The 576,716-nt window shown below is 41.5% G+C and overlaps 2 protein-coding genes across 2 annotated transcripts; one reads left to right on the top strand and one right to left on the bottom strand.

The window, feature by feature from the left end:
• The first annotated feature begins 25,688 nt into the window (after positions 1-25,688).
• On the top strand, positions 25,689-107,533 carry RRAS2 (RAS related 2). The gene is made up of 6 exons (XM_030917919.1): positions 25,689-26,108; positions 90,006-90,093; positions 91,003-91,105; positions 91,285-91,393; positions 103,717-103,835; positions 106,025-107,533. Exons 1-6 carry the CDS (start codon positions 26,001-26,003, stop codon positions 106,110-106,112), a joined length of 615 nt encoding a protein of 204 aa, XP_030773779.1. The 5' UTR covers positions 25,689-26,000; the 3' UTR covers positions 106,113-107,533.
• A 10,763-nt stretch (positions 107,534-118,296) lies between these two features.
• On the bottom strand, positions 118,297-427,872 carry SPON1 (spondin 1). Its single transcript, XM_010388387.2, has 16 exons — positions 427,368-427,872; positions 407,243-407,349; positions 341,981-342,114; positions 307,902-307,975; positions 302,968-303,090; positions 242,653-242,801; positions 142,586-142,650; positions 131,669-131,870; positions 130,595-130,735; positions 129,692-129,767; positions 128,495-128,677; positions 126,943-127,113; positions 126,696-126,863; positions 125,645-125,809; positions 123,410-123,673; positions 118,297-120,845 (listed from the first exon to the last, which is right to left on the bottom strand). Exons 1-16 carry the CDS (start codon positions 427,603-427,605, stop codon positions 120,682-120,684), a joined length of 2,424 nt encoding a protein of 807 aa, XP_010386689.1. The 5' UTR covers positions 427,606-427,872; the 3' UTR covers positions 118,297-120,681.
• Positions 427,873-576,716: the final 148,844 nt, after the last annotated feature.

Genomic DNA, 576,716 nt, shown 5'->3' with positions numbered 1-576,716 from the left:
CCTTCGGAGTACAACCCGCCCCACCAGAAGCTGTGCCTGATAGTAGTTCTGAGCCCTGGAAATTCTACAGCTCTTCTGGCTACTTCTCTTTATCCTGTGCAATTTGTCCAAAGCCTATTCAGGACCTACTTAGGAAGATGAGCTCTGTATAACTCTGTCTGTACACCTACTATCTCACACCAACCTCCTAAATCATGGCTCTTCCCCTCCTGGAGTTCATAATCTAAGGAAAGAGACCAGGAGAGAATCCAAGGTGGTTCTGGGGAACCGCCCAAATTGTATCAACTTATCTTCTCTTAGACTCAGACAGAGGCACATTATTAGGCTCTCATGGGCACAAGCCCTGACTGAAGGGTCAACATGATGGTGAGAGGTAGGGGGAGTGGAGGGACCTAGGGAGAGGTAGTGTGTAAAGGGAGTCAAGGACACAGGACTGGAGGTTAGGAGGCATCAGCCTGTTCCTCCCATGATGGGTGATCCTGGGCAGGTCTGGTCATTTTGCCAGGCCTCTCTCTGCTAGCAGAGTCTGCAAAGGGAATTGGCCCTAGTGATATCTAGGATCTCTGTCAGTGTGGACATGCCATGATGGGCTCTATAAGGGGCTCATCAAACAAGAAGAAGAGAGTTTCCCAAAGTGTGCTATACATAGCCTGCACATATTATGCACTCAGACATCTTACCTGGTGATATGGTTTGGATCTGTGTCCCCACCCAAATCTCATTTAGAATTGTAATCCCCACGTGTTGAGGGAGGGAACTGGTGGGAGGTGATTGGATCATGGGGGTTGTTCCCTCATGCTGTTCTCATAATAGTGAGTTCTCACAAGAGCTGATGGTTTTGAAGTACAGCACTTTCCCTCTGTCTCCTCCTGTCACAATGTGAAGAAGGTCCTTGCTTCCCCTTTGTCTTCTGCCATAATTGTAAGTTTCATGAGGACTCCCCAGCCATTTGGAACTGTGAGTCAATTAAACCTCTTTTCTTTATAACTTACCCAGTCTCCGGTATTCTTTATAACAGTGTGAAAACGGACTAACACATGGCATATAAGATGACATTAGGTGGTTAGAGAATGAACATTTTCTACTTTAATGGTTATGTATTTCTTAATAAAGTAAATTATATCAGGGAAAATATAGAACAAACACTTAAGGGAGTAATATATATTTTTTTAATCAGGAAATATTTTTTGTTAGACTGTTTTAAAGAAAAATATTCAATAACTAAATGTACATGTGGCATATAAATACAGCAAAACACATGAAGATGGTATGTAAATGACTGATACTTGGGGAATGAAGATTTAGAGAATATCCCATTTTTTCCTGAGGGCTTAATCTTCTCCTCTGTACTAATCTTTTCCGATAATGAGTACAACATTATCTGATTGTGGTTCCTTTTACACTTTGACTGACTGCTTTGAAACTCAGAACTCAATTCCAAACCCAATGTCAGAAATGTTATTGATCTTTATTATTATTATTATTGTTATTATTTTGAGATGGAGTCTCGCTCTGTTGCCCAGGCTGGAGTGCAGTGGCACGATCTGGGCTCACTGCAAGTTCTGCTTCCTGGGTTCATGCCATTCTCCTGCCTCAGTCTCCTGAGTAGCTGGAACTACAGGCACCCGCCACCACGCCCGGCTAGTAGAGAGGGGGTTTCACTGTGTTAGCCAGGATGGTCTCGATCTCCTGGCCTCATGATCCGCCCACCTTTGCTTCCCAAAGTGCTGGGATTACAGGCGTGAGCCACTGTTATTTATCTTTATATTGGCAGGTGTGTGCTCTCCTTTGCTTTGGACCTGATTTCCTTCCCAGTTCTAAGCTATCACTGCACTATAGTCTTCCATTTTAAGCTGTGGAAAGTGGAAAGTGATGATACCAATACACACAAATAACATTCAAAATTTAAGAACTATTAAGTCCTAAAATGTATACATCTAGCGAACAGGGACTGGCATCAGCTTATCCGTCATAATTTCCAAAGTAGTTTTCATTACTCTTTCTTATATCATTTGTATCTTCATTAATAAGACTCACGGCTGCCTCTTGGGACAAATAGGATCATTATATCCATGTCACAGATGGGGAAGTGGAGGCATGAATGTGACCTGCTCATGGTCACATGGGTTGACAATCAAATTTAGGTCCTCTGACTCCTGTTTTTATATTTCTTTTGCGTCACCGTAATTTGTGTTTTTGTCTTTTTAGAGTAAGATCCATAGCCCCCCTGGGTGGAAATGGAGGGGAGAGTTGCTGCCCGCTAGGAATGCCAAGGGCTCCTGAGCGCGGAGCACATGATCCCCGCCTGCCCTGGTTCCCCTGGCACTGCTCCCCAGCGGGCGGGCTGCCAGGACCGCCTGGCCAGGGAGCCACTTCATGATGGCTCCGCTGCAGCGGCACGCGGGCTCCAGCGGTCAACGCAGCTCTGGGCAGGCCCCGGTCGGGGCTAGCTGTTGCGGAGCAGCTTCCGCCTGGTTGGCTTGACTTTTCACAGGCTTACAGCTTCCTAGCTCCGCGAGCATAGCCTGCTAGCACCCCTCGTCAGCGGCGCCGGTGGCACCCGGTGCCCGCGCGATGCCCCGGCATGTTCCAGCTCAGTGCCCTTCCAGAGCCACGCATCCAAGCGCGTCGCCCCGGGCCTGCTGGGCAGAGGCTGGGGCGAGCGCTCCGCTATGGAGAGGGCTGTCTGCTGGCGCCCATCCGCACACCAGCCTGCCCGTCCTCGGATCGGTCCAACCCGTTTCTTTCCTCTGCCCTTCTCGCCTGTCACCTGCGCACTTTGCTCTCAGAGCGAAAGTCTTTCACTTAGTTCTGATTTCCCCAAGCACGGGGCTGTGGCAGATGTTGGGAATTCTGGCAATAGTTTCCTAGGCACACAGTGTGATTTTCTTAAAAAAAATAAAATAAAATAAAAGCAGGGGAGGAAATCTCCTCCTCTCCCCACCTCTTTAATTAGGCAAACAAGGTACTCAAGGTAGGAAAACACGAAAAAAGCAGAATAGTATAAAGAAAAAATACAAAAATTTCTTGTAATTATCCCTGCCTCGCAACCCAAGAGCAACTGTTGTTACCATGTTAGTATCTGTCCCTTCAGTATTTTACGCCTATGATAGCATGCTTTATTCTCTGTACAAAAGAAAGGGTGTCACGTTGTAGTTACTATTTTGTAAGTTTTTTTTTTCTTAGCAGTAAATCATGAACATTTTCTGTACCAACCAATATTCTTTTACAATACGATTTTTTGTTTGTTTTGTTTTTTGAGATGGCGTCTTGCTCTGTCGCCCAGGCTGCAGTGCAGTGGCGTGATCTCGGCTCACTGCAACCTCTGCCTCCCAGGTTGAAGCGATTCTCCTGCCTCAGCCTCCTGAGTAGCTGGGATTACAGGTGTGTGCCATGAAGCCCAGCTAATTTTTGTATTTTTAGTAGAGACATGGTTTCACCATGTTGGCCAGGCTGGTCTTGAACTCCTAGCCTCAAGTGATCTGCCCGCCTCAGCCTCTCAAAGGGCTAAGATTACAGGCGTGAGCTACTGTGCCCGGTCTACAGTATGATTTTTTAATGGTTGTACAGCATCCCATTCTATGGATATATCATTGTTTATTTAACCAATATTCTGTTGTTTGACATTTAAGTAGTTTCCATTTTTTTCTACAACAATGCTATAATAAGGATTCAAGAATTTACGTTTTTGTGCCTTATCTCTGATTATATTCTTTTTTTTTTTTTTTTTTTTTTGAGACAGTCTCGCTCTGTCACCCAGGCTGGAGTGCAGTGGCCGGATCTCGGCTCACTGCAAGCTCTGCCTGCCGGGTTCACGCCATTCTCCTGCCTCAGCCTCCCGAGTAGCTGGGACTACAGGCGCCCGCCACCTGGCCGGGCTAGTTTTTTGTATTTTTTAGTAGAGACGGGGTTTCACCATGTTAGCCAGGATGGTCTCGATCTCCTGACCTCGTGATCCGCCCGTCTTGGCCTCCCAAAGTGCTGGGATTACAGGCTTGAGCCACCGCGCCCGGCTATATTCTTAAAATAAATACTTGGAAACCAGTATTGCAGAGTCAGTAATACACACATACTTAACGCTTTATCCCAGGAGTTCCACAGTGGTTTTAAAACAAAATTGTTATTTAATATAAAAACAACATTACAGCAACAATAATGAATTCTTCAAAAGAAATATCCACAAAATCCTTCTCTAACGAATTGATGGTTTTTATTTGTTCATGTTCCTGTCCCTGTCTATAGGCAAAGATAATTTTTACAGTTATGCTAGACTATTATGGTTCCCAGGAATGCATACTCACACTGGCTACAGGGTCTGATTGAAACCATTTAGCCAAAAGAGGCTGGAGTCCAGGGAAGCCTGTAGGACTGGACCTAGAAAGCATTCTGAATCTAAGGCTGCTCTCCAGAATTCTTGATCCTCACTCTAACACTGCTATTTACCTAAGTTAGCAACTCTTTGGGCTTTCCTTTCTTTCTGCGTGTACCTCTGTCTCTCCGTTCACCTGGCTGACTTCTTCACGCTGTACTCTGTATCTTTTCTCAGGCTAATACTTTCTGGTTCCTTATAACACATGAGTTCATAGCCTCTCATGGCCCTTGCTTGATGACATAGTCTACATTTTGTTTTTGTTTTAAGACACAGGGTCTCACTCTGTTGCCCAGGCTGCTGGTGAGCAGTGACATGATTATAGCCAATTTTTATTTTGTTCTATTTTATTTTATTTTTTTGAGATGGAGTCTCACTCTGTCACCCAGGCTGGAGTGCAGTGGTGCGATCTCAGCTCACTGCAACCTCCGCCTCCTGGGTTCAAGTGATTCTCATTCCTCAGCCTCCTGAGTAGCTGGGATTACAGGCGCCCACCACCACTCCTGGGTAATTTTTGTACTTTTAGTTGAGACGGGGTTTCACCATGTTGGCCAGGCTGGTCTCGAACTCCTGACATCAGGTGATTCACCTACTTCGGCCTCCCAGAATGCTGGGATTACAGGTGTGAGCCACTGTGCCCAGCCTAATTTTTATTTTTTATTTTGTAGAGATGGGGTGTCATTATATTGCCCAGGCTGGTCTGGAACTCCTGGCCTCAAGCAATCATCCCATCTCAACCTCCCAAAGTTCTGGGATTAAAGATGTGAGCCACTGTGCCCAGTAGTTCTCTATGTATTTTTTTTTTTTTTTTTTGAGACAAGGTTTTGCTGTCTCCCAAACTGAAGTGCAGTGGCACAATCATGCCACACTGCAGCCTCAAACTTTTGGGCTCAAGCGATCCTCCTGCCTCAACCTTCAGAGTAGCTGGGACTACAGGTGCATGCCACCATGCCCAGCTAATTTATTTATTTATTGTAAAGACGGGGTCTCATTATGTTGTCCAGGCTGGTCTCCAACTCCTGGCCTCAAAAGATCCTCCTGCCACAGCCTCCCAAAGTGCTGGGATTACAGGGATGAGCCACTATGCCTGACCGTTCTGTGTATTCTTTAAACTTCACTTCGTGATGTGATTTGCCTGATTCTTTTGGTATGCTACCAATTCTGATTCCAAAGGATGAGACTCTTACTGGCCCAATTCACCCCTGTTTGAGCAAAGAGTTTTGCAATAAGCATTGCAAAGGATGTTGGGTACTCTGGATCAGATGTGCACCCCTGAGCCAATCAGCTGTGTGGAGTGGAGGTGGTCATTGAGCCAGCCACACAGCACAGAACATGTTTACAGCTGCTCTGCTCATCAGGTGCAGTGGGTGATTCAGTTCCTTTAAAGGTGACAGTGGCCATTGCAGATAGCCTCAAGTGATCCTCCAGCCTCAGCCTCCCAAAATGCTGGGATTACTGGTGTGAGCCACCACACCTGGTCCACTTTACTTTTTTTTTTTTTAGATGGAGTCTCGCTCTGTCGCCCAGGCTGCAGTGCAGTGGCCGGATCTCAGCTCACTGCAAGCTCCGCCTCCCGGGTTTACGCCATTCTCCTGCCTCAGCCTCCCGAGTAGCTGGGACTACAGGCACCCACCACCTCGCCTGGCTAGTTTTTTGTATTTTTTAAGTAGAGATGGGGTTTCACCGTGTTCGCCAGGATGGTCTGGATCTCTTGACCTCGTGATCCGCCCGCCTCGGCCTCCCAAAGTGCTGGGATTACAGGCTTGAGCCACTGCGCCCAGCCGATAGCTGAGTTGGTATGCAGAGTATATAACATAGATACAATTACTCATTCTAGGGTTTTAATTACTATTATGTCATAAACATATAATAGCTTCATAATTATTTCTGTCACTATAGGCATAGTGGCATAGTAGTTCATCTAGTGGATAGACTGTAATTTATTTAAGCAATCTCCTGTACATAGACATTTAGATTTAGTTATTTCTTTAAACCAGTTTGGAAAATTCTGTAATAACTTTCTCTCTCTCTCTCTATATATACATACACATATATATATACACACACACATATATGTGTATATATGTATATATATTTACTTCTAGATTTTTCTCTTAGGGATATATCAATAAATATATCAATAAATAATTATATAAGCTGCAAGGAAAGAAAACTTCTTAAAATTGCTTTTAAAATAAAAGGTTATTTTTCTCATATAACAAGAGATTCAGAGGTGGGTGGATGCTGGCTTTGATTCTCTTAGCCATTTTCTCATGTTTATGTTCTCAAAGTGGCTGCTGAAGTTGCAGTTGTAACATCAGCATTCATGGCAGAAAGAGGTAGAGATAATGCCAGTCAGGTCTACCTTTTTGTTTTTATCATCCCCAAATCACCTCCAGTGGATACAGACTTAATGTCTCATTTGACTAGAATTGTGCTACATGGCCACCTCTACCTGTAAGGGAGACTAGGAAAATAAACATTGTTCCAGTCTCGTCCCTGGAAGGCAGCAAAGGAGAAAACAGTAGGTAAGGTATATTAAGCCAGCCTTCTTGGCGATCCACAAGGGCTTCTTAAATGTGTTGAAGCTGCAGAAACCTTTCAGCAAACAAAATCTTGCTTGGAAGCCTATTTGGAAAAGGTGATGAAAGTAGAGTTGCTCTGGCTGAAGTGGGGGTAGGAAGCTAAGAGCTTTATGTGGTTAGCATCCCTGAATATCACCCAGTAGTTGATAAATATTTCCTGCTTTTCAGCTGTCCAGCATCCATATCATCCTGCAGCTAGTACCCAAGTCTTCTGCTTGAGGGTTCCCCATATGTGTGTAGACTTGAGAGGTAGTTCCCATCACCCATTAGGAAACCAGAGACCCAGAGTCTTCACTCTCATCTCCTGCTTCCTTGAAAAGCCTGAGGCATGTGATTTAGGTTCAGTCAGTCAGACATCCTTTCTTACGAATCACGGGCATATGAAGGTTTGGGGGTGACTGAAGGTCATTTTCCTCCAGCAGCAGTGCCACATGCACCTAACTGTTCTTGCTCTGTGACCTGTAGTGTGGTTCCAGCTGCCTAGCCCTCTGGAATTCTCTTGTTTCCTGCCTATTTTCAGAACCTGGTTTTGTAGCTTCCCATTGATTCTGTGAGTGTCCAAGTTTTCCCTGTGGATTGCCCTTTTGCTTAAGGTAATCAGGGTTAGTTTTTCTTGCTTATAGCCCCAAACCTTGGTTAATGCATATTCCTACTATCAGTTCCACAGACAATTCTGTAGCACTTCTCAGCTTGCCAGAAGCATAGTTTAAAATCTGCTGCCTTAGGATAAATCTCTTGGAATGGAATTAAGGAACAAAGGTACAAATAGTTTAAAGTTTCTTGATAATTATTGCCAAATACTGGTCCAAAAGTGTTGTACAAATTTACCTAACCACAAGCATTGGGTATTATCATTGTTTTACTTTTTGCTAGAATAATGGCAGGGAAAAGGTTCTTATTAATGTTTTAATTGCATATGCCTGAAAATAAGAAGCTAAGCATTTTTCCTTATGTTGACATTTTTCAGCTTATGGAAAACATGTTTACTCAGGCTTTAGTTCTTCTTATTATGATATGAACTTTATACGATATAAATATTTATTCTTTGCTTTACTGCAAACTTTTTATTTTTATCTTGTTACTTTTTTTTGTTCAGAAGCTTCGCTTTTTTTTTTTTTTAGACCAGGTCGGGCATGGTGGCTCACACCTGTAATCCCAGCACTTTGGGAGGCCAAGGTGGGTGGATCACCTAAGGTCTGGAGTTCGAGACTAGCCTGGTCAACATGGTGAAACCCCATCTCTATTAAAAATACAAAAATTAGCCAGGCATGGTGGCAGATGCCTGTAATCCCAGCAACTTGGGAGACTGAGACAGGAGAATCACTTGAACCCAGGAGGTGGAGGTTGCAGTGAGCAGAGACCATGCCACTGCACTCCAGCCTGGGCAACAAAAGCAAAACTCCATCTCAGAAAAAAAAAGAAAAAAGAGAGAGAGAGATGAGGTCTCACTATGTTGCCCAGGCTGGTCTAGAAATTCTAGGCTTAAGCAATCCTCCCACCTCACCACTGCCCCCCACCAACCTCCTGTCCCTGCCACCCAGTAGTTGGGGTTATAAGCATGTACCACTATAATAAAAATCTTTTCCTTCATGATTTCTTCTTTGCTTTAATGCTTTAAAAGTTACCATTCCTTCAAAGATCTGATAAATAGTAAATTCAATTTCCTGCAGTTTTTCTGTGATTTGGCTTTTCTATGTTTAATTCTTTAATATGTCTAAGATATATTTTTGTTTATGGTATAGAGGTATGAATCTAAATTATTACTGGCTTTTAGATTCATATGCTTTTGTGAATACCAAAACACCCAGGCTTATTGGGTGTTTTTGTTTGGCTTTGTTTTGGGTTCTTATAATGCAAAGAAAATTTCCCAGGGAGCCATGCCTTGTTATTCAGAGAAATGTGAGTAAAATGGAAAAAGAAACTTTTAGATAGAAACAAAGACAGAAAGAGAGAACAATTGGAACAGAGACAGAAAAGCTGAGATAGATACTAAAATAGAAACAAAGAGAAGTGAAGGATCAAAGAGCAACAAGCCAAGGGAGGGAGACCAAGATCTAGAGGAGAGGGCTTTGTGTCGAGGCTTGGAACTTGGATTGCTGACCACTGAGGCTGTGGGACTGAGGCTGAGGTGATGTTTAGGGGCAGCAGTGGAGGATCTCTCTTGGCCCCACTGCCCGAATCCAGTTTTAGACTGTCCCTGGATCTGGGGAGGCCCCACATACTATTGGGGGACTGCAGTTTCCCCATTATTCTCCAGCTGGCTCAAGGTCTGGAGGATCTCAAGGCTTGGAGAAAAATATCTTTCCTCTGCCCTGTCCTTAGTCCTCCTTCTTTCCAGTTTGTCTTCAGCCCGCCATTTTAGGAAGGACAAGATCCTTAATACCAGTCATCTGAAAAGGCCACAGGTGGGGCTGTAGAGTCCAACTATCTCAGCCTAGCTCTGAAGCCCCATTCTCCCACCCCACATTACTTCCATCCCAGTCTGTTTCTTGGAGCTTAGCCCCCTAAATCTCTCCCAGTGTTCCAGCCAGCACCCTTTATTCACTGTTACCTGTAGCCATTAGCTGAAGACTTTTGGATTTCATGTATGAAGATGAAAAATCATTTATTGAACACCTACCATAAGTGAGGCACTGGATTAGGTTGTCAATATAATTAACTAGCTTAATTCTCACAATGGCCTTATGAGCTGTTTTCCTTATCAGAGGGGTTAAGTAATTGTGCCCATCTATAAAGGGTAGATCTGGGATTCAAACCTTGGGCCTAATTTCAAATCTTATACCCTGCGTCAGGCTGTGAGGCTTATAAAACATCTCCACTAGAAATTGTCTTCCCCAGAATGCCTTCCTCTTGATCTCTGCCTATCTAGGTGACATATTCCCATCTCTACTGTACAGGGCTATTCTTCTACTTCTGATTGCCTGTGGCTGAGGCTTCATTTGACACGGGGGCCTCATTTATAGCCTGTCTCCTATGCTTACCTAAATATTGTGGTATTTTTGTCTTGTCTCCTCAACTGAGTTATAACCTAGCACTGTGTATTTTACTTCTTTGGACTTCCTGCATTGCCTCGCACTATGCGGCCAACTGTTGGCTCATTCATTCACTCACCAAATATTTTCTGAGAAACCTCTATGTGCCAGGCACTGAGCCAGGGGCTACAAAGGCAAAATAATCTGTACTTTCAAGAACGTTCAGCTTAGTGCACATAGAATGTGTTTACTAGATGTTTGTCAAAAATATTTTCCAAACCAGTTTTGATAGATTCCCCCCCTGTAATATGGCATTGTCATGCTGCAGTCACAGAAAGATGTGGACCCCATGCTCTGGCTCTGGCATGAAAATCTGTACAAAGGGGACAAAGACCAAATGGCTATCCTTCCTGCTTACTAGAGTACTTTCAGGCCTGGACCTTGGGCGATGACCCCTTATTCAATGCTCTTATCACCTCTTACCAAGGTCTGAATCTTTAATAGATAGCACTGAGGGGATGTTGGTACATATCTTGCCTTGGGGTCAGATAGACCTGGAATTCATGTTCTCCTTAAGTGACCTTCAGCCAGTCCCTTCAGCTCTCCAGCCTTAGTCTCCTCACCTATAACATGTACATACTAATCTCATAGCAGGTTCACAGGATAGGTAAGATGTTATTTATAATGAGAGCTTCCAAGTCCCCAATTGTGACTTTGGGCTCTTCAACAACTTACCTGTCTTTTATTCTTTCTAGTTCTCTGATTAATTAACACATTATCTAAACCTTTTAAAGCTCTAGGTGGCTGTTGGTACACATTTGTTGGACATATTGCAATTTGTAGTTTTGTGGTTTATAGTTACATCTAACTTTACACAAATAAATGTTTCTGAAATGACTCAAAATAACTTTCTGAATATAAAATCTTTTTTCCACATTCACTTTTTAAGTTTCAATTAAGTCATTTTTTCTGAATAGGTAATTGACTCACATAGCTCACAATTCAAAAGGCACCAAAGGGTTTATATAAGAAAAGTTTCCCGGCCAGGTGCAGTGGCTCACGCCTGTATTCCCAGCACTTTGGGAGGCAGAGGTGGGTGGATCAGGAGATCGAGACCATCCTGACTAACACGGTGAAACCCCGTCTCTACTAAAAATACAAAAAATTAGCCAGGCATAGTGGCGGGTGCCTGTAGTCCCAGCTACTTGGGAGGCTGAGGCAGGAGAATGGCGTGAACCCAGGAGGCGGAGCTTCCAGTGAGCTGAGATTATGCCACTGCACTCCAGCCTAGGTGACAGAGCAAGACTCCGTCTCAAAAAAAAAAAAAAAGTGTTTCCTAGTTTCTTGTTTATTCTTCCAGAAAGACAATCTGCGATTACAATCAAATACATGTTTGTTTATGCTCCCCCCTTTCCACAAATGGTAGTGTATCACACATGCTGTTTGGTTTCTTGTTTTTTCATTTAAATAAATCTTGAAGATTGTTCCAAGTTAGTAGGCATTTTTTTTTCTGCATAGTATCTCATTGTATCAATGAACTTTGATTTATTTAACCAGTTCCCTATTAATGGGATTTAAATTGTGTCAGTCTCTTGCTATCACAAATAGTGATTCAGTGAATAACCTTATATATGTTATTTTGCACATGTGTGAATATACTTGTTAAAATTGTTACTAGAATTAGATTTCCCAGGTCAAAGGGCATGTGAATTTATAATGCTGCTAGACATTGCCCATTCCCAGGGACTATTTATATCTTGATTGAGGTTCCTCCAGAAAAACATATCTCTGTGACAATGATTCTAGTGCATGTAGTATATTTGGGAGGTGCAGGGAACACCAGAAAACTGAGGGAGAGGGAATGACGCAGGGATGGGAAGGCCTCCATTAAAGGGATGTGTTATTAAGCCAGATACTACAGTGAGTAATTCTGAGAAACGGTGCAAAATACTTACTTCAGGGTTTTCCTAATCAAAGGTGAAGCAGGTGAAACTCCCAGGACTCACAGGATGAAAGCTGCTCTGGGATGTGGAGGTGTGAATTGGGATAATACCCTGGCATGGCCTGCTGGTGGCCAGCATAGACTTCTACAGTTCAGGAAAAAACCCTCAGGTAAACAGAGAAAATTCCATGAGGCACTGGGCCACTGAGGAAAATGAAAGGTCCTAGGATATGGGCTGAGCTCAATCAGCAATAAATGAAAGTGTCTTTCCCCAGACTTTCACTCAATAGTGTTACCAAATATTTCATCTTGCCAATTTTGTAGGGGGAAAATAGTACTTATAAAACAAAAAGTAGTAACTCCAGATAGTTTCAATTTTCATACATTACAATTCACATCAACTTTTAAAATTATTTAAGCCGGGCGCGGTGGCTCACGCCTATAATCCTAGCACTTTGGGAGGCCAAGGTGGGCAGATCACCTGAGGTCAGGAGTTCAAAACCAGCCTAGCCAACATGATGAAACCCCATCTCTACTAAAAATGCAAAAATTAACTGGGCTTCATGGTCATGGCATGCACCTGTAATCCCAGCTACTTGGGAGGCTGAGGCAGGAGAAATGCTTGAACCTGGAAGATAGAGGTTGAGAGCACGCCACTGCACTCCAGCATGGGCAACAAAGTGAGACTCTGTCTCGAAAATAAATAAATAAATAAAATAAACTCATATTTAATACTTTCCTAATAAAGAAGTGTTACATGTTCTAGAAAATCATCATACTCTCATCCCACCCTGTGAGTAGGTGTTATTGTTATTTTCCTTTTAAAAAACTAAAGAGAGGAATGAAACACTAAAGGGGTTTAGTGATCTGCCCCAAACCAGTCAATTTGTCTGTGGTGGGGATGGATTTTCTTACTTTAAAACCCATGCATACTCTGTCTGTTATGCCAAGCTACCCTTTCAAAAAACCTTTCTATTCCAACTGGGATAAAACATAACAGCCACTTAACCTGTTTCTTAATCTATGAAACAAAAGGTAGAGAACCTCTATTGTTAGTGTCTACCAGCATTCGTTTGCCATTTTCTAAAAGCACCTTTATGTATCCCTCACCCATTTTCAATCTGGATAGCTCATGTGGAGTTAACCTCACCTGCATCTCCAGGTACCTCTGGAGTACTTACGGAAACTTCGGACCCAAGCCTGGCTGATGAGAACATCACAACAGTTGTTGGCTCAGGGACATGGGCATTCAGCTCAAATCCGTTCAGTTGGAGCAATGAGAATCAATTCCAGGTCTTATTTTGTTTTTTGAATGGTGTGGAAAAAAATAGGAGAGATAAAATCTCTTTGTTTTCTTCAGAAACTGCTTAGAGAAGTGGTTCTCAAAATATGGCTCTTGGGAATTTGCTAGAAATGAAAATTCTCAGTTGTTACCCAAGTCCTGCTGAATTAGGGACTCCAGGGGTGGGTCCCAGCCATCTGTGCTTTAACAAGGCCTCCAGGTGATTCTGAATCATGCTCTTTGAGAAACACTGTGTTAGGGAAAAGAATGTAAGTGGAGTCATCTTGCCAATACCAGAGGAAACCCCCGCTTATGACTAGAGCCATGCAGAACAGAGCTGAGAGATACAGAGTCCTGAAGATATCATTTGAGTCTCTGAGTCTAGTAGTGCTTGAACTTAAATTGACTGTTACATCATTTAGCTATATGAACCAATAACCTTTTCTTTTTTTAACAGGTTGAGTATCCCTTACCCAAAATGATTGGAACCAGAAGTGTTTCAGATTTCAGATGTTTTCAGTTTCTGGAGTATTTGCATTCTATTTACTGGCTGAGCATCCCTAATTGGAAAATCTGAAATCTGAAATGCTCCAATGAGCATTTCCTTTGAACATCATGTTGGTGTTCAAAAAATTTCAGATTTTGAAGCATTTCAGATTTTGGATTTTCAGATTAGGAATACTCAGCCTGCATTTCAGTTTGAGTTGGCTTTGTCACTGGCAACCAAACAAGATCTGGCTGTCAAGAGCAACACTTATTCTCCTAATGTTTCCAAGTGGAGAGATTTTCTTTGTGCAGCGGTTCTCAAAGTGTGGTCCCTAGATAACTGTCTCATGTGGGAACCTGTTTAAAAACACAGTTTATCAGGCCCTACTGCATACCTACTGAATCAGGGTTCTGGGAGTGGATGCCAGCAATCTGTGGTATAACAAGCTCACCAGGTGACTCTGATGCTTACTAAAATTTGAAGATCACTAGAGCAGAATTCCTGGCCTCTCTTTCTGCCCCTTATTCAGTCTTCTCCCTGAAGAAGATATGAATTATCTAATTAGTAAGTTTGGCAATGGTGAGTTTAATGCCTTCTCTTTTTTCTCTTTGGGAGCCAGCCTCATTAAAGGGGACAGTTATTCTGTTCCTCTATGTGCCACACAGAGGCAGATCCCCATAAGATGAGGCCTGCAGTCTTTCCAGCACTGCCTGTAATTAGGTGGGAAGTTTATTCTGGGAACAGTGTAAGCAAGCCCATTTGACCTCACATCTAAACCATATCTTCCAGTCTAGCTCTTATCAGTCATAAAGCTGACATATTGATCCCCATCTGTTGGTTTTCTGTGCCTTGTTTCTCAGTTGGTTCAGAACTTGAGTGAAAAGAGAGTTGTTATTTAGTGAGCCCCTAGTGCCTGACTAATATAGGCAATCTCTCAGTCCCTTCCCCTTCTAATATTCTAGGATGCCATGTCCCACCCTCTCTCCAGGGATCCTGAATGCTCTGGTGAAGAAAATCTTGTTTGTTCTCACCAGATCACTGATGTTGCATCTGTGGGAGTCAGAAGTATCCCTTGCCCCATGGGCACAGGAGGGAAGATTGCAATCACAAAGCATTTCCTTTCTGTTCTCTCCTGAAACAGTGTAATTCTGTCAGGCAGGAACGGGGCTGCCCCACTGCATTTTAAAAGCTTCCTAAGAGCTGTCTACCTTCTTTAATTATCAGGTTCTGCCAGCCGTCTAACCTAAATCTACATGGCTACTCTTGAAGGTATGCCGATTGTTCTGGAGGTTAGAAATATCTTAGCCTGTGTTTGAGAAAAATAGGACTTCCCTCTTTCCCTTGCCACTATGTTGTTCTTTCCTGAGTTCTTCATGAATCTTTTTTTTTTGAGACCAAGTCTCATTCTGTCGCTCAGGCTGCAATGTAGTGGCACAATCTTGGCTCACTGCAACCTCTGCCTCCTGGGTTCAGGCGATTCTCCTGCCTCAGCCTCTGAAGTAGCTGGGATTATAGATGCCCGCCACCACGCCCAACTAATTGTATTTTTAGTAGAGACGGGGTTTCATTATATTGGCTAAGCTGGTCTCTAACTCCTGACCTCAAGTGATCCACCCGCTTCGGCCTCCCAAATTGCTGGGATTACAGGCATGAGCCACTGTGCCCGGCCCTTCATGAATCTTTAAAAGAGTGATAGTCATGGTCCTGGTAAAAGGTGTGGATTAAAGAAAGACCTGTTTGGAGCTCCAAAAACCAGGCCTGGGTGCTACCGGGAACTTGATTTTCAAAGCTTAGTCCCCTCTGAGCAGTAGGTATGCCTCTCTTTGGAAAGCTGCTGTAGAGAAGAAAGAGAAAAACAGCCATCACAATTCTCCTGAGTGATAGAAGGTTACATAGATTTTTTTTTTTGTATATGAACCCTCATTTTCAGTTTTCCTGGAATAGTTAATTCTTCCTTTCAGATTATTTAACTCCCATACCTTTTTACATAAATAGATCATATGTGTATAATCTGCCTCCCATGTCCATATCATTAACAAATATTCACAAATATAATTTTATATTTTTCTCATTAAAAAGAAATAAAAGGTCAGGCATGGTGGCTCATGACTGTAATCCCAGTACTTTGGGGGGCCAAGGCAGGAAGATCACTTGAGGAGTTTGAGCAGCCCGGGCAACATAGCAAGTCCCTGTCTCTACAAAAAAATTTAAAAATTAGCCAGATAAGGTGTCACATGCCTGTAGTCCCAGCTACTTGGGAGGCTGCGGTGGGAGGATGGCTTAAACCCAGGAGTTCAATGCAGTGAGCCATGATTACACCACTACGCTCCAGCCTGGGCAACAGAGTGAGACTCTGTCAAAAAGAGAAAGAAAGGGGGTGGGCGAAAGAGAGAGAGAGAGAGAGAGAGAAAGAGATGAGATTGCATTTCATTAAAATTAAAAAGATGCACATCCAAGAACATTATCAAGAGAGTAAAAAGACAAGCCATAGGATGGGAGAATATGTTTGCAAATCACATATCTGATAAAGGTTTAATATCTAGAATATATAGATAACTCCTACAACTCAACAACAAAAAGACAAACAATCTGATTAAAAACTAGGCAAAGGACTTGAATAGATATTTTTCCAAAGAAGATATGCAAATGGCAAATAAACTTGTGAAAAGATGTTCAACATCATTAGTCATTAGGGAACTGCGAGTCAAAATTACAGTGTTATATCACTTCACACCTACTAGGACGGCTATAATAAAAAAATGAAAAATAACAAGTGTTGACAAGGATGTGAAGAAATTAAAACCTTCATACATTGCTAGTGGGAATGTAAAATGATGCAGCTGCTGTGGAAAACAGTGTGTCAGTTCCTCAAAAAATTAAACATAGAATTACCATATGATCCAGCAATTCCACGATTAGGCATATACTTGACAACAAGAATTCAAACAGGTACTTGTGTTCATAGCAGCATTTATTCTTAGAGCCAAAAAACAGAAACAACTCAAATGTTCTTCAACAGTTAAATGAATAAATAGTGTCATATCTATACAAAGGAATATTATCCAGCCATAACAAGGAATGAAGTATGAATATGTGCTACAACATGGATAAACTTTTTTTTTTTTTTTTTTTTTTGAGACGGAGTCTTGCTCTCCCACCCAGGTTGGAGTGCAGTGGCTGGATCTCAGCTCACTGCAAGCTCCGCCTCCCGGGTTTATGCCATTCTCCTGCCTCAGCCTCCCGAGTAGCTGGGACTACCGGCGCCCGCCTCATCGCCCGGCTAGTTTTTTGTATTTTTAAGTACAGACAGGGTTTCACCGTATTAGCCAGGATGGTCTCGATCTCCTGACCTCATGATCCGCCTGTCTCGGCCTCCCAAAGTGCTGGGATTACAGGCTTGAGCCACCGCGCCCGGCCCCAACATGGATAAACTTTGAAACATTATGCTAAACAAAATAAACCAGACACCAAAAGACAAATATCGTATGATTCTAGTTATATGTAATGTCTAGAATAGGAAAACTCATAGAGACAGAAAGTAGATTAGAGCTTTCCAGGGGCTGGAGGTAGAAGAGAATGGGGAATTACTTTGAAAAAAGATGCAAAACACAAAAAGTAGAAAATAAAACTCATCTGTGATTTCGCTCTCTAGGATAACTGAGTATCCTGCCAGTCTTCATCTTTTTAAAAAATTTATGCATAGTGACTAAGTAAAAGCTTGGACTTCCTGGGTTCAATATGCACTCTGTCATTTAGTAGCTATAGGACATCTCTGTGCTGCAGCTTTTTTGTATGATACAAATAATAACCGAACCCACTCAGATGGTTGATGGATTAAACTGGATAATATTTTGAATGGTTAGCACAATGCTGGGTTCCTGGTAAGTGCTCAATAAATGACAGTTTATGTATTAATATATATCGGTATCTATCTTTGTAATTGTAATTACACTGGATATACTGTGTTTTTTTGTTTGTTTGTTTTGAGATGGAGTTTCACTCTTGTTGCCCAGGGTGGAGTGCAATGGTGTGACCTCGGCTCACTGCAACCTCCACCCCCTGAGTTCAAGGGATTCTCCTGCCTCAGACTCCCAAGTAGCTGGGATTACAGGCATGTGCCACCACATCCTGCTAATTTTATATTTTTAGTAGAGACAGGGTTTCTCCATGTTGGCCAGGATGGTCTCGAACTCCCGACCTCAGGTGATCTGCTGGTCTCGGCCTCCCAAAGTGCTGGGATTAAAGGTGTGAGCCACCACTCCTGGCCTATACTGGATATACTGTTTTGTATCCTACTGTATTTTCCATTTGGGTGGTTATAACAAAATATCTTATTTCCTTATTTCTTTCTTTTTTTTGAGATGGAGTCTCACTCTATTGCCCAGGCTGGAGTGCAATGGTGCGATCTCAGCTCACTGCATGCAACCTCTGCTTCCCGGGTTCAAGCAATTCTCCTGTCTCAGCCTCCCGAGTAGCTGGGATTACAGGCACCCGCCATCATGCCTGGCTAATTTTTGTATTTTTGTAGAGATGGGGTTTCACCATGTTGGCCAGGCTGGTCTTGAACTCCTGACCTCAGGTGATCTGCCTGCCTCGGCCTCCCAAAGTGCTGGGATTACAGGCATGGGACACCACGCCCGGCCCAAAATATCTTATTTCTAGTAACTGGCCAGTGGATAAAAATATATGTATCTTAGACTGAGTAATAGATAAGCAACATAAATGTATTTCTCACCGTTCTGGAGGCTGGGAAGTCCAGATCAAAATGCTAGCAGGTTTCATGTCTGGTGAGGGCTCTCTGCTTTACAGATGGTGCCTTTTATGGGTCCCTACGTGGTACAAGAGGCAAACAGGCTTCCTGAAGCCTCTTTTATAAGGGCACTGTGATGGTTAATATTGACTGTCAGCTTGATTGGATTGAAGGATACAAAGTATTGATCCTGGGTGTGTCTGTGAGGGTGTTGCCAAAGGAGATTAACATTCTGAGTCAGTGGGCTGGGAAAGGCAGACTCACCCTTAATCTAGATAGGCATAATCAAATCACCTGCCAGTGAGGCTAGCCTATAAGCAGGCAGAAAAATGTGAAAAGAGAGACTGGCCTCGCTTTCCAGCCTACATCTTTCTCCCGTGCTGGATGCTTCCTGCCCTTGAACATCAGACTCCAAGTTCTTCAGTTTTGGAACTCGGACTGGCTCTCCTTGCTCCTCAGCCTGCAGGTGGCCTATTGTGGGACCTTGTGATCGTGTGAGTTAATATTTAATAAACTCTCCTTTATATATATTATATTTCATTAATTCTGTCCCTCTAGAGAAGCCTAAGAGAGGCACTAATCCCATTCATGAGGGCAGAGCCCTGACAACCTCCTAAAGGTCCCACCTTTTAATGTTATTACATTTAGAATTGAGTTTTAACATATGAAGTTTGGTGGGGGGGGATTAGACCATAGCATTTACCCTTCTCATTTTCCTATATAAGTAAAAATTATTTTTAATGGCCACATAGTAGCCATTGCATCATTGATTTAACCAGGTCCCTGTTGTTGAATATTTAGGGATTTTTCAATTTTTCATTATTTAAAAAATGCTATGGTGAGACTGGGTGTGGTGGCTCACAATGTAATCCCAGCAGTTTGGGAGGTCAAGGTGGGTGGATAACCTGAGGTCAGGAGTTTGAGACTAGCCTGGTCAACATGGCGAAACCCTGTCTCTACTAAAAATACAAAAGTTATGTGGGCGTGGTGGGGTGCACCTGTAGTCCCAGCTGTTCTGGAGGCTGAGGCATGAGAATCACTTCAACCAGGGAGGTAGAGGTTGCAGTGAACCAAGATCGTGCCACTGCACTCCAGCCTGGGTGACAGAGTGAGACTCTGTCTGAAAAAAAAAAAAAAAAAAAAAAAAAAAAATGGTGGATACCTTTGTTTGATTCTTTCTGTTAGCCATGCAGAAGAAGAGAGGTATGATTTTTGGCCCTGCTCTGCCTTCTGGGCTCTTGGGTTCCTAAGACAGTGTGCTACATTGAGATGGATCTCAAGGTGGGAAACAGAAATCTGAGTTCCAGTCATGCTTCTGCTCTATTTCCAGGTGATGCTGGGGACTCCTCTTCTTTCTGTGGGCCTTTGTTTCCCCATGTGTAAAAGGAGAGCTTTAGAGGGAATGAACTCAAGATGCCTTTTCTGTTCTAAGGCTCAATGATTCTTAGATCATCCTCTACTAAGCTGTGGATTTCTCCAGCTCCATTATGGCCTTCCTCAGGGCTGTGTGTGTGTGTGCACACGCTTGAGCGTGTGTTTCAATTTCTATTCTTAGCAACGTGATCTTTAAACAAGGAATAGATTTGTGCTTCTGTCTCATCTCAGATGCATGCAGCTCCTGCTGGGCTGTTTCATTCTCTGCCAGCCATTCATTCACATTAAAAGCAATGGCCCATTAAGGAAATAAGTGGATGATGCTCCTTCATCACCCATGATAAGTATTGCAGGCTCTGATCTAGGGGTTTGGCCTTCTTTGGCCACTAGGTCTTGGCTTTATCTGTTGTAGCTACAGATGAGGTCAGGGGAATCTTGATTTCAGCATCTCCCTCTCCACTCTACCCTCAGACCCTGTCTCCGGGATGGGCCAGGGATGCTGTTTGGTCAATATTGGTTTGTAAAGATGATGAGTAACTAACAATCCAGATGAGATGGTCACTGTTTGTCCTGAAATAAAGAGTGGACAGGGATGAGTACCCTCCTCTAAGAGTTCTTGCTGTGGTGGTGTCTCAGAGTCACTTTATTTTTAGACAGAGTTTCGCTCTTGTTGCCCAGGCTGGAGTGCAATGGTGTGATCTCAACTCACTGCAACCTCCACCTCCCGGGTTCAAGCAATTATATTGCCTCAGCCTCCCGAGTAGCTGGGATTACAGGCATGTGCCATCACGTGCAGCTAATTTTGTATTTTTAGTAGAGATGGGGTTTCCCCATGTTGGTCAGGCTGGTCTCGAACTCCCAACCTCAGGTGACCCACCCACCTTGGCCTCCCAAAAAGTGCTGGGATTACAGGCATGAGCCACCATGCCCGGCCTATTTTACTTTATTTTTTGAGACGGAGTCCTGCTCTGTTGCCCAGACTGGAGTGCAGTGGCACGATCTCTGCTCACTGCAACCTCCACCTCCCCGGTTCAAATGATTCTTCTGCCTCAGCCTCCCAAGTAGCTGGGATTATAGGCACACACCACTGTGCCCAGCTAATTTTTTTGTACTTTTAGTAGAATGGGATTTCGCCATGTTGGCCAGGCTGGTCTTGAACTCCTGACTTCAGGTGATCCACCTGCCTCGGCCTCCCAAAGTGCTGGGATTACAGGCATGAGCCACTGCACTCGGCCATCACTTTAGATATTTAATATACAAATTCAGATTCTAAGTCTGCGTCCTCAGAGGTTCTCATTTAGCAGGTCTGGGGAGGAGCCCAGTTTCTTCATTTTAAAAGACACTACAGGCTGCCTTTTATGTTTGAATAGCAAAAATAAATAAATAAATAAAATACACTACAGGGGATTTGGAAGCACAACCTTCGTGGAGAACATTGTCATAGTAGTAGGATTTGCAAGCTCTTAAAGCCCACTAAAGCCAGGCAGGTAACAAATGGGTGGTGTGTGACAGAAGAGTGCTGGCGACTCTGATGAACAGAAGGATCTTAAGTTTTCTAAAACGCAGTCAGTCTTTAGCTTTAGCTAGTTGTTGCCAGATAACGCCAGTCCAGTGTTGCTAGATATTCCACTTAATCTTTCCAAGAAGAGTTAGAAATGCTGATTTATTTGTGACATTCCCTATTTTTAAATATCGGCAACCAATTCAAAATTTAAACAAAAAAATTGAATTGTAGGCCAAAACATATGCGCTGGCTAGATCTGGCTCTGAATCTGCCTGTTGAAATCTCTTGACAACACTTTAGCCAAACAAAAGCTTGATTTAAGTCAAAATGATGCAGTCAACAGCTCTCTTGACTGGCAGCATCACACTGCTTCTGCAATGTGAGGCTCTCTGGGGTTCTGGATAACACCCAGCTTGGCATGGGGCAAAGTGCTCTGAGAGGGGAGTCAGGAGACCTGTTTCCTAATCCCTGCTAACAACTTGCTAGGTGACATTGGGAAAGAAATTCTCTCCCTTGTTACAGGATTGATTTCTATAAAGTAAGGGGGGATGACCTTTATTGTCCTTTCCAAGGTTCTAGATCATTCTTTTTCATGAAAATATATGTACTTATTATCTGTCAGCTACTTGAAAAGGAAACTTTTCAGATTAAGTTGAAAATTCACCTTTAATTGGCTTGAGTAACAACTAGTTCTTCCTCTCCCATATTCTCCTGTGTCTTCAGTGATTTGTGTTTGCATGGAAGTTTCTTTCTGCTGTATGCTTTTGGGGGTATTTTCTAAGGGAAAGAGCTCATATTGGAATAGAAAGTGTGGGTGGGGTTGAGCATATGGACTTCTCATTTGCTGAATACTACGTCTGAATCAAATAAAAAAAAATAAAGGAATAGAGTTAATATGGAGAACATTCTGAAGTATAAAGCCACTTCCTTGAACTTCACTGTTCAAATAAAACCTTGCAATTCATTCTTTTTTCCTTGTAGCTTCACTGAGATATAATACACACACAATAAAATTCATCTATATAAAGCATACAATCCAATGTTTTTAGTATATTTACAGAGTTGTGCAATCAACACCACTATCTAATTTCAAAACATTTTCAACTCCTCAAAAAGAAACCCTATACCTGCTATTGGTTGCTATAGTCCTGGCAACCACAAATCTGCTTTCTGTATCTATAGACTTGCCTATTCTGGACCTTGTATATAAATGGAATTATACAATATGTGGTCTTTTGTGTCTGTCTTCTTTCATTTAGCATAATGTTTTCAAAGTTTATCCATGTTGTAGCATGTATCAGGACTGCATTCCTTTATATTGCCAAATAATATTCCATTGCATGGCTATACAACATTTTTTTGTTTATCCACTCATCATCTGAGGGACAACTGAGATGTTTCCACTTTTTGGCTGTTATATATAACAATGCTATGAACATTCACAAACAAGTTTTCATGTGAATATATGTCTTCATTTCTCTCAGTTATAGATAAATAGGGGTGTAATTGTCAGGTTGTATGGTAACTCTACATTTAATCTTTTGAGGAACTGACACAAAGTATTCCAAAGCAGCGGCATAATTTCACACACCTACCAGCTGTGTATGAGGGCTCCAGTTTCTTTACATCTTTGTCAACACTTACCTGTCTTTTTAATTTTAGTCATCTTCGTGTGTGAAGCAGTATTTCGATGTACTTTTTTTTTTTTTTTTTTTGAGACAGGGTCTCGCTCTGTTGCCTAGGCTGGAGTGCGGTGGCCCCGAGCTCGCCTCACTGAAACCTCCACCTGCCAGGTTCAGCAATCCTCCTGCCTGGGCCTCCCAAAGTGCAGGGAATACAGACATGAGCCGCTACAATTTTGTTTTGCTTATGATTTTGTGGGTCAAGTATTCAAGAAGGGTCGGGAGTGATGGCTCATGCCTGTAATCCCAGTGCTTTTTTTTTTTTTGAGATGGCTCTGTCGCCCAGGCGGGAGAGCAGTGGTGCGATCTCGTGATCTCGCGATCTTGGCTCACTGTAACTTCTGCTTCCTGGGTTCAAGCTATTCTTCCGCCTCAGCATCCAGAGTAGCTGGGACTATAGGCGTGCACCACGCCCAGTTAATTTTTGTAATTTTTTTGTAGAGACGGGTTTTAGCATGTTGGTCAGGCTGGTCTCCAACCCCTGGGCTCAAGCGATCCACCCGCGTCGGCACCTCAAAGTGTTGGGATTACAGGAGTGAGCCACTACAATTTTATTTTGCTCATGATTTTGTGGGTCAAGTATTCAAGAGATGGTTCATGCCTGTAATCCCAGCACTTTTTTTTTTTTTTTTTGAGCCCACATTGTCGCGCAGGCGAGAGTGCAGTGGCGCGAACTTGGCTCACTGCAACTTCCGCGTCCCAGGCTCAAGTGATCCTCCCACCTCAGCCTCTGAAGTGGCTGGGACTACAGGCGCGCGCCACCACGCCTGGCTAATTTTTGTAATATTTTGTAGAGACGGGTTTCGGCATGTTGACCAGGCTGGTCTGGAACTCCTGGGCTCAAGCAAGCGATCTGCCCCCGCTCGGCCTCCCGAAGTGTTGGGATTACAGGCGTGAGCCACTACAATTTTATTTTGCTCAGGATTTTGTGGGTCAAATATTCAAGAAGGGCCGGTAGTGATGGTTCATGCCTGTAATCCCGGCAGTTTTTTTTTTTTTTGAGCTGGCATTGTCGCCCAGGCGTGAGTGCAGTTGTGCGAACTTGGTTCACTGTCACTTCCGCGTCCCAGGCTCAAGTGATCCTCCCACCTCAGCCTCCGGAGTGGTAGAGACTACAAGTGCACGCCACCGCTCTGGACTACCTTTTGTATTTTCAGTAGAGATGCGTTTAGCCATGTTGGCCAGATTGGTCTGGAACTCCTGGGCTCAAGCATCCACCCACCTCGGCCTCCCAAAGTGCTGGGATTACAGGCGTGAGCCATCGCGCTCAGCCATCCCAGCACTTTGGGAGTTCGAGACTAGCCTAGGCAACATAGGGAGACCTCATCTCTTAAAAAAAAAAAAAAAAAAAAAAATTACCTGAGCTTGATGGCATGTTGCTGTAGTCCCAGCTGCTAGGGAGGCTGAAGCGGAAGCATCACTTGAGTCCAGAAGTTGGAGGCTGCAGTGAGCCATGATTGTGCCACTGCACTTCAGCCTGGGTGACAAAGGGATCTTGTCTCTCAAAAAAGAAAAAAATAAAAGATTAAAAAAAAAAAGAATTCAGGACGGGCTGGGCTGGGTGGGTAGTTCTTGCTTGGGGTCTCTCACGCAGTTGCAGTCAGATGCTAACAGGGGATGCCGTCATTGGAAGGCTTGATTAGGCTGAGTGTCCAAGATGTCTCACTTAGATGGCTGGCAGGTGATGCTGGTGATCTGGTGGGAGCTCACTGGGACTTTTTTCTTTTTTTTTTAAATGACATGTTGCTCCTGGCCATCAATGAGACTTCTGATTGGCATGCCTACATGTAGCCTCTTTAGCATGGCAGTCTTATGGTAGTCAAACTTCTTACTTTGTTTCTCCCAGAGTGAGAATACCAAGAGAACAGCTGCATGGCCTCTTCTGATCTAGCCTGGTAAATTAGGCAGCATCACTTCTGCTGCATTCTACTGGTTCCAAATGAGTTACCAAGTCCAAGAACTTGCAGTCATGTTCCAAGATTGCTGTAAATGCTTCCTGTGTACCAGCACTGTTTTATGTGGTCATTTAATTCTTACTAAAAACCCCATGAGGGCGGGTACAGTGACTCACACCTATAATCCCAGCACTTTGGGAGGCCGAGGCGGGAGGCTCGCTTGAGGCCAGGAGTTCAACCCCTCACACTCACACTCCTCATATCCAATTACTGCACATTTGTCACACATAAACATAGCCGCCACGACACTGTACTGACACATACAAAATCTGTCACATTCCGTCTTGCCCATGCAAGCTCAATCACTGTGACTTATTCTCCATGCTCAGCCACTGTCCAATTTTTCATACTGTCACAACCACCAGCCCATCACACACTCAATTACTGTGACACAGCTCTAATCCTCAATCACTGTCACATACTGTTTTTCACACAAATATGGTCACCATCTGCACTCTTAAAGCAGGGTATTTACTCTCCTATAAAATTGAGTTAATATGCCAACAGCTCATTTTTCACACACACTGTCACATATTGTATTTTTCATCCATACAATCCCTGACATACACAATTAGGGTCACACACTGTTACTACCTTCGTCCCACTCCCAACTGACACCTACTCCCACACTCTCACGCACTCGCTCAATGGCTAGGGATTGGATCGGCGTATTCGTGGAGGTCTGAAGCCCGGGTCACCTCCCGAACCTCAGCCCCAAGCGGCGCGGCCCCGCCCCTCCCCGCCCCCTCATGCATATGCAGCACCTCAGCCTGGCAGCCCGGCCCCCAGACGGCCATTTGTGGCGGCGCTGGAGGCTGCGTTCGGCAGGCGCTGCGGAGACGCGTAGAGGAGCGCGCCCCCCGGCCGCTGCCGCCCCTGGCCCGTGCCGTCACCCCGCTTCTCCGCGCCTCGGGCGGTACCAAGCCATCCCCCAGCGCCGCGCTACCGCGCTGACCGGCCCTCCCGACACCTTCCGGTACCCGGGACCCCAGCGCGGCCGCTCGCCCGCAGCCCGCCGGCCGCACACGTCCCCAGCCGGGCCTAGGGCGGGCGGCAGCGGCGGCTCGGCGCGGTCAGGCTGGGCTCTGCGGCGTCCCCATGGCCGCGGCCGGCTGGCGGGACGGCTCCGGCCAGGAGAAGTACCGGCTCGTGGTGGTCGGCGGGGGTGGCGTGGGCAAGTCGGCGCTCACCATCCAGTTCATCCAGGTACCTGGAGCGGGCCTGCCCAGGGCGCCGGGGCGGTGGCGGGCGGGAGCTGGCGCTACCTGTGGCGGGTCGGCCGCCGCGACCTCGCCCCGGAGGCGCCTCGCGGGCCCGGGCCGGGGCAGGGGCCGGGGGCGGGAGGGCGCGGGGCCGACTACGCTCCTGCCCTGCGGCCGCAGCGTCGCGCTCTTGCCTCCTCCCGGGCGCGGCGTCGCGGGAGTAGGGCTTCTCAGGAATGTGGTCGGGAGGGCGGAGCTGGCAGGGTGGGAAGCACCGATCTACCTTATCGCTCTGGCCGAGGCCGGAGACCTCCGGGAGAGGCTGGGCCACCGAGCCGGGCTTCCTGCTCCGAGGGTCCGGGCGTGGGGCTGGAACTGGAGCCCTGCGCGCTGCTTTTCCAGCCGTCTGCGGCCGCGCCTGCACCGTCGGGGCGATCGCAGTGGCAACTTGGCGGCGGCTCCGCGTGGTCTCCGGGCTTCCCAGCGCCGCCTGAGCCGGAGCTACCCGCTTCAAGCACTGTGTATTTCTTTGTGTTGTTATGCTTTTCGTATAAGTACTCTCTTAGGTAATACGTCCGGGTGGGAGTGTGTGATAATGCCCCGGGGAAATGGTGGCTTCGAGGAAGTTAAAAATGTTCTCCGATGGGGTGATACCTTTTCGTAGGAATTCCTGATGCCGCCCTGCTTCTCGCCGTGCCTAGGTGAAGTTTGGGATGGGCCAGGCTAGGATATGACTGAGTCGTGCGTTCTGTTTTCTAACCACCCTCTCCCCCACCCCCAGCCCTCTCTGGTTGCTAGAGGCGGAAAGTCAGGGGTTTGTGGTAAAGAAAAGGGAGGTGGAATTCTTCCTTCTTAGAATTTGCTCTTGGGGAGAGGTTTGAGTAGTCTCTTTTGCGATTTTTAAAACACAAAGCCCCGATGTCTTTCTGCTTTTGTCAACCTAAAAGGTGTGGCATATGCTGGGAGAGAACGAAGGTACCCTGCTATAACAGGTAATAAGGATATTTTTCACAGTATCTAGAGTATGAACGGTGAAATATTTTTTTCTGGTTTCCTTTTCACCCATTTGTCAGATACCTGAATAGCTTATTTCACTTAGTGTTTATAGTGACATTAAAATATTGTACGGTAACAAATGTGATTCTCACCTTTCACATTGAGTAAATGAGCAATAATTGCTGCTATAATATTCCCTGGGATTACTACTGCTAAAACCTTTGTATTCAGGAAGAAAGGATGTTTTATGTAATGAGCATTTACAGTATGCTTATTAGTGGGTTAAAAAAAAATCACTGAGTAAGGGGTGAGATTGGTTTAAGTTTAGCAGGCTACAGATTCAGGGGTGTTGTCAGGTTGCTATTTCCCTAGGGCGCAGAGAGATTGTACGTATCTAATGGCAAAGCAAAGCAATTTATAGCTAACCCTTTCTTTGGGACTAGTCTGATGGCCGGGGGTGGTGTTGGGGGGGTGGGGAGGGTAAGTGGAGGAGAGGTCTAGGAGTGGGAGAATAATCTTGGGTTCCAGTATTAGTAGTGTTACTTAAAAGATTTGAATCACAAATATTTAAGTTTTTTTGAGGAAGGGGCCATCTGAATTATTTGAGCCTATGTTAATTAATTAATGTGTTGGGCCTTTTTGTTTTGGGGAAGTAATGGTATTAAACCATTAAGAAAGCAGTAATTGGACCTGGCGTCGTGGCTCGCTGTAATCCCATCACTTTGGGAGGCAGAGGCGGGCGGATCACGAGGTCAGGAGTTCCAGACCAGTCTGGCCAATATAGTAAAACCCCGTCTCTACCAAAAATACAAAAATTAGCCGGGCATGGTGGCGCGCGCCTGTAATCCAGCTACTTGGGAGACCGAGGCAGTAGAATCCCTTGAACCCAGGAGGCGGAGATTGTAGTGAGCCGAACTCGTGCCTGGGCAACAGAGTGAGACTCTGCCTCAAAAACAAAACAAACAAATTAATTGCTGTTTTCCTAACAATTTATAGAATCATTTGTTGAAGCAATACCTCCACTATGAATAGTATAGTACCTAGATGCTCTAGATGATATTAAAGAAGTAAAGGAAGCAGGTATGTATGAGGAAGACATATGTACATCAAGAGTATGAACTTTGAGTCTTACAGACTTGAGCACGTGTGTCTTTTAAAGCTGTCATTTATCGACTGTGAGAACATGGCCAAAATACTCAGCCTCTCTGAGCCTCAGTTTTCTCACCAGTAAAATGGGTCTGATTACACATTCTTTATAACTTTTAAATTACGACAAAGTTTGTAGCATTGTATCTAGCATGTTGTATGTGCTCAATAATGGTAGGTGTTATCAGTGTTTATGCCTACAGTTCTCTAACATGTTTAAATGCAAAGGGAATTCAGACTCAGAAAAGTCTGGAAAAAATTGATGAAAGCACTATGTAGGCTTGGTGGTGGGGAGAATGGAAATGTTATATGTGGGAGTCATATGCTAGCTTGGAGAGAGGAGGTGGCAAGTGCGGAAGTGGGATTGATAGTTGATTTGGGACCTGTGATCTGGTCTCTGCAAAAAGGAGACTTTTTGGAGAGACAGGAACCCGACCACCTGGATGCAGCCTCAGCTCTACCACTTGCTGCATGTGTAATTTTAGGCAGGTTACCTAACTTCTCTGTACCTTAGTTTTCCCCGTCTGTAAACTGGGGAAATATGGTGGACCACATACAGCCGTGAAATTAAATGAGTTAACATGTCAAGGGCTTAGAACAATGTCTAGTACAATATATAGTAAAGCTGCATACATTGTTATATTAATTTTAGATTATGGAACTAAAGTGATTTTTTTATATTTACACTTAATAGGGTAGCTATTCATTGCCTGACTCCTGGGATGTTAAAATTCATTCCACTATGATTGTTTAGCAGTAGTAACTGGAGGGAGAGAACACAGCAGACTAATCATTTTAATAAGCAGAAGTCAGTTCTCTTGGTAGGAGATTAGAATGGCACAAATTGGTCTTCATTATTTTTTTGAGACTCCTGAAACACCAGACTGTTTTTACAGTTTTCAGTATATATATTTTCTACTATGTAATTTTGAGCAGAAAAAATAATGTAAAATTGGGAACGGAGAATTTAAAAACAATGCCTTTTACCTTAACTTTCTTTGACTTAGATTTAGTTGTTACCTTCTGTTCATATGAAGAGTTGCAAAATTAGGAAACTAAGGAAGTTAAATTGAGATACCTTTTCCTTTTTAAAAATAAATATAACAAATCATAAAGTAGCCATGATAAAACATAAAGTATTATGTTATTGAATGAGTACGTGTGTGTACATGACCTCCTCCTTTCTGTTGCTCATCATTCTTTGAAAAATGTGTGAAGTTCTGTTGGTAGGTAGAACACCTAAATGATGAGTAAACTCTAGGTAGGAAATGACTTCAAGGTGGTACAGAGTGGTTAGGAGAGACCACTGGGTATGTAGGGGCTAGGTCTCTCCACCCAGGTGACTTTGAGTAGTTTCTTAATCGGCCTTTATCTTGACTGAGCTTCTGTTTCTTCATGAAATGTTGGGTTTGGGTGAACAAATTTCTACACCTTTGAAATTCTAGGGTTTTTTTTTTTTTTTCTTGTTTAACTAGCTGTGCCTTTAGTCAAGTTTCTTAGGTTCTCTAAACCTAAGTTTCACCACTTGGGAAGGGAGAATAATATTAAATAATAGTACCCTTAGGTTTTTGGAGTAAATAAAATAATGCAGGTAAATCATCCAGCACAGTGCCATCTACAGAGTAAATAAATAAGAATTGTTGGTTGGGCACAGTGGCTCACGCCTGTGATCCCAGCATTTTGGGAGGCCAAGGTGGGTGGATCAGTTGAGATCAGGAGTTTGAGACCACTCTGGCCAACATGGTGAAACCCCATCTCTACTAAAAATACAAAAATTAGCTGGGTGTGTTGGTGTGCGCTTGTAATCCCAGTTACTTGGGAGGCTGAGTCAAGAGAATCTCTTGAACCTGGGAGGCAGACGCCACTGCACTCCATCTTGGGCAACAGAGCGAGACTGTGTCTCAAAAAAAAAAAAAGAATTGTTACTTGGTTTTATTTGCTGCTGTTAGTTCTGTATCTTGGTGTTCCTGCAAAACAAAATTTGTAATTTATTCATTTTTCTTTGACATATAATCTGGTCTATTACTTTAAGTCTTCACTGCCCTCTCCTTCCTGGCTCAACCTTATACTCCCCTCCTTACTTCTGTGTGGTATTCAGGTGATGAATGTGTGGATTCCATTTTGAGTTGGAGAAATTTCTTTTTGTCAGTTTGGATTTGATTTTAAGAAATAATGAGGTAAGCTTTTAATTTTGGTGTTAGTGCTTTATCTGGTAACTCTGAGACAAGACCATATTTTTTAAAAAATTTATAGGGAGAAGTATCCCAGTTTCTATTTTTTTTTTTAGCATGTTAACTTTTTATTCAACAATTTGCCAAATTTTGAGGGAGGTAGGGGTTAGCTGATTTCTCACATCTTGAATTTCAGTCAGTCCTATGACCTGTTAGTCTGGACCCAGCATTGCTTTTTAAAAGTTTGTCTTTTGCTGAGTGCTTTTTCATTGCTTTTTCCTGGGGCAGAGATCTGAGAAGAGATTTCAGGAGATTTGTGTTAATAGTTTATTGATTTCATGTGAAGGTTGTGAGTTTAAATTCTCAATTTGCTGTTCCATTGCTGCATCTTGAAGATTTTTCCTGCAATTAGAAACTACTTAAACTGTTAACTTTTATCTGTGATTTTGAAACTCTAGACATTTTTAGTGCGTGAACTTTTTTTTTACATTAATGTACAAATAAATTGTTAGCATTGAAAAATAAGACACCTGCCCCCAAAGTGATATCAAATAAGACACCTGCCCCCAAAGTGATATCAAAGGTTTTCTTGTTTGGGAAACAGCTGAAATGGTCCTGCAGGCAATTCCTAGATAAAATTTCTGTACACTCAGGGAAGAACATTTTCTTATAGAGGATGACTGCCTTTGGAGAAGAAGGAAATTTTAACATGCAGTTTCTTAACTTGCATCTTATTCTTAAGTGTTTTGTTTGTTCTCTTTCTCTTTGTGTCTGACTCTGTGTGTGTGTGTTTGCGAGCATGCGTGCCTCTGTTTTGGGATAAGGAAGTTGTAGGAGTTGAGTGGGGACACTTCTTTTTTTGAGACGAAGTTTCACTCTTGTTCAGGCTAGAGTGCAATGGCGTGATCTTTGCTAACTGCAACCTCCACATCCTGGGTTCAAGTGATTCTCCAGCCTCAGCCTCCCAAGTAGCTGGGATTACAGACAGGCATGCACCACCACACTCGGCTAATTTTGTATTTCTAGTAGAGATGGAGTTTCACCATATTGGCCAGGGTGGTCACGAACTCCTGACCTCAGGTGATCCACCTGCCTGGGCCTCCACTGCGCCTGGCCGAGTGGGAGCACTTTTGTTGAGTAGGTCAAGAATACTGCTTTCCCTTGGTAGATGACAGGCTACTGCTCACTGGGATGGGATTTTATTTCATCTGATTGCTGAAATATAGTCTTTCCTAAGCTTTGAATGAAAATAGTCTATTCCATTCAGTTAAGAAAGTAAATTGATAACTTTAAATTGGGGGAGGAGAGTGGGAAGAGACTTTCTTAAAACTCTTAAAAAAAAATATTTTAGCTGGGCACAGTGGCTCACGCCTGTAATCCCAACACTTTGGGAGGCCAAGGCTGGTGGATCATTTGAAGTCAGGAGTTTGAGACCAGCCTGGCCAACATGGTGCAACCCTGTCTCTACTAAAAATACAAAAATTAGCTGGGTCTGGTGGCGGGTGCCTGCAACCCCAGCTACTACTCAGGAGCTGACGCAGGAGAACTGCTTGAACCTGGGAGTTGGAGGGTTGTAGTGGGTGGAGATCATGCCACCGCACTCCAGCCTGGGCAACACAGCAAGACTCCATCTCAAAAAAAGAAAAATATATATATATACACACACACATGCATACATATATTTTAAAGGTTTCTTTTTCAAATTAAACTTGGTCTGATACAATTGAAACATTTTGTGATGCCACTTGAACACCTTTTTTTCTGATTGGGGAAAATGGTCTTTAGGATGTTACTTCCACTGTGCCTTCCTTAATGAAAAGTGATAATGACTAAAGGATTTTCACTCTGCGTGTAGACAGCATGGGGTTAATAGTCATGAATTTTGTTGAAAGGCCTTGATCTTGAATTACTTTGGGCAGAGCTACTGAGCCTGTTTGAGATTGAAACTTACAACTATTATACTTGGTAGGCCTTAGATTTATATCTTTTTGCAAAGAAAAATGTGTTTCAAAGATGCGAAGAAATATAAATTGTCTTAAATTGTACTTGAGAATAATTAGACTGAGCTCCTTGATGTCTTATAAATTATATTTCATTTTTAGTGTTTTATAAAGGCCATGTGATTATTTGTTGCATAGCACTAAACAGCTTTAAATTATAGTTTAATTAAAAATATTATAGTCGCCGGGCGTGGTGGCTCAAGCCTGTAATCCCAGCACTTTGGGAGGCCGAGACGGGCGGATCATGAGGTCAGGAGATCGAGACCATTCTGGCTAACACTGTGAAACCCCGTCTCTGCTAAAAAATACAAAAAACTAGCCGGGCGAGGTGGCGGGCGCCTGTAGTCCCAGCTACTCGGGAGGCTGAGGCAGGAGAATGGCGGGAACCCGGGAGGCGGAGCTTGCAGTAAGCTGAGATCCGGCCACTGCACTCCAGCCCACTGCACTCCAGCCGGGGCGACAGAGCGCGACTCCGTCTCAAAAAAAAAAAAAAAAAAAAAAAAAAGAATTATAGTCAATTTATTGTTGGTATGTACTAACAGTTTAATACTGCCGTCTTTAACTTACTGTCACCTTATACGATGAATTTTTTTTTTTTTCCCTTGGGAGAAAGCTCTTTATCCATGTAAGTAAAATTCAGCAGTAGAAATAAGAATATAAGTGTTAAAAAGACATCTGATGTTGCTTTCTTTTTTGACTTTAACCAGATTTCCCAAATGGCAACATTTTACCATATTGCTTTATTCCCTGCAATATATAGTTTTTAAAAACATTTGAGTGTAAGTTGAAGACATGATGCCACCCTTATCCTTAAATATCTCTTTGCCTGAAAAACCAGGGCATTTGCTTTCTTCTTTTTTTGTTTTGAGACGGAGTCTCACTCTGTCGCCCCGCCTAGGCTGGAGTGCAGTGGTACGATCTTGTCTCATTGCAACCTCCACCTCCTGGGTTCAAGGCATTCTCCTGCCTCAGCCTCCCGAGTAGTTGGGATTACAGGCGCCCGTCACCACGGATATAAATATCCAACCTGGATAATTTTTTTTTTTTTTTTTTTTGAGACGGAGTTTCACTTTTGTTGCCCAGACTGGAGTGCAGTGGTGTGATCTCAGCTCACTGCAGCCTCTACCTCCTGGGTTCAAGTCATTCTCCTGCCTCAGTCTTCTGAGTAGCTGGGATTACAGGTGCCTGCCACCATGCCTGGCTACTAATTTTTGTATTTTTAGTAGAGACGGAGTTTCACCATGTTGGCCAGGCTGTTCTTGAACTCCTGACCTCGTGATCTACCCGCTTGGCCTCCCAAAATGTTAGGATTACAGGTATGAGCCACTGTGCCTGGCTGCATTTGCTTTCATGAATAAAATATACTGACCTAACTCAGAAATTAATCTTGATTTGTTATTATACTATTACCTGATGTGTAGAATTTGTTTGAAATTTGCCAGTTGTCCCAGTTGTGCCCTTTATAGCAAAAGAAAATCTGATTATCCAATTCATTATTTACTTTGGAACAGTTCTTTAGTCTCTGTGTTTTATGACATTGACATTTTTAAAGAGTACAAATTAGTTACTTGTAGAGTTCCCTCAATTTGGGTTTGGCTGATGTTTCTTCGTGATTAGATTCAGGTTATGCATTTTTGGGGGGGCAGAAATAATACAGAAATTATGTGTTATTAGGCGACATAAGATGTATTTATTTGACCACATACATGCCTTTTGACTCAGCAATCCCAAATCTCAGAATTTACCCAGAAGACGCACTTCCCATAGTATGAAAATACACATGTATAAGGTTGCAGCATTTCTTAATTACAAAAATTACAAGCAACCTACATGATAGGAAAATCCAATGGAGCATTATGCACCTGTGAACAAGAGTGGGAAAGGGCATGACTAACTGATGTGGAGTGCTTTCTTGGATGTGTTGTTCAGTTGCTTGGTTTGTCTTGCTTTCGAGCAAGCTTGTCTAACACTCAGGCTGTGAGTGGCATGCGGCCTAGGACAGCTTTGAATGTGGCCCAAGGCAAATTCATAAAGTTTCTTAAAACATTATGAGATTTTTTTTTTCTTTTGCAATTTTTTTAACCTCATCACGTATTGTTAGTTTAGTGTATTTTATGTGTGGCCCAAGACAATTCTTCCAGTGTGGCTCAGGGAAATCAAAAGATTGGACACCCCTGCCTTAAAGGAATACCTGAGGCTGGGTAATTTATAAAGAAAAGAGGTTTTGTTGGCTCAGAGTTTTGCACGCTGTACAAGAAGCACGGTACTAGCATCTGCTTCTGATGAGGGTGTAAGGAATCTTCCATTCATGACAGAAGGGGAAGGGGAGTGGCGTGTGCAGAGATTACATGGTGAGAGAAGCAAGCCAATGGGGAGGCACCAGGCTCTTTTTAACAACCAGCTAGGCCGGGTGCGGTGGCTGAAGCCTGTAATCCCAGCACTTTGGGAGGCCGAGACGGGCGGATCACGAGGTCAGGAGATCGAGACCATCCTGGCTAACACGGTGAAACCCCGTCTCTACTAAAAAATACAAAAAAACTAGCCAGGCGAGGTGGCAGGCGCCTGTAGTCCCAGCTACTCGGGAGGCTGAGGCAGGAGAATGGCATAAACCCGGGAGGCGGAGCTTGCAGTGAGCTGAAATCCGGCCACTGCACTCCAGCCTGGGCGACACAGCAAGACTCCATCTCAAAAAAAAAAAAAAAAAAAAAACCCAGCTGTAGTGGAACATAAGAGCTCACTCACACCCCAATCCCAGGGAAGGCATTAATCTATTCATGAGGGATTCACCCCCCATGACCCAAACACCTCCCATTAAGGCCCACCTCCAACTTTGGGGATCAGTAGTCAATATGAGATTTGGAGGGATCACACAAACCAAACTTATAGAATCAGTGAAAAAAGTAAAGTGCAGAAGTATCTAATACTACCTTTTGTGTAAGAAAGAAGGAGAAATAAGAAAATACGTAGGTATTTGTTCACTGGGGCAAAAACAAAACACAAAGATAAATTGGAGGTTGATAAGATTGATTTCCTAGAGGATGGGTAAAAAGGTATGCAGTGGAAAGGATAGAGGGAATAGGGGCAGGGACCCTTCTGAGGATACTTTTATGACTTTTGGAACTATGTTAATGTTTCACATACTGAGTATATAAGCAACAAACACACCAACCAAATCAAGTGATAAAAAAAAAATACCTTAAGGGAGAGTACAAACAGAAACAAATGAACTGAACTGTATTTCAAATGAGTAACTTAACTACACTGAAGGAGTGAAAAACAACTAATTTAGGTAACTTTTGATCCTAGTATTTGAACTCTGTCCTCAGGATAAAGACAAAAAGATTGAAACAAACATTGAACTCTAGTTAATAGAGTTAACTAGAGTTTTTGGTTTTTGTTGTTGTCATAGAGGCATGGGTTTGCAATTTTGAAGCAATTGTCTATACTATTATAAGCAAATAAGTAAATATATTGTGGAAAATGGGAGCCAGTTTCTCACTGTTGGAGAAGGGAGTTACAAAGGTGAAAAGGATGAAGGTTAAAATGAACTCTGATGTTTGATTGGAATTTAAGATAGTGGCATAAATTCATGGTTTTAGCAGTATGTACATATAGGCCGGGCGCTGCAGTTCACACCTGTAATCCCAGCACTTTGGGACGCTGAGGCGGGTGGATCATGAGGTCAGCAGATCGAGACCATCCTGGCTAACATGGTGAAACCCCGTCTCTACTAAAAAAAAAAAAAAAATAGCTCGGCATTGTGGTGGGCGCCTATAGTCCCAGCTACTTGGGAGGCTGAGGCGGGTGAATGGTATGAACCTGGGAGACAGAGGTTGCAGTGAGCCAAGTCGTGCCACTGCACTCCAGCCTGGGCAACAGAGCAAGACTCCGTCCCCCCCAAAAAAATACAAAAAATAAATACAAAAAATTAGCTGGGCATGGTGGCGTACGCCTATATAGTACCAGCTACTTGGGAGCTAAGGCAAGAGAATGGCGTGAATCTGGGAGGCAGAGCTTGCAGTGAGCTGAGATCGCGCCACTGCACTCCAGCCTGGGCGACAGAGCGAGACTCTGTCTCAAAACCAAAAATCAAAAAAGTATGTAGATATAGAAATATATCTTATTATGGATACACATGCATGCATCTGTACATCTTTTTCCACATCTGTCTGTTAAGATGGCCAGGAAGCAGTGATACCCCTTTAGCAATGAGATCACCTAGCACTAGATCTTGGTTTCTAAATACCATTAATACTGTTCTCTACTGGAAGGAACCTTAGAGAAATGGCGGATTCCAGAATAGGAGAAGAAAAATGCAAAATATGCTTAGAGCATCTTGTAGTCTCATAACATATGGGAGTGCTCAAAAAAGTAAAATGATGGGGATATTTGAAAGAGATACAGGAGCCAGCCTGGCAAAACTCATATTGACTGACTATAGGGCAATTTAATCATTGAAATAAATAAGACAGTACTTGTTTATTATGCATAAATAGAGTAAGGATCTGTGACAAATAAATGATCTAGAAGTCCTTAATGTAGAATTCTGACTAATGAATGAACATAAAGGAAAAGGTGGTTTAGTAAGTTGCCTTTTGGCAATTATAACAATTGATTTAAGTAAGAACCATAAATGGATCTTAAAACTAGTGGGTAAAAATGAATGTTAAAACTAGTATGTGAAAGTTTGAGAGTAGTAGATGTTAACATAGTCTCAAAGTATGTTCTCATAAGTTATTATTAATTTTACAGGGGGAAAATAACAACTTTACAGGGGGAAACCTGCACTAACTTGCCCATGTGATTAAAGTCAACATCTTTGATGTTATTCTAGGTAATAATAATGAGCAGAGTTTGTTTTATACTTTGTTATGCTAATGAGATCTTGTCTTTATAATTAGTTCAGCTAGGCATTTAATGAAATTAAGCCTAAAGGAACCAAGCAGAACATAAAGGGCACCAACTTTTTCTCTGTTTAAAAAATATATCTTCTTAATTTTGTAACCAGATGTCTTGGGAAGGAATAAATTTAGGCCAGTAAGGTTTTGGCCATGGACTCTAATCTTTTTTTTTTTTTTTGAGGCGGAGTCTCGCTCTGTCGCCCGGACTGGAGTGCAGTGGCCAGATCTCAGCTCACTGCAAGCTCCGCCTCCCGGGTTTACGCCATTCTCCTGCCTCAGCCTCCCGAGTAGCTGGGACTACAGGCGCCCGCCACCTCGCCCGGCTAGTTTTTGTATTTTTAGTAGAGACGGGGTTTCACCGTGTTAGCCAGGATGGTCTCGATCTCCTGACCTCGTGATCCTCCCGTCTCGGCCTCCCAAAGTGCTGGGATTACAGGTTTGAGCCACCGCGCCCGGCCTCTTTAAAAAAATTTTAAAGACAAGGTCTTGCTCTGGTGCACAGGTCAGGCTGTAGTGTAGTGGTGTGATCACAGGTCACTGCAGCCTCGGAACTCCTGGGCTGAAATGATCTTCCTACCTCGGCCTGCCAAAGTGCGGGCACTACAGTTGTGAGCCACTGTACCTACGTTTTTGATGTTTTGTAGCGACGAGGTCTCGCTCTGTTGCCCAGGCTGGTCTTGAACTTCTGGCCTCAAGTGATCCTCCTGCCTTGGCCTCCCAAAGCGCTGGGATTATAGGTGTGAGCTATCTGGCTCTGTATAAAATGACTTATATTTTTAAACATACTTAATTAGGGAATCAGAATAATAGTGTTTTATTCCCAGTTACGGAAAATGGGAATTAAGCAGTTTTGTTTACCCTGTTTCTACCCACTCCTTTCGTACATTTTTTGTCCTTATTTACAACAACCAACATTGTGTGAGATTCAGTATTTTTAAAAGATTTAAAAAATCTTACGCATTCTGTTATAGCTATAATTACAATAGTTAATAATACCCATTGGCATTAATCCCTTTGTCATTAAGGGTTATTGCTTTTATTTGCCATTTCTATCATTCTGTCTGGTTTTAGTGTTTACAAACAATCCTCATGAACAGCTAGTTTTACTTAATTGTTTTTAAAATTGTCTTTATTTATTTAGAGACAGGGTCTTGCTCGGTTGTACAAGCTGGAGTCCAGCAGCATGATCATAGCTTACTGCAACCTTGAACTCCTAGGCTTAAGTAACCTTCCTCCTGTCTTAGTGCTCTGAGTAGCTAGGACTGCAGGCGTATGCCACCATGCCCAGCTAACTTTTTTAATTTTTATTTTTTAGAGATGAGGTCTCATTTTGTTGCCCAGGCTAGTCTTAAACTCCTGGCCTCAAGCAGTCCTCCCACCTTGGCCTCCCATAGGGCTGGGATTATAGGCCTGGCCTTTTTATTTTTAAATTGACAGATAAAATTGTATCTATTTATTATGTACAACATGGTATTTTGAAGTATATATACATTGTGGAATGACTAAATATAGCTAACATATGTATTATGTCACATAGTTGTCATTTTTGTGGTGAGAAAACTTAACATCCATTCAGCATTTTTCAAAAGTACAATATATTGTTATTAACTATAGTTACTATGTTGTACAGCTACTTTTTAATTTGAATTGTGATCTAAAGAACATTTCCAAGTACTTTTTACTGAAAACATATCTAAGATTAAATTTATTTTGCATGATAATTGATGATTTGGCTGGGTATAAAATTATTGGGTCCCAACTTTTTTGTGTTAATAACAGTAGAGGTCCTGCTTTATTTGTCATCTTTATCTCTCTGGCCTCAAGTTTCTGTTCTGTAGAAATAACTTCTCTAGGTGTATGCTTGCAGCATTTTCTTATCATTGGAAATGGACACATTTATTAGGATATGACTAGAAGTTTTTCTCTGTCACTAGTATTCCCGGGGAAATGATGAAACACTCAGGTCTGGGAAGACTTTCTTCTCCATTTTTGTATTCATTTTTTTCAATTACCTTCTGAAATACCTATTATTTACGCATTGATTTTCTGTTAACTTCTATAGTACATTGTTTTAAGTTAGCTAATGAAAAGGATAAGATCCTCTCTATTCTGGGAAGATTTATCAAATTTGTCTTCTCCATCCTTGATGAAATTTTCTGGATGTCACACATAATTACTGTCTCCAAAACATATTTAGTGCCCTTGATTTCTCAGTCTGATATTAAACAACGGTAATGTTCTCTTTTCTGAGGGCCACAAAACTGTGGTATTTTTGTAAAGCTTGATACTGTTTAATGAAACAACTTCCAGGGAATTGATTTTTCTTTGTGTGGAAGAATATATTTGTTTTTCTTCTTGTTTATTCAAGAAGAGTTGCTTATAGCTGTTCTTGGTTTAGGAAGTTAAGAGCTGGTCATCTCTCAGAATTGCCTTGGGGTACTGAGATTTCTGCTTTGTTTTGGTGCTGAACAGCAAGTTGACCTTGGGGAGCTTCAATTTCTTGGAGAATATCAGTAGCAGAATTTCAACAAATACGAAATTTTATTAAATCCTCCAAATCTTAATCTCCAAATATGGGCTTTTGACTGAGAGGTATAATTTTGTAGAATTAGAGATGTTTAAAAGGGATAGTTTTCAAGCTTTTACATCCTTCATACCTCAGCTTTCTGCACCGAGACAAGTGGAAGTGTGTGTATTCTTAAAAGAAGGTTTTGGATTAGAAAACGATCCTTTTTTGCTTCTTTTGTTCTTCTGTAGCTCAGACCTTGAACAACAATCTGTGTCTGGTTCACCTTGACGTTATTTTAAACCCTGTAAGCCCTAGACTATAAGTATTTTAGTAGAGGACTTTATATATTTGGTATGTTTTGTCTGAATCTATGTCTCTTAGTTATATTTGTTTGTACATTTTATTCATATTTGCATTTTCAGAATCGCAGACTAGGAATACCTTTGTTACACAGAACTAAGCACATAACAAAATATTTGTTGGTATTTGCTAGTATCAAGTTTTGAGTGGAGGCCAGGTGCGGTGGCTCACACTTGTAATCCCAGCACTTTGGGAGGCTGAGGAGGGCATATCACTTGAGGTCAGGAGTTCCAGACCAGCCTGGCTGACATGGTGAAACCCCATCTCTACTGAAAATACAAAAAAAATTAGCCAGTTGTAGTGGCATGCGCCTATAATCCCAGCTACTTGGGAAGCTAAGGCAGGAGAGTCACTTGAACCCAGGAGCGGAGGTTGCAGTGAGTCGACATCATGCCACTGCACTCCAGTCTGGGCAACAGAGTGGGACTGTCTCAAAAAAAAAAAAAAAAAAAAAAAAGTCTTGAATAGGACACAGGAAATAAATAGTGGAAAAAAGAGGCCTTTGGAAAGATGAATTGTATCTATTATGGTTCCATAGCATCTAGTTACTGAAGAAGAAAAAGAGCTGGCTATTATTTTGGATTTCAGAGATCATATGTGGCATATACACTTTGAATCTTGAGTTTTAGAAGTTGATCCGTAACATTCGGTTTTAGCCAAAATAGTCTTTGGAGAAGATAGTCTTCTCTTAATTTCTCTCTGCCAATTCTGACTTGGGAAGTGTACAACAGTCTGAGAGTAAGGTCTTAAAAGTTGTAACTTTTGTCTTATTTCCTGATGAATTTCTCCTAATGCCTGTTTTTAGTTAATGATGATGTGGTTGACATTTCACTAGTCAAAAGATGTGAGCTGAAAGGAAAGGTAAGCAGGTAGTCAAGTCAAACTGCAAATGAAGATTTGTGATAGATTTAGTGTTTAGGTTTCAGAAATCACGTGGAAAAGATATGTGGCTATTTGTAATTTTGTCCTTTTTGCCTCTAAAATTAAGATGTGTCAACTAAAGGAAATTTGCCCCATGCAAGTAGGCTTGTGTGCAGGTACACAGAGGCATACATTTTACTTAACTTGAGGAAGGAGTGCGTTTAAGGTTAGAGAGAGGTTTGTGGGTTTTTGGAATAAAAAAGTGGAAATGTGAAACAAAAGTTAAGTCTGATAATTTAATGACAAGTTGCAGATGTTTAAATTAATGATTGTAGTAGCTTGAGTACTATATGAATTATTATTTTCAGATAATGGCATGGAATCTCTATGCCAATAAGATGGTTTCAGTTAACTATTTAATAATTTTTAAAAAAAATTATTTTGTTTGAGACAGGGTCTCCCAGGCTAGAGTGCAGTGGCACAATCATGGCTCACTGCAACCTTGACGTCCCTGGCTTAAGCGATTCTCCTATCTCAGCCTCTCGAGTAACTGGGAGTACAGGTGTGTACCACCATGCCAGGCTAATTTTTGTATGGTTTTGTAAGGATGTGGTTTTGCCGTGTTGCCCAGGTTGTTCTCGAACTCCTGGACTGAAGTGATCTGCCCACCTTGGCCTCCCAAAGTGCTGGGATTACAGGGAACTAACTACTTTATTTTTTTTAATGTTATGTTATGTTATGTTATGTTTGAGACAGGGTCTCACTCTGTCACCCAGGCTGGAGTGCAGGGGCACGATCTCGGCTCACTGCTACCTCCGTCTTCGGGTAGAGGCAATCCTCCACCTCAGCCCCGGAAGTAGCTGGGACTACAGGCACGCACCATCATGCCCCACTAATGTTTGTATTTTTTTGGTAGAGACGGTTTTGCCATGCTGCCCAGGCTGTTCTCAAACTCAGGCTGAGCTCAAGCGATCCATCGCTGGCCTGCCTGGGCCTCCCAAAGTGCTGGGATTACAGGAGTGAGCCACTGCGCCTGGCCTACAGGGAACTACCTTAAAATTATCAAGTGACTTAATGTCAAAAATATCTGATAACCACTGCGAAGTGTTTTATGACAAAGCACTTTTATTCATTTGAAATTTAATTGAGAATGGAGTGGGAATGGCGAGGTTGCATATTGGTAATTCGAATTTAAGTTTTGAGTCTTTGGGTTATTTCCTTACTATTATGAAGCCTGAAGCCTGAGAGGTGTGAAAATAGTATGGAAAACTTCTGTTTCACTATTAGTTTGTAATTTTTAGTTTTTAATTTTATATTTAGAGACAGACAATTGTGTTTATTTTGTCTCCTTCCTCAAATCATTGCAAAGTACATATTTAGTGTATATTTCTTTGTAGTGAGAGTTTCAGAAAAGCCATTGGCTGAGCTGATTATCCAATGAAGTTGTCTGACATGAGTTACTTTAGTTTGTGGTTTTAGATGAACAGTACATGGTGCACAGCTGTTGCTCAGCTTTGTTCCAGCTGTCTTACTGGCCTGTCACAAAATACCCCACATTCCTTTTCTTTTAAAAACAGAGCCTCTTGTAATATTCTATACTTTATTACTTAAAATGGATCTAGTAATGACTTTCTTCATTTTTACTCCAATCAATAGCTGTTTACTTAGAGTAATGCCAAGATGAATTATGTGTAATAGATTTCAGCCTTGTCATATTTTTAATTCTTTAAAAATTAAAGTTGCAGTTGTGAAATATGTATATGAGACAAGTTAAGTGATTAACATTGAAAAAGGCACCATACATTAATCATGTCCCCCAAATAAGTAGCTAGTATCTAGATAATGAAGCTAGACATCTTCTGTTATTTATTATTATTTTTTTTTGAGACGGAGTCTCACTCTGTCGCCCAGGCTGGAGTGCAGTGGCCGGATCTCAGCTACACTGCAAGCTCCGCCTCCCGGGTTTACGCCATTCTCCTGCCTCAGCCTCCCAAGTAGCTGGGACTCCAGGCGCCCGTCACCTCGCCCGGCTAGTTTTTTTGTATTTTTTTAGTAGAGACGGGGTCTTGCCATGTTAGCCAGGGTGGTCTCCATCTCCTGACCTCATGATCCACCCGTCTCAGCCTCCCAAAGTGCTGGGATTACAGGCATGAGTCACCGCACCCGGCCCTGTTTTCTTAATATTAACCTTGAGTTTGCATTAATTTCAGTAGAATTATGAAATGAAAAGCTATAATATCGTGTTCTATAGCTTGTATGGAACCTATATTGATGAAATTTGGTTTGTATTTTTGATAAGCTGATTGGTTGGTGGTACTTCATTTTTCTATCCAATGCAGTAACTGAATTATATTACTAAGTGTTTCAAGTTTTGTTTTTTAATTAGGAGCAGGTACCTATGAAAAATATATTGAAGTAATTATGACTAATTATTTCATTTTCTGCCAGTTACAACCCTTTATGATTGGAAGGCAGCACGGCATCATCATGGTCATTATTTCCATTCTATAGATGAGGAAATGCAAGCTTGGGAAGAAGGGATTTGCCCAAGGTCCTGTAGCAAGTAAAAAGCAAAGCTGGGATTTAAGTTGGTTTTGTATTTCTAAATATGATCCTCTTCTTACTACAAGACTGTTAAGGTTAAGTTGGAATAAAAATGCCAACACTTACTAGAGGGGAGCTGAAAAGAATGATAGATACTCTTTCTGAATGAAGTTCTTGGTCATGTGACAATGTTAACAATTTGAATCTGGCAGGAGCAGTGGGGTAGGAGGAGAGGGAAGAATGAGATTTCACCCAAAAGCACACTTGACGGATTTGTATTTCTATTAAAACTGCAAATGATGGGTACTGAGAAAAGCTAGTATGGAGCTGAAGATTTGCAGTGGTGTCCTCTCCAAAACGTAGTTTAGGAATACTGTTATATGATTATTAATGTTGTATAAATGCATGAGAATGATGGATACCAAATTCACGATATTGATTACCTCTTGGTGTTGGGGGAGGAGAGAGGGGAATATTATTGAGGAGGCCTGCAAGAGTCTTCAATCGTGTTACAAATGTTTTGTTTCCTAAGTTGGGAGGTGAGTATGCATATTTATATTTTTTCATAACATTTTCTGAAGTATTTTATAGTTAATTAAAAACAGAGAATGTACTCTGACTTAACTGTGTAGTCAAATGGAAATTTTTAGCTGTTAATTTGGTATTAAAGGTATCATGACTTGTTTGACGAGACAAGTGTGTTCTTCAGGGGTTTTCTTCAGAGTGGGAAACTATTTTTATTTTTATTTTTTTGGTCCTCGTCCTCTCAAACAAATAAAACGAGTACATTCTTATTACAGTAAGAAATTCATATTTGAATTTGTGGATAAAACTTGTATGTGAATGTGTGTGTTATGATTTGCTTTAAAAATTACTATACATGGTTTCTGAAGTTTTCTCCAAAGCACAGTATCTGATTTTGTCTTGGTAGTTACAGGAACTGATGATTAATTTTGCCTTTAGTTTCCTGTATAAATAAATGCCTTTAACTTTTCTCGGCATCAAATTCATAATACTATTTGAAGGTATATATGCCCACATAATGTAGTTTGAGGTAGGTTTAACAATTGAAAGAAAACCTATAGTATCATACTAGACCTGTGCTCTGTGCTGTGCTGTTGACTTTTTTTGCACATGAAATTTATTCCTTTAGAAAATGGATTACTTTTGGACTGAGAAGATTTTCATCAAGAGTTGAATTTTTAGTGTGGATTACTTTTGGACTGAGAAGATTTTCATCAAGAGCTGAATTTTTAGTGGGAGGGATGGGATTATTTATTGAAAAAATGTGCTGCCACTCTTTTGGTGGCCTTGTGTATGACAGGAATCTTATTTTCATCATGGGATTAGAAAAAATGCTATGGTCATTGTTCGTTTTAAAGGCTTCGCCCAATTTGGGTACTTATGCTTTTGAGAGAGGTGGGATGGGAGAGAGAAAAGGAATTCTGTGTTCTTGGAACAAGAATGTGAAAGTATATACATTTGAATGTTGCTAATTTCCTTAAGAAAGGAACTCTTCATCTTTAGATGTATAGATTATAATGTTTAAGAGGAAATGGGTAGGGGTAGGTAAGAGGTGGAAGATTGGAGAAGGTGGAATAAGTGCTCTTGTTCTTGTTTAGAGGTTTGGATTATATTCTTTTTGGGAATTACCTAGGAATTAACTCATGGTGTAAACTGGGGATCCTTTGGTGATTGTGGATAGATTTTTACTGAACTAAGGGTCTGACTCTTGGGGTATTGATTTTTGAGAACTTGAAAAAGCATTTGCTTCTAGCATGTTTTAGTTTTATATGTAATTTTCTTTTGGTGTCTTCTAGCAGAGCTATTCTTCTCATTCCAGTGACAAGTAGAAGCTGTGGTCCATTAAGACTTTTTAATAAATTGGAAATGTTCTTAATGTAGGGATTCTTAAACTTTTTTGTGTAAAGGGCTCTTGGTAGTTTGGTAAAGCCTGTGAGATTCTCAGAATACTTTTTTTTGCCTGGGTGTGGTGGCTCACACCTGTAATTCCAGCACTTTGGGAGGCCGAGGCAGCTGGATCACTTGAGGTCAGAGTTCGAGACCACTCTGGCCTACATGGCAAAACCCCGTTTCTACTAAAAAAAAAAAAGTACAAAAATTAGCTGGGCGTTGTGGGGTGCGCCTGTAATCGCAGCTACTCAGGAGGCTGAGGCAGAAATCACTTGAACCTTGGAGGCGAAGGTTGCAGTGAGCTGAGATCGTGCCACTACACTCCAGCCTGGGCGACAGAGGGACAGACTCCTTTGCCCTGTCGCCCAGGCTGAAGTGTAGTGGCGTGATCTCGGCTCACTGCAGCCTCCCCCACAACCCCCAACTCTGGCTCAAGCAAACCTCCCACCTCAGCCTCCCGAATAGCTGGGACCACTGGCCTGCACTACCACGCCTGGCTATTTTTTTTTTTTTTTGGTGTTTTTAGTAGAGATGGGGTCTCTCCATGTTGCCCAGGCTGGTTTCGAACTCCTGAGCTCAAGCCATCTGCCCACCTCAGCCTCCCAAGGTCGGTGGGATTACAGGCATGAGCCACTGCTCCTAACCAGAATATTATTTTTAAATGTATAAAATAAAATATGTATGATTAAAAGGGAGAACCAATACATTTAAATTCAAATATGAAAATGTTAGAAGCAAAATTCTTTAACTTTTTAAAAAAATTCTTTTTAGGTTTAATAACTTTCTTTTTTAACTTTCTATTTTCTTTCTTTCTAACTTTAGTAGTATAAATGCTATTCTGACTTACCTGCAATGGCTATTACATGAAAATATCTGATATCTGTTGTTGACAGTCAGCAGGTATTGCTAGAGTGCTTTATGGAGGAAGTGCTAAGTTTCAGTTGGAGGTATCAGAAAACAAAATTACAACAAATTTAGTTGAAAGATCTAATTGACTTTTTGATCCTAGAATCTGGCAACATCTCATTTTATAAAATAGAATGACTATTCTGATGAACTGAGCATAGAAGTTCGGCTTTACAGGCAGAAAAGGGCTGAAGAAAGCAAAAACAAAACAAAAAATGGATTGGTCTTTTTATGTTTTATTATCGATTTTTTCTTTTCCTTTTTTTTGGTTAGAGACAGTGTCTCATTGTTTTGCCCAGGCTGGTCTTGAACTACTGGCCTCAAGTGATTTTTCCCAGCTCGGCTTCCCAAAGTACTGGGATTACAGGTGTGAGCCACTGAACTGGGGGCCCACTGATCTTTTTAAAGTTATTTTCCTTGTAAAGGTTAAAGCAGATGGAACTTCCTTATTGTGCCAGCTAAAACTGGCCTGTTTGGGGATTTGGCTGTTACCTCTCATTCTCCTGATTTCTAGAAGGTCAGATAAATGGCTTGGTGGGGTGGAACTTCATTCAGCACGGGTAACTTCATTTTGGTTTGGTGTTGGGCCTAGTACAGAAGCTCAGTCCAAACAGATGGTCTCTCATAAGTTTGGTTTAACAGAGGTTAGTGAAAAACCATTTCCCCATCATGTTTTGAAGTTTTAAATCCCAAGAACCCCTTTCTATTCTGATGGAGAAAAAAAATCAGAATTTGGGATTGAGTCCCAAATTCACTGTTTTGTAGTATCTGTCCTTCTGTAACTCTGAGCTTTAAATCCCCATAACCCCTTTTTAATGTAGTTAAAAAAAAAATTAGGATTTGGAGCCATTTGACTTTGGGATTGAGTCTTATCATTATTACATGTTGTGCATTCCTAATTCAAAAATCTGAAATCCAGAACGCTCCAAAATCTGAAACTTTTTGAGTCATGATATGATGGCACAAGTGGAAAACTTAAAACTTGACCTCAATTTCGCTCTTGACCTTGAAACAAAGTACACAAACTTTGTTTCATGAACAAAATTATTAAAAATATGTATCAAGCTACCTTTTAGATATGTGTAGAAAGTGTATGATGCATAAATAAATCTCATGTTTAGACTTGGGTCCCATCCCCAAGATAACTCATGTATATGCCAAAATCCAAAATAATTTCAGATCTGAAACACTTCTAGTTCCAAGTATTTCAGACAAGGGATACTCAGCCTGTACTTACTAGTATCTGCATCCTTATGCAACTTCGAGCCTTAATTTTCTCATCAATATAATGGGGATGATAATAGTACTTACCTTATAGGATTTTAGCTCTTTTGTGGGTACTCTTAGGTATTACATTATTTATGTATAATTTATTGCAACCTACTGATACTGTCATTTTGCCAGTTTGAGTAAAGTATGGAAACCTTACTTTATGTCCCTTTATTTTCCTATTTATAATATAACTTTTAAATATTATCACTATATACATTTTACAGTATTAACTTTTTTTTTTTTTTAACTGTCAAGCATACTACAGAAAACTCGAGAAGGAAAGCTATGGAGTTTGTCCATGTTTTTGCTAACCATGTTCTTTTTCCCTTTCTGATGTTTCAAGGTTCCTTTTATTGTTTAAGGAACTTTCTTTAGTCATTCTTTTAGGGTGACCCTGCTGGCAATACATTCTCTTTGGTTTTCCTTATCTGAGAATATCTTGATTTCTCCTTCATCCCAGAACAATTTTTTAAAAATTTACTGTACAAAAGATTCTGAGTTAATACAGTAGTACCCCCTTATCTGCAAGGCTATATATTTCAACCCCCCCCCCCCCCAGATGCCTGAAACTGTGGATAGTACTGAACCCTACATATCCTGTTTTTCCAATAAAGAGATAGATACCTGCAATAAAGTTTAATTTATAAATTAGGCACAGTAAGAGATTAGATTATTAATAAAATAGAAAAATTACAACCATATACTACAATAGAAGTTATCTGAACGTGGTCTTTCTCAAAATATCTTTTTGTTCTATATTCTTATTATGATGATGTGAGATAATGCCTACTTGATGAGATGTAGTGAGGTAAATGATGTAGGCATTGTGATGTTGCATTGTTACTATTGACCTTCTGATGTATGGTCAGAATCATCTGCGTTGGATGATCCTGGATCGTTGAGGCATGATGATGTCAATAGTTGAATGTTCAGAGCAAACAGTGTTGATGACTAACGGGTGAGTAGCATATACAGTGTGGATACTCTGGACAAAGGGATGATTCATTGTCCTGGGTGAGATGGTGTGAGATTTCATCAGGCTACTCAGAATGGTACACAATTTAAAATTTTATTTCTGAAATTTTCCATTTAATATTTTTGAACTGTGGTTGACTGTGGGTAACTGAAACCAAGGAAAGTGAAACTGGGGATAAGCAAGGTACTGTAGTTTCCTTTGATCAGCACCTGAAAGATACTGTGCCACTTCTTCTGATCCCCATGGTTTCTGATGAGAAATCTGCTTTTTTTCTCCTGTAGATAAGATGTTTTTCCCAGGCTGCTTTCAATATTTCTTTGTCTTTTGTTTTTAGAAGTTTAATTATGATGTGTCTTGGTGTGGATTTCATTGGGTTTTTCCTCTTTGGAGTTTATTCAGCTTCTTGAATGTGTAGGTTTATGTATTAGCAAATTTGGGAAGTTTTCGGCCATTATTTCATGTACTTTTTCAGCTCTATTCTCTTTGTCTTCTCATTGGGATCCTCTGATAACCTGGAGGTTAGATCTTTTGTAACATTCCCAAAGGCTCTTGAGGCTCTGTTCATTGTTTTCTTTTCTTCAGTGTATTTTCTGTTTTTCAGATTTGGTAGTTTCTACTGTTGTGCATTCTAGTTTGTTGATTCTTCTGTCCCTTGATTTTGCTGTTAAGACCATCCATTGAGCTCTTTATTTTGATTATTGTATTTTTTAGTTTTAAGCTCCCACTTGTTTCTTTATACTTCTGTGTCTTTACTGAGACTTTCATTTCTTTGTCAAGACTTTTTTTTTCCGTTTGTTTCAAGCTGTTGAAACATTTTGATGGAGACTGCCTTAATATGTTTGCCGGATAATTCTCACATCTTTGTTATCTCAATGTTGGTGTCTGTCGATTGTCTTTTTGTCATTTGGTTTGGGATCTTCCTGTTCCTTGGGTTTTTCTTTTGAAATCTGCACATTTTTATATTTTGTTGTGTGGCTCTGTATCTTCTTTAGACTGGGTTAGCTGGCTCTTTTGGATACCACTGTGGCAGGAGAAAGGGAAGTGCTGCTTGTTACTGTGAGGTGGAGGCAGGTGTCTAGATTCGCTACTCAGCTTCCATTAAGTCCAAAGTGTGGGGACACTCCTTGTTACTGCCTGGTGGCGATGGAAGTCCATGGACACTGCTGGGAGATGGAGGTTCATACTGGCCAGTTGGGATGAAAGTCTTAGCTCCCCACTTGGTCTTTTCTGACAGCATTGCAGTGGGGTGTTGGGGTGCCTCGTTACAGCCTTTTGAGTGTGGGTTTCTAGGATCCCCACTTGACCTTCCATGGTGTGGGCAGCGGTTTTTTCTTTGGTGTCTGGTGGGAGTAGAGCAGTTGTCATGTAAAAGTTTTCTGTCTTGCTGGGACATCCTGTTCCTGGTCCTTTAGCTACAGAGAGCTTTCTTTTGTTAGGGCTTTTTTTGTGTGTGTGCCTGTTGGCATTTCCACGTTGCTGGCTTTTTCAACTCCAACTCCAGGATATATGTTGCAAAAAGAAAACCCAGGAAACTCACCACAGTGTTGTTTCTTGGATTCCAAAGCGTTGGTCTATATGTCTTCCCTCCAACTTTCAGAGTCTTATGTTTGTCAAGGATTTTTAGTTTTTAGCAAGAGAAATAGGGAAAAGTATGTCTACTCTATCTTTTCATAAGAAGAATTTATTTTAAGGGCATTTTGGTTTATTAAGTAATGTTGTAATTGATGTTTTCTTCTAAAGTTTTGATTTTGTTGCTATTATTTCTCTGCTAGCAAAAAAATGGATATTTTTATGCCTCATTCAAATTGCAAGTTATTTTGTCATTCAGCTTAATTTATGATGAGTTCAGTTCTGAACGTCTTGAGTTTGAGATGCTTCAGGGGCTGCCATATGAAGGTATATATCCCTTTTTATAATCAGAAGAGAAGTGTAGGTAAGAGATCTAGGTGCAGAGGTAGATTTGGGAATGTAAAGTAAGGATTTTTGAAGCTAGTTGGTGTAGATGAGGATCACCCATGTTAAGGAGGTCTGCCAGCTCAAGGTGGAACTCTGGATGACTGCCATTGAAAGGGAGTCTGGAAGAAGAAAAGGAAAGGAACAAGATGACAACAGAACCCATTGGAGAACTAGAGACACAAATCATGTTAGGTATTACAGAAACCAAGAGAAGACAGATTCAGGAATGGCTTTGAGTGTTCAGCAGAGTCACATGTCTTAGAATGGTAAATAATCTGACGGTGAAAATTTTAAGTTTGACCGGGCGCGGTGACTCACGCCTGTAATCCCAGCACTTTGGGAGGCCCACATGGGCAGATCACGAGGTCAGGAGATCGAGACCATTCTGACTATCATGATGAAACCCTGTGTCTACTACAAATAGAAAAAAAAATTGGCCGGGCATTGTGGCGTGCGCCTGTAGTCCCAGCAACTCGGGAGGCTGAGGCGGGAGAATGGCGTGAACCCGGGAGGCGGAGCTTGCAGTGAGCCGAGATCGCGCCACTGCACTCCAGCCTGGGCGACAGAGCGAGACTCCCTCTCAAAAAAAAAAAAAAAAGAAAAGAAAATTGTAAGTTTGGATTCAGCAATGAACAGTTCACAGAGAGCAGTGTTAGTGCAACGATGGGACTAGAAGCCAGACCACTGGATGGGCAGTCAAGAAAAATGTTGATGGAGGAGAAAGAAGGTGAGAGCAGAGGTTGGGGCTGGAGTGGTGGTAGTGCAGTGGTGCATGTGAGTGTTTTTAGAAAAAGGTGTCTTGTTTATATGCTGAGGAAAAAGCTAGTACAATAGGGAAGATGTTGGAGGAGGGACAGTTGTCGATGGCAAGGACCTTTGAGAAGGTTGGAGGAGATTTGATTTCTAACAAGGATAAAAGATGGGCAGAATAATATACTTTTTTTTTTTTTTTTTACACTTGCTAGAAGGGTGGGAAGGATATTTATATGGCTATGTTTATGGATGCAGGAGAGTTTTTAGAAACAAGGAAGAACTTGATGGGAGTCCCAGCTGGATAATTTTCTTTGATATAGGAGACAGACTAATCTATTGTGTGTGTATGTATGTGTGTATGTATGGATGCTTTTCAAAAAAGTGTTACCCTCCATCAGTAATTGAATAGGTTACATTATGGATATATCAGAATTGTATATATAACTTAATGGATGTGAACAACAACAAGAATTGCATTTTTAAAATAAATTTGCTGATGATACAAATGATTTTTGTATCTTAAAATGACAGCGAGGTGAGCAGTTGAAAAAAGAATAAACACTTCAAATTGTTAGCCCTCACTGAGTAGGAAAAAAACCAGGACAAAGTAAAACAATAAACCATTTTTAAATTATCAAATTGACAAAGATTAATAAAAGACTACCTGTATAGGTAAAGTGATGGGAAATGGACACTCTCATGCCGCTGTTGAGATTGTAAATCGACAAGCTGAATTAAATCTTAAATTTCATAAGTTTTGACTCAGTAGTTATTTTCCAGGTAACTTTTTCTGATGAAGTAATTTGCTATATGTGCAAAGATTTTGACTGTTACTTAATATAAAAAAATTAGAAATCGCCTATGTGGTCAATAATGAAGATGGATTAAATAATAGTCCATGTCATTAAAATTACTTTTAAAAGACTGGTAAGCAGGAAAAGCTCATTAAAAGTAAGGGCAGGGCTGTGTGAGGTGGCTCACGCCTGTAATTCCAGCACTTTGTGGAGGCAGGTGGATTTCTTGAGTCCGGGATTTGAGACCAGCCTGGACAACATGGTGAAAACCCGTCTCTAAAAAATTTAGCCAGGCGTGCTGGCACGTGCCTGTGGTTGCAGCTACTTGGGAAACAGAGGTGAAAGGATCACCTGGGCCCAGGGAAGTCGAGGTTACAGTGAGCTGTGATCGCTGCCACTGCACTCCAGCCTGGGCGACAGAGTGAGACCCTGTCTCCAAAAAAAAAAAAAGAGGGCAGGGTGGGGGTGGGGAAAAGGCTATAAAATGAAATTCACAGTACAGCATAGATTTAATTATATATGCATAGGAAAATAGGACACAAACTAAAAGTGGGCATCCCTGGATGGTGGAATTATGGATGATTTTAATTATTTTTGTTTTTTTCTTTTCTGTGTCTGGGTTTTCTTTATTGAACATGCAATATGTTTTTTAAGGAAAAAGAATTTTTAAAACTTGAGTTTTTAATCTTAAGGGAATATAATTGGTGTAGCTTTCTAGAGTATAGTGTTATGTATCAATAGCCTCGCCTTTTCCTTTGACTTGATAAATACACCTCCAGGGATAAGAACCATAAATATCTATCTACAGTGGTATTTATCATGACGTGACTTATAATAGTGATACACTAGAATTGTGTTACATAGACTAATGGTTAAATATAACTCTTTTTTCTAGTGGACTTAAAGCAGATCAGTGTAGCTTATAAAATTATTTTAGAAATATATCTGATGATGTAAGAAGTTGCTTATACTATGATTTACCTGAAGAAAAAATACTTCTTGTGCTTTTTTTTATCTTTAACAGATAAAACAATGGGAAGAAATAGAAATTGACCCAAATGTTATCTTTTTCTTTATACTTTCATAAAGTTTTTACAATGGTCTAATTATTTTATAATAAAAAAGTTGTAAGTTTACTAATTGATATAAAATGATATTTAAACATTTTTTGGTTTGTAGTGTTATGGTTTCCAGGGAAGTCTGATTCTTATTTTTACTGTTGCATTTTTTTCTTGTATGATTTTTTTCATGTCTTTGCCATTATCCGTTAGCTTACTTGGAAAAGCCTCTGGATGTTTTATATGTACTTCAGTTAGTTTCTCTATTGTGTGGTGAAACACACACAGTAGAGTACAAATCAAGATTTTCTCTGTCAAAGCTTAGAAAAAGATCATTTTTAAAGATATCTGATTTGTAATTCTTTTCTATTTTCAGATTTTCTTATGCATTATATCTTCTTTTATAATGAGTCTCTTTCATGGCTTTCTGTTTTGGTCCAATGATAATGTGTGTGTGATTTTTTTTAATTGGTTGAAAAACTGAGTGAAATATTTGTGAGTCACTAAAAATATAACATTTTAACCTTACGATATGTAAAGATGCAAACAATACAAAGGCTTGTCAATTAAAAAGTAAAAGCTTCCTGTTTACTTCCCATTCTTATTTACATTCTTATCAGTAGTAACCACATATGTTAAAGTGTACCGTTTTTAGTATATTGTCATGTGAATTTTGAAAAATGTACACAGTTGTGTAACCATCATTACAAGCACATATAGGACATTTCTGTCTCTCCAAGAAGGTCCCTTGTCTCCCTTCCTGCTGACTTTTTATTCCCATTGTTCAGTTTTGCCTATTTCTAGACTTTATATAATAGAAATATACAGTATGTACTCTTTTGTGTCTGGGATGTTTTTGCTTGGCATGATTTTGACATTCACCTATGATATTGCTTGTTTCTATAGTTCTTTATTTTATTATTATTACTATTTTTGAGACAAGGTCTCACTCTGTTGCTGAGGCTTGAGTACAGTGTGCCATCATGGCTCACTATAGCCTCAACCTCCCCAGGCTCAAGTGGTCCTTCTGCCTCAGCCTCCCAAGTAGCTGGGACTACAGGCACACGCCACCACGCCTGGCTAGTAGTTTGTTCTTTTTTATTGTTTGGTAGTATTTCATTGTATGATATACCACAGTTTATTTGTCTGCTTATTGATAGAACATTTGGATTGTTTCCAGTGTTCAAGAACTGTAAATAAGGCTGCCCCAGACGTTGATGTACAAATCATTGTTTGGACTTACATTTGCATTTCTTTTGGATAAATACCAAATTGTGATTATTGAGTCGTATGATAAGTGTAACTTTGGGAGACAGGTAGTTTCTTATAAAATGGTTGTACCATTTTACATTCCCAGCAACTGGGTATGGAAATTCCAGTTACTCTGGGTCCTTACCAATACTGGGTATTTTAGCCAATCTAGTGACTGCACTGTGGTTATCTCACTGTGGTTTTAAATAGCTTTTCCTTGATGACTAATGATATTCAGCATCTTTTTATGTGCCTGTTGGCCATTTGTATAACTGCTTTTGTGTCTGTATGTCTTTTGTCTCTTTTAAAAATTAGATTGCTTTGTGTTACTGAGTTGTAAAGTTTCTTAATATATTTGGAACACAAATCCTTTGTCAGCTGTGTATTGCAGATAGTTTCTTCCAGTCCATAGGTTGCCTTTTCATTTGTTCCTTCCCTTTTAATACTTACATCCTCTTTCTGTAGTTTACTTGCCAGAACTTTTTTTTTTTTTTTAAAGAGTTGAGGATCTCCCTATGTTGCCTAGGCTGGACTTGAACTTCTGGGCTCAAGTGATCCTCCTGCCAGTCTCCTGAGTAGCTGGGACTACAGGTGTGCATCACCATGCCCAGGCCAGAACCTTATAACAAAATACTTCAAACAAAATGAACACAGTAGATAACCCTGTTTTGTTAATTTTTTTTTCTACACCATGTACAATGGTTTTAAAATTTTTTGGATAAGTTATATAAGTATCCTATTAGTGTTTTCCTTTGATGTTATTAGCAGTGTAATTTTACCAGATGCTGTTTTGACATCTGTAGAAATGGATCCCTGTTTGTTTTTATTAAGCCATTACTGTGGTATGTTGAATCATTAGAATATATTTGCTTAGTACATTGAGGGATTTTATACACCATCATTTTACCCCAGTTTCTTGTTTATTTTATTAAGTTGTATGGGTGCTGTGTTTCTTGTTTCCAGTTTCTGGGTTCACAGAAGCTTGTGACCAAGAATATATTTGACTTGAAAGATGAATTGAGTAGTATGTTCATCTTCATATTCTCCCAGGGCTTTAAATTTTATGTTCTTTAAAAAACTGGATTTAGGGTCAAGCGCAGTGGCTCATGCCTGTAGTCCCAGCACTTTAGAAGGCTGAGGCAGCAGGATTGCTTGAGCCCAGCAGTTTGAGGCTGCAGTGAACTAAGATCACGCCAATGCACACCACCCTGAGCAACAGAGTGAACTGTCTCTAAAACAAACAAACAAAAAACAAATGAAATTTACTACTGTTATTAACTACAGTTACTCCTATTGTTGATAAACAATTTTGTCTATTTCATCCTGTTGATTCAGTTTTCTGTCTCTTGAAATGTAAGCTTTATGTGTAAATATGTTTTTCTTCTTAAAAATTTGAGGGTGTGAAAACATTGCCCTAATTAAGTTTCTCAATGTATAGCTGTGGTTAAAAGTACCTTATTTTTGTTACAGCCTTTTTCCCTTGAATATTTATATCATCTGAAAATATTTTTTTTAGTGTTAACTACATGTCATCATAATGCCTCTGCTTTTTCAGGGAATCTGAAATGATTAAGACATCCCTCATCAGTGGTACTCATTTAAGTTTCTGAGAATGGTGTTCCCCCAACCCCAAGGAACCAGTTGTTTTTTAATTGAAACAAGGTCTCGCTCTGTCCTCTAGGCTGGAGTACAGTAGCACAATCATGACTCACTGCAGCCTTGACCTCCCAGGCTGAAGTGATCTTCCCACCTCAGCCTCCTGAGTAGCTGGGACTACAGGCGTGTGCCACCATGCCTGGCTAATTTTAAAATTTTTTGTATAGACTGGGCCTCCCAAAGTGCTGGAATTACAAGATGTAAGCCGCTGAGCCTGGCCAGGAAGCAGTTCTTAAATTATCAGGACTACCAATGAATAGATCCTTGTATTTTTCCTTAAATTATTTTGTTCTGTTTTCCTTTGGGTTTGTTTTCTAAAATCTTATAATTCATTGCTGTGTTTTTCCATCTTTTAATGAACACATTCACATTTCACCATGAATACTACATTAGTCATTTGGATATTTGTTAATTATCTTTTTGTTTGTTTCTCTCTTAAGAGATAGGGTCTTACTCTGTGACCCAGGCTGAGGTGCAGTGGCACAATCATAGCTTACTATAGGCTCGAACTCTTGAGCTGAAACAATCCATCTGCTTCAGCCCCTTGAACAGCTAGGACTACAAGCATGTGTCACCATGCCTGGCTAATTTATTTTTATTTTTATTTATAGAGATGAAGTCTCACTATGTTGTTCAGGCTGACCTCAAACTCCTGGGCTCAGGTGACTGTCTCACCTTGGCCTCCTGAAGTGCGGGGATTACAAGCATGAGCCACTGTGCCTGGCCCTGTTTTTAAATTTCCTAATTTAAAATGTGTCCTTTCATCATGTGAATTTTTAGTATATATTTAAAATTTAAGTCTTTGTTGATTTCTGCTTTTTTGTTCTATTGTACTTTTGATATCATGACCAGAAATTTGCAAGTTTTAGACATTAGAAAAGTATGTTTTTGCTATTTACTACAGGAATCAGATCCAGGTGTTGAGGGGGCCTAAAGCTTATATCATTTTGAGGACCCTCTTTAGGAAAGAAAATACAAGATTATGCACAGGTGAATATTTGTTTAGAATAAGAAAAGGTATCTGTGTATGTGAGGGGTCTAAAAGCCTAACTTGATGCATTCTGTGTTCGATCTATCTCTGCTTTAAAATATATAATTTTGGCCGGACGCAGTGGCTCATGCCTGTAGTCTTAGCACTTTGGGAGGCCGAGGCGGGTGGATCACTTGAGGTCAGGAGTTTGAGACCAGCCTGACCGACATGGTGAAAACCCGTCTTTACTAAAAATACAACATTAGCTGGGCATGGTGGCGCATGCCTGTAGTCCCAGCTACTTGGGAGGCTGAGGCAAGAGAATCGCTTGAACCTGGGAGGCGAAGGGAGGTTGCAGTGAGCTGAGATCGCGCCGTTGGACTCCAGCCTGGACAACAAGAGTGAAACTCCGTTTCAAAAAATATATATATATGTATGTGTGTGTGTGTATATGTGTGTGTGTATATGTATATGTGTGTGTATGTATGGGTGTGTATATATGTGTATGTGTGTGCATATATGTATATGTGTATATATGTGTATATGTATGTGTGTATATGTGTATGTATATGTATGTGTGTATGTATATATGTGTGTGTATGTGTGTAGATATGTGTATACATGTATGTGTATATGTGTATACATGTATGCGCGTATGTATATTGTGTGTATGTGTGTAGATATGTGTGTATGTATGTGTAGATATATGTGTATGTGTGTATGTGTGTATATATGTGTATACGTGTATATACATATATATGTGTGTGTGTATATACACATATATATGAAATTTGGTGTGTGTGCTGGGCGCAGTTGCTCACGCCTGTAATCCTAGCACTTTGGGAGGCCGAGGCGGGCAGATCACCTGAGGTCGGGAGTTCGAGACCAGCCTGACCAACATGGAGAAACCCTGTCTACTAAAAATACAAAATTAGCCGGGGATAGTGTCGCATGCCTCTAATCCCAGCTACTCGGGAGGCTGAGACAGGAGAATTGCTTGAACCCAGGAGGCAGAGGTTGTGGTGAGCAGAGGTTGTGCCATTGCACTCCAGCCTGGGCAACAAGAGTGAAATTCCGTCTCAAAAAAAAAATAATTTGCTGTATGTGTATTGCATCTGTATTAATTTTAGTCATTACTTTGTGTCATATATATGTATTTTACTACTTTACATACTATAAATGTTTTCTAGTGTTTCTGAGCTTTTACATTGATTTATACTTTTTTGTTGCCTAAATATTATTTTTACTATTGCCTAATGGCACCTTAAAATTTTACTATAGCTCTTGCCAAATACATTTTACCATTTGATACTGTTTTTACACTTGTCTTCCTGGCTTGACTAAATTTGCTACAATGTGTTTTCTCTCTCTCTTTTTTTTTTTTTTTTTTTGAGATGGAGTTTTGTTCTTCTTGCCCAGGCTGGAGTGCAATGGCACAATCTTGGCTCACTGCAACCTTTGCCTCCTGGATTCAAGTGATTCTCCTGCCTCAGCCTCCTGAGTAGCTGGGATTACAGGCGTGCGCCAGCACGCCTGGCTAATTTTGTATTTTTAGTAGAGACGGGTTTCCCCATGTTGGTCAGGCTGGTCTTGAACTCCCGACCTCAGGTGATCAGCCTGCCTCGGTCTGCCAAAGTGCAAGGATTACAGGCATGAGCCACCATGCCTGGCCATTTTTCTCACTCTTTACTGTTAGCCTTATGTACTTTGTAAGCACTACAGTGGTAGATTTTATTTTTTAAAAATCCTGTTAAGACTTTTTTTTCTCTAATAAAGCCATTTAACTTTGTCACAGCTACATTTGGTCTAAGTTTGGCTTCTTTGTGTTTTTTCCTCCATACTATGTATGACCTGTAACTTGTAAGAGACAACATCCATTTGCATTACCTGCAATATGGAAAGAAGTAAATAAACCCTTTTCATCCTTGAATTTTGTTTCTCTGTTGAGTTGTTACAGATGAGAAGTATATATGAATCTGTGAAAAGCGTTGGAACCTAATTAAATAATGTACCGCATGTTTTTCTTTTTCCCTAAAACATTTAGAGGCTGGCTAAATAGGGGAAAATTTATATTGTTTGGGTTGTGTCAATTTTTATTAAAATCCTGGTAGCAGTCATACAAATAATTTGACTTTCGCATGAAATCAAGTGAAGAGAAAGGAGGGTAGAGAAAGACGCTTAGGCAATGTAAGTTTAATTTACTGGGACAGATTAAAAGGCAATTTTGTGGGTACTGATAAAATGCTTCTGAAGGTAACATCATACTTTACTTTTTTAGTGTTAGTAATGGCAAATTGCATTTGTTCATAAACATTTAGGAAGGTCATGGAATTGTTTTTCTTTCTCTCCATCCTCACTTCCTCCCGGTGTTTAAGTAGTAAGATTTTTCCCCTCCTCTTAACTCTGAAGAAGGCAACTTCCTTTATTTTGCATTTTTGGGTGGTGGTTATAGTACTTGTTTTGAGGTTTGACCATCCTCTCTTCAGCTATTTTTATTTTTACACACCACTTGAAGTGAGTACACTCAGTGGTATTTTAACTGTAATAATCTGTAATGAAATGAAATTCATGCATGCATATTATGTCTTAAAACTCTGTTGTTTTGATTTAATTTTGTTTAATTGGTTTATGCTATGTCTGCTTCATCTCGTTTTTAAACAAGTGACTACTTAGTTTTCCCCAGCAGAACCGAATAGCAAAATCATATTCTTAATAGGATTGAAATGTTTACTTTCTTTTTGATGTTATAAATGATTTAAGATACGAAATAGGAGTTTTAACTGCTTGATTGCTCAGTGCCCTGTCCCCTCCCCCTCCCAAATAGAGGACAACATTTTGCTCTTACTGGAACTCTTAATTTTATCACGTCAGCTGGAATAAAGATATAGAACTTTTACTCCTTAAAATTATTTTACTTATTAAACAAATTTCAGAATTGGTGAAACTTGATGATAATTTTATGTTTGTATATTTACAGTCTTTTCTAAAACTTCATTAGCATTAGAAAGTACATATTCCCTGAAATGTTTTAGTATAACAATTTATGTAGTTGAATTTAATCTGATATGTGTGATAAGTTTTTATTTAAAATAAAATTTAGGTACCATGTAAAATAGTTAACAGTGGCATACTTCCTGGCATAGAAATTCAATATACAAAATGCTAAAAATTACACAATAGCAGCAGCATTTTAAAAGCTATGTAACAGTCTAGTTACTTGTTTTAAGCTGTCACTATTTCCGGTTTTGTGAAAAATAAATATAGCATTAGGTACATGCCCTGAGATTTTCAGATTTGCACATATTCTATGGAAGCCTTCTTTACTATTTTTGGATTCCATGCTATGGGATAATGAGGTCACTTTTCAGCACTATTCAAGAAACGAAAACCAAGTTCTCTCAAAGGGATTCTAGTAGATGTCCATGTTTTGCTGAATGCTTTTCTGTAATATTCTTAAGAGAACATCTCAAATTCAAGGAAGGAGGTGAGAGAAGCATAGTGAGATTCCAGACTTCATCCTCCTTCAAAATGCTATCAGTTGCTGCTCATTCCCCAGCCTCCACTCTGTTCCACAATTGGACAGTATTTTATGTAATACTTAGAATTTTTACAAATCAATGGAAGAAGACACCCCTTTTAGAATAGCAAACAAAAAGACTGTACTTCTACACACTTAAAAAATGTGTTTTAGATGTTTTTACAGTCTTCCATACAAAATTTTAAAGCAAACATTAAATTTTTTTTAAGACAAAGACTTAAATAAATAAATGGAAAAGCATACTATGTTTTTAGATCTGAAGATTCAGATTCTTAACAGTGTCAATTCTAATAGTTAATCTACAAACTTAATGCCATTCTAGAATAAAAATACTAAAAGGGTTAAAAGAAACCCCCACCAGTAAGTTACTCTTGCTGAGGTAAGTGGTAATGCAGGCTCATTTTGTAGTAAGACAAAGTGAATTCAAGTAACTTCTCCAATGTTACAAAGCTAGGAAGCGGTGAAGCAAGACTTCATGTCAGGGTAAGTTTGAGGGCTCAGATATGATGATAGCTAACATGTAGTAAGCATTTATATTATTGTGCATTTCCATTCCAGGTGAGGTACTATATATCTTCTCAATTAGAATACATCTTAATGTAAAACTTGTGAGGCTTCGCTAGGAAGAATCTAGAGATAATACAGACTGTGCTTAGAGATTTATGAACCCTTGATAATCCCTCCCCTCAATCTCGCTTTTTTCCACATGCCTAAACAGTTGTCCCAGCATCATTTATTGAGTAGTGTTCTCTTTCCCCTGTGATCTACTCTTCTATTTATATATCAAATTTCATTCATGTGGATTTGTTTTTAGGCCTTCTGTTTTGTTCCATTAGTCTTTTTTTGCCTATTCTTGTGTCATTTCCATTCTAAATTTCGTAGAGGGTAAGATAAGTTTCCCTGCTGTGTTCATTCAAAAACTCATTCAGCACATATGTTGGAGACAACTGCGATGTGCCAGGAACTTTTTAGGTGCTGGGAAAATGGCATTGAGCAAAACAAAAAAAATTCTCTTGAATGTTACACTTATAAACAATTTCTTGGCTATTTTCTTGCTTATAAATTTTAGGATCAGCTTGTCAAATTCTATGAAAAACCCAGTAACATTAAAACAAATTTAAATTGGGTCAGTTAAAGGAGTACCGATATCTTCACAATTCTATCCGTGAAGAAAATGCTTTTATACTCATATACGTTTTCCTTTTTTTTTTTGGACTTTGTTTAAAGCTTAATTACCTTTTTCCCTAAAGGTCTAGAATATATTTTTACTAGAGTTAGTCCTGTATATCATATAGTTGCTGTTGCTGTTGTAAATGGTGTCTTTTATTAGACTTAAACTTTCTAATAGCTTTATATGGAAGTGGTATTTTTTGTTGTTGTTGTTTATTTTTTGGACAGGTTGAGGGGACTGTGTAGACTTTTATCCAAATACCTTGCTGAATTCTAATTCCAATGATTATTATGTATATCGTTTCCTGTGCAGATAATCATGTAAAATATATTCTTTAAAAATTTGTATACCACTTTCTTTTCTTATTAAATTAACTAGGACCTCCAATGTAATGTTGAATAAATATGGTAATAGTAGACATACATACTTGTTCTTGATTTTAATGAGTTTCACTGTAAAAAGTGTTGTTTGCTATAGGTTTTTTTTTTTTTTAAGACAAATGTGACATTTTCTTATCCTTTTTCCATATCTCATAGTGTTTTTCTTTAGTCTGTTCATATGGTGAATTATATTTGTAATTTTAAAAAAGTCTGTATATTCTATTCCTGGATTCCTGGGATATATTGGTCATAATGTATATTTTTGTTTATATACTGTTGGATTCTGGATTCTGTTAATATTTTGCATATGGACTCTTTTCATGTATGTTTATTAGTGAAATTGGCCTGTACTTTTCATTTTTTAAGAATGTTCTTTTCTGGTTTTGGTATCCAGATTATATTGGCCTCATAAAATGAGTTGGGGGAGTATTTCCTCCTTTTCTATTCTCTGGAAGAATTTGTGTGATACTGGATTTACTTGTTTCCTGAAAGTTTGGTAGACCTTACTTTTACAACTTTTAAACCTAGTTTGTGTGTGTGCCGGTGAGGGGAAGAGGGGGAAGTTTATTTTATTTTTTTCTTCCTTTATTAGTCATAGGGCTGTTCAGGCTTTCTAATTATCTTTTTCTTTTTTTTTTTTTTTTTGAGACAGGGTCTTGCTCTGTCACCCAGGCTGGAGTGCAGTGGTGTGATCTCACTTCACTGCAACATCCACCTCCCAGGCTCAAGCAATCCTCCTATCTTAGCCTTCCAAGTAGTTGAGACTACAGGCTCATGCCACTATGCTTCCTAGTTTTTTTTGTTGTTTTGTTTTGTTTTTGTAGAGATGAGGTCTCACTATGTTGCCCAGGTTGATCTCAAACTCCTGGGCTTAAGTGATCCTCTCATCTCAGCTTCCCAAAGTGCTGGCATTACAGGTGTGAGCCACCACACCTAGCCTTCTAATTATTCTTGAATCAGTTTTGAGTTTGTATTTTTCTAGGCGTATGTCCATTTTGTCTGTGCTTCATATTTATTGCGTAAAGTTGTTCGTAGAATTCTCTTTTAAACGTCTCTAGCTGTAGTTATGTTCACTATAGTCTGTCCTTTAGTTCTCCTTAGCAGTGTTTGAAGAGATATGCTTTTTAGTCCATCTATTGAATTTTTACCATTAGATTATATTTTTTATTTCCATAAGTTCTATGTGTTTTCTCTTAAGATCTTAGTGGTCATTCTTTAACTTTTTATTTTTTAAATTCACATTTGTCTTGATTGGATTGATGGTTATTTTTTATAGCCTCTTGCTCACTTGTTTGTGATTTCATTTATTTTTAACATTTAATCTGGAATCTTGATGGGTATGGCTGATAAAATTTTAACAATGGATATTATGTACTTCCGTAATAAGAAGTTCAAGATAAATTAGATTGTGACTACTTTAACACATAGATACAGATCTGGATTGCTGTTTTCAGCCAATAACATCCGTATTACAAAGGAATTACTTGATGGATGATTAAGATTTTCTTAGGTAAAGAATTTGGAAAAAATGTTATTTGTGGGAAATATGGAAAGAAAGAAACATAAAGGAAGAGAAGTAGAAAATCGTTGCTAGCTATGTCTTCCTAGATGGAATGTGTTTGGATAGCATTTGATGTTTCTTTGTGTGTGTTTTTTTTTTTTTTTTTTTTTGAGACAGAGTCTCCTCACTTTGTCACCCAGGCCTGGAGTGCAGTGGCACGGTCTTGGCTCACTGCAGTCTCAACCTCCTGCACTCAAGTGATCCTACTACTTTAGCCTTCCAAGTAGATGGGACTACAGGTGTGCACCACTATGCTGGGCTCGTTGTTTTTGTATTTTTGGTAGAGATGGGGTTTCACCATGTTGCTCAGGCTGGTCTCAAATTCCTGAGTGCAAGCGACCCACCTGCCTCTGCCTCCCAAAGTGCTAGGATTACAGGTGTGAGCCACCGTGCCCAGCACATTTGATATTTCCTGATAGCAGTTATCACCTATTTGGTTGGGTATATTTGTCTTGAGAGTTAGACTGCGATCTCTTTTGGGGCAAACACTTTCATTGGTGTTGCTTTGTTTTTTATACATTGTCTGGCATAGTAACTGTTAAATAGTATATAGTCAATAGATTTATTATAGCTAGGTAGATAGGGTTATAAAAGTACTAAACAAAGTTCAGTTGTAGTTAATTATAATGAACTAATCACTGTCGTATCATTACAGTACTCGGAATTATACCAGAAGCCACTAATAACTATATCTGGATTAAATATATCTTTTAAATGCGTTGTTGGATTCAAAAGAACCAAACACATTTTCAAATGTTGTCTTCACCTCACTCTACTCAAACAAGGGTGAGCTTAAATGGAAGCGGGGGAGCATTTAGTGATAAAAACACAGGACAGGCAAAATTTCAGAAATGGGTAAGACTTTCAATTAGAGACTGAATTTTCAGCCAGCAACAAGCCAGGAATGGTGGAAAGGGAGCTAAATCTGATACATTTCCTTTATTAAGAAGACTCCATCCAACCTGGCTAAAAGTGGTCAGAGGTAGGCTAAAGTGATCTTAATAGGTAGATAGCTCCCCTACTCTCCCCACTCCCACTTGCTCCTGGATGATCAAACACACAAAAAAAAGACATGGCAAAAATAATAACAAATGTAGTGCCCCCTGCAACCCCTATGCAAAAACTTCAGAAATTTTGACAATTTTTGATCATTCTTTTAAGTGAGCATAAAGAATGAGGGACTTTAGTGCCATCCTTGTAGAGTTCCCTTCCCTGTCCCACCACCATTTCACCAAGGGAAATTTATTGAGAACACCTATGCTGTTGACTAGTCATGTTAGGGGAAGGAGGAATGGTATAGACATAAGATTTTAAAATATTGATGTGCATTTACTTGTTTGCAATCCTTTTTTTTTTTAATTGGAGTCTCAGTCTGTCGCCTAGGCTGGGGTGCAGTGGCCGATCTTGGCTCACTGTCACCTCTGCCTCCACAACCTCTGCCTCCCAAGTTCAAGCGATTCTCCTGCCTCAGCCTCCCAAGTAGCTGGGATTACAGGCGCACACCACCACACCCAGCTAATTGTTGTATTTTTAGTGGAGACCGGGTTTCACCATGTTGGTCAGGCTGGTCTCTAACTCCTGACCTCAGGAGATCTGCCCACCTTGGCCTCCCAAAATAGGTGTGAGCCACTGTGCCCAGCCATTTTCAATTATTTTTTAAATTGTTAAGTTACTATAAAAATTAACATTTTTATAGTTTTCCCACATTTTACTACATACTACTTTATGTGACTTTATGATTGTTAGGTTATTAAAAAATGAATTTTGACTTAAATTCTTTTACATTTTTATTTTTACCAGTCCATCCTATTTAAAATAAATTGACAGTATATTTAATATTTTTCAGAAAAGTTCCTTCCTTGTGCTTTTATTTTAACCAGTTTTAGCTAATGTTTTTGCATAACCTTTTCTAAAAGCAACAAAGAATTGATTAAGGAGAATCTCTGGGCTAATCTGAAGTTTAACTCTGAAGGCTGTGTGAATGAGTTTCTATAGGAAAAACTGTCTACTGCTTTTATTTTGTTTATAGATTGAAATTAGCTAAATGAAAGAATAAGTAAATGAGAGCTGCTTAAGTTAAGACATCCATTAAAATTTTTTGTCTTGATTAATTTCCCGTCTCAGAGTAAATTGATCTGGCTTTTGGTACTGAGCACGTGACTCTAGACAAGCATGCAGTCATTCTAGGTATACTGCTGTTTGAAAAAACAGCTTGAAAAAGATGTTAGAACCTGGGAAAAAAGATCTTGCTCTCTTGTGGTTTCACAGGGTGCCAAAGGTTTAGCTGCTTGTATGTTTCACTCAATTGCTTTCTGTTCAATGAATAAAATCAGCACCATGCATTAGAACTTTGCAGACTCACTGCAAAGGAAATAGCAGGAGGTAAAGTGACCTCAAATGAATGTGGCTTTTTTTGTGGGGTGCAATGGGTGGGCAGTGCTACAACTAAATAAACAAATTGAGTTTTGCAGGAAGAAAACCTTTAACTCATCTTTATACTCTCTCATGGTGACATTTTTCTTCTGCTGTCATTCCCGTTCTTTAAACATTTTTACAATGATTAGTTCATTGTAAACATGTCACATAGCTGCAGTTGAGTTGTTTAGTTGTTTTATAATCGTATATGTTTTTCAAGTCCATCAGTAAACTGGAATTATAATCTTGCTTTTGTTGTTTTGATCACACAACTTTTCTGCTCTCTCAAAAATAAAAGTTACTTGCTTCTCTTCACCAAAAGTCTTTTAGGTAGGTTTATCACCTTTTATCAGTTGAGTGAGTAAGATATTTTGAAAATATTTTACAGGGGAAGTAGGAGAAATTCTCCATCATGTATGGTAAACTTGGAGTTATCTGTACTCTTAGAAGACAGAGGGAACCTGAATAGTTAATATAATTTTTTATTGCAGTACAGGTCTTACATACCTTGGAAAAAGATTCTTTTCCTGCTTGGCATTATTGCCAAATGTCAGGATTGACGGAGGTGTATGGGGAGATGGATTTGAGAAAATCCGGGCATTTTACTCCATGAATCTAGAGAAAGCAGGGGCAATACATTTATTTTTGTTTTCTGAAGGTAGTTCTCATTATAATGATGTAGCTTGGGGCACAGAGTTGAGCCAGACTGCCGGGCATCAGTTTCTGCTCCATGCTTACTAGTCTTGTGACTTTAGGCAAGTTACTTTGGGCAAGTCTTTCCTCATCTGTATGATGGAGACAATAATAAGACCACCTACTTCATGGACTGTGAGGTTTCAGTGAATTAATATGGTAAAGCACTTAGTGCCTGACACATAGTAAACGATAGCTGTATTGTTACCAAGTCAGTAAGTGTGACTCAAAGTATACAGATATGTTTCCTTGAAGGAATTTGAAGTTTAATACTTACTTTTTCTAAAAGTCTGATTTATATTTACTTTTGAATAGTCCAAAGTGGGGACTGAAAGAATGTACAAAATGTCCATGTTTGGGTTATCTTTCCTAAACACTCTGCCTTCCTCAGGAAACATTTCTTCTGTCTCAGCTGTTCCACTGCCCTGCTGAGCTAGAGTGACCACAGCACTGGGAGACACAGGTAGAGCCACACCTGGCTGGGCTCAGGAGCCTTGCTGTGAGAGAAGGGTTTTGCTTTTCTTATCAGGATACTTAATTGAATAGGTGCCATCTCATCCCTGGGCACTCAAGTTTTTTTGTTTGTTTTTGTTTTTCGTTTTTTGAGATAGAGTCTTGCTCTGTCGCCCAGGCTAGAGTGCAGTGGCATGATCTCAGCTCACTGCAACTTCTGTCTCACAGGTTCAAGTGATTCTCCTGCCTCAGCCTCCCAAGTAGCTAGGACTACAGGCATGCGCAACCATGCCCGGCTAATTTTTGTGCTTTTAGTAGGTAGAGACGGGACTTCTCCATGTTGGCCAGGCTGGTCTTGAACCCCTGACTTCAGGTGATCCGCCAGCCTCGGCCTCCCAAAGTGCTGGGATTACAGATGTGAGCCACCACGCCCGGCTGCACTCAAGTATTAAGTAAACATCCATGTAAGATTTATTAGGATAGTTATTCATTTGACAGGTATTTCTCTAGGGTTTACACATAGCAACGCCTTCAGGATTTTATGAAGACAGGGTTTTCTTTTCCTGTATAAAAGACAGCTTTAGTCCTAACAGTGAGGGGAAATATCATGAAAATGATTCCTTTATTCTTCCTGTTCCCTTTGAAAATGACCTGATTCTCTTTTAGAAATATAGTTTATTTTACAGCTGTCCTCTTCATACATTTATTTATTCTTTTAGAGACAGAGTCTCACTCTGTTGCCCAGGCTGGAGGGCAGTGGTGCAATCATAGCTTACCGCAGCCTTGCACTCCTGGGCTCAATCGATCCTCCCACCTTGGCTTCCTGACTTGCCGAGATTACAGGTGTGAGCCACTGTGCTCAGCTCCCCTTTGTACCTTTAGAGTTTGCAATGATTTGTAGGGAAAGATCAAGAGGAAAAACTAGTAAGTTCACTCATCATCTGCTTCTTGTTCATAGAGGCTACATTTCTTAAAATAATTACCTTTGAATTTTGCTTCCCAAATAATTTAGTGAAATGTCAATATGAATTCATCTTGTCTTTTAAGATTTTATTTTATTTTGAGGTGGAGTTTTGCTCTTGTTTCCCAGTCTGGAGTGTGATGGCACAATCTCAGCTCACTACAACCTCTGCCTTCCGGGTTCAAGCAATTCTCCTGCCTCAGCCTCCTGAGTAGCTGAGATTGTGGGCACCTGCCATCACACATGGTTAATTTTTGTATTTTTAGTAGAGACGGGGTTTCACCATGTTGGCCAGGCTGGTCTTGAACTCCTGACCTCAGGTAATCCTCTTACTTCGGCCTCCCAAAGTGCTGGGATTACAGGCGTGAGCCACCACGCCTGGCCTAAGATTTTATTCATAGAGATATTCTGCATCTTTACAGGTCTGTCTTTGCATTTTGCAGATAAGTCTGTTCTTGGTAAGGTGTGTATACATTTTGAATTCTCTTCTTCCGTAACTTGAATGATTGAGAGTCTGTGGAACTCCCCCCAATACCAATTCACATCTATGCCTCCATAGTACCCTTTTCTGAATTTACTCTAGCACTTACCACACAGAAACTATAGTATCTCCTTCATTCTAAGGCACACATTAAAAAATTTCTTATTTTAACACCTCTGTAATTAGGCTCATCTTCTAATTGATGGCATCCTCCCGTCAGCAGAAGTGGTATTTGTTTTCTTGTCTTGCCTCCTACTTGACTATGAGTAGACTCTTTGAAGGCAGGAACTGATAGTCATTTATTTTTGATATTTTCGATGTCTAATTTGCAGTAGAACCCGAAATTTGGTGAATTACAATGTAACAGTTTTCAGGATATCTTAAGAAGTGTTAGTTGAAATGAGAGTTTCATCAGGACACTGTTTTTGGATTGTTTTGAAACAGGGTCTTATTCTGTCACCCAGGCTAAGTGCAGTGGTGTAATCATAGCTCACTGCAGCCTTGACCTCCTGGGCTCGTGCAATCCTCCTGCCTCAACCTCCCAAGTAGCTAGGACTACAGAGGTGTACCACCATGCTTGGCTTTATTTATTTAGTAAGTAGAGACAGGATGTTGCTGTGTTGCCTAGGCCAGTCTTGAACTCCTGGGCTCAAGCAATCTTCCTGCCTTAGCCTCCCCAAGTTCTGGGATTATAGGCATGGATTGCCGTACCAGGCCTCATCAGTATACTTTTGCAGGGGGAGATGTAAAAAATGTAAAAAGGAGGGCTTGGAAAATGCTGATATAAACAGTTAAATGTTATTCCTACTTTTCCCTCCTTTGTATCCCTTCTGTCTCTTTTGGTTGATTCTCTTCGGACTGATGCATACCTCACCAAGAAAGCACTGGTTTTAGCAGATGCGACTGAAGTAAAAAGACTAAGAATTTTATATTTTTATTTATGACAGGCTATTTTTTGGATATTACACTGTGCGATTGTCACTTTCCATTATGTAAATGAGGAAATAGTCAAATGTGTTCAGAGATGTAAAATTTTAGTCCAAGATGGTGGAAGAAGGACCAAACTTCCTGTTATGGGTTTCTGATCTGGGCTTTCTGCTTTAAAAGAATTCTCTTCTGAACTACAGTTTTTTTTTTGTTCTTTTTATTAGTTTAAAATTAATATTTTTTAATAGCTCTGTGGTTTTGAGACTGAATTTTTACATTCTTATCACAGTAAATGTTTGCTTAAAAAGGTGGAGTTGATCTGGTCTCCCTTTATCTTGCCTCTGAGTACCCTAAAATGTGGATTTAATATTAGTGCTAGAAACTGTTTAGTGGGTCTAGTTGTTTTCCTTAATTAAATTTAAGCTTTTACATGTGGGTGATTAGAAAAGTCTTAATCCAGAACTTCACTTGGCATTTTTTAGAAATGACTGCCATATAGTTTTTTTTTAGTAGACTTTAAGAACTTTAGATTTACAGAAAACCTGAGAAGATAGCATAGGAAGTTTCCATATATCTGTCACTCAGTTCCTCTGTTGTTAACATGTATGGTACATTTGTTAGAATTAATGAACCAATGTGGATACATTATTATTAGCTAAAGTCTATACATTATTCAGGTTTCTATAGTTTTCACCTAATGTCCTTTTTCTGATCCAGGATCCCATCAAGATAACACATTACATTTAGTTGTCATGCCTTCTTAGGCTCCTCTTGGCTGACTTTCCTTGTTTTTGATGACTCACCTGTTTTGAAGAGCACTCATTAAGTATTTTGTAGAGTGCCCCTCTATTGGAATGTATCTGGTGTTCTTCTCATGAGGGGTGTAGAATTATGGGTTTTTGGGAGGAAGACCACAGAGGCGAAGTACTGTTTTCGTCACATTATATCAAGAGTACATGCTGTCAGTGTGATTTGTAACTGTTGATGCTGACCCTGATCATCTGGCTGAGGTCATGTTTGTCTGGTTTCTCTCCTATAAAGTTACTCCCTGCCCCAACCCTTTTCCATATTGTATTCTTTGGAAGGAAGTCATTATGTGTAGCCCACACTTAAGGAATGAGGATGCTGTCTAATTGTGAATAAACATTTAAATAGTAGAGGTTTAGTTTAAAAATTTACCTGGAGTTAGTGAGACTTTCACTGTTTATAACAAAAACCCTGGTTATTTAAATGAAATATTAAAACATGTGCTTGCATTCGGCTGGGCGTGGTGGCTCATGCCTGTAATCCCAGCACTTTGGGAGGCTGAGGCGGGCGGATCACTTGAGGCCAAGAGTTTGAGACCAGCCTGGCCAACATGGTGAAACCTGGTCTACTAAAAACATAAAAATTAGCCAGGCATAGTGGCGCATGCCTTTAGTCCCAGCTACTTAGGAGGCTGAGGCAGGAGAATCACTTGAACCTGGAGGTGGAGGTTGCAGTGAGCCGAGATCGCACCACTGCACTCCAGCGTGGGCGACAGAGTGAGACTCCATCTCAAAAGAAACAAAAACTACAAAACATGTGCCTGCATTCAAAGATTTGGTTTGGCAATAATTTTCAAGCTATTTTTCATTCTCAGTATTTCAACATTTGCTATTACATGGCAGCTGTTAGATGTTCCTCTTTATTTTATGGCATCTAATTGATAATCATTTTTTGAAAAAAATGTAATGGAAATGTGGAAGACCATTAGTCAAGAGCTCTTGAATAAAATTTGTTAATATTTTGTTCTGCATCTATTGCTTTTCTGCACTTCTTATTTCTGCATATATTGTTTCTAAAATTGAGGATTTGGTTGATATGTAAATTATGATTAGAGACCAGAACAGTTTAGGACCCAAAATGATCAAGGGAAAGCACCTTGCTGGAAACCCCCATGACAATAAAACTCTCCTTGTAGTTCCCATTTGTACGTTTCAATTATAAGGCTTATGTTAAAATTAGATCAGAATTTCCATCATAGACTCTCAATTTCATAGTTGTGTAAGTGCCATATAAACCTACTTGTAAACAAAGGCATTTAATGATGGACATTATTTGAACAATTTAAGATCAGGTTATTTAGCTCACATGCTAGAAAATACATGTCTAGTTTCACATTTTAAGTTGAGAGATTGTGAAGATGGGCTTTGATTCTAAAGGTGAATTTTATAATTTTTTCTAATTTCCGGATTTTCTACAATGAAGATGTTTTATAACATAATAAATTAAAAATACTTGTTAAGTTCTTTTTTCTTTACTGGTTACTCTTGAGACTTACTACACTATAAACAAATGATTATTTTAGATGTGTATATTAATTTCCTAGGTCTGCTGTAACAAACCACCTCAAACTCAGTGGTGTAAACAAAGGAAATTTATTTTTTCATAGGTCAGAACTCCAAAATCAAGTTGTTGTCGTGCTGGTTGATTCTGGAGTCTGAGGTAGAGTCATTTTCATGCCTCTGTCCTGGCTTCTGGTGCTTATCGGCAGCCCTTTGTGCTCCTTGGCTTGCTTGTGGACGCATCCCTCCAATCTCTGCTTCTGCCTCCATATGTCCTTCCTTTCTAGGTTATTTTCTGTGTTTTGCGTCTCACCCTCCTTTATCTTATAAGGACAACAGTGGTTGGATTTAGGTCCAGGGCCATCTCACCTTAATTATAACTGTAAAGACCCTATTTCCAGAGAAGGTCATATTCATAGGTACCAGGCATTAGGAGTTGGATATATCTTTTTTGGATGCCACCATTCAAGCTGCTACAGTGAGCAAGCCTCTTCCTGCATTTGCAGATAAGCACTATGAAAGTGCTTTTGCTAAATGGAATAATACCTATAGAATCTGACCTATATTATATGCATAAATATGATTCACAGTTTAGTTACATGTTTACTTTCATGTGGTTTACAATTGATGTGGCATTTTTTTTTACTATGAAATTAGGCTGAGCACATATAGACAAGCTATAATTTGTGTCTCTAAATGGTGTGAGCAGGGTCTTAAATTCTGTAAACATGTACTGTTTAGCTCTTGACTTTTTTAACCTACATAATTGGGTATTTTTATGAGTATATATATGGTTCCTTTTGATATGGATCATGTTTGTCTCCACATAAAAGTTTAAAATTATCCCTAGCGATCTAGTCTGATTTAAATTTGTGTTTCTTAAATAAGAAGAGATTTTATAAAAACTGAGAATTGCTGGTAGAATGAGGTTAAGTAATCAAAAATAAGATGGGTCATCCTTGGTATGTATAGACAGCCACCTGCAGAGAAGTGTTGGCCCAGCCTCCAGGCATGTGGTTTGGAGGGAAACTCTGGTTGAGAGCATTTGCTGCTGCTGCTTTCCCATTTTGAGATGAACATGATGAGGAATTTAGTTCTTCATGTTATTAGGAAAGTAAAACTACAGTGATACAGGTGTAAGATTTTTTTTTTTTTTAAATTTTACTGTGCCATAGACCTATATGTCTTCACTAAAGCATAGCTCCACAAGTGTCAGAACTGACTGGGTGCAGTGGCTCACGCCTGTAATCCCAACACTTTAGGAGTCCTAGGTGGTAGGATCGCTTGAGGCCAGGAGTTGGTGACCAGCCTGGGGAACATAGTGAGACCTCATCTCTACAAAAAAAATGAAAAAATTAGCCAGTCGTGGTGGCATGCACCTGTAGTCCCAGGTACTCTGGAGGCTGAGGTGGGAGGAGCACTTGAGCCCAGGAGTTCTAGCCAGCAGTAAGCCATGATCAGGCCACTGCACTCCACCCTGGGCAATAGAGCAAGATTCTGTCTCTAAAAATAACAAAAAACAAAACAAAAAACAAGTACCTGAACTATGCTTGTTTTATTCTTATTCAGAACCATATCCTAGCTTGTAGGTAGTACGTACACAACAAGTATTTGTCAAATGAATAGTATATTATAGATGCTCTTGAAATCTATGTGGCATTTCAAGATGTGTCTTCTTCTTTTCAATGGCTGCTTGCTATTCTGTGATAGATACGCCATAATTCATTTAACTAGTCCTGTGTTCTCCCATTAGGGATATTTAGGCTATTAAGAGTTTTTCAGGCCGGGCACAGTGGCTCACACCTATAATCCCAGCACTTTGGGAGGCTGAGGTGGGCGGATCACTTGAGGTCAGGATTTTGAGACCAGCCTGGCCAACATGATGAAACCCCGTCTCTACTAAAAATACAAAAATTAGTCACGTGTGGTGGCGGGTGCCTGTAATCCCAGCTACTGGGCAGGCTGAAGCAGGAGAATTGCTTGAACCTGGGAGGCAGAGGTTGCAGTGAGCCGGGACTGAGGCACTGCACTCTAGCCTAGGGCAACAGAGCGAGACACTATCTCAAGAAAAAAAAAAGTGTTTCACAGTAACAAAGCTATCATGACATATCTTGTTTGTGTGTGTATGTTTATGTAACTTTGGTAGTTTGCAGTGTTAATTTCCTTCATTAATGGCTATGTTCTTGTGAAACAAGCACATTGAAAAATATATTATTGAAATAATTTTCTGGTATAACTGACCTATATTTTCCTGAATACATTTAAAGTACTTTTATGTTGCCAGGCGCAGTGGCTCGTGCCTGTTATCCCAACACTGGGAGGCCGAGGTGGGTGGATCACCCGAGGTCAGGAGTTCAAGACCAGCCTGGCCAACATGGTGAAACTCTGTCTCTAATGAAAATACAAAAATTAGCTTGGCGTGTTGGCATGTGCCTTTAATTGCAGCTACTCGGGAGGCTGAGGCAGGAAAATTGCTTGAACCCGGGAGGCAGAGGTTGCAGTGAGCCGAGATTACGCCATTGCACTCCAGCCTGGGCAACAGAGCGAGACTCTGTCTCAAAATAAAACAAAATAAAGTACTTTTATTTTTTATTTTATTTTTATTTTTTAGAGGTAGATTCTCACTGTGTTGCCCAAGCTGGAATGCAGTGGTCTGATGCTAGCTCACTGTAACCTGAAACTCCTGGGCTCAAGTGGTCCTCCCACCTCAGCTCCAGAGTAGCTGGGACTATAGGTGTACCCTACCACACCGGGTTAATAATTTTAAGTTAGTTATTTTTTATGGGTCTTGCTATGTTGCCCAGTCTGGTCTCAAACTCCGAGCTTCAAACGATCCTCTCACCTTGACCTCCCAAAGTGTTGGGATTACAGGTATGAGCCACTGCTTCTGGCCTAAAATGCTTTTAAATTTGTTTCTTCTTGAATCAATGAAAATCCTTTGCCACAGAGTTTTCGAAAAAAGTATCAGAAGCAATGTGTATGCACACAATGTTTTGATTTCCTCTGTGGGATGGTTCTTGGCTCATCCCTTTGAAAGGAGGTATCAGAACCCGCCTGTCCATTGCATGCAAGACTGGGAAGGAAAGCAGTAGCCACACGATAGGTTATGATTAGAATGCTGAATAAGAAACAAGGAAGAATTCCTTCCATGCCTAAGAGAGATGCATAACCTTAGGGTGACCATGTCTATTTGCCTAGGAAAGTCCTGGTTTATGCCTGTTGTCCTGATGTAATTATTGTTAGCATCCTCTTTGAGTTCTAGTTTATCAATAACTTATATGGTCACCCTACTTAATCTTTCAGTTCTTTTTTTTTCCTTGTCTGTAGAGAGAGAGAGCAGTGTCTGGTGTATAGTAAATGCCACATAAGTGTTTGCTGTCACTGTTATTATGGTTACTTGACCTATCAGCAACCCTTATCTTTCACTCCTTAAATTATTTTCTTCTCTTGGCCTCCTGGCTACGATTTTCTTTGTTCTCTCCCTACTTTTAGCTGTTCCTTCTCAGTTTCCTTGCCTAGATCTTTCTCATTTTCCTAACCTCCCAACAGTGGAGTACCCCAGGTCCCAGTCCCTTTTGTTTTCTCTGTCTGATTCATCTTGTGACAATACCATCTATCTCCTGACTCCCAAATTTGTCTTCAGCCCCACCTTTCAGTGAATCCCAGACTCATTTCTGTAGTAGGTGTCTAATAAGTGTCTTAACAGAACATGTACAAAACCACTCTGTGTTCTTGCGCCCATTCTCTACCCCACCAGCCTGTTGCAGCCCAATAAATGGTACCACCATTCTTACAGTTAATTAGGCAGAAAAACTTGGCATCATCTTTGAGTCCGTTCTGGCAGACTCTATATCTACATCCAGTTTATCTGCAAATCCTATTGGCCCTCCTTTGGAAGTAAACACGGATCTGACCACTTTACAGTTCTACTCCAGTCACCCCCCTTCAAGCTGCCATTTTCTTTTCATGATTTATTGTAATAGCTTGTTAAGTAGTCTCTTTGATTTCACCCTTGGCCTATAATCCAGTCTTCTGACTGCAGCCAGTATTACTTTTCATATGAAAGTCAGAACATTTTACTTACCTGCCTCAAACCCTCTAGTGGTTTTCATTTCACTTTGAATAAAATCCAAAGTCCTCACTGTGCCCTGCAAGGCTCCGCCTGCCTACCTGTTAATTTTCTGAACTCTTTAACCACTCTGTCTTGTTTGTTGTAGCTACACTGGCTGTCTTGCTGTTTCTCAGATATGTTACAGTACTCTCACCGCACTGCCTTTAATGTTCCCTCTGCCTGGAATGAGCTTCTAGATGACAGCATGACTCACTCCCTCAGTTGATCCAGGATTCCCTTTTCTAGTGTCACATTGTGCATGGAGCCTTCTCTGACTGTCTTATACAGTATCATATCCTCCCCTCCAACTCCTGCTGCTGCCAGCCCCCTTCATTTTCCTTCAGAGTTCGTATCACCTCTGATGTATTATGTTTGCTTATTTGTTGATGGTCAGTACTTCAAGAAATTGCCAGTCCTCTGAGAGCCTGGGATTAGATCCTCAGCTCCTGACACAATGCTTGGCACATTGTAGGTGCTCAGTTAGTATTTGTAGATTAAGTGGTCTGGTGAGTGAACCTAGGGAAGATTCTTGTGGCAGTTTTAGCAGCTTAGTAATAAAACATGGGCTGTGGAAATCACCCCCTTTAATTCTAGTTTTGCTTCTACAGACCATTCTCTGCTCTAGAAGAGGTGAGAAATGAAATCGGGGTTTAGGATATTGGTAGGTAACAAGGGCTGGAAGGGAGAGGAAGTAAAATTGGAAGTAACAGTCCAGACTCTGGGAAGCAAAAGTTGGTTACCTAGCTGTTTATGGTCAGCCTTCCATTTCTAAGTTTGGAAAGGAAAAGAGCCAATTTTTGAATGCCCGTTTTTAGGTAAGCAGTGGTACTGAGTACTTAACAATATCATTTAATCTTTACAATAGCCCTTTCAAGTAAGAATCATTATGTTCATCTTTTAGCTGAGGAAATTGAGACTTAAGAGATTAAATAACCTTCCCAAGATGATACAGCAATTAAGCGGGGTATGTGGGTCTGACTGCCTCCAAAATGCATGCTCTTTACTTCGTAGCACCTGAAGGGGGAGTCTTCAGTAGTTCACATTTCATGTGGAGCTGAAAAGTACAGAAAATGTTCACTCCTTGTAACAAACTTTTGAAAGTAGCTCTCAGCTTTGCAAGTAATTAAATTTGGTGTCAGTGAGAAGTGACTTACTGCAAATCCTACAGCTATAAAGTAGCAGAGGTAGGTCTTCAAGCAAATCTTCCTCATTTAAAATCTGATATTTTTCTGTATTCCACAAATTTAAAACAAGGAAGTCCTGGGTAGCACCTGTAAATTATATTTGGCATATTGTAGGAGCTAAACATGTCATAATAAAATTATATACCTGGAAATAGTCTTAAAGAGGTCATGAAGAGCAAACTCTTCATTTATAGCTGAGAGCCAGGAAAGAGGTTTACTTATCTAGGAGCACTCAGCTAGTTGTTTGTATAGCTGGGACTAGAATCTAGCTTTTATTACTAAAGAGTTTATGTTTAATCTGTCTAGGTCTTTCAAAACTCTTGTGTTGCTTCTTTCATTCACATATTTCAGATTTGAAAGCTACAAGAATTGTTTTTCCTTCCATCCATATCTCCCAGCAGCCCAGTTAAACCCAAAGATAAAGTTCATCAGTTTCTTGTGTATCTTTCCAGAGATATTTTGTGCACATAAAGCAAATACATAAACTGTGGGTATTTAACAACGTATCTTGCAGATTACTGTATATTAATGGATGAAGTCATTCCTTTTTTTAATGGTTATATTTATATTGAATGAACCTTTTATAATTTAACCAGCCATTTGCTGAATAATATTGTCCTTGCTGAAGCACATTGTTTCCAGTCTTTTAAAGACATTTCACTATGAACAAGCTTACACATGTCATTTCTTATATGTGCAGACCTATCGGCAGGATAAATTTCTGGAATTGAAATTGCTGGATCAAAGACGATCTTTGTGTATTTTAAAAAATGACCTACTTATACATTTACTCATAACTTACAAATGGGGTGTTTCCATTTTTAATGAAACGACTTTACTTTTCTATCTGGCAGTAGCAGTTTATAATTTAAAAAAAGAACAAATCACTTATTTTAAGGGGTACCAGGATGTTTTTTTTAAAAAATGTCACAGGCTGTGTGCTATGTTAGTATGGCAGGTTAAAGAAAGTGTAATGGAAGGAGTATTGCATTGGAGTTAGACCTGATTTGAATCCCAGTTCCACTTTGTGACCTTTGGCAGGTTATTTAACTGCTGAGCCTCAATGGTCTCATCTGTAAAATGGTGGGTGCCTGTAATTCCAGCTACTCGGGAGGCTGAGGTAGGAGAATCACTTGAACCAGGGAGACGGAGGTTGCAGTGAGCCGAGATTGCACCACTGCTCTCCAGCCTGGGTGACAAAGTGAGATATTCCGTCTCAAAAACTAGCCTTACCAGTACGGTTGTCTAGAACTATTGTATTTCATCACAGTCCCCCCCATACATTTTAGTATATCTGAAATTGAGATGCCTTATAATCAAAGGCATGTCATGAGTATATTGGTAGCATTTTTTTTCTCTTTCTTTTTCTTTTTGTTTTTTTGGTTGGGGGTAGGGGCAGGGTCTCCTCTGTCACCCAGGCTGGAGTGTAGTGGCATAATCACGACTCACTGCAGCCTTGACTTCCCGAGCTCCTGTGATCTTTCCGGTTCAACTTCCCACATAGCTAGAACCACAGGCCTGTGCCATCATGCCCAGCTAATTTTTGTATTTTTGGTAGAGACTGAGTTTCACCATATTTCCCAGGCTGGTCTTGAACTCCTGACCTCAAGTGATCCACCCACCTTGGTCTTCTAAAGTACTAGGATTATAGGTGTGAACCACTGCGCCCAGCCTTTTTTTTTTTTTTTTTTTTTTTTTTTTAAATCTTGGCACATAAAATAATGATGGTCTTACAATCAGTGGCATCTTAGATTTGATGAAAAAGGGTAAATTCACATACTGGGACAAGTGAACTATGCTAGCGCATGGTATAGGCTGAAGTTCAGTGTGGTAGGAAAAGCTCAGGGTAGGGAGTGGGGTGAATGGGGTGTCAGAAGGATAGTTACAGTGAGGGAAGTTTCGTTCTAGATCAGCAGTCAGCCCAGTAGAACAGTCACCTAGTGGGAGGCTAGTACAACCCATTGATGGCGCAGGAGCAGGTATTACCCAAAATCTTGGGTATGTGGAATTGGAATTGTGGAGAGTTGTTGGTGGGTAATAAGACTTAGCCCCACAGTTGAGATTTAGGAACTATGTACTCATTTATGGCAGGAAGGCTTTATAAGAAGGGGGCTATGAGAGAAAATACTTGCAGATCATCTGGGCACAGTGATGCATGCCTGTAGTCCCAGCTACTCAGGAGGCTGAGATGGCAGGATCCCTTAAGCCTAGGAGTTTGACACCAGCCTGGACAACATAGTGGGATCCCATTTCTATAAATGAAGGAATGAATGAAAACCATTTAAAAATATTTGTAAATCGTATTTCTGATAAGGGATTTATATCCAGAATATATAAACTACTCTTACATTCAATGATAAGATAAAATTTAATAAGGGGCAACGATTTGAGTAGCCATTTCTGCAAAGAAGATATACAAATGGCCAATAAGCACACAAAAAGGTACTGAACATCCCACTAGGGAAATGCACATTAAAACTGCAGTGAGAGACTATTTTACATCCATAGGGTGTCTGTTGTAAAAAAAAGTATTCCTTTTTTTTGGGTGGGGTGGGGGTTGGGGATAGGAGCTCACTCTGTAGCCCAGGTTGGAATGCAGTGGTGTGGTTACTGCTCACTGCAGCCTCTAACACCTGGGCTCAAGTGATCCTCCTACCTCAGACTCTCACATAGCTGGAACTACAGTTATGCTCCACCACATCTGACTAATTTTTAAATATTTCGTAGAGATGGGGATCTCACTGTGTTGCACAGCTGGTCTCGAACTCCTGGGCTCAAGTGATCCTCTCAGCCTTCCAAAGTGTTAGGATTACAGGTGTGAGCCACCACGCATGGTCAAGACTGATGTTTAATAACAGGTCTAGGTGAGGATATTGAAGAATTGGAACCCCCAAACACTGCTAGTGGGAATGTGCCTGTGGATTTTAGTTTGGGAATTCAGGAAATATCTCCTGAGGGTTTTAATTTGGGGACAGTGGGAAGAGACATACAGTGTTTTTGTACTTACAATGTTTTCAGAAGAAGGCTAAACCCAGGGAAGGCTATTTGAGTGGGGAGTTAGGGCAGGCTGAGAAGGCTGGGGTATACAAGTGGTACCCCAAAGACAAACTTTCCCTCTAGATAAGTTTTGTTTAGGCCTGACTCTGTCCTCTGGAAAAGGGAAAGAAATTCTCTTCCCATTTATTCTTAGAAAAAATTACCCTGCTTCAGAGGTTAGAACTTGGGGCTGATACTGGCAGGGCCACATCCAGTAGTAGCTTTTGTGGTTTGGCTTGTGAATATACCTGCAATTTAGGAAGAAACACCAAATAACTTATACACAGACTTTTGTGATAGAACCAGTTTGTAAGCTGATTTTGTATTGTACTTTCTGCTGGCACATACCAGGCCCATTCACTTGCAACTGAATACTGTGTGTGAGGTGATACATATATATTAGCTGAAAATGTATGGAAGACAAATAGAAGGCACATAGTTGCTTTAGGCAGCCTGAGACAATTGGCAACACTGAAGACCTCACTAAATTTTGTTGAAAAGAAACTAAAAGGATTACTGGATTTAGTGTAGCTTTTGTTATTCTGCATTAGAGTTCTGGGGTTTAAATTATAGACATATATAATTGTACATGTTAGATTAAATGAAATACTAATTTCAGTCAAAAAAAAACTGTACTTCAGTGAAGGAATATCAAGCATATTGGAAACATTTGACAAAAAAATAAGGGAGGATGTTGCAGGGAACAAAGGTTCTCTGTGACATGACAGCTGCTGCTAAAAAGTGACATAAGGAGGAGCCCAGCTCTGGCTTACAGCTGCCTGAAGTTGCTGCAGTCTTCTCTAGTGTTACCAGAGGAATTTGCTCTGCTCTTGTTTTAGAAAATAGAGGCTACCAATGGCTAACTAGGTTCTTATTGTGCTTGGGGAAATTAATTCTTCTCTCCCCACTGCAGTCCTCACAATTACTGTGTTTTCCAATAGCTGATACTTTGAGATCTATGTGCAAGTATATTACTTAGCTTCAGGAAAGTTTTAAAAACCTTGAGCATCTAAATCTAGTTTTATATGTCCTGGGACATATAACACAATTTTAACTGGAACTCTAATTCATTTTAGCTTCTGTTGAAACCCAAAAGACAGAATAAAACAGTAGGTGCCAAGTTATCCTCATATTCCAAGAACTTGCATAGTGGGTAGCCTTAAGCTGGTTTTGCACATGTAGCCCATACCTACCTCTAGGGAATAAAAGCGTTGAGATTATTAAGGGTTCTAAGACAATATTTTTGGAAAGAGCTATTAATATCTTGTGTTCAGTGTCCCTTCCTGCTTCCACACATAGTGGAGGAGAGGAGAAAGATGCTTCTCCTTAAGCCCCTTTCATTTAAGCCAAATGATGAGGGAGGCTCTAATGGAGTCATTATGAGAATTTGACATGTATCCCCTGGAGTTTGGGGAATGCAAGGTTTACTATGCAAATCTATGGCTCAGTAGCCCTGAGGCAGCAGAGCACAGAGAAGATTGTATGTTAGCTCGCTGTACTTGGAAAGACATTAGTGTTTCCTTGAGCTGCTGGGTGAAACCAGCTTAAAGCCATCTAGAAAGTGACATTGTGCTTGAAGGTGACGTGAACCAGAAGGGAGGTACCCATGGAAACCCCAGAGATCGAGGGTTGGGGTTGTAAATGGCCAGGTCCCACTTAAGTTCTGGGAATTGAGTATGGAGGGCCCTCATGAAAAAGTTGGTATGCACATCACAGTTAATTGGTGTGGCCTTTTGACACCCCCATAGTTTTTCCCACTCCTTCAGTTCCCACCCTGAAGGAGCCAGAGACGGCCTTGTTGTGGGTAGAAGAGATGCAGAGAGCGGTGAGAGAGAGATGATGACAGGATCCCCCATATCCCGCAGCCCAACTAGACTTCTCAGCTCCATCAAGGAAGGGGAGAAGCTTTAATTTAGATGAGTATTGATTACTGCATTTAAGACAGTTGTTGAAACTGTGGTATTCTTGGGGCTGAAAAATATTTAAACTTTTTTTTTTTTCCCTTTTTGTGGAGATGGGGTCTCTCTATGTCACTGAGGCTGGTCTCAAACTCCTGGGCTCAAGCAGTCCTCCTGCCTGTGCCTCCCAAAGTGCTGGGATTACAGGCATGAACCATTGCGTTTGGCCTTAATATATTTATAGTCAAAGAATGATTTTAAAAAATTATGAGACTTGCCTTAGATTTCACTCAGGAATAAGGAAAAACTTTCCCACAGAAGGGCTTGGAGAGAAAGTCTTATGTTTATACCCTTTGAGTTTAACTCAATGTATCAGTTATTCTTACATTCACTTACACACATACATGAAAAGATAAGCAATTGTAAAAGGAAATTGTAAGTATCAATTATATAGTATACATTGAGCTTGGTTATATGTATTTTCTAAATCACAACTTATTACTAATAAGACAGAAGTTGAGAAAAATCCAAACTCTTGTCACTTTAAGGGTAAGAGAATATTGAGATTATTTTCTGGTTGGAGTGTTGAAGGCATTGCATAGAAAGCAAGATGTGATTTGGGCTTTATTAGCTATAATTTATTAAGGGCATTTGTTGTGCTTTGTACTCCACATAGACATAGAGTATTTTTTAACTTTTCACAACAATCCTGCAAAGTTGGTGTGATTTTCATTTCATAGACAAGGAAACTGAGGTTCAAACAGGTTAAGTGAGCTGCTCTAGTTTCTCACAGCTGGCAAACTGGTAGAACTGTGTCCAGGTCTATTTGACTTACACCTCAGACTCTCTCAATTCTGCTGCCTCCCTAGGCAGCCCCACACACCAGAGATACAGTGGTGGAACTAGGGATAGGATAACTTAGCCAGTGCTTCTGTCCTGGAAGAGGAGAATGGAGGCTACATAGCAGTCACTGGGGACCTGTGGCCCTTAGATCCTGAGGGGCAACTTTGTGAGCTTCCCCTTACCCGCTGGGAGTGGGAGCAGCTCCCCGGGAAGGTTTTCCTTTTCCCTTATAATTTCTTCGCTGCCACATCTGAAGTGGGCATTGGAATATGCCTTCCCTAAACTAGCCGTTCTTGCCCTTTTCTGTTGAGGAAATGGAGTTAGAGATGTGTTAGTCAGTTTACCCAAGGACTCAAACAACTAGCAAGTAGGGATGACTTCTGGATTTGGATTTCAGGCTGTCCGACTCCAGAGCCCTTGTGTTTTCTTCTCATCATGTTGTCACCAGTAAAGATATAAATGCACCTATTAATAGGAAGCAAGTTAATGAAATCTCATGTTTTAGTTTATCATAATTTAAAAAAACATAGTACGTGTTTTATGGATAGAAGTAATAATAGGGAAATGCTGTCTTAAACTGGAGAGGAGCAGAGAATCACAGAATTTTGCCTCTAGAATGTTTCATGACCTGATATCTGTGTGTAGTATGGGGGTAAGGGGTGAGCTGAGCAGGAGCCCAAGAAGGAGAAGAAAAGAAAGTAAATTTGTTAGTCTTTTTTTTTGGGGGGGGGGGTGCGGGGGTGGGGGGCTACATTTACTCCTTTATAGGCCAATAAGGGAATGAGAAATTTGAAATTTTATGCATTTTATTTATTTATTTATTTTTATTTTTGAAACAGAGTCTCGCTCTGTTGCCCAGGCTGGAGTGCAGTGGCGAGATCTTGGCTTACTGCAACCTCTGCCACCCGGGTTCAAGTGATTCTCCTGCCTCAGCCTCCCAAATAGCTGGGACTACAGGTGCCTGCCACCATGCCTGGCTAATTTTTGTATTTTTAGTAGAGATGGGGTTTCACCATGTTGGCCAGGCTGGTCTCGAACTCCTGACCTCAGGTGATCCACCCGCCTCGGCCTCCCAAAATACTGGGATTATAGGCATGAGCCACGGTGCCTGGCCTATGGATATGTCACTTTCAATGGGATCAGTGGAAGCAGGAATGGAAGATGAGTGTGAGTGTGTTTTACTTTCAGAGAGGCGGAGTAGCAACGTGATTTGATGTTTAAGCACTAAGCAGGTCACTTTACTTCTCTGACAAAGTCCCTGCCCTCGTGGAGTTTCTAGTTGGGTTGGGGAAGAAATGGACAATAAAAGTAAAAAATAAAAGATAAAGTAGATAAGATATATGTGGTGTTGAGAGAAAAGGAGGAAGGGAGAAAAGAGGGATGGGGAAAAGAGAGAAAAAAAACCTGGAATATATTCTGAGCAAGAAAAGCTATCAGCTTTCTACATGGATGTAGTCTTGAGTGAGGTGAAAGCTCAGGGTTAAAAAAGATCACTGTCTCTTTCCTTATGTGCTACCACTAGATTTAGAAAAAATTAATTTTAATATGAAATTATCAAATATGTACAAAAGTTCAGAGAACCTACAACCATATACACATTGCCCAGATTCAGTATTTTTCAGGGTTTTCCTACACTTGTTCTGTCTGTTTCGTCTGTTTCTGTCCTCTCTTCTCCTTTTCCCTCCCCCTTTTTATACCCTATGGTTTTAGAGAACTCCTATGACTTGCTTGAGAATGATGCTGTGCTCAGAACTGCCCTGCATTTGTTTACAGCTCCCCAGTGGTACCTTAGATCTAGCCTATCCTTTTTCTATGCAAGGGTGGTAGACTTAACCAGTGTGCTGGATTCACTGAGTTTCCTAGAATTTCCAGTAAATTACCAGTTCCAGTGTGTAGACCAGGCACCACTATGTGGCAGTGTTTGGGAACTACACTTTCACCAATAGCTTGGTGTCAGGAGAAAGTGAGTTGTCACTCCTTACCACTGAATGCTGAAGGGCAGCTCATCCCCTTTCCTCTCCTTCCTTCCTTCTTTTCCTCCTTAATGTAGCTTCTTTGAATGGGGAGATACTGAGTTGGCAGTTCTCCTTAGGAGGCCAGCCCGAGCTTCTGTTACGTAATCTAGTGGCATGTAAGCAGGATTATCCTGCTTATCCCAGCATAATATTATACTTTGGCATTATTAGGGGCTTCTGACAAACTTACCCAGATCAATTTTTTTTGGAGGGGGTGGCGTTGAAACAGGGTCTTGCTTCGTTGCTCAGGCTGGAGTGCAGTGGTGCCGTCATAGCTCACTGCAGCCTCATCTTTCTGGGCGCAAGCAATCCTCCTACCTCAGTCTCCTACCTCAGCCTCCTGAGTAGCTGGGACTATAGGCGCGTGCCACCACACCTGGCTAATTTATTTTTTGTAGAGATGGCGTTCTTGCTATGTTGCCCAGGCTTGCCAGACCAGATTTTATCTCTGTCTGAATGTGATAGCTTCCCTAATCCTAAATGTTTCTCCATATCTCCTGACAACTTTAAAGAAACTGAAGTTCATTTGCCCTTCCATACTACCGGGAAGGCATGCTGCCCTTTGAATGGGGGTATTCCCTGTCTTTTGACTAGGATCCTTCTGCACACATCCTTTCATGTTCATCGGGAAACATGTGCTCTCTCCATCCTCCACCCTTCCTTTCCCCTCATTGTACTCTTGAGCCCTTGGGTCCACCCTCTTTCCCTATCCTTGCCTGAACCTTTACTGTCTAGCTCAGTGCAATACTGTGCTGGTTTTTTTTTTCTTTTTTTTTCTTTTTTTCTTTTTTCTCTTTCTACTACAGAACATCCTTTCTGGGATATAGTTGGTAACTTTTTATAACTTCAGGAGAGAGACTGTTTTCTTTTCTGGCAAATTGCTGAGGCTCTGTGTTTATAAGTGAACGCACACGTAGTTCTGTACATAACTGTAGTATTAACTGCCTAACTTCTCTTGCCTTCTGAATAAGCATGGTATTGGCACTTCGTGCTGTTTCTGTTCTTTGTCTTGGGTATAGATTTAAAATGCCCCGATCCCTCTTGCCCCCAGTAATAGCTCAACTACTGATTGTTGTATAAAAGACACTGGGCTCTGAAGGTAGAGACCTTGTCTTTATGGAGTTCTTAGTAGGTGCTGCATACATGATCACTGAACAAATGAGTGAGTGAAATCAAGAGAGCAAGGACAATTGGCCGAAGGGTTTCAAAGTAGTGGGAAATGGGGCTTTGCATGGTGAACAACACAGATCAAACTGAAGGGCTTTGCGTACTACATCAAGACTGGAGCGCTTTGCATACTGCATAAAGAAACTATGGAATCCTATAAGCAGCAGGAAGCCATTTAATTTACATATTCTCTAGAGGTATTCATATATGTACAAAAAAGTGTACAGATCTTAAATGTACAGCTTGATGGGTTTTTACTTACGTAAATTACCGGTGCAGTTGCTGCTCAAATCCAGAGACTATTTCCAGAACCCCAGCTTTCATCTTGATTCACAGTGTTTGGATATCAAGTCCCAGAGGTCATGTGGTTGGTCTGAAGTGTAACTAGGACTGGAATTATTACAGCTACTCCTGAGCTTAACAAATCTTTATACTTGAGTAAAAAAAACTAATTCACACCGTTTAACTGCATGACAAAAATAAGTTATTATTATGGTTGACATTTATTAATCAGCATGCCTTGGTACTTCATATGCATTATTTCATTCTACCTGCTTCACAGGATTTTGTTTCTGTCTCTGTTTTATAGATGCTAAAGATGAGACATGTAAAGTGATTTGCCTTAGGTCCCACAGCAGAGAGTAGCAGAGTTAGAATTAAACCCAGGACTGTTCATCACTGGGACTGATTACTTATTGGTGATCTGTTGCCTCAAATATCTGGTATCCAAGTTTAACAAAAATGTTGCCTTTTTGGTGGGGGATGATGCTTGTATTTGTTACCTGCACACAGTGAATGCTCTTCTTAGGGATATTCTGACCAGTCTTGTTAGAATTTTGAGAGGGAAAGAGGTTTTTGATTCTATGATAGTCAGTTCCCAGAGTGATGTTTCGTTGGAGGAGGAATCTTCCAATGTGGATGGCTCTATAATTTACATATAGCAAGTAGATGATCGTCTCTGTGGACAAAGTTTGAAGATAGGACACAGCAGAGATTAGATGTGAACCTAAATATCCAAAAATCCCAACAATTAATTTGTCTTAAAAATTAGTGTGAATGGAATAAATGCATGTAGCAGTATGGCAAAATTCTTGTAATACTAAGATTGTGTTTCAAGAGTTAAGACATCCAAAGAAATGTTCATAGCTAGTAGAGGTAAAACAGTTTGTTATACTGGACTTCAAAGTTGTAACAGTCTTTTATACAACAATCAAACCAACAATCTTTTGTACATGCTTATATCTTAATCTCACAATGCCAAGAACTGTCACATTTAAATAATTCTAGTTATTGTGCATGGCTTAGACATTTGTAAAAAATGTATTTAACATTTGTTTATTATATTTTAGGCCAAATTGATAGGGACAGTGCAGCACTTTTAGGCATCAACTGGGAGTAGTCAGTGAAATTCAAGTTTTACAAGATATAAAAGCATGGCATATGGGGAAACATGTTTCAAGAAACGAATCTTAAAAAGTACAGAGCATGCTTTATCCAATTTGCTTGTGAAAGACTGCTGATTCCTATTGTTTAGAATAGTGGGTATAGAGAATATTGTTGCCAGTAAAATTTATTTACTTTTTGAAGTGGCATGGGTGCCAAAAAGTAAGATCATGATTGTTTTGATACCTGCTTATTTATTTATTTTTTTAGGCTAGTTAAGTGAATTGATACTTGTTTATTTTTAAATGGTGATGGAGTAGTGGAGGAGATGGCTTCCTACTAAAAGTTACTGCTGTTGGTAAACATTTCTTTTACAGACTTTGTTCAGTAAAGCATGCATTTAAGTGAAATATCAAAAAAGAAATAGGATTATTGATATTCTGTAATCACAGAATATAGGAATTCTGTGATTAAACATTTTAATTTTAACTTAAAAAAATTTTTAAGAGGGTGTTATTCTGTCTCCCAGGCTAGAGTGTAGTGTGACATGATCATACCTCACTGCAACCTCGAACCCCTAGGCTCAAGCAATTCTTCTGTCTCAGCCTCCAGAGTAACTAGGACTCCAGGTGTACCCCACCACGTCTGGCTAAGTCTTACATTTTTTGTAGAGATGCGGTCTCATCTTGTTGCCCAGGCTAGTCTGGAACTCCTGGGTTTGAGTGATTTTCACAAAGTGTTAGGATTACAGGCATGAGCCACCATGCCTGGCTTTAAAGTTATTCTTAAGACTTAAATAAAATGTGGAAAGTGTCCTTCAAAAAAAATATGTGAAGTCATGGTATCAGGCAGATTAGTATATCTCCTCCCAAAACCAGGGGGTTCTTTTCTCTCCTGTTCTGAGTGCTTATTTCTGAGTAGCTCTCTGGTGTTTGCGTAGGTCACCACATCTGTTGGGTCGCGAGAGCCAGGAACCCTTGCCTGAAGAAGGCTGAACACCCTTGGTGCTAGTTCCTAGCATTAAACTGTCTCCTTCCAAATCATTTCTTCAGATTTTGTAATGAGCCAGTGGGAAAAATGGGCTTTGAGGAAGTTTGTCCAAAGTAGATCATAGGAGATACTCAGAACAAAAGGAGGATAATGTTGGTGTCCTAGTTAGTGCCCTTCTGTAAAAAGAGGGAAATGCACTTTCTCAGATTATTATTGTTTTCTTTTTTAAACCTTTTTCTTTTTTGGAAACAGGGTCTCATCCTGTCACCAAGGCTAGAGTGCAGAGTGGTACGATCATGTCTCACTGTAGCCTTGACCTTCTGGGCTCAGGTGATCCTTTCACCTCAGCCTCCTGAGTAGCTGACTTTCAAAACCCTTTTAAAGAAAACTGATATATAGGCTGAGATTTTTCCCTTCTTACTTGGATACTTTTTGTCCCCCGCCCCCCCCCTTTTTTTTCAATAGTTGGGAGGGTTTGATCAAAGAAGAGAGGAATAGAATGTAAGATTTAAAAAACAAAAAAAGGTGTCACTGAAAGAATAAGTTTGAGGTTCCTATAGATGAAAAAATTTCAAAATGATATTTTCTTGTAGTACAATAAGAGTTGAAAGAGGAATAAGACAAAGTGTGAGAAAAGAAAGGTGTAAGATGAAATGTTCCAGGCTTCTTTGTGTTGTCTCCATTTCTTTCCAGCTACTTGTCTTCTTAGGACTGATGATTATAATCAGGTTGCTAATTCAAATAGGTCTGAATTATAACTTACTGTGTTTTCTAATTTTTCTAGATTTGAGATCTAGATTCTTAACCTTAGTTACAAAAAAAGTTGTAGATCTTTTGCAATCTTGCATATTTCAGATATGAACATTTAGAGATACCTAGTACCTTTTCCTCACGTGAAAGTGCTCATAAGAACATTTGGTGGGAATTTGACATATAGGGTAAACCCTAGTACAGTGAAAATGTTTTGATTAGTTCTGGGTAAGTGGAATTTGTTAAGCAAAGTAACATTGGTAGGCAGGTAATCATAAATTTTATTTTTTATTCTATTTATTTTATTTGTTTTTATTTTTGAGACAGGGTCAGTGTCCTGTCTCCCAGGCTGGAATACAGTGGCACAATCATGGTTCATTGCAGCCCCTACCACCTGGGCTCAAGTGATCCTCCGACATCAGCCTCCCAAGTAGCAGAGAACACAGGGACACACCACATCGGCTAATGTTTTAATTTTTTTTTTTTTTTTAAGAGATAGAGTCTTGCTGTGTTGCCCAGGCTGGTCTCAAACTCCTGGCCTCAAGTGATCCTCCTCCCTCAGCCTCCCAAAGCACTAGATTTACAAGTGTGAGATACCATGCCTGGCCATAAATTTTAAAATAAGGTTTTTTCTTTTCTTGCAGTCCTATTTTGTAACGGATTATGATCCAACCATTGAAGATTCTTATACAAAGCAGTGTGTGATAGATGACAGAGCAGCCCGGCTAGATAGTAAGTAAACTTCCTTTATTTGATAATTTGCATATCATATATTTTAAAAAAGTAAGCTCTGATGTTTTGCTATGTTAAATATATTTGAAATATTAGATGATCTGGAATATTAGCCCATGTCATTTGTAAGTTTTGATTGAAGAGTCCGCAAAATGGGTAATTTAAATATTCTTCAGTAAATGAAAAGTAAAACAATATTTGTACTGATCTTGTTCTAGTGAAACTAGTCTCATTGCAGTTTGTTGAAGTTGATTTTATTGGGGCAACTGGAAAAAACCTGCCAGGTCTCAACTCTTCCTACATTTTGGCAAAGGTTAAAATGGATGAAGTGAATATAGAAAAGGTTTGACATTTGTTACTTAGAATTTATAGCACAGAGGCTTTAACAAATACTGTTTGTGTCTAAACATCCTAACTCTCCACAAGGAAAGCCCTATTCTTCTAATATGTGTGATTCTTTTTATTTGCAGAGATCAAAAATTACATTAGCACCTGCACTAAGTATGGTATTGGGGGATGGTGGTTATAACTCAGATTTCTTTATTGAATTTACAAGTATCTTTTTCAGTTTTTTCCATGGAGGGGATAAAACATTCAAGTGATTTTAGAGGCTACTTGACTCTATCTGATTAAATGTATTTGCCATTTTTAAGCTTCTAGTTAGTATGCTAATATATTCTAACCACAAAGTCAACCAGTACTGATGAAGATAAACTCTGTAACTGTCTGCCATTAGAATATATTTGTCTTTAGTATTAAGAGTAAAGTACTAAGAAAGGAATGCCATTTCTATATTATACCAAGTATGAGGCTCTCTAGAGGACCCACATTAATTGGTCTTGCCCTTGTGGGGAAGCAGTTTATAAAATGAAAGCACAAGTATAATTACGTTTGTTGTTTTTTCTGTAGTTTTGGATACAGCAGGACAAGAAGAGTTTGGAGCCATGAGAGAACAGTATATGAGGACTGGCGAGGGCTTCCTGTTGGTCTTTTCAGTCACAGATAGAGGCAGGTTTGTACCACATTAGAATGTAGATCCACTGTTTTTGTCAAGATCACTAGACTTTATTGAATTTGGACTTTTTGTTTTTATAGAAAAAGGAAAAATAAAGTACTAAAAGGGGCATGAGACTTGCTGAATTCTGATACTTGACCAAATTGATTAATTTGTTTTTTGATTTTTTTTTTAAGTTTTGAAGAAATCTATAAGTTTCAAAGACAAATTCTCAGAGTAAAGGATCGTGATGAGTTCCCAATGATTTTAATTGGTAATAAAGCAGATCTGGATCATCAAAGACAGGTGAGAAGGAATTTCACTGTTGGGAAACCAATTGTTTGTAATCATGTGAGTGAACTGATAGATTTAAGGAAATAATTGAAAGTCTGGTAAAAAAAAAAAAAATACTGTGCTCCACGCCACTTAAGTGTTTATAGCTGAGTCTGGCACACTGTATTTACAGAAGTCACAGTGGGTAAAAAAATAGAAAGGACGTAGATTTGGGGAAATTAAAGTTTCTTATTTTCAAATAGTTTTTCATAAAATTTTGTAAGACTTTATAAGCCTGCAAGTGTTTGAACTAGCTTCATTCACATGTAATAATTTCTTGGATTACATCCAAAACTCTAACTTAGTTGAATAATTTCAAAGTTACCACTAAAGGCCTAAGTTATTCAGTGTTAATACTAAATTAACTTCATGTAGAGAATGGCTTTCATTTACATTACAATATTTGGATTTTTTCAAAGTCACTTTAATGACTGAATTTTCTATTAATTCTTTACATTGGCTAGCTCTAACACTTTGGTAACATTTAATAAAATAATATTTTTAGTATTTAGTTTGCAGGCTAATTTATTCTCACTTGTTTCTTTACCCACTTACTGAAATTTTATTAGTTAAAACAATTTTTTGGTAACATTGTACATTCACCTTTTTTGTGGAGGAGGGGAACAAGGTCAGTTGTATATTAATGCAGGCTGTTCATTTGTATTAGTCCTATTCTCATGCTGCTAAAAGGACATACCCAAGACTGGGTAATTTATAAAGAAAAAGAGGTTTAATGGACTCGCAGTTTCATATCGCTGGGGAGACCTCACAATCATGGCGGAAGGCGAAGGAGGAGCAAAGACGGCAGGCAAGAGAGTGTGTGCAGGGGAACCGCCCTTTTTAAAACCATCAGATCTTGTGAGACTTATTCGCTACCACGAGAACAGGATGGGGGAAACCACCGATGATTCAATTATCTCCACCTGGTCCCTCCCACGACACGTGGGGATTATGGGAACTACAGTTAAAGATGAGATTTGGATGGGGACACAGCCAAACAATATCAATGTTATATATGTGTGTGTGTGTGTGTGTGTATATATATATATATATATATATATATATATATTTAAGGTCTTTCCTCTCTACCCCACATCTGAAATGTATTTTTAAAATTGTTTCTTTTGCTGATATTTAAGTATTTTTGTTTTTATATTATGTTGTGTTTACAGATTCTTAGGATTTTGTTGGAAAAGTGCAAACATCAGGAAAAATTGGTTGATAAACAGCTTTGAGGGCAGCCTTCTATTTTGTAACTGTCTGATTTTAGCTGTGTACATAAAATTTTATTGGCATACCAGATTTCAAACACTGACTTAAGAGAAAATGATATATTATCCTAATGCTAAAATTTGGAAATGTTCACTGATGAAACTTGGTATAGAATAAATTTTCCTGCTAGGTCTTGTGCAAATCTGAGTTATAAGTTAGGGTGAAAACATTTGTTCTTCATTTCAAATCAATATAAACCACTTGAAATAATTAAGAATATGGCATTACTTGCATTATAAACCTAGCATAGACACTTCATCTATTTTTTTTAGATTTAGTTTTTTTTTAGACCATTTCCTTGAGGTTTCTAAACCTGATTATATTTATTGGCGTTGCCCAGTGGACCCTGCCTGTGGCTCTTCTCAGTTCTTTCTAGTACTAGAAACTCTATATGTCATTGCATCTGGGAAATAATGGCAAAGTAGATGTGCATTGAAGGAGTTCTTTTCCCTATCTCTTGCTGACTTCTGCCTCACCCGTATGTGCTTCCTGCCCGAACTATAGAAATAGGATCTTTCTCAAACCTTACTGGTAGCTCCAGTAAAGGGATAGGTAGGAGACCTAGGATAGGTGGAGATCTCCTGTAGGGTAGGCAGCGGCACAATAGGGAGGGGAGGAGGGTATATACCCACTAGAACCCAAAGAAGCTCTGCCATTATCACCTGGGGTCTATATGAGTTATCTTTAAGTTGTCTATATACCAGATTGAGGATCCCTAGCCCCAAAATCTGAAATCTGAAATGCTCCAAAATCTGAAACTTTTTGAGAGCCAACATGATTCCACAAGTGGAAAATTTCACACCTGACCTCATGTGATGTCACAGTCAAAACACAGTCAAAACTTTGTTTCATGCACAGAATTACTTAAAATATTGTATAAAATTACCTTCAGGCTATGTGTATAAAGTATATATGAAAAGTAAATGAATTTTGTGTTTAGACTTGGGTCCCATCCCCAAGAAACATCATTATGTATATGCAAATACTGTATTCTAAAATCAAAATATTCCAAAATCCCAAACACTTCTGGTCCCATGCATTTTAGATAAGGGATATTCAACCTGTATTGGAGATTGCCAGAATGTGGTATGCAATTCCCATCTGTCTGCAGACAGTCAACATATTGTGGCACTGGCTTTGTTTGTATATCATTGGATTATAATTTTTTTCATGGATTTTTTTTTACTTTTTGTAAAAGTAATAGATTCTCAGAGTTAAAAAGTGGGAGAACATACAGGAAATGATTTCCTTATTTCGGTCACCCTAAAGATACGTAGTGTTAGATTTTGGAGTAAGTTATTTTGTATTTTGTATTTATTTTTGCATCTAAACCATATAAATAGACATAAATTATGTATATGCTGAAAAGCTTAGATGTATATATATCCAAGGGAGGAAAGCAAGTGCCTGAAATCCAATTGCTTAGTTTTCTGCTCATTTATATGGTGTCTACTCTCTGAAGGATAGACACAAAGAAAAGTTTTATTCTTCCTTATGCTTTTTTTTCCTTTGCACCTGTACTCAGGCATGTTGACTCCTCTCACTTTAATGTCATGACCACTGATCTTTATGGGCCTTTAGTGCTGACTGGAAATCCTACATTTCCCTAGTCCACTTATTTCCCATTTGTTTGGATAATTTTTACATACTTGCTCATTTTCTTCAACTTGTAACACTTTTTTCTCTTTCCTCACTCTTGGCTGATAATGCGTATGTTTTCCTGTTTCTGTGAGAAATTTGTACATGTCCTTACCTCCATATCTACTAACCTGAGTGCTCAGGTACCCCATCAAGTTCACTTCCCTCCACTTACATGGATAAACTGTTCATCTGTCTATGAACAACTTCTCCACCAGACACTGGATCCTTTTCCTTCTCACCAGCTCATGGACTTTATTTACCCCAGCAGTTGTTCTATTTTAGATGAACATTTCTACATGATCATTCCCATCAGCATACAACATGCTACAATGTCTTTTATCTTTAAAACAAAAAGACTACAGCACAAACTTTTAATCTTACATTCCCCTCTGAGTATGTTTTTTCTGCCCCTCTTTAATAGCAAAACTCCTAAAACTTCAACTTTCTCTACTTTTTCTCCTGCCATTCTTTTTTTTTTTTTTTTTTGAGGCGGAGTCTTGCTCTGTCGCCCGGACTGGAGTGCAGTGGCCAGATCTCAGCTCACTGCAAGCTCCGCCTCCTGGGTTTACGCCATTCTCCTGCCTCAGCCTCCCGAGTAGCTGGGACTACAGGCGCCCACCACCTCGCCCGGCTAGTTTTTGTATTTTTAGTAGAGACGGGGTTTCACCGTGTTAGCCAGGATGGTCTTGATCTCCTGACCTCGTGATCCGCCCGTCTCGGCCTCCCAAAGTGCTGGGATTACAGGCTTGAGCCACCGCGCCCGGCCATTCTCCTGCCATTCTTGATTGTACTGACAAGTGCCACTGTCATTATTACTAATTGGGCAAATGTCAGTGACGTTTGACATCGTTGATCACTTCCTCCTTTTTGAAGCACTTTGCTTAGCTCTGAGATAGTATTTCCTGCTCCTCCAGCCTCCCCAGTGTCCTTTGTTGGTACTACTTTGTCTCCTTGTCTCTCTAAAGTGTCTTGGGCTCTGAATGTGCAAAGACAAACGTGCCTTATCTCCTACCCTTGAGGGGCATGCTATTGAAATTGAGATACTGTAGCATGAAATTGAGATGCTATAGTAAGAGGTTTTTACCTTTTTTTTTTTTTTTCCCTGAAACAGGTCTTGCTCCGTCTCCTAGGCACAATCTCGGCTCACTGCAACCTCCACCTCCCGGGTTCAAGCGATACTCCTGCCTCAGCCTCCTGAGTAGCTGGGCTTACAGGCACGGGCCACCATGCCCGGCTAATTTTTTATATTTTTAGTAGAGATGGGGTTTCACCATGTTGGCCAGGCTGGTCTCAAACTCCTGATCTTGTGATCCTCCGCCTTGGCCTCCCAAAGTGATGGGATTACAGGCGTGAGCCACTGTGCCCGGCCGGTTTTTACCTTTTTAAAGTCTCTTCACAATTAAAGGTGTTGGTCTATGTCTTGACACACTTACATGTTCTACCAAGTCAACTTGGACAGGCCACAGGGACGCTGTAAAAGCTTCTTTCCCCCTGTTCAGAGATGTTTAGTTTTTTGTCATCTCTAGGTTCTTAGTAACCTGTCTGGCTTGCTCTCTGTTGCCGACGCAGCTTGTTTTCTTATACCTTTGTCTTAGACATGACCGTTTGTAGTTTCTTTACCTTCTATCGTATTTTCTTATAGATAATAAATGCCAGTTCTCCTTGTTTTTTGAATTTGTGGGTCAGTACTGGCCATTTCTACCACTGGCTCCTGAGATTCTGAACCCCACCAGGGAGGGGAGATCATCCAGAAGAGGCTTTGCTTGCTTGCTTGTGGCCTCTGTATCTGTGGACTGGGTTGCTTCTTTCATCCTTCTATCCATTCATCCAGTATTTATTGAACACCTTTTCTAGGCAGTGATGATGAAGCAGTAGACAGAATAGTCACTGAGGTTTATGTGAAATAAAAAGGTATCTGTAGAATTTGAATGGTTGTTTAGTGTTAACGGCCATCTGGTCCCTTAAGTTATGCCAGTCATCGGTGAAACCCCGTCTCTACTAAAAAATACCAAAAACTAGCCGGGCGAGGTGGCGGGCGCCTGTAGTCCTAGCTACTCGGGAGGCTGAGGCAGGAGAATGGCATAAACCCGGGAGGCGGAGCTTGCAGTGAGCTGAGATCCGGCCACTGCACTCCAGCCTGGGCAACAGAGCGAGACTCCGTCTCAAAAAAAAAAGATATGCCAGTTATTTTGTTTATTCTGCTAAAGGTGTAGGAAGAAAACATAGGTAAATGATTTGCTTACCTTTGCTGAAATATGAAAGTAGGTAAATATAGCAACATTTGAACCTGAAATTTAATACCACAGTATTTTGGCTTAGACAGTAGAATTTCATGATATATCTGATTTCAAATTCCTTGTCCTCAACTCAACCCTGTCTGGAAATCAACTGTTTTTGCTTTTTTGTCTTTACCATCTTTCTCCTGGCTTACCTTGGTTGTTCCCTCTTTTTCCCCTCCTTTTTAGTTGCTTAATTATTAATCATAACTGTTAATTTGGGAAAATAACTCATTATACTTAAAATAATAGATAGCTAAGTATATCAATCCAGACTCCCATCTGTCAGTACTTTTGACCACACTGTGCCCCCTATAGCCTCCTAGGAAAAAGAACCCCTCCTTCTCAAATAATAGAGGGTCTTAACCACATATGGCCTTATCTGTGCCTTATGTGCATCTAAAAGGGCGAATTTAGATGGTGAATGTAGGTGTAGGTACTATGAGGGCTTCTCGGTTTTGACAGGTCAATTTTGTTCAGGCTTTATTGTTAGCATATAGAACAGAGGTATGCACTAAATAAATATTTGTTGAGTAGATGAATCTGGGTGCCAGTGAGTTAAGACGTGATATTAATATGATGATTCTTTTTACATAATAAATATTTGTGAAAACAAGTTTTGCTTCTGTAAACTTCATTAACTTGACATAACTCTGAGTGCTGCAAATGTAGTTTATTCAGTTTGGAAATATGTAGTACTAGATGAGCTCATACATACTATTGTGAACTGCTGCTGATACTTAATTGTGTTTTTGAACTGAGTCTTACTGGAAGCTACCAAATGTAGTTCTGTGAATTTGTTGCATCAGATTTGCGCTGGTTATTTAAAACAAAACATGTCTGGAAAGTGCTTAAATCTACCAAATCAGAATATCCAGGAGATGAGGCTTAATATTTGGTGTCTTTGTGAAATTATCTGAGTCGAGGAACCTCTAGGAAATACTTACTTGTGTAGCTTTCTTCAGTTTTCTTTTGATTTCTAAATTCCACAGTGCTATGGCTCCTTTTTATCTTTCATTGTTTGCTTTGGTGATGGCAATGCTGTTTCTACTTAGTCAAAAGTCAGTGAGCTCACAAGCATGTGGTTAGAGATTTCTTCACCAGAAATGTATGTATGAATTTGCTGGCTTTGTTTCCTGGAAGACAGTGATGTGAAACCATGCTTTAAAAACAAATAAATGGCTGCGCGTGGTGACACACACCTGTGATTGCAGCACTTTGGAAGGCCACGGCAGGGAGATCCCTTGAGCCCAGAAGTTCAAGACCAGCCTGGGCAACATGGCAGAACCCTGTCTCTACTAAAAATAAAAAAATATTAGGCACGTGCCTGTAGTCCCAACTACTCAAGAGACTGAGGTGGGAAGGTCACATGAGCCTGGGAGGTTGAGGCTTCATTGAGCTGTGACCATGCCATTGCACTCCAACCTGGGTGACAGAGTGAGACCCTGTCTCAAAACAAAACCAAATAAAACAAAAACAAGTGAAGCACATAACCCTAGCAGGGTTGAATTACATTATGCATGATGGGTAGGACAAGGTATCTTTTTGAGCAGAAAAACTAGTGGAAAAATTCTAAGTACATATATTTCCTTCCCCCAATCATATTTACCCCAATAAAGTAAGTAATTTATTGAGATTTCTTTTTCTTTTTGTGTATATATATATTGTTTTAATTTAAGAATGTACCTATTTGATTAGTCGTACACCATTTACTTAACGTGTTTATTTATTTAGCTGCTAAGCACACTTTTAAGCTTTGGATGTACAAAGAGAAGCCTGTCTTAACTTCCTAGCCTCAGAGGACATGATGACGTGGTGAAAGAACAAGAAAACCAAATGAAAAATGTTACTGTGGTGTTGTTAGAGACTTGTCAGTGGTAACCAGAGGGTGTGATGGGAGCTCTGAGAAGGTGCTTCCAAAACCGCACCAACACTTAGGGGGAAGTTTCATTGCTCAGGTCTTGAAAGGTTAGTGAGGAAGAATTTGAGAGTGTAGAGTTGAGAGAGAAGGGATGACATCCCGGGAAGATGGAGCAGAATTTGTGACAGCATAGGGGTATTTTATAGGAAGGAATTTTCCTTGTCAAATTTCCCTAAAATAGAAATTGTCCTGTCTAAAATTGGTGTCTGTGAAGCTTTCTGTGTTTACGCAGCTTCCTTCCTTATTGTTAATTGTTTGGGTAACTTGATCAGTTTATATTTCAAATGCATAGGCCTTGTGGTACATACGTTATTTTGAAGAGAGAGAAGGTAAATTTAAAAGTTAGATAAACTTAAGTATACCAGTGCTATGTAGAACCTACCTGTTATCCTGTTGGAATGCAACAGGGCACAAATTGTTATGAAGTGTTGGATATATGTATATTGGTGTAATAAACTAATGATACTGTATTTAGGCTGCTAAATTTTTGGAATAGAATGTTAAACTGGGAGAACAAACTACCTAAAAAGTTTAGAAGGAACAATACCTTGAGCTCTACAGAGTCAGGAATAATTCATATTCTAACCAGTCAAGGTAGAAAACCTTATATTTCTTGGAGTATTGGATAGTATAACTCAGAAGGGTTTTGTCCCAGTAGTAGGGCAAAATTAGCCAAACTAAATGCCGTTCTGGTACCCTATAACAAAACCTGGAGCATGACCTGAAAGGATAACATGTTTCCAAATACCTGCATCCTGGAAGAAAGCTCAGGAATGTGTTTAGGAATACAAAATATCTCATACCCGGTAGGTAAAATTTCCAACCTTCTACTCAGAAATTCCCAGGCATATAAAGAAGCAAGAAAAATATGACACACAATTAGAAAACATAATAGAAACAGATCCAGAAATGACAATTAGTGGATAGAGACATTAAAACAGTTATTTTGACTTTTTTATAGAATCAAGAAGCTAGAGAAAACATGTTAGAGACATGAAAGATATAAAAAGATCCAAACTAAACTTTCAGAAGTAAAACTATTATGTCTGACATGAAAAATGCACTGGATGGGATTAACAGCAGAAGTAATTGATGAAAATTTCCACATTTGATGAAAAATATAGACACACATCCAGGAAGCTTAGCAAACCTGGAGCACAAGAAATGTGAAGAAAATCATAAGATACATTATAATGAAATTGCTTGAAATCAGTGATAAAGAAAAAAATCTGAAAAATAGCCAGACAGAGGGGGAAAAGAGCACATTACATATGGAAGAACAAATGTAAGGATGGCAGGAGTCAATCATTGTATCTCATTGGAAGCAGTGAAGCCAGAAGATAGTGGTGCAGAATCTTTTAAGTACTGATAGCAAAAACTGTCAACTAGAATTCAATACCCACCAAAAATTTATTTCAGAAATGAAGATGAAATAAAGACTTTTCCCAGACATATAAAAAGCGGGATAATTCATCATCAGCAGACCTGCATTACAAGAAATGTGAAAAGATGTCTTTAGGCAGAAGGGAAATGATACCAAGTGGAAATCTGAATATGAATCTGCAAATGAATACAGAGTACCAGAGATGGTAATTATGTGGATAAATATAAATTACTCTTACCATAACTGAATATTTAAAGCAAAAATAATAAACACATTGTGAGGTAAAAGTTAATGACAAAAAAGAACAGGAGGGAGAAACATTGTTGTTAACTAGTTTGGTTTTTTCTTGAGAGACAAGTTCTCACTGTGTTGCCCAGACTGGTCTTGAACTCTTGAGCTCAAGTGATCCTCTGCCTCAGCCACCCAAGTAGCTGGGACTTTAGGCACACACCACTGCACCTGGCTTTGTTGTAAGGTTCTTAAACCATACTTGAATTGGTATAGGATCATTTGAATTAGACTGTCATGAATTAAAAATGTATACCATAAATTCTAAAACAGCCACTGAAATAACAGTTATATAGTTAATCAACAAAGGAGATGAAATGTAATCATAAAAACAACTGAGCTAATGCAAAAGAAGGTAGAGAAAGACGACAACTAGAGCAAAGAATAGATGATATGGATAGGAAGCTAATAGCAAGATGACGCAATAATATCCATGAGCACATTACATGTAAATTGTGCAAATGTCTCAATTAAAAGGCAGATGTGTTAGATTGAATAAAAAAACAAGATGCTACAGGAAATCTACTTTAAATACGAAGACACAAAGGTTAAAGTAAAAGGATGGAGTAAGATATTTATATAGCTACTTTAGTTATTTTCATGATTGCCTGGCTAGCAATCATGAAGATAATTAAAGTAGCTATATAAATATGAGACAAAGATTTCAGAGCCAAGACTTTACCAGGGATAAAGAAGAGTGTTTTATAATGATAAAGAGATTAATTCATCAAGAGGACATAACAGTCCCAAACATTTGTTATCTAATAGCTTCAATAATCTTGAAGCAAGATGTTGAGAACTACAAGGAGAAATGGACAAATTCACACTTAAAGTCAGAGACTTCACTACCCCTCTCAACTGATAGGAAGGTAGAAAGAAAATCAATAAGGATACAGTTGACTTCAGCAACAATATCAAACAGTATATCCTAATTGACATTAAGTGTACACTTTATCCAGCAACAGTAGAATGCACCTTATTTTGAAATAAGAATGGATCATAAAGCCTCAATAAATTTAAAAGGATTTTAGACAGTATGTATTTCCTGACCACAGTAGAATTAACTTGGAAATTAGTAACAGGTATCTAGGAAATCTCCAAATATTGGGAAATTAACATATTCTAACTAACCCTTGGGTCAAAGAAAAAAATGAAAAGGGAAATTACAGAGTATTATGAACTGAATGAAAATTAGAACACAAAATCAAAATTTGTGGCATGCTACTAAAGAAGTATATATAGAGAAATTTGTAGCACTAAATATTTGTATTAGAACAAAGGTCTGAATGACCTTTAGGCTCTTTCTTAAGAAATTAGAAGAAAGAGAAAATTAAAACCCATAGTAAGGAGAAGGGAAATAATAAGAGAATGAAAACCAATGGAATGGAAAATAGTAAAACCATAAAGGAAAGAAAAATTGGTGGAGCGTGGTGGCTATTCCTGTGATGCCAACTTTGGGAGGCTGAGGCGGGAGGATTGCTTGAGCCCAGAAGAGCAGTTCAAGACCATCCTGGGTAACATAGTGAGACCCCACCTCTACCAAAAAAACAAATAAATAAAAACCCCAAACTGGCTTTTTGGAAGATCAATCAAATTGACAAGATTCTTGCCATAGTGATCAGATAAAAAAGAGAAAAGACACAATATCAGGAATGAGATTAGTATCTTCACTTTAGATCCTTCAGATGTTTGAAAGATAATACTATAAACAACTTTATGCCAATAAATTCAAGTTAAATGAAATGGACATATTACTTGTTCTGAAACAAAGTGTTCCAGAACATTGAAGAGGATAGAAAATTCTTCCCAACTTACGTGAAGCCAGCATAGCACACTCGGAAACCCAAACCAGAGGAAAACGTAAGAAATCCACAGTCCAATCTCTCTCATGAACACAGATATAAAGATTCTTAATAAAAATATTAAATAGAATTTAACAATATATAAAAAGGGCAATATATCACTCAAGGAGAGTTTATTCCTGGAATGGATTGTTGGTCTGATATTTGAAAGTGAGTCAATATAATTCATTATATTAGCAGACTAAAAAGGAGAAATCATATAATCATCTCAGTAGATGGAGGAAAAAACATTTGGCAAATCCACCATCCATTCCTGATGAACACCTTATACAAAGGGAGTAGTGGAGAACTTTGTTAACCTGAGAAAGGACATCTACAAAAAAATTCTATAACTGACAGCATACTTAATGGTGAAAAACTAGCTTTGTTTCTAAGATCCAAAATAGGTCAAGAGTATTCCCTTCACCACTTACGTCATTGTACTGGAGGTTCTAGGTAGTGCACTAATGCTGGAAAAGGAAATAAAAGATACCCACATCAAAAAGCAAGAAATAAAACTGTCTTTATTAGCAAATGACATGGTTATCTAGAAAGGCCTGTGGGATTTACAAAAGAACTCCTAGATAAATGAGTTCGGAATGCTTCCAGAGTATGAGATATACAAAAATTATGATCCTATTTTTGTAGTGTAAAAACTATGCCTCATTGAAAAATGACCAAAAGAACATGGTTCTCTGTGGTTGATAGGTTCCTAAATTTTCTTTGATTTTTTTTCCCCCCAATTTGGCTTTTCTAATTTTTTCATCAAGTGTTTAGTTTTGTGATGATAATAGCAATAAAAGGTACTGTTTTCAGAAATATACTTTTAAGCCCCACTATATAAATGTAAATGTAATAGAATTTAATAATTTTTGGTAATCGTCACTATTCAAATCCTTACATTTAAAACATGTAGGAACTTAAATTCATTTATGTTTTCTTATTCTGACCTGCCATTTTATACATCAATCAGCTAATGCCACCTTTCCTTGATCTCCAAAATTTTAGGCATTGTGAGGGCCTGTGATTGCATTCATAATTCATTTCTCCCCGCGTATTGATGAGTGTCACCTGTGTACCAGGTACTGGGGAATGCAAATGATGAGGAGACCTTATGGCCTCTGAAGCTTACACTTTTCTCCATCCTCACCTCTTGCCATTTTCTCTCTTTGTGTATTGTATTCCAGCTATATGACACTTCTGTTAGTTCTTGGAAAGCCCATTCACTCTCATGCCTCACACATTCAGTTTTCTCTGTCAGGGATACTTCTTCACACCCCCACCCTCCACCCCTCAAATCCATACTCTGTTATCTTCTTGGCTTAAATGTCACTTCCTCAGGGAAACTTTCCCTGATCCCCTGACAGAGTTGTATGCTTTAATAGCACCTTACACTTGCCCTTCCCAGAATGTATTACTGTTGTATTTAATACTTTTTGTGTCATCTCTAGTTGGAAATATTGTTGTAGGCTAGTATTTCCATCACAGGTATGTTCTGCATTGTTCTGCAGAGGTGGGCTTTAGTTTATCTTGAGCTATTAAGTCTGTTGGTTCATCTTGTGATAAAACAACTTGGCCTCTGGCTGAATTCTTAGCACAATCTGTGGCCACGATTAGATGGAGCAAATCCAGTTGTTAATAATGTACCATAAACATAACTGTTGGAATTTCAGGTAACACAGGAAGAAGGACAGCAGTTAGCACGGCAACTTAAGGTCACATACATGGAGGCATCAGCAAAGATTAGGATGAATGTAGATCAAGCTTTCCATGAACTTGTCCGGGTTATCAGGTAAGCAAAACACATTCTAGAAGTGTGTTTTAATTAATTAATATTAAATGTTTTTAGTAAGAAAGGATATTTTATACAGAAGTGATTCTTTTTAGGGATTAATGCGCATGGTGCATTAAAATTTTTAAGTACATATTCTAGTTACTTCTAGAATATAAAATCTAACTTAATTATGAAGTATAAAGTACACATAGGATTTTGAAAAGAATAAATGCTGCTTCCAAAGGGGGTGATAGTGTGAAGATAGTGATGACAGCAGCTAACTTTTGCATGGTAATCTCTGCCAGCTTCTGTGCTAAATGTTTTACATGTATTATTACATGTAATCCTCACCATAGCCCAATAAATTAAACACTGTTTTATCCTCACTTTCAGAGGAGAAAGCAGGAGTACAGAGAAAGAAGTTAAATAGCTTGTTCAAAGTTTAGGTATTAAATGGCAGAACTGGGGCTTTAATTCAAAACTGTGATTCCAGACCGGTGCTCCCAACTCATCCCAGGCTGAGAGTAAGCCAGGTAGTAGAGATTCAGTAATCCTGCAAGGTGTGAAGTATAATGTCCCACACAACAAATAATTTTTCTGTTAGATGCTGTAGGGGGCCCCGTTGGCTTAAAAAGTGTTAACGGGTTCCAAGAAGCTTAAGGTGTTGGGTGAAGTCTGATAGAATTAATAGATATGTTTGTGGGTAAGAAAGATGAAGTTGCTTTAGTGAGTAGGATTTGATTTATTATTTTGGGTCTTGGTACCTGGCCCCTGTTTCATACTCTGCTCTGTAGATCTGGGAATCTCTGCTAGTTAGACAGTTTGATAGGAATGTGAAGTGGGCTGCCCTTTTTTTTTTTTTTTTTTTTTTTTTTTTTTTTTTTTTTTTTTTGAGAGTGAGTTTCTCTCTGTCGCCCCGGCTGGAGTGCAGGGGTATGATCTCAGCTCATTACAACCTCCACTTCCTGGGTTCAAGCAGTTCTCTGCCTCAGCCTCCCGAGTAGCTGGGATTACAGGTGCCTGCCACCACACCCAGCTAATTTTTGTATTTTTGGTAGAGACAGAGTTTCACCATATTGGCCAGGCTGGTCTCGAACTCCTGACCTCGTGTTCCACCCGCCTTGGCCTCCCAAAGTGTTGGGATTACAGCGTGAGCCACCGTGCCTGGGCTTCATATTTATTTTGTATCTAAGGTAAATTGAGACCTGAGCGATGATCTTCTGCTTATTAACTCCTTGCCCAGGCATTACCTTTCTGTGAAGGAAAAAGAAGTGAAGGTTATAGCTTTTTCTTTTTTAGTAGTTTGTTAAAAATCCCAGTCCCATTATTTTTTAATGGGTACAGAGTCTCAGTTTTATAAGATGAAAAAGAGATCTGGTGATGGATGGTGATGATGGTTGCACAGCAACATGCATATACTTAATACCATCAAATTGTATACTTAAAAATGGTTAAGATGGAAAATTTTATGTTATATGTATTTTGCCCCCTTTTCCCATTCCAGTTCCATTTTAGTGTTAAGCAACTGATGGGGCAGTGCCTTCTTAAAATAATTATGACTGCCTTTTTGAAATGTTGTCCTTGGTTTTGGTTCTTAGGCTGTCTCCTTATCCATCGGTAATTCAGGAATGAGGGGGGAAGTAAAGGAGGTTTTTTGTTTGTTTTGTTTTAAATGCCAGGAACTATTAGATATATTTTAACATCACAAGATCTTTAATCCTCACAACAGCTGTGAAATGTAGGTTTCCATTATTCCCCTCTAAAAAACTGAGGCTCAGACTAGGTTAACTAACTTTGTCTAATACTGAATTTAATAAATGGCAGAACACAGATAAGACCTGCATACTTCGTAAGGTTAATTTTATATTGCACTCTAATGATGAATCTTTATTCTTAAGTATACCTTAGAGTCATGGAATTTCAAATTGGGATGGGAACTTAAGAGATTACTGAGTCTGGTATCTCATCTGATTCAGGACTCATCCATTAAAGCAACTTCACAGCTCTGCTTATGCTGGTGTTGACACATTTGTGCCCTTTTTTGGTGGGGGTAGGAAAGAGAGAAATAATATGCTTTGTTCCCTTGTTGAAGTTTAACATGGAAAAGCATATGCCCTTAAAGTGAACTTGTGCAAAAAATAACCTGTGTTTGTAATAGTAGATTACCAAGAAGGCAATTATATTTTAGAATTTTTTTATCTTAACAGGAAATTTCAAGAGCAGGAATGTCCTCCTTCACCAGAACCAACACGCAAAGAAAAAGACAAGAAAGGCTGCCATTGTGTCATTTTCTAGAATCCCTTCAGTTTTAGCTACCAACTGCCAGGAAAAGCCCTCATCTCCTCCTCCTCTCCTCGGTTTACATCTTGTTGGTACCTTTCTAGCCTTAGACAAATGATCACCATGTTAGCCTTAGACCAAGAAGCTGGCTAGTTCTTTCTGTGAAGCTAATACAATGGTCATTTCCAGACAAATTTAAAGGAAACACTAAGGCTGCTTCAAAGATTATCTGATTCCTTTAAAATATATGTCTATAGACACAGACATGCTCTTTTTTTAAGTGCTTACATTTTAATAGAGATGAATCAGTTTTGGAATCTAAGCTGTTTGCCAAGCTGAAGCCACAGGTTGTGAAATTTTTAACTTTTGGAATCATACTGCCTACTGTTACTCTAAATAGAAATATAGGGATTTTTTTTTTAATGTGAATTTTTGCCTATCTTTAAACATTTCATTGTCAGCCTTTATTAATCTTAAATACACTGAATTGAATCTACAAAAGTGAACCATCTCAGACCTTTACTGATACTACAACTTTTGTTTTCTGGTGGCCAAAATACCAAAATGCCTATTGTATTTATGGATTAAAAACTGCTCATAAAAACCTGTGTTATTACTCCTACTCTTGAAGATGATAATATTCTACGTGGTCAGATATTTGGACTCATTCAGGACTTAGACATTTCAGTGTACTTGATTTTTTAATTTAACTCTTTTTCACAGCCATGCTAAGGGTAAAAATGAATAATTTCTGTTTGTCTTCCTTTTCGAGTATTTCTGGATAAGGGATTCAAAAAACTAAAACTGTTTTTGTTTGATGTAATATAAAATATGGAATTGATCTTTCCAGGGTCAGAGATGATTAATGTTTTTGCTATATACTTTTATACATTATTTTCTTATCAAACTAGTTAACAAGTATTTTTATATGTTTGTATGCAGATATGCTTTCGCAGCATACCTTGTGTATATGTAAAGATAAGTATTTAATTCTCACTGTTCACTTTTAACTGACAAAGAAAAACAAGTGGAAACTACAGAAACTGTGGTAGAACTTTTACTTGCTGGTCTGGTCTTGGTTGTACCCATCTTTGGCCAGTCACATATCTACTCAAGAAAACTTCCCAATAGAGTACAACAGGGTGAGACTCTGAAATCACTTTCAATATTCCCTCCTAGATATTGATTGTTATATGAAGTATTAAGTGTAAGCTTTTAATGGATAATTAGTATAACTGTGGATGGCATCTGATTTTGTTTTTAATTCTGTGGATTGTGTTTAAGCAATTCAATAGTATGTTCCTGATTTTGAGATGCTAAGTGGTATTGCACAGTTGTCACTTTATCAAGTGTGTACAACAGTCCCATGAAGTTTATAGAACATACCCTTGTATAGCTTCAGGTGCTAGAATTAAAATTGATCTGTTATCACAAGATGATGCTTGATTACTCATTGTGTTAATTTAGTGGTTTCTTAAGGGAACAAGTGTTAGCGAAACTTACTTTAGTAGCTCTATGCCTTTTCTCCAGTGCCTTAGGGTTTGAATCTAAAAGTCAGCATTGGTCATTCAGCAGGTGGAGTGGATATGAAACATTTGATGTTCTTTGACTTTTTGAATATTTACTTAAGTCCGTGTTTCTTAAACCTTTTCTATGAAGTGTTCCTGATCGAGACACCCAACTGTAGAGGAAGGTGAATACCTACACAGATACCCCTCTGAAGATGAAACTGAAAACAGCTAAAGCCACACACACATTTATTTGAAGACCAGTAAAAATAATATAATTGGCCGGGCATGGTGGCTCACACCTGTAATCCCAGCACTTTGGGTGGCTGAGGCAGGTGGATCACCTGAGTTCAGGAGTTTGAGACCAGCCTGACCAACATGGTGAAATCCCATGTCTACTAAAAATACAAAAAATTAGCCGGGCATGGTGATGGGTGCTTGTAATCCCAGCTACTTGGGAGGCTGAGGCAGGAGAATCGCTTGAATTCAGGAAGCGGAGGTTGCAGTGAGCCGAGATCGTGCCATTGCTCTCCAGCCTGGGTGACAGATTGAGACTCTGTCTCAAAAAAAAAAAAAAAAAAATGTATAATTATACACTGTACTTGATAGTATAATTATGTTGATATGGAATTATCTTCCAGGTCTTCTAGTACAATTACTGCCCAGGAAGATACCATGTTTATCCTGTGGCCTTTGTTACTATAGTACTATCATGTATCCTTGGTAGTACTTTCAGTTGGCAAAGTTTGTTTTAGTTAACTTCAGATAACAAAAGATTGCTTACATAATATCCAGATTTAATGAGAAACCCATCTACTTTCATTATCTCACTTCACCTTTTTTCCTCTTTATGCTTTACTTTGGATTATTGTTATTATTTTTTTGAGACAGAGTCTCGCTCTGTCGCCCAGGCTGTAGTGCAGTGGCATGATCTCGTCACACTGCAGCCTCTGCCTACTGGGTTCAAGCAGTTCTCTGCCTCAGCCTCCTGAGTAGCTGGGACTACAGGCGCCTGCCACCACGCCTGGCTAATTTTTGTATTGTTAGTAGAGATGGGGTTTTACCATCTTGGCCAGGCTGGTCTTGAACTCGTGACCTTGTGATCCACCCACCTTGGCCTCCCAAAGTGCTGAGATTACAGGCGTGAGCCACCATGCCTGGCCAGATTATTTTTGTTACTACATCTTCAAGTCCCATCTCCCTCCCTCCCTCCCTGTCTCTCTCTCCCCCGCCGTCTCTCTCTCCCCCCCCACCTTCCCCTCCTCTTCCCTGCCTTCCTCCTCCCTTCCCCCTCCCTTCCCCCTCCGCCTCCCCCCTCCCCTTCCCCTCCTCTTCCCTTCCTCTTCCCTGCCTTCCCCTCCCCTTCCCCTCCTCTTCCCTGCCTTCCTCCTCCCCCTCCCTCCTCTTCCCTGCCTTCCCCTCCCCCTCTTCCCTGCCTCCCCTCCCCCCTTCCCTGCCTTCCCCCTCCCCCCCCTTCCCTGCCTTCCCCTCCCCCTCCTGCCTTCCCTCCCTCCCTTCTCCCCTTCCCACTCCCTTTCCCCTCCCACTCCTTCCTCACCCCTCTCCTCCCCCCTCTCATCCCCCTGCCCTTCCTCCTTCCCCTGCCTCCCCTCCCCCCTGCTTCCCCTCTCCCCTGCCCTTCCCCTCCTCCCCCTGCCCTTCCCCTCCTCCCCCTGCCCTCCCCTCTCCCTCTGCCCTTCCCCTCCTCCCCCTCCCCTTCCCCTCCTCCTCTCCTCCCCTTCCCCTCCTCCTCTCCCTCCCCTTCCCCTCCTCCTCCCCTCCCCTCCCTCCTCCTCCCCCTCGCTTCCCCTCCTCCAACCTCCCCTTCCCCTCCTCTCCCCCTCCCCTTCCCCTCCTCCTCCCCTCCCCTCTCCTCTCCCTCCCCTTCCCCTCCCCTCCCCCTCCCCCCTCCTCCCCTCCCACTTCCTCCTCCCCCTCCCCTCCTCTCCCCCTCCCCTTCCTACTACCCCTCCCCTTTCCCCTCCTCCTTCCCCCTCCCCTTCCCCTCCCTCCCTGTCCCCTTTCCCTCTTCCCCTTCCCCTCCTCTTCCCCTCTCCCCTCCCCATCCTCTACTTTCCACCTCCCATCCCCCTCCCCCTCCTCTTCCCCTCCTTTAGTAGAGACAAGGTCTTGCTCTGTTGCACAGGTTGGAGTGCAGTGGCGCCATCTTGGCTCACTGCAACCTGCCTCAGGTTCAGAGTCATCCTCCCACTTAAGCCTCTTGAGTAGGTGGGAGTACAGAAGCGCATGCCACCACACTTGGCTACTTTTTGTACTTTGTGTAGAGACGAGGTCTTGCCCTGTTGCCTAAGCTGGTCTCAAACTCCTGGACTCAAGCTGTCTGCCCACCTCAGCCTCCCAAAGGGTTTGGATTATAGGCATGAGGCACTGCACCCAATCCCCATAACCATTTCTTTTGCTGCTGTTTAATCTGCTATGAATCCTATCCAGTGAATTTTCATTTTGAATTTTTGTGGTTTTTTTCCCCCTTGAAAAATTATATTTGAGTCTTTTTTATATATATTCTGCTTCTCTCTCATTGTGTTCATGTATTCCTCTTAACCAGCCCCTCTCAACTGGTTTTGCACAACACTGAGCCCTGAATTAACACACAACAGATACGGCATTAGGGCTCAAGTTGCATCTAGATAATTTGCATTGTACCTTTGCCTCTAGAATGGTACAGCCATGTACCATTCTTGGGAAAATCAAAATAGTCACTCAAATAACTTTCTGTGGGGCTCAGTTCTCTCACAGAACTATGATTGAGAAAGACTGCTTTGAATATTTGAATGTGGTTATAATAGCTGTTTTAATGTCTTTGCTGATTCTATTGCTTGTATAATTTTTGGATTTGTTTCTACTGACTGATTTTTCTGTAGTTACAGGTCGCATTTTTTTGTTTTTTCACATGCCAAGTAAGTTTGGTTGGATGAAGGACATTGTGTATTTTATGTTGTTGGGTGTCTAGATTTTGTTGTTTTCTTTGTCGGGTTTCGTTCTGATAGTTAATTTACTAGCTGCACTTCAGTTTGATCCTTTCAAGACTTCTTTGAAAGCTAATGCAGTCTCAAGTATCCTTTTTCCCAGGCTAGTTTAGCTCCACTACTAAAGTATGGCTCTTTTGGGGTCTCTCTGCTGAATGCCCTGAATTATCACTTTGGCTTGTGGGAACTTGAAGAATTCCCAGCCCCATGTGAGCTCTATGGAACCATTCTATTCACAGCTCCTGGGTCATTCTTTGCCCATCCTCCTGGAGTTTTCATCCTAGACATATGTATCTTGATATTCAGCAAAGACTCATAGACTCTATGCATGTTTTTGGATCTCTTTTTATGTGTAGCTGTCTTCTCACCACAACTTTGTCCTGTGACTTCTAGTTGCTTCAAACTTCCTGTTCTTTAATGTCTCCTTTCAGCACTGAGAAACATTTGTGTCCTACATGGAATCCCCCATCCCCTCTACAGTCTGGAGTGTGCCTCCAGGCAGATGGCCAGTGCAGTGTTGAGGCTTACCTTACCTCTTTCCCTTCCATGAGGATTGTAGTCCTTTGCTGCCTGGTGTACAATGTCTGAAAACAGTTGTTTAATGTCTTCAGTCCAGGTTTTCTTTCTTTTTTTTTTTTTTGAGACAGAGTCTTGCTCTGTTGCCCAGGCTGGAGTGCAGTGTTGCGATCTTGGACTCACTGCAACCTCTGCCTCCTGGGTTCAAGCGATTCTCCTGTCTCAGCCTCCCAAATAGCTGGGAGGCATGCGCCACAACGCTTGGCTAATTTTTGTATTTTTACTAGAGACAGGGAGACAGGGCTTCATCATGTTGGCCACTCTGGTCTTGAACTCCTGACCTCAGGTGATCCGCCCGCCTCGGCCTCCCAAAGTGCTGGGATTACAGGCGTAAACCACCGCACCTGGCTCGGCCAGTTTTTTTTTTTTTTTTTTTTCTGAGACAAAGTCGTGTTCTGTTGCCCAGGCTGGAGTGCAGTGGTGCAATCTTGGCTCACTGCAACCTCTGACTCCCAAGGTCAAGCAATTCTCCTGCCTCAGCCTCCTAAGTAACTGGGATTACAGGCTCGCACCACCATGCCCAGCTAATTTTTGTATTTTTAGTAGAGACGGGTTTCACCATGTCGGCCAGGCTGATTTCAAACTCCTGACCTCGTAATCTGCCTGCCTCAGCCTCCCAAAGTGCTGGGATTACAGGTGTGAGCCACTGTGCCCGGCCTAGTCCAGTTTTTAAATTGTCTAAGATAGGAGGGTAAATCTGGTTCTTGTTACTCCATTGTGATTGGAAGTTGAAGTCTTTCCCATTTGCCTTGTAGCTTTTTAAATCTCTCACTTGAAACTTTTCATACAAAGAGTGGCTAGTCTCATGGAATGAATAGTCCTTGTCTGTGTGGCCATTTTTTCTCTATAATTGGGCGTTGGCAAATTTTTTCATAAAGGGCCGGATTGTAAGTCATCTTGGGCTTTGCAGGCTGTATCTCTGTCCCAACTACTCGAGCCTGCCGTTATAGCACTGAAGCAGCCATAAGCAATGTCTAAACGAATGAATGTGGGTGTGTTCCAATAAAACTTTGTGTACACTGATGTTTGTGTTTCATGTCATTGTCATATGTCATGAAATATGACTCCTTTTGCAATTATGAAAACCATTCTGTACAAAAACAGATGGTGGGATGGATTTGACCGACAGGACATGGTTTGCCAGCCCTGCAAACCATGCACATTTAGCATTTGAGTGATTCTTTAGAATCTCTTAAGTCTCTTTATGTGGAAGTTCTTTCAGACAGCATTTCCTGAATGGATCGTCATGAATTTCTGTTCTAGGTGTTTTCTTCCTTTATTGTTTGTTTAGAGATTTACAGTATCTAGTAACAAGGTTGTATATACTTAAAGTCTAGTTTGCTCCTCTTCTGTTTATCACCACTTGTTTTAATTCATTTTATTTCTTTTCCCGTAGCTGTACGCTATATGTAATGATTCCATTTAACAGGTTAAGTGGGAGCCAAGCAGTGTCTCATGCCTGTAATCCCAGCACTTTGAGACGACAAGACACGTGGATTGCTTGAGACCAAGAGTTCAAGACCAGCCTAGGCAACATAGCCAGATCCTGTCTCTATAAAAAAGTAAAAATAGAAATTAGCTGGGTATGGTGGCATATGCCTGTAGTCTCAGCTACTCTGGGGACTGAGGTGGGAGGAGCATTTTAGCCCAGGAAGTTTGAGGCAGCAGTAGAGCTATGATCCTATGATCAGCCTTATAGTGAGACCCCATCTCTTTATTTATTTATTTATTTATTTATTTATTTATTTATTTATTTTTAGGTGGAGTTTCGCTCTGTTGTCCAGACTAGAGTGGACTGGCACAATCTTGGCTCACTGCAGCCTCCGCCTTCTGGGTTCAAGTGATTCTCCTGCCTCAGACTCGAGTAGCCGGGATTACAGGCATGTGCCACCACAGCTGGCTGATTTTTCTGTTTTTAGGAGAGATGAGGTTTCGCCATGTTGGCCAGGTTGGTCTTGAACTCCTGATCTCAGGTGATCCACCTGCCTCAGGCCTTCCAAAGTGCTGGTGGATCGTGAGATCAAGAGATTGAGACCATCCTGGATAACTGGCAGGTAAATAGATAACTGGCAGGTAAATAGAAGGAGATGATAATCAAATGGTCTTTTTCAAATGCATCACTTAATCACTTAAGGGTATTTAACCAGTGACTGCTTCTAAAATTTCAAAGTGATTTTTAGCAAAAGGTATTTTAATTAAAAATACTTGACTGAGCATATAGTTTTTTTTTCTTTTTTTTTTTTTTTTTTTTTGAGACAGAGTCTTGCTCTGTTGCCCAGGCTGGAGTGCAGTGGCGTGATCTCGGCTCACTGCAAGCTCCGCCTCCGGGTTCACGCCATTCTCCTGCCTCAGCCTCCCGAGTAGCTGGGACTATAGGTGCCCGTCACCACGCCCGGCTAATTTTTTGTATTTTTATAGAGACGGTGTTTCACTGCGTTAGCCAGGATGGTCTCGATCTCCTGACCTTGTGATCCGCCCGCCTCGGCCTCCCAGAGTGCTGGGATTACAGGCGTGAGCCACCGCGCCCGGCCGAGCATATAGTTTTTTTTGTGTGTTTTTTGTTTTGTGCACGGCAGTAATAGGCATTCTGGGGAAATGGATAAATGTGGGGATTTTCCTTTTTTTCAAATTACTCAGAGTCTAGTGCAGGAAGTTTTAGAGTGATACAAACAAATGCTGGGACCCACTTTCAAGGCAGAGTAGGAAAAGCATTCAAAAAGTGTTGTCAAGTCCTGCAGAAGGGATTGTAGCATATATTCCTCCTGGAAATCTGAGGGAACTTCTTAATTAGAATTGGTGTTTAAGCTGGAGCTTGATGGATTGGTAGGATTTGAGATGGAGAGGAGAGAAGAGTGAGAGTGGAAAGATGGAAAAGGCCCAGAGTTGACAGAATGCAGGGTGTATTCTGGACTGGAACGTTGGCCTAAAAAGATTCTACATGCAACGGGAAAAATATATGATAAAGTAGACTGGGATCAGGTTGTAGAGGGCTTTAAATAGGATGACCCTTCTGTATATTATGGGAAACTGCCAAGGATTCTAAACAGGAGGTGCCTGGATCTAATCTAGTGGTAGCATAATGGCAGAGAAGTGCAAATTTGGCGGTCCTTTAGAGGTTGTTGGAATCATGGAATCTGTCCTCTTAGTATTATAAACGCAGTGAGGGCAGAATCGTGTCTGTTGTGTTTATATTGCCTGGCATGTGCTGAAAAGCCATTTGATGAATGGATGATTTCAGAAAGAGACGATGAAAACCTGAACTGCAGTGACATGGGGAGAAGGAGACTGAACACTGGAGGGATATCTCCAAAATACTGTCTGGGTGACCAGGAAGGTGGTGTTGCTATTAATTAAAATAGGAAGTATAGGCAACTCTCTAATGATAGAAACTTATGTGACAGTCCCATACAGGGTTAGTCCAGGAGGCATTTGGGAATGGGGAATGGGAATTGGAGGCCAAAAGAGGAGGCTAGGACTAGGAATCCAGATTTAGAATTTGTCTCTTTTGAGCTTGGTGATTGAGGAGATAAGAATGAGTACTATTCTCCAGGAAGAGTATGTCTGAGAGAGGGTCCAAGGGTAAAACTTTGGGGAAAACAAACATGGGAGGTAGAAGATTAAGAGGCAGCAAAAAGCCAAGAGAAGTAGCCAGAAACTGGAGAGAACCATGAGGCTGTTTTGTGAAGGAAGCCATGGAGGTGGTGGAAAGCATTGAGTGCTGTGCAGAGGATGGGGGAGTGAGAGGCTGCACTGGTCTTGTGCGGGTTGCTGATGATTTCCTTATATTTATTTCAGTCTTCTGGTTGTAGAAACCAGATGACAGTGAGTTGAGGTGTGATTGGAGGCTAAGGATGTGGAGGAAGTTAAGTGTGGGCTATTTTGAGAAATTCTGTGGCAAAAGCAGGGCAAGATGGGGAAGTTATCTTGTTTTATGGGGTAGGGGGTTAGAGGAATAAGAATAAACCACTGCAAGTTACTTAGTCACAGATATGGAGGTATACAGATCTGGAACTAGATATTAACACCTTTAGCGTTTGAGATTTGGAAACCTAGTTCGCAGGTTAGCACATGCCTTTCTGATGGGGGAGAATGGCGCAGTGCAGCTTCTCAAGACTATCTGCATTGTAGGGCCAGGTTAAAAGGTTGTTAGTCTCCAGTGTTGTGGACTGATACTTCGCTAAATGTTGTAAAAAATGAATTATTTGGAAAATATTCATTCTCCTATATATCATGGCAGTGTCAAATTAAAAGCTTCTGAACACTTGCTTTCAGTTTCTTTATCATTTGTGGATGTTATCAGGCTGCAGGTCTTGATTTGGGCAGCACTGGTGTGAGTGGGGAAGGGAGCAGGAGAGTCAAGTGTTTTTCACAGGTGGCTCTTTTGACTTCTTCTGTAGGCTAGTGATTCCAGATTAGGACCACTGAGTAACAGTTGCATTCCAACACTAGAAAAAGAGGGACGATACTTATACCAATTCCAGGTGTTGTGAAGGAGTCAATAGACTTGAATAAGATGTTTTCACCCTTTTCTGCAAATACTTACAAATTATTTGAGGTAAAGAAAAATTGCTTAAACATGCAACTGCTTAAAATATGAGAATTATTACCCATCAGTTATAAAGACTGAGTATTTAGAACAGTATGAGAAAATGTTAATGAATGCTATCTAGTGTTAAGACGTTATGAATATTATGAATGTTAAGTGAAGACAAATTTCATTTTGCTCTGATAACTGTAAAATTATGCATGCATATTTTATTTGTCATGACATTTTCAGTTATAAGTGACAGAAGTGCAACCCAAACCAGCTTCACACAGTGCATGCATTTACTCATTTATGAAGTGAGGGTTGGGTGGAATGCAGTTGGCTTTCAATGAGTCCTACAACAGGATACCATCAAGACCCACGTGTAAGAATTATCTAAATTGTGGAGGTGGAGTAGAGGCGTCTGCTTAGTATGAGAGAGCTTGTGTCGAAGCCTAAGGCCAGAAAAGGTAAAACAACTGGCCCCAACCCTCATAGGTACTCAGGTGCAGCAGTGGTTTGAACCTAGGTCCCCGGTGCTGAACCATGACACAACCTCTGCTCTCCACCCTACAGAGTGTGTGAAGCCTTCTGAACCAACAGGGTTTCTAAAGCAGGATGTCATTATTTAAATTTGACATTTTAGTGTGGATCTTCTGCTTTCAGATTTCAAAGCATGTAAATTGAAGAATTAGCTTCATGCTAATTAGCATTCAGCTGCTATTTATAATTTGTTACTGCATCTCATTTTCAAAAGGGATTTATTTTTATTCTCCCTATGTTGGGCAATATGAAGAACAAAATGAATCATTCTCTTATTAAAACTGATGGCACCACATAACAAAATAGAGGAAATGACTGTGTCTTCCTTGAGTCTATGCTGTAATTAGGGATTAAACATTAATGTTTAGGTTTTTTTTTTTTTTTTTTTTTTTTTTAAACCAACAGAGTCTCTATCATTAGGGAATAAATATTTAGCTCCTTTGTAGCTGAACTTCCAAAGCTGAGCTCTTTTAATGGTCAGATTCCATTATAAACTGATGAGAGACCTTTCTACAGGTCTTTGAGCTTTCTGATTTTTTTTTGAGACAGAGTCTTGCTATGTCATTCAGGCTGGAGTGCAGTGTTATGAACCTGGCCCACAGCAGAATACCTCCTGGGTTCAGGTGATTCACCTCAGCTTCCAGTGTAGCTGGGACAATAGGCACACACCACCACGCCTATTTATTTATTTATTTATATATTTTTGAGACCGGGTCTTGCCCTGTTGCCCAGGCTTGAGTGTGGTGGCGCGACCTCGGCTCACTGCAACCTCCACCTCCCTGGTTCAAGTGACTCACTTGCCACAGCCTCCTGAGTAGCTGGTACTACAGGCACACACCACCATGCTCAGCTAATTTTTGTATTTTTTGTAGAGATGGGGTTTCACCATGTTGGCCAGGCTAGTCTCAAACTCCTGACCTCAGGTGATCTACTGCCTCTGCCTCCCAAAGCCTGCTGGGATTACAGGTGTGAGCCACTGTGCCCAGACAATTTTTGTATTTTTTATATAGACAGGGTTTTGCCAAGTTGCCTTTTATTTAAAAAAATAATTTTTCTTTTATTTAAAAAAATTATTTTTTTGGCTGGGCGCAGTAGCTCAAGGCTGTAATCCCAGCACTTTGGGAGGCCAAGGCAGATGAATCACCTGAGGTCGGGAGTTTGAGACCAGACTGACCAACATTGGAGAAACCCTGTCTCTACTAAAAATACAAAAAATTAGCCAGGCGTGGTGGCACATGCCTTTAGTCCCAGCTACTCAGGAGGCTGAGGCTGGAGAGTTGCTTGAACTGGGGAGGCAGAGGTTGCAGTGAACCGAGATTGCACCATTGTACTCCAGCCTGGGCAACAAGAGCAAAACTCCAGTCTCACAAAAAATATTTATTTTTTAACCGTCGTCTGAAATGTGGGTTAAACAGAAGTCACAGAAATAATTTGAGAGTTTTTGTGTATTGATATTCATCTTAGTCCTTTTAATGTTGCTATAACAGTACCTTAGGCTGGGTAATTTATAAAGAAAAGAGGTTTATTTTATTTAGCTTATGGTCCTTCAGGCTAGGAAGTACAAGAAGCATGTTGCCAGCGTCTCTTCCATTTCTGTTGAGGGCTTTTCATGGTGTGTCATAACATAGCGGGGAAGGTCAATAGGGACATGGATGTGTTTGAAGAGGCAAAACCAAGGGGGTATCCTAGCTTCATAACAACCTACTCCCATGGGAACAAGTCTGTGAAAACTAATTCAGTCTAGAGAGAGCGAGAACGCCTTCACTACAGTGGTACCAAGCCATTCATGAGGGAGATGCCTGCATGACCCAAACCCTTCCCACTAGGCCCACCTCCCAACACAGCCACCTTGGGCATCAAATTTCAAACATGAGTTTTGGTGGGAACAAACTCAAGCCATAGTACATTTTAGCCATGCACTTGACCTAGTTCTGGAGAGCTATAGTCATATGAGAATGTGTAATGTACCCTTACTTCCTGGAGGGAGTACATAGACTTTGAGTATCCCTAAAATATGTTCAATATGCAAAGTTCAAATTAAAAAACAGCATAAATGTTTATTTATTTTTTCAGTTCTGGGTCTACAGAAGCCCAGGTTTAGTCCCATTTGCTACAACAGATTCCCTTCAAATAAAATGCACTGGCAAGGTGACCAGTGAGTGACCCAATGTCTGGTTGGGAAATCTGTCTCTGAACTTCTTGCTGTTGAACCTAAAATGTGGATGTAAATTGGATCACAGCTGGTTTGGCATTGAAAAAAATATATACACAACAATCAATTACAACTTGTTTATATGGCAGTTTTTACTGGGTGTCTAATACTCTCTTTACTATCTCAAGTGGAAGTCCAAACAGATTTCATTTTTGTAGTAAAAAGTCTTTATTTCCAAAATGATTTGTTAGCCAGAAGAACTATAAACCACCTAACAAGACTTTGGTAAGAAAGAGACTTGATGCTTCTTATAAATTCCCCATTGCAAACAAAAAATAACAATGCAACAAGAGTCATGTTACCCATTCTTAGCCATTAACCTGGTTTTAAGTCTCCCAAATCAGGCTTTTACACGTACCCAACTGGGATCAAATAAGAACATGAGACACTGGGTGGCTTGTCCTTGGATTAGGAATCACCATTTTAAGGAACTGTATCATGGGTTGAGAGTTATTTAGATAGCTTAGAGAAACATTGCAAAAGTGGGCACTTCTATATGAGGACTTTTTTCCCCCCAAGTAGAAAATCAAATCTTGTGTTTCGTTTGTGCTTTTTTGGGGCGAAGGCAATTCATTTAAGGATTTAAAACATGTTGGAGACAAGTAGTTCTGAGATGTAATAATGGTCCCTCCAAGAACAAGGGAGCAAAAGCCCTATCTTTTATTGAAAATGGAGGAGGACAATATAAAGAACCTTCTGAACACTTACTTAGCTTAAAGACATGAAAGACGCAGTGAGTTTTTATGGAACAGTCTCTCGTGTTAAAGAACATATGTTGTATTTGGAAATATCCTGATGTGTTTAATACAAATTCTTAGTGTATTCAGAGCATTGTATGTGTCTCACCAATCTCACACATTTGGATTAAGCAATAATGAGGCCTATAAAAGAAATGAAACAATAGTTTTCAACAATAAATGCAGGAGGAAAAACTGCTGATGGATCCAACTGAGAAAATGTCCTTTTACACTATCCCTCGGTGGTCAGTCTCCCTGAATCTGATGTGCTTATAATTGCTGGGAAGGCAGTGTAAACCTGTGGCCATTCCTGTGCATGTCTGGGAGGACCACAGCCCTGGGGTGGAGCACTGAAAGATTTGGCTTTCCACCACAATTGCTTGCTCAGCTTAATCTTATAATATTCCTTTCCCTTAGATTTATTTTCTGTCTTGATAACCTTTTCTCTCTACATACAAAATTTCTGACTAACTTTAAAGTACAGAGAGAGCTTGTATTTTGTATTTTGTTGAAGGAATGCTTTGTGGGGGGCTTTGGGCAGACTTAGCAAAATGTTTGTATAACAAAAATGTTTTCTTGCTAAAAACTGATTTGCAAACTTGAAAGTCTAGATGTGTATAGGAAGATTTTAAAATTCAGACATGGGACTGCTAAAGAGACCAATTTTGCTTCCTTGGTCTTGGTTCCAGTAAGGATTTAGTACCTAAAAGTTCAGAAGGTTGGCTTCCTAGAAGAATTGTGCATACTCCCCCCAAACCCCAAAAGCAAGGGAAAAATACACTCTAAACTTATTATTTATCTTAGGTGTAAAAACTAGTTACCTTACATTTAAATAAAGCAGCCATAATTTTTTTTTTTTTTTGTGGGGGGCATCAGGAGCCAGTATCAGGGGTAAGATAAATGCATTCCGAATTTCTCAGTGGAAGAATAAAAGCCACCCAACATCAGTTCTCCTCCTGAAGTCTACAGGCTCTGTTTTCCCCAGGAACTATTGATGACTGAGGAGACTTGAACAGAGACCTCAAGTTCCACTAAGAAGAGATGGGCAAACAATGGTTTCAGTGAACAGGCCAAAGATGAGAATGAGGGGAATCTGCTCTCTTCATCTGATTGAGAATGTTTCCTACCTGCCGCACCCTGGGACTCAGGCATAGAGTCACTTGCAGACATGGTTGCCTCTCCATGTGGAGGAGGTCAAGGTCTCCGTCCTGCCTGGCCAGGTGGAAGCTCCAGGGGGACATGTTTCAGTTTAGTACAAGGTGGCTGACACTACTCCCGTGCAGGAAGAGGGCTGGCTGGAGGTGAGGGTGCCCCACTCAGCCTGTACCCATCAAGAAGTATTCAGAAAGGGTGTCCCTGGCATCCACAAGACTACTGGGCGAACCACACTGCAAAAATGAAAACTAGTGTACACAATTTAAATTGTCTTAAGCAAATACTCCAGCCATTGGTGATTCTGGAATCTAGAGTGCAGCCCTGGGGAACTCGTACCCTTGCTAACAAGGATGAACGTTGCATGCTCTGATCTCCTTCTTGTCTTTGCAGCTGGTAAACTGGGAGCTTTTGAATCTCTTCTTTACAGTCATGTAACGCTCCTGAATTCCACCTCCACACAGTTTGGTGCATTCTGACCAGGCTGTCCATGGGCGCATCCTACAACCTGAAAGCATGAGAATGCCTTGTTAGGCCTACAGAAACTGGGGACGGAACAGGAATGCTGAACTCTAGTAGAACTGTGAAATGTGGTTGTCTGGTCTCCTCCTCTGTTTAAGTATGTAATGATTTGGTTAGAGTCCTTATTAGGGACAGTTAGGTCATATGTGACTGATTGCAAAAAATGGCCACAAATGCTTCATGAATCTTCTCATCAAAAGGCAGACTCTGTTTCTCCACCTCTTGAATCTGGGCTTGACGACATGATTTGCTACGGCCAATGGGACATGAGCAAAAACAGGCCTAAAAGCTGCTAGGACCCTTCTACCATGTAAGCAAGCCTGGCTAGACCACTGGAGAGACCATGTGCAGACAGGCCTCAGCCATCTCATGAGGCCCCAGATATGCAGGTGAGGCTGGTCTGGCCCATTTGTACTACCAGCTAGTAAAAACCACATGAATGAGTCCAAACTAGACCCAAGAAGAACCATCCAGTGGACCCAGTTCACATCACTGATCCACAGAATCATGCTAAGTGGTTGTTTAAAAAGATTGTTTTGGGGTGACTTATGCAGCAGCCATGCAAGGAACACTAAACTGCTTTCTCTTATGCCTTACTCCCCAAGTACTTGGCTCCCAAATGCTAAGTATAGAGAAGTACAATTTTTGTTCTTCCTACTCAGCATAAACATGCTGCTCTCCAAGAAAACTTCCTTGACCCCCAGAGATTAATTAGATTTTTTGATTACTGCTTCCATAGCACTCTAGATTCCTCTCTTACAGAACCCATCACATTTATGGTTACACATGAGATATTTGCTAACCACACTATAGCTAAGAGTCATGGAGGAATGTATGGTACAACTATGTACCTGGCACATAGTTGACTTTAATGAACGTTTGTTGATTGGCTAACTCCCATGTAGAACAGAAACACTTTGATACGCAAACAGCTCCCTAATCATAAGGATCCCGAACGGTCAAGTAGCTCCTCACACTTTTTCCATTTCTCATCATCCTAGGTGGAGGTGGAACATCTTTAAAAAAAAGAATGGGATTTTAAAAATCAGAAAACTTGATGTACACGTTAACCTTCACTTTTTTACATGGGCATCTTCTTCAGCACTGAAGCCCCTGGTAGGCATTTTCTTTTTCTTTTAAAGTCCTGGAAATCTCTGAAGTTAAGCTGGAGTTTGGGGACGTACAATCTTTTTCTTGGGTTACAAATAAAACCTATCTGGCCTCTGTGTCTGTTTTTGCCACCTCCAGATCACTCAAAACAGGTCTGATACAGTCACCCTTTTGATTAAAACCACCTACAGAGTCAAGTCCCAAATCCTTGGTGGGCCACTGGCCTTTTGTGGTCTGGTCCCCACCTTCCCAACCTGGTTTCCTGCCTGCCTTGTCGTTTGTGCTTCATCTGCATCCCATTTATCACTTGGACCTATCATGGTCTTTGGCATCTCTGTGCCTTTGTAATGACTATTCTTGTGGCCTGGAATGTACTTTTTTTTAAATTTATTTATTTATTTATTTTTTTTTGACACGGGGTTTCACTGTTGTTGCCCAGGCTGGAGTGCAATGGCGTGCTCTTGGCTCACTGCAACCTCTGCCTCCCCGGTTCAAGCGATTCTCCTGCTTCAGCCTCCCAAGCAGCTGGGATTACAGGTGTGTACCACCATGCCCGGCTAATTTTTGTATTTTTAGTAGAGACGGGGTTTCACCATGTTGGCCAGGCTGGTCTCAAACTTCTGACCTCAGGTGATCAGCCCACCTTGGCCTCCCAAAGTGCTGGGATTACAGGCATGAGCCACCGCGTCCAGCCTGGAATGTACTTTCTAAGTGGCAAACTCTTCCAGGTTTTTCAAGACCCACTCTAGTTTTCCCTGCTTTAACATCTCCCTGAACTCCAGTCAATGTAAGATGCTCATTCCCCAGCTCCCTGAGCACTTGGTGCATTGTTCTATTAGTTATTTGGCAGCTTGGATCAATATTATTTAGGGAAATAAAACTCAAGGCTGACATGACACTGCTGCTAAATTTCTGGTTAGCCTTGCAAAGAAAATCAAAGTCTCAGGCCATGGCTGCCTTGTCTGAGCCAAACCCTTAAAATGGAAGATGTGTTCTGGGAGATTCTCAGGAACATTCCCTAAATGGCGAACAAGATTCCTTTGACACATCTGTATCATTTTCCCCCGTTGCAAGGAGTGAATGGGGTTGCTAAGTCATAACTGACTTTGAGCAAAGTTGGACACATTGGTTTTATATGTGTGTAAAAAAGAAGGAACTGTGTAATTCCTAAAGATTCTTTGCTTGAAATTTACTTTTGTCAGGTAATTAGGTTGTCTAAATGTTCTTTGATAAAGGACCCTCCCACCACCAATCTCCTTTATAAATTATGTTTGCTCAATATTTGGGAACAAACTTGGATCTGAAGAATCAAAATGTGGTCTGAAGACTCCAGAAAATGCAGACTCTCCCTGACTCTTTTTAAATAGGCCCAAGACTTAGCCCAGTGCAGAGCCCTGCCTGTCCTGGAGACTAGCCCAGGACCACACTTGGGAGCCATACCTGGGAACTGCTCCCCTTCAGACTCTTCCTTCAGCTGCTCACTCCGCCGGCTCTCTCGGGCCTCCCTCCAGCGTAGCTTCTGGATGGATGGATTTCGAAGGCATTTCCGGATGCGGCACTTTTTTCGCTGCACAGTCTCTGGGCAGGGTGCACCTCCAAACTGAGGCTCCATTTGGATCATCCGGGTTCGAATCACGTGGCCTTTCCCACATGACTTGTTACATTCCGACCACTGGGACCACTCCGTGAGCTCACAGTCAATGGCTGGCAAGACACAGATGGGCATGAGTGTATCACATGTCTGAAACAAGATACGGTCACACACTCCTTTGAACATCTCAACAAGCCTATGAGGAATGCAAAGCAGGTGCTGTCATGCCATTTTACAGAAGAAACTGAAGCTCCAAAGAGGCAGGCTGACTTCATCCAGCCCCTGTGGTTGGTAAGCAGCAGAGGCAGCATTGGTGCCAGGTCATCAACCATTCTGTGCTCCCTCTATGACTCAAGAAGGCTTTGGAGGACTTTCAAGATGTGTTCAGAGCCTCTTGCCCTGCTTTGTGAACTCCTAGAATATTGTTAGATCAGCCTCAAGTACAGAATAGCCTCCTACAGTCCCAGACTCACTGGTGATATTTTTCAGAGCAAGGCCAACAAGCCCCCTGCTGCTCTTTGGAGAGAACAAGTCAACAAGCTAAAGGTGGCTGACCCTTGTGGACCAATACCAGGGACATTTTGGTTCTCACACAGCCTGGCAGCTTTTCATTCCCAACATCATCCTGTGTTCTATCTATGGTGATCTATGCAAAAAACACAGGCGCCAGAAATGGGACATTCAGTAGAGAAGAGGGTCAGGAGCAAGGGGTGCTTCACGGTTTATCACAGTACGAGATCCAGTAAATTCTTATTAAGCCAGCATCTCATAAATGTGAAGGGAAAATAACACATCAGTTTGACTGTCAGGATGTGTCCCAGGGAGGTAAATTATTCCAAGCTCTCTGTTGGCCTTGCAAGTCCAAAGTCAGGGTGGACCTAGATGTCCTCATTTTGTTCAACAGTTTCAGTTCTTTTATCCGCCCTGTGGAAGCTCAGGCAGCTTTCTTATCTGCAAAATGGGGATCATGGTATTTTTCTCATTAGGTTGTAAGGATTAAATGAGATGCTCCCAGCCCTGCAAGTGCTCCATAAATTTTCGTTTTCTTCTCCCTTCCTTCAGTGGACCTTTTGGATATAAAACTTTCAAGTCAGGTACTCTCAGTCAGAAGGCTATGGGGCCCTAACTCTGGTGAGCTGGCCTGAACCATGGGCCAGTCTTAGTTACTGAAAATCCCAGGCTTTCTCTAGTGGACAGTCCAAGTTACCTGTACCTGTGGCTGAGTCTCCTAAAACAGCCCAGGAACTGGAGCGTGGGGTGGGGATTAAGGCCTATTCTTGCCATGTCCAGTGCTCACACTTTGGACCAATTACTTGGTTTCATCCTCAGAGCAACCTAGGAAGTATTTCCTGCTACTTTACAGATGGGGAAACTGAGGAACAGAGGTGCTGAGTCATCGGCTGAAGGTTACTAGCTAGGGGAGGGAGGATGAAGGACTACAAGTGCATGCTGGAGGGGACCAGAGCCACAGCCAGCGTGCCTGCCCTTTCACCACCCAGAAGAGCAGCTCTTGGAAGACCAGCCAAGGAAACTGGCTTGCTTGGCTTGGAGGTTAGTCCCATATAATACAAACAGCTGATCGCAGATATTTTGGAAAACAGGACTGGGAGTGGAGTGGGGTGGGGTGAGCTTTTGAGAACTTGGCTTGTTATCTTGCTGGTTTTCTTACCAGTCTGCAGGAGTCATTGATTTAATGTCCAGCTTCTAGTCATGGGGAAATAAAATGGTCACAGGGAGAAGAAAAGAAAAAGCTTGGAAAATCCATGGGTCACGCAAGCCCATAATTGCTGGGTGAAAGGAGTGAAAGAACTAAGGTTTATTATTGAGCCTTGTGCTGTTTTTCATATGTGTCTCTCATTTACACTTGAACTTTGGGTGTTATATAGACAGTAGTGGGATTCTGACTTTACTAATTAAATTGACTGCAGTGTTTAAGTAACTGCAAACACTGAAAGCCAAACCCCAAACTTCTCCCCAGCAAACCGTTTTATTCTAGGATCTAGCAGTATTAGCACTGACTGGTTCAGGGCTCCCTGGACTCAGGAACATAGAAGTGATAGGCTTTGGGGAGCTCCAGGACTTACGGCATTCAGGAAGCATGCACTTCTCCACCTGCTCCAGATCCTCATTGCAGTCTCCAAGTTCCGCCAGAGACTTGAGCATCCGCTGTCGGGTTCGCATGCCCTTCCCGCAGGTCACGCTGCAGTCACTCCACTCGGACCATGGGGACAGCAAGCATGGGATGGTATCTAGATCAAGAACCGGGTTTGCCACTGAGAACAGGATTCCTTTTGTTTTCTTTGAGCTCCCTGGCCCCACAATGTCCCACACCCAGTCCCCTGCTTTGCCCCCTGGAATAAAGTGGAATTGGCCCATGGGTTCAAATAAGAGTGCATTCTATGGAGCAAGAGGTGGCTCAGCAGCCTACTGCTCTTCTTGTCACTCTCTTTCATCTATCCCCTCCTCCGCCCCGCCCCGGTGGTTATGACATGAGGGTTGCAATATGACTACGTAAGTCCCCACTGGAAATGCCACTGAGGATTTAGTAGGGCCTTCCTAGAGACAGAAACATCCCACACTCACTAAGAATCAGGCACTAAAGAAGAGGCTCAGGGCTGCATTTTTGGACACTGTGGTCCTGAATTCCCTAGAATGTGTATGTACTTGTGTGCCTGTATACATCTGTGTACTGATGTGTGGGTAGGCCCCATATGCATTTGTGCACAGAGTAGGGGAAGCCATGCTTTATGGGATCAACCAAGTCCAATGTACAACAGGAGTGGGCTGGACCTGGGTAGTGTATGTCCCGCCTAAATGTGTTGCCCCTCCTCCACACCACGGCAAGAAAGACACTCCTATAAAACACAGCTGCAGGTGAATTCTATCCAGAGGCCACCAGTTTGCCACCCCAGCATTGCTTAGAATGTCCCCCAATGGAGGTTACTCTCTCTGGGTCTGGTTGATGTCCACACATCTATGGCTCTCATATGGCTCCTAGCAGTGCCCGGCAAGGACCTGTGGGCCAAGCTTTCCTCCTGCTCAGCCTCCGACCTTCATGGTGGTAATAGTGGATGCTATGGCCCTCCACGCCTGTCCCCGGTGGCCTCCTTCAAGCCCACCCCCGCTCCCACTCACGGCACTCGGGCATCATGCACTTCTCTGCCTGGGACGTCTCGGCCTTGCACATGGAGCCATCTGCGGGGCTCATCTTGATCATGCGGTGCCGTTTCTTCATGCCCATGCCGCAGGTGGCGCTGCACTCGTCCCACTCGCCCCACTCGGTCATCAGGCAGCTGCTGGGAGCTGGGGAGGCCGGCAGCATTGGAGTCGCACCTGCTGCCTCCCCGACCTGCTTGCCCGCCCGCCTGGGGCCCCCACTCACAGCACTCCTCGTTGACTGTGCACTTCTCCGTTTCCTCAGTGGGCAGCGTGCACACGGAGCCGTCCTCTGGGAACTGCTTCACGTACCTCTCCCGGGACCTCATGCCCGTCCCGCAGGAGATGCTGCACGGCGACCAGGTGATCCACTCGGACATGGTGCAGGTGGAGCCGTCTGCAACATACCGAGTGCACGCTGCAGCAGTGGCGGGGGCGCCCGCCAGGCCGCGCGGCGGGAACTTCCAGCCAGTGGGAATCAAGAGTTAGGCAGTTGAGGATGTCAGCACGCCTAAGAGGTCTAAATCCTTAAACCGGCAAAATTCTCTAAGAGGAAATGCCTCTTTTCCAGGTGCATGGGACACTCAGAATTACTCCTTATCTCATGAAAATACTTTTGAAAGATGCTTGTATGGAAAGGAGGGTGTTTAAAAAATGTAGACATACATATATCTAAGATAAGATATAATTTGATCCACATATAATTTAAGATAAATCATAATCCATTTGTATGAGGAACAATCCTTCCCTGTGGAGGGGGAGGTTAAGGACCTCAGCTCCTCAGCTTAGACAGCTCCCCAGTCCCAGCCCCAAGAGAGCCTTCAATGTTGACAGGCCAGTCCCAGCTTTCCTCCCGCCTGTTTGTAGGAATGACTTGTCTATGGGAGGGTTTACTCCCCTCCAAAGTGCTTATTGTGGGCAAAATGAGCTAGCAATAAACCATCATGAAAGTGCAGCGCTGGGAGAGGTATTTAAGAGCCTCCCTCTAGGCAGAGCCAAGGAATTAATGACCTGCATGGGATACGCTTGCTTTCTCTATCCTCAGCTTGGAAGTGGTTTTTTTCCCTGCCATACACCAGTCCAGCCTAACCATATCTTCCCATTGCCTTATTGCATCTGTAAGATCAGGGCATGAGTAGCGTAGATCTATCAGGCAGAGAAAGGGGTCATGGCTTGGGAAGCAGATAGCCGACCTTTGCACAGCAATCAGCTTAGTGCAATCTTGCAGCTTGAGCCATCATGATTGCATGATGTTGCAAGATTATACTTAAAGCCTGACCTTTGCACTGTTGCAAATAGACTGAGAGTTTCTGCAATCAGCCCGAACGTCCTGACACAAAGAAGTGAGAGTGCTCTGACTCACGCTGAGGTAGAACACAGATGAGGGGCCGTAAATGACAGAATTAGGGCAATGGATCTAGATTCAATCTGGGCTGATCTGTTAACAGACTCCTTAAGAAGAGATTGGAGTTAAGGCCCAGAAGCAGGCTATGTGTTATCTGTAACTTGTCATAAGATGTATCTATGTTTGTTAGTTCTTCAGTAAAAGAAGGGGGGGTGGTCAGTCAATCTCAAGAATTCCTTTGATGTCATAAGAGAGGTTCTGTGTTCAGAGCCCTCAAGATACTGTTGCAGATAGGAGTCTGCCCAAGGTGGACCCCACTGACATCTACTGTCAGGGTCCTTGTGCCCTCACCAGCGGCACTGTCTGACTGCTGGGCAGACCCTCCCTTCCTGAACTCCTGCAAGCCCCTGGCTGGTCTGGGTTGTCTCCTCACCTTCGTCACTGCAGCCAGGGCCCATGCAGGGCTGGAAGTCCTGGGTGTCGGGGCAGGGGACGCTGAGGTCCAGCTGTGCCTTCAGCATGCGCTGTCGCATCCTCTTGCCTTTGTCGCAGGTGGAGGAGCTGCAGGCGGACCATGGGGACCAGTTGGAGTAGATGCAGGTTTCAGGGGTGTCATCTGGAAAGAGTGTTTGACATGTTTTCCCTGGGAGCCTATGGGAGCTGCCACTGGCCCTCTCCCCATACTGGCTCATCTGGGAACAAGAAAAGCCATGCTGCCAGACTGGCCTTGGTGAGCCTGCGTGCTCCCGGGATGGAAGCAGCCATTCACTTCCCTCTAAAGATGACAGTTTAACATCTTGCTAATAAATATCTAAATGAGCAGAATGATTCTTATTATCCCTTCCTCTCAACACATGAACTTCTTCTCATTTTCAGTCCCTCATCCTGGCATTGTTTCCACACACATGCATGCTCATTGTAGGCAATTTTGAAAAGCTCAAGGCTTGTTTTCATGCCATGGCTTCATCTTCCCAATGATCCCATACACAGTTGTCATGGTAAGAATAAAAGCAGCCGCTATTCATTGAGTACTTATCATGTACCAGCACCATTCTAAGAGCCTTACATGTTTTATCCCATTTAATTCTCACAACTGTATGAAGCAGGTTCTTTTATCATCCCCATTTGACTGTCAAGGAAACTGAGACAGAAAGGTTAGCTTCTTGCCTAAGATCACATGTCTACTGAGAGTCCAAGTTGTCTGGCTCCAGATCCCATGAGAAAACTTGAGCTTGAACCATTACTCTGTGCTCCCTCCTGACTGTAAGATCTGGGCCTTTCTTTGCTTGCTGGGAAAGTGAATGTATCCACACCTGCCTTATAGACTGGCCTGAGAATCGAAGCAGAGAGTAGTCTGAATCCCACGAAGCCCATTCAAACGAGATTTACATGATTGTTTTAAAGGCCTGATGTTGAGTATATATTCTGATGTCATATCTTCACCAATTCCCTTATGCTTTATGCCTAACCTTGGCCTTGTTTTTGATTATTTCTTGAGGAGAAATCCTCAGAGATAGGATTACCAAGTCAAAGCACATGGTTTATGGTTCTTAAAACAGGTTAGCAAATTGCTTTCTCAAAGCGTTGTGCCAATTTATGTTGCCACCTGCAATAAAAGAAAACAACGTACCTTCATCTTTCTCTTCTGGAGCCAGGTCAGCTACAATATCATCGACATTGTCAGGTACAATATTGCATTGTTCCCCCTGCAAAAGGAATTTTACTTGGAGGGCTCACATAGCGAAAGAAGGGAATGTGTAGTGTGAAGATGAAAGAGGACTAAAATCGAATGCCCATTCTGTATACAAATCGTATGCCATGGCAAAGTTCTGGGCCAACATTTACAATCTGCCTGAGAAAGAAATGCCAAGAAAGCAGAAATGGCTAACCAGGGATGATAAATACATAACTTGGGTACCAGCACTCCCCAGTTCCTGGCCCATGGGAGACATTAGTAATCAATTACGGAACTCACAATGAAACCAATTTGCCTGGATCAAATTGTTCATTTGAGCACTGGGCCTCACTGCTGAGTTCATTTTGCTCATTTTCCTTTTTTTTTTTTCTTTTTTTGAGGTGGAGTTTTGCTCTTGTCACCCAGGCTGGAGTGCAATGGCACAATCTCGGCTCACTGTAACCTCCACCTCCAGGGTTCAAGTGATTCTCCTGCCTCAGCCTCCCGAGTAGCTGGAATTACAGGCGCCTGCCACCAGGCCCAGTCAATTTTTGTATTTTTAGTAGAGATGTGGTTTCACCATGTTGGCCAGGCTGGTCTTGAATTCCTGACCTCAGGTGATCTGCCCACCTCGGCCTCCCAAAGGGCTGGGATTACAGGCATGAGCCACTGTGCCTGGCCTGCTTATTTTCATCTTATGAAATAATTTGCGTGTTAGAAACCCGGGGAGGCCCAGGAATTCCATATCCTGAGGTGCTTTCTGCCAGGGACTCCATGATTCTAGAGCAGAAAGGTGTGCAATCTCCCTGGCACTCCTGCCAGGAAGGGTTGATGCCAGAGTGGGCTCTAACCCAGTACCTTCCGTGCGATTCTCTCGATGACAACTCTGGCTACTTGAGTGATAGACCCACCCTCTGGGTCATAGAAAGGACTCTGAGGATGGTCCAGGCTCGTCAGGGGCCGGATTTTCTCCTGGGGAATGGTGGGCTTGTTGGGTGACTGCAAGAAAACATACAGAGGTAGAGAGTAAGAAATAAAATTGGGAAAACCCACAAAAGCCATTTGTTACATGTATCAGTGCAAAGTCCTTAATAGGAATTTGACAAGTTTAACTACTATTTATATTTATGGAATTGTGTTCATGCCATATACTGTGCTGGGAAAATTCTAGAACTGTATTTTAAAATTCTTCCATATACATGGTAGGATTGTGCTCAGATGAAGAAGCCAAGTTTCAGAGAGGCCATCCAAGCTAGGAAATGGCTGAGCCAGGTTGGCCTGAATCCCAAAGTCTTTCTAATGGACCAGGCACTGGAAAACTTTTTCTCTGTAGAGGGTCAGATGCTACATATTTTAGGCTTTGTGAACCATACTGTTTCTGTTGCTAATACTCAACTCAGCCATGGTAGTGGGAAAACAGCCGCAGATAATATGTACTTGGAGGAGTATAGCTGGCTTTGAAACCTTTATTGACAAATCACATGGTAGGGCAGATTTGTCTTCCAAAGCATAGTTTGCAGATGTCTGTTCTTCTAGATTGTTCTCCCATTGGTTTTCTGATGGCTCCAGATTTCAATGCAATTGATCATATCAGAGAAATACGACATTCAGGACAGAATGCAAACTCTTTAGCCCAGCTGTCCAGAAACCTTCGCTCTTGCCATCGTGGTTTTGGAATGCTGTCCCCTGCTCACTTGGGAACTGCTCTTTAGCACTTCCCTCTCCATGCTCTCCTGGCCACTGCACAGACACTGCGCAGAGCCCATATCACACCACATGTGATGATGAGACCATGCCGTCCTCCCCAGCCAGACTGAAAGTTCACCTAGGACAGAGCCTGGGTCAGATCTCCTCTGTGTCCCTCAGGATGGGGCTGGGCAAGGAGAAGGTGCTAGGGAAGTTTGCCACTCACCACTCCAGGCACACACACACCTCATAGGTCACCCCGCTGTCAGTGCCAGCATCCCAGGGAATCAGGTCTTGCACCACCTTCTGGACCCAGCCACATTCCTTGGTGCACAGATCTTCTGCAGATAAGCCTACGTTCCAGTCGGGACTGGGGCCCATCATAGTCAGGAAGGACATTAAATGGCGAGTTCTGTCCACAGAAAATTCAGCTGAAGGTGCTGCTCTCCTGGAAATGAAATACAGAGACCATTATATTAGAGTTCTGGGGGTTGGTCCTCACTCTGAGGGAAATCTGCCTGGATTATGGATGAAGAATGAGAGACCCAGAGAGTATTCAGATTCGTGGTCTCCCACTGAACTCTGCCTTTGGCCACGACGGGTTTATACCCTTCCCTGTCATGAGCCCATCCATTGAAGAAACGTGGAGAGAACCATATACTACCACCCTATCGAGTATTTCTTTTCTTTTCTTTTTTTTCTTTTAGAGACAGAGTCTTGCTCTGTCACCTAGGCTGGAGTGCAGTGGTATGATCATGGCTCACTGCTGCCTCAAACTTCTGGGCTCAAGTGATCCTTGCAATTCAACCTCCCATCAGAGGGGTCATCTCCCCCAACTTCCTGTTTCCGTTGTCCTCAGAAGGCAGGTGCTGTCCAGCTCCAGACTGTACCCATCGGCTCACAGCTGGGGAGCAGGGACCAGCTGTAGAGTCAGAGACCTTTGGACGACACCCCCGGTTGCTGGGAATAACATCCTGAGTCTAAGCTATCGGAGGCTGCTCTTCAACCTCTATCTCTTTGTGTCACTCAGATTCTCAGGAATGGCTGGGACCACGTGAGATACACGGCAGCAACCACTCAGAGTGGCTGGGAAGGAAAGAGTCACATTCACAGGGCACACAGTGGGTGGCAGTCCCATATTATTTCATTTTCCCCTCATGGCAATCCTGTGGGGTTAGAATTATTATCCTGTCTCGTAGAGAGGCCATGAAAGTGAATAAGTGGTTAATGAACTAAGAGACACAACTAAGAGGCAGCTGAGACTTGAAGGCAGCTTGGCCTGACTCTGCACCCCCAGGCTGCTAATCATGGGGAATCCTTGGCCAGATACAAACTGTTCTGTTCAGTCCAGCTGGCAGCTGCTCTGCCTCAGCTGTCTAGAAGTCCTGGTGCCTCTGTTGGGACCAGCTGCTTCTGGCTGCCCTCACCTGGCTCCAGAAAGCAATGACTGCAGACCCGAATGGGGCTGGGGAACTGGGCCCCTTGGGCTCTGGTATCACCTCTTACAGCTGTGTGTCCTTGGGCAGATTACCAAACCTTTCTGTGTCTCAGTGTCCAAATCTTTAAAATGATGATCACATATGTCTACTCCAAAGGGTTCCTGTGAATTTCAAATGAGCTAGGTTGCAGACAGTACTAAGCCCAGTACCTGGCCCTAGAACTCTTATCACCATTAGTGTTATTGAGAGAAGCACCATAGGGTCGTATGGAGATCAGAAAGGGGACAGGTGGGAAGAAAAGACTTCCTGAGTGGACTTTCCATTTTAGCCTGATGCCAGTCTAGGTTCTGGCACAGGAGAGGAGAAGAACCTGGCCTGAGCCCTGGCTTTGGCATCCGTCGACTGACAAGGTCCTCTTGCTGCCTCCCATGCACCCCCTCCCTTATCCCGCCCTACATGCTACCTAAGAAGCTCCCTGGGCCCAGACAGGCAAGCCTAGCTGCAAGTCAGCTGCAGGTTCCACTTGTACTTGCATCTATTGGGCAAGCTCTTCAATGATTGGAAAAGTGTGGTCCTTGGACCAGCAGCATCAGCAACCTCTAGGAACTTGAAAGAAATACAGATTCTTGAGCCCCACCCTAGATTTGCTGAATTAGAGACTTGGGGTAGGACCCAGCAATTTAATAATCCCTTCAGATTTTAATATACCTCAAGCTTGAGAATGCTGGGTCCACTCATCTTTCAAGCCTCAGATCATGTCACCTCTTCGAGCGGCCTTTCTGCCTGCCTTCGGCTGAGGCAATTATACAGCACCAGATTCCTACACTCTGCACAGGTCTTGCCTTCAGCTGAGGCAAGTACATAGCGCTGAATTTCCCACATTCTGTGCAGGTCTCTATAGCCAGACCCCAGGAATGCAATCACTTCCTCACTGTTTCCTCTCCCCAACTTAGACCGGGAGTTCCTTCAAGGAACTCTATGTTTTATAGCTGCACCCTAGGACCTAGGTGTCCAGTGGGCTGACTGAACAAATATGCATATGATGACTTGAGCTCCTCCACTTCCTAGCTTTAGATCTTGGGCAAGTGGCTCACCCTCTTCAAATCTCAATATCTTCATCTAGCAATATATACCTGCAGTGTTGCTGTCAGGATCAAATGAGATGCTTTATTAGGAAGCCTTTATAAACTGCTAAGTATTGCAATGACATCATCAGCTACTTAGGCACAAATCAGGGGGTTTAATTTCCTTTTCCCACGTGTGCATTTTCTGGCATGTAAGTCAGTGATTTTAATAGCTTCTTTACAGACCTGGTTCACACAAGGATTGCAGTCTATGGAGGTGTGGCATTATCTCATCTAGGGACTCACAGGACAGGGTTCTTGTCTGCCTTCTAGTAACTGCTGAGCAGACAGCACTGGCACCTGGGTGCGGCTGCCCTCTAGGGGTGTCCAGCAGTCCCCTGGGAGGCAGGTTTCCTCTTCCATTGTTATAGAGACTGACCGCTCCATCTATTGCCTTCCTGTCTTCCTAAGTATGTGATTTGAGGCCAGATTAATCATTCATATCCTGTATCCCATGGGTGACTCTGTTCACAATGGCAATCTAAGGGGACAAAAGCAGTTCTAATCCAGAGCTGTAGAAACTAAACCAACTGCCACCCTAACATACTGCCCTGAAACCTGCTCAGCCAATGGGTGTAACCATCTGAGACCAAGGCCTTGTGGAAATCATTCTCAGCAAAGGCATTTTGGCCCAATTTGTTGTATCCAAGTCTGTAGCTGAAGCGAGGTACCCTCTAGACCCTGGTAAATGTTTCAAGATGTGGGAAACATGGGGCAGCCAATTCCTGACCGTGAGGTCACATGGCTGATCACACAGTGACAGAGTAAATTTGAATCTATAAGGGCCTGAGAACAATTTTCTAGCATCTTCAGATATGCCCTGCAGCTGGAGAATCCCTCCCTGACCCCGTTTATGTAACCTTCCTGGAGGAGGTATTTCCTGACCTCTCCCCAAATTGCTTAGAACTCCTATTCTACCTCCCCATAGCATGCTGAACTTACTCTTGCTTTGGAATTTCTTGTTAACATCTGCCTTCCCCATCAGGTTCCAAAAGAATGAAAACCATTTCTGTCCTGTTCATAGCTATATCCTAATGTCCGGCTTAGAACTTGGCATGCCATGGATTCTCTTCAAATGTTTGTTGAAGTAAATAAATTAATCTAAGAAACGAACATGGAGCTCTTGTATTTCCTTTGACCTTCAAATTTAATTAAGCATCACTTCAAAGTATTTATTCTAAAATAAACATGAAATGAATAAGAATCTATATGAATTTTCCTTAGAAAATGCTAGATAGGACTGAAGTGCTTTAATTTGTTCAAACTGTCATAAAAATTCATATTTATGCTTTTGTATATGCCATGTCTTCCAGTATATGACATTTTGTTAATTTGGTTTCATCTTCCTATCTGGGACTTAGACTTGTATCCACGTTCTAGCAAAGAGAGTTGATCTAGCTATACCATATCCCAGAGTATATGATAAAGCATGATAGACAAAATAGCATGATATTCAGATAAGATAGAAATATAAATCAGCAACACAGATAGGGGATCCCAGAAACTATATATAAGGACTACACAGAACAGGCTTTTCAAATTAGGGGTAAAGAAAAGATTGTGCAACAAGTGGGGTTGGGCTAAGTTAACTGTAGCAAAAAAAAAAATACTGGATTCACATTTAATATATCACACAAGAAAAAAACAAAAAAAACCAGTCTCAGAGTCAGAGAGAAAATAACCAGATCATAGAAAAAAATAAAGCTTTCAGATCTATTAGAGAAATATTAATTTTTTCAACTTTGAAACAATATAAGCAATAATAAAGGAATTATCTATCAATGAAAAACATCTGTAAAATGAAAACGGCAGTACTGAATTGGAGAGAAAAATGACATGCTGGCAAAAAATGTCTCCACTGAGTGTGACTGACAAAGTGTTAATATCTATACTATGTACAGAGCTAATCCAAATATGTAGAAAAAGATCCCACTAGATAAAGAAAAGTTATGAACAGACAATTCACATTAGATATGAAGACCCAGAGAAATGTTTCCTCTTTCTACATTTGGAGAGGCAGTATGGTGTGGAGGGAAGAACCCAGGGCACTGGGGACAGTCAGAGCTGGATTCGAATCAGCTGTTTATTTCATAGCTACGTGATGGGGGCCTCCACCTCACCTTTCTTTGCAGTTACTACACTGCCAAATGGGAGCGTCATCATCCTACCCCAAGGTTTTATTGTGAGAAAATTGCTTATCATTGTGAGGGACACATAACAGGGCTTGGTAGAGGTTGATTTCCTTCTCATTCAACTTTTCCGAACAAAATGCTCCAAAACACCATAAAAGAAAAGAGGTAAGAAAGGATTTTGAAACTGCTTCCAGAGACTTACAATCCCCTCCTAAATTACAGATCCACACCAGTGAGACTCAGGAGGGTTTCCTAAACCACTCATGCTGTGTTCTGTCTCTCAACCTGTGTTTTCAAAAATCTGAATTTTCAGAGTTGCAAAAACTCAATATGGCCACGAGAGGGCGTCAAAGTCATTCGCTAGGCTGAAGTCCTGCAGGGGTGTGTGTGGAGAAAGGTTTGAGAGAGGTTCCTGTAGCGTTGGAAAACGCTGTGTTTATAACCAGGAGGCATCTAGGACTCCAGGTCCATCTGGACGCTTAGATCTACCACCTGCTCCTCTGTCCAGGCCCATCTTCCTGTAGCACCCCGAGGACATCGATGGACCTGTGCAGGTGTTGCAGGAGGCAGGGAGAGCCCTGACTCTTCCAGCCCTGATTTAAGAGAAAGATGTCTCTGGCCTCCCGGGGAAGGTGGCTTTGGATTTCTGGAGAAGGTGACCATGTCTCTACTCCACCGGCCTCACAAACATGACCTTTGTCTAATCAATGTTAATCTGGCAGAGTGCCTGGAAATAATTTAAGGTGATGACAGTGGTTTGCAGGATTCATTATAAGAAAGGAAATAAAAATTATTTGTAAAAGTTCCAGTGATTCTTAGCATTCAGATGCAGTTGCAGGAACCAGATGATGGACATTCAGAATTGATTTGTAGGAAATCTGGGCATTTGCTACTTAGGCGCCAGAGGAACTAGGGAAGGATGTGGGTTTTGTTCAGAGTTTGCCTTTCCTGTCTCTACCTGCACCCTGGGCTGTCGGAGCCACAGCTTGATTTATTGAGCTAAACAAGTCAGCAGCTAATTTGCTCATTCATGGCAGTCCTTTGAGAAGTGGTCCTGGGGATAAAGATGCAGATCATTGAAAAACAAGTCAGTTTCAACCGGCAGGACCTTGCAAAGTAGGTCACCCTGGCTTTCCACTGGGCGGAGGGAGGCTGGAATCCCATTAACCCCAATCAGGCAGGCTCAGCAAAGAGGGGCAGGGCTGTTTCTGCAAAACAAAACTTGGCTGCATGTAGGCTTCCTAATTTGACTTCCTAATGAGATTTGGAAGAGGAAAGGGGAGACTGGAGTATGGGAAAATCAAAGGAAAATTCCTTTCCCTTAACAAGCTGGTAGCATTGAGTGCAGAGGTTTTAGGTGTTTGGGAAGTCTGAGTGTTTGCCATCAATTAATTTTGTTCCACTGGGGCCTCAGGAAGTCTGAGGGGTAGGTGAAATGTGGGAAGCTGTCCCAAAATATTCATTTCAGTTTTTCAGAAAGTCTCTCCCATCTTAAAAAAGAAAAATAAAATGCTCTTTGGCTCTTTCATCCCCTTGGAGCCAGGTTCTCTTCTTTCATAGCAAACTTCACAGAAGAGCGGTCTGTACTTGCTGACTCCGTAACCTCATGCTCTGTTCACAGTTTACCTGCTCTGGGCTGTTTTTCCCCCTCATCACTCAGCAGAAAGCATTCTCCAAAAGTCACTGATGACCTTCCTGTCGATAAACCCAAAGGGCTTCCTGCAGCCCTGATCTTTCTTGTTTTCTCGGCTGCATTGGGCACAGTCGACCACCTGCCTCAAACACTTTCTTCCCCTGGATTTCTCCATACCAAGCTTCCTTATCGATTTCTTTGCTGCTCCTTTGCAGGCAAGATTCCTCAACATTCAATAGTAGAGATCTTTGGAACTCAGTCCTAAGCCCTTGATTCCTATCCTTATGCCCTTGGCATTGATTGTCTCCCATTTCTTGAGGACTCCCAATTTTAGATCTCAGCGCAGAATTCTTGCCGTGAGTTCCAGAGCTATCTAGGCAACCATATACTTAACACCTCTAATTGGAAATCTTGAATACATCTTAACAACATACATTTAGAACTGATCCCATGATCTTTCTCACCGAACTTCATCTAACGTTTTCAGCCTTATGAGTGGCTTCACCAACTCCTTTGTTATGCCAGCCAGACACATGGGAAACATCTTGACTGCTCTTTGTCCGCCTCCTTATTTCACCTATCGCCACAGCCTGTTGATTTTACCTCCTACGCGTCTCGCGCATCTCTGTACCTCTCTCCTTTTCCGCTACTACCACCATCCTAGTGAAGTCACAGTTAATTCTCTCGGGTTTTCTGTAGTAGCCCCCCTCACTGGGCTCGCCACATCTACCCTTTCACACAGGGGCCAAAGTGTTGCAATTGCTTTTTATTTTTTAGTGCAAATATGATCATGTCATCCTTGTGCTTAAAACCCTTCAATGATTTACCATTATTATTATTTGAGACAGGGTCTCTCGCTCTGCATGGCTCATTGCAGCCTCAACCTCCTCGGCTAAAGTGATCCTCCTGCCTCAGCCTCCCAGGTAGCTGAGACCACAGGCACATGCCACTATGCCTGGCAAAATTTTTAAACTTTTTATAGAGATGGGGGTCTTGCTTTGTTGCCCAGGCTGTTCTCAAACTCCTGGGCTCGAGTTAGCCTCCTGCCTCCACCTCCCAAAGTGTTAAGATTACAGGTGTGAGCCACTGCCCCTGGTCTTACTCATTACTTTTAATGCAAAAATTCAAATGAAAAATTTCAAATGTCACATGGCTTGGCCTCACACCAAACTCATCTTTGATTTCTGGATCTAGTTAGACCAAAGCCTTTTAGTGCCTTAGACATACTCTACTCCCTCCTCATACAGGGCCTTTGCACATGATGGTCTCTCCAGATTTTCTAGAATGTTCTCCCCTTTTCTTCTTTGCTTAGTTAACTCCTACTGCTTCCTTAGATCTTAGCTTCACTGCCTTTTTAGGGGGAAGCTATCTCTAACCCCCAGGCACTGTCATGGCACTTTATGTCTTTCCTTCATAGACGTGTCACATTTATTTGTGTGATCATTTAGTAAATATCTCTTCCCCACTGAATTGTAATCTCCATAAGGAACTGTGCTGTGCTCACCACAGTTGCCCTAAGCACCTTTCACAGGACTTTTTTGGGGGACCCTCCTATCAAGGATGTTTCAATCTTCCTTGATAGGATACAGGGTAAGTGAAAGCCAGATTTTGTTTGTTTTGGGGTAGGTGTGAGACCACGTGGTGTGGTCACATTGTTAATTTCATGCCAATCAGAAGGCTTATTGGCAGGTATCTATGTCTTCATTAATTTAAACATGGGAATATGAATGAATTGTTACTTAATTGGGAGGATCTTGTTCTAGCGAAAAGCACAGGCATTAGAATCAGCCGGGTACTGTCGGCATTCTGTATCCACCCTGGTGTCATATGACCTCTGAGTCTCAGTAGTTTGGTCATTGGTAAAATGGACATTGCAATACCTACCTCATGGTTATTAGGATTAAAAGGGATAATAAATGTCAGTGCCTACTTGGACCCAAGAAGATGCTGAAAGTAAAAGGACTGCTCTCTCTTTCCTCTCTCCCTCCCTTCCTATCTCTTTCCTGAATGTGCTTTGATTTGTAGTTTACATCTTCTAAGCCCAGGCTCCTCAAGAGAAAACTGGTAGAAAGATTCCTTAATGGTGCAAAAATTGGTACCTACAAACTCTCCCTACCCCTACCTTCCTTTGATCCCCTGCCCACTTAGAGGACCAGAAGTGAGGGGTTCTTTACACATAGGTTCTGGGAGCCGAGGAACTGGGAGAATGAAGAGACAGTAGAGTAAGGATATTCAGGGTGACCCGACTGGTAACTGATGTTAATCATGCAAAGGGCATTGAGGGCTTTTGTGAATTCACATCGTTGTTTTTTGGCAGGACATGTATGAGATGGGCACAGGTGCATCTGCCAGGAGAGCGCCTTGGGCAGGCCCTCCCTCGTGTTGCTTCTCTTGGAGGGCAAGGCATTTCCTGGGCTGGGTGGGTTTTTTCCTGCCCTGGTGTGAGCTTCCTTAGGGAGGATCCAGAGCAAGGCTTAGAGCTCACAGCAGGCTAGAAAAGGCCTCCATGCAGCCAGCTGGGCTGCCCTGGGCCAGCTGTCTGAGTGTTGGTCTCTTTTTCCCTCCTCAGGCCTCCACTCAGAGCCTCAGCTCCACCCAAACCTGGGCTAGTCCTGACCAGCGCAAGGAACACCTTTCAGGCACAGCCCCATGTCCCTCCTGCACACAGCAGGAGGGGGTTCTGCCCCTGCTCTGGGGCTCAAGAGCCACTCCTCACCCTAACATTTATCCCCTTGGAGTTTACAAGGCTGCCATGATGACATTATATTTTATATATTCAGATTGTATGGTGCTGCCTGGACTTGTGCAAAGGGAAGACCTGGAGTGGCACAACTTTGTCTGTTGTCTGTCTCCCCTCTGGCTGAGTGTTCCAGAGAGCTAGGACTGCGTGTGTAGGGCTGGCGCACAGTAGGGGATGGGCCATTAGTTTGCCGAATGGTTAAATGAGCAGCTATCAGGTGCCTCGCCATAGTTTCTGTGTTCCCAGCCAGTCAGCTATGAGCACTCCTCCTCCCTCACTCCAGCTGCCCTATCCTGGGGCATCTTCCTTTTGAATGTCCAGCACTTTCCTCCCTTCCTATCCTGTGGATTTCGCCTTTTCTCCCACTGAGCAGTGTCTCACACATTGCTCATGTTGTTGCTGTCTTCAGTATCGGTGTTAATGGATGTAGATTACTCCCTAGAGGGGCTGGCCAAAGCTTCTTCATAAACCATCTTCTTGGGGTCAGTCAGGAGCTTCTTCTGCTCCAGGCCTTGCATCTTTAAAGGATAAGCAGAATCAAGGCTTGTTCAAGGAACTGCCCAGGATTCAGGGTGGCCTGCATGAGGTGCAGTGTGGGGAGGCCAGGAGATGAACCCTGACGTGTGTTTCACCCACCTGTGCACACTAAACTAAGGAGTGTGGACTTGATCTTGACACTAAGCGAGGTCACAGAGGGATGAAGAAGGAGAGGACACAACAGATTTGGATTATTTTTTGTTGTTGTTGAGACAGAGTCTTACTCCCATCACCTAGGCTGGAGTACAGTGGCGCGATCACGCCTCCCTGCTGCTTGACTCCCTGGGTCCAGGTGGTGCTCCTACTTCAGCCTCCTGAGTAGGTGGGACTACAGGCATGCGCCACCACGCCCAGCTAGTTTTTTGTATTTTTAGTAGAAGCAGGGTTTCGCCATGTTACCCAGGCTGGCCGGAGGATTTGGATTTTTTTTTTTTTTTTTTTTTGAGACGGATTCTCACGCTGTCACCAGGCTGGAGTGCAGTGGTGCAATCTCGGCTCACTGCAACCTCCGATTCCCTGGTTCAAGCGACTCTCCTGCCTCAGCCTCCCGAGTAGCTGGGATTACAGACATGCACCACCATGCCCAGCTAATTTTTATATTTTTAGTAGAGACTGGGTTTCACCATGTTGGCCAGGATGGTCTCAATCTACTGACCTCGTGATCCGCCTGCCTTGGCTTCCTAAAATGCTGGGATTACAGCGTGAGCCACTGTGCCTGGCCAAGATTTGAATTCTTAAAAGATCGCTCTAGTAACTGTGGATGAGGAATTGGACTGAGGGAGACTACAGCAAAGCAAAGAGGTGACGTGGTCCAGGTGAGAAAGGGTGATGGCTTGAAGGAAGGGGAGGAGAACAGCCAAGTAAGGACTGATTTGTGAGCTGCTCAGAAGGCAGAATCCACAGGGCTTTGAGACTCACTGTACTTTCAATATTTCTCCACATGGAGAACAGCAGGTTTGTTGAAGGTGATGGGACCCATTTGGGACACGATGAGTTTAAGGTCCAGGTGGATCATTCATGGAGAGGTGTCCAAAAACCTGATGGATACACCACTGTATCTATCTATCCATCCATTCGGCAGGAGGTAGTTTTGGAGACTGTCAGCATACGCCTAGTCACCTGACTCAAGGGCAGATAAAATCTCTATGGGATAGAGGAGACAGAAAAGAAATGGGACTGAGAATGGAACCCAGGGTAAATCTGACTTTCCACACGTCAGACTGGCTAAGCGTGAGTATCATCTGTATGCTCTGAGGGTGAGGGCATGTTCGGTCTGTTGTGGCTGAGAACATTGGTGAACACAGAACAGTTAATCTTCACATCTGAGTTGAGTCCACTGTGGTATCAAGGCCATTGGGGAAAAACAGAGCCTGAGCCTGCATCCTTGAGAAGATAGGGCAGGTGTGATGCTCTGCACCTAGAAACCATCTTGCCTGCTTGTTAATGGAGAAGTACTGCTAACTTTAACAGCATAGCTGGTATGTGGTGGCCACTAGGTAGGTGGCCTTGAGAAGGGGCTAGGATAAGACAGGCCAGGCGAGGGACTTGTGTTACTTACACGTTGAGAGGCTGCCAGGCTGGCCACTGGGCTTTGGCTTTGATGACGGTGAGGACCTCATCACTCTGCAAAAAAGGACCACAAATATTTAGTGAACAGAGCAGGGCTCATGGGAACAATAGGGCTTTGAGCTGGTGACATCGTTCACCCCACTCCCTCACTTGCTGTTGGAACTCTTCCTGCCTGGGTTTAGAGCCACCTTTCTCTGGGATGGGGGAACCCTGGGTCCTCAGTGATACCAGGAGAGGGGACTGAGTGTCTAGGTATGTCCTGGACACTGAAGGGCCACTGAGTCACACCTTTGGTTTCCAGCTCAGCCCATCCCTTCCCCACTAGAGCAGAGATCTGGCCTGGATTCTGCCTTGGTTGGCCAGACTCCCATGTCGTGTCCATTCCAGAGGGCAGAGCCATGCTCTGTGTCCAGACACTGAGTGGGGCCTGCTCCAGGCCAGCTGGGTCAGCAGAAGCTGCAATGTGGCTAACACCTGGCCCCGAGGACTGTCCCCCCAAGGCCTGTCCTGCTGGTGAGACCCATGGCTGGATCAGACTCCCTTGGACGAGGAGGCCAGCACAAAGCTGAGGCCCCACACCCGTGGTGCTCCTCAGGTTCTCTGGCTCTGTTTTGCTTTGGATGATGAATAAAGCACGATAAAGTTATTTTAGGGATAACTGGGGGACTTGAAGTAATTTTTTGAGGAATAATTTGATAATTAACATTTTGAAGGAAAGCACTGAATGGTCATCATAGGGCAAAAATCAGAACTTTGTTGATCTTGCTTAACTTTGAGGTTTGGTTGGGTTTTTATTTTCAATTGCCCACTGCGGGTGAGGGGAGCCATGATCTTTGCAAGGCTGGAGGCCTCCACAGGCCGAAGTTCAGCTTTGGTGGGGAGCTTTCCCCAGAGTAGAGTCAGCTGGCCCTGTATTACCCCTTTCCCTGGCCCGGGCCCAGCAGTGCTCAGACACAATAGTCCATTGTGTGTGGAAAACTCCAGAATGTCACCAGCTGGGGAAGGAAGGGCTTTGTTGCCAACTGAACAGATCCCTGAGTTCCAGGGGAAGACTTGCTTGGCTGGCTCATGGCGACAAGGCTACAGTCCTTAGAGTCGTGCCTGGCAGCAGGTGCCTAGAATATAGTTAGGATGCATTGTGACCTTCTCCCTGGTTGGGTACCTTGCCCAGAAAATCCCACAGCCCCATGGAGACTGGAAGGAAGGAGGACAGTGCTGTCTCTGAGGCTCAGGCCCAGAGGTTATAAAATGCTTTGTGGTCCAGCGCTTCCCATTTACCATGCAGGAAAGGGGCTGTTGGGTGGTGGTGGTGCAGAGGAAGGTGGCTTAGCCAGACCCAGTGTGGTCTGGGCTCCTACAGACAGTTCTGGGTGAGGAGAAGGGCCCACAAAGACAGGCCAGCAGCAGTGAGCCACCCAGGAAGCTTGCAGCCTCCACCTAGGCTCAGGCTCCCTTGGGTGCCCTCTTTGCATCAGATGAAAAAAATCTTCAGATGCACAGACACCCCAACATTCATACATCTGCAGGCAAAGCATTTCCCAAAGGAGCAGTTACATTTCTCATGCAAAATATATTTATTTGTTTACAGTGTATCCCTTCTTCCCTCCTAAGAAATACCTGTTGAATGACCGAGAAGTTGTTTATCCTGAAGTCACATAGAGAACACAACTTATCTATCTCCTGAGTGCCAGCTCTGTGTCTCCCCAGACCTGGTTTTCCTCCAGTCATCTCATATGCCTCATGGCTGAGCCCTTCCTCTGACCTCAGAGTCCTGCTCCTCCTCCAGCAGCCCGGCCTGGGTTGAAGGCACAGCTCAGGCGTGCCTGAGCTGGATGCCGAACACCACCAGCTCCCTTCACCCCCGACATCAGTCAGGCTGAGGCCTCCAGTGTTCACCTCCTTCCACAATCTCCCCTCTGGTCACACCGTCTCCAGTATCTTCTTGCTTCCCCCAGTTCATCCTCCACTTGCTGCAAATCTGACCATATCTGTCTCCTGCCAAAACCCTTCAAAGACTCCTCATAATTTCCATGACAATTTCTTACTGCCTGAGTTTTGCTTACGTGGTCCTCATCATCTAGTTCTGCTCTACTTTTTTTCTTTGATTTTTAATTCCAGAATAATACATACACTGTGGAAAACTTTAGCATCACAGAAACTCACAATGTAAATGTTGAACACAGTCTACTTCAACAGCGACTCTGCCTTCTATCTCCTTCTCCCTTTCCAGAATATTACAGCATGGTGTGTATCTTTCCAAATCTTCTACGATGCACACGTAAGGATGTGTGTGTTTGTGCATGCATTATATTTAGCTTTCCCGCCAAATTTGTGTCATACTGAATATCTTGTTCTGTACCATGACTTTAAAATATTTCCTTAATATCATATCACAGGAAACTCTCCATCAGTACATACTACATACTATATATGCTATGTATCTTATCTCTCTTTTTTGATTTTTAAAGTGTTGGATATCTTCAAATTATGGCAAACCAGGTCAAGACTTATAGAAAGGAAATCCGAGATACTGTCTGATGACAATGCCTTTGCTCTTGAAGAAATATTTCACTAGAAAATAAAATCAATGTGGGTGGAGTGAAGGTGGCTGCCAAGTTAGCTGGCCCTGCAGATTCACCTTGCTTTACAGTTAAATTCTGGTTTACAGGTCCCAGCTAATATAGTGATTTTGCTTTTGTAGTATATAACTGTACACACACACATACATACACACACACACACACACACACACACACATACAATATTGCTTCTTGGCCTTTTGGCCAAGATCAAATGTACAACTCCACAAGTATTGTTTGGACCCTACATTACCATTTATTTATGGTGATGAAACTCCATTTAGATCTATGGAGGCTCCAAGGATGCTGGGTTCCTGTGTGTGGGGCATGACAGCTTCCTGCTGTAAATCTTTTCATCTAGTGGTTACACAACATCTGCATGGTCAACAGCTTATTGTTCTCTTTTTTGGTGATCATTTGAGTTAAATGAAATAGAAAGCAGGAGCATTCTACCACACTTATTTAAAAAGCTACATATTTTTGTTGAAGCAGCAAGTTATTTGGTAGAACTTAACTTCTACAGGATCAGAGAGAATCTTCCTCATTCATGGCCATATCTCCATGCCCACGGCTGCTTAGTAGATTGTTCAAAAAGCAAAGCCACACCATTCTCTTTGATGTATGCAGACAGTTATGTAGCAGGGGATATTCTCTAACTTATTCCACTGGCACCATTAGCACATATTTAGTTGTTTTCATAAATGATGCTGTGATGAAGACTCATGTACATATTTATTTGCTCATACATCCAAGGATTCCTGTGTCATTGAGTCAAAGGAGTGATCAAAACATGAAGCAAATTTAAAATTGTAGTTGGCCCTACCAAATTGCCGTCCAAATGTCTATACTAATTTCTACTCCCAGCAAGGATGTGTATGTGCCCATGTTCTCAATTTAGGGCACACAAGATACTATTCATTTTTTTAACGTTTATGAATCCAGCAGGCAGGAAAGTAGCGTAGTTGAGAAGCATAAACTCTCGAATCATACCTGAGGTCATATGCTGATGGTACCATTTACTAGCTCTGTGTTTTTGTTTTGTTTTTGAGACAGGGTCTCATTTTGTCACCCAGGTTGTAGTGCAGTGGCACGATATCAGCTCACTGCAGGCTCAGCCTCCCGGGCTCAAGCAATCCTCCCACCTCAGCCTCCTGAGTAGCTAGGACTACAGGTGTGCACCATCACCCATGGCTAATTTTTGTATTTTTGTAGAGATGGGGTTTCACCACATTGCCCAGGTTGGTCTTGAACTCCTGAGCTCAAGTGATCTGCCCGCCTCGGCCTCCCAAAGCACTGGGACCACAGGTGTGAGCCACCGTGACCTGCCAAGTTCTGTGTTTTTTGGCAAGTCTCGTGACCTCTCTTAGTTTTCTCATCTGTGAAACAGGGTAAAAAGAGGATCTCCTGCATGTGGTTGTTAGGGGGACTAAATGACAACTCATGTAATGTGCCAGTGAAGTGCCTGGCACATAGCAGGTACTCCATCAATATTACTCATCATTCTGATTCTTACTTACATTCAGGCCAAGTTGGATTCAGAATTGACTTGTGCTGCCTGAGTACAGAGACTGGAGCACACAGTTGCAGGTACAAACCCACAAAGCCTCAGGAGAACTTCCCTCCATTGAAAGCCAAGCTCTGCGTCTCAGGGAGCGTATGATGGAAGGCTTATGTAGCTTGGATGGGGGCACTGGGGCCCTGGGCATTTCATATTCTGAAGAATGAAGGACTTAAATTCAGAGTAAGCAACCCACACTTCAGACTTAAATGAAAAGCTTATTTTAACAAGTCTCTAAGGCACAGACAGGAACTTTCAAGAATCCTTAGAGCCTCTTCTCAGCTCCCAGAGGACCCTTTTCAAACAAAGTGTTTCAGGGCAGCCACAGTTCATGCTTCGTTAGGATGATGCCAATTAAAATAGGAAAAAACCCAAAGATACTACAGGCCACTCATATTCATCTTCCATTTTGCTTTTGTAAGCATACTGTGGGGATATAACAGCTCTACTTGTACCTCACAGTTACTGGTACCAAATGGGAACAGCATATCCCCTAACAGGCCATGGGCTGAGGTCAGGTCTGGAGGGAAGCGGGTTCATGTGGAATGAAAACAGATCTGGAACAGATCTGTTCTGGAGGCAGCAATTACATCGGTACCAGGAGACAAACAGGGTGGTCTGAGCAGAACAGAGAGTAAGGCTGTGAGTCTAGGGTCAGGGCTGGTGTCTGAACCAATCTTACCCCACGCTGGCTCTCCTCTGCACTCCAGAGCCAGCACCCACTGAGGGAGAGCTCCGAGCATCTCAACTGTGCCTATAGCAGAAGGCCAGAGTCTGTCACCTCCCCCTGCTCCTTTCTTCCTAATTTTTTGACTTCGTCTTCCAGTCCCGAACCACAAGCCGTTTCCTCATCCAAAACATTCCTTTGCTCCTGGTAGCACTGAGGCTCAGACCTCAGTATGGCCAATTTCCCTGATGCGCCTACCATCTCTCCTCCTCCTCCCAGGAAGAGACATGGGATGCAATCCATGATCATAGCGGGAAAGGAATAGAAACAGGTGGAAACAGCGACAATAATAAAACAATTTTTTTTTTTTATGTGCTAAGCATCTTGCTAACCTTGCAAATTGCCTAATAGATAGCATCTCATTTAATCCTTACAACACATTTGCAAGGTGGGTATATACTTTTTAATCCTCAGAAACACATTTATTCAGCCAAATTAGTTTCACAGTCAGCCGACTGAGCTAGAGTTTAGACCTCAGTCTGATTCTAGAGGCCACACTCGTTGCCACCGTGAACCCAGGCAGGGGCGGACTGAAAGTACACACTGTGGCCCAGGAGAACCAGGCCCACCCCTCCTCCTTCTGCTGCTCTTAAGGGCATGTCCTAGCCTACTTTCAGTTCTGCATATCACAGCCACACGTGGAAGACTATCAGACTATGTTCACAATGCTGAACCTTAATGCTGTTCTGACAACAAGTCTTGATGAAGCCGGGGAGGCACCCGCTCCTTGGGCTGAAGAAAAACTGTCTGCTACTAAACAGGGGAAAATCCAGTGCCACTAATTGCAAATGCAGTGATACACAGCTGTACACACAGTGTGCATTTCCCCATTCAACAGCCTGTTTCTTACAGAAAGCTTTGGAAATAGCTATCATGCTCTCCACTGCAGGTGAGGAAGCTGAGGCTCAGAGAAGTCAGGTTACTTGCTGACCACACAGGAGCCACGATTCCAACGCAGGTGTATCTGACTCCAAAACTCACATTCTTTCCACTTTCCCTGACTGTCCTTCCTCTCCATCCTTCTCTGCTCCCGCCCCCATGTTGCTCATTTTGCAGCCAGAGCACAGCTGACCCTGGTTGGTGGCTTTCTCCAAGGAGCCCTTGCTTTGAGGTACAGGCTCACTGGGGTTCCCTCTGGGAGAGCGGCATCTGGAACCTTGCATAGGGATCCTGGTGAGCACTATTTGGTCCATTATTCACTTTTTCCCTTTCCCAGTTGCCATGCATAAAAAATATCCATCCTGACAGCTTCTAACTCTGAAGGTAACTTTTTCATGCCTGGGTGAGTGTCCTGGTGATGAGTAGCAGGAAATGAGCCATTTTATGAGGTGATCATGGGGCTGTAAGCATCTTTAAACCCGATTGTGCCCAACAGTCGCCTCCTCTAATTTCTACAGGCTCTGGGCTTCTCAGGTCATAAATAAAACAGCTCATATTTGGTGGCACTTTGTAGTTTGCCCACGGTCTACACTGCTGCCCTCTGAGGAAGGCAGGCAGGTGTCCCCATTTCTCAGGTGAGGCAACTGAGACTCACCTCTCCTCTGACAGCAGACTCACTGCTCCCCTCAAGGCACCAGTGACCTCTCCATGCCAAAGCCAAAGTCAGTGCCCACTCTCGGCTCTCGCGGCCCCTCAGCAGTATTTGACACAGCTAGTCACTCTCTCTGCCTTGAAGAGCTTTCTCCTCGGCTCTGGGACTTGCTGCCTCTGATTTTCTTTCCACTTCATCAGCTGTTCCTTCTCAGTCTCCTTCGCTGACTCCTCTTCACTTTCCTCTAAAGCTTGAAGTGCCCCAGGACTCAAGCCTTTGGTCTTCTTCTCTTCTATCCACACTCCCTTGGTGATTGCATTGAGTCCCCTGCCTTAAAAAGCCAACTGTGTATGTGCTGGTGATTTCTAAGCTGTAATCTTCTACTGCAAACTGGCCTCTGACTCTAGACTTGCATATCGGCCACTCAGCATTTTCATCTGGGTATCTAAGTAGCATCTCAAACTCAACAACATGCCTGAAACCAAACTCCTGATCTTCCCCTCCCTATGCCCAGCCTCCTTCATTCTTCGCATCCCATTGTATGGCAATGCCGTACTTCCATTTCCATCTATCCTGGATGCCTCTTTCTCTCCCACCATGCATCTCATCCATCGGCACACTCTGTCAACTCCACTTCCAAATATCTTCATGATCCAAGCACTTTCCATCTCCTGCCTGCCTCCATCCTGATCCAAGCCACTATCATCACTCAGCTAGATGAGTGCAGTTGCTTCCTAGCAGGTCTCTCTACCTCCCCTCCCTCCCTCTAGACTCTTCTTCATCCAGCAGTCATATCATGCCATTCCTCTGGCCAAAATCCTCCAGCAGCTTTGCATCTCACAGCAGACAGGACCTTGCTCTGGTCCCCTACGCCCTCCATGGTCTACCTGTCCTCCTGAGCGTCATCTCTTACCACTCTTCCTCAACCTGGCTTTCAGCATCCTGGACTTCTTATGTATCTTTAAACATGCCAGACACACTTTGCACTTGCTGTTCCCTGTGCCTGGAATGCTGTTGTCCCAGATACCAGAGCACTCTCTCCTTTGTTTCCTCCAGGTCTTTGCTTAAATGTCAGCTTCTCAGGGAAGCCTTTGATGTCCATGTCAGGTCCCTGTCCCCCTTTTGACTCAGCATCCCTATTCCTTTATCCCAGTATCTTTTCTCCATAACATTTGCCATTGTCCAGTTGACTGTGCATTTTGCTTATTTTTTTTTTTTTTTTTTTGAGGCAGGGTCTTTGTTGCTTAGGCTGGAGTGCAGAGGCATAATCGTGGCTCACTGTAGAATGACCTCCTGGGCTCAAGCCATCCTTCTACCCTCAGCATACCAAATAACTGGGACTACAGGTGCCTGGCACCATGCCCAGTCAGTTTTTAAATTATTTGTAGAGATGGGGTCTTGCTTTGTTGCTCAGGGTGGTCTCAAACTCCTGACCTCAAGCCATCTGCTTGCTTCAGCCTCCCAAAGTGTTGGGATTACAGGTGTGAGCCACTGTGTCCTGCCTTATTTGCTTTTTATTGTCTATCTCCCCCCTGCTAGAATGGAAGCTCCAAGAGGGCGAGGGTGTTTGTCTGTTTTGCTCACTGCTGTACTATCAGTGTTTAGATCTATGCTGGGAACACACTCAGCTAATACTTCTTGGATGAATGAGAGGCTGTGATGAGGAAGAGGCTGGTGTCTTCCGAGCCCCAGTCCGTGAACACTCCCTTGACCTAGGATGGAGCCAGAGTAGTGTGAAGTGACACTCATCGACCGGGATGTTAGCTGGAGGCGCTGGAGGAGCAGTGAGAGCCCCAGCGTAGAGCTATGCCAGCACTGCCAGGTAGAGGAGAGGAAGGGACAGCACACAGGGGCCACTTTGGGAACCGTGGTCAGAGCTCACAGGTTCTGAACCTGGATCAGGTGGGCGGGCTGGCTGGCTGTTCATAAGTGCTCATTCCACGCCCCATCCCCTGGGAAGCAGCTGCCATCACAAGCTGCTGTCTGATCAGCTATTTCAGAGCCAGAGAAAGTATCTGAAGCCCATTAGCAGATCCACTAGAAGATGATGCGTTTGCACAGAAGCATTTCAAATTCAATTTCTTTTTATTCCTTTTCAAACACAGCTTGTAATTCCGATGGGAAAATTGCATAATGTCCATAGATAACAATTTTCCCCTGAGATGGTTTTGTGGAAGCAGCTTGGCATTTCTGAAGCCAGAGAGGAAGGGCCCATCAGAGCTGTTTTGGGCCTGCCCCACTGCCCCTCCGCCCAAGGGCTGCCTCCGGTGGGTGGGAGCTCTGAGGACTCACATCACCCTATTACCTTCTGTGTGCTGGCACTGGCCATCGGCATTTATTTAGCTTGTCCTTTGGTAACTGAAGTACCATCCTGGGTTTAACCTCATTTTCTGCATTTTTATTATGTTCTTTTTAGTGCTCATGCAAGTCTGCTGCTCCCCTGAGTGAAATCAGTGAGCAAAGGAGCAGAAGAGGCTGATGGGGCACGCCTGCCTCCCATCCCACCAGCCCCCAGGACCTGCTCTTTCGTGGCCCACACCTCCATCTTCTACCCGACCTTTAGCAGTCAGAAAAACCTTAGTGCCAAGGCCAGAGCAAAGAAGGGAAAAGGAGGCCACAACAGAAGATATTCAAACATCATGTAGGTGATGCCAAATTCAAACAGGAGAGAACATCAAGCAGGGGCTGTCTGCCTTCAAACAGAAGGGGCTGCCTGGAAGCCCAGCCATGAGCCAGGCCGTATCTGACTGGAGGTGCTTCAACCTGTAAGGATAGTGCCCCTTTCAGCACCCCAACCCTGCCCCATGGGAACACCTCCTGTAGTCTTCAAGAAACAGCATTGGTGGCTGGGTGCTTTGGCTCACACTGTAATCCCAGCACTTTGGGAGGCCAAGGTGGATGGATCACCTGAGGTCAGGAGTTTGAGACCAGCCTGGCCAACATGGTGAAACCCCATCTCTAAAAGTACAAAAATTAGCTGGGCATGGTGGCGGGCACCTGTAATCCCAGCTACTTGGGAAGCTGAGGCAGGAGGATTGCTTGAACTCAGGAGGCAGAGGTTGCAGTGAGCTGAGATGGCGCCATTGCGCTCCAGACTGGGCGACAAGAGCAAAACTCCATCTCGAAAAAAAAGAAAAAGAAACATTATTGGATACTCCTCAACCGTGATTCCCATCCCCACTGCCATCCCAGGCCAGGTCCCGTCCTAGAAGCCAGCATTAGAGCAGGGGCCGCATTGCATCCCTTCTATATCCCCAGCACCAGCCTGGCTTGTGAGAGGTATGCAGGGAATATTTAAGGGATAAATAATGAATGAATTAATTAAACAATTAGTTAATAATAGGCTAGAGGAAGCCTCTGGCCTTGGCTGCCCTCTCAGAGGGTTTAGGGGCTCTTGTTCGGAGTGTGATGGGACTGGGACATGGCTGAGGGGTTTGTGAGCAGAAGAGTGGTATGGCCTGATTCATATTTTTAAAGGATCCCGCTTGCTGCTATGGGAAAGTAACTGGAATGGGGCAAGGTGGGGAGCAGGGACCCCAGGCAGGAGGCCATTGCTGTATCTGGTGACATAGGACCAGGGAAGAGCAATGGAAGGGGTGGCAAGGCATGGGATGCAGACATATTTTACAGGTCGGCTGGGCATTATCTACTGATGGATTGGATGTGAGGTGTAAAACAAAGAGGGATCAAGGATGACTCCAAAAGGAGGTGTCATATAGGAAGCTAGATATATAAGGCTGGATCTCAATGGAGAAGTCCAGGCTAGAGATGTAAACTCCAAGTTATCAGCATAGAGACTGGTAGTTAAAGCCACAGAATAGATTTCCTGGGGAGTGAATGGAGGCAGAGAAGAGGATGGGGGAGAGCCAAGCAGACTAAGGTGCAATGGCCAGAGAGATAGGAGCACATCAAGACCTGCCCAGGGCCTCTTCAGAAACCTCATGCTGCCCCCATTGCTACCTCTGCGGCCCCTGTTTACTGCTGTCCTACTGCCCCCTGCCACGTGCTCACTGCTGCTGCCACTTGCCCTACTGAAAATACAAGGGAAGCAGGTTCAGGAAAGATGGAGGTGAGCTAGCGGAGCCAGCAAGCCCAGACAGAACTTTTTGAGAAGTTTGCTGTGGAACTGAGAAAAATGGCAGTAGCAGGAAGGACATGTGATTATTTTTTAAAAGATGTGTAATATGAGGGCAAGTTTGTATGTCCAAGTGTATAATCCAGTACAGAAGATAAACTCATATTGCAGGAGAGAGGGAGGGTGCAGTTGCAGGAATGGAACCCTAAGGTGAGATCCAGACCTGGGAGGGAGGAGTGGTCTTCCAGCATTGCCAGAGTGGGGAGGGAAGAAGGAGGCAGAGGACAGAGCTGCAGATGCTCCGGTTACTGGTTAACTGCAGGTGCTCTGGTTAGTGGTGACAGGCATGAGCCAGAGAGCATGTGGGTTGGGTTACTGGGGCTGATGGTGAGGACTCATTCATCCAGCAATGATAGATGGAGTCCCTAGTCCATTCCAGGCCTATTCCACCTGCTGGAGAGAGAGGCCTGAACAGAAGACACACCCATCCTTGTCCTCAAGGAGCTTACATTCCGGAGGAGGAGGCAGACATAACAGCTACACGGTGTGTCCAATGATGATTGGCTCTCTGGGGAAAATACAGCCAGGAAGGGTGAGGGTGAGGGCCAGGAGAGGGCGAGAGAGTTATGTTGTAATTTTAAATAGAGTGGTGGAAGAAAGCTTCACCAATAAAGTAACTCAAGTATTTTAAGAAACAGATGCTGATGTACATGAAAGGGCCAGGAAAGAACTCTACCAAAATGAAAATATACCTCACATACTGAAATAAGGTCTTTAGAATTTAAAAACATAACCATGTTTTGGCCACACACACACACACGAGGTCAGGGCAGAGAGAAGCAAAAAGAATGACCCTATAATCCCACCATCCTTACCCGGCAGCTTTCATCAATTGCAATATTCATTTGCTCTGTCATAGTTGACATCATAACTTATGCACAAAACACACACACACACACACACACACACGTATATACTTTTGTATCTTTTTTTTTTTTTTTTACACATTGCTATATAGTCTTTGGATTCACCATTAAATAAAGTTGTGTTACAAATGAAAGTATCTCTAAGATATATCAAATGTTAAAAGGAAACTACAGTACAGTTTACATAGTAATCTATTTGTGTAATCTATTTACTTTTGTGGAGGGGTGGTAAAGATAAAGAAAATTGTGTGGGTATATATTTCTAGTTGCATAAAGTATCTCTTGAAGGATATATAAGAACATTACAAAAATCAGCTGTCTCAGGGGAAGGGAACTAGGTAACCAAGGAGCAAGGAAAAGGCTTATCACTGTGTAACCTTATATATCTTTTGATTTTCAAACCATGTGAATATATTGCCATTAAAGAAATGGAGGCTGGGGCCAGGTAGGGTGGCTCACGCCTGTAATCCCAGCACTTTGGGAGGCCAAGGCAGGTGGATCATGAGGTCAGGAGATCGAGGCCATCCTGGCTACCATGGTAAAACCCTGTCTCTACTAAAAATACAAAAAATTAGCCAGACGTGGTGGCAGGGACCTGTAGCCCCAGCTACTCGGGAGGCTGAGGCAGGAGAATTGCTTGAACCTGGGAGGTGGAGGTTGCAGTGAGCTGAGATCGTGCCACTGCACTCCAGCCTGGGTGACAGAGTGAGACTGTGTCTCGAAAAAAAAAAAAAAAAAAAAAAAAAAAAAAAAAAAGGCAGTTGGGCACAGTGGCTCATGCCTGTAATTCTAGCACTTTGGGAGGCTAAGGCAAGAAGATCGCTTGAGTCCAGGGATTCAAGACCAGCCTGGGCAACAGAGTGAGACTTCGTCTCTACAAATAATAAAAATGAAACATAAAAAATAAATTAGCTGGGTGTGGTGGCACACACCTGTAGTCCCAGCTACTCAGGAGGCTGAGGTGGGAGGATCGCTCGAGCCCAGGAAGTCAAGGCTGCATAGAGCTGTGACTGTGCCACTGCACCCTAGTCTCAAGTATTTTAAGAAACAGATGCTGATGTACATGAAGTCTGGGTGACAGAGTCTGGGTGACAGAGTGAGACCCTGTCTCAACACCATGAAGGAACGAATGAACGAAAGAAAGAAAAAGAAAGAAAGAGAGAGAGAAAGAGAAAGAAAGAGAGAGAAAGAAAGAGAGAAAAGAAGAAAGAAAGAAAAGAGAAAGAGATAGAAAGAGAAAGAAAGAAAGAGAAAAGAATAAAGAAAGAAAGAAAGAAAGAGAGAGAGGAAGAGAGAAAGAAAAATGGAAAGTAAAAAGAAAAGGTCACATCCAAGCCTGTTTCCCAGGGTTTTCTCAGCTGGTTAGTCATGAAGGCTTTTGAGGTGGGCATTGTGTGAGGCTGACGCCACCTGTGGAGGAGAGTAGGGCGGATGTCTAGACCCGATGGGCTTGAAGCCAAGGCAGCGGCTGGGAAGGTGGGCAGAGGGACAGATCGCCATGGCAGGGGTAGAATTCATAAGATAGCTGATGGGTTCTTCACTTGACAATTTTAAAGACTGTTAAACTTTGTTAGGCAAGGAGTATCTTTAAAGTAACAGCAGTTTCAAAAGAAATGAGAATTCATCCAGACACCAAGATCTCCTTCTCCTTCTCTTTCTTTACTTAGAAATGTCTGACCCAGGTGTTATTCTGGCAGCTTAGTTTGCTGGGTCCTTAAATGTAATAACATTTCACTTCATCATCTCCCTTTATCAATTGATTTCCATAAAAAGCTTTCAAATTATTAAGTAATGAAGCTCCAAGTGACCTGAATGGGGGAGAAGTAAGTGTGCCTTAAGGTGCTCAGCACATTAGTATCAAAAAAGGATCCTGGGAATGCTGCTTTCTTAAATGCTGCTATTTAAATGCAAAGTAACAGCTCTCCTAAGCTGTGAAAGCTTAACCCTTTTCATTCTCGAGTACCCCACATATTTGAGGTTTGGGGAGAGACTTGGGAGATGACAGGAGAAATTTTGTGTTGCGGCTGACACTAAAGGGTGTCCATTCTAGGAATTTGAGAACACACACACACAGGCTGTCCTCTCTTCCAGGTTTCCCATGGTAACAGAAGTTTCTCTGACTGTGAAAACCCTCTTTTAGTCATTTTCGTGGCATCATGGAGCAGGAGTTGAAGAGCGGTGTGGTGGAATAGGCAGACCGAGGGTTCAGCTCTTGGCTTGGTCTCTTACATGCTGCGCAAGTTTGGGGAAAGTGCTATCCTCTCTGAGCCTGACTCTTTGTAAAACACATGTTAACGAGCTCCTTTCTGGATCAGACACTGCTGGGCTCTCGGCACAGGGCGGTAGACCAGACTGCCCTTGTGGAGCCTGTTCCCTAGTGGGTTAAACACAATGCATGAAGGTTAAATGAGGTGTCAGTCAGGGCCAGGGGAATAGTAATGAAGGGGGTGCCTCTGATGACTTAGTCATACTGGCAGGCTCTCCACCCCCCTTCTGTCAGTGCAACCTCTCATTACTGCCTGACACACCTTTTGGCCAAATCTCCTACATCACCTGTCATGCCCAGGCACCTCAAGGCTCCTGCTTTTGCACTGGATCCTTCTGTCTGGAATGCTCCTGCCCTTGTCCCCTCAAGCCACTCCTCTTCTGAAAAAGTTTACTGATGACCCGAGACTCTCAGATCCTCTTTGTCCATGATTATTTGTTCACTCATATAAAGGTATCTTCCCCACCAGGTGTCTAGCAAAGTACCCATGTCATAGTATGTGCCTGATCCAATATGTTGAATGAATGTTCAATCAAGTTTTTATTCCCAAATATTACATGTGAATTGTGAGAGGATCTGTCCATCATGATTACTGCCACCCAAAGAAGTATTCGTAAAACTTTGTGATTGTCACACCATGGGGATATCACAGGTATATGCAGCAATTCCCAGCAGAGGTAACTGGGGTGGAAGCTTCCTAACCTTCATCTTTCTTGGAGTAGGTTCTGAAGACTTCTAGGGGCCTGTAAATATGTTGTTACAGTCTTCTTAGTTCTCTGTGGGAATTAAACATTTATATTTATATTTTTGTGAGGATAAAGAAATAGATTGCGCACATATTAAGGATTATCTCAAAGATCTAGTCAAACATCAACAGGTAGTTCAGTGGCTGGGATCCATTTGTTTTCATATCTCACTGTTGCCCTGTACAACTTATTGTGCATTAGTGTGGAAGACAATGCAATGCTCTGTCCAGATCTCTCTTCAGGAGTGAAGGACTTACTTCCTAGCTGCAGGGATGATGGTAAAAGGTGGCTCTTAGCTGTCAGTTCTTTGGCATTGGCTAGATACCACAGCCTAATGTGAGGTCACACTTCCTTCGAGGGTGAACCTCATCCAGTGATCCTCCAGGGACACAAAGGTCAGTACTCTTGTCCCCAAGGCAGGACAACTCTGAAGAGCCACCCTGCCCAGTGAGTTGGTTGGCAGAGGTCTTCGCTGGGCCTGCGACACAGCTCAACTTCTCCCTCTGCACATCCTGCTTCCTTCCCCTCACCCCCACAGCTGTGGTTCCCAAGAACATTCCTTGGTAACTTCCTGCACTCTAATCTTGATGCAGGTCTCCTTCCCAGAGAACCCAGCTGCTGAAGAGAGTAGAATGAAAGGAAGGCAGAGTTAACAAATCAAAGACATTTTGACTAGGTAAAGCCCAAAGGATATGTGTGCTGCTGCCTGAACAATGTGTTGTCAGTGGTTGGAAGAATAGTGAGAGAACTGAGTTAGCCCAAAGGGGCCTGGTGTATGCATACCAAACTTGGAAGGACCCAGGCTACGAAGGTCAGCATTGCATCGAGATTGTGAGCAGTCATTTAATTTCAGCAAAACAGCATCACCCATCACATTAAAGTAATGTTCTTAATTAGCATTTAAAGTGTTTGCAGTTTTATTTGTGTTATTATTAGTATCACTATTTTGTTTTTATAGTGTTATGAGAGCTATAAGCATAAGGAGTTCATATCTGGTTATCTTTGTACATATTTAAATAATATGATTATGAAAATCCTTATATCTCAACCTTGGGCATTTGTGAGCTTGTATTTGCCCTTTAAAAGAGATCTATACATCACTCAGGTTTGGGAATTATTTAATTTTGCAAGAGCATGGTATTAAGAGGCTGGGTTTTGGAGGCTCTGTGGCTTAACTGCGTAACCTTCGGTATGTTACTTAACTCTTTGAGCCTTGATTTTCTCATCAGGAAAATGGGGATAATAATCTACCTTACAGGCCTGTTCCAAGATACAAATGAGCTGTAAAGAAATGTAGAATGCTTTCAAAGCTTCTGACACATATTAAGTGCTCAATACATGGCAGTAGTTAGGAGAGGCTGAACAATAAAGAATGCACCTCTCTGTAAGCCCTTTCTAAGCCTGGCCTGGAAAAAGTCAGTGGCCTGCATCCATCCCTGACAGAGAGTAGGAGGAGGGGTTTTGGGGGAGTTACTTTCAACAGAAAGTCAGAGTTAAATTTGCTTAAAAGGAAGCAAGCAAGCAAGCAAGCAAACAAATAGTAAGGCCTCAAGGCACACAAAAGTGAAAGGTTAAAATAGAAAACTATGAAGAGCTGTGGCCTAAATTTAAGTTCGGGGAATCTTACATTTAGGGACCACTTAATAAATGAAATAAAGCTGGGAGTGGTGGCTTGTGCCTTAAGTCCCTGCTATTTGGGTGGCTGAGTAGATGGATTACTTAAGGCCAGGAGATTGAGATCAGCCTGGGCAACATAGTGAGACTCCATCTCTACAAAAATAACTAAATAAATGAATGAAATGAATATTGCCATGGTAAGCTAAGTAATGGTCCCCCAAAATATCTACATCCTAATCCCTGGATCCTGTGAATGCTTCATTATATGTCCAAAAAGACCTTGCAGATATTGTTAATGATCTTGAGATGGGGAGATTGTCCTAGATTATCAGGGTGGGCCCTAAATATAAGTGTCTTTACCAGAGGGAGGCACAGGGAGATTTGATCAAAGGAGAGGGGAAGGCAATGTGATGATGGAAGCAGAAATTGGAATGATGTGGCCACAAGCCAAGGAAGACTGGCAGCCACTGACTGTGTACTGGAGCCTCCTGAAGGAACCAGCTCTGCTTGTATCTTGACTTCAGCCCTGTAAGACTCACTTTGGACTTCTAACCTCTAGAATTGTAAGAGAACCAATTTATGTTACCCCAAGGCACCAGATTTGTGAGTAATTTATTACAACAGCAACAGGAATGAATATAATTCCTATGGGCCGTACTTGCCTTTTTGATTAGTGAGTCTAATGAAAATAAAATGCAGACAGTCCCTGACTTAAAATAGTTTGACTTAACAATTTTTTGACTTTATGATGATGTGAAAGCTTTATGCAGTCAATAAAAATTGTATGTTGAATTTGGATCTTTTCTGGGGCTAGCAATTTGCCATATGATACTCTTGCGGTGCTGGACAGCAACAGTGAACCACAGCTCCCAGTCAACCACTCAATCACGAGGGTAAACAACCGATACTCTACAGTGTACTGTGTTGCCAGCATTTTCTGGATATTGTGTTTTGTGTTTTCGCATCCCATTATGTTCAAAAAAAATGCCAATTTCCCACTTAGGATATTTTCAGCTTCCAATGGGTTCATTGGGAAGTAACCCCATGGTGGGTAAAGAGGCATCTGTAACTAAAATCTGTCATTAGAAGAGAGCATTTTAAGGGGCATTGCTATTCAAGTCCGAAGAGCTTGATCTGAATCCTGTCTCTCTACTTCCTAGCTGTGTGATCTCAGGCCAGTCAGTAAGCTTCTCTCAGCCTTACCTTCTTCATCTCTAAAATGGACTAAAGTGAACTCAAATACTTAAAGTTGTAAAGATTAAATGTTAGAACACTTTATGAACCACACAACTATGTGCACTATTGTCATTATTAGTATTACAAATTTTTAAAAATCCAAATTGAAGATTGTAACCAAAATTCCACCTTTTAGGAAGATGGCCCGATGATGCATACAACATCTAAGACATTATATAGACAAACATTTGATTTAGGCCCAGCAAGAAAGTGCTTTAGAACATGATGCTGAAAAATCTCAGCCGTTAGACCCCTGTCTGCAGTTCTCTTAAACATCACATACTTAAACCAGAGCTTACTTTTAACTCCTTACTTTTACAACCCTGTAGACATACGGTGATATTATTGTCACTTGGACTTCTCTCTGATAAGATATTTTATTTTCTTTAAAAAGACAGTATCAATAATCCAATCTTCTCTAACTATTGGGCAATTTTCCCACACTTGGGGTTTCCTGAAATATAAATCATGGAAATAATCCATGCTTGAAGCTGTAACAATAAAAATGACTATTATTTTTCAAACTCAAGACATGTCTTCAGTCTATCTTCACTGGCACAGCACAATCTCCAAAGCAAAAGGAAGAAAATAAATAGCTTAGAAGTTTGAAGTTGGATCCTATCAACAACCTCCCCTCCCATTTCTAATTCAATCAAGCGTTTCCTTATTCAGGCAGCAAGGAGAGAGGATGCTGTTTGGATCGAAACTATGTAGTTTTATTCTTTTAAAAAACATTTTTATAATAGATTTTTCCTTATACAAAATATGTTCTTTGTAGAACACTTAGAAAGTAGACATAGGCAAAAGGAATAATATAAAAACAATTCATAATCCCACTACCCACTGATAACCATTGTTACTTTTTACATCATAAGCCAGAAAAAAAGACATGTTGGTGTGCCTGAGTGTGACATTTATGGACTCAACGAAGCAGCTTAATTCTAATGATAATAGCCTGGATTCTATATTCCTCCATGCAGTTGGGCCCTGCTGCGAGTCAGCAGACCTGGATTAGGAAAATTCACATCCATAGCCTGAGAAATCACAAGGAATGGTGTCCTTAGCCACACCCTGGAGAGGCCTCCGTCACTCCATCCCTGCCACGTCTATTGCCTTCACCATGTCTTTACATTAGTGCAAGAGCCTTCAAAATCAGTTCCTGCCTCCCGTTTTACTCCCTGCATCCAGTCCATCAGAGGGAACTTTCTAAAACAGATACTTGATCAGGCTACTCCACTCTTGAAATTCTTCCTTTGGATTTAGGGGTCAAGTCCAATTTTGTTCAGCATGGAGCCCAAGGGCTCACCCTTTGGCCCCGCCTACTTCCGGCCTCATATCTCCCTCAGTCTTTCACCCTTATGTGTATCCTTTATGCCAGTCACCACCATCCTCATCTTCATCCTCATCACCAAACCATCTGGCAAGTACTGGGTCTGGCCTCTATGCTAGATATGAGAGTGCTACATGCATTATCTCATTTGCACACTAACAGTTCTTTAAGGTGGAGTTTCCTGCTGAGGAAACTGTAGCTTAGAGAAGCTAAATTCACTTGCATTCATGTAGCTAATAAGCAAAAGAACCAGCCTCTGAACCCAGGGTCCTCTGATATCAAAGATATTCTACTTGCAGTTTCCTGAACCACACAGCTTTTGTTTTTTTAAGCTTCTTTGCATAAACTACTATCTCCCTTTTAATCCTTTTAACCCTTTCTCACCTAGGTAATGCCTACTTGTCCTTGAGAATAAAGTTCAAGGCTTTCCTGACGGCTTAGTTTAGCGTAGCCACCCTTCCTCTGTGCTTCCAAGGTAACCTATGTTGCACCCTGTCATGGGATCTGCCTCAGGGACTGCAGTTACCCCCTTACATATCATGAATCCGCTTCCTCCACTCTCTGTGCTTCAAGGGGAGGAGCTGTTATTCATCTCCTCTCTATATCCCTCTTCCCCACTGTCTAGTACAGGATTTGGCATGAGGGAGGTATTAAATAAATGTTTGTTTAATAAATGAATGAATCAGCAGCAGCTCCTAGAGCCTTCAAATAGTCTTCAACTGATCAAAATTTGATTTGCTTATAATGTTTCTGACAGAAATGACTCAGAGAAATAAGGAAAATGAAAGCCAGAAAGAATTCTCTGCCAGATCTCTTGCCAGACTGGAGCCAGATAAAAGAGTCCGTCATTAGTAACTAACTGCATGTCCTCAGTGGTGCAGAAGGGACCTGGGCTCCCCAGTGTTTTCTCGTTACATTTAATTCTTGTCACTTGGCTATTCTGTGACCCAGATAAGACCCAGTGGCACGGCACCTAGCTTTGGAAATTATTGAGAGGCAAAGAACAGAAGGTAGAGGGGAGAAAACTATGTCCAGGGTCTCTCATAGATTGAAAGGGAGGGTGGGAGGGTGGGAGGTAGAAGGGTGGAGACAGAATTTGGGGTGGTGAGGGGGTGTGCCCCAGTTTTCACACTCACAAAAGCCTCAGATAAGAGTCTGGCATTTTCTCCAGAGTCACAGAGATACACCAACAGAACCGAATGACTTTCATCTTACAGCTTTCCATATGTCCTGCTACCAATCGACCCCATTTATGGTGAAGTATAAATGAATATTTTTATATTTTGTTGTTAAAGCCTTACCCCAATTTTGCCAATCTTGTAGTAGCACTTTTTCCACTATTTATTTATTTATTTATGAGACACGGTCTTGCTCTGTTGCCCAGGCTGGAGTGCAGTGGCGTGATCTTGGCTCACTGCAACCTCCGCCTTCTGGGTTCAAGAAGTTCTCCTACTTCAGCCTTCCAAGTAGCTGGGATCACAGGTATGTGCCACTACACTGGCTAATTTTTGTAGTTTTAGTAGAGAAGGGGTTTCACCATGTTGGGCAGGCTGGTCTTGAACTCCTAACCTCAAGTGATCCACCCGCCTCAGCCTCCCAAAGTGCTGGGATAATAGGCATGAGCCACCATGCTCAGCCCACTTTTTCCACTTTTTAATATGCCAGACCTTTTTAAAAAATGGAGACAACTTTACTTCTGAGAGGCTCTGGTTGTACTGTAGGATCTGAGAGAGACCCCTCTGTTTGTTTGATCTTTGGGAATCAGTAAGTGGGTGGGTGGGACAGTGAGGTACTAGAGCTGACTTCTGTCTAAGAAGCATTAATTACATGCATCTTTTCCCAACTCTACATTCGGTGGCATCACATTGGTAGCTGGAAACTGGCCCTGGTAGGAGTATTTACACCATGGAAACTGGCAAACATTATAAATCAGGGCTTAATTATTTTTCTTTCTGAGAGCCTGTTGTTAAATGTTTACTAACATGTTACTGGTGGTGAGAAAGGAGAGGGAAACCTTAAGCTGGAAGCTGGAGGTATTTTTCCGACCTAATGATGGTATACGTACAGATGAGGGAGGACTCAGGCCACTCAATTGGTATCAAGATTTGGGAACATCCAGGTTCACGGACAGCGGCTACATGTCAGTGCTCCCCAAACTAGCTGTGCTTCAGAATCAGCTAGAGGCTTTCTTTCTAAGTCTACTCATGTTCAGGTCCCACCTCAGCGCTACTGAACTGGGATCTCTGGGTGGGGCACAGAAATCTATAGTTTTTAATATGTTCTCAAGGTCACTGGTCACTGGAACAGTATATGGAAATCTTTGCCATATGTCTCAAAATATCAAGACAGTTCAAGAAGATGTTAAAGTGCATCCTATGAGGATATGGATTTCCTAATCAGGTCCCCTGTCATGTGATGCCTCTGTCACCTGTCACAACTTGATGAGACCTGCATTATGTCACAACTTGATGAGACCTGGTTAATGGAGGTGGTGGTGCAGGGACAAAACAAGGAAGAGATTATGAAATGTTATAATGGGAAAAAGCATGGTCTGAAAATATTTTTGTACTTATACAAAGCTTTGTCAGAAATACTCTTTGAAATGGGCTTAGGCCATTGTATCAACTGTCATTGAGTTCCCAAATGAGTTCACAGGATGATAAAATATCTCATGGTGCCAATATGACTCCAGTACTCACAGCAGCTGAAAGTGGTCCTAGTCCCAGGAAGAGCTGGTAACTTGGGTTGGATAAGACAGTGATCCCTGGGCCAATATCTTCACTGATGGCTGGGAGTAACCAGAAGGCTGGTAGGTAGCAGAGACCAGGAGGACAGATGCTAGTTAATGGCTGGGCATTAGGAGGCTCACAGGATCAGGGTTCTAATGAGAGGTGAGGAGGTGATGAGAATGAGGTGGAGCCTGATCTTTCCTCTTGCCCTGCATCACGTGGGGTGTGGAAGAACAAATGCCCTTCACTTGCAAGGATGGCGGGAGCAGAGAACAGGTTTTTGATAAGAAGGAGACGGAGGGAGAGCCGGGTGTGGGGCTGAGGATGAAGAAGAGATTTGGAGGACACATTAGGGTCACGTAGACATTTCCTATTACCTAAAAATGTCGGGTGAGTCCACTTAGACTGGAAATCTGACTTTCATCATGGCAGTTGGCTTGATTTATATGACTGTGTATCCCATTCATCACACTGTATTATAATGTTTTAAAAATGTGTTTATGTTCTAAGTCCAAATTCCAGGTGTAGCAGAAATAGCCTAGGCCTTGACTTAAGACAGGCCTAGGTTTGAATTCTGATTCCTTCCCTTTCTAGGCCTTGGACAAGTCATTTTACCTGTCTGAACCTTAGTTTCTTCATGTATAAAATGGGTATAACAACTCTACCTACCTTCTGAATTCTCGAGAAGAATAAAACAGATATTGTCTGAAATCTCCCACTACAATGTCTGAGATATAGCAGGTTCTCAATAAGCCTTGACCCTATCTCCTTGACTAAGTCATCTTCGTCTCTCCACGATCTATCACTGTTCATGGTTTCAGGAGGACGCACAAAATATGTTGGTTGAATAAATGAATGGGTTGAATGAATGAATGGGTAAGTGAATAAATGAATAAATTAATGAGTAGAAATGTTCAGAACGACATGCTGAGGAAACCAAATGCACTCTGTCATGCCTGAAAGGACTTCCCTTGGAATTCTTTGAGGCATTTAGCTCAGGCTGGGTCCTCTGTCCCATTTCAAGGTCAGGGCCATTCCTTTGTCCTGACCCTGGCATAATGACTCATGAAAAGCTTGCTGCTTTGTTTCTATTTTAATCTTTCTGTTCATTTAATGGGCTATATTTTTCCTGGAAACAGTGGTGTGACCATCGCCAAGATAATGGGTAATAATATTAACATTACCACCAGTATGATCCAGATATTATTCAATTAAACTAATAACTCCTAATGCAGAAGAAATTGTTTTTCTCCTAAGAATCCAATTCAGTCATCAGCTCACCCTCATATTTAAATGACAGAAATTACCTTTAAGTCATAGATCTGTAATGTGATGTTAAAATGGATTTCTAATTATATTTTATGATGCTATATTAGAGACGCTTTTAAGGTCAGAGTTTATAGCTTGTAATGTTTTCATTTTCTATTATCAGGCAATATGAATTTCTTTTCAAATATATAATGAACAAAAATTAGAAAAACTGGGAGGAAAAACCACTTCAAAGGATTGCTCAAAACAGCCTAACAATATCACCTTAGTAAGAATTAAAAAAAAAAAGACTGTGATTATCACTCAGCTTTAACACTGGTCTCCTGAAGACAGAGATAGGGAAGAAAAATCACCTTCTCACAGTTGAATTAAAGAGTTTTGTCATCTAGGATGTTGGCTGAACCATGTCCGGAGTATGGTCCTATTATTTCCCAGTCCAGATCTTGAATTTGATGGTATGTGCAGAAGGGTTCAACCAGAGGAACTGGCTCACACCACTCAAACTTTCAAGATGTAGAAGACAAGCCCAACAGTGAGAAACAGGAATGCCAAGTGGACTCTATGTAAACTTATGGGCGGGCGTGGGGCAACATGGCTTCCACATGTAGGATTTTTTTTTTTTTTTTGGCATAAGTTCTTACTTTGTTGCCCAGGCTGGAGTGCAGTGGTACAATCTTGGCTCACAGCAACCTCCACCTCTTAGGCTCAAGCAATCCTCCCACCTCAGCCTCCTGAGTAGCTGGGACTACAGAGGCACACCATCATGCCCAGCTAACATTTGTACTTTTTGTAGAGATGGGGTTTCGCCATGTTGCCCAGGCTGGAGGAAAGTCTTCATGAGAAGCCATAATCTTAACAGAATATTGCCTGGGAAGCGCAGAGTTGAAGCAAAGGTGTTTAGCTGAATAGTTTTTATGGACATCATGAAACTATCTAAGTCAAATGCATTTACCTCCCATTATGGGAACAGACCTGGCTTGCAGATAAACACATCATGTCATCTGGTCATGCTATCTTCTTGGACTGCACAGAAGACCCCAACAAACTCCTGTCTTTCATGCAGACCACTCTCTCCTAGTTAGATCTGTCTTCAACCAGGTTACAATATGACACAAATAGGTGGCAGTTTTATGACAAACATTCAACTTTAGAGGATTCATACTAGTTGTGATTGGAATTTGGCTATCATCCACTTAAAAGCCAGATCTCAGGGTCACTTCTGTATGTGGTTTAACTCATCCCATCTGCATCAATTTTTCCCCTTCAACTCTTAGAGGGTACCTGCTCTCCTCATTATGGGGGACCTCTCACCATCGCCCACTACATACGGTCTACACTTTGATTTAGAGAGAGACTGAAACTGGGATAACTTTTTCCTTATAGTTTGAATTTAATTGTCAAAGTTTTCCAGCAAAGGATGAATTCCCTGCTGCTTTTCAATACAACTGAATGTGATTGCAGCAGGTAGGAATATTGCAATGAGAAGAAATAGGAAGGCTCCATAAATTAATGTGTGAAAGAAGAAATCTATATTCATTCTGGTTCTTCTAAGTGGGTTAGATGAATGGCTCACAGCATAGGTGGCAGTGGGTGGGGGACAAAGTGGTGAGCAGGATGGCTTTCTACACCCACCCAGCATGAAAAGACATGGAAGGCAGGAATAATAAATTCAGAGATAGCCCCAGAGCAGGGCCAAATTCTTCGTCAGTTAAGTCTGTGCTCCATTCCCACCTACCCACTGAGTGCTTTGTTATTTTTCCACAGCCCAGAGCAGAATTCAGTCCTTCACTGTTCAGAATTCATGAAACAGAAAGGTTATTCTATCCAAATTGTCAACAGACAGAGCTAATTTCAACCTCGCCAGCAACTGGGAAAACAAATTATGACAGAGAAAAGAAATGGATATTTGCAGTTTGCTTTTCTAGGCTGTTCCTAATGTGGGTCTGATCTGCCATGAGACTGTCACACAGCTTTCCTTGTGGCACAGAACTGAGCCGATGGATGAAAGAAGACATGGCTCAGGTAACATTTCATGGGTCTCTAGGCAATCACATTGCTTACTTGTCACCACAACCAGAAATATACTGGCTGCTAGGGTATGCCTAACACCTGAATGCCCCAGGAACAAATGCCCCTCTGATTTGGGGCTGACACTTCATTCATTCGCCACTCATTTATTAGGCGTCTATTATGTGTACTGGGTGCTGGGGACACAGAAATCATTAAGATGTTGTTCCTGCCCTCGGGGAGATCATATTTTATCAGGGGGACCAATGGGAACACATAATGACAAGTCAGGGAGATATTGACTCCAGGTGCTGGAGCTGGAGGAGCTATTCCTTCTCTCTGGAGTGGCTGAGTTCTCACCAGGTATTTCATAAACTGCCTGACACAGACAGGATGCAGACCCTCCAGGGGAGGAAGAGAGGACTCGGGAGGGAGAAGGAGGTAAGATATTTGGGTTTTCCAAGTTGCCTATCTCCTTGTAAGGAATGGTCACAGATATGACTAAGGTGGGAAAAATCTGGGGCTGTCATCAAACAAAATAGAAGAGGGCGTATCTGTATTTGTTTTAGCACAAATTATTAGCTGTAGTGTAATATGAATATGATAATCATACATTCCATTTCTTGGACACTCATAACAGTGGTCTGCAAACTTTAGTGTGTATCAGAATCACCAGGAGGGCTTATAAAACAGATGGCTGAGCCCTATCCTCAGAGTTTCTGATTCAGTAGGTCTAGGCTGGGGCCCGATGAAGAATCTGCAGTTCTAACAAGTCCGCAAGGGAGAACCATTGACCTAGACAGTGTCTGCCACATAGTAAGGGTTCAATAAATAGTAGTTACAAATACTATTTGGCCCTGTGCTTGGCACTTTACATAAATTAGCTAACTATCCTTATAATAGCAGTACATTACAGGAACTGTTATTGTGTTTATTTTATACATGAAAAAATGGAGACTCCGAGATCTCAATATTTTGCCCAAGATCACAGAGCTAATAAGTGGCACAAATTATATTTAAACACAAGTCTTTTTGAGTAAAAAAAAAATCCATGTTTTTTCTGACATACTGTGTCTTCAATAAAAAAGTGTTTTTTCTTCCTTTTTAATACAGAAGCTACAAGATTCAACAGTAAATAAGTGAAGTCTACAGTCATAATATCCCTATTCCATTTCAGATATTTCTGCAAATATATTATTAACATTATCCCTCAGAAGGCGTGGAAAGGCCATTTGTTTCTTGAAGATATTTGTAAAAATATATGAGAGAGCAAGGACTGGCTGTGCACTGAGCTCTAGAAGCCTCCTAAGCTAACGGCTATCAATCTTTTTTTTTTTTTATGTAATGGAACACATTTTGTTAAACAAAAGTATACTCAGAACTCCAATATATAAAGCAGACAGGAATAGGGCTACTTTTAGATCTAAGAAACAAATGTTGGTGCTGGCTGAAACAACCGAACTGTGAGCACTTGTAGGCAGAAACAGAGAGCTCTCCCCACGGAAGCATTAGCTGTGATACAAGCAAGACAACCATCTGATCTGCTTTGGAGTGGGATGCAAAAATGGATCACTGAGTTTCTCTGAACCAGGAATAAGGCAGAAGAAAGTCCAGCAAACACCCATGACGCATGCCACCTTCTCCTAGGGAATGGCTTCACCAGTATCCTACTGAGATGGGGTTGTTTGGTTAGATCAGGCTGATGCTGTTGCTATATCTGCCTCACAGTAATGCTTTTAACACTCTAGTTAGGCTGCTTCATATTTATGATTGCTAAACAGTTTAGTCAACTGTTTAGTTCATTCTTTATCAACTAATTCTTTTGTGGTCTTTGTGAAGTTCAGAGTAGATGTTATGGTTTGAAAGTGTTCCCCAAAATTCATGTGTTGGAAACTTAATTTCCAATGCAACCTTGTTGGGAGGTAGGGTCCAATAACAGGTAATTTGGGTTGTGAATGGATTAATTTTGTTATTGTAGGAGTGGGCTAGTTATTTGAAGAGTGCATTGTTGTAAAGTAAGTTCAGCCCCTGGTGCCTCTATGTTTCATGTAATCATGTTTCATGTAATCAATCCATTCTGCCTTCTGCCATGGGATGACCTTCCTCAGATATTGGCACCATGCTCTTAGTATTCCCAGCCTTCAGAACTATGAGGCCAACTGTGGTATTCTGTTATAGCAACAGAAAACAGACTAAGACAATAAGGAACCTCATTAACTATTTCTAAGGTGTACCCTACCAAGTGAACCCAACTGATCATTTCCATTACCATCCAGTGAGAGATTCAAATAGGCAGCTACTCCTCGTGGAGCGAGGCATCTGCACATTATATGCTTCTGTTTGGTGAATAGCCCAATACTTAAATATGTGTTCAGCGCACCCTGTGATTTACCACCCAGCCCCAGATGTGAAAACCCTTTGCATGTACAGGGTTGATTCATAAACCGCCACAGATGCCAACTTCATTGTCTAGAGTTGAATCTCATCCAACACTACCTATTTCTTTTTGGGCTGTGAAGAGAAACCAAGCAATTGTCCCCAATACCCATTTTCCCTATCTTCTATTAGGCAATAACTTACAGACAGGTGTGGCCATGTGACTAATATTTAGCCAATATGATGCAAACAGAAGGGATGTGTATAACTTTTGGATCATCTTTTACAAGGAAGCTATTTGTCCACAATTCTCATTTTCCCTTTCCCACCACTTGAGAAGAAGTAGCAGCCAAAGCATGTTAGATCCAGATATGGGAGCTGTCTGGCTGAAATAGACCACCAGCCTTGTGTTGCTCACCTCTAAACTGTGATGTATAAGGGGAAATATACTTTCATCTTGTTTAAGTCAGCATATTTTTGGTCTCTTTATTACAACAGCTTAACTTATAACCTACATATGACCCAAAGATAACTCAATTCTCGGACACTCCTCCCATTAGGAGGTGGGGGTCTATGTTATCTCCCCTTGAATTTCGGGGGCTTTGCGACTGCTTTGGCCAGTTTTTGGGCCCAGACCTTAAGACACTGGCAGCTTCCACTTTCTGCCTTTCGTAATACTGTCTTTGGGGACCCTGAGCCATCACGTAGAAAGTCTGACTCCCTGAGACCAACATGCCGAAGAGCCATGCAGACACTTCAGTTGCCAGTCACTGCCTTCAAGACACCCCTTGAAGTTTCCAGTGATATGAATAATACCATCACAGACCCTTTACAGTAGCCCATTTGTATTTGAATACCACAAGTAACCTGGCCGACAGCACTCTGAGAAGAAATCACCCAGGTCACCTAAGGAGGCAATGTGTGGAACTACTATGCTAATACTGATCTTGTGACCATAAAGGGAGCCACTGATGACACATTACAAATGGCAGAGTGGGCTGGGTGTGGTGCACACCTGTAGTCCCAGCTACTTGGGAGGCTGAGGTGGGAGGATTGCTTGAGCTCAAGAGTTCTTGGCTGTAGTAAGCTATAATCCTGCCTGTGAATAGCTACTCCAGCCTGAATAACATACTTAGACTCTCATGTCTTAAAAAAAAAACAAAAACAGAAACAAACAAAAAAGGCAGAGTGGACAGATGGAAGTGTCTTAGTCCCTGATGACATGAATGAGCCACTCTACTAACCTTGGAATTACCTATCTCCAAACTTTACGTTTAATGAAATAGTAAAAGTCCACAAAATTTAAAGCACTCTTGGTTAGGCTTTGTGTTACTTATGGCCTCTAAGTATTCTAACAAACACATCCCCTTCATCCTCTCTCACAGGAGGAGTTTGTTACAGAGGCAAGAGGATTTGGCTTGAGACTGTACTCTTACTTCATTAATACATTTGCCAGTCAGAAATGGTACAATGTTCCAATCACTCTGGCTGATTTATCCTGAGGCAGCTCTCTGAGGTTCTCTTGGAATTAATGCACAGCCTCCCGTTTTTCTAGCCTGATGATTGACATAGCAGGTGGAATTCCATGGCACATCGTCTCACTTGCCTTCTCTTTACCTGCTTGGTGTGTGGAAGAGACAGACCAACATGTTCATCAAGGTGGTTAAGAATATCAAATGTATAGTTTCAAGTGTTAGAGAAACCTGGAAATTCACTTCGTCTTTGGAAAGATGCACATACAGGAAGCCTCTGAACCCTATGCTAGTAGGACTGTTCTCCATTCTGGTAATGAGCCAGCTGTGAAGGGAACCACCTATCTATGCAAGGGCATGTTTTTATTTTGAAGTATCATCTTACCTGGGGCCAGGGAGTAGAGGAGAACTTGTATTACCTACACAACTCCTGGGTAGATAACACAGGGAATTCTTCCAATGGCTTCCTCATTCCAAGATTTGGTCTGACTAGGGATGGGGGCCATATGGGTAGAGGACCAGAGCTGAGAGTTCTTCCTCCAGGACAACATGGAGTGAAAGGCTAAAACTTAAAGAAGGGAGCAAAACCAAAAACCATGTAGAAAGGACCAAATTTAAGAAGCTAAGCTTTGGAGGTTAACAAATTGAAGAGGTTCAGAGGCATGTCTGGGAGTAAGCATTTGGATTGGACAAATGCAATGAGGAACAGGAAAGTACCCATAGGTGACCTGGGAACAATATGATTGTGTGCTTGTGTGCACACATGGGTCTGGTGGACTAGCTTAGAATAGGTGCTTGTGTTTGCTGACATCTGGGGCATAATACATAGGTGTATTGGCTGGCTCACCTAAAAATCTAAGGGAACACATCCTTATAAAAAAGCCTACTTACATTTCAAGATGCAACCCAAATGCAACTTGCTCATGAAGTCCTTGCTAATCCATCCCCAGGATATGTACTTCAATACAGTGTGGTTTATGTCCTGACTTTAATATTTATTTATTTCCATTTCCCTTGTATTATAGCTAGTCAATTATTTGGCTATTTCCTCAGCTCAACTGAAAGACTTTTGAGGCTGGAGACTGTTTCCTATTCTTACTCCATAGCATATAGCTTTGTACATAGAAAGTGCTCAATAAATATCGTTTGATTAATTACTATTGTCAACCTTTGACTTGTTTTTCAGTTGACATTTATAAATGGATTAGGAGTGTTTTTAATAGTGCATTTTTCTTTAAATGGCACAATAAACACAAATCCATCACTAAGGAGCCAAACATAAATTTTAAGCAGGAGAGTTAAACATATTTAAGAAAAAAAAAAAGAAAGGGAATGGGAAACAAGAGAAGGATTTGGAAACTGAACATTTCTCTCTGTCTTAGACTAGCTCCAGGCAAATGAAAGCCCTCTGATAAAAACTTCATCAGCCTTTTCTTACACAAAGTGTTTTCTGACCATTTTTTCTACAGTGTCTCTCCTCTTTGGACACAGAGTTTCATTTATTAATCAAACATAATTGGGCTCCATTTCAAAAGGATGAACAAAGCCGATTTTGTTGTCCCATTGAAAAGCTGGGTTCAGTCTGGGTCATGGTGTTTGTCAGCATCTCTGTTTCCAGGCCCTGAAGGCTTGGATGCAGGGGCAGGACAACTGGGGGCCTCGTCAGTTTCGCACTCTCAGAAGCCCTTGAAAGAGTCTCTCCCAAGCTCTGGAGCCTGTGTTTACTGACTATGAATATAAGGACTACACTTCCACATTTTGCTTGGCAAGAAGAGTCTAGATGGTCCCTTGTCAATTCTGTCATTTCTCACAGCATAGACCCATCTTTTGATGATCCACCCACAAATGAAGCTCAGACACTCAATTATCAGAGTTGGTACTCTTTCCTTCAGTGGCTCCCCATTGCTTATATGTTGCTTCTGAAAATACTGAAAAGACTATGAAAAATAGACAACCCATGCAAATATAATTAAAGAACATTGAAAAAGGAGACAAACAGCGTTAGGAAAGAGAACAGTGTAATATCTTCGACTTACTGAGGACAGGCACTGTGCTAAGAACTTCACATACATCATCTGTAATCCTCACAGCAACCCTATACTCTAAGTAATATGACCCCTATTTATAGGGAAATGATGTTAGAAGTCAAGTTACTTGGTTAAAGTCACATCAATCAGTGGTGGAACCTGGATGAGAATTCAGGCCTGACTCCATATACTAAGTAGCAAAAGGAATTAAGCCACTGACATGGAATACTATGTCTAATTACATGCTAACTGACTAAAAACCTGCACAAATGGATGATATTTTGTAATAAACATATATGATTTTAATTCACTCTTATATTTAAAAATGAAGCAATGAGGTAGGAAACCCTATTAAACCAGTAATGGAGGTAGAAATTTTTTAAAAATTCAGAATATTCCCCAAAAGCAAGGCATACAGATCTAACGGATTTCTTCAAGCTCACAAGGAACAGATAATTCCCAAGCTATGTTGACTGCATCAAAGCACAGACAAGGCTGGACTCCATCTAATTATTCTATGTGACAAATTTGATCTTAATGAAGGCTACTCAAGAAATGCAAAAAAAAAGATCAATAAAAAACTAACATTATATTAACATTAGATGACAATTTATTTCAATATATATCAAAAGAAAAATTGATAAAACCTTTACTTGGAGTGATATTATTTACTACCTTAACTTGATAAAGACACCTATTTTAAATAATGAACCATTAATGGATTAAGATTAAAAGCTTTGTTTTCAAAAATTGGCCCTTGAAAATAATATAGCTACTATTGTAACATAATATTGCTTTAGACAAACTGCAAAAGACTTAAAGGACAATAATTACTGGGAAAGAAGAAAATAATATTTACAAAGAATTTGCTGTACAGTTGGAACTAAACCAACCAGTTTAGAAAGAGGACATGTCATTTGGTATTAAGATTCAAAGGTCAGTAGCATTACTATGCCCAATATATTACTATACACCATATTTTCATATATACTACATTACTATATACATTATTATACACAAGCAGTAAATCCTTAGAAAACATACATGTATCATAATATAAGAATATAAGATGCTAATTCTGTGAAGAAAGTCTATGGTAGCTTGATGGAGATAGCACTGAATCTACAAATTACTTTGGGCAGTATGGCCATTTTCACAATATTGATTCTTCCTATCCATGAGCATGGAATATTTTTCCATTTGTTTGTGTCCTCTCATGTCCTTGAGCAGTGGTTTGTGGTCTTCTTGAAGAGGTCCTTCACATCCCTTGTAAGCTGTATTCCTAGGTATTTTATTCTCTTTGTAGTGATTGTGAATAGGAGTTTGCTCATGATTTGGCTCTCTGTTTGTCTATTATTGGTGTATAGGAATGCTTGTGATTTTTGCACACTGATTTTGTATCCTGAGACTTTGCTAAAGTTGTTCATCAGCTTAAGGAGATTTTGGGCTGAGGCGATGGGGTTTTCTAAATACACAATCATGTCATCTGCAAACAGAGACAATGTAACTTCCTCTTTTCCTAACTGAATACCCTTTATTTCTTTCTCTTGCCTGATTGCCCTGGGAAGAACTTCTTTAAATTTCATATGGAACCTAAAAAGAGCCTGGATAGCCAAGACAATCCTAAGGAAAGAGAACAAAGCCGGAGGCATCACACTACCTAACTTCAAACTACATTACAAGGCTACAGTAACCAAAACAGCATGGTACTGGTACCAAAACAGATATATAGGCCAATGAAACAGAACAGCGACCTCAGAAATAATGCCACACATCTACAACCATCTGATCTTTGACAAACCTGACAAAAACAAGCAATGGGGAAAGGATTTCCTATTTAATAAATGGTGCTGGGAAAACTGGCTAGCCATATGCAGAAAACTGAAACTGGGCCCCTTCCTTACACCTTATACAAAAACTAACTCAAGATGGATCAAAGACTCAAACATAAGACCTAAAACCATAAAAACCCTAGAAGAAAACCTAGGCGCCCAGGTGTGGTGGCTCATGCCTGTAACCCCAGCACTTTGGGAGGCCAAGGTGGGCGGATCACGAGGTCAGGAGATTGAGGCCAGCCAGTCAACATAGTGAAACCTCATCTCTACTAAAAATATAAAAATTAACCAGGCATGGTGGCTTGTGCCTGTAGTCCCAGCTACTTGGGAGGCTGAGGCAGGAGAATTGCTTGAACCCAGGTGGTGGAGGTTGCAATGAGCTGAGATTGTGCCACTGCACTTCAGCTTGGGCAACACAGTGAGATTTCATCAAAAACAAACAAACAAACAAAACCAAAAAACAAAAAAAAAAAGGAAAAAGAAAACCTAGGCAATACCATTCAGGACATAGGCATGGGCAAAAACTTCATGACAAAAACACCAAAAGCAATGGCAACAAAAGTCAAAACTGACAAATGAGATCTAATTAAACTAAAGAGCTTCTGCACAGCAAAAGAAACTATCATCAGAGTGAACAGGAAACCTACAGAATGGGAGAAAATTTTTGCAATCTATTTATCTGACAAAGGTCTAATATACAGAATCTACAAGGAACTTAAACAAATTTACAAGAAAAGTACAAACAATCCCATCAAAAACTGGGCAAAGAATATGAACAGACACTTCTCAAAAGAAGACATTTACATGGCCAACAAACATATGAAAAAAAGCTCATCATCGCTGGTCATTAGAGAAATGCAAATCAAAACCACAATGAGAAACCATCTCACGCCAGTTAGAATGGTGATCATTAAAAAGTCAGGAAACGGCCGGGCGCGGTGGCTCAAGCCTGTAATCCCAGCACTTTGGGAGGCCGGGACAGGCGGATCACGAGGTCAGGAGATCGAGACCATCCTGGCTAACACGGTGAAACCCCGTCTCTACTAAAAAAAAAATACAAAAAAAACTAGCCGGGCGACGTGGCGGCGCCTGTAGTCCCAGCTACTCGGGAGGCTGAGACAGGAGAATGGCGTGAACCCGGGAGGCGGAGCTTGCAGTGAGCTGAGATCCGGCCACAGCACTCCAGCCTGGGTGACAGAGCGAGACTCCGTCTCAAAAAAAAAAAAAAAAAAAAAAAGTCAGGAAACAACAGATGCTGGAGAGGATGTAGAGAAATAGGAACGCTTTTACACTGCTGGTAGGAGTATAAATTAGTTCAACCATTGTGGAAGATAGTGTGGCAATTCCTCAAGGATTTAGAACTAGAAATACCATTTGAACCAGCAATCCCATTACTGGGAATATATCCAAAGGATTATAAATCATTCTACTATAAAGACACACGCACACATATGTTTATTGCAGCACTATTTATGATAGCAAAGACTTGGAACCAACCCAAATGCCCATCAATGAAAGACTGGATGAAGAAAATGTAGCACATATACACCATGGAATACTATGCAGCCATAAAAAAGGATGAGTTCTTGTCCTTTGCAGGGACATGAATGAAGCTGGAAACCGTTATTCTCAGCAAACTGCATGTTCTCACTCATAACTGGGAGTTGAACAATTAGAACACATGGACACAGGGAGGGGAGCATCGCACACTGGGGCCTGTCAGGATGTGGGGGGCTAGGGGAGGGATAGCATTAGGAGAAATACCTAATGTAGGTGATGGAATGATGAGTGCAGCAAACCACCATGGCACATGTATACCTATGTAACAAACCTGAACATTCTGCACATGTATCCCAGAGCTTAAAGCATAATAAAAAAATTATTTTTCTTAAAGAAGTCTCCTCTCACTCATATAAGCTTTGGGCCTCAAAAATCTTGCTCCATTCTGTGAGCTGTCAATAACAAAGTTGCATCAGGATATCTCAGGCAATGGTGAACTGTGCAACTATGGGTAACTTCTCCCTTTCTCTCTCTCTCTCCATATGAAAACAACAACAACAACAACAACAACAACAACAACAACAAAAATAAGATGTTTAGAATGTATGCAATTACTTAAGAAGCTGATATATTTTAAATCAGAATTGCCATTTATTTTTATAACTTGACAGAGCAATTTTAACGCTTATGAGGCAAACAAAATGCCAATATAAAATATTTTGAAAAACGAAGACCTCCAATTAGGGAAGACTAGTACTATAGTACTATAAATTCTATACATATTATGAAGCAATAATAATTAAAACAATATAGTACTCACAAAACCAGGCATATAGAACAGTAGAGGAGAGTTAGAAGCACTGAAATAAACCTATTTAAACATGACAATTTGGTTATATGATGAAGTATAATAAACAATGGGCAAAGGAGAAGTTATTTAATATAATGATATGATCAATGTAAAAACCATTTAATAAACATGTGCCAAATATGCTCAGATGAGTTAAAGAATTAAATACATACTTTTAAAATACATAAAGCAATCAAAGGAAAAGAGAATGAAGATTGCATCAGATCTTGGGAGCTATTAGTAACGAACTATGAAGAATAACAATGGAAGGGATCAAAAGATTCATCTAGGTAACATTTAACATATTTTAATCATAAAAATATGAGAAGTGAAAAGAAAAACATATTGAAATATATTTGCATCAAAATAATACAATCAATAACATATAAGGAATGTGTTAAAATGAAGAACAACTTTTTTTTTAACTTTTAAGTTCAGGGGTACATGTGCAGGTATGTTACACAGGCAAACTTGTGTCACTGGTGTTTGTTATACAGATTATTTCATCAACCAGGTATTAAGCCCAGTACTCATTAGTTATTTTTCCTGATACTCTCCCTCCTCCCACCTTTCATCCTCCAATAGGCCCCAGCATGCATTGTTCCCCTCTGTGTGTCCATGTGTTCTCATCATTTAGTTCCCACTTATAAGTGAGAACATGTGGTATTTGGGTTTTCTGTTCTTGTGTTAGTTTACCATAGATAATGGCCTCCAGTTCCATCCATGTCCCTGCAAAGGTCATGATCTCATTCTTCTTTATGGATGCATAGTATTCTATGGTATATATGTACCACATTTTCCTTATCTAGTCTACCACTGATGGGCATTTAGGTTAATTCCACGTCTTTGCTATTGTGAACAGTGCTACAGTGAACATACGTATACATGTGTCTTTATAATAGAATGATTTATATTCTTTTGGGTATATACCCAGTAATGGAATTGCTGGGCCAAATGGCATTTCTGTCTCTAGGTCTTTGAGGAATCGCCGCACTGTCTTCCACAATGGTTGAACTAATTTATACTCCCACCAACAGTGTATAAGTGTCCCACAACTTTGCCAGCATGTGTTACGTTTTGACTTTTTAATAATAGCCATTCTGACTGGTGTGAGATGGTATCTCACTGTGGTTTTGATTTGCATTTCTCTAATGATCAGTGAGGTTGAGCTTTTTTTTCATATGGTTGTTGGTCACATATGTCCTCTTTTGAAGAGTATCTGTTCATGTCCTTTGCCCCCTTTTAAATGAGGTTGTTTGATTTTTTCCTTGTAAATTTAAGTTCCTTATAGATGCTGGATATTAGACCTTTGTTGGATGCATAGTTTGCAAAATTTTTCTTCCTTTCTGTAGGCTGTTTACTGTCTGTTTATCAACAGATAGTTTACTCTCCTGCGCAGAAGTTCTAATTAGAAACCATTTGTCAATTTTTGCTTTTGTTGCAATTGCTTTTGGCTTCTTTGTCATGAAATCTTTGCCCATGCCTATGTCCTAAATGGTATTGCCTAGGTTAGTTTTGGGCTCTACATTTAAATCTTTAATCCATCTTGAGTAAATTTTTGTATGTGGTGTAAGGAAGAGGTCTAGTTTCAATCTTCTGCATATGGCTATCCAGTTATCCCAGCACCAGTTATTGATTAGGGAATACTTTCCCCATTGCTTGTTTTTGTCATTGTTGTTGAAGATCAGATGGTTGTAGGCATGTGGTCTTATTTCTGAATTCTCTATTCTCTTCCATTGGTCTATGTGCCTGTTTTTGTAGCAGTATCATGTTGTTTTGGTTTCTGTAGCCCTGTAGTATAGTTCGAAGTCAGGTAGCATGATGCCTACAGCTTTGCTCTTTTTGCTTAGAATTGCCTTTGCTATTTGGGCTCTTTTTTGGCTTCATACGAATTTTAAAATAGTTTTTCCTAGTTCTGTGAAGAATCTCAATGGTAGTTTAATAGGAATTGCATTGAATCTATAAATTGCTTTGGGCAGTGTGGCTATTTTCACAATAATGACTCTTCCTATCCATGGGCATGGAATGTTTTTCCATTTGTTTGTGTCATCTGTGATTTCTTTGAGTAGTGTTCTGTAGTTATCTTTGTAGAGATTTTTCATCTCCATAGTTAGCTGTATTCCTAGGTAATTTATTTTATTTTTTTGTGGCAATTGTGAATGGAAATATGAAGAACACTTTTATTATTAGAAAAAGTCATATGTATGAAGATTTTCAACACAATATTACTTCTAAGAGCAACAAAATAAAAAATTGATGTAACAATAACAGGAGACCTAAATAAATTAGAGCCAACCAACTTAAAAACTTGTCATTTAAAAAGGTAACCATGGGAGGCCGAGGTGGGCGGATCATGAGGTCAGGAGTTCGAGATCAGCCTGGCCAATATGGTGACACCCCATCTCTACTAAAAATACAAAAATTAGCCAGGCGTGGTAGCATGTACCTGTAGTCCCCACTACTCAGGAGGCTGAGGCAGAAGAATTGCTTGAACCCAGGAGATGGAGGTTGCAGTGAGCTGAGATCGTGCCACTGCACTCCAGCCTGGGTGACAGAGCAAGACTCAGTCTCAAAAAACAAACAAACAAAAATGTAACCATGAAAGGCTGTGTCTCACATCTCACATAATGAAAAAATATTTATGATACAGTGTTAAGTGAAGAAAACAGAATATAAAATTGTATATGCAATACAATTACAAGTATATATAAAAATAGGCATCGTGCTCTGGGCCTGGAAAGAGGTTCATAAAAATGAAAACAGTTTTAGAGGGCTGGGGTTAGGGGTGAGTTTTGAGTTGCAAACTTGAATATCAGGAATCAGGCAGGTGAAGATCTATGGGGAACGTAACAAGTGTTGGGAACTATGGAAACCTGGAGAGTCAGGCTCAGCCATAGCCATTCAAATAAAAAGAAATAAGGACACAAAAGACTTTGATTCTGTAAACCTCTTTGACTGCAAGGGTGTGGGGCCGTGAGCCACTTCCCTTCCGTTTAGACCTCCATGTGGAGGCCTTAGCATTAGAGGTGTCCTAGGAACCTCTGAACTCCATGAACAACAGGAAGTCTCATGAGAATTTTAAGTGAAGAAATGACCCAATCAGATCGGTAGGGTCAAACCATGCCAATTTAAAAGACTGCTATTGTCCATGTGCTTTCAGCATGTGACCGCTACACAACATTTCTTTTAATGTTGTTGCAATCATAAGTTTTATAAAAAAATAAAACTCAGACCTAAACAGAAGTAGTTAGAAGTAGTCATGTTCTTTGTTAACATAGAGCTGCTTGAGTTGCTTATGAGAATGTGGGCCTATTTCTTTGAATTCCTTCTGAATAAAGGGGTTTGGGAAAATGCCAAATTGCTATCTAGTGTGAATTAAATAGCTACACATCCATCCATCAAATATTTGAGTACCCACCACATGCCAGGCCCTAGAGGAAGATGGAGAAGGACAGAATAAGACAGAGACTCTATATTCTATCAGTGTACAGACTGGTCCAAGATTCAGACACATGTAATAATGCAATATGCGCCAACACATGCACAAATGTAGTGGGAATGTGGATAATTGCTGCTAAGGCAGGAATGGGAGTACTCCGAAGGTAAAAATTGAACTGAATCTTAAAACAAGAATACAGATTTACCATGCAGAGGAGAGAGAAGGGAGAACATTCCCGGCAAATGAAATGGAAGGAAACTTTGATATAACGAGAAGGAAGTCACCGGACATGACTGGATTATCTGGGTGTGCTGGGGAACGTCTAAGAGGAAGACAGGATAAAGAACAGGGAGGATCTTATCTGAATTTAATCCTGCAGACCCCTTCTTTTCAAACAAACTTTGTTTTTAAGCCTCAAGACTCTTTGTTGAAAATCTTACTTGGAGCTGGGCATGGTGGCTCACACCTGTAATCCCAGCCCTTAGAGAAGCTGAGGCGGGAGGATAACTTGAGCCCAGGAGTTTGAGACCAGTCTGGGCAACATAGTGAGACCTCATCCCTACAAAAAATTAAAAAATAAAAAATTAGACTACAGCTGATGCATACCTGTGGTCCTAGCTACTTGGGAGGCTGAGGTTGGAGGATCACTTGAACCAGGGAGGTCAAGACTGCAGTTAGCTGTGATCACGCCACTGTACCCAACTTCAGAGACACATAAAAAGACAAAAGAAGAAAATCTTACTTGGAAGCTCAATTTGTAAAACAGAGGAAAGAACTTTTCTGACTGGTGCCAAAGGGATGTGCCCGGGAGCTGTACCTTTCCTCCCTCAGTCCCTGTGGAAGCCTTGACCCGAGCCCATGGAGCAATCTGAAAGCTACAGCTGTAGGTTATAGGGGCCTCCCAAGGATTTTAGACAGCAAATGGTTCAATCAAACTATGCAGAGATTTAGAAGATTGCCATTACACCGAAGATAGGCCCTTGGTAGTAATAGCAAAAATACCCTGGATTTCTGGTTTCATTTCTTTGTACCTGAGTATTATGGATTTTGGACTTCCCTGCTCTCCCTGCTGGAATGATGCTTCCCATGTTTGAACACTGGAGAAGAAAAGATCTCTATGTTAATGTCTCCCCTGATGCCCAAGAACCAACATTAATGTGTCAATTGACATTGCATGCTCAATCCTTTCTTTTAACTCAGTGCTTAAACATCTCCGGGCCGAGGTGGTGTATCCTGTGTGTATTGATTTGGAGACTCTGGGCAAGAAACCTGTACACATCCTCTCCCTCAACCCTCTCTGAGGTGTGAATCTAAATCGTTCAGCCAATGGGCACAACTCAAATTACCTGGGCATGTGCTGGTCAGGAGCACACAGACACTTTGGAGTTTGCACATTTGTTTTCTTTAAAAGCTCAAAGTCTCCATCTGTCACGTCCATTCTGGGTGACTGTGTGTGATTGGGCGTCTGGTACAATGCCTTTTGGAATGGACATCTTGATGTATGATAATCATCTCTTAAGGACATTTATGTTGCACATTTCTCTTTCAGAGGATAAAATACGAAGATGTCTTTCAATAAAGCAGGTGCGCTTCTTCTTGCCAAATCCTGCCCCCGGTATTAAAAGCAGCCCACCTAACGACAAGACCCAGTAAGTGCCAGCAGCCCTGTCTGTATGTGTGGGGTTAATGGAGCCAAAGAAAATAGCTTGCTAGAGAGGTGATTGGTTGATATTAAATGTCAAGATTTCAATGAATTACCCTCAGAGGTTTCATAAAATAGAAACATGGTCTTGCTTCTATTGCTTCTGTGTCAAACAAAACATTTTTGGTCTGCTCCATTGCTTAGAAATGTAACTATTGGCTTTTGATTTTGAAATACATTCCAAGGAGGAATTAGAGGAGGGATCAACCTCCTAAATCAGGACATCTTGCGCCCTGGCAGGGGTGGACGGGAGATTTTCTGGGGCTTGAGGGCTGCCTTTAATTCATTTTCTGAAGTCTGGCATTTATCTTTTTGGCATGGTGAAGGGTAGATTGAGGTTGATTACAGACAGACACTATTAGCATGAACACAGAGGAGATTAACAGCACCATAGTTTCCAGATGAATCTATAAAGAACGGGGCCAGCACCTCTGCTTGACTCTGCCCGGTGTAATTGGTGATGTATAGGAGCCCACAGTGAGATGGCCTTGAAACTAGAATTAAAGAAGTGATTACCCCTCTGAGAGTTGAATGAATAAGATAATCGATGATATTAGCCACCTGCAGAAATCGTGGTAAAAGACAGGATGTTTCCCTAAGGGTTAAGCATGAAGCACCGGGTCTGGCAAGACTGAAAGTGAAAGAAGCTGAATGCTAGTCAGTGAGTCTGGCTCAAAGGGATGAATAGGTTAGCTGAGGGGGAAGGGCTGAACAAACTTGGAAAACAGAGTCCTGGAGACTGACTTTGGTGGAGTCTGACTGAATCTGGGCCAGAGGGTATCGTCCTCTTCCCTTCCCCACTGTCCTGACACATATTCATTGAGCACTACTCCGGATCATGTACTTGTGCTAGGCATAGAGGGGGTGCAATGGACATGATGGGGAGGTCCTTGTGTTCACAGAAGCTGCATACACTAAAAACTCCACCAAGGCACAGGATGGTGATTACTGGAGGATGAGGGAGAGGGCTTCCTGAAGAATAGACATGAGGCAAATAGCATCCTCCATCTCCCTTGACATGTGTACCCAACACAGCAAGGCTTCATGCAGCCTCAGCTACTGTGACTCTTGTTGATGTTAGGTGTCCCTCTGACATACAAGTGAACGTTTCCTCAGTGACTGACACTTGTAAAGGGACGATGTCTTTGACTCATCCTTGGTTCCCACAGTGTTCAATTAGAGTTCTCAATTTAGGATATTAATCCACATTAGAATCTAATCTTGCCAGAAAATCATATTAAAGAGAAATTCATTCCATTTTAAACTATGATATCTTTTCAAACAAGTCAATATAATAAAGAATTTATCCATTTTGTAGGTGAAGGAATAATCTTGCAGTTTAATTATAAGAGAATGAGCTAAACAGATTAGGAAAAAAATGATTTCTCCATCATCTCCTTATCGAAGTTCCCAATTAACTTTTTGTTTCTCCTTTCAAGGACTCCCCCGACCACTTTACAGTCACCTGCTATGAAACCATAGTTTAAGATCAGATGCACTAGATTTTGTCCTTATAATAATCATCGTCATTATACATTAAACACTTATGTGTATATACTCAATTGTATGTATTTTATCATTTAAATTTCAAACTAGACTGAGCGAGGTGGCTCATACCTGTAACATCAACACTTTGGGAGGCTGAGGAGGGAAGATCACTTGAGTCCAGTAGTTTGAGACCAGACTGGGCAACATAGTGAGACTTCTTCAAAAAATAAAACAGCCAGGTGTAGTGGCACAGGCCTGTGGTCTCACCTACTTGGAGGCTGAGGTGGGAGGATTGAGTCCGGGAGGTCAAGGCTGCAGTGAGCTGAGACTGTGCCACTGCACTCCAGCCTGGGTGACAGAGCAAGACTTTGTCTCAAGAAGAAAAAAAAAAAATCAAACTAATGCTATGGAGTTGGTAGTTTTTTGTTTTTTTTTTTTGAGACGGAGTCTCGCTCTGTCACCCAGGCTGGAGTGCAGTGGCACGATCTCGGCTCACTGCAAGCTCTGCCTCCTGGGTTCACGCCATTCTCCTGCCTCAGCCTCCCAAGCAGCTGGGATTACAGGCACCCGCCACCACGTCCAGCTAATTTTTTGTATTTTTAGTAGAGACAGGGTTTCACCGTGTTAGCCAGGATGGTCTCGATCTCCTGACCTCATGATCCGCCCGCCTTGGCCGCCCAAAGTACTGGGATTACAGGCGTGAGCCACCGTGCCTGGCCAGGAGTTGGTATTTTTATTATCCCCATTTTATAGGTATGGAAACTGAGGCTCAGAGAGGTAGGTAACTTGCCAAAGCCATGCAGATACTACGTGGCCAAGAGAGATTCAAATACAAGTCTGTTTCACTTCAAAGCCCAACTTCCAGCCACCATCCTGTAGAGCTACAGAGTTTTTTTTTGAAACTGGGACCACTGCATGTTCCCATAAATCTTTTTTTTTTTTTTTTTTTTTTTTTTTAAGAAGGGTCTTGCTCGGTCACCCAGGCTGGATTGCAGTGGCATGATCTCGGCTCACTGTAACCTCCGCCTCCCGGGTTCAAGCAATTCTTGTGCTTCAGTCTCCCAAGTAGCTGGGATTACAGGCATGCGCCACCATGCCCAGCTAATTTTTTGTATTTTTAGTACAGATGGGGTTTCCCCATGTTGGCCAGGCTGGTCTCAAACTCCTGGCCTCAAGTAATCTGCCCACCTCTGCCTCTCTCCTATGAATCCTTTATGTAACTTTAAGACAAATCCTCAAAAGTGAGAATGAAGAAACCAGTCAAGAGATCTTTTAATAAAGAATTTTAAGATTCATGAAGTCAACAACAAATCTTTATAGAAGTTAATTAAATGGATGTTAAAAATATTGTTTTTTCTATGGCTTTGATGGAAAGAAAATGATCATAGCTCCAAAGTTCCACCTTCTCTTACTTCTTTCCTTCCTCCCACAAATATCAAATGTTAGCAAATTCCTAGGATGCAAAGCACTGTGCAAAGAACTGAGATCTTAACAATTGATAACCCAAAGTTCTTGGTCTCAAGGACCTTATCCCCTAGCACACAAGACAAGCTATAAACTTGAACACTCTATTAATTACAGATAAGCATGAAGCTATAAATGATCTTACAGGGGAGGGACATATAACATAGAGAATAGGGACATAAACGGAGCATGGAAGGCTTCCTGGAGGTGGTGGTTCTTAAGTTGTGTCTCGGAGGGTTAGTAGTTGCTAACTGGGTAGATGAAGGGTGGGGGAAAGTATTCAAGGAAAAGAGAGCAATGTGTAAAAACACATTGGGCATGGTCTCTTGAGGGTACGGTAAGTGGTTTGGAATAGGCTGGTGCACAGGGCACATATGCGTGGGTGGCAGGAAATGAGGTTGCAGATGTGAATAGGCCAGATCAGAAAGAACCTTGTAGGCAAGACCAAGGAACTTGAGCTTCATGCTCTAAGGCAGGGGTTCCCCACTGAGGGCTTGCACCCTCCGGAGTGGTGGGGCGAGATTACAGCTGGCATGCTCAGAACCATGCATGAGTGAATGAACCTCTGAATGCACATACATATGAGCATGCACAGTAGCAGGAGAAAAAGGTGGAGGACCACAGCTGAGAGTAACGGGGAAGCACAGAGGAATTTAAGCAGGAGGGTGCCATTGTCAGCTTTGTGTTTTAAAAGCCCTTTCTAGCTATAGTATGGAACATGGGCTGGGTAGGGCAGGGGGATTGGGAAGAGGTAGGGAGTGAGAATGGGAGACAGGGAGAGAAGTTTAGGAACTAGTGATAGTCAAGGCAAGGGGTGATGAGGCCTGAACCAGGAAAGAGAGGAGTAAGAGGGAGAAATGGATTCAAGAGGTATTTTGGGACTTAGAACTACTATCTCTTGGTGGTCAACTGTTGTGGGGGTGAAGGAAAGGAGTGGTCTGGGTGACTCATGGTGTCTGGATTGAGCACCTAGGTAGATGTTGGTGCTATTATGAAGAGAGTTTTTGTATAAAGCAATGTAACTATGAAGACATTGGAGGAATACAGTTATTCTGCTCCCCTGAAAGGTATATTGAAAGCTAGTGCCTTTACATCTCCTTAAGAAAGTATCTAGGGGACTAAATAGCTTCAGACATATGTGACCTTCAGGTCAAGGCTGTGTACTATTTATTCATTTCTGAATCCCACATGCCCAGCAAACAGGGCTGATATTTAGGTACCTAGTAACTCTGTACCAAAGGGACTCTCTTTTTTTCCCCCAAAGTAGTAGATAGTAGGAAACACTATTACTTATGTCAGTGAAATAGATATAAAGGTAGGAACACAAGTAACTCAAGTCCTGAGACTGATTTTAGCTAGATTTATTTCTGGTTATCTTTTGGAAACCTCATTTATTGCCTTGAGTCAGTTTAAAAAAATGCAAATACAACAGAAGCACCTTTTCTAAGCTTAAGCTTTACAAAGAAGTAAAAAAGCAAATGTAGCAAGTAAATTACTAAGTTCATTTCAAATAACTTTTGTTTATTTGATGTAACTTTACAAAGTTACATCATGTAGACATCATGAAGAAATGTTTTCAAATGGGAGACTCGAGAACCCTCCCTCAGGTAAAAGGAAACCCTTACCCCAAAAGAGGTGCTGAGCCCAGGGCCCACGCCCTGAATGAATGTGATGGTCATGTCCTGAGGCCACAACCAGAAACACCAGCTTGGAAGACACCATCTTTATCAGAGCAGTGTATATGGAGACCTGATCGAATGAGACTTAGACTGAAATTCAACTGACATTCACAGAGCATCTCTTGTGCCAAGTCCCAGTCTATCAACTTCCAAATATATCATCTTTTCAAATTCCATAGCAACAAACCAAGCTGTTAACATTTATTAAGTTTATATGGCCTCAGTATCAAAACAAGAGGCAGTCAGCATCCCAGGTGAGCACCTACCTTTGTTCAAGCTAGAGATTTGAGAGCGGTCATAAGGCAAAGAGGTTCTTACCTTCAGGCACCTGCATTTGGATTTTCCTTCCTTTGGTCTGGCTTAGTGATTTTCAAACTTGAGTGTGTCTAAGAACTACTGACAAGGTCAGACACATAAAACCACACATTCTGTACTTAACAGGCAATTTAAGGGATTTTAAAGACAATTAGGACTATGTGTGATTTTCACATTAGGCACCGATTTGAGAGCCCAACCTCCACTCAAGATGGGATGTCCTGTCATTCTAGTTATTGTTTAGCTGGTGTGGGGAGTTAATTACACAATTACTTAAACTCACTGTATTTTTAAGAAGAATTAGGAGGCTTATGATGCTAAATTGCTAGTAACAATGGACTTTTAAACATAAAAACAAAATTAAATCCAATTAAAAGGAGCAGAGAAATGAACAAAGCCACAGGCAGACTTATTAGGAAGCTGAGGAAACTTCCTTGGTCAGGCCCCTTCCAAGGGTTGTACTTAGCATTTATAATTTTGTGTTTTTGTTTTATTTTTATTATTTATTGACTGATTGATTGAGATGGAAGTCTCACTTTGTTGCCCAGGCTGGAGTGCAGTGGCGTGATCTCACCTCACTGCAACCTCTGCCTCCGGGTTCAAGCGATTCTCCTGCCTCAGCCTCCCAAGTAGCTGGGACTACAGGTGCGTGCCACCATGCTTGGCTAATTTTTTTTTCTGTATTTTTAGTAGAGGCGGGGTTTCACCACATTAGCCAGAATGGTCTCGATCTCCTGACCTCAGGTGATCAGCCCGCCTTGGCCTCTCAAAGTGCTGGGATTACAGGTGAGAACCAGCGCACGTGGCATTTTTTTTTTTTTTAAAGGGGAGCTTTCCTCCTTCCAAAGTGAATAAGTTTCATGGATTCTGGATTTGCCCCTCTGATGCTGCAGTCAGTACTTTTGAGCCTTAAGTTTAGTCCCTTGCTTTTGGGCACTGAGGGCAAAGTGGGGCCCATAACAACTCACTATGTACAGTGAAATGTAAGCGGGGAGATCAGAATCTCTGAAATACCAGAGTGCTAACTGTTGACTGAATTGATAGAGCCTGAACTGACAGCTGGAGAAATTAAGCATCAATATTAGAAAATAATACTAGATTACGGCCTTATTACTTAATATTTAATGTACATACAGTTCGGTATTTCAGTAAATAAGCATTTATCAAGTGCCTACTTTGTGACGAGCCCTGAGCTAGATTCCCAGGAAAATATAAAAGGCTGAAACTCACATTTTATTTCTGAGACAGAGCCTCACTCTGTTACCCAGACTAGAGTGCAGTGGTGCCATCTCCGTTCGCTGCAACCCCAGCCTCCCGGGTTCAAGAGATTCTCCTGCCTCAACCTCCCGAGTAGCTGGGACTAAAGCCATGCACCACCACACCTGGCTAATTTTTGTTAGTAGAGATGGGGTTTCGCCATGTTGGCCAGTCTGGTCTCAAACTCCTGACCTCAAGTGATCCACTCGCCTCGGACTCCCAAAGTGCTGGGATTACAGGCGTGAGCCACCACACTTGGCCTGAAGCTCAGATTTTAAAAATTCTCTATTCAAAAGTTCTGGAAGAGGCAGGTTAGTGTTTACTAAAAAAACAAAAACAAAAACAAACACACACACACACACACACATACACACACACTCCTGAAACAACAGGGAAACACCTAGGGGAAACCCAACACTGATTCTGGGGACAATTTTAGACGTGTTCTACTTCAGTGAAAGTGAGAAAGTGGAAAGACCACTGGTTGGAAATCAAGGAACAAGGATGTTTGATCTGTTTTCCTCCCTCTATTCTGTCCTTCTACAAATGTTTACTGAGCAGATTTTTTTTTTAAATAACAGCTTTACTGGGATATATTTTATATAACATATAATTTACCTCTTTAAAGTGTGTAATTCAATAATTTTTAGTATCATCATAGTGTTGTGTAAACATCACCACAATTGATTTAGAACATTTTCAATGCCCCCACCAAAACACCCATACTCATTAGTTGTCACTCCCCATCTTCCCTCCCATCCATAAGCCTAGGCAACCACTAATCTATTTCCTGTTTCTATAGATTTCCCTATGCCAGACATTTCCATGCACCTGCTCTACATCAGGCCTAAAGCCAGGAGAAGGGAGCTACAGCCACCCCCATCTTCTCTCCCCCTGAGAAGCTCTGGTATTAGAGGACAAATTGCCTATCCTTTGTGGGCTTCTATTTTTTTCTCCTATATATGAAAGGGATGGAATTCAGACTCCCTTCTACTTTAAAGACTCTACTTTAAAATTTAGTCCCAGAGAAAATCATGTGGCAAATGGTGGATAGCTGGGGAGACAGGAACTTTCAAATGCTCTTATTAGAAACAGAGAACCTACAATTTTTCTAGCAGCACATGGTAGTATGTATTAAAAGCCTTAAGAATGTATATACCCTCAGACCCAGAAATTTCACTTTTAGGATTATCCTCAGCTATTCATTAAGGATGGTTGCAAAGTTATATATACATAGCTAATCATGACAATGTTGCTAATATGGAAAACTGTGAAATAAATGTTTGACAATAGAGGCTGTGACTCCTAAATCCACTCCCCACCGACAGAGTTCCAGTTAAGAACCCTGCTTCCAGATTATGCCTTCTAGGGCTGTCCATACTCACATTGGCCTTTCTGCAGCCTCTGCATGCCATGAACTCTGAATTCACTGCCCACTAAAACCTGCAAACTATTTTTATTCCCAATACTGTTACTTGATCTTGTAACTGTGCTGTTGCTTCCAGGCCCAAGTGTAGGACCTGACATTTCACCCTCAAGTATCAAGTATTATGCTCAGGGGCATAATTTGACCTGCACTGTAAGAATTCCATGGTATTGCAGTGTTTCTGATGGTGGCATTATGCTGCATTGTGTTTAACAATTCCAGCTTTTGTCCTTTGATTCCAGGCCTTTTCCAATCATTTTTGTCTTTGCCATTAATATCCCACACCCTTCTTTTACTTTGCCAGAGAGCTGAAAGCCTGATACTTTTATCGTAAGGTATCTTTGAGCTTATTTATGATCAAACAGATATGACTTCATGAAGGGCTTTGTACACCAGATTGATCAGAGGCGGCCATTTTCTGAACTCTGCATGGCATTTAATAGAAGTGTAATTTAGAAGTTGAAAACAAAAGATGCTATTTTTGAGATTTTTAAGAGGGCAGAGTATATACTGTTGAAAAAGGCATTCTTTCTGGATACTTAGTAATTACATGTGGTAAGGGTGCTAAATCAATATTATGTAGAGTAAGCACCATTCTACCCCACTTGCTCACCACTAAAGACATTTCAATATTTCAGTGAGCTCAACCAACAAAGATGATCACGAAAACATTTCACGTAGACCACCCCCTCTAGTATTTTCAAGAATTTACCCATGCTTTCCTTTCCTTGTCATTCATTAAAGATAGAATAAATATTTACTTTAGACTCACCTTTAAATTTAGGATTTCCTCCTACAATAATAAACATATTAATAAAATAAATTTTAAAAATATTTCCTACCCTGGAATAATTGTGCAAGCCAGTGTTTTACTCTAAATAATTTTTAGAAGAATCCCTTTACTTGCAATTTGATAACAACTAATTTATTCTGTAGCTAATTTAATTACTTTGTAATTAGCTTACCACAGTGGGAAAGAAGACAAAATAAATGTCTTTGTGATTGGTCCCTTGTAATGAAATAGATGAGTGAGTAAACACACACTTTTATTGTACCAGCCATGCAGGCAGGCCGTGTGTGTGTGTGTGTGAAGTAGGCCTAGATTCCCATTTCCCACTGTTTCTGAGCATTCTCCCACTTAAGGGTTTGCTGTGGATGTTTCACCACTGAAATTTATCCTTGAGCTTTGAGCTGACCCAGTGGCTGGCATTTGCCATTCAAGTTGGAGTTGCTAATGAAGTTTAGTTTGTATTTGCTGCTTAGGGAGCTGAAGGAAACGGAAGACTGGCAGATTATTCAATTCCATGCCCATAGGTATAGGCTTTGTAAGGACTCAGAGGAAGAGGAATCTAGAGCTCTTGTCAAATACCCTAGAAATTGACTCTCGCACACCAATGAGAAGATTTAATAGGCATATTTTGCCTCACCAGTGAAGGATGAGTGGAAAGACTAAAACTTAGGAAGGGTGAAGTTTTATCCTGAACCAAAAGGGCTAGAACCATTGACCTGTGTTAGGCACAGGATGAGGAGCCTCTGGCAGTCCCAGTGGATCTGAAGGTATTTCTAAAAGGTGTTCCTTGGGCAAACTGCAGCGGCTCAGCTTCACCAGGGGCTCAACAGGGGCTCTTCTGTAAACTGCTGCCTTTCAGAGGCACTTCTGAGAGTATCACAGCCCTTGGTGAGCTCCTCAGGGAAGCAGCATACCCTGAAAGCCATGCGTGGTCACCACTGTCAAAAGGCTCTGTGGGAATCCCCTGTAAGGGCTGTGTGATGGGCCAGGTCTCACAGTGTGGCCCTGTGATGGGCCCTCCTGCATGTCAGAGGAGAGAGTACAGACTCTCTGAGAGTCATGTGCTAGCTGACTGGATTCCCCAGCTAGCACTTCCTCAGGGATTCCAGGCAATACCTGAGATTTGAAGGCAGAGTCTCAGCTCTGCTTGCTTGAGGAAGGCCAGGGAGGGAGAAGGCAGAGCCTCAGAAGGCTGGACACTAAAGGAGACCCTCCTCCCCAAGCATCCCACAAAGTGACATTGAATGTGAGTTCACTTAAAATGTACTTTAAGGTCACATAAAGTGAAACCAATGACCACCCCTACTATCTTTGTGACAAGCAGAGCTCACCATCCTCAAAAACCTTGGAGCAGGATGATATTTATATTACGTGTGCATACTTTTACCACAACTCCGCCTGGGCCTTATACACCTTAACAAGCTGTCAGTGATGAAATTCAGCATGGGGTACCTTTAAGATTTGGGTGGTGTGGCAGTGGGAGTGAGGCTAGGGTCCTCTGTGGAGGCAGAACTGTTCTGATCATCTCCCAGGCCTTCCTTCCAACACTTCCTTGTTCTGATCTTGGAATCTCAGGACCATCCTGCTTTTACCCTGTTTCTCACCACACTTGCTGCTGACACTGCTTTTCCTCCATGCTTGTGGCCTTGGCACCATTGAAATACTTTTCCAGTGCCTGATCTCAACTGTGTCCAATATTTGGCTTAATCATTGATATTTAGGAGCAAATACACCAGAGACTTGCTCTGCTGGTGCACGAGTTTAGACTTTCTTTTTTGTGTTGTAATTTATCCATCTTTTGCATAGGAGCTGCATGCCTTCTACTGTGATTTCTTCAAATGCACACAGCAAGTTGGTGTGAAACACCAGTTTGGATGCCTGCACTCTACTTTGAGAATTCTTCTAGAAATGTCCATTTGAATGCTCTTCATTCACCAGCATCTCTGGTTTGGTTCTTTACCTTGGCTGTACATTTTCATTTTATTCCTCAGTTTGGACTATACTGGACTTGAATTTGATGTTCTCCCCAGGGCACAACTTCCTGTCTCACCTCTTTCCAGACCTTGTGCCCTGTGATGGGGGCGGGGGGTGGGCACCTCACTCCTAAGCCCTGTCTTTGTCCTGGCCTTACCAGGTCTATTTTTTGCCTGATTTCAGTCAGATGTATGTGTGGCTTGGAGGAGGGTGTACCGTGAGGGAGGATGTTTAGACAACAGTCTGACAAACAGCTCACTGTCACCCTTTCTGCTCAAATTCACCTTTCGTGCCCCTGTAAGAGATTGATCCATCTCTATGCACATTGATGGGGCAGCTTCAGAAATCCTTTCTCTTCTACTTCTCTTTCTATATTTAGAGACAGGCAAATATATCTCTACTTTATGTGCAATAAATTCTTTAAAACGTTGAAGCTACGAAGCTACAAATGACTTACATTATTCCTTTATTCAACAAATATGTATGGAGCATCTATTATGTGCAAGGCACTGAGGACATAACATTGAATGAGAGACATGCCCTAGCAGGGTCCTAAGTAGGGGAAGACTTCATTTTCAGTAAGATATATATATATACATATATATATATATGTATATATACATATATATATATCTCCCTAATGATACCTTGTCTTTTAGTCACAGTTTGTTACCAATATTTTTAACATTTCACACATTTTAAAATTTTGTTGTTTTCTTTCAGAATTGAACACATGGTTGACTGCCGTAACCCAATGACTATACAGGGCTAATGTTACTCTGTTTTCAGGATGCCTCATAATTTCCTTTATTTTCTCAAGTATATTATGAGTTTATAAGACCCACGCTTCTGATTACTTTTGTTCTTTTGGTTGACCATTCTTACTACTAAACCGATACAATAAAATCCTCAATTATACAAACATGGCTGTACAAACTTCATGGCTGGCTGGCATTTGGTGTTTGAAAGGCAGTGTAGAGGGATCAATGTTTAATGTATGAAAGTAAAGATTATTTGAAAGTTGAATACATGAAAATACAGGACTGCTCGGATTTTGAACGTCTCTTGTCTGACCATTACAGCTTTCATAATCAGCATAATTTTGGCAGAAAGTAGATTTCCAGCTGTTTCAAGTCACAGATGTATTCTTTTCTGGGCTGTTCTAAAAATACAGACAGGCTGTTTTCTTAACTTCTAAATCAGAATTCTCTTGATGGGTTTTTGCTTTCATTTGGGATCCTTTGTCCCAGGACTGTGCGCAACAGCGAACTGAATGCAAACTTACTCTGGAAGGAATTTTCTAGAGCCAGGAAGTCAGAGTCCGGGCCGTCTCCTCCTTTCGCATGTTGTTTCACAGTGTGTGTGGATCCTGAACGTTCACGAAGAACAAAATGTGCCTGCCTGTTTTAAATGTGTGGGGAAGGAAGAAGGAAACAACTCTACATTTAAGGAGTTCTACTTGAGAGGAGGTGGGACTGGAAGATCTGGAGGAGAGGCAGAAAGCTCAGCACAAGGTCATAAATTACGGGGAGAGTTTAAAATGTGAAGGCATCATCCTTTGTATATAACATAACCTATGAGCGCTTCCTAGGCAGAGACTGATTCTCACTGGTCCAGGTTCCATCACTGCCAGGGCCAGTTGGGGCAGCCATTGGATTCCCTGCCCCAGGTCACCAGAGGCATCAGAGGACTCAGGAGGGGAGGATGAGCAATGTATCTTTTAAATGATGTGGTTTAATAACATTTCACTCTTCTTTTGAGGAACTTCACAAAGTATTCAAGGCTAAAAGACTTGAGGTCTAAGTGTAAATGGGCTTCTAAATAAACTTTAGAACGATGCTCTTTTTATTCTTTATATACCAGGTGATGGGATTGTAAGTGCTTTTTTCTTTTTTGTTTTCAGCGTTATTTAAACAATACTTAAGAAAAGAGGCCAGGCGCAGTGGCTCACACCTGTAATCCCAGCACTTTGGGAGGCCAAAGTGGGTATCACGAGGGCAGACCAGCCTGGCCAAGATGGTGAAACCCCATCTCTACTAAAAATACAAAAACTAGCCGAGCACGGCAGTGGGCACCTGTAATCCTAGCTACTCAGGAGGCTGAGGCAGGAGAATCACTTGAACTCGGGAGGTAGAGGTTGCAGTGAGCCAAGAACGTGCCACTGCACTTTAGCCTGGGTGACAGAGCAAGACTCCATCTCAAAAAACAAAAAAAAAAAAGAAAAAAAAGAAAAGAAAAGAAAAGAAAAGAAGCAAGGAAGGAAGAAGGATAGAAGAAAGGAACTAAAGAAGGAAGGAAGGAAAAAGGGATGGAAGGAAGAAGGAGGAAAGAAGAAGGAAGACAGAAGAAGAGGCAGGATGGATTAGCAGGAGCTACCTCTATAGCACACAGTGTGGAACTCATGGCATGCAGTAGGTGCTGAATAAATATTAATTTGAAATAGTGATTATTGTTCAACCAGTAAAGCAACATTTTAAAAAATGATCAGTTTATTTTCTTTCAAAAAGTGGCCATAACCTGGCAGCCATCATGAAAGGCCTGCTCTGAGGCTCCTGGAGGGAGGGAAGGACCTGCCCCTGTACAGCTTGTTCTCGCTTGGCTGAGGAAGTTCACATAGGGTTTCATCACATGGTGGACCCAGTCTCCCCTGGGTCCAGATGCTGAAGCTGAAAGGAAAAGCCCAATTGTGAAATCGTCCTTAGAGTTGAAAGTGCTGAAACCAAATGCTACCCAGTGCCTGCCAAAGCTAAGAAATTGCACAATGCATGTAATTATACAAACTCAAGAGAAACCAAATGCTCTTCCCAAGGAGTTATCAAAAGAGGAAGCGCCAGCTCACAAAATACAGGTAGCACCACATGACTTTATGTGATTTTTATTTTTATTTTTGATCAGCTAACTGTCTGTGTTTCTAACTTCATGAATGCCAGCTTTGAAATGATGTAGTTTAATAACATTTTAGTCTTCTCTTGAGGGATTCCACAAAGCAGTCATGACTGAAAGACTTGGAGACTAAGTGTAAACAGGCTTCTAAATAAACTTTGACATCAAAGTCCATCTTTTTCCCTCTTCCTTCAGTTTATGTAGATGAACAAATTTTGGACACCTGAGAGAATACTTTCTCTAACTTAGAAGGACACAGCAAATTATGTTGGAGATAATCAGGAAAGAAGTTGGAAGTAGGAAGGTAATAGGGATGTGGGGTGGGGCCAGAGCAAGGAAACCTTGGGAGACAGATAGAGAGCTGTGCCAAAAAACTGCCAGCCTTGGAGAGAACTTCTGTGTCTGCAGGGGAAACAGCTAAGATTTGCTTCCCAGGGGGCATAGGTGGCTGGGTGGGAAGCTTAACGCTGTGCACATGAGCTCTGGCAGTACCCAGATGGCAGAAAAAGAGAATTGCTGGTATATGGGCCACATAGGGAAGCCCTTCAGAGAGTGAGGTTGGACATCAGAGGTGGGAGATGATGAACTGAAGAAAAGAATGATTGATCCTTGATTTGCTTTGCCCATTTTCATACTGTTTTGAGCTGTGTATTTTATACTGATTTAAAGCATGTTTAAAGTATCGGCAGACTCCAGTGGGACTCGGCAATCATTGGCTTCTGGACATTCAGGTTGCTTCCGATTTTTCACTATTGTAGTGATCTGTGCATTGAACCTCTTTGTGCATTCCACTCTTTCTGTATTGAGGACAATTTCCTAACAATAGGTTCTGAGAAGTGGAACAACTGGGTCAAAAGATATGAACATTTTTATGTGTCTTAATACACAGTGGAAAGCATTTGGAAAGCCAAATTTCTTTCTAAAAGGTTGGTTAAACCCAATCACTTCTTTCAAATATGATTTTAAGGGTGATTACTCAGGGCTTTAATGAGATGTTTGGCTAAGAAATGATAGTACAAAAACTGACATTTATTCTGTGCTTATCGTAGCTTTTCTATCTTCTGTTGTATTTAAGCCTCACAACAACCCTGTGTGACAGACATCATTAGCCCTGTTTTACAGATGAGGAGACAGGTTCAGAGAGATTAAGGACTTTCTCAAGGTCACATAGTTAGGTGAGTGGCAGGTCACTACTAGAAAGCAGGTCTGACTTCCATCCCCTAAGCTTGCCTCCACATCTTGCTGCCGTCAAAAGTTTCAAGAATATGAACCAAGGAACAATGAGACACCTGAGATACATCCCAAGTCCCTGAGAGTTATGAAGCTATGAGCTTATTCTTTCCAGATGATACCATTGGTGAGAAAGTTTATTTTCAGAAGAAATACATTTATTTCAGAGTAAAATGAGTCAATTACTTATTATCATATTCTGTCCATTTCTACCACCACTACTGAATTCAGACTCTTATTACCTTAACTTAAACTTAAACCACAAAATAGGGTGCAAATTGTATCTTCCTGCCACCTCTTCATTGTATAGGAGGGAAGAGGCAGGATAGTCCTGGACTGCGTCCAGGATTTATCTTCTGAAAATATGGCATTTGATCATGTTATCCTCATGTTTATAACCATCTTAAAACCTTCACTGGCTTGCAGGATCAATAGAATCAAATGTAAATGTTGGTGTTGAAAGTCTTTTAGGGGCCGGGCGCAGTGACTCATGCCTGTAATCCCAGCACTTTGGGATACTGAGGTGGATGGGTCACCTGAGGTCAGGAGTTTGAGATCAGTATGGCCAACATGCTGAAACCCCATCCCTACTAAAAATACAAAAATTGGCCAGGTGCAGTGGCCTGTAATCCTGGCACTTTGGGAGGCTGAGGAAGGGGGACCACCTGAGTTTGGGAGTTTAAGACCAGCCTGACCAACATGGCAAAACCCCATCTCTACTAAAAATACAAAATTAGCCAGGCATAGTGGCAAATGCCTGTAATCCCAGTTATTCGGGAGGCTGAGGCAGGAGAATCGGTTGAACCCAGAAGGTGGAGGTCGTGGTGAGCTGAGAGTGCGTCACTGGGCAACAAGAGTGAAACTTTGTCTAAAAAAAAAAAAAAAACTAGCTGGGCATGGTGGCACATGCCTGTAACCTCAGCTACTCAGGAGGCTGAGACAGGAGAATCGCTTGAACCTGGGAGGTGGAGTTTGCAGAGTGCCAAGATTGTGCCACTGCACTCCAGCCTGGGCAACAGCTCGAGACTCCATCTCAAAAAAAAAAAAAAAAGAAGAAAAAGAAAGAAAGTCTTTTAGGACCCCAAACTAACTGCTGCACTGAGAATTCCTACCTATGACATGTCCTTGGTACCCAAGGATTTGCAGCAGGATGGCAATATGAGGCAGGGTCTAAGTTCCAAGGGTTGCCTAGAGTAAAATATCCTATCCATGGGTACCAACGATGAAAAAAACTAATATGGTGGGCCAAGGCAATAAGAGGCTGTGTCATCTGCCTAGTGGTGGGAGTTAGACTATGGGGTCAGACAGGTTGGGGTTCAAATCTCACCCTGATATGGTTTGGATATTTGTCCCCTCCAAACCTCATGTTGAAATGTGACCCTAAATGTTAGAGGTGGGTCTAGTAGGAGGTGTTTGGGTCATGTGGGCAGATCCCTCATAAATGGCTTAGTGCCTTCCCTGAGGTAATGAGTGAGTTCTCACCTTATTAGTTCATAGGACAGCTGTTTGTTTATAAGAGCCTGGCATCTCTCTTGCCCCTTCTCTCATCTTGTGACATGCCTGCTCCTTCTTGCCTTCCGCCATAAGTAAAAGCTTCCTGTGACCTCACCAGAAGCCAAGCAGATGCCAGTGCTATGTTTGTACAGCCTGCAGAGCCATGAGCCAAATAAATATCTTTTCTTTATAAATTACTCAGTCTCAGTTATTCCTTTATAGCAATGCAAAGTGGACTAATAATACACATTGCTCACACTTAACATCTCAAGCCTCAGCTTCCTCTCCTGCAAAATGGGGGTAAAAGAAATTCCATTTCACAGGATTACTTTAAGGAGGTAGTAGATTTCAAGATCTCACATGAAGGTCTGGCTGAGTGTTAGCTTTACTTCTATAGGGTTAAGTGGGAATTGAGGAAGAAACCTCTGAGGACAAAAATTAGAATCAAGTTCACAGGGCCCTGCACAAAGATATAAATGGGAAATGTAGTCAAGATTAGGCGTGAAGATGAGCCAGGATGGTAAAGGGTGAGTACAGTATAAGCAGGAGCGAGTGTTGGATAAGTGGGACAGCCAAGATTGGAGAGGCTGGTTGGAGTGGGTGGCACAGGTATGTAGGGCTTGATTAAAGGTACAGAGTCAGAGAAAATACCATTCACAATTTCCCACAACATCAAATGTATCTCCCTGACTCCCAGCTCCCTGAATACTCCAATCCCTAGCAAGTCCACCCAACCATACATAGCTTATCTTCCCTGGAACGTCCTTTCCCTGCCAATCCAAATAGTATCTGGCCCACAAGACCAAAAACAAAATCTCTCTTCTTCTATACAGCCTCTCCTGATCCTCCTTCTTCCCTTCCGCACTGGTTAGAGCTGAGCCCTCCCTTGTTCAAACTCTTCTGGCAATTATTCTTTTCACAATTCACTTGGCAATTAATCACACACTGTCTTGGATGCATTTACTGTTGTTGGCTTGAGCAGATAAAAATATCTTCTATGCCTGTTTAACTTGTCACATGTGTCTGGCTTGCTTTTCTGAAAGAGGAGTCCAAAGACAAGCCAGGAATCACTAATGGGGAAGAACTCCTTCAGAAAGAAATAATAACAATCATCAGGCCTATATGGGTTTCAAATTCATTTTGCATATATTATTTCATTTGATCCTCAGACAACTCAGGGAGATGCATATTGTTATTACCAGGATGTACTCCTCAGCTCAATAGTCTTTACTGACTATGAGATCAAATGCAAAGTTCGGCATTGAAAGGTTGCCCAGTCTTCCTCCCACTTTGTCAGATCAGTTAGACCGACATATTAAATAACCCTTTGCATGTTCTGATCAGTTCTGATATAAGGAAGTGGCCAGTCTGATGAGAAGGGGTGCTGCTCATCTTGGTCCAGAGGTCAATCAGCAGAAACTACAGAACCATCACAGAGAGAGAAGAAGTCTGGAGAAGTCCAAGAAAAATCCATTCAACTGGCCTAGGCCAAGGGCTTTCCTAATGCCCTGTTTTGGAGGGATTGACCGTTAACCCAACTTTACTCTACAGTGATGCCTGTATGCTATTTGGGGTAGCTGTGATTACATTTCATCTGCTTGGTAAACTATATGTAATTCATTTTACCATGTAGACTGAGGTTTAACTAACATTTTCACTGAACCAAACCCCTGGTCTGTTTCCATTGTTTTTTCAGGAAAATGGTTGCAAGATTCTATAGATGAGTTATGACAGAAGTCAGGTCTATATGAGAAAGGCTCTTTAGGAGAAAGGGGTGTGGGGCACAGACATTCAAAGTTGATAGTAAATAGAGGAAAAACAGTTCATGCATAAAAATCTTGGATAGTAAATGATGGGGGATATGCTATGGGCAAACCTTCAAACTAAACTCTGCAGCCAATAGCAATGAACAATAGCTATAATATTTAAGGGAAAATGATTGGCTTTGCTGATGATGAGGGGTCATTACAGGTATACCCTGTGATAAGCAGAACATATAATACTGTTTCCTTGATGGGAATAATTTAGCAAAAGCATGTGCATTACATTCGCACTACTCTTATATCTAAGCAGAAATGCTACATGGCTAAGAGGGTTGCACAAGAGATTTATGTGGCTCTGGAAGGGTTACCTTTCTCACACAGGAGAGCTGGGTATGAATGGAAATGGTGCAGAGTGGACTGATGAAAAGTTTGGGTTCTTCATGGTGTACGCTTCTTCTGACTTTGAGCTCTGGTCTTCCATGGGTTCCATGGAATCTGAGTGCTCAAGGATGAGTGATCTCTCAAAGACAGGGTGACAAGTTTGTAGCTACTTGCTGCACTCACCAGAGCTTGCAAGGATCCCGGAGGCGGGGCAAATAGGCCTATTGTTTTCTTATCTTGCCTGGCTGGCTCTCAGGAATTCCTGGGTGGAGAATAACCTTGAGATGAGGGAAGGGCCAGCAGCCCAGAGCTGGATGTCTAATGTTGAAAGAATCACAGTAGTTATGGTGCTTTTGTGTAATACCCAAATTCCACAAACTTATACGGCAGTTCAGAAAAAGGAGGTCCCTGTCACTGGACGAACTGAAGCAGAGATGGGGTGACTATCTGCTAGGAATGTGATGAAAGGGGCTTCTCACTGAATGGGAAATTGGACTGAATGACCGATATTTGTAGATTTTATATAACAGCCCACAGGCCACTGTGCCTGGCCAATTTTTGTATTTTTAGTAGAGACAGGGTTTCAGCATGTTGACCACACTGGTCTCAAAGCCAAGTAAGAGCCAGGGAAGACAAAGGAATGGGTTGGAACAGTGGTGGTTTGTGCCATGACAGTTTTAATACACTCATACTCACAAGGTGACATTTACCTTCTCTGCCTGGCTGGAGACAGCTCTCACCTTTTCTACCAGACTGGCCTTCTGAGAGGAAGAAACACTCCACTTAGCCTCACTCTTATCCCCTCCGCAACCATCTGATGCTTCGGAGGTAATAGCAATTAATGATGATTGTAACTGTTATGAGTCATTAATCCATCAATTAATAAATTAATCTCTTGCCTCATTCCACAAAGGATCTGGGGCAGGAGTTATTAGTAAGATTTATCATGGTAACCAAGAGAAAATGATGATAGCATTGCAGGGAGCCAAATGGTAATTGCAATCATGATTGTAATAGCTGTAAGTTAGTAGATCGATGCCAACTGCAATGACTATTTGAAGAAAGAATTTATGTTAATAGATCAATGAAAAAGGAGACTTAGAAAAGGGAATCTGTAAGTGAGCAGAGATTACATAGTTGGAACGCTGCCAGGGACTAAGGCTGGTTGAAATGATGATGAAATTATTGTTTGGTCGAATGTTTGAGTTCTGGACCATGGGCTGGATGCTTGACATAATACTGTCCCATTTGATCCATACATCAGCTTGCATGCCCCCTATTTACAGATGGGGAAACTAAGGTGCCTCAAGAGTTGCAAATCCATCAACATATGTATAGCATTTCACTTTCTCCAAAGGCCATTTACGTTTATTACTATATTTGATAAATACAATGTACTGTGAGGGAGTCAATATTATTATCATCCCTATTTTACAGATGGGATCTTGATGATCAGGATGTTAAAGTGACTTTCCAAGTTTCCAAACCAGTAAGCAGAAGAGCTAAGAGAAGGGGAAGACCATATGCTTTAGAGTCACATCTATTTAAATCCCAACTCCATAACCTACCAGCTGTGTGACCTTGGGTACTTTCCTATCCTCTCTGAGTTCAAGTTTCCCCATCTGTAAATGGATATAATGACCCGCAGCTCACAGGGCTGTTGGAGGCATTAAACATCTCACCCAGAACTTGGCAGATGGTAGGTGCCTAATAAATGTTCGCTCACTTCTCCCTCTCTTCCAACTCTAATATGCTGAGACAGAACAAACACTAGCTATGATACTCAGAATAATAGGGGAGAAAACTTACTGGCTCCAAGGAGAACTTAAAAATATTTCAACAATGGTGGCATATTCACCAGATGTTGTGTCTGCTAGCAATACTTATGGTTCAAGTGAGATTTTGTGTAGTAAAGGGTCTATACCTCTAACTGCACAGAAAGTTGTGTTCCATGAACACTGCTAAGCAAAAGAGGGGGAAAAAGAGCTCTTCTTTGGCTTCTTCTGCAAGGAACACTCAGACAATCTAATTAGCATGCCTGGTGTCTCCAAAATTGAATTCAACCTAAGAGTATGCTATTAAAGGCTCCCACATTAGACAGGAAAGTAATTTGAAATGACTGAGCTATCTGCACAAACACCTTAATGTTACTCTAATGGGCCCAGAAAAAGAATGACATCAAATACAGTTAAAAGGAATTTAAGTTTAATTGCTGCCTAATAACATTATTAGTACATTTTCGTAACCATAAAGCCATTTCACAGTCATGGATAAGATTTTGCAATTTGATAAATGATCAAGCATGGTGTGCTACTGCAGGTCTTTATTTATTTTGTTATATTCTTCTCTTGCAGAGACACTAGCTTGGATGGCGACTAATTGCTGGTCTCTCAACACCTGGGCTCATTTGGGGTCACGGCCCTTGCTAAGAGGAGCCAAAGGACACAGTCTCACTGTCCACTTGGCATCTGAAACAACATTCTTCATGGCAGAGGTTGAAGTTCCTTCTATTTTTCAGTGAGCACTGGAGTGTGTTGACCTGACAGGGTCAGTGCTAGTCTATATGATGCCTTTGTGAAAGTTAGAAAAAGGAGCCTTTTATGGACCGTCAAATAAGAAAAAGGCATCCTTTTTAGGCAACAAGCTTTACATGCAGAATGGGGACTCGATTTCAGCTCCCATTTGCCTCTTCAGCTTGGTGCTTTTGTGTAATACCCAAATTCCACAAACTTACATGGCAGTTCAGAAAAAGGAGGTCCCTGTCACTGGAGGAACTGAAGCAGAGATGGGGTGACTATCTGCTAGGAATGTGATGAAAGGGGCTTCTCACTGAATGGGAAATTGGACTGAATGACCGATATTTGTAGATTTTATATAACGGCCCACAGACATAAGTGCTGCTCTTGCACAAAGATGAAGTGGCCAAGGTTAGAATTTAGGCCTCTGATTCTGAAACCCTTGCTCATTTAGCCTTACTGGGATGTCTTCTACAGCGCCCCATGGGATTTTGGCTTACAGGTGTGTTAGCCTCGCTCACACATGCCTATTCAAACGTGATTTTAAAAGATGAGCAGATTTGGAGGTGAATGAATATCAGGAACAATAGTATATGGAAACAAGTAGTCTCAGGGACAGGTATCAATGGATATTTCAGAGAGCTTAAGAGTGTTAGAGACCCCTCTCCATTTGGGAGACATAGGAGAGCAAATGTGAGACTCAAAGCAGAATATAGTGTTTCCAGAACTTTCTGGAGACCCAGAGCAAATTACAAGTCACCAATTTTTTTTATCTGTCATGGTTGCCTCATGGATAGAGCTGTCACATTTCCCAGGTACCCCTTGACAATTCTAATTTTATTCTGTTCAGCATATTCTTGTCCTATTCAAAAGTAAGTAATTTAAAAATGCATATCTAAATTTGATATCATTTAAAACAATCTTTATGAGAGTTATCATTACTAAAAAAACAAAAACAAAACAAAAAAAACCCACAGATGAGGAAAAGAAAAAAATCCATTGTCAGACCAGAAGTATCATTTTAGCAAATACAAAAAGGAGTCAAGAGAGGGGAAGAGAGCTAAAATGTAGTGAACATACTCTGTGCCAACTAGGTCTTGTCATTCTTCTCCCTGTTGAGATTAGAAAACTGAGGCCCAGACCCACTGAACTGGGGTCAGGTGGCTTCTACACAGAAGAGTGAGGCTTTGATCTCTGGTCTGTGTGACCACAATACCCTTGGACCTTTTTCCACTTTACATTTATTCCCAGGAACAATCACTGTTATTCCAAACTTTCTTCATTTTCTCCATCCTGCCAAACCCCTTGAGGCCTTATTCATTGCTAGGCTTTCTACTTAACTTGTCATAAAACTTTTGTAGGGGAGAAAGTCATAGGTGGTTGGCTGGAAAGGTAGTTGTAGAAAATGAATGGACGCTGCCTGCCACTGACTTCCTGCCATCAGCAGTGGAATCTGCACTGTCAGAAAGGGCTCCCAGCTGTTTAATGCTGAGCTCCGAAAAGACTAAACCACTATAGAAGTGGAAATGACATATATTTCATCTCTTTGTAGTGGGAAAGCCATCTGGTGTAGCTTTCCTCCCCATGTGCTAGTGGCCTTTATATTCAATTGTGTAAGGAATCTGGTTGAAAATGTTCTTAGATCTGACTGAAATCAACCTTTGGACAGATACCTTTTTCCTTCTGGAGTTCATGCCTATAGGAGAGGTTCTGACCCCAGTGTCTTCGGGCTGATGGCCACTTGAGGGACAGTGTGGAGCCATGTTTAGTTCTGACAACTAGTTCCTTGTCTAGGGCACACAGCCAGCTGGGGCAGGGGGTGGTGAACAAACTGAGGGGAAGTTTATTTCACCAGGAAAGCTAGGCTCATATCTAAAGAAAGATGTATTCATTCATTCATATATTCAAAACATTTAATTAAGCCCTGCTGTGGACCAGGTGCTGGGGGAGAAAATCAAGAGATCAAAGAAAATGAATATGTGTCCTTTCTGCCTTTGAGGAGGTCACTTAGTAGTGGAGGTGAGAAGGCAAATGTATACAACTTATTTGTTCATCCATCCAATAATGAGCATGAACCATGTGTCAGCTCCTTGACTTAAAGAAGGCATAGTCCTTGTCCTCAGGAACTGCTCAGTCTATTAGGGCAGGCAGATCATAATCACAGTGAAGCATAAGAGATGTCAGGTCAGAGGTAAACACAGGGTGCTACAGAAGTCACAATTGAGGAGCTTCTACGTTAGACTCTCAGGGGGAGACTTCTTAGTGGAGATGATGCTTCAGGATCTGAAGGAGCTAACTGGATGAAAGGAGTAGCGGAATGGGCATTGCAAGTGGAAGGAACTGCAAGGGCAAAGACAAAGAAGGCGTCAAGAAAGGGCATGAAATATCTGTGGAGGAATTTCTAGGAGCCCAGTACTGCCAAAGCAAAGGGTGTGTGTGTTTGTGCAGGAAATAGAGAGGCATGATGAAGATGAAGGTAGAGAGGAAGGGCTAGATTACAAAGAGTTTTTTGTATTACATTGACAAATTTAAGTTTATCTTGGAATCTTTGGGAAACTGTTGAGAGATTTTAAGTAAGGGATGTAGGGTGACTAACTCATCTTGATTTGCCTGGGAATGTCCTGATTTTAAAACTGAAAAGTCCCACATCCTGGGAACCCTTGCTGTCTGGACAAACTGGGATGGTTGGTCACCTATGGTGAGGGATAGGGAGGATCACTGTGCGAGCCTCATGGAAGATGCAATGGAGGGGTCAGATGGGAGGTGTGGGGATCTGCAAAGAGCCTTCCCCATTAATTCGGGTGAGGGATGAAGAAACCATGTGTGAATCAAGGTAGTTAGCAGTGAGGACAAAGAGAAGAGAATGAATCTGAAATAGGAAGTAGAGACAAATACATTTCATCACTTTTTTACTTGGGGAGGGGAAGGAGGAAAGGACAGAGTCTAAATTCCTGTTTTCTGGCTTGCTGATCAATTAGCATCATAAAGGAGATTTTTTAAAAAAGTGCTACTGCTGGAAGTGCAGAAGAGGAAAGTAGACTTAAACCTATCACACCCTTTTATGACCAGGCATCAATCTGGGTGCTTTCTATAAAGTATCTCATTTAATCCACATGATAATAACATAGGAGAATGTTAATTTTCCTTCATTTAGATGAGGAAATTGTGGGTCAGAGAGCCTAAGTAACTTGCCCAAGGTCACACAGCACTGGCAGTCCCAGTCAAATATGTCTCATCTAAGGCCTCTGCTCTTTCAACCCCCACCCTCACTCCACCCCTATCTCAAGGCAGGACAGAGGAAATGGCAATTGAGCTGGCCTTTGCTGGAAGATTTTATCCAAATGGATGGGGGAGAGAAGGGAATACAGCATGTGCCAGCATCCAAGGGCATAAATGAGTATGGAGTGTTCTGGAAAATCCCAAGAATGTCTTTGGCTCTGTCTCCCTGGAATAAATAAATACATACACATGTCAGAGTTAATTATTCTTGACCCTTTTATGCGGAACATCTGCGATGATGGCGAAATGCTGTGTCATATCTTAACCCGCTCGATGGATTTTAATTGCCCAAGTAAGATAAACAAAAATAAACTGAACGATGCTTTCTTCATGGTTTCCAATCTGTGTGCAAATCCCAATGGCTTGCCAATATTTCCCAATACAGACCTGACTGAGTTGTGGTGCAATGAACTGAAAAAAGGAGATCAATGCAAATAGAGACCACCACACCCTGAATTTTGTTTTCCTTTCAGGTATTCTTTTGTTTAAGGACAATGAACTGGTACAAAAGTGCTGCACTCTTATAGATGTAATTAAAATGGAAGTGGTTTCCCTCCTTCTCAGCGATTCATGTCATTGAAATTAATCATTATTGGGCCAGTCTAGCAGGCTGCCACGGTCTCAATAGGAAATGTATCTCAAGGTGTCTGCTGCAGCAGCTGCAATTAAAATCTATTGAGCAATGGGATAAAATGAATCCGACACTTACCACAATAGCAAAGGCACTGTATAAATGAGGGAAGTGTAATTAACAGATAACTTGAAACAGGGCCGGGGGCTTCACATAGATTGACACTTTAGTGCTTTTCACAGGAATCATCTGATGGTGAAAAATTACTTTACCAACTCTAGCCATAATTTATTTAGGCATTTATCATATTTATTACTGACTGCTTGTATATGATGGTTTAGTCTCAGAAATATCTATTCTCATTTCCTTGCAAAGTATGTAACAATTTAGCCAGGAGAATAAAAACAGGCAGGCTGATTTCTTTTGTTTTCTCATCTGGCGAGTGGGGGTAGGGATTGGTTGAAAACTGAGACCAAGTTTGTGTAGGATTCTGTGTTGTTTGTGATTTCTAAACATTCATTTAATTGAAGAATTGTGTGTAGAATACAATAATCTGTGAGAGCAAATGACTCTTTCCCAGTCACTGGAGACCAAAGCATGTGTGTGTGTGTGTGTGTGTGTGTGTGTGTGTGTGTGTGTGTGTGTGTGTGTTTTACAAGTGAGAGAATCAGAGAATCTTGGATTAATATACTTAATGTGACAAGTACTTTGAACAGGAATAAAGAAACAAGTCTTTCAATCTCTGAAATACTTTTGGAATTTGTACCTGTGTCAGGGAAGTCACCTTTGCAAAATCATGACTGAGACAGTGAAACAGATCTAGTTTAACTGACTCCATCTTGCTTCTAACCTCCAAGCTGTCCTTGTTTATTCCTGGGTGTAGGCTGAACTAACTTTGGGAGAAACTTAGTTTATAGTCCATAGTTTGAACAAAGGCAGTTAACAGCCCTTTCCCAAAGCAGACTTCCTTCTTGCCTGGGGACCAGATTGCCTTTGTGGGACTAACATTAGCCACAAGATTAGAAATTATGGTTTAGGAGTCATGCAGCTGGAGGCTACAAGTTTCTGACCCTCCCTAAACTGCTCCTAAGATCAGTGCTTGAGATATTTTGCAGACCCTGCACTTGATGGACCAGCTGGCCCCACCCAGATCAATAAACTGGCTCATTGATCTTGTGGCCCCCACCCAGGAACTGACTCAGCACAAGAAGACAGCTCTGACTCCCTGTGATTTCGTCCCTGACCAATCAGCACTCCTGGCTCACTGGTTTCCCTCTACCCATCAAGTTATCCTTAAAAATCTGGGCTGGGCACAGTGGTTCATGCTGGTAATCACAGCACTTTGGGAGGCTGAGGTGGGCGGATCACAAGGTCAGGAGATCAGGACCATCCTGGCTAACAAGGTGAAACCCGTCTCCACTAAAAATACAAAAAATTAGCTGGGTGTGGTGGCAGGCGCCTGTAGTCCCAGGTACTCGGGAGGCTGAGGCAGGAGAATGGTGTGAACCCAGGAGGCGGAGCTTGCAGTGAGCTGAGATCGCACTACTGTACTCCAGCCTGGGAGACAGAGCGAGACTCTGTCTCAAAACAAACACACAAACAACAACAACAACAACAAAAAACTCTGCTCCCTGAATGCTCAGGGAGACTGATTGAGTAATAATAAAACTCCAGTCTCCTGTGCAGCTGGCTCTGCATGAATTTCTCTTTCTCTGTTGCAATTCCCCTGTCTTGAATAATCGGCTCTGACTAGACAGTGTGCAAGGTGAACCCCTTGGCTGGTTACAAATTTAAGGGCTTGTCTGGGATTGCCCTGGTGGCCACCTGCCTGTGGTTCAGTGGAATCCCCTTTAGGGATGGATCCCAAAGCCAACCCAAGTGGTCGCCTAGTTCTGTTGGCCTGGGGACTGACTCTGGTACTCTCTCTACTGGCGGTGCACTACCCCCAATGTGCATGGATTTAATTGCAATGGAGAAAAAGTCCTGGGGAGATGTCCCTTAACTGTACCCTATCACAGGATATCTGTCTGTAGCTCCATTGAGGGGTGTCTGGATTGGTGAGTATTGCTGCCAAGGCCGCCTTCCTTCTCCCGACTGGTTCTGTAGCCCTATGGTGGGGTGTCTATAGCCCTATGATAGGATGTCTGCAGCCCCACTGTGGGGTGTCTCTTTGTAGCTCCACCATGGGGTACCTGTAGCCTCATTGTGGGGTGTCTGTTTGGCTCCTGGGGGGTCTGGGTTGGTTCTAACTAGTAGAGAGAGTCCTGACTTTGGAGACTTCTCAATCAGGCAGATTTTGAGGAGGTTTCTCAGACGGAGAATAGGAGGATAGTTTGGAAGAAGGGATATTCTTGGAGCTCTTGGTTAGGGATCTGATTGGGAAGGCCTTCTGTCTGTCTTATCTTTGTGTGTGTTTGTATATGTGGAAGGGATCTCAGAGGGGTTGCTGCTGGAAGTCCAGCGGGCCTAACTCAGAGAACCCTTCTTATTCATCTGGTCACATTGGATGAGCCCTAAAGAAGGCTCAATAGGCCTGTCTCGGGATGCCTGTCTGCTCTTTGCCTTTCCCAGAGACCCCAATATGAATTACCCTTCAGAGGTTGTCCGTCCCCTTGTAGAGTAGATCAAAGACAACAGGGACCAATGGGAAAAAGTTTGAGCTTTGCCAGGCTGATAGTGGGTGCTGAACAAGGTGACTAATGTCTGTTTTGTTATGTGTGTTTTGCTGGGATGGAAAATGTTAATTCAGTTTCCCATGCAGCCCGTTGGGCAGCATCTTGCAAATTAAGAATCTTGCCTATGGTTCTGTAAGACAATAAAGGGTAATTTTCTCTTGTAAAGTGGCTTGAATCCCCAGCTATAGCACAAGTGAGCAGGGTCGCCAGAAGCCACTCTGTTCTTCTGGAAACTGCAGAGAAAGGGAACCCAGAAACCTGGTATGCCAGCAAAATGGGTAAGAAATTCTTATCGGCCAAGTTTCTGGTCGCACTCTCTCTCTCTGTTTGGGTAAAACAGTAAACTACTGGTCCCCTCTGTAAGGGTTTGATTAATAGAAAAAAGAATTTGTGAGACTAGTCTTAGGCTGTAGCAAATCTGGTATTCTTTGTACTAAGAATTTGTCTTTCTGTGTTCTGTAATAGAGAGAAGGGTATCACAGGATAGAATGTGGGCTTAGGATCAATATAAGCCTGCTTTTCAAGCCAGCTTGGCAGGCTGGTCAGTTACAAACTTTGCTACCGGTCCCTGAAACCAATACTGTATGAAATTTCTCTGTCTTGTTTTGTGTCCTTAAGAGCTTAACTTAGTGACCATGTGGGAATACTTTCTTTTGGTTTCCACCATCCACAGGATAGGAATTTGGAGGTTCATGTCATAGTTAGTCCTAACAATTTTTCTTGAGCAGTTAAAGCCTTGCAAGCTTGAAACTGGCTTCTCTAGGCTCCTTCTGGGAAAAGCAATAGAAACTGCTCAATGCTGTATACTCAGAAGCTAAGGCTTTATCTTTTGACAACGGTGGCCTGGGTTCAATTGTTGGCTTCTGGAATGATTCCTTTCTGGTTTGTTGTTTGTGTAACTTTTCCATTTATTGAGTTTTTCTCCCCCATAGTTAGCTTCTGATTTCCGCTCTTGAATTTTCCTTTCTCTGAACTACCTTGTGGAGATTCTAACTCCTACAAAAAAAGAAACTGCTCACCATGTCTTTGAAGCACCTGGGAGGTTACCTTTGGTAAAGTTCAGAAGCTAGAAATATTGGCCACTTGGCATGGATAAAGTCAGGTAATAAGAGATTTGAAAGGATTTCTTTTTAAAAGAGCTCTATGATTAAAAGTCAACTTAATTAAAAGTGGATAAACAAGCTACAGATATATTTAAAAGGCCTTTATGTTTTTCTCTTCTTGGAATTTGTTTTTCTGGAAAAAAGGTTTTTTCTTCTCAATTGACTGAATTATTTTTCTCCTTTTTTTTTTTTTCTTGCCACTCTTAATGCACACTTGAGAGACCCTAAGATAACTTCTGGTATCCTGGGACTCATTGGGAAAACAGAGGAGGTGCCACAGGCCCCGTTTTGGGAAAAAAAAACCCTCTGTTTTCCTCATGAAACCCCAGGAATTAAAAGCAGATAAATCCCTCTCAAAACCAAAGGCTCTGTTCTGTTTTGCATTGTGTTATCTGATGGTTTTGAGTTTTGGGGGTATCAAATTACTTCACATTATGATAACTAGGTAGGAAATATACTTTAAGGGATGGCTAATAGTTAGGGAGGGATACTTGACCCTTTGCACACTTGGATCAGAGACGCATGCTCTTGGCCACCTGGAAGATAAGGAAACATCCTCACCCCTAAATGGGAGATGAGACTCCCTCATGAGAGATGGGCTGATTACAAAATGGACGGATTGGCTTTGGGTTGCCTTGCAATGAAATGCTGAAATGCAGGGTAGAAGCATTGCACTGTCTTCTCCCATATTTCCCTCCTTTTGGGGATCCAGGATCCAGTATAAAATGGCACCCTTAATTTTGGGGATCTGTCTTTGCCTTCAGCTGCTTATTTGGTCCTTATTTGGCCCTAGAAATGCATGCTTTCCTGGCCCTGTTCCTCCAAGGGCTCCACCCTGAAGCCACTAATCCAATTAAGAAACTGGCAATTGAAAAATTTTACAAGTGTTGAATCTTCTGTCTGTGTATTATATGTGTTGTATGTTTATCTATAAAAGAGCTCTGATTAATTGGTTTAGAAAAATAGGCGCTTAAATCAAATATTTTGTCAGAAAAATAGAACCTTTAATACCTTTTTGTTCATATGACTTTAGTAATCTTTTGGAAATAAAGACAGTTTTAAGGATTATTGGTAAAACAAAACGTCTTGAAAATGTAGACATTTGGTCTCAATTAAGGTCAGATATCAGATTTGCTAAATGCTTTAAGGTCAAACTGTTTGACTTTTGAAAATTGTTCAATTTACCTACTTTGAAGCATTAGATTATAGATAAGGCCTGGGAATATATGGAGAGCCATGCCTGCTAGCTATGCTAAAAGGAGTAAGAGTTAATACTATAATATGTAGTTGAGACCACTGGAGAAACAGTTTTATATACAAGGTGTATAGGGAATGTGTTTTTGGTAAAAGATTATAAGAAGGCATAGGAATATGGCTTTTGTTAAAGGGAATGTAACTTTGTCTAGTTCAGATGATTTTAAAGATTGTCTTAACCTAAAAGAGTAATGGGACAAAACTGAAGTCTTAAGCAAAGTGAAAAGGGTTTGTAAAGGGTTAATCTTATAAAAAAATTCTGTGGGTATAAACAAGGTGGCTAAGATTTAAGAGAAATTGTTCAGGTTTTTCCCATAGGTTAAAACATTAAAATCATACCGATGTGGGACCAGAATCTGGGCCCATGTGTCCAAGTAACAGGGTTTTCTCAGAAAATTAATCTACTGTTTGATGGAAAGTTGTAAAGGTTCTAAAAAGTTAATGAACATCTTACCTTATGGTCAAACTAATTAAAACCAGATAGAAATATAAAATTTTATTTAAATAACTAGCTTTAACATTAAAGATGCACTAATGCAAACATGAAATTTGGTTTTCTTTTTTGAAGATGATTTTTATGTAATGTTAAAAGATAATGAAAGGGTTTTGTCTTCTCCTTTGGGTAAATGGCAGGGGAAAAACGGGGAGGAGAGAGAAGAGACAAGTTCAGTTGGTCTCATGCTATCTTTATTGGCTAAGTTTCCTATCAGAGAAAAGATTTTTCTTTTAAGATTTTGGAGTTATCATTTTGGCCAAATGAATAACTTACGATACCTGGGATTCTATTTTATGATATCCAGTATTTTAAAACTTTGATATTTGACAGACTTTCCAAAATGAAATTATAAAGTATGTCTCTTTCTAGTCCAATATTTTAGCTGTTAGGTCCTCTGAAGTCCAATAATGACATTTGGCTTATTTGGTACAAAAAATTATACAGGAAGCATCATCAAATACAAAATGGTGTTTGGCTTTCTTTGGTCTATATTGGTGTAAATGTGTTATTGGTATTTTTCCAAAATTATGTAAAACTCCTATAATTCTAATATGATTTAATATATGTTATCAGTATTATAATTATTATGTTAACAGACTGTGTGCCATGGAGGTAACAAATTTCCTTGTCAATTGTGTCTTTAACTGTGGCTGCCCTAAAATATTTTTGTCATCTACAGACATTTGTCTTGTTTTGGTTTTATAATCAGCTATAAAATTTAACAGGTGCTCTTAAATGCAGGATTCTGATGAATAACACTGGAGATTGTGACATTAGAATAGAAGAAAAAGTTTCAAATAGAAGAGTAAATGCTGTTTGGTTTACTTTGGACTGTATTTGCATAAATGTTATTAGTATGTGTTCCAAAACTATGGGAAACTTCTATAATGTTAATATAATTTAGTGTACATTATTAATGGTAAATGTTATATAAAATTGTTGTATGCCACAGAAGTAACCAAAATTCCTAGTCAATGTAGCTTTAATAGTGGCTATAGATTTTTGTCATCCACAGACATTTTGTCTTGGTTTGGTCCTTTTCAAAAGGCAGTTCATAATCAGATATAGGACTCTAAGTGCAGGTCTCAGATAACTTTAAAAATTGCGCCATTGGAGTACATGAAAAAACCAAAGTTCTAGGACTCTTATGGAGAGCTAATGTGTTAAACATTCCTAAACCTTTTGTTTTCAGAGACAAGAGGACTAATTTCTTTAAGCTATTTGCAACTTTCAACAAGTGAGTAAAATAAACTCTTGTGAACAAAATTTGGATCATATTTGTTCTTCTCTACCTGATTTCTCCAGAATTTGGAAACTATTTGTGACTATTCTCAATTTATGGCATTATAGTATAGTTAATTGTTTAAGCACAGTAAGAATCTCTTTTCTTTTGTAACAGGACACAATTGGATAAATTGGTTATTTTACCAAAGCTTGGACTGGAATGGCATGCTTCCTTTAAAGAATCAAAGTTGACTTAGAGATCCAATTAAAGCCCATTGGGGAATCTGGCCTCATACCTTGTCTACACAGAGTCTCTGTACAAGGTTTCTGACCTGTGGAAAGTTAAAGAGTGCCACTTTCTAACAGGCCCAGGAACCCCAGGTTATCTTGGGACCTCAAGAGAAGAGGAATTTGCCCAACTCATAGGTATTTGAGGGTACAAACTCATGCCTGGGCTCACCTTTTAAAAAGTCTTATCTGAGAGTGTTCATGGAGCAGAGTTCTATCAAAGCCAATTAAAAAAGCCTAAGTGAAAAATAATTATTCTTACTGCACTTTTTGCCAATAATCAGGCCAAGTATAGTAAGAGTAAAGTTTATTTTGTAAACAAATCAGTTCTATCATGATTTATTTTTAATAAAAATGGGGACTGGAGAGAGAAAAATTATGCTTCAAAAGAAAAACTATAGTACACTGTTGTTAGCTGTTCTTGAGGTTTTTTCTGCAGTTTAGACTAAATTTTAAATTCTTTGTGGGTTAGATGTCCCCAAACTAATGCTTTGAAATCTTTGCTTTTAAAATTGGGAATTGTACTCCTCATCCTCAGACTCGTTATTTACCTTATAGTAGGCTAGTCACTTAAACACTGTAGTAAAACTATAGATGAGAGTACTAATGTTTTTGCCATGCAAGCCTTGAAAGCCCAGCCAGGCCTGCATGAGTACACTCAGACAGTTGCAAAATGGTTCTATTCTTCTCACCTTGGGGACTACTCCCATTCCCACTATGTCTCCTGTCAGCAAGAAGAAGCCAGAGTGATTGATGGCCTTTTCCCATCCTCATAGCCTACACCTTAAGATCAAGGTGTTATAAAAACCCAAAAGGAGGGATTGAAGTCACCTTTGCAAAAGGTGTCTCATGACTGAGACAGTGAAACAGATCTAACTTAACTGACTCCATCTTGCTTCTAACCTCCAAGCTGTCCTTGTTCATTCCTGGCTGTAGGCTGAACTAACTTTGGGAGAAACTTAGTTTATAGTTTAAAGGAAGAAGGTAACAGCCCTTTCTTAAAGCAGGTCTCCTTCTTGCCTGGGGACCAGATTGCCTTTGTGGGACTAACATTAGCCACAAGATTAGAAATTATGGTTTAGGAGTCATGCAGTTGGAGGCTACAAGTTTCTGACCCTCCCTAAACTGCTCCTAAGATCAGTGCTTGAGATATTTTGCAGACCCTGCACTTGATGGGACCAGCTGGCCCCACCCAGATCAATAAACTGGCTCATTGATCTTGTGGCCCCCACCCAGGAACTGACTCAGCACAAGAAGACAGCTCAGCCTCCCTGTGATTTCATCTCTGACCAATCAGCACTCCTGGCTCACTAGCTTCCCCCCACCCACCAAGTTATCCTTAAAAACTCTGCTCCCTGACTGGTAGGGGAGACAGATTTGAGTGACAATAAAACTCCTATCTCCTGCACGGCCAGCTCTGCATGAATTACTCTTTCTCTATTGCAGTTCCCCTGTCTTGATGAATTGGCTCTCTAGGCAGCGGGCAAGATGAACTCCTTGGGTGGTTACACCAGATAGGATTAGGTTTGACTGCATATAACTGAGAAATCTCAAACATCATAGCTTACAAAAGGTTTATTTTTATCTCATGTAAAAAAGTTTGTAGGTGGACAGTCCAGAGGACAAAGAGCGGCATGCTCCCTCTGGTTAAGTACTCTTTCAGGAAATTGTACACATGATTTTTCTTACACTTTATTGGTCAGAACTTAGTTTCATGGCTATGGCTATCTCAAGAGAAGCTGGGAAATGTATTTTTCTGGGTGGCCATGTATCCAGCTGACAGCTGGCATTCTGATGTTAAAAGGAGTGGGAGTATTGATACTGGGATACATGTTAGATGCACTTGATAGTGGAAACTTAAATTTATCCACGGACTTCCCCTGAGTTTCTGCCATTTCAGCACAGCCAGGAAATCCATCTTGGATATAGGCTATTTGGATAAACGAATTTCTTTTCACCTTTAATGGTTAACAGTGGCTGAAGCTGTGGCTCTTTTGCCTTTTCCACTCAACCTCATTTGTGCCAGGCAAAAATACTTGGTATTTTAACAGTTTTTCCAGAAGTCATGATACTTAGTTCTAAATAGTGACCATCAGGTAATGCCCAGAGGGGTCATTACTGCTGTTGTATATGGGGGCCAGAATTGTATGCTTCCCAGTTTGAAGGGCTTTAGAGCACAAGCCTCCACTATAAACAACGGGACATCTGTGCTAGGAAAAGGAGCCTTTATGGGTGTGGGGGTAACCAGGGCTCTTGCTAAAGGGGGAGAGGGAACTGGAGAGCCTTTCTCTCAGGAATCAATATGGAGGACAGCAGTCCAGGGGAGCATTTGGTTCCCACCACAGCACGGGCATGAAGAATGGTAGCTCAGGAACCAGAATCCAAGAATGTAGTAAGTTTCTGAAGCCTTTGTCATTTTTCTGCATGTGTATTTCTCTCACCCCATATCTCCATAGTGATGACAGTAAAATTCTGAAATCACAAGGGGCTCACACAAATATCGTCAGAGTCAGTGAAAGGGAATGGAGGATGCGTGAACTCAGCCCTTTGACAGGTGAGGGGGGAGAATTTGGGGGGCTAGAAGTAATCACTTCCTGAACGAAGGCAAAGTGGGCTGAGTTTAGGGAGGCTGACTGGAGAAATAAAAGGAGAATGGCAGGGTGGGGAGCTGGCCCCAGCCTGAGAGGTGGGAGTGCACCACCAGTCCCCAGGTTCTATGACAAGGGATGCACTTAGTGTATGGTACACATGTAAGTTGTAGATGCTCACGACCTGGATTTGAATTGTGCACCTATCATTACTTCCTATGAGCCTATGTGCAAGTCATTTCACTCCTCTGAGCCTCCATTTCCTCAAGTATCAAATGTGGATAATAATAGCCCCACTTCATAGGGTTCTGAAGATTCAATGAGATTCATGTAAAGTGTTTAGAAGTCTGGTAGTTGGTAACACACAAAAAGTGTACTGTTATTATTAAACAGGCAATCTGTGATACTTAGATTGGAAGAAGCTATCTCCAGTCATTCTGAAATCATGCCAATGAATGCGAGGATAAGATGAGTGGTGACAAGGAAGGTGACTTCAAAAAGATGTAGATTCAACCCAAGATTAAGCAAAATAACTATATTCAAAATAACTGTATTGCAGAAGCTCTCTTGACTAGCCAACACTTAACCTCCTTGCAGGACCAGCCAGTGCTTGCTATTCCCTCTGTAGTATCATAAATACTGACAGAGCTAGGGTATGCAGATGATTCAGCTGGGTGCCCACTCTCCGCTGTGGCAGCACGCTTCTGCTTCTGCAATAAACTTGCATGTTTATCAAGAGTAAGTTGTGTTTGTTGTCAAGCCTCCTTATACCAGTTATTCTGACATTGTGCTTACATAATTTAGTTAAATCTTTTGAAACTGATGAGATATGAGTGAGAAAAGGAAGTTTTTTTTTTTTTTTTTTTTTTTTTAATGACTGCTGTGAAAGGACTCAACAGAGGCAAGTGGCTGAAAATGATATATAATTAGGTGAGAGCAAGATAACTGTAAAAGACTGGGAAAAGTTGTAAAAATCAGGAGTTCTATACTCAGATGGCTCTGTAAGTGTCTTTAAGTACTAGATTCATTTTCAAGAAGCCTAAACTGGAAATCAGGGATGATAAATTATTGGCATGATTTATATTTCTGATTGAAGGTATACTTATCTGATTTAAGTTAAACTATCTGACATATCCATGTATTAATTTTTATAATTCCCTGCTTTAACACATTCTTCTTTAGGTTATAGTAATCAACTATTGCTCTCATTTGAATTGGAATGGAGGGCATCTACCAAACTAGACCTTCCTATATATACATTGGTTAGTGTTTTCCCTCTCTCTCTATATATATACATGTAATATACATTGCTTAGTGTTCATATATTTTATATTTTTAAGAAAACCTTATTTATTTATTTATTTATTTATTTATTTATTTATTTATTTATTTATTTATTTTCTGAGACAGAGTCTTGCTCTTTTACCTTGGCTGCAGTGCAGTGGCACTATCTCAGCTCACTGCAACCTCCGCCTCCCGGGTTCAAGTTATTCTCATGCCTCAGCCTCCCAAGTAGCTGGGATTACAGGCGCCTGCCACCATGCCCAGCCATTTCTTTTGTGTGTATTTTTAGTAGAGATGGGGTTTTGCCATGTTAGCCAGGCTGGTCTCAAACTCCTGACCTCAAGTGATCTGCCCCACCTTGGCCTCCCAAAATGCTGGGATTACAGGCATGAGCCATGAGCCACCACCTGGTGTGAAAAACCTTCATTATTTTAATATACAGACACTCCCCATCTTATGATGATTCAGCTTATAATTTTTGACTTTATGATGGTATAAAAGCACACATACAACCACTCTATTTTTTACTTTCAATATAATATTAAATAAACTATATGAGATATTCAACAGTTATTTCAAAATAGGCTTTGTGTTTGATAATTTTGCCCAACTGTGGGTTAATGTAAGTGTTCTAGCTGGATGCAGTGGCTCATGCCGGTAATCCTGGCACATTGGGAGGCTGAGGTGGGTGGATCACCCGAGGTCAGGAGTTCGAGACCAGCCTGGACAACATGCGGAAAGCCTGTCTCTACTAAAAATATAAAAGTTAGCTGTGTGTGATGGCGTGCACCTGCAGTCCCAGCAACTGGGGAGGCTGAGGCAAGAGAATCGCTTGAACCTGGGAGGTGGAGTTTGCAGTGGGCCAAGATTGCACCACTACATTCCAGCCTGAGTGACAGAGCAAGACTCCATCTCAATATAAAATGTAAGTGTTCTGAGCACATATATGGTAGGGTAGGCTGAGCTATAATGTTCAGTAGCTTAGGTATATTAAGTGTATTTTTGACTTAATGGTATTTTCAATGTTTTTCAGTTGTAACTGATAAAACATCCTGAGTTTATCAGGATGTAACCTCACTGTAAGTCAAGGAGTATCTATAGTTCTTTTCTTTTTAAAACAAATTTAAAAATTTTTTTGTGGGTATGTAGTAGGTGTATATATTTATGAGGTACATGAGATGATTTGGGACAGGGATGCAATGTTAAATAAGCACATTATGGGGATTGGGGTATCCATTCCCTCAAGCATTTATCCTTTGAGTTACAAACAATCCAATTATACTCTTTAAGTTATTTAAAAATGTACAATTAAGTTATTATTGACTATATTCACCCATTATGCTATCAAATAGGTCTTACTCATTCATTCTCACTATTTTTTTGTACCTGTTAAACATCCCCATCCACACATCCCCACTACCCTTTCCAGTCTCTGAAAGTCGTCCTTCTAATCTCTAAGTCCAGGAGTTCAATTATTTTGATTTTTAGATTTCATAAATAAGTGAGAACATGTGATGTTTGTCTTTCTGTGCCTGACTTATTTCACCTAACGTAATGATCTCCAGTTCCACCTATGTTGTTGCAAATGACTGCATCTCATTCTTCTTATGGCTGAATAGTACTCCAGTGTGTATATATATATACACCATATTTTCTTTATCCATTCATCTGCTGATGGACACTTAGGTTGCTTCCAGTATTGTGAACAGTGCTGCAACACACATGGGAGTGCAGATATCTCTTTGATATACTGATTTCCTTTCTTTTGGATATATACCCAGCAGTGGGATTGGTGGATCATATAGTAGCCATATTTTCAGTTTTTAAAGGAACCTCCAAACTATTCTCCATAGTGCTCGTAGAAATTTACATTCCCACCAACATTGTATGAGGGTTCCCTTTTCTCCACATCCTCACCAGTATTTTTTATTGCCTGATGTTTTGGATATAAGCCATTTTAACTGGGGTGAGATAATAGCTCATTATAGTTTTGATTTGCATTTCTCTGATGATCATGATGTTGAGCACCTTTTCTGTAATTCCTTTCCAAAGGCATCAAAAAAATCTTTAATAATGACTGTTTCATATTTAATGGCTCAAAAAACAGAAAAAAGTGGCATCAGTTCATGACATCTTAGAGGTAAGAATCAATTAGAGTCCTATATTACTATAAAGTAATTAATTATGTTAAATCCATAGAGGTTTTTTTCTTCAGTCTTAAGAGTTGCAAAATTTTACCAAGGTACTCTCATTGAAGGAAGTCACACTTGATGTAATATTATATTTCCCAATACCAATTAAGAATAGAAACAAATAGTAAGAGATGTTACTTAAGAGGAAAGATTTGAACAATTGTAGACAGACATACAGTCCTCCACACCTAGCATATTAGAACTGATACCAGAAAGTGAGATTTGAGACACAAATAAGAATGATGCAAGAGAAAGACTTGCATGCAGGAGAGACAGAACCCAAGTACTTAAAGAAGAGGTACTAGTTTCACCTCCAGCACTGAGGAATAGCTTATATCACACCAACAACCTCCCAAGAACAATTACAAAAAATGAACAAAACAAAACAAAGTAACTTGGTTTAAAGTATTGGAAAGGTCTCAATGCAGCCAGGATTTGAAGGTCAAGATCCTGGAGAGAAGGGAAATGCATGGAGGTGAGTCAGATATTCCAAACTGCTTTTTTCCCTTCAGGTTCTGGCTTTTTCATCAGCCACACAAGGCTAAGAGGCTGAGAAGCTGAGTACAGCTTTCATCAGTCTCACAGGACTGGGGAGAGAAAATGACTTGAGCTAGTATCCTGAAGAGAAAGGGACAGAGAAGTGAGCCTGATGTTTGGCACTGCTGTTTCTTCTGAGGCAGCTGCTAATTTGTAAGAGTCATGGTGAAGGAAGTTTGCAACTCTGTGTAGAATTGGTGGCTAAGAGATTAAACAGAGCTTTTGGCAGCCTCAGATTTGAGGAAGATTAAAATTGGAAACTGGAAACTATAAGGAACCCCTGAAGAGCTACACCCATGGAATAAGAGTGAACCATAAGTAAAAGAGCCCTCACAAAGACTGATTCCAGCTTAAAAACAGCCCAACCCAAGGCCTGATTAAGGTGATCTTCCATACTCTTAACTGCCTGCTAGAAGAAGCAAATCTTTGTGAAGGAAGATAATGTCATCCAGAGCCCCTATAATTTTTCATACATATGTCTAGTATTCAATAGAAAACAATGAGACATACCAGGAAACTGAAACAAGGGAAAAACAAACAATAGAAATAGACCTACAAATGATCTGGATATTATAGTTATCAGACTTGGACTTAAAAACTGCAATTAACATGTTCAAGGAAATAGAAATCTAGATGGAGAATTTTAGCAACAAACTGGAATTTCTAAAAAAAGAATCAAATGAAGATTCTAGAACTAATATTAATAAATATGATAACTAGAATTAAGAACAAGTTTAATAGCATTTCAGACTAGCAGAGGAGAGGATTAGGAAATATCCAAACTAAAGTATGGAGGAAAAATGATAAAGAATATAGAAAAAGCGTAAGAAACATATGGAAAACGATGATAAAGTTGAACATACATATAATTAACATTCTGGAAGGAGAGGAGAAAGAATATTGGGATAGAACCAATGTTTGAAGAAATAAGGGCCAGAATTTTCCAAAACTGACAAAAGATACCAAGACATGGATGCATGAAGTGCTACAAATCTCAAAAACAATAAATATAAATAAAGTCATGCCTACCTATGTAGTAAAACTACTGAAAATCAGAGATAAAGACAAAATCTTCAAAGCAGCTATGGAAAAAGACATGTTACTTTCTAACAAGCAACCACAAGACTGACAAAGGACTTCTCAATAGAAATCATAAAAGCCACAGACAGACAAGTGATGCCTTAAAAATAGTGAATGAAAATAAGTGGCAACTTATTTAAAAATATTCTTCAAAAATAAAGACATTTTCAAATAAACAAAAACTGATAATTCTTTGCCTACAAATTCTCACTAAAAAATGCTGAAGGAGTTTTTCAGGTAGAAGGAAAATCATCCCAGAAGGAAAATGGACATAAAAAAAGTGAAGAACAACAGAAAGAGTAAATATTTGGGTAAAACCAAATGAATTTTGACTGGGCAAAGCAATACTAATAAATGTGTTGTAGGGTTAAAATATATATGAAATTTAATTATTTGGTAACAATAATACTTAAGGTGGTAGTGGGTTGATATAGTTTGGCATTCTGTCCTCAACCAAATCTCATGTTGAATTGTAATTCTCAACGTTGGAGAAGGGATCTGGTCAGAGGTGATCAAATCACGGGGGCAGACTTCCCCTTGCTGTTCTCATAGTAGTGAGTGAGTGCTCAGAGATTTGGTTGTTTAAAAGTGTGTGGCACCTCCCCCCTCTTCCTCTTGCTCCAGCCGTGTAGGACATATCACTTTCCCCTTTGCCTGCCGCCATGATTGTAAATTTCCTGAGGCCTCCCCAGCCATGCTTCCTGTATAGCCTGTGGAACTGTGAGCCAATGAAACCCCTTTTCTTTATAAATCATCCAGTCTCAGGTAGTTCTTTATAGCAATGTGAGAATGGACTTATACAGAAAATTGGTACCTGGAGTGGGGCATGCTACAAAGATACCTGAAAATGTGGAAGTGACTTTGGAACAATTTGGAGGGCTTAGAAGAAGATAGGAAGATGAGGGAAAGTTTGGAACTTTCCAGAGACTTGTCAAATTGTTGTGACCAAAATGCTGAAGTGATATGGACAGTGAAGCCCAGGCTGAGGTCTCAGATGGAGATGAGGAACTTACTGGGAACTGGAGTAAAGGTCACTCTTGCTATACCTTAGCAAAGAGACTGGCACCATTGTGTCCCCGCTCTAGAGATCTGTGGAACTTTGAATTTGAGAGTGATGATTTAGGGTATCTGGTGGAAGAAATTTTTAAGTAGCAAAGCATTCAAGATGTGGCCTTGCTGCTTCTAAAAGCCTACACTAACCTGCATAAACAAAGAAATGACCTGACACTAAAACTTATATTTAAAAGGGAAGCAGAGCATAAAAGTTTGGAAAATTTGCAGCCTGGCCATGTGGTAGAAAAGAAAATCCCATTTTCTGGGGAGGAATTCAAGCCTGCTGCAGAAATTTGCATAAGTAAAGAGAAGCCAAATGTTAATAGCCAAGACAATGGGAAAAATGCCTGAAAGGCATTTCAGAGACCTTTACAGCAGCCCATCCCATCACAGGCCCAGAGTCCCAGGAGGGAAAAATGGTTTTGTGGGCCAGGCACAGGGTCCCACTGCTCTGTGCAGCCCTGGGACATGACGCTCTGCGTCCTAGCCTCTCTAGTTCCAGCCATGGCTAAGAGGGGCCAAGATATGTCTCAGGTCAGAGCTCCAAAGGATGCAAGCTGGAAGCTGCCAAGGCTTCCACATGGTGTTAAGCCTGTGAGTGTGTAGTTGGCAAGAGTTGAGGCTGACATATATTCCAGAGGATGTATGGAAACACCTCTATGTCCTGGCAGAAGTCTGCTGCAGGGATGGAGTCCTCATGGAGAACCTCTACTATGACAGTGCAGAGGGGAAATGTGGGGTTGGAGCCCCCACACAGTATCCTTACTGGGGCACTGTCTAGTGGAGCTGTGACCAGAGGGTCACCATCCTCCAGACCCCAGAATGGTAGATCTACCAACAGCTTGCACCATGTGCCTGGAAAAGCTGCAGGCACTCGATGCCAGTCTGTGAAAGCAGCTGCAGGGGCTGTACCCTGCTTAGCCACAGGAGTGGAGCTGCCCAAGGCTTTGAAAGCCCATCATTTGCATCAGTGTGGCCTGGATGTGAGACATGGAGTCAAAGGAGATTATTTTGGAGCTTTGAGATTTAATGACTGCCCTGTTGGGCTTTGAACTTGCATAGGGCCTGTAACCCCTTTATTTTTTGCCAATTTATCCCTTTTGGAACAAGAGCATTTACCCAATGCCTTTCCCTCATTGTATCTTGGAAGTAGCTAAGTTGTTTTTTATTTTACATGCTCATAGGCAGAATGGATTTGCCTTGTCTCAGATGAGACTTGGGACTTGAGTTAATTTGAGTTAATCTGGAATGAGTTAAGACTTTGGGGGACTGTTGGGAAGGCATGACTGTGTTTTGAAATGTGAGAGGGACATGAGATTTGGAAGGGGCCAGGGGCAGAATGATATGGTTTGGCTCTGTGTCCCCACATGAATCTCATGTTGAATTGTAATCCTCAGTGTTGGAGGAGGGGTCTCATGGGAGGTGATTGAATCATTGGGTGGACTCCTTGTGATAGAGAGTGAGTGCTCAGAGATTTAGTTGTTTAAAAGTGTGTGGCCCTCCCCACTCTCTTCCTCCTGCTCCAGACTTATAGGACATGCTGGCTTCCCCTTCACCTTCTGCCATGATTATAAGCTTCCTGAGGTCTGCACAGCCATGTTTCCTTTACAGCCTGTGGAACCATGAGTCAATTAAACCTATTTTCTTTATAAATTACTGAGTCTCAGGTAGTTCTTTATAGCAATGTGAGAACAGACTAATACACGGGCTAAAGGGAATTACACTGTTCTAAGGTTTTTTGCATTGTCCAAAAAATAGTAAAAGTATATTAGACACTAATATATTAGGATCTAATAAGTAAACGATGTATGTTGTTAAAGAATGAAGATAGAAGAAGAAGTAAAACATGCGAATGGAGGTCAAAATAATAAAGCTCTAAACTAGGCCATACACCTGCCCTGCAACAAATTCTGCAGTTGTCTTAGGGCCCTAATTTGGAGTGCTTGGAGGTTAACTTCAGACTCACTTCTTTGTGTATCATATGTACTTGATATATATTTACTCAAATTTGGGGTCACTATGCATGGGATAAGTTTCAAATTATCACCATGTCCATTTGAGAAAGAATATCCCTTGGCCACTGAAACAGAGGAAACCCTCATCTCAAAATATCCAACCATACTTGCAGTCATGAATACAGATCACAAGCCAATAAACACATCCTTTATATTTGCACTGATTCTTGAATACATTATGCAGGGAACTCATTGCATTTTAAAAAGTAAATTCATTTTGCTCAAGATAATATGAAAGTATCTGTGTTTCTTGGTTACATGTATGCACTTATGAAATCCTATGAAATGATGTGTCTCTATATCATATTGCTGACAAGCAAATAGTCTCCCCTTCTGTATTCCCTATCAAGAAATTCCCAATAAAAATCAGATGTGTTTCCATGCATTTAAAAGCTATTTCAAAAAAGATTTCAGTTTCCCCAATGCTACTCCAGACAGCTGCTCTCCAAGAGCTGTAGCTATCAATGAACAGGCTGCCCATAACATACATGAATCAATGTCCTTTAGAATAGCATTGGCTTGCTAGTTAATAAGCTTTTGATTTTCCTTACCCATTGATTAATGAAGCAGTAGTTCTGCCTTTTAATAGGAAGATAAATTAAGAAGTACTGTAACTGGAGTCTGTTGGGAAATAGGTTGTAGTTTGGAGAACTGGTAGCAGCTATGGAGACAAAGGAGGTAAAATGGCTAACTTTGCTAAAGGAGTCCTTCTGTCAGTGAACCGAGTTCTAAAGCATTCAATTCAACAGACACTTCTCAATGTACCATGAACCATATGCGAAGCCTCACTAGGGAGATGGAGGGGTGATTCCAGAGTACACCCCAGCTCATACTGACGCCTACTTTTGTTTTTAGGAGGAGACACCCATAATACAAGGCAGAAACTGGGACAAATGGGGTTACAAGATGGTCTGGAAGATCCAAGGAGGCAGAAATGACATGCATTTGGAAGGAGAAGGAAAGGTGTTCTGGCAAGGAGGGTATGGAAGGTTGAGTGGAATTCTGATGGATACAGATCAGGAGAGAAAGGTCTTCTAGGGATGGAAGCCTTATTGAGTCCACAGTGTCAAAAGGACATGGTATAATGTCTGGGTAGAGGCAGCAGACTATCTCTCCATGAGATTGGGCTCCTGTTTTATCTTTGACTTGTATATTTCTATGTTAAAGAAAAATTGCTATGCTTATATGATTATAGAACAATTAGAACTGTGATTTATAGTTAATAATTTCTGTCGCTAATTTCTTATGCTCTGATGTTTCTTTCCTTCTTTGAGACAAAAAATTTAAGCTGTTGCGTGGGGTAGAAGGCATTATAACCCAGGAGGATGACATGTCTCCCACCCTGGGTCTTATTCATTTCTGTGCTGGGGTCCGTAGCACAGGGTCTCACTCAGAGTTTTGCACACAGTAGATGTTGACAATTATTTGTTGAATGAACAAATACATTGGTCTCTGGTCACTTCCCTGCTCAGAAACCCTCACTGGCTTCCCAATTACTTTAGGTCTACCTGTAATCTCAGCATCTCACTAGCCTGGTATTTAAGTTCATTTATGAAAGGGCCCCACCTCTCTTTGCAGGTCCACCCCCTACCAATTTACACACCTTTCATTCTAGGCAAGCTGGGTGGACTGCTTTTGTTTCTATGGAGGGCAACTTCTATGGGCTACAAGAACTTGTTTGCTTGGAGAATGAAAGGCTAACCTTTGAGAGAGCTTCAGGATAACACAGCTGAAAAACTACATAGGCAGGAGGGACATTCCACAGATGTTCTGACCAGAGGTGGGAAATGAACAATGCATTCTCATATGGCTCTTTGGAAAACAGATCTGCAGACCAGATGCAACAATGGCACGGATTCAGCTCTTGGAACAGCTACTCCATGCAGCCAAAGGGCATATACTGACTGCCTTCCTAACATGATCAGTTAATGAGTCCATCCTCAGACACAGAGAAGGTAACAACAAAAACTGCTATCCCAATCCTGATGGGGTCCAGCAAGAGGAAGACAAGAAAGGAGGTAATTTTAGCATCTACTGAGAATCCAGAAAATTGAGTTCAATGTTGCTCATGATACCTGCAATTTCCCAAGGCAAAGTTAAACCCTACACTGTGCTCCCCGTGTCCTGTACTTGACTTTCCTAGCTTTAGTTGCACTGTAGTGGAGTCACCTATTTTTCTTTTTCACAAATGATTACCATTTCAGCAGGTAATCAATATAATGAAAATATTAATGAGTCATTTTCTATTCTATTTTTTTAAGTTTCAAGCTCACCATGGGTCTTTTTGTTCTCCATTTTTCTATTCTTTTTTCTTTTATTATTATTTTTAGTTGACACATACTTTTGTACATATTTACAGGGTATAGTGTGATATTTTGATACATGTATATAATGTATAATAATCAAAGGGTAATTCACATGCATATCACCTCATTTATTGTTTCTTTGTGTTGAGAACATTCAAAATCTGCTCTTCTAGCTATATTTGAAAACATACAGTAGATTGTTTTTAATTACAGTCATGCTACAGTGACATTGGAACTTATTCCTTCTATCTAGTTGCAATTTTGCATCTGTTAACTAACCTCTCACCATCCCCTGATTCCCAGTCTCCAGTAACCATTATTCCACACTCCACTTCTATGAGATCAACTTTTGCAGCTCCCACATACGAATGAGAGCATGTGATATTTATCTTTCCATGCCTGGCTTATTATCACCTAACAAAATATTAACCAAGCTCATCTACATTGCCTCAAATGACGGCATTTCATTCTTTTTTATGGCTAGATATTCTATTGTGTATATACACCACTTTTCCTTTATTCATTGATTTGTTGATGGACACTTATATTGATTCCATATCTTGGCTATTGTGAATAATGCCACAATAAACATGGGAGTGCAGTTGTTCTTCAACATACTGGTGAATCACCTGCTTTTCTGTCAGTCTTTCCCAAGAGACTAGGAGTGCCTTAAGGACAAGTGATTTCCCAAATACAGTCATGCCTCACTTAACAATGGGGATATGCTCTGAGAAATGTGTCATTAGGCAATTTCTTCATTGTGCAAACATCATAGAGGGTACATACACAGACTTGGAGGGTCTAGCCTACTACACACCTAGGCTATATGGTATAGCCTATTGTTCTTAGGCTACAAACCTGTACATCATGTACTGAATACTATAGGCAACTGTAATGCAATGGTATTTGTATATTTAAACGTATCAAGGTACCATTAAAATAAGGTATAAAAGATAACAAATGGTACACCTGTATGGAGCTTGCAGGACTGGAAGTTACTCTGTGTCAGTCAGTGAGTGAGTGGTGAGTGAATGTGAAGGCCTAGGACATTACTGCACACTACTGTAGACTTAATAAACACTGTACACTTAGGCTGCACTAAATTTATAAAAACATTTTTCTTTAATAATAAATTAACCTTAGCTTATTGTAACTTTTCACTTTATACACTTTTTTTATACCTTTTTAATGATTGTAATAATACTTAGCTTAAAACAACAACACAGTGCATGTTGTACAAGAATGTTTTCATTCTTTATATCCTTATTCTACAGGACTTTTTCTTTTAATTATTTTTTCAACTTTTTAAACTTTTTTGTTAAAAACTAAGATGTAAACACACACATTTAAAAAAATGTGCTTAAGCCTATAGAGGGTCAGGATCATCAACATCATTGACTTTCACTTCCACATCTTGTCCCACTGGAAGGTCCTCAGGGGCAGCAACTCACAACTCTCCTATTCTAGGAAAACAATGCCTTCCTCTGAAATACCTGTGAAGGACTTGCCTGAGGCTGTTTTATAGCTAACTTAAAAAAAATGAGTAGGAGTACACTCTAAAATAATGATACAAATTATAGTATAGTGAATACTAGGCAATGGGAATTTTTCAGCTCCATTATAATCTTAAGGGACCACTGTCATGGATGCAGCCTGTTGTTGATTGAAATGTTATGCAGTGCATGACTGTATGGTGTTTGATGCAGGAATGAATGAATGAATGAATGCAGTCTATGTTAGGTGCACACATTTTTTTTACCACTAGATGGCAAGTATTCATTGAAAAGTCCAGTTCTAAACTGTCTCAGAGACACAATCTGGTGAAAAGTAAATGTTTCAGTACACTGGATGAGTACATATACCAGAGTGACGTTTTCGGGGCTGCCTAGGTCTCTTCTTTTTTAGCAGAGACAGAAAAAGCACCAGGATGGAAGTCAAAAGTCCTGCATTGCCATTAGCATTCGGACATGTGAAGTGTATTTTCTGAGCCTCAGTTTCGCTCCTAAAATAATAGGTGAACTGTAGCTCTGTTGGTCACCAGGAGGAGAATGATCCAGGAAGACCCCACAATGTGCTTTCAGACACAGCATCGTTTAAATGTTCCTAAGCTTGGGTGTTTGTTGGCTGGTTGGCTTACTTTTTTTTATTTCAGTGATAAAATAATTACTTTTTGAATAGATAACACAAAAACACGGCACCACATTCCAAAGGCACCAAAGGGAATACAGTGAAAGGCTCCCTCCTCTTCATTTTCCGCAATCTCTTAACTCTCCACCCCAGAGGCAACCGCTATTAATATTCTTATATACCCTTCAAGAGACGTAAGTACACATCTTTAAAAAGATAGCACAGGCCGGGCGCGGTGGCTCAAGCCTCTAATTCCAGCACTTTGGGAGGCCGAGACGGGCGGATCACGAGGTCAGGAGATCAAGACCATCCCGGCGAACACGGTGAAACCTCGTCTCTACTAAAAAATACAAAAAACTAGCCGGGCGAGGTGGCGGGCGCCTGTAGTCCCAGCTATTCGGGAGGCTGAGGCGGGAGAATGGCATAAACCCGGGAGGTGGAGCTTGCAGTGAGCTGAGATCCGGTCACTGCACTCCAGCCTGGGCGACAGAGCGAGACTCCGTCGCAAAAAAAAAAAAAAAAAAAAAAGATAGCACAAATGGGACCAACCGTGAGTACCCTGCTGCAGTTTCTTTTTTAATGAAACAATTTGTCTTGGAAATGTTTAATATCAAAATCTCATTTTTATTTAACTGGTCCCCTATTCATGGATATTTAATTTGTTCCACTCTTGTGTTACAATGTTCAATAAGTAGAATGTGCCTAAATGTGAGCATATCTGTGTATATGAATTTCTGACTATGAACTGCTGAGTCAGAAGAAAGCGCTCTGCAGTATAGAAAGGTGTTTCCCTACGCCTCTGACAATATAGTTATCAAAAGTCTAACAGATCAAAAATTATAGCTCTGTGAAACTAATTTGTATTTCTATGATTGTAAATGAGGTTGAACATCTTTTATAATATCTAAAAGTGATCTGATTTTCCTTTTCTGAGACCTGTCCATGTGTTTTGATCTATTGGTTTGCTGGTCTTTTAAAACCTGACCATAAGAAGCTCTTTATATATATATATATAAAATTAGCCCTCTGTTTAGCGAGACTCTGTCTCAAAAAAAAAAAAAAAAAAGTATTAAAAAATGTTTTTGGCCAGGTGTGGTGGCTTGTGCCTATAATACCAGCACTTTGGGAGGTCGAGGCAGGCAGATCACTTGAATTCAGGAGTTCGAGACCAGCCTGGCCAACATGGTGAAAGCCCATCTCTATTAAAAATATAAAAATTAGCCAGGCTAGTGGTGGGCACCTGTAATCTGAGTTACTTAGGAGGCTGAAGCAGGAGAATCACTTGAACCTTGGAGGCAGAGGTTGCAGTGAGCCAAGTTTGCACCACTGCACTCCAGCCTGGGCAATAAAGTGAGACTCCATCTCAAAAAAAGAAATGTTTTTAGTTTACTTCATTAACCTTTTATGATCTCTGGGTCTCATGATGTGCTTGGAAAAAACTTTGCTCTAGATTATAAAAATGGTTCTGGCTGGGCACAGTGGCTCATGCCTGTAATCCCAGCACTTTGGGAGGCCGAGGCAGGTGGATCACCTGAGGTCAGGAGTTTGAGACCAGCCTGGCCAACAAGGTTAAACCCTGTCTCTACTAAAAAAAATACAAAAATTAGCCAGGCATGGTGGCAGGTGCCTGTAGTCCCAGCTACTTGGGAAGCTGAGACAAGAGAATTGCTTGAACCTGGGAGGCGGAGGTTGCAGTGAGCCAAGACTGCACCACTGCATTCCAGCCTGGGCGACAGAGCAAGACTCCATCTCAAAATAAATAAATAAATAAATAAATAAGGTTCTTTCATGTTTTCTTCTAATGTTTTTAATGTCTTCACTCAAAAATATTTAAATTTTTGATATATTTGGAGCTGGTATTGGTTCCAGGATTAAGGTATGAAGAAAAATATTTTTTCCAGATGACTTCCAGTTGTGCCATTACCACTTATTGAAGGATCTAGTGTTTTTCCAACTGATATGAAATTATACATTTTTCATATACTTAACTTACAAATGAATTTGTGTCTATTTCTGGACTTTCTATTAGCTTCTATTGGTATGTGTATTCACTCTCTAGCTTCACATAGTTTTAGTTAATGTTGTTCTATAATGTTTTTATATCTGGTTTAGCCAGTCTCCCCTTCATTATTATTCTTTTTCAAACATTTTCTGGCTATTGTTGACTGTTTAGTTTTCCATTTCTATAGAACCAACTTGTATAATTTTAAAAAAATTATCTGAGATTTTTGAGGGGGCACATTAAATCTACAAATTAAGTTATGGAATTTTTTTGGGGGGGAAATATTTAGTTTCTTTTTTTTTTTTTTTTTTTTTTTGAGACGGAGTCTCACTCTGTCGCCGGGGCTGGAGTGCAGTGGCCGGATCTCAGCTCACTGCAAGCTCCGCCTCCCGGGTTCACGCCATTCTCCTGCCTCAGCCTCCCGAGTAGCTGGGACTACAGGCGCCCGCCACCTAGCCCGGCTAGTTTTTTTTTTGTATTTTTTAGTAGAGACGGGGTTTCACCGTGTTAGCCAGGATGGTCTCAATCTCCTGACCTCGTGATCCGCCCGTCTCGGCCTCCCAAAGTGCTGGGATTACAGGCTTGAGCCACCGCGCCCGGCAATATTTAGTTTCTTATCAAAGCTTTCTTTGTTCATTTAAATATTATTCTTTTAAAAAGGTACAGTAGGCCAGGTGTGGTGGCTCACACCTGTAATCCCAGCACTTTGGGAAGCCAAGGCGGGCAGATCACTTGAGGTCAGGAGTTTGAGACTAGCCTAGCCAACATGGCAAAACCCCATCTCTACTAAAAATATAAAAATTAGCTGGGCATGGTGGTGGGCACCTGTAATCCCAGCTACTCAGGAAGCTGAGGCAGAACCTGGGAGATGGAGGCTGCAGTGAGCCAACACGGTGCCACTGCACTCCAGCCTGGGCAACAGAGAGAGACTCTGTCTCAAAAAAAAAAAAAAAAAAAAAGTACAGTAATTTGTGTTCATGGTAAAATTCAAGCAATACGAGAGGCCATATGACAAAATGTGAATGAATCTTTCAGTTCTGCCCCTTACTCTCCCTGTGTGCTCTAGAGGCAAGGAGTTTCTGTTGTATGTTCATAGAGATATCTATGCATATATAATCCTATACTTGCATATAATCATTTCACTCTAAACTGCCATTTTTCATATATGGAATCAAACTATACAGACTGTTCTGCTTTTTCCCCATCTAACTATATACACCAGGGAGCATTCTGTATCAGTACACACAAATCTGCCTCATTCTTTTTAATAGCTGCATGGTATTTGACCTGTTAAATGCATCCAGAGTTTCTAATACGTCCCCTATTGATGAAAGTTTGCTTGTTCCATCTCTTAAAAACAAAATACTGTAATGAATATTCTTCCTCATATACCTTTGTGCAAGACTATTTCAGAAAGACATATTCGTAGATATAGAATTATTTTATTATGTTGACATATAAGGAAAATATACATACAACAATGTGTATATACCTAACACTCCTGAACTGTGCACTTAAAAATGGTTCAAATGGTAAATATTATGTTTTCTTTTACTACAATAGAAAGAAGAAAATGTATAATTTTGATAGATATTGCTAAATTGTCTTCTAAATCTTAAGGTAATATATTAATGATCCCTCACTTAAATTTGCCTTCTATTTGGAATATTTTGGCTCAGTTACTGTAAAAATAGATATTTTAGTGAGTCAAATATTCTGTAAGTCTTGAATAAGACTGTCCCACATTTCCTTTATACAGAGATTCTCAGAAAAATTCCCAGGGATCATGACGCTGGCTTATAAAACTGCAGAGGTTAAGAACTAATGCTAAGAGGCCAGCTCTACACCCTTCCCGCAAAGGCAGCCTGTGCCAGTTGTATTAAAGAACAGGCATCACCAAATCACTCTGGCAGCTTGTCCTGCTGTGATTTGGATTTGTTTGAAGACTCAACTGAAAGCAAGTAAGAGGTTTCATATGTCTCAAATCATACCTTTCAAACAATGTTGTAATTTCTATATCAAGTATTGGTGACAGAATCTTTATTTGACTCATTAGCCTATCACCACTCTGAGCATCATTTTATTTCTATCAACCCACAAGTGCCCACTTACCCATACTACATGGAATTAAGCCTTGAATGAGGTGAGGGAGAACAAAGGAGGTGTGTGTCATCAATGTAACCCAAATAAGGTTGGGCACCCCTGGGGGCCATTTGCAACAGGGTGACACACCTGAAAAAATAGACCCAATGTGACTCCCAGAAGTCTTGAAAAGTATTAGAGGTCTTTACTGAAGGTTTCTTGAGAAGGCAGCAAAGGGAAAATGACATCACACAATATTCCTCAAAGTATACTGCTAAAAATTCTCTTTTGAAGTTTCCTCTTTTAGAAATCAAATTTACTCAAAGTCTTCTTTGGGTTTTTACTTTTTATTTTTCATTATTTTTTATTATTATTATTATTAATTATTATTATTTGAGATGGAGTCCTCACTCGCTCTGTCACCCAGGCTAGAGTGCAGTGGCACAATCTCAGCTCACTGCAACCTCTGCCTCCCAGGTTCAAGTGATTCTCCTGCCTCAGCCTCCTGAGTAGCTGGGATTACAGGTGCCCGCCACCACGCCTGGCTAATTTTTGTATTTTTAATAGAGACAGGGTTTCACCATGTTGGCCAGATTGGTCTTGAACTCCTGACCTCAAGTGATCCACCTGCCTTGGCCTCCCAAAGTGCTGGGATTACAGGCGTGAGCCACCACACCTGGCCTAAAAGTCTTCTATGGATCTTTCTTTCTCCCTTTTCCTGGTCTTTATTCTCTAGTAGATTCTACCTACCCCAATTTGTGTCTTCTTTCCATTGTGTTCCCACCCAATAAAACCAAAATACCCTCTTAGAAGATGGGAGGAAGAAAGGGTTCTAAGTACTTCCAATTTATTTTGTCACAATAATAAGACTAATAATGAGCTCATACTCCAAGCCATGCTTTGTACATGTATTATTTCATAACCAACAGAGGTAATTCATATTCTCATTATTGTTTTTCAGATGTAGAATCTAAGGCTCAGTGAGCCTAGATGACCTACTCAAGGTCAGAGACTTAAGAAGTACAGGTTCTCTACTGTTTTCATGGTTCTTAAGTAACAGTGCAAGGCAGCAGGTGGCAAGGGTAAATAAGTGGCCTTAACAGTGCTTTGGGGCCCCATACGCTTTCTCTGACCTCTGCCTTTCCATACCCTTGTGTTTAGGCCTAGTAATGTCCCTTGATCCCACCTCAATTGCTAAACCAAACTCTAGACCCAGCATTTTGTCACCCAGTTGGTGCAGCTCTGAACTGTGGGTTTCTGCTGATCTTTCCTCTTCTTTCTTTAGTGCTCCTGAACTATTTCTCTCTTTAGTGCCCCTCTCTTCTATAGGACTGAAATCCTGCCCTGAGCTCCTGTCCTTTGGCTGGGGCTCTGCAACTCAGTCTAATTCTTGCCCATCCACTGCTGCCCTGAAATACAAATTTATCTTCTACCTTCAGTTTCCCCTGCCTTTTTTTTTGGAAACAGGGTCTGACTCTGTCGCCCAGGCTGGAGTAAGGTGGTGTGATCATGGCTCACTGCAGCCTCTGCCTCCTGGGCCAAGTGATCCTTCTACCTCAGTTCCCCAACTGCTGGGACTACAGGCGTGCGCCTCCATGCCTGGCTAATTTTTGGTACTTCTTGCAGAGACAAGGGATCACTGTGTTGCCCAGGCTGGTCTTGAGCTCCCGAGCTCAAGTTATCTGCCCACCTCAGCCTCCCAAAATACTGGGATTACAGGCATGAGCCACGACACCCAGGCCTTCAGTTCCCTTTTTTAGTATAAACTGCCCTCCCCACAGCCACTGGATACAATAACAGGCCGATGGTTCTTTACACAGAGGTGGCCACTAGATTGGAGTAAGGGTTGTTATCTGATGCAGGGGGCACCATTGCCCAAGCTATCCAGTGATCAACCTGTCTTTCTGGTGCTTCAACTAAGAGTCACCAAAACTGCTCATCTAGCTGTGAGAAGCCAAGGAGGAAGATCCTATGGCTACCATTTGGGGCCATGTGCAAACCAAGTAAGCAGAGGCAGCAGCTCTGTTGAAAAATAGTCGGGGAGAGATTCACATGGAAGGGCATGGAAAAGACCACCTGACACTGGTGGCAGTGTGGAGGAGGGAGAGAGAGTTAGTGGTCATCTCAGCCTGATGCCTTCCAGTTCCAGCTCTCATGAGGCTTTTTGTACTCTGCACAAACTTGTGTTCTCATGCGTCCTACTTTCTTTCTACAACAAAGTTTCCTTTGTTCTTGAGTTAGTTTCAATGGGTTCCTGTTACAATCAAACGAGACTTCACTAAACCACCTCTCTCCTTGGGTTGGGGGCCACATTTCTGCCCCTTGGCTTGTGTCCTGATAATTCAGGAAGATGCGCTCCATGGCTGCCTCTAGGGCTGTTCTGGAGGTGGCATTGAACTAGCTCTGGCGAGCATCCTGATGAGACTGTTCCAAGGAAGGGAGGGAGCATGCGCAAAGCAGTGAGTTGGTAAAGGGTGTGGAGTTTTACTGTAGCTCTTTCTACATTTGAAGGCTCAATTCTTACCCTTAATTGCTTATGGTCAACTTTGGGAAAGAATGTTAGGGCAAATTAGGAAATGACATTGTCAAGTGGGGATAGGAGGGCAGGCTGGGGCAGAGCCTGGGGATTCTGAAGGAGTTGAAGTAGATGGTAAAGGAGTTGTGGCCTCATCCTCTGGACCTTTTCATGCTGAGAAATGACATGAACTTGCAACATTAAATTTTCTAGCCCTGCAGGGGCTCTTAGGTCTTAGGACAAATCCCTCATTTTACTGATGAGGAAACAGAGGCTGAAGAATGAAAACATGGTAATGATAGCTAACATCCAGTAATCTCTTTCTTAGGGCAGGCTCTGCTCCAAGCACTTGACACTTATCAGCTCACTTAGCCCACAAAATGACCCTATGAGGTTGGCACAATTGCCATTTTCATCCCATAGAAGAGGGAACTGAGACACAGAGGGGTTAAATAACTTGCCCAAAGTCACACAGTAAGCAGGGGATGGAGCGAGGATTTGAACTCAAGAAATTTTGATTCAGAGGCAATGCTTTTAGACATTATACATCACTGCTTCTCATAAGCATGGAAGATCACTGGACCTTTATTATTATAAATAAAAGCTGATGGGGTGTGTGTATGTGTGTGTGGTTTTTCCAAACCGGATGAGGCAGCATGTCATGATTCATAGAAAACACTTGAAGTCAGGCTATGGTTTTAATGAAAGAAAAGTGATTTTCTAAAAATTTAGAAAATCAAAAATCAGAAAACAACAATAGTTTAGTAGACATATGTCATCTCCAATGATTTAAAGGTGATGAGTAAAGAAAATTCTCAAACCTTTTCTTCCAGTCCCCGGAGCCATATAAACTGTTTCAACTTTAAAGAAAAATAACATCTGCTTGTGTATTGCTTCCCATGCCACAGGTGGTGTGATAATCCTGTGGGCTGGTTCAAGTCATCCTCCAAAGCAAGGTCTCCTGAAGGTGAAATAATCAATGCCTATGTTAGGGGCCACCATTATCTGACCTTTTATGGTCAGGAAAGCCTTGAATCCAGAGGAATATAAAAGCTGGAGTGATTTTTCTAATAGATTTTTAATAAATGGGTGGCTCTTCAAAGCTCAGAGTTTTATGCAAGAACCATTCATGGCTTGCTTGTCAATCAATTCAGATATTTGTTAGGTGTTACAGATATTAGTTGGATACCTGAAAATGTGGAAAACTGAAGTGACACAAAAAGTTCTCTTTCCTTCTACAAACAGATAGAAATGCTGGACAAATATAACAAAACACATTACAGAAATATGTAAATGAGTTTAGAAAAACTGCCCAGATGCCAGAAATGGGGAAGAAAGTCTAACTCAAAACAGTAAGCAGGAGCTAGTGCGTGGTGAGCTGCTGGGGCCCTGGACTGGGATATGGGCCCCAGGAGCTGGAGGCGGGGGTTTAGCAGCCCATACATGGAAAGAAGGGGAAATCTTGAGCCAGTGAGAAGTGGGGCATGGGAGGGCATGCCTGCGTACAGTTGGATGTTTTAAAGGGCACCGTGTTTGTGAATAGGGCATGAGAAAACCCTCCATCAAGCATTTGGGAACCAGGCAAGGAAGCTTGCTTCTGCCCGAGGCACCTCCAAGAAATGGAATTCCTAATCTCTCTCACGCGTAAATGCAGGGTCCAGATGTATACTAGCTGTGCAGTGGGCAATTCCAATCTGAGAAATGACACAAAAACTTGGGTGGGACCAGGAGAAGAAAATACAAAGTCACTGTAAAGACACCATCACTTGAACCTTTTTTCCTCCAACAGGAAAAAAAGAAAAAGGAAAAAAAAAAAAAAAACTACTAAGGCTGAGTATGGTGGCTCATGCCTGTAATCCCAGCACTTTGGAAGGCCAAGGTGGGTGGATCACCTGAGGTCAGGAGTTCGAGATCAGCCTGACCAACATAAAACCCTGTCTCTACTAAAAATAAAAAAATTAGCTGGGCATGATGGTGGGTGCCTGTAATCCCAGCTACTCAGGAGGCTGAGGCAGGAGAATTGCTTGAACCCAGGAGGCGAAGGTTGCAGTGAGCTGAGATCGCACCACTGCACTCTAGCCTGGGTGACAAGAGCAAAACTCCATCTCAAAAAAACAAAACAAATACCACTGAAGATGATCAAACAATTTAAAACCAAAGAACAAACTAATGACACCGAGAGCAAGTTCAATGAAAAGGAAAAGTAGTCTCTAAGATTATGAAAAAATAGAATAATCTGAAAGAGACAATTAGACATATTTAAAATTATTGAAGAGATAAAAGTAGCCCTAACGAAGGATTAGAATAGTGGAAAGAAGCAGATGTGGATTGGAAAAGGAGACTCCAGCAGAGAGGAAACCCAACAAGGCCCTGCCCACATTTGTGCCCACATTTCCCCAACAGATGCACAGATTCCTCTAAGCAAAAAAGTTCCTTCTATGGAAATAATCATGTATGTGCCTCTCCCACTTTGTCTGTGGATTTCGTCTGTGTAGAGACAAAGTGGTCCTGCATTTAACTTTCCAGCCTCCTTTTGTGCCACAATCCCCTCACTATCCTTGTGCCACACTAGTCTTTTTTTAGTTCTAAGCACAATAAGGTGTGTTCTCCCATAGGCCCTTTGCACGTGCTGTTGCTAGCATCTAAAATGATTTTCCCCTACACTTGTCTTTTGGGTTTCTGCTTCACGGTCACTTGTTAGGGAGACTTTCCCTGACCAGTTTATCTAAAACAGGCCCCTCCCTACTCCTAATCCTCTTTATGTCACCACCACCCTTGTTGGTTTCTTTTCACTTAAATATATGTATTTTACTTGTTTTCCTTTTCTCCACTGTTAGGATGTAGGCTCATGAAGGAAAGGAGTTTTCTTGATTACTGCTGCATCTGCAATGCCTAGCATATAGTAGGTGTTCAGTCAAATTACCAAATGAATAAACTAAAAAGTTCAATAAATATTTATAAAGTTATTGAATGAACAAACTATATATTCAAGAAACATTTAGGAAGCATTCAATACTATGCCAAGCTCAGGGGATACAATAGTGGGAAGGGCAGCTTTAAACCTTGTTGTTTAGTGAGGGAGAGACATCAAACAAATATGTAAGTGTGATGATGCTAACAACAGGAGAAGTACAAAGTGCTGGGAGAGCACTTGGGAAGATCAATTTAGTACAGAATCAGGGAATTCTTCTGATTCTGTACTTCTCCTGGAAGAAGCAACATCTAAGCTAAGTTCTGAGGGATGAATAGGAGTTCACCAATTACAAGGCTACTGGAAGATGTCCTGGCTGAGAGAAGGTCCAGAGGCAAGAAGGGCATGGCCCTCTTGTGCAGACTGAAAGAGGTTCTGTATGCCCAAAATTTAGAGTTGCAGCAAGAAATAAAATTGGAGAGGTAAGACAAGGCCAGGACATACAGGGTATTCAGGCTATGATAAGGAATTTGGACTTTATCTTAGGGTTAAGGAGAAGCCATTAAACATTTTAAGTGGGGGAGCGGCATAATCTGATTTATTTTTTATAAAGATGGCCCTGGGGCAGCATGGGCAATAGGAGCAGAATCAGAGGCAGGGACATCAGGAGGCTAGTGCAGCAATTTAGGCAAGAGATAAGTGGAGGGAGGTGGTGATGAGGGCAGATTGAACTGGATGAATTTAAAAGAGAAGGCATGAGTTTTGGTGTGGAGAGATCAAGGATTCTAGCCTGAATAACTGAGTGAAAGGGGCATCATCTTTGGGCCAGCATCCAGCAGAGAACCAGACACTTAGTAAACATGCCAGAAATATGGGCTTACTGAAGTAGAAATGGTCTTAGTGGGATGAAGTGTTTTCATAACGAGTATTCATAAGCACACTTTCCACTCCCACACCAACCTACAAGTGTGATCTACCATTTCCTGCGGCCCCCGCCTGCCTTGGATTACCCATTTGTGACCTGCCAGACTAGCCATAGCTCAGTATTTCTAATTCCCAGTCCCTAGGTGTCCTGGCCACCAGGACCCACTTGCCTTTGTCTTCCCACAAAGGAGCGAGCATTGTGGCCTTCCCCAGCCCCAGCTACGAGTGCCACTACTGCCAATAATTCTGCTGTAATTTTTCATTAATTTTCTTGGTGTTTTGCAGTTATAGTAACATTAAAATTTATACTCAACAGTATTATTATAACTTTCCACTATTAATGGGATTAGTATTTTTGTTCATTTGTGCTTGAAAGTCATCAGCATAAAATTTACCTCCAACAATAGCTATTGTGATTCTTCATGCCCTTGAAACTTGCAGTGAGCAGTAAGTTTATAATAAGAGAATGCTGGTAAGCATATAAATGTCTTTCTTGAGAAAAGAGGGCTTTTTATTTTCATCATGGCTGGACTCAGGTTCTTTGACAGAGTGATTGGTAGGATAAAAAGTATTAAAGGCTGAGAACACTGTGTTAGTTTGTTGATGTTTTCAAGCAAGTTTCTGGTTATTCAGAGGACACTTTCATATTCTAGGAGGATTCACATTCTTGCTTCTTTTACTGTTGTTTCTTACCCGACTTACAAAAAAATATAATTAATTGTGTGCTTGCAGGGAACAATATTTAGAAAGATGAATTATTTGGAATCCTGAAATCACCCTATCCAACTGACTTTCCCAGGAGCTGGGGAACCCGAGGCACTGATAGCAGAGGCCAGATTGAGAGGTTGGCAAGAGGAATTTCTCTGTCGGGCAGCTGTGTGGGACAGGGAAAGTATACAAGTAGGCCTGGCTTCATGGGCAGGTGACCTGTGCAATCTCACAGGACCCCGTGCTATGAAATTCACGGTATTACCATCTTGAGATTCTCAACAAGTTTTGAACAAGTGGCCCCAGGTTTACACAGAGCAGATTATACATCTAGTACTGTCTGGGCTTTGGAGCCAGACAGAGTTGGGTTTAAGTCCTGGTATTCTCTGCTGTTGACCTTGCCTTGGTTTCCTTATCTGAAAAACTGGGATAATAATAGCATCCTCTCAGCCTAGATGTGAGGGGGGCTAAAAGTAGATATCCAGCACCCAGGGAGCCTGAAAGGTAGTGATGGGCTCTGAGATATGCTCATTCCATGTGCGGTACCCATAATTAAACTCATTATTACGACTGTATGTCTGAAACACTAGCCAGCTGGGATAGGCAGACAGATGTTGCCTGTGTGGTAATACAAGCCAATCACAGGCATGCTGACTAGGAACATACCAAAGAACCTTTTCCTAAGAGGGACATTCTGAGGCTGGCAGTGGTGGTGGTGGGGGGTCCCACCCATGAGTTTTCAATCTTTTTATTGCTATGACACATGTCAGATAATGTTCACCAGCACAACATAGTTCCAGTTACATATAATTCCTGCAGGCTTCTTTTTCCAGAAAACTCTCAAGTAAGCCAACAAGTGAGACTGACATTATCGTGAAGATGTCCCTGACCCTGATGTAATTAACTGGCAAACTTTAATATTTCAACTACTATTTGTAACAAAAGGTTTTCAAGATTCCACACTATGGAGCTTGACAAATCAGGGAGGCACAATTCCATACTTGAGAACTGGGAATGTGGACCCCCAGGATCTCAAACAAGGGTTCCCTCATGATAGGCTAGACAGACTAGCGCCAATATGGTGCCCTGCATAACTTTGCCATAGTCTGAAGGAGCGATGCCAATTGTGAGGCACGGCAGCCAGAGTCAGAGAAACAGAGCATAGTCAGATAGCTCATCTTGGATGAATAGAATGCACTCTTAAAACATCTGGTCAAACATCTTTTTTTTCCAAGAAAGGAGGAAAGACTTTAAATCAAATTAATAAGAAACATAAGCTCATTCTAGGGCATTTTTCTGATTCCTCAGGGGATTTATAGCAGGAGTCAGAGTGACCTTTGTTGCATCCGATTTAGGGTTTGTGGGCAGCCTGGAGTCCAGATGGTAGGGAGCACTGCAGGCCTCAGCTGTGCTTGCCCTGCTGTGCAGTTCAGGCCTCTGGGCACATGCATACTGGGAGATGGGGTCCCTGGTGTTTCCTTAGCCTCCTGCATTGTCTCAGGAGATGTGGGACAGGAGCACAGGGAGGGCAACAGCCTCTTAGTGACCTGTGTTGTAAAATGATCACATCCCAAGCATGCTTTCCTCTTTCCTTACTTCCTCCAGAGCACTTGGTGGGCAGTGGGACATGCTCCCATGTGCTCTCTCAGGCTGGACGGGCTTTTGTGGGTAGTGATGGCTAAAGCTGCCCTGCCACGTCTTGCAGTAAACCACCACTGAGCCACGTGGCTCTTCTTCCAAGGTTCTCTCATTAGCCTCCTCTCTGGTGTCAACCTAATCAGGCTTTTGATGAAGGATGACGGCATTGTCAGCCAAATGAATTGACAAGAATTATGGGCTTTTTCTCCCTTATCTCGCATAGGTATCAGTGAGGGCCTAGATAATAGGACTGCTCCTGGGCCCACACAACATAGGACACAGAAGATGCCTTAGTCCATAATGATTATGATGAACTAACGACTAATTTATCAAGTACCTCAAGACATAGTTGCAAAAAGCACATGCCAACACACAAACGCTTATTTTGGGGATTTGGCTGGACAGCTTGACTATTACTCCTCTGACCCTCTCAAAGATCACAGTAAGAAAACCTTAATTCACAGCTTTGACTCTCAGGAGACTAGAGACAAGGCATCCCAACAATGTGGCCACAGCAGCAGCATTTAGCACAGGCTGAAGAAAACATGAATGCAGTCAGGGACAATCTGAGACAACAAAATGGATATTTGTGCCTCTGTCCTCTACTTAACATAAAACCCCAAACTCAGCAAATAGATTTTCTTCTAGCACACTGTACTGCAAATTTCAAGCCTCTGGGAACAATATCTAAGGAGTGCTTTGATTGCATTTCTGTTATTTGGTCATTCTGTGATTTTTTTGTCTTACCTGTTGTCGAATTTCTTCCTCCATTTTCACGGGTGAGCCCAATTCTGCAACTTGTTTGACACCTTCGCTGGCATATCCTCCATATTCCCACAGTACATAATTCTTGGAGTGGGATCCTCCGATGATTGCAGACCAGTGATTGGCCCGACCTGGGAAAGTCAATCAGGATGCAGTTATCAGTGTGGCTGTGGCTGAAACATGAGTCCCTTAAATGATGGTGAGGATGCGTAATTGGACAATGATTCAAAGAGCACTGACTAAGCACCTATTCTGTCTTAGGCCCTGTGCTATTCAGTGATAAGAGAGAGTTCCTATAAGTAAATAGGTCTTGGGAATGTATAGACAGGTAATAGCAGGTGTTGAACAAGACAGAGGCAGCCCAGAGATGCGTTCTGTCTAGGAAAGTCTCAGAGAAGGGGATAGTTGAGAGAATGTTAAAAGCTGATCATATTTGTAAGGCAAAATAGAGTAGAAAGGACTGTTCTGGCAGACTCCCATCCAAGTGCTAACCGGGCCCGACCCTGCTTAGCTTCTGAGATCAGACAAGATTGGGTGTATTCAGGGTGGTATAGCCATACCCAGACTCAGAAACATTAAATAACATTGTGTGTTTGGAGAGTCATAACTAATTCAGCATCGATGTGTCACAAACTTTCAAGGGGAAAGTTAGGGGATGATGCCAGGGAGGTAGGAGGAAGCTGGCTCATGAATGGCCTTGCTCTAAATGCTTCAGGAGTTTGGATGTCATTTGAAAGGATCTGAAAACCACTGAAGGGTTCTGGCAGGGGAGTGATATGATTGCATTTGAATTTTAGATAAATCATCCAGACAGCAGTGTGAAGAATGCATTGGAGGGAGCACAGTTGGAGTGGAGAGCTAGAGAGGTAAGCAAGGAGCAAAAGATAGAAGAAATGTGTGCAGACTAGCCTTAGAAGTAAACATGGTTGATTTCAGCTGAGTTTCATGTACATTTCAGTACAAGGGGCAATAACTAAATTTAAAGGATGGGATAGACAGTTTGAATATGGGGAAGTGACCAGTCCACAGTGATTTGGTGAAGATCACATGGGATGGCAGCTGCAGCAGGATGTGGGAGGGAATTAATGCACAACACAATAGCATGGGAAAACAGAGTAAGATCTGGGCTGGACCAAGACAGAACTTGACTTGAGGATTTTATTTAAGTTCCCAAGGAAGGGAGGAAGAAGGAACTGATAGTATCAGCACCCTACTGGATTTGTTTTTGCATGTGATGAATATAGATACATAAAAATTTATTATTTACTAAGTTACATATAGTTAGTTCATCACAGGGTTGGCTCAATTCTCAGCCATTCTTTGGTTGCTTAAACAAAGTCTCAAGTTAAATAACATTTTCAGGCATAGCAAAGAGGAAAACTTGAACTGGGTGAACCCAACTGACATTTTCAGTTTCCCACCTGGCAGCCAAGAGTGGGCAGAACTCTTCAGCCCAGCACCTAAGAAAGTGGTTCTGAACATGGCCTGGTTCTGTTTACAGCTCACATCGCTTCCCTATGGCCCTTTGCTCCAGGGGCACATCAAGAATATAGGTGTAAAGCCAGGCTGCACCTTCCTGGCCTGCTGAGGGCAGCCATGGCCCACCCCAGGCAGAAGACCATGTGGGTTTGCCCAATTGCTTGTTCATTATTTCCTACACATCAGGAAAATGCAGACCCCATGTTTATCCCTCATCTCTCATATCCCTAGAGTAGACATATAGATATGCTGCCAGCTGTTTCTCTAACTCATTTCTTGAGTGAAGAGTCCTAGCTGTCGTCTAAGCCAAAGTACGCTTGTGTAGGGGCAATGGCTGGTAGCCAGTAATGGCCTTAGGTTCGTGATGTGGACAGAGTGACCAGCTTCAGAATCTCTTGCTCTCCCTGCCCTTCTCCACCAAAATATTACTTGTTTCAGGCCTGTCCCGCCTGAAATTCTATACCTCAGTGCAGAATTACCATATACTCTTTGCTCTGTACTCTCTTCTTGTTTGGCTTAGCCAACTCCCATTCCTCCTTTATAAAATACTCAGAAGTTCCTCAAGATCACCGCAGGCCAACCTAAGCTTTTGTCTTCTGTCTTGCCATAGCACAAATCACATTTATTATCACTGTTACAGTCTGTTATTTCACTAGGCCGAACGTTTCTTGAGGGAGCCTGCCTTCAGCCCAATACCTAGTGCTGTGCCTAGTGTGTTGTTAGTGCTCAGTATATGTTTCCAGAAGCATTTCATCCAGACAATCAAATGGGAGGGCAGCAGTATATGCACTTGACATAGTTGGGAACAAGCTTGCACAGATTTGATTCACTGTGATTAAATTCAAGCCTTAGTTCAGCAGAGTTGATAAGTTCAGCAGAGTTGACACCTGCTAAGCTAAGGCAGTATCCTATGTGCTGTTAAAAAACAAAGAGCAACAACAAAAAAGAAAGGCATTGGTCTTCGAGCCAGCAGACAGGGATTGAAATGCTAGCATAGACACTTACTGGCTTTGTAAACTTGGTTAAATTCAATTACTTTATTTCCCTGAGTCTCAGTTCCCTCATTTGTAATTCAGGGATGATAATGTCGACCCTATCAACCTATTATGATAATTAAATTAAATTATTTAAAAGTGAGACAATATATTAAAATCACTACTGGCACACAATAGACAGTCAATAATTATAGTTTCTTCCTTTCATGGTTGTTAGGGAGGCTACAAAACTGAGTAAAACATGAAACCTGCCTTTAATTCAGTATAAGAGGTAAGAAATATGTACTATAAGTAAGATAATGGGAACATGTACAATCCTAGGGGATTAGGGGAGGGACCCAGATGGATCTTTCTGGCTTATTCATATAACTTCCATTATGTGCCAAGCACAGTGGCGGGCCCTGGACACTGAGGAGGACTGGATATGGTGTTGCCCTGAAGGGACTCACAGTCTGAGGGTGGGGGAAACAGATGGATAAGCGGATTAATTACAGTCCACTGTGGTCAGGGTTATTTATAGCACAAGAATGCAGAGCACAGAGGATGGAGCAGCCAACTCCAAATTCCCCAGATCCAAGGAATCAAAGTCCAAAGGCACGAGTGCAGAGAAGCAGGCACCTCAAGCGTGGGACCTATCTTTATGATTCTCACTCTTAAGTAAAATTTAATTGTACCACTTCAACCTCATAGCCAATACAGCTATTAGTTTCCTGCAATGGTCTTGCAACATAACATACTAATTCAAATTTTAACACGTTTAATGACATCAACCAAATAACAGATATTTGAAAGGCACTTGGCCAGGGGAAAGGAATAAGACTATGTCCCTGCCCTAGGGGGACAAGACAGGCACCTGTGGAAAAACAATTTGCAACATTACAAAGGGTATTGATGTCAGGTGAGCAGCAGTCACTCAGGTGCAAAATGGTGCAGGGAAGAAAGGCATGGTGACCAGCCTCCAAGCCCCATTTATAACCATAAATCAGTCATTCAATCTCTCAGAGCCTCGGTTTCCCTTTAAAAAATAGAAATAATGATTACCAAACTGGAGTATCTCCCAGAGTTGTACAAATTAATTGAGACAGTTTTGGAAAGAATTGTGAAAGCTGTAAAGAATTGTACAAAACAAAGCTCTTGGTATTATTACAGATATGAAGCACCAATCCAAAAGAAGGTGGTGGAGCAAGGAAACTTTCCAGTTGGAAGAAGGGTGCCTAGAGATGTAAAGAAATAGATAGAAAAGAAGATAGTGTGCTGGGCGCAGGACTGGCAGGCTAGTTGGAGCAGGGATTTAATGAACAATATAGATGCTAGGCACAAACACCTAGTAGGTGTTAGGACGATGCTCTTCTATGTGTAATCCTCACTATAACCTTATCCTCATGTTACATATGAAGAAACTGAGGCCCAGAGAGCTTAAGGAATCAGCCCAAACTCACAGAGCAAGGAAGGGGAAAAACTGAGGTTGAAGCCCAGATCTACCTGACTCCAGAACACACGTTCATCTCCCTACATCCCACTGTGAGGTCAGGACACAGAAGAGATGATTGGATGGACTGTAGAAACAAAGAAATTAGATGAAAAAGAATTTCAGGGCTAGGTTGTGGTGGGTGCTGAGTACCCATGGTGGTAAATGGCATTGGGAAAGGGGGAAACAGGATTGAAGGTTTCTCCTGCGAAGAATGACATAACAATAGTTAACATGTATTAAACTGATATGGATTGGCTCTGTGTCCCTACCTGAATTTCATCTCAAGTTGTAATTCCCATGTGTCGAGGGAGAGACCTGGTGGGAGGTGACTGGATCATGAAAGCAGTTTCCCTTATGCTGTTCTCATGATAGTGAGTGAGTTCTCATGAGATCTGATGGTTTGAAAGTGTGTGGCAGTACCCCCTTCATTCTTGCTGTCTCCTGCTGCCTTGTGAAGAAGGTGCCTGCTTCTCCTTCACCTTCTGCGATGATTGTAAGTTTCCTGAGGCCTCCCCAGCCATGCTGAACTGTTAGTCAATTAAACTTCTTTTATTTGTAAATTACCGAGTCTCAGGTAGTTCTTTATGGACTAATACAGAAAATTGGTACCCAAAGTGGGGTACTGCTATAAAGATACCTGAAAATGTGGAAGCAACTTTGGAAGCAGGTAACAGGCAGAGGTCAGAACAGTTTGGAGGGCTCACAAGAAGACAGGAAGACGTGAGAAAGTTTGAAACTTCCTAGAGACTTGTTGAGTGAATTTCACCAAAATGCTGATAGTGGTATGGACAATGAAGTCGAGGTTGAAGTGGTCTCAGATAAAAATAAGAAACTTATTGGGAACTGGAAGTAAACGTTACACTTGCTACACTTTGGCAAAGGGACTGGCAGCATTTTTCTTCTCCTCTAGAGATCTGTGGAACTTTCAACTTGAAAGAGAGGATTTAGGATATCTAGCAGCAGAAATTTCTAAGTAGCAAAGCATTTAAGATTTGACCTCGTTGATTCTAAAAGCATATGGTCATACACATTCACAAAGGGATGGTCTGAAATTGGAACTTATGTTTAAACGGGAAGCAGAGCATAAAAGTTTGGAAAATTTGCAACCTATGTGGTAGTAAAAACAAAACAAAACAAAACAAAACAAAAAAAAACATTTTCTGGGGAGAAATTCAAGCAGAAATCTGCATAAGTAAAAATCCAACTGTTAATAGTCATGACAATGGAGAAAATGTCTCCAAGGGCATTTCACAGATCTTCACAGCAGCCCCTGCTATCACAGGCTGGGAGACCAAGGAGGGAAAATGGTTTTCTGGGCCAGGACCAGGGCCCTGCTGGTCTGTGCAGACGTGGGACATGGCGACTTTTGTCCCAGCTGCTCAAGCTCCAGCTGTGGCTAAAAGGAACCAAGGTGCAGTTTGGGCCATTGCTTTAGAGGGTGTAAGCCCCAAGCCTTGGCTGCTTCTATGTGGTGTTGGGGATCTGTGGGTAAATAGATGGCAAGAATTGAGGTTTGGGAACCTCTGCCTAGATTTCAGAGGATGTATGGAAATGCCTGGATGTCCAGGCAGAAGCCTGCTGCAGGGCAGAGCCCTCATGGAGAACCTCTACTAGGGCCATGCAGAGGGAAAATGTGGGGCTGACGACTCACCATACAGAGTCCCCACTGGGACACTGCCTAGTGGAGCTGTGAGAAGAGGGTCATCATCCTTCAGACCCCTGAATGGTAGATCCACTGACAGCTTGCACTGTGTACCTGGAAAAGCTATGGGCAGTCAACACCAGTTTGTGAAAGCAGCCTCGGGGGCTGTATCCTGCAGAGCCACAGGGGTGGAGCTGCCCAAGGCCTTGGGAGCCCACCTCTTACATTGATGTGGCCTGGATATGAGACACAGAGTCAAAGGAGATTATTTTGGAGCTTTAAGGTTTAATGACTGCCTTGGGTTTTGGATTAGACTGGGGCCTGTGGTCCCTTTGTTTTGGCCAATTTCTCCCATTTGGAATGGGAGCATCTACCCAATGCCTGTATCCTCATTTTATCTTGGAAGTAACTAATTTGCTTTTGATTTTACAGGCTCATAGGCAGAAGGGACTTCCCTTGTCTCAGATGAGACTCTGGACTTGGACTTTTGAGTTAGTACTGGAATGAGTTAAGACTTTAGGGGACTGTTGGGAAGGCATGATTGTGTTTTGAAATGTGAGAAAGACATGAGATTTGGGAGTGTGTTTTGAAATGTGAGAAAGACATGAAATTTGGGAGGGTCCAGGGGCAGAATGATATGGTTTGGCTCTGTCTCCACTCAAATATCATCTCAAGTTGTAATTACCACGTGTCGAGGGAGGGACCTGGTGAGAGGTGATTGGATCATGGGGGTGATATCCCTTATGCTGTTCTCATGATAGTGAGTTCTATTAGATATGATAGTTTAAAAGTGTGTGGGAGTTCCCCCTTCACTCTTGCTCTCTCCTGCCACCTTGTGAAGAAGGTGCTTGCTTGTCTTTCACCTTGTGCCATAATTGTAAGTTTCTTGCGGCCTCCTCAGCCATGAGGAACTGTGAGTCAATTACACCTCTTTTTAAATTAGAGTCTCAGGTAGTTCTTTATGTCAGTGTAAAAATGGACTAATACATGAGCCTTTACTATGTGTCAGGCACAATGGGAAGGTCTTGACCTATGTTATCTCATTAAACACTCAAAAAGAAAATTCTTAATACAGATGCTATTCTCATTCAGTTAACCCAAGAATGCAGAGGCAGGCAACTGATGACACTGGGATTCAAAGTTGAGTCAAAGAACCAAAGACCAGCTCTTCTCTGCTGCATGGTACAATACCTTAGGTAGGACATACCCAGGGATAGGAAGGGAGAGGGTATGAAGGTGAGGAGACCAAATAGGAGGCCCTTTGACATTCCCTTCATGAATCATGCAGGGTCTGACTTACGGGAGTGGGAGGGGGAATGGGGACAAGCGACCAGGAGTGTGAGACAGTAAGACAGAAGACTGAACAGTCCTTGGGAGGCATTTTGGTAAAGTAGTTAAAACTGGGTTTTAAAATTTATATTATTATACTTTAAGTTCTAGGGTACATGTGCATAACGTGCAGGTTTGTTACATATGTATACTTGTGCCATGTTGGTGTGCTGCACCCATCAACTCGTCAGCACCCATCAATTCGTCATTTATATCAGGTATAACTCCCAATGCAATCCCTCCCCCCTCCCCCCTCCCCATGATAGGCCCCGGTGTGTGATGTTCCCCTTCCCGAGTCCAAGTGATCTCATTGTTCAGTTCCCACCTATGAGTGAGAACATGCGGTGTTTGGTTTTCTCTTCTTGTGATAGTTTGCTAAGAATGATGGTTTCCAGCTGCATCCATGTCCCTACAAAGGACACAAACTCATCATTTTTTATGGCTGCATAGTATTCCATGGTCTATATGTGCCACATTTTCTTAATCCAGTCTGTCACAGATGGACATTTGGGTTGATTCCAAGTCTTTGCTATTGTGAATAGTGCCGCAGTAAACATACGTGTGCATGTGTCTTTATAGCAGCATGATTTATAATCCTTTGGGTATATACCCAGTAGTGGGATGGCTGGGTCATATGGTACATCTAGTTCTAGATCCTTGAGGAACTGCCATACTGTTTTCCATAATGGTTGAACTAGATTACAATGCCACCAACAGTGTAAAAGTGTTCCTATTTCTCCACATCCTCTCCAGCACCTGTTGTTTCCTGACTTTTTAATGATTGCCATTCTAACTGGTGTGAGATGGTATCTCATTGTGGTTTTGATTTGCATTTCTCTGATGGCGAGTGATGATGAGCATTTTTTCATGTCTGTTGGCTGTATGAATGTCTTCTTTTGAGAAATGTCTGTTCATATACTTTGTCCACTTTTTGATGGGGTTGTTTTTTTCTTGTAAATTTGTTTGAGGTCTTTGTAGATTCTGGATATTAGCCCTTTGTCAGATGAGTAGATTGTAAAAATTTTCTCCCATTCTGTAGGTTGCCTGTTCACTCTGATGGTAGTTTCTTTTGCTGTGCAGAAGCTCTTTAGTTTAATTAGATCCCATTTGTCAATTTTGGCTTTTGCTGCTGTTGCTTTTGGTGTTTCAGACATGAAGTCCTTGCCCATGCCTATGTCCTGAATGATACTACCTAGGTTTTCTTCTAGGGTTTTTATGGTATTAGGTCTAACATTTAAGTCTCTAATCCATCTTGAATTAATCTTCGTATAAGGGGTAAGGAAAGGATCCAGTTTCAGCTTTCTACTTATGGCTAGCCAATTTGCCCAGCACCATTTATTAAATAGGGAATCCTTTCCCCATTTCTTGTTTTTGTCAGGTTTGTCAAAGATCAGATGGCTGTAGATGTGTGGTATTATTTCTGAGGACTCTGTTCTGTTCCATTGGTCTATATCTCTGTTTTGGTACCAGTACCATGCTGTTTTGGTTACTGTAGCCTTGCAGTATAGTTTGAAGTCAGGTAGTGTGATGCCTCCAGCTTTGTTCTTTTGACTTAGGATTGTCTTGGCAATGCGGGGTCTTTTTTGGTTCCATATGAACTTTAAAGCCGTTTTTTCCAATTCTGTGAAGAAACTCATTGGTAGCTTGATGGGGATGGCATGAATCTATAAATAACCTTGGGCAGTATGGCCATTTTCACGATATTGATTCTTCCTATCCATGAGCATGGTATGTTCTTCCATTTGTTTGTGTCCTCTTTTATTTCACTGAGCAGTGGTTTGTAGTTCTCCTTGAAGAGGTCCTTTACATCCCTTGTGAGTTGGATTCCTAGGTATTTTATTCTCTTTGAAGCAATTGTGAATGGAAGTTCATTCCTGATTTGGCTCTCTGTTTGTCTGTTACTGGTGTATAAGAATGCTTGTGATTTTTGCACATTAATTTTGTATCCTGAGACTTTGCTGAAGTTGCTTATCAGCTTAAGGAGATTTTGGGCTGAGACAATGGGGTTTTCTAAATATACAATCACGTCATCTGCAAACAGGGACAATTTGACTTCTTCTTTTCCTAACTGAATACCCTTGATTTCTTTCTCTTGCCTGATTGCCCTAGCCAGAACTTCCAACACTATGTTGAATAGGAGTGGTGAGAGAGGGCATTCCTGTCTTGTGCCACTTTTCAAAGGGAATGCTTCCAGTTTTTGCCCATTCAGTATGATATTGGCTGTGGGTTTGTCATAAATAGCTCTTATTATTTTGAGATACATCCCATCAATACCGAATTTATTGAGAGTTTTTAGCATGAAGGGCTGTTGAATTTTGTCAAAAGCCTTTTCTGCATCTATTGAGACAATCATGTGGTTCTTGTCTTTGGTTCTGTTTATATGCTGGATTATGTTTATTGATTTGCGAATGTTGAACCAGCCTTGCATCCCAGGGATGAAGCCCACTTGATCATGGTGGATAAGCTTTTTGATGTGCTGCTGAATCCGGTTTGCCAGTATTTTATTGAGGATTTTTGCATGGATGTTCATCAGGGATATTGGTCTAAAATTTTCTTTTTTTGTTGTGTCTCTGCCAGGCTTTGGTATCAGGATGATGTTGGCCTCATAAAATGAGTTAGGGAAGATTCCCTCTTTTTCTATTGATTGGAATAGTTTCAGAAGGAATGGTACCAGCTCCTCCTTGTACCTCTGGTAGAATTCAGCTGTGAATCCATCTGGTCCTGGACTTTTTTTGGTTGGTAGAATATTAATTATTGCCTCAATTTCAGAGCCTGCTATTGGTCTATTCAGGGATTCAACTTCTTCCTGGTTTAGTCTTGGAAGAGTGTAAGTGTCCAGGAAAGTATCCATTTCTTCTAGGTTTTCTAGTTGATTTGCATAGAGGTGTTTATAGTATTCTCTGATGGTAGTTTGTATTTCTGTGGGGTCCATGGTGATATCCCCTTTATCATTTTTTATTGCGTCTATTTGATTCTTCTCTCTTTTCTTCTTTGTTAGTCTTGCTAGCGGTCTATCAATTTTGTTGATCTTTTCAAAAAACCAACTCCTGGATTCATTGATTTTTTTGGAGGGTTTTTTGGGTCTCTATCTCCTTCAGTTCTGCTCTGATCTTAGTTATTTCTTGCCTTCTGCTAGCTTTTGAATGTGTTTGCTCTTGCCTCTCTAGTTCTTTTAATTGTGATGTTAGAGTGTCAATTTTAGATCTTTCCAGCTTTCTCTTGTGGGCATTTAGTGCTATAAATTTCCCTCTACACACTGCTTTAAATGTGTCCCAGAGATTCTGGTATGTTGTATCTTTGTTCTCATTGGTTTCAAAGAACATCTTTATTTCTGCCTTCATTTCATTATGTACCCAGTAGTCATTCAGGAGCAGGTTGTTCAGTTTCCATGTAGCTGAGCGGTTTTGATTGATTTTCTTAGTCCTAAGTTCTAGTTTGATTGCACTGTGGTCTGAGAGACAGCTTGTTATTACTTATGTTCTTTTACATTTGCTGAGGAGTGCTTTACTTCTGATTATGTGGTCAATTTTGGAATAAGTGCGATGTGGTGCTGAGAAGAATGTATATTCTGTTGATTTGGGGTGGAGAGTTCTATAGATGTCTATTAGGTCCGCTTGGTGCAGAGATGAGTTCAATTCCTGGATATCCTTGTTAACTTTCTGTCTTGTTGATCTGTCTAATGTTAACAGTGGAGTGTTGAAGTCTCCCATTATTATTGTATGGGAGTCTAAGTCTCTTTGTAAGTCTCTAAGGACTTGCTTTATGAATCTGGGTGCTCCTGTATTGGGTGCATATATATTTAGGATAGCTAGCTCTTCCTGTTGAATTGATCTCTTTACCATTATGTAATGGCCTTCTTTGTCTCTTTTGATCTTTGATGGTTTAAAGTCTGTTTTATCAGAGACTAGGATTGCAACCCCTGCTTTTTTTTGTTCTCCATTTGCTTGGTAGATCTTCCTCCATCCCTTTATTTTGAGCCTATGTATGTCTCTGTATGTGAGCTGGGTCTCCTGAATACAGCAGACTGATGGGTCTTGATTCTTTATCCAGTTTGCCAGTCTGTGTCTTTTAATTGGAGCATTTAGTCCATTTACATTTAAGGTTAATATTGTTATGTGTGAACTTGATCCTGCCATTATGATATTATTAACTGGTTATTTTGCTCATTAGTTGATGCAGTTTCTTCCTAGCCTCGATGGTCTTTACATTTTGGCATGTTTTTGCAATGGCTGGTACCGGTTGTTCCTTTCCATGTTTAGGGCTTCCTTCAGGGTCTCTTGTAAGGCAGGCCTGGTGGTGACAAAATCTCTAAGCATTTGCTTATCTGTAAAGGATTTTATTTCTCCTTCACTTATGAAACTTAGTTTGGCTGGATATGAAATTCTGGGTTGAAAATTCTTTTCTTTAAGAATGTTGAATATTGGCCCCCACTCTCTTCTGGCTTGGAGAGTTTCTGCCGAGAGATCTGCTGTTAGTCTGATGGGCTTCCCTTTGTGGGTAACCCGACCCTTCTCTCTGGCTGCCCTTAACATTTTTTCCTTCATTTCAACTTTGGTGAATCTGGCAATTATGTGTCTTGGAGTTGCTCTTCTCGAGGAGTATCTTTGTGGCGTTCTCTGTATTTCCTGAATTTGAATGTTGGCCTGCCCTACTAGGTTGGGGAAGTTCTCCTGGATGATATCCTGAAAAGTGTTTTCCAACTTGGTTCCATTTTCCCCCTCACTTTCAGGCACCCCAATCAGACGTAGATTTGGTCTTTTTACATAATCCCATACTTCTTGCAGGCTTTGTTCATTTCTTTTTCTTCTTTTTTCTTTTGGTTTCTCTTCTTGCTTCATTTCATTCATTTGATCCTCAATCGCTGATACTCTTTCTTCCAGTTGATCGAGTCGGTTACTGAAGCTTGTGCATTTGTCACGTATTTCTCGTGTCATGGTTTTCATCTCTGTCATTTCGTTTATGACCTTCTCTGCATTAATTATTCTAGCTGTCAATTCTTCCACTCTTTTTTCAAGATTTTTAGTTTCTTTGCGCTGGGTACATAATTCCTCCTTTAGCTCTGAGAAGTTTGATGGACTGAAGCCTTCTTCTCTCATCTCGTCAAAGTCATTCTCTGACCAGCTTTGATCCGTTGCTGGCGATGAGCCGCGCTCCTTTGCAGGGGGAGATGTGCTCTTATTTTTTGAATTTCCAGCTTTTCTGCCCTGCTTTTTCCCCATCTTTGTGGTTTTATCTGCCTCTGGTCCTTGATGATGGTGACGTACTGATGGGGTTTTGGTATAGGTGTCTTTCCTGTTTGATAGTTTTCCTTCTAACAGTCAGGACCCACAGCTGTAGGTCTGTTGGAGATTGCTTGAGGTCCACTCCAGACCCTGTTTGCCTGGGTATCAGCAGCAGAGGTTGCAGAAGATAGAATATTGCTGAACAGCGAGTGTACCTGTCTGATTCTTACTTTGGAAGCTTCCTCTTAGGGGTGTACTCCACCCTGTGAGGTGTGGGGTGTCAGAGTGCCCCTAGTGGGGGATGTCTCCCAGTTAGGCTACTCAGGGGTCAGGGACCCAGTTGAGCAGGCAGTCTGTCCCTTCTCAGATCTCAACCTTTGTGTTGGGAGATCCACTGCTCTCTTCAAAGCTGTCAGACAGAGTCGTTTTCATCTGCAGAGGTTTCTGCTGGTTTTTTTGTTGTTGTTGTTTAGCTGTGCCCTGTCCCCAGAGGTGGAGTCTACAGAGACAGGCAGGTTTCCTTGAGCTGCTGTGAGCTCCACCCAGTTCGAGCTTCCCAGTGGCTTTGTTTACCTACTTAAGCCTCAGCAATGGCGGGCGCCCCTCCCCCAGCCTCACTGCTGCCTTGCGGTTAGATCGCAGACTGCTGTGCTAGCAATGAGGGAGGCTCCGTGGCCGTGGGACCCTCCCGGCCATGTGTGGGATATAATCTTCTGGTGTGCCTGTTTGCTTAAAGCGCAGTATTGGGGTGGGAGTTACCCGATTTTCCAGGTGTTGTGTGTCTCAGTTCCCCTGGCTAGGAAAAGGGATTCCCTTCCCCCTTGTGCTTCCCAGGTGAGGCGATGCCTCACCCTGCTTTAGCTCTCGCTGGTCGGGCTGCAGCAGCTGACCAGCACCGATTGTCCAGCACTCCCTAGTGAGATGACCCCAGTACCTCAGTTGAAAATGCAGAAATCACCGGTCTTCTGTGTCGCTTGCGCTGGGAGTTGGAGACTTGAGCTGTTCCTATTCGGCCATCTTTGGTTTTTTTTTTTTTGGAGGTCAGATCTATGTATATTCTAGTCTTGGTTCTGAAACTTTCTACATTAAACGTATCAGTTAGTCACTCTCAATCTCAGTTTCTTCATTTGTAAAATAGGGATAGTAATAAAATCAGCCTCCTAGTATTGTTCTGAGACTGAAGTCCATGAAATAGTGACTAGTGGTTGGCACATAAAATGGGGTCAATAAATATTAGCTAGTAAAATTAAATCTAAATAGAGCAGGGAAAACGCAGACATATTTCTGTAAGGTATGGTAACCAAAGAGAATCTAATTGGGTGATTGGGGGAGTGGAGATGACAGGAATGTCACATGCAAGGATCTGAATCTGAAAAAAGGAGTCAAGGAATCATCTAAATGGGACTCCATGATCTGGGGTCTGCAGAATGAGGTGGTTAAGCAGATCTCAGTTAGCTGAGACACAAGAAAGTTTATGCTTGGGCCCCGCATCCTCTAGTAAATGGAGGAAGAGAGAGAAAAGACTCAGGTATCAGGAGGGCTGGGAAGAAGGAGATGAGGTTAAACGCTGTGGCCTTAAAGGAAAACTCAGAGTTTCTGGAGTCTTTGGTGAAACACTGGGGACTCAGACATAGGGAGAAGTAGCAGAGAAGCAGACTATCACTATCCTTTTTGACTTTCAGGTAAGGACATGGCTTTTTGATTTTGCATGTCCCTCACTGGTTCCAGCAGAGTTCAAGTGGCCTATCTGGGTTTGGATTTTTATTCCCAATAGCTTAGATGAGGTACAGAGGTGGGGGGAAGCTGGGAGGAAGAAATAATTAGACAGGTAAGTTTAAGATACTGATGGCCAACCAGGTGCATTTGTCTAAAAAGCTACTCCAGGGAGATAATTTTGAGTATATGTGTAGCAACCTTCTTCCTAACATCCTTTCTGCTGTCATCATTGGTACTAAATTACCAGTGTTCACAATGATGCTTGAAACACCAAGTGCTAATCAAATAACTCTGTCTGACATTTTGTCTAGTGTTGAAGGAGACAGGGTGCATGGTAGATAGATTCTCTGAGGTGTTCTGCAGATGGCAGTGTGATGGTTAATTTTATATGTCAACCTGACTGGACTATGGGGAGGGCAGACATTTGATCAAACTGGTTATGTCTATGAGGGTGTTCTGGATGAATATTTGAATTGACAGAGTAAAACAGACTGCCCTCCCTATTGTGGGTGGGCCCTATCTAGTCAGTTGAAGACCTGTATAGAACGTAAAGACTGACTCTCCCTGGAGGAAGAGGAAATGCCTTCTGCTTAATTGCCTTTAAGCTGGAACCTTGCTTTTTTCCCCCTGCCTTTGGACTTAAACTAAAATAATGGCTCTTCCTGGGTCTTCAGCCTACTGGCCTTAGGACTGGAACTGAACCATCAACAACCCTGGTTCCCAGGCCTTTACACTCAGACTGGAACTACACGGTTGGTTCCCCTAGGACTCCAGCTTGCTAACTGCATGTCTTGGGACTTCTCGGCCTCTGTACTCAGGAAAGCCACATCCTTATAAATCTCTTCACCACCGCCCTGCCCCCCAACATACCCTGTTGATTTTATTTCTTAGGAGAACCTTAATACAACAGGTGTTCAGTGACTATCTGGATTTCCTGGCCAGTGGCTGCATTCCCCTGCCAATCCCAATTCTGTAGCAAGCCACCTATTCATTTCCTTGATACGCATTCGTAATGGTTCTCCACAGAATGTTCTACAACCTTAGTGATTAGATTGCTGCAAACTTCTGTTATCTAACCTCAGCCTCACCCATATTACTTTCAGCAAATCTTTGTTTTGCGCCCTGATTGGGCCCTTATGGAATTTGCTATAGTTGTTATACATGACAGAGCTCCTCCAGCCTCTAAGTTCTAGGCTCCCCTCCTCCTTTTATTTCTTAGTAGATGACCTGGTCACTTAACTCTTCTGAGAAGACCAAGGTTAACCCATCTACAGACTCATCCATGCACAATGTGGCCAGTGACCAACAGAAAAGTATTGTGAACCTGCCAGTTCTATTCATAAAAGTTGTTTTGGATCTCACATCCCTCTTGCCCTTGTTATATTCATGCTAGGCACAGTTCCAGAACCTGCCTGGTTTCTGACACTTTGAATTTGGCTGCAGAACATGCCTTCTGTGGGTTTGCACCTGGGTGCTGCCCAGGACACAGCCTATACTTGTCCTTTGGCATTCTCTGTTCTTGGCTGCCTCAGGAACTTACTCTGACCAAACCATTCTGGTTTTCAGGATCCCATCCCAGAATGGCCTCCTGGCAAAAGCAATGCATGGGGAAGTCTGTCATTTAGGCCAGAAATCCCTCAGTTTTCTATTATCCTGCCTTCTTCACTCCACTGTCTTTTTTTCCTTCCCTAGGGCCTCATGGAAAGTGTCACTTTTCCATTCCCAGGAAAATTCTTTCACTTATAAAACATTATTTTCTATTTCCTCTGAGGCCGCCAATAATAATATTTTATTAATTCATTCAATGAACATTTACTGGGATTATACTACGTGCTAGTCCAAGGATCAGTAAGCTACAGTTGCCTGTTTTCATTTCAATAAAGTCTTATATTTTATGCATTATCTATCTATTGTTTATGGCCACTTTCATGCTACAACGGCAGAGTTGAGTAGTTATAGCTCAAGATGACTGGCCTACAAGCCCTAAAATATTTACTATCTGGCCCTTCATACAAAAAGTTTTAAAACCTGTGCCAGGTCATAGAGACTCTGAGATGACTCAGACTTGATCCCTGTCCTAGAGATGTTCTGTCTGGAGAGTGGGGTGTGAAGGGCAGGGAAGATAGGTCATAACAGGCAATTATAATAAAGCATGGGTGATACCACTTTGATAAAGGCAAACACAGAATATCAGAGCACATATAAGGGACACTTAACCCAGATGGTTCCAGAGGAGATGTCCTGGAGGAGATGGTAGGTGAGCTAAATTCCGAAGGATAAGTAGCAGTTAGGAAGGCAGGTAAGGTTATTTTTGCAGACAAAATAATAGATGCAAAAGCAGAGGCATAAGAAAAAGCTAGAGATATGTGTAAGACTACGAGTAGGTCATGGTAGTGTGTGTGTGTGTGTGTGTGTGTGTGTGTGTGTGTGTGTATAAAGATTGGATGATCAGTGATGAGATCAGTCAGCCAGGCAGATCATGATGGGATATGAATGTCTTAATAGAAACTTTTTATCTTTAAGGCAATGTGAAGTAGAGAAGAGAATAAGATAGTCCTGTCTATAGACTACTCCCAGATCTGTATGTGCTCATTTGACTTCTGCTTCTGACTCTGATGAAGTAAATGGCACTGCACTAGCCCTCTGGACATAAATAACTGTAAATGGGCAAAATATATTAAACACCAGTTTTCAAATGTCGGAAAACAGACCGCAAAGGACTATGATCACTGACAGTAGGGAAACACAAGAGGTGAACCCATGTTTGCTTAGGCTTTCTGCCACAGACACTTTCTTGTTTACGGTGCAGGAAGGTGGAGTAGAACTGAGCATGATAAACTGTCTGAACTGAGGAGGTAGAGGTAAGAATTTGGGGCAACTGAAGTAGATAGGATTTATGGGCTAGAATGCCAGAGAGGAGGAAGCTGCACAGAGATGGAGCTTCAGAATATGCACAGAAGTCCCCTTAAATCTTTGACCAAACACTAAGCTTCACATGTGCAGGGTGACACTTTACAAGGCCTGGCAGAGAACAGCCCCTGGGGAGCTAAGAGCTGAATAGAGATTCTAGAGGTCACACAATGCCAGAGATATAAAATGTCTACCCATCCATGTTAGAGAGACCTTGCTGAACACTCTGTACATTCAACTGAAACCCTAGAAAGGCTATAATTTAGTGGCAAAACTACATTAGCCCTAGAGTAAAGGCTACTCTAGACTTACCCCAACAAATCTTAGAAAACAGGCCTGGGAAAGGAATCAAGCAGATCCATCAGTAAATTAACCATCTGTCATACTCTTTAAAGGAAGATAAAAAATCCAGACACTCAACAACACAGTATTTACAATGTCCATCATGCAATAAAAAATTTCTAGACATGGCTGGGCATGGTGCTCAAGCCTGTAATCCTAGCACTTTGGGAGGCCTAGGTGAGAGGATAACTTGAGCACAGGAGTTTGAGATCAACTTGTTCAACATAGTGAGGCCTCATCTCTACAAAATTTTTTAAAAAACTAGCTGGGCATGGTGGTGCATGCCTGTAGTCACAGATACTCCAGAGGCTAAGGTGGGAGGATCACTTGAGTCCAGGGGTTCAAGGTTGAAGGGAGCTATGATTGCCACTCATTCCAGCCTGGGTGACAGAACGAGATCCTGTCTCAAAAAAAAAAAAAAATTGGCCGGGCGCGGTGGCTCAAGCCTGTAATCCCAGCACTTTGGGAGGCCGAGACGGGCGGATCACGAGGTCAGGAGATCGAGACCATCCTGGCTAACACGGTGAAACCCCGTCTCTACTAAAAATACAAAAACTAGCCGGGCGAGGTGGCGGGCGCCTGTAGTCCCAGCTACTCGGGAGGCTGAGGCAGGAGAATGGCGTGAACCCGGGAGGCGGAGCTTGCAGTGAGCTGAGATCTGGCCACTGCACTCCAGTCCGGGCGACAGAGCGAGACTCCGCCTCAAAAAAAAAAAAAAAAAAAAAAAAAAAAAAAAAAAAAAAAAAATTACAAGAGCAGTGTAGAAGCAGGAAATGTAACCCAGAACCAGGAAAAAGCCCCACAGTCAATAGCAGGAGTTCCCAAGATGATTGACATGTGGGATTAACATACAAGAACTTTAAAACAGCTATTATCAATATGTTCAAGGATTTAAAGAAAAAATGGACATAATGAATGAATAGATAGGGAATTTTGGCAGAGAAATAAAAACTATTTTTAAAAGCTCCAATGAAAATTTCAGAAATGAAAAATATAGTATCTGTGTTTGAACACAGCAAAGGAAAAGATCAGTGAACTAAAAGATAGGGTGATAAAAACAATTCAAAATGAAGCAGAGAGAAAAATGGGCTGAAAAAAATGAACTAGAGTACATATAACTGTGGAATAAAAACAAGTGGTTTAACATGGGGTAATTGGAGTTCCAGAAGGAGAGAATAGATAGATAGAGTTAGAAAAATATTTGAAGAGACAGACCAGGCGCAGTGGCTCACACCTGTAATCCCAGCACTTTGGGAGGCCAAGGTGGGTGGATCACAAGGTCAGGAGATCGAAACCATGCTGGCTAACACAGTGAAACCATGTCTCTACTAAAAATAAAAAAAGTAGCTGGGTGTGGTGGTGGGCGCCTGTAGTCCCAGTTACTCGGGAGGCTGAGGCAGGAGAATGGTGTGAACCCAGGAGGTGGAGCTTGCAGTGAGCCAAGATCATGCCACTGCACTCCAGCCTGGCCAACAGAGGGAGACCCCATCTCAAAAAAAAAAAAAAAAAAAAAAAAAAAGAAAAAAAAAAAAGAAAGAAAAATCTTTGAAGAGACAATGCCTGAAATTCTCCCAAATACCAACCTATAGATCCAAGAAGATCAACAAACCCCAAACAGAATAAAAACAAAGAGAATGATGCCTAAGCACATCATAATCTAATAATGAGAGAAAAAGAGAAAATCTTCAAAGCAACCAAAAGCAATAAAAGACATGAGGGAAACAAAGACAAGAATGATGACTTGCTTCAAAAACAAGGCAAACTAGAAGACAATGAAATGACAATTTTAAAGCTTTTAAAAAAATAAAAACTGTCATCCTAGAATTCTGTCTTGCAAAGATATCCTTCAAAAATGAGGGTAAAAATAAAACACTTTTTTAAATAAATGAAAGCTGCGTGAATTTATTATTAGCACATCTGCAGTATATGAAATATTAAAGGAAGTTCTTTAGGCTGAAGGAAAATGAAAACAGATGGAAATACAGATCTACATGAAGGAATAAAGAGTGCTGGAAATGGTAAATATGTGGGTAAGGTGCACCTTTAATCTCTTCACTGAAGAGCTTCTGCCTTTAAGTAAAGAGGTTCAAGTTTTCTCATTCTGGGTGGAAAAAAAAACTTCCATCAATGCTTTGTTCTCACAAAAGCCTATCTTTTGCCTTTCCTGCACCACCAGGCTTTTCAGGAAGGTCAGTCTGAACCCACTGCTTCCATTTCCTCTCCTTGAATTGTCTCCCTTGCAATCAGAACGTGAGCTTATTTTCTCCACCAGGTCTTTAAAACTGACGTTTGCTCCCCTCTATTCCCACATTTGAACAATTGCTGGGGGCATTCAGAGGAAAATTACTCTCTATCTTCATTTCCCATTTAAAAATAAAAGTATGCTTTGAATTCAGTAATATTCACCCCTTTTAATGTAAAGTCTAGCAAGTTTTGACAAATGCAGGCAACTATATAGTAACTACTATAATCAAGATAATGAATAGTTGTATTACCCACCCACATTCCCATGTAACAACCCCACCACCACTCCCAGCCCTTGGCAACCTCTGTTTTGTTTTCTGTCCCTATAGTTTTAAGTTTTCCAAGATATAAGTGGTCTCCCACAGTATGTAGCCTTTTGAGTCTGAATTCTTAGCATTATGCATTCGAGATTTATCCATGTTGTTGTATGCATCAGTCTCTCCTTCTTTTCAATTATCTTGAAAGAAGAAAAGGACCTCCTACTGGCTTAAGGATATCATCACATTCCTGTTTTCACCATATACTCACTGTGCAATCTTGAACAAGCTATGTAAATTCTCTAAGATCCAGTTTTCTTATCTGTGAAACAGAAATAATAGTACCTGTCTTCTAGGGTTGTGATGTGGTTACAGAAGGAAATCCGTATACAGCACTTAGCACAGTTCCTGGCACACAAGAAAACATTCAATAACGGTTATTTTAAATATTAATATTTTATTTCTCTAGGAAAGACAGAAATTGGTAGCAAACCAGGACATGCACAGGACCTGCCCATTAGGGTAGAACAAGGTCTTAGAGGACAGCAAGCATTTTAAAGTGAAGTGGTCAGTTCAGGTCACAGTCAGCATTGGGGGTGCAGAGGCCCCTTGGGAGGGTGGGCAAGTGGTGGGAAAATAGTGGCAGAATGAGTCAGGCACACAGACAGAAGTTCCCAGAAGCAGGCAGTAAGGCTGCTGACATAAGCTGGGGGCTACTGCTCCAGCTCCAGCCTCTGAACCTAGGGTGGGGAACTGACAAGAAGCTGAAAAAGGAGTGAGGGCTAAAGCAACATCTCTGTTTGGAGACTCAAAGGTATATGGGCATGGTCATCTTGAGCATAGAGATAGTTTAGAGCCCCAGAGAGTAGCCTCAAGGGACCCAGGGCCTGAATCAGGGCTGGAGGCTCTTTAAGTACTTCCTGCCTCACATAAATATTACCCTGGGAACTGGGAAATAAGAATCATTAACATGTAGTGAGACTTTACTATATGCTTACATATTGTTATTTAATCATGGAAATAAACTTATTTTACAGATTAGCAAATTAAAGCATAGATAGATTAAATGATGTACCCAGGACTACCCATCTAGTATATGGCAGAGCCAGGATTAGGATCCAGACTGACTCTCTCAAGAGTGGCACTGTCCAGTTGAACTTTCCATGAAGATGGAAGTATACTATACTTCACTGTCCAATATGGTAGCCACTTCTCATATGTGGCTACTGAGCACTTAAATGTGGTCAGTGTGACTGAGGAGATAATTTTTAAATTTTATTTAATTTCAAAAAACTAATTTAAATCTAATCAATTTTAATGTATCAAGTGGCTACCCTACTGGACAGTACAGCTCTAGAATTGGGCATATGTTTGTGTACTGCTAAATATAAGAACCAATTGTGCAGGTAGTCCTTTCTGGCACAAGGGGATGGGAGAGGAAAGATTCCACTGATGACTGGGGTCTCTCACAATTGTGGATCACATGTGGCAAGCAGACAGTTTGCAGGAGGAGTCTGCACTTGATCTAAGACTTGGCCTGTGGCAGCTACAATTGGTGCCCTGCATCACACTCTCTATCCACCTCCGATTTCAGCCACAACTATGGCAGGCAGGGGTGAGCACTTGCTAATGCTGTCAGTGAGTGTCCACCTCAAGGGCCTCTTCCTGTTTACTAACTCGTGGACTTCTCTGAAGCTTTGAGAGTCCATTTGGCCAGCAAGCAAGTGCCTGGGAGTGTGGGGAAGTTCATGCTACTGCAGACAACCCTTGGTCTATAGGGGGTGGGTGCTAGTAGAAAATTCTGGAAAGTGGACAATTCTGGACACAATCTTTACACCTTTCAGAGGTACACTGATGCCAGTGACCTGAATAATGCACTCTTACCTTGACCCTTCCTCCTCCCTTGTCACTCTCTCCCTATTCCTTCACTTCTGCTTCCTCTATTACCTTCTACACAAAGTACCTGCAGTCCTTGCCTCAGATTCTGCTTTCAGGAGAACCCAAATTGAGAAATGGCTTGTCCAACTAAGATCATCTGTCTGGGCCCAGAGATCCATAAAATAATTGTGGGTATTAGAAAAGAGGCAGTTAGGGATGGTCCTCCTGTTTCCACAAGCAGAATATAGGTAATCCTCTACCACTCCTCTATCCAAAGCTAGGGATGTTGTCTTCATTATCATTGTCTCATCATCAATATCATTATCATCACAATCACTACCATTTATTATTGAGCATGTTCCCTGCATCATGTCCTTTACAGGTGTCAGCTAATATCCTTCCATTCTCACAGTTGTCTTACTAGGAAGGTCAGTTACCATCCCCATGTTATGGTGAGGCAACTGAGTTGCAAGTAGGTGGCAGGGCTGAGATTTGCACTGACCTGCCAAACTGAAGGCCTTGCCCTTTCTACTCCACTGGGCATCCACAGCTTGAGCCAAGTTCAGATTTAGTCAGAAGGTCATTCTGATGTCACCCAGGCCTGTCACCAGAATTAGTTCTTGGGGTGGAGATAATGGGGAGACATAGGATAGGACCTATCCAGTGTCCTTGATAGCATTAGGGGTATTGACTCTTGGTGTTCATAGACTTCATCCTTCTTTGAACTCAGCCTTCCCAGCCCAATCTTTCTGAAATTCTGACTCCTGATTTATTTGGATATCTATAAATAAAGCCTAGCTAATCACCTGATTCTCATCCCAGACACAAAGAACATAATTTCAGGGCACCCCCAAACTCTCATTCCCATTGGTACAATAAAGGCTGGTTGATGGTTTATTATGCATTGACAAGTAACACTGCAATTATGTATCTAGAAAGAATATTATTTAAAGGTGTCCTTCCAAGCTGACTTTTCTACATAAACACTGTTAAATATGGGAGAGAGGCTGTATTCCTGGACAACTTCCAAATGTTTAATACTCCATTAACACTTGAGTTTGAAGCCCCAGGGAAGGAACTGTAGCACTATGGATGATAAATTCTAGCAATGTTTAACTAATTTTAAAAATCTAGAAGCTTGTATTTAAAAAGCTTAGCAGGAGCAGTAAACAACTTTGCTTTGTTTTTTAGAGTATAACAAAAAGAATGGACATCTCCCACCCCCATTAGTTCATTTTTTTCAGATTTGAATCTTAATTCTGACAGCTAAGCCCTGTAAATAAGTAAGCCAATGGTCTTCTGTATTTGAAAAGTTTTTAAGCAGAAGAGAAGAGGTAGTGAGAAATAGGAATTACTGAGCACCTGCCTGTACCAGATGTTTTGTTATGCATTGTCTAACTTTCTTCTCAATGCTATTTCATTGATGAGGAAACAGGCTCAGAGAGGATCTATAATGTGACAGTGGACACACTGCCAGGGAGTGGTTGGACCATGACATGGCTCATGACTAGTTTGTCATTGGGAAGGCTTTTTGTTCTGTCAGTAAGAAATAAACTAGAGGATCTGGGGGAAGTTTGTTAAGCTAATAATAGAAGCAAAGTCTATTTAACTAAGTCTATATATAGGACAAAAGAGGGGTCAGCCTAGGTAGAAAAAAATGCATCTCAAAATTGAAGGTAAAAGTGAAGATGGAAGCCCAATCTCTTTCATTGCCATAGATGTAGAAAACCCAAAATATTAGCAAACTCTATATCCAGTTAATTAGAAAAAGTATTCTATATAATAACAATGTAGGGTTTATTCCAAGAATACAAGGGTAGTCTAACATTCAAAATTTAATCAATACAATTCATCCCATTAACAGAAAAAATTACCTGAATATGTTCATAGACCACAGAAAAAGTATCTGATTATATTTGATACACATTCAAAATAAGAAAACATTTCAGCAAACTAATAATAGAAGGAAACTTTCCTAATGTGATAAAAATATTTACAAAAAAGCCATAGCAATAATCTTACTTAATGACGGATATTAAAAGCTTTCCCCACAAGATTGGGAACAAGTCAAGAATGCCCATTATTACCACTTCTATTAGAAGTAACAGCCAGTGCAATAAGGCAAGAAGGAAAAAGAGAAGCTATAAAAACTAGAAGGGAATTATTGGCATAACTTATTGTGTATGTAAATTCCAAAATAATCTATATACAAAGTAACAGAAGCAATAAGTGAATTTAGCAAAGTCTCTGAAAATTAATTCAAAATACAAAAGTCAATTTAATTCCTATATACCAGGGACAAACAACTGGAAAATGAAATTTTAAAAAGTTATTATTCACAATAGCATAAAACATATAATACCCAGAAATAAACCTCATGAAAAAGTGAACAAGACCTCTTCTCTACAGAAAGCTATAAAACATTATTGACAGAACTTAGAGTAAAACTAAATAAATGGAATGATATGGTCATTGATTGAAAGATTTAATAATGTAAAGTTGTCAAATCTCCCCACGTTTTTCTGTGAGTTCAAAAACAGTCTCAGTAACAGGTTTTTTAAAAAATATAAATTGATCACGATTCTAACATTTATGCAGAAATGCAAAAGACCAAGAATAGCCAAATAATCTTGAAGAAGAAAAAATTGGAGAACAGTCCCAGATATCAAAGCTTTTTATAAAGGAATCATAATAAAGACAGTGTATTATTGGCAGGGCAGACAAACAGCAATGGAACAGAATAACAGAAGAGTCCTGAAATAGAACCACAGATATAAGGTCACTTGATATATGACAAAGGTAATGCTGTAATAAAGTGGGAAAAAGATGGGCATTTCAATCAATGGTCCTGTAGAAAAAAATTCAGAAAGACTATTGACTCCTACCTCATACCATACACAAATTCAATTACAGATCAGTTCAATATCTAGATATGAAAGGTAAAAACTATGAAGCTTTAGAAGGAAATACAAGAGAACAACTTCACGACTTTGAGGTAGGCAAAAACTTCTTAAATGGGGCACAAAAGGTGCTAATCATGAACAAAACCAGATAATGTGGACCACATTTAAATTAAATCCTCTATTTACCAAAAGATTAGAAAAGTAAAAAGGCAAGCCATAGAATGGGAGAAGATGTTTGCAATACATATAATTGACAAAGGACTTTTATCTTGACTATATAAAGAATTACTACAAGTCAGTAAGAAAAAGGCAGAGAATATAATAGAAAAAGAAAAAATGATCAAAACATCTGAACAAATACTTCAGGTTATCCAAGTGGTCAATGACAACACACTAGGCAAAATTCAGAGAAGTACAAATCAAAATCTCAATTTGATATCACTACTACATTCAGTAGTTAAAGTGGAAAAACAAAACAAAACCATATCAACAATACCAAGTATGGGCAGGGATGTAGATTAATTAGATCTCTTTTGGTGTGGAAAATTGTTTAGCTGTATTTATTAAAGCTAAGCCACTTGTGTTACAACTCAGCAATTCCATATCTAGCATCCAACCAACAGACAGGCACATGTATACTTATCAAAAGACATATACATGGATGGATATAGCAGCACTGTTCATTATAGCCCCAAACTGTAAACTACCCAAATGTTCATTCATAACAGGATAAATGAAAAGTGATAGATTCATGCAATGGAATATTATACAGCTATGAGAGAGAATATACACCAAAATAATATGCAACCACATGGATGAATCTCACCAACTATAAAGTTAACTATAAACTATAAACAAAAGAAGCCAGAAACAAAAGAGTACATATTGTAAAATTTCCTTTTTAAAAAGTTTTAAAACAGGCCAAATTAATCTATGATAGAAGTCGAGATGGTTGCCTTTTGCAGGCAGTAGTGACTGGACGGGGACAAAACAGAGGCTTCTGAAGTCCTAGTCATTTTAAGATTTTTGTGCTGGTGAAATGAATGTGTTCACATGAATGTGAAGCTTTGAGTTATAGACTTACAATTTACCCACTTTTCTGTGTGTATGTTATGTTTCAATAAAAAGTTCCCTTTCAATAAAGAAAAACTAACCAAGTGATGGCAGAAGCAGAGTTACTTTTCTTGCCTTGTCTCTCCAGGCTCACTCTGGCCTACCCTATGCTTGAGCTGCGTTGGATGAAAACCGAAAGTTTGATCCACCTCCTAATGGGGGTGGTAACAGGGAAATGACAGTGATGATCAGTGAGCCTGTAAGAGGCAAAGGTGGGAGGACACATGTTACCCCAGAACATTTTACAGATCGGAGGTCAGGAGCTCTGGGCCAGGAGTGCCTGCCTGGAGCCATTAACCAGGAGTTGCAACACTGTTATTTTTAGTCTGGGATTTGACCTGTCAGAGAGGCAGCCTGGTAAAGAGAGAGTTTGGTCCACCTTTCTTTAACAAAAATTCACCGTCACGTGTTGTGCTCTAAATCCTACATATGGTCCTGGGGATTCAGAGAGAAACCAGAAAAGGGTCCTGCCCTTGAGGGTCTCTCAGCATATTAGGGGATTAAATGTGAGGACAGGCAATTACAGTGCAGTGTGGATAAAGTGTCGTGATAGGATAGCCACAACGCAGAAATGAGGAGGGCCACCAATACAGACTGGGGAATTGGAAATAGCTTTCTGAGGCAGTGGGGTTAATGCAGAGAATGAAAGGGTGGCAAGCAAACAGTCAGATGAAGAAATGGAGGCTGGATGGAGGGTGGCAATCGCAGGAAACAGCCTGTGCAAAGGCCTGGAGATCAGAATGAGCATGCTGCTCTCTAGGAACCTGGACGGACGTGAAGCCAAGAGTATGATGTGCAGAGGGCATGAGATTAAGCTGGAACAGGTCAAGTTCCAGTGAACTGAGTGAGATGTGTCAAACAATCTGTATTTTAACACAGGGTGATGTAATTAAATCCTGGATCTGCTCCTTTTGAACTCTGTGACCTTGGGAAAGTCCCTTCTGCTTTGGCAGCATCAGAACTTTATTTGTTTTGCCTTGAATATTAGCTTCCCTCTAATACTTTTAAAAGTACATAAGGACTAAAAATCAAAACAATTGAACTCATAGACATAGGGTTGAAGGATGGTTACCAGAGGCTGGGAAGGATAGTAGGGGGATGGAAGGGAAGTGGGAATGGTTAGTGGGTACAAAAAAATTAGAAAGAATTAATAAGACCTAGTATTTAATAGCACAATAAGGTGACTATGGTCAACAATTGTATATTTAAAAATATTTAATAACTTAAAAAGTCTAATTGGATTGTTTGTAACTCAAAGGATAAATGCTTGAGGGGATGAGTACACCATTCCCCATGAAGTACTTATTTCACATTGCATGCCTGTATCAAATCATCTCATGTAACCCATACACATATAAACCAACTCTGTACTCAGAAACATTTAAATAAAAATTTTAAAAAGTACATAGGAGGTGACTTGCTTTCCAAAGACCTGCACATAGTAGGTGCACTCAGGAAATCTGGTTGATTGATGAGTGTCTAGGGCTAAGAAGCTAAGCAGAACATCCTCTTAGCCTTATTTAAGAACACAAAAGCAGGCTCATACCCACGCCCGCCATCATCACATCCTCGCATCTGAGAACACTGCAAAGGCAATAATCAGGATGAAAAATTTCCCTTTCCAAGTTTCTGAAACCTGCAGCCCATGGTGGTGGCTGGTGCTTGGTTTGTCCCTGGAGCTCTGGTGAAACGGAAGACTCCTGTTTAAGCAATTCCAGGCAGGAGAGGTCTGTTTTCTCTTGATGGAGAGGGATTGTTTATGATTAGAGGGTTATTTCCTTAGTGCTTTTTTGAGTTTCTTAGAGATTAAATTATTGCAGTAAGGGGGCAGCAGGAATTCCTTTGGCTTTATAAGGTCTGGCTTCCTAGTTCTCCCTTGCAGGAAAATAAAGGATTTGCATAACTTATTCATTGCTTGAACAAATTTCAAGGGTGCTGTCAGAATCAAGACCAGACCAGGCAGCTGAGCTTAAAGACTAGACAGAAAGATCGGTATTGGGATGAGCAGACAGGCCAGAAAGCCCCTGGTGTTAGGCAAGATCAGGGATTAGGAGCAGATGGTGATAGAGAGACACTGGGCATCAGGCAGGTCTGGCAGCAATAAAAGGCAGAATTCTAGTGCTTGGAAGAATTAGAAGGAGCAAGGAAGGGACTTCATTCCCGGAAGGCCAAAGCCAGGACTCCTACATGGGTCTTGCTGGGGAAAAAGGCCATTTTATAAAGGACAAAGTCAGCTGGATAGTAGGCAGTCCCTAACTATCTATGGAATTGACACATGCATGAAAATTAAGAACCAGTTATGAGAACTGGGGTCCAAGGTAATAAATAGATGATGAAAAAGGGTTATAATAATAGCTACCAAGTATATAACTCTGAATATATGCTAGGCACTCTTCTGAGAGCTTCACATAAATTAATTAACTTCATCCTCACATTAGTCCTATGAAGTTAGTATTATTATTATCCCTATTTAATATATGAGAAAACCAAGGCACAGAGGGGTTAAATGTCTTACCTAGACTCTTGCAGGCAGTAAGTGGTGAAGGCAGGATTTATTCTGACTGCAGAGTCTATGTGCTTAATAAAGCTTTAGATGTAATGGCCTTGTTAGAACTGGTAAATGCTGGGTTGCTAAACTCTTGTGCAATTCTTCCAAATAAGGAAACTCACTGGTTTAGAACCTAGGTCTGGACTGAGTCTGAAGGGTCTTCAGCAGCCTCACTTTTCAGGAGTTCTTTTGCCGTTAAGCGTTATGGATTGTTTTCCAAGCACATAATCTCTAGCTGCTGTGTTTAAGACCTTGGTCAATGTAAGGTTTTGGTCTGCCAGCTTTTTTCTTTTCCTTTTTTTTTTCCTGCAAATTTTGACCTAGGAGCCACCAGGATCATGAACTGTTTTCTTGCCTCTGCTAATAGAAATATCTGACTGACAGCCTTTCAGGTTCTTGGTGTCCCTGCACAAAATGTGGTATGAGCCACTTTTCAAGTGTTGAGTGTTCAGAACTCAAGTTAACATCACAATTCTATTGACTAGTTTCTGTGCTCCTTGGTCAATTTGTCACTTTAAAATTCCACGTCACTTTGTCAAGCAAAATAAGCATTTCAAAACAGAGTTAAGATGTTACTCTAATCAGTATAGCCTAAGTAAGTACTAATGAAGAATAAGACCCACGAAAGTTGAGCTTAAGAAGCATTTTACTGCTTTATTTTCAAAGTGAAACCCAAGAATCCTTGCAAATTGGATGTCTGGCAGGAATGAAGTGGCTGGCACAAAACATGCAGCAATTCCAGTCATGATCATGAATAGTCAGCCTTATTTGGCATAAACAATTCTTCAGGGTATATTTTCAACTCATTGTTTGGAAAACTCAAGCATATAAATGCTGTTAGCTTCAGCAGAGTTTTGTGTGTACAATTCTGAGTAATCTTATTAGATTGTTAGTACATACATATTCCTCCTATGATCATTTCAAGTAACTTAAATATTCTCTTAAAAGTGAAGACTTCTTGCAGCAAGTTCATTGAGTAACATGTATTCAGCACTAACTCTCTATCAGATATGGTGCTGGAGCTGGGGATACAGTAATGGTCCCAACCAACTCTAATGTCTTTCTTGAGAGTCTTCCATAAAATCCTAGAATGCAGGGAAAAAGCAAAGAGGACACAGAAAATGAAAGGTAAGGAAAAGGATGTGTTCATCATATAGAGAGTTTGTCCAGTGTTTTTTCTAATATATGTGGTATCTTGAAGATACTAATTATGATTGCTGCCCCAGGGTTGAGGGTAATATGACTTTTTCAGCCCTTATAGATTAAAGGAAGCATGATGCATTTAACTGATACAGATTTTAAAGGTTTAGAGTCTGTCTTTTATGACATTTCCTTGATATTATTACAAGAGATGGAGTGAACCCCAGAATCCCAGTTCATCTATCCATTCTGTTATCCGTCATTCATTCGCTACTTCCAGCTGTCTATTTTGTTTTGCATAGGCTGGGAGACAGTGAGACAGTCATGAACAAAACATAGTGTCTGCCCTCAGGGAAACAATAGCCTAGGGCAAGTGTGATAGTGAGTATTAGATGTCAACTTGACTGGATTGAAGAATGCCTAGATGGCTGATAAAACATTGTTTCTGGATGTGTCTGTGAGGGTGTTGCCAGAGGAAACTGACATTTGAGTCAGTGCACTGGGAGAGGAAGACCCGTCCTCTCCTCCTGCCCTTGGACATTAGACCTCAGGTTCTTCAGTCTTTGGGCTCTGCAACTTGCACCAGTGGCCTTCCAGGGGCTCTTGGGCCTTTGACCTCAGACTGAGGGCTGCACTATCAGATTCCCTGGTTTTGAGGGTTTTAGACTTGAACTGAGCTAGGCTACCAGCTTCTCTCTTTTCCCAGTTTGCAGACAGCCTATCATAGGACATCATCTTGTAATTGTACGAGCTAATTCTCCCCAATAAACTCCTTTTTACATACATGTATCCTATTGGTTTTGTCCCTCTGGAGAACTCTGACACAGATTTTGGTACCAGGAGTAGGGTATAGAATGTATAGTCCAACAGGCAATTGTTTAATTGATGTGGAACTGACACAGTACAGGTAGCATAGCAATTACTCAATAATTCTTATAAAGGAAGAGATAAAATAAGAGCTTATGGGTTTCTGGTTCCATAAGGAGATGGGGTGGTTATGGTATTAGAGACTCAAAAAGGGGAACTGCAATTCACTTCTCAGTAACTGGGAACTTTCTCTTCTTCTCTCCTGGATTGGGGGATGTCAGGTGTTAGAAGGCTTTAGTCTTCCTTCTTCCCTCCATGGCCAGTGGGATGACTGACAGAACCGGCCTGGCATGAAGGAGTATCTGCTTTGTTGTTAGTCTTTCACAGCAGAACAGTTTCAGTCAGAAAGGAATCCATCTGATGTGACTATTTCAGTGGAAGAGAGATTAATAATTTTGTCAGTTAGGATCTGTGCGTGATGTAGGAGTAGGCAGGATGCTGATGGAGCCCAGAGGAAGAGGTAACTCTTTCCTGTCTTTGAGATGGAAAACATGCTGCCCTTCCTGTCCACAGAGAAGAAAAAAGTTTTCCTCCTTTATTCTCAGAAGGTGTCAGTTTCTACCCTTCTAAATCCCTTCCAGGTTTCTTGAGTGTCTACCACATACCATTTTGCTAGTCACTGAGTAGAATGAAATGAACAAAGGGTAGTTACAGTGCCTGGAACTTATCCTTTATTGGGGGAAGCCAGTTAATTTAATTAAACAAATAATTACAGAGCAGTCTGATTTGGACCTATATGGACATGTCATAAGGCATAGAAACATAAAAATATTAACAAAGACATATAAAAATATTTAAAAATATTAGTAAAGTCACTCTGTGCACAAAATGTGTAAAACAATGCTCTCTTTCCCCAAATTAAAAAATTGTAAGAATCATAATTTCAAAGCTGGTGACTGAATGAATTTTAAGCTGTGCTTATGTTATTGGTGCACAGCTGTACCACTTTATAGCTGGTTTTAAAATGCAGTCTTAATCCTTTTTCAGGATTAATCTTGAATTCTGTAAGCTTTAAGTTATATGGAATATCCTGAAGAACATAACTCTAGGGAAACCTGGAGCAGCTATACTAAACCATAAATAGAACTTGGTGCTCTATCCATCGTGGTATGCACCTGTAGTCCCAGCTTCTTAGGAGACTGAGGCAGGAGGATCGATTGAGACCAGGAGTTCAAGTGCAGAATGATAAACCCAACAATAAATAGTTGGAAGGGTACAAAGGGTTGTAAAGAGTGCTTAAGAACTAGAACCAGTCCAGTGTGGGGAATCAGGGAGTGCTTCCTTGAAGAAGTGATGATTTAGGCTGAAATATGAAGACCAAGTAAGACCGGGCTAGGCAGAGAAAGAAGGAGCTGCCCAGGACTCTGTTCAACAATTAAGTGGTTTCTTTACCTTCTCTCGGCTTTGCTTCTTCTTTAACTGCTTGTTGCTCAGCCCCTAGGATACATAGAGACAGATCCCACCTAATAATTGCTTATGTGCTTCTGGGGGTTGGGTGGTGGGCAAAGAGGGGAAGAGAAATCAAGTAAAACTGACCTTGGCCCACAGAAATCACAGAACACATAAATTCCAAACTCCACTGACTTCTCTTATTTACAAAAAAAAAAAGGTCATCAAATACTAACTTAAAATTAGCTGATTAGTTCCATGTGTTTGTCTGTTCGACTGCTGAAATGGATATATTTTATTTGTTATTAAATTCCTTTCTGATAGGGGAAAAAGTCATAAATGAAAACTCTATCTCCTCATTGCTGGTTAGGCCTTGTAGTATAAGATCTTTTACAAAGTATCTGTCAATTGTAAACTTAGGGCCATTTACTTCCAGTGATATTTGTGAAGTTAGGGATGATAAAATATACCTGGAACTTGGCCCTCTCTCCACTTGGGACATGGAAGAAATAGACTGGAATCTCAGCAAATTCTCATCAGGTGATGGAAGCCAATCAGATGAGAGGACTTATCCAAGATATCAGCATGAGATCAGAGCTAATTCCTTATTTAGAGGTTGAGAATTTGGGTGGGTAGCAGGACAAGGCTAGAAATAAGCACATTACAGCCACAGCTAACACAGTCCTTGATGTTGGTCTTGTTCTGAGCTAAGAACCATTTATACATGGTCTCATTTTAAAATAATAATGACTAACACTTTGTGAGCTTTCATCATATTCCAAGCCTATTCTAAGAATATTAACTCATCCAACTCTACAACAATACAATGATGTAGACTGTGATTTTACTGAGAGGAGATCGGAGGTCAGATAAGTTAGTCAGTGTCTTTTGCAAGGTGCTACAGCTAGTAAATGGTGGAGATTAGCTTTGAACCTAGGTCATCTTTAAAACTGCTTCATGAGATAGGTGATTTGATTATCCCTGCTTTACAGATGAGAAAACTGAGGCACAGACACGTTAAGTAACTTCCATAAGGCCCTCTAATAAGTCTCAGATTCAACACTCCTAGATGGATCTGACTCATGATAGTTCACTATTGTTCAGACTATATACAATATGTATTGCCTCAGTGGAGTGCTGACCATTGGCTATTCTTTTCTGGGGAGCTGCGAGGTACAAAAGAAACCTAGATTACAGTTTCTCTCACTTTAGAAAGGCTTTCTTTCCACTCTCACATTACTCTGATCTGGTTTGGGGATTCAGTATTTCAACAAGAACTTGCTCTCTCCCACCTTCCTATTTTAGTTTACTTCTTAGGCTTTTAGCTTCCACATTAAAAGCTAGCCCTCTTTCTTTCTTTCTTTCTTTTTTTTTTTTTCTGATGAACTCGCCTTCAGAATACAGATCAAATTTTAAGAGAGAAGCAGAATTAGCCCAGGAGCTGGGTGGCCGGCCACTCAAGTCTGAATGCAAGAAATGTTTACCAAAAAATTCAGTCAACGGACCAAAGATGGAACCAGAAACTTGAAAAGCAAAGCAAAGGAATCCACGTCCGCTGGAGTAGGGACAGCCGGACAGATGTACAGATCTCTTCAAAGGTTGCTTAGGGACCCAATAAACCTGAAAAGACTGTGCCTTGAATGTCAATGTGTGTGGGCAGATAAAGGAACATTATTTCTCTTCTTCCTCTTGGTTTTCCCAGGGTGTGCACAATAAAGCAAATGCAATTTACATTCAATGACTGAAAGCCACTCACATCTGTAAACACTAACTGTCCCAGCCAGCAAAACCCTCCAGAAAGCCTCTTAGCCCCATTTCAAGGAGCCAGATGTAAAAAGAAAGCCTTCTGCTTTTCATTGTTCTTTCCACTTGAGCTGCAAGATCCTGGGAGGCTCAATGTTCAGGAAAAACCTGGTACATTTTGCCCTTAAATTGAGGCAAGCTTATAATATTAGAGAGAGTTTAATTAAACTCTTGCTGGTGGTTGTGAAAAAGTTTTGCTTCCTCCCAAGCGTTTCTTCATGTGTTCCCTGCAGGCAGCGCACACTTTTTCCTTCCAGTGGAAGGCCATTAGGACCATATGAATATGCACAGACTCAGGAAGGTTCCAAGATGGTCTGGGGGCATTTGACTCATAACTTTCAATTTAATCAATCAACTCAGTGGTATAATAAAGGGATTACAACTATCCTACTCCCTGATCACAGGTGATCAGCTTTACTGCAGGGCTACCCATACTAATCCTTTTCACTAAAAATAAGGCAGGGCTGCCTATGCTGTCATTTCCTATACCCTTTGTCCTCTTCTGTGTTCTTTCACTCTGAATTTAACTGAGTCTAGGAAAAAGCTGCAAATATTTCTTTGAACTCATGCTTCACTTTAACCCCAAACAGTAGAGGTTTTGCAAATTGGGAGGGATGTATACTAGGACTGTAGTGGCTGGCAGAGGCCTTTGCAGAAACTCCACTTGTGATTATAAATAGTTGGCCCTTCTTGGCGTAAACAATTCTTGAGGGCATATTTTTCAACTCGTTGTTTGGAAAACTTAAGTACATAAATGCCATTAGCTTTAGCAGAATTTTGTGTGCAAATTCCTGGGTGACTATACATAAAGCTATTAATGGACTTTGATATTCCCCCTCCTATAATTTCATAAGGCTGTTTGGTGTTTATAATATTTTCTTACAAAGGGAAAATTAAGTCTTTATTATTAAAGTATGCATTTCTTGGAATCACAACACAGGAACTGGCAAATAGGTTTGAAGGAAATAGTAAATGAAAAATGCATGGGTTGGCATCATGCTTAAATGTTAATCACATCAATTTTGCTAGGAGATTGGTAGCATTAGAGCTTACAGAATAATTGATCCATGACTTGCCAATGAATCCAGTCTTTCTTCCCTCTCAGATCAGTTCAAAACAGGTGACTATTTAAGCTACATAAATGAGATGCAGGAAGCATGTGCTCTTTAAGCTGCCAACTAGCAGGAGTAAATGGCAAGCAAGTTATCAATAAATTAACTTATCCCTCTCATTGGTAATGGGACTTTACCTTGATAGACATAAGGAAAGTAATATTTAATGTAATATATAATTCTGAATGGTCAATCCAATACAGGTATGTGTTATTTAGGACATGATGTGTTCAAGAAATACAGTTTTTGGACCTCCAGGAGGAAGTCAGAGTGAGAGCCTATGAACCTTCCCATTTCAAGGCCTATTTAAATGTAAGTAAAATAGTCTGAACCAAAGGTTTCAGAAACAGCAGCCATATCATCATAAGAAACTCAAGGAAGAATAAGTAAAGGGGAATAAATGACTGGAACCATTGAAAATGTTTGTCAGGTATGACAGAAGAAAGATGAATTAAGAACCTGGGCGCAGGATGGGGTGGGGATGGGAAGTATGAAATCAGTATACCATGAAATGAAACAAGAATCAAAACAGGATTTAGAAAATAGTTGTAACCTATTTCTTAAATGTTGAAGAAAGACATTATAACTATTTCAGAAGAGCTCATTACAGCAGGAAGGGGCAGGAAGGAGTAAACAATGGTAGTACAGGTAAAATGTAGAATTGGATGCTACAGGTAACTAACAGAGAAAGAGAAAATGAACTAGGAAAAAAATATGCCAAGCATGAAAAGAGATATACAAATATGCAAAAGAACATCTGGAGAATGGAGTGCTCTGGGACAGATAGGAGCTCCTAAAGAAAGAGAAGGAATGAACTGAACACACTGGTTGCATGAAATAGATGCTTTGAATAGATTTATGGAATGAATGAGCAAACAAAGAATAAAACATCGAAGATTAGAAAAAGAAAAGATCCACTAGAAGAAAAATGTAACCATTAATAAAAAAGTTGAAGGTACAAATAGAGCCCTATTTAAGATCCATTAAAAATAATTGAAATCAACATTTATCATCAAATATTTTAATTACCAAAGGAAAAGAAAGCATTCTGCAAGGAGCTAGGTTACATATGTCATGTAAAAAATATAGTCATAAGTAGATAAGGACTTCACTGTAATGAAAAACCATGTACATACCATAGAGTAAAAAAGCTGTATAATTTCTGTCTTTATACAGTCAAGTTTTTATCCAAATGCAAAGATGTTCATGAATTTTCAGTATGAAGAAATTTGGTCACCCACTAATGGATCAGCATTGACTTCAAAAGTTACTTCAAAAAGAAATCTGATCTTAAAAGATAGACCTGAAAAAAAGATGATGCTATTAAAAATAGTATGAAATCCTGAATTAGTATGTATCTATTGAAGAGATAAGTAAACAAAAACAATAGAAAGAATTGTTTGTGATAGGAGTTGGGCATTAGGAAAATTGTTAGAATAAAAATAGATTAAAATAAATAAACTGAGTAACAAGTTAAATCAATGAAAAATGGAAGCAGTAATAGAGTAGGGCAGCACAAAAAACACACAAACATTTCCCACAAAAGATAATCAAAGATACTATTTTGATAATAAAATCTTTGTGGTTTATCTTAAATTGACAGCTAATCAAATTAAAAAGAAGACAGTTGCTAAAGGAAATTAAAATAAGCAAAACCCAAACCAAACAAATTAATTGTGTATACAATACCAAATAACATCTAGGGGAAAAAAAACCAAATTAACTATAAAAATTGAGAGATAAAAAGTAAAATGAAAGACTAAAAACCTAAGAGGACTAGGGTTAAAATCAGTGTAAGCTCAAACAATTTGGGGGAAGTAAAACAAAATAAAACACAAAAACAAAAAGAATGCTTCCAACTGTAATAATGCAATAATTTACTGGGAAATCTTTAAAAAGGCTAAAAATACTAAAAAGTAAATTTAAAAAATCACTAAAAAGGTATACTAATTAAAGGGAAGAAAAAGCAAATGAGATTTCAGACAAGGTGGAATTATGGTAAAAGTTAATAAAGTAAGCTAACTATGTTAATTATGTGACAAAAGTCATCCTTAATAATGACAGCATAATGATATTATGTCAATAAGGCCCAAAGAACATAGCAACAAATCACTTATAAAAATCAAAGGGAAATTAGTAAGTATACAATTTTAGAACAAGGTATTAATACCCCATTATCAGAATATGATAAACTAATAAGAAAATGATAACAGACTGAGAAACATAATTAAACATAATTAAACATAATTAAACATTATACAGCAGAAAGGGTAGGTACTGCCAATAATTTAATAGATTGAACAACAAACAAACAAACAAACAAACAAAAAACCCTGAAATGTTATTGCTGTTTCCTGATAAGATGCTTAATTAACATGTACTCCTCATCCTCTAAATTCAACCCAGGGAAACTTCAGAAGCAGAGTTCCAAGGAACTAACAGAGACACTGAAATAAAGAGGAGATCAAAGGCTATTCTGATCCAGGAAAAAGAGGATAGATGGAGTGATGAATCCTCCTCTTTCCCCTAGCCCAGTGGTGGGAGGATGGATTTGTGAGGACTGTTGGAGTTCTCTTGTATTTCCCCTCCTTTACGTCACCAAGGGAGGGTCCTTGCCTGTCCTGCAACCCAGATGTCTGCAGGACTAGGCCAGTTCTAATCCTATTCCCATTCCCAGCCAGAGTAATCTCAGGGCAGCAGCATAAAGCCCTCAGGAGAGAAGGGGATAAATGAAGCCCAGCCTTCACTGGGTATACACTTCTTCATCCCTTGTATTTCCAAACTTGCAGGGCTGGGGATTACACCCTAAGGAGATCACTTCCTCCTATTCCTGCTTTGTTCTAAGAGTGTCAGGATGAATCCTTAACTAGAGATATTGCCCAGTAGAAGAATGTAAATAGAAGAGTTGATAGCAGCGACATGATGCCTGGGCCTCGTCTCCTTCCTTTTCCTTATACACACCAGAAGGGGCACCACCTAGGATTTGGCCTTTCCCCATCATACACTTCCAGGCATAACATTTATATCACCACAGAAACAGAAGACCACCTGCCACAGTAACTAGATCCCAAGGAGTACAACTAGCGAAAGAGGATGCAAGCTGAACGTGAAGCAGCTTATTGCAACAGATGGATCAAAACTTTAACAGAAGCACAATACATACCCTCAAAGATAGGGAGGATGTTAGCAATATGAAGCAAGAACAAGAAATAGAGAAAAAGAACAAAATGTAAATTAGGTGTTCAACAAATATCCGTAATGGCTGTGGTATTCCTGCCAAAGATGCACAACCTGAATCTAATCATGAGGAAGCATCAGACAGCCCCAGACTGAAGGAGAGTCTACACAGTAACTGCCTGGTACTCTTCAAAGGCATGAGTGTCATGAAAGTCAAGAAGGACTAAGAACCATTCCAGACTGAACAAGACTGAAGAGACCTGACAAGTAAATGCAGTATATAATCTTAGACTGGATCTTGAACCAGAATTTTTATTTTTGATTTGCTACAAAACTCTGCTGTATGATATGGTTGCCACCAGCTACATGTAGCTACTGTGTGATTGAAATGTGGCTAGTCTGAATTGAGATGTGCTGTAAGTGAAAAATACAATGGATCATATTATGAAAAGAAGAATGCAAAATGTCTCAATAATAAATTTTTATATTAATTGCATGTTAAAATGATACTACTTTGGATATACTGACTTAAATAAAATAGAACATTAAAATTAATTGCACTTGCTTCTGTTTAATTTTTTTAATGAGGCTATTAGAACACTTGAAATTACACACGTGGCTCATATTTGTGGTTTACATTATAGTGATATGAAACAGTATTGCTTTAGAGAACATTAGAGGTATAATGAGTATAATTTGAACAAGATATGTAGATTATAGTATTTTATCAATGTTAATGATAAGTACATTGTAATTTTGTAAGAGCATCCTTGTTCTCTTACAAAATATTACAAAAACATTCAGGAAATACACACTGAAGTATTTAGGGGTAAAAGGTCAGGCATGATGTCTGCTACTTATAAGAAATTCACAAAAAATAATGTGTATCTATATGGTGAGAGAATGATAAAGGAAATGTAAAATGTTAACAATTGTGGAATCTGGTGACAGGTAATCAGAAGTTTTGTGTGCCATTCTTGCAACTTTTATATAAATTTGAAGCTATTTCAACATAAAGGTTTATAATAAAACCCCCACAACAGTTGAAATAAACAACACAGTAGTTGGGGTAAAAACAGGATGGTTAGCACTAAAGAAGGAATGAGCGGCCTAGGGATAAAACTCAGGAACTTCTCACTTGCTTTTTCTTCTCTTTAATTAATATATCTTTTTAGTGTTTTTGAGTTTGTTTTTTAGAATTTTTAGATGTTCTAAGCCTTTTTAAAGGCAGCAGTGAGGTAGGAAGGGAAAAAACACATAAAATAAAACCCAGAAGATAGGAAGGAAATGAGAAGAAGTGACAACATCTGAGTCACTAGAGGCTCAGAAAGAGAGAAAAGGAGGAGGGAAAATATTTGACAAAAAATAAATCTCCCAGAATTAGAGGAAGAGGAAAGGCCTCATATTTAAAGGACCCATAGAGTAGAAAACTAGGTTTTATTAATTTATTTCTATTTTTAAATTATTATTATTTTTTGAGATGGAGTCTTGCTCTGTCAAGCAGGTTGGAGTGCAATGGCATGATCTCCGCTCACTGCAACCTCTGCCTCCTGGGTTCAAGCAATTCTCCTGCCTCAGCCTCCTGAGTAGCTGGGATTACAGACATGCACCACCACTCCTGGCTAAGTTTTGTATTTTTAGTAGAGATGGGGTTTCACCATGTTGGTCAGGCTGGTCTCGAACTCCCGACCTCAGGTGATCCGCCCGCCTCAGCCTCCCAAAGCACCGGGATTACAGGTGTGAGCCACTGCGCCCAGCCGAAAACCAGGTTTTAAAAAGAAAAAAACTACATCAAGTCACATTAACAGTGAAAATTAAGAACATCAAAGAGACAGCTAAAAAAAAAAAAAAAAAAAAAAAAAAAAAGAAAGGAAAAGCAAAGCAGAGAGTGAGAGTAGATCACCTAAGAAGCAACCAGATTCAGACTGAGATTGGGCTTCTAAGCAGCTGGATAGAAGCACACAATGGACAATGGAAAAGAAAGTGCTTCCGAACTCAGGTCTTATATCAGCCATCAGTCATTTAAATGTGAGAGCATAATAAAAAATTCTCAGGCATATAAGACCTTAGGGGGTTTGCCTTGCAAAAATGTGTTGTAAAAATACTCTTATAGAAAGTAGTGAAATAAGAAAAACACTAAAGAGCAATGGGTGAACAACACTTTAGTAGTGTTTATGGTTGTGTAAAAAAGCAAAGACTAAAGAAAAACAAAAAAGAAATTATCCATACAATCCAGAAATAAAATTCTAGAAAATAACCAACATACAGTGTGTATTTGGGTACAGGGATAGTAGAGACCAAAGGAATCATAAAGTATGCTCAAGTACTTGTTTTGTTTATGAATTCAACAGAGATAAACATAAGTATGTGTCTTACATTAAAGGCAACCACCATAAGAACAATAAAAAATGGATCAAATCACTTTTAATCCAGCAGAAGAAAATAATTTAGGGAATGGAAAGAAAAGAAGGTGTTTTAAAAAAAAGAAACAACGAGAAAGTACAATCAGAAAATGTAAAATAACAGGGTAGAAAAATGATAGTAGGACAGCAATCACAATAAACATGGGGTAAATGGAATCAGACAAACAACAGGGCCCAGAGCGGCCTTTCATGGACTAATGATACTTGTGTGTCACTAGGTAACACATAGCTTGGCACCCAACAACGAATAAGAAAACAGGCTTTTGAAAGTCAAGATAAGCTAGGTTATTAAAAAAAAACAACAACTCAGTAAGTACAAAAAAGCAGAAATTTTATATAACATACTATTTTATTGATACGGTTTGGATGTTTGTCCCCTCCAAATCTCATATTGAAATGTAACCTCCAGTGTTGGAGGTGGGGACTGATGGGAGGTGATTGGATCAGGCGGGGAGAACCCTCACGAGTGGCTTAGCTCTCTTCCCTTGGTGATGAGTGAATTCTCGCTCTGGTAGTTCACAGGAGATCTGGTTGTTTGGAAGAGTGTGGCACCTTTTCCCTCTGTCCCTCACTCCCTCTCTCACCGTATGACATCGATTGCTTCTGCTTGGCCCTCAGCCCTGATTGTAGCCTCCTGAGGCCCTCACCAGAAACAGATGCTGGAGTCGGGCTTATACAGCGTGCAGCCAATTAAACCTCTTTTCTTTATAAAATACCCATTCACAGGTATTTCTTTATAGTGACGCAAAAATGGACTAACACACTTACCAAAACAAAATAAACGAAATTAGGAACAAAGATATAAATCAAAACTCTCTGACTACTTAGAAATTTTGAAATACTCTGCTAATTAACAAATACATCAAGAAGACGAAGTGCACAAAAGCACTCTATTAAGAAAACAATGAAAATGAGAACTACAAATTAAATTCCCTGGGAAAGGCTCAGAGCTAAACTAAGAAAATTCACAGCTGTAAGTGCATATATTAATAATAAAACCATAAAGCAAAATGGGAAAATTAGCATACTAAGTAATCAATATAAAAATTCACCAAAGGAACAAAAGGATAACCCAAAAGAAATAGGAGAAGAGAACAATATATAAAAAAGTGGATGTATGTAAATTACCAATAGGATAACAGTAGCATTATCTAATAAGCTACAAAGCTTATTAGATAAAGCTAACATGGGTAAATTTAGCCAGGAAATAGAGAATGATCTTACTGCACTCTATAGCTGTATGCTAGAAACTATGAAATTCTAAATAAAATGGATAATTTTTTAAGGAAAAAGTAAAATTCGAAAACTGACATAAAAGAGCCTGACAAAAGCTCTCAGCATTTGCTTGTCTGTAAAGGATTTTATTTCTCCTTCACTTATGAAACTTAGTTGGGCTGGATATGAAATTCTGGGCTGAAAATTCTTTTCTTTAAGAATGTTGAATATTGGCCCCTAATCTCCTCCGGCTTGTAGAGCTTCTGCCGAGAGATCTGCTGTTAGTCTGATGGGCTTCCCTTTGTGGGTAACCTGACCTTTCTCTCTGGCTGCCTTAACATTTTTTTCTTCATTTCAATTGGTGAATCTGACAATTATGTGTCTTGGAATTGCTCTTCTCGAGGAGTATCTTTGTGGCATTCTCTATATTTCCTGAATTTGAATGTTGGCCTGCCTTGCTAGGTTGGGGTAGTTCTCCTGGATGATATCCTGAAGAGTGTTTTCCAACTTGGTTCTATTCTCTCCGTCACTTTCAGGTATACCAATCAAAGGTAGATTTGGTCTTTTCACATAGTCCTATATTTCTTGGAGGCTTAGTTCGTTTCTTTTTGCTCTTTTTTTCTCTAAACTTCTCTTCTCACTTCATTTCATTCATTTGATCTTCAATCACTGATACCCTTTCTTCCAGTTGATCGAATCGGCTACTGAAGCTTGTGCATTCGTCACGTAGTTCTTGTGCCATGGTTTTCAACTTCATCAGGTCATTTAAGGACTTCTCTACACTGGTTATTCTAGTTAGCCATTCATCTAATCTTTTTACAAGGTTTTCAGTTTCTTTGCAATGGGTTTGAACTTCCTCCTTTAGCTCGGAGAATTTTGATCGTCTGAAGCCTTCTTCTCTCAACTAGTCAAAGTCATTCTCCATCCAGCTTTGTCACCACCAGGCCTGCCCTACAAGAGCTCCTGAAGGAAGCACTAAACATGGAAAGGAACAACTGGTATCAGCCACTGCAAAAACATGCCAAATTTTAAAGACCATGGATGCTAGGAAGAAACTGCATCAACCAATGAGCAAAATAACTAGCTAACATCATAATGACAGGATCAAATTCACACATAACAATATTAACCCTAAATGTACATGGGCTAAATGATCCAATTAAAAGACACATACCGGCAAATTGGATAAAGACTCAAAATCCATCAGAGTGCTGTATTCAGGAGACCCATCTCACATGCAGAGACACACATAGGCTCAAAATAAAGGGATGGAGGAAGATCTACCAAGCAAATGGAAAACAAAAAAGGCAGGGGTTGAGATCCTGTCTCTGATAAAACAGACTTTAAACCAACAAAGATCAAAAGAGACAAAAAAGGCCATTACATAATAGTAAAGGGATCAATTCATCAGGAAGAGCTAACTCTCCTAAATATATATGCACCCAATACAGGAGCACCCAGATTCATAAAGCAAGCCCTTAGAGACCTACAAAGAGACTTAGACTCCCACACAATATTAGTGGGAGACTTTAACACCCCACTGTCAACATTAGACAGATCAACGAGACAGAAAGTTAACAAGGATATCCAGGAATTGAACTCAGCTCTGCACCAAGTGGACCTAATAGACATCTACAGAACTCTCCACCCCAAATCAACAGAATATACATTCTTCTCAGCACCACATCACACTTATTCCAAAATTGACCACATAGTTGGAAGTAAAGCACTCCTCAGCAAATGTACAAGAACTGAAGTTATAACAAACTGTCTCTCAGACCACAGTGCAATCAAACTAGAACTCAGGACTAAGAAACTCAATCAAAACCACTCAACTACATGGAAACTGAACAACCTGCTCCTGAATGACTACTGGGTACATAATGAAATGAAGGCAGAAATAAAGATGTTCTTTGAAACCAATGAGAACAAAGACACAAAATATCAGAATCTCCGGGACACATTTAAAGCAGTGTGTAGAGGGAAATTTATAGCACTAAATGCCCACAAGAGAAAGCAGGAAAGATCTAAAATCAACACCCTAACATCACAATTAAAAGAACTAGAGAAGCAAGAGCAAACACATTCAAAAGCCAGCAGAAGGCAAGAAATAACTAAGATCAGAGTAGAACTGAGGAAGATAGAGACACATAAAACCCTTCAAAAAATCAATGAATCCAGGAGCTGGTTTTTTGAAAAGATCAACAAAATTGACAGACCGCTAGCAAGACTAACAAAGAAGAAAAGAGAGAAGAATCAAATAGATGCAATAAAAAATGATAAAGGGAATATCACCACCGACCCCACACAAATACAAACTACCATCAGAGAATAAACACCTCTATGCAAATAAACTAGAAAACTTAGAAGAAATGGATAAATTCCTGGACATATACACCCTCCCAAGACTAAACCAGGAAGAAGTTGAATCCCTGAATAGACCAATAACAGGTTCTGAAATTGAGGCAATAATTAATAGCCTACCAACCAAACAAAGTCCAGGACCTGACGGATTCACAGCCACATTCTACCAGAGGTACAAGGAGGAGCTGGTACCATTCCTTCTGAAACTATTCCAATTAATAGAAAAAGAGGGAATCTTCCCTAACTCATTTTATGAGGCCAGCATCATCCTGATACCAGGGACTGGCAGAGACACAACAAAAAAAAGAGAATTTTAGACCAATATACCTGATGAACATCCATGCGAAAATCCTCAATAAAATACTGGCAACCCAAATCCAGCAGCACATCAAAAAGCTTATCCACCATGATCAAGTGGGCTTCATCCCTGGGATGCAAGGCTGGTTCAACATATGCAAATCAATAAACATAATCCATCATATAAACAGAACCAAAGACAAAAACCACATGATTATCTCAATAGATGCAGAAAAGGCTTTTGACAAAATTCAACAGCCCTTCATGCTAAAAACTCTCAATAAATTCGGTATTGATGGGATGTATCTCAAAATAATAAGAGCTATTTATGACAAACCCACAGCCAATATCATACTGAATGGGCAAAAACTGGAAGCATTCCCTTTGAAAACTGGCACAAGACAGGAATGCCCTCTCTCACCACTCCTATTCAACATAGTGTTGGAAGTTCTGGCTAGGGCAATCATGCAGGAGAAAGAAATAAAGGGTATTCAATTAGGAAAAGAGGAAGTCAAATTGTCCCTGTTTACAGATGACATGATTGTATATTTAGAAAACCCCATCATCTCAGCCCAAAATCTCCTTAAGTTGATAAGCAACTTCAGCAAAGTCTCAGGATACAAAATCAATGTGCAAAAATCACAAGCATTCTTATACACCAATAACAGACAGAGAGTCAAATCATGAGTGAACACCCATTCACAATTGCTTCAAAGAGAATAAAATACCTAGAAATCCAACTTACAAGGGTTGTGAAGGACCTTTTCAAGAACTACAAACCACTGCTCAATGAAATAAAAGAGGACACAAACAAATGGAAGAACATTCCATGCTCATTGATACGAAGAATCAATATCGTGAAAATGGCCATACTGCCCAAGGTAATTTATAGATTCAATACCATCCCCATCAAGCTACCAATGACTTTCTTCACAGAATTGGAAAAAGCTACTTCAAAGTTCATATGGAACCAAAAAAGAGCCCACATTGACAAGACAATCCTAAGCTAAAAGAACAAAGCTGGAGGCATCACGCTACCTGACTTCAAACTATACTACAAGGCTACAGTAACCAAAACAGCATGGTACTGGTACCAAAACAGAGATATAGACCAATGGAACAGAACAGAGCCCTCAGAAATAATACCACACATCTATAACCATCTGATCTTCGACAAACCTGACAAAAACAAGAAATGGGGAAAGGATTCCCTATTTAATAAATGGTGCTGGGAAAACTGGCTAGTCATATGTAGAAAGCTGAAACTGAATCCCTTCCCTATACCTTACACAAAAATTAATTCTAGATGGACTAAAGACTTAAATGTTAGACCTAAAACCATAAAACCCCTAGAAGAAAACCTAGGCAATACCATTAAGGACATAGGCATGGGCAAGGACTTCATGTCTAAAACACCAAAAGCAATGGCAACAAAAGCCAAAATTGACAAATGGGATCTAATTAAACCAAAGAATTTCTGCACAGCAAAAGAAACTACCATCAGAGTGAACAGGCAACCTACAGAATGGGAGAAAATTTTTACAATCTACCCGTCTGACAAAGGGCTAATATCCAGAATCTACAAATAACTCAAACAAACTTACAAGAAAAAAAAAACCCCATCAAAAAGTAGGTGAAGGATATGAACAGACACTTCTCAAAAGAAGATATTTATGCAGCCAACAGACACATGAAAAAATGCTCATCATCACTCACCATCAGAGAAATGCAAATCAAAACCACAATGAAATACCATCTCACACCAGTTAGAATGGCAATCATTAAAAAGTCAGGAAACAACAGGTGCTGGAGAGGATGTGGAGAAATAGGAACACTTTTACACTGTTGGTGGGACTGTAAACTAGTTCAACCATTGTGGAAGACAGTGTGGTGATTCCTCAAGTATCTAGAACTAGATGTACCATATGACCCAGCCATCCCATTACTGGGTATATACCCAAAGGATTCTAAATCATGCTGCTATAAAGACACATACATACATACGTTTATTGCAGCACTATTCACAATAGCAAAGACTTGGAACCGACCCAAGTGTCCATCAATGACAGACTGGATTAAGAACATGTGGCACATACACACCATGGAATACTATGCAGCCATAAAAAAGGATGAGTTCATGTCCTTTGTAGGGACATGGATGAAGCTGGAAACCATCATTCTCAGAAAACTGTCACAAGGACAAAAAGCCAAACACTGCATGTTCTCACTCACAGGTGGGAATTGAACAATGAGAACACTTGGACACAGGGTGGGGAACATCACACACCGGGGCCTGTCGTGGGGTGGGGGGTGCGGGGAGAGATAGCATTAGGAGACATACCTAATGTAAATGATGAGTTAATGGGTGCAGCACACCAACATGGCACTTGTATACATATGTAACAAACCTGCACGTTGTGCACATGTACCCTAGAACTTAAAGTATAACAAAAAATAAAAATAAAAAAATAAAAGAAAGAGCCTGAATACACCAATAACTGATGAAGAAATTGGATGATGATTTGGGGATGAGGATAGGGGAAAGTATTCAGTGTGTGTGGATAGTTCTTTTAAAGTCTCAATTATGAATAGAAACTGGTAGGTAGGAACTAACCAATTTTGTCCTCAAAGCTAGCATGGTCTTGAGACTGAAGTCAGATAAAGAGTTGATTTAAAAATCAGAAATTGTGTACTACTTTCACGCTTGCATGTAGATCTGAAGAATTTAATGACAATACTAATGGATTACCACTTTAAAGGAGAGGCATGGTAGAAAGGACTCTAGGGTCAGATGCACCCAGATTCAAAGCCAGATCCATCTCATAGCGGAAACCTGTGGCACAGCCAGTGCATCATTCTCCAGTTCCCTCTCTTTCTCTCTCCCTCTGTCTGTCTTCCCCTCCTTTTCTGTCTCTCTCTTCCCACTCCTCTCTCTCTCTGCCTCTCGTATCACACACCAGTTCGACCACAGATTTGCTCTATGAACTGGGCCAACTCTAGCCTCTCTGAGACCCAAATTTCTCTTCCATAAATCAGGAGGATAATATTCAACCTATGAGACTAAGGTGAGAATTATTGAGAAAATGTATACAAAAATATAATGCTTTGTGAATAGTTTATAATTATGCATGCATACTAAAGGAAGAAAAAAAAAACCATGATTAAATTAGGCTCATCACAGAATGGAAGAACAGTCTAGCAAATTGAAAACTAGTAATTATAATACTCCACAAAAAGAGATTGAATAGTAACAATTATTTGTTCATGTCAATAAGTGCTGAAATGGCATTAGAAAAATCCAACATCCATTAAAAAAATTAAAAGTGTACATCTATATTTAACATCCTTAAACATACTGGAAGCCAAGAGTCAACACTGTACATTGTCAGTGAACAAGTGGGAGACCACAGAAATCATGGAAGACTAATCAGAAAAAAAAAAAAAAAAAAAAAGAGAGAGAGAAAAACATGTTGTGTTTTACAGGCAAATTATTACTTTTATTTTTTATTTTGCTTATTTATCTTCTTAGAAATGAGGTCTCACTCTGTTGCCTGGGCTGGAGTGCAGTGGCAGTGTTACAATCATGGCTCATTGGCCTTATCCATGGGTTCAAGGATGAGTTCAAGCCATTCTCCTGCCTCAGCCTCCCAAGTAGTTGGGACTACAGGCATGCACCATGCCCAGCTAGGCAAATAGCTATTGATTACTTATGTAGCCCAAGGAATATTAGGTAAAACTATTAGAAAAAAGCACACAGGTACAATAAGTGGGAATAATGAGAGCATTTTTGTACACTAATTATAACCTGGTAGAAAGCATAATGAAAACTGGAAATCTCATTCATAATAATCAAAACATAAAATAATCCTAGGAATTACATTGATGAAGCATATGTAAGAATGAAACTGCAAAGCCTTCTTGGGAAAGCAAAAATCATTTAGAAAAAATTAAAATTTGTTCAAGTCTCAGTTTTTATGGAAAGTAAATATATTTTTAAACCAGGAAACATTATCTGTGAAAATGCACTATTATTAAAGGGTGTCCTCTTATCCAAAATTTCAGAAACCCTCTATCTAATAATCTACTTTATAATATTGCTCCTTCGAATATGTTTTGGGTTAGATGACAGCCTAGTGTTGGCAAAGTGAGAAGGAGTTAGAAGATTTGGGAATAAGAACTAGATTGGCATCTGAGTTTAGCCACAGACCCAGAGAAAAGACATTCTCATTTGGGTGTTTTTAGGTCCTAGGTGAGCAATGGAAGGAGGCAGCATTTGAGTGGGGCGGGGGGGAGGAAGGCAATTCTGAGTGGATCAAAGGCAGCCTCAGTATAGTGGGGATGTACAATCCTTTTTAAAATCCTACAGCAACATAAACTCCTATAGCAATAGCTGACTTTACTGTATTTGCTAGCTTTTCTTTTTATTTTATCAAAATAATACATGTACAGAATCTAAGAATCAATTTCTGAAAGAGCGGCAATACCAGTCTTGGTCCCACAGGGAACAGAGGGCATACTCCAGTGGGGCAAGAGAAGTGAGTCTGATGAAGGGACAGTTTATAAGGGCCTGGCAGAGTCAAGGGAGTACAATAAGGAAAGGTGAAGCTCCCAGGGAGTTGTGACTACCCCTAAACCTGAAGAGAAGCAGTTTCAGGAACCAGGAGGGAGAGCTGAAGCTGGAAGACAGGATGGCTGGGCAGAAGCTGTAGCTGCTGGAAGAGGACTGCCCATCTGTAGCCTCCACTGACAGAGAGCAGTGGGTGGGTAGGTAGAGACCCTGACCTCACTCTTCTCTGTCCTTGGCTTCCCACTGACCAAATTCAGCTGGAATGCAGAGGGAGAGAAAGCCACTTGATGAGATCCCTCGAGGTCACCCTCCCAAAGCAGGATGGAGAGGAGAAAAGTGTGGATCTGGGGGTTAGAATGAAATCCCTGAAAAACACTCCTGTGCAAAGTACTTAAAACTACTGGAAAAAGTAAGAGAAATCCTCTGGGACTGAATCTGCTTTATTCATGTAGTGTTATCTTTGTGGGATTTGGGGAAACAACAGAGATTTATGTGTTCAGCCTTCCTTGTTTAACTGGAAAATGTGATCATGGACTTTCCTTCTCCACTCCCAACCCATACACGGGTGAATGGTTGTCCTAAGACTTCCTTTCCAGAGAGGCAGAAGGAAGGCAAGAGAAAAAGGGTACAGAAGATACTTAATCTTTTCTCTTTTGCCCTTTCTTTCACTGAAACTGTGTATGACAACACATGTGTTGGGTGCCAAATTCTATTTCCTGGTGAAATCCTGTATTTGTGACTCAGCCTGGTGGCAGCAGCAGTGTCTCCTGTCCCATCATAGCACTGGCAGTGGCACAGCTGGGAGGCTCTGATGGGCAGACTTCTCAGTTTTGGGAGGGATTTCACAGTGATGGAAGAAGGAAGCAGTGGGATTATTGTTCATTGTATGTTTGTGGTGGTTCATTTTATGTGTCAACTGCACCATTGGGTGCCCAATTTATTTCTGGGTGCATCTGTGAGGATTTTCAGATGTGATTCACATTTGAATCAGGTAACTCAACAAAGGAGACTTCCCTCTCCAGTGTGTGTGGACCTCATCCAATCAATCAAGGGCCAAATAGAACAATATGCAGAGGAAGAAGAAATCCATTTCTTTACATCCTGCCTGCCTGCTTGACCAGGAACATTGGCCTTCTCCTGCTCTGGGACTGGGATTTACACCATTGGCTCCCTTTGTTCTCAGGCTTTTGGACTTCAACTAGAACCACACCGCTGGCTCTCCTGGGTCTCTGGTTTGCAGATGGCAGATTGTGGAACTTCTCAGCCCCCATAATCATGCGAACCAATTCCTCATAAAAAAAATTTATCTATCTATCTATCTGTCTATCTAATCTCTCATTTATCTGTCTCCTACTGGTCTGTTTCTCTGGAGAACGGTAATATAATGATTAATTTTGTCTCTGCAGTTAGATTGAGGAAGAAGGGCTATGGTCCATATGGTATCACTGTTCAAGGCATGGTTTGGTTTTATTCATTAATGGGAAAAAACTAGACAAGCTAAACATTATAAAGTTAACAACTCCTCTCAAGGTAATTTTGAGATTTAGTGCAATTCCACTTAAAATGCTGACAGGATCCTTTCCAGAGCTTGATGAAATGATTTCAAAGACATTTGCAAAAAGAGAAAGATAATAATATTGAGGAATATTTTCAAAAGAAAGAGCACCTCCATTTCCAAGCCAGAAACCTAGCTTGTCAGCTATGATGCTTCTCTCTCTTACTCCTCCGCATCCAGTCCGTGACAGAATGTACTGTTAAAAGAGATGTCAAATATACCAATTTTCTCCATTACCACTTTCACTGCTGCAGTCCAAGCCACACCACTGCCTGCTAACCGACTGCAATGTCCTCCTAGACCATCCTCCCACACACCACTGGCCCCATCCAAGCTGCTGTCCACCCAGCATCCACATATGGCCTTATCTTTCTTCTGGCCTAACCTCTTCATCAGCTTTTCATTGCTCATCTCCCTCCACTCTCTTCCTTACTCATTTTGTAACTGCTTCTCATTCATTCATCCATTCATTCCATACTATTTATTCAGAACTTTCAATGTGCCAGACAATGACTGACTCCCTGGGGAGACAAGGAGCAAAATCAGACTTGATTCATGCCAACACCCTAGTGGTTTTAAAGGCAAAGGACAATAAACATGAAAAAAGATTCAAGTGTGTTGGTAATTAAACCAATGCCAATTTAAGAGTAATTTTGAATAAATAATTAATAAATAAAATTTTAATGAAAATTTTAATTGAACGCTGAGGAGGCTAGGAGAAACAGACACATTTATTCATTACTGGTAATAAACTGAACTGATACAAATGTTTTGGAGAAGAATCTGGCAAGACGTCTCAAGGGCCACAAGAAAAATCCATATCCTTTGATCCAGCAGTTTTAATCTTGGGAAATTATTTAAGGAAATAATTCCAAAGAAAGGAGAAGGATTGAGGAAGACTTTAAGTACAAAGTGTTGTGGTGGTTTTTTTTTTTTTTTTTTTTTTTTTTTGACACAGAGTCTGACTCTGTCACTCAGGCTAGAGTGCAGTGGTACAATCTTGACTCACTGCAACCTCTGCCTCCCGGGTTCAAGCGATTCTCGTGCCTCAGCCTCCTGAGTAGTTGGAATTACAGGCACACACCAGCATGCCTAGTGAGCTTTTGTATTTTTAGTAGAGATAGGGTTTCACCATGTTGGCTAGGCTGGTCTCAAACTCCTGACCTCAAGTGATCCACCTGCCTTGGCCTCCCAAAGTGCTGGGATTATAGGTGTGACTACCATGCCCGGCCTAAGTACAAAGTTTTTTATTGCAGTGCTTTCTACATTAGCAAAAGACCTGACATTACTTCAATGATCAATAAAACAATAGATAAGTTGCCTAGAACAAGCTGAATGAGCATGAATGCCTAGAATGAGCATGAAGACAAAATCAAATGCAAAAAGCAGAACACAGTGGGTTCAAATGTGATATAGATACTCTGTACATAGATGAATATATGAAGAAACAAAAGTAGTTGCTAAGTTTCATGTGATTGGACTTAATAATAATTTCCTAAATCCAGTGACCCAATAGAAAAGATGGCTGAATTACACTGTAAAATGAACTTTGATTATATAGAGTATATTTCCCAATTGCTGTATTTATATTTTAGGCAATGTATTGGCAAATGAAAAACATAATTGGCTCCTGGAAAAAATGTTCTTTTCATCAATGCATATCTGTTAAACAGCATTAAAACCGATGTCATAACAAAAATGGGGGAAGCTATGCAGCTTACATTGTCAAGAGTGATGAAAGGGTGTCTATGGGATAGGAGCACTTGTCAAAAACCCAAGAGCTGTATTCAGAGCTACAGAGTAAAGAGACTCGGCATCTTTTAGGTAACTCCCAATCCCTTGGCAAAGACTGGGCATGTCTCCAGCCTCCAGGACACCCTTATGTGGTAACACTGCCCAGTCATCTTGTTTCTGTGAAGCAACTGCTTCTGAGCTACAGTTGGGAGCTACAGACTCACAGTGCCTAGCACAGACATTGCAGGAGCTGGCAGCTCTTCTGACACTTTAGGGTCCATGAACTCCACTCAGGCTCAGTGAATCCAGCCAGACCTTCTCTTTCTGACTTCTAAGTTAGGATCTCTGCAACGTAGGCTTTTGTAGAGTGGGGCAAAGCTGTTCAGTATGGCACCAAATTTGGTACCAGTTGAGTTCATGTTAGTAAAGCAGGGCCTTATTAAAAGATGCTTTGTGTATACAATACTAATTTTCCTGCAGAGGACAGAGGATTGATTGCCTCCTGATAGCCTAGAGAGGAAGGCAAAAAGGAATCAGGAGACTTAAGCTTTGATTTTGTTTTGGACACTCTCTGGCTATGTCATCTGAGTCGGTAACTTCTTTGTGCTTCAGGAATTTTTCACTTATAAAATTAGGAGGTAAAACTTACATTATAAGTTAAAATGAATTTCTAGAACTACTAGATTAGAAGTGTTTTAAAAGGATTTCACTATTTCCAGATGACGAGCAGAGATCTATGGCATTACAATAGATACGGAATGCCAGAGGTCATTTAGGTAATTCCCCTGCCTCCCTTCTTATCTAACCACATCTAGCCCCTCCTAGAGAGAACTCTGTGCTCTGATGGAGAGAAGCCCAGAAACAGCACTTGGAACAAACCATTTTGTATAATGGTTAAGAAGAGCCTCTACAGATGTGGCCCACCTGCAGAGACTGGGTGTTTTCCTATCCTTCCTAGAGTGTCCAACATAAATTCCGAAGGGCAAGTTACCCAAAGAGTACTGAAAGTCAGACACCTTAGGCTGCTATCTTATCTATTGCAGAGGTTCTCAAAGTATGGATCACAGACCCCTGGGAACCCCGAGATCCTTTCAGGGGGTCTAGAAGGTGAAAACTATTTTTATAATAATGCTAAGACATTACTTCCCTTTGTAATGTGTTGACATTAACTCTGTCACTGAGCATGGATCAAGGCAATGGCCCCAAACCATATTAGTAGCTGATGTATTTTTCACTGCCACATACCAACAGTAAAAAACAAAAGGGGTCCGTTTCACTTAAGAATGTCCTTGGAGGGTATTGGCAAGATGGCCAAATAGGAACAGCTCTGGTCTGCAGCTCACAGTGAGACCAACGCAGAAGGTGGGTGATTTCTGCATTTCCAACTGAGGTATCCTGTTCATCTCATTGGGACTGGTTAGGCAGTGGACACAGCCCACAGAGGATGAGCAGAAACAAGATGGGGTGCAGCCTTGCCCAGAAAGTGCAAGCAGCTGGGGGCCTCCCTCTCCCAGCAAAGGGAAGCCGTGAAGGACTGTGCTATCGGGCCCAGATACTACACTTTTCCCATAGTTATTGCAATCTGCAGACCAAGGGATTACCTCGTGTGCCTACACCACCAGGGTCCTGGGTTTCAATTACAAAACTGGGCGGCTTTTGGGCAGACGCCAAGCTAGCTGCATGTTTTTTTTTTTTTTTTCCATACCCCAGTGGCACCTGGAACTCCAGCAAGACAGAACCATTCACTACCCTGGAAATGGGGCTGAAGCCAGTGAACCAAGTGGTCTTGCCCAGCAGGTCCCACTCCCATGGAACCCAGCGGTCTAAGAACTGCTGGCTGGAAATTCTTACTGCCAGCACAGCAGTCTGAAGTTGACCTGGGATGATTGAGGTTGGTGCGGGGAGGGGCATCCACTATTACTGAGGCTTGAGTAGTCAGTTTTCCCCTGACAGTGCTAAGGAGGCTGGGAAGTTCAGACTGGGCAGAACTCAACACAGCATGGCAAAACAACTGTGGCCAGACTGCCTCTCTAAATTCCTCCTCACAGGGCAGGGCATCTCTGAGATCGAAAGGCAGCTGGCCCAGTCAGGGGCTTATAGATAAAACTCCCCTCTCCCGGAGACAGATCACCTTGGGGAAGGGGCGGCTGTGGGCCCACCTTCAGCAGATTTAAACATTCCTGCCCACAGGCTCTGAAGAGTGCAGCAGACGCTGACAAGGATGCAGAAAAAGCCTTTGGTAAAATTCAACAGCCCTTCATGCTTAAAACTCTCAATAAACTAGGTATTGATAGAACATATCTCAAAATAATAAGAGCTATTTAAGACAAACCCATAACCAATATCATATTGAATGGGCAAAAGCTGGAAGCATTTCCCTTGAAAACCAGCACAAGACAAGGATGCCCTCTCTCACCACTCCTATTCAACATAGTATTGGAAGTTCTGGCCAGGTCAGTCAGGCAAGACAAAGAAATAAAGGGTATTCAAATAGGAAGAGAGGAGGTCAAATTGTCTCTGTTTGCAGATGACATGATTGTATATTTAGAAAACTCCATCATCTCAGCCCAAAATCTCAAGCTGATAAGCAACTTCAGCAAAGTCTCAGGATACAAAATAATTGTGCAAAAATCACAAACATTCCTATACACCAATAATAGGCAAGCAGAGAGCCAAATCATGAGTGAATTCCCATTCACAATTGCTACAAAGAGAATAAAATACCTAGGAATACAACTTACAAGGGACATGAAGGACCTCTTCAAGGAAAACTACAAACCACTGCTCAAGGAAACAAGAGAGGACACAAACAAATGGAAAACGATTCCATGCTCATGGATAGGAAGAATTAATATTGTGAAAATGGCCATACTGCCCAAAGCAATTTATAGATTCAATGTTATTCCCATCAAGCTACCACTAAGTTTCTTCACAAAACTAGAAAAAACTACTTTAAATTTCATATGGAACTAAAAAAGAGCCCGTATAGGCAAGACAATCCTAAGCAAAAAGAACAAAGCTGGAGGCATCATGCTACCTGACTTCAAACTATACTACAAGGCCACAGTAACCAAAGCAGCATGGTACTGGTACCAAAACAGATATATAGACCAATGGAACAGAACAGAGGCCTCAGAAATAACACCACACATCTACAACCCTCTAATCTTTGACAAACCTGACAAAAGCAATGGGGAAAGGATTCTCTATTTAATAAATGGTACTGGGAAAACTGCCTAGCCATATGCATAAAACAGAAACTGGACCCCTTCCTTATATCTTATACAAAAATTAACTCAGGATAGATTAAAGACTTAAATGTAAAACCTAAAAGCATAAAAACTCTAGAAGAAGATCTAGGCAATATCATTCAGAACATAGGCATGGGCAAAACTTCATGACTAAAACACCAAAAGCAATGGCAACAAAAGCCAAAATTGACAAATGGGATCTTACTAAACTAAAGAGCTTCAGCACAGCAAAAGAAACTAGCATCAGAGTGAACAAGCAACCTACAGAATGGGAGAAAATTTTTTGCAATCTATCCATCTGACAAATGGCTAATATCCAGAATCTACAAGGAACTTAAACAAATTTACAAGGTAAAAATAAACAACCCCATCAAAAAGTGGGCAAAGGATATGAACAGACATTTCTCAAAAGAAGACATTTATATGGCAAACAAACATATGAAAAAGCTCATCATCACTGGTCATTAGGGAAATGCAAATCAAAACCACAATGAGATACCATCTCATGCCAGTTAGAATGGCGATCATTAAAAAGTGAGGAAACAACAGACGCTGGAGAGGATATGGAGAAATACGAATGCTTTTACACTGTTGGTAGGAATGTAAATTAGTTCAACCATTGTGGAACACAATGTGGCAATCCTCAAGGGTCTGGAACCAGAAATACCATTTGACCTAGCGATCCCATTACTGGGTATATACCCAAAGAATTAAAAATCATCCTACTATAAATACACATGCACACATATGTTTATTGTAGCACTGTTTACAACAGCTAAGACTTGGAACCAACCCAAATGCCCATCAATGATAGACTGGATAAAGAAAATGTGGCACATATATACCACGGAATACTATGCAGCCATAAAAAAGAATGAGTTCATGTTCTTTGCAGGGGTATGGATAAAGTTGGAAATCATCATCCGGAGCAAACTAACACAGGAACAGAAAACCAAACAGCATGTTCTCACTTGTAAGTGGGAGTTGAACAATGGGAACACATGGACACAGGGAGGGAAACATCACACACCAGGGCCTGTCTGGAGGTGTGGGGCAAGGGGAGGGAGAGCATTAGGACAAATACCTAATGCACATGGGGCTTAAAACCTAGATGACGGGTTGATAGGTGCAGCAAAACCACCATGGCACATGTATACTTATGCAAAAAACCTGCACATTCTGTACACATATCCCAGAACTTAAAGTTAAAAAAAAAAGAATGTCCTTGAAAAAACAATAAAAATGATTAATTTCATTAGATCTCTGCCTTTGAGTACACACCTTTTTATTATTCTGTGTGACTAATTGGGAACTATGCAGAAGCACTTCTGCTATATGCTGAAGTACTGTGATTGTCTTGAATAAAAGCACTTATGCGACTCTTTGAGGTGCGAGCTGGACTAGCCACTTTTTATGTTCATAAAACATCATTTTCACTTGAAAGGACAAATGACAGACAAATTATGGTTATTCAGACTTGGGAATTTGGCCTACATTATCTAAAAAATAAAGTGAGCCTGTCACTTCAAGGAAAACAACTGACAGTATTTGTTGCCAGTGATAAAATTTGAGCTTTAAAGCAAAACCCAGAATTTTAGAAAACTTGTATTCATTATTATGAACTTGATAGCTTTCCAATATTAAATACTTTTCTGATGAGGTTGGTAGTGATATTAATGGATATGGCTTTTCATATTGTTTAATGAACTGTGTCAACACTTGGACAATCTGCATAACTCAGTAAACCAATATTTTCCAAATGATCAACATAAGGTGTTACAAAACCATGCATTTGTAAAAGATCCATTTAAAGTAGAAGGTAAAGCAATGACTTTTACTGTAGGAGTACAAGTTCACTGATACAGTTTCATATTCCACATTGTAATTAACCTTTTAAAAAACAACAATTTGCAGAGTTCTGGTGTAGGATCAAAGATTATCTATAATTATCAGAAAAGGTTATTAAAATACTCTTCCCCTTTCCAATTACATAGTGATATGAGACAGAATTTTCTTCACATACTGCAACCAAAAAAAAGATTTTTAAAAATCTATGTGAATCTACTTTCAAAGTTGAATGCAGAAACAAAGGCAAATGGGAATCCAGGTGTCTTCTATTAAGCCAGAAGAAAAGACAGTTGCAAAAACTTAAAACATTGATCCTCTTTTCACATTTCTTTTGTTTTGAACAATATAGGTATTTTCACAAAATATGTTCTTTGTATTAACCTGTAATGAGTTTATTATTTCTAATTTACTAGGTTTATTTTAAAAATAAATAATATTTTTAAATTTCTCAGTTTTAATTTTTGATATATGGAAGATTGATGGCTATAACCCATATAAACCACTTATGTTGGGATCCTCAAAGATTTTTTAAGCATGTAAAAGGGGTCCTCAGATTTAAAAGCTTGAGAACCACTGTCCTAAGATCACTGTAGAGAAAGCAGCGTTTTGGATGACTAATAAAGGACAGGGGGCTTGGCAACTGTCAATTTGCACTGTTGTGGGAAGCTTCTCTGGGCATGATGATAGAGATTGGTTATCAAGACAGCATCATCTTTGCAGTGGCAAAAGGAAATTCATCTATTACTTAAGTCTGATAGAAATAACTTTTGAGAACATTAAATTTTCAAGGTCCTGATTAGATCCTCCCCCATGCCCTTTTAAATGGCTCTAGTCTCCCTGAGTGTTCACTCCTTTTCCTACATGAAGGTTTGGTTCACACTCTCCTCATTACTGCCCATCATGACTAGGTGAAGGCTAGATATCTGCTTCCCAGGTCATAATGAATGCCACTCTGAGTTCAACAATCAGTACATAGTGCTTGGGAAGGCAACAGGCACTAAGAATCAAAGATAAGCGCAGCATCACTTTTGTCCTGGAGGACTTCTCAGTCTAGTGGGAAAGAAATATTTTTTAAAAAATAATTGCAGTATGATATGTTAAGTGTTATTCTGTACAAGTGACCAAGTTTTCCCAACCAAAAATTAGGACACAATCTGATAGACAATTTCTATCAGACATAATGCCAGAAATGGAACAATCCTAGAAGATCTGGAACACACGTCTGCTATGATTACTAAGAAACTCTCAACTCCACAGAAATTCTGTATAGATTTGTACTTGATTTGGCCCAAAGACCCAAAAACAATTTTTTTTCACCTCCTCCCTAAATTCTGGGAAATGACAGTGGCAGAATAGAAAAGGTCAAGAAACTTCTTAGGATCACAAAAGATGAGTAATGGGCCCCTAACATTTTATTTCCTCTGGTTAGTGGATAAGAGAGGCTGGAGGAAATTTTTTCCATCACGCTTGTTCCAAGTGTTTTCTTTCCCCCAGGCAGACAGTCCAAGTTTCTTCGTACAGGTCTCCCACACAGCTGATGCAGATCAGGCTGAATCTCAGAGTCAGAAGAATAAACTAGAAAGAGGCTTCTAAGATCCCAAGCCTTGATTGCATGTGGGTAACACTAAACAATAGGGCTCTTGATTTGCCAACAAATGTCAGAGTCCCCTCTGGGTGGGCTGTGTGGGGATCATGGAGGTTCTGATCTGGTCTGAGTCTTAAGTCCCAATCATGTGCCTTTTTCTCCCCCTTTCCTTTGGGACCTGAGCCAAATCCCTCTTTTTAATCTCTCTCTCTCCCATTCCTACTGTTCTTCCTGAACTGTGGCAACTCCAAAGCAAAATGCACAAGAACAAAACAGACAATGAACAGAAAAAGCAGGCTCAGTGCCACACACGGACATCCTGCCACCCACAGAGAGAATGGGCAACATGCAACCCAAACAAAAGGCAGGCCTAGGAGCCTGACAAACCCCTTTGGATTTGGATCCATTACTTACATCTCAACGTGGGCAAATAATGACATCTCTCTGTTCCCCAGTAAACATATCCACAAAAACACATTACTTTGAGGATTAAACACTAGAACATATTTAGAAATGCTTGGTTCACAGTAAGTCCACTTTTCTTAGTCTTCACATCTTTCTGCATGACTATTTGGTTAGTGTCTGTCTCTCCACTAGCCGCTGAGTGGCTTGAGAATATGGGGTGCATCTTTTTTTTTTTTTTTTTTGTTCCATATGATAACTCTAGAGCTGAGCACAGTGCCTGGCACATGTTAGGTATTTGTTGAGATAGTTATATGATAAAGTGGAATTAGTAGGATCTACTTAAAAAATAGTCAGCTTTGGGTCTCCTGACAATTATCATGGCTTTGTTTTGGCTATCTTGATAACAATGTGATGAAAGGATTTTTTTTTTTTTTTTTTTTTTTTTTGAGTCAGAGTCTCACTCTGCTGCCCAGGCTGGAGTGTACTGGCGTGATCATGACTCACTGCAGTCTTGAACTCCTGGGCTTAAGATCCTCCTGTCTTAGCCTCCTGAGTAGCTAGGACTACAGGCAAGACTACAGGACTACAGGCATGTGCCACCATGCCCAGTTAATTTTAAAATGTTGCTACGTTGCTTAGGCAGGTATCTAATTCCTAGCCTCAAAGGATCCTCCCATATCAGCCTCCCAAAGCACTGGGAGTACAAGCTTGAGCCACTGTGCCTGGCCCCTCGTGAAGGGATTTCAAGGTGGCATCTGAAGTCAGTAGAAAAAGGGCATGCTGACTAATTACCAACAGCTATGATAGTAGAGTATTTGTTGACCTTGACCTGTAGAGTCAAGAGCAGGTTCCTTTTGCCAGGTATTTCCAGCAGGTCTGTCATGGAATTCATGGATAGGGTCATGGCAAGGGGCATTGAGGTTACCAAATGCCTGACCTGAAGATAAGCAGCATGACTTCAGAAATATTTTTAAAAATCACAGATAAGAAAGCACAATGCTGGGGCTGGGCGCAGTGGCTCATGCCTGTAATTCCAGCATTTTGGGAGGTCAAGGTGGGTGGATCACCTGAGGTCAGGTGTTCAAGACCAGCCTGGCCAACATGGCGAAACCCCATCTCTACTAAAAATACAAAAATTAGCTGGGCACAGTGGTCCATATCTGTAATCCCAGCTACTCAGGAGGCTGAGGCACGAGAATTGTTTGAACCTGGGAGGCAGATGTTGCAGTGAGCCGAGATTGTGCCACTGCACTCCAGCCTCGGCAACAGAGTGAGACTCCGTCTCAAAAAAAAAAAAAAAAAAAAAAAAAAAGGCACAACACTATGCAAAGAAGCTGAAAGTATACCCGTATAATGTCTGCCTGTCTTGATGAATATACGTACTTGGAATGTGCATTTCATGAACCAGCTGATACTAGGGAGCAGATCTGACATGCTGTAGCTAGCATGCCCCACAACCAGACAGAACTTTGACCATGTGCTTTTCCTCAAACCACAGAGTGGCCACTCTACTCACGAGGGTAATCCTTTGGGTGTGTCTTCTCAGACCAATTCCCATAAAATGTGAGTCTGTACTTGGCAGTTCCGCAGGCACAGCAGTCTAAGATGGGTTTGTCAGTCACCCCATCAAATGTGGAATCTGAAACAGTCAGAAGAGTCACCAAGTTAGAAAGCAAATGTGGGTTGTACCTAAGGTGGTGCTATCGTGATCTCATTTTATCCTTAACCTTTAGGAAAAGAAGATGCAGTTTTCTTTAGTTAATAAGACTTAGAGCCAGATCAGTACTTGGGCAATAAAGGATTCTGTATGCCTTTAAGTATGGTAATATTTTGGAAAAAAAAATCAGAGCTTTTTCCCTAATAACTTAAGAAGATCTGTGGGAACAATAACCCACAGGTTATTCGAGAATATTTAAGATGGGGGCTATGTTGAAAAGTCAGGGGTAAAATTTACTAAATCATCCTTTCTGGATCCTCGTCTCCTTCCCCACCCCTCTCACAACAGGATTTCTCTAACAAATTTTAAGAGGAATACACATGTGTGCTTTCTTTAGGAAACATTCTCTGGGGCCAAAATGACAGGACCAGAAGGAGTGACTTTAAAGCAGAGCAGTGAAAATAAATGGAGAGATATAAAGAACTACTGAAGCGGGGGGGTGGGAGGGGGAAGGCATGCATATATAATCACGTCACTTCTTTTTTTTTTTTTTTTTTTTTTTTTTTTTTTGAGACGGAGTCTCACTGTGTCGCCCAGGCTGGAGTGCAGTGGCCGGATCTCAGCTCACTGCAAGCTCCGCCTCCCGGGTTTAAGCCATTCTCCTGCCTCAGCCTCCCGAGTAGCTGGGACTACAGGCGCCCGCCACCTCGCCCGGCTAGTTTTTTGTATTTTTTAGTAGAGACGGGGTTTCACCGTGTTAGCCAGGATGGTCTCGATTTCCTGACCTCGTGATCCGCCTGTCTCGGCCTCCCAAAGTGCTGGGATTACAGGCTTGAGCCACCGCGCCCGGCCTCACGTCACTTCTTATCATGCTTTCAGAGACTTCACTGGGAGGGGTGGGAGGTGGAAATGTGTTCATAAGCTCAGGTTTACTGTACTTCTGGGTATAGAAGCAGCCAGGAAAAACTTGATTCCCTCTCGGCCCTCATTTTTAGCTGTGAATAGCTGATAAGTGGGGAAAGAGAGATTACATGAATAAATTCAGTATCTCTGATTGTCAAACCCACATCTCTAGCTGCACATTGTTGCTTTTAGTCTGTTCTGCTTCCTGCAAGATGAAAACAATGACTACAGATGTAACTTGCTTCAGTTGCTTTTTTTCACTTCCTCTAGTAGTATTAACATAAATGGTTTTTTTTCTTTGCAGTTGGACATTTATTCTTAAATATTATACAAAGAGTAGTAACAAAGAATGTTAAAATCATTGTGAGTGTTAGGAAGAGCATTTTGTAAGACTTCCTTTTGGAATTTACTGGGTTGATTTGGTTTAAATATATAAAATCCATGATGGATAGAAGTGAATTCTAGGTTCTAGGGTGGAGATGAAAGCATGAGACATCATAACAATAACTACAAAATACTGAGTCCTTTCATGTGCTGTTTTCTTTCCATATATTGTCTCATTTAATCCTAACAATGCTAGGAGGTAAGTACTTTTTCTATTCCCATTTTACAGATCAGTAAATTGAGGCAGATTAAGTAACCTGTTCAAGGTCACAGGGTTAGTGAACACGGCAGGCAGAACTGGAGGCCAGGTCTTTTTGGGTCCAGAACTCATGTCCTTAATCTCTGCACTACATTACTCCAGGAAAGACCTCATCTGGATAGGTCTGCATAGATAGCAAAGAGAGAAAACTTTTTTATTGTTTCTGTGTTGTTTTTTCCAAATGAAGAAAGATGCACTTAAAAAAAAAAATGCCTTCCTACATAGCTCTAGGGTTTCTAAATCAGAGATACATGCTGAGGTTTCAATTGTAACTACTGGGGGCTATTAAATGAGGCAGCAATAGTCTCTACAAAAACCAAAAGAAGGCCAACTGGTAGCTTTGCCTTATCAAAAGGGCTTTCAGATATAGGTGGTAAGCTTAAAGATAATTCTGAGGTGAGTTCAAAGGGATGCATAATAAACCTTTTGGATTTTCAAAGGAAAATAAGCTTCCATTTGAAAAATACATTTTTAAGCTTCCATTTGAAAAATAAATTTTTAACTTTGAAAATAAAAACAGATATACTGTTTTCCTACTGAGGAAAAGCCTATTGAAAATGAATCAGGCTTTCAAAGGGCAGTGATAAGAATCGTCCACTTACTCCTCTTCTAACCACAGCAGGGCCTGCCAACCATGGGTAATTTCAGGCTATAGAGCATCTCCAGAGCTGCCCTCTCTCTCCATTTCTACTCTAAATCCACTGACTTCCTTTGTAACTCTCTTCCCGAATTCTTTGTTCCTCTTCCCTTTTGCTTCCTTTTCTCATTATCCCTTTTCTGTTGACATTTCCCTCTTTTTTCTGTGTTTCCCTTCATTTTGCCTTTTTTTTTGGTCTCTTTTCTTTAATTGTTTGTGACATGGTATTAAAGCATGTGTATGCAGGGTCGGGCACAGCAGCTCATGCCTGTAATTCCACACTTTGGGAGGCAGAGATAAGCGGATCACTTGAGGTCAGGAATTCGAGACCAGCCTGGCCAACATGGCAAATCTCTATTTAGTTCTTACTTGTGAGACAGAGATCTTTTCATCTTTAGCAGAGATGAAACCCCATCTCTACTAAAATTACAAAAATGGGCATGGTGGTACGTTCCTGTAATCCCAGCTACTCAGGAGGCTGAGGCAGGAGAATCGCCTGAACCCGGGAGGGGTAGGTTGCAGTGAGCTGAGACTGTGCCACTGCACTTCAGCCTGTGCGACACAGTGAAACTCTGTCTCAAAAAAATTAAAAAATAAAAAATAAAGTATGTGTATGCATATATTTGTTATAGGTCACTTTTTTGAATATTTTGTTTCTCTGTTCTTAATTGGAAGTAATCTACTGTTTCTCTTGCTTTTTAAAAGTATTGATTGCCTTTGCTTTTCATCTGTGCAGCTCTAGGTCTTCTCCCACAGGCACTGTGGTGTGGTTTTGTTAGTTTGACTGTGGGAGGACAGCCTTATTTTCAGGAGCTGAGGGTTCTTAGGAGATACTTCACTGACACCCTCATGTACTGACATCAATCATTAACTAACATGCACTTCCCAAAGTCTCAATCCTGATGTTATGTGAAACCTTGTCTTAAGGCATTTACAAGAGGTGTCTTGTAAAGGTGTGATCCAAAACACCCACAAGTCCACCACAGCACCTGGATCTCATCACAGGGAGGTACAGCAGGGATGGGATTGTCATTGAGGAACCAAGAGCTTAATAAGTGGAGATGCTCCCTGTTTAGAGAAAGGCTGAGTGAACCTGCAGGCAGTTGAATACAAAAAAGAAAAGCCTCAGAAGACACATGTGGTGGTGCCCATCTGGAAACTGTCCAGGGCTCTCTGGACTACGGATTCCAGCTCTTCAGCCCTTCTGGGAGGTATGACCCTCATGTAAGGTATCCGACTCTCCTTTGCTATTGCCATGTTCTCCAAGCAATCCCAAACAGGGGACCTAGTTTCTGCTCAGCTCATCCACGGGGGACAATGCATTGATCTGTCAAAGGCAATGAAAAGAACTACTGAACTGGGAAGAAGTTGCTTTGATAGAAAGCAATGGTTAAGGGCACCGGCTCCTGACTTCAAACCTTGCCTTCCACCATGACGATATGATGCTGAGAAAGCTATTTAATTTTTTTGTGTCAGGTTCCTCATCCATAAAAATATAATAATAATCTTTACCATATAGGGGTTTTGTGCAGATTACAAAATTAATGCATATGAAGTGCTTAAAATAGTTTTTGGCATGTAGCAAAGCACCCCAAACATATTAGCTATTATTATTGTTTTCCCAGAAGACCTTTATCAACTTTTCTTTTTCTTAGTAGCTTATACTTTGCTATAGTTGGAGAGGATTATTTCTTCTCAAAAGACTAATTGCTCTAAATGCAAATAAAAATTCTGCAAAAATAAATAGAAATGAGACAGTTATGCTGTATAAATGTGGAACATTTTTTATTTTTATTTAGCTATCTAATAACTTTTAAAAACATTCAGATGTTTAAGGTGAATTTGTTTTGCAGATTAATGAATAAGCTTTCAGATATAGATAACAAGAGCTATCTATTCTATAGATAAATTTACTATGTGCAAGAAGGTACTGTACTATTTTATCTATTTAAGTCACATGGCTAGAAGGGGCAGAGGCAGATTCAAACCTTGGCCTGATCTAAACTCAGGCCTCTGCTTTATCCCCCAAGTCTAGTCAGTCTCCATGAGCTTTGTTAGAATACCTTCAACCTAAGGAGAGGAGGTTGATGAGTTTGCAAATGTAAGGACTAGATCCTTGAATGTGGTGATATCACAAGGTCAACACTCCCTTGGCATCCCCATCCCCTGCTGGTCTTCTCTGGAGAAAATCCTCCCATATTGTCTTGGTGCCACGCAAGATCTTGCTCATGATATTTTTTCTCAAAGAACCCTTATAGACTTTTTAAAGGCACACAATTGTGCATTCCTTAATTAAGTCCTGTGAATTATTCCAAGGAACCTCTTCAGAATAATCACTGTTTCACAAAAATAAGACGACGACACCAATATAAGGTACATTATCTCCTACCCAGGGAATCAAGCTGAGTAATTAGAGCTTAAGGCGGATCCAATTATCCACAGCACACAGTCAGATTAAAAATCGGAGCTACGTGAGGAAGCAGAACCCAGAGGAACTCATGAAGCCCAGTGGCCTTAATTCCTGCAGCAGGAGGCTTGTGCAGGAGGAGCTGCCTTCCATGTCTCTGCCTACCCGCCACGCCACCCCTGCCCCGCCCCACAGGGTCTTACCTTGTTCACAAAGTTTCTTGGTCAGAGAGCCCTCATCTTGAAAATAAATAATGCGTTTTTGTACGATGCTGGCCCTGTGGAGAAAGAAGACAGAAGCACGGTGGTGAGGAGGGCAGGAAGGCAGGTTTGGGGGATCGGTCAGACAGTCCCTGCTTGGCTTTGTGGCTTTGAGTGAGTCATCCCAACTGTCTGTGTCTCCGTTTCTTCATGAGAAAATTAACATAACAGCAATATCTGCTTTATGGGGTTGTGGTGAGAACTAAGTTGGAAAATGTATGTCAAGAGATTAACACATACCTAGAAACCACTCCACTCAATATTAGTTACTAAATTGTTTTTGGTGGTAAGGTTATTGGGAAGGTAAGAGAGTGAACTAATAGTATTTTAATAACTTTTCTCAATGGTTCATTTTAATCTACTTTTCATGTTAAACTATTGAGGCCATTTATAGAGCAACCAAATTCAAATCACAGAAACATGTCAGATCCTCTTTGTGAAGGGGAAAAAGGAATTTAAAAATATATTTTGATTTGTTCTGAAAATGTCATTCTATATCTTTCCTGAAAGTCTAGACAAAACTGTCTCCTACATTCTGAACAAAGACAACTTCAGCTGTTATATCTCCCTCTTAAACATGTCAAATGCAGGATCTTAGAATTTGGAAAAAATACTTTGAGGTTGAAAAATGACTTACTTTTGGCCAGCACATATTTTCGCTTTAATTTGGGATTGCACAGACATGCTTCTTTTATTTTAACCCACTCTGTTGTTGATTTTCAGCTGGCCTTGAAGGGGTTGGATACTGAAACCCAGAGTTTCAGTAATTTGAAAGTTTACAACATTTAAAATTGAGACAATGCGAAAGGATCTTGGGCTACTTCTATTGATTTTCCTCAGCAATGCTACTCAGTCAAAAGGTAATTTTCACTTCCATTCACCCTATTTAACAAATATAGGGATTCCTTGACTCTATTATAGCTGACCACACTGAAGGAGTATTAGAGTCACATGATCTGCACTGTGTCACATGATTCCAGACCCAGGAAGGGGGCCGTGTGTGCATGGATCCACAGAGTTTGGAGGCAATCTTCCTGACGGTCTGGGCCGAGGCCAGGATGACTTTCCAAAGAAATGTCTACTCTACATCTAGTCTTGCACAAAATAATACAATTCTGACCATCCTGCAGATGTCTTTTACAGTCATTCCTTACCCAAGAAAGACAAGGTGTTGAAATAAATGAATGAAATATGCTTCCTGTCTACGCAAAGCTACTTTGATCATTCCTATGAAGCAAAAGAAAGTTTCCTTGGGCCAAGAGAATAACAGTCTTCTCTAGGCCAAAGCCAAATAACAAAGCCTTTTATTAGTCAGAGCATCCCATCATCTCCAACAGTGCTTTTCAGAGTGTTTTCCACTCTGTGCCTCCAGGACCCCTGTGGAGGGGAAGGGGCAGGCTTAGTGGGAAGTATCCTAGACCCCACATTCCTGCTTCAACCAAAGGCTCCATCCTAATTTCAACCACAACAGCCTCCTACCCCATTCGTCTTCCCATTATATTCACTGGTGTATTTTCAACAAATGTTGTGGGTTCTGCTTAGGGGCCTGAGGGAGGTTCCAGGACACTGTCATAAACAAGCCAGATGGGGCCACACTACCCATCCTCAAAGTTTACAGCACAGTAGGAGAAAGTATCAAATAACCAAACCTGCAGCTGATCATTTAACACAACCTTGATTAAAGGTTACAAGGGAGTCCACAGAGTGCAGGAGAGCATAAAATAGGGAGTCCTAACCATGCTGGGAAAGGCTCCCCCCAAAAAGGGTGGCAGAGCTGAGGTTTGAAAGAGCAAACTAGGAGGTAACTAGGCAAGTGGAAGGGAGGAGACAGGGAAAGGGCATCCCTTATAAAGTTCTTCAGGAGGGGAGGAACATGGGCTCATGGGAGGACCTACGAGTGGAAAGTCAGGTAGGTGGTATAGATTATACACGCCTAATCTGAAAATCTAAGATCTGAAATGCTCCAAAATCCAAAACTTTCTGGGTGCTGACATGACACTATAGTGGAAAATCCCATGCCTGACCTCATGTATCAGGTCACAGTTAAAACATTTATTGGCAACACATACATTTAGGGTTAGGAATGATGGTGACACCAAACAACCACAAATTGTCCACATGGCAGGCTGCGGTGGTGACACCTTTGCTCTCTGATGGCTCAATGTTTGTGTAAAACACAAACTTGTTTTAGGCACAAAATTATTAAGAATAATGTTTAACATTACTTTCAGGCTATATATATAAGGGCCTATTCATGTATATGTTTGAAATGTGCATGAATTGTGTGTTTAGACTTGGGTCCCATCCCAAGATACCTCATAGTGTATATGCAAATATTCTCAAATCTGAAAAAAATCACAAATCGAAAACATTTCTGGTCCCAATCATTTCAGATAAGGAATACTCAACCTGTATGAGATGAGCTGGGAAGATGGGTAGGGCCACATTACCCAGAGCCTGCAGGGAGATGGCATTTCACTCCAAGTTTAATGAGATGGAGAGTGTGCCCGGAGGACTGAGATGATCAGATCTGCTCTTTTAAAAGAGTACTGGGACATAGTAAAAACCAGTTGGTTTGGACTGCATGGGAGCTGCAGTGGACAGAGCTCCCATGCAAATCAAGTTTTGTTTCCATAAAGCTCTCTTGTTAAAAACATTTAAAAATCAGTCATCTACAGGATAAAATACAAACTTGTAATATTCAAGGGTCTTTATAATTTTCCCCAAACACGTCCCGGCTTCAGCTGTCATCACTTTGTGCCAAGCTTCCTGGCTTGCGGACTTTCGATGTTTATTCTTGTGTGAACACCTCTTCAATTCGACCAGACCTCTGCCTGTGCTGCCTCCTCTCCCAGAATCACCCATGCCTGCCTTTGCTTGCCTCTGTAATAAATATTCTCAAACTTCTTCCTGCTACTGTAAATAGGGGGGACAATGGCAAAGCCTATCATTTAAAAGTATGATCGTGCATAGAAAAGTAATTGCCCTCAAATTTTTGAAATACATGATTATAAAAATTTGGGAGAACTAGAGATGAAAAACATGTATTTCCTATAAGATGTCTCAACTTCCTCAATATTTTATAAAGTCTAAGGCAACCCATTTCCTCTTTTTAATAATTGTTGTCATTTCTGAGCCCGCACTAAGGAGGCACTTAATATACATTATTACCTTATATAACTTATGCTTTATATATGACAGGTCCTCAAATTCTTTATCCAAAACCCTTGGTCTGGATGTGTTTTTGAATTTAGAAATTTTTAGATATCAGAAAGTTAAGATTGTATATATACCATTAATACCTCTATAAACAAACACATCAATATTCTGCAGTAAAATGTTAGAGTATGGGTCCAGGTGCTGTGGCTCACACCGGTAATCCCAGCACTTTGGGAGGCTGAAATAGGTGGATCACTTGAGGTCAGGAGTTTGAGACCAGCCTGGCTAACATGGTAAAACCTCATCTCTACTAAAAATACAAAACTTAGCTGGGCGAGGTGGCCCATGCTGCTTGGGAGACTGAGGCAGGAGAATCGCTTGAACCCAGGAGGTGGAGGTTGCAGTGAACCGAGATTGTGCCACTGCACTCCAGCCTGGATGACAGAGGGAGACTCTGTCCCCCCGAAAAGTTAGATTATGTATGAATTTCATTTATCCTCCCTAAGAGTACTGTTACTACCTATTCACTTTTCGGTCTCCTATGCTAGATTCCAAGATTTGCACCTTATTTCTCCAAATGTTAGTATCATTCTACTACCAATGTTCTAGGAGAAGGAACAGGGTTTGGGGACAGGAGAGAATCTGAGGTGAATGTGGCTTAGGATGTGATAGTGGGCACTCTAGTGGGTCGTTAGACATAGGGCATTATAACTCTGGAGAGCTGGGAGGGAATGGGAGTGTGAATGTGGGAGTTGCTGGCCTGGGTAAGAGTCAAAGGATTTGGAGTGGCTGATATCACCCAGGGAAAGTGTGCAGAGTTGAGAGTGAGAGTCAAACTGAGCCCAGAACCCTGAGGAAGACCAACATTCACCTACAGAGGTGCTAGCGGAGACCAAGACTTTGGAACACTTGGTTGCAGAAGTTTCTTTTTATTCCTCATTTGGTCAACTCCTGAGAGAATTTTATATTCTGAGAAAATGCATTTTGAGTCTATTCCCACCAAAACTATAAAACTCAGCTGAGGTTTATAAATCATATTATCGTTCAGAAAAATAATAGCTTTACAAGATGAGAAAGCTGTTAGTAAGAACTCCCTTAGCATTTCAAAATGACAAATTTCTCCCATTCTGTGTTGCAATTTGGCAGTACTGTTGCATAGCATTTATACACTGAATGCTCTCTTATCGTAAGAGAGCATGTTAAAGAAATGTAAATTAAATTTCTCAGTATGTTAGCTTCTCAGACTTTAGAATATTGAGGTTCTAAATAACTCACTAATCATTTCAAAAGTTTTCTTTTCAACCTGAAGTGAACATTTCCAAAAATGCCATCCTGAATCTCTTAGGTGCTCAGCCTTTTCTGTTTGGAGGGTTTATTCATTTCCCACTCTTTTTCCTGAGGGAATTTGCCTGTTGGGGTGAAGTTAGAGTTTGTTAAGTTGTGGGTTTGCTGTCTAGTGCTAAAAGGGGTTGGGATCCCTGCTCCCCGGGGGGAGAGATCTCAGAAACTGAAGTACTCGGGAGAAATCAGGTCATGAAATGACTTAAAAAATATACCTGGATCCTCAGGGAATGGGTCACAGCCATGCAGAGACAATTCATGTAAGTTCCTACTGCGATGTGTTGTATACGGTAAATTTCCAGTATGTGGTGGTCATTATCATTGCTGCTAAGTCACCAGCTCCTAACAAAAAGTACCTGGCACATAATAAGTACTTAATAAACACTAGTTATTTTTATGATTGATGTCAGGTCTGTTTCTTTGCTTGTGGAAGGAGTAGTGAGAGTATTACCTTGGTCAGCTGCTGCTGACAGAGACAATACGTTGTCAAAATGAAGGTTGGGTTTGTGGTCTCTAGACTCTTTTTGCCAGCCTTCTTCCCAATTCCAGTAAAATCCTTATTACTGAACATTTCTTGAAATACTTTATAAAATTTCCCTATGATCTCAGTAATGTTTTCCATAGGATTGGTCCAGTTTATAACCAGCAATATTTATTCCCATCTACCAATGAAAAAATTAACTGTGGGATGACCCAGGAATCAAATATTGAAGTCATTGCAACGATAATATCAGATGCTGAGGCCATCTCCCTTATTTTACTTCACAAGGATGCCAAGGGCTAACTGAATGATGGCCGCATATTTATCCAAAGGCTGTATGCATGCCAGGATGCACACTCACCAATCTTGTATATGGTTTTAGGTGGGTCTCCAGAAATGGAGGTATGTCCAAGAGTTAACAAGTATCCAGGAAGCCCATGACAGTGTGCCCATGGGAGAGGAAAAGTGAAAACTTATCTGCAGGACTCTATCTACAAGACTCTCAAGAACTCCATGACTGTTCCAGGATAAGGCTGCAGTCTCTGCTTGGGGTCACAAAGCTATAGATTCAGAGGGCATCTACCATGATGGCAAAAAAGCAATTCCAGTAGCTACCATGAGATTATTCCTAATTAATTATCATTCACTCATAAAACATATGTCGAGCACTCATTTTGTGCCAGGCACTATGTTAGGAGCTGAAACTTCAAAGAGGAATAAGAAACGATGTCTTCCAGTAAGCAGCTCCTATTCCAGCGGGTGAAAAGAGAGAAACAGGAAAAGAAAATTGGAAATCAATGTGGAACATGTTAATGGAGGAGCCATGGGAGGCAGAGGTGAAGCGAGTAACTTCACAATGGCAAGGCTTCAAGAGGAAGAGACGATGGCAGTTCTGAAGGTCTGAATTGAGAGAGGTGCATGGGAAATAGAGACTCTGTGAGACACATGGTAGGAAAATTCATCAGGACTTAGTAACATATTGGATCTAAGGCAGAAAGAGAAAGTTAAGCATAAGATATTTTATTTATTTATTGTTTATTTAACAGTTAAGCACTTTCCTATGTGCTTGACAAATATTAACTCATTTAATTCCCCCAACCAAGAGGTAGGCATTACTATTATCCCTATTTTACAGATGAGAAAACTGAGATAGAGGGAGGTAAGTGAACTGACTCCCTAGGTACGAACCCCAATGACTAGAGGGAGACATAGTCATGCTAGGATTGACACAAAAGACAGGGAGATTAGAAAGACTTTTTATTATTATTTTTAAAATTTGTACTGAGATATTGTAGATTCATATGTGGTTGTAAAAAAGAATATAAAGTGATTATACTCTGCCTGGTTTCTCCCAATGGTGATGCTTTGCAAAACTTAAGTATAATTGTACAATCATGATATTGATGTTGGTATAATTCATTGGGCTTGAGTCTGGGTACAAAATGGTGAAATGAGGTTAGATGAAAGCCAGATCATGCCATTCTAAAGAAACTCTGGCACTTTCTATGACAGAACATACCCCAATGACTCTCACAACACGAATCTGATAGAATCCCAATCAAAGAATCATTTACAAGTCCTGTGGTAACTCAGCGGAGGGTGGCCATTTCTGGCTGGGATGAGGTGGGGATAAAGGTGGAGTTGGGGGAAGTGTTGGTAGAAATGAGATTGACCAGGTGTGACTTCCTGGAAAAATGGCACAGGAGTTGGACTTGGAGTCCTAGAGACTAAGTCTGCAAAACCAGGGACAGGAACTTTGCAGTAGAGCTGCACAACTAAGAGAGACCCTTGGCAGGCCCACCATCCGTGGTCCTTGGAAACAACGTTCTCTGCTCTGAGCAGACACCTCGACCTGAATCAGAGTTATCAACTCCACACAGTGCTGCACACCCATGCGCAGCTTTGTTTATTTCCAGAAGTTGGCTAAGAGGTCAGTTAGGCTCTCAACAAGACTACAATCCATTCCCAAACTTGTATGGTCACTGGATTTCTCAAGCTCTTGATTTGCAGTGCACAAAGTTACACTACAAAGCCCTGGTTCTGATTTCAATAAAAATGGAAGGAAAGCTAGTTTTAGTGCTCAGTTTATTTCCTCTTCAAAATTTAGACTGACCTAGGGATAACAAGGTTACCATGATCCCATTTTCTCTCATATTGTTCAACTTCAGACCTCATCTTTATCATATACCTGGTCAATACCATTACTCTAGCACTTTAAAACTTACCTTTCTCCCCAAATCCAATGGAAAACTAATGAGGAATAGATTTTCATATAAGAGATGTAAAAAGAAAAGAATAAAACTGGATTGTGTTTTAAAAGAACTAATTTAGATGTAAGAGGTATTAAAACCAGACAGACATTCATTTACTCATGAGTTTGTCTAACAGAGTAAGTGCCACAAAGCTGTGTTAGGACTTAGAGATACAAAGATGAATAAACTATTGTTTGTTTGATACCAAATAGTTGCCAGCCTGACAGGAGAGTGACGTAATCTGTTGAATCAAAACACTGCACAGCAAGTCCTGGCATCTACCCAGCATCCATTCCCTCCATCTTCCCCACTTGCAGAGCTGTCATTTTGTTTGGGGTAATATCAGACATGCCGGTCATGATAGTCCTGTTCCTGCTTTCCCAGCCTTCCTTGCTGCTGGTGGCAGGACACGTGACCCACATGTGGCCTCAGTAACATAATGAGAAGTTTGCAAGATGGAAGAGACTAAGTCTGCAAAACCAGGCACGGGAACTTTGCAGTAGAGCTGCACACCTAAAAGAGACCCTTCTGAGGAAGTTTTGCTTTCCAGGCAAGAAAAATAAATGACCCACCATGGCCTTTCCCTTACAAACACAATGTGTGGAATAAGGCGGCCATTTTGCTACCATGAAGAAAGGCCAAGAAGAATCACAGAAACACTGGCCCTGACATCAGTTAGCTGCTGAAAGAATACCAGCAGTCACTTACCCTGGGGCTTCTTGTGGTATGGGAAAAATAAACCTCTATTTGTTGAAGCCATCATCAGCCAAGTTTTCTAATGAATGCTGCTCTTAAATGCATGCCTAACTGATGGAAAAAGGCATGGTGGGAAAAAGGAAGGGCAGTTCAGAAGAAAGGAAGAGCCAGGCTCTGTCTGGACCCATATGTAGGCCACATGGTTGCACCACTGGGGAGCCGTTGAAGGTCTTTTGTTGTTGTTTTGTTTGAGACAGAGTCTCACTGTGTTGCCCAGGCTGGAATGCAGTGGCATGAACACAGCTTACTGTAGCCTCAACCTCCTGGACTCAAGTGATCCTCTGGCCTCAGCTTCCTGAGTAGCTGGGACAACCGGTGCCTGCCACTATGCTTGGCTGCTTTTTACATTTTTTGTAGAGATGGGGTCTTGCTATGCTGTCCGGGCTGGTCTCGAATTCCTGGCAAGTGATCCACTTGGCTAGGCCCCTCAAAGTGCTGGGATTACAGGCATGAGCTATCACTCCCAGACTGTAGGTTTTTGGTGGGAGTGAGGGGCAGGGATGCTCTTGACCAGAAGAGACTCTGAGAAGAAGGACAGCTGTGGACAAGGCCTTATACGAAGGCCTTGGATTTGGGAACCAGAGGGTCCCTGTGCTGGGTCAGGCCTTCAAGATTACACCCCAGAGATGTGGCTATAAAGGAAAGGTGGGGTGGGGGTTGTGAGTAGGAATTTCACAGGAAAACACAAGCAAGGGAAATACTCTTTTCCTCTCTGGAGGAAGCTTTCACATGCCTGTAAGGTGAAGCTGAGGAAAGAGTAGAAATCCTTAGGGGTACCTGCTGGATCACTGGCTGGAAATTTGTCAGCTGTTGGAAAACTCTTCAGCTCATATGAATGAAACAAATAGGCTGCAGGAGGTAGTCCTGGGTGTGGAAGCTCTGACAGGCAGGTAATTCTAGCTAGTTAACAGGACTATTTCTCATTTTCTATAATTGTTTTAAACCAAACTATCATTTTTTTTCCAGTGTCTTTTGACCCTTAATGGTTTCCTTCCTCTGGTTTAAATTATCCACGGTATTTCTTGCAAAGAGATATTTGTCTAATCCCTGAGCCTGGGGTGAAGGCTCACACACATCATTAAGTCAAAAAATCTTTTCTCTTAATAACACATGAACAAGGGGTTTGATGTTACTGAAAAATTACTTTTATTTTTCAATCAGCCTTAGCACATTACTTAGCATTTTGCAATTGATTAGTGGTACCTGGGGTATTACTAGTCAAGGGACAACTGGCAGGCTGTATGACATTATTTAGCTGGTGATTATTAATGCCTCTTACAGTTCACTTGCTAGTTGGTGACCTACCCAGCTCTCCCTACCAACCTCTTCACATCTATAAACACTTCCTTAAACTCAGAGCCCCTTGGGTCCAGGGACTGTGTCTTATTCATCATTGCATTCCTGGGTCCTAACAGAGGATCTGGCCAAGGCTTATCAAACCTGGGGTTCTTAACATAGGGTTTGCATACAGGTTGTAGGATGATGAAATTTTGCTTGTTGTGCACAAGTGCATTTTTCTGAGTAAGGACTCATAGCTTTCATTAGCTTCTCAAAGGGGTTCCTGACCCCAAAAAACTCAAGAATCACCATTAGGTCTGAAACATATGAGAGTAGATATGCAGAAAGGCATGAATGTCATTCCATTTAATAAAACATTTCAACTAAGATATACACTTGTTTCCTAAAGATTAAGGTCAAATTTTTATTCCAAGCACCCAAGACTTCAACTGCTTTCTCTCCAGACTATGCTCTGATCCAAAATAGAACCTGTCTCAGCTGGAAAACAAGAAATAGAAAGTGAAGTGTTGCTCTTGGGTTTCTCCGGTGTTCTGTGCAGAGTCCTTGCTGCTCCGCGGCTGGGCGTGGGTGTAATCACATAATCGCCCCAGCCTCTAAGGAACAGGAAATGCTGCCACATTGCAAGCTCCCTCTTGGCTGGGTTCATGCAAGTCATTACTCTCTGCAGTTCGTCCCACTTTGCCTTGGCTTCAGCCTCCTCCTGCTTCTGTGGGTTCCTACAAACTAGGGCTGGCTGCTAGAGCACTGTCCTCTCAGGTATAAGGAAACAATCCAGGTGACAGAGCAACATCCTTGAGGGCAGGCCACCTGCCCTTCTTTCTGTTTCCTCTCACTCAGGTTTTCTGCTGTGGAAATGGGAGCGTCCTATAGAGTAGTAGAACTGGCTGTTGGGAGATGCTTGCTCCTTTAGGTGGGGTTGGAGGTGTGGGAGGGGGTTACTGTTCTCAGCTAGGAACTCATAGTCCATGATTGGGTTCCAAAGGATCTTTGAACCCCTGAAAAAACTGTATGGAAAGTATATGCAAAATTGTAAGCGTGTGCATTGCTTTGGGGAGAGATTCTATAAGAGCAGCTCTCTAAAGTAGAAGCCATGATTTTCATGCCTGCTAGTACCCACCTGACTCCCCTCTACCCTACCCTAAGGAAGGACACACAGAGATTAAATGAAAGATTTTCTGGTTAATTACTGCAGCAACCTCCTAATGGTCTCCTGTCCTTGCCAACCCATCCCATTTACCTATGCTCTGCCAGGGGACTGATCATCACCTCTTCTTTATCACTTTCTTTCACACATTGTTAGCAACGATAGCACCACATCCTAATTATCCCACCCCCCACCTACCACACTCCAGCACAGGGTCTGGCACACAGTATGTCCTCTCTGAACAAAGGCTCCTCTCTAACTTACAGGTTATAGTCCAAAGTCTTGGCTAAACATCCACAATCCTGAACACTGGGGTACAAATGACCTTTCAGGTTTGATACTCCCCTCCCCAAGTACCTGAACTCAGCTTTACTGTGTGGATGTGTCACATGTCTCCTCTTCACTTTTACCCTCCTCTCTGCCTAATCAGATCCCAATCATCTGTCACTGTCTCACTTCCTCCTCAGAGTTCATTGACCAGGACCATCAGAAGTGACCTGTCCCTCCACCAGACTTCTAGAACACAGTTTGTTGTTACTGTTCATTTGGCATTCAGGCATTGGGTGCTGTTGATGTTTGCTTGAACTTTATTTAATATCTTGTATTATCCCTTGATTTATTGCATGTTTATATTTTGCATTTCTGCCTGAATTTCGAGCTTTTTGAGGGTAGGAAACTTGTTACTCCACTGTGGACCCTCTAACATTTGGCACTGAGCTTTCATACAGGAAACATTGCAGGTGTGCTGATGTGATGCATTTTAAATACACTGACTTTCCCCATAATTCAACTCTTTTATATTCAACACATAATTTTGAGTGTCTACCATATGTCCACAATCTGGCAAGAAGCATAAACTCCTCTGTATTAGCAGTGCCACCCAGAGTGCTGTGTGATCAGCAAACAGTGACTGGTCTGAATCATGAAACATTTCCCACTGCATAAAGGCTGTTTATGCCTTCTGTGTTTTGACCAAGCTAGGCAGTTTGGCTGATGGCAACCATTGTTCTCAAAAGGAACCACAGAGGCTGAACTCAAAATCCCTTCACAATGTTGGGAATCAGCAGGATGATGGTATGTCCAGCAGCAGGAGGTGAAACCAAGCACAGAGCTTTCTTATAAAAAAGACACTTGCTGATTGCACAATGCATTCGACTTTGCTCATCCATTGAGTTACCCCACGTTTCTTCTTTTCAATGTCTGTGCCCCTATTATAGCATCTGACCTCATCCTTATGTGGCATAAACTCATCAGAGGTAAGTCACGGCCATCTTGGACCCTCAGGGAGTTCTGGGGCAACAGCATGAGACCATATGTAAGCTACAAAATCTAGGCATGATCTGTCCTGTTTCCTAATCTTTCTCATACAAGTATTTTCAGCTATAAAACAGGAAGGAAAGAAGGAAGGAAGAAAGGAAGAGCAGGAGAAGGGAAGAAAAAAGGAAGGCAGGAAGGGAGGGAAGGAAGGAAACCAAGAACTCTAGTTTTCTTAGTGAAAAATGTGGAAGAGAAATTAATGTGATCCCATTTTAATGCAGAGCAGAAGGTAAATGACAGTTTTTTAAAAAATTTTATTTTAATGATAAACCACTTGTGTTTACGCTGGGAGACTTGGGAATGATTCTGGAGCTTCTGTGTTAAACAAGGTACTGCAAATTGTTTTCAAGTTGGCAAGGAATAAATTAAAACCCAATATATAAGTAAAAATATATATCCTAAAGTTGACAATGTAACATGTACATTTCCATGTTGCACATCTGGGAGACATGAGGGAGTTGAACTTCAGAGAATGTGCCCCTTGAAAACACTTAAAACCTTTACAAAGCAGGGTAGGTAGAAGTCACAGAGGAGAGAGAAAAAAAAGAGGGAAGGACCGGGAAGCCTTTATCTCCTCATCTCTGTAAGGGAACAAGAGCAAAACCAGATAGTTGCCACCTCCATGGTGCAGCACAACAGACATCCCTGAAGCTGGACTCTCGTGGTGTGGTGGGCCCAAACTTTTTCTAGGGTCTTTGTCCTGGTCACTGCTTTGTTTGTAAATGGATGAGTCTGGGCCATGAGATTAAGATGTACATTTCCCTAGCTTTCTGGATGTCTCCATTCGAAGGATGTTTCTACTACAAAGTGAGATGCATTTCAAGAAAGTCAACTAGCAGAATTCTTATCCTCAGAGGATATTTGGCAACTATCTTTTGGTAATAACATTTTGCACTGTATTTAATGCCTCTCCATCCAAAGGCATCAATATGTACAGTGTTTCTCTGGGCTGACACAGATAGTCTTGAAAATCTATAATTCACTCTCCTGCCAATTTGGATTCTTCTCTATTCAAGCTCCCCTAGAGATGACCAGAAGTCCCTCATGGTCAGAGGTCAAATGCCACTGATTGGCCCAGTTTGCGATGCTATTGTACTGGAATGTCAGTAGAAAAGGTAGTAAATCCTAGCTTTCCATGTGTGTAGTACCCTTCTTAGGAAATGTAAACCAGTTTTTTGATCCATAAATGTTTATGATTTATGTAACATGTTTTGGAGAAACGATTAACTGCAAATGATTACACTAGGGATCAATGCATGAGTCAAAGTCCCCCATATTAGACTTGGATGCTGGCCATTTTGGGGTTGCCTTCCTGCTGACCCTGCCCAGTAAGGGTTCTGAATTTGAATGATGTGAACTGACCTGCTTAAATTCTGTCTTTTGGGAAAAATAAATGTCAAATTAAGAGAAGATGAGTCGCTTATACAGGCGTAGGTCCAGAGCAATGGACAATTGTCCAGAGCACTTTTCTCCTAGAACTGTGGTATATCCCACTGTGACCCAATACTACCAAGGCTGATGTGATGATGTAACTAGCCAAGCTATCCCACATCCCATGTATTTGTGCAATAAACTTCCAGCACTGATGGTCAACTTGTGTGTGAGGAAGACCACAGGCAAGCCTGCAGTTAGCAACACTGCCAGTTGCATCGTTGGGCTCTTGTTGTAGTGGTTAGGCCTCATCAGCATAAAAATGAAGTTGTTTTGATTTGATGCTGTCTGCCTGCTATCAGAAAACTGTTATTAGGAAAATCGCATTAATTAGTGACAGCTGAGCAGAGAACCAGCTTTCAGAGCTGCAGCTGCAAATCTCTGCAATCTGACTGTTGACTAAATAGCCTCCAAGTGTATTTAATCACGTTAATTTTGTTTTCCTCTATCTGTATTACTGTTTAGGGCTCGTAGTTAATCTACATTAAATAGTCTGATACCATTAGCATGGTTTAAAGAATAATATCAGCAATACTATTCCTCCATGATTTACTGGAAGTGATACACTGTTTGGCTTAATGCTAATATTTTAATTTTATGCAGGAAAATGGAGAATTAATTAAGAGTGATTTAAAAGCTTGACCTATTAACTAAAATATTTGATTAAGCTGAAAATCTAATTTTACAACTGATGATGGATAACAGAATTAGATGACTGGATAGATGGATGGATGGATGATTGGATAGAATGATAGATACATAGAATGACAGATAGATGATAAATATGTACACTCATACACACATAAGGACTTGAACCTTCTAAATTCTAATTCTTACCAGCTTATTACTTGTCCTTATAATCACCATGAAATCAGGGTGCTAAAGACATGGTACAATAGAAAGATCTCTGTAGTCAGGCAGATCAAATTTGATTGTGGATCTAGCTGTTTTGTGTGTAGGTGAATTTCTTCCCTGAGCCTCAGTTTTCTGTCCCACAAATTGGGCTTAAAACCTACTTTATGGGGCTCCTATGTGCATTAATGAACTATGTTGGTGTAGAAAGTTCCTAGCATGAGGTAGGAGCTTGGAAAATGTTATCTTTCCTTCTTCCTTCTCCTTTAAACCTTGTGTTACTATTTATTATAACTTCTCATACATTTATGCCTTTTCTACCAATCTAGAGAATTAATGGAACCCTTATAAGGTAGGGACTCTCTCTTGCCCACCGTTGTACCCACCCACAGTATACAGCACAGTAACTGGGACCTACTGGATGTTGGTACCAATGGATCAGTGTTGGCCCATGTGCCTTGGCTTTATCACCAACCAGTATGACAGTGATAACTAGCATCTACTGAGTGCTTACTATGTGCTAGGCACTCTGTAGCTGACATTTTATTTAGTTCAAAGGTTTGCAGCCCCGGTTGCTCATTAGAATCATTTGGGTGCCCTAATTCCATCCGACAGATGAGATCAGAATTTCCAGAGGTGGGACCAAAGCATAGGTGGGTTTGAAAAGCTGCTCAGGTGATTCCAATATGTAGCCAGGGCCAAGAATCCCTGGTGATCTTGTTTGATTCTCCCACCTATGAGGTAGGTAGTACTCCTTTTGAAAATAAATGAAGCTGAGGTACAGAGGGATCAAGTACTTTGCTTAAGTTCAGCTGTTAAGAGGTAGTCCAGCATTAGGAGTCCAATGACTGAGTTCACAACCCATACCCTTCTCCACTGGGCTCTCCTGCCTTCTATTTGGCAAGGAAATTCCCAGCTAAAACTACTGGGTGTTAGATAGTATGTAGGTATCCTTGGTATTAGGCAGTCGATTTTGACCATGACAAAAGAAAATGTGCAAAAGCCCAGCAAATCAGTTCTATTTTAAAAGCAAAGGCCAGGTTTCTATCTTGATGTTTATACTCAGGGTCTGTGTGATCCAATTCAAATCACATTACTTCTCTGAGCTTCAATTTCTCACAATATGATGTGACCTAGCAAGAGTAGTTGAGGGGTAGAGTGGAAGGTGCTCTGCAAACCCTAAATTTCTTTTAAAAATGTAAAGGGGTACTTCCTGTGCCTTTGCTCCCAATTCCCATTTTACAAGGAGGAAAACAGGCTCAGACTGTGTAGAGCCAGGATTCCACCCTTGACCTGTCTGACCCTAAAACCCACCTGCAAGGGGGAAATCTTTGCCTAACAGAATGTTTAGAACCAGTCAAGGACCTTCTTGACAACACAATTAGCAGAAGCACGTGTACTGCCAGGCAGGTGTGGAAAGGGGGATTTTTCCTGGCTGCGGAGGAATAATGGAATAACCAGGCTTTTCTGTAAAAACCTGTTTTAGAAATGACAGTGGAAGCGGCTGCTGGGGGGAACTTGCTTTTCCCTCTCTCCCACACTCTTCCCCAGCCAGTAACTCTGTCACTTCCTGGCTTTGTTCCAGGGGCTAAAGGGAAAATGGAAAATGCAGCCTGGTTCCAAAGAAAGCTTGGCATTTCAGGTTCTCAGATGAATATTCATGTGCCAGTGCCTCTAGTCATTCTGCCTTGTTTTCTCTCCTTTCTTCCCCCAATCCTAGCACAAGCCTGGCATAGAGTAGGTGCTCACTAAATGTTTGTCCAATAAATAATTGAGTCCTGAGGGGGTGGTGGGGGCTCCACAGTGGTGGAAAGTATGTTTCCCATTCCCTCCTGCCCAAGACCACATGCAAAAGAACCTTTTTCACCTTCTACATTTTGACTTTGCCTTACTCAGTTTCCATCCTGAACAGCTTACCTTGACCCAACTTTGTGCCCAGTTTCTTGCTGGGCACAGCCTTTCCCCCTGAGGGCCCTTTGGACCTGATCCTTGATTTGACCCTTTGCTTCCCTCCTCCACTATGAGCTGTGCTGGCTCTGCAACCACCCTGGGTAAAACTCTCACTGGTCCAGCCCAGGCTGCAGGTGTCCCTGGACCCATTGCAGGTCTCACACAACTGATGACAGGGCAGGCACAAAAAGGCAGTGAGTGGGATGAGGGGAGGTGGCTGGAATGGGTAAGACGCCCCAATAGACAGAGGTTGTAAGATCCCCACTCCCTTTACACCTCTGGTTATAGAACTACTGAGGCTCTCAAGACACTTTATGAAAGACATAATCCCCGAGAATTCAGCCTTGTTAAAGGTGTACTCTTGCACTGTGGTAGATCAAAAGCTTACGCTACAGAGTTAGACTGTCCAGGGTTCAAATCTCAGCTCTGCTACTTATGAGCTACATGATGTTAAGCAATCTTCAATTTTCTTCTTTGTAAAATGGAGGAAATAATAGTATCTGCATTATAGGATTGTGGGCACGTATTTTAGCGATTATTGTTACTGTCATTAAAAATTTAGAAAAATACCCAGCTGAATGCTCAAAGAAGGGATATTTTGGCAAAGGAAGCGATAAAGAAGAGAAGGAAAGTATAGAAAAAGAGGAACATTCATTGAGCACCCACTCCTTAGCATGGCCTCACCTTCTCCCCAACCACAGTCCTCCCTACTCCACCTGCTTGCAGGTCCCCTAATGTTCCTTGCCTTCTTTGGTCTAGTGAAAATCCCACACTGTTCCCTCTGCTTCCCTCACCTGTTGCCTTTTTGCCACAGCTCTCTGGACCTTCCTCACCACCCTCAACAAGGATGGGTGCCTGCCCAACTCCGCCCTGTGCTTCTCTCGGGGAGGCCCTTTCATATCATGCGGTTGCTGCCTGTTGACTGGCTCATTTCCCACCACTCTACGAGTCTCTGGTCACACCGGCTGCATCCTGCTCAGCTCTGTATCCTTGCTGTCTGGTATGGCGCTTGGGATGGGATGAAGGTGCTTAGTATATATACACTACAGGAAGGATCACTGAACGAACCAACTCAGCCCAGCCCCTCAGGTCTGGCAAGTCCCTGCCTGCCTTCCTGATTGAACCCGATGTCTTCTCATCAAAATCTTGGCCCAACCTTCTGAGAGAAAAAAGCCAGGGAGAAAAGAAAAAAATGAAGGAAGGAAGGAAAGATGTAAATACAGCTCTTTTTTTCCCCTCCACCCCAACACCCCCTGGATTTTGCCCTGAGTCCTTTTTTTTGTTTGTTTTTGAGACAGGGTCTCACTCTGTCCCCCAGACTGGAGTGCAGTGGCATGATCATGGCTCACTGCAGCCTCAATCTTCCTTGTTCCAGGGATCCTCTTACCTCAGCCTACTGAGTAGCTGGGACCACAGGCATGCATCACCATCCATGCCCAGCTAATTTTATTTTTAAGTTTTTTTTTTTTTTTTTTTGTAGAGACATGGTCTCACTAGGTTTCCCAGGCTGGTCTTGAACTCCTGGGTTCAAGCAATCTTCCTGCCTCAGCTTTCCAAAGCGTTGGGATTACAGATGAGCCACTGTGTCTGGCAACCCTGAGTCTTTTTAATTTGAAACCATTTCAACCTTAAAGAAAACTTACAAGAGCAGTATAAAAAACTTTTTTTACCCTGAAGCATTTGAAAGTGAGTGGTTGACATGATGCCTGATCAGCTCAAGTACTTTTTTGTGTGTAATTCCTGCAACGATATTCTCCCATTTAACCACAATACAACCATCAGATTAGATAACATTGATATATCTAATCCGCAAACCCTATTCACATTTCAACAATTATTCTTTTGCAGATAATATATCTAGTTTAGAATCACAGTGTTGCATTTAGATTTCATGTCACTTTAGTTTCCTTCAATCTAGAATCTTCCTCAGTCTTTGACTTTGAAACTTGAAGATTACATGTCATTTATTCTGTTAAATGTTTGAGCTTATCTGATGTTTCCTCATAATCAGATTCAGGTTATGCATCTCTAGCAGGAATATCACAGAACTGACACTGTATTGTTTTCTTCTCATTGCATCCTATCAGGTGGCACACATTATAGGTGACTGCCAGATTTCTCCATTCTAAAGTTCTTGCTTTTCTCCCTTTTTAGTGATTAAGTATTTCAAGGCAAGTACTTTGAGATTATAGAAACATCCTATTTCTTATCAAACTTTCCAATTATTCATCCACTTGTTTAACTGGTATATGTGTTTATTTATATTAGACAACCCATGGTTTTCCATTTTATTTAATGGGTTGTAATCCAGTGCTCCTGTAAGTGTATGAGAATTTAGAGCCGTTAGCATGCTTTAGATCTTCCTCCTGTCTTGATGTTATATTTTATTTTTTAAATTTATTTTTTTGAGATGGAGTCTCATTCTGTCGCCCAGGCTGGAGTGCAGTGGCGCAATCTCCGCTCACTGCAAGTGTCGCCTCCCAGGTTCACACCATTCTCCTGCCTCAGCCTCCCAAGTAGTTGGGACTACAGGCGCCTGTGACCACGCCCAGCTAATTTTTTGTATTTTTTAGTAGAGACGGGATTTCACCATGTTTACCAGGATGGTCTCGATCTCCTGACCTCGTGATCCGCCCACATCAGCCTCTCAAAGTGCTGGGATTACAGGCGTGAGCCACCGCGCCCCACTGACGTTATATTTTAATGTTTATTTTCCCTGGTCTTGATTTTTTTTTAACACGACCACTTTGTTTTATATTTTTCTTAATGCCACTTCATATTCTTTATGGGAAGTGGCAAGGAGCAAGCAAGTAAAATAAATGGAGATCCAGTGTGACTAAACAGTTTTTTAAGCTTGAAAAACCACTTTAAAATGTACAGTTTTTGTCCTAAGTACCAGAAAATGAAATTCACTTCTTGGATGGACCACTTCTTTGTCTTAGGAAACATCTACATGATGATCTTCATTTTATTGCAAAGGTAAAGCAATAGTAGTAACAGCAACATTAATAATATATCTTTGTTTAGAGCTTATTCTGTGCCAGAAAGTGTTCTAAGCGCTTTACATGCACTAACTCATTTAGTCTTCTCAGCAACTCTATGAGGTAGGTACATACTATTAATATTACCACCCCCATGTTATGGGGGAGGCACCTGAGGCACTGGGTGTCTAAAATGACTTGCCTAACATCATTAGCAAGTGGTAATGCCAGACTTCAATCTCAGATCACTTGACCTGGAAGTCCACCTTCTTAACTGCAATGCTAAGCAAACTAGTGTGGAGGGGAGTTAGGTCTGGAAAATGGGGCAACTGGGACTTGTACAGGGGTATTCCCTTAAGGAGAAGGAAAGAGGCCACTGCGGTTAGGCAGGCAGCCTGGTGCCCACCTTGTGTGAGACAGGCCAGGAGCTGACAGCAGGGAACCTCTAAGGATGAGCGTGGGCTTGTGGGCCTAAGAGCAGCCAACCCTTAGTCCAGTTATGTAGGTTCTCTCTGGGGACTTTGGGGCACTCCCCAAGTCCTCAACATCTTATCAACCATTGCTGTTTGTCCCTAACCATAACGTGGGTACTAATGGACAGCCTGGAGTCCAAGCTTGAGGCAAAGGCAGGGAGAGGAGCTAGCTGCCCATGGAACAGATCCAGAGCCTAGCTCCAAGTGGATGGCCAAGGTGGCAAGCAACAAGCAACGGCCAGTAGTTTTAGGTACATGTTTATAATTCCCTAAGGATTCTCACAAATTCTTGGGACATTAACCTGGCAGAAGCCTGGTCTATCATTTGCTTAAAGCGCAGTATTGGGGTGGGAATTACCTGATTTTCCAGGTGTTGTGTGTCTCAGTTCGCCTGGCTAGGAAAAGGGATTCCCTTCCCCCTTGCGCTTCCCAGGTGAGGCAATGCCTCGCCCTGCTTCAGCTCTCGCTGGTCGGGCTGCAGCAGCTGACCGGCACCAATTGTCCGGCACTCCCCAGTGAGATGACCCCAGTACCTCAGGTGAAAATGCAGAAGTCACCGGTCTTCTGTGTCGCTTGTGCTGGGAGTTGGAGACTGGAGCTGTTCCTATTCGGCCATCTTGCTCCGCCCCCGATACTATGAAGCCTGGTCTATCATTAAGGAAGAATTAGTTCTTAACTCATAATCTACAAATAACACTTTCCATTTAAAAAGATGGAAGACTACCCTTTTAGGAGTCGGACTTGCCCCTCAGGGTCTACATCTTTAGTTCTGTCTAGAGGATCCTCTGGCACTAGAAGGGTGAGGTTGTAGACTGTTCCTCTATCAAATTTTAATTTCAGAGCTGGGGTGCAGGACATTTGCCAAACTTTTCCTTTGGATGGGATCTTTTTTAGCATAGCACATATCGAGTTGTTGACTGATGAAGAAGGCAAGGCAGTCTTTCATCTCAATGTACAAAGAAACAAATAGAAAGATAGGAGTGTGTTATTGCATCTAGTGTCCCCACTACAAAGGCAATGTCAAAGAGGTTCTTTGGGACATTATGATTGGACAGATGATAGATGGCAAAAAATAAAGGCCAAGTGAGACCTCCGGAAGCCACACATATAAAAATGAGGGTGAAGAAGGATCCAGGAAGTGGGTTTAGCTAGCAACACAGCTGGTGCGAAGGAAGATTCCTCCAAGCAACGTGGACTGGAACAGTGGGCCCGATCAAGTACGTACTGACTCATCAGATTTCTACGTGGAGCCACAGATGTGTTTAATTTTATACTTTGAGACCAATTTGCACACTGTGAGCCTGCACAAAGCCAGCTGCCTGGCCGCAGAAGCATGGTAGATATGTAAGAGCAGGAGATCCTGGCTGCTGTTCCAAGGGCTCTGGTTGCTCTTGCTGGTTTCCTGATTCCAGAGCCACAAGACAAGACTCAGCCTGTGGCTTTCATCTGGGGTTGTGGCCCAGTCACCCCCATCATTCCCCATTCCTTGATTTTTGATTTTCTTCTGCACTTTGGAAGGCTTTTCTATGGATCTGGGACTGTTGTTCAGAGTCTGGGTGTAATTACCACAAAACAACCTCTGACTTTAAGAGGAAAAAAAAAAGAAAAGAAAACTAGACTTTGGACCATGTAGGAGATGATAGCTAACTAGTTCTGCACCCAAAACTGCAATTAGAGCAATTCTGATGTCATTGTTAATCATGCCGATTTACGTTTTGAAAGGAAACCAAATGATGAATATAATGATTATTTCTGTTTCTGCTTCCCCCTCTTTCTCCTTAAGAGCTGGCAATAGCGCTAAAGTCAAATTAAACATCTGCTTGAAAAATAAGCTGGAGTGCTGATGACAGCTGCTCTGGACTTACAAATGCACCACAGCTGTCAAACTCTAAATTAACAATGATTTTCATTTATGAATAGCATAGAACTAAGACATAAAGGAGCTTTTTCTCCTCTGTTTTCCTGGCTTCCAGGGACTGTTAAATGTGAACTGTTAGGAAAATGCCCAAGGAAAAATGTAGCTGAAATCAGCCCACAATAATTAATTATGGAGGGAGTGTGGTACATTCTTTCTTCTTATGTAATCTTATTGTTCACTGACTTGAGGTTGGGTATTCTTTGTTGTGAGCAGGCTTGCAGGAAGGTAAATAATTCAGGCACACTTATTTGATCAGTAATTGGGAATGAACAGTGGTAGAGTAGGAGAGCATCTCTAGAGGAATGCCATCTTCCACAGCACTGAGGACCTTCAGGCAGCTTCCACCTCACTTCTTCCAGATGAAGGAACAAATTCCCCAGTATATGACTTTGTTGCACTGTGGTCACACACTGAGTGTCCAAAGATCTAATCAATCCATTTTTGGGACAGGCTGTTTCATACTTTGTGACCCTGAAAGACAAAGTAGGTGTAGAACCACTTCTTTGTCCTTTTCTACTCTTGTTCAGAGTCATTACTGTCCTTCCTACGGATGGTATGGGACTCAGGTGTAAGGCAACATGCCAATTTTGTGTATCTCCTGGTTAAAAAAATATGGACTGAAGTCAATGTAGGAATAATACCATGATACTTTTTCACTGTTGCCCAAAGTTCTCATTTTTATCCTTTGATCATCTCATTTTAAAAATGTTCATAGGGATAAACAGATTGTGGTATATCTATACAATGGGTATTATTCAGCTATATAAAGGAATAAAGTATAGCGATACAAGTTACAATATGGATGAACCTCAAAAACATTATTCTAGGTGAAAAAAAGCTAGACACAAAAGGTCACACATTGTATGCTTCCATTTATATGAAATATCAAGAATAGTTAAGTCCATAGAGCCAGAATGTAGATTGGTGATTGCCAGGGGCTGGGGCAGGGAGAGGAAAATGGGGAGAAACTGCTCAATGAATAAGGGGTTTTACTTTGAAGTGATGGAAATGTTTTAGAACTAGGTAGAGATGGTGGTTGTGCATTATAAATGTACCAGATGTCACTGAATTGATCACTTTAAAATAGTTGATTTTATGTTATGTGAATTTAACCTCAATTATAAAAAAGTTCACAGGGTTGAAACATTCCATTTTGATCCTAACTTGACCAGGGCAGGGAATATATTGGCAACTCCCACTCCATCAGTGGGAGAGAATTGGAACTAGTCTTCCTGCCATAGACCTGGTGCTGGTGCACAAATAGGGTGGGCCATATGTTCTTGCATGCCCACCAAGTTGCAGTCACTCCCAGGATCCCCACAATGTTGGTGCAATCTGTCAGTCCTTTAGTCTTCCCACCAAGCTTCGGTTTACTGCTGTGCCTAGAGCTCTGTCTAGGGCCTGTTCCTCGGCAGCCTGTACTTCCTATTTAATTCTTGCCAGTTTTCTCCCCTGGGGGCTGGATCCTGCACCTGGGATCTCAGCTGTTGAATGAAACTCTGCTGCCATTGGACTGATCCCCTGGAGCCATGCTCCCGCTGGCATCCCAGGAACCTCTGACATCTGGATTCCACCTGTTGGATGGCAGATTCTGGGGTAACTGAGTCTTCCTAACCAGGCACATGTTTCCATTTAGCCATGGAATTGGTCTTTCCAACTGCTCTCGCAAGAATCTGCCACTTTAGCTGGTTCAGGGGTTTCCAGTCCTTTTTCTGTTGACTCCTTGATTCCTCCCTGGTCAGGGTTGCTGAGGTCCTAGGCTGCCTGAAGTGAAGCCACCCTGACTTACCACAAAGGAGACTGTAGTTCCTCTTGTACCTAATGCCAGAAAAATTGTGGGGTAAGCTTTACCCCAGCCACATCAGATCTTCCTAACCCTACCATTTTCCTCTAAATCACACACAGAGTCATTGCATGTGGTTTTCTGTTACTTCCTTTGAAGATAAAAGGAGTTAGTGAGCCCTATGACATTACAAAGTATTATGAATGCTAGCTAATTGCTTCTTAATACTCATCCTCTCTTCCCACTAACAAGTCTTCCTCTTGCCAGTTTCCCTGGGCTTGTTTACCATTTTCTAAGTGACATTTAGTTTCCTCACTTGCGGAACAATATCTCACCCCACAGGTAGTCCTCCAACCCCTGGTTATAAGAAGGGCTCTGTCCTACTCCTCACAGACCTACTGAGGCAGAAGGTGGGCAGGAGCAGCGGGGAGGGGAGTCAAGCTGAGTCAGTGTAGCTTAGTGGTGATCAGGGCTTTGGAGTCGGGCAGAAGTGAGTTGAAGTCCCAGACCCCATTACTTTACTGCTTTACTGGCCCAAGTATCAACTTTCAAAATGTCAGCTTTCTTATGAACAAAATGGGAATGATATAGTGAAAATTCTATAGGGCTTTTATGAGAATTATGTAAGACATAGATAAGACTTGCATTGCATTTAGCATAGTGCTTAGCAATAAATATAAGCTACTTATACTGTTATTTGATTAATCAACGTGTTGGGTACTGTCTCAGTCTGTTCAGGCTGTGATAACAAAACACAGTATCATAAACCGACTAGCTTATATACAACAGAATGTATTTCTCACAGTCCTGGGGGCTGGAAAGTTTAAGATCAAGGGGCCAGCATATTCGGTGCCCTGTAAAGGCCCTCTTCATGGTTTAAAGAAGGTCATCTCCTCCTGTCCTCACATAGTGAATGACAGAGTTTCAGAGAAAGCAAGCCCTGTCTTTTTTTTTTTTTTTTTTTTTTTTTTTTTTGAGACAGGGTCTCACTATGTCTCCCAGATTGGAGGGCAGTGGTGCCATCTCAGCTCATTGAAGCCTCAATCTCCTGGGCTCCAGCAATCCTCCCACCTTAGCCTCCTGAGTAGCTGGGACTATAGGCTCTCACCAGCACACCAGGCTAATTTTGTTTATTTTTTGTAGAGACAAGGTCTCACTATGTTTCCCAGGCTGGTCTCGAAGTCCTGGACTCAAACGATCCTCCCACCTTGGCTTCTCAAAGTGTTGGGACTACACACATGAGCCACCACATCTGTCCCTATATGTCTTTTTATAAGGACACTAATCCCATTTTTGAGTGCTTCATCCTCTTGATCTAATTATAGCCCAAAGGTCCCATCTCCTAATACCATCACAATGGGGATTAAACTTCAACATACAGATTTTGGGGTGGACACAAAACATTCAGACCATAATAGGCAACTCTACACACATCTTCACATCCTCTCAGCACAACTCTGACTCCAACCACTGTTGCAGTGACCAACTGTGTACAGACTTTGACCATCTCTGCCCCACTGCAATGGGATGATGCACATCTTGCCTGCATGGTGTACCACTTGATTCCTGTTCCAGAGCTTCTCTGATGCTGCAGCAAGTGTTCAGAATCTTCAGAATACTCACATGTATGCATCTCAGAAGTGGAGGGGAGCTAATGCTTGTGGGGCCGCCTTTAATTCATGAAGGATGGAGACCAATGGATAGTCGCTTCCCCGGTTTACCCTGGGTGCACTGTTCTGAGACACATGTCATAAGCCTTCTCCAAAGGCCCCAAGTGGGATCAAATGCCAGTGGCCTGCAGTGGTGGCCAAGTCAGTAAAACTTGACCAAATCACCACCCCTACCCTTCACTCTTGCTCCCTGGGATCATTTCCCAAATAAAGTACCTGCTTATAAACTTTGGTCTCAGCTGGGCTTTTAGAAGAATCTAGGACAGGAATCAGTAATTATTGAGTTCCTGATGCTGGAGTGTACATTAGAACAGGAACCAGTAAACTTTTTCTATAAAGGGCCAGAAAAATATTTTAGGCTTTGCAGGCCATATGGTCTCCATTGCAACTTTTAAGTTCTGCTGCTATAGCTTGAAAGAGCTCTAAACAATACATAAATGAATTAATGTGACTGTGTTCCAATAAAATGTTAGTTATAAAAACAGGCAGTGGACCAGTTTTGGCCCATGGGCTGTGATTTTCTGACCTACATTACAATCACAAAGAAGAGTGAAATTGATCCATCCCTTCATGAAGCTCAGAGTCCTGTGTGGGGAAGAGTTCCTACAAATAAGGCTGTAAAGGTGGCTAGAAACATCATATAGAGTTGGACACCATGCTAAGGAATATTGACTTTATTCTTTGGTGGTAAGAAACATTGAATGAATTCTCATATCTTGTAGCAGCTGCAACTGGGAATAGGTTATTTCACTAGCAAGAAATGAATTGCTTCTTTTTAACATTTACATGAAACCCAATCCTGCCAGAGGGTTGCCTAAGCACCCTGAGTGATGCTTCCATTACTGAATTTCCCACCCTGGATTGCATCAACAGGGCCGAGGTTCTTTCTCTGATAGACCTGAGGCCAGATATGTTTTGAAATTAAGAATATTTTGAATAATATAGTACATATTCCTTATATCTTGTAATGCCCCCATCAGGGCCTGGGACAGCATCTCACCATCAAACACATTAATATGTACACAAAAAGACCATACGTAACTTTGAAGCAGTTTAGGGCAGGTTTTGGCCCTAAATGAGTTATGAAAAATCTTTTGGATTTTAGAGCTTTCTGGATTTCAGTTTGCAGATGAAGGGCTGTGGACCCAATTTGTATGTTCATGATTTTCCCTAGACTGTGCCAACCTCAAAGGCAGCCTCTGTGTCCTTAGTGCGCGCACACAGGAGGTGTTCAGTAAGCGCTACCAAGAGAATGGACAGACAAGAAAGGCTGGGGAGGATTCAGAGTTCAGAAAGAGATGGAGTGGAAGGCTGGTTAGGGACCTGGTGAAGGTCATAGGCACCCTTATGTGCTCTGATCAGGATTTGAACTTTATCTGAAAGTGCTGGGGAGCCCTGTTCAAGTGTTAGGTAAGTGGTGTGACTCAGCTGGGCCCGAGGACAGCAAGTCTTATATCAGCATGAGGAGGATCAGAGGGTAAGAAACTGGAGTGATCACTTAGGAGGTTTCTACAAGAGTAAGGCAAGAAGTGTCTGTGAATTAGGCAATGAATGTAGAGCAAGCGATAAAAAAGAGCCAAGATCTGGCTCTAATGATGTTGGAGGGAGAGAAGAGTCAGAGTTCAGCCTGACCCTGCAGCAGCAGGCTGAGATGGCAGAGTACAGTATGAAGATCGCAGACTTGGGAGCGTTTCAGTTCCAACTCTGTCACTTACTCTGTGACCTTGGGCACATTACTGAACCTCTCTGTGCCTCAGCTTTCTCCTTCATATCTACTTCATAGGGTTGCCATGAGGATGAAATAAGTATTTGTAGTGCACTCAGAACAGTGCTTGGCTCTTGGCTCTTACGACTGCCTTTAACCAACAACTGTTTCCTAAGAGTGAATTTCCTGATGGTTCACCAGATGAATGTGTTCTCAGAAGGATGATCTACATCTCAGACCCTTCCAGGAAGGGACAAGTAAGTGTTAGAAATCCACCCAAAGGTAACAAATCCATGGAAACAGAGGATCACATCACAAGATAAAACTTTTGTCAGACTCAAGGATACAGAACTCCCTTCTGGTGAGGTCTGTAAACATTTATTCTACTCATGGGGGCTTTTTCTTTTAATCAATTGCTACTTGCCTGTGATGGTTTGCAGCATTCTTGCAGCATTGTAACATGCCAGGGAAACTTTAAGTGCTGGGTCACTCATTTGTAGGGAGAAGGCTATAAGGAGGGCTGCCTGGAAAGTCTGTAATTTAGAAATGTACAAAGCTTTGCATCCAAATGGAAAATGGAAATGGTGTCAGGTTTGTGCCAAAAGGAAAGTCATAATTGCTATGTATTTTCCTTCCCAGCACTCCTGGGCAAAGGAACACAACCAGCCACGTGGGCTTCAGAGCTGTCATCTACAGACATTTATCAGTCTGTGCAGCTTATCTACTAGGCTGCCTTCTCCCAGGAATATTACTCAAATGCAACACAAATGCTCCTTTTGACAAGTGAGGGCTCTGCAGCACAGTTGGTATCCCCCTTTTTTATCTGTCCTGAACTTTGCTGCCAGATTTAAGCATCCTCACTCACCTGTTTGTTTGTTTTGAGATGGAGTTTCGTGCTTGTTGCCCAGGCTGGAGTGCAATGGCATGATCTCCGCTCATTGCAACTTCCGCCTCCTGGGTTCAAGCGATTCCTCCTGCCTCAGCCTTCCAAGTGGCTGGGATCACAGGCATGCACCACCATGCCTGGCTAATTTTGTACTTGTAGTAGAGACTGGGTTTCACCATGTTGGCCAGGCTGGTCTCGAACTCCTGACCTCGGGTGATCTGCTTGCCTCAGTCTCCCAAAATGCTGGGATTATAGGCATGAACACCACACCTGGCCCATCGTTACTAACTTTTTAATGAACATTCCTCACAGTGTGTCAGTCCATTGTTTAATACCTACTAATGGCTCCCTCAACTCCGCTAGAATCAAGTTCAATCTCTTCCTGTTGGTATTGGAGGGACTCTATGATTTAGCAATGAATTTCGGCCCCCAAAGGCTTTTTAATCTTGAAAAGTTTGTCTACTGTCTTCCAGGGCTGCCATGTTTGCTCTCACTTCAGTTTTCACTTTATCCACCCCTTTTGCGTGGAATAACCTCTTCCCTTCTGTCCTTTTATCCAAACCCTAACACTGTCTTCAAGATGTAACTGCTAACCTTTCCAAGAGGCTCTGATTTTTCCATTTCTCATTCATCTCCTTTCTGAACTCTTACCATGTTTAATTTGTCCCCCATTAATGTCTGTCTTGGGTTTGCTAGCTTTTGCATAAATATTTTAATTTATATCACAACGAGACTGAAAGCATTTTGAAAGTCAGGATCATTGTTTATACCCTGAATCTTCCTCAATGCCTGCTATACTCTGGGTGCATGGTAGGTGCCCATGGCATACTGGTTGGTTGGTTTCCCAAATAGCACCTTCAACCTGATTAAAGAAGGGAAGTTTCTCAGCTAAGTAAAGGGTCTTCCTCAACTTGATTAAAGGCACTGATTTGAAACCTGTAATACTGAATATTACAATTAAAAGTAAAATAGTGTTCCCATTAAAATCTGGAATAAGCATGAATACTACTATGTAATACTGTACTAGAGGTGCTAGATAATAAACTAAAATATAAGAAAGAAACAAAAGGTATATGTATATATGTGTGTGTATATATATATATATTCATTATTTTAAGATATGATCATTTACATCAACAATCCCAAAAGAATGAAAGAATAAGCCATTAGAACTACCAAGACAGTGCAGCAGTATCCAAACTCAAACTTAACGTACAAAAATCGATAGCTTTTCTAAACAGAAGGGATCAATGATTAGAAAGCACAAGACAAAGATCCCATTCACAAAAGAAATAAAACTATAAATTACCTATGTGAGGAAAAAGCCTCTCAAGAATATGCAATCTAAATGAAGGAAAATTACAAAATTTTAAGAAGGATACAAAAGACCAAAATAAATATGGAACATTCCATATTTTTGACTGTGAATGCATCTTATGTATTCTGAGAAACTATTATTTCAGTGCAAAGCCATTCGAAATCTGAAAACGATTTTTTATCAAACACAACAAACTTATTCTATGATTTGTCAGGAATTAGAAATCTGCTTGGATGACCAGGAACAGTTTGAACGAGAAGATTAACGAGCGATGACTTGCCATCAAAACATAACCATTTCAAACCATTTTATGCTATAAAATGGTGTGGGTTTCATTGAAGAATATATAAATAGATCAACAGAACAGACCACACCTGTATAAAAATTTTGCATTTAATGAAGTAGCATCTCAGCCCACCAAGGAAAGAATAAACTATTTGATAAGTGGATGGGGGACAATTACCCATCTGGGGAAAAAATAGGTAGATTTCAATTTCCCATCTGTGGTGGGTATCTTTGATTTGTTCCTCTAGATACCTGCTCTACTCTTCTGCCCCCTAGTTAAAGACTGAGAATACTCCGTAAAGATTATATATATGGGCTCTATGTTCCTGTAGTTGGAGCCACACCAAAGGGAGAGCCCACAAGGAATTAGAGAAAGGAGTAGGGTTGGGGTACCTGAGGCTAGTTGCTTCCCTTAACCAAAGGTCTTAGCTCCTGTAAAGGGGTGGTCCTCTCTACCCCATCCTCTCTGCCTTTTCCTTTTGCTTCTTCAGGCCTGGATTATATAGCCCTCCTTCACTGTTATTTTGCCCCCACCATTGTAAACGGACCCTTATTAAACTTTCCTCTGGCACCTCCTTTTGAGCATGCCACCTATTTTCTGTGGTGGCTTATTAATATATATCATTCACAACATTAAATTCCAGGAAGATTAAAGACCTACACTTACTTAAAATCTATAAAATATGGGAATATATTTATAGCCTTAGGCATAGGAAAATTATTTTTGAACAAGACAAAATCAAAATTCATAAAGGAAAGGATGGATACATTTGATTACTTAAAATTTCAAACTTTTGACTCATTAGACACCCATAAGCAAAGTTAAAAGAAAGGTGGAGAGAAATATTTGAAATTTACAACGAAGTGTCATTATCTGTACTACCTAAAGATCACTTTTAAACATAAATATATTCTAAATAAATCAAATTATTTTATATATGTAAATATATAAGATATATTTACATTTATAAAAACATTTTATAAGCTATATTTTAAATATAATATTTGTATATATTAAAACAAAATTATATATATAATTCAATTATTATTATTATTATTTTTTAGATGGAGTCTCACTCTGTCCCCTAGACTGAATGGCAGTGTCAGGATATCAGCTCACTGCAACCTCCGTCTCCTGGGTTCAAGTGATTCTCCTGCCTCGGCCTCCTGAGTAGCTGGGATTACAGGCGCCTGCCACCATACCTGGCTAAATTTTGTATTTTTAGAAGAGATGGGGTTTCACCATGTTGGTTAGGCTGGTCTCGAACTCCTGACCTCAGGTGATCTGCCCCCCCCCCCCCCCCGCCCGGCCTCCCAAAGTGCTGGGATTACAGGCAAGAGCCACCATACCCAGCCATATAAATCAATTTTTAAAATACAGATTATTAAAAAATGGACAAGAATATGAATGGGCCATTCACACAATCTTTATGAATCTTAAAGATTGATAATACCAAGTGCCATTGAGCAAGTAAAGATTTAGGCTCTCTTGTTCACTGTCAGGGAGAGTGTTTAAGTTGGCAAGCTTTCTGGAGAAAAATCTGGCAGCATCTAATAAAATTACAAATGTGCATCCCTTATGATCCCATTTCTTGGCATCTACTGTGGATAAAAACTTGGAAATTTGCTCAATAGGCAAGTATCAGGATATTCATCATAGCATTATTTGTCACAGTAAGACACCAGAAACAATCTAAATGTCCATTAACTTTGGAATAATTAACATCCATACCATAGACATGCAGCAGTTAAAAAACAAAAGGAGGTAGCTTTGTATGTACTGACCCAGACATATCTCTAATATATTTTATTTAGTGAAAAACCATTCAAGTTCAGGGCATTATGCATAACATGATACCATTTGTTTAACCTTAAATTCCCACAGGAATGAAACTATGTACTTTTATGATTACCTTCGTAAATGTAAAAGCAGAGATAAGTCTAAAGCATACAAACCAAATTGATTCTATTGTTGCCTTTGTGTAGAAAACTGGAATTGAGAGAGATGCCATGGATTTTATTTATTTGTTTGTTTGTTTATTTATTTGAGATGGAGTTTCACTCTGTCACCTAGGCTGGAGTGCAGTGGCACAATCCCAGCTCACTGCAACTGCCACCTCTCAGATTCAAGTTATTCTCCTGCCTCAGCCTCCTGAGTATCTGGGACTACAGGTGCGCACCACCATGCCCAGCTAATTTTTGTACTTTTAGTAAAGATGGGGTTTTGCCATGTTGGCCAGGCTGGTCTCGAACTCCTTACCTCAAGTGATCTGTTTGCCTCAGCCTCCCAAAGTGCTGGGATTACAGGCATGAGCCACTGAGCCCGGCTAAGATGCCATGGATTTTTAACTTTTTCTTTATTCCATATTTCACTACTTTTTGTATTGTTTGAAATTTTACAATGTGAATGCATTTATGTCCTACCCATACAATTACTATTTCTTTAATAAATAGTTAGCTGATATAGGACTCCTTCAGAGAAAAAATAAATAAAAGAAAGGCAGAACATGGAGTTTAATGTTAAATGGATTCATGACTTCAAAAAACTTGCCTAATTTCCCCAGGGCTTGTCTCCTCCTCTGTAAAATGGGAGTAGTTTTCTGTGAAGATCAAATTAGACAAAGCCTGCGAGATGTGCGCTGAGTTCTTGGTACACAGAAAGCATTGGTTGACTTTTTCTCTCTCCCTTATCTGACTTGTAAGAACCTCCAGGGTCAAGAACATACCTCCATTGTGTATATCCTGGATGCATGGGCTAATAGAAGCTCAGTTGCATTTGTTGGAAGAATGAATGAATGAACAAGCCATACATGTTGTTAATGGATAAACATATGTACATATACATTGATTGTTAATGGGTAAACAATAGATGCCCTTCTGGCTTCCACCAAAAAGATCTAATGCTTCTGGGTTGTAAGAACAACAAATCAAAGAAAACTAGAGATCTGGGCCAGAGGAATAAGAGCTTTTAGAGCAGGAAGACTCTTCACATAGATCTGACATTTTCAACCCATTTTCTTTAGAGCTCCAGGCTCTGTGGAGCCACTGGGCTGTCATGGGTAGTGGGATGGGCACTGAGGGCCAAGCTGGGAACCCAGTCTCTGGGCTAAGAGTGAATATACTAACAGACAATAGCAAGGCCATTTATCCCAATGACCATAATACTCTGACCTCCAGTCTCTGGGCCCCAGCAATCGACACAGAATATCAGGATTTGTCCAAGGAACTGTCAACCGCTCTATTTTTTGCCCTCACCACCTCCCCCACTTTCAACTCAGAACTAACCAGAGAAAGCCAAATATGCCCTCCAAACCAATCGCATAAGATGTTCCACTTGTAGTTAGCCTGCCTCCAGCTTCCTCATACCAAGGAACCTCCAATCAGTCTTCTCTTGTTTTCACTAGAAGGCTTTCCCAGTCCTCTGCCTGCCTTTGAGACTTTGCCAAATGCTAGTAATGGCAGCTGACTCCCTTGTTATACAGCAGGCTCTGAACACACACTCTCTGTTCTCATTTCAGGGGTCTTTGTTCATTTCCACAAGGCCATCTCCCACATTTTAACTAGATACTATAGACATGTTATATATTGACATTTATAGACACGATTTCATGTTTTAAAATTCTACTGATTTTTTCTTAATGACCAGTGTAGATTAATTCCAAGAGCCAAACTGCTCAAGGAAACTGAGGAAGGATGCTCAGCTTGCATTAAACTAAGAAAGAAACAAATAATGTCCAGACAGATGGCAGCAAAGGGAGGCCAAACAACGACAGGGCTGAGTCTGGACAATGGACAGATGCTTCAGAGACTCTGTGGGGTTTTTCCCATAAGCCAAGCACAATGGAAGTCTAGGAACTACAGGGACTGCAATGCCTAGGTGGGCTTTCTTATCACCATCTCCTCAGGGGTGGGCTGGAGTTAACCACAGTTGTAAGTGTGTCAAAATGATTGTATTTGACAAATGAACCAAATACATAAATAAGACCTTCAAGGATTTAAAAAAGAGACTGTTGGGAAGGTCTCAGTGCCTACTTCCATTAAAAAAAAACAGTGACTTCTGGATGCTAGGACTGGAACCATGTCCATCTATCCATGACTAATTTGCTGGTATGAAATCCTAACATTCTAAGCATCATTCCATATAGGACTTCAAACCTATTTAAAATAAATTATGGCTGTGTTTCACCAAACTGTGAATGTTAATAGATGTCACCATAAAAAAGGAGCTTTACAATCAAGTAAGTTTGGAAAATACTGGGTGAAACCAAATTAAGCAGATTTTTATTTTTTGCCAGGACTTTGCAAAACCTTCATTATGCTAGTGCTGTGAATCTGTAAGAAGGGTATTTAGTGCATAGCATTCTGCAAACATTTGACCACGGAAATTGTTTTCCTGCCCATCTATTTCCATTTCCCAAACCATCATTTTGTGGCACATAAGTTTGGAGATAACAGGTTGAGACAACACTACCTTTCAGAGGAAAACTGTTTTGGCTGGTTAATACCTTTTATCACCTATTATAATTCACTGAAAGGAGGGTCAACAAGCAAGATAGGAAGTGGCACCAGAGGGCCATTTTGATGGGCAAGGAAGAAGGTAGCACCATAAAGCAGAGCTCAGGGCTAATGGAGGTCACATGTGGGTCTCAGGGCAGCCTAAGCATAGTTTAAGGATTCTAGGGGCTGTATGCTCTGAGAAAAGAAAAAAGTGTCAAATTCCAGGTGGAAAAAGTCAAAAGATTATCTTCACCTGATTTGTAATTTTTCTTAACCAGCCCTAATATAATTATCTCTAGTAGGACAGGGTGGCCAAGAGAAACATCCTATTTGATGAACATAGATTCCAGCAAATGAATCTTTATGGAGCCAATGATAGTCTATGGTGCTATTGAGAATTCAGATAAGGGAGGGCAGAGAGATGATGCAACTTTCTGATCCTCAGTAACGAACTTTTGTTTTTTCCTGCAATCACACCACAAAGTCTTTGATAAACTGCAGGGAAGGATTCCATGTTTACTTACTTCAGAATCACGCAGCCTGTTCCTGTTGGTGGCGCTATCCAAAACACCTGGATCCGCGTCCTCCTCCGTGGAGTGCTTTCAGTGACTGCAACAGGGCAATTGCTCATAAATTGTGTTTCTTCTTCGTCTATGATCTACGGAAAACCAGTGGGAAATAAATACATGCAACATCATTTTGAGAGGGCGCTTAAGCTTCTAAGTTGGTACTTCCTTAATTTTATTTTTAAACTTGTCATTTTGTGTTAGCAACTCTGTATCCCCAGGCACCAGAATAGTGCTTGGCATAAAGTCCCAGTCAATGCTTGTTGAATGAATTAACATTGTATGAGGACATGGATTGGGCACATCTTTGCTCTCTGGGACCAATTCTTGTGTCAGCACTTTGAGGAATTAACCACTAGGTGATGATCTTGCTTATTTCAGTAGAACAACCTGTGTCCCACTTTGGGGAAGGAGGAGGATGGGGAAGGGGTACTCCAAATCAAACACTATATAGCAAAACTTTGTAACTCAGCTACAATTTTGTAACTTAAAATGTTAAAAACACCCTTTTAGAGGAAGTATAGCAAAGTATATAAAGTCTCCCAGCTTCATAGCACTTTTTACTAGTGCAGTTCCTACTTCTTTAATTTGTGCATTATATTTACTAATCAGTATTCTCCCAAATTAACCATCAAAGTTTCCTATGATGCTACAAACAAGATGGTAGCCTTTCCCATTCCCCAAGGATGTTCCAGCTTTTCTCCTGCCTGTTGCTTCTGGGCCTCCTGTGGTACTTGCCTATCCCTCTGGCAGAACTATAGTATATTAGACCTGAAAGGATCTTTTGGGGGAAAATAATCTAAATCCAATTGGTTTTAAGTGCCAACTCCAATGGATTGGTAGCAGCTGGACCATGGTGTTGATAGCATTAATAGATAATATTAGTTGAGTGTTTAATATGTGTTAGGCATTAAGTGCTTTATCTGAATTAATCTTCAAAACACAATCTTATTAAATTATTATATCTATATTGTATTTATTTTACTTTAAAAAATTCCTTTTTAGGACAACAGACAAAAGGAATGAAGGCACTCACACTCCATAGCTTATCATGTAATTTTATCACTGGACAAAGCAAAGACCATTTTCTATTACTTTTTATCTTTATACTCTTTATCCTACTTTTTTCCTCCTCTACTTAGCACTCACTCCTAAGTATTTAATGTGTGTTGTTCTCAGTGTGTGTGTATTACTTAGAATTGTTTTGTGTTTTAATGGTTCTTTCATTCAACTTTATGCTTTTTTGAGCTATGTCAGTGTTACTACATGTAAATGTAATTTGTTTATGACTGTTGCCTAGTATTCCATTGTATGCATAGATCACATTTTATGTAACCATTCTTCCAGTGGGAGGCACTTAGCTGACTTCTAGTTCCTTGTCTCCACAAATATTGATGTAATGAAGAACCTCATGCTGCTGTATTTGTGATCAGTTTCTCAGCAAGACTGACAATGTAGTAGGATTGCTAAGTTGTGGGTATAGTCATATTAATTTCACTAAGTACTGCAGAATAGCTATACCTTTTATTCTATCAGCTATGTACTAATGTTCCTAATTTCCCCCATATCCTCACCAGTACTTGTTATTACCAGACTTTCTAATTGTTTCCAATCTGATGCTTATAATGTAGTATCTCAATATTAGCATATTTGATCATCTTCACAAATTTATCAGGTCTGCCTTTCTGCAAATTGTCTACTCAAAATATTTGCCAGTGGATTTTATTGTCTTTTTCTTGTTGTTCTGGGGATTTTCTAGATATGAATACCTCATTATTTATACATATCTCTTCCTTTCTGGCACCCAGAGGTTACTGTTACCTTTGGAATTCCTCATTTAACAGAAATAACTTTCATCTAGTCAAATTCATCAACTTATCTCCTATGGCTAGCACTTTTATGATCTTGCCTAAAGAAACTAGATCATATAGGTATTCTTCAATATTTTCTTTCATTAGCTTTATACTTTTCCCTTTCACATTTAGGTCTTCCATCCATTTGGAGTTTGTTTTATTTATTTATTTTTTAAATATGATAGAGTAGGGATCTAACTTCATTTTTTTAAAAAACATTAATAAATTTTATTTTCTTAGAGCAGTTTTAGGTTCACAGCAAAATGGAGTGGAAAGTACAGGGTTATCTCACATATTCCCTGTCCCTTCACCCCTACACACACACACACACACACACACACACACACACACACACTCTTCCTCACTATCAACATCCTATATCAGAATGATACATTTGTTACAATCAATGAGCCTATATTAACATATCATTATCCCTCAAAGTCCACAATTTACATTATGCTGCTCTCCTGGTATTGTACATTTTATGGGTTTTGACGAAGTATAATGAGATGTATCCACCATTGTAGTATCATACAAAATAGTTTCACTGGCCCAGAAATCCTCTGTGCTCTTCTTATTCATCCCTTGTTCTTCCCAACCACTAATCTTTTCTATCTCCACAGTTTTGCCTTTTCCTGAATGTTATAGAATTGGAATCATACAGTATGTATATAGCTTTTCCAGATTGGCTTCTTTCACTTAGTAATATGCATTTAAGTTTCCTCTCTGTGTTTTCATGACTTAATAGCTCATTTCTTTTTTAGCACTGAATAACATCTGATTGTCTGAAAGTACCACAGTTTATCCACTCACCTACGGAAGGATATCTTGGTTACTTCTGAGTTTTGGCAATTATGAATAAAGCTGCTATAAACATCCATGTGCAAGTTTTTGTGTGGACATAAAATTTTTAGTTCATTTGGGTAAATACCAAGGAGCACAATTGCTGGATCATATGGTAGTAGTATATTTAGACTTAACTGCCAAACTGTCTTCCAAAGTAGCTTTACCATTTTGCATTTCCACCAGCAACAATTAGAGTTCCTGTTGTTCCACATCCTCCACAGGATTTGGTGTTGTCACTGAGTTGGATTTTGGCCATTCTAATAGATGTATAGTGGTATCTCATTATTGTTTTAATTTGTAACACCCTAATGAGGTATGATGTTGAACATATTTTTATATTCTTACTTGCTGTCTGTATATTTTCTTCGGTGAGGTTTCTGTTTGGGTCTTTTACCATTTTTTATTTGGGTTGTTCACTTTCTTAATGTTGAGGTTTTGTTTTGTTTTTTTTTGAGATGAAGTCTCATTCTATTGTCCAGGCTGGAGTGCAGTGGCACCATCTCAGCTCAGTACAACCTCTACCTCCCGGGTTCAAGCAATTCTCCTGCCTGAGCCTTTCAAGTAGCTGGGATTACAGGTGCCCTCCACCACGTCTCATTTTTTTGTATTTTTAGTAGAGATGGGGTTTCACCATGTTGGCCAGGCTGGTTTTGAACTCCTAACCTCAAGTGGTCCACCCACCCTGGCCTCCCAAAGTGCTAGGATTAAAGGCGTGAGCTGCCACACCCAGCCGTTTTTTATTTTATTTTATTTTTGAGATAGAGTCTCGCTCTGTTGCCCAGGCTAGAGTGCAGTGGCACAATCTCAGCTCACTGCAACCCCTACCTCCCGGGTTCAAGTGATTCTTCTGCCTCAGCCTCCCAAGTAGCTGGGATTACAGGCGTGCGCCACTACACCTGGCTAATTTTTGTATTTTTAGTAGAGACAGGATTTCACCATGTTGGCCAGGATGGTCTTGAACTCCTGACCTCAAGTGATCTGCCTGCCTTGGCCTCCCAAAGTGCTGGAATTACAGGCATGAGCCACTACACCTGGCCCTTAATGTTGAGTTTTAAGAGGTTTTTTTGCATACTTTGGATAGCAGTTCTTTATCAGACTTGTGTTTTGCAAATACTTTCTTCAAATCTGTGGCTTGTCTTCTCATTCTCTTGACAGTGTCTTTCACAGAGCAAAAGTTTTAAATTTTAATGAAGTCCAACTTATCAATTATTTCTTTCATGGATAATGCTTTTGGTGTTGTACTTAAAAAATCACTGCCATATCCAATGTCATCTAGGTTTTCTTCTGTGTTGTCTTCTAGGAGTTTTATAGTTCTGCATTTTACACTTAGGTCTGTAATCCATTTTGAGTTAATTTTTGTGAGGGGTGTCAGGTCTGTGTCTAGATTCTCTTTTTTTTTTCCTACACGTGGATATGCAGTTGTTTCAGCACCATTTGTTGAAAAGACTCTCTTTGCTCTATTATATTACCTTTGCTCCTTTGTCAAAGATCAGTTGACTATATTAGTGTGAGTCTATTTCCGGGCTTTCTATTACATTCCACTGCTCTGTTAGACTATTTTTTTTTTTTTTTTTTTTTTTTTTTTTTTACTAATACTGCACTCTCTTGGTCCCATCCCTTCTTCCCAACTCTAACAATTATCTCCTTATTCTTCTCCAGATTCAATTTATGCTCCAACTGAATTGCTCTCATTCATCTTTTAAGCACTTTCAAATCTCTCCCATTAAAAAGCTGAGACCTTACTTAACCCTTCATCCCCCTCTAGTTATGGTCTTATCTCTCTCTCTTCACAATCAAATTACTTGAAAAAGGTACCTATACTTACTGTCTTCACTTCACCTCCCACTTATTCCTCAACCCAGTTCTGTGTATTTTCAGGCCACATTGCACTACAAAAATAACTCTAGCTAAGCTTCTGCAATGCTTAATCCAATGTATCCTATATAGTCCTTCTTCTCAACTGGCTCTCCTCCCTTGCCTTCTGTGCCATAGCTCCTTCTTGGTGACCTCCCCTAACTTCCCCCATCCACTCTCTCTACTTTCTTTGGCTGCTCATCTTCCACTACTGGCCTTTAAATTTGAAATTGCTCAAGGCTCAGTTGTAAACCCTCTCCTGTTCTGACTTGATTCTTTCTCTGTAGGTGATCTCATCCAACTCATGGCTTTAATTACTACCTCTGTATAGATGATTCATTCGTTTATATTTCTAGTGTTGGCTGCTTCTCTGAGTCCATGTATCTCCAACTTTATCTTTTACTTGCACTTACCTTGGGATATATCAGAAACATCTCAAATCTACCCTGTTAATAACTAACCTAACCATTAACCATCTTCCCTCTAACCTGGTCCTACTCCAATTGTGCAAGTCGGAAACACTGGAGGTCACCCTTGGCTCTTCCTTGCCTTCATCTTCCATATTTAAATGTTGTCCATTTTACCTTCCAAATATCTCCTGAACATCTACCACCATTCTTACTATTACCCTGGGCTAAGCTACATCATTTGTTCTCTGAACTAATGTAAAATCATTCTAACTATCTTTATATATTCCCTCGTCTTTCTCCAATTTGTTACCTATACTACAAGCCACAGTGGCCTTTTAAAAGCACAAATATCATTACAATATAATATCTCCTTCCTCAGAATATTTCAACAGTTTTTCATTGCTTTTAGAATCAAGACTGAAATCCTACACAGAGGATAGTTCCTGCCTCTAGCCTCACATTGTGCCATCTCCCTCTTTGCTTCCTGCACTGTCTATACTGGTCATGTGTCTTCTCCTGCCAAAGCCTGGTCAATTCCTATTTCCAAAGCCTTTTTAAAAATAGTCATCATTTCATCATCACTTTGCAAGGTAGCTGGTACATGTAAGTGTGTACTGTAAGAATGAAGTGTAGTAGGTTGGGCATGGTGGTTCACGCCTGTAACCCCAGCACTTTGGGAGGCCAAGGCAGGAGGACTGCTTGAGCTTAGGAGTTCAAGATCAGCCTGGGTAACATAGTGAGGCCCCATCTCTATAAAAAAATAAAAAGTTAGCCAGCTGTGATAGTGCACACTTGTAGTCTCAGGTACTTGGGAGGCTGAGGTAGAAGGACTGCTTAAACTCAGGAAGTTGAGGCTAGAGTGAGCTGTGATTGTGCCACTGCACTCCAGTCTGGGTGATGGAGTGAGGCCCTGTCTTAAAAAAAAAAAAAAAAAAGAACTAAGTGTACTTGCCTCCTCCCTTTGGTTGTGAGGTTCCTGTCTGTATGACTTGGCAACAACATGTGTCTCAGCTCCTTTAATTAGATAATTTCCTGGACTTCATTCTGAATTTGGACTGTTTCCCTAGATGGTTATTAATAGCTTTGATAATAATAATAGTTAGCATTTTTTAGCACTTTCTCTTGATGAAGACCTTTACATATATTATTTCAATTCCCTCGAACACTGAAAAATAAGCATTATTAAACCCACCCCTTAGGAAACTACTGTCATGCAGACAGGTTCAACAACCTGTCCGAAGTCCCAGAATGGCAGAGCTGGGACTTGAGGTCAGCCCTACTTGGCCATAATGTCCATGCTCTTTCCCCTATGCTACAGTCCCTCCTAATTGTGCCATTTTCTTTAATGATAGGCAGGAAATTTCTCTCTAGCCAATCCTAGTCCCATGAAACTACACACACTGGACCAGCCCACAACAAAAGACCCCACTCCACTCCAACATACACACAAGTACTTGATAAAAGTGAATAGTACTTTTGCTTCATATTTTCTTAACAGGTTCCTAGACTCCCTTCTGCAGCTTTGTTGATGTGAGGGTAGGTTTCCAAATAATGTGATTTTCTTGGACTTGCAGAATAGTGAGTCCAGAGAGGACCCTGTTTGCTCATGGTCGCAGAGAACTTTGGCAGGAATTTTTAATCCTAAGTCTTTAAAATCCTTGGGAAGCTTCTGGGTGACTACACTGGGAAAGCCAAAAGAGTTAAACTCATATTTAGTTAACATTTATTATCTGCCAGGTACTTAGTGTGGTCATATCATTGGACCTTTGATAGGAATAGAAGATTTTACAGATGAGGAGCTGGAGTTCAGAGTGATCTGTCTGGATTCAGATCCAGGGCTGTCTGAAATTCATGCTCCTTTCAGGTGAACTCTGACCAAGGTCCCATAGGGACATAAGACTAAGACCCTTGGCCCAGAACTGAAACAAAAAAGAATGTTCTCCAATCCATAGAAGCTACTTCAGGTAAACACGGATGTTTATCCACAACCTCAGTTGCCAGATGGTAATTAAGCATTGAACAGAAGGAGTTATTTCCCTGGATCCAGAGAATCCTCCAAACATTGTTTGCTTCTCAGAAAATATCAGCTTCTTCTAAAAGCCTTGTGCCTATCAGAACCTGCTCTCAAACCTCCTTGCAATCCCAAATGTCTCCACACTCATTGTCATCTAGAGTGGGTCTCAGGATCCTACCATGTTAGCTACCAACTAAATGACAGTCATTCATTTCAATCTGTGGTTTCTTTTTACCTAAGACAGAAAGTTAAAACATATTACAATGGAGTGGTTGTGTCTAGTAATAACATTATGGGTGATTTTTATTTCCTTTGTATAATTTTTGTGTTTTCTAAATTTTCAACAGTGATGATGTACTACTTTAGATGAAGAGGTTATAAATTTTTCTTTTTATAAATGGGATCTTATTGTGTTGCCCAGGCTGGCTGTGAACTCCTGGGCTCAAGTAATCCTCTGGCTTCAGCCTCCTGAGTAGCTTGGATGATAGGTATATGCCACCACACCCAGCTTAATATTTTTAAAGGACCTAATTACAACATTCCAGTGATAACATTTCTATTTTATATATAGGTTTAAATAAACCTTCTTAAGTTTAAAGTCACTTTGGGAGAAATTTGCTGGTAAGGCAGCTGCTTGGCTCCCTGCAAGAGGGGGACAAATCTCAATCTATGACTGGTTCCCATCCAGCCAGGTGAGACCTCCCAGATATCCACCAAGTTTAGACAGGTAGACAAGGTTTGATTCCCCAATACTTGTCAGCCTACAGTTAAAGCAACTGGTTGGGTATCTGGTCATGAATATGCCTTTTCAAATATCAGGGGCATTTTAAGCTAATAGAATGATTTTTCTAGGCTTCTAAAACTTTTCAGTGAACACAGTCCTAAATCACATGCCATACCCATTTTGAAATCTATATCAGGACCCATCTTTACTCTGAGGGTTCCTACTCATCCCTCAGCCTATTTATGGGCTTTTCTTTTTCAGATCTGAACACACAACCCTTCTTCCCTAAATCTAATCTTGACTCCCCTCCTCAGATCTGATCTGGATTGTCTCCCTTGATAAGTCGCCTCCTCACACTTTCTGGTCCAACAGACCAAGCCTCAAGAGATGAGCCTGAACAACATCAAGGTCCCAGATGAAGTTGCAAGCGTTCTAACACGTGGGTGGGCCATGGCAGTGAGACATCCAGGAGAATACTATTCCAAAGTCCACGTAAGTGGTATCTGGGACATTTGTCTTCAGGAAGCAGAGCCCCAGACACAGAGGTTAGGACTAGTCGTCAGGTCAGGGCTCCAGTTTCCACATGAGAATCAAGGAGAAGTCAGAATAGAACAGGAACTTGGAACAGCATCCATAGCAGGAAACTGGTCTCATGAACATGGGCTTAGAGCAGAGCAAGCAGGAGAGGCTAGTCTTAGAAACTGGGCCTTGGGATAAGAAGGGACATTTTCTGTGGGGGATGTGAGATGTGATTAAGGGAACAACTCAGGGGACTCAGTGGTCAATGCTTAGGCACCACGACCAAGGATTCCTATCAGGGATAGTGGTGTGATAACTCCCAATGGAGAACAGCAGCTTCTGGTCTGGGTATGTGGGTACTGGGTGGGCTGGGTCTGAAGAACAGGGCACTGGGACATCTAAATATGAACTGTTGAGTCAGGGAGTGTAGGGGACACTGAAGTTAGGGACCAGGATGAGGAATGAGGGAAGATATGTGCTATGATAGCACCTTGTAAATATTTCTTCTCTAGAGGTATCGTGGTAGAGTAAAAAGTAGATGAATGTTTGAGGCAGGTAGATTGGGACTAAATCATGGCTCTGCAACTTTTTAATTAGATGACTTTGACCACACAAAGCTACTTGACTTCTCTAGATCTGTTTTCCCATCTGCAAAATGAGGATGACAATATCCATCTTGCTTGGTGGACAGAAACAACAGATGAGATAGTATTGATGAAGCAGCCAGCAGCTGTTAACAGGCCCTCGGTATGTCATGGTTCCCCTTGTATGCCGTGCATCCCTCTCCTAACCAGTTGTGGCCCACATCCCCAGAGGGAAGCATTAACACCACAGGCTGGCTAACATGGGAGGAAGACACTCTTAAGAGGGGAAGCAGAAATAAGCTTATAATTACTCCATATAGATATTTGTTCATCGTAGAAAATCAGAAAACATAGGGAGCAAAAAATATGAAACAAACATTCCTGATCATTCTACCACCCTAAGACAGTTATTAATATTTTGGTGTATATCATTTTAGATTATGCATACATACACATACAAAAATGCAATTCTAAAAGACAGGATTAAAGTATGCTTCTTATGGTGTAACTCGTCTTTTCATTTCACAACATATCATGAACATATTTCTCTTCCATTTAACATACAATCCCAATAAATTTTTTAATGGCAGCATAATAGTCCATCTTATGTTTGATCCACATTTTACCTAACAAACCTCAGTGTGTTGAACATTTTGTTGTTTATAATTTGGGGCTATTATGATCCCATTTAGCTAAATTTGACATCTTAAGTTTTTTCTGGAAGTGAAATGAATGCAGTTTATTATTGCTGAATCTGCCCAGGAAGGGCTTTCTAACTATTTCAGTAAAACCTGAGAGAGAATCCAAAGAAAATAATCTGAGTCATTAAATCACCTCTTAGTAGTTTCCTATGTGTATTTTTTTTCAATCTGAAAGTCATGGAAGGAAAGACAGTTGCTTTTGTCTTTTATGAAAGAGCTTTCAATATAGATTTTTTAAAATTAAGTAAAGATTTTGCCCTTATTGCTTTAAAAAGTTTATCATAGAAAAGTTAACCAGGACAGAAAAGTAAAGAAAAAAAAAATCCTCCACTGTTTGAATAATTTTGGTTTGTTTCCTTCTAGCCTTTTCTCCATGTATTCTTTAAAATTTGTTAATAGTGGTGCTGATTTTGTTTATATAAACGTGTCTTTTTTTTTCCCATTTGTCCTAGGACCCTCAATATTTTTCCAGGTTTTTCTGAACTTATCAGAAACATAATCTGAATGGCTGCATTGGCTGCGTTATTCAGTGTACTTTTTGTCAGTGGCCTCTCTTCTAAGCTGTAAAGATTTAGGCTTAAATCCTGTCCTTTTTCCCTAAAAATACCCCCATCTTCCAGCCTAACTTCCACAAGTTACTAGCATCCTTTTAAAAAAATATGATTTCAACTTCAGGGCGTACATGTGCAGGTTTATTACGAATGATCCCATCAACCAGGTGGTAAGCACAGTACACAAAAGATAGTTTTTCAGACGTTCCCCCATCAATCTCTCCCCGCTCCAGTAGCCCCTAGTGTCTATTGTTTCCATCTTTATGTCCATACGAATCCAATGTTTTGCTCCCACTTACAAGTGAGAACATGTGGTATTGGTTTTCTCGTCCTGAGTTAATTTGCTTCGGATGATGTCCTCCAGCTGCATCCATATTGCTGCAGAGGACAGACTTTGTTCTTTTTATAGCTGTGTAGTATTCCATGGTGTATATGTACCAAATTTTCTTTATCCAATTCACCACTGACAAATACCTAAGTTGACTGCATGTCTTTGAGATTGTGAATAGTACTGTAATGAACATATGAATGCTCATGTCTTTTTTGTAGAACAATTTATTTTCCTTTGCATATATACCCAGTAATGGGATTGCTGGATCAAATGGTAGTTCTGTTTTTAGTTCTTGGAGAAATCTCCAAACTGCTTTCCACAGTGGCCAAACTAACTTACATTTCCACCAATAGTGTATAAGTGTTCCCTTTTCTCCGCAGCCTTGCCAGCATGTCATTTTTTGTCTTTTTAACAATAGCCATTCTGACTGCTCATAGGTGGTGCCTCATTGTTGTTTTGATTTGCATTTCTCTGAACTAGCATCCCTTTTTGCACTAGCAGCTCTTCAAACGGATTCTTACCTTCATCTTATTCATCTTTTAAAATCACACTTGCTTTATTTTCTCTTCCTGGGAGTGTACCCTGTGCTTCCCAGACTTGAGAAGCACGTGGGATTGTGGGGGAGGTGATGTGGCCATGAACACCATTGGCGGACCCTCTGGCACTGGGCATGTGGCATCCAATCCACAGAAGTTTAGTCCCGAGAACCACCAGATTGCATTTCTCCCCCAAAAGCAGATTAATCCTCCGCGCTATGTGGGTTGTTTCACATATTAGGAGCAAAAACAGCAGGCCAGGCTTCGGAGCAAGGCTGGGCCAAGACGCGTAGGCCCCCTGGGCAGGCTAATAACCTGGCCCCCTTTCAAAACGATATTCTCTAAATATTTGCCCAACATTCATTTGGAGGAGAGGCTGAGTGCTGCGTGGGAGAAGGAGGACAGGCAGACTGCTGGCTCAGCACTGCTCACTCTATTACCCTGAGCAGTTCAACTGCTGCCCTAAACCCGCATACCTCACCCAGCAACTAAGAGGCCTGGAAGGTCTCTGAGATACCAGCTCTTGTCACTTAAGTGCTCCTGGGGGTTTTCCCCCTACCAGGAGGCAATACAAAGGCCTGGGAGAGTCCAACAGCCTATTTATTACTGGTGTGACTCTGGCAAGTTCCTTAACTTTTCTGAACTGATTCTCCTTATCTGTAAAATGGGGACTGATAATAGCATCTACTTCAATGGGCCAGAAGTGTTTATATGAATTCATATACAAAGTTGTTAGAGAAGCTTCTGGCACAAAACCAATAGAGACAGGAGGCAGCCAAGGGTCCCCAGCAAAACCCCATCTTTAAGCCTAAAACAGCCTGAAGGTTGAAAAACCAGACTACTCTTCCTGGATGAAGCCACCCTTTCCTGACTGATTCTTTCTGAATAATGCCCACCTGAGCACTGGGAGGATGGGGTAGAGCCTCAGGAAGTTCAGTGGGGAGGAACCTGGCCTCTCCCATTCCTGTGTAGTGACCTGGGATTCAATGTGTGAGGCGGGAAACCTGCTAGGAGGACTCTCTCTCACTTTGCTGAGTTATTTTTCCTTTTCACCCAATAAATTATGTTTTCCTCATCATTCTGTGTGTCCACAAGCCTAATCTTTCCTGGTCATGTGACAAGAGCCTGGTTTTAGCTGAACTAAGGAGAAAGTTTATCAACAAAACTATCACTGTGTATATTATAACCACTGTGCATTGATAAATATTATTATTATCATTCTCATGTCCTGCTTGCTCTCAACCATTCTGGTAAAGACCATTTTCTCCACTGCATTACGTTTCCAGCAGCATTTTAGTGCACTTTACAGACTGGTATCCAGGGCACCAGCCCACCCAGCTGGCCTGCACCTAAATCCAGTTTGGCTTGGGAGCCTCAAATACAATGGACAGGCTCCAGTCCAGTAGAGCTGGGCACACACACACACCTGTGTGTGTGTGTGTGTGTGTGTGTGTGTGTGTGTGTGTGTGTGTAGGGGTCACTGCCTGAATCATGGTGTAGTCCTCAGTTAAAATTGAAAGCCTTATCTTCCATGTGAGAATCGGAAGATGCTGAGAAAAGTAGACACAGACTTAGAGGAAGTGGTAATTTACCAGGAGTAGGTAATCCTCAATAAGAAAAGAGCTATCTCCTCTAGACAAACCAGGAAGAGGAGGAGAAATTATCCTTAAAACCAGGTGAAATGTGCCTCCCGGAATCCTGAGAGGTAGAATGGCGTAATGGGTAGAGAACATGTGGACTTTGGAGCCAGCAGACCCAGGTCTGATTTCTGCCTCAGCTACTGAATGACCTTGAGTAAAGTCACCCAACTCTCTGAGGACACATCCTTATGTGAAAAATGGCTATGCATCAATGATGAAAGATTTCCTGTGTACAGAGCCCAGAAAGGGGACCTGGAGCTGCTAGATGCTTGATGACCGTGACTTTGAGTTACTGAAGTGACAATCAGAGAATGGACCCTGGTGGCATCTTGAGTGCCTAGAGCCTTGTGGGTGATTGATGCATATACACTGAATAAGTGGGAAGATTCTCACTGGCTGTATGTAAAAGCCAGGGAAAATCTCAGAATATCTAGAGTTTAATAAGTACATACCCTATATTCTTTTTAAAACTGTCATTTATTTTTGAGACAGGGTCTCACTCTGTGCCCAGGCTACAGTGAAGTGGTAAGATCATAGCTCACTATAACCTTGAACTCCTGGACTCAAGCGATCCTCTCTACTAGTAGCTAGGATCACAGGCACATGCCACCACGCCTAGGTAATAGTTTTTATTTTTTGTATTTTGTAGAGATGAGGTCTATGTTGACCAGGTTGGTCTCAAACTCCTGAGTTCAAGCAATCCTCCTGCCTCAGCCTCCCAAAGAGCTGAGATTACAGGAGTGAGTCAACAAACCTAGCACAGAGTCTACATTCTTGCTAACACTTTGTATCCATTATTTCAAATAATAATCCTGTGAGTGGGAATTATCCCCATTTTACAGATTCAGAAACCAGGACTAGCACGTAAGGGGTCTGCATTAATATCCTCCATGACCCCAAAGCTAATAACCACTGGACCTAACACACTGTCCCCTTATTTTTCACATGAGGACCTGGTGTCAGTTTCAACTCAATACTAGAAAATCACCGATAAACAGGTTTTACAAAACAGAACCATGTAATTGGGGAATTTTATTCTATGTAGTCTAATGCCTAGGAAATAAATCAGCCTTTTAAGTTTTATATAGCAGTACAGTTGAAATGTTTAATAATTATTGCCAGAGAACAGCATAATGCAGTACTAAAAATGAGTAATTGAAAAGCCCATCAAGGCAGATGAGGCATCTTCTTACTGAATTGTTCTTGAATACTTTACATAATTACTCCATTCAGATTTATGATCAGCTCAGCAAAACATAGATCTCTCTATCCTGCTCCGCCTGAGTAGTTCGGGAAGCCTTTTTACATTGTGCTTACACCTTCAGGGATGGACAAATGAATGTCTCTTATACGCTAATGGGGTTTGCAATGGTTTGATTTCATTTAGCAAAGGAAAAAGGAGCGAAAACTCAGTTTGCTGAGGTCCTTCTGTGTCCCAGTCACTGTGCTGGTGGTTTATTTGTATTAACTATGTCAGCTTATTTAAAGTCCCTAACAGTCCTGAGAGGGGATGGTGTTTTCCATCTCACAGAAGAAACTGAAACTCAGAGAAATGTTGGAACTTGATCAGATTATTGAAGCTCATAGTAAACTCACACTAGGCAGTTTGGATCCAAACCTAGTGACCTTTCCACGACATCACCAACCTCCAGAAAGACCCTGTGTGCCCCAAGAGGGCTTGGAATTTTGGAAAGAGGCATCTAGTGAGGTCAGTCGGAGAAGAAAACTGTTCCTAGCCAGATTTTGTTTGCAGCTCTGGCTCTTCAAACATCTGAGTTGTGGATGCTCCCCACCCCGACCCCATTCCTTCATTTCTTACAAAGTCAGTGCCTCCAGGCAGAGAGGAGTCCAGACGAGTCTCCTCAAGGGATGAAGTTTCCCATGGATTCAGCCTCCCCACTCAGCCCAGATCATCCCAGGCTGCAGGCTTTATCAGAGGCACAAGTTTATCATCTTGCCTCTCCCAGAGACCGCAGAGTGGGAGCTCTTGGCAAATTCAGTTTACTGGCAAGTATGGACAAATGGCTGCCTGGATGAGATGACAACATTTGTTTCTGGTCTCACTTATATGTCAAAAGAGCCAAAAATGAGAAAAATGGGGAGAGAGGAGGAGAGGAGGAGACGAGGTGGGATGACCTCACAGGCAGGAAAAATAGTATCACTTCAAAACATTTTACAATGCATTTAGAAGAATATACGTAGAAGAGGACTCTCCAACTCTCCTCCACCCTCGCTTAAGGCAATGACATTTCCAGCAGACTGATTTTTCTTTCTCAACCTCCCTGTCATCCTTTCCTTAACCCTGAAGCTTGTTGTACTCTCTGCTTAAGTCAGCAGACATCGGCACAGGATCAAAACTGTTTGTGTATCCCGTTTCCCCCACCCCCTTGCCTTGAGAATATGCTCAGGGTCTGCGGAGGATTATTTCAGAAGAGGCTTAAACAAGTCAGTGAATATCTTCCTTCTTTAGGACATAAAAGCATGTCAGATTTCCCTCTTGTTTTAGAGTGACATGGCAGACATCATGCATAGACATATATCTTACTGAATATGGTACACATCCATGAATTTCCTTACACCCTTGGGAAATACCAAACTTTGATCTAATTTATTTTAACAATAAGAATCTCTCATCAAGATATAGATTTATGGTAACACTAAATGACTATTGGTCAAACACATCCAATGTGGTTATCAGCTGGTGGGTACTGATCACTTACTTGCAAACAAATCAAATATCTGAAAAGAATGCATTTTGTCTTTGTGCACCTGAAGGTGGAGGGTTGGAGGGAATACACTGATCAAATCATGTAGCAAAGAGAGCATTTCCCTCTGCTGTAAGGAGGCAATTGAGCTGGGAGCTGTGGGAAGGGAGCTGGAGGCTTGCTCCTGCCTTGCAGAGAAGCAGTGGACATGAGATGGATGACAGGAGGAAGCTCTTTCAGATAATTATTAGAAGCTGGAGAATCAGCTGTTGTGCTGTCAGTATGGTGTACTGTAGGAGAAAGAACATAAGAGGAAGGGAGTGGGGTTGGAAAGAACAAAGTGAGAGAAACAGGCAAAGGAACAATGACATAGTTCTTGTCTATGGACTGTGGTCCACCTCTGTTACCCCTTTTACCCTCAGAGCAACCTCTGGGGGCTCTGGCCTTCCAAGAAACTGCTCCCACTTCTTGTTCCTGGACTAATCCTACTCATGGTCTCACCTGATGAGTCACTTCCTCTGGGAAGCATTTCCCAGCCCTAAGAGCCCAGGTCTGATAGGCTGCACCCTCTACCTGCCGAGCCACCACCCCGCAAGACCCTTTATCTTTGCCTCTCGGGCACTTCTTCACCCCACCCCTATAAGAACCACCTGGAAGGTTTGTGAAAGTAGTGATGCCTAGCCCCACCCCAGAGCAGTGGAATTGACAGCTCCAGGCATGGGGCCAGGGCAGCAGTGACCACCTACGGGCTTCTGGTGATTCTGATGGACATTTAAGATGACAACCATCTTGCCTCTAATTTGTCATATCTGAAAGCAGGGGCTGGTTCCACCTTGCTTCCTTTTGGGTCACCAGCACCTTGCACTGTGCCTGGCACATCATATATACTTGATGAATATTTGTAGAATGAATAAATGAATTAATTAAAATTAAAGAGGTATTACTACTCCCTTTTTAGAGAAGAGGAAATCGTTTCATGAAGGCAAAGTAGGTGGACTGCCGTGGTAGAGTGGCTATAAGAGGAGGAATGAGAACGTAAGCTCCATGCGGGCAGAAGCTTTGTCTGATTTATTTAACTGTGTTCCCCGTGCCTAGACTTGGGTCTGACATGGAACAGGAACTGGGTACATGTTTGCTGAATAAATGACTGCACTCCCAGTCTCTTACTTTAAGACTCAATCTCTTCCTACTATAGTTTGCTACCAGCCCTGCCTCTGCCATTATTTGCATGGCTTTGCCCAAGTCACTTTTCCTCTCTAGAGCTCAGTTTCCTAAAATGAGGAATTCAGATGATATGGCCTCCAGATTTTTTTAGTTCTCATCATAGCAGACTGCCCTGTTATACCTATACTGTCACTTTGAAGGATGCAAATCCAGCTGTTACGCCAGCACCTTCCACACACAACAATGTCCTCACATTTCTCAGTGATACGAAAGTAGGGCAGGGAAGCCCTGGGTAGAGAAGAGTGGGGTCCCTGGCAAGGGCTCCACCCTCGGGCCTGTGCCCATGGACCTAAGTGAGAACAGGCACTCTTGTTTTTGTGCCCAAATGTTGCATTTTCCAAGACCACTCTGGCCTGCCACACCCCCCATCCTGTGCCCATATTAATCCAAGAGACCTTAGCGGGAGCACACACAAGCAGCTGGATGTCAAGAGGAGCAGAGGAACACACCAGCAGACACCAGCAGACCAGCAATGGCGGAACGATGTAGACTCTGAGGGGAGTTCAGCCAGGGGCAGTCAGAGGAGAGTCTGCCACTGGGTAGCCCGACTCCAGGGGAAGACCACCTTCCCACTTCATGCCCCTTCTGGCCCCCCATCCATCTTGCTGACCACCACCTCCACCACTCAACAAAACCTTGCACTCACGCTCCAAGCCCACCTGTGATCAAATTTTTCTGGTACACTGGGCAAGAACTCAGGAGACGGAAAGCCCTCTGCTCTTGCGATAAGGCAGAGGGTCTAATTGCGCTGATTAACACAAGCCACCTGCAGACGGCAAAGCTGAAAGAGCACACTGTAACACACACCCACTGGGGCTTCAAGAGTTATAAGCACTCACCCCAAGCCCAAGATGCTGCCATGGGCTTGGAGCCCAAAAGTACTCCCCGCGACCTCTGCACCTGTCCATCTGCGTGTTCCCGCTAGGGGTTTGAGTAATGGGGCACTGAAGAAGCCAAGTCACACCCCTGACACATGCCCTGTGATGGGGATAAGGTCCCTGAATCGCTCCTTCCAGTCTTTTTCTGAGATGGAGTTTTGCACTGTCACCCAGGCTGGAGTGCAGTGGTGCCATCTTGGCTCACTCCAACCTCGGCCTCCAGGGTTCAAGTGTTTCTCCTGCCTCAGCCTCCCAAGTAGCTTGGATGACAGGTGCCCGCCACCGTGCCCAGCTAATTTTTGTTTTCTTAGTAGAGACAGGGTCTCACTATGTTGGTCAGGCTGGTCTTGAACTCCTGATCTCGTGATCCGCCCGTCTCGGCCTCCCAAAGTGCTGGAATTACAGGCATGAGCCACCGTACCTAGCCCAGTCTTTTTTCCATACTGCTCTTCCCTCCTTTCCTGCTTCCTGCTTCTCTGTATTATTTCTTCCTTTCACAAGTGTTCCCAGTTGACAGGCTGTGATCTGCAAAAGCTGACCTCCATCTCCCAGTCAGCCCACCTCCAAAGAGCAAATCCATAGCTGAGAAAATGTGGTTATTAATTTATCATCTCCCTAGATCCAATTCCAGAGAAAAGCATCACTTTGTTGATATAGTTGTAGCACAAAGAGAGGGAACTTGTGTTGTTAAATGTCTACTACACACTTGGCACTTCATTTGTTATCTCATTTAAGCCTCACCTTTGACTGCCTGTCAGTTTTACCTTCAAAATATTTCTCTCCAGCACCCTAAAGTGCCCAAACTCAATAAACCACTGCAACAACCTTCTAACTTATCTGTTTGCTTCCATACTTAGCCCCTACAATCCAATCTTCCCACAGAAGTCAGAGTGCACATTTAAAATAATAAATCATGTCACTTCCCTGTTTAAAGACTTCCAGTGGCTTTCCATTGCACTTAAAATCCAAACTTTATAATGCCAGCTTGCAATTCCCCGCCTAATCTGGCCCCTGCCAACTTCTCAGACATCATCTCTTGCCACCATTTGTCTCACCCACCAAGCTCCAGTTCCTTAAACAAGCAGAGCTCCCTCCACCTCAGAGCCTTGGATGGTTCCCTTTGGCTGTCGTCATCCTACATGATCCCGCCCACAAACCTTAAGGCGTTAGGAAGAAAAAGAGGGAGGAACAAATTTAGATATGCCTGAGGCTTCCATGGCAGCTGGTTTTCCAGCTGAACCTACATGAACCTGCTTTTAACCCTACTCCTCACCTTTGTTTTCTCAGCGTGAAGGTAGTTGCAGCAACTCAAAGCGTTCTTTGGATAAAGTCGAATGTATGTGCAAAATGTAGGTAAAGAACCCAAAACATTGCCTGCTCTTCCCTATGAAAAGGTTTCAGTAATTCATTGCTTGATTTTTTAGATGAACAGGGAAGAAAAGCTTAACTTTCAGGGAAAGAAGCTAAAGTTTATTGAGCCATGCAGCAGCCCTTTTAACATGATTTGGTTGAATCAGCTGAACAACCATTCTGAAACAGGTGTTATAATCCCCATTTTACAGAGGAGGAAACAGATTCAGGGGATTTCAGCAATTTCCTGAGGACCACACGACTGTACTAATGAACACAGCCAATATTCCACCCAGTCATATTTGATCCAAATCTCAAGCTCTCTTCTGCCATATCATCTTACTTTGCTAAGTGTATCCTTTCTTCCCAGCAAAACAATCTCAGAGGAAACATCAACGTATGAGTAAAAATGATTAAGGTGTAAAAGTGAGAACAGATTATTTGCCAGAAGCACATTTGAATCCTCCATTTACCTGTGCTAATTGTAATATGTTAACAACAGGTTGTTCTTAAATATTCATTAAATTGAATCCCCTGAGGACCTGTACTTGGGAGCTCAGCTGGCTGATATTCTGAATTCCTAAATGCACTTAAAAATAACCAAATGTCTTTTCTCCCAAAGCATTTAATAGTATAGAATAGTAACCATTTCATAATAACCCTCTGTTCAATTAGTGCTTTTTTTTTTGGCTTTTTCTTTTATCCTTCCAAACTGTAAGGTCAAACTTCAACAGCATCACCTGCTGAGTCCCTCAATGGGCTCTCTTTCTGGATGTGTGTTGCCAAGAGAACAATTCTGCTTTCAACAATAAAAACAATCAATGCTTGCACAAAAGACTTAAGGACAATGGGAAATGTGGGTGAGTTAATTACATCCCTAGTCCCTTTGTTCTTTACAAATAAAGAGCAAGAGTGATGGGTGATCAGTGAACTTTAGAGACGCAAGCCATTGAATTGTGCTTAAGAGAGCTGGGTTTCTTAGGAGTCAAATGAATGAACATCCTCTGAAAACAACTTCATTTATATCAGAAATCTACAATGTTCAGTCCTTGGAAGAAGGAGCCAGACTAGAGCAGGAATTGGGAAACACAGGGCAGGGTCATCTCAGGTCCTGTGGGAACTTGGAGAACTCTTCCTTCCAGGGCCTTGGGTTTTCTGATGTTAAAATGACTCAATGGCACCAAAATGCCCCGCAATTCTAAAATGTGATTTGGCTCTCAGATTCAGCCTGTTTGGGAAGTGCTGAATAGAACCAGGGACTGGATCCCAGTGCTTTGGGGCTTGTTCTCCCTCCTCTTCCTCAGGCTTTTGCATGTTTCAGAAGCTGAGGCATCCATACTGGAGACCAATATACAACCCTCAGCCCTGACTTCTGCTTCATTTCTGCAGCCTCATCCCTGAGGTCTACCCTGGGAGTTGTTGGTGCAGAACTGCTGCATCTTTGAACTCTCGGCCTATGGAATTTCCTTCTAAACACAAATTACTATTTTTTCATACATTCATTCAACACATATTTATCATCTGCTTGTAATATGCCAGATATGATGATATACTGTAATGAACAAAACAGAAACGGTAGCTTCCTTCCTGTGGCTTATAGTTGGCCAGGTGAGTAAGACATTAAATGCTTTGTTTTAAAGGTAAAAAATACAAATAAGTATAAAGTAGAAAGTGAATTGTGCCCAGGATTTTACCTCCCACATAAAACCACCTGTTGGATCATTATATCATGATATTCTGTAACCTCATTTCTTTCTCTTAACATCTTATAAACGGCTATTTCCATACATGTAAATCTGCCGAATCTTTTTAAATTACTGCATAATAATCTGTGCCAGAAATATTCAATGTATTTCACTTATATCAGCATCCTTAATCCTCACCATAGCTCTATGAGTTAGTACTATAATTATCCCATTTTACAGCTAAAGAAATGGAGTGCCAGAAATGTTCCGAGAGCTAAGGTCACACAGCTGGTAAATGGCAGAACCAGAATTTAAACTCTGGCTGTGGGACTCCAGAACTTCAGCTCTTTTCTACTGTGCCTGATATTCTACTGCCAACATGTACTATCATTTATTATAATTAATCCTATATAATGGGCTTTCAGATCAGATCAATCACCCCTCTTTTTTTGTTTTGCTATAGCAAACAAGGCTGCAATCAACATCCTCATACTTATATCAGCCTCCACTTGTCTAAATTGGCCAGTTGATTTCCAGAAGTGAAATTTCAGAGTTAAAGGGTATGAGCATTTTAAATTTTGGCACGCAGTGCCAAACTAATACAAATTTTGGATTAATCTGCACCCCTACCAACTGCACATGATAGAGATCACCATTCTCTTCTTAACCCTTGGCATCACCGAATCTGCTCTGGCAATGGTCACTCTGACCTCCTCACTGCCAACTCTGACAGCTTTTTACAGCCTCATTCTGCTCAAAGTTCTGCCAGATGTACCCCTGTAGACATGCCTCTTCCCCCAACTCTTCCTTTTGGTGTACTTCTCTGGATTTCTTCGCTTCCTATTTCCTTGGTATTTGAAATCTCTTCCCTGGCCCCTGTTCCCTCTAAGACCTATGAATATCATGGAGTCCTGGGTTCTCCTTTTATCCTCTTCTCTAAACGTCCTCCCTCCCTAGAGTGGTGGACTTTCTTAATAACTGGCCCAACAGCCATTCCCTCCTTGTCTCTTGCTAAAAGACCCTATTTGTTTAGGGTTTACAGTGACCCCAGATATTGAATCATGACTGGTCTAAACCAATTATGGCTATCCTGTTCCCCTCCTTGAGCTTCAGGTGACCATGTGACCTGCTTTTGGCTAAAGAGAAGTACAGGAACATCAGCCAGGAGGCTTCTGGGGTTTTCCTCTCTGACAGAAAGGGTAGTGGCCTATGAGGAGAGTGTTTTCCCCCATTATCCTCATTCTCTCCTGTTTAGAACTCTGTTGGTGAGCGTGACATGCTTTGAGCTAGTGTGGCCATTTTATGGAATAGAAGAGAAAGGGTGAGTGAATCACAGAGTTACTGGTCCAGGAACCTGATGTCACTGAGCTGCTAAAATAATGTGGAAGCCATTTATCTCCAAACTCATTGCTAAACAATAAAAGAACCCATGATAAAAGCCTTGATTGGATTTTCTGTTTCTTATAGCCAAATACCTCCTAACAGATACATCATGATGATACATAATGATCATATATAATACTCTAGCTTGATGGTGTCAACCCAGGTCTTTGTCTTGAGTCTCAGAACTATATGATAATAATAATAATAACAATGAATAAGTTATCAAGTTCCTGTTATGATCTAGAACCTAAATTATATATATAATTATATATGATTTTATATAAATAATGTTTATATAATTATACATATTATAAAATTACATATATAATATATATAATTTTATGTAAAATTTAAACATCACAACTACTCTATAAGGTTAAGTGCCATTATTCCCATTTTATTAGTGAGGAAACTGAACTGAGGCACAGAGGGATTAAGTAACTTACCCATGGTCATAAATCTCCTAAGTGGCTGAGCTAGGATTCAAACCAGGGCAGTCTGGCCTCAGAGTCCATACATCCAAATCCTACGGATGACTAAAGGGACCTTGAATTGTACAGGTCCCAAATGGAGCTCATCAACCTTCTCCCTCATAAATAGGCTCTTCATTCAAACTCCGTCTTGGTCAAGGCAGAAACTCGGGAGTCTCCTTGGACTTGTACTTCTCTTTTCTACCCCATAGTCCAACTGGTCACCACCTACTGGCAATGTACCTTCAAAACATATTCTGAACTATTCTGCGATGCCTGGCTTGCAACGAATGCTTACAAATGCTGGCTGCTATTATCAGGCTTTTCATGACTGAGCTGCTGCTTCTTGTCTAATCTTTTAACCATCCTAAACCCTCCAGCCCACTGAACTTGCCTGGTCTACTGGCTCTTGTTGTACCATTGGATCCTTTGTATAGACTGCCCTTACTGCATTAAATGCCCTGTGCTACACTCTCCCTAACTAATTCTTCTATGATTTAGCCCATGTGTCATGCCCACTAGGAGGCTTTCTCTCACTTCCCAACCTCCACAAATTGTTCTCCCAGCATGCTCTTCAGATCTCCATCTCTGGCCTTATCATACTGCAGCTGAATCATTTGTTTACTTATCTTTTCTCACCTCTGTCAACTCCACATTCCCAAACCAAGTTATAACCTCCTCAGGAGAAGGATACAATATTTCAAACTCAATCCAGCCCCTTCCTTCAGCCCCTGCCCCTCCGTTGGTCTCTCAATTACTGGCATCATTAAACTAGAAATTTCCATGTCATTTCTAAACCGAACAAGCCAATTTCTACCTCTGAAATGTTGTTTGAATCTATCTTTGCTTCTTAATTCCTAAGTGACTACCTGGATGCCTTAAGGTCTCAGGCTTGATGGTTATGATAGAGTAGATCTCATTTCCATTTGGGACCTACTAAGGGCTTCCTGCAGAGTTCAGAGGTGAAGCTCATCGTCTGAAAGATGGTCAAATTTGAACAGAGGCCCTCTGGCTACTTGTAAATGGATTATATCCATGTATTGAAATATATCTTACATTTTCTACCTACAAATTAGCAACGAGACCCAAGGACTCTAAATAGTACCTTGTTCCAAGGTTATAGTTCATAAGAAAAGTGAGCTAAAGGATGGTTCAGTAGCACCAGCAAAGTCTTCTTAAAACCAAGTATAGTATAAGTTAATCAATCAGGCAAGTGATCAATAAAATATAAGAAATGCAGCATTAAATAATACTGAGCTGCTCATTCCAAATAGTCTGACTCATTAGTTTAATCAATACATTACAAAGATGTAACAAGTGTAAAAACACAAGGGGCCTAAAAATACTTAGTTGATGTATTGTGTCCATTATCAGAATGCATGCATTTTTCAAGATACTTAGGTAGTTCCAGCAAATCTAACAATTAACTTCTGAAATAGCCAAATAGTAAGCAGAGTTTTGGTGAAGGTCTTGTATTCAAGTGTCCAATTTTGCAAATATTTGGAAAGACAGTGTGCCCAATGAAATATGCCTGAACTAGGGCTCAAATAACCCTCCTACTTTAGGCCAGGTGGCCTTAGGCAAGTTGTTCAATCTCTAACTTTTCATCTATAAAATTTGGGTAAGAATCCAGTTCTGTCTCCATCACAAGTCTATCACAGAGCTCAAATGACAGGATAAATATGGACACGATTTAAGCACTACTAAGTTATCTAACAATATAAGCTGCATTTTGCAAAAGAGTCAGCCCATCTCTAAGGCAGGCACAAGAGAACAGAAGCTTTATTCACAGATTACTAAAAAACTAAGCTAATTTTAAAATTCTTTAAAGAATAGTCTGAAAATAATGATGTAATTAAAACAAAACATTTTGACACTGATTTTTTTACATTAAAGAGCTGGGGATCTTTAGAATATGAGCCTAACTCTTTTTATTTGTGACCTCCATGACTTTCAACTCAATGACAATGCTAAAGAAACAATGACATTATTTTGGGGTCCTGAACCAGTTATACCTGGTCATTTGTTCAGACTCAACTTGAAAAGTGGTTTGTAATACTTTCCCTAATACCTCCAGAGAGTAAAATTAAATTTCTCACCAACATAGGAAAATGCAGCATATGCCAGGAGGGTCATTGCCAATGAAAATGGGCCTGACATCAGCCCTGGAACATACAAAAGTTTCCCTTACACCATAGCAATCTCTGGGTGCCTGAAAAGAGGCCCTAAAGGTTGCTTTCAAAGTTAGAGTGCCCTGTGTCCATCCTGGCAGCAAAAAGTCTGCTGATCTGCTGCCGGCTACTGTGCAACACATGGAGGTTCTACTGGCCACACGCAGTGCCTAGTACTTAGTAGGTGACCAGGATGCGTTGCCTAAATTGAAATGAAAAAATGGCACATTATCTTCCGCAATGTGAAACCAATAGTGTGAGTCAACAGCCAGCTTCTTGACTTTCCCAATTTAAGTCTCCAAAACACTACTAAAGTGATCATTTTAAAATTCCATTTTGAAAGTATTAATTTTAGATTACACCAGATATGAGCTATGTTAAATTCTTTTTGAACAAGATTAGGTATATATTTTTTTAATGTGAGTATAAAAATATAACAGAAAAAATCCCCCTTACTCTGAGAACTTGTTTTAAAGTACCCATTAGCGATAAATAAATAGTATGTTCAGTTGACAGCTAATCAAATTTAGAAAACAATAATCAATGCTACAGTTATATGGGTCCAAATAAATTATTTTGATATAAATGGATACTTAGATGCATATACTTCTGCCTTCTTGCTGACACATAGAAAGCACATCAGTCTTCACCTGACAGATGTTTCACCGGTCAAACCTTCTCACACGTTTCCACAAGTAAAAAGGCAAAGATCATAGAACATCCTTACTGATTTTATAAGCCACTTAGCCTCCTGGCAGTTCAGTTAAATGGATTGAGCTAAATGAGATCACATGTGTAAAGTGCTTAGCACCTAGTACGTGCTCCCACAAATAATAAACACTGAGAAAGGAGGGAAAGAAAGGAAGTTATACCCAAAAAGAAAGGAAATTCCTGAGGCACCACCAGCAGGGGGTATAGGAAGAGGGAACTGCCATCAGAGCTTCTTCCCCTTTTCTTCCTTTCCCTTCCCAGCAAATGAATATAAAATAATTAATCCCAAGATTGGATGACCCCAGAGAATAAGTCATCAACTACCGTGCCCTCTGCGGCCATCTGCACTTGAACCACAAGAAGAAAAGGCAGTACTTGACACTTCAGAGATCCCTCCTAGAGTCGTGGCAACATGAACTTACCCCAGCCTGCTATGAGCATGTCAGATAAGGCAGGTAAAGTCAAAGGTGACCTAGAGCCTGGATATTGTCCCTAAGACCCTGAGCCTCTGACACACTGCATTCAGGCAGCATGACTCACTCCATTCTTAACAAGGACATCGCCAAACAGACAATATAAATGTGCAATGAATTACCTCCAATAGTTTCTTGTTCTTTGGTAATGGCAACACAAAGCCTTTATTACTGAGTTTAAATTCATCCATAGTTAACAAGTGTCAATCAACCATGTCTTTGTCACATCAATTCAGAAACTATCAGAAACCTTAAGCATGTTTATATTTCTGGGAAACCATCCTAATAAACTAATTTAAAACATAAGTAAAGCTTTCCTCATGGCAATGGTCCGAATGTCCCCTAAAATTCATATGTTGAAACGTAATAATCAATATGACACTATTAAGAGGTGCAGCCTTTAGGAGGTGATTAAGTCACCAGGGCAGAGCCCTCATAAATGGGATTAGTGACCTTATAAAGGTCTTAAGGGATGAAACTGCTTGTATTATCCCTTCTACCATGTGAGGACACAGTGCTTGTCCCCTCCAGAGCATGCAACAAGGCACCATTTGGAAGCAGAAAACGGCCCTCACCAGACACTAGACTTGCTGGCACCTAGATCTTGTACTTCTTAGCTTCCAGACTGTGGGACATACATTTCTAGTCTTTATAAATAACCCAATCTGTGGTATTTTGTTATGGCAGCATGAATGGATTATGACAGTGGTCAAACATGTTTTTCTGAGTATTTATACTCATAAGAAACAAGAAATAATCTTTGAGCCAAACCTCAGTGGGGACAGGTTAAGTGGAGTATGTTGTGCCCATTATAAATGAGGCCTGCTCAGAATTCTGCTAAGATTTTCTCCATAGGCAGAGAAGTGTGTGTGCACGTGCACACACATATACAAAGACACATTTATTTACAGTAGAAGGGTAAAAACAATCTATAAGGCCAGTAATAGTAACATCTATACAATGAGACATTTAAAATTTCATGTACTTCTGTATCTTTGTACTATACCATGCAGGTACTACTTTTATTAACACTTAGTATTTAAAAAGGCCAAGGTCACAAATCTGTATGAAAGAGGCAGGCCTCTGACCTGGTCCCTTGGAAATGCTTCCTGTGTTTTGTGTCCTTTAGTTTACAATTGAAGATATGGCAGGTGCTCCTCTATTTAATACCGAAGATATTGGATGAAGGTGCAAATGCCTGACAGTAGGATTCTATGCCATCTCTCATGCACAGTGACGCCCCACTCAGTTTACTGTTGTTCCCCACTACCATGGACACAGCACCAGACCTTTCTCCTCCCAAACTCCAGACAGCCTCCACCACTGCTCAGAATTGACACATAAAATGAAATCTGCCATAGTTCTTTGAATCCAGGATGCCATTGAGTATAAGAGGTACCAGTGATGCACTAACAGTTTATCTGGAGGAGAAGGAATCCTACATTTCATGTACATATCAGTTGTAAGGTGCATTCTGACTTCTAAAATGCTACAATGTTAAAAATGGGTATTTTTGAATCTGTGGAATGCTGTGGTCACCCTCCTTGGTCTACAGCAACCCCTCCTTTCCCTTCCCACTGATGGCCTTCCATGCCTGCTTCCATCTCACTTGCTGTTAAGAAGCTACAGCACAGACATAAGGCACTGGGCTGCACCCACCTTGTCCACTTAGCTGCAAGATGAAGATCTAGGAGCCAGAAGTCACTGGCAGCCTCAGGTAAGCCAAGGCAGTTTGGGCTGGGCCAAGGACAGGAGCATGTGGGTCCTTCACACAGAGCTTCTTCCCCAGCATTAACTTCCAATTTGATGATAGTCAGAAGCTTCAGAAGAACCAGCCTTCTCTGATTACTGTTTAATGCTCCCCTTTCCCTGAAATCCATGATAATGGAAACAGGCTTTGGCTTCCTTTCTCCCCGATACAAAACACTCAAGGATGAAACACCCAACAGGTTTGGGAAATCATTGCTGTAGAGGCTTGAGCAAGAAGCAAATAACCTCTCTGAGTCTCCTCCTTCCATCTCTAAAATGTTCATAACACTTTTCCTAGATTGCTTGTGAAGATTAGAGGTCAAGGAGACAGGGTACCCAGTCTAGAGCCTGGTATACAGTGGGTGCTCAGTAAATCTAGTGAGCCAATTTCCTCTAGCTGGTAAACTGATTGCTCAATTGGCAATGTATTCAATATTAGCAATATGACCTAAGAAAAAGTCAAGCAACTTTCAAAACTACATTTAAGTTCTATGTACCCCAGAAGAGCCTACTCAATAGGCAGGCAACACAGTCAATGGGACTTCAGGCAACTGCAGCCACAAACCCATTGGTGAGTTAGAATCGGGGGAAATAAGCTCCTTAACTCCCTCCTCCTTTCTTTTATTCCCCAAACAGAATGGCCAAGTTGTATTAATTGACAGTTTTAGTCAGAGAATGGCTCTAAAATGACTATCATTCTTTACTAATAGAGTAGATTTTTTATTCAAAAATCTGACCAAATGGAAGTGAAGTAGGGTAGGTTTAGATTTCACAGTCTCTGTGTTCCCCATGCCCACCTTTACTGATGAAACAGACAAGGCCAAGCAGAGAGAGTTTAAAGGATAAAAAGCAGAAGGATGATCTATTCAATAATCTACATAATCAGCCTAAGAATTAGCAGAAGTTGTTAGCATGGGGCTTCTGGGACTGCCTGGAACTATATTCCCAGCTGGCATCTTATTCTGAAGGAGAAGCAAGATCCTAGGTTCAGGCTGAAGCAAAATGATTTAGTAACACGTGTGAAATTACATTTAGAAGATGAGGTTGCCGTTAGAAACAGACCCACAGGAAAAGAATGTAAGAAATATCAGAGTGCAGTCATCAGGGACCATTTTGTGCAGGGACCAGCAACACCTCTTCAGTAAGGCAGAATATGTAAATAGGAATATTTAATATTTAATAACTAAGGAGAAGGGCATAAAATGTAGCCATCCTTTTGTTCAACAAACACTTATTAATTAACTACCAAGAGTCAATTTTTGTCCTGGGCCCTGGGGAGTCCAAGATGATTAAAACATGCTTTGCCCTCAAAGGACTTGCAGTCTAGCAGAGGGAGACAAAGAGGTAGAAATAAAAGGGAAATTCTCCCCAATGGCAGACAGCAGAAGCCTCAGGAGTGCTTGGCTTCTACTAGGAGTTGGGATGGGGGAGGAGGCACAGGAGTGGCTTCACAAAGGAAGTGACTTTGAGCTGAATCTTAAAAGAGAAGTCTGTTTTTGCCAGACCGGTGAACAAAATGGTTAACACTTAGAAGGCTGCAGTATGTGATGATGGCTTTATGGAGAAAAGTCTCATTCCCTATCACAAAGGATAAATGCAGTTTGCACGTCACCACTGAGAAAATTCTTGGCATAACTAAGTTGCTCTAGAGGAATATGGTGTTAATCTGGTTCTCCAATGTATCTCACCAGAGTCAAAAGCTGACCCGCATTTGGGGTCACAGGAAGCCCTGCTGTGGCACAGTCTCAGCCTTCCCATCTTGGTCCTGTGGCCTTTGGTGAAAGGTTAGGGTGGGTGTTAGGATGGGAAGTGTCTGTCAGTGGGGCTCCGTTGTCTGGAGCTGCAATCACTGTTGGCACAAGGAGGCCATGCAGCCAGCGGGAGAGGCTGCCAGCATTCAGTGTTAGACCTCTGGAAGGCTGGCCAGCAAGTCCCAACTGGTAAAGAGGAGGCAAAGTGTCAACAAATTCCCTGCTATGACCCACACGGCCTTCACGGCTAGGCACCCCATCGCATGAGTTGGTACCTCATTGCAGCCCACCAACCCACTGTTTACCTGCCAGACTCTGCTAAGCACTTTCCACACATTATGCATTGCAGCACTCACAGCCTTCCTTTGAGGAGACTACTATTACTGCCATTTTAGACATGGGGAAACTGAGGCTTGAAGAATTGCCCAAGGTCACCTGGTTAACAAGCAGGAGAGCCTGGAATCAAATCTGAGATGTCGTATTCCAAAGCCCATGTCATGTTCCTTTCTTGTTCTTTAGGGTTCCTCTCACCTCCAGGCCTCTCCAAGCAGCACTCCTCCTCTTCCATCCTCCTTCACTCTCTAACTCTTATTTGTCCATCAGATCCTTACCGAGTTACATTCTCCTCAAACCTCCCTCACTCACCACCTCTGTGTACCTACAGTGGGGAAATGTGAGGTAGTTGCCAGATCATGATGAGGGCCTCAAAAGCCATATAGAATAATTTGGGCTGACTTGAGAACAATAGGAAAATTTTAATTTAGCAGATTAATGGAAAGTCAGAGAGCAAAGAGGAGAGACCTACTGGGAGGCTGCGATAGGAATCCATGAGTGGACTGAGGGCCCCCTAAACTAGAGGAGGAGTCAGACATGGACAGGACTCAGAAAGTTGGAGAAATCCCTGAAATACAAGCAAAATTGTGTGTGGAAATTCATTTTCTTATGACACAGTACACAGCTTTCCTTAGATTCTAAGAATAAGAAGGATAGTACCTTATTATACGGTTACCCGAAAAATTGTCCAACATAAGAGTGGGCCACGCCTAGAAGTCACAAAGTCTAAAATTTGCTAAAATTTGAATGAAGAATGAAAACTCATGTAGAAACATGGTTTTCAATAGAGTTCAGTGCTCTTTCTTCTGAGCTTCTACAGCTGAATTCAAATCCACAGAGTGGAGAGAGCTGAGCTCTGAGCTCTTCCCTGGATGCTATATGTACTACCCAAACTCAGCAGCCCAGGATGGAGGCACATTCCATTAATAATATTTTGGTTCCGGTCTGTCCTGATCACCCACACTAATTAAGAAAATGTAATTGATTCTTAAGGACTTCCCATTAAAGAAAAAAAGAGGGGAATGTTACAAGGAGCATCACAATTTCCTAAAGCTATGATCCTACTATATTGCCGTTTATCAAGGGCATTTTATTTTTCTCTGGCTGGGGGCCAGTTTCATCTGCAGTAGACAGAAATGCTGAAAGAAGACAGTAATATGTCTTCAAGCTCCAGACAAGCTGGCTAGAGCCCAGTGAAATAGTGTGGTTGGTGGAAGGAGCATTGGCCTAGGATATCAGTCCAACTTAATATTGCACCTAGAAAAGAAAAATCATTGGACCTGCCTTACCTGCCTCAGAGAGTTTGGGTTGCTGTAAAAAGATGCCAGGTAATCTACTGAAAGTGAATTCACATTGAGAGTGGTGTGGTGTTCCCTATGACACACATATAAGCATGCACACAGGTAAACACACTTATCTCATGCAGGTGACCTGCTTGGCCTAGGCCTAGGCCTAGGCCAGCAGGAGATTTTTTTCCTCTCAGAAAATCTAAACCTTCCTGATTCTCCCCAATCCCTGATTTTACCCCCAGCCTGTCCTTCACCTTCACTTGGCCTCACCTGCTGCTTCACGTGCCTCCCATCCTCGTCCCTCCTTTACATCTCTACACTTAGCTCATCTTCTTTAAATCTGTGGCTCTTCCTTTCTGAGCTCCCAGTCTGCCCTTAATCCCATCCCCCTCTCATCTCTAGACATGAATCCTCTTATATCGCCCATCTTTTGTGTCTACTACGGAGTAACCAACCACCTAAGTCTAGATATCCAGCCTGCCCTCTGTCCTGAGCTCCCAGCCCAAATTCCCAAATAAGAGGGCATCTCTCCAGCTGAATTGCCTGCGTGGCCCTCCAACATGGCCAAAACTGAGTTGTGACCCTTCCACTAAACCTTCTTCTCTTCCTGTATCTGATCTCAGCCCTGCCATTATTCCATTATCCCTTCATTTGTTCCTGCAGTTCATATTTACTGAGCATCTCCGTGTGTCAGACAGTATGCTAAGCACTGGGAATATAGTGGCCCCTGTCCTCATTTGATGGGAAAGACATTGATATAGTCTGAATGTTGACAGCCCCCTCCCTCAAGTTCATATGTTGAATCTGATACCCAATGTGATAGTTAAGAGGTGGGACCTTTGGGAAGTGATTAAGTGATGAGGGCTCCACCCTCATAAATATAATAATTAGTGTCCTTATAAAAGAGACCTGAGTGAGCTCTCTTGCCCTTCCTCCCCACGAAGATGCAGCAAGAAGGTGCCATCTATGGGGAACAGGCCCTTACCAGACAACAAATCTGCTGGTGCCTTGATCTTAGACTGCTCAGTCTCCAGAACTGTAAGCAATAAATTCTATTGTTTATAAATCACCGAGTCTAAGATATTTTGTTATAGCAGTCTGAATGGACTAATACAGACACGAATCAAATAGTCACCAAATATGAACACAATTCTTACTGGGAAATTTCTATGACAGATATATGTGCAAAGAGAACATAAGAGAGCATATAATGGTGCTAAGGAAAGAACATAAGAGAACATATAATGGTGCTTCCTTTCCAAGGAAGCAACTTGCTATAGATGAGCTAAGATCTGAAGGCTGAGTGGTATTTATTAGGAAAAGTTGGGTTGGGGCAGAGGGGAATGTTCTAAACAATGAGGAAACATCTCTCTACACATACCCTGGGGCAGAAGAAAACTGGGAGTGTTCATAGATGACCAATGTGTCTAGAGCTCAGGGAGTAAGGGAAGATGACACAAGATGAGCTGGAGAAATGAGCAGGGGTCAGACCTTTCTGGGCCTTTTGGGCTGTTAAGGAACTTTGTCTTCTTCCTGAAATTAGTGATAAATTATTTGAATACCTTCAACAAACCTTTATTTAACACCTACTGTGTTTTGGGCCCTTTTCAAGATGATGAGGACACAGGGAACACATGAATGGAACTAAGTCCCTGACCTTATGGAGCTCAAATACCAATCACACACAACTGAAGGCAGCTTAGCAGAGCAACTGTGAGGTACCAAAAATGGATGCAGAAAGGTTACTATGGTCGTCCAGTAGTATGTGATGACAGACTGGACTCATAGGCTGAGAAGGGGAGAAGTTGGTGAAATAGAAAGATATTTACAAGGTACCATCAGCAGGACTTAGTGACGAATTGGCTAGGGGTGGAATTTTGTTTGTTGTGAGGTTTTTAAATTATTTTAAGAAGGAAAATTCCTGAAGGAAGAGTTTTAAAACTTGAGCTGAAGGGAAGGACCTTATCAAGAAGAAAAGAATGACCCTACAAAACAAAGGTGGGGTGATTGGCCATTTAAGGTTCCTGAGGAAGCAGGAGAGAGTGGTATCCAGAGCCTGAGTAGAGATGGTCTCAGGACAGGGAGGGAGAGATCCATTATTTTAGTAGGAGAAAAAGTGAGGAAGGATGCAGGTAGGTTTATTAACTTCAGCAACAAGTTAAGAAGTTCTGGTCCAGGTCCAGGGATTTCTTTTTCTTTTTCTTTTCCCCCATAGAGAAAACGTCACTTGTTGAGAGTGATGTGGGAAGAGTGCTGTGACCCATAGGTGGGTCAGGAATGAAAGGAATCAGGGAAAGTGGGAGAACGAGCCTTCCAGAGTAATTTAGTCAGATTACCAGGCAGGTCAAGGGTCCTCCAGGGTCAGTGGTCCTGCATAAGTGTAAACGGTAGGAAGAAAAATGTCCCCACAAAATACAATCATTCCTTGGTATTTGTCAGGGGTTGGTTCCAGCATTTCCCTGTGAATATCAAAATCCACAGCTACTCCTTCCATATACTCCTTCTGTATACTTTAAAGCATCTCTAGATTACTTATAATATCTAATACAATGTAGTACTTTGCAAATAGTTGTTATAATGTATTTTTAAAATCTGTATTATTTTAATTTTAATTTTTCTAATATTTTTGGCTGAATCAGTGGATGCAGAACCTGCAGATATTAAGGGGCTACTGTATGTTCACTTCTAATCCCCAGAAATTGTGAATAGTACCTTATATGGCAAAAGATGATTTATTTAAGGATCTTGAGAGGAGATGTTTATTCTAGACTATCTGGAAGCCCTAAATGCAATCACATGTATCCTTAAAAGAGAGTGGCAGAGGGAGTTTTGAGACAGAGACAAGGAAAAGGCCATGTGAGGACGGAGGCAGAGAGTAGAGTGATGCAGCCACAACACAAGCCTGCTGACAGCCACCAGAAGCTGCAAGAGGCAAGGAAAAATTGTCCCTCGAGTAGGGGTCCCCAACCCCCAGTCTGTGGCCTGTTAGGAGCTGGGCCGCACAGCAGGAGGTCGGGGTGAGCCAGCATTACCGCCTGAGCTTCACCTCCTGTGATGGTTAATGCTGAATATCAACTTGATTGGATTGAAAGATGCAAAGTATTGATCCTGGGTGTGTCTGTGAGGGTATTGCCAAAGGAGATTAACATTTGAGTCAGTGGACTGGGGAAGGCAGACCCACCCTTAATCTGGGTGGGCACCATCTAATCAGCTGCCAACAAATATAAAGCAGGCAGAAAATGTGAAAAGGAGAGACTGGCCTAGACTCCCAGCCTGCATCTTTCTCTCATGCTGGATTCTTTCTTTCCTTGAACATCAGACTCCAAGTTCTTCAGTTTTGGGACTTGGACTGGCTCTCCTTGCTCCTCAGCTTGCAGACAACTGATTATGCGACCCTGTGATTGTACGAGTTAATTCTTAATAAATTCATATATATATCTATCATTCTGTCCCTCTAGAAAACCCTAATACACCTCCTGTCAAATCAGTGGCAGCATTCGATTCTTATAGGAGTGCAAACCCTATGGTGAACTGTACATGCAAGGGATCTAGGTTGCATACTCCTTATGAGAATCTAATGCCTGATGATCTGAGGTAGAACAGTTTTATCCTGAAACCATTTCCCCTACCCCAGACCATGGAAAAACTGTTTTCCAGAAAACCAGTCCCTGGTGCCAAAAAGGGGACTCTAGGGGACCACCGCCCTAGAGCCCCCAGAGGGAGTGTGGTCCTGTTGACACCTCAATTTTGGCCCAGTGAGATGACCTTTTTGAACTTCTGGACTCCAGAATTGTAAGATAATTAAATTTCTGTTGCTTTAAGCCACCAAATGTGTGGCAATTTGTTACAGCAGCTCTAGGAAATTAGCATGATGTGAACCCGCCAATCTGCACTGAAATGTGACTTTTCCCAGGTGCAGGGCCCAGGTGTAAGCACAAAGAAGAGAAAAGATGTGCTCATTCAGGGCTGGAGTTTTGCTAGATTGCTGTGAGGACAAGAGGCAAAGTAACAGCCAGAAGTGTTACTGAGATGATGAGCTTAGCTAAGGAGGGAAGAGGAGAGAGGAGAGGGCAGTGGTGGGATGAGGAGACAGCAGAGGGTTCAATGGACCACCAGTCTACCACGCGTGGCCAAGCAAAAAGCCTCAGAGTCCTACTCAGGCCCCTGCATTCAACTCATCAGTTGCTAACTCTTTGATGTCTGTGGAATTCATCTCCTGATGAGCAGCCTTCCTCATTTCTCACTGGAGTTCATGCCACAATCTCTTACCCAGCCTTCCTGCCTCTGTTCTTATCTTCTCCAAGCTCTTCCATATTGATGAGAGTTATCTTCCTAAGTTGAAAATTTAATCATCATGTTGTTGCCTAATCTAAAACTCTTAGGTGTCCCTCTCCCCTTGCCAAAAAAAACAGAAAACAATTTCTGCTTGCAGTTACTAAAAGGATAAAGACCATAGTCCCAAACTGGCGTGGAAGGACATTTAGATGATGATTCATTAGTTTCATCTCACGCCCTAACCTTGCACTAGCAATCCAGAACTTCTTGTCATCCCCAGATTATAGCTCACTTTTCCTTGCCCCATCCCATTATTCATGCTCTGCCCAGACTGCTCTTTCTGTAGCCCTTGAGATTCAGTTAAAGATCAGCTTCTCTAATGTTACCCTAATAATAATGACTAATGTTTATTAAGTACTGATATGTTAGACATCATGTTAATTGATTTTCCTAGAATGATCTCATTTGATTCACCCACCAAAGTGGGTAATATTATTACGCCCCTTTTCCAAGGAGGAAGCAACCGAGCCTTAGAGAGGTCATAGAGCAGAGTTGTAGATTCAGGATTTGAACCCAGGTCTCTCAGGCTCTAGAGTTGAACTTTCAATACTCTATTACATTCTTCTAAATGACCCTAACTCCAGAAGCCCTTTGTGCCTACCCTGAAGGCACTGAGATCAGAATTATGAACGTTATAATAATTAATACTTAGCAACTTACTATGTGCCAAGGACTCTAATGATCATCTTTACAGCATTGACATCTTTATTATTTGTTTTTCAGACAAAGAAACAAAGGTTAAAAGAGTTAAAGTCATACAGGTAGCAAGAGTGGAACAGGGGCTTACATTCCCTCATTTGAAAAGCCCCAGGTTTAATTTACCTTAATTTAGCCCAGGGTCTAGAACATCAAAGTGGGCCACAAATGTCCAAGTGGAGCATGAATGGGAGTCATTATCATGCAGATGGTACTCAAAGCCACGGGAACCGATGAGTCTTAATGGTGCAGAGAAAGGACAGAAAAGGTTGCAGGACAGAGTTTGGAGAGTGCATCATTTAGAGAAGTAGATCTCAATGGGAGTGATTTTGGTCTCTGGGGGGTGTCAGAATCAGACAATATCTGGAAACATTTTTGGTTATCACAACTGGTGGGGGCAGGGGCCAGGGGTGCTGCCAACCATCCCAGAGGACACAGGGCAGCTGCCAACAACAAAGAATTATCTGGCTCAGAAATCATAAATCTCCTAGGAGAGAAAATAGCAGAAAACCTCCTCAACATTGGCCTTGGTAATAATTATCTTGGATATCATACCAACAGTTCATGCTACAAAACAAAAATAAATAAATGGAACTACATGAAACTAAAAACCTTCTTCACAGCAAAGGAGAAAACCAACAAAATGAAAAGGCACAGCCTGGGCAACACAGTGAGACTCCATCTCTAAAAAAAATTTTTTTTTTTTTTAAGATCAATCAGACATAGTGGCATGCACCTGTAGTCCCAACTACTCAGGAGACCGTGGCAGGAGGATCACTTGAGCCCAGGAGTTTGGGGCTGCAGTGAGCTATTATCATGCCACTGCACTCGAGCCTGGGTGACAGAGTGAGACCCTGTCTCACAAAGGAAAAGGAAAGAAAGAAAAGGAAAACTATGAACTGAAAAAACAAACAAACAAAAAACTGCATTTCACATATCTGATAAGGGGTTAACATCTAAAATTTGTAAAGAACTCTTACAACTCAATAGCAGAAAAACAAATAACCCACCTAAAAAATGGGCAAATACTTTGGGAGGCCGAGACGGGCGGATCACGAGGTCAGGAGATCGAGACCATCCTGGCTAACACGGTGAAACCCCGTCTCTACTAAAAATACAAAAAACTAGCCGGGCGAGGTGGCGGGCGCCTGTAGTCCCAGCTACTCGGGAGGCTGAGGCAGGAGAATGGCGTAAACCCGGGAGGCGGAGCTTGCAGTGAGCTGAGATCCGGCCACTGCACTCCAGCCCGGGCGAAAGAGCGAGACTCCGTCTCAAAAAAAAAAAAAAAAAAAAAATGGGCAAATAACCTAAACAGACATTTTTTCCAAAGACAACATAAAAATGGCCAACAGGTATATGAAAAGGTGTTCAACATCATTAATCATCAGGGAAATGCATTAAAACCACTATGAGATATTATCTCACATCCATAAGGATAGCTATTATCAAAAGGACAAGAGATAGCAAATGTTGGTGAGGGTCTGGAGAAAAGGAAACCCTGTGTGCTGTTAATGGAAATGTAGATTGGTATAGCCATGGTGGAAAATGGTATGGAGGTTTCTCAACTAAAAATAAACTATCATATGATACAGCAATCCCACTTCTGGGTATTTACCTAGAGGAGATAAACTCACTACCTCATAAAGATACCTATATACCCATGTTCACTGCAGCATTATTAACGATAGCCAGGATATGAAAATGACCTAAATGTCCATGTTCATTTGGGAAAAGAAAATGTAGGAAATGTATAAATGGGGAAAGAACATGGGCCAGGCGTGGTGGCTCAATCCTGTAATCCCAGCACTTTGGGAGGCTGAGACGGGCGGATCATGAGGTCAGGAGATCGAGACCATCCTGGCTAACACGGTGAAACCCCGTCTCTACTAAAAAAATACAAAAAACTAGCCGGGCGAGGTGGCGGGTGCCTGTAGTCCCAGCTACTCGGGAGGCTGAGGCAGGAGAATGGCGTAAACCCGGGAGGTGGAGCTTGCAGTGAGCTGAGATCTGGCCACTGCACTCCAGCCTGGGCGACAGAGCACGACTCCGTCTAAAAAAAAAAAAAAAAAAAAAAAAAAAAGAACGTGTGTGTGTGTGTGTGTGTGTGTGTGTGTGTGTGTAATGGAATATTATTCAGCCGAGAACAGCAAGAGATCTTGCCATTCTCCACAACACAGATGGACCTGGAAGACATTATGCAAAGTGAAGTAAGCCAGGCAGAGAAAGAAAAATATTGCATGATCTCTCTCATATGTGAAACATTTTTTTAAAAAAGAGCTCAAATATGCAGAGATAGAGATGGAAGTGATTATCAACGGGGGCAGAGAAGGAAAAAATAGGAAGACGTAGGTCAAAGGATACAAAATACCAGATATGTAGGGTGAACAAGTCTAGAGATCTAATGTATAGCATGAGGATGAAAGATTATATTAGGGATTTTGGTTAAGTAGATTTTAGTTGCCCTTGTCACAAAAAAGTAACTATGTGCAATGATGGATATGTTAACCTACTTCACTGCAGTAACCATTTTACTATCTATATATATCATCATATATACTATCTATACATAACATTATGTTGTAAACCTCAAATATGGCCCAAATGCCAACAGTGCTTATGTAGGGCCCTTCAGCTCTCCCGTTTTCTTTCTGCGTCTGGATAGAAAATCAGAGTGCCTTGACCACTCTGTGACCCAACCAAATATGGGTTATTCCCAGCAGGCTTAATCCCAAACTGGGGCCTTGAAGATTCCCAGACACTGACAAAGGTATCTAGATTTTTGCCTAAAACACTGAAAGAAATGCCCCCATCCCTGAGCCAAACTCCTTAAACCCTCATAAAAACTCCATACTCTGGCCCCCTCACCGCATTTGTGCCTGAGCAGAACATCCCTTTTCTCTTGCTGTTTGGTGCAGGGATCACTGCAGCACCTCTGTAAGTAAGTTCCCCTAATAAATGCTTTGGACTGATCTCAGTGGTGCTTAGTGCTCCTTTCTTTGGAATCCCAATCAGCCCCACTTCAGGATAGTATGTGGCACTCCCTTGTGTGGGAACTCCCCTGCTGCCACTTTTTGGGGCAAAATACATAAAACCAGAAAGACGTGAGAAGAGAATATTCTAGGAATCAGGGAGTGGTCAGCTCCCTCTGCGATACTGAGGAACGTGTACAAGATGATGGAGTGTGCATAGACAATGTGGAGGCCATTGCAGAAACTGTCAAGACTCAAGAGCCATTTTGGTGGGGGTTGAGAAGTGAACAACAGCAGAGAAGTGGGGAAAACACGTGTAGGCACAACTCTACTGAAATGCTTGGCTCTTGAGGTGGGGCAGAGAAATGAGGTAGTGGTTGGAGGAGATGTGGGGTCCTAGGACTTTGGGTTTTTTTTTTTTTTAATTATAGGTAGATAGTAGAGGTACTACCTTCCTGGCCAACTTGAACTCCTGACTAGCTTTCTCAACAGTGCTCTGGTTCCCTGGTTCTCTCTCCCCTTGGTGAATGCCTGTGCCCCCCATCTTCTACTGTATTCGGGGCTTTCCAGTTCTGAGAAAACTGTACCATCTGTCTGCTTGGCTCCTGCCACCAGGCTCTTGAGAGTTCATGAAGAAAGTTACAAATCCAGTCTGAACATCTCCCCTAGGAATATGTGTTTTCTAAACTGGGTCTCTGTTGCTACGCCATCCTTCCATCCATCTCTCATGGACTCCCTACCACATTCCTCCTGCACTTGCTCCATCTCCCCAGTCTTCAGCCCTGTTCTTCCCCTCTGCAGATCAGCTTGCCTCTGTCTACTTGAAAAACATTTGTTGACTGTGTTTCAGGTCAGTCACTGATCAACATGCTTATGTGTTTCTTAAGGTGTTCCTTGGGATACTTGTGTCAGATTCACATGAGGTGCTTACAAAAGATGCAGGGTCTGCAGCCCCAGTTCCTCACCCACTTAGGTGCACAGAATCAGATTCTCTCTGACTTGGGGCCCAGAGAAATGAATTACAAACAATTACCCAGGAGATTCTGATGTTCATTACCAGTTGAAAACCATTATTATACATTATTTAATTTTCTCAGTAATTCTATAAGGAAGATACTACTATTAAAGTCAGAATTATATGGAGGGCATCCTGTGTAATTCTATCTCCTCTCACTTTCCTTCTTGTTCACCATCAAATTGTTGTATATTTTCACCAGTTTTGCTTGTTTTCCCCATCTCAAGAAAGACATCCTCCCTCTTGTGCCTGATCATGACTAAGTCCTCTTTAAACAGTTGCCTTTCATTCAACTCTTCTTCCCTCCCCTGATATTTTGATCTATCAATAATACTAATTATGACTACCATTTATTGATCACTTAGTATGAACCAACTACTTACCATAATAGCCTTTTTTTATTTCATCTAATCTTCAAATATTTCTTTTATTCTTTTCTCTATTTGTCTGATATTCCCATTATACGTATGTTACATCTTTTGTGATTTTCCCACAGTTCTTGGTTATTGTATTTGTTTTTCATTCTTTCTTCTCTTTTCATTTTTGTCTATCTTTGGTTTTCCCTAGAAACTCCTTCTTAAGTAGAGGTTATGCCTTGCAGCCCTCTCTGTTGTAACCCACTGTTGTTATACTGAGCCTTGTTGATATGGTGGTAACATATTGGGAAAGGGTAACAGTCCATCTTTTGATTAAATCTCAATATTTTATTGGGGAAGAATCTTTGTGCTGTGGTCTTCAGAAGAGTGTCGTAGCCGTTTTTTTACTTCCTTTATATGAGACAGGAAGGCTAGACAGGGCTGGAGCTGGCTAATTGCTCCTTCTCCAGATCAGATAAGACTCTGGTAAAGTAGTTTCCTTGAGGGCAGACCTTGTTAGGGGGAAGGATCTGGCCAGATTTCAAAAACCTTCTTTTTCCCTTCCCAAGCCTCAAGCTGGAGGAGATTTCTCTGATATTCACTGTGAGAACCTGGTAGGGGCTCCTGGGAGTAAAATTCACAAAGTGTGGGGGTCCCTTTAGGACTGGGTTCCCAGGAGTTTAACTCTCCACGTAGTCCACACTCAGCCTCTAGCTAATCATTAACTACCCTTTAAGTCTTCCTACCAGTTACTGTTTCCAGCAGCTCCTGAGAATCTGTGATTTTCAGTATTCACTTGTCTCTCCATTTTGAGGGGGCGGGGGTAGAGGAAGAAGGAGGTGGGGGAAGGTTTGCCTCATTCCTCAGTTCTCTGATGGAAGTAATTAGAGTTGTTGATTTTCAGGTTTTCAGCTTTTTTTCTTATGAGGACAGGAGTGATGACTTCTAAGCTCTTCACATGTCACAGTAGATATCAGAAGTTCTTATCTAACTCTTTGACTTAGTATTACTCCAAATTTGACAGGCAAGGAGACAAACTCAGCAAGGTAAAACTAAGTGGCCAAGCTTATATAGCCAATGAGGGGTGGAGTGGCTATATTGCCACTAAAATGGTAAAATTGGGATTCAGGTGAAATCCAATGGTAGGGCCCAGAAAGGCAGTCACATAAGTACAAGCTGTTTTGGAGAGGCTGGGAGGTGTGTGACTGTGCATGTGATGCACATGTATCTTCATATTGGTCCAAGTGAAGAAGTTCTGGGGGTGTCAGCTGACCTTGGGGGGGGAAATAGGCTGAGGGTAGGGGCCAGAATCCTTGTCAATACCATAAGTCAGTGTTATTTCATGGTCAAACAACAACTTCTTAGGCTGATTTCAAAAAAGCACACCCAATAAATTGGCAGCTATATATTTAAACACCTATTATGTGCCAGGCACTATTATAGTGCTGAACAGATGCAGTGCTGAACAAAGTAATACCTCTGCGGAGTTCACATTGCAGTAGGGATAATAGCTAATAAGCAAGCAAGCATATAACATGTCTGATGCTGATAAGTCAGATGAATAAAATAAAGGAGGGCAAATGGGGTTTAGAATGAGGGTACTGCTTTATAAAATATGGTCAGAAATGGACTCTGATAAAAGTGACATTTGAGCGGAAACTGGAAAGAAGTGAGGGAGGGAGCTTTGTGGCTACCTGAGAGCATCCCAGGTAGAGGGATGAGGAAATAGTTTTTGAGGCACATATCCATGGCTGGGGGGACAGACCTGTTCACTCTGCAGATGATATAATGCTGTGAAAACAGTGATCAACCACAGTGGATAAAAGATTCCTAACATAGAAGAACCTTGAAGTGCTAGAGAGATGAACCATGTTGAATAATTAATTTGTTAGGGCAAAAATCTAAGGTATTGAACTTTATTCCAAAGAGGTAATTTTATGAGAACGGGATTTGCAAGATCTGTTTAGTAACCACGTGGTAGAAGGATGGGAACTTACCCCCTCCAGCCAACACCCAGGCCTCCTGAACACGAAGGACTATAGGACATAAGGTACCAGCTAGGGGTCAACTGGAGAGAAAGTTTGTGTCCAAGGGAAAAACCAAGACAAAGTAACTTGACAAAGGTTATATACTCTCTAAAAGTAAGCTCTGAGTCAGATTCCTACTCAAACTCCTACTTGGTCAGGTGTAACAGAAAGTGATATAGCAGGCCGGGCACGGTGGCTCACGCCTGTAATCCCAGCACTTTGGGAGGCTGAGATGGGCAGATCACCTAAGGTCAGGAGTTCGAAACCAGCTTGACCAACATGGCGAAACCCCCATCTCCATTGAATATATAAAAATTAGCGGGGTGTGATGGCGGGTGCCTGTAGTCTTAGCTACTTGGTAGGCTGAGGCAGGAGAATTGCTTGAACCTGGGAGGTGGAGGTTGCAGTGAGCTGAGATCGTGCCACTGCACTCCAGCCTGGGTGACAGAGCAAAGTGTATCAAGAGCCTAAAAACTCTTTGATCCAGAAACATGGGACTCTATCTCATGGAAATGATCTAAAATATAGAAATACAACGTCCAAAGGGGTAGGGATTTTTGTCTGTTATGTCACAGCTATATCCTCCGAGCCTAGAACATGCCTTGCACACAGTAGTGTCATTTATATACTCATAAATAAGAGGGTTTTCTTTATACAAATGTATACTGCTAAATTATTTATAGTATTAAAAAAATCCTCTAAATATCCTACAACAGGATACTGTTTCAGTGAACTATGACCCATTTACTCTTTGGATTTTACCTGTTTTAAAAAACAAACACAACGACTTTAAGTGTTTGCAAACCAGAATTAAGAGCTATCCCATGAAGTAGTTAGATCTGGAATGAAGGCTTGTCACTCTCATTTTAAAGATGAGAGGATTGCAAGGCCACAGGAACTGACTGGCTTTTTTAAAAAACTACTTAATAGATATATCAAAAAGTTCTTTTTTGCATAAAAGTTATGTATTGTCTATTAAACAAGTCTATCATGTATTTGAAAATGATTTCCAGACCTTTAGAAAATAGATGTGGAAACAATGCTAGTTCCATGCAAGAAAGTAGAAGACTAATTAATGTTTGCAAACAAGTGGGTAAGGCCAGCAATTCCAGCAGCAGATATCCATGAATTTGGAAAGCACTTGTCACCTAGCCAGTGTGCCAGGCCTCGGTGAGGCCAGGGGAGTACAGGGGTGGCCACAGGAATACAGAGACAGACATGGCCCAGCTGTCTGCCTCTTTGCAGAATCTTGTAGGGGAATGGGAATTTAACTCATCAGGGTAACACAGTGAGTGAAGAACTCGAACAAAGGGATGTGCCAAGTGCTTGAGATCTCAAAGAGGAGGCAGGGTGCACAGATTCTAAATGGGATCAAAGGAAGACGTGAATGTCGGGAAAGACAGGAGATGGCATTTGAAAGTCCTGGAAGAGACCTCGTGGATCTGTGAAACTGTAAACCTGGTATGACCCCTGGAATAACCCAGAAAGGATTTTAGGGGTTTAGCGGTCAATTTCTGTCTTTGTCTCTCCCACACATCTCTCCCTGGAGCTGTAAGAGATGCAGAATAGAGAAAATGACACAGACCTTTGGTGGCTTAGTTTTTGTTCACTGCCACTTTCTGGCTCTGTGCCATCGATCAATGCTCTGATTCCCTCAGTGTTAACTTTCCTATGAATGGGAATAATAAGAATGCCTACTTCATGGGTGTGTATGTGGGCAGGCAGTAGAATCTGAGTTGAAGAGGAGATTAATACATTTATTTATGTGACTAATATTTACTGAGCTTTGATTGTGTTTTCAGCATGGCACCTAGCACTGTGTGTGCTGTTGTGAAAGAAATAGACATCTCTGCTCTCATGGAACTTCCAGCCAAGAGGAAGAAAGTTAAAGTATACGAAGCAACTAGAATAGTACCTAGAGGTGACAGTTGTGGTTTCTGCTATCCATTCATACCTCTGGTGTGGAGCCTTTTGCCAAGGTATAATTTAAATTCCACTTTTGGTGAAGCTGCTATATGGAAGTAGTTCATAAAACCAGTAATTGAGAGCCCAGCCAACCACCCACATTGAACAGATTTTGTTTGGGTATCATGTATCCGTAACATAAATTTTTCATTTTATTTTATAGCCATCCCAATCCTATTACAATAAAGATAGAATGAACTAGAGAAGCCTGTCTCTCCCCTCACCTGTAGAGTTGGAAAGACAGCTAGTCAGTTACACCTTTGACAAGATTCAGCTGTGCTCCTCAGTGATCCACAGATGCCAAATCTACAGAGGAATGGAGTTTATGATCCATTGTAAACAGAGATGTGGAAAGTGCACCCTAGGCTGCTGGCTCAGAAGAGGCATTGATTGAGGGTCCCTTATGTCCAGGCACTGTGTTGGGCATTTTATATACATTATTTTATTTTGATCATGCTTATTTTGTAGATGAAGGGACTAAGTAAGTTTCAGAGAAATTAAGCAACTTCTTGACCCAGCTAGTAGGGCAGAATTGGAGTCCTAGTCTGATGATCTAATGATTCTAAAACCCAAAGTCCTTCCACATACTCACTGTATATTTTAAATAGAAAAGCTAAGCTAGTTGCATGGTCCTTTCTGAGTAGTTAGAGCAGCCTGAAAATAGGAATACTTTCTACTGTGATGCTAACCTGTGTGCCCACCATTGACACTGTTGAAACCCAAATGGCTGCCTCCAGAAAGAGAGCTCATATATACATATACATGTGTGCATACATGCATGTGTGTATGTACAGAGAGAGAAACTTTAGTTTGACCCTATAATTTATCATAAGCAAATACAGATGCATAAATCTTTGCTTTTATCATAAGCAAATACAGGTGCAAAGATGTATGTGTTATGGTGTTCACTGCAGTGTTTTATATAAAAGTAAAGAAAATTAGAACCACCTATCTTGCCAATAATAGAGGAATCTTTGAATAAATTATAATTCAACAGTATGATGGAGTATTATAAAGCCATTAAAAATCATGTGGACAATTTAATTTCATTGAAATACATTCACAATGTTCATAAAAATAAAACAGGATATAAAACCCTATATACAGAATGGTTCCAATATTCTGTTTGAAAATTATATATATATGTATGTGTGTGTGTATATATATGGGTGTGTGTATATAACTACATTTGTATTATACAATTTTATTTTTCTATATAATATATAATCTGGAAGGAAATACACCCAAATGTTAATGATTATCTCTAGATTATAAAATGACATATTTTTATTTCTTTTTTATCTTTCTCTGTATCCTTGTCTGTATTTTATAACACAAAACACAAGTGTGCTCTGTTGAGAGGAGTGATGCTTAAGTCTTAATAACGCCTCTGGTTCCCAGACTCAGGCTTCTTGCTGGGAAGGAAAATGATTTTTCATCTTGTCTGGTAGCAGGCACTGGAGACCAAAGCTGCAGAAGCGTGAGGACCCAATGTCCACCCCAGGCACTCACAGTGCACATAGCTTCTTGTGCTTCTTACAAATGACTTTTCATGTGGCAATTTTAAGCAAGAAAACTAAGTGTCAAGCAAGAGGTATTGACATTGCTTTTAAAATGTGTTTGTGCATTATAGCTCTGCAGAGGCATTTTACAAGTGAGTTCCTTAAGGGAAGGGGAAGGGACTGAATATCATTTATCCTCTGGTTCATTTATTTATTAAAAAAAAAAAAAAAAACTTGTACTGGGCCCTTGTGAGGTTCTAGGTGCTTGTTAAGGAAGATATAGTAAAACACTAAAATATGGCAAATTTTAAAATAGAGATGTGAGGAACAGTACAGTGGTCTTCACACACATTCTTCACTCCTTGTCCAGTTGAAATTTCAACCACTGTAAGAGATAGCTCAAAGGTTATTGTCTCTGTAAATGTCCTTTCTGTGCTCCCAAATCAGCACTCACTACCCACTTTCTGCAAATGATTGTTTTCTTATTTGCACAGATGCAGCAATTTTAGCACCTAGCAGGCTGCAATATAGTTCTAACGGGTCTCTTGACTCTATGTCACATATAGAAAAGGATAGTATTTCCCTAGAGTAAACAGATGAGGCCACCCTAATATCTAAGGAAATACATGTCTGGGTTCTCCTTCAACCTATCTGTGATCCACCAGTGTACATAAAACACTGAACTGGGAAGTTCTTCTGTAGACTTTGACCTCCTAATACCAAGGACCATGTGATATGGTTTGGCTCTGTGTCCCCAGCCAAATCTCATCTCAAATTTTAATCCCCATGTGTCAAGGGAGGGACCCGGTGGGAGGTGACTGGATCATGGGGGCGGTTTTCTCCACGCTGTTCTTGTGATAAGTGAGTCAGGTCCCACGAGAGCTGATGGTTTTAAAGTGTGGCACTTTGTCGTCTTGCTCTCTCTCTCTCTCCAGCACCTTGTGAAGAAGGTGCCTGCTCCCCCTTTGCCTTCTACCATGATTGTAAGTTTCCTGAGGCCTCACCAGCTATGCAGAACTGTGAGTCAATTAAATCTCTTTGTTTATAAATTACCCAGTCTCAGGTAGTATCTTTATAGCAGTGTGAAAGTGGACTAATATACCATGTCTTATTTATTCATCTCCATATCCACAGAGCCTAGTATGTTGCATTTTACATAGCTGGTCATTAGTGCATTCATTAATTCATGTCAGCAGATACTTACTATATTTACTGAGTGTCCAATATGTAACACAGTGCTAGTTGTTAGAAATACAACAGTGAATGAAATAGACATGGTTTTGCCCTACAGTTTGGTGGAACAGAATAATATTAAACAAATAATCCTACAAATAATTATAAATTTTAATAACTACTCTGAAGAAAAAGAACTGGGTACTATGAGTGATATGGAAATACTTGAATGAACAAATGAATGAAAGAAGGAAAACACTGTACATTTTATATTTCAATATTCATTCACTGAAAGGTATACTATATAGAGAAAGAAAGGGAATATTGTGGGCTCTCTCAGAATGGCATAAGAATCTCATAAGAAAATCAAAATCCTGTGTTCTGACCACTGTGCTCCTATGATACATCCTAAGACCTCATGAGTCTTCTGTGGTCCTATCTCATGGATGATTCATTCTTAATTTACTTACCGGCAACTGAAAGTTCTAGAGTATTTTTCTTGTTATTGTTGGTTGTTTACTGTGCTGCCACAAATCCAAACCTCTCATCTTGTACTCGTGCAATTGGTTATTTGGATCCAAGTAGGTGGTTTTCTGTGTTTCTCTCTTCCTCCATTAGCTTTCATCTTGCTAGATTTGATCTATCAATTTAACCTGCTCAAATCTTGTGATTCCCAGTCCTGATCTCATATGTCTGTTTCCCTTCACATCAGTGGCCATGACTTCCATGATGGAATGCCCATATTCCATTTTGTTGAATGCAGTGTTTTTGTGTGTGTGTGTGTGGGTGGGGGGATTGGGGAATCATCTTGGCAATACACATTAGAACCATTAAAAATGTCCACATCCTTTGCATTTGTGATTACACTTCTAGGAACCTGTCCTAGTAAACAATATCAAATGAGAAAAAGTTTTATGCAAGAAACTGTTTCTACTCCATTATTTATAATAGTGAATGGCAGTTTTAAAAATCCTAACATCTTATAAGGGGCTTGATTAAGCTTAGGTTAGTGTAACGAGAGCAGGTTTTCCTATGAACTCAAAGAGAATTCCTGAGAACAAGCTTGCAATAGCATTTGATTTTTAGAAAAGTGTGTCAAAAGCCCTTTTAGGTTCTAAAGCAGCTCAGAACCCATTAAATGCCACTAAACATTTATTGTTAACGTAGATATCACAAACTAGTTTAAAAACAGGTGACTATGAATATAAAAGACTATTAAAAGATACTTGTTTGTATGGTGTTCATCTGCTCTTCTCAGACAAATATCCTTTTGAGACTTTTTTCCTTCGATTGGTAGAGTGTTACCTAAACTAGTTGACACCTGAAGACGTTAAATTAAAAATAAAACAAGGCAATGAATAGTATTATAAATTAGCAGCTTAAATTTTAGTGCAAATACTGTGCTTAAAATTCTGTCCCCAAATATTCATGTGCCTACTCTGTGCTGGGCATTGTTGTTGCCAGGGATACTCTGAAGAGAGATTAAAATCCTGCCCTGTAGAGTGTATAGTTCAGTGGAAGGTGACAGATAACATACAAGTTAATAAGTAAAATAGCATGCCAGGTGGCAATAAATGCAATGGAAAAACACTAAGTTGGGGAGAGGGAGAAAGAGTCTAGCTCAGGGATGGGAGGAGGAATGAAGTGCCTATATAGGATGATCAGGGCAGGCCTCCCTGGAAAGGGACCACTGAGCAGAAACCTGAAGGAGGCAAGAGAGGGAGCTGGGCAGCTGGCTGGGCCACAGCATTCCAGGGAGCAGTTTTTGGGATTTACAATTTTTAAGGATAGGTGGGTTACTTTTGTACAGGCAGTTGAGTCCCTGAGTTCCTTGCCACTTTCACCAAATCAGCTATCTCATCAAAGACAGGCCCTGTGTCTTCTGATATCTAGTGTGTGCCAATGCTGCTGTGCTGGAATCTGCTGTTGGGGCCAGAGCAGGTAGCCTCACCTCCTTCTCCTTGGCCTTCTTTGGAGAGGTGAGAGCTGTAACTCTTACTCTTCCTCGCCACTAAGTCTAAGGAGGCGCAAAGACGGCATTAAAACTTGCTTTTGTTGTATTTGTATTTTGTGAGTCTGTGTTCTCTGTGTAAGGATTAACTCATAAAGAAACAAAGTAACCCTCTCCCAAAGTCACTTTTAGAGCTACAAATGTAATCTTTAACCAAATTTAAAGAATATTTAGGGGAGGCTGGCAAGAAGGCTGAATAGGAACAGCTCTGGTCTATAGCTCCCAGTGAGACCCACACAGAAGGCAGGTGATTTCTGCATTTCCAACTGAAGTACCTGGTTCATCTCACTGGAACTGGCAGGACAGTGGGCACACCCACAGAGGGCAAGCCGAAGCAGGGTGGAGTGTCACCTCACCCAGGAAGAGCAAGGGGTCAGGGAATTTTCTCCCCTATGCAAGGGAAGCTGTGAGGGACTGAGCCGGAGGAACTATGTCACAGATACTGCGCTTGTCCCAGGGGTTTTCACAGCCCACAAACCAGGAGATTCCCTCCAGGGCCCTGGGTTTCAAGCACAAAACTGGTGACCATTTCAGCAGATGCCGAACTAGCTGCAGGAGTTCTTTTCTTTCATACCCCAGTGGCGCCTGGAACAGCAGCAAGACAGAACCATTCACTCCCCTGGAAAGGGGTGCTGAAGCCAGGGAGCCAAGTGGTCTGGCTCGGCAGGGCAGGTCCCACCCCCATGGAGCCCAGCAAACTAAGATCCACTAGCTTGAAATTCTCGCTGCCAGCACAGCACCAGTCTGAGATGCATCCGGGATGCTGGAGCTTGGTGGAGGGAGAGGCATCCACCATTGCTGAGGCTTGAGTAGGCAGTTGTATGCTCACAGTGTAAACAAAGCCACTGGGAAATTCCAACTAGGCGGAGCCCACTGCAGCTCCGCAAGGCTGCTGTGGCCAGACTGCCAGATTTTTCTTCTCTGGGCAGGACATCTCTGAAAAAAAGTCAGTAGCCCCAGTCAGGGACTTATGGATAAAAACCCCATCTCCCTGGGACAGATCACCTGGGGAAAGGGGTAGCTATGGGCACAGCTTCAGCAGACTTAAACGGCCCTGTCTGATGGCTCTGAAGAGAGCAGGGGACCTCCCAGCACAGCATTCGAGCTCTGCTAAGGGTCAGACTGCCTCCTCAAGTTGGTCCTGACCCCTGTGTATTCTGACTGGGAGATACCTCCTTGTAGGGGCTGACAGACACCTCATATACGAGAGCTCTGGCTGGCATCTGGCAGGTGTCCCCCTAGGAAGAAGCTTCCAAAGGAATGATCAGGCAGCAATCTTTGCGTTCTGCAGTCTCCACTGGTGATACCCAGGCAAACAGTGTTGGGAGTGGACCTCCAGTCAACTCCAGCAGACCGGCAGCAGAGGGGCCTGACTGTCAGAAGGAAAACTAACAAACAGAAAGGAATAGCACGTCCACTCAAAGACCCCACCCGAAGTTCACCAACATCAAAGACCAAAGGTAGATAAATCCACAAAGATGGGGATAAACCAGCAAAAAAAGGCTGAAAATTCCAAAAACCAGAATGCTGCTTCTCCTACAAAGGATCACAACTCCTCTCCAGCAAGGAACAAAACTGGATGGCGAATGAGTTTGATGAATTGACAGAAGTAGGCTTCAGAAGGTGTGTAATAACAAACTCCTCCGAGCTAAAGGAGCGTGTTCTAACCCAATACAAGGAAGCTAAGAACCTTGAAAAAAGGTTAGACGAATTGGTAACTAGAATAACCAGCGTAGAGAAGAACATAAATGACCTGATGGAGCTGAAAAACACAGCATGAGAACTAAAAACACAGCACAAGAACTTCCTGAAGCATTCACAAGTTTCAATAGCCAAATCGATCAAGTGGAAGAAAGGATATCCGTGATTAAAGATCAACTTAATGAAATAAAGAGAGCAGACAAGATCAGAGAAAAAAAAGAATAAAAATGAATGAACAAAGCCTCCAAGAAATATGGGGCTATGTGAAAAGACCTTTTCTTTTCAACAAATCTACATATGATTGGTGTACCTGAAAGTGACAAGGAGAATGGAACAAAGTTGGAAAACACTCCTAAGGATATTATCCAGGAGAACTTCCCCAACCTAGCAAGACAGGCCAACATTGAAATTCAGGAAATACAGAGAACACCATAAAGATACTCCTCAAGAAGAGCAACCCAAGACACATAATTGTCAGATTCATGAAGGTCGAAATGAAGGAAAAAATGTTAAGGGCAGACAGAAAGGTCAGGTTACCCACAGAGGGAAACCCATTAGATTAATAGCATTTCTCTCTGCAGAAACCCTACAAGCCAGAAGAGAGTGGGGGCCAATATTCAACATTCTTAAACAAAAGAATTTCAACCCAGAATTTCATATCCAGCCAAAGTAAGCTTCATAAGCAAAGGAGAAATAAAATCCTTTACAGACAAACAAATGCTGAGAGATTTTGTCACCACCAGTCCTGCCTTACAAGAGCTCCCCAAGGAAGCACTAAACATGGAAAGGAACAACCGGTACCAGCCACTGCAAAAATATGCCAAATGGCAAAGAACATCGACACTATGAAGAAACTGCATCAACTGACGGGCAAAACAACCAGCTAGCATCATAATGACAGGATGAAATTCACACATAACAATATTAACCTTAAATGTAAATGGGCTAAATGCCCCAATTAAAAGACACAGACTGACAAATTAGATAAAGGGTCAAGACCCATCAGTGTGCTGTATTCAGGAGACCCATCTCACACACAAAGACATACATAGGCTCAAAATAAAGGGATGGAGGAATATTTACCAAACAAATGGAAGGCAAAAAAGAAACAAAAAAAACAGCATGAGTTGTAATCCTAATGCCTGATAAAACAGATTTTAAACCAACAAAGATCAAAAGACACAAAGAAGACCATTACATAATGGTAAAGGGATAAATGCAGCAAGAAGAGCTAACTTTCCTAAATATACATGCACTCAATACAGGAACACCCAGATTCATAAAGCAAGTTCTTAGAAACCTACAAAGAGACTTACACTCCCACACAGTAATAGTGGGAGAGTTTAACACCCCACTGTCAATATTAGACAGATCAACGAGATTGAAAATTAACAAGGATATTCAGGACTTGAGCTCAGCTCTGAACCAAGCAGACATAATAGACATCTACAGAACTCTCCACCCCAAATCAGCAGAATATACATTCTTCTCAGCACCTCATCACACTTACTCTAAAATTGACTATATAATTGGAAGTAAAACACTCCTCAACAAATGCAAAAGAACAGAAATCATAACAAACTGTCTCTCAGACCATGGTGCAATCAAACTAGAGCTCAGGATTAAGAAACTCCCTCAAAACCGCACAACTACATGGAAACTGAACAACCTGTTCCTAAATGACTACGGGGTAAATAACAAAATTAAGGCAGAAAAAGAGATGTTCTTTGAAACCAATGAGAATGAAGACACAACATACCAGAATCTCTGGGACACATTTAAAGCAGTGTGTAGAGGGAAATTTATAGCACTAAATGCCCACAAGAGAAAGCAGGAAAGATCTAAAATTGACACCCTAACATCAAAATTAAAAGAACTAGAGAAGCAACAGCAAACAAATTCAAAAACTAGCAGAAGACAAGAAATAACTAAGATCAAAGCAGAACTGGAGATAGAGACACAAAAAAAAACCCTTCAAAAATTCAACAAGGGGTGCGAGCAAGATGGCTGAATAGGAACAGCTCCAGCCTCCAGCTCAAAGCGTGAGTGACACAGAAGACGGGTGATTTCTGCATTTTCAATTGAGGTACTGGGTTCATCTCACTGGGGAGTGCCAGACAATTGCTGCTGGTCAGCTGGTGCACCCGACCAGCGAGAGCTGAAGCAGGGCGAGGCATTGCCTCACCTGGGAAGCCCAAGGGGGAAGGGAATCCCTTTAGAAACTGAGACACACAACACCTGGAAAATTGGGTAATTCCCACCCTAATACTGCGCTTTACCAAGGGTCTTAGCAAATGACACATCAGGAGATTATATCCCACATCTGGCCCGGAGGGTCCCACGCCCATGAAGCCTCCCTCATTGCTAGCACAGCAGTCTGAGATCTAACTGCAAGGCAGCAGTGAGGCTGGGGGAGGGGCGCCCGCCATTGCTGAGACTTCAGTAGGTAAACAAAACCTCTGGGAAGCTCAAACTGTGTGGAGCCCACCACAGCTCAAGGAGGCCTGCCTGTCTCTGTAGACTCCACCTCTGGGGACAGGGCATAGCAAAAAAAAAAAAAAAAAAAAAAAAAAAAAAAAAAAAAAAAAAAGCAGCAGAAACCTCTGCAGATGTTAATGACCCTGTCTGACAGCTTTGAAGAGAGCAGTGGATCTCCCAACACGGAGTTTGAGATCTGAGAACAGACAGTCTGCCTGCTAGAGTGGGTCCCTGACCCCTGAGTAGCCTAACTGGGGGACATCCCCCACTAGGTGCAGACCGACACCTCATACATCACACGGCGGGGTACACCCCTGAGACGAAGCTTCCAGAGCAACAATCAGACAGCAGCACTCGCTGTTCAGCAATATTCTATCTTCTGCAGGCTTTGCTGCTGATACCTAGGCAAACAGGGTCTGGAGTGGACCTCAAGCAATCTCCAACAGACCTACAGCTGAGGGTCCTGACTGTTAGAAGGAAAACTAACAAACAGAAAGGATACCCACGCCAAAACTCTTATCAGTACGTCACCAGCATCAAAGACCAAAGGCAGATAAAACCACAAAGATGGGGAAAAAGCAAGGCAGAAAAACTGGAAATTCAAAAAATTCAAAAATCAGAGCGCATCTCCCCCTCCAAAGGAACGCAGCTCATCACCAGCAACGGATCAAAGCTGGACGGAGAATGACTTTGACAAGTTGAGAGAAGAAGGCTTCAGTCGATCAAACTTCTCAGAGCTAAAGGAGGAACTACGTAACCAGCACAAAGAAACTAAAAATCTTGAAAAATGAATGGAAGAATGGATAACTAGAATAATCAAAGCAGAGAAGGCCATAAATGAACTGACAGACATAAAAACCATGACACGAGAAATATGTGACAAATGCACAAGCTTCAGTAACTGACTCGATCAACTGGAAGAAAGAGTATCAATGATTGAAGATCAAATGAATGAAATGAAGCGAGAAGGGAAGTCTAGAGAAAAAAAAGGAAAAAGAAATGAACAAAGCCTCCAAGAAATATGGGATTATGTGAAAAAACCAAATCTACGTCTGATTGGGGTGCCTGAAAGTGAGGGGGAAAATGGAACCAAGTTGGAAAACACTCTTCAGGATATCATCCAGGAGAACTTCCCCAACCTAGTAGGGCAGGCCAACATTCAAATTCAGGAAATACAGAGAACGCCACAAAGATACTCCTTAAGAAGAGCAACTCCAAGACACATAATTGTCACATTCACCAAAGTTGAAATGAAGGAAAAAATGTTAAGGGCAGCCAGAGAGAAGGGTCAGGTTACCCACAAAGGGAACCCCATTAGACTAACAGCAGATCTCTCTTCAAAAACTCTACAAGCTGGAGGAGAGTGGGGGCCAATATTCAACATTCTTAAAGAAAAGAATTTTCAACCCAGAATTTCATATCCTGCCAAACTAAGTTTCATCAGTGAAGGAGAAATAAAATCCTTTACAGATAAGCAAAGGCTTAGAGATTTTGTCACCACCAGGCCTGCCCTACAAGAGATCCTGAAGGAAGCACTAAACATGGAAAGGAACAACCGGTACCAGCCATTGCAAAAACATGCCAAAATGTAAAGACCACTGATGCTAGGAAGAAACTGCATCAACTAACGAGCAAAATAACCTGCTAATATCACAACGACAGGATCAAGTTCACACATAACAATGTTAACCTTAAATGTAAATGGACTAAATGGTCCAATTAAAAGACACAGGCTGCCAAATTGGATAAAGAGTCAAGGCCCATCAGTCTGCTGTATTCAGGAGACTCATCTCACATGCAGAGACACACATAGGCTCAAAATAAAGGGATGGAGGAAGATCTACCAAGCAAATGGAGAACAAAAAAAAGCAGGGGTTGCAATCTTAGTCTCTGATAAAACAGACTTTAAACCATCAAAGATCAAAAGAGACAAAGAAGACCATTACATAATGGTAAAGGGATCAATTCAACAGGAAGAGCTAACTATCCTAAATATATATGCACCCAATACAGCAGCACCCAGATTCATAAAGCAAGTCCTTAGAGACTTACAAAGAGACTTAGACTCCCATACAATAATAATGGGAGACTTCAACACTCCACTGTCAACATTAGACAGATCAACGAGACAGAAAGTTAACAAGGATATCCAGGAATTGAACTCAACTCTGCACAAAGCGGACTTAATAGACATCTACAGAACTCTCTACCCCAAATCAACAGAATATACATTCTTCTCAGCACCACATTGCACTTATTCCAAAATTGATCACATAGTTGGAAGTAAAGCACTCCTCAGCAAATGTACAAGAACAGAAATTATAACAAACTGTCTCTCAGACCACAGTGCAATCAAACTAGAACTCAGGACTAAGAAACTCAATCAAAACTGCTCAACTACATGGAAACTGAACAACCTGCTCCTGAATGACTACTGGGTACATAATGAAATGAAGGCAGAAATAAAGATGTTCTTTGAAACCAATGAGAACAAAGATACAACATACCAGAATCTCCAGGACACATTTAAAGCCGTGTGTAGAGGGAAATTTATAGCACTAAATGCCCACAAGAGAAAGCTGGAAAGATCTAAAATCGACACCCTAACATCACAATTAAAAGAACTAGAGAGGCAAGAGCAAACACATTCAAAAGCTAGCAGAAGGCAAGAAATAACTAAGATCAGAGCAGAACTGAAGAAGATAGAGACACATAAAACCCTCCAAAAAAACCAATGAATCCAGGTGATGGTTTTTTGAAAAGATCAATAAAATTGATAGACCACTAGCAAGACCAATAAAGAAGAAAAGAGAGAAGAATCAAATAGATGCAATAAAAAAATAATAAAGGGGATATCACCACGGACCCCACAGAAATACAAACTACCATCAGAGAATACTATAAACACCTCTATGCAAATAAACTAGAAAACCTAGAAGAAATGGATAATTTCCTGGATATTTACACTCTCCCAAGACTAAACCAGGAAGAAGTTGAATCCCTGAATAGACCAATAGCAGGCTCTGAAATTGAGGCAATAATTAATAGCCTACCAACCAAAAGAAGTCCAGGACCAGATCCATTCACAGCCGAATTCTACCAGAGGTACAAGGAGGAGCTGGTACCATTCCTTCTGAAAGTATTCCAATCAATAGATAAAGAGGGAATCCTCCCTAACTCATTTTATGAGGCCAACATCATCCTGATACCAAAGCATGGCAGAGATACACAAAAAAAGAGAATTTTAGACCAATATCCCTGATGAACATCCATGCAAAAATCCTCAATAAACTACTGGCAAACCGAATCCAGCAGCACATCAAAAAGCTTATCCACCATGATCAAGTGGGCTTCATCCCTGGGATGCAAGGCTGGTTCAATATACACAAATCAATAAACGTAATCCAGCATATAAACAGAACCAAAGACAAAAACCATATGGTTATCTCAATAGATGCAGAAAAGGCCTTTGACAAAATTCAACAGCCCTTCATGCTAAAAACTCTCAATAAATTCGGTATTGATGGAACATATCTCAAAATACTAAGAACTATTTATGACAAACCCACAGCTGATATCATACTGAATGGGCAAAAACTGGAAGCATTCCCTTTGAAAACTGGCACAAGACATGGATGCCCTCTCTCACCACTCCTATTCAATATAGTGTTGGAAGTTCTGGCTTGGGCAATCAGGCAAGAGAAAGAAATAAAGGGTGTTCAGTTAGTAAAAGAAGAAGTCAAATTGTCCCTGTTTGCAGATGACATGATTGTATATTTAGAAAACCCATCATCTCAGCCCAAAATCTCCTTAAGCTGATAAGAAACTTCAGCAAAGTCTCAGGATACAAAATCAATGTGCAAAAATCACAAGCATTCTTATACACCAGTAACAAACAGAGAGCCAAATCATGAATGAACTTCCATTCACAATTGCTTCAAAGAGAATAAAATACCTAGGAATCCAACTCACAAGGGATGTAAAGGACCTTTTCAAGGAGAACTACAAACCACTGCTCAGTAAAATAAAAGAGGACACAAACAAATGGAAGTACATACCATGCTCATGGATAGGAAGAATCAATATCGTGAAAATGGCCATACTGCCCAAGGTAATCTATAGATTCAATGCCATCCCCATTAAGCTACCAATGACTTTCTTCACAGAATTGGAAAAAAACTGCTTTAAAGTTCATATGGAACCAAAAAAGACCCTGCATTGCCAAGACAATCCTAAGTCAAAAGAACAAAGCTGGAGGCATCACGCTACCTGACTTGAAACTATACTGCAAGGCTACAGTAACCAAAACAGCATGGTACTGGTACCAAAACAGAGATATAGACCAATGGAACAGAACAGAGCCCTCAGAAATAATACCACACATCTACAACCATCTAATCTTTGACAAACCTGAGAAAAACAAGAAATGGGGAAACGATTCCCTATTTAATAAATGGTGCTGGGAAAATTGGCTAGCCGTAAGTAGAAAGCTGAAACTGGATCCTTTCCTTACTCCTTATATGAAAATTAATTCAAGATGGATTAGAGACTTAAATGTTAGACCTAAAACCATTAAAACCCTAGAAGAAAACCTAGGTAATACCATTCAGGACATAGGCATGGGCAAGGATTTCATGTCTAAAACACCAAAAGCAACAGCAACAAAAGCCATAATTGACAAACGGGATCTAATTGAACTAAAGAGCTTCTGCACAGCAAAAGAAACTACCATCAGAATGAACAGGCAACCTACAGAATGGGAGAAAATTTTTGCAATCTACTCATCTGACAAAGGGCTAATATCCAGAACCTACAAAGAACTCAAACAAATTTACGAGAAAAAACAAACAACCCCATCAAAAAGTGGGCAAAGGATATGAATAGACATTTCTCAAAAGACATTCATACAGCCAACAGGCACATGAAAAAATGCTCATCAGCACTGGCCATCAGAGAAATGCAAATCAAAACCACAATGAGATACCATCTCACACCAGTTAAATGGCAATCATTAAAAAGTCAGGAAACAACAGGTGCTGGAGAGGATGTGGAGAAATAGGAACACTTTTACACTGTTGGTGGGATTGTAAACTGGTTCAACCATTGTGGAAAACAGTATGGCGATTCCTCAAGGATCTAGAACTAGAAATGCCATATGACCCAGCCATCCCATTACTGGGTATATACCCAAAGGATTATAAATCATGCTGCTATAAAGACACATGCACATGTATGTTTATTGCGGCACTATTCACAATAGCAAAGACTTGGAATCAACCCAAATGTCCATCAGTGACAGACTGGATTAAGAAAATGTGGCACGTATACACCATGGAATACTATGCAGCCATAAAAAAGGATGAGTTCGTGTTCTTTGTAGGGACATGGATGCAGCTGGAAACCATCATTCTCAGCAAACTATCGCAAGAACAGAAAACCAAACACCGCATGTTCTCACTCATAGGTAGGAATTGAACAATGAGATCACTTGGACTCTGGAAGGGGAACATCACACACCGGGGCCTATTATGGGGAGAGGCGAGAGAGAAGGGATGGCATTGGGAGTTATTCCTGATGTAAATGACGAGTTGATGGGTGCAGCACCCAACACGGCACAAGTATACATATGTAACAAACCTGCACATTGTACACATGTACCCTGGAACTTAAAGTATAATAAAAATAAATAAATAAACAAATAATTTAAAAATAAAATCAACGAATCCAGTAGCTGGCTGTTTGAAAAGATCAACAAAATAGATAGACTGCTAGCCAGACTAGTCAAGAAAAGAGAGTAGAATCAAATAGATGCAATAAAAAATGATATAGGGGATAACACTACTGATCCCACAGAAATACAACCTATCATCAGAGAATACTATAAACACCTCTATGCAAATAAGCTAGAAAATCTAGAAGAAATGAATAAATTCCTGGACACATAAACCCTCCCAAGTCTAAACCAGGAAGAAGCTGAATTCCTGAATAAACCAATAACAAGTTCTGAAATTGAGGCAGTAATAGCCTATCAACCAAAAAAAGTTCAGGACCAGACGGATTCACAGCTGAATTCTTCCAGAGGTACAAAGGGGAGCTGGTACCATTCCTTCTGAAACTATTCCAAACAATAGAAAAAGAAAGAATCCTCCCTAACTCATTTTATGAGGCCAGCATCATCCTGATACCAAAACCTGACAGAGACACAACAGAAAAAGAACATTTCAGGCCAACATCTCTGATGAACATTGATGTGAAAATCCTCAATAAAATACTGGCAAACCAAACCCAGCAGCACATCTAAAAGCTTATCCACCACGATCAAGCCAGCTTCATACCTGGGATGTAAGGCTGGTTCAACATATGCAAATCAATAAATATAATCCATCACATAAACAGAACCAATGACAAAAAACACAAGATTATCTCAATAGATACAGAAAAGACCTTCAATAAAATTCAACACCCCTTCATGCTAAAAACTCTCAATAAACTAGGTATTGATGGAACATATCTCAAAATAATAGGAGCTATTTATGGCAAACCCACAGCCAATATCATAGTAAATGGGCAAAAACTGGAAGCATTCCCTTTGAAAACTGGCACAGGCAAGGATGCTTTCTCTCTCCGCGCCTATTCAACATAGTATTGGAAGTTCTGGTCAGGGCAATCAGAAAAGAGAAAGAAATAAAGGGTATTCACATAGGAAGAGAGGAAGTCAAATTGTCTCTGTTTGCAGATGACATGTTTGTGTATTTATAAAACCCCATTGTCTCAGCCAAAAATCTCCTTAAACTGATAAGCAACTTCAGCAAAGTCTCAGGATACAAAATCAATGTGTAAAAATCACAAGCATTCCTATACACCAGTAACAGAACGCCAAATCATGAGTGAACTCCCATTCACAATTACTAGTAAGAGAATAAAATACCTAGGAATAGGAACTTATAAGGGATGTGAAGGACCTCTTCAAGAACTACAAACTACTGTTCAAGGACAAAAGAGAGGACACAAACAAATGGGAAAACATTCCATGCTCATGGATAGGAAGAGTCAATAACATGAAAATGGCCATACTGCCCAAAGTAATTTATAGATTCAATGCTATCCCCATCAAGCTATCACTGACTTTGTTCACAGAATTGGAAAAAACTACTTTAAACTTCATATGGAACCAAAATAGGGCCCGCAATAGCCAAGACAATCCTGGGCAAGGAGAACAATGCTGGAGGCGTCATGCTACCTGACTTCAAACTATACTACAAGGCTACAGTAACCAAAACAGCATGATACTGGTACCAAAACAGCATGATACTGGTACCAAACAGATATATAGACCAATGCAACAGAATAGAGGCTTTGGAAATAACACCACATATCTACAACCATCTGATCTTTGACAAACCTGACACAAATAAGCAATGGGAAAAGATTCCCTATTTAATAAATGTTGTTGGGAAAACTGGCTAGCTCTATGCAGAAAACTGAAACTGGACCTCTTCCTTACACCTTATACAAAAATCAGCTCAGTATGGATCAGAAACTTAAACGTCAGACCTAGGACCATAAAAATCCTAGAAGAAAACCTGAGCAATACCATTCAGGACATAGGCATAGGCAAAGACTTCATGTCTAAAACACCAAAAACAAAAGTCAAAATTGACAAATGGGATCTCATTAAACTAAAGAGCTTCTGCACAGCAAAAAAAAAACTATCATCAGAGTAAACAGGCAACCTACAGAATGGGAGAAAATTTTTGCAATCTATCCATCTGACAAAGGGCTTATATCCAGAATCTACAAAGAACATAAACAAATTTACAAAAAAAAAATAAACAACCCCATCAAAAAGTGGGCAAAGGATAGGAACAGACACTTCTCAAAAGAAGACATTTATGCAGCCAACAGACACATGAAAAAAATGCTGAACATCACTGGTCATTAGAGAAATGCAAATCAAAACCACAATGAGATACCATCTCACACCAGTTAGAATGGCAATCATTAAAAAGTCAGGAAACAACAGATGCTGGAGAGGATGTAGAGAAATAGGAATACTTTTACACTGTTGGTGGGACAGTACATTAGTTCAACTATTGTGGAAGACAGTGTGGTGATTCCTCACGGATCTAGAACTAGAAATACCATTTGACCCAGTGATCCCATTACTGGGTATACATCCAAAGGATTATAAATCATTCTACTCTAAAGTCACATACACACATATTTACTGTGGCACTATTCACAATAGCAAAGACTTGGAACCAACCCAAATGTCCATCAATAATAGACGGGAAAAAGAAAATGTGGCACATATACACCATGGAATACTATGCAGCCATAAGTCGGGGGGAAACCATCATTCTCAGCAAACTACCACAAGAACAGTAAACCAAACACCGCATGTTCGCACTATAAGTGAGAGTTGAACAATGAGAACATATGGACAGAGGGAGGGGAACATCACACACCAGGGCCTGTCGAGGGGGTGGGGGACTAGGGGAGGAATAACATTAGGAGAAATACCTAATGTAGGTGACGGGTTTATAGGTGCAGCAAACCACCATGGCACATGTATACCTATGTAGCAAAACTGCACGTTCTGCACATGTAACCCAGAACTTAAAAAAAAAAAAAGGATATTCATAGTGACTATAGTTAACAACAATGTATTGTGTATTTCAAAGTAGCAAGAAGAGAGGATTTGAATTGTTCTTAACACATAGAAATGATAAATATTCAAAGTGATGGGATACCTCAAATATTTGACTTGATCACTACACATTCTATATATATAACAATATCACACGTATCCAACAAATATGTTAAATATTATGTATCGATGAATCAGTATTAGAATTTTGTGGTTGTTGTTAAGTCCTCAAAGTCATCATATTTGCAGTAAAGGTGTTAAACAAAAGCTATATCTATTTGTTAAATCACTATAAATAAATATATATATATATATAGTTTGCTTATGTTTCAATGGATGACTTGTTGACTTTCTGCCACATCTTTCAGCAGCAGAGGTCAGTTTATGGGATGATGACAAGGAAGACTCCTTAGACTTCATGAGGACTATCTCTGTTTTCTTCATCACCCTATCCCCAGTGCCTAGCACCCAGCAGGCACTCAACGAATGCTGCTGAATAAATCAATGACTTCAAAGATAACAGCTTTGGTCCCGAGAGAAAATACTTTCATGATAGATTTGGAAGGGACAGCATGGGGGCCACATATCATAGGAGCAGGAGAGGTAAGATGAGGGGCATGGGCTATGATTCCTTCCCCCAAATCTCTGAGACAATTGGAACCCAAGTGGAGTATGCATTTTGATGGCACAAGGGTAGGGCAGGGATGAGGAGATATGTACTAGGGTTGTTTGAGAAATAAGAAACTGGCACAGTGGCACAGTGTTTTGACCTTGAGATGCTGGACTGTCTTGGTGAACTTACTGAACTCCTTGGGGACTCAGTTTCATCATCTGAAAAATGAAGATAACAATACTGACCACACAAGGTTGCTACAAGATTAAGGGGAAAAAAAGGCTAACATATAAAGCACCTGGCACAGAGACTGTCATAGAAGTCATAGTGGGCCCTTATTTTTTCATTTGACAGGTATATATTGAGAGATGGCATACACAGTGGTCACAGGCAGGTACCCAGAGATAGACTGCTGGGGTTTGAACCCCAGCTTTATCACTTAGATATCACTTTCCTAAGTATCTTAGGAAACTTACTTAGTTGTTCTTTGCCTCAAGTTTCTCTTCTGTGGAAAATAGGATAATAATGCTTACCTCATTATGTCACTCTGAGGATAAACTCAGTTAACAAATGTAAACCACTCAGAACAGTATCTGGCACACAAGCACTTTTTAAGTGTTAGCTATTGTCATTATCATATGCTAGGCATTTTCATATTCTTATCCCACTATGATCCCTCTTAGGGCTGATGGAAACAATGATAGATAGGAACAGACAGATGTGTTGACGTGATGATGGAGGACGTCCCATTAGATGGGCTGGTCTATGTCTCATTAGAATCATGGGTCCCAAATCTAAGCATGCACCAGATTCACCCTGAAGGCTTGTTAAAACACAGGTTATGGGGGCCCCACCCTCAGAGTTTCTGATTCAGTAAGTCTGGATAGGGTTGAGATTTTGCATTTCTAACGAGTTCCCGGGTGTTGCTGATGCTGCTGGTCCTGAGACTGCATTCTGAGAACCACTGTTATGTAACAAGAGAGGATGTCTGAAGCTCCAAGAGGAGAAAGGAGGGAGGATGCATACATAGATAGGAGTTCTACAACAGTCCCAAATAGGACTGAGGTATGGACACTACGAGAAAGAGTCAAATGTTCATCCACTCATTGAGCAAATATTTATGCACGGCCCACTATCAGCAGGGCCCTGTATTCACCAATCAGTTGCAAGAACAAGGATTAAGCTGAGCAGAAACAACTGTGAGTCAGAGAGGACTATCGACTTACCGAATTTAGCCAGAACAGTGCTGCTATGGTTTGAACGTGTCCCCCAAAGTTTATGTGTTGGAAACTTAATCCCCAGTGCAACAGTGTTGAGAGGTAGGGTCTAATAAGAGGTGAAGTCGTGATGGCTCTACCTTTGTGAATGGATTGTAGTTATCACGGGAGTGGGTTAGTTATCTTGAGAGTGGATTTGTTATAAAGGTGAGTTCGGCCCCCTCTTGCTCTCACCTTCTCTTACCCTTCTGCCTTTCCCCATGGGATAATGCAGGAAGAAGGCCCTCATAAGATGCAGGCGCCTTGATGTGAGACTTCCCAGTCTCATGTCAAGTGAGCAAAATAAACTTCCGTTGTTTATAAATTACCTAGTGTCAGGTGTTTCGTTATAGAAACACAAAATGGACTAAAACAAGCACTAAACAAGCTTAAGCAAGTGATTTAATCTCTCTAGTTTCAATTTCCTGGACCAACAATGGGGATAATAGTTCATATGTACTAGGGTTGTTTTGAGAATTAAACAAAGATAAACTAATTAAACAAAGACAGGATAAACTAAGATTAAGTAAAGCACTTAGCATAGTGTCTGGCATATGGTATGTACCCAACAAATATTGGCTGTTGCTAGTATTATTATTGGGTCACCCTTTCAGATACATGCCAAGAGGTTCCTTGCCATAGAAGGACATTACAGTGAGTGTGGAATTAAATCTCACTAGGCCCAAAACCTAGAATCCTAGAGAGCAGAAAAATAATTTAAATCACAGGATTAAAAATCACAACCTGGCCACAAGGATTGAAAGACGCCTTTGGATAAGGGAGGTATTTGCGTCAGGGTCCTCCACGGAGCCCACAAATTGTACCAGAGTCACCAGCAGCCAGCTATGGGTATAAGTATTCTTCTTGAGTTTTTTTCTTCTTAGTTTGCAAATGCAAGATAAAAATGAATTCCAGAACAATGGAAATCTGAGATGAGAATTAATTACAGCAAATTTGGCCAGGCCTCCTCCTAGGATCCCTCCAGTCTTCTGGGATGTGTTCTGACAACTTGCCGACTCTCTTCTAAACCTCTGAAAGGGGATGACGTTCCTACCACTTCCCTTGGAAGAATATTCCACAGTGAAATATGACTCACTGTCGAGGTCCTTGTCTGTGCGATTCCCTTTCTTTTCTTGACCCACTTTTGTCTTATTGTGCCCTTTCATGCAGAGTCAAACGTAAGCCTCCCCTTGAGGAGGGTGTTCTGTGAGGACTGACATTTAAAGACCATTACCACCTCTTAAACTCGGCCCTGTTCATTTGGCCAAGTAAAGCATGTTTAATTCTTTTAATCTTCCCCCATAAATCAATCTCTACATTCCCTTAATAGTCCTTCTCCTGTGCTTTGAAATCCCTCCAACCTGGTGGTCCCGAGCTCTTGTTCCGTTTAGACTTGAGAGTTAACCAGTCAATCACAAAATGCCTGTGCAGGCGAACAGCCAGGCCTAGCCAGGGCTCCAAGTGCTCTCCCCACGCTTAGCTGCTGAAGGACATTGTGGGCCCAGAGAAGAGCCCTGTGATCTGCTGAGACAAAGCAAGGCCTGCCTAGTGGCCAACCTTGCTCAGATAGGTGTGCATCATTTGTTGCTTGCTCTATGATGACCCTTTCAAATGGACCTGGCCCAGCTGGCCAAAGGTCAAGGGACTGCATGGGAAGCCACCTGAGACACTTGTACCTCTCCAGCCTCTACCTCCCAGGGCAGGGAGGGCCACTGAATAAGCCCAGGCAGGGTCTTACCTGGAAGGTCCCGGCATGGTCTTCTTCCTTATCACCCTCTCTGTTCTCTTTGAGGGCAATTAGTGTGAATCCTCTGAAGTAGGAGGGAGGAGCAGCTGAAAGTGTTACTGCAGAGAGAAAAGAAAGCAGGTTTTAAGTATAAGAATCAATTATTGTCCATTTTCAAATGGGATAGACCTGAGTTCTCCATCAATATCCCAGACCTGTGGGTTACAGAGGCCGTGGACAGTGGTGAGGCCTTCATCCATTGATTTGAGAACTCTTAACCTCTTCACCCAGCTCCCTCTTACATTTCAGAACCTGTTAAATATCTGAGCTACTATCTTACTTAGAGATTCTTGCATCAACCAGGGATGTGGTGAGCTCTCTCCCAATAACCACAATTTGATAAAGATAGTCCCTGGTCAGAAACTCAACCTTGACAATTGTCAACATTACACTTCCATTAGACTGGCCCAAGAGAAAACTAGTTCTTCACAGCACAAAATCCTGTAGGATGACCTTTGTGGCAGAGGCTGCTGTGTGTTCTTCAAAATATATTTCGTTTTGTTTGTGGAAACTCAGCTACACCACATTTCCCAGCCTCCTTTGCAGTTAAGTCAGTTTTATAACCAAGTTCTGCCAGTGGAAGTGATGGACAGACATGATATACAGTAGCCCCCTGCAGATAAGGCCAAGACACATGCCAAGACCCCAAGTGGATGCCTGAAATAATGGATAGTACCAAACCCTATGCTTACGATGGTTTTCCTATATATACATACATACATACATATGTATCTATGATAAAGTTTAATTTATAAATTAGGCACAGTAGGAGATCAACAATAACTAATAAGACACAATCAATATAACAATACTCAAAACAGCATGCAATGTAAAACTTATGAATTGTTTATTTTTGGAATTTTCCAATTAATAGTTTTGGACCACAGTTTACTGCAGGTAACTGAAACCACAGAAAGCAAAACCTCGGATAAGGGAGTACTGCTATACTCTACTTCCAAGCCTGACCTGTACGAACTTTCCACATGACCCTGCACTCTCACTCTCTTGCCTCTGCCTGCTTAATTCAGGGTCCAGCAGAAGACTCTGATGTCCCAGGAGGGCCATGGAACCACAAGAGGGAAGGAAACTGGGGATTTTAAACAAACCCGTGGAAAATCACCTACTGGCCAGAAACATCCATACTATACTTTGCATGAGCTGGAAATAAACTTATGTTGTGGAGGGTCACCTGTTACAGCAGCTGGAATTATAAGTCTTTTATACTCTTCCTTCCTACATCTACCCAGGGAACGATTTTTCCATTAAAATCTAGTTCGGCCAGGCACGGTGGCTCATGCCTGTAATCCCAGCACTTTGGGAGGCTGAGGTGGGCGGATCACAAGGTCATGAGTTCGAGACTATCCTGGCTAACACAGTGAAACCCCATCTCTACTAAAAATAGAAAAAATTAGTCGGGCGTGGTGGTGGGCACCTGTAGTCCTAGCTACTTGGGAGGCTGAGGCAGGAGAATGGCGTGAACCCAGCAGGTGGAGCTTGCAGTGAGCCGCGATTGCACCATTACACTCCAGCCTGGGTGACAGAGTGAGACTCCGTCATAAAAAAAAAAACAAAAAAAAACAAATCTAGCTCAAGGGCCTTCTCAACAAGGCAATGGCAGTCCTCCCTCCCATTGGACCCCTAGTCTCCTGAGATGGAAATCTTTTATTGCAGCATTTTTTTGTACTAAATTGCAATTCTTTGTTGGTTCACCTTCTCCACTGGACTGTGCTAATACAGGAGAGGGGCTGGGTTTTCATTCTCTTTTTATCCCTAGAACCTAGCACAGAGCCTGGCATCTAATAGACATTCAATTCAAGTTTCTTTAAATTGATGTAAATTGGTATTTAAATTACTTTATGGCCTGCATAAAAGTGCTAAGATTCTGGACATTAGATATGGAATTACAGACTATTAGAACTTCAAGAGATCTCAAGTATCTTCTAATTCAGACCTCCAATTTCATGGATAGGAAAGTAACACATAGAAAGGTCAACAGACACACCTAAGATCATAAAATCATCCAGTGGCAACTTAGGGTCAGAATTGAAGGCCCACTCTCCCCAGTTTAACACTCTACCCATGGCTTCACAAACTGCATATATTCATCATGTTACGGATCTTCCACAAATATTGACTGATTATTAAGTTTTTAAACTTTAAAAAATCAATTCATTTGACATATAATATTTGTGACTATGATATGCAGCCTCCTATCGAAGAGGAGCATTTAGTCTTCCAAATTCCTTAAACTAGTTTTAGCCCCGAAAATGAAGTGCCCTAAAGCTCCAACAAATAAAACCACTATCTTGGATAATGTAGTAGCTGCCCCTGAGCCACCAACAGAATGACACAGCAAAGAACTCTAAGACATAAAGAAGGTAAATGACATGCTGTGATTGGCCGGTTCATCCTACAAATGTAAAGGAGCTACTGATGTCTAGAAAAGATCAGATAGAAAAAAAGAAGGGGCTGGGCACAGCAGCTCATGCCTGTAATCCCAGCACTCTGGGAGGCCGAGGTGAGTGGATCACTTGAGGCCAGGAGTTCAAGACCAGCCTGGCCAACATGGTGAAACCCCATCTCTACTAAAAATACAAAAAATTAGCCAGGCTTGGTGGCACATGCCTGTAATCCCAGCTACTCATGAGGCTGAGGCAGGAAAATTGCTGGAACCCGGGAGGCGGAGGTTGCAGTGAGCCGAGATTACACCACTGCACTCCAGCCTGGGCGACAGAGCATGACTCTGTCACAAAAAAAAAAAAAAAAAAAAAAAAGAAAGAAAAAAGAAAAAAGAAAGAAAAGAAGGAATGGAGGGGGATAAAAGCACAATAAAGCAAAGAAGAGTAAGACAAGTGTGGTGCTCAGTGTCAAGCAAAAAAATGGTGGTTATGCTGTCGGGCACAGAGCTGGGAATCTCTGAAGGACAGACAGACAACCAAAAAGCAGTCTTGGATTCTCTAGGGTGAGGGTGGGTGGTCTTCAAGGCCATTATACACAATTCTGGAGGAAGGAGAACAGAGGACAAAGCAACAAACAGTAAGGATACTCCATCCAGATTTCTTCAAATGCCTTTTTACCATTTTAATGTGACCCTGGCACTAATATATTTCTGCTTCCCACGGCCAGCACCTGTGGCTCTTAAGTTGTGTCCCTGGTCCTCAGGTTACCAGAGCCTACTCTGCCCAAGAAGAAAGATCCAGCTGCCTTGCATCAGGTGAGTACAATTCTTAGAGGCACTTTACACTCCAAAATGGCCCCACAGGATCCGACAGAAACTACCCGAAGGGACCATGCATGGGATCACAGGCCGGCAGGACACCTTTCCAGTCGCTATCCTGCTTCCCCCACTCTCTTACTAGTTTCCCCTGGGAGCACTTCCTTAAAAGAATCACTTGCATCTAAATCCTCATCTGAGGCTTGTGTTATGATTTAAGATATGTTGAAGTTCTAACCCATACTTGGGAATGTGACCTCATTTGGAAACAGGGTCTTTGCAGATGCAGGTTGTTAAGATGAGGTAATGCTGGATTTGGGTGGGCCCTAAATCTCATATGACTTATGTCCCTATAAGAAAAGACACAGAGACACACAGGGAAGAATGCCACGAGATGACAGAGGCAGATATTAGAGCCATGCATTTACAAGCCACAGAAAGCTAAGGCCTGTTGACAACCACCAGAAGCTAGGTGAGAGGCATGGAACCAACTTTCTCTCAGAGCCCTCCAGAAGCAAACAACACCACCAGATACCTTGATTTCAGATGTCTAGCCTCCAGAAATATGAGAGAATAAATTTATGTTGTTTCAAGTCACCAATTTATGGTAATTTGTACAGCAGTCCTAGGAAATAAATACAATCAGCCTCCAGGGAACCCAATGCAAGACAGATAATCCCTGCTCCACAGCCACTGCCTTCAGGAAAAAGATCAAACTCCATAGACCAAGAAGCCCTCAGGCTCTGCCTGTCCAGCAAACTCCATAGACCAAGAAGCCCTCAGGCTCTGCCTGTCCAGCTTCACTAACCATGCTCCCATTCCCCTGCCATACCACATTTCGATCCTTGGATTCACTCTCTAGAAGTTTCCCAAAATCCATGTCATGTCGCCCTATTGTATTTTTTCACATGCTACTCATATACCTTTGAATGGTCAAGCTACTCCATTCCTGGCAAACTTCAGAAATCAGCCAAATCTCCACCCTTTGTGTGATGTTTCCTCTGATTTCCCCAGAAAGACTTGGGTGCTCTTTCTCTTGGACCCTACTGGAATTAAAAATACCTACATAATAGGCATAGTAACAGCACTTACCTCGAAGTATCAGTGCAAGGTATAAATGAAGTAATATATGTAAAGTCCTTAGTAAATATGAACTCATTATTATCAGTGAAAAGAGTATCAAATTAGATTATATTTTGTGTTTACGTGTTTGTTTTTTGTAAGACCTTCAAGGGTAAGAACCCATCTGAGCTCAGCACAGTGACCAGTGCAGAGTTGATGTGCAATTAAATTTACTTGAGTGTTCATAGACTGGTTGGCTCAGTATTGCTAAAGATGTCAATGATCCTCAAATTGATCTATCGGTTTCATCAATCTAAATTAAAATCTCAGTATGTTCGTTGTGATATTGACAAGCTGGTTCTAAAATTTATATGGAAATTCAAAGGGCCAAGATTGTCCAAGACAATCTTAATGAAAGAAGTGCAAAATTGAAGGGCTTATACTTCCAGATATCAAGACTTATGCAGCTACAGAAACTAAGCCAGTGGACTACAGCAAAGTAAGAAAAATGGGCCAGTTGACCAGTTTAGGGTCCAGGAAAGTTCCACAAATATAGAGAAGCTTGATTTATGACAAAGGATGTATTAAGTTGGTCCAAAAGTAATTGCAGTTTTGGCCATGAATGGTTTTACCATGGCAAAAACCACAATTACTTTTGCACCAACCTAATACATCAGAGCAATGGAGAAAAGATAATCTTTTCAGTAAGTGGTGCTAGGACAACTGAATGACTGTGTAGAAAAAGGTAAATCTTGGCCCTTCACTCACATAATACACAGAGTAAATTCCACATAGATTGTAGAGCTAAATGTGAAAAGTAAAACAAAGTTTTAAGAAGGCAGCATGAAATAAGATGCGAATGACCTTGGAGTAAGAAAGATTTCTCACATAGAGCAAAAAAAAAGCACTGACAATAAAGAAGATATATAAATGGAGTGATATCAAACTTTTGCTCGTCAAAAGATACCATTAAGAGTGAAGAAGTAAGTCACAGTGTCAAAGAAGACATTTGCAACCATATAACCAGAAACTGACTTTATATATCCAAAATATATAAAGAAGTCTTTCAGATCAATAAGAAAAAGACAGACAACCCAACAGAAGAAAAAAAAAGAAAGACAAATGCACAAACTAATACTTCACAAAAGAAGGTGCCCAATGGCCAATAAACATATGCAAAGGCTCTCAACCTCATTAGTCAACAGGGAAATAAAAATTAAATCTACAATGAAATAGTACTGCATATCTACCAGTTTGGATAAATTTAAAAGAATTAACAATATCCAGTGATGTTAACTAGAACTTTCACACACTGTTGATGGAAGTGAAAATTAGCAATTTTGCTGCTAAATTCTTTGGCAATGTTTACTGAAGCTGAACATACTCTTACCCTATCACCCAGCAATACCATCTTAAATCAACAGAAATGCGTATATATGTGCACCAAAGATACCTATAAGAATATTAACAGCAATGTTATTTGTAGTAGCATCCAAGTGGAAATACTCAAATGCCCATCAGCCCTAGAATGGGTATATAAATTGTGGCATATTCTTATAACCAAATGCCTCATAGTCATGAAAATGAACACATACTGCCACATGCAACATGGATAATTCTCACAAACATAATCTCGAGTGACAGAAGACAGGCACAAGAGAATACAAATGGTATGATTACATTTATATATATTTACATAAAGCCCAAAAACAGGCAAAGTAATTCATGGTGCTAGAGGTCAGGACAGTAGTAATATGTACAGGAAAGGCAGGGAGTGCAACATGGAGACGGCATAAGAGATGCTGCTGAAGAGCTAGTCATGATCTGTTTCTTGATCTGGGTTCTGGTTACATGAGTATATTCAAGATGTGATAATTCACCACACTCCATGATTTGTAAGCTTTTCCTTATGTAAGTTATGTTTTGATTAGAAGATTCTTTATTTTTTTTTATTTTTATTTTTATTTTTATTTTTTTTTTTGAGACGGAGTCTCGCTCTGTCGCCCAGGCTGGAGTGCAGTGGCCGGATCTCAGCTCACTGCAAGCTCCGCCTCCCGGGTTTACGCCATTCTCCTGCCTCAGCCTCCCAAGTAGCTGGGACTACAGGCGCCCGCCAACTCGCCCGGCTAGTTTTTTGTATTTTTTAGTAGAGACGGGGTTTCGCCGTGTTAGCTAGGTTGGTCTCCATCTCCTGACCTCGCGATCCACCCGTCTCGGCCTCCCAAAGTGCTGGGATTACAGGCTTGAGCCACCGCGCCCGGCTAAAAGATTCTTAAACAATGTTTCTGAATGATAAATATCCAAACTTTTGTATATCTGTGCAGTGTGCTTAAATGGCTAATCATAAACTCAGCTTCCCAGAATACTGCATTCCTGTAGGTTCTAGAAAACTAAGGTTGTACACTACCCTATTAAATATAACACATGAGATGGAGGCTCTGGAGGCTGAACTCAGTGTGGGGTTTTAATCCATAATTATCACTGGTGATGATGTTGTTACACAGTATAATTTGAAGGAATAGAGGAGACTCTATCCTTCCAGAGAACCTCATTATACAACTTCCTTCTGAAAGGCACAAATGTGCAGTGTGTTCAGAGTCCCAGTAATAACCTAAAATGACTGCTTGGCAGTAAATAATAGAATCTTCTCTCTAATGACTCCTCCCAATTGCCTCCCCTGAGAGGCTATTAAGAGATCCAAGAAATTAAAGAAAAATGCTTATGAAGGGTTAAAAAAAAGGAATTCCATTCAGAGCCATCTTGTGAGTACATACGGGGAACTGATTAAGTGCAAACATTTAGGATTAGAATCCCAAAGCTACCACTTATGTGATCTCTGGTAAATTACTTAATCTCTGTTTCCTTATTTTTCAAAAAGAGGTTGATGATATTGCCTTTCTTATAGGAATGTAGAATTAAATAAATATTTATCCCAGTGCCTGGAACATGTAAAGTGTTCAAGAATTTTAAGGGATGATGATGATAATGATGGTGGTAGTGGTTATGATGGTGATGGTGATGGTGGTAAGTGGCGATGGTGATAATGGGGATGAAGATGATGATGAAATTGGTGATTATGATAAAAGATCATGATGCTCATCAGCCTGATTACCCAACAATGTGTTTCAAAGAGCTGGTCCTCAGGAACAATGATTGAACCTCCAAAGAAAAACTCTAGCAGGTGCCAGTGAAGGACCACTGGGAGGACTGCAATGGAGAGAATTGGCTTTGGGGACGATTCTTACAAGTTCAGGTTATGGGGAGATTTGGGTAAGTCCTTATAATAAACCAAGGCTTCCTACAGCCCATGACACTCAAAATAGAGTGCCCTGTGAGGACCTCCCTGCCCCTTTCACCCCCACACAATACCTCTTTACTTTTCTGGAATACCTCTCACCCAATGTTAGTTCAATATGTGTTTATGAAACTCTCTGGTAAATGCTTGTCTCCCCTAATAACCTGTACTCTCCATGAATGCAGAAACAAATTCTGTCTTGAACTCCACTGCATCTTTAGCATCTAGCATACCACTTTACACGTAGTAAATGCTCAATAAATACTTGTCAAATGAATGAACAAAAAAGGTTTTATTTACCTTAAATGCATAGTTTTCTCATTCCTATTCTGGTCCCTTTCCCAAAGTTCCCATGGGTTACCTTGAACAATATGCCAACCTCCCTCATCCTTTTATCTTTACTGAGCATTTGGTCTACACTAGCTCAGGGCTACATTCCTGGAGATAGAGTAAAAAAGAAATGTCCTCTGCTCTCTAGGAGCACAATCTAGTATCTGGAGGAAAAATACGTATCAACAGATATTTTTTATAACATGTAAAGTGTGTTATGGAGGTACGAACAATGTGTTCTGAGGTTGAAGAGGAGAGAACATCTGCGTCTATCTGGGTGAATTCGGAGAGGCTTCAAGGGGGAGGTTGTATTTGTGTTGTAAGTTGAATGAGGAATAGGAGTTTGTCCAGTGGACAAGGGATGCAACAGCATCCCATGTAGCAGAAAGACGTAATGGGCCAGTCTTGGTCCTGGAAACCAGAACTAATTCTGTATTTCATAAGTTGCATTCTGGGAGGAAGGGTGTGATAAAAGGCTTGGTGAGGAAGATAAGCAAGGAGAAGATGATCAAAGGCCTTCAATGCCTTGATAAGAAGTGTGGATATCACCCTGGGTGGGGGGATGATGCAGTACTGAAGGGTTTGAGCTAGGAAATTTCATATTCAGATTTATGGTTTAGGAAAATCAGGCTGGAGGCTGTGTAATTATTGAATTACAGCTTTGCCCTAAAAGCCACATCAGTAACAAAGGCTTGCCTTATTTATACGAAGGCTGATATTTCACAATAGAGCCTGGTCTCAAACCCCGACCCAGGGCAGAGTTCTTTCCATCCTTGGGTACACTTACCCTACCTAATTACCAAATAGCTTTCTGTGTCTTTCAAATGTTGGTGTGTCAACCTTCTAACAAAAACTATAATAAACTATTACCCAAATTCATCTTCTATGCCTATTACCCTCATTGGATCTTGTCCAGTTCCATCTTCCTCCACACTCTGTCTCTTGGGTTTCAGAATTATTAATAGAACCCCAACCTCAACGAGAAGATCCTGAGTCCCAGCTCCATCCTATGGCCAGCCCCTGCCAACCACCTGCTATGTGTTATTGAAATGCCCCAGTCTTCATGCTACACATCTCAACCACAATGCACTTCAGCTTCTGCCTTAACTTATAACATGGAGTTGTAAAGACTGTGGGGGCATTAAGTTAGTCACAGTGCTCCCCTTTCTACTCTGCACAACTTCCAGAGCTCTGAGGAACTGCAACTCATATATTTCTATGTAAAAAATTGGCACAATAATTAAGGTCACCTAGCCAGGATCAGGCAAGAAAAGATTTGCTGGTGATGGCCTGGAAGACTGGAAGGCAAGACTGATAATCCAAAAGTGAGCAGGTGAGGATGGTGGGGTTGGATTATGCTGTTTCCCTGGATGGCCTTCTTCGGTCAGTGCTCTCAGCATCCCCAGGCAGAGATGAAGTTTCTCCCATTCAAACTGAAGATCATGCATACTTAAATTTGTAAGGGTCATTTTTCTAAAACAGACGTAGCTAACAGACTTATTTCAAATTTCCCATTTATCATGTGTAATTTTGGGCAAGTTACTCAAGCTCTCCTTGTCTACATGTCCTTACCTATAAAACCGCAGTAATATTTAATAGTATGTACCTCCTGTTGTCATCATGACAATTAATGAATTGGTAATAGGAAGTATATAAAAACATTTGCTAAATCAATAAAATATATTAAAAAATAAATCAGTCTCCTCTGTGAAATAAGGATCATAATTATCATCTCGTGGATTTGTCATGAGGATTCAAGGAGATAATGCAATCAAGCGCACTGCAGCAGCTCAATAAAAGTTAATCCTTTCCCCCTTATGTGACCTCATCATGGAACAGCTCAGAGCCAGATGAATGGGTCCTGAGCTGAACAACATGTGGATAGCAGGAGGAATAATGGGAAGGATGCCTCTGGGGAGGTAGAGATGTGTCAGCTAAGAGAATGTATCTGGGAATGTGGACAAGGGCAGGAAGCTCTGGGGGACCCCCACTGCTGCCCCTACTCTGACCCTGTGGTCACCGGGACTTCCAATCACAGTTCGTCCTCCCTCCTCAGATATCAAGTCACAAAAGTGACTGTGATCCAGAGCCAGTCTATCTCCATGCCATTGCCCTGGGCATGTGACCCACCCTGGACTAATCACAATCTTCCCTGGGATGTTTCAGTTTGTAGTTAGAAGGAAAGGGGCTTTTCTTTTAGTCACAGGATGAGCTAAGAGGATTTTCACTGAAGGTTGCTGGCAGCTATCCTCCCTGTCATTTGGAGAAAGTTTATCTGTAGTAAGAAAAAATGAGGACAAAACACAGCCAAGAGATTAAGGATGGAATGAGCAAGACAGAAAAGGTGGAAGCGAGGGACGAAAAAAGATAGAGAGTGAAGGAGGGAAGGGGGGACAGAGAGAGAGATGGAATGACCCCATTTGAGTCACTGGACCCATTTATGCCTGAAGTAAGAGCCACCCCTGGGCTTTGCAAATATGGGAATCAGTGCATTCCCTTTTCTGTTTTAGTTAGGTTGACTTTGTTCCTATCACTTGCGGTGACAATTTTGAAGCAAAGAAAGAAAACATTCTGCCTAAACTATAAGAATCACCAGCAGGCTCAGGAAACAGTATTTAGAACTAAACTGAGGTGGCTTATGGTGGGGGTGGCAGTTCATATGTAAATGTCACTGGGATGATAGCAGATCTGTTGACTTCAAAACTAGCTAAATATCAGCTTTAGGGAAAGACTCTAAGGAATGTCAGAGGGCTCTATCCTAGACTCTTAAGTTGCTCAATATTCTTATCAACTTCATTGATAAAGACTTACAAGACCTTCTTATCAACACTGTGGATAATTCAAAATTAGATTATGTCAATAAGTCACTTGGTGACCGAATACAGATTCACGAATGGCTGACAGCTACAGGGATGGATCCAAACCTGCTGGATTAAATCGAACGAGAAACCATGTCAAATTTTATGTTCAAGGACCATTTTCACTGGTCTAGGTTAAAGAGGGAAGCAGGCCTTCCAGAAAACTGCAAGAATTTGAGTTGGCTGCAAGCTCAGTGTGATTCCAGACTGCAGCACAGCTGCCAAAATGGCAAACACAAGACCTGGCAAGCTTCACACAAGCACAATGTCCAGGACAAGGAGATAATCATTCTGTCATGTCCTGCCCCTAACAGACCACATCTGGGGCACAAAGTACAAGGGAGCAAGCAACTGCCACCCACAAAGAATGGTTAAAGAAACGGGACATTTTAGTCAGAAGAGAAGCCATAACAGCTATTTATTCACAAACATCTTAAGGGCTGACATATGGCCCAGGGGAGACCTCATTTTGCTTGATTCCAAAGAACAGAACTTTGGACAGATGTGTGAAAGTTACATGGGAGGCAGACTTTGGTGGCAGAGAAGTACAAGCAAATCAGCCCTGGCTCAAGCTTCGCCAGTCTGTGAGTGTGGCTACCTAAGGAAAACTCATGGTTCTCTTCTCCTCATCACCCTACTGCCAAGCGGGAAATGCTGTAGTCGTGTCGGCTTTGAGGATATTCCACTGGTCACTAAATGAGTGTGTCCCATAGTAACAAGATAGGGCAATGATGTGACCAGGTGCTAATGTGTGTGGGAGACTGGGGCTGGGACTAGGAGAGGTGGTGATGGTGAAGCATGCTCATAGGAAAGGGGACACCTTTTCTTTGTGTCTTACCATTTTCCTTTAAAAGAGAGAGAGAAAAAAGAATATAAGATTCCTAGAATCCAGACTTTTGTTAGCGTGGGGCCCAGGAAAGTTTTTAAATTAAATTGAATTTTAGTTTAGTTTTTGCACTCTCCAAAGGCATAGCTAGGTTTGGAAAGTACTACAAATGACTCCGCAATGTGCTGGTTCCAGGGAAAGTCACTTTAATAATTGGTGTCTAGGTTTGATGGCTCAATAATCCCCTCAGCCCTACTTCTCCAGATACTCAGAGCCAGTTTCTTAGAGTCAGTTTCTGAGGTTGGCAGCCCCTTGCCTCTGCCCTTTTGCCTGCTGTTGCTCTGCTTTTCACACCACAGCAACAGTGTTTCTGCTTCCACCATGCATGCAACTGCTCTCTCCTCCCTCCTAGTGGTCTGCACCCTGGATGCAGGCCATCTGCCCTCTGCCTCTGGCCAATGCCCCTGTGGCATTGGGCATCCTTTCTCTCTGCCGCCACCACCTGGAGCTCCTTGCCCACTGTCTGCCATCCCTTGGGTGCTCACCTTTCTCTCTGGCTGAGAGAGAAACACTTTCCCCTTCCTCCATCCAGCTCTCTTAGCTTGTACCAGGGTTCTTGGGGCTTCAATGATACTTTATTTTTTTTTTCCAACAAATAATGATTTAATGCCTGCTATGCCCAGGCACTGTTCTGAAATTGAAGATAAAATGGCAAATAAGAAATACAAAGTCTTTGCTCTCATAAAGCTTGTATTCTAGCTGTAGGAAGCAGATAATAAACGAGAGAATTTCAGAGAGTGTTTAAGGCTATGAAGTAAACAAAATCAGGCAAAAGTGATGGGAAACATAAAATGGTAGTGAGAGAAGCCTCTTTAAAGAGATTCCCTTAAAAGATAAGGAGTCAACAATGCAAAGATCTGGGGACAACCATCCCAGGCATGAAGACGAGCAAGGATGAAGGCCCTGGGGAGGGAATGAGCTTAGTGTATTTGGAAAATTCAACGGACAGTGTTGTCAGGGGTTGGGAGAGCTTCCTGTAGCACCTAGAATCACCATTCGGTTCATACATCCTGCTGTGACTGTTACTCTGCCCACCTGCCCACACTCTGGCCCCACACATGGTGACTTGTTCTTGAAACTCTTCCCTGCTTCTCTCACCCAGTCCATGAGACATATTTGCAAATATCTCAACCACAACTGTAGAGAGGGCTCAAGTTATTTCCTGTGGGTCTCCTAGCCTCAAGCAAATCAGTAGATGTGGGTGGTTCCCTTGTTTAACTTTTCCTGAACATTTCATGGAAGTTATAAATATTCTGTGAAAGGTAGAAGCCTGCTCTACATAGACCTTGCAAAGGACTTCTGGTGTTCTCACTTAACTCCTTGCCTTGTCCTATCTGCACCCCAACTCCATCCCTGCCAAAACATAATGTAAAAGTGGGGCATTTTATACCACCAAGAGCTGGCAAGCATCACAAAAGACCTTTTGTGTGATATAGCAAGCTTCCTGACACTATACATGCCCCAAGAGAGGTGCATTTGGTAAAAATCAAACACAATTGCACACTACTGGAGGAGAAAAGAGAGAGAATGTAACTGCTTTAAATGACTTGGGCCACATGTCACTCCGCTCAATGCATGAATGTGCTCAGCGAGCATGAGATGAGCCTCTCAGCTCCCTCAATCCATCATATGATGAGGATTTTGTACTTGCATATCAGAGCAAACCAAGGGTTTATCTGCTACTCTACTGAGGAAATATTGCTCTCTTCCAATGCTGGAGGGAAACTAGACGTGCTAGACTTTTTGATACATGCCAATTCGTTTCTATTCCTCTTACAGGAATATTGGGGGTAGGGTGTTTAGATAAGGCTAGGTTGAAGCTGCTATCTGGGTTTTATCTTATGTGTAATTTCAAGGGATTACATTTGACTTATGTGATTTTTGCTTTCTATGGCTCTTTTTGAATCTGGCCCTCTAGTCCCATCTTAATGGAACTCTGCCATACTCAAACATTTTCTTTCATTTTCATTCTGAATGTATACCACAGTGGGTTTTCATTTTTCTTTTTCTCTTCCCACACCACCCCTTTGCTTTCTTGGTTTATTTACTTAACCCTCATTCCTTTTGTTCTTTGCTACTTCCTCTTTTATTGAGAAAGGAGAATGAGACAAAAGAGGCCACAACACATGCTTGCACATACACACCCCAGAACTCCTGCCTCTGCTCTTTTTCCCTTCTTTCTTTTGAGACAGAGTCTCACTTTGTCACCCAGACTGGGCGCAGTGGCACAATCTTTACTCACTGCAGCCTCAACTTCCCCAGCTCAAGAGATCCTCCTGCCTCAGCCTCCTGAGTAGCTGGGTCTACAGGCATGAGACACCACAGCCAGCTAATTTTTGTATTTTTTTGTAGAGATGGGGTTTTGCCATATTGTACAAGCTGATCTTGAACTCCTGGGGTTAAGCAATCCACCTGTCTCAGCCTCCCAGAGTGTGGGGTTACAGGTGTGAGCCACTGGCTTCCTCTGCTGATTCTTAGCAGGAACATCAGTTTATATGTTGTCAAGTTCATGCACCTAGATGACCTTCCACTGAGAGAATAAGACATATTGTGTTTTTACATGACTGTGCATGAAAATATGTGACAGAGACAGTTAATATGGTTTTCACAAATTTATTCTGTTTCATCGTTTAGAAAAATAAATCCTCCTTCAAGTTTTAACTGGGCTCATGGCTACCCAGCTAAATGCTGTATTTCCCAGCCTCCCTTGCAGCTAGGTATGACCACATGACTAAATTTTTGCCAACAGAGTGTGTTTAGCAGTGCTGGGTGCAGTTCCTGGGTCACATTATTAAAAGAAAACTGCTGTCCTCTACTTCCTCTCCCCCCAGTCCCCTGCATGCTGACTGAATACAGATGTGCAGAGGTTCTCCTCAGCTGTAATGGTACTGAGGAGAATAACACCTTAAAACAGTGCTGTTTAGTAGAAATAAACTCAAGCTAGGTGAAATTAATTTTGTTAACAGGTATCCATGAAAATATGTGAAAATAGGCAAAATTAGTTTTAACTAGTGTATTTTACTTAATATATACAATTATAATTTTAGTATGTAATAATACACAAATTATTGAGATGTTTACTCTTTTTATACTAAATTTTCAACAATCATTGCATATTTTATACTTACAGCACATCTCAATTCAGAATAGCCACATTTCAAGCACTTCATAGCCACACATGGCTAAGTAGCTACGAACTAGACAACAGAGTGCAAGAAGATATCAGGGGAACAAGGTAGAAGGAGCCTGGTTCCTGGATGGCCTTATGGAGCAAAGCCTCCCATCATGCTGGATCTCCCATTTACCTCTTGTTTAAAACACTGTGTTTTGGGTTCTGTTAGTAACATGAGCTTAGCCTGTACTATGACTAATATAACATGGTAAGAGTCCCCCCATCTCACAACAGAAATTGGTATTGACCTATATATATGTGTGACAGTCTGTATAACAAGCAAATGGACAGTGTGAGAGTGAAAGCTCCTCATATACCAGCCCATAGTGGTAAATATATCAGTGCTTATGGCTTCTTGATGCAATTGAAAGAGTCAGCTGTAATGAAACAACTTACCTGTGATGGGGAAGTACTCAAGTTTTAAACCTTGAAAAATTCCATTTTGATATGCTTTTTGCTATGTTATTTCTTTCATTTCCTAAAACTCAGAGCAATAAACAATCTCCACAACCATTAAGCATTAGCTATAGCTGCATTTTCTAATTTTTATTATCAGTTTGTACTACTTATTAAAAGTAGTAATGGTTAAAAAATAGTTACATAAAAAAGCGGGAATGGTGCAAAAAAGGGAAGAGAGGTGGGGGGGTGGCTTAATTATAATATCATCAGCAGCATTTACATTTTTAAAAACTCCACCAGCCAGGAAATAGTTTAAAAGACCTCATCCTGTGTAAATTTCTCAGATCCTAAATATGTCCTTTCCAAACATATAATTTTGCAGGCATGGTCATATAACATCTGTATGTAAAAATGAAACAACAGTAAAATCTATTTTTTCTTTTTTCTTTTCTTTCTGGTTTTTTTCGCTTCCCCCCTATCCAATTTCCTTTTGTTTCCCCACGAACAAAAGGAATTGGCCAAAGACTGACAAGGTTCTTCATGTTTCTAAATTAATCCTCTAATTTATGGGGAAATACAACATTGAAGCCAATAAGAGAAAAGAGCAAATGTGAATAAGGATTTATCACTTTATATTACTTCGTAGTAATATAAAGTAATTCTCCTGAGAGATGTCAGTTACTATCTTGATTTGTTGTTCTGTTTTCCTTGAAGGAAGGCTCACCATCCAGAAGGCTGAGGGTAGCTGAGTGAATTTCATTCTATTCCCAACTAATTTCATTGAGTCAACACAGAAGACTGGTTAAGAGCACAGATTTAGGAGTCAGACAGACCTGAGATCGTATCCTGATTCTGCTGATTATTAGCTGTGTGACCATGGGTAAGGAACTAAATCTCTCTGAGATTTAGTCTTCTTATCCGTAAAATAGTAACGATCAGAAACTTCCTCAAAGTAACATAAGGAATAAGTGAGATGAGTAGGAAGAACTTAACACAATATCTTATCCAGGGCTTTGCTGCTAAGTGTTTTTCTATTTCCAAAATAATCATCTCATATTTTTTTAGCAACCACTGTGTAACAATTTCTTTTGACATGAATTATTTCTAATTTTCACAGGAATGTTGGGAAAAAATCAAAACACTCTCATTTTACAGATGGAGAAATTGGCTCAGAGAGGTGAAGTGGCTTCCTGGGATCACACAGTTGAATATGTGACCAAGCAGGACCTGAAACCAATCCACCCAACATCAAAGCCTGTGCGCTTTCCACCAGTCTGAGGTGTCTACTCCTGTGGTCAGTGTGTGTCTCAGTGTGGGACAAAGAAAAAGCCATGCAGCTTTGGAGGTCTGCAAACCTCCCAGTTTATAATAAAACCCCCAATTATGCTTGAAGTTGGACCAGCTTTTGAAACCTCCACTGGACATTCTTTTCCCATCAAGTTCCTTGAAATGTCCCTTTAAAAAACATCTAGGAAAAGCCACTCTCATTAGCCAGAGTCTGACTTTATTTTCCTAATAAGCAGACCTCTGGTAAGACAAAAGAGCCTCTTTTATTTTCAGTCAATTATTGAACATTTCAGTGGATTTTCTTCTATTTGGCTTGAAATTGTGATCTGGGAAAGGCTGGCCCTGCAAATTGTCCTCCTATATAAGGGAAGCCCCTTGAGGATCCTCAACTTGTTATTTTTAATCACTGTAATCTCCTTTTCAAAGGAGGCCCTGGTCAGAAACAGAGCAGGCCTTTCAGAGCTTTCTAAAGCACAATTATTGCCCTTGGAGGGAGGGGGGACTGTGGGAAGAGGGAGGGAGAATAGAAGTGGTGGGAGAGAAAAGGAAATCAATATAATACTAACAACTTGGAAAAGACAAAATAATGATCTCAACTGGATTCAGGTTTTGGGGAAGGAATCCCATGTTTCAGTCTTTTTTTAATAGTGACCATTTTATTCCGGTCTAGAGTACCTAAAGACTATACTTAGACAGCAGGCACAAAGAACAGAAGCTGCTTGGGGATGAACTGGAATACTGTGGACAAAGATTTGAGGCAGGAAAACAAGTCATTGATTCCAAGGATTGTGAGGGATCCTAATTCAGGAAAAAATTAAAAAACAAATAGAACACCAGCGGAATGCCAACTTAACAGCCTTAAGTCAGGACAATGAGCAGAATGTGTTCGAGTTACTTTTAACATAATTATTCTAAGAAAGAAGGAGCCAGCAGAAAATGTCACAAACTAGGCCAGCAACTTTTCTTTCAAACTTTGAGTGGCGGAATCAGGTTTGCTAATTGCAGAATATTTACTTGGAAAACATCAGCATGGTTCCTGCAAGATCTCTTTCAAGGTCTTTTAGCCATAAGAAGGGAGAAAAGATGATTGGCCAATCTATAGCCTGAGTTGAGGTGTCAAAGTCCAGACGGCTGTTTAGGCAGGAGTAGCCTGAAGGGTGAAAGTCCAGGACACTCCCTATCCAGTCCCAGTTCCCCACCTGCGGGCCCTGGACTTTTAGGTAGTTCTGAAACCTCTTTAGCCCCGTGAATACCAGCTGTACCTCCTTCCCAGTGTTAGGGCCACCAGCTGCCAATGCTCAACTAAAACACAGAGGATTAGTGTGAAAAGAGACACTGGGTACACTTGGCCTGAACCCCAGACTAGCCTAAGCCACTGAAACAATCCTCCTGGGCTTGGATTAGCGACAGTCTTAGGCAAGGCTCCTGATATGAAGAAATACCTCATTCATTAATTCAATTAATTCATGAGGACCCAAATAACCACCATTCACTGGTAGATGAATGGGACTGGAGGAGAGCTGAGGAAACCTGCTTTCAAACGCACACATGCTCTTCAAAAACAAAAATCTGGTCAAGAACCTACCTCCATTAGTAAACCAATAAAGGCCTCACATTCAACTCTTACGCTTATTAGGCATCTCTTTTAGCTCAGGCACACTCACCTTTGTAAACTCATTTACTCCCTACCACCAAGAAAGGGTGGATAAACAGCTTTTTTTGTTTGTCTGTTTGGCTTTTGTTTTCTTTTCTTTTCTTTTTTTCAGCTAGGAAATAGGTGCAGAGAAATTAAATGACTTGCACAAGGTCACACAGCGAGTAAACCCAAGTCTGTTGGACTCCAGAGCCACTTCTTTCTCTGCTACGTGGAGCGGGGACATTTTCCCCTGTGAACTCAGGTCCTCAGTTTTGGGGAGGGCTGAATAGGCCAGTGAAGTTATACTCGCTTCCCTGCGGTCCACAGGGAGGATCGGCCCCCTCCCGGCTCCACTGAGTGGCAGTCGCCGCCCGTCGGCGCGGCTCGCTCCAGCCAGGGTGCCAAGCCGCGTACTCCCTCCCGGGATGGGCGGGGTGTTCTCCACCCAAAATCTTTCTTTGTGGAGCTACGCGCCGGGGTCAGATTGTTCCTCGCAAAGTGCTCAGCACGCCAAGGTGCCAAGGGCACCAAGGAGCCGGCTTGGGGTAGCTCCGGGTGGAGAAAGTCGGGGACACAAACCCGGGAAAGGGGGAAAAGCCCTCCAAGAAGGGTGGCCCCTGGCTTTGGTCTCCAGCGTGGCCCTGGCGCCCGCTGACACTGCCCCAAACTTTATCCTGTGTTGCTTCCACCGCTTCCGTCCAAGGCTCTGGGGAACTGGGAAGGCGGGGAGGAAAGTACAGTAGCTGGGAGCCCATTTGCCCCACCAGGTGCCCCAATGACCCGCTCCTCCCTGCTTAGCACTAGAGCTGACGTACGAAGGGGCGAGGGTGAGGGGACACGCTCCCTGGCGGGACCCAAGGTGAGGCCAGACAGGCTCCGCTCCCTTCCCTTCCTGGTTACCTGTCCCCCACCCGGAGAGCGGCGGCTGCTGCGCGGGGAAACGATGTCTGGGAGATGACCCTGCTGAGGAGCGAGGTGGCGGGCCTGGGGATACAGCCGGGCGTCTTTAGGTTGGTGCTGGTCGAGCTGCCTGTCCCGCCCAGGAGGCGCTCACCTGCTTGGACACCTCCTCCCTGAGCTCCCGAAACCCAGCTCTCAGCCGAGCGGCGTAGGCGCGACATCCCTGGCACGCGGAGACTCCGAGCTGCCGGAGCCAAGGTTCCTCGGCCTCCAGGGAGCAGGCCTTGGGCATCGGGGCTTCTCTTTCCATCTTCATCCAATTCCCCTTTCAGTTCGGAGCTTACCCAAAGCTCTTTGAGGACCCTGTCCCCACTGGGGACCTGTTCTGGAAACCCAAGATCCTCCATCTCGTCTGGGACCACGAGAGAATAATTTGGGGTTCTTTCCAAGGACCCTTTCGAGGAGCTTTAGGCTGTCCCTGCCCCTCCTTCTCGCGCCCCAGGACCGGTTAGGGAGAAGCCAAAGTCCCTTCTCCTGAAGAGACCTATCTAGGGAAGCCGGAGTGGCCGTCCCGCCCGGGGCCGGTCTTTGAGAATCGGGTACCCTCTCCTTCAGGGCCAGAGTGGGGAAAGCTGGGGTCGCTGCCTTGCCCGGGATCCCACCAAGAGAAACCTGGATCCCCTCCAGACCGATTTGGAGAAAGGCGGGTTTACCTCCCTCCTGCAGACGGCCGGGGGAGAAGCGAGCCTCCCTTGCAGTCAGGCCGGCGTGACGCGTGGCTCCGCCTGGGAACCGCGCGTCGGAGACGCGGGCTGCCTCTCCTGGCTGCGGCCCCCGCGACGGCCCAGTACTCTGGCTTAGAATCCGCGCCGAGCTCGCAGCTGCAAGGGCCGAGGGCAGCCAGGGCAGAAGGGCCCTTGCGGGGCTGCACCCGCGCGGCGCGCCCGGAGACCGCGCGCCCTCCTCCGGCACCGCGAGGTCGGCGCCCTCCGGACACCCGGTCCCGCGCTCCCAACGCCACGCCAGGCGGCCACTTACCGCGGTAGCTGGTTCCCGGCTTGTAGAAGTCGGGGTCGCCCTCCACGCGGAGGCTGAACTCGGTGTAGCCCTCGCGACGCGTGCCCTGGGCGCGCAGGATACGGCTGCAGTAGCCCTCTGACTTGGGCACTTTGTCCAGGGTCTCGTCGGAGAAGGCCAGCGCCGCGGCCAGGGGCAGCACCAGCGCCAGCAGTGCCGGCGTCCGGCTCAGCTTCAGGGGCGCCGGGGACAGCCTCATCCTCGCGGCCCCCAACTTTGTGCCGCGGCCGCCGGCCTTCGCCACGCGACTCCTGCCCGAAGTGGTCCCGACGAAGGCGCGACCTGGCGGAGCCGGGGCGGAGAGAGGGAGCTCGCAGCCGGCGTCGGCGACTCGGAGACCGTGCCAGGCTGGGCTTGGCGGCCGCGGAGCTGCGCTGCGCTGCGCTGCGCTGAGCTGAGCCGAGCGAACGAGAGCAGCGCGAGGAGGGGAGGGCCGCGGCGAAGGAGCGGGAGGAGGGAGGGCTGATTTTGCCCAGATCCCCCAGCGCAGCGCTGTTTTGTTTCCTCCGAACTGGCGATTAGCAACGCGGCCGTATTTATTTTGCGACATTGGGTTCCCAGGGTCTGACGAAGAAATCGTGGCATACCGGACACTGTGGGCTCTGTCCCATCGCCTAGGAGGCTGCTGCTCCAACCCCCAGCTACACTCCGGACCCTCTGGAGGACGGTGCTCAGAGAAAGGGAAGCCTGAGAAATAACTTTTGTAGCACACCTGCTCTGTGCCCAGCAATATGCTTGGCGGCTTACTTACTGTATCGACTCGCCTTCATGTTCCCTACTCCCAATAAAGGTTACATTACTTTCACTCACTTTATAGATGAGCAAACTGAGACTTGCGACCAGTTACTGCAGGGTTAGATGCGGCGACTCCGGGCCCATTGCTCTTCCCAAGGCCATATTGGAACATGTCAGACTGGAGGCTGAGAAAGGAGAAACGACTTAGCTACAGAGCTTAGGGCCCACGATAATTTTGGAGATCTATGAAAATGTTTTCTTTAAAAATCAGAAGAAAAAAGTTTAGGTCAAACAAAATGTTTCACTATATAATGTTAATGTATTTGTATTTACACCTCCACAGTCATAAAATATGCTTAACCTGGAGGAAGGAGCCAACAAAGGCAAAAGTGCCCAAGGCTCAGGAAGGTCCTCCTACTGCCTGGGAAAGGAGTTTCAAAAGATTCAATGAAGAGCCTGTGTTTTCTTGGCTTACATTTTAGTTCAGATTCTCAGTCCTCAGGGACAGATGTTCAGAGAGGTGCTGAACCTGAGGGCCTGAAGGGAAAAGACCTGGGGCAAGAATCTCTCCCAGTGTCTCTCCGGGAAGACACCCAAATCAAACCTCAGTCCTGCCACTCACCCATTGTGAAGCTTGGGCTAGTTACTGCACTCTCCAAGCTTGTTTCGTGCTCTGGAGAACAAGGGAGTGGGGGTGGGTGCCAGTACATCCTTCCTAGAGGTAGTAGGGGGGATATGCTAGAGTTAAATGATATGACCCATATAAAAGACTCGAGCTGGTCTCTAGTGGCGCCTGCTCCCTCACCCACCTGGGGATACCTTAAGCCCCCTGCCTCTCAGTGCACACAAGCATCCCTCCCCAGGTGCCCTCAGAAGCTTTGGTTTCCTCTTCTTTTTGCCCAGGGCCTTCAACACACCTTAAGTGCCTACAATTAGCAAGCAATCTCCTTTGCTTTCCGGGTCAGTGTTTCCTCTTTCATAACGCTACAAACAGGCCCAGGGCGCCACCTGCATGGGAGGTCTCCCATTCCTGCCTGCCTGCCCACTTACTCCTCAGTGCTTGTGCTGGAATTCCCATTGCCACTATTAACTGGGTGCCTTCTCTCAGAGGTCACCTGAGAGTAACCCCTTGCTGAAGCCAATTATGCTCCTCTCATCCCTAGCCCTTCTTGACCCTCGCAGCACCTGATCCAGCTGATTGGCCCTCCTTTTTGAGGCGAGACTCAGATCCACGTCTAAGTGCTGAGGGAATTGTCTGCATCTTCACTCCACTGGCTCAGCGCTCATGCTGCACTCCAAGTTGCACGGTCCCATTCATCCAGCAAGCTTTCATTAAGTGTAGATTTGGAGCTAGACTCTGTGCTGACCAGTAGGTAGAAGAGGGAACAAAAATTCATCCATCCATTCATCCATGCATCCATCTATCTGTCCATTCATTCATGACAAAGACCCTCCATGTGCTCAGTGCTTGGATAAAAAACACATAGATATGTTACTTGCCTTTAAGGATTTTACAGGCCTGTGGCAAAGGCAAATATTAAATACATAATTATATGAAACTTTTCAAATGATAATTGTGATGTATGCTACAAACTAAAATAAGTGGTTCTTGAAACTGTACTTGATCTTATCTCAGAGGGCAAGAAACTACTGAAATAAATAAATTGTGACCCCTGTCTTCACGAAGCTTATGGTATGTCTGAAAGCTCAAATCTGTGCTCTTGAACCTCTATTCATCTACAAAAGGTTCAAATCTAAGTTGGAGGTGGGTGGGCATGAAGTAGGCAGGAATGCAATATTTAACTTTATGTTGGACATTGACAGGAAAACTATGTGAAGTAGGCAGCCTCAATTCACCTCCGCACTCCCATTTTTCAGATTAGGACCCTATGAAATTACCTGCTGAGATAATGTTCCATGGCTATTAAGGGAAAGAGCCAGGATTTAAAACAGGCATCCCCAACACCAAATGAGGTACTTTCCAGTACACAGTGTTGGCCCTACCATCTGGGCTATGACAGCAGGCTCTAACCAGCTCACCAAGCTCCAATCCCAGTACATGAGCCAGGTTTTCCTAAACCAGCTTGGCTGTCACTCAGACCTCTGCTCTCTTCTCCACTCATCCAATCCATCACCACATCAACAGTTTCACGCTCTCCTCCACCACTACCCCAGTCCGTGTTGACATCCTCTCTCATCCTCCTAACTGGGTTGCCCTTGTCTACTTGTGCTCTCCTTCCATCTGTCTTCTGCACTGAAGCCCAAGTGATCTTTTTAAAAATGCAGATTTGAATGTCAATCCTGAGGTTAAAATTTTTTCTCAGTGGTTTTTCAGGGCTCTCAGAATAAAGATAGAATCTTTAGCCAGGTCTCCAAGGCTCTGCTTGATCTGCTTCTCCAGCCATGCAGCTCTTCTCTTTGCCTGTGCTATTCTGTCTGCCTGGAATCCTAACATGCTCTTTGGTCTCTCCTACCCACCACCCTCCACTGGCCAACTCCTATGCACTCTTCAGATCTCAGTGCAAAACTGCTTCCTCAAAGAAGACCTTTCTGGTTTCCTAGAAGAGATCCAGTCACTAAAACTGCTGGAGCTCATGAGTACCTTTTCTTTTAATCTCCTGCCTCCTCCTCCTCCTCTTCCTCCTCCTCTTCCTCCTCCTCCTCCTCCTCTGTCGTGTTGTCTTCCTCTTCTTCCTCCTCTTCTTCTTCTTCTTCTTCTTCTTCTTCTTCTTCTTCTTCTTTCTTCTTCTTCTTCTTCCTCTTCTTCTTCTTCTTCTTCTTTCTTCTCCTCTTCTTCTTCTTCTTCTTCTTCTTCTTCTTCTTCTTCTTCTTCTTCTTCTTCTTCTTCTTCTTCTTCTTCTTCTTCTTCTTCTTCTTCTTCTTCTTCTCTCTCTTCTTCTTCTTCTCCTTCTTCTTCTTCTTCTTCTTCTTCTTCTTCTTCTTCTTCTTCTTCTTCTTCTTCTTCTTCTTCTTCTTCTTCTTCTTCTCCTCTTCTTCATCATCTTCTTTTTCTTCTTCTCCTTTCTCCTTTCTTCTTCTTGAGGCAGGGTCTTCCTATGTTGCCCAGGCTGGTCTCAAACTCTCGGGCTCAAGAAATCCTCCTGCCTCAGCCTCCCAAAGTGTTGGGACTACAAGCATGAACACCTGGCTTCTTTTAATATTAAGATTTATAAGGACCTATTCATTTATAAGTTTGATTTTTAAAATTTTATATTTGTTCAGTCTTTGTCTCCATTCTAAATTCTAAGCTCCAGAACGTCTGTGGGGCTTACCACTGTATTTTCCGGGCACACATAGTGCCTGGCTCATAGTAGGGGCTCCAGAAATATTTTTTTCTCTGAATAAATCTTTTTAACAAGCCTACCCTCAGTGCCTTCTGACTCAGCCCAAATTTTAAGACTTGGCCTCCAAGGCCCTCCACGTTCTGGTCTCACTGTCTCACTGACAGTTCTGGTCTCACTGTCACAGGACCTCCATCTGGTCCTGCCTGGTCACAGATCCCAATCTGAGCTCCTAGCACCACCCAGCTGGGCTCCCTGTGTCCTCCACTTTCAGTATTGCCTCAGCACCTTTGCTTACAGCTTTCTCATGGCCTGGAATGCCCTCCCTCCTCCTACCTGTTTAAATTTTCCTCCATAGAATGAGATCCTGCAGTCTCCCCTCCTCTGGACTTCAGTAGAACTGAAGAGAAAAAGTTTCCTATTTCGACTATTGTGTTCCAGTGAATTGTCATGAACTATTTCGTGTGTCTATTTCTCATCTCCTAGCAATGAATCCAGTTTACTTTCCCCTTAATTTCCTGTTCAGATGTTTTGTTCTTCTGTAAAATATACTGGACTTCAAGAAATCTCCTTCCAGTGTTGTAGCCTAAGGCAGAACTGATGTTAGTTGCTGCGGTGTTGCTAAGGAAAGTCATTTAGCCAGGGCAGATAATTAACTTTATCAGTGTGTGTGGGTAGGTCACAGAAGAGAAGAGCTGGGGGCTCCAGTTCTCCAAGAGGAAAAATGTCCTTTGATTCATAGGAGGTAAGATCTCCCTCTTTTTTCCCCCACTTTAAGAGACAAGGGGGAAAAGGATTTTCTAGATTAGTGTTTTTCTGAGTTTGGTCACTGAAACATGAGCCTCAGATGTTTGCTTCAAATGCAAATTCCAAAACCTCATCCTAGACCTACTAAATCTGTACTTTGAAAAAACTCGTACTAAAGTTTAAGGAACCACTATCCTAGACTTGAAGTACATCCTAGACCTGAAGTAATTCAGACTTGAAGTACATGGGTTCCAGGCTGGTTCTCCTATGTTTTCGCCATGTGAAGCTGTGCAGTCTTGGAGAGTCACAGGACCTACCTACACTGATTATGTGCAAAATTGGTCATAGTAATACCCATCTTACCTACCTTGTGGGATTTTGAGAAATAAATGGATAACTGAGATAATTTGTAAACTGCAACGAGGTCACAAAAAACCCCACCCAGTTATTATTGTTACTCTTATTAATTTAGGAAAACAGTCTAGAAACTTTATGTTTTTGTTTCTCTTATATATAAATTGGACATTTTATAGAAAATAATTTCTAGAGAAAGAAAACAGATAGGCAATGAAGGAGTTGAATTGCACTGAATAATCTATTGTAATCTGTGGTGAGGAGGCCTGGAAGCTGTCTACAGGTGAGCTAGCAAGTTTAAAGACTAAGTTATGGGCCGGGCGCGGTGGCTCATGCCTGTATTCCCAGCACTTTGGGAGGCCGAGGTGGGCAGATCACAAGGTCAGGAGATCAAGATCAGCCTAGGTAATATGGTAAAACCCCGTCTCTACTAAAAAATACAAAAAAAAAAAAAAAAAAAAAATTATCCGGGCAAGGTGGCGGGCGCCTGTAGTCCCAGCTACTCAGGAGGCTGAGGCAGGAGAATGGCGTGAACCCGGCAGGCAGAGCTTCCAGTGAGCCGAGATCGTGCCACTGCACTCCAGCCTGGGCAATAGAGTGAGACACCATCTCAAAAAACAAACGAACAAACAAGCAAAATAAATAAATAAAAAATAAAGATTAAGTTATGGAAGCTGAATACACATAGTAAAAAAAAAAAAAAAAAAAAAAAAAAAAAAAAAATCCTAAAAGCAAAAGACATTAATTAATTACAAAGATATTTCTTCAGAACCTGCTGTGTTCTAGGCATCAGCCAAATTATGTATAATTACATTACCTTTGGAATCCTGAAACTGATTGGGTCCATCCCACAATGGGCCCATCCTACCCAAAGCTAAGGTATGAGCTCCTCCGATCACCTGTCTCTCCAATCTTTTGGTCTCCATTCAGTTTTGCCCTTCCTTCTGCTGTCTGGAGCATTCCTCTATCAATTGCCCATTGTCGTATCCAGATCAGCATTCTAGTAAGTAAGAGAAAAGTAAGAGTCACCCTTACATTAAAACTCCCAGCATCCAATTTATACTCCTTCATCCTATCTCCATCATCCGTAGCCTCCAGGTCACTCTCCTGCAGCCACTGTGGACACTGTGGGCCATCTAGCTTCCTGCCTATCTTGTCTCATGCCATGGGCCTTGGAGACTAGCCTGATGAAGTCTGAGCTGACAATTTAGTCTTTGCTCTAACCTCCTCTACTCCAGTGAGCTTGGCCTCCCTCCATATCAGCAGCCCTCTCCCACAGAAACACCCTTGGCTTTGGGAATCTTGAGCTCCCAATAGCACTTTCTCATTTTATTTCCAGTTTTCCTATTTCTCACCTCCTCTATGCCATTCAGGTCTACAACTGCTTAGTCACTTCCATTTTTTTCCAGCCCATCTTGTTAATTCCTTTCCCACCCAGCCTGGACATCATGTTCAATCATTTTAACTATATCCTAACCACCATTCTTCATTAACTCTCCTCTTTTATTTCTGTTCCTCCTCTTTAACCCCCAACTTTAGAGCAAATCAACCAAGCGAAACAATGGAACCAGACTTCTGAGTTCTGCTGCACAAAACCTAGTAACCCTGCCAATTACTTTACTACAAATGCATGAATTCTCTTTAAGTATAGTTCTTAAATGTATTCCTAATCAGTTTCTTTTCCTATTCATCTAGTTCTTACCATCTTTTCAAGCCTGCTTCATCACTCTTTAATTCCCACTCTTTGGTATGGAGAGGGGTGGGTACTTGCCCTCTTATCCCTCACATGAGGGACAGTAGGCATGAACTTCTTCAAATCTCCATATCTCCTTTCCACAAACCAAACTCTGGCAAAACCCAAGTTCGCTTCTTGCCTCAAATGAAGAAAGGTTTGACTCTTCAATTTTTTCAAGGTTAATCCCCTACTTGCATTCTCGTCCTCATTCCCTGACTTCTGCCGAACACTGATCTAGTTCTTATCCTCTCTACCTCTTGTATTTCTGTTTCTGTTCCTGTCCATGCCCTTGGCTTACAGCTATAGCTAAGTCTTCCCCATCCTGGGCGGAGAATTGGACTAGGGATTGAGGTAGTGCTAGGCAAGAAACTGGACTTTTTACTGAGCTTGTTTAACTCTCTACGTCCTCCCTTGTAACTCTGTTTCCTCAGTTTTCATGCATTTTTTTTTTTCATGCGGTGTAGCTTGGAATCAGCTCGTATCTCCTTATGGAAAGTGTTCTAGCAGAGATCACCTAAGACCTCCTAATTGCCATCGCCATTGTCTGAATTAAAAATGGCAGACTAGAAGCTCACCACTGAGAGCAGTTAAAGAGAATTGCACAGCAGGAGGTCTTCCAAGCTATAGATCTGGTCCCAACCTGGAGATCTCTAAGTGAGCACTGTGTCTAAATGCAGCATAGCATGCCAGGTGCAGCTGTGGGCATCTCCCAAGAGCAAACCCTTGCAAGTCCAGCCACACATAGAACCCAGACGCAGTCTACATTCCCCTTGTGGTTCTCTTGCTGTTAATCTAGCAACCCGACCCAAGCAGAACCACTTTTGTGAAGTTCTGGGAACTTCATGGCTTGGACCACATGACCACGGCACACTACTGCCACCTGGTGACAGTGAACTGAACATGCAGCAGTATTAAGTAAAAACTAACCACCCAGGCACTCCTTGAACCTATTTTAAACTACAAATGTTTGGGCCTATTTTAGACTAGATTGTTTGCTCTTTGAGAACAGACTCATTGAGTTTTACACTATTTTAGAATAATGTGTCTGCATAAAGCAGGTGTTTAGTGAGTTTTTGTGATATTTAAGCCTTTCATTCATTCAGCGAACACGTATTGATTAACCAGGAGGTGGTAATCCAAAGAAAAACAAGACATAATTCCTGCCTTCAAGAAGCTGCAGAGATGGATAAAGCAGATATTTGTAAAATGAAGAATTATGTGTACTAAGTATTAAAGGGGGCACAGAGAAGGGATTAACTAATTCTGTCTAGGTAAAGTAACACTTGAAAAGGTACTCAACACCTCGAAAGACAGACTTGTCAACTGGACAAGGGGATGGAGAAATAGGAGGAGAGAAGAGCTAATGCAAAAGCTTAGAGATGAGAGAAGGCAGAGTGTGTCCTTGGGGTAGCAAAATGATCTTTTCAGTGGCACTGTATGAAGATGGATGGTCCGGTGAGAGTGTAGGGGCATGGACACATGTTAAGAGGCTTTAACAACAGTCCAGAGGAGAGCTGCGAGCTAAGGCTAGGAGGAAGGGATAAACTGGAGGGCTGTTCAGGAAGCAGACTAAAGAGGATGGAGTGCCTGGTGATGTACAGGGAGAGAGGAGTGGTTCTGAGAGTTTTCATATGGGCCACTGGGTGGTAATATCTACCACCTCAATGGTATATTTTTCCAAGACAGTGAATTCAAGAAGAGAAGCCATGGGACATGTGGGAATGAGGAATGTGTGAGATGATATATATTCCATTGTGGATATTTTACACTTAAGGGGTCTTTCAAAGGGGGATGTACAGTAGACTGTCAAAGACAATAGTTTTCTATCTCAGAAGGGAGTGAGCGCTGGAAACAGAGACCTGGGAGTTGGCATTGTGCCCCAACACTCTCTTTAAGATACTCTCAAAGCTTAGTTGTCCTATGTCACTTCTTAGCTTTGTGCTCTGATTTCCAAACAAATAAACCAATTTGATAGATGCACTTTTGCTGGCATGCTAATGGGAAATAGTAATCTTGAGTTCCCTACCTGGTTCACAAGGTGACACAGGAGGATGTTCACAACGGCAGACCAGGGGAAACCAAAGACATAGGACTCTAGCTTCTGTAACCTAGAAGGTACTCATGGTTCTGGGGAGCTTCCCAAGCTTGTTGGCTGATCATTCCTTTGCTCATGCATAAAGCTGGAACTGGAGGGAGGCACTGAGGGCAGACAGTAGAGGAGAAAATAGACCTGCCTCCTTTCTGCCTGACAAGATGAGGAAGAGACAGAAGGGAGGGAAGGAGACAGAGCAAACAGAACTGGAAATGGGGAAGAAGACAGAAATGACCAGAAAGCATATTTAGTGCATAAAGAAATACATAAGAGTGTCTGAGAAAAAGCAGAGGAAATGAGAATCCCGTCCTCCTATTACCATAATGAAGTGTCCATGTGATGCAATAAAAAGGCTTTTTAAATGCTTTCCAATTAACTGTGGCTCAAGTTTTGCATGTCTCTCAGCTGGAAAATATAATTGCTGAAGTGTCAGGTTTACCAATTGGATTGTGGCTTTAAATAAAGTGCCATCCAATTGTGATTTCACATATACAACCCAAAGAGCTAGCACTTGGGGGGAAAGAAAAAACAAAGCCTCCAGAACATAATTCAGGCCCAAAACTCATTTCTCTTAGAAAAACTTGAGCCAAGCTTGTTGGTATGAACTTTAAGAGGGAATAAGAATAAAAGACATTTATTCACTCATCAGATAGCAGTGACACTGACAAAGCTGAGCCCTTTATTGGGTCCCTGAAGGATGGGAAAGCATGCCTCCATCTACAGAGGGCTTGCAATAATCACAGCTGACAGTTCATATCATGCCTACTATGGGCCAGGCAGTGGTCTAAATGCTTCACACATATCTCATCCTTACAACAACCTACGTGCTGAGTGTTTTATTACTCCCATTTTGCAGATGAGTAAACTGAGGCATAGGTACCTTAGATTACTTGCTTGCCCAAAGTTACAATCTATTTGAGAGCCAATGCAATTGTGCCAATGGCAGGTCAAGACAATGGTCTCTGTACTCCTCACAATGTCCTCAAAGGGAGAAATCCCCACAGGCTAGAGTGGCCCAAAGGTTTCAGGGAAGCAGTAGGACTTGATGGATAGGTGGGATTTGGAGATAAGAGGGGAAAAGACATCCTAAGTCATGCCGACTTGTAGGAGCCTGGAGTAGTGGTGGGGTAGTGAGAGGCCACCCAGTCTGGAACAGAAGGTTTGTGACAGGAAGTCACAGGGAAGCTGTAACGGGAACAGGGCTGTGATGAACGCGTAGTGTTGGGTCTTATCTCTAGAAGTTTTAAATTTGCAATGAGCTTCAGTTCTCAGCCCAGTGCATTTTAATGCAGTGGCACAGGAGCCAGAATTCAGAGTGCATTCATTCATCAGGCTCCATTAACTCATTAAACGTGCATTTCACTTTTATCTCTTTTCCTTCATTCTCCCTAACAAGGCCTGGCATCTCAGATGCTGACTTTTCAGAAAGATTCTCATGCAGATTGTCAGTCCCCTTCCTTATCCTTGAAAATGCAGCTGAAATGGCCACTCTGTGAAGACTCTGCTGGCAGCCACAGGCAGGGTTGTCACTCCTGTGTGCATCAGGCTTCTGTGTGTAACCCTTGTAGGATTTATCAGAGGGTATCAGCATCTCTGTATACATCTTGTTATCTCTCACAAGACTCTGGAGTCTTTACAATGTGGAACTGTTTACTTTGTATCCCTAAGTGCCTTCCACAGTGCCTGGCACATAGTAGATGCTCAGTAAGTGCCTGCTGAAGGAAAGAATGCATGAACAATGGAATGAATTACCACTATTACATTGGAAGGAATATAAATAATTTTCTGGTTCAGATCTTTATCCCTTTCATGAGTCCTCTCTGTAAAATGAAAGTTGCTTTGTTGCTATTACAATAGCCTATTTATTTATTACCTTCATAATACTTATTACGATCTGTAATTATTTAATTTGCTTGTCCACTTGTTTATTGTCTTCCTCTCTTAGGACAGTGTAAACACCAGGAGTATAGGTACCACATTTGTCTTGTTTACTGTGGCATCTTTAGTTCCTTGCACAGTGCATAGCATGTAGTAAATACTCAACAAATATTTGTTGAATGAGTATCACATCTCCAATTGATTGTCCAGATTCTTTTTGAATCCCTTAAGTTAGGGGAAACTCACCAGCTCCTTCCCATTCTTTTAGATGATTCTAATTATTAGGAAAATTTTTCTTTTTATTGAAGTAAAAACCACTTCCCTAGGGTACTTACAGAACAAACTTGCCTCTCTTCCAAGAAGCAGCCTGTGGCAATTTAAAAATAGGTCCATAAATTTTTTGATACTCCTCCCTTCAAGAGGTAGAACCTAATTCCCCTCCCCTTGAGAGTGAGCTCAACTCAGTGACTCACTTCTAATAACTAGAATAATACGGAAGTTAAGATGTGTGACTTCAGAGACGAGGTCATGAAAGGCACTGTGACTTCTGCCTTGCTCTCTAAGATAGCTCACTCTGGGAATGTTAGCTGCCATTTCATAAGGATATTCATGCAACCCTGTGTAGAGACCCATGTAACAGGAACTGAAGCCTCCTGCCATGTGAATGAGCCATCTTACAAGGGAATCCTCCAGCCTCAGTCAAGCCTTCAGATTACTGCAGCCTCTACATGCTGCCTGCAGCCACACAAAGATCCTGAGCTACAGTCACCCAGTCAAGGCACTGGTGAGTTTCTGACCTACAGAAACTATAAGATAATGAATATGTGTTGTTTTAAGCTACGAATTTTTGGTATGACTTGTTGTACCACAATAAATTCACAGCCATTTACATATTTTCTGAGAATTACCATGTTGTACTGTTTTCTTCTCTTTTCCAGGTTAGGCATGGTATCTGGGCCCATCATCTTTCTGTTCTTTTTCCCAAGGGCACATTGCAGCTTGTTACCAACCTTGCAGAAGGCTGGCACTAAGAAGTGAAAACAGATTTTAGGGTATGACTGAGCTATCCCAGAAGGGAGAAGCTATATCCTGCCCAACTAAACATTGGCACATCATCCTGTCAATTTACATTGATTTTTGCTTCATTTAATTATGAAAAATTTCAAACCTATAGAAGAGTTAGAAGAATTTTACAATTAACACTCATATATCCACTACCTAGATTCTACAATGAACACACTTTGTCACAAATCGGTTTATCTATCCCTGTATCAGTCCCTTATTCCTTCTTTTTCATAAAGGAATGAGATACATATTTCTCAAGATTTAGCACTATAATCTCACTTAGGATGGAGCCAATTTCATATTTTGATGAAAGCTTTCTGGGTTTTTAGCAATCAGCACAACATTAAACTGCCTGCCAGAGCTGTTCTCATGCTGATTTTGCTGTTGTGTTGGTGATAGCAGCATGGCAACAATATATTCTTCTTTTTTTGATACATTTCAAAGTAAGTTAATAGACTTTTTAGCCAATTAAAATCTTTAAGTTCTTTTCTTACTTTGCTGATTCTCTCTACCTACGTCTTCCCATCTTCTGCCTACTCCTGAAATACAGGAATTCCTTACATTTACTAGCAGAGGAATGCAGAAAGGTGTAGAAAGAAGAGAACAGGTCTTGAAGGTAGATATACCTAGGCAGGGCTCCTAGTTCTTCCACTTCCATCAATGGGATATTAGGCATGTGATTTGACCTCTTGGAGTCTTGGTTGTTTTATCTATAAAATGAAACTGATAAGAATACCTACTTTGTAAGGTTATTAAGAGGACAAGAGATTATATATGGAAAGCGTGTAGCATGGTATCTGGCATCTAGTAGGTGTTCAGTAAATGCTGACTAATATTATTTGATCTACGATTCCTGACCATCTAGATAATTTTGGATTCTGAACTTATCACCCAGATTTACATCATCTTCAAGTCCATAAGGTCTACTAGATCCTCATCCTAGAAACTGTTGTGGAACATGACTGCGACAAGGACTGAATCTGCTGTCACTTATAAATGTTGTTATTGCCCTAAGTCTGATATTAATTAAAATAATTCAATGTTGTAATAATAGCTGTTGCTTATAGAACTGACATTAACTATTCATCTGCGGTCTTTTGATAGTCTTTCAAGCAGTTATAAATCTACCTTACTCCACTGTCATGGTTGATCTCATTTCTCCATCTTACCTACAAGAATATCACAAGTGACTTTGCTTTCTTAATTGGTAAATGCATTTACTGCATCCGCCATATTTCCTTCTTCTACCAGTTGAGTAACATTTTCATTTAAGAAAAATGGGTTAATCTGCTGGGGTTTCTTTGCAAATTCATGGCAGTTCCTCGCAATCAACTCTTTTTTTTTTTTTTTTTTTTAACATACATATATACTGTTTCTTGAAAAATCTGTTGTAAGAGAGATTGCTAATTATGTACTCAATATACATTCTTTCCTTCCTTACTAACAAATTCCTGATCTTGGCCAGGGAGAGGAGCAATGTGCCTAGCCAAATCACTGTATTCCCCACTTGTTTCAGATACCAGTGGACCATCTGGCACAGTTCTGACCAGTGAGATAAGAGAAGGAAGTTGATGGATAGAGCCTCGGGGAAAGCCTCTCAGAAGGGAAAGGGAGGCTGGAGACAGCTGATGCATGCAATTATGCCCTGTCCTTTATCTTCCTTCTGCCTGGAATATGGACACTTAGGTTGGTGATAGAGGAGTCATCTTGGGACCATGAAGTGACAATGAGGGAAAGGCCAAGAGAATCTCAGAGATCTCAGTCCCGACATCCTTGAGCAGCTAAAGCAATGCCTGACTTGAGACTCCTCATATAATGAGAACAATAAGCTTCTAAATTGATTAAGTTACTCTTTTGGGATTTCAACTACTAATAGCTAAATGTGATTCATTTGTCCTAGAATTCAGACCAGGATCAACCCAACTGCTCTATAATCTGGAAGACTCTGTCTTGTTCTGATAGAGAAATCAAGATGCTATTTGACTATTTTCTGACCTCTGGCACCACTAAATTTCCCCATAGTTTCATTGTCTACATATCAGTGATCTTGTTGGCAACTTATCTTCATGACCAGGTAGGTAATTTATTTAGTCCAGGAGATGTGGCCTCTGCCAGAAGGTTGGAACTCAGTTCTCCCCTATTTCTTGCTTACAATTGTCAAGAATAACTGTAGAAAGTGCTGGGAATGCCACATCCTGAGATAAAGTAGGTACTGGCCACTATAGCCTAGGCTCTGTTCCAGTGACCCACCACCCCCTCCTCTAGAAATCAGATGTCCTTCAACACTTTAGCCCAGTGTGTCATGTTGCCCCTGAGATATATAACCCACGGAGGGCTGCCTTTTTGAGTCTCAGCTGTGGTGCAAGTGAGGCACACATAGTCAGAACTCTGTCTTCACTGGCAGCTTTCCTGAGCCTTGAGGGCCCAGCTCTCAATGAATCCTAGGCTTCTGTTGTCCCTTGCTGCCTACTTGTAAGTCATAAGCCCACTTCGTGAAACTTGTTGCATATGTGGGTATTCTGTCTCACCAGACTAAGACAAGTCAGTAATTAGTACACAGTGAACCTGCTTCACAGCCTCATTGGGAGCAGCTGTTTTCTCATCATTTTTCTTGAACTCAGGTTTCTTGTGCCGATATAGGTTTCAATCTCTCCAGTGCAATGACAATTCTCTTTGACAAAGACAAAAGCCCAGTAGAACGCTTCTGTTTTCTCTGTCATGCACCACCCTTACAGACTCTCCATTAGCCAGATTCAGGGATCTGCATGTGTTCTCTTTCCAGACAGATGATAATAACTTGGTCTGTTGATTTTGACATTTCTTGCACGTCTCAGCTCAGTTTGGTCTCCAACTTTCCTTACATGATTCCTAATATATATTTGTAGATTGAATGAATGTATCTAAGATATGAATAAACTAATGAATTCAATCAACCATGGAAATTCAACAGCGGATGCTCAGTCGCTCAGAGAGAGCAGGCATGGCTTGATGTTTTGTTTCTGCTACATGTAGACTGTGGGCTGACTGCACTTCGTAACTATATTTGTGTAGCAACATTCCCTATTCAAAAATACTGGAAAGCCTTGGCAGAACATACTTGGAAAACAATCTATTAGAGAAGTGAGTGCCTGAATTTATTATCTCTTGGTCCAGCCATCCTCTCTGCCAAGCTAAATCCAAATTCCTTCTCTTCTATTTGTCTTCTAACTATTTTTCTGGGAGCAGAGGATGATTCCATCAAATCCAGTCTTGGCCCAGTCAGTAACACAATAACTGATGTATTAAGCATTCTCTATTTTAAAGCTCCTCACAATCTCTTATTTCAGAAGGTACTTATTTTAGGCAGGACTCTGTGTTGTGGGAAAAAGAAAAGGGATCAGCACATTTTTCAGGTGATAATATTTTAGGGTCCAAGTTTGTTCAACCCACCTGATTTTGTTGTTGTTTTGTTTTGTTTTAGGCTTTTAGCCTGAAACTATGGTTTTTAGTTTATGTCTCTAGTGATAAGTAGAAAAGAGGGATGAGGAAGGGGCTTCACTGGCCCAGTCAGAAATAGAAACTAAGATCCCATGACTGTATTCTCTCCCTTGGACACCCCTGTCTAAGGCTCTGGGGGCCATATGATCTCTGGGGCAAGTAATGCCTTTGTAATGTAAAAGCAGTCATAAGCAATACATAGGCAAACAAATGCAGCTGTGCTCCAAAAAATATTTATTGATGGATACTGAAGTTTGAATTTAATATAATTTTCATGGGGTGTGAAATGTTATTCTTCTTTGGATTTTTTTCAAGTGCAAAGACCATTCTTAGCTTTAGGTGAAAGGCTGAATTTGACCCTCAGACCACAGTTTACTCACCCATGAAATGAAGATATCCTTAGGACTGGTTCAAGCAAATGAGTCCTTTCTGTAAAGCTATAGCAAAAACTTATAGGACCTAGGAAAGGAAATAGAAAGCTCTCAGGCCCTCAGCCTGCAATGCTGTTCCAGAAGCGATCTCCTCATGGCTTCCCTGCATCTTTCAGCTTTTGAGTCATCCCAGAGTTAGTTTATGTCTGCACTCAGATTCATCCCAGATAAATCAATAGACAATCCAATATGATGGGATGTATGCAGTGAAATTGGCATGTATGCATAGGGTGTTATCAGGGACTACAGAAGGCCAGTAGATTAAAAGTAAGGGCCAAGTTGGAGAAGAGAGTTGGTGGTCAGAGGTCTTAACAAAACATGGAAGGTTTGGAATAGTCTGTATGGAGAATGAGATAGGAATCAGATGGAGGGGAAAACAACCCCTCCTAGGTTTCATTGAAGACCCAAGTGATGCTGGCAACTTTTAGCATTTGTTAGGTGCATTAGTTTGGTTGCCATTGACAACAAATAATACAAAATCCTCTCAAAGTAGCTTAAGCACTAAGTTCAATAGAATGTGAGTGTCATAAGTAAATGAAATACGCCCATTTTATTTACCAATCCAGCACCAGTTTCTAGGACAGTAGCTGGTGCACAGAGATCATTCACTTATTCATTCAAAATCCAGTGAATGAATGAACAAGTGAATGATCTCTCATAGCAGGGAATGACCCCAGGCTTTGTTAACCCAGTGGTTCATTGACATCATGAAAAATTCAGGTTCGGTCTATCTTTCGGTGAGTTGACTTTGTCTTCACGCTAGTTTCCCATGGTTGCAAGATAGCTACTACAGTCTGCTCATTATAACCAGACCCAAAAATGTCCAGCAGAAGGAAAAGGAGCTATATGAGCTATATATAACTTTGAGCTTCTTTTTAAAAGTGAGGAAACTTTTTCAGAGGCCTCAGCAGACCTCCTAAGTCCTATTGGTTGGAAGAAATGCATCATATACAACATTTAAATCAATTACTGGTGGAAAAAAATTGAATAGTATGATTAGCTTAGACCTGGGGTTCTCAATTGGGGATGATTTTGTCCTTCACTCCTGCAAAGGACATTGTTGACAATGTCTTGAGACATATTTGAATGTCACAGTTGGGGAAGGGGGATGCTAATGGCATCTAGTAGTTAGAGACCAGGGAAACTGCTAAACCATCCTACAATGCATTGAATAGCATCTCCTATAAAAAAGAAGTATCCAGCTAGACGTGGTGGCTCACACCTGTAATCTCAGCACTTTGAGAGGCCAAGGTGGGCAGATCATGATGTCAAGAGATGGAGACCATCATGGCCAACATGGCGAAACCCTGTCTCTACTAAAAATACAAAAATTAGCTGGGCATGGCGGCATGCTCCTGTAGTCCCAGCTACTCAGGAGGCTGAGGCAGGAGAATCACTTGAACTCGGGAGGTGGAGGTTGCAGTGAGCTGAGATCATGCCACTGCACTCCAGCCTGGGTGACAGAGTGAGATTCTGTCTCAAAAAAAAAAAAAAAAAAAAAAAAAAAAATATATATATATATATATATATATATATATATATATATACACACACACACACACACACACACATCCAACCAAAATATCAGTATCTCTGAGACTGAGAAACCAAGTCTTAGACCAATCAGAAAACCCCCTGGAGCTGGAGTGGGGATTACCTTTCTTGAGGCACATGGCCAGGGAGGAACATGAATATATCTATATGAAATTAGAGTTCTTTAAAGCAGGAGAAATAAAAATGAGGTAGGGAGTTGGGGAGAAATGGGTGCTGGGTAGGCAATCAACTGCCTCCACTCCAGAGGGACTAACTGGATTTTCCAATTTAGCAGAGGATGAAAAGAGACTTTGGAGAGTTTTTTTTTTTTTTTTCAAGCGGAACAAAGAGGTCCTGCCTTCTATAAACAAAATAAGGTTCTGCCTTTTTGAACAAAATAAAAATTATAGCCTACTGGCCACCTAGCTTTCCAATAACCATGCATGTGAAAAGATTAGGAGGAACTGACATTTACTGACCTGTTGTGAGAGCCAGTACCAGGAGCACCTGAGATGTACAAAAACCATGCCAGGCGCTTACCTTTATTACTCCATATAATCCTTGCAATTATACAACAAGGCATGAATTCCCATTCCCATTCACAGATGAGGAAGCTAGGGCCCAAGGTGATCCTTTTGTGAGTCAGAGACCTAGGATTCTCTACCATGTTCTGCACATGAAACCCTTTTTCTGAGTTTAGTATGGGGCAAAAGATCCTGCATTTCTAGAAGGAGCATAGTTAGAGAGGAGACCATGTGTTGACTGATGGCCTCTGGATGTCTTAGGTGCTGCAGCATCTTCCAAGGGCAAACGGGCTGAGTCAGAACTGCTTTAGAGAAAAGGCCTCTTGACAGAGATCTGCTTTTTTTTTTTTTTTTTTTTTTTACAGCTTACAAGGCCCAGGAGAATCTCTCAATCTTAAACTCTGTGAATTAAATGATTTATTTGGAGACTCTCCTTCCCCCTCCTCCTTAGCACATACTCAGCTTTTATGTCACTCTGCTTTCTGAGCCTGATGGAAAAAACTCAAGAATGATAGAAAAAAGAGCCAAAAATTTTCTCAAGTATTCCTAGAGACAGTATTGTGTCATTAGAGAGTGTCTGTTTATTTGCTGTTGAAAATCTTCCCTGAGAAGTCCCTTCTTCTTAGAATTAGGATTCAGCCCTGGTCTGCTGGTGTGCATACTGGGGGAGAAGGCAGCCAGTCTCAGCTGTGTAAACAGCGGGAAATTAAATGCTTTTGTCTCATAGGAGATCGCTGAGCTCCATGGTGATTTTCAACTCTCACCCAGTGGTGTTACAAAGGCTCTTTTCCCTCCCTCCTTCTTCCCTCTAACTCTTCTGTTTGTTTTGAGAGAAGAATGGGCTTATGGTAGGTAGGTTGCAGATTTGAGATTGAGTCTTAAAAAGGACAACAAAGAAAAGGGACTTCACTATAATGCATGCTGGGTCCCATCAAAGTGTCTGGTTCCACCCTGACAGTAAGTGCTACAAGGTGCTAGAAGAGATAAGGGCACATTATAAAAACACAGATTGGATTCTGTAGAAAACCTGTGGCTTTTTAACACAACTTACTTGGCCTGAGTTATCTTACCTATAATAAATCTCACTTCACAGGGTCAGTGTACAAAATCAAATGAAATATAGGTGTCTGATTCAAAATAGATGGGCAGTTATGTTGGTTCATTTGGCCAATTCGTTTGCATTGAGCTATCCTAATTGGAGCTCAGGATATCACATGTTTCACTTAGATATTTTCTCTGTGTGCCCTATATTAGTTATTTTTTTGCAGTATAATCAACCACCACTTAATATGGCAGTCTATCACAACTGTTTTCATTACTCATGATTCTATGGGCCAGCGACTTAGGCTGGGCTCAAGTTGGTGGTTCTTATGCTGGTTCTGCCTGGGGTCGCTTGTGCAGCTAACATCATCTGGCAACTTTCTGTGACTGGAAGGTCAGAAATGGCTTCATTTACAAGTTGGTGCTGGCTATTGGCTGGGCCACATATTTTCCAGACGGATAGCCCAGGCTTCTTCCCATGGTAGATAGGTTGCAAAAGCAGCAAGAGAGAGGCAAAGCAACAAGTGCCAGCTCAAGTCTCAGCTTGCCTCCCATTTGCTAATGCTCCATTGGCCCGAATTACATGGAAGCAATGAGAAAGTAGGTAAAATGAGAGTATGAATAGGGAAGGGTATATCATTGGGGGCCATTCCTATCATGATCTACCACAGTCCCTTTCCTCCTGGAAACCTACCTCTCCTTGGATTTCCCAGAAGTCAACTATTTATTCAATGAATATAAATCTAAATTTAAAAACTAGTTTTGCAGTTTAATTTTCATTGAAAGCCCCCTATCCCTTCTTGCTGGATGGTAAAAATTGAAAAGTTGCAGGGTTACGGAAGCGTTATATGCTCTGGATCATCATCTCTCCATGATGACATTTGTAGAGATGTTCTGGCTCTTCAGTGAGGGTCCATGTGGTCCCTCTGAGGTCTGGCCTCCTCTTCACTCTCTTTCTGTCCTAATGTAGTGCACTCAACGTTTCTGCCACTGTTATGCACCATTGGATGGTGAGAATATTTGAGGAGCTGTTTAAGGCCCTCTTTGTATGCTATGCACTTCTTTTCTGAGCTCTTGCTACATTTTTGGTTCCACAGAGGAAATAAGATACGCATTTCCATGCTCTTTTCTGAAGAATCTGCCTTGCCCTGAGCTCAGCCTGACTGAAGGATAAACAACGCCCCTTCTTCAGAGATTCACAAGTCTATGCACTCAACCCTTTCTTCTGACTTTCCCCTTCCTTCACCCCAGGGAAGGTGGAGCCTGCCTCTTACTCATCAGCTTGTTTCTCAAACTATTGCTTAAGCCCCGATTTCTCCCTGTTACCTCTGAGGGCTGGCTTACTGAACACCAAAAGCAGAAAAGCTCCTCTTTTCTCCCTTTCTGGGGTTCATCCCATTCCTGAGATAAGGAACTCAGAACTGTTTAGTTTGAGCAGGGGAAGATCAACTCTTGGGGGTGGGGGAAGGGATATGTTCCTATTTCAAAATATTATCCCAGGACATTTGTTTCCTGCTTCCAACCACAGGATGAATCAGCCTGCACTTTCTCCAGCCAGCAGTGCCCCTTGAAATGCCTACTCCTAGGATGTGCTTCACCAGGTTGCATGTTGATATTTACTCAGGAGAATGTCTTGGAATCGGGAGAATGGTGTTTTATTTTCTTGGGTAGCAGTCAGTTGATTTCAGATGAACCAGTGTCTTGCCTATATGGCCCTTCTCATGGGCCAAAGTGGTGGAGTCTCATCTGGCATGATTCTGCCCTATTATTTTGCAATGAACTAAAGTAATTTTTAAAAGAGAGTCTACCAGTTTGTATTAGTTTTCTGTTGCTGCAGAACAAATTTCCACAAATATTGCAGCTTAAGAGAATACACGTTTATTATCTCACAGCTTGCATGGGTCAGGTTTCTGTAGTCTCAGCACAACTTAGCTGGGTCCCCTGGTCAGGGTCTCACAAGGTGTCACCTGGGGCTTTGGTCTCAGGGTTCTTGTCCAAGTGCACATTGTTCTTGGCAGAATTTATTTTCTTGCAGCTATAGAATTTGTGGTAGCTTGCTTCTTCAATGCCTGCAAGAGAATCTCTCTCTTCAGAAAGAGATTTTCTCCCTTTTCAGGGAGAAAACCCAGTCTCCCTTTTCAGGGTTTTAACCTAGTTGAGTGAGACCCACCCAGGATAATTAGATTAGTCCCATTAGATTAACTCAAAATCAACTAATTTGGCCAGGCACAGTGTCTCATACCTGTAATCCTAGCACTTTGGGAGGCCTAGGTGGGAAGATTGCTTGAGCCCAGGAGTTCAAGACCAGCCCTGGCAACACAGCAAGACCCTGTCTCTACAAAACAATTTTTAAAATTAGCCAAGGATGGTGGTATGTGCCTGTAGTCCCAGCTACTGGGGAGGCTAAGGTGGGAGGATAGTCTGAAACTACGAGGTCAAGGCTGCGGTGAGCCTTGGTTACAGCACTGCACTCCAGCCTGGGTGACAGAGGGAGACCATGTCTCAAAGAAACAACAACAAAATCAACAAATTTAGGACCTTAATTACATCAAAAATCCCTTTACCTTTGACATGTAACTTACTAGAGTGAAACCTCAGCACATTCACAAGCTGTGCCCACATTCCAGGTATGTGGATTCCACAAGAGGAGCATAACAGGGAGCAAGAATCTTGGGGACTACCCAGGAATTCTGCCTACCACACACTTGTTGCATGCTTGCTCTAGGTCAGGCACTTTGCTCAGCCCTTTCATAAACACTGTGTTGTGAAGATGAGCAGCTAAACTCCGTCACTCATCTGAGGTCAACATTACTAATGGTTATCAATCTCCTTCTTCAGTTGTTGTGGTATTCTGCCTTCTACTCTAATTTGTTTGTTTGTTTGAGACAGAGTTTCACTCTGTTGCCCATGCTGGAGTGCAGTGGTGTGGTCTTGGCTCACTGCAACCTCCACCTTCTCTGTTCCAGTAATTCGAGTACCTTAGCCTCCCGAGTAGCTGGGATTACAGGTGCCCACTACCATGTCTGGCTAATTTTTGTATTTTTAGTAGAGACTGGGTGTTGCAGGAAGTCAGGGACCCTGGACGGAGGCACCAGCTGAAGCCATGGCAGAAGAACATAAATTGTGAAGATTTCATGGACATTTATTAGTTCCCCAAAATAATACTTTTATAATTTCTTATGCCTGTCTTTACTGCAATCTCTGAGCATAAATTGTGAAGACTTCATGGACATTTATCATTTCCCCAATCAATACTCTTGTGATTTCCTATGCCTGCCTTTACTTTAATCTCTTAATCACGTCATAAACTGAGGATGTATATCGCCTCAGGACCCTGTGATGATTGCGTTACCTGCACAAATTGTTTAAACAATATGAAATCTGGACACCTTGAAAAGAGAACAAGATAATAGCGATGTTTAGGGAACAAGGGAGATAACCATTAAGTCTGGCTGCCTGTGGGTCGGGCAGGACAGAGTCTTATTTCTCTTATTACTGAAAACATGTAAGATAAATATGGCTGAACTCTTTCCCCAGTAAGGAATATTAATAATTAACAGCCCTGGGAAAAGAATGCATTCCCAGTGGGGGGCACCCTATTCATATACTCCATCCCCTTTTGAAAATCACTAATAAAAACTTGCTGGTTTTGTGACTTGGGGGACATCACGGAACCTCCCGACATGTGATGTCTCCCCCGGACACCCAGCTTTAAAATTTCTCTCTTTTGTACTCTTTCCCTTTATTTCTCAGACCAGTCGACACTTATGGAAAATAGAAAAGGACTCATGTTGAATTATCAGGGGCTGGTTCCACTGATAACTGGGTTTGGCCATGTTAGCCAGGCTGGTCTCAAACTCCTAGCCTCAAGCGATCTGCCCCCCTCAGCCTCCCAAAGTGCTGGGATTACAGGTGTGAGCCACTGCACCAGGCCTCTAATTTTTATTATTATTATTATTTTTAGCCATTAGAGGGGCTTTGTTAAACCAGGAAGCCACCAAGTCCTGGAACAGATCCATAAGCCCCTATTAAAACATTAATAGTCACACCGATATTGGGTTAAGGGCTCTGGCCAATGATTGAAAAACAAAGGAAGTTTTATATATATATATATATGTATATATATGTGCAAGACATTATATTATTTTATAGGATTCTACTTTTATACTTACAGCATCCCTGCAAGTAGGTATTAAATAGCCCCATTTTGAGGGATGAGAAAACTGAGGCTCAGAAAGCTTATGTACTTTGCCTGATGCCATAGAGCTAGTAAATGGCAGAGGTGGATTTTGATCTGAGATTGTTACAGCAAACAAAACACATTTGCAACACCCTGCAAGGTGGACAATGTGTTCCCTTGATGCATGGATTCTGTAAGGTATAAATACCTTCAGCTCTTCCATCCTCCTCTCTCTCCTGGATGACAGATGCATCCATAGAGGTACAGAAACTTTTAAGTTACACTGAGCATTCAGCCTCATCTTGGGAAACTGAAGCAGCACAGCAGCTCCTTTGTGGGTTGTGCTACTTACTGAGGGGAGGAATTAGCCATGAAATTAGTCAGAAAATGTCCTGACAGCTTTACAACTCTGACTTCTTTATGGGGCAGTGGAAGAGTGAGGGATGGGAGAAAATCAATACCAGGCAATGAAGGGCACAGGAGGATGTTTACTGCCTGTGCTCTCTGACCCCCTGCCCTACCCACTGCCCTGGGCCCAGGAAGAGCTAACAGTACTTAGATTTAGGTGCGCTATCCAAGACCCAGAGGGCATACAGAGTGGAGGTGACCAGGTCCAGGGAGATTATAGGGAAAGGTCATGACCAGGAATTCATTTGCTCAGGACCTCCAGGCTGCTGGGAAGGGGATGGGGTCCAGGTTGGGGTGATGAAAAAAAGAGTCTTTGGAATTAAATCATCGGCAGAGAGCTGTGGACCCCTTCCTTCTGAAGCAGCGCTCAGAATGAAGTAAGGATGTTAAAGGAAAAACAGTATCCCCTGGGACCAGAGTGATGGGACAGCCAGGTCATCAAGAAGAGATGAGAGGAATGTGAATCACAGTGACAAAGTCAGGGTGTTCAACCTTGGAGAACTGGGAGGTGTCCTTAATAAGGAAGCTGGAGTTTCCTGCCTACATTAGGAAGGGACTGTTCTTGAGCTCCGGCTCTACCTGGGTCCTCTGTAGATAGGATCCTAAGGGCTACGGTAATTAATGGTCCCTGTAGCAGGAGCTGGCTTCTCTCAGTTAGCCCCAGGGGAGAGATACCAGACTGACAGGAGGTTGAGGGAATAGTAAATAGTACCACGTGACCCCTTCTTAAATGGAATTCCCATGAGAAGAAGGTAATTTTCATTATGGCATTATGAAAATTCTCAAGCAGCTCTATGGCTGTGTGTTAAATGAGTTAAATGACTGTTAAATGGAATTGCCTTTTGTGGCTGTCACTACATAGTGCAAGTTCCCTGCCAAAGGGGCTGCACCAACTTACCTTGTCACAGAAAAGAGAACCCCTTTCCCTGTGGACTCGGGTTTGCTCATGTAAAAATTGTTGCCTAAATTAATACCATTTCTATTTTAATTTGCATTTATTTACTTATTAGTGAGGTTAAATGCTATTTTTCCAGGTTTGTGTTCCCCTTTCCTTTTGCATTCCCTTTCAGGTGAATCTATAACCTTATTATGAAAATGAGAAATGCCCTTGAGACACTGATGAAAAGGAAGGAGATAAAGGAGAGAGAAAATAGAAAAAAAGGACAAATTAGAGAGGTAGAAAAACTCTTCCACTAAAACTAAGAAGGCTGGAGTGTCGGAAAATACACAGAGTTTGGAGTAAAGTTCCACTACCCACTTCAAAGTACAACTCTACCACTCTATAGTTAGACAATTTGGACAAGTCACTTAATCTTGTCTGCAAAATGGAGATAATCAGTTTCTGATTCATAAGGTTATTATAAGGATTAAATGAGCCAATGTAGGAAAAGTACCTAGTTTAGTGCCTAACAACTACTACAATAATCATAGTAATCTGTAATTATTATACATACTTAATAATAGCTATAATATAATAATTATAAATATGATTATAATATCTTCATAGTTATTATTATGATGATTATCTAAGCACTAACCTAGGCAATTTCCATAGGTATTGGAAATTGACTGGTTTCAGACCTCTACTCTAGTCACTATCCTGCTATTTTATACTATAACTATATGTGTAGTATAAATATGAATATATTTTAAAGTGTTATATTTATAGTAATAAAGCAGCAGGATGGTGACTAGAGTGGAGTGTCTGAAATCTGTCATGCCTGGAGGTGAGTCCTAGGGCTGCTATATACTACCTGTGTTATTTAAACATGCAGGGATTCCATTTTCTCATTGATTAATGGTGGGATAAAAATACCTGACTAGCAGAGTGTATGTAAAGATTAACTAGCATAGACAAAAGCCTTTAGCACAGTGCCTGGCAAATAGAAGTTGAAATAGTAGTAGTTGCAACAGCAACTAATTTTCAATGAGTGTTATTATGCCAGGCCATGGGTTAAACACTTAACATGTATCTCCTTTTAATCCTTACAAACCCTTATGAGGAAGGTGTTACACACATTTTATAGACAAGGCAACTGAAGCTTAGACAAAACTACATGACTTGTGCTAGGTCACACACCTTGTAAGTTAGGATCTGAATCCAAATCTCTCTGGCTCTTGGTACCTACTAGCTTTCACAACCTGCTTCTTCAGTTCCCCCTTTCTAATTATTATATGACTTCATTCCATCTTTATTTTTCCCACTTGTCATATAGAATTACTATTGGTCATGTCTGTGTCTGTTTTCCTCTGTAGACTGAAATTCTGGAGCTTATTCTTATCCATATTCCCATGATATACGCCCTTCCTCCCCAGAACACTCTCTCCAGTCTACACCCCTAAGCACATGGCAAACCTTTGTCGAGGTACGTGCTCTTCCTGGGCCAACTGCCACCCTGCACCAGTCCTCCTCCACTTAGCCTGGGCTCTAGTCTCCCCTCCAGAGTGTTCTGCTCCCACCGTGTACCCACAAACAATGTCATCTGCAGCAGCAGCTGCACCAGCTGCAGCCCCCTCTTCTGGCGCTAAGCATCAACTTCCCGTTGCTGTTCCCTGGACTCTGATGTGCCCCCCAGGCTTCTGCGAACAAAATTTGGCCTCTATCCCTGTCTTCTTCTCACCTGTCTATTGATTTCTCTGCACCTCCAGCCAGCTTCCAGGGTAGAGAGGAAGAGGTGGTCTTAATGCCAAGGCAAACTACGCCCTCATCCCTCTACTCCTGAGGTCATATAACACAACCTGGACCACCTATCATATGGCTATGGCAAAGCTGATAACCCCAGGGATATGCCAATGAAATGAAGACCCTATGAATCTTGCAGAGGAGGTCTGGCACATAGGTGGGGAAGACAGCTAGGAAGAACCTGTTCATCTAATCCTATTGATTGACATTTTATATCCAGATCCAGTCATTACAGAGCCTTTATTCCTTTACACTTTATCCATCTCAGTAGTACTTTTTGGTCACCAGCATTGTGCAGGGCCCTAGGAAAATAGTGATTAAAAAAAAAAAAAAGACCCAATTCTTGTTCTCAGCAAGCTCTCACTCATCTGATCCATATTCAAATTGATTCAAGTTCACTGTGGCACTAATCACACTCTTAAATATAATTATACTTTACATATGTTTTTTACTTTTCTATTTTTTTTTTTTTTTTTTTTTTTTGAGACCAGGTCTCACTTCCATTGTGCAGTGGAGCTATCTTGGCTCCCTGTAGCCTCCAACTCACAGGCTCAGGTGATTGCTTCCATCTCAGCCACCTGAGTAGCTGGGATTACAGGCGTGTGCCACTACATCTGGTTAGCTTTTGTATTTTTAGTAGAGACGGGGTTTCACCATATTGCCCAGGCTAGTCTTGAACTCCTGGGCTTAAGTGATTCTCTTGCATCAGCCTCCCAAAGTGTTGGGATTACAGGTATGAGCCACCATGCCTGGCCTAGGTTTTTATTTTTAAAAATCCACTAGAGAGCCAGGCCATCTGTGTGGAATACCTTTCATGGCACTTAGCTCAGTGTCATGGGCCTGAAGGCAATTAATATAAGCTCTTTGATGATATTGAACTTTCTGGAAGCTCCAGGCATTTTCTTTCAGTCATCCCAGTGTTTTAATGTGATAAAAGGTTAATTGATTTTTGTATATTAATCACCCATCAGATGTTCAATGTGAAATTCAGTTCCAGTTCCACCAACCATATGACCTTGGGCAGGTTACTTCACTTCTATGAACCTCAGTTTCCATACCAGTTAAAGTAAGAATAGTAAAGTCATCTGCACAGACTTTGTCCAGTAATTAACTGGAATTCCAGGGCAAAAGGTTGTATATACTCCTAAAGGTCTATTCAGTCACATTTTTTTTTAAAGCATGTACCATGGTCTTGGGACTACTAAAAGAATAACACATGGTCCCTCCCTGTTCACTCCAAATTCACAAGCCAGTGGGCAGAAACAGATATAAGCAAGCAAGTAGCTATAATACATTTAGGTATCTCCGAGTTCTTCGAGGACAGCGGGGAGAGAGGGAATCAATATTGATTTAGGATCTAACATGTGAGTTTGAAAAATCCTTAAGGAGAGTCGTCCTGGGGTGTGTTCATATGTGTATCTCCATAAGCTCATACTTATTTTGGACTTAGCGTTCTCCATGGCCTGGTTCCCCAGATGTCTGACTTTTCTTTAATAAGTACCAGGAAGCCAATCCCGACTAACTGCATCCCTGAGAACAGCTGAGAATGCTGATGACCACTTAACACATTCTGAAACCATCAGCCAAATCTGGGGCCGGATAAATGTGCAAAGAAGGGCTCCCTGTTGACCCTTCCCCCGAATGCTTTTCCCAGCCCTCCTGTCTCCTGCTGCCCAGTAACTTGTTGCCGTGGGAGACAAGTGTACTTAGTGTGACAAGTCACATTGCACCCTGGGCCTCTTCAATACCATGTCAGGCTGACCCCAATGCTACGCCAACTCCACCAAATTATTGAGGACAGAATGCATTTGTGTTTAAATGCAGCGCACATCTCTGTGAGATCTTCCCTTGAATAATCATATTGCCTTTTCCCCTCCTTACAGGAGCCTGCAGAGGGATGGATCTTGCCTGGCTGACACCTCTGTGGGTGCCTGGGTTGATTCCTCTGCTGCCACCCCCATCCCCTGGGTGCCACGTTCCAAACCCACCCAAAGACCAGACAGATGGGCCCCTTTCGTGATGAGACAAGACACTTGCAGAATATAAATCACCACCCCGCATTAGGCTCCCCAACAGCACTAGAAATGGAAGTGGAAGAGACACACGGAATCCAGCTTTTAAGACTTCAGTTGTTAATGTCAATGGATGGAATTTATGTAAAAGGAGGCAAACAGGCTTGTTTCTGCAGTTTGGCCTGACATTTTTTTTTTTTCCTTCCCAGCAGAGATAAATTGTGACATTTGGCAGCCCTTAAAATGTATCACATGCCTTTGTAATGATTTGCTTATAGAGTTTTTATGGATAATAACAACAACTAATATTTATTGAGCACTAACTACATGTCAAGCAACTAATACATGTTTATGTCATTTAATCCTTATATCAACTCTATGAAATAGGTTCTTGGATTAACCTCTCTTTATAGATTAGGCATGTGAAGCGTAGGAAGTATGATTCATTTGCCCAAGGTCACACGGTAAGTGGAGGAGGTAGCACTCAAACCCAGGATATCTAACTCCAGATGACACACTGTTAACTCTTGTGTGTTATACTGTTGCTAGAGAGGCAGCCTGGGAGAGCAACGAAGTGTGATGGTTCTCTGCCACTTACCAGCTGCCTGACCTTGGGATGGTTACTTAAGTTCTCTGCAGAATGAGGATGATAATAGTATCTACCTCATAGGGTAGTATTAGTAGTCAAGGATTTGATACATAGAAAACATTTAGTATCATGGTTGGCTTAGAGTATGTTAGCTATTTGTATAGACAGTAATCCCCTCCAGTTTAGGGTCCATATCTCAGTCCTCTTTGAATCTTTACTCCCAACACATAGCACAGTGCAAAGTCCACAGTAGAAATGGATTCAACATTACTAGAATAAATTAGGAGATTAAATATTCTACAAGATAGTTAAAATGAAACCTTATTTTTATAAGTGATTTATTATTTACAAAGTGCTGTCATTTAGTTTAATTTGGTATAAGGTTTGTTTTTAAGTTAAAACACCAAGAAAATTTGACTCAGCAATTCCACTGCTAGGTGTATATGTATACACAAGAGAAATAAAAACATATGTTTGTACAAAAACTTGCTCATGATTGTTCATAGCAGCATTATTCATAACAGTCAAAAGGTAGAAACAACCCAAGTGTCTATCAACTGATGAATGGAAAAACCAAGTGTGGTATAGCTATACATTGGAATATTACTTGGCCATAAAAAGGAATGAAGTACTGAAACATGCCACAACATGGATGAACCTTGAAAACATTGTGCCTAGTGAAAGAACCCATTACAAAAGGCCACATATTTTAAGATTTTATTTTTATGAAATGTTCAGAATAGGTAAATCTATGGAGAGAGAAAGTAGATTAGTCATTACTTAGGGTTAGGTGTATGGGGGTGTTTAGGAAGGGATTGATTACTAAACAATATGAGGTTTCTTTCAGGGTGATGAAAATGTTCTAAGATCGATTGTGGCACTGATCACACAATCTTATGGATGTGTGATAAACTCTTGAATTATATACTTTAAGTGGGTGAATTGTATGGTGTGTGAGTTAAAAAAGGCTTTTACCAAGAAAAAAAAGTCAAAAAAGTGGTAAGTCTCCAAATCAGAAGCTCAACACTGGTGCACTTGGCAGTCTCACCAGACTCCCCATTCTGCCCAAGCACTAATTAGGCAGCCTTGGCCACCTGCACAGGACACAGCCTCAGCAAGGCAGCCCAAGGATGGATGAATAGACCATTAATTTATGGTTATTCTTCTATTCAAGTCCAGTTGCCCCTACTGTTTCTTTTTAATTTTGCTTTTTGTCTAGCTCTATTGGACGGGATAAAAGGTTGGTAGGTTGACCAACCCAATGCAGAAATGTGAGATATAAGATGAAGCCTGGTCTTTCTCAATACTAAATGAAGGTTCCCAAGCTGGAAATCAAGGCCAGATGAGTCTAAATATCAAGTCTATTTATCATTTGTAAGTCTCTCTCCTCCCCATGATCTTGTCTCAGAAACAAATAAAGCCCGATGTTCTCATACTCAATGCATCCTTTGTTTTAATGATGTTTTTCAAACACTTAAGCAATGGCTGGTGGAAGGGAGAGAAGTCAGGATTCTAATTAAGTTGCCCCAGTTTGAAATTTATAGAAGATTGCCAAAGGATTCTAACACTGTAGGTATTTGAAAGTGAAGACAGAGGAGAAATGATGCTTGTAATTCATGAGAGTAGCTATGAAGGTATGTAATTATGACTGCAACGGAAATACAATTTTATCACTTAGAAATCTTGTTCTTTGCTCTACTTTTCACTGGCAATGCTATATATAGACATACTCTCAAGGGAAATTCCTTGGGTAGAAGTCGAAAAATAAAAATTATACTTTCTCTTTTCCTGTTAGTACTATTCATGTAAACTCCAATAAATATTCATTTATTTAGGGACATAGAGAAGATTTGCAGATATGTTGATTTTGGTAAATGATTAGTGCTGACTTTCATTGAGCGCTCTTCGCTTGTCACAGTTTTTAAATCTCACCTAATCCCTGCAGCTATCCTATGAGGGGTGTGTGGGGGTGGGGGGTACTATTTTTAAAATATTATTATTATTCTATTTTGCAGATGAAAACAATAAGGCACAGAGAAGTTAAGTAACTTGCCCAGGGTCTTACACCTTGTGTAAGAAATGGAGCTTAGATTTAAACCCCATCTGATTCCAGAGCCACTTTAATTATTATCATATTCTGACTCTTCAGTAAATTGACATGTCGTAAACTGGTTCCAGCCAACCCAGTGACTGCATTCTTCATGGGGTTTGGAAAAAAACCAGCTGTGGGGCAGGAGGCTATAAAACAGGCTGATGTGCTGAAGCTGATTAAATTCCTGTAGTCCAGGCTGGGCGTGGTGGCTCAAGCTTGTAATCCCAGCACTTTGGGAGGCCAAGGTGGGCAGATCACTTGAAGTCAGCAGTTCGAGACCAGCCTAGCCAACAGTGGCAAAAGCCTGTCTCTACTAAAAATACAAAAACCTTGATTTTACTCCTGATGCTTCTCCTTTAAGAGTAGAACATGTTAGAATGTTGAAACAAAATATTATTACACAAAAGAATATCATTTTGTTTGAAATAAGTATTATCATTTCCTTTACTTTATCCATGTGTCCTAGGTGCCTTTGTATGCAAGGCAGTGTCCTCAGCCAGCCACGTGGTGGTATGCGCCAGGGATGTTGCACGTGCTATTCCCTCGCCTGGTATACCTTGCCCTCCCCCTACTCCCCACTACTTTGCTAACATCTACTCAAATATAACTTAAAATATTAACTTAAAATATCGATTTCCAGAGAAGCTTTTCCTGAACTCCCCTTCTCTCACCCTTTTTAAATATATTATCGTATCCTTTTACATTTTCCTTTCATAGCACCTTCCTGGCTTGTAAGCAAATGTGTAATTAGCTATTAAACTTCTGTCTCCCCTGCTAAGATACAAGTTCCATGAGGTCAGGGCTTGGGCCTAGCCTATCTTGTTCATTACCGTTTCTCCTGTGTGTAGCAGAGAATTTGTAATGCTTAATGTTTGAACGGCGAATGAACAAATGAAGGAGACATCAGTTTTGGTGTCATGTTACTTATATTTTAGGAGTGTTGTATACAAGCATGTATCTACAGGATGGGAAATGGGTTTAGGAGAAGGAGCTCATCAGAGAAGAGGCTTATCAAGGCCATAACATTTGAGCTGGGCCTTGGGAGGTGGGCCAGCAATTCAGAGGGAGAGCCCAAGGGTGAAGCACAGAGCCAGGCAAGCAGAGCCAGCTGAGTAAATTGCTGTGGTGTATTATACTTACTCAGGAAATAAAATAAGAAAAGAGTAAAATAGCAAATGCTTTTTTTTTTTCATCCAGAAGCACTTAGATATAGATTATCTTTTGGGACCTAAAGACAAGTAGAATTGCTTAGCTTTAATATAGCTGTCTTCATGCGTTGATGAAAATTATAAAAGCTGAGATGCAAAATAGAAGCTGTGCCTTTGACCCATAGACCATTCCTCACTGGGAAGAAAGAAAAAGAGCCATGAATTTCTGAGAATAGATGGGTAAGGTGTTTCCTTTGTTCTTCTGCCTTATGCTGTTTTTCTATTCCCAATGAGAAGGATGAGGTTGCAGATTTTCTTAGCTTAGTCATGAAGTCTCTTTAAAATCCAGTACTTCACTTTTTAAGCTCAAAATCAATAGAATAAATCACACAAAGATCAATAGTTTCGACTCCATAAAAATTAAAATTATGTCAAAACCCCTCATGACCCAAATTAAAGGTGAACAATAAACCAAGAAAAATATTCACCACAACTCTGATGGCCAAATCCAGTTCGGTTCAGTTCAACATGTACCACTTGTGCATTCCTAGGTTCCTAGAACCATGAGGTCCTGAGAGCTGTAACGCTCAGTAAGACATCATGTCTGTTCTTAGATCTCTGCTGACAGGGCGGCACATAAAAGCTGACCATTCCGATGCAATGCTGTAAGTGGGAAGGTTGTGATATACGCACAAGGAGAAAAGAGGAAGGAAGAGCATCTGATCTAGCCTGGGGCTCAGAGAAGGATCCCTGAAGAGAGGCCTTGGACTAATAAAAGTTGAGTAGGAGTTATCCAAGGCAACAAGGAGGAGAGGAGGAGGGTATTTAAGACAATGAGAAAAATTAATAAAGACATAGAAATGTGAAACATCTTGGCATGTATATGTATGTTGGGGTGGTTACAAATTCTTCAGAGTTCTGGAATAAAGTGTGAAATTTGGAGTGATGGAAATAAGGCTGCTCAGGTAAACATATAAATTTATAAAAGTTTTTACTTTATCCTACAGCTGACGGGCAGCCATCAGAAGATCTAACAAGGGCCTGGACTGGGTGATTTTAAGGCAAATCTTGCAAGTCAAGGAACTAGTTAGGATAGGATTGGGTACAGTTTATCGCGTAATGGCTTTAGATTGGTGAGTGCAGTGAGGTTAGGATGCTGATGTGAGTTTTAATGAGTATGCTTAGTTTTGATAATTTAACTGTTTAGCTGATCCACAGCCTCACCTTGCAAGGCATGGTATTTCCTGGAGCAGGCAATTAAGTTGTTTTTTCTTAGTCTCGAGGTTGTTTATCACAGGCCCAGGAAGTGTGCATGGTTTGAGCATTTTTTAATGTAGAGACAGGAAATTACGTTGGTTTTGTTGCAGAAAACTATTCAAGACTGACTTGCTTCAGCACTCAACCATCAAGCCACTACTCCCCACCCATGTCACTGCATTTTTGGCTGAATAAATCAGACTTTGAAACAAAGCATTTGAGAAATAGGGTTATTGTGATCCTGAGGATTGCCTGGTTGGGAGGAATGAATGAATTCTGGAGTTAGACCAACAGCTTTGGGGAGAGGCTGAGGGTTCCCACCTGTGGGGATGGGGTGTGGTTTCACATGCAGAGAGTTGAAGAAGATGGAGAAACAGGAGTGTTGACCTCAAGATGAAAGGAGAAAACCTTGGGTAAGACACAGTGGGTCCTCTGGGAAGGTGTGGTATAATAAAAATGTATTTGATCTTTGTCTACAGTTCTTGGCACAGGGCTCCTAAAACCCTTGGAATTTCCCGAGTGACAGAAGTGTCCTTTGTTAGTCATAACAAGCCCCTTCCAACACATCTGAGTCACTGCTAATGAGGTCACTTGAATTGGGATCCCTAGATAATTTCAGTGTATAGGGCTGGTCCTTAGAAAACCCAAATAACCAAATATACGATTAGAGGGTGGGAACTCTCAGCACTACCCCTCCAACCCTCCTGACCTCTGGGGAGAAGCGGAGGTCTGAAGATTGGGTTGTAAAAACTCCTGAACAAGGAGGTTCAGAGAGCTTCCAGGGTGTTGAGCATATAGAAGTGCTGGGAGGTGGAGACGGACTGGAAGCTCCGTGCTCCTCCCCCATGCCTTGCCCTTTGCATTTCTTCTACTTGACAGCTCTTGCACTGTATTCCTTCGTAATAAACCAGTAATAGTAAGTACAGTGCTTCCCAGAATTCTGTGAGTTGTTCTAGCAAATTAGCAAACCTGAAGAGGGAGTTGGAACCACTGAATTTATAGCAGGTCCTTCAGAAATATAGATGGAAACCTGGGCCTTGTGACTGGCATCTAAAGTGGGGGCAGTCTTCTGGGCCTGAGCCCTTAACCTGTGGAAACTGCACTAACCGTGGGCAGTTAGTCTCAGAATTGAATTGAATTGCTGAACACCCAGTTAGTGTAGTGGAATTGGAGACTTGGTGGTGTTGGAAAAGACAGCACGCACTGGGTGTTAGGGAAAACACAGAGAAGGGTTTAACATTTTTTGTTGTTCTTCTTCCTTACCATCTGAGTCATTTTCAGTGTACTATTAAACAGTTCTCTTCATTTATAGAGATACTTTTTAGACATCTCATCATGGAGCTTTGAAAGTGAGGTGCTGGGAATTAGAGGTTTGAGGAGCAAAGGGAAACGTGGTCTTTGCAACACCATCCATCTGCTGAGGTGCATGTGGGGTTGGGGCATCACTGGGCAGAGGGAAGGAATGGGGGAGGCAGGAGGAGCAGCACCATATCCACGTAGCTGGCATGTGGATGCCAAGAACAAGCTCTTCCCCTGCCCCAGATATGTTAGAGGAAGAAGACTCTTGAAGAGAGCAAGCTCACACTTGGGTTGCCTTTTGTATTACTGGAAAAAATAAACAAATTTAAAACCAAGAAGAGATATTAAGAGAGCACTATTCTAATTCTCTGCATATTTTATGCAGGGAGGCAGAAAGACTAGACTAAAAAGAGTAAAATTATCTACAAGATCCTTAATTGATAAAGAAAGAAGAACTCATTTAATTGGTGGCTGTCTTAAATAATGTGCATTGGAAAGTGTATAATCTAAAGTAGCATGCAGAGCAAGAAAAGTAACCAAGGAAATAAGGAAGTAGTTAAGAAAAGTTCCATAAATTAAATCATAGTTTGAAAGGATAAAGTCATGTTAACATTCATTACCATATTTTAATTTCATGGTGATTAAAATTATAATGTAGCATGTATTACCACTTAATTGATCTGCCAACATCAAGAATTTGCAAGTTTCTTTTTGTTCTCCGAAGTCATAAACTATCTATTCTTCGATGCATAATTTCGGGGGTAATTTTAAACCATAAATATTTCTCTTTATTAAAATTCTCAGGAAATTAGAACCTCGATTGCTATTTATTTATATCTCCTTTGGTGAGAGGCCAGGAAATTCATTTTCTTGCATTTTGAAATGTACAAAATTAAAGTGCTAAAGAATATTATCTATTAATCTTCATGCTTCCTTTTATGACAGTTTTACAGTTTAATCACAATGCTCAGAGATCTGAGGGTGACAAGCCAAGCTGTGTCCCTTTAAAACTGGGTGTTTTTTTTTTTTTCATATAGGAAACTCTCCTTGTTGAGGATGCAGACAGATCCATCCCACTGCTGAGCTCTGGCTACCCTTTCCAGGACAGGATTATAATCCCGTGACACCAGTCTCCAGAGACCTGGTGATATTCAAGGTCTTCATCCCTCTCTGGGCACCCCTACCTAACACTCAACCCTTAGATGAGATGATGTCCTCGTGCTGCCCTTCTGCCGACCCTTCCCTGCAATCAGACCTGACCTCTAAGAATGCAGCTCCCCACAGCCTGATATAGCTCATCCCTCATCGGGTGCATCTGTGCCTAGCTATCCTGGTTCTGAGGAAGTAAATAGGACACATATGTCACTGTGGAGCCTCATGAGTCTCTTTAGATAAAAATAAATTTGGAAAATTGCAAAACCCTCCAGAGACAATACCTTCCTAATGATTTCTGCCTTCTTTGACACCTCATTGCACTGATTAATGGTCATTCAAATTGACCACCTGGCATAGCTCACTGTCAAAATAAAAAAGAACATATTTTAAAAACTCAGGTGCTGTCTCATGTGGTAGAATCCTGGTGTGTGTGTGCGTGCACACACGCAGGCTTACAACAATGACAAACGGATGCAGCATCTGAATCCTAAAATTTATTGGCGGCCCCCACTCTTTGTCTATGTTCCTTAGTACCATAGTTCTTAGGACTTCAAATAATTAGTCCCCACAATTAGCTCTCACATCAGCCAAAATTGTTAGGCTAAGACTGGTCAAATATTTTAAGCCAAATAAAAGTGGAGAATTGTTCTTCTAGAGTCCTTTGTCATAGGCTACCCTGAGAGGTTAAAAGGAAGAAAATTAGGTGGCAACAGAAGCACCCTTTTTTACAATATCGTTACAAGCTATGAGCAAAGAAAAGAAACCTACTTTGGATGCCAAGTCTCAATATGGATTCCATCACTCCCCCTAAATTCTTTTTATCTGGCTCTGATGGGGTTTATAATTGAACACACACACAACTCATATATGACAACACCACTCATAGTTCTGTAGCAGAGTTAGGAAATATTTGAATGTGAGAAACAGAAACCCACTCAAAATGACACAACTCCAGAAGGAAAGATCAGTGGAAACAGATAGTGAATGTATGTCAGATCCCAAGGGCTTGACAGAGAGTCAACATTCATTAAAGCCAAGAACCAAGGGTAAGGGGCTACACAGTCCCCCAACCCTCCCCTCTATAGTCCAGCTCCAGCAGGTTCAGGGGCAGAGCCCAAGCTTCTGCTCCACCTGACTTGCAAGTTCCAGCATCTCAGATGGACTAAGTATCTCAGTCTCTAGTTGAAGTCCGACAGGGAGACAGAGAGAGAGGATTGAATTGGTCACTGGACTGGATCCTCTTGGGTCACAAATCTCAGAATTTTGAGTGGGGCAGTTTTAGGTAGAGTGGCATCTCAGCAACATTGATTAATATCTATTTAACAAACAAGATCTCTGGTCAAGACAGGCTCTGTGGTATTCCCACTTTGAAAACTTACTTCAAGGGGAAAGAGTACCAGGATCTATATGAAGAGGGCCAGACATTTCACAAAGGGCCATTGAGAGGGGTATTACATGAGAACACATGGGAGAGAAGGTGTTAGGACCTGAAATTAGAAAAGAAAGTGCAACAAAGACTGTAGAGAGCAATTCTAACCTTGGGATGAAGGTAAGTACAGAACTATGAAGGCTGATGTGGGACTCTGAAAAATGGGAACTGACCAGATTAAGGTTACAGACCAGGAGGACAGGTTTGGGGGAGGAGTAAGGATTCAGTCAAATGGCTAACTATATCATCATCTTAGCAACAAACCTATATCCTCTCACTTAATCCTTACAACAAATCTCTCACTTAGCTAAAGGTGACAGTGTGGTGATTACTCACCCTGCCTCTGGTGTCTGAATGCCTGGGTACAAATTCTAGCCCTGCCACTTCCTAGCTCTGTAACTTTGGGCCACAAATTTTTCTCTTCATGCCTAAAATCCTCATCTGCAAAATCTCAGCAAAGGATTAACAGTAGCTCAGCTGCCAAGTCTGGGGTTAAACAAGATGGGGAGGGAAAGAGAGAACTAACTTTTGCTGAATACTCTATTAGGATCCAAAGCATATGCACATGTTTTTACATCCCAGTACGTTCTCAAACACTGAGATAAACTATGAGATCTTAGGGGGATCACTCTGCCTTCATTCTTCCCAACTCTTTCAATTACTTTCATTGTCTATTGTGCAGCTCATGTGAATATTCTAATAGCATAAAAGTGATCATGCCTCTGCATTATTAGGTTTGGTGGTTTCTCATCGTCTACAAGATCAAATCCTAACACTTTAGTTAGGCATGTACTGTGCTTCCCAAACAGCCTCAGCTTACTTCATAGCCTCATATTATTCTTTCTCACCCCCTCCACCCTGTCCTTTCTCAATGATTTTGCTCTTCCATACCTCTATTTGTTCAGTTTGTATGTTTTTGAACATACATTAGCCTTTGTCTTCATTGCCCACCTTCCCATCTCTCCTCCCCAATTTGTAAAAGTTTATTGATCATTCAAGATCAAGGTCAAATACCTCTTTCCAATTCAAAATCTAGGTCCAATGTCCATGACTTCTAGGGGCTGGTTAATTGCCCCCTCCTAATACTCCAAATGTATCTCCATTATAGCAGTTTATCACATTCTATTAATTCAGCCTTCTACCTGGCTCTTTCTCATTGTTCACAAGGATCTAGAGGGCAGACCTCGGCTTCTTCCTCTCTACATCTCCAGGGTCTCCCACAGTTTCTGCTCTAGGGTAGGCTTGTAATCAGTGCTTGTTGAATGAATGTGATCACTGAAGCTTTCACACACACGGTTGATCTTAATTGGTATTTTGCAAGAATTATATTCCACCCCCTAGTTGAGGCGTGCTCATGTTTAAATACAGAAGAAGAAAACATGGAATATTGTTGCTGTGGAAACTAACTTGGAAAATGACTTTCTTTTCTCCTTTATATAAATGTACAAGTCGTATCTCATGGCTAAGTGGTCTATGAGTACTTACACAATGACACAGAAAGCCTCAAGCCTGCTCCCAACGCGTTCTGTGGCAGTCAGCAATGCAGACCATGGAACACGCTGCATGTGCCATTCTAGCATATAATCTTTCTCACTTTGATGCCCAGTTGCTGGGTTAAATATTGTTTTCAGTCTATTCTACAATAAAATTATTGCACTTCGGTGGATTTCTGTTTCAAGATTTTAAATGTTTTAAAACCACACAATATAACAATTTTCAAAAGAAAAAGACACTTATCTATTATTTTTAAAAGTTCCTTTCAAAAGCCTGTACTCTGTCCTAGTATTTGGGATCAGCCCACGAGGAAAGCTTCTCTAAAGATTCTACAGGAATATATTCTATTTCTTCATATGTTTTCCTACAAGAAAGGTACTAAAAGTAATAGCACAATACTTTGCATTTGTGATATTTTCTTCTGACCAATTATCTTACTAGAAGAAACCTGTGGGAATTTTATTACTTTGCTCACCTTTGTGGACCAAAGACTATTTTCATGTATGAAAACCTCCATGTCCTGTTTGATCTCTGCAGTCCTATAACTTGACTTTTACCATGTTGATAAATTTCTTGGCTTTCAATCAAAACTGCAGTGTCAGCCCAAGTAGCCTTACTTTAAAGATTGTAAAAATGGGAGGGAGGTTCTCATTTTAACCTGTGTAGGACACTTCATACTAGCATTTTTAAGGAGGCTTCATGACAGTATTCAAGATTTCTTCATGTACTTTCACACAGCAGGGATGTCTCGTGTAATAAATGTATAACCCACATGTAAGCTGATTTGGCAAAGGGTCCCAGATGTTACACAAATAGGCCTCCTGACGCTGGGAACTGGGAAATGCCTATGGTTGTCTCGTCATTCAGCTGTGGAGAAAACAGTGTGAAAGGAAAATTAAAATCTCAGGACCCCGAAACTCACTATGCCAAAGGGAAAAGTCAAACTTGGGGACTGAGTCAAGCCAAACTGCCTCCCATTTTGTTCTTAAATAGTTACAAAGATAAAAGGCTACATACCTCCCTCACAATTTGCTCACAAGGCAATTCCTTGTAGGCCCCAAGTTCTTTGCCCTAAATCAGTTCTATTGAATTTCACCCTGATAATGTAAATTAACAGCTTATGTTCACAGATACGGAACCAAGGACAGAACCAGAAGTCATCTCTCCACTCACCTGAGATGAATGCATGTTTGACTGCTTCCTCTACTCTATGTTTACTTTATGTTATGTAACAATGCAGATTCACAGAGCATGAGATGAATGCATAATTGACTCTTCCTGGATCCCCTCCTTTCACATGTAAAACGTGGGTTCAGTGAAGGCCGATCAAAGACTCAAAACAATGACACTGCTTCCCCCTTTTTATCTAGCCTTCCCCATCTTTTTTTCACCTCTCTTTCCCCTACTGCCTGCTCTTTCCCCTTTAAATGTCAAAGTTCCCAAACCTCTTTGGAAAAAGTACAGATCACAGATGTTCCTGTGGTTTCTGTTCCTTTTTCTTGGGTATGTCCTCAACCTTGGCAAAATAAACCTCTAAAATCATTGTGACTCACCTCAGTCATTTTCTTTGATTTGCATCAGAAAAGATAAAATTTAACTCATGGCATTGTTAAAAAGATAAATTAGGCCAGGCATGGTAGCTCACGCCTGTAATCCCAGCACTTTGGGAGGCCGAGGCAGGTGGATCATGAGGTCAGGAGATCCAGACCATCCTGGCTAACACGGTGAAACCCCGTCTCTACTAAAAATACAAAAAATTAGCTGGGCATGGTGGCGGGTGCCTGTAGTCCCAGTTACTCGGGAGGCTAAGGACCACAGAGCCTGGGCCACAGAGCGAGACTCCATCTCAAAAAAAAAAAAAAAAAAAAAAAAAAAAGAAACAAAAAAGAGAAGAAAAAAAGAAAAATTAGACAGTACATTTGGGTAATGTAAAGTTCCTTGGGGTTCTGTCTTTTTGTCTTTGCATGCTCTATGCTAGCCCTGGGTGACCTCATCTGCACGTGTTTGGGATACACACACAACATACACACACACACACACACACACACTTTGTTTTGTGTGGGTGTATGTATTGTGTGTGTATCCCAAATATGCACAGTTCAGATTTCACCCAGGGGTTTAAGATGCACACACTCAACTGTACAGTTTGGATTTTCCACAGTCACCTTGAGCACAATATATGCAAAACTAAACTCACCCTTGGCCTTACCAAATCAGCTTCTCTTCCTGCATCTCCATTTTGGTAAGTGGCACTGTCAGCCACCTGTGTGTCTAAGCCAGAAACCAGGGACCCTCAATTCCCTTCACACTCTTTGCCCACCTGTTATTTCCAATCACTCACTAAGACTTGCTGATTCTAAATCCAAATATAACCGGTATATATATGTATATCTCTCTCACATTTTTTATATATCTCTCACATTTTATATATATACATATATACTATATATACACACACACATATATATATACACACACACACAAGTATATATACACCCCATGGAATACTACTCAGCCATAAAAAGGAATGAAATAATGGCATTCACAGCAACCTGGAAGAAATCGGAGACTAATATGCTAAGTGAAGTAATTCAGGAATGGAAAATCAATAACATGGGTCACATGTTATTAAAGAGGAGACAGACAACTCAAATACTGTTGTTTGGAGTCTCAGGCTACATATATATTAGTCCATTCTCACACTGCCATAAAGAAATGCCTGAGACTGGGTAATTTGTAAAGAAAAGAGGTTTAATGGGATCATTGTTTTGGAGTCTGTATAGGAACCATAGTGGCTTCTGCTTCTGGAGAGGCCTCAGGAAACTTACAATTATGGCAGAAGGTGAAGGGGAAGCAGGCATGTCTTACATGGCCAGAGCAGGAGAAAGTGAACAGTGAGGAGGTGCTACACACTTAAACAACCAGATCTCAGGATAATTCACTCACTCACTCTCATGAGAATAGCACCGAGGGCTGGTATTAACCCATTCATGAAGGGCCATCACCATGGTCCAATTACCTCCCACCAGGCCCCAACTCCAGCACTGGGGATTACAATTCAACATGAGATTTGGTTGGGACATAGAGCCAAACCATATCACAGGCCTAAGTGATATGTGCTTTCTACCACAGTATTCTTAAAGCAAGGAAAGAGAGGTCTAAAGAGGCAAGATGACCCTAGTGCTCAATGACATTTTTAAGATTTTCTCCATGGTCAGATTAAGAGGACCTAAAACAGGTCAGCATTTAATATATGAGAAAATGTATACGAAAGTGCACAGTAAATTATAAAATGTTGCCTAAATATTGGGTCATTTACTGATTGAATCAACGAGGTTAAAAAATAAAATAGTCTGAGAAGATGGATGTAATTGTACAGTATTACACATTACATTTTAATGGCTACCAAACATATCAAAGTATTTCACCTGCTTTGTCAGCTGTTTCATTGATTCTTTGTTGCTGATTCTAGCAGAGCTAACACATTGACCACAAATTTGTACAAGGAAAATGTGCGGGAAAATTAACTGCACACAGTGTATCTTTAAGATTTTTTCAATTATAAAAAAGAATATATAAGTATATTATTGTATAGTATTTGGAAAATATAAAAGAAAATAATGCAAATCACCTGAAAAACTGCCCTTGATAGCAAATACTATTAAAATTTTGGTGTTTTTTTCTAAAAAATTTAAACCTGTAAGTACATACTGTATACACAGTTTAAAATACCATATCTTCAAATGACATTACTTAGTGACTATTTTTTCATTAGTCTTTAAGAATATTATAATTGGTTATATATTATTTCGTTATATAGAACCATGATAATTTATTACCCATTGTTGGACAGTTACGTTGTTACCAAATTTTCACTATACTAAGATTTCTGAAATGAAAGGGATACCTGTTTGGCCACACTTTTGATATTCATCCTTCTTGGAGTAAATTCATAGAAGTTGAATTTTTAGATCAAAGACTTTGACAATTTTTGTTGTTCCTCATAAGGATTGATCAATTGCTTTTCAAAGAATGTGACCTATTTATATGACCCCCTAGCACTGTGTGTAAATATACATCTCACCACACCCTTGCTAGCATTGTCATTTAAAATAGTTGACAATGGGTGAAAGTTGGATGAGAAACAGGATATTTCCATGGTGTCAAAATAAATTCCCACAAGACATTTAATAACCACAGAGAGAAAAATAATTTTATACTAGAAAAATCTGGCAGACACCACATTAACCAAGAGATCAAAGTTGGTAGCATTGATAATGACACTAATTAACATCATGTTCCTCATAATACAATGAACTTAGAAGGATACAACATCACTTCTGAGATATCCTTGCCAAAAATAGAAAACTTGAATCTAGTAATAGGCAAACATCAGACAAACCCAAACTGAGAGACACACAACAAAATAATCTGTTTTCTTCAAAAATGTCTACATCACTGGCATTTAATATTTTCTGATATTTCTTGTGATTGAATTCCCTTCCCCATTATATTATCTAAATGGTATTTCTGGCATTGAGGAAATCTACTGAATTTTGTACTTTTTTTTGGTATAACATCATTTTACTTATTATGAATTAATATTAAGAGCTTTCAGCTGGTTCTCTTGCAGTTTTTAAAAGATACATAATCATACTGTCTGAAAATAACAGTAATGTGTCTCTTCCTTTCTGATAATCTTACCTCTTATTTTTGCTTCATATCTTATTGCATCAGATGGAATTTCCAGAACAGTGTTACATGACAATGGAGATATCTAGCATCTCTGCCACTTCCTGGATTTAATGGAAATGATTCTGGTTTTTTGACGTTAAAGATTATACAGGCTGTCAATATGAAATATTATATGTTAAAGGAAGTATCTTCCTATTCTAGTTTTCTATGAGGATTTTTTTCCAAATCAGGCATGAATGTTGAATTTTCTGAATACCTTTTTGTCATCTATTGAGATTATCATACAATTTTTTATATTGGAGTTGTTGAACTAATGTCATTATATTAACAGATTTTTCTAACATAAAACTACCCTTGCTTCTCTGGAATAAACCATATTTAGCTGCAGTAGGTTATTCTCTTAATATTTTATTTTGTTATTACTAAATTTTGTCCTTTTCCAACTCTGTGGTGGATTTGTATTGCATCAACTTAATTTAGCTGGAACTACATTTCCAGAATTCTCTGCGTAGTTCTGGGTTAACTGTGCCACAACCAACAATTATGTGAGATTAGGAAGATGAATGTGAAGCAGGAGCTGTATTCACTTTACACTCACAAGGCTGGTGCAGCACACAAGGTATTGGTGCTAGGTACCTGCTGTTGCTGTTCTGCTGGCTTGCCTGGTTGGGATGGGACAGCAGCTGGGTCTGTAGCTCCTCTAGATTCTGCAGGGCCAATATCTTCTGCTTCACTGACTCCTGGGCTAGACACACTTCAGCTACATGAGAAAAAGTACCCATTTCTCAAACCAATGCCACTCTATGGAGGCTTGGGGACAGTCAGAAACTGGTGTAGGTTTTAACCTGTCTTTTCAGGTTCCAGTTTTGCTGTCCCCAGTTCATGTCCATCTTTCTTTCCTCATTGCCTGCCTTTCTGATTTCAGGTTCCAGCCTGAAACACAGAAACAACAGTTGTACATAAACATTTAACCAACTCCCACAATTGCATAATATCCAATCTGTATAACATATCCCTTATTTTATATAACCCCTAGTGTTTCTTCTTCTCTTATCAAATCTTGATCAAAACACCATTTGTAAGATTGTTTTAAATATGTTCTGATTATTTTTTGTTGGCTCCATAAGATTCAATCTCTGAGCATCAGGAATGTGGTAGTAGCTTAGCTGGGTGGTTATGGTTTGGGGTATCTCATAAAATTGTAGTTAAGATGTCAGGTGGGGCTGTGGTCATCTGAAGGCTTGACTGGAGCTGGAGGATGTGTTCTAAATGCACTCCCATGACCACTGGCAGGAAGCCTCAAGGTCTTACCCTGTGGGCCTTTCCATAGAGTTGCTGGAGCCTCCTACAAAATAGCAGCCAGCCTTCCCCAGAACAAGCAATCCAAAAGAGAATAAGGAGGAAGCTACATGCCTTTGAGTCTCAAAAGTCATACACTATCACCTCTGCCATATTCTGTCCATTTGAAAGGAGTCACTAAGTCCAGCCCACACTCAGGCAGAGGAGAAATAAGCTCCACCTCTTCAAGAGAAGAGTACCCCAAAATTTGTGAACATACCTTAAAACCATCATACTTCCTTTGCCTTTGCCCATTTCAGACCTGGGATGGTAATGACTTCCCACTGTGGCTAGTCTTGAATAAATCAATACATACAAATGTCCTAAACCTTTGACCACATCTCTACAAACAATCCCTTCATTATATTACCTATAGAAATCTATTTAAATATAATTCTGTTTCCAGGATTTTAATACAATCCATTAGAACAGGAGGGTGTGTAGTTATATAGCACGGGAATTTCATGGATTGACATACATATGTTAATCAGCTTTTCATTTTTTTCCTAAATAAAACGAATAAATGTGCTACAAAGTTAGCTGGCACTCAGTAACCAGCTAATTCCTCTCTTGCCAGCCCTTCTATGTTACCTCTACATAACAAGGAGGCTGAAAACCTGAGAACTACATCTCTCCCATTTCTTTGCCAGCAGATTTCTGATTTGTAGTCAATTAATGAGAGGTCCTCACTGTGCGATTAGAAGGCAGAAGGAAAACATACGCTAGCTATTATTTCTCCTCCTGCAATGCAGTGGCCTTAGGGCCTTTCCTCCCAGAGACATCCGCCTTGGTATTGCAAGTAACTGTGATCATTGTCAGTGGTTGATTTTTTGCAGTTGCTGACTTGGGAGAGAGTAGCATTTTCTTGATTCTCTGAAAGCTAGCAGGAACCTGAGCACTGTCAGCTATCTTCCCTGATCTATGCTTATTTGACTTAATAACTTAGAAAATAAACAGCAAGTTTTTTTTAAAAAGGCAGAGACATGATGAAATTGCCACTCCAATGGTTTTTGTGTGTTTTTTTCAAGTTTTTTAAGCATATGATTCCCTGTCCTAAATAAGGTTTTACCTAAGATCCCCAGAGTACTTTGTTTTCCTGACCAATATCTGATGAATATAGTAATTGGAAAGAAATAAAAAACCTGAATCACAATGATTATTTCTCTCTTTTTTTTCTAAAACAAGATCCATTTTGAGATCATCAATCTTATTAGCAGGATCTTCTCTTAAAATTTTAAAATTCTCTCTGTATTTATTATATACTGATCTAAACCTTAATTTTGTTTATTTGCTTTGCCACTCTTCTTAAAAATTAGATTTGCCAGAGATTTTGTCTTTATTTTAAAAATCTAGAAATTAGAATCATATACATTAGAAATATATTTAGCTGCATGGATCGGAAAATGAAACTACCAGTGCGTTAAACAAGTAGGCATTATTTTTCTTACATAATAATAAGCTCAGAGGTGAACGGTTGCTAGCGCAGTTTAACTACTCAACAGTGCCATCAGGGATCTAGAGTCATTCCACTTTTCAGATTGGCTTTCCTCTTCATGTTTGTGGTGTCATGGTCCCAAGATGGTTATTACAATCTCAGACATCAAGGAACTATTCAAAACAGAAAATGCGATTGGAGAAGGTGAAGTGGGCTGCATGGAACCAGCTCTGCCTGTATCCCTTTTTTAACATTAAAGCAAGAGTGTTCCAGGAAGACTCCTCAATCACCTTCCACTCATATCCCAGTGATAAGGTCTATTTTATATGTCCACTTCTAACTACAAGACATTCTAGGGAATTAATTATTTAATTTTCCAGCTCCCATAGAAAAAAAAAGATTAGAGGAAATGAAGTTAGGAATTGGCATTAAAAAAATCATTCTCTAATCTATAGTCATACCACCCTGAAAGTGCCCAATCTCGTCTGATCTTGGAAGTTAAGCAGGGTCAGGCCTCATTAGTACTTGGATGGGAGAAAATAATTCTACAGTCTTCACTATATATAACAATTCTACTATGTTTCTGCTTCTTTTATCTTGCTGTTTATTTTCTAAGTTATCGAGTCAAATAAGGAATATTATTTTATTTTGCTGTTACTGCTGTTAAACAATGAGATCACTTAATACTATGAATTTATCTATGATGACAGCTTTGACCACATCTCATGAATTTTGATATACTGTATTTTCACTGTGATTTTCTAAATAATATATAATCATACCTTTGATTTCCTATCTTAGTTTTATGAGAGTGTTTTTTTTTTTTTTTTTATTTCCATGAGGTTGAGGGATTTTCCTTAAACTTTTATTCTTGATCTCTAGATTCACTGCATTTTACGCAGAAAGATAGTATGATCTCTACTTTTGGGGATTTATTAAACTTGTTTTTGTGGTCTAGTACAAAATCAGTTTTGTAAATGTTTCTCAACTATTTTGAAAGAAGGTATATTTTTGTTTATAATATCATATATTACCCCATATATGTATTGCTTGAATTCTCTATAATTCCAGGTTTCTGTTTTGGTTTGGTTTGGGTTGGGGTCCTAATTTATCTGCAGAAGTCATTCAAATAATTGTACAACTATCAGTTTCTTATATTTGTAACCTTTTTTTTTTTTTCTTTTTCTGGCTTGATGCTTTGCAATTTGGCACTAAAATTTTATGACAATACACTTTCTTATCACTGGACATTGTGGAGATATGGCTGCCTAGATTTTTGATAGGAAGACCTTGTCTTTCTGGACTGCAATTATGAAATGAAGGAGGAACTAAGTAAAGTGTACTGATTTTAATCTTGCTTCTATTACATACTATCTTTGGAACCCTGAGCAAGATACTTAGCCTCTCTGTGCCTCAGTTTCCTCATCTGTAAAGTGGGGGAAATAATAGTTTCTACTTTATAGGGTTGTTGAGAGAATTAAATGACAATTCATGCAAAATGTTTAGAGCAGTGTCTTGCACACAGTCAGCATTCAATAAGTGTTAACTACTACTATGGTTTGGACACAGTTTATTTCCCTACCCTATCCCCAAAGCCTTCTGTTTTTTTTTTTTTTTTTTTTTTTCTTTGAGCAAGGTCAAGTTTTATTTTATTTTATTTTTTTCTTTTTTTTAATTTATTTTACTTTAAGTTCTAGGGTACATGTGCATAACGTGCAGGTTTGTTACATATGTATACTTGTGCCATGTTGGTGTGCTGCACCTATCAACTCGTCAGCACCCATCAATTCGTCATTTATATCATGTATAACTCCCCAATGCAATCCCTCCCTCCTCCCCCCTCCCCATGATAGGTCCCGATGTGTGATGTTCCCCTTCCCGAGTCCAAGTGATGTCATTGTTCACTTCCCACCTATGAGTGAGAACATGCGGTGTTTGGTTTTCTGTTCTTGTGATAGTTTGCTAAGAATGATGGTTTCCAGCTGCATCCATGTCCCTACAAAGGACGCAAACTCATCATTTTTTATGGCTGCATAATATTCCATGGTGTATATGTGCCACATTTTCTTAATCCAGTCTGTCACAGATGGACATTTGGGTTGATTCCAAGTCTTTGCTATTGTGAATAGTGCCGCAATAAGCATGCGTGTGCATGTGTCTTTATAGCAGCATGATTTATAATCCTTTGGGTATATACCCAGTAGTGGGATGGCTGGGTCATATGGTACATCTAGTTCTAGATCCTTGAGGAATCGCCATGCTGTTTTCCATAATGGTTGAACTAGTTTACAATCCCATCCAACAGTGTAAAAGTGTTCCTATTTCTCCACATCCTCTCCAGCACCTGTTGTTTCCTGACTTTTTAATGATTGCCATTCTAACTGGTGTGAGATGGTATCTCATTGTGGTTTTGATTTGCATCTCTCTGATGGCCAGTGATGATGAGCATTTTTTCATGTGTCTGCTGTCTGTATGAATGTCTTCTTTTGAGAAATGTCTGTTCATATCCTTTGCCCACTTTTTGATGGGGTTGTTAGTTTTTTTCTCGTATATTTGTTTGAGTTCTTTGTAGATTCTGGATATTAGCCCTTTGTGAGATGAGTAGATTGCAAAAATTTTCTCCCATTCTGTAGGTTGCCTGTTCACTCTGATGGTAGTTTCTTTTGCTGTGCAGAAGCTCTTTAGTTTAATTAGATCCCATTTGTCAATTTTGGCTTTTGCTGCTGTTGCTTTTGGTGTTTTAGACATGAAGTCCTTGCCCATGCCTATGTCCTGAATGGTACTACCTAGGTTTTCTTCTAGGGTTTTTATGGTATTAGGTCTAACATTGAAGTCTCTAATCCATCTTGAATTAATTTTCGTATAAGGAGTAAGGAAAGGATCCAGTTTCAGCTTTCTACTTATGGCTAGCCAATTTTCCCAGGACCATTTATTAAATAGGGAATCCTTTCCCCATTTCTTGTTTCTCTCAGGTTTGTCAAAGATCAGATGGCTGTAGATGTGTGGTATTATTTCTGAGGACTCTGTTCTGTTCCATTGGTCTGTATCTCTGTTTTGGTACCAGTACCATGCTGTTTTGGTTACTGTAGCCTTGTAGTATAGTTTGAAGTCAGGTAGCGTGATGCCTCCAGCTTTCCAATCAATTTAAAAAGAGGGAATCCTCTCTAACTCATTTTATGAGGCCAACATCATCCTGATACCAAAGCCTGGCAGAGACACAACAAAAAAAGAAAATTTTAGACCAATATCCCTGATGAACATCGATGTAAAAATCCTCAATAAAATAATGGCAAACCGGATTCAGCAGCACATCAAAAAGCTTATCCACCATGATCAAGTGGGCTTCATCCCTGGGATGCAAGGCTGGTTCAACATTCGCAAATCAATAAACGTAATCCGGGGGGCGGAGCAAGATGGCCGAATAGGAACAGCTCCAGTCTCCAACTCCCAGCACGAGCGACACAGAAGACCGGTGATTTCTGCATTTTCAACTGAGGTACTGGGGTCATCTCACTAGGGAGTGCCGGACAATCGGTGCTGGTCAGCTGCTGCAGCCTGACCAGCGAGAGCTGAAGCAGGGCGAGGCATCGCCTCACCTGGAAGCGCAAGGGGGAAGGGGATCCGTTTTCCTAGCCAGGGGAACTGAGACACACAACACCTGGAAAATCGGGTAACTCCCACCCCAATACTGCGCTGTAAGCATACAGGCACACCAGGAGAATATATCCCACACCTGGCCGGGAGGGTCCCACACCCACGAAGCCTCCCTCACTGCTAACACAGCAGTCTGCCGCGATCTATCTGCAAGGCAGCAGCGAGGCTGGGGGAGGGGCGCCCGCCATTGCTGAGGCTTAAGTAGGTAAACAAAGCAGCTGGGAAGCTCGAACTGGGTGGAGCTCACAGCAGCTCAAGGAAGCCTGCCTGTCTCTGTAGTCTCCACCTCTGGGGACAGCGCACAGCTGAAGACCAACAGGGGAAGTAGCGGGAGCCGGTGCAGACGCGAACGACTCTGTCTGACAGCTTTGGGGAGAGCCGCGGATCTCCCAACGTGGAGGTTGAGATCTGAGAACGGACAGACTGCCTGCTCAGGTGTGTCCCTGATCCCTGAGTAGCCTAGCTGGGAGAAATCCCCCACTAGGGGCAGTCTGACACCCCACACCTCACAGGGTGGAGTACACCCCTGAGAGGAAGCTTCCAAAGCAAGAATCAGACAGGTACACTCGCTGTTCAGCAATATTCTATCTTCGGCAACCTCTGCTGCTGATACCCAGGCAAACAGGGTCTGGAGTGGACCTCAAGCAATCTCCAACAGACCAACAGACAGTCCTTCTGACTGTCAGAAGGAAAACTATCAAACAGGAAGGACACCTATACCAAAACCCCATCAGTACGTCACCACCATCAAAGACCAGAGACAGATAAAACCACAAAGATGGGGAAGAAGCAGGGCAGAAAAGCTGGAAATTCAAAAAATAAGAGCGCATCTCCCCCTGCAAAGGAGCGCAGCCCATCGCCAGCAACGGATCAAAGCTGGTCAGAGAATGACTTGGACGAGAGGAGAGAAGAAGGCTTCAGTCCATCAAACTTATCAGAGCTAAAGGAGGAATTACGTACCCGGCGCAAAAAAACTAAAAATCTTGAAAAAAGAGTGGAAGAATTGACAGCTAGACTCATTAATGCAGAGAAGATCATAAACGAAATGACAGAGATGAAAACCATGAGACGAGAAATACGTGACAAATGCACAAGCTTCAGTAACCGACTCGATCAACTGGAAGAAAGAGTATCAGCGATTGAAGATCAAATGAATGAAATGAAGCGAGAAGAGAAAGCAAAAGAAAAAAGAAGAAAAAGAAATGAGCAAAGCCTGCAAGAAGTATGGGATTACGTAAAAAGACCAAATCTATGTCTGATTGGGGTGCCTGAAAGTGAGGGGGAAAATGGAACCAAGTTGGAAAACACTCTTCAGGATATCATCCAGGAGAACTTCCCCAACCTAGTAGGGCAGGCCAACATTCAAATTCAGGAAATACAGAGAACGCCACAAAGATACTCCTCCAGAAGAGCAACTCCAAGACACATAATTGCCAGATTCACCAAAGTTGAAATGAAGGAAAAAATCTTAAGGGCAGCCAGAGAGAAAGGTCAGGTTACCCACAAAGGGAAGCCCATCAGACTAACAGCAGATCTCTCGGCAGAAACTCTACAAGCCAGAAGAGAGTGGGGGCCAATATTCAACGTTCTTAAAGAAAAGAATTTTCAACCCAGAATTTCATATCCAGCCAAACTAAGTTTCATAAGTGAAGGAGAAATAAAATCCTTTACAGATAAGCAAATGCTTAGAGATTTTGTCACCACCAGGCCTGCCTTAAAAGAGACCCTGAAGGAAGCCCTAAACATGGAAAGGAACAACCGGTACCAGCCATCGCAAAAACATGCCAAAATGTAAAGACCATCGAGGCTAGGAAGAAACTGCATCAACTAACGAGCAAAATAACCAGTTAATATCACAATGGCAGGATCAAGTTCACACATAACAATATTAACCTTAAATGTTAATGGACTAAATGCTCCAATTAAAAGACACAGACTGGCAAACTGGATAAAGAATCAAGACCCATCAGTCTGCTGTATTCAGGAGACCCATCTCACATGCAGAGACATACATAGGCTCAAAATAAAGGGATGGAGAAAGATCTACCAAGCAAATGGAGAACAAAAAAAAGCAGGGGTTGCAATCCTAGTCTCTGATAAAACAGACTTTAAACCATCAAAGATCAAAAGAGACAAAGAAGGCCATTACATAATGGTAAAGGGATCAATTCAACAGGAAGAGCTAACTCTCCTAAATATATATGCACCCAATACAGGAACACCCAGATTCATAAAGCAAGTCCTTAGAGACTTACAAAGAGACTTAGACTCCCATACAATAATAATGGGAGACTTCAACACTCCGCTGTCAACATTAGACAGATCAACGAGGCAGAAAGCTAACAAGGATATCCAGGAATTGAACTCATCTCTGCACCAAGCAGACCTAATAGACATCTATAGAACACTCCACCCCAAATCAACAGAATATACATTCCTCTCAGCACCACATCGCACTTATTCCAAAATTGACCACATAATTGGAAGTAAAGCACTCCTCAGCAAATGTAAAAGAACAGAAATTATAACAAACTGTCTCTCAGACCACAGTGCAATCAAACTAGAACTCAGGACTAAGAAACTCAATCAAAACTGCTCAACTACATGGAAACTGAACAACCTGCTCCTGAATGACTACTGGGTACATAACGAAATGAAAGTGGAAATAAAGATGTTCTTTGAAACCAATGAGAACAAAGATACAACATACCAGAATCTCTGGGACACATTTAAAGCAGTGTGTAGAGGGAAATTTATAGCACTAAATGCCCACAAGAGAAAGCAGGAAAGATCAAAAATTGACACTCTAACATCACAATTAAAAGAACTAGAGAGGCAAGAGCAATCACATTCAAAAGCTAGCAGAAGGCAAGAAATAACTAAGATCAGAGCCGAACTGAAGGAGATAGAGACACAAAAAACCCTCCAAAAACTCAATGAATCCAGGAGTTGGTTTTTTGAAAAGATCAACAAAATTGACAGACTGCTAGCAAGGCTAATAAAGAAGAAAAGAGAGAGGAATCAAATAGATGCAATAAAAAATGATAAAGGGGATATCACCACGGACTCCATAGAAATACAAACTACCATCAGAGAATACTATAAACGCCTCTACGCAAATCAACTAGAAAATCTAGAAGAAATGGATAATTTCCTGGACACTTACACTCTCCCAAGGCTAAACCAGGAAGAAGTTGAATCCCTGAATAGACCAATAGCAGGCTCTGAAATTGAGGCAACAATTAATAGCCTACCCACCAAGAAAAGTCCAGGACCAGATGGATTCACAGCTGAATTCTACCAGAGGTACAAGGAGGAGCTGGTACCATTCCTTCTGAAACTATTCCAATCAATAGAAAAAGAGGGAATCCTCCCTAACTCATTTTATGAGGCCAACATCATCCTGATACCAAAGCCTGGCAGAGACACAACAAAAAAAGAGAATTTGAGACCAATATCCCTGATGAACATTGATGCAAAAATTCTCAATAAAATACTGGCAAACCGGATTCAGCAGCACATCAAAAAGCTTATCCACCATGATCAAGTGGGCTTCATCCCTGGGATGCAAGGCTGGTTCAACATTCGCAAATCAATAAACGTAATCCAGCATATAAACAGAACCAAAGACAAGAACCACATGATTGTCTCAATAGATGCAGAAAAGGCTTTTGACAAAATTCAACAGCCCTTCATGCTAAAAACGCTCAATAAATTCGGTATTGATGGAACGTACCTCAAAATAATAAGCGCTATTTATGACAAACCCACAGCCAATATCATACTGAATGGGCAAAAACTGGAAAAATTCCCTTTGAAAACTGGCATAAGACAGGGATGCCCTCTCTCACCACTCCTATTCAACATAGTGTTGGAAGTTCTGGCTAGGGCAATCAGGCAAGAGAAAGAAATCAAGGGTATCCAGTTAGGAAAAGAAGAAGTCAAATTGTCCCTGTTTGCAGATGACATGATTGTATATTTAGAAAACCCCATCGTCTCAGCCCAAAATCTCCTTAAGCTGATAAGCAACTTCAGCAAAGTCTCAGGATACAAAATTAATGTGCAAAAATCACAAGCATTCTTATACACCAGTAACAGACGAGCAGAGAGCCAAATCAGGAATGAACTTCCATTCACAATTGCTTCAAAGAGAATAAAATACCTAGGAATCCAGCTTACAAGGGATGTAAAGGACCTCTTCAAGGAGAACTACAAACCACTGCTCAGTGAAATCAAAGAGGACACAAACAAATGGAAGAACATACCATGCTCATGGATAGGAAGAATCAATATCGTGAAAATGGCCATACTCCCCAAGGTTATTTATAGATTCAATGCCATCCCCATCAAGCTACCAATGAGTTTCTTCACAGAATTGGAAAAAACGGCTTTAAAGTTCATATGGAACCAAAAAAGAGCCCGCATTGCCAAGACAATCCTAAGTCAAAAGGACAAAGCTGGAGGCGTCACGCTACCTGACTTCAAACTATACTACAAGGCTACAGTAACCAAAACAGCATGGTACTGGTACCAAAACAGAGATATAGACCAATGGAACAGAACAGAGTCCTCAGAAGTAATACCGCACATCTACAGCCATCTGATCTTTGACAAACCTGAGAGAAACAAGAAATGGGGAAAGGATTCCCTATTTAATAAATGGTCCTGGGAAAATTGGCTAGCCATAAGTAGAAAGCTGAAACTGGATCCTTTCCTTACCCCTTATACGAAAATTAATTCAAGATGGATTAGAGACTTCAATGTTATACCTAATACCATAAAAACCCTAGAAGAAAATATAGGTAGTACCATTCAGGACATAGGCATGGGCAAGGACTTCATGTCTAAAACACCAAAAGCAACGGCAGCAAAAGCCAAAATTGACAAATGGGATCTCATTAAACTAAAGAGCTTTTGCACAGCAAAAGAAACTACCATCAGAGTGAACAGGCAACCTACAGAATGGGAGAAAATTTTTGCAATCTACTCATCTGACAAAGGGCTAATATCCAGAATCTACAAAGAACTCAAACAAATATACGAGAAAAAAACAAACAACCCCATCAAAAAGTGGGGAAAGGATATGAACAGACATTTCTCAAAAGAAGATATTCATACAGCCAACAGACACATGAAAAAATGCTCATCATCACTCGCCATCAGAGAAATGCAAATCAAAACCACAATGAGATACCATCTCACACCAGTTAGAATGGCAATCATTAAGAAGTCAGGAAACAACAGGTGTTGGAGAGGATGTGGAGAAATAGGAACACTTTTACACTGTTGGTGGGATTGTAAACTAGTTCAACCATTATGGAAAACAGTATGGCAATTCCTCAAGGATCTAGAACTAGATGTACCATATGACCCAGCCATCCCACTACTGGGTATATACCCAAAGGATTATAAATTATTCTACTACAAAGACACATGTATACGTATGTTTATTGCGGCACTATTCACAATAGCAAAGACTTGGAATCAACCCAAATGTCCATCTGTGACAGACTGGATTAAGAAAATGTGGCACATATACACCATGGAATACTATGCAGCCATAAAAAAGGATGAGTTTGCGTCCTTTGTAGGGACATGGATGCAGCTGGAAACCATCATTCTTAGCAAACTATCACAAGAACAGAAAACCAAACACCGCATGTTCTCACTCATAGGTGGGAACTGAACAATGACATCACTTGGACTCGGGAAGGGGAACATCACGCACTGGGGCCTATCATGGGGAGGGGGGAGGGGGGAGGAGGGAGGGATTGCATTGGGGAGTTATACATGATATAAATGATGAATTGATGGGTGCTGACGAGTTGATGGGTGCAGCACACCAACATGGCATAAGTATACATATGTAACAAACCTGCACGTTATGCACATGTACCCTAGAACTTAAAGTATAATAAAAAAATAATAATAATAATAAACGTAATCCAGCATATAAACAGAACCAAAGACAAGAACCACATGATTATCTCAATAGATGCAGAAAAGGCTTTTGACAGAATTCAACAGCCCTTCATGCTAAAAACGCTCAATAAATTCGGTATTGACGGAACGTACCTCAAAATAATAAGAGCTATTTATGACAAACCCACAGCCAATATCATACTGAATGGGCAAAAACTGGAAAAATTCCCTTTGAAAACTGGCACAAGGCAGTGATGCCCTCTCTCACCACTCCTATTCAACATAGTGTTGGAAGTTCTGGCTAGGGCAATCAGGCAAGAGAAAGAAATAAAGGGTATCCATTTAGGAAAAGAAGTCAAATTGTCCCTGTTTGCAGATGACATGATTGTATATTTAGAAAACTCCATTGTCTCAGCCCAAAATCTCCTTAAGCTGATAAGCAACTTCAGCAAAGTCTCAGGATACAAAATTAATGTGCAAAAATCACAAGCATTCTTATACACCAGTAACAGACAAGCAGAGAGCCAAATCAGGAATGAACTTCCATTCACAATTGCTTCAAAGAGAATAAAATACCTAGGAATCCAACTTACAAGGGATGTGAAGGACCTCTTCAAGGAGAACTACAAACCACTGCTCAGTGAAATAAAAGAGGACACAAACAAATGGAAGAACATACCATGCTCATGGATAGGAAGAATCAATATCGTGAAAATGGCCATACTGCCCAAGGTTATTTATAGATTCAATGCCATCCCCATCAAGCTACCAATGAGTTTCTTCACAGAATTGGAAAAAAACGGCTTTAAAGTTCATATGGAACCAAAAAAGAGCCCGCATTGCCAAAGCCTTATGTTGAAATCTGATCCCCGGTGTTGAAGGTAGGGCCTGGTGGGAGGCATTTGGATCATGGGGGCAGATCCTCATGAATGGCTTATTGCCATTCTCATGGAACTGAGGGAGTTCTCACTCTTAGTTCCCACAAGAGCTGGTTGTGGAAAAGAGACGGGCACCTCCTCCCCTCTCCCTTGCCTCCTCTCTCCTCACCATGTGATCTCTGCATGCTGGCTCCCCTTCCCCTTTCACCACGAGTGGAAGCAGCCTAAAGCCCTCACCAGAAGCAGATACTGGCACCATGCTTCTTGTACAGCTTTCAGAACCATGAGCCAAAGAAACTTCTTTTCTTTACAAATTACCCAGTCTCACGTATTCCTTTATAGCAACACAAGTGGACTAAGACAACTATTAATACTATTATTTCTATTATTGCGTTCAGCCTAGCAGACTTATTCTGTTTCTAATATCAGAGCAAGGGTAAGACAAAATCTGCATTCTCAGGCCAATTCTGTTGGCATTGAAGTTGTTAATTTGTCCCAGATTCTAGCAGTAGTTTGTCAGTCCTAGTTTGCAGTTTTTAAAAATGTGCATTTGTTTTATTTTCTTTTTTCATAGAATTGTATCAAGAGGTTTAAGGAGGTTGTGTTAGGGGTTACTAGCCAGCCACCTTTTAAACCAGAACACTTGTATCTAATTTTAAAAATAACCTGCTTCAATGTGGTCCAAGTTAGGTAGAAATTGATGCTATAATTCAATTGCTGTGTAGAAATAACTATTAATCTACTTTTTAGTCCTGGCTGGGCACATTCTTAATGGCCTCAAAAGACTTGAGTGAAATATTTCAGAGAACCTTTTTGTACATAGCAGGAGTACATTGGAGAATTTTGGTCCCTTTTTTTCACATGTCGTGAATTTCAACACTATCTTTCTGAATCATATCTGATTTATTCTCTAAAACTAATCACAGAATCATCTCTAAAACAGCATTTCTGCTCCAATCAGAGCTTCCTTTTAAAAATAATAAGTCGACAGGTATCACACATTTTAAATTGAATATAGACTGCAAAGCAGCCCTCATCCATTAGTTCAACTGACCTTTGAATAACCCAGACCAGAAAAGAATAGGGCCATAAATCGAAGAAGACTCTAAGCCTGACTGGGGCTTGGGGTGCTGTCAGCCCAGGAGTGGAAACAGCAATCGTGTGTGATGTGGGAAAACTTCCACCAGTTTTTGAGGCCACTTCTTCTGAGAAAGGTTGTCTTGAGTGGCTCTTTTCCTCCCAACAGATTTGGGAATATTTGTCATATGAAATTGGATTGTGTCTTTCCTGTTCTTTGTAAGCACTTTTACAAAGAACAAGGTCATAGAGAGGAGTTAATTAACACAGAAAATACATTGTAGGTAATAAATCGTCTAATCAATGCTAATAAGTCTACTCTAATTTGAAGGGGAGTATATTTATAAACCCAGAACCTGAGAAAAAAAGGAGGAAAAGTATACTTTTCAGATCCTGGGAGTCTCTCCATTTCTCTCTGCAGAATTTTTCTTAGCGGGGCGCTTCTATGATCAGTTCTTTGACAATCTCTACTACATTCCTACAGCATGCAGAATTGTGAACAATAAAGCATCTCTGTTACTTCATGGTGCCAGCCTCTCCTTCTGAAGCACATGGCTACTATCTTGGTTTCCTTTATAATGACAAAGGAAATTCCCTTTATAATTTTCTTGTTTTCCTAATAATTACTTTTCATTTGCCATTGCTCTATACAAATGGAAATCTCTGGTTAATTGTGGTATCATATCATCACTGTACTATTTCCCACTACTAACACTGCAACTTTAAAAATTATTTCACGTCTATTTGCATGTACATTACATAATCATTAAGAATAGAGAGTAGTTTGGTTAGAATGGTGGGAGCAGGAGCCAGTAGACTGAAAAGAGAAAGAATTAATTGAAGGTAGATTCTCCTTTCCTGACGTCTGCTTGTGCTGCAGAGAACCATATGATGTCCAGTTGAGGGGGGATTCTGGGTTAATGGCTGAGTTTGGAGTAATGGGGGCCATGGGAGCCTGTCTTTTGGTGAAGGTAAGAACAGCAGGAAGTGGTTGAAGATTTGATGGACTACTTTTGTCACTGTTGTCACATTATGGTAGGTCACTACTCACATGAGGGTGCTCACCTCACCTCCCTCATGGCCCTTTCCATACCCACTACCAGAGATGACAATCAATAGTAGTATACCAGTGGCAAAACCTAAAGTCTGATACCTGTACTATTTTATAATTATCTATCATCAGAGCTCATATTGCCCTGTGAAGGGATTTTATTGGTATTTTAAAATTTCTTTACAATTAGACCTGACTGGCTCATTGGGCATATGCCACTCTAGCAGTCACCTTAAGCAATGCTTGGTGGGTAACAATAATAACAAGAAGAATGATTAAGATAGCAAACAATTACATAGCATGTACTCAGTAGCTGCACCATTATATGTAGTCGAAGACACAGGCTTAACTACATGTGAAAATAGCTTACTACCACCTTGTTGGTGATAATAATGACAGTGGTAGTAGCCAACTGGAGCTGAATTCTAGGTATCAAGCACCATGCCAAGCATTTTATTTGCATGATGATAAAATGATACTTGATGGAGCAAGAGTGCTATGGGGATAGGAGGGAATTGAAAACACAGGTTGAAAGAAAAAAAACAGGTGAAGGGGATTCACTCAAGACAAGAGTTCCTCTGTACAGGTGAGTGAGGAAAAAGAAAGCACAGATCCAGCACGATGTGTCCATAGAGAGGAGCGACACAGAGAGGGTTAAGTTGAGTAGCTTCATTTTCCCCAGGAAGAAGGAGGCTGCCTCACCTGCTATGAATGAGGATGCTCCCATGTTAGGTAAAACTCTGAGACACTAATTTATCCTATGACAGAAATTACTGAATATAGCTGATGTGTTTTGCTCCTCTAGACTTTAGCTGTGAACAAGGAATAATCACATAGACTAAAGGAAGGATCTCTGGTTTTCAGTAACATATTGCAGGGCCCTGCACTCAGAGTCAGCGCCAGCTCTGCACTGACGGATTCCGTCTCCTCCATGGTCAATGCCTGTGTCCTCTGGCCAGTCCTGGCCTCTTACCTGATCTCATATCCCTTTGACCCATTCCTACCTCCTGAAAGTTGGGGGCTTAAGGTTGGACCCACTCAATCTTGAAGTGGAGCAATACAAAAGTGTTGCCACCAACCTCGGAAAGCCTTTCTTCTCCCCAAGGGGCCGCTTCCTCTCTATGTACATTGTGGGTCAGCTTGAAACGTGTGTGTTCAGTGGCAAGAGCAGCCCAGGGAGAGGCAGGCCCCACCTTTCCCTCGAAACAAACTGATGCTGTCGAAACCCTTCTTTACATCATACTCTTCTTGTTGGGAACCTATAATTTCCTTCATAACTTTGGGAAGATAATGATACCATGCTAGAGAGCGACAACTTGATTAATCGCTGTTTATTTTCAAAGGAGATGCGTTTCATTCAGTGGCTGCATAATAGGGTCAGGAACACAGCAAGCTGTTACCATGTTTTCTGTGTTATTTAGCCTCCTGGCAGGGTTCTACACAGGAAACAGAAAATCTCCGTATAATGATAATGTAATATCTTTGGCTTTGCTAGGAAGCCATATTTTGGAGGCAAGGTTTGTACATATCTTACTACTTACTATCGTTTGCCAAGCCTCATCTTGTTTTTGCTACACGTTCAGCCTCTGCCCTGTTCCAGGTCCCAGCACAGCCCAGCTGTGAGGCAGCTGCTAAGTATCTCAGGCCAGCACCTGATGGGCCTCAAAGAATGGAGTATTGCTGTGGAGTGCCTGGGCTGATCCTCATGTTTTATAATACTAAAGATCAGATCCAAGACCTAGAATCAACCCCCTCATTCCTCAGGCGTTTTGGAGAAACTTAGAGCATTTTCTACAATGAAGACATATAGGTCAGGCACAGTGGCTCACACCTATAATCCCAACGGGGGGGCCAAGCTGGGCAGATCACTTGAGCCCAGGAGTTTGAGACCAGCCTGGGCAACATAGTGAGAGCCCGTCTTTACAAAAACTACAAAAATTAGCCAGGTGTGGCAGCATGCATCTATAGTCCCAGCTACTCAGGAGGCTGTGGTGGGAGTATTGCTTAAGCCTGGAAGTTTGAGGCTGCAGTGAGCTGTGATCTATAAATAATACATTTAAAGTTTGCACCAGGAAATATATGAACTAGCATAATTTTAATAGCTAACATTTATTGAGTGTTTCCTATGTGTCTGCTACTGGTATAAATGCTTTACATGGATTGACTCAATAAGTTGTTGCAAAAAAAAATTGAGCTAGACAAGATCATTATCACTATTTCATAAATGAAATTAGGGAACTTGCTGAAAAGTCATTCAGCCAACAAGCAGTTGAGCCAGAACTTAAACCCAGGAGCCAGAGTCTGGAGTGTAAGAGGTTTACCATGATATGAGGCTCCTCTCTGTAGTGGATGCTGTGGTGTGCTGCCCAGAGCCAGTATGTTCAGGACTGAAATACTTATTCTGTCAGTTCAGGGGAGTGGCAGCAGCTGACAGTTCAGTCCCTTGCCTCACAAGAATTACACTACCCATTAAATGATAGATCGATGTAGGGCCCAGCCCCCTACCCTATTCCAGAAAACTCTGAAGGGCCATCCAAGATTTGTAGCTCTCCAAGAATCAGCCCAGCCCTTTGACTGTGATTACATTAGAGTTTACCTTCTAAATCTGCCCAATCCTGCTTATTTTCCTCCCCGACAGGTCTTACCACTGACAGTACACTCCAGTGCCTTTTCTGCACTCAGATCTCCATCTCACAGTCTGATGACCCAGAGAATCTGGTCTCCAACACTCCCTTAGACAGGATTCAGCTGAAAAATTAAAACACACTTGTACAGGACCCAGGACTGCTACATAATTACTAATGGGGAGCTGGCAATTTAGCTCTGAGCTTCTTGACAGTCAAAGAAAAGATGGAAACATGAAGATAACAGAACTAAAGATTCAGGGACAATCTTAGAGGCAGTCTGTGTACCTCAACTTATATTTCTTTTTTCTCATCTTTTTTGTTATCCACAATAACTATAGCTTTATTAATTTTTTGTTTATATAGATGTCATGTTCATTGGAAAATTTTAAAAAATATATAAATGTATAAGGTGGAAACTTAAAAAATCACCTCAAATCTCATTGCATATTAACCATCAATAACATGTTATCTATCCTTTTATGCAACTTTTATGCATGTCCATGTAAATAATTTAACACAAATGGCTCTTCCTTTAGTGTAGATCATGGAAATCCACTCACTTCTCACCACTTCTACCAGTCCCATATCAATCACCCATAAAAATCACTAACCTTTTTCTTGGACTGCTGCAGTAGCCTCCTGACTGGTATTCCTGCATCTGTTCTCCATACAGGAGCCAGAACGCTCTTTAAAAAACCCAAACACATCATGTTGCTGCTCTGATTAAAACTTCCTAATGGCTTTGCTTTGCTTTTAGCATGATGGTGAAGCCCCTTACCAGTGTCTGTAAGGCTGTTCCTGGTAGTGCGCTGACTGCCTCTCTGACTTATCTCCCATTGTGTCCCTCAATCCTTGTCATTCTCGCTGTTTCTCAGGTTCTTACACCAAGCTTGTTTCCCTTCTAGGCTTTTGCATTGGTGCTTCTCTGTTTGGAGCTCTCCTCTGCCAAAATCCTGCAGGGCTTATTTCTTTACTTCATTTAGGTCTCTGTTCAATTTCCTCCTCCCCCAAAAGCCAAACCACTCTCTCTAAAATAGCAGTCTACCCCCGCTAGTTCTTCCCTCCCTATCCCGTTACCCTGGTTAGTTTTCCTCATTGAACTTATCTTTACTTTAAATCATATATCTTTTTGTCTACCCAATTTTTGTCTCCCTCCACTAGAATGTACATCCCACGACAGCAGTTGTCTGTCTTGTTTGCCATCTAGTGCGTAGAATAGTGTCTGGCTCTAGGTACAAAATAGATACCTGTAAAATTAATAATTAATCTATTTAGATTCAACTATAGATTATAAGAGTCCTTGCTCATTTCTCTATCTTGAGATCCTTGCTGTGATTTTTGAATATTTTCCTCAGATGGAGGATGTGAGATATTTACTGAATCCTTGCTTATCAGCAAGGATATATCTTGAATGAGTACAGGATTTGGGGAGTTCAATTCTTTTCTCTCAGCAACCTACAGATTGTTATTCATATCCACTAGCTTCTGGTATTACAGATGAGAAGTCTGATGCCAAAATGATGCTTTCTTCCTTTGGAAGTAAGCTTCATAAAGGGAACAGAACTGTTAGACCCAGGCACAATCATGGGACATCCCACGAGCAGATTTATTCTCAGTCTTTTTTCCCCCTTAATTCATATTACTGGGATTCTATCCTGGTCCTTGAACCTAAGTCATAAAAGTTTCCTCTCTTGTTGTATTCTTTTGGACCAGGGAATACAGGCTCCTTCCTGGAGCTGGAATGGAGATCTAGCAGAGTCACCAAAGGAATACAGCCCCACCCAGTAAGGCAGCTGCGTCAGGAGTATTTCTTCTCAAACTTGAGGGAATCTATTCCCATTCTCTCTCCCTCTCTCTTGATTTCCTCTCTTCCCAACCCTTCTAGTCCTTCCTTGTTTTTTGGCTCCTTCCCTTCTTGCCTTCACATATTTGCCTTTCTCTCCTATCTAGCTAACAGTGAAAAGCTGTCCTAGAGTGATTTCAAAAGGGTATTTGTGAGAACCCATCTCCGCTGACTGTGGTTGAGTGAAGGACTTTGATCATTATCAACAAGTCCAAGTAATTAGTAGATACCAAGATGCAATAGATGTGAAATTCCAAAGTGAGACCCTAAATCACCACAGGCACATTTTCAGCAGAAATAGCTGGCCACCATTCTCTATCTCCAGAACTTACTTGCTCTTTTCCAGGAGCAATTTTGTGAGAAAGGGCTCTTCAGGGAAGTTTGGGTAGTGCTGTTTGTCCCCACCCTGCCCCCTAGTAGGAGGCGAGTGCCTGGGTGTCTGCTCACCATACACGTGGCAAGCAGGGGCTTCTCTGGGCTACCCGGAGAACTTTTTTTTTTTTTTTTTTGAGGTGGAGTCTCGCTTTGTCGCCCAGGCTGGAGTGCAGTGGCTGGATCTCAGCTCATTGCAAGCTCCGCTTCCTGGGTTTACGCCATTCTCCTGCCTCAGACTCCCAAGTAGCTGGGACTACAGGCACCCACCACCTCGCCTGGCTAGTTTTTTGTATTTTTTTTTTTTTTTTTAGTAGAGACGGGGTTTCACCGTGTTAACCAGGATAGTCTCGATCTCCTGACCTTGTGATCCGCCCGTCTCGGCCTTCCAAAGTGCTGGGATTACAGGCTTGAGCCACCGCGCCCGGCCGCTACCCAGAGAACTTAATGTGCCTCTCTTACACATGCACATAGGCATGTATGCATGCACACACGAGGACACACCTGGGAAATTAGAGGACGGGAAGACCAAGAGGCTGACTACCCGCTTTCCCGGCAGAGCCATGGGGGTGCTGCTGCCTTTAGATTTCTTGCATGCCTAGAGCTTGTCCAGGCAAGAATATGTATTTTCCCATGGAACACATTTTCCTATGGAACTCAAGAAAGACAGCTTGAGGTTCCACCATCTGACTGGAGGGCAAGTGTTTACCAGCCATAAAAAATGCATGTCTCTAGGTGAACAGAAATTCACATAAGGGGGGCCCTATAGGAAACCCCAGAGAATCTAAGAAAGCACCCAGAAGAGAAAAAGTCAGCTCCAACATCTGCCAGGACCAGAGAGGCTGACGCCAGATGAGACCCCAGATTTTAGGTGAGGCCTTTCCTACATCCACCCAACTCCATCCCTCTCCCAACTGAGGAGGTTGAACAATGGAGGAGCCCAAAGGGTAGACATGGGGACACCAGCCACACCCCACCCCACTTCCCTTTGCAATTTCCCATCCTGAAGTCAGCCCAAGCTGAGAACAAGGTAGATGGCACCAAGCTAAATCAAGATTAGAGTTTGGGACTGAACATTTTGATTGCTATTATAAATTAAGAGTGCATGTGGCATTTAAAGAGTACCTGTTACATGAAAGTGAGCAGAATAATTGTGAGCTTGCTAGCAATTTCATCCAGGGCAGGGGGAAATTTATCCCTATTGAATAAATTGCAAAAGGGGTGTGGGTGATAAAATCAAAATTGTATTTTGATTGCAATACAGAGGGTGCTTGCTAGGTTTGTGTACATGACCCTCATCTGAGCTGGCTTCATGAGCCTGGTTAGTGGGAGGGACATTTGCTTGTTTCCCAGGGAACTTAGGAGGTGAGCAAAACTGGGGAATAGTGTCCTGAGGGGTTCAGGAGGGGACAGGAATCCAGTTTTCCTGGAGGGAAGGGCTTGAGAGACTAAGGGAAGTTGCTGCCTTCCCCCTGCTTTGGCAACAAGAGCCACCGGGGTCCATTTGAAGGCACCAGGGGTGAGCTCCTGCCAACCAGGCCCTGCAAGGGGGCTAAGGGTGTGTTCCCTTTTGGCAGGGGGAAGGTCTGTAAGTGAGAGAAAGAGCACTGAGGAGCTGAGCTACTGCACCCCCTCTGTAGATAAACACACACACACTGGCTTAATAGCCACAATAACCCTTGGTTCTCCTGCCCCTTTTAGCATCTCTCCTCATCTTGCTTCCAACAACTAATGGCTTACAGAATAACTGCAAGGTGAAATAAAAAATCGTGTGTGAGTTTGGGGAGGGGACGTTCACATACTGTTCCCTCTGCCTGAAACACCTGCAGAATCAGTCAGGGACCAGCCAGGAAACAGATGGTCCACTGAAAATAGAACAATTTGAGGGGGGTCTGTTCGCAAAGGGTCATTACAAAGGTGTGGGTGTAAGGGATCATTCTGTTGCCTGGGGTGCCCTGCTCCCAAGCCCAAAGGGAGGAGGGAGAGAGTGGTTATTGGAAGGCAAGCACATCCCACACATTTGTGGGGCCCAGAACAAGAGAACAATTAGAAATCCTCCAAACCATATGTCTAGATATTTAAAAGTTATCACTCAAACTAACGAACCACTCAACAAAATATGTCCTAGCTGTTGACCTTGGAAAATATACCTTTATAAAAACCTGGAAGACGAAGTTGGAATTTGGAAGTCTCAGACTGCCCAGAACATGGCAGAAGGGAAATATCTGGGCCCCAACCCTGGACTCCCAGCTTACCCCCTTCTCTTCCCACCCCTGTGTTTTCTGGCAACTTCAAGAGGCCTTACTAGTTACAGGGAGGCACCCCAGGCCTCATGCCCATGCTGCCCTCAGAACCTACCACACACACAAAAACTCATACTCTTTGGTCAACCCCTCAGACCTAAGGCAGAGGAGCCTGCAGGAGCAGTCCACATTCTGGAAGAGAGATGCACACAAAATGCATGACCATGAACGGCATGGAAGGAGGGTGCTCTTACACCGTGGGCAGTGATGTGGCCAGAGGACAGGAAGTCCAAGGCATGGTATCTATGGGGTGGCAGGGGTGCTCTCTCTCCCAGGTCAAAGGGCAGCACTGCTGGAGAGGCAGCGGGAATAGCTACTTTTCCTAAAAAAAAAAAAAAAAACAAAAAACCCCCACAAAAAAACCAACAGTAAATTGGAGGCAATACCACAGGGAAGAAGACAGGGAATGCACGCCCCTTACAGTCCTCCTTCCCTTTGAATATCTAGGGAGCTGGGGCTCCCTACCGAAGAGACAGAGAGGGCAGGGAGCTAGCGATGCAATCCTAGGTGGCCAGCCTCCAAGGCCAGAGAGCAGGACCGAGAAAAGCAGAAAGCAGGTCTGGAAATGTCCAGCCCTCTGTCCTCCCCACTTTCTCTAGTTAATTTTTACTTAAGCTTTAAATATCAACTCAAGTGTCACTCTCTCAAGAAAACCCTCCCTGCCCTTCAGCACTAGAACAGGTTTCTTATTAGGCTGTTCCCTCTCCTTTTCCTTTACAGCACTCGTTCAAGTCTCTTACTGTAATCTGTGTGGTTATTTTATGAACAGCGGTGTCCCCACCAGACCCCAGGCTCCAGGAGGACAGGGACCAGGTCTGTTTGGTTTGTTACTGTATGTCTATTGCCTGGCTCAGGCCTGGGATGTCATGGGCACTTGCTGTGCTTGCTCTTCTGTTTTAGGTTTTCCTGACTTTGCGGAGTCAGGAACAGTTGCATTCAAGTGAATGTAGACAGCATACATGACAGTAACCCTCTCCAATACACACACACACACTCATGCACACACACGCTCATGCACACACCCACACAGGACTTGGAAGGGAGTTCTTTGGGGGTGAAAATTCAGATCCCCATATAATTGATCAGAACCATCATCATCTTAAAGAACCAGAATGGTTCCCAGACCTGGACAATAAGCGAAGAAAAATATGGTCACATCTAAAGAATGTATGCATGAGCCAAAGGCCTGGTCAGCCTTAGAAGCACAAAGGAGAGAAGTGCTGCCTAAATCATCCCCAGAGGAGAAGTGCCCAGCCAGGCTGTGTAAGGTCCTATTTCTCTGGACAGGCCTTCTTTTCTGGGGAAATGGGAGCATCCATTTTTCAGGGCCCGATGTCATTCAGCTTTCAGTTCCATAACTCTCTTGTTCTGCTTGTGTACTCACCAAGAACCCATCTGATAATGTGGCTCCTATTGGAGCTACTGGTCAGGCCCACCCAATGACACATCTGCCAGATTTGTCAGTTGTGTTGCTCATTATAAATACATTGTTGTTTGAATTCATTCACATTTATCAGAGATTTTTGTAAGTACGCATGGGCATTCCTTAAGTGTGATCACCTCTGGAAAGCTGATGGGTTTAGGTTCCTCACCCTGCAAGGCTGAGGGTCAGAGCCCAGGCTGCAGGGAACTCACAGGACAGTACCTGGCAGAGAACCACCGCATCCCCCAAATCCAGTCATTAAACATTTTTTTTGTGTGTGAAACTGAAATAATGACATTCTCAACGGCTCTAACATTATCAAGAAAAAAGACAGAGACCTATTGAGTTGTATGTGAATAGGAATGTGTTTGATTTTCACTTTTCTTTTGACTTCTCTAGACTTTAATTGTCTTTTCAGTCAGAATGCATCATAGTGGAGAAATTAATGATGACTGTTTTTTGACCAGAAGCCAGGGGAAGCTGGGGCGATGGTGCCCCCTGAGGAGGCAGCACAGGGTGAGAGGGTCCTGGGAATGGAATGGACATTACCCAAGGCCCTTGAGGCAGTACAGAGTGTATGAAGAATAAAGTCATCTTCAATAGGTGTTCTGAGGTCATGGTGTGCATCACAGCTGAGAGTAAGGAGAAAATTCAGGAGGAATGAAAAAATCAGAGACCAGGAAAGCTGAGAGTGGGGCAGAGGAGGTTTAAGGAGCAATTTGTTGTCTCCCACTGCTATTCTTTTTTTCTTTAATTAAAAAATAGAGACGAGGCAATAAACTAGGTATTGATAGACTGTATCTCAAAATAGTAAGAGTTATTTATGACAAACTCACAGCCAATATCATACTGAATGGGTAAAAACTGGAAGCATTGCCTTTGAAAACTGGCACAAGACAGGGATGCCCTCTCTCACCACTCCTATTCAACATAGTGTTGTAAGTTCTGGCCAGGGCAATCAGGCAGGAGAAAGAAATAACGGATATTCAAGTAGGAAAAGAGGAAGTCAAATTGTCCCTGTTTGCAGATGACATGATTGTACATTTAGAAAACTCCATTGTCTCAGCCCAAAATCTCCTTAAGCTGATAAGCAACTTCAGCAAAGTCTCAGGATACACTATCAATGTGCAAAAATCACAAGCATTCCTATACACCAATAACAGACAAACAGAGAGCCAAATCATGAGTGAGCTCCCATTCACAACTGCTACAAAGAGAATAAAATACCTAGGAATCCAACTTACAAGAGATGTGAAGGACCTCTTCAAGGAGAACTACAAACCACTGCTCAATGAAATAAAAGAGGACACAAACAAATGGAAGAACATTCCATGTTCATGGAAAGAAAGAATCAATATCATGAAAATGGCCATACTGCCCAAGGTAATTTATAGATTCAGTGCCATCCCCATCAAGCTACCAATGACTTTCTTTGCAGAATTGGAAAAAACTACTTTAAAGTTCATATGGAACCAAAAAAGAGCCCACATTGACAAGACAATCCTAAGCCAAAAGAACAAAGCTGGAGGCATCATGCTACCTGACTTCAAACTATACTACAAGGCTACAGTAACCAAAACAGAATGGTACTGGTACCAAAACAGAGATATAGATCAATGGAACAGAACAGAGCCCTCAGAAATAATATCACACATCTACAACCATCTGATCTTTGACAAACCTGACAAAAACAAGAAATGGGGAAAGGATTCCCTATTTAATAAATGGTGCTGGGAAAACTGGCTAGCCATATGTAGAAAGCCTTCCTTACACCTTATACAAAAATTAATTCAAGATGGATTAAAGACTTAAATGTTAGACCTAAAACCATAAAAACCATAGAAAAAAACCTAGACAATTCCATTCCGGACATAGGCATGGGTGAGGACTTCATGTCTAAAACACCAAAAGCAATGACAACAAAAGCCAAAATAGACAAATGGGATCTAATTAAACTAAAGAGCTTCTGCACAGCAAAAGAAACTACCATCAGAGTGAACAGGCAACCTACAGAATGGGAGAAAATTTTTGCAATCTACCCATCTGACAAAGGGCTAATATCCCGAATATACAAAGAACTTAACAAATTTACAAGAAAAAATTGAACAATCCCATCAAAAAGTGGGTGAAGGATGTGAAGACACTTCTCAAAAGAAGACATTTATGCAGCCAACAGACACATGAAAAAATGCTCATCATCACTAGCCAACAGAGAAATGCAAATGGATACCACAATGAGATACCATCTCACACCAGTTAGAATGGCAATCATTAAAAAGTCAGGAAACAACAGATGCTGGAGAGGATGTGGAGAAATAGGAATGCTTTTATACTACTGGTGGGACTGTAAACTAGTTCAACCATTGTGGAAGACAGTGTGGCGATTCCTCAAGGATCTAGAACTAGAAATACCATTTGACCCAGCCATCCCATTACTGGGTGTATACCCAAAGGATTATAAATCATGTTGCTATAAAGACACGTGCACACATATGTTTATTGCAGCACTATTCACAATAGGAAAGACTTGGAACCAGCCCAAATGTTCACCAATGATAGACTGGATTAAGAAAATGTAGCACATGCACATTATGGAATACTATGCAGTCATAAAAAAGGATAAGTTCATGTCCTTTGTAGGGACATGGATGAAGCTGGAAACCATCATGCTGAGCAAACTATCACAAGGACAGAAAACAAAACATCACATGTTCTCATTCACAGGTGGGAACTGAACAATGAGAATACTTGGACACAGGGTGGGGAACATCACACACTGGGACCTATCATGGGGTTGGGGGAGCGGGGAGGGATAACATTAGGAGAAATACCTAATGTAAATGATGAGTTAACGGGTGCAGCACACCAACATGGCACAGGTATACACATGTAACAAACCTGCACGTTGTGCACATGTACCCTAGAACTTAAAATATAATAAAAAAAATTGTGGTGAGAACAAATAAAAAAACAGAGATGAGGTCTTGCTATGCTGCCCCAGCTGGTCTCAAACTCCTGGGCTCAAGCGATCCTCCCATCTTGGCCTCCTGAAGTGCTGGGATTACAGGCATGAGCCACTGTGCCCAGCCTACAATTCTATTTTTAGAATTGTAGAATATTTTAGAATAAAAATATGAAGGCTAAATAGCTAAATGCAACATGGTATCCTACATCCCATCCTGGAGCAGTAAAAGGACAAAAAACCTGGTGAAATCGGAGTAAAGTCTGTAGTTTAGTTAGTTGTCATGTATGAGTGCTAATTTCCTACCTTTGACAAATACATTGTGGATATGTAAGCCAAGAACAATAGAGGAAACTGGGTAAAGGGAATCCAGGAACTCTGTACTTGCAACTCTTCTGTAAATCTAAAATAATTCCAAAATAAAAAGTTTATTAAAAAAAAAAAGACCTATTTGATTTTTAGCTTAGGAAAGTTTCCAGTGCATCTTTAATCATTACTTCTGTTCTAATCGTTTGATTTTGATCAAAAACATCTATAATTCTTAGGTTAGACCTCTTTTCTCTCTTTTAATGGCTATCATAGTAATCTTATATTGTTTTTACCACTTCATTATTTTTCCTCTGAGTTCTGGGAGACCTGCAGTTTGCTCCCCACCTTATTGGTCTGATTTTCTGCAACGCCTCTTCAGATTGTAAGTCTTCCAAAGATTTTAATCCATCTCCTGCATTTCTAGCTTCTTTGTAATTCATTCTTATCTCAGTCATCTTCGTTGACATCTGTTTCAACTGTATTTTAGTCAGACTATGCTCTCCTGTCACTTCATGCTACCATATCAGAGAGGCCATGGCTATTACCTCATAGCAGATGTCCATCTAGTATGACTTCGCAAAACTAGGCAGGTGCTCTCTCTTATAGACCTTATTGGCTGATCCTTTGCTATTTGAGTTTACAGAGCACATGAAAATGTACACTTGTAGTACGAACAAATACAGAGCTCTTCCTGTCTGCACCCCTGCTATAATATTTGCTTGCAGAGACCGTATTTTTGAGAATTTGCAATTCTTGATTAAAATTCCAGAAAACTTGCATCTTCTAAGTAATGGGCAAATCACAAATGAAAGATCCACCACTTTATTAGTTGATACTTAGTAATGTTATAACAAGGCCTATTGGCAAGGGGACTGGGACCTTTTTGTTATACACCACCAGGAATTGAATCAGGAAAAAGTCTTTGCTATGCTCATGATTCCTCTATTTTAAAAAATCATATTTCTGTTATTGTGTGTCTAATAGAGGAGGTATTGTTTAGTACTTGAGATATTATTCCATTGGAATCCAAATGGACAACACCTACCTTTGTGAGTAGAAAGCAGAATTCTCATCGGAAGAATAAGTTTCTTTTGCGTGTGTCTATCAACCACCGGGGCCTTTTCTTAGCTTAGGGAGAGAGCATGGCATGCCCCTGAGACCACAGGCTAGACTGAAAGGGAATGCTGGAAGGGAAGTTGGTCGTTTTCCTGAAGGGTCAGGGATGTCTAGGAGACAGGTTCCTGTGTGATACAAGTAACCTGGCAAGTGTGAAGCGAGGAGGAAGGATCCATGATGTGAAACCACACTTTGGGGACAGAAGCCACTTATGGTGGAATAAAAGAAACAAATATAAAACATTATTTTGAATGTCCTTTATGCTGCTTATACTTTCTAGAATTTCTCTCTTTTTAATTCTCATTTAGGAAAGTCTCTTTGGGAAGTTGGACTGTCTCAAAACGTATTTCCATTTCTGCAAGGCTACTCTTCAAAGACAGTGTGTAGCATCCTCAGGAGATTAGATAGCAGTGACAGCTGGATTCAAGTGGGAGGTTGCTGAAGGGAAGGAGAATTCAGGAGGGATGGAGAGGCACTCACTCACCAGAGAGCCACTCTACTCCACCCTGGGAGGGGCTGTGCTTTGTTTTAACAAGGGCCCAGTTCTGAGATGATTCTTCTGTAGACTTCTCATTCTCTGCCATGGTTCAGACCAGCCCTCACTTGCTGTTTCTGCCCCTTCACTGCAAAGGAGCCCACATGGCTGCCAAGAAGGCACCATCTGTGGAAATCACCAAGACACCTGAAACTCATGGACCTTCCTGCCCTTTGCTGGATAAAGAATTTGCTTGAGAAGAGTTCAATAATTTCTAGAACCTGCTTTGCATTTTTAAAGAACTTAACCCAGCACATGCATTCTGTTTTAGCAAAGTTGAATCTCAATCTTTTATTTTGTATAAATGAGTTGGTTAAGATTGCATCCTGGGATTAAGGATTTCAGCCAAAGCCTGGGAAATTTTCTTCACCCAGCCCCAACTTCTAGTCTATATATTTTTTTGCCAACAAAGTTTAATTACTGCAATTTAGGGTCAGATTGCATGCCTCCCCTCCTTCTCACAGTAAACTCTCAGGAGGAATTGCTAATATTTATCGAGCACTTGCAATTTGCCAGACATTATTTTAAATAATTTATGTGTAGCAATGAACTGAAGGAGGGAAAGGGTTATAATAAAGAGAAAGACAAAAGATGAATTCTAGAGTCAGATAAAGCTTGTTCAAATCCCCACTCTACCATTTATAGTACCTATGTAATTTGGGCCACATTTCTTAGCCATTTTATGTCTCAGTGTTTTTGTCAAAAGAAACTAATGGTATCACCTACTCTTCAGGGTGTTTTGTGAAGATTAAGAGAAAGTGTGCCTGGCACATAAGCAGAGTCCTTCCCCTTTACTCCTTCCTGATGGAAGCATAAGTATAGCAGAATGTGTACAGTTTGACCCATGACACTACAAAATGGAGTGGTTAGTTTTCTTCCTTCAAACAAATGGTCTCATTAATTTTCTGGCAAAGAGGGAAGAAAAGGGCTGGCAGCTCGCCAGGGCTAATGAAGTTGTTTTGTAGGCCTGTGGCTTGTTGAAGAATGAAACTCTTACCCACCGTTCATCTGCAGGGCAGCACAATCCAAATTGGATGCAATTATGAGAGTCTGACACCCAGGGGTGTTGGGGTAGTGTTGATCCTAAAACAGTGGTTCTCACCTGGAGAGTCTGGAAATAAATGGGTGCCTGGGCTGTACTCCTAACCATCTGATTGAACTGGTTTGGAGTAAGGCCTGGACATCAATATTTTTTATAATGGCATTGGCAATGGGGCATGAGCCCTTTGTGGTCAGAGGCCTAGTTCTGCAAACACTGCCTGTAGCTATGGATGCCAGCTGCCATAAGAGCAGCCTTTCTGCCCTGTAGCTGTTGCTGCTGCTCCTGACACTAACTATATCACGTTGCTGTTCCATCCCCTCTGCCTCCTTATGGCTGGAGATAGGTCATATCCACCACCACCATTTCTTCAGACCTCCCTCAGCGTCTGGGCCCAACTGCACCAGACTGGGGATGTGCTCCCCTCTCCACTGGACCAAAGACCACATTATAAATGCTATCTAAGATGATTAGCTGTTGGGGTTTTTACCCTTTTCAGAGAAAAATCCCACCCCACCCACCAGATTGTGATTTATTTCTATGGTCTCCACAAGATGCCCACAGGACAGTCCCACGTTATGCATTTTCAAGGATCATATTCAGTCTCTTCCAGGATTACCTTGCACTCACATTCAGAAATAAGAATCACAAGTAGTTTATTGTGATCATACTCAACAGCCTCTAAGGATCCAGAGTCTCCAGCTCATCTTCACTAAGTAGCTGGGAATCACGGTATCCAGTGTGACTAAGGGAATAAATCTGGTCAAACTGGGGTTGTCCTCTGTGGGTTTCATACTCTTGTGCTGTATTCATCTGCCAAGCTGGGATGTTAGTCTGGCTTTAAATCTTAGCCTCTGTTTACAGACTTGCTTAACACTAAGTCTCTGGGATTGCTTTTTACAGAAGGCTTATCTTTCCCCTAGGACATAGCTATTTTATCATTTCATGCGTCATACAGTCTATTTTTGAAAGTGATTTTTAAATGTTTTTATTATAAGATAACATAAGTTCTATGAAATATTCAAGCGACAAAAAGGGAATGTAGTACTGTACCTTTTCCTCCCCAACAAATGCCACTCCCTAGTATTAACCAACTTAGATTTGGTCTAGATCATTCTAGATCTTTTCCTAAGGGGTATATTTTAATACTCATAAATAAAGAGTACACACCATGTGGCATTGGTGGTACAGTGGTGAGTATAGCTGCCTTTCCAAGAGTACACACAATGTTTTTTCTAAAACGTTCCATAATAATTTCCTACTCTCCTTGATCATGGTTTTAAACATTTTTATATATTCCAATAAGCAAAAGTACTATAACCATTTACCAAGTGTCAGTGAATTGCCATTTCTGGTTTTTCATGATTATAAACAATGCTATGATCAACATCTTCATGCTTTTTTCCCCATTGAAGATCATTTACTTTGGTTTAATTCCCTTAAATGGAATTACTTAGTGTAAGAGTATGAACATTTTAAAGAAGAAATTTACAGTTTAATGGGGTGATAAGAAAATAGAAAAGACACAACAAGCAATTTATTTGATTGAATAAATTATAGTTTATCTGCATAATTGAATATTATGAAACCATTAAAAATAATATTGTAGAAGACATTTAATGTTATGGAAAGATTTCCACTATATATTAAGTCATTTATAAAACAAGTTGCTAAAATTATTATGTGATTTTTTAAAAAAAATTTATAGTCAAAATATATCTGAATATAATTTGTATGGAAATACAAAGACCCCAAAATAGCCCAGACAATCTTGAAGAACAATATTGAAAGGCTTAGTCTACCAAAAATCAAGACTGATTGTAAAGCTACAGCAATGAAGACAGTATAGCATCAGTGGAAGTATAATTTTTAAAAAGAAAAAGAAACAGAATTCAAGGGTCATAAACCTTTTCTCAAAAAGGCCAGATAGTGAATACTTTCGGTTTTGCAGGTCAACTGGTCTCTGTCACAACAACTCAAGTGCTGCTGTGCCATGAAAGTACCCATAGACAATACACAAATGAATGGGCATGGCTGTGTTTCAACAAAACGTAATTTACTAAACAAGGCAGCGGGATTTAGTTTGCCTATCCCTGTAACAAAGAATCCAGAAACATCTATAGACATGGATATAGGCATAGATGTATAGACATGTAGATATGACTTGTGATCCAGGTGGCCTTAAAGAGCAATGAGGGAAGAATGGTTCTTGAAATAGATAATAGAGATTCAGTTGATTCAATTACCTAGCCATATTGAAAAAAGTGAAATCTGATTCCTACCTCACAGCATACATAAAAATAAACTCTAGCTTCTTTCTAGATATAAATGTAAAAAATCAAGATGATAAACCTTCTAGAAAATTACATAAGAGAATATATTCATGGGTACAAAAATATTTCTAAGAACACAAAAAGCACTAACTATAAAAGAAAAGATTAGTAGGTTGGGTTATATAAAAATCATGGGCTTTTTCTTCATCAAAAGGTGTTGGCAAGATATAGTCTGGGAGAAGATGTTAGCAACACATATAACTGAAAAGGGGCTCATATCTAGACAATATTTAAAGTACCAACAAATCAATTTTTCTGAAAGTCAGGAAATCTCACAGTAAAATAGAGAAGACATTGAGACACATGACAAAAAAAGAATTTCCAAATAGTCAATGTATGTCTAAAAAGGTGTTAATCTTTACTAGTTATCAGGGAAATGCAAATTTAAAACATAGTGATATAACTGTTAAGAGTATCAAGAATTGGTGAAGATGTTGTATTAGTCAGTTCTCACATGGCTATGAAAAACTGCCAGAGACTGGATAATCTATGAAGAAAAGAGGTCTAATTGACTCAAAGTTCCACAGGCAGTACAGGAAGCCTAGTTGGGAGACATCAGGAAACTTACAATCATAGCAGAAGGGCAAAGGGGAAGCAAGCACATCTTCACAGGCAGCAGGAGAGAGAGAGAGAGAGCTAAGAGGGAAGTGCCAGACTTTTAAACATCAAATGTGGTGAGAACACACTTACTATCATGAGAACAGCAAGGGGGAAATCCACCCCATGATCCAATCACCTCCCACCATGTCCCTCCCACAAACATTGGAAATTACAATTTTATACCTCAGTAAAATTGTTAAAAAATTAAACCAGGAACTTTAAAATACTGAGGCATTTGGTAATAGGTATTTGAAACTGTAATCCTGAAGGCAGCTTCAGGTCCTGAGAAACCATGCTGACCAGGCATGGGCCAACGTTCTGATGATATGGAATCTGTGACTCACATGGAATCTGTGACTAAGCAGAGGAAGGCATTAGGCAGTGAGAAGAGAAAGAATCAGACAGGGAGAGAGAAGGGGAGGTAACTATGTCTACTGCATACTTACCTTAAAAATGATTCACTGTTGATCTGATGACATTTGGGTGGGGACAGTGAGCCAAACCATATCAGACAGCGGTAGAACAACTGCTGATACTGTCAGATGCTGCTGAGTGTGAAATGGTACAATGGAAGCTCCACGAAAGCTAAGCATAGTCGGACCTGTGGCCCAGCAGTTCCATGCTTAGCTTCACACCCTACAGAAATGTGTACTCACATGTATCCAAATACATGTACAAGAATGTTCACAGCTACATTATTCATAACAGCTTCAAACTGGAAACAGCTCAAATGTCTAATTAGTAGAATAAATAAATATTAGTATTCTTACATTAGTATTCATACAGAAATATTAATATTCTTAAATTGCAAGAATTACATTACAACTGGTAATATTATTTCAGCAAATGTACTCTCTGTCACACAAAAATATGGAGGAATCCCACATACATAATTTGTATGAAAGAAGCCAGCTATGAAAGACAGCAAGTAGGCAAAACTAACCCATGTTGATAGAAGATGAGATATTGGAGAAGGGTAAGGAAGAAGAGGGAGTTTGGGTTCCTGGTAATGTTCCATTTATTTCTCTGGGGGCAGTCACATGGATTATTCACTTTGTAATAAGTTATTAAGATTTATATATATGACAAATATGCTTTTCTGTATGTATGTTATATTTTAATTTTTCTAAAAGTTTTTAAAGATATATCTGAATAGAAACAGAACAAAGGCAACTGATACTATCTAAAAATAAACAAAGAAATAAAGACAAAAGCATCTTTTTACTTAAAGCAGTGCTATTTAGTAGAATGTTCTGTGACGGTAGAAATGTTCTACATCTGCTTCATCTAACATGTTAGCTTCTAGCCACATGAAGCTATTGAGTACTTGAATGCAGCTAGTGAAAATGAGAAATTGAATTTTAAGTTTTATTTAATTGTAATTAATTTTAATTTAAAGAACCACATGTGGCTAGAAAGCAGCATATTGGGCAGCACAGATGTCACCATGAGAAACAAAGCCCACTGAAATATGTTCTCTCTGCAAAGTAGAACAGCATGAGAAGGTGACATGGAACCCAGTTGCTCTTATTAGAAATCTTTGCACTACTTGATGTGCAACTGTATGTATACCTAGATAGAAATTAACATTTAATTTTGCAAAAGAAAAAAACTTGAGGTATATACTTAAAACTGTTCATAGTGGTCATCTTTAGGCAGGGGATTTATGGTGATTTTTCTTTTCTTTCTTTTTAAAACAAGTATTTATATGTTCTAAAATGTTTACCATAAGCAACCATGAAAAATGAGCAAATTAATAAATCACAAGCTAAAACTAAATATGGACTCTAAAACAGAAAATTCTTTAGGGACCTATTTGTACTTCTACTATTAGGCAATAGTGTGTGTAATGAGAATTTATGGCAGATTCTATTTTTCTTTTCAACATTTAATACCTAAACTTGCTGGCTAAGCACAGATTCCACATATAGCATTCCAGGTTTCTGCCACTCTCTACTTCCTCCTAAGGTACAAAGGCGCTTGAGTTTGGGCTGAATCAACTATGCAGAATTTGGCGGGGCTCACCTTCAGGAAGGTTTGAGCAGGTAACCCTGGAGGAATGGACTCATTTCCTGCTGCACTGTCTGATAGTTCAGCATCAAGGCTCTCCAAGGGCTGGATTATTGGTGAACTTCAGAACAAGTTTTGGTGAAGGTTATTATAGGTTCCTCATTGTGTATCCAACTACCTACTAGACTCTCTCCCTCTGGATTGCTCTACAGACCTTCAGCACTCGTCCAAGGATAGTCATGACCTGTCGTCGGGTCATAGCTATTGTACCAGGGGTAGGTACCTGACACAGGGATAAGCACCTGACCAAGATGCTGACTCATAAGCTAGCCTAGGTAGAGTCTTTTGCAAAATTTAAACTAGGAAGTGGGTGAATCATATGGCATGTGCATTTTATACCTCAGTAAAATTGTTAAAAAATTAAACCAGGAACTTTAAAATACTGAGGCATTTGGTAATAGGTATTTGAAACTGTAATCCTGAAGGCAGCTTCACGTCCTGAGAAACCATGCTGACCAGGCATGGGCCAACGTTCTGATGATACGGAATCTGTGACTCACATGGAATCTGTGACTAAGCAGAGGAAGGCATTAGGCAGTGAGAAGAGAAAGAATCAGACAGGGAGAGAGAAGGGGAGGTAACTATGTCTACTGCATACTTACCTTAAAAATGATTCACTGTTGATCTGAAATTCAAACTTAACTAAACTTGCATTTCATCTGGCAGCACTGCATCCTGACCATTAATTGACACATTCTGTTTATAGGTCTCAGGCATTTATTTCTACAACACCTACCTTCTTCTCAGAAGAATAGTGAATTAGGTGAGTGCCTTTTCTAACTATGTGATTCCCATTAATGAATCCTAGGGATTGCAACTGTGTCTTTAAGAGCTTACTATGTTTGGAGGTCACACGAGGTAGTGTGCCGCAGAGAGACCCGATTTGCCCTGTTGTCCTGGTGTAATTATGAATAGCTCTGTCTTTCACTCCACAAAGTCAGCCGATTTGAACCATCAATAGTATGGCCTCCTGTATGCCAAGCCTGATGCCAGAACATCAGGCCACATTATCTGTGACGAGGGACTAGATGCTGCTCCCCAGGCATTGCACCAATGCCTCTCCCTGCCACGCTTCCCAACTGTGTTACCCATAAGGAACCTGAGGCTCAAGGAGCTGACACACCTTGGCCACAGTGACTGCCACCAGCCAGTTTTCCAGTGGCACCTGCCCCATGTTACAAGACAGCGGCCCACTCTCCCGTTGTGCTTGTTTGATTCTATTTTTACTCTCTATTCGCCTCCCATTTTCTCTGCACTCCTATACTATGTGAGTCCTTCTCTGGCTCCCTCTGGTCCCCCTAACATTCTCCCAGTGCTTTGGAACCTTCTGTCTTTTTCTCAAGTTCTTCCTTTCCATTTCTTTATGAGCTCCCCATCACCACCATGCTCCACTCTCCAATGCCTGCTGCCCTGCCACTGCCTGCCACTTACAAGGCATTCACTATCTGCTAGGAACCAAGAGAAACACTTTATATGCATAAAGCAGAGGAAGCACCACCTCTCTCCCCTCCCCACTGCATGGGATCAGGTTCAGACCCAATCTCTCAACTGCAATAGCAGCATGGTCTCACAGGTCCAATGTAGAATTTTTCCCTGGTGTTGTGCTGACATTTTGTGCAAGCATGAATTCTGTGGGTGTGGCTCTGTGGGCGCACTCAGAAGGTACCACAGTTGACTGTGCTCTCAGAGCTGTCACACAGTCTCAAACTCTCAGCCACCCCATGAGGTAAGCAGCATCCTGCTACCTGCTTTATGAATGAGGGAATAAAGGCTCAAAGTTGGTACCAAGACCAAGTGCTTTGTCACCAAAGCCCATGTACTTCCTAACGTACTGCATGTGACTCCCCAAATTACATTGTTTTGGGGACCCACCTCCTAGGCAAGGGGAAAAGGTCACTGGCAGATGAAAATGGAAAAGATCCTGATAAGGACACTTAGAAATGCTCCTTCAAGACATGCTCTAGACCTGGAGAGATCCTCTTATGACAGATACATATATAGCTCCACTCTTTCCTCCCAGGAGGCTGTAGTCACTCAACCTAAGGCCTTCACAAATCATCCATTTATTCACTGTTTTTTTTTTTTTTTTTTTTTTTTTTTTTTTTTTTTTCCAGCTTGGTAAATATTCGTAACAGGTGGACCTAAATAAGGAACAAATGCCATCTAATTTGAACTTGAACTCCTGCCTCACAGACCAATGCTTCAGTCAGTCTGTGAGGATAAACAATTATTACACTCCAGCTAGCACAGTCACCAGCTTATGAAGCAGCCTCAGTGGCACAACGGTTTATTGGCAAAGAGATGGGCAGTTAAAAAAATCAATTTTGTTACAAATAAACAAACCGTAATTCCACCTTCCTGACTAGAGAATATTTCCAAGGCAAATGAATAATGGCATGACACTTCAGTGCCCAGAAACTCTTCCAGAAGTGTCTTTACAACACTTAATCTAATATTAACCCCAAGTGGCTTGGTGCGACATTCAAGGCCCTCTGTGATCTTGGGATCCTGGGATCTGCCCCTGTCAACCTCTCCTCCCTCACTCCCCGATCTTCCCTGAGTGAACTTGGCTCCAGCCATGAGGGGCCATTCCCAGTTCCAGCAAACTCATTGTACACTTTGCTGATCATTCTTCAAGATTCAATGCAGATATCAGTTTCTCACAAGATACTCCTTTTTCAGTGTTCTCAGAGAACCTGGTACATCATACTTCAACACTGCATGTACCACAAACATTGAATGGTTTTCTTTTTCTATGCTAGCATTTATGAAGCATTTCAATGTGTGAAGCATGATTTTAAGAGGTTTTACATGTATTGTAACAGTTTTTACCATACTCTCATGATGTAGATGGAACTTTCACATTTCCATTTCATAAATAAGGAAATCAAGGCACAAAAAAGGGAGGCAAGTTGTTCAAGGTCAGCATCATGTAAGTGGTAGAACCGGGACTTGAATCCAAGTGGTCTGAGTCCACAGTCCACATACCTAACACGAGACTGGATTTTTCTGTCTCTTTTATGAAACAATAGGGCCTAGAACCTGATGCATAGAAAGTGCTTCATAAACACAAGGGAATGAACAAACAAATGAAACCGGTTTCTTGGCTCGCAGTGACCCCGGGCTGCTGATGTGTAACATCTGCTTTCCTGACGCGGTCACCATTATCCCAAGCCCTTGGACACGAGGCAGAGAGGAAAGTCAGCCTAGCGCTTGTGTTCTGTTCCACCAGATGCCAGATGTACACATGGGTGGTCCCTGGTTAGGCACAGATGCCCCCTGCTCTTTGAAAGAACATCTGCTTCCACTGAAACAGGTAGATCGCTGCAGGTTTCTCCTTTCTCTGAAGATAGAAACTGTTCCTTTGGCCCACAGTGAGTTCGTTGGAAAAAACTGATTTCACGCTTTGCTGAATCTGATTGTCCTTGAACTCCAGAGCGCATTATCTGCCTGCCTGCACTGGCTAAGTGTGAGGGCTGCTGTGACTGCGGTGCAGGGTGCAGGACGCAGCTGGGCCCCTGTTGGGGAGAGATCTGTACTCTCAAGCCTTTGCTGGTCCCCAAGAGCTTGGGTAGAGCCAAGCCATCCAGTACACAGCTTTTCTGGCCCTCACACTGTACACACTGTGCCCTTGGCTCCCCTCCCCCTCCCCATCTTCTCATGGGCTGCAGACCCATTTTCCCAGCTGCTTTACCTAAAGACCTTTTGCCCTGGGCTGCCCCATAGGCCCCTCAGCCTTAACAAGCATGAAAGGGAACTTTCTAACCTGCTTTGCTCATATTCCTAGTAATGTCACCTTCAAGCAGCCAGTCCCCAAGCCAAGATCCCCTCCATTCTACCTGCCCCGTTATGGATTTCCTGGTCCTCCCTGTGTCCCATTAATGTTGACATCCCAACATTAGAGGGTAGTCCCAGGTTCTCTGCCTCCAGGCCCTGTGCACAGGATGAGACATGATTACTCACTGAACAAATGGCCTAGCTGACTGAAACGGGGTGAGTAGGGACCTTCCAAAGAACTGTCACTGGACCCCCTCCAGGGGGCAAATGTGTGACACAGGGCCCAGCTGGAGTGTGGGGTCTGGCCTAGGCAGCAGCATGTGTGGTCAAGGGCAGTGAGGCAAGAAAATGTAATCAAATCCAGGCAGTCTAATGGTCAACCCAGGGACTAAGTGGCATAGAAGAATCCAGCAAGGTAATGAGAGGGAAGCTGGGAAACTAGATGGAGAAAGAAAGACACAAAAATCCTACACCCTGGGGAAGGGGGAATCGTCAAACAAAGGAGGGAGTTGTTTCTAATGAGTCTGTTATGTTTAAGGGGAAACTGTTCTTTCAGAGCTTCATTGGGTGCCTTGGAGGAAGTTCCTGAGATGGCAGATTTCAGTAGAGGCCCTTAAGAAACTTTGAATATGCAAAGTAGTTTAGGGCTGTGGGTAGAGGGTGGGTAGGTGAGGTGTTTTTTATATGAAGTTAATAGGATTTTGGTGGTAAGATTGGGAATTTGGCAGCTTGGGAGGGGAGAAGACTCTCAAGGCTGAGAGCAAAGAAAACAGCAAGGCCTAACGAGGAACCCGGCCAGTGAGAGATTTCTCAGGGCAGAAAATGCCCATTAGCTGTCGAGACACCAACAAGTAAGACACCATAGGTTGTAATCTCTAATGTGGTGTGCTAAATCTACCTGTTACCCCAAAGCCTCGGAATGTCTACTCTGTAAGAGGCCTTGTGTTTGTAGTAAACGAGAGAGAAATAAAGAAAATTGGGGTTATGCATGAAATGGAGCAAGGAGGTGTCAGAAGAGAAGGAGGTACCAGGAGGATGCTCTGTTCCTCCCCATACCTGGGCTGGAGTTTAAGTCATTTTTCTGTATTTATTAAAGGAAGAAAATGCCCTCGTAGGTTGGAGGACTGGGGACACTCAGGTAGCTGACATCCCCATTAAATTACTGACCAGAACAAGAAGGTCTGAAGCCAAGAACACTAGAAGGAAGTTAAACCTGCAAGAAATTTTTAAAATTAGGTATCTGTGGCTATTGGGGGGCAGGAGAGGAGCTGTTACTGATATCAGCCTGAAAAGGCCTAAAACAAAATAGAGTAGAAAGGGATCCAGCCAGAGAACTGACCAGGCCTGCAAGTTTATAGACTCAGATCAAAGACAAGCAAAGGAGGACAGCTCTATGTTTGGTTCAGTTAAGAAAATGGAACAGAGAAGATCCACCCAGGATAAACATGCCAGAGGTGCCAAAGGAGACAGGGTTGGAGAGAGACATGGCAAGAATGCACAACCAGCTTCTCTGCTTCTGTCTTTGGGGCTGAGCCAGCATGGATTTAACTTTGCTCCCATGGGCTGATGGAGCACTCAGTGAACTCTACCTAGCAAATTCTGTGTTGCTGGAATTTCCAGACCCTTCAGTAAGCTCAGTTCCTGGCAGAACTGCGGCTGGAAGCCCAGGTAACAAAATCCCTCATCCCCACTCCCAATTAGCCTTCGAGCTCTGCAAATTCTGCTTCCCGTGCAGCACATTTCCTCCTTTTCCTTGGAATGCACCTTTCTTCACCTCCTCCTTATGGGCCTGTTGTCACGGGGCCTGATGCTGTGTCCTCCCCTTGGGTTAGGGCTCAGACTTCCCTTCAAAGTTTGGATGCACGCTAACAGGTGCTCAATAACTGCTTATTGACTGAAGAGTTTCCAGTAAACAGCCAAACCCTTATACTCTGTGCTGTTCTCCCTCCCCCGACACACATTCTCTGGCTTTTCCTTAAAAAAGCATGTGCACTTCAGTTTCACACTCACATTTAAGTGTACAAGCAAACTTTGCCACATGAGAGAACTAGGGTATCATTCAATGTGTTTCTGAGAACTCACAAGTTTGATTATCTTGCTCTGTAGCTTTGCATGGATTTGGAGACCAGGAAGCTGCCTTGCTTCACCACTGTGGATAACATGGCTATTTTAAAGCTGCAAGCTTCCCTTCCAGTGGCTGCTCAGAAGCAGTCCTCTCTTTCTTCTCTTCTCCATCGTCTTCCTCCCTCTCATCTCGCTCCATTGATTCATCACTTACTAGTATTTTCTACTATGTCAGGCACCAAAATAAGTTCTGCATATAATTTACTTCAATTAATCCTTACCGCCAGCCTCCAAGATAGGTACCAGCATCCCCATTTTAGATAAGTTAAGAGACTTGCTTGTACAAGGCCCCATGGCTAGGATGCAGCAGATCCCTTGGGTTCCAAAGCTCTTTCTGCTATCCTGGGTTCACCGGCCAGTCCCTGATCCTCTCTTTCTTCAGTGTCTTTGTAAATGCCCTGCTAACTGGCTGCCTCTACTGGTCTCCTCCTTGAATTCAGAATCTGTTAGATCAAGTTCCTTTCATATTCTGGGTTTTGCTTTTGGAAAACATTGATTGCTTTCTACGAGAAGGTATATTTATCGTAAGGACCAAGCAATCATGGTCCTTAACAAATTACACTTTGATTCTTCTATCTGCCTTCACTGCTAACTCATTAGCTAGGAGAACAGGGACCACATCTGACTCATCTGTGTTACCTTCAGAATTCTTTACCCTGAGACTAGGTCACTACAGACATTCAGTTGCTATTTTTTGAGTAAAGAATGATGGCAGAGCGTAGAGAATGGGCTCCACATCGAATAGTCCTGGGTTCAATTCTCTATCACATCCAGCTCTGTGACCTTGAGCAGAAGCTTGCCTTTCTGAACTTTAGCTTCCAAAATGAGAAAAACAATAGCATTCACTCAGTATAGTGTGAGGATTATATGAGAAATGCACATAAAGGAATTAGTAAGCTGCCATAACAGAGTAAGTGCTCAACAGATGTTGGTCATTATTGTTGGAGGTGGTAGTGGTGAGTGATTGTACCCTTCCAGCCTCTGACCCTTTAAGACCATCCAACACAGCTACCCAAACCTCCCAGGCCTGTTAGTGGCAATTCCTGGGGACTTTCCCAATTGTTTCCACCCTGCTCACACCCTGACTCCATTCCCCCCATTACGGTCTCTGATCTCTATATTCAACCTTTTGATTCCAATCTTGCTTCTGTTTTTTTGTTTTGTTTTTTTCTTTTTAGACAGGATCTTGCTCTGTCACACAGGCTGGAGTGAAGTGGCATGATCTTGGCTTACTGCAACCTCCACTTCCCGGGTTCAAGCAATTTCTTGCCTCGGCCTCCCTAGTAGCTGGGATTATAGGAACCCACCACCACACCTGGCTAATTTTTGTATTTTTAGTAGAGATGGGGTTTCACCATCTTGGCCAGGCTGGTCTTGAACTCCTGACTTCAAGTGATCCATCCGCCTCGGGTTGCCAAAGTGCTGGGATTACAGGTGTGAGCCACTGTACCCAGCTGCCTCTGCCTTTTGCATGTAGATTTTATGTTTGGTTTCCTGGTGTTGACTTGCAGATCCTCCCTTATGGTTTTGGGCCTTTTGGTTCCTCCCAAAGCCTGGGGTCTGACCCTGCCCTAGTTTCAACCAAAGGTCACTCAATCTGCCTTAACTCTTCCCGTTTACTATTCACACTCCTTCCACTGAGAAAGGGAAGAGGGAAGGAATAAGGGCAGGTGGCAGGGAAGGAGGAAGAAGAGAGAAAAGGAAAGATGAAAGGGTTTAAGTTAGGCTCTCTTAACGCTACACTGCACTTTTTCACCAGTGCTTGAAACTGTATTGCTGCTTCTACTCACCATCCATGTGGTTGCTGGAATAATGACTAGCATGTATTAATCATGCATTATGTGACAGTTGCAATTCAAAGCACATAACATACATTAATTTATTCAACCCTTAGTACCAACAAATGAGATAATAATAGTAACCTCACTTTAGAGATAAAGAAGCCAATATGCACTTGCCCAAGTATTTGAGCAACTTGCCTGAAGTTGCTCAGCTAGTACAATAGCACAGCTGAGATTCCCGCCAGAACAGCCACTCGAGATACAGCCTGGTTGCTATTTATGCATAACCCTGAGCCGATCCTTCAAGTGAGGTATAGACAACTTTTGAGGCAACCTATTCAGATTTGGCCACTACCCAGGACTAGTGGATTTTGGTTAGGATCAATATTTTTGCTAAAGTGCTATGCTAGTCTTCTGGACAAATTTTCCCCTGGAGGGCAGCCAAAATTTGAGAGGCCCTAAGAGCCTGGAGACAGGATCAAAAGGCCTTGCTGCCTTCCTCGTCTTCATTCACATGCATAACAGTGAGTCCCTGTGGCTCAGGGACTCTCATTCAGCTCCACATACCCCTTACTCTCTCATCCTGCACTGTGCCCAACCCAGCACATGCTTTGAACACGTGATGTTATTTATACTGATCTCCCTGGGTTATACTGAGAATTTAATAAAATAATATTTCTAATGGTGTCTCTTAAAGTGCAAGGCACTTTTCAGAAAAAATTCATCATTATTGTTATTGGTGTCTCAAAAAAAATCCCAGCTGTTTGAAGGAGTGTTGCAGAATTTTGGTACCATTGGAACAGGTAAATAGAAAGAAAAGCCACTCTAACTTCCTCTTTTTTGCTAGACAGGGTCACAGTCATGCAGTTTCTTTTCAAGGGATCAAATTGTATTTGAAGACCTTTTAATAGTAGAAATTCTGCCTTTCTTGCTCAGACTGTGTGGAGAAAGAGCAAACTAAGGGTCCCACCCTTGCCCCTCACCCATCTATTTCCATCAAAGCTCTGTCTGGAGCCTGGGTGCTCACGCCTTTGACTTTGGTCTATAAACAAACCCAGAAGATGGAGTAGCCAGTATGGGTGTTTGTACAGAGCAGTTGAGGAAACATTCCCAGCCCAGGGGCACAGCTTGGGAGGTTGTCAGAACAATCCAGGCTTCTGAGAAAAGGCTAAACTTAGCCCAGCAAACATGGCCCTGGCCAGAGCCTGACCTCTGGATGCCACGTGTCACCTTTGGTGGGAAAATAAATAGTCTCCTTGTCTGGAATGTACGCCCCTTTTCTTGTGGAACATGGGAAACAGCCAGCAATTGTGTGGAAGAAAAGCCTGTCTGCAAGCTGTCCTCGGAGCACGCGGACAGGCCTGCTTCCCGTCAGCAGGTCAATATTGCCATTGTCTCCCTTGACGGGTAGTGCTTGTCACTCAGTCTCCCAAGATTTGGGCTCTCAATTTCAGGACAGGCCAGGACCAGTGTCCACATAATTTTGTAAAAGGGGAAGGACAAAAGGACACATATTGATTGGGGGAATCTTGGTGCTGTTTGACTTGCATGAAGACTATGGACAGGTAGAGAATCTAGGTCGGGGTGCAATGCTCACCTTTAGATCGAGCCTGCTGAGACTTGTCCCTGAGGCCTCAGAGGTGAGAGAAAAGGCAGAGGCTTGAGGTGAGCATGGGAAGCTGGCCTGGCAGGGAATAAATTTGCCAAGCAGGCACTGAGCAAGGCCCAGCCTTCCTACCTGTAAACTCTGCTTCTAAACCTCTAGGACGATAAAAGGAAGCAATCACCTTTCATCTTCAGAACTAAATTTCATTCATTGATAATGGCTACCAGGATTTATTATATTACAAAGTGTTCTGACACTGGGTTCACGCTCAGTGGGAAAGATTGGTACAATTGATTAGTAATATCTGTCCTAGGTCTGGTTGTGAAGGGTTGGGACTGTCAGAACGTACACCCCTCTCTGCCATCCCTGCCCTAATCCCCTTCCACATGCATCCTAATGGCTGTCAGGCTGTCTCCCTTCCCTAGACCCCTCTCAGGACCAACTACTGTCCACCTCCATCTGCCCCATTCCCACTGCTAAAGTGAGAAACCTAGATCTTATCATGAAATTCTTTTCCATTTCCCTCCAGACACAGGTACTTTACAAAACCATTCAGTTCCTTCTCAAGATCTTTTAAATTCACAGGCTTCACTTCATAGCCTTTGTCTCAGTTCGTGGTCACTTTGGTGAGTACAACATCCTTCTAACAGGACTATCTGACTTTGGCCTCTTCTCAAGTAGCTTGACATCCACCCACCACACCCATCACCAGAGTAATCCCAGGAATGCTATGTCACAAGTGAGAACCCCAGTAATCCCAGCTACTTAGGAGGCTGAGGCAGGAGGATCACTTGGGCCCAGGAGATCAACCCAGCCTGGGCAACATAGTGAGACCTTATCTCTAAATAAATAAATAATATTATTCTTGAAAGAATTTGAGGTTTTCATGGAAGTAGAGAGTAAAATGGTAATTACCAGAGGCTGGGAAGTGAAGAGAGGTAGCAAATAAAGAGAAGTTGGTTAATGGTTATAAAAATACAAATACAGTTAGATAAAAGGAATTAAGTTCTAATATTTGATAATACAGTAGAAGAGTTATAATTAACAATTTGTTGGAGAGTTCAAAATAGCTAGAAGAGAAAATTTGTAATGTTCCCAACACAAAGAAGAGATAAATGACTGAGGTGATGGATATCCTAATGATCCTGACTTGATTATTACACATGTATCATGGTATACATATATTTCGTGGATGCCCAAAATATGTACAACTATAATATATCAATTTAAGAAACCCAAAAGTTTGAATTCTGGCTCATTTAGTTTCTACAAGCTGATTCTTCTAATACGTTAAAAACAAAACAAAACAAACAAAAAAAGAGTAGACGCTCCAACTCGGCACAGAGAGGAAGAGCTCTTCAAATGGTGAAAGAGCTGTCTGGATGGCTCCAGGCAAATCACAACTCCTTGGTCTCCCAGTGGCTGAAATTCAAGATAGTTCTCCAGTTTCCTTGCTCCCTGCACTGTTCTCTTTCTCTCTCTCTATCTCTCTCTCTCTCTCTCTCTCTCTCTCTCTCTCTCTCTCTCTCTCACACACACACACACACACACACACATTTGTTTACCTTGTTAACTGATCTAAATGCCTTCTAAAGGATCCTTATTCAAGTACGAGGAGTAAATGGTTCAAAGACCTTCTCTGTTCTTTAAGATATGAATTCTAGGAAAGTTAATAATTTTATCTTATTCTTCCAATAGCCTCTTTATCTGTTCTGGTCACTTTGCTCCTGTGTTCAGAGGAGTCAGGTGCCCAGAGGGCAGCTCAAGGCAAGATATAGACACCTATGGTCAGTGAGTGGGAAGAAGAAATAGCATCTCAGAGGGCTCAGGCGCTTCTTTCCTTGGAGAGCTGGACCTCAGCAGGGGTCTGCCCTGGCCCCCAGAGAGCAGTTTTAATTCGTTCAGGCCAACGACAAGGGGATGATTTCTTCCCTGGTGCAGTGGGATGGGCTTCACAGGCATAAAACAGGAACAATAGCACTGTGTAATAAACCCAGCATGCCCTTGCTGGACAGGAAGGAAAACTAAGTGACTCAGACATTAAACTGTCAGATTGTGACTGGAGACAGGTCAGGTGAAGATCGCCCTTGCATAGGGCCAGGTTGCCAGATTCTGGGGCAGGCTCAAGCTGCCTACTGGTGAAGGACAAATAGGACAGTCAGCCCCAGAGAGACACAGGGAGAGGGCCAGCAAGCCAATGCGCAGCTTTTAATAGCAACATTCAAAGTGTTGACTTTTATTTTATTTAGAAAATGTGGAACATAATGTCTCTGTGTTGCACATGGTAGAAAAGTAACAATTTTTCCAGGGTTTTCCATAAACTTATCTATTTTGATCATTTGGCTCTAGAAGCCCAAGAAGCACCCCGAGGCAGGAGAGGCAGACAGAAAATACAGACAATGGGAAACGTCTAAGAAGCGATATGCCCGGGAGGGTGTGGGAAAGATCAGAGTATTGAGATCTTTAGAAATCATTGTTAGTGCTTTTCTTAGGTAAAAGTTGAGCAGATTTTTGAAATAAGTAAAAAGTAACATTTAAACTACAGAAATGCTTTTCCTTTTTTTTTTTCTTTCCAAGGAGTTTCTTTTAATATTCTTCAGGGAAGACTTCTCCTTCTCCTGAGACTGAATGGGATAAGCCTATTACGCAAACTCATTGTCTCCTGTGCTTTCCCTTCAAAGCTCTTCTCATAATTTTTAATCATACATCTGTATGTTTCCTCATGTTTTTAATATCTATCCCCCAACTATACTATAAATTCTGGGAGTGCACAGCCAGGTTGCCTTTTCTTCCCTGCCCGATTTTCAGCACCTGGCACTTGCCTGGGCCATCATCGAAACTGAAAGGGATGAATGATAATGATGGATTGTAAGGTGGATAGGGAGGAAGAGGAGGACATGAGGGGTAATAAAGAACCTATAGATTGAAGGTCCAAGTGAGCATGAGGGATGGTGACAGCCTGGGCTTTAGGAGATTGGCAGGAGGTGATGGGAGGGGGGCATGGAACTGAGATTTTAGAAGGAGGTGTACCTATTTGTGATGACACAGTCTAGACAGAGGCATCCCATAGGAGTTGGAAATTGAAGCATAGTAGAGAAATTCGTCATGGGAGGGAGGAGCTGAAAACCTGAGACCAGTTGTTGGCTGCATCTTCTTCACAGATGTTGATACTAACAAAATTATTACTAATGTCAGGACTGGTGTGGAGAGCTTAAGCCCTCAGTGAATGATGAAGAGACACAGAGATCAGTGGATGATAACAAGGAGAGGTAGCAGGTGACATACATTTTCTCCATCCATTTTTCCCAACAAATACTTACTAAGTGCTTACTATATATGAAGCCCAATGCATGCTATGAGTGCTACAAATAACAGTAGAATGTTGTCTCTCTTCCAATGAGCTTGTGCTATACTACCTATAAATGTATGTAACATTGGATGGGCGCAGTGGCTCACGCCTGTAATCCCAGCACTTTGGGAGAGTGAGGCAGGCGGATTGCGTGTGAGACCAGGAGTTCAAGACCAGCTTGGCCAATATGGCAAAATCCTATCTCTACAAAAAATACAAAAATTAGCTGGGTTTGGTGGCACATGCCTGTAATCTCAGCTTCTTGGGAGGCTGAGGCATGAGAATTGTTTTAACCCAGAGGTAGAAGTTGCAGTGAGCCAAGAACACACCACTGCATTCCAGCCTGGGCAACAGAGCGAGACTCCATCTCCAAAAACACACAAACAAAAAGAGTCTAAAACTTGAGAAAGAAGTCTGAACTGGAAATATGGATTCTAACACTTTCAGGTTGTAGATGAAGATTGAATTCATGGGACTGAGAGAGGAATTGATAACCAAGGAAAGGTGTGTAAAGTAAGAAGGAAAGGGAGTCCAGAAAAGAGTTTTACCATCCCAAAATTTAAGGGGCAGGCAGAGGAAAATGAACTAGCAGGGATGACTTGGAAGGAATTATCAGAGGGATGTGCTGTAAACAAAAATGAAACATCATCACAGAGGGCAAGAGGGAGACAGAAGTGTGCGGAAGCAGCTGGGTGGGGGAGGGAGAGTGTCCACCTTCCACCTCATGCCCTTAGGAGAACAAATAGGTAACTCGAAGGAGGAACAAAGCCAGGAGGCACCCAAAAGGGAGGATAAGCTTCTAGTTAACACAAGAAGGTGAAAAGAGTAGATAGCGAAGATGTTGAGAAGAAAGGGGGGCAGTTATTCTGGAATGTGGAGTTCTAGGAGGCAGGGTGGAAACATTTTGAAAAAAAAGAATAGAATATGGGGAGACAAGGGCCCAGAAGAGGATTGTGATGCTGGCACTTGAGCTTGGAGGTTCAACCAAGGTTGATAGGGATGTGGGTGGGAATAGGTAGTGTCAAGGTTCAAAATTAAAATGCTGCCAAAAGTCTTTTCAGTGCTGGTGTAGACTGGTAATATATAAATCAGACAATATCACTCCCCTGATGCAACTCTCCAATGGCTTCCCATTGTCCCTGGAATAAATTGCAGCTCATTACTCTGGCCTTCAAGACTCCACATGGTCTTGAAAGAGAAAGAGAAAGAGAAAGAGAAGAGAAACATGAAAGAGAGTATATTAAAAGTTAGTGTCCCAAAAAATAAATTTATTTAAATATTGGCAAACAATGGTCCACCTATAAGTAGGTTTCCATATAAGCTATTGCACAAAACAAAAAGACACCTGCTCTTACCCCAGATATTTTTGGGGTGTTTTAATGTTAAGTGAAAATTTTACAGTGCCACATTCTCAGGCCCTACTGAGGCACTGCCTCTGAGGTTTAATGAGATGACTGTATTTGGCAAAGATCATCACAGTTCATGTTCTGACTGTTTTTGTTATAACACTGTATTTCCTAAAATAGAAAAATTTTAGGGAAGTACAGTAGGGTAAGTGATCCTGGGTAACTTTTCTTAGAAAACCAAGAATGTAGAAGAGATAGAGCTATGTACCAGATGGGGGACAGTCACATTTTCCAAATTGTGTTCCAAAGAAGGCTAGTGTCCCTTAACTAAAAAAAAAGCAACAAAAGCTGGGTGGGTGTGGAAGAGGGTGGTATTCTGTCAAAATAAATCTGGTCATGTAGGCATTAAATTAACTTAAACAGGCTCTTTTACCGCAGGGTTTCCATGAATTTGGAGATTTTCCTGAGCTGGGAGGTGACCAAACATATCTACTCCTTTGATCTCAACACTTCCTAGAAAACAGATACTAACGTGGGTCATGATGTCAATGGTAGTTGTATGATTCTTTGATTATAAACTTGGCTTTGATATATTAGAGCATCAGAGATGAGTAGTGGGGTTGTGGAAGTGGTAAAAGATGAGTCAATACACACAGAGGAGAGAAAGTGAACAGCGAAAACACAGCTTTGATTATCTGTTACCCTGAGGGCACAGGCTGCAATACTTAAGGTGGAAATGTGGCAAGTGTTGGGATTTTAGGCAGAATTCGTTCTAGCTAAGCCAACCCACTTAGATAAGAATTTCTTTATCTAAGCTCTGGAGTTGTTTTTTTTTTTTTCTTTTCTTTTCTTTTTTTGGCATACTATTTGGTTTAAAGTTTATTACTGCTTATACTGTTGACTAGCATAAATTTAGGTAGAAAAGATCCTCTTGGGCATTGTGGCTCACTCCTGTAATCCCAGTGCTTTGGAAGGTTGAGACAGGAGGATCACTTGAGCCCAGTAGCTCGAGGTTGCAGTGAGCTATAATCACACCACTGCACTTCAGCCTGGGTGACAGAGTAAGACCCTGTCTCTTAAAAATAATAATAATAATACTAATAATAAAATAAATTTTTTAAAAGATCCTCTCTCTTTCCTTTCATGTACTTCTAGAACCAAGATTTTCAGAGAGGTAAGGCTAAGCAACAGCCAGGTATTATAAAATATAAGTAACAGCATATATATAAAATACAACTTGTATTATTTTTTGTTACACCAAAAGATTTCTTTAAAAAAATGTTTTGAATGGCCCATAGATCTTCTGTCTATTGACTGGAGTATCAGAGGACTTTGAGTATACCGATTTACAAGCCATAGCCTCTGTGGAAGGATGAGGCTCAGGCGACTTGAATGCTGCGATGTCTGGGGAGAACTGTCATGCTGCTGGTACTCTGTACAAAACCTTAGATGCTGGTCTCACAGTCTCCCACTAAGCTATGGAAAGAAAATAAGACAATTACATAATGTAAGATAGAATATAAGCTTCATAAGAAAGGATCAATAATATATATGATTGTAAAGTAGAAAGAAATAACAAATGACTGGGGGAAGGGTAAAATCAGAAAAGGTTTCAAGGACTTTGAAGCAGTGGTGCCCAACCTTTTTGACACCAAGGTCCAGTTTCATGGAAGATAATTTTTCCGTGGACATGGGGGATGGGGGTGAATGGACTGGGGATGAAACTGTTCCACCTCAGATCATCGGACATTCGACTCTCACAAGGAGCATGCAACCTAGATCCTTCACATGTGCAGCTCACAATAGGGTTCGAGCTATTATGAGAATCTAATGCTGCTGCTGATCTGTCAGGAGACAGAGTTCAGGCAGTGATGCTCACTCACCCAAGGCTCACCCCCTGCTGTGTGGCCCAGTTCCTAATAGGCCGTGGACCAGTACCAGTCTGCACCTGGGGGCTGGGGAGCCCTACTTTAAAGGACAGAAACTATGCACCTAAGGCCACAAAAGGATGTAGGTTGTTTCACTTAAGATAATAGCCTCCAGGAGGCTTGGGTAGGGTTGGGATTGGAGGCAGGAGAATCTCAATGAGAAATTACTTAATGGGTATGATGTACATTATTTGGGTGATGGATACACCAAAAGCCAAGACTTCACCACTGCCCGATATATCTATGTGACAAAATTGCATTTGTACCCTTTAAATTTATACAAAAAAAAAAAAAAAAAAAAACTGTGTAGGGAAGAAGCATTGGATTCCTGTGTCAGGGCACTGGATGAGATGAACTGACTAAAATGGCTAAGAGTAGATGGGGCCAAGGAATATAGAAAGGTGGTAAATGACATGGTTTTAATTGTGAGAGTTCCCAGGTGCCCATTCTTCATTTGATTGCAGAGGAAGATAAGCACAACTGGAGACTTCTTTGGACCTCATGGACTTCAGAATCAGTGAAATCCATGTTTGAACTCTATGTGACTTCAAACAAATTATATAACTTCTTGACCCTCCATTTCCCCAACTACAGAATAAGTATAATAATAGCTTTCAGAATCATTGTAAAGAGTAAATAAAATTGGTGGTTAGAAGATGTCACCCAATGCCTGGCACACAGCAGGTGCACTGTCATTCCTTTCTGCTCTGGAATAAAGGGCACAGTAGAGTGGCTTGTAGAAATTAGATTTTTAATATCCTGCTTTGTGTTGAACAAAGAAAAATGCATGTGTTAAGCATCTCTTGGTGGTATCCCACATACACACCCAGGAAAGGGTTTTTCAGATACTTCTTATACCTTGATGGTGCTTATTTTAAACTGTATACTTTGGCTACACAGTTTTTTTAAAAAATGCTTTTTAAAAATTATAAAAGAAAAATACTTTTTTGTGCAGCTGGTTTAAGTCTCTCTATTCAACAGTACCAGTTTAATTTCTAGTAATTGAGTAGAATTACAGTTCTACAGTTCTAGCGAGGGGAATTACAGTTGCCAAATAGGAAATGCAGACAAGGGTTTTATTTAATACAACTCATAAATTACATTGCCAATATCCTAAAGGTAATAAAGAAGTCAAAAGCACTATTTGTGAAAATCAGTATATCATATGATATAAGCATAGTTGCTATTCACCAAAAACATTCAGAAAACATTTGAATTCATTGTCTGAAAAAGCTTAGGCTCAAGACTTGAATTATTAAGAAAAGAAAGTAGTATATAATTATACAAAGATGAGTAATAACTAAAAACTGTTCTTTAATGCATGTTTGTTTTCCCTAAAAGCCATTTCTAAGTTAGTGGTATTGTGTAATGGGAAGTGTCTGAGAATCCAGGAAATGGGCTTTTTCCAGTTTGGATCCAAAACCCCATTCTTTGTCATTCCTATCTCTGTCATGTTCCCTTATCTATGCAGATCCACACCTATTTTCATGACACCAGCCACTTCCTAGTTTCAGAAACAGTCTACTTCTTTCTCTGCAATTTTCCAAAGTTTAGTCTTCAAAGAATAAAGTAGAGAGGAAGCTGAAAGCGTGTAGCCCAGTGATAGCACAGCAAGGTTGTGTCAAGAGACTTGATGTGGGCCAGACGTGGTGGCTCATGCCTGTAATGTCAGTGTTTTGGGAGGTTGAAGTGGGAGAATTGCTTGAGGCCTGGAGATTGAGACCAGCCTGGGCACCATAGTGGGACCTCATCTTCACAAAAAAATAAAAAAAAACTTAGTCGGGTGTGGTGGTGCACACCTGTAGTCCCAGCTACTTAAGAGGTGAGAGGATGGTTTGAACCCAGGAGTTTCAGGTTACAGTGAGTTGATCACACCACTGCACTCCAACCTGGGCAACAAAGTGAGACCCTGTCCAAACTTAAAAAAAAAAAAAGAAAAGAAAAGAAAAGAAAGACTTGGTGTGGTCATGCCCTGTCTGCCTTCCATAGAGTTGCTTCTGTCCCTTCCAACCTCACCGCTTCCTGGAATCCCTTCTGTTCTCCTTCAGCCTTGTGCCTGCCTCTCTCCTCTGTTAAATTTTACACAGTTCGTGATGCAGACTTGTGTCATGTCAGCACTCCCACCTGTATTTTGTTGACTTCCTCATCATTTTAGAACTGGCATGTTTCAAATAGAAATCCAGATTTTTAGGCTTTTCTTTAAAAATGGGAAGATCTGATAATCCCGGGCCTGCATTCCTTCATAGCCACAATCTACTGGATTCCAGGAGGGTTTGTCTCTGTTAGACAGGGGCACTTGACTTCCAGTTTGACACAGTTCCCACCACTCTCTATTATTTTACACCCAACCCTCCACCCTCATTTCAGTTACCAGCTAAACCTTCGCAGGCATTTCACTGTGTAACCTCACTCTGTAGGTCTACCAATGCCAACACCTACCTTCCCCTTCTGACAGCTCCCTGACTTGCATTCTTCCCTTGGATAATTTATTTCTGCCATTGACCCTGGCATGATTGTCCCTGCCTGCCTCAACCTGGGCCAGCTCCTGGCGTCCAGCCATCCTAGGCCTTGCCCTCAGACTCAGTCTTGCTGGCTCAGTCCTGCTTAGACTTCCTGTGTTGAAGCACCTGTGCTGGAGGGTCACTGTGGAGATCTGCCACATGGAGCCCCAGATTTCCTGTTTGAGCACAAAAAATAAAAGTGAAGAAGACAGGTGTTCAACTTTCCTCTAATAGATGCACTTTTCATCCCCTTGTCTTTTAAATCTGCATAAGGATGAAAGGCTGCTACACTCTGTTCTCGTTTGCCTCTCCCAGAGTTCTACACAGGATTTCGTTGGTTCCAAAGGAAACATTGCAGAAAAGGCAGGTTTTCTGAATTTCCTTTCTTCATAGTTAAAGTGTCCTTCTGCCAATAGTGAATCTATGAGAACTGAATGACTCATCAAAGCAAGGTTGTTTCTGAAGTAAGGTGGAAGCCCTGGCTCTTTCATTTATTTTACTCTTACCTAATTAGGCTTTTTAAAGTAAACCAAAAGGAAGGAAAGAAAAAGGAAAGAAGGGAGGGAGTGAGAGAGCAGATGGTCAAACTTCATCTTTCATCCTCTGAGTTCTTCCTCTGTGACTCCCAGAGATGTGAGATAGACAAACCTCAGGTGCAAAGAGGAGACGATAATGATCTCTCCCTAACTCCCATTGTGCTCATCCTCTCCCTCATCCTTAGGGTGCAGTGCCCATGGCCAGACTTGGCTCTGGGGATGCCTAGTGCATGGGAGGTCCCTTTGGCTCTGGAGAGCTGAGGAAGTCAAGCAAGGCCCAAGGAAGAAGAGAAGGAGCTGGCTTCTTGGATTGAAAGCAGCCCTATGCCTTAATGGGGGTGCAAAGGGCCCTGACCATTTTGGTGATGCATAGCCACACTTAACAGGTGAAAAGCAAGGTGGCAGCAGTGGGTGGACTTGAGGCCAATTCCAAGTTGGGAATAAGGAGAGAGAATTTGGTTTTATGTCCCCTAATTTGGATTGTCCAGGTATCTAAGAAGATAAAACGGTGACTGGGGATGGAGGGAGGAAATCCTAATGTCATGAAATTCTGATGATTTCCAGTTTCTGGACCTCTGTTGATTGAATAATAGGCTAATCCTCTGGTGACCCATTCACTAGCTAAAAGACAGCCCAGGAAGCTTTATCTGTGACGCTCTTTTAAAAATTGCTTCAATCACAAGCCATTATAAAACCCGTAATGTTCACTGGATAGCCCTGACTGGATAGAATTGGCCTTATTTAAAGAAGCGAAGACAAAGAAAAAGAAACCTTTTCTCTTTTGATTTGTGAGCCCTGGGTTGCTCAAATGCTTCTCTTCAAAGATTATTTTTCCCATTTCATGCCCATCGTTTTATTTTCTGGTACCTGCTTAGAAATAACCTTGTCTTTCTGGTACTTAGTTATACCACATAAATCCTTTTGCCATTTCTAAGAAACCACAGAACTCTGCTCTGACAGTCTTCCTCGAGAGCCTGAGCCCAACCAGTCCAGCCCAGCACTGCCACCTAGTCCGCTTAGTGTGACAAAAATTAATGAGCGTTGTGTTGAGGAGTAGGATGGAATTTGTAAAATGGGATTTAATTGGGGCTGAATAAACTCCACTTTAAAATTCCCCACACATCAGTCTCTGCTCATGGGTGACAACAGTCTGCATTTGCTATGAGTTGTATCAGAATCCTAGTCCAGCAGCCCGGTACCCTAGAGAGAGGGCAGCGATGGGGACCCCCACATTGCCTTTCAGAGCTGTCAGTCATTCAGCTGCTGGGCTCTGCGCCGCCCTGGGAGAAGCTCCAAGCCAAGAGGCCTGGCCTGACAAAGCAAGCTTAAATTACATGGGATCCCAGACAGAACTTTTGGGCAGAATCAGAAGCTTTCATCTAATGGCAGGCTTTTCTGGTTAATGGCTGCATAATGCCCATTGAGTTATGCTGCCTTGATGCAAGTTTAGAAAATGGGTACCACCATGTGGTATTGACGGAGGGAGCAAAACTAGACCCCTGATTAATGAAAGTCTGACTTTCACTAATAATGTATTGTATGTATTAGTTTTAGCAGAAAAACTATCTCTGACCCATTGCATAGGGACTCTGCAAAAGCCACAGATGCCATTGCTCTAGGGAACGAGTGGGGAGGTTCACTCTTTGGGGTAAGACTGAGGAATGGGAGAGGGAGTTTATGACTATCCCTTGGAGCATTATTTGTTTATGGATCCCTGGAGCAGATGGGGGAAGTGAGGAAGAAAAATCTATTGAGATTACCAGGATGACAAGATTTTCCTCCACTTATCCAAATGGAGGGCATGCCTAGAATCAGGATGGCAAATAGATTTCATCTCATGTGCCAATCCAGCCCATTGGTAGTGGCTGCCTGGAAGACTATACTGAGAAGAATTTCAGTCCTTTGTGTAAGCTCTGGGGAAGAAAAGGTTCTGCTATTGATTAGTAATTATGTAGCATGATCCAGATTGCAGAGAAAATTTATCTCCATCCTGCAGAGGGTGAGTGATATGGTTTGCATCTGTGTCCCTGCCAAATCTCATGTTGAATTGTAATCCCCAGTGTTGGAGGTGGGGCCTGGTGTGAGTAACTGGATCATGTGGGCAGATCCCGCAAGGCTTGGTGCTGTCCTTGTGATAGTGAGTTCTCGCAAGATCTGGTTAAGTGTGTAGTATCCCCACCCCCTTCCTTGCTTCTGCTCTGGCCGTGTTACATGCCTGCTCCCACTTGGCCTTCTGTCAGAAGTAAAAGCTCCCTGAGGCCTCCCCAGAAGCTAAGCAGATGCTGGCACCATGCTTCCTGTACAGCCTGGAGAACTGTGAGCTAATTAAACTTCTTTTATTTATAAATGACCCAGTCTCAGTTATTCCTTTATAGCAATGAAAGAATGGCCTAATACAGTGAATTAGGAAATTTGAAGGTGATAGCCAATGAGCTAGTTGCCTTCAGAGGTAGTATGAATAACACGATACATAAGATTCTTGACGATGTGGTCCCAGTAGCTTCTCTAGCACTATGTTCCACCCAACCCCTGTTTCCCACTTTACACATCAGTCATGATTTCCTGGACACAGTCTTGGGCAGACAGGAAGTCTGTGGCAGAGACCCTTGGAGCTCTGCTCCTTTTGGGCCAGGACAGAGGCCTGGGCAGCACACTGTAGATCCTGGAGGCCTAGGTGCTTGGTGCTGCAGAGCCCACCAGGAGGAGCAACACAGTGCTGGCGATAGTAGCCCAGTGGTGGCAATATGCTTGATCCATGTTCAGTCAGGGCTCTGCAAGGCCTCTAGACCAGAAAACAACATCAGGAGAGAAGAGTTACTGGGCAAAGATGAGATCCAGCCCTAATTGTGATTTAAGAAATGCTACTTATCAGGACAGGAAGGGGCCAAATTTAAGTTTCCTTGGTAAAGGAAGAAGTCAGGTATTTCCCTGAGCACTATCCCCTATAGAGAGGTATGAGATCCATAGACTTACAGTACAGAAGGGGAAGGAAGGAAGACTTGGTCCTCGATCCCACGCATCATAGTGTTCAGCCAAGAACAAACAAATGTGGGGCCAGGCTCTGCGACCCACATACTAGCTGTGTGAACCAAGGCACATCATTTAAATGCTATTTCAATTTCCTCCTCTATAAAATGAGATCAGACCAATGCCACAGAGTAATTATTTGTTGACTTGTTCACTGGACATTTATTATGTGTGTGCCAAGTGCCAAACACTGTGATCGCTGTCGGATAAACAGACACAGTCCACACCCTCCAGGGTCTCACAATCTAGCTAGGAAGGTAGGCACAGAAACACAAGGTCATAGAGCCAAGAGGAGATGCTTGACAGCTGTTCCTGCTTTGTATGTATGTTTTCTAATACCTGATTATCTGTGGAGAATGATCAGAAAGGAGACTAACGCAGAGCCTGAAACAGAGCAGGCATTTTGGAAACAGCGGATGAATCTGCATCTAACAGAGTCAACCTGAGGAAGGCACAGAAGTTAGTGAGGCGGAGGGAAAAGGAAGGGAGACGTTTGCCCATGCTGCCTGAGGGTGGAGGCTTTTGGAGCCCTGCTTGTCTGTGAGCCCCCAGCCACACTGGCATCAGCTGTTCCATCTTCCATACCCCTGGCTATCTCCCCAGGACCCCAGCAGCACAGGTCCCTGGGGCCGCCTCCTTGGCTCACCCACAAAAAGGGCAGCTCGAGTATTTCCCCACAACCTGCGAATCTGGCAGTCTGCATCTGTTTTGCTCTTCCCTCTCCTCTGACAATATTTTCCAAGTAGATTCCTGCTAAGTGTAAGCTCGGTTATGAGACCTCGTATAATACAATGCCTCAGCCAAACCTACAAACAGTAGGTCTCTTTTCCAGCCACTGCTCTGCTGCTATCATTACTGACCCAAGATGCAAAATAACCAAATGACATGCAAATAGCAGGGAAACATGCAAATTATCAATTCAGAAATCCAGGCAGATAATTCAACCTTTTCACTAGTAGAAAGAACAATACTCAGTGTCTTCAACGCCTACTAAATGCATATGAAACAACTTTGCCAATAGGTGGATAATCAAATTGTTCTGAATAATCCAATCCAGTATTTTCCTGCTTCTTCTTCATGCTAATTTATTCTGACATGGCTTTTCAATAATGAAAATCTGTTCTTACAGAATCCATTTCATCGAGATTTTCCATATTAAAATGGAGATGGAAGTGTCGTGGAGAATTAGATTACTTGTCCTCATTCCGGTGCGTGGTGTTCCTGGGGAGGGGCCTTTGTCTCGAAGTGGGTAACCAGATGGCATTAATTTGAGAGAAGCGAGTGTACCTTGCTTGGCAGACCAGGCGATTGTTTTTATAGTGCTGTTTCCATCTAATCGAAGCCTCTTGCCGGCACAGACTTAATTTTCTCCTTTCCTCATGAAATTTGTTAATTTTCAAAGTGTTTTCAGTCCTAATCATTACCACCAGGGTGAAAAACTGGTGTAAACAAATGCCTCGGTGGCTAGAACATGTGTTGTTGTCTCATTCTGGACAAATACTTTCTGTCTCATTCTGGAGAAATACTAAATCTTTAGCATCAGAAACAAAAGGATGGACTGATAAATAAACACCCATTCAGGATGTGCCTACTGAGCACATGTCCCATCCTAGGGGATGGTGGTACTGCAGGGAACAAGGCACAAATACCTTCTGTCAGGAGCCCAGGTCTACTGTGGGGGTTCCTGCACCTTACTGTGCCTAAGAGTCACCTGGGGAATGCATTAAAAGTGTGGATTTCTGGGGTCCACTCTTAGAGATTCTGAGTCAGTTGGCATTCAATAGTTTATCTCATGTAATAGGGTCCAGCTGGCATCAACCTCTGTTCCCGGGAATGTCTTATTCCCAGTACTCCTGGGAACATTTTAAATATGGGATGGACCTGTTTTTAGAACTAGTGAATGAATCTGAATCTGAATCTGACAAGGGCAACCTGAACGAGGCATGGAAGTTAGTGGGGAGGGAGAAAAGAAAGGGAGGCGTTTGCCCATGCTACCTCAGGGTGGACCCATGCTACCTCAGGGTGGACCCATGCTACCTCAGGGTGGACCCATGCCACCTCAGGGTAGACCCATGCCACCTCAGGGTAGGCCCATGCCACCTCAGGGTAGGCCCATGCTACCTCAGGGTGGACCCATGCCACCTCAGGGTGGACCCATGCCACCTCAGGGTAGGCCCATGCCACCTCAGGGTGGACCCATGCCACCTCAGGGTAGACCCATGCCACCTCAGGGTGGACCCATGCCACCTCAGGGTGGACCCATGCCACCTCAGGGTAGGCCCATGCCACCTCAGGGTAGACCCATGCCACCTCAGGGTGGACCCATGCCACCTCAGGGTGGACCCATGCTACCTCAGGGTGGACCCATGCTACCTCAGGGTAGGCCCATGCTACCTCAGGGTGGACCCATGCTACCTCAGGGTGGACCCATGCTACCTCAGGGTGGAGGCTTTTGGAGCCCTGCTTGTGTGTGAGCCCCCAGAGACCCTGAAGTTATATAAACAGTATCTAATTCACATCAAATGATATTAGTTTGGTTATTGCTATAGAGAGTAGGCATCTCAACGGGCCCAGAGTTATTGATCTTACTCATTTTATCGAGTGTAACATTAGTTTTCACTGAATCTACAATACCATAGACTCTTAGACAGTGTTATACAAATTCACCTCTTCTAGGATGATTTGAAATAATAAAATAACAACAACAACAATGATGGCAATAAGACATGTTTACTGGTAACTTAATGACATGCCAGTAAGTACTTTGCATGTTCTGTCTCATTTAATTCTCACAACCACTCTATGTGGCACACACTCTTATCCCTCATCTGATAGATGAGATACTGCATCAATGGATGGGGCTTCCCCAGCTGCGTGTCGGGGAGAGGGGATTAACTTGGCCATCTAGGCTTTCTGGGGAACTCCTACCTAGAGTGACCAACCATCCTCGTTTGTACGGGACTGAGGCGGTCTCCTGAGACTCAGGACTTTCAGTTTTAAAATTGGGGAAATCAGGATGAGTTGGTCACCTTCTGGCCCCATGAGATTTGGTGAGGATATCAAGATTCTAAGAAAGAATGGATTCAAATACTGAGTGGAAAGATGAGTCCTACAAGCCAAAGAAGGCGTCCAAATGGTTCATCTAAACTAAGTCAAGCAGCAGCAGGAAGCCGCAGCACAGAGGCAGGATGCTCAGATCAGGAGAGTGAATGTGAGAACACAGGGTTGAAAAGGTTCATTGCGGTCCGGCACAATTACTTAGGACAAGTGGACTTTATTTGTGAGCTGTAGCTTGACACATGGTGGGTCAGCCTTAAAAGGGCAGTGTGTTTAAAGAGTCAGGTAAGTTAAGGGGGCCGATATGGGGCAGACATCTCTGTGTTCCTCCTGTCCTTTCCTTGTAGATAGGTAGTCCTGAGGTTTCTCCAGAAATGCCTATGGCACCTTACCACATTGTATTCCAGGGCAGTCAGGTGTTCTCTCCAGTCCTACCACTTAACGCTACCTCTCCAGGTCTCTCGGGAAAAGCAGTGGCAGGAGTGGTCACCAGGGAGTACAGGGCAACAGCTGCATGCTCTTTTCTCCAGTGGAATGGGGAGAATTGTTGTCTTAGTTCCTTTGGGCTGCTATAACAAAATGCCATAGATTGGGTGTCTTATAAACAACAGAACTTTATTTCTCACAGTATTGGAGGCTGGGAAGTTCAACATCAAAGTGCTGGCAGATTTGGTGTCTGGTGAGGGCTGTTTTTTGGTTCACAGATGACTGTTATTTCACTGTAACGTCACACGGTGGAAAAGGCAGGAAATCTCTTTGGGGCCTCCTTGAAAAGGGCACTAATCTCATTCATGAGAGCTCTCCCCTCATCATCTAATTGCTTCCCAAAGCTTGCACCCCCAGATACCCTTACATTTGGAATTAGGATTTCAACATGTGAATTTGGGGATGATACAGTCTATAGTAGTTGTCATAGAGCTCCATGGTTTGGGTTTGCACCAGTGCTCTGCACTCTCCAGTGGCAGGGGTAGGAGAGCCTCCCCCATCACACTCTGCCCAGGATGGCAGGAGGCCTTGGGAATCATGAGTTCCAAACAAGATGACTGAAGTCTTTATCCCTGGCCAGAGGATTTCCTCTAGAAGCAGCCTTAAACTGCTGGGAATCCAGAAACCAAGAAGCAAACAAAGCTTAGAATAGACTGTTGAGGCAGAAAAGCTAAGGAGGAGAGTCCCCCATGTTTGCATAACCAAAAGGACCAGAAATAGCTAAGAGCAAAGTATAATTATGGACTTTGAGGGCCAAAGGGTCAAAATCTGAAGTTTGAGAGCCAAAGCAGCTAGGAGAGGTCTGGGGAATATTACTGTCTGCAGCTGGCTTGTGTGGCCAAGTACCAGGGGAATAGGGTAAGAGGACAGTGTGTTTAAAGAGTCAAGTAAATGTTGTAGAAGAGACAAGATTCCCTAACAGGGAGGAGAGTGGGTTTTGCTTCTCTGCTTGCTGCCCATGTGTCTCTCCTGACTGCCTTCTACCTCTCATTGTGCCCTCAGCTGGAATCATCCTTTACACTTCCAGCCTCCATGACATGCTTTCTGCCTCAGCCAATCTGCAGATACCTTTGTGCCTGCTCATTCTATATGTATGGACTGCCTACTGTTTCAGTTACCCATTACTCTGTAACAAACTACCCCAAAATGAGTGGTTTGAGGCAACCATCACTATATTGGCTCATGATTCAGTGAGTCAACTGGGCAATTCTTTTGGTCTGTTAAGGGTTTTGGGGAAGTGTGGGGGATGGAATCTCTGTGGTCAGCTGCTGGCACGGCTGAGACTGTGTGGCCTAGCATGGGCTCATTCACACGTCCAGCAGCTGGCAGCTTGGCTGTTCTAGGGGACCTTCACCGGGACGCCTTATCTGTGCTCCACTGGGTCTCTCATCCTCCAGTAGGCCAACCTGGGATTCCTCACATGGTCATGGGAGTGTTTCCAGCTGCATGTGAGGGTAAGCTTCAGTGCTCACAGCTATCAAAGTCTTACTTGCATCACGTTTGCTAATGTTGCTTTGGCCAAATCATGTGGCCAAGCTCAGATTCAAGGGGAGGAGAAACAGATTTGACCCTTTGATGGGAGGAACTACAAGTGATTTGTACCCATTTCCTGCAATTACCACACCTACTGGATGTCAGGCATTGTTCTAGGCACTGAAGATATTGCCATGTAGAAACAGACACACATAAATCCTTTCCTTTTTTTTTTCTTTCTTTTTTAGAGACAGGGTCTTTCTCTGTCACTCAGGCTGGAGTGCAGTGGTGCAATCATAGCTCACTGCAGCCTCAACCTCCTGGGCTCAAGCAGTCCTCCCACCTCAGCTTCCCAAATAGCTGGTATTGCAGGTGCATGCCACCACACCCAGCTAATTAAAAAAAAAAACAACTTTTTTTTAGAGACGAAGTCTGTCCATGTTCCCCAGGCTGGTCTCAAACTCCTGGCCTCAAGCAATCCTCCCACCTCAACCTCCCAAGTAACTGGGATTGAGGACCTAGCCACCATGCCAAGCTAATTTAAAATGTGTTTTGTTTTGTTTTGTTGTAGAGACAGGGTCTTGCTATGTTGACCAGACTAATCTCAAACTCTTGATCTCAAGTGATACTCCAGCCATAGACTCTTAAAGTGTTGAGATAACAGGCATGAGCCACTGCACCCAGACCCCTGCTTTTTCTATTCATCATAGTTCCAGCAACATATGAAAACTATGTAGATATTCTATTATTGTATAGTAGCTGTAAATATAGGGAAAAGAAATATTGCTGGGCGCGGTGGCTCAAGCCTGTAATCCCAGCACTTTGGGAGGCCGAGACGGGCGGATCACGAGGTCAGGAGATCGAGACCATCCTGGCTAACACGGTGAAACCCCGTCTCTACTAAAAAAATACAAAAAACTAGCCGGGCGAGGTGGCGGGCGCCTGTAGTCCCAGCTACTCGGGAGGCTGAGGCAGGAGAATGGCGTGAACCCGGGAGGCGGAGCTTGCAGTGAGCTGAGATCCGGCCACTGCACTCCAGCCTGGGCGACAGAGCGAGACTCTGTCTCAAAAAAAAAAAAAAAAAAAAAGAAATATACAGTGGACTTTCTTGTTTATGTTGTAAGGATATCCTTTTTTGATTTTTTTTCTTTAAATCTTTGTGCAAACCACTTCTTCGAAATATAATTCACATACCACACAATTTACCCACTTAGAGTGTAAAAGCCAATGCTTTTTAGTATATCCATAGAGTCGTGCAGTCATTACCACAATCTAATTTTAGAACATTTTCTTCCCCTCTACTAGAAACCCTGTACCCATTAGCAGTCATTCCCTGTTTTCCTCCTCCCCCCACCCTCTAAGTCTTGATTGGAGATTAAGGAAGGAAAAGATCTGTTAAAGAAATCACTGGAGAACAAAGGCAAACAGGGCTAGAATTAAAAACTAAGTGGGAAGATGTACAAAGAAAAACTTTGTCCCAGATCTGCTCTGACTCTCCCCTGACCCTCACAGTGAACTTGGCTACTTTAGATTAGAGGAGGAACAGCAGGTTGTATTCGTTCATCTATTTAGTAAGTGATCTCCAAGCAGACCAGGCCCTGGGGATATAGATGAAGGTGCAGACTTTACTCTGAAGGAGCTCGGTCAGACAGGAGACTGGAGGGTGGCAGAAGGGGCCACAGTATAGCAAATGTCAGGAGGACAGGATGAGCCTACAGAGGACAGGGTGAGCCTAGAGAGAACAGTGGGCCACTTGGCTGCCATGTAGAGGCACCCTATTTTATGATAAAGCCAGCACAGCAGAGAGCAAAGCCCAGGCAGAGAGAGAGTGACACCAGGCTGATGCATTGTTGGAGCCTGATATCTAAACACTCAACAAATGTGCCTAGGATTTTCTAGGTACATGATTCAATACTCCCTTTTTCCTCTATTTTAAGTTGAGGATTTGTTGCTTGCAATAAAAATCAATCAATCATGTTCAAACTAATACACAGTCTCAGCCCCTTTCTGCCTCCTTTGCCAAGTATTACCAGTGAATACTACAGTTTGGGGGACCTCTCCCTCTTACTATCTGCAGAAGCCAGCTCACACTCTGCTTCCTTGAATGCCAACTGTTAATAAACTCCCTTGGCTGTTAGAGAATTAGAAGAGATAAAGATGGAAAAGCAGGTGGGAAGTCAGATAGCAAATGCAGGGAAAAGTGCATGAGCTTCGGAATTAGACAAATCTGGACCAATTACTGTTCTGTATGCATAAAATGGAAATAACATTACCTACCTCACAGGCTTGGGTGAGGATTACATGAGATAATATATGAGAAAGTGCTGATCACAGGGCTTAAAAAATGATTTAGTGCTTAATTTAAATTAGTCTCTTTCCCTTCCTCTTGATTCAGATTCATGGGGAAGAGGACTAAATTTGGGGGAACTCAAAGAGTTTTATTCTGTTTGCTCATTTCGATCATTTGTCCAGCTCATTATTGCCACAGATATGAAAAAAGTGTGGCTCTTATCTTTGAGGGGCTCGGAATCATTACCCTAGAAGTTTTCTGCAAGAATTGGAGGTTGAGAGAATGGGAGTGAGTTGTAATCCCAGGGGCAGTGAAAGAGCTTCAGGCGAGTCCCTGAGGTATGTAGATGTGATGGAAAATCACTTGGAGATGACTCAGAGCACTGCCCAGCAATGTCAAGAGCCCTGCTAAACTTGACTATGACAGTTATGGCACCATTTAGCCTGGTTATGTGAATTTTTTCTCCTGCAAGGCTTAGCTGCTGATGGGCAGTGTCTAGAAAACTGATTGGCAGGGTGGGTACAGTGAACACACAAGGGGCTGAGGACACAGGGGATTTGAGGGAGACCACAGAGGAGGATAAGCCCAGCAGTGGATGTCAGGCTGTGGATGGAGATAAGAATGTTGTTCACGGTACTACACTTTCTTCAATCTTCACAGGGTGTCACAAGATGGGGACTGCTGGAGCAGCAGGTGTCCAGACATCCCAGTCCCTCTGTGATGGGCCAGGAAAACAGTTTCAATTTTGGTTGTTTACAAAAAGTACATCTTGATTTCAGAAAAACTCAAGATTTTTCTCTGCCATGAAAGATGTGAGTACCAACTGAGGCTGCTGCTTAAACAGCCATGACAGCTGGGAGGAAGACAGCTGGGAGGAGGAACCACTCTCTGGGTTTTTTCCTATAAGCACCCACCAATGCCACGGTCCAAGCAGAGAGCAGGAAAGAGCTCACAAGGCCACAGTTCCTGACATTAGTTATCAGCCAAGGAGACTGCAATTTGCCTTTCTGCAAAGAGTAGAGAGAGTGGGTTTCTGCTTAAAAGACATTGATTCTGACTTTGATAATTATTTGGAGGTTAGGAGGGGGGACCTACTGCCAGATGTCTAGGGAACAACTACGCCATGCAGACAGGAATGAATTGCTTCAGAACATGTTGAGGTGGGAGCATTCCATACCCTCATGAGGGCTGTGTGGGGGCACATGACATGAGTCACTCATGACAGCTTCCCACTCAAAACTAAAGCCATCACACACAGAGAGTGAACAGCACGCTGTGACTTCTGGGTGAATTGTGAGCAGAGTGAAGGAGCTGTTAAGAACTGGAGATGGGCAGAATGCTCCATTCTCCTCTCTGCAGACACTTGAAGGGCTCTTGTTGCTTGAGGCATGCATTTTCTTACTTCCTTTGATTGCTTTGTGAGGGGTGTCATGGAGGAATCCAAGAAGTGTTTGGAGTTAGACTGAGTGGGATTCACCCTGGCTCATACTTACTAGCCGTGTCAGCTCGCCAGAGTTTCACAGGCTCTCTGAGCTGTATTTTTCTCCACAGCAATGTAGGAATAATAATAATAATAATAATAATAATAATAATAATAATAAAGGTATTGGTATGCTGGGAGAATTCAGCATGGTCCACAGCAGTCTCATAAAACACGCCGATTCCCTCTTTCTGTTTTGGGCTTCCTGAGCACCTACTCCTTTAAGGGAAAGGCAACAATACCTCCTGTATCCCAGGCAAAGACAGGAACAGTCTTAATCAACACAGTAAACAGAAGGAGGGGATTGATTTGTTCACCTTCTCACGCAAAGCTGAGCACGAGACAGGTTAAGGTTTTGAATATTAATGCATTTGAAGTGCAGAAGAACCACTTATAACAAAACTGTCTTGCTTGCAAAGATTTATTTCCCATGTAGTTTTTCATGGCTCATAAAAGGTGATGGATGAACATAATTTTTAGTTTAATTTCTTGCCGTGCAGTTCAGTAATTTTTGAGATAAACTCAAATTACTAAGGATCTGGAACTGTTCAAAGCAATGAGGAGTCATGCATATCTGGTTGTACACAGGACACGCATGTTTAATTTTTCAAGCCAGCCAAAGAAGGGGTGAGTGGAAATCCCAGCCCACATGTAAACCATGTTTTATCCTCAGAATTCACTTCTGCTACCCACAAATACAAACCAAACCTTCCTGTAGGAAAAATTATGTTTGCTTTTCTGGGGAGGAAAGGGGGCAGGGACATGGATGGCTGGAGGGGCATACAGGTTCTTTTTTTCTTAAATATATTTGTATGTTTTTTATCAAAGTAAACATTTGAATGTTTACTAAGAAGGAAAAGTAGCACTTGAGTTTTTTTTTAATCTAGATTTTAAAATTTATCTTCTTTTGATTTTTTTCTATAGGTTTTAAGGCAGTTTTCTATAGGTTCTTAAGGCAATTGAGAGCCTGAGTCCTTTAAGAAATTAGCGGCCGGGCGCAGTGGCTCAAGCCTGTAATCCCAGCAATTTGGGAGGCCGAGACGGGCGGATCACGAGGTCAGGAGATCGAGACCATCCTGGCTAACACGGTGAAACCCCGTCTCTACTAAAAAAATACAAAAAAAACTAGCCGGGCGAGGTGGCGGGCGCCTGTAGTCCCAGCTACTGGGGAGGCTGAGGCAGGAGAATGGCGTAAACCCGGGAGGCGGAGCTTGCAGTGAGCTGAGATCCGGCCACTGCACTCCAGCCTGGGCGACAGAGCGAGACTCTGTCTCAAAAAAAAAAAAAAAAAAAAAAAAAAAAAAAAAAAAAAAGAAATTAGCAATGTGGTATAGCGGGAAACATTGGAGTTTTAGAATTAGAGCCAAGTCTGCCTAAGACCGGTGATCGTGATGCAAACTGGAGCTAGAAGTGGGAGTCAGATCATTAGAGACTGGACGGGTCAATGGGCAGAGCTTTACAGACCAGTTTTCTCTGCAAATAGTAAATAAATGAATAAATAATGAGATAAAAAGGCTGGGCATGGTGGCACATGCCTGTAATCCCAGCTACTCAGGAGGCTGAGGCAGGAGAATTGCTTGAACCTGGGAGGCAGAAGTTGCAGTGAGCCAAGATTGCGCCATTGTATTCCAGCCTGGGCAACAGAGCAAGACTCTATCTCAAAAAAAAAAAAAAAAAAAAAAAAAAAGAAATAAAAACAAAAGTGTGGTTAAGTACTAGCCAAGGGCAATTGCCATCGTGACAAAACTTAATAATTGTAGTAAAGATTTATGTTTTTTTTTGAAACATTCTACTGCTAAGTTTTGTTGTGAACCTAAACTGCTCTAAAAAAAAAATCTCTATATTAAAAAAACAAGAAATCTTGTTCTATGTTGTATCTTCCCTTAAATGTGTTTCTATTTATTAAACAGTGTTAGGTTAAATAGAATATGCTACTATCCTAATGAAGATCTTTTCATTCTTATAATCTTCCTGAAAACAAAGAGAAAAAGATGAATGTTCAAACAACCACATGCTTTGCTCTCTATCACTGACAATAACCTGAACAGAATTCTTCTATATCAGCAATTTAACCGCAGTGACATTGTACACACCCAGAATTACAATTTTAGTCTGGATGACAATATGGTATTTGCAGCATGCCAAGCACAGCCAAGGTGTTGAAAATGGAGAGAAAAAAAATCTATACTGTCATAACTCTGGTTCTGTAGCTAACAGTTTTCAGAGGTCAGATAATTATGCCTGCAAGGAAAATTTAAAGGATATAGAAGATAAAGATGGAAGAGAAACTATTGCTGCAGTTTAAAGTATCTGTGTATACCAAGTATAGGGTCACTTTTGGTGTTGGATGCCCTCCAAAACTTCTATTAATAGGGGGAAAAAACCCACAGCCTATAAACTCACCAAAGGGTAGCATAAACAAGAGGATATGACATGAAATAAAATGAGCTATAGTCTTACCAATCTCCATTTGCTTATCACTTGTACACTACTGGTTTAGGAAAAGGATTTGAAGTGGCTTTTAATGAAAGATTCAAAGACATTAATTGCCCTAAAATAAACTCACAGAGCCAAGTCATGTCATGAAGGGAAAGGTATTTGGCCTTTCGTGGACACTTTAATCTCTCAGGTATGCACTCACACTGAGCCACAGTGCCACCTCAAAACAGGTAGGTCTCCAACACCTTCATAGTGTACAGGGTCTTTGCCCTGAGCCCCAGTGCCTGATCTGCTTCTGAATCTCCAGGTTTCTGAACGCACTATTTTCCTTCGTGTTCACATTGTACTCATCACACCTCGGGCCCTTCTGTTCGGCATCACTGCCTTGATTTTGACCTTCAGTTTCTCTCTCAGATTATCCATCTGGTTTATTAAGCTGGAGGAAATTGATCTAAGATCAAGGAGAGAGATTTAATACAAATTGCTACTGACATGGTATACCAATTTAAACATTTATTGACTCTAACAAACTATGTTCAGCCATGCCAAGGCTGAGCACTTGTTTAAATTGGTCCCTGTGGTCTGCATGCTCGCACAGCTCCACTTCACTCAGAATCAGTGGCCCTACCATCGGCTTTAGCTTCATAAAGTGCTCTCTCCTCAGCAATATCTAGTTTTTGCCTATCTTGTGGTCTCACCCGGTTTTGGTCTCTACAGGGTGCGGGTCTATCCCTGTGTTCACACTCCGCACTGGCTCTAGATTCATAGTGTTCTTTTTTCCCCCCAGAGCCCACAATAAGAACACATTCCTGATCACAGCCCAGGACACACACACACACACACACACACACACAGAAAAAAAAAAAGGTGTCATTAAACAACAACAACAACAACAAAACTACTTTGGAAAGCCCAGGTGGGAGGATCACTTGAGCCCAGGACTTCAAGACCAGCCTGGGCAGTGTAGGGAGATCCTGTCTCTACAAAAAAAGTTTTTTCAAAATTAGCTGAGCATGGCGGTGTGTGACTGAAGTCCCAGGTCTTTGGGAGGCTGAGGTTGGAGAATCACTTGAGCCCGGGAGGTCAAGGCTACAGGGAGCTGTATTTGTGCCACTGTACTCCAGCCTAGACAACAGAGTGAGACCCCATCTCTAAAAACCAAAACAAAAGAAACAAGTGAAAAAACCAAATCTACATTTATGACATGAAATGCATTCTGGTGTTTTCTGCCCCATTTTATTTTTGTAAACTGTGGTCAAAATGCTCTAATTCAATTCCACAATCCACTAAAAACATGTGGCCCACAATTTCTAAAACTCTGATGTGTGATAAACAGTCTTATCTTGAGGGGAACAAGGCTCTTATCTACGTAATTTTCTACATTAAGACTGTCCAACTATCATTGAATGATTCTGAAGGTGTTGCTGAATTTTGCTAGTTATGTGACTACTGGTTTTAGGGTCATCCTCAGTAAAATAGGCAAAAACAAACACACATTCTCCTATATACACATTCCCTCCCTCCCTTACTCTATACTTCTGCTCCCATAGCATTTTTGATGGGTCTTTTCCAGTTATAAAATATCCCAAATTGTCTTGGCCACAGTAAAAGAAGCTTTGGTACCTTCAGCCACCCGGGCTGTCTAAGTTGTCTAGATCTTCCAACACAGACCCCATGCCTAATGCATCCCTGCTTCACAAGCTAGACCCCCAGAGGAAGAACTGTACCAAACCATCCAGGTAAAGATCAGTTTTTTACTTGAACACAGCTCGGAAGCCCCGGCAGTCAAGGCAAAGAGGAGAGCAAGGGACAAGAGTTTCTAGGGATGCTGATATAATTCTCATAAATAAAAGGAAATGTAGTTTATCAGGAGAAATGAATTTTTTTTCCCTAAAAGTAGACACAGAAGAATTCATTGTGTGATACTCTTACATCTTTACTTCTTCACTGACTCCTATTATCCTTCTTATTTCCTCAAAATGTATGAGTCCCCCTTCTTCCAACCCCAAAATTCATCCAGAATGTACCAGGATGGGGCCTAGAAGTCAACTTCAAACTTTGATCTTCAGTCCTACAAAGAATGATCATCTCAGAAAACTTAGGGCAAAAGTAAATATGAATGAATTTACAAAAATCTCACTCTTTCACCCAAGTTCTTTTTCAGTAGGCATTACAAACAACTGTCCAGAAATCCCACCCTGGGAAATCTAATAGAAATGAAAGCTGTTATACATAAGGATATATGTACCAGGATATTTATGGTATCATTGTTTATAAAACCAAAAACCTGGGAAGAACTTCAATGTCCAGCAAGAAGAAATGTTCTTGACTTAATTGTGATGGCTCCATACTGTAAATTATTATACAACTGTGAAGATATGGAAATAGAGCTATCTTTATTGCCCATGATATATTGTTATATGAGAAAAGTAGAGTTACCATTATAGTACAGTTCCATTTCTATGAAAACAAACACAAACACCTGCCAAAAAATGTCCTAAATGTATGTGTGTGTTTGAGCATAAAGGAAATTGTGGCAAGATACATGGCAGGTTGTCAATGTTAATCATCTCAGGAGGATTGGAAAGGAGGGCACTTGAATGAGGTTTTTAAACCTCTAGAAACATATTTTAGGATGATTTCATTGACCATAATCATTGATACTATCATTTTTAATGTAATAAAAGAAAGGCAACACAAAAACAAAACTTTAGAACATTTTTCAAAAAAAAATCCCAGCACTTTGGGAGGCCGAGACGGGCGGATCACGAGGTCAGGAGATCGAGACTATCCTGGCCAACACTGTGAAACCCCGTCTCTACTAAAAATACAAAAAACTAGCCGGGCGAGGTGGCGGGCGCCTGTAGTCCCAGCTACTCGGGAGGCTGAGGCAGGAGAATGGCGTAAACCCGGGAGGCGGAGGTTGCAGTGAGCTGAGATCCGGCCACAGCACTCCAGCCTGGGCGACAGAGCGAGACTCCCTCTCAAAAAAAAAAAAAAAAAAAAGGTAACAAAAATCCTGTCATCTCACCACCTCACCCTGCCACATGACCCCTCACCTGTCCACAAACTTGTTTTACAGCTGCAATCCCAACGAACGTATCAGCTTCTCACTTACCTTCACATCTTAAATGCTTTTGCTTATCACCCAGTCCTTAAAAAGATTATTTTCTTTATCTTCATCACCTTCCAAAGGGCCAATAAACTTTATCAAACCACTATTTCAATGTTGATAGCATGATGATCATTGCAATACTAGATGTGTCATCCTAGTTTATGCTCTTAAACATTATTTCTCCTTGAGGCCCCTTTCGTTTTGATACACGAGCAGCATTAGTTTCCTTTTTTATTCTAGTATGATTTAAAAGGTAAATACTCGGTTTTCACATTACTCATCATTAACTTCAGAACTTGCATAAATAGCCCATGTCCTATAACCATCAATTTATATTTGTCTATTCTAGCATAACCTAGAGTTCCTTTTATGGCCGATAAGGAGTTAGGACCTTTTTGGATTTTCTTTCTTCCTTTGTGCTTTCTCGTTAATCATTAGCTTAATCAGAGAGCTAATCTACTTCTTTTATTCCTTCTGTATTCTGCTTTCATTCCAACCAAATTAAAATAATTATCTTCACTTTTTCCCCTCCTGTTTTATAAGGATGGGGAATAGTAATATATATTAATGTTTACTTGTTAACGCATAAGAAACTTCTTCCAATCGTTGTATCTACTAGCTATATAGAGTAATAATTATTACCTGTGGTGAGAGGGATGTGGGAACCAGGAAGATGGTGAATAGGATTGGGGGACATGCACATTTCAGAGATCTATCTCCCACCCCTCTAGCCATGTATTAATCTCTTCAAGATGTATTATCTAGAAAAAATTCCAATGGGCCTACATCGGATAGTTTCACGTTTCTCTACTTTAACTTATAGTGTCAGAAGACAATGAATTTTATTTTCAGAATTTTTAAAGAAAAAGAGTGATAGGAAATGGCTGTGTCCATTCAAGCTACTATTTTTTTTTCATGAAGGTAATAAGGTGTGAAATTCTTCAGAAACCTTACAACCAAAATAGTTATTTCATTCAAGTCATTGGAGGGCATTATCTAGAATGACAAAGAATGTTGAAAGGAGAAATTTTGGCTACAGAAATACATAAATAATGAGCAGTGAAACTATGCTGCATGAAATATAACCACTATTTCAACTACCTATTTTGAAGATAAATAAAAATAACCTAAGTGTGGAAAAGAGTGGTTGCTAAGAGAACAGAGAATAAGTAATACAGGAGTAGAAGGATAAGAAGTGATTTAACACTATGGAAGCTTGTTTCTTATTTACATTAAGTTCAGCAGGAAATGGTGGGGGCAGGAAGCATTCCTGCCATCTCTTAGGTACACCTTGTTTTCAAGTATTACGTATATTTTGATTGTATGTGTCTTGTGTTTCACCGTTATAATCTTCTACAGTGCCCATTTTACTTTTTTATAGTTTTCTATGATTCTAATCATTGTAGAGCAGGATTTTAAACTGTTTTGTTCGTTTTCATAACTGTCAATTCCTTGAGACTGGCCTGCGAGTTTTGTTTTCATTTTCATGCAGGTCATGAGATACAAAGAGAAGCAGAAAAACGGTCTCGGGAAAGAAAATAATCTCTGTCACTAAGGGATTCACAATCTACAAAAGGAGACAGGCATTTAAACAAATAATTGCAGCAATATAAAAAGCAATACCAGAGAGAGGTGTATACAATTATGCAAGAATGAAAAGAGGGAGCAATTCACTCTGGCTAGGATTGGGGAATATGATATTTGATCTTAGCTAAAGATAACCTTATCCCCCATAAGCACATGGGATGGGAAACATCCCAAGGAGAAGGAGTGGCATCTGCAAAGATAAGGTGCCTTGATTGGTGAGGGTCTGCTGGAAACGTAGCAAAAATCATGTGTGAGCAAAGAGACTGTGGGTTTTCCTACAACTCAACTCAAAATTATCTCTAGTTGATTGCTCAGTCCTTCCAGAAACATGTAATTTTGTGCGTGAATTGATTCAAACTAAGTATGCTTTAAATTCTAAGACGACTGAAAATCCTTGGTTCTCTAAGTGTAGCTTCAGGATGCTCCCAGAACACACCAACACAACATCAACGTCCCAGTGTGCTGACAGGTGGGAGATGGTTTTTCAACTGTCAGAATTGGGATGCAACTGCCAAAGTACATGAAATCAACCACATAAATATCAGAGGCCCACCCACTCTATGACAGCATAAAACCTCAAACTTCTTATCAAGTTAGGAAATAAAAATAAAGGAAGGCTCTGTGTGTGCCATCTCATAGATAATCCAACTACTGTCATATCCAGATTTTCTGTACCTCCTTTCCCCAAACATTTGTTTTAATGCCAAAGGTATGCCTTCTTTCACTAAACAATTTCTCTCCTCTGGGACTGCACTTAGTGTTAGAGTTTTCCTTTTTTAAAACAACAAAAAATGTGAAAAATTATATATTTGAAGCTGGCATTGTATTAAAAGACCAATATTCCCATCACAGCCTCTGTGAGAGAGAACTGCAAGGACTCTGGTTCTGTGACTGGCAATGCCAAGCTAACCTCACTGGGCCTGGGGTGAGCTAATGGGGAGAGAGATCAGATCTTCTGAAATGTTAATGTGTCTAGCCCACACCACTGACCTGCCTCCTCCTCTAATGGTAGACCAGGAAACAAGAGCGTTGAGGGTGACTTTCTCATGAATAATGCATGATAGCCGGGCTCTTAAGACTGATATTTCTCAGAATGACAATGGGATCAGGTTGTTTTCGACATTTCAATTACATCCAATAAATGCTTATTAAATACTTTGAGCACAGCTGCAAGTCACTGTGCCAGTTCTGTAGCACCTTCTGTGGAGGCTGCTAAGATAAAGACAATTTAGGTTTTGCCTTCAAGAGCTTAAAATCTAAACTGGGAGATAGAACAAGGGAAATGACACTCTTAATAAAATGCAGAAAATGCAAATGCCATTAGAGAGAGGTACCAACAAGGATATGTGGGTGTTTAGGAGAGCCAAGATCACATATGGTCGAGGGGTGCCTGAAAGAGATGTCAGCTAAGTTTGAAGAATGGGACACCAATAGTTTTGAGTGCCAACTATGTGCCAGACATTAGCACGCAACATCACAGTTAATCATCCCAGCAACCCTACCAAACAGATATTGTCATTCCCAGTTAACTGATGTATAAAGGAAGGCTCTGGGAGGTTAGGCAGGATGCCCCCAAACTAGCATACATATATCCACACACAGACGGTCATGCTCTGGTTTCAGTCTTAAACCTCCAGTTCCCCCCTTCCTTCCATTATCCTTCCATTATCTCATTGATCCCAACGCCTGTCAGAAAACGCTCTGGTTCCCTCTTGTACAGCAGCACATGGCCACACTGCCTGCCTGGACCATGAGCTCTGGGCACTGGACTCCATCTTCCAATCTGGCTCCTCATGCTTCCTCTCACTTGATTTGGGGCTTGTCACCAAGGCCTGCTCTACCTTGTGTGCCTGTCTGTTCACCGCAGTCTAATCTGTCTCATTATCTTCTGCACCCATTTTAGGCAGAAGAAAGTGATATGGACAGGAAGAGGCATCTGAAATGAGCGAGGAAAAACCAACCGGGACTTAGAGATAAGCTGAAAAAATGAAATTAAGGAGAATAAGCCAAAGATGATGACTTATTCATTCAACAAAATCCCATGCACTTCTCTGTGTTCCAGGTTCAAGGTTAGGAGCTGACTATGTTTTGATTTAAAAAAGTATGCATGAGTTTGTTGAGTTTACAGATTAGTTGTAGAGCGGGATGTAAAAACAAATAAACAAGTGAAAATTAGGACCATGTTGGGCCCTTCAGGGACTTTAGAGGAGACAGTGGGTGGATGTAGTGAGGGGAAAGAGTGCTTAGAAGGGCGCCAGAGAGATGGCAGCAGCCAGATGATGCAAGACCACTCACGTAGACCAGACAAGGAGTTTGTTGCTACGTATAATGGGAGGAACCACAGTTAACTCCTATGTCAATTGCAACCCAAATGCAGTTTGTCTCTTGCCCTGAACCCTACAAGTACCCCTGCTTTTACCATGTACTGCCCCAGGGTAGAACTCTGCATTTTTTCATCTCCTCCTACCTCATTCTCCCCTATGACATTAGTGAGCAAGGTGAACTTGAACGAAGACCCCCCAAAATGAATGAGGGTGTCCCCACATCTCACATGTCCATTGTCCATTCTGGCCATAAGTTTAATTTTTTTGTCTGGTTTAGTCTGGTTATATTATTTCTTTCCCTCCCCCTTTCCTAGCAGTACTCAGTTCTTGTATCCTTTCATCTTAAATTTTCCTTTGAGAATCTCAGCTTTCTATCTCCTCTGTTAAGTAACTCAACCCCTGTTCCCACTCTCAAGCTTACATATTGACTGTTACCCTCTTCTGTAAACAAAGGGTCCTCCACAGGCTTCACTATCTGCAGAACACACTCTAGTGACCATCTTTTGTTATGTTAACATGTCATAAGGGACTCAGTTCCCTGTCTCCCATCCCACCCCTCTCGTTCCTCCACATTCCATATGCCTTATTTCTTCCAAAGAAATACAGGTCTCTTTCCATGAAGAATTACAGCAACAAAAATATCTCCATCTTATTACAAATTATTTATACATGTGCTCAGAACAAATAGCTCTTTTTTTTTTTCTTTTGAGACTGAGTCTCACTCTGTCATCCAGGCTGAAGTGCAGTGGCATGATCTCGACTCACTACGACCTCCGCCTCCTGGGTTCAAGCAATTCTCACTGCCTTACCCTCCCGAGTAGCTGGGATTACAGGTGCCTGCCACCATACCCAGCTAAGTTTTGTATTTTTTAGTAGAGATGGGGTTTTGCCATGTTGGCCAGGCTGGTCTCGAACTCTTGACCTCAGGTGATCCACCCACCTCGGCCTCCCAGACTGCTGGGATTACAGGCATGTGCCACCGAGCCCAGCTCAAACCACTCTTTTAAAAAGAGTCATTTTAAAGTTCAAAATGTTTTTCCTGTTTCTCAAGTAGTAAAGGAGAACTCATCTGTGGTAGGCAGAATAATTTCCCCCACAAATACAGGAGGTCCAAGTCCTAATTCCCCAAATCTGTGAATATGCTACCTTACATAGCAAAAACAACTTTGCAGACATTCTCAAAATCTTGAGATGGGGAGAGCATCCTGAATTTTTCAGGTGGGTCCAATATCATCACAAGAGTCTTTACAAGGGAAAGAGGAAGGTAGGAAAGTCAGAGTCAGAAGTGAGAGAACTTCAACTGGCCACTGCTGGTTTTGAAGACACAAGGAGACCAAGGAATGCAGGAGGCCTTTAGAAGCTGCAAAAGGCAAGGAAACAAATTCCCTCCTCAAGCCTCCAAAAGGAACACCTTAATTTCACTCCAGTGAGGTGCATTTAAGACATGTGACCTCTAGAATTGTTAAGTGATAAGCTTTGGTTATCCAAGTTTGTCACCAAGTTTGTGACCATTTGTTACAGAAGTCGTAGGAAACTAATACATCATCTTTGAAGCAAGACTAATTTTTTCTTTGGGAGAGGGAAACACTTCAAGGCAGCAGTTTGGTTCAGCAAAGATAAAGCTTCTTCTGCTGTGTTTGAATGTGGCCACATGGAGGAGGCAAGCTATTGTTTATCTGGGCAATAGCTGTCCCAGAGAGGGGTGGGGGCAGTGATGAGGACAGGGAGGAAATGGAGGTGAGGCACGTAAAGGCTTTCCTACTCCCTCTCTTGGTGGGCCTCAAAGGATGTTAGAGGCCTGAATTTGGACAGAGGGGATACCTGTGGTAATTCTTGTTTGTGTGGGAAGGTAGCCAGATGGGCATGTAATGGGCAGCAACAGGAAGCCAAGGGTGTGGACAGGCCTCTGCAGGAGCCAGGTCTTATGGTGCTAGAGGTTGAGATGCTGAGGTCCTCATTTAAGACTGACTTTCTATATGTTGAAGCTATTACCACTAAACCTTTCATTAAGTTTTGTTGAAATTGATAACTTGATCTTAGGAAAGGACCTGTGCCCACAGAGAAGAGAGAGAACCTGGAGAAGGGTTAGAAGGTAGCAAATGATGACCCAGAGGTCAGAGGGCAGCCTTTTGGAGTAAGATGGTACAGTAGTCAGGACCCATTTCTGGCTAACAAAAATCATCTTGGGGAAATCTCAAAAATGTTTCTGAAGAAAACCCCCATGATAGGCCAGAATTTCTGCAATCAGCAAGGAGGGAATCTTAAACCATTTTGATTGAGAATTTAAAGAAAGTGTGACTGTAGGGTAGAGAGATTGGGGAAACCTGGGTTATATATATTTTTAGTGTCTTATTTTAAAAAACAAGCATGGACTCTTACCCAGAGTTATTTGAGTAACTCTGCATCTCAGTTAAGTGTACTAAGACAGCTCCTAGGCCAGATACGCATTTGTTAATTCATTCAGCACATTTACTCAATTTTGTAAGGTAATTAAAACAGACATGATTGAGGCCCCCACGTATTTTTGCATTACCCCTTGTCTACCCTCTCCTTTTTCCCCCTTCTCTCTCTTTTTTCTTTTTGTTGCTTTCTCCTCCTCTGTAACTTAGCTAGCAGAAAAGCTACAAAGTTAAAAAGAAAGAAAAAGGCTCTTGAAAGAATTGTTCTGGGGTTGCACCAGTGATCCTGAACAAGAGGCACAGTTCCAAGCTCAAGTTCACTGCAGTGAAGCAGAGAAATGGCTACCTAAGCCAAACCACAAGGACATGGGCCTCTCTCTTCTCTTCACCCCATAAAACTACAATTGTGCTTTGATTCAGGTGCTGCCTGACTCACATCAGCTCATAAAGCCGTTGACCTCTGTTGAGTCACTTAAACTATTTTTTCCTTGCCTGCATCTTCTGTAAGTTAGGCAGTTCAGTGGGTGCTTTATATATACTATCTCATTTAACCTTTACAAAGAACCCTAAAGTAGAAATATAATCCCATTCTTCACACACCATTACTGAGGATTGGGTAGATTAGATAACCTGCCTACAGTCAGTCATTATGTGGGACAGCGCTGGCTTAAACCCTGATCTTCCTGATTCCAATCACAGGTACAAACAGAGATGTGGAAGCCAGGAGACAGTGCACAGTGGTATCAGGAAGCTGAGAAAGAAGGAAAACTTGACTGCCTCTTTGTATACCAGGCCCTATGTTATCTGCTTTTACACACTGCATTTCATTTAATCTTCACAAGCCAATGAAATGGGCACTGTGATCGCCAGTTTACAAATGAAGGCATGGAGGTTCCAGAGGGCAAGTAACTTGTCTAAGTTCATACAGCCAGGTGGGGGTCTTGGTTCCCTCCCTGTCCACTTCCCAGAGATGCTGTGCCACCAACTGCCCTTCCCACATGTACTTTCAGTGACTCCTTCTCAACTTGTGGGCAGCTTCCTCTCTTCCCTCAAACTTATGAATTCTCAAAGGAAACACTTTCTAAACTGTATCCCCTCCTCACCCCCCCAAGCTACTTCCTTACCTCCATTCTAGAAAAAAATAAGTTTATATTAACCACCTTCACTTCCTCACCTCCCTCACCACATTCAAGCTGATTCTGACCCCAGCCTTTTTCTGAAACCAAGGAAAGGTCACTCGAGATCATCCAGTGGTCAAATTGAATGATTGCTTCTCAGCCGCCATCCTTCCTGAGACTTAGATGGACTTGATAGTGTTTATGTAGCATTAATATATAAAACAGATGGAGGTGGAGCTACTTTGTAGCAGGGAGAAGGCCTGACCCAGCCTGCTTAGCCTCCTGTCTCCTTTCTTGTCCCTCCCTGCAGGACTCCCCAAAGCTCCTCAGAGAAGCCCCGGAGCTCTGAGGTGCAGAGACTGAATGCCACTTGTCTTAGATGGGTTTTTCAGAGAAACCAAACTAAAAAGAGAGAGAAAGATTCATTTTAAGGAATTGGCTCATGCAGTCGTGGAGGCTTGGCAAGTCCAAAATCTTCAGGGTAGTCCAGCAGCTGGAGACACAGGGAAGAGCTGCAGTTTGAGTCCAAAGGCTGTCTTCTGGCAGAATTCCCTCTTCTTATAGGGGAGGTCAGTCTTTTTCTATGAAGGCTTTTAATTCATTGAATGAGGCCTACCCACATCATGGAGCACAGTCTGCTTTATTCAAAGTCTGCTGATACAATGTTAATGTCCTCTAAAAATACCTGCATAGAAGGTATTTTTGTTGGTCAATATTTGGTTATATTGACCAAATATCTGGGTACTATGGCCTAGCCAAAATAACACATAAATTAACTAGCACACTACTCTAGAGACTAAACAGCCCAGGGTTTGACAGTAGTCTGACAAGGGTTAGATACTTGATGTGCCCAGGTCCATCTCTGTACCCCAAGGAGTGGTAATGGAAGCCAGTGGTTAGATTGAGCCAGGGCTGGGCTCCAGATGGAAGGGAAGGTGAGTGGTTCAAAGGAGTTGACTGATGAACAGAGGAAAAAGATTTAAGGGGCTGACACCACCATGACCTTGGTACTGGGAGCATGGGTGAGAAAATTCTATAGGCAGAAAGAACAAAGCTCATTAGGATTTACCTTCAACCCCAAACCCTTAAAAGAAATGCCAACACATTAGAGTAATTTGTATCCCCTAAGGACTGTGAGCTTGTGGAGAACAGAGACAAGATCAGACTTTTCTGTGTCCCCCCAAACCCAGTTCTGAGGTGGAGATGGACCCTTAGGAGAAGCTCCATAAACACCTGGTGGGTGTCACAAACTTGAAATCCACCATATATCATGCACATTTTCCTTTCTTAGTGAAGTCACACTCAGCTCTGAGCCCACTGCTCTCACCAGTCCAGGGAGCAGCTAGAGCCGATATTTCTATATTTATATTAGCCATTTCCAGTCAGTTGCCATGGATATCTAGAAGGTAAAGCAAAGTATCAACATGGAGTGAAATTCTACTTTGAAAAATCTTATACATCGCGAGGAAACTGGCTTGTTTGTTGCATAGTTGTTAAAATGTTTAAGTTTTTCACAGCAGATTGTCTGTTTTGTTGTCAGAGGGATAAATAAGGGAAGGAAACTTGTGCTTGGCCTGGGAATTCAGAAAAGACTGCTGTGTGATTCTTGCTTTTTTCCTTTTGCGGGTCTCAGCACCTGTCAACTTAACTCACACAAATCCAGAATGAGGCACTTTCTCTCCATTTTACAAATTTTATGACAATACAATCTATTTCCTGTCAAATTAGTGCAGTTCCCTTTTCACTAGCTTTTTGTTATGTAGATCTATAGATAATTCTATTGTCCTTGTCTTTATTAAACCGATACCCTCTACTGGTTTAAATTGGGTCATAAAAATTGTATCACGTTATTTTATGTAGCATAAATATAATGTTGGGTGTTCAGTGTACTGTCAAGTCTCGGTGGTAATGAATAACTGGCTTTCACAGCCTGCTGAGGATGCTGACTCTCCCTCCTACTCTATGGCTGTGGCTGATGCCAGATGATTTTCAAGCCACACCATCTCTGCTTTCCCCTAAGAATCACCTGCTGAGACAATGACTATTCTATTCTAACCTAATTGTATCAGCTCTCTACTGGAGGAAAAAAAAAATAGAAAGAAAAAGGAAAAATAAATCCACAGCTGTCTCCCTCTTGGTTTATAACTCAAATTCCCTTATGGAATTTTTCTTAGGCAGTCAGAAATTGAATGCTTTAAATCTTGAGGAGATGTGTGTCTGTTGGTAAGTGCTCTGGCTGATGGGACCTACTTCAAGTTGCAGTGTCCTGTTACGCCTTCTGAGGCCAGCAGCCTAATCAGTCGGGGACAGTGGCCCATTCCCTTAGCCAGGGTCCTGGTGGTCTGAAAGGATTGGGACCAAGTCATGAGACAGTGTCCTCAGAGGACAAGGTGGGAATGGCAGAAGCCAGGAAACTCAGTGATTCCCTCTCAGAAGACTTCAGAGAGGCAAACTGCCGAGGTGAGACCAAAAATCACAAGGGCTTCCCTCAGCTGTAGTCTATGGGCAGGGAGCAGACTTTCTCAGGGAGAGAAGCATCCTCATGTTCATCCCTAAGCTGAGGACAGTGGGGACAGAAGGCAGGTATAGTAGATCCACCTCCTAAAATAAAAATGGATGTTTGATGGTTACCAGGGCTTTCCTCAGCTATCTATGAGGTGGCCAGAGACTCTAGACCCGAGACCAGGATGATAAAGACCTGCAGGGCTTTTGCTTCTGTCCTCTTCCCCTCCCCTGGTCCCTAGAGACACCTGCAGTGAAATCCTTAAAACACAAAATGTGTGAGTTCTTGTTTGAGAGCAGAGGGAAAGAAGGGAATTAGGAAAACTGTGGCCCATAATGCATCCAAGACTAGCAGGGAGAAGACCAGGGCTGGAGGGGGTGATGGAATCTTCATAGGAAAGAAAAGTGGGTAAGTCACTGAGTTTGTGTCAGGAAAAGGAAAAGGAGAGGGTAGAGGCTGGCCAGGCCTGAGAAAGCACTCTGGGGCAGAGCAGTGGAAAGGCCCACAGTTCCTGACATGTTACCCAACTGGCAGGATATAACCAGGGAAGGGGAGCTACCCAGGGCAAGGAGTCCTGCATTCAGATCTCTGTTATTTTTGGCTGTGTAACATGAGCCAGTGTCTTCATCTCCCTGTGCTTTGTAAAATGGATGTGATAGGAATTCTGACCTCTTGATTTGTGGTGATTCCTTTTTCATTGCAGCACTATTCGCAATAGCAAAGACATGGAATCAGCCTAAATGCCTATCAGTGGTAGCCTGGTTAAAGAATATGTAATACGTCTATACCATAGAATACTATGCAGCCATGAAAAATAATGATATAACGTCCTTTGCAGGAATATGGGTGGAGCTGGAGGCCATTATCCTTAACAAAAACCAAATACTGCATGTTCTCACTTATAAATGGGAGCTAAATGATGAGAACTCATGAACACAAAGAAGGGAACAACAGACACTTGGGCCTACTTGAGGGTAGAGGATGGGAGGAGGCAGAAGAGCAAAAAAAATAACTATTGGGTACTAGGCTTAGTACTTGGGTGATAAAACAATATGTACAACAAACCCCTATGACACAAGTTTACCTGTATAACAAAACTGCATGTGTACCCCTGAATCTAAAATAAAAGTTAAAAAAATGTGATATTTTTTTCCTTTTTTCTCCTTGCCTTGATATCAAAAATGTTCAGAAAGTTTTAGTTCTCAAAATACATTTAGGGGGGAAAATACCTTTTTAAAGCATTTGGACTCCCTAGCTATAGAGAGTCTACTTGGTCCTGTCTCTTCTCTGAACAGCCTATTCCAAGAACAACAGCAATGTCCTGCCCAATGAACCCTGAGAGGAAGGCATCCTGTGGGGTTCATAGCCTATGCTGTTAATGTCTGAGCTAACCTCTGTTTCATGAAGGGCAACTAACTGTGCTATTCCATTTGTCTTTAGACTAGATAAGGTGGCATCTGGATTCTGGAGCTATAGTGCATTCCCAGATACTTCGCTCTCTGACTTAGAAGGGATTGTTTCAGATGGTGATAATGAGGGCAGGCAGCTCCCAGGTGGAGTCACTCAGGCAGAGCTCTAAGTACTCTGGAAAGGTGCAGGGATCTGGCAGGATGGGAAAACAAGGCCTCTGCTCCAGGTTATTGAAACGTTTGTCATTGACTGGGGTGTGCCACACAGGGAAACAAAGAGATTCCAGGAATGTGGAGAGGCCAATTGTGGATCAGGCTCACCAAAAGAGGGCATAGTATGGACAATAGACTCTTGAACACATCTCAAATAGCTACTCTCCATGTCCTATCTTTATGCCAGAAGTGATCCATGCTTGGTTGTCTGGGCAGTGGGGGTGAGGAGTGGTAAAAATTGATGGGGAAGGAAAGTACTTATTCATAACCAAAAGATTAAGTGAGTGTTTTAGTTTGGGCCACTATAACAAAGTGCCATAGACTTGGTGGCTTATAAACAGTAGCAACTTATTTCTCACACTTATGGGGAATGGAGAGGCCAGCATGGTCAGGTTCTGGTGAGGTTCTTCCGGGTTGCTGACTGCTAACCTCTTCTGTGTCTTCACATGTGGGAAAGGGGTGAGAGAGCTTTCTGGGGTCCCTTTCATAGGGGTAGTAATCCCATGCATAAAGGCTGTACCCTCACAACCCAATTACTTCCCAAAGGCCGCATGTCCTAATACCATCACAGTGCAGGTTAGGATTTCAATATATGAATGTTGGGGGAAAACAAGCATTTAGTACATTATGGTGAGTTCACGCTTGGACAGTTTTTCCTTGGCCAATTCAGTCACTTCTCTATGATGTTTTCCCTAACCTTCCTTCCTGTGGTAGTCTCCAAAGATGTCTGCCATGAATTCCCTCCACATATACCCATGACACTCCACTCATCGAGAAGTGAAATCTATGTCTCCTCTCCTGAATCTAGTTTGGACTTATGACCTGCTTTGACAATAGGATGTGGTTAAAGTGATACTCTGGGATTTCAAGCACAGGCCTTAGGAGAACTAGCAGCTCTTAGAAGACATCTGCCAAAAGAAGTCTGACAACCCCAAGAGAGCTGTACTATGAGGAAGGCCAAGCAAGCCGCGTGGAGATACCACATGGAGAGTGAGAGCTGCCTGGCCAGTGTCCAGCTCTTCCAGTGAAATCAACAGAAAAATCAACAGCTGTGCAACTAAAGAAGCTATCTTGGACTTTCTGCTTCAGCAGGCAACACATAAAGTAGGAGAGTCTCCCAGCTAAGCCAAGCTGAGGTTACAGAATCCTAGGAAATCATGAATTATTGTTGTTTTAAGCCATGAAGTTTTGGGGTGGCTTGTTACATAGGAACAGACAACCGAAGCACCACCCTATGCCATAGTAAGTCATCACTTCCTCTGTGCTATTTAGGTGCTTTTGTACAGACTTTTACAATTGTTGGTTTGCTCGTTAGTTAGCCTTATTTCAATGTTCTTAAAAGCAAGGGCAGTGTCTTAAACATCTCTGATTCCCCAAAACAGGAGGTGCTCACTAATTAATTGTTGGGGGAATGACTGACAAGATGGACGAATGCATGCATGGTGATGAATATAGGAATCCTTTTCCCACAAGGGGACAAAAGGAACAGCTTAGCTTAAAAGAAGAGTAACTTCCTACAACCTCTTCCTCTGAAATCTAAAGGAAAATGAAAGAATTTAACACAGAGATAAAGAGAATTTGGAACCGGAGGGTGAATGAGGGAACTCCCTCATATAAATCAGCTTTTATCTCATCTGAGATGAAAGATGTATAATCATTTATTGAGAATGATGCTGGGGCAGCTTGAAGAAAGAGACCCAGATAGCAAAGGGGGCTGGGAAAAACATTACAAGAAAGGTCTAAGAATAACTGCAAAGGAGAGAGCTTTTCTGGGAATGTCAGTCTTAACCAAAGGTTACTGAAAGATACTTCTATGAAGGAGGATCACCTTCCTACCCACAAAGAAAGAAATAGATCCAAAAGAGTAAATGAAAACTTTTCACCTATTAGATAGACGTAGTGTTAAATTCAGATTTTAGAGAAACCAGTAGGTTGCCAGAAAGGTGAAAATGGAATAACCAGTTAAGTGAATTCATGATTAAATTTACAAAAATAGTTGCATGATTTTTTTTAAGTAGTAAGACTCAACATGCTTGGCAAATTTTGTAGATGAGGTGAGGCATGTACCATCTGTGTAAAATAAATTGTTAGCAAATGCTTTCACACATCCCAATGTTTAAATGTGTCATGAGGTCAAAGAGGGAGATGGTAGGGGCTAGAGATGATTAAAAATAAATTTTTGCAAATTACTTCAAAAATTTAAAGCAGCAAATAGGAATAACTGCTTATTTGGATTATCACAGATTCCTCAAAAACCAAAACTTACATGTAGATGGTAGTATTTTGTAATCACCACACTCAGAAAAAGAAGCATCATGTTATTTTTTTTGTTAAATTTATTCTAAATCTGACTCTTTCTCCACTAGCCAGCCCCTCTTTCCCTTACTCTAGGGTCTTACATAGTTCAGAACTTTCTGGAAGGAACAATACTGGTCACAGCTGATATGCCACTTGTGGTTATCTGCACGGTTCCTTGAAAGTGGGAAGTTCCATGGATTGTGTGCCTGACTTATAGTTTATTGATAGAAAATTTGAGGTATAAGAAGGCCAACAGATGAGGACATGATTATCATTGAAAATACAGTTTATTGACATACTGTTTCTAAGAGGAGGGGGCACACCATGCCACAGGGCCACCTGGGGTGCACTGAGGATGGTGGGGAGACTGAGGGAGAAGGGAAATTCTGGGCAAGAGCCTCTATTGTTATTTCTGCAGGGAGGAATGGGTAAGGCAGGATAAGCAGACTTAGGATTGGCTAATTCGAATAACGTGGGCTCTGGGGCATAGGGGCTATCCCTAGTTGTTTGGCATCTGCCCTGGGGTGATTCAGGCAAGAGGAGGGAGAGTGGCCCAGAGGGTGAAGCCCAACAAAGGAAGTGCAAAATGAAAGTCTTTTATCTACTAGATAAATCTACCAGGTAGACATGGTATAAATTCAGGTTTTAGAGAAATCAGTAGGTTGGCAGAAAGGTAAAATAGAAATAACCAATGAAGTGAAATCATGATTAAAACTTATAAAAATATCTGTATAAATTTTTTGAGTAATAAGACTCAAAGTATTGGAGTCTGGGCTCTGGACTGATTGGCTTGTATTTGAAAAGCTCTCTCGTGAATAAGATGTTTAGTATCTCTAGAAATTGACTAAGCATGGAAGGTATGGTCCCTCCAGAGTCAGCAAGGCCCCAGATGTCAGAGCATCAGAATATAAATAATAAAAGGCTTGATTAATACAGTGCTGGGGTTGGGCCACAGATCTTTGGGGAGGCTGGGGGCCCCACGGTAGAAGGTCTAGTCTCCCTAGGAGTTGCCATTTCCTCCTTCCTCTTTCAGAGCTTATCATTTTCCAAGAAATCATCACCTTCCCAGCTTTAGAGACTTTTTTCCTCTCTCAGATCAGCTACTTCAACTTATACCTGTCTGTAGCAATTAGAATGCTTTCCACTATAAGTAGTAAAGCAAACAAAAAACTCAAATTGACTTTAAAAATAAAAGAAAGTTATTGGCTCGCCTCCTGGGAGGAAAGGTTTCAGACATGGTTATATAAGAGCTCTAACCTCTTGAATGATGGTTTTAGAAAACTTCTGTTTTCTAAAAGCAAAGCCTAATTTCCTCCTCTCTCGCCTTGATTGTGGGAGGGACTTAGCGGCTTCCTTCTAATGAACAGAATGTGAAGAAGTTATAGTCTGTGGCTTTGGAGACTAGAACATAAAAGGCATTGAAGTTTCTTTCTTCCTTTGTTTCAGATCATTTACTCTGGGGGATGCAAGTTACCATGCCTTGTCACAAGGACTAAGGCAGCCCTACGGAGAAGACTCCAGGCCTCCCATCGATACCCATCACAGACCTGCCATCTCTGAATATGCCACCTTCACACAAGACCCTCCAGCTGCAGGCAAGCCTTCCAGATAACTGCAGCCCCATCAGACATCTGGCCTGAACCTCTGAGAAGCATGAGTCAGAACCACACCCAAGTTCCTCATCCAAAGAGACTGTGGGAAATAAGACCTGTCTGTTGTTTTAAACCACTTAGTGTTGGGATAACATATTTAGCAATAGATGATTAATAAGTCCCATTTCTGCTATCATTTTCTGTTATGCCCCCATTTCATGTCAGCTTAGTCTTCAAGCATACTTCCCTCATTGGGGTGAAATGGTTGTATTAGTTTCAGGTCCAACAAACATATACCACATTGTCCATGAGGTGAGAATGCACAGATATATCAGAATTCCCAGCAAATGTCTTGAGCTTCTAACAAATTGAGCCACCCCTGACCCAATCTCTGAGGTTATGGGAAGGTTATATGCTGACTGAGAAAGCCCTGGGTTACCTGAACTATAACAAGGAGGATGAGTTTAATGCAAACCACCTGACTATTACACACGCCTCCCTGGGGGTCAGTCCTTTCCAGGAACCTTAGGCTTTAGAAGACAAAAGCAATAAAAAGGATTTGCCATCAAGTGATGGATACTTTCCACTGCCAATTCTCCCTGAGGCAAAAGGGAAAAAAAAAAAAAAAAAAAAAAGACCTGGCTTCCTTTTTTTGTCATGGAGGGTGCAGAATAAATAAAATAGAAATGACTATCTCAATACATTAACTTACTATGTATTTTAGTGAGTCTTTGGCGACTCTTAAATTTATATCTTTATCCTAGAACATCTCTCAGCCTCCAGAGTCATGTATGCAATTGCCTCTTGACATTTCTACTTTGGTGTCTATAGACATCTCAGACTAAACATAGCCATTTGGAGACCCTGATTCTTTCCCACAAACATGCTGACACTCCATATCCAATCCAAAGGGAAATCATGCTAGCCCTGCCTCCAGAATATGTCTAGAATCCCTCCACTTCTCACAGCTTCCTGTCATCCATGGGTCACCATCATCTCTCACCTCTATTACTTCCTCCTAGCTAGTTTCCTTTCCTTACTAACAGGGAAAGGTGATCCTCTGAAAACCCGACCCTCACCACTCCCATACCCTCTCCTAACTCTGTTCTAGATGCACTGCCTTGTTTACCCTCAAACGTGCCAGGACCTTTCCTACCTGGTCATTATTTTACCTTCTTCAAGTCTTGGCCTAAATCTCACATTCTCAACAAAGGTGTACCTGCACCGCCCGATTTAACATTGGGACCTGCACAGCTCCATCCTGCCCTTCATCCTGCGTCTCAAGTTCCTCTTATCCTATCATATTAATATTTCCATTTCTTCATAGCATTTCTCATCTTCTATATAATTTACTTATTAATTATACTTACTGTCTACCGCCATCCCCTGCACCATGCATGTTCCACAACAGCAGGGTGCTGTTCTTTTCCACTGCTGCATCCCAAGTGCCAAGAACAGTGCCTGAGGACTTGAATATTAGAGTGGATGCTTGGTAAGGATTTGTTGAGCGAATGGCTGGCTGGTTAGCTAGCTGGTGCTCACACCAACCCCATGACGTGGGGATCCCTTCTGCACCCGTTTGCTGAGAGGTTCAGTAACTTGTTGGAAATCACAAAGCAAGAGGATGAGGAGCTGAGATGAAAGCCCAGCCCACATGCTTTGCCACAGGCCCTTCCTGCAGCAGCTCTTATAGAATTTCTAATAATTAGACCCCTTCTTTTCTCTCAACCTTAACTTGGAATATAATTATGGAAATTTTTTTATCAGAGCAGATTTCATTAAGTTAAAGAAAATGTAAAAATTATGAAGATGGCCTGAAGCTAGGAATGCTATCAGGGAAATGAAGCTCTTAACCTATGTGATTTGACATCTGGGAAATATATTTAGTAATCACTTTTGTCTTAAAATATCTAACAATGTCCTAAGAAAATGTCTTTCTCCTAATTGTTTTTGTCTTTACCTAGGCTTATTGAATCTGTGCCCTCAACCCCTGCTCCAAAAAAGAAATTGATGAATCCCTGTATTTATTTTTGAAATATTTGTGCTCAAAGCTTCTGAACTTGTTCCTTTATTGACTAATCAATAAACAAAAAAATGTCTGTTTTCTCAGCAGAAGCCCAGGAACTTGTGTCACTCTGAGAAATAAGAGTGACTTCCTCATTAGGAAAAAGACTGGTGAGTCTGGCATTTGATACCAATAAAAAGTGCCCAGGGCTAAGACCTACCTCCTCACCCCTCCACTTCCGCCAGCCTTTAATTCCCTCCCTGACTGCCCAACACTGGGTTTGCCCACACGGGAGGAACCTACCCATATGCTTCACCACTAGCGATGGTCTGTAAATGAGTGACTAATGAAAATGTAGGACCCACCTAAATTTATCCAAGGTGAATGGAATTTACATTCAGATCTAGCATGTACCTAAAAAGCCTAGCCAATTGATTTCTAGTATTATAATTCAAGTAAAATTAGATGACTCAGCCATGAACTTCCAATGTACTCTAATAAATCCCATAGCAAAGTATTTGACTCACTTTGGAATCATAGCTTTTTTCTAGGCTCTATCTTCCTCTGGCCAATGAAGTCCTGGAAAGTGAGACCTTCTCTGGTTCATTTACCAATGTAACCGCTGTGCCTGACACATGGTAGATACTCCTTAATTTCCTTAATGTTTGTAGTATTGGATGAAAGAATGAACTAATTAATAATTAAAGAATTGATAATGTAAATGAAAGGCATTTTAAAATAATGCATATAGAAAAAAAGTTTATTAATAAGACTGCAGTAGGGTTGAATCAGCTGTGTCCAAAATAGAGAATGAATTCTGGTCACCAGAGAGACATCTTATGGCACATAATTGGTGGCCACTGGTCTTGTTAAACTGATTACAGAATCTTGGCAGAAATGCCGCTAAAGAAGGTATGGGGATTTCAGTTCAATGAACCCGCACATTCTATTCATCAAAAAGAACCAAAATGAAATGGACTGCCTCTGGGTTACTAAATGTTGTGTCACTGTGAAGCAAAATGCCATTTTCTGAAAAGCCTCATTTATCAGGCAGAGAATTAGACTAAAAATGTTTTAAGGTCCCTTTGATATGTCACTTTATGAGTGTGGTCTTCAGGGTTCTACACTTTAACCGGGAAACAGAATATGGTTTCTTCAAGGAGCTGCTGCAGGGCTATGTACCTGGAGCAAGCCTAGAACAGAAGCCAAGAAACACTCCCAGGGCTGTCTCCCATGTCCAGAGAGTCTTGGCTGCCATTGCAAAGAGAGACCCAGCAATGCTGGGTGATCCCACAGGGCAGCTCATTAAGACAAGTGAAATAACATGAAATAACAAGTCTCTCCCTCTCACTAGGGAATTTCTACCAGAATATACCAAAGAAAGGCAAATGCCTAGATATAGCCAATCAAGTAATTTCTTTACTTACTTCATCATTCAGCCTATAAAACCTGGCTGCTCATGCAGCTAGAGTACAGCTCTCTGAATCTCTTTGGACTCTGAGTGCTGCCTAATTCATAAATTGTTTGTGCTCAAATAAACTCTGTCAAATACGGTTGTCTAAAGTTTATTTTTAAATACCTATTACCTTTGCTCCTTGTCCCCCAGTGCTTTCACTTCAAGTTTTTGTTGAAAATTCATAATATTCCTTTTGTCCACCCCACCAGCCTACCACCAATGTAGCTGGTTCTTTACCTCTGACTCTTTTCCTTTCTTCTTCCATAATTGCCTGTCTGATGTTCTATGCAGTGAGGATCTTTAAATTATTAGACATAAAAAATGACAATTTGGGGATTTGTAAGGATTTTCTTCATCGTAGGGTGGAGGCTGGAACTTGCCCTTAGGGCAGACTCCACCTTTTGCTTTGTTACTCTTTTAATTATACAGAAGTCTGGCAGGTGTCTACCCAAGAAGTCATTCTAATATAGATGCATCAGACTGCAAATGTTAAGTATTCAGTTTAGTGAAGGGAATTCCTTCATTCACATATTCATTCAACAAATATTTAAGTATCTGTGTATCAGACACCATGTTGATGGCTTGGTAGGACTTTTGAGGCAACTAAGGCAGCCTTAACAGGGCGGTTTTTATGCTGACATTGGAAATATTTTCATTTGGCATAATATTGCCCTCTCCACCCTCCAAATCTCCATCTTTGGAATCGAAACAGAGCCCCACATGCTCAGTGAACAACTGATCTTCCAGAGCTCTCCACACCTGCAGGAGTCTTGAGGGAGCACCAGAGATCAGAATCTTCCTTGACAAAGTCCAACCACTCTCTTACACCTCAATACCCACAACTTCACCCTAACTCTCTTTGTCCACCAATGAAATACCCTGGGAATATACGCAATTCTCCAGGGCTGAATTGAATATCCCCTTTGTCTCCATTTTGGTCATTCATTGCAAGAAGCCTTGGTTCCTCAGTTCACCCTCCATCCCCCAGATCCAATCCCCAGAATGTCCTGTACATTTTGAGCCCATATCATAACCCTCTTCAATTTATAAAAACTTCTACCATCTGGAATTCATGGACATACTAAACAATATTCCCTAAACTCTTGAAGCTTCTCTAAAAGCTCCCTCTGTGTCCTAGATCTAATAAAACCTGGCTCTTCCGTAAGGACACTGCTTTCCCTGCAGCCCTCTCAAGGGGTAGCTGTTTCATCTCTCTCATCCCTCCTGTCACTGGAGCCAGTGGTGGAGTAGGTCCTTCTTATTTCTCAGTGTTGCTTCCCAGCCATTCTCCTTTTACCTCACTTAAAAGCCATGGCTTTGACTCTCACATCATTACTTTATCATCTGCTAGCCATCATTGTTGCCATCGTGCACTGAACCCTGGGTGAGTCCCACTTGCTTCTTCAATATTTGGAGGTCTTCTCTCAAGATTTCCCCCTCTAACTGTCCTCTTTTATAATCCTAAGTGACTTTAATATCCATATATTTGATCTTGCCAATATTCTGACCTCCAGTTATTGACATCCTCTCCGGTGATCTTGTCTTTATGGAAATTAATGAAGAGCTTGCCCTTTAGCAAGGGAGTCAGCAACCAAGTCAGTGAATGTGTCTCTGTGTTTGTGGGAGTTTCAAAGGCAGAAAACTTTATAAAGAAAATTAAAAGGAGGGCTTCAGGTCTAGTCTGATTGGAAGTCGTTGACATGGTTAAGCTGGAGGCAGGCTCACTACAAGTGGGGCGTCTTTTTTTTTTAAGATGGAGTCTCGCTCTGTGGCCCAGGCTGGTGTGCAGTGGCACGATCTCTGCTCACTGCAACCTCTGCCTCCTGGGTTCAAGCAATTCTTCTGCCTCAGCCCCCCGAGTAACTGGGACTACAGGTGCGCACCACCACACCCGGCTAATTTTTATATTTTTAGTAGAGACAGAGTTTCACCATATTGGCCAGGCTGGTCTCAAACTCCTGGCCTTGTGATCCACCCGCCTCGGCATCCCAAAGTGCTGGGATTACAGGTGTGAGCCACCGTGCCTGGCCCGAGCGGGTCATCTTATATGATTGGTTTGAGGAGCACATTTGGCTTCTTTTCGGTTGGTCCTGAGTTAGAAATGGGGCAAGAAATAGGGAAACTGCAGTCCTTGACCAAGTCCTGACTGTTACAGGCTGATTGCTGCAGAGATTATGGTTTGGCATCCCCAGCTGATTGCTGCAAAGGTTGAGTGTCACAGTTGTACTGTCATTTAGGGTCTGGCCGTGTCCATTTGTATATTCAGTGTCTCAGCCTCCACCCTTTTTCAGCCACTCCCTTCCATGGTCATGACCTGAACCTCATCATTACTAAGAACTCACTCAATTTCAGGTTTCCTCTCTCCATCCTCCACCTCCTATTTTTCTAGTTCACTTTCTCTGATTCTCTGACCCCAACGATCCATCCCACGGCCTATAATCCTTTTACTGTTCAAAACTACCACTCCCTCATCCATATGTCCTCACTCCTCTCTTACTCACTTGAAATTCTGTTATCATTTGTTGTAATCACTCCCTTACATGCTCCCTCAATGCCTTTGTCCTTCACACAATTCATTTTTTCACCTGGCAAAACCATAACCAAGTTTAAATCCAACACCTTACCAACTCTACACCTGTGCCCTCAACAGCTACCTGCAGCTACCAAAAGCACACACAACCATGCTGGCTGTCAGGAAGAAATCCAGGGTCTAGAGGCCTGCAGCTTATATCTTTGGGGACTCTTTAAAAAAATGCAAAATTTTAAATGCAAAATGGCTAAAACCTTCCCAGCCAGGCCTTTGAAAGGACCCATGCAAGCAAATGAGAAGCACTGAGGCTTAAGTTTCATCAGCTACATGACATGTTTGCACCTGCTGACTGGCCTCTCACCTCAAGTGGACTTTTAATGCTGCCCATCAATTATACTCTATCTCCACTACCAGGTTCCTAAATGGCTATTTCAAAGAGAAAATTGAAGCAATAAAAAAAGCGCTTCCACAAGCTCCTGTGGCCCATCTGCATCTGTGCCTGTGTCCTCTGCCTTTCCCATCACTACTGACAAACAGCCCGTGCTGTTAGCAGAGGGCAACCCTAGATCCCACCTCCCTCCCTACTCAAGGACATGACTCAGGCAACCCTCCACCCCCGTTCATTCTGTCTCTCTCTACTGGATCCTTCCTATCAACAAATACCAACCCACAATGTAATGTTTCTCACCTTAAAAATTAAAGAAAACTTTCTTGATTTCACTTTCCCTTCAGCTCCTCACTTCTCTTCCTTTTATAGCAAAACTCAAAACGCTTTTCTCAGTGCCTCCCTCGGACCCAATCAAGATGGTTTTTGCCTCTGTCACTGCATCAGAACTCCTCTTAAGACACCGAGGACCTCCACACTGATGAGCCAGACAACCCTTTCTCAGAGCTCTCCCCTCACTTATCTGTGGTGTTGGACACAAATGAATCACTTCATCCTCTCAAAGCCTTCCTCACTCCGTTTCCAGGACACTGTGCTCTCATGGTTTTTCTCCTATCTCACTGGTGGCTACTTCTGTTCCTTTGCTTATTTGTAAGGTGTGGGCTTCTAAAAATAGTAAATGGCTTGTCTTATATAGGGTGTAGGGGCCACAAAGCCCAGGAGCTAGTGGACTGAGCAGTGGAAGGGTTTAGGGTTTAGGGTTTAGGGTCACTTTACTGACCTTCAGTTGTAGACGCAATTCCTGGAGTGTGGATGTGACTTGCTTTCAGAAGGAAGATGTCACTTATGGATTGGGGTGGGTTTAAAACAGGTTCTGGTGGTCACTAATTTGTATGACCAATGAAAAATCACCTATTGAATTTATAGTGTAAAACGTTTTTATTCTCACTGTGAGCTTTCCTGATCTCTAAATGTTGGAGTGTTCCAGGACTCGGTCATTGGATCTTTTTTTTTCTAGCCACACACATTCTCTTGGTAATTTTCTCTAACTTTATGGCCAGTTTATCCATTAGGCATGGGGGGCACAGTTTCTAAGGTCCATGATGCTTTTAAAGGCCCATGAAAATGTTTTAATTTCTTTTAAAGTTAGAGGAAAAAAATGAGTATAATAATAATGAATTCAGCCTAGATTGTATTTGTCTTTATACATACACACATTTCTCTCTGTGTGTGTGTGTGTGCGCGTGTGTGTGTATGCAGATACTCCTTGACTTACAATGGGGTTATATCCCAATAAACTAACAGTAAGTCAAAACTATGTCAAAAATGCATTTAATACCCAGATCAACCCATTGTAATGTTGAAAACTGTAAGTCAAACCATTGTAAGTTCAGATGTTCCTTGACTTAAATGTTTACTAGACTATAAACGCCATAATGCTAGCACCAGCTCCGTTTTCCTAATCACTGGCCTCAGGGCATAGTACAGTGCCTGATTTGTAATGGGTGTTTAATAAATATATGTGGAATAAATGAATAAATTTTAAAAATGTTTTAAATACACCTAACCTACTGAACATTGTAGCTTAGCCAAGTGTACCTTAAATATACACAGAATACTTACATTAGCCTATGGTTAGGCAAAAGCATCTAACACAAAGCCTCTTTTATAATAAAGTATTGAATATCTCGGGAATTTATTGAATACTGCACACGATAAAGTACAGTATCCATGGTTTACCTTCATGGTTGCATGGCTGCCTGGGCTGGCACTGTCCAGCATTGTAAGAGATGATTATACCACATACAGTTAACCCAGTAAAATATCAAAATTAAAAATTCAAAGTACAGTTTCTACTGAATGTGTATCACTTTTGTTGAAAAGTGTTGAAAAACTTTTGTTTTTTGTGTATCACTTTTGTTGAAAAATGTTGAAAAATCTTAAGGTGAACCACCAGAAGTTGGGGACTATCTGTATGTGTATTTTTTAATGAAGAAAGAGGCCCATGAAGGAAAAATTGCCTAGGGCCCATGATAGTCATAATGTGACCCTGAGTCTTCTGGTTCTAAATACCTTCTAGATACATTTACAACACTACTCACAAACTTATTTCTCCACCTTGGACCTTGATATGGTTTGGCTGTGTCCCCACCCAAATCAGAAATTGAATTTATCTCCCAGAATTCCCACATGTTGTGGGAGGGACCCAGGGGGAGGTAATTGAATCATGGGGGCTGATCTTTCCCATGCTATTCTTGTGATAGCGAATAAGTCTCATAAAATTGGATGGTTTTATCAGGGGTTTCTGCTTTTGTTTCTTCCTCATTTCCTCTTGCCATTGCCATGTAAGAAGTGCCTTTCACCTCCCATTGTGATTCTGAGGCCTCCCCAGCCATGTGGAACTGTAAGTCCAATTAAACCTCTTTTTCTTCCCAGTCTCAGGTATGTCTTTATCAGCAGCATGAAAATGGACTAATAGAGAAAATTGGTACCAGTAGAGTGGGGCATTGCTGAAAAGATACCCAAAAATGTGAAAGCAACTTTGGAACTGGGTAACAGGCAGAGGTTGGAACAGTTTGGAAAGAAGACAGGAAAATGTGGGAAAGTTTGGAACATCCTAGACACTTGTTGAATGGATTTGACAAAAATGCTGATAGTGATATGAACAATAAGGTCCAGGCTGAGGTGGTCTCAGATTGAGGTGAGGGACTTGTTGGGAACTGGAGCAAAGGTGACTCTTGTTGTTTTAGCAAAGAGACTGGCAGCATTTTGCCCCTGCCCTAGAGATTTGTGGAACTTTGAACTTGAGAGAGACGATTTAGGGTATCTGGCAGAAGAAATTTCTAAGCAGCAAAGCATTCAAAAGGTGACTTGGATGCTGTTAAAAGTATACCACTTTAAAAGGGAAAGAGAGCATAAAAGTTCAGAAAATTTGCAGCCTGACAATGCAGTAGAAAAGAAAAATCCAGTTTTTAAGGAGAAATTCAAGCTAGCTGCAGAAATTTGCATAAGTGGCAAGGAGCCTAATGTTAATCCCCAACACCACGGGGAAAAGGTCTCCAGGCCATGTCAGAGACCTTCATGGCAGCCCCTCCCCTCACAGGCCCAGAGGCCCAGGAGGAAAAAGTAGTTTCCTGTGCTGGGCCCAGGGTACTTGTGCTGTGTGCAGCCTAGGGATTTGGTGCCCTGTGTCCCAGCTGCTCCAGCCATGGCTGAAAGGGGCCAATGTAGAGCTTCGGTTGCACCTTCAGAGGGTGGAAGCCCCAAGCCTTGGCAGCTTCCAAGTGATGTTGAGCCTGCAGGTGCACAGAAGTCAAGAATTGAGGTTTGGGAATCTCTGCCTAGATTTCAGAAGATGTATGGAAACACCTGGATGCCCAGGAAAATGTTTGCTGCAGGAGTGAGGCCTTCATGGAGAACCTCTTGATAGGACAACTTGGAAGGGAAATGTGGAGTTGGAGCCCCCACACAGAGTCCATACTAGGGCACTGCCTAGTGGAGCTATGAGAAGAGGGCCATGGTCCTCCAGACCCCAGAATGGTAGATCCACTGACAGCTTGCACTGTTTGCCTGAAAAACCTGCACTGAATGCCAGCATGTGAAAGCAGCTAGGAGGGAGGCTGTACCCTGCAAAACCACAGGGGTGGAGCTGCTGAAGACCATGGGAACCCACATCTTGCATCAGCATGACCTGAATGTGAGACCTGGAGTCAAAGACGATAATTTTGGAGCTTTAAAATGTGACTGCCCTGCTGTATTTCAGACTTGCATGGGCCCTGTAACCCCTCTGTTTTGGCCAGTTTCTCCCATTTGGAACAGCTGTATTTAACAAATACCTGCACCCTCACTGCATCTAGGAAGTAACTAGCTTGCTTTTGATTTTACAGACTCATAGGCAGAAGGGACTTGCCTTGTGTCAGATGAAACTTTGGACTGTGGACTTTTGGGTTAATGCTGAAATGAGTTAAGACTTTGAGGGACTGTTGGAAAGGCATGATTTGTTTTGAAATATGAGGACTGAGATTTGGATGGGGCCGGGGTGGAACGATATGGTTTGAGACTGTGTCCCTACTCAAATCTCAACTTGAATTGTATCTCCCAGAACTTCCATGTGTTGTGGTACGGACTCAGCGGGAGGTAACTGAATCAGGGTAGCTGGTCTTTCCCCTGCTATTCTCATGACAGTGAATAAGACTCACAATATCTGATGGGTTTATCAGGGGCTTCCGCTTTTGCTTCTTCCCCATTTTTCTCTTGCCGCCATCATGTAAGAAGTGTCTTTCACTTCCTGCCATGATTCTGAGGCCTCCCCAGCCACATGGAACTGTAAGTCCAATTAAACTTCTTTTTCTTCCCAGTCTCGGGTATTTCTTTATCAGCGGCATGAAAATGGACTAACACAGACCTCTAGCCTGAACTCCAGATTTGTATATGTAATTGCCTCTCCATATCTTCATAGAGTACACAAATTGACCTGTGGATGAGGTGAATCCAGGTTTGGGAGACCTGAAGCTTATACAATTCGGGGGTCCCTCTTTAAAAAGAGGAAAAAAAATTTTTAAATTAGGCACAAAAGTAAATATTTGAGGGTAAGAAAAAGAATCACAACTAAGCCTGAATTTTGAAAAGCCAACAAGAGTCTGGCCATGGTGGCTCATGCCTATAATCTCAGCTCTTTCGGAGGCTGAGGTAGGAAGATTGCTTGAGCCTAGGAGTATGAGACCAGACTGGGCAGCATAGTGAGATCCTGCCTCTGCAAAAAAAAAAAAATTAACTAGCCAGGTGTGGTTGTGTGCACCTATAGTCCCAACTACACGGGAGGCTGAGGCTGGAGGATCACATGAGCCCAGGAGGTCAAGACTGCAGTGAACCATGATCACACCACTGCAGTTCAGCCTGGGTGACAAAGTGAGACCCTGTCTCAAAAAGATAAAATAAAAATATAAAGTCAATAAGAACTGTGAATATCACAAAATCAAGAAAAATAACATTTTCATTAATTAACTATAAGCTTTGTAATATATTTTCTTTCCATTTGGGGGGTACATAATCTTTGGCTCGTCATTTTCTACATAAAGAATAAAAAGGCAATTGGATCCTTACTTTAACATGGCTAATGAAAAGTAAACTTTCAATATTGATAGTTTTTGAAAGTTCCTTTCCACTTCGTAACTTGTTATTAGTAATGTCATACTTTTAGGATTGTTTTCAAATTTGGGAAAACATCTGTTGAATTTCTTTCCTATATGAGCTGTAAGATTTCAAAACATTTTGAGCTTTTCTATTCAATAACTGAATCTAAGTACTTTTTTGTATTGATAATACTCATTGGGTTTTGTCAATATCTTATTGTATTGGCACATTTTGAGTTTTATATTAGCTTCATTAATGTAAATATTTTTGTAAAGTTAGCCGTGTGTGTTTAACTCATTTCATTAACTGGATTGTCATATGTATTGAATTATCAAGTTTATAACTTTTATTCTAAATTTATCTCTTAATGAATTACTGCTTTCAGTATAATCTGAAAAATTTGTTACAATTCATCTCTCAATAGCAACATGATTTCTATTGATTTTACTATTCATCTTTATTGTTTTTGTTTCATATTTCGTTAATTTTTATCTAAATCTTCTCTCAGTTCTTCAAGAAATACATTTAAAGATGACAAATGGTACTCTTCAAAGATATTCAAAACAGTAGTCTATAATTTCTCACTCATTTCATTTAAACATTTCAAAACATCTTTCCAAATTGCATTTACAGTAACATATTCATGCATTACCAAATATATATTTTCATCAAGAAGATATTTATTGTGTAATTATAATTACATCTACTCTATCGTCCAATATATTCCTAAAAGGAGAGAACTACCATTTTGACTTGGCCTCAGTGCAAACTGAATGCTCTGCTTACAATTTTATACATCTGATGATTAGCAGAATACTCCATAGACTAGTTCTGCCTCCATATGTTTCTGCTCTATTTCCATCACAAGCATTAAAGTGATCCTGTTAAAAAACAAATCCTATCATGTGAATGTTTTGCTGAAAACCATTCAATGGATTCTTACCCCACTGTTAGTAGGAACCAATGTCTTATAGGGCCCTACCCATCCAGACCAGTTACCTCTTTGACCTCATCTGCTGCTCTCTCCTTTCAGTTTGCCCAGCTCCTTACTCTTCCTTAAAATCTCTTGGATTCTCTGCCTTATGGACATTGTATATGTTATTCTCTTGCTTAAAATGCTATTCTGCCAGCTCCCTCACCTCCTTTGGGTCTTTACTGAAACATCATTTTCTCAGTGAGGATTTCCTTGATCATTCTATTTAAAATTGTCCTCCCAACACTGCCTACTCTTTTATTTTCCTCTATTTCTTGTCATCAAAAGTACTATATATCACTAGGGTCTATGTAGGTGTTCAATAAAAATTGGTTGATTGAATGAATGTCCAAAAGTCAGAGGCTTTTGTTCTTGTTTTTGTTTTGATTTAAATACAACTTAAGTCAGAATCCTTCTGAAATATCATTGTTCATTCTAGGTGTGTTTTGTCAAGTATTAGCTCATTCATTTTCTCAACCAACAAATCAGCAAGCTTTGGAGTTTACTGCATCCCTAACACTCTACTCAGTAGGTACACATTGGTGATGGAAAGAAACAGGGTACCGACTTTCCCGAAGCTCAAGATTTCTAAAAAGAGACAAAGACTATGAAGGCAAGTTGATTGGAGCCAGCTGACATGGATTTACTTAGGACGAGGCAAACCCAGTTCCTGGAAATCTACTCTTTCCATATCCCACAGATGGATTAGTGCCAACATACACGATTAAAGAAGACACCAACATCATATGCAATTAATTTCAGGCTAGGCATGGAAGATAATATAAGTTTAAGAAACAAACCTGTTTCCTCAAGTGCCTTCTAAGTCTGCTATTCTCTGTTAATAGCTGTAATAATTGAGATTTGATGACATCTATATTTCTAGAGAAAGGAGGGGCCAGGGGGACTGACATGTTGGGCTTTTGGGTAGCTTTCAAGCAATAACATTTAGATTCTTTACCTAAACTTAAATATTCAGAGAACATGCACATGCATTCCCCACCTCAGGCTGCCACAGATTTTTCCAACAGCCTTGCTCACCCTGTTCTCAGATGGCCATATTTTTTTTAATATGTGCGTCCCATGTGTTTTAACACATAGTATTTCACAAGTTTTCACTGTTCACACCGGAGTGTGGGCCAAGGTGGGGGCGGTGTGAGGGAGGAGATGCTCACCATGCAGAAGTTTGAGAGCAGAAGCCCTTCAAAACCAAAATCGACTGTATTTCCTCTGAACTTCACAAAACACAACTCAGAGGAAAAACACATCACAATGTCCAGCACGTTGTGGGGTCTCAAAAATATATTACTGAATTAACACCTTCAAAACTGTATTCAGGAGATATTTCAGGCAACACCACCCATCCAAGTTATTCAACAGAACAGAACTGAGAACAACATGTTGTTTCTAACAAATTTAATGATACCTTGCTTTGGTTTGGCTCATTTGATTGTAAATGTAGCCCAGATGGCCTCAACTCCACTAACTTTCTGGAGTCACCCTTTGCTTTATTCCTTTTTATAAAAAAAGTTGTGTTTGTGTGCATACAAACTTGAGAAATAAAACACACAGATAAAAGTAGACAAAGTAAGTATGTGATTCAATTATTTATCACAAAGTAAACACTTCATTTTTAATATCCGGGTCAAGAACTAGAACACTGGCAACACCCACGAGCCCCCTTTCATGCCTGGTCCCGAAGTAGCCCCTTCTTTCCCTCTAAGGTAGCTGCTATCCTGACTTATGGTAATCATTTTCTAGAATTTCTTTTTAGTTTAACCAGCTATGCATGCATCCCTAAAAAGCATAGTTACATCTTTTTTTTAAAACTTGTAATGAATGGAATGATACAATATGTGTTCTCATGTGTCTAGTTTCTTAGCTTAATAGATTGTGCAACACACATTGTTGTGTATAGCTATAATTTACTCATTGAAATTCTTGTATAGTATATGACTATGACATAATTCATTAATAACATAAGTTGTTTCCAGTTTGGGATTATTACAAATAATGCTGTCATGTAATTTCACATGCTTATACATGTCTCAAGGTGCACATTTGCATGCATTTCTCTTGAGTATTATTGTGAGTTGAAATGTGTGTCCAAAAATGATATATTGAAATCCTCACCCCTAGTAATTGTGAGTGTGATCTTATTTGGAAATAGGACCTTTGCAGATGTAATTAATTAGGATGGACCCATAATCGAGGATGACCCATGTCCTTATGAGAGAGGGAAAGTTGAACACAAGACACACAGAGAAATAACACAGCCACACAAAGACACAGGCAGAGACTGGAGTTAAGCTGCCGCAAGCCAAGGACCCAAGCCCTAGAAGAGGCAAGGAAGAATCTACCCCTAGAGTTTCTGAAAGAGCAAGACACTGCCAACACCTTGATTTCAGATTGCTAGCCTCCAGAACTGTAAGAGAATACATTTCTGTTGTGTTAAGTCACCCAGTATATGGTACTTAGTTGTGGCATCCCTAGCAAACTAACACAAGTGTATACCCAGGAGTGAAATTGCTGGTTTCTAAGGCATACCTATATTAAAATTTTATAGGCAATTCCAGAGAGTTTTCCAAACAATTACAATTTCCACTCCCACCAATGAATAAAAATTCCTGTTGTTCCATATCTTTACCAAAACTTGACATTATCCATCGTTTTAGTTTTAGCCATTTTGATGGGTATATAGTGGCACCCAATTATGGTTTTGTTTAGCATTTTTCCTGATTCCTAATGAGAATGTGCCTTTTCACATACTTTTTTCAATAAAAAATTATTTATTTTCATTGTGGTAAAACTGCACTATATAAATTTTACCCTCTCTACTGTTTTAAGTGTACAATATCATTCACTATATTCATACTGTTGTGTAACAGATCTCTAGAACTTTTCATCTTGCAAAACTGAAACCCTATATCCATCAAACACAACTTCACATTACTCCCTCCCACTTCCTCACCCCAGAAACCACCTGGCTATTGCTACTTTCTGTTCTGATGATTTTGACCACCCTACATATTTCACGTAAGTGGAATCAGACGTATTTGTCCTCTGGAACAGTTTACTTCATTCAGTATACATAGTGTCCTCCAGGTCCATCTGTGTTGTAGCATGTGGCAAGATTTTCTTCTTTTAATTTTAGAGACAGGGTCTCACTCTGTTGCCCAGGCTGGAGTGCAGTTGTGTGATCACAGCTCACTGTAACCTCGAACTTCTGGGTTCCAGCAAGACCCCTGCCCCAGTCCCAGCCTCACTGCCTCAGAAGCCAGGACTACAAGTGTGCACCACCACATTCAACTAATTTTTTGTGGAGACAGAGTTTCACTATGTTACCCCAGTTGGTCTCAAACTCCAGGGCTCTAGTAATCTACCTCAACCTCCCAAAGTGCTGGGACTACAGGCATGAGCCACCATGCCTGACCTTTCTTCTTTTAAAGACTGAATGTCTTTAAAAGAAGGGTTCTAATTTTTCCATGTCCTTGCCAAGTGCTTTTTTTTTTAGTGGCCATCCTAATTGGTGTGAGGTGATATCTAATGTAGTTCTGATTTGCATTTCTCTAGTGATTAGTGATGTTGAACATCTTTTCATGTTTGTTAGCCATTTGTATACCTTCTTTGAAGAAAAGTCTGTTCAAGTTCTTTGCCCAATTTAAAATTGGGTAATGTGGTTTTTGTTGTTGTTTGGTTGTAGAAGTTCTTTTTATTCTGGATGTTAAATATATATATATATATCTCAAATATCTCTAGATGTTAAACTCTTACCACATATACATCAAATACTTTCTCCTATTCCATAGGTTATCTTTTTACTCTGTTGTTTCCTTTGATGAATAAAAGTTTTTAAGTTTGATGTAGTCCAATTTATCTATTTTTGCATTTGTTGCCTGTGCTTTTTGTGTCATATCCAAGGAATCATTGCCAAATCCAATATCATGAAGCTCTCTCCCCTATTTTCTTCTGTCAATATCATTTACGTTAGTTTTAGGTTGTAGTTATGCATTTTCAACATTGTTTCAGTCATGTCATCCAATATATGGTCCAAAGTCTACTTTCTCCAATTGTTTCCCCAAAAGAGCTGTTGTGTTTTTTCCAATCTAAAATTGAATCCAAGCTGGGTGCAGTAGCTCACATCTGCAGCCACTCAGGATGATTGCCTGAGCCCAGGAGTTTGACACCAGCCTGGGCAACATAGCAAGGCCCTGTATCCTTGTACTGGCTTGTCAGGTTCCTAGGTTCTCTTCACTGCAACTTACAGAAGAATAGAGCGGCTTTGGTGATTTATGCTCACATGCCATAACTGTGGGGACCAAAGGCATACAAATGTATTTAATGTGTATACATAGGAAGCTTCAGAATGAAGACCCGACTTCCCAGTGAGATGCAGAAACTTACATATCATCTTTAGGTTACAGAAAGAATGGGGGCTTGGATCCTGGTAAAACAGGGATGGGGGCCTTTTCATATATTTATGGGTCATTTGGGATATGCTATTGTGAAGTGCCTGCTCAACTATCTCACTTGTTTTTCCATTGGATTGTCTTTTTCTTATTGCATATATATATATACACATATATATATACACGCACATACACACACACACACACACACACACACACATACACATATTCTGAATATGAGCCCCTTACTCATTATGTGTGTTCTAAATAGTCTCATTCTTTTAGTAGTGCCCCTTGATAAACAGAAATTCTTAATTTTAATATGTCCAAGTTATCAATCTATCAATCTTTCCCTTTATGGTTTTGTTTTATGTATGCTGTTTAAAAAGTCATTCCTACCTCAAAGTTAGGAAGATGTTCTCACAGGTTTTCTTGTAGAAGCTGTACTGTCTTTCCTTTCTATCTACTATTCACTTGGAATTCATTTTTTGTACATAGCGAGGCAGGAGTTGAGATTTACTTTTTCCACGTGGACAGCCGGTTGACACAGCACCATTTATTGAAAAGGTTGCCTTTCCCCAGTTTTTCAGAGCCACATTTGTCACATTGTTTCTATGTCCAGAGAGCTATTTTGTGGGATATTGTATTTGAGTAAACTATTTGAATATCTTTATGTCAACAATGTCTTAATTACTGCAGTTTTATAAGTTTTGATATCCAATAACACAAGTCTTCCCACCTTTTTCTCCTTCAAGATTAATTTGGTTATCTTTGGCCTTTTGCATTTCCATGAAACTTTTTAGAATCAGACTGTTAATGTTCATAATCTGTACAACAAACCCGTGACAAACAGTTTACCTATATAGCAAACCTGCATGTGTACCCCTGAACCTAAAATAAATTTTGAAAAATAATACATTGAGATTTTGATTAGGATTGCATTGGACCTATAGATTAGTCGGAGGGTGGGTAATATATTTTTTAAATTGAGTCTTAAAATCCATAAACATGACATATTCCTCCATATATTTCTTTAGTTTGTCTCTACAGTGATTAATATTCTCAGTGAAGGTCTTAGACATTTTTATCACAGATATTTAATATTTTGATGTTAATCCAAATATCTTTTTAATTTCATCTTAACAGTTACATTTTCATATATAATGCAATTGATATTTTATATTCACATAATAGCACTTCATTCAATTCATTTATTAACTAATAATTTCTTTTAGACTTCTTTGGGCATATAATTATATTATCCGTGAATAATTACAGTTTTTCTTCCATTACAATCTTATACTTTTAATTTCTAATTTTTTTCTTGCCCTAATGCGTTGACTAGATCCTTCAATTTAATGTAAAATAGAAGTAGTAACAGTTGACTTCCACGCCCTATTGTTCCATGTCTTATTCCTGACTTCACGGGAAAGGTTTTCAGTATTACACATGAAGTATGTTTGCGGCATTTTCTAGGTACTTATTATCTGATTAAGAGGTTCTCTCTGGATCCTATTTTGCTTAGCGTTTTTATCATAAATGGGAGTTAAATTTTATCAATTGGTCCTACTACATTTACAGAAATTGTCTCATAATTTTTTCCTCCTTTATTCTGTTAATGTGGCATCTTGGTCCTTTTAGGCTGCTGTAACAAAATACCATATACTGGATGGCTTATAAACAATAAAAATTTATTTCTCACAGTTCTAGAGCCTGGAAAATCCAGATCAATTCGGTGTCCAGCAAGGGCCTGCTTCCTTATAGACAACCATCTACTCACTGTAACCTCACATGGTGGCAGGTGGGGTGGGGGAGAGATCTCTCTGGGCACTCTTCTGTAAGGGCGCTAAACCCATTCATGAGGGCTTTACCCTCATGATCTAATTACCTCCCAAAGGCCCCACCTTCAAAGATCTTCACACTGGAGATTAGGATTCCACGTATGAATTTTGGGAGGATACAAACATTCAAACCATAGCATGTGGCAAATTACATTAACTAATTTTTGAATGTTAAACCAGTAATGCATTCCTGGTTAAATTATCTTTGGTTGTGATATTTTATCACCTTTTTATTTAACACTAGATTCAGTTTGCTAACATTTTAAAAAAGATTTTTGCAGTGTATTTTTAGGAATGAAATTAACCCTATTTTCTGTAATGTCCTTGTCAGATTCAGGTATCAAAATTATAATTGCTTAATGAAACAGGTTGGAGGATATTTTCTCTTTTTATAGTCTCTAGAAGAGTTTAAGATTGATGTTATGTTCCCATTAGACCTTTACAGAATCTACCAGTGAAACCATCTGGAGCCGCAGTTTTCTTCATGTAAGATTTTAAACTATGTATTCTACTTAACAGTTGTAGGACTATCTGGATATTCTACTTCTTTTTGTGACAGTTTTGATAAGTTTGATAACAGTTTCTAAAAATTTGATCAGTTT

Source organism: Rhinopithecus roxellana, chromosome 15 (assembly GCF_007565055.1).
Source record: "Rhinopithecus roxellana isolate Shanxi Qingling chromosome 15, ASM756505v1, whole genome shotgun sequence".
NCBI lineage: Eukaryota > Metazoa > Chordata > Mammalia > Primates > Cercopithecidae > Rhinopithecus > Rhinopithecus roxellana.
This window is presented reverse-complemented; position numbering and strand designations above follow the sequence as displayed.

Excerpts from the sequence above, each read along its gene's own strand:
- RRAS2 (XM_030917919.1), top strand. The coding sequence starts at position 26,001 with ATGGCCGCGGCCGGCTGGCGGGACGGCTCCGGCCAGGAGAAGTACCGG. Across the intron at positions 26,109-90,005 it reads TCACCATCCAGTTCATCCAG|TCCTATTTTGTAACGGATTA; the intron begins GTACCTGGAGCG and ends CTTTTCTTGCAG. Across the intron at positions 90,094-91,002 it reads CAGAGCAGCCCGGCTAGATA|TTTTGGATACAGCAGGACAA; the intron begins GTAAGTAAACTT and ends TTTTTTCTGTAG.
- SPON1 (XM_010388387.2), bottom strand. The coding sequence starts at position 427,605 with ATGAGGCTGTCCCCGGCGCCCCTGAAGCTGAGCCGGACGCCGGCACTG. Across the intron at positions 407,350-427,367 it reads GCCGGGAACCAGCTACCGCG|TAACACTTTCAGCTGCTCCT; the intron begins GTAAGTGGCCGC and ends TTCTCTCTGCAG. Across the intron at positions 120,846-123,409 it reads TGAAGGGGAGCAGTTCCCAG|GTTGTAGGATGCGCCCATGG; the intron begins GTATGGCTCCCA and ends TCATGCTTTCAG.